Source organism: Lepidochelys kempii, chromosome 3, assembly GCF_965140285.1.
Source record: "Lepidochelys kempii isolate rLepKem1 chromosome 3, rLepKem1.hap1, whole genome shotgun sequence".
NCBI classification, from domain to species: domain Eukaryota; kingdom Metazoa; phylum Chordata; order Testudines; family Cheloniidae; genus Lepidochelys; species Lepidochelys kempii.
Genome location: NC_136382.1, coordinates 157,834,707 through 158,385,366, shown reverse-complemented (window position 1 = coordinate 158,385,366; position 550,660 = coordinate 157,834,707). Strand labels below are relative to the sequence as shown.

Genomic DNA, 550,660 nt, shown 5'->3' with positions numbered 1-550,660 from the left:
GTGAAAAGGGGTGATATTTAAAATCAAGATAGCCATCTCAAATTAGCTATCTCAATATAAAATCCGTAAGGGAGGCAAGGCACTGCAGTTTTTACCCTTGTGTAGCTAAGATAACGCCGGCTGGTGGTTATAGGGTTGACCTCAACTAGCTACACTGAGGTAAAAACAACCCATGTCTTGTCTCTGCTAGGATTTTATACTGAGATAGCTCTCTCTATGTAAAACCATACCTCATTTTTGCAGTAAAGACATAGCCTCTGGAGTGAACAGGGGCAGAAAGTTCTTTGAACCTGCAGAAGGAGGTGTGGATTGCCAATCTCATAGACACACAGATAGACAGAGTGAGCACATTTTTGTTTTTCTATTTCAAGAAATCTTATTTAGCGCTCTGTGCAGGAAAAGAGAGTATTAGAATCTTTCCACAAAAAGCAACTTTTTCTGCAGTGTCTGAGCTCAGAGGGGCCTAGTCTTCCAAGGACTTAAGCATATGGGTAACACTACTCACATAAGCAGATACATTGAGTTCAATGTGAGTAAAGTTACTCCTGTGTAAGAGTTTGCAGGTCTGACCATTCGTGTCTCCCAGTCTATGCAATGTGTGTGTGTGTGGAAAATTTGATCTTAATCATACATTCAGAAATGCATGAAGATTTGTAGGTGTTCCCCTTAAAAAAATCGGAAGTATTCTACAATGGCATGTTCACATGTGTGTTGCTATGTAGCCATACAGCTGTGTGTGCATATTTTAGACTACTACTTAGGGCTTATTTAGACTAAGGATTTTGCACAAATGTAACCACATTAGTGTACCTACACTAGTAGAAAGCTCTAATGTAGACCCACTGCCCTGGTGCAAAATGTGGCTTGCCTCTGTGTGATCTACCCCAGGATAAGTTACCAGGGCAAGTCACATGAGTTCAAGCCCTATTTTGCACCCATGCAGCACATCTACACTGTGAGTTTGCATTAGTGCAGCTACATTTATACAAAAATCCCCAATGTAGACAGCCTAAGAGTACTGTAATATTATTTTAAAGAGTCAGAAAATCTGACCTCCAGATCTAAATTTCTTCTGAATATATACATCATATACATCACTCTTTTAATCATACAGGGAGTGGTTAATAAAAATTTAAAGAAACAACAAATCCCTCTTAGCAACAAATCCCTTTTCGTGATGTTTAGATAAGGCAAGGAAATTATAGTTTCTAGACCTGGAATCACATAGGGGCCATCATTATATGATGAAGAGCAGATAAAGTTCAGTGCACTAGTTTTCCCATCAAGTAATCTGCAGAAGATAGGCCTATGGTGTACATCAGTTAGACTAAGTGGCAATCACAAATCTAACCAGGTCACAAAGGTAGACTATTTGGTCCTATGGAGTCATATTCTTGCTATGTAAAAACATGAAGGGGTGGGGAAATAATATTTCTTTCATAAGATGGATGATCAGTTCTATTATTATTATTTTATTATTTTATTACTGTAGTACATAGGAGCCCCAGTCATGGACCAAAATCCCATTGTGCTTGGTGCTGCACAAACACAGAATAAAAAGACATTCTCTGTTCCAAGGAGCTTGCAGTGTAAATATAGTAAAAGTAAAATTCTTAAACAACCACAAAAAGCCTAAGTCAGTGGCAAACCTACTTCAGTGGAAGTAGGACCGGGGTCCAAATCCTTCACATCTAAGTTTATACCCCCTGCTTCAAAATAAAAGCATTGTACTGCAGGGGAGACACTGAATGGACTGAGAGGATAACATACAAGCACCTGAACCTACAAACCGTTACCCATGCCAATAGTCCTTACTCACATGGAACATTGCCATTGAAATTAACAGGACTACTCACCTGAAGAAAGATTTGCAGACTCCAGACCTATATATTCAGGAAGCAGAGTGGAGACAAATAATGAAAGCAGGCCATAGAACTGAAGGTGTATAAAAGACTCCCACTGACAGAGGATAGGAATATTTTAGGAAGAGAAACTTCATGATTCTCAAAGTTAATGATAATGTAGTATTTTTTATCAGTGAATCAGTGAATTATACATAGGTTCTAAAGAAGAGTACACTGTAAAAGTCAGCAAAACTGATACAACCCTCCCCCCCCCCGTCTATTTATATATCATCCTATCTAATAATAATAACAATCCCAAAGTATCCTCATTCCTAATGGAATTCTGACCCACTTTTGTTACAAGATCCATCTCTGTTAAATAACCAATCTCTGTCAGTCTCTTGAGTGGTTGCTTAAGAAAGTTTTCACTGTGTATTAAAAATGAATTTTCAAAACAGGTGTGCTTGTCACTGTTTAGCTATCTCTGCAACTATGAATGGTGTTTACAGCCTCCCAGTGGCAGATATTTTATTGATTCTTCCCAGCAGAAAGACCAGTTGTATACCAATAGGAAATATGAGTATGTAATAAATGTGGAGTAATTCCACAGAAATCAACAGACTTACTCCACATTTACCTCACTGTAACTGAGAATGAATTTGGCTAATATTTTATTTAAAAAAAAACCCACACATGACCTAACAGGAAATACAAGCCAAAACTAATGTTGAGGGTTGGCAACTCTTCATGAAGCATGAGCCTTCCTGTCACAAGAATGATACACTTCTGATCATTCCAGGGAGGTAGAGTGGGTTGGTGGGTGACACAAAGGAACGGGAATAAGGGTCTAGAGTGTTATTCAGTTGTAGTCCAGTCTCCTTTGCATTGCTTCAGTGGCTTAAAGGGGTCAGAAAGCAGACACCTCTGCCCAGCTGAGAATTTCTCTGGCATGGGACAGCTCTTAGCTGGGTCATAGCTGGCTTACCAGATGACCAGGCCAACATCTTCCCCCTCATGCATGTATTTGGCTCCCAGCATGGGGAGAATATTAATGTGGGAAGAGGGCGTGGCTGGAACATTGCGCTCCAGCTCTTGCTCAATAGGCATATGGGCCCAGATCTTCAAAGGTATTTAGGTGCCTAACTCCCATTGGCTTCAGTGGGAGTTAGGTACCTAAATAGCTCTTAGAATTTAGAGCTGCCTCTAGGCTCCACTAACCTACACTGGGACTCAGATCAGTGTAGAATCACTGTGAGAATCAAGGAGTCAGTTGTGGCTGTTTGAGAGCTGCCCCCTCTCTGCTGTGCCACCTAGAAGCTCAGTGAAGCAGAGAATCTGATGCAAGGATTTCTAGGTTCTGTTCTTAGCACCACTGCTGACTTGCAGCTTGATCTGGGGGATGTTATTTTTTAAAATATCTTTCTGCCTTAGTTTACCTGTCTGTGAAACAGATATAATATCTACTGTGCCTCACAGGGGTGTTTATGGCTCTATATCACTTGATGTTTGTTGCGTACTGTGAGATCCCTCAATGAAACAAGCTATGTGCAAAGTATTAGTAGTAGTACTCTAAGAACATGGGGCTGGATGATGTGTTCTAACTCTTGTAGCAGGGGGTTGGCGGACTCTGAAAGAACTCAAGTGCTTTGATAGTTCTGTTTGAAAGGTATTATACAAGAGCTAAGGAACAGAAATTATGTATAGACATACACATGCAGAGAGACAGGGTAAAAGAAATTCTGTGCTAGGCTTAGGCACCCATCAGAGATCTGAGACATTATTGTTCTGTTGGGCACAGAACATTCATGCAGAGGGTACCTTCATTGTTTCATTAGGTAACATACTAAAATGTGTGTGTGATTGTGAAGACACACTGGTTTTAGGCTCGTGTAATTCCATTGAGTTCTGTAGAGTTGTTCCTTATTTAGCCAAATGTGAGAAAAGAATCAGGCCTAGGTCTGTAGTATGTGTGTGTGTCATAAACACATTTTACTGTTCTGCAATAGATTAGCAAGTTGACCCATAGTTCCTACTTACTATTAATAATAACGTATACAGCTGTATATCTGTGGTGTGTCCTATGAGTCAGCATTAAGGTTTTCTTTCTTGCACAGGCCTTCCACAGAGCATTACAAAAACACAATAAACCATGCATATTTTTATGTTATTAAAAAAAGGATGCAAATGGAATATATCTCATTCATTATTTCTAAAGCTACGAATGTTGTACAAAAGTACCTGGAAGAGGGTTTAAAACGCCAACTGTTCAAATACTATTTCAGTGCCTGGAAAGGTTTTTCCTGTTCATCGGTCACAATTATTCCATTGGACTGTGACCATGTAACCATAATTGGACAGCTTTGCATTTGTTTTAGATAATTTTTATTATGGCAGGAAAAAGGCAAGCTGGTTTTTTTTAAGAGTCTGCAACATGTCATGTGAGGTTTTTTTCACCCCAGCTGGCTTGGTTGCTCTCTCTGTTTTTGTGAAATATGATGGATCTATCTTACATGACTGTGGATTATCTCAGCCATGTACCTTTTTAGGGATGAGCTGAACAGGAAATCACAGGAAATGTTGTCAAAGTTTCCATTCTCTGTAATGCATGGCCTCTGCTTTTGGAGAGAAAGAAAAAGGGGGAGGGGGAAGAATTTAGGAAGTTTTGGTTTATAATTTTAGATCCCACAGTGGGAGATGGACATTTAATGCATGTAATTAAAAATAAAGCACCAAGAATCCATGTGGGAATCTATTGTTACATACAGCTGAGGGTCTGTGGCATAATACATTTTAAGGATTTACCAAAATATTTGTAATAAAGCACGCACCCCAAAAAGAACAGCTATTCCTCACACTCTTTTGCGTCTGTGAAAGGAAAAATGTCCAGATTTGACTCTGCACAGCAGATTTTAATAAACTGGCAGCTCATGGGTGATTATTAATAATTTTGAAAACTAAGGTAATAAAGCTAAGAAAATATCCTTAAATGAGGTTGCTGGACAGCAGTGTATTTTTTTCTGTATACAGTGCTTCTCATTGCCAAGCAACAAATTGCAAAGGCCAACAGACCTCTGATCCTGAAAGACAACTTGGACTACAGCACTCATGAAAACCACCAGTCCTTAAATGTAAAAGCAATTGGCTCACGCAAGAACATCTTCCCCAGCTCGAGTGAAATCCATATTCTCGTTCAAGCAGGGAAGGTCACTGCTTTTCCCTGAAAAACCAGAGATGGGCAAAACCTCTATGAAAATAATAACATATACACCCTGTAGCGAGGGGGTGTGGTCTCCCTCCCTCACGGACGGGGAGAGAACCGCAACCACCCCTTGGTGGGAGGAACTGGGACACCCGCAGCCACCCTGCCAGAAGCAGAGGAGTGGGGCAGGAACTGGAAATATAAAAGGCAAGCCCTCCAGCTCAGTTGGGGCAGAGCTGCCAGAGGAGCAGGACATCTCTCTCCCACTCCTGGAGCCCGGACCTGACGGAGGCTGCTACAGTGCCAGAGACCCAGAGGGACTGCCAGAGCTGCCAGACACCGGGGACACAGAGGCACTGTTGGGGCTGCCACTAGCCATTTACCCGAGCAAAACCGACGACAACCCCTGAACCCCCTGACTGGGAGTGTAGGAAGGAGCCCATGGAAGCCAAATAGGGTTCGGCCATGTTACTGACTGCAGGCTGACCAGCGTGTTGCGGCCAGTTTTCCCCGCTGACCCAGTGGTGGACCACTCTGTTGCTGTTAGGGCCTTGGGCTGGGATGCAGTGGAGCAGGTGGGCCTGTGTCCCCCTGCCCCTTGCCACCCCACCCCTGGGGGTGGCAGCCTCCCCACCTTTAGGCCAGGAGACCTGCATTGGTCTGACACCCACCCGAGCTAGGACTCCAGATGGTTTTTCTGGCTCTCCCCGTCTCCCGCCAGAGAGCTAATCCCTCCCTAGACTGCTGTGTTGCTCTGCCTGACTGCAGGCCAGAGCCCTTAATTGATTATGGTTCCACCCTTATTGATGGCTCCGGGCCTATAGACTTACTGCTATCCTGCCCGACTGCGGGCCACAAGCGCTAACTGTGTGCTGTCCCGCTCTGGCTGAGGGCCAGGGGCTCACAGACCCAATTGCTGCCCAGCCTGGACGGCGGCTTGGGCCTATGAATGGTCAGCTAATTCCCCCCTGAACAGAGTCGCTCTAGGACCATTGCAGTAAGAGGGTGTGGCCTCCCTTCCTGACAGACAGGAAGAGAACCGCGACTGCCTTACACACACACACACACTTATGCACATGTACACATGCAGTCAAATATGGGATGGGAGTGCACAGAAGCTCTCACCCTGAGCAAACACTCACTCAGCGTGTACATTCACACAGACATGCACACGTGCATACACGCCTAGTCTGAGTAAACACAGTGTGAACTCACCATCACAGTATGAACACATTCATATGTTCTACCCCTTGCTCCACTACCGGGGGGCGTGTTAGAGTGGGAACCTGTGCGTGCGTTCACACATAAACACACACACACAGGTGCACACACCTGCACGTTTCCACCCTCCTCTAGAATTGGAAGGGCTGGCAATCTCTAGAGGGCGCTTCCTCTCATGAGATTTCCAACCCAGTGCTGCAGATTCACAAGATTCAGCTCATTTTGAGAAGGTGGAGTGCTTGTTGTAGTGTTTAGCATGGGACTGGGAGTTAGAGGGTCTATTCCCAGCTCGACCGCTGACTAACGCTGTGCCTTTAGGCAAATCGTTTAGGTCAGGGGTGGCCAACCTGTGGCTCCGGAGCAGCATGCGGCTCTTCAGAAGTTAATATGCGGCTCCTTGTATAGGCACCGACTCTGGGGCTGGATCTACAGGCACCAACTTTCCAGTGTGCCAGGGGGTGCTCACTGCTCAACCCCTGGCTCTGCCACAGGCCCTGCCCCCACTCCACCCCTTCCCTCACCCTCCTCCGAGCCTCCTGCACACCACAAACCAGCTGATCGGGAGGCACAGGGGCGGGGGAAGGGGAGGCGCTGATCGCAGGGCAGTCGGTGGGCGGGAGGTGCTGGGAGTGGTGGGGTGGGGGGCGGGAGCAGGGAGGAGCTGATGCAGGGCTGCTGACATATTACTGTGGCTCTTTGGCAATGTACATTGGTAAATTATGGCTCCTTCTCAGGCTCAGGTTGGCCACCCCTGGTTTAGGCCAAAATTTTCTAATCCAGCTCCCTAAAGGTAGGCACCTAAATCCATATTTAGGTGCCTAAATAAGTAGCCAAATTTTCAGGGATGTGGCGCACCCACAATTCTCACTGAAGTCAATGGCTTTTCACCGGGGATGAATCTGGCCCATGGTGCAATTTTGCTTCCCTGCTTCAGCAAATGCTGCATGATTATTTATTTTTCCTTTTAAAAATGCAAAGAAGTTTTTACATTCTGGGCAGATCATAATAATGAGCTGCTTGAACCGAAATGTCTAGAGAGTAATTACAACCAGCAAAGGTGAAGCTCTGGCCCAGGAGTAAATGTTAGCTACCCATTTCCACAGCCTGCTGGATCAGACTCGAAGCAGGTGGTCAGATTAGACCTATTGGGCTCTGAAACACTAAACTCATTTCTGCCTCGCTCCTGCAGGATGGGAATTACTTCTCTGGCACCTCTTGGAGAACTCCAGGGAAGATTGGAGTGGGGTTTGCCGTTAGAGAACAATACAAAAACCTGGGTCGGGGGAGAAGTTTGGTTTCTGATCCCACAGCAGAATTCTTGTGCTTTCTTCATTCTTTGCTCTGCCTTTATCCTTTGCTGTCTTCCTGACACACCCCTTCATCTGGACCAGATTCTCCTCCGCCACCGCAGTGTGATTCCCTTTAATGTCCATGAGAGTTGTGATAGGGAGCCAGGGAGAATTTGGCTCTCTGGAGTCTATATGCTGCTGCATTAGTATTGGGCCAAATCCTGAGGCCAGTCAGTTGGCTCTCCTTTATTGTCATGTAGGGGAATCTCTCCTGCTAACTCAGAGGACACTCAAGCTGGTTCAGTGAAGGCTGTGAAGCAGATGTTCAGCCATTCTGTGGTTGCAAGTTCATGCAAATAAGCTCTTTGCACCCCTTCTGATTGTGTCTCCATGGATCCGGATCCCCACAATCTTGTATGCAGGAAATGTGGGGGGTTCTGCTGCCTGGGGATAACAGGAGACTCACTTGGGCTGTCTGGTGAGGGGGAAAGGGAGACTGGATGGAGCTCAGTGTGACCCCCACCCCATATATAGTGCTTGTGGAGGGGGAGACTGGGTGAGCGATAGGGGCTACGCTGCCCCCACTCTCATTGCCAAGGTGGAACAGAATCCTTTGCCCCCAAAAGGCCCCTTTGCCAGCTGACTGCTCCATTATTACAGCTGGCACAAATGCTGCCATTCCCATACCCTGATCTGCAGGTGCCTCCAGGAGGTGGCAGAGGGATTGATTTGCAAATGCTGAGACTTGCGCCCACAGCCATAGAACCCAAGACCAGTTTTAAACGTTGGCCCTTTAATCTCCACCCACAGCCAAGTGAGGCTCTGTTCTTAAGGTCGGGCTCCTCAGAAACAGGAGAGGGAGACCTGGACAGAGCACCACAGATTAATGATACAAGAGTTTCATTTGACAAAAGATTTGGGTTTTGCCAATTTCATGACATTTTCTCCTTTCACTAATAACACCTCCCACACTACCCAGATTGTGCAGCTCCAGAGAAATGTTGGATCTGCTTACTGAGAGCAAGCAAGGAGAGATTATGCACAGATCACTTGTGAGCCTGAGGGCAGCTTGGTCCCATACAGGCCAAGGAGGAGGACAGAACAACATATACCAGCCAACACTGACCCTTCCCCCTCCAAACCCCAAGCAGAGTGAGAGACTTAGCTGAAAGGAGCCACAGAAATGCCTCGGAAAAGTCCATTTTGATAGCAGAGACCACCAATGTCCTGAGACACCCGTCTTTTGGGAGGGGGTTGTTGGCAGACATATTGAATCAGAACTGGGATCCACTCCCCAGCCATGCGCCCAAATTTCTGCATGCCTCCGCTGAGTAATTCTTGGAGTGGACATTGAGTCCATTTTATGAAGAAATCTTGTTTCCTTCTGTTTTATGTATTTGACATTTCCCCAAAAGAACAAAATGTTGGAATAACGAATTACTTCCCCTCCCAGCCACATCTGTCATTAGGAGAAAGTTTACTTTACAGCTCTTGGTACATGTTGCAAATGGGGTGGATGGGGCTGAACAAAGACGTACAGTTATCAGTAAAAGAGGTGGCATTTGAGTTATAATCGGGGATTGTCACCAGGGAATTACCATTTGTATTGTTTGGAAAGGAGATCTGTCGGAAGAGCATAGCAGACTGTACATAAAACCCAGGCAGCTGCACTGGCGACTGACGGGGTGGCACTTTCTCTGTGAGCCAGTGAGAAATCAGTGGATGATGCTAGTAGTGAGAACTGTCTTGTTGAAGGTGCAGAGCCTCATTCCCCTGTCACTCACATGAGTGTTAAGGGGGAACAGCTCTACTGAAGGTATAAGTGAGAGGAGAATCAGGCCTGCTGACTTTTTCATGGGACTTAAAAAAAGGGGTGAACTTCTAGCCGCACTGAAGTAAAGGGAAATTAATGGGACCAGCATTTCATGAAAGTCTTGCCCATTTAAGACCACCAGCACTTTCCCCAAGACTAAGGCATTGACCTCAGCATCTTCACCTAATCCCAGCTGAAACATTTACAATTGCCTAATGATATCATCACTGGGATTTCAAAATGGCACATTATTCTTCACATTCCCCACCTAAAAGGGCCTTCAGGTAGTTGAGTGTTGTTGTTGCATTCTCCCCCTTCCCCCAAAAGGATGAGAAGTGATCACTGTACACAGGGGTTGTAAAGGTCTTTGGGATCCTCTGGAATGAGGGGGAGCTCTGACCCAGGAAAACATGTGATTCATGAAGACGATGATAGTGGGGCTGTGGAACGGCTCCAGGGGGCGTCTGCTTGAGGCCCATCTTGCTCCCTGCTTCAGATCTCTCACTGAAGCCCCTTCCTTGTAAAGGGTTTTACTTTGCTCTTATGTCATCACACCCATCTCCTTATTCTCAAAGTGTTGCTCTGGTTTTGAGAATTATTCTGACAACCCGACTCGCCAGTGGTGTAGATCAGAAGTAACATCCCTGCAATCAAAGGAATTATACCAAGGTAAAATGGAGGCAAATGAGAGGAGAATCAGGCCTCAAGCATTCAAAATTAAACCAACAAGGATGGAGAGGGATGGCTGGCTATCCTAACAGAAGGAATTTCACTCACCCAAACACTTGATAGGCTCTTCTCTCCTATCCCTTTACAAGTGCAGTTAGTCCTCCCACTAGTTGAATACACACTCTTCCATGTCCCAAGTTAATTTCTGGTACATGATTAGTTTACAGCTATGTTTAAAATACTTTATTTTAGCTGAACAAAGGAACCGAAGGCCTTGCTGGCCTCTGGCCAGGCTGATTCTTCAAACAAAGATGCAATGCCCACTGCCCTGTGGTTCCACCGTTAGTTTCCTTTCTGGAAAAATTAAATCTTCATTGGCAGGAATCAGGGCAGGAATTTTAGTACCTGCATTTGGAAACTCCACATTCCTGGCAAAGAAAAAAAAACCCAACACATTGGTGCTAACATTAGAGCTGTTGACCTATTTGCCACCAAGAGGTTAATAGCCCCAAAAAGAAGACAGAGCTTAGGGTTAGGGGAACTTTAAGAACCACAAGGTTCAGAACCTAAGTTTAAGTCAAAAAATGGGATGGGTTAGGGTTAGAAATGGTGCCAACCATTAACAGAGTAGTCCATACTCAGTAATTAGTAATGGCCTGGGACAATTATAAAAGTAGCCAGGGTAAGGGTGCTTTTTCCACATCATGTTGTCCCGGCTTATGGTACCCAGAAGTTTCTTGAAGGCACAATAACAACTGGAAACAAGTACTAACTTTGCATTCTTACCAGAAGCATGTATTTGCAGAGCTCTCTGTGAGAATCTAAAATGATGGGAGATGTAAATAAAATAATGACTGAGACTTGAAGTGTCTCATTGATACAAACACTTCAGAAGCCTTCCTCAGACTTTAAAAACAGCCTTAATATTTATTGCAAAAGAGGGAGTGTCCCTCCAAATGAGCAGATGTTGCACACAAGTTTGCCACTGCATCACACAGAGGGACCAGATCTTCAGTTACATCAAGGGAAATTTGGAGACAATGGAATTCTTCTGCTCTGAGACCAGTATAACTGACATCAGAATCTCTCCCAGAAACTGTTGCTCGTGCACTAGACTGGAGTTGTCGCTAAAGATTATTTACTATTTAGAAGCCAAAAAGAATGAAGATCAATGGAGATTGATTATTTAAAGACAGCAGTTCCATCTATGTGGAAACAGGACAGTGTTTCAGTGGATCACATTTTAGCCATTTTAGGAAGCCAGTTATGATGCCCTTTGTACTCATGACAGGGAAGATGCACTAACAGATACACATTAGTTGGATGCATTTGCCTGGCAATTGTCTACAAGTTGGGTCTCTCCTGATATCACAAGATGGGAGGTGTCTAGGGTCACTGGTACAACTAGCTTTCCATAATAAACCTGATGTTTAACTCCTATGCTAACTTCACCAAAACTAAGCCCAGTTTTTCATCCCTGATCTCATGACAGAAAGGCCTTTTTTCAAAGGAGGGGTCAGTCAGCCCAGGCATTTGTCTGAAAGGGTATCTTGGAAAAGGTAGGATGAGATTAGCACTTTGTGAGGAGTTTCTTAATTTTTTCCCCAAACCCTGTCTCAACAATGGATGAGCTAGAAACCCTCCATCTGGTTTAATAGGTTAAACCTGTCATTCTCATTGAGGAAAGGTGCCTTTGATATTTTTTTAAGAAGTCTGATGGGATAATTTTGGAAAAATTCAGATGGTTTTATTTCTCCTAACTTTCAAACATTTTAAATTTAGGTACAAAATACCAACAAAATAAACCTAACGGGATCTTTTGGGATAAAATATCACTTGGTTACATGCAAACCAAAATAGATTAGTTATCACAGCACTCACTTTTCCAAACCATTACAGAGGGATGGGATTACAGTGAAATATTTTACCCTAATAAACCTAAACATTAACAGTTATTGAAACTTTTTCAATTCGTAAGTGTAATTAAGTTATTACAATAATTGGGATGAGGCTGTAATAGCCCCGTACAGATCTAATTAATCCATTTCATACTGGGGTCAACAGGAAAAATCTATTCCACTAGAAGGAACCCAGGAGACCTAGTCCCTAAAATTTAAACAAATGCCATTCTCCTCATCAGCCAGAAATCTTTTATCTTGTCCATTAAATCAGAGCTGTTGTTGAATGCCAGACACACTTGCTTTGGTTGATTCTCTGTTCCATGTAGTAACTGTCTGGTCAGCAAAGAAATCCCACAGTACAGTATTTGTCTGACGTCTGAGGAGAGCAAAGTCAAATACCACTCCTCCTGCTCTGACATGTCCAACAATCGAACAGAATGCGTGATTTGGTGGGGCACCAGCATTGAGCAACACACTGACCTGAGTTATGGTGGTGTACGAAATGAGTGTGCTAGACCTCTAATTCATTTTGATGGCACTTAGAATCATAGAATATCAGGGTTGGAAGGGACCTCAAGAGGTCATCTAGTCCAACCCCCTGCTCAAAGCAGGACCAATCCCCAATTTTTGCCCCAGATCCCTAAATGGCCCCCTCAAGGATTGAACTCACAACCCTGGGTTTAGCAGGCCAATGCTCAAACCACTCAGCTATCCCTCCCCCCAACTTAACATAAACAAAACTATTTGAAATTAATGGCCCAAATCAGTCTGGTGTAATTCCACTGAAATGAATAATGCCATACCATGGATGACTTTGGCCAGCTATGTGGCATTTATATAGAAACTGTGGATCCCAATATGCTTCACAAATGTCAAATTAAACAAATCCTGGGCTTCATCCACAGCCCATTTAAGTCAAAGGAAAGACGCCCATGGTTTGCAATGGGTTTTAGATAAGGTCCTATATATTGTATAGGGACCATTTCCTTGATCTCTGAAATGCAGCCACCTCTGGGTTAAACACTGTTGCAAAATCTCACTTTGCGACTGATCTCAGAATTAAATTCAGATCAACTCTCACACTGTTTGCTGATACTAGCCAGGAAGCATTTTTTTTCCACACTTTTCTTTTTTCATCTGTGCTATTCAAGAAGAGGAGTGAGGATTTACATACAAGCCACTAGGTAGTCTGTCCAATTCAAATTAGTTTCCATTGGTTAGACAGTTTTTCCATTTCACAGTTCAGGTAATGATAGCAGACAGCCTTCCCTGTTAAGGAACAGCTGTGTCTACAAGAAGATGAACGGCTTACTAATAATACTCTGAATTTACAGTCACTGGCATATTTCATCCAAGGAACTCAAAGCATTTTACAATGGTGAGTCTATTAGTCCCATTCTACAGATAAAGACACTTAAGGCAAAGAGAGTTGAAGTACCTAGCCCAAGGTTACACACAGAATGATGGCAGGTCTACATTGAAAACTTACAATCCGCATATCTACATCTCTCCGGGGTGTGAAAAATCCACTGGGCAGACAAGTCCCAAAGTGAAGCTGACTAAACAGAAAGTGGGACTGACCAGCCCATTTTCCCTGCCTAAGCGGAAGAGTGAAAAAAAGACACCCCCCCCTCCAAAAAAAAGTAAACAGCAGAGCTGATGAAGTGTGAAAGAGATTTTAAAATTTGTCATCCAGTTTTCTTGAAAGCAAAACAAACTCCGGCCCCAGGCCCAGCCCTACACTCTGATCTGTGCAGGAGACCGTGGTGCCGCAGGGGCTGGCCTGGGTCATCTGACTTGGGTTCATGGGGCTCAGGCTGCGGAGTTATACAATTGCAATGTACACATTCAGGCTCGGGCTGGAGCAAACCTGAATGACTACACTCAATTTAATAACCTGCAGCCTGAGCCCCGGGAGCCTGCATCAGCACTCTGACTTTGATCCAGCAAAGCACTTAAGCACGTGCTTAACTTTAAGCGCGTGGGCAGACCTATTGGCTTCAGTGGGATTACTGGATGGTTAAAAGTGAGCACGTGCTTAAGTGCATAATTTGCTGGATCAGGACCAGAGTGCTCAACATCTTGTAGGCTCAACCCCGTAATTTCCTTAAAATTCCATAGGTTTTTGCGGTAATTTCTACAGAATCTTATTGGTTTAATTCCAGGATTTTTCTACCTCAGAACATCCTTCTTTGCATATACATATGTTAGCGGCCACATCTCTGTGATGCCGTTTCAGAATGTTGTTATAGCTATAACTAACTGTTTACTATGATTCTTTCTGTATTCACAATAAATGTGGTATTTTTGCCTTTTTCCCTTTAATAAGATCCTGCTGGTTTTTATTTTATTGGTACAACATTTTGGTGGAGAATTGCGAAAGGGGGAATATTGGTAAAAAACCTCAGTTATTGTAAATATTGGTGTGCACACCGCCAGCTCTAGTGAGCTAGGCATTTCTATTAGGTTAACCAGACCTGCTGGCCTCCGAGAAGGTAGCAGGGGACCTGCTGGCCTCCGAGAAGGTAGCAGGAAAAACAGATTAAACCAGACCTGCTGGCCTCCGAGAAGGTAGCAGGGGACCTGCTGGCCCCGAGAAGGTAGTAGGGAAAACAGATTAAACCAGACCTGCTGGCCTCCGAGAAGGTAGCAGGAAAAACAGATTAAACCAGACCTGCTGGCCTCTGAGAAGGTAGTAGGGAAAACAGATTAAACCAGACCTGCTGGCCTCCAAGAAGGTAGCAGGGAAAACAGATTAAACTAGACCTGCTGGCCTCCGGGAAGGTAGCAGGGGACCTGCTGGCCTCCGAGAAGGTAGCAGGGAAGAACAGGTTAACCGGACCTGCTGGCCTCCGAGAAGGTAGCAGGGAAGAACAGGTTAACCGGACCTGCTGGCCTCCGAGAAGGTAGCAGGGAGAAATAGGTTAACTGGACCTGCTGGCCTCTGGGAAGGTAGCAGGGGACCTGCTGGCCTCCGGGAAGGTAGCAGGGGAAAAACGCATAGATTAAGCTATGATTTCAGAATCTAGGCTGTGTCACTTGCTAAGTAATACCAGCAGTGACAAAGAGATTGAAATATCCATGTTAAGATGTTTAAAAGAAAACAGGGTAAGCCAGTACTAGAGGGAGGAATGGAGTCAGAAGGAACTCCAACCTCACCTTTTGTTAAAGAAATTACACCTTTTAAACAAATCCTTCAAAAATTTGGGCACAGTCCTTGGACTAAACAAGCCCTAGCTGATGTCTGCACTATTTCGGACCTAGAGGATAGATTGGCTCAGTATATCCTCATATACAAACCTTCTAGTGCTGCCAAAAGAGATGCAGCAGCAATTTGGTTGTTGTGGGAGGCATGTAAGGATTCTTCCCTCCGCTTGTCTTCATGTAAAGAGGAAAAGGCACAAATGGAAAAGGGAGCAGACAATTGGAAGGTGCTGGCTACAAATATCCAAAGCCAGCTGAAAATAGTGAAAGAGGCACTCCAGGAATACAAAAAGAGTGAAAAAGTTAACTCTGCAGAGGCTGGAGGGAGGCAGGTAAAGGGGGAGAAGGTCCTATGTACGGCATCCCCAGGCATAATTACAAAGAGAAAAGAGAGTAAAAAAAAAAAAAGTTAACTCTGCAGAGGCTGGAGGGAATTAAGCAGTTAAACTTTGTATTTCACCCAAACAACTTTTAACCAAAAATGTTAAAAAGGAAAAGTGTTAGAGCATTCTTGGTTTCTTTGCAGCCATTCTGAAAGAAAAATGGGCCCTTTTCCAAAGGAATGTCTGTAAATTAGCCAGGCAAAAATAAACTATCTGATTAAAATCATTTGACTGGACAATTTAGTCAAATTTGCTAAAAGAACATAAGAGGGTTCTATTGGAACTTAACTGCCTCAAATGTATAAAGGGAATGTAAGATGTAAAAAAACAGAGCAGTGTGGAAGGGATGTTAAGGAAAAGAAAATGTGTATGTATCTGTCTGTGTGTGTGTAAATATGTAAAGTTCTAAGGACCAGTTAGTTTTGTTTTTGTTTTAAATAATGCCACTAAAAATCCATTTGACTCTTTAATTCAAAGTTGCAAAACTGACAGACCTTTTTGCTAGACACAGGTAATTAGTGTTGTTTGGCTTTGGGATTTGGCATTTAACCCTTAAAAGGTAACTCAATGCTTTACAAAATTTAAAATGTTTTTAAGTTGTGGCTGCAGCAGGGCAGTCAAAATCAGGAGAATTTAAAAAAAAAAATTTGGATTCTTTTTGTTTTGTTTTTTGTTTGTTTTTGTAACAAAATAGCAGATGAGAGTTGTAGTAAAAAAAAAATTCTAAAAAAGACAGCGCCTCTCTGAAGCAACAGCAGGGGTGAGGTGCACAAAACAAAAAGAAGCAATGTTAGAAACACTGAGTCTTAAAATGGCTCTGAGTAATCAGACTGTCACTTTGATAAAGGTACATGAAAACTCTGTAAGCAAAAAAAGAAATAGTGACACCTTATGTAAAAATGGATCTGGATAATGTTATAGAAGTTAAACTATGGAAGGAATGTGCATTTGCCCCAGAACATGTGCAGGGTATATTGTAGAAGGGGCAAAAGAAATGCAAACATACCATGCTACTTAATTAAAATGCTATTAGGGCTCCAAAGGGAGCCACAATAGGTTGGGTTTTCTTTTTCAGATTGCTGTGTGTTTTGGAAGCAGAAGTTAAAAGTAATCAAAACTCTGGTGAAAGTTGATTGTGTCCCTTTTAAGATAGAGTCTCTGAGCTGCTGATGGCTTTAAATCCAAAAGCAGGAAGTTTCTGTGAAAATGCAAATTACCTAAATGATAAAGGAAGGAAAGAACTAGCAGCACAAAGGAGCTGCAGATAAAGGACATACCTGGTCAGCAAACAAATTGTCTAAATAAAAGGCATGGGATAACAAGATAATTTTAGTAAATTTAATGATAATAGGTATCCCTGTAACAACGTATAGTGTGTATGATTTTTGGAAAAATCCTTTAAGGTCGTATGGTAATGATGCTTCTCAGTTATTACCTGTAAATAAAACTTAAAGCTTAACACAGCAGGAAAAACATTATAAACTTGGTCTGCTGTATAAGAAGGAAAACTCAGGGATTTAATGACTAAACAGTGGGATAATTTCCCCATAACCCTTAAAAGATAAAAGCCATTGAAACCTGGCCTGCCTATAGAACAAAAACAGGAAAATATGGGGGCAATTTCTCTGTTTTGCCTGCAATCAGCAAGGGTATTTGTAAAAGAAATATTTTAAGCAATAATCTGCCACCCCAAAAGGGGTAGAAACATGTTCTTTTTGTCTTTCAGAAAATCAGGAAAAGCTGCCAGCTGAAAAGCAACCCAATACCATGAATCTACTGTCACAATAGAAATTGTGTTCTGTGTTCTATGTTTTGTCTTGTGTTTTGTGTTGTTGCTAGCACTGTTGTGTGTTTAAAAAAAAAAATACTGAAGACCTGCAGGAACTTAAAAATAAATTAAGCTTTCTGTCCCAGCTACAGGACAGCCTGATACAAAAACAAGTACATGCCAATGTAGACTTGGTCCAAATTGGTCTGGGTAACCTAAAAGGCCAATGGAATCTTTAGTAATGGCTTAATACTACCACATGGCTTATCCATAAGAAAAAAAATATTAGAAATAGGAAACTACACAGCCATAGCTATGGGATGCACTGAAATGCAGATACTTGCACTAGCTACTTTGGAACACAAAATGTTCTGGGTCATATTGGGAAATATTAAGGGTTTGATGCATTTGTTAAAAAAGAAAGAGATCATTGTTTGACACTTATCAATATGAATGGATGCAATATGTTTCCAGTATTGTAAACCAGACTTGTTAATGGGAGAAATTGTTGTCAAAATTGCACACCAACAGTCCCTGGAGGCAAAGGTATTGAAGGTTAACCCACTCCCCATATTACACATGGGATCCTTTTGGCTACCCTGGACCTTGAGCCAGTGGGCTGGGGAGGGAGGGAAGCTATTGGACACTAGAGGTTGTACCGAATGGACTCCTCAAAAGTGGGTGTGCCTCACCTTGCCTGTTGCCCCAGAACCTTGTAGTAAAGATACATCACTAGGATCATGTATGTGGCATGAATTGGAATCACAAACTCAAATTGCCTCACAGTACTTTCTCTTGAATAGGCTACATAGAAAGTGACACTGACGATTATAAATCTTAGTGTCAAAAGGGGGATTATGTTGGATCATATTAAAGAAGTTCTGTATTAAAATCACAAATGAGTTTGATTCCCCATAGTTCAAATTCCAGGGTATTACTAATTAAGAGGTCTCTTGGTTTTTGGTGCTGTTTCTCTCCCTCTATGTGTGAAACTTGCAAGCTGCTAATTGTGTTAGTACATTCTAAAACAGAGTCTGTTCTCAAAGCAATTCACAGAGAGAGAGACTCAAAGCAATACTCTGACAACAGAAACAGCACCCAGAGACTCCCCGCCCTTTTGTTGTATTAACAATTGTGATTAAAATAGAGATAGAGGATGCATGTGGATGGATGCTTGGTGTGGATAATAACTGAATCATCAGGGAGGTGCCAGCCTAAGAATCCAGTGTCCATCGGCTGAAGAAGGCGTCAAGTGGAAATAACCAGAGGACCCCCCCCCCCCGGAGGGCCGACTGGAATCCACCCAACAGCCTCAAGGATGGGAGAACCAAAGAACAAGATAACATCTTGGAGCCGTCAGGAATGTGCTATCTGCTGATTGATTCAGCAACAGCATGATGAAGCAATTCCCATAGACTGGCATAGGAAGAAATTCCTATAAAAATAGACTCTAAAAAGTGAGAACTTTGGGGTCTGATTCTGCAAACCAACTTTCAGGAGCATCAGATGAGCATCTGACAAGGCCCTGCTCCCTCCTCATGTCCAGGCCACCTGGCCAGTGGCTTGGCATGAGCAACTCTAAGGCTGGTAACTATGATAACAACCTTGCAGAACCTGTGTGTGTGGGTGTGTATGTGTGTGTGTGTGTTTGTATGAATGAATGTGTGAATAAATATGAGATTGAATGGAATGTTATAGCTATAACTAACTGTTTACTATGATTCTTTCTGTATTCACAATAAATGTGGTATTTTGCCTTTTTCCCTTTAATAAGATCCTGCTGGTTTTTATTTTATTGGTACAACAATGTGAAATCAAATAAACTTACACTGGAATGTGAGAGACAAACTACTTAGGGGAAGAAAATAGTAAGACAAAAGAAACCAGCAAAGGCCTTAATGACAGTGCTGAGGAATTTACCTCACTCAGGGTATTGTTACTGTGATGTAGCAGTTTTGCTGTCTAGGAGCACATAGATCGTCCCACAGCATAAGTGCCACCATCACTCAGTGTAGACAACAAAGCATAATTTACAAATGTCATGGTGTCTGACATGTGGCTCACAACTCAGTGTGCCAATCTTAGGTCAGACTGTCAGAAAACAGGACAAACACCCCAAACTGATGGTATATTCTATAATTAGATTCCACCAAGCCAGTAACAAATGTGCACTGCTGGAGTACCAGATTAGTTTTACCATGGAGCCACTCACAGTCCCCTTAGGCTGTCCAGCCCGCCTTGCCACTCAGACAAGCTGGACTTCTGTGATGAAAGGTTATTAAAACCAAAAATCGCCACACATTAGGTTACTCCCAGCCCCAAAAGGCCAAGTCCAGGGATGTTCTGGATCTTACACCAAAAACAAACACCAATAGCCAACCCTTTAGTAAACTAACTGAAGATTTATTAGCTAAGAAAAAGAAATGGGGGTTATTGAGAGGTTAAAGCAGGTGAAATACATAACAGGTGAGTCAGAGGTTAAGTTCAAATGATAGCAGTGATGTGGTATCTACTAGTTTCCCATAAGTCTTTCAGGGTTGCCCAAAATAGCTTGGGGGACCTCTGTCTTGTATCTGGAACGCCTCCCGACAGCATCCAAATAGATCAGAGCTGCAGAATCATTCCCAGCGTTCCTTCTTATAGTTGAAAACAGTCTGGCAAGCTTTTCCATCAGAGCACAGGTCCCTAGATTTACCATTGTTGAACACATAAAGACCAACGCTTTGAAGTCGACTTGTTTCTTCATTTACATTTCCAAGGCTCCAGTCTCCAATGGATATACATAATGTAAACACAATGTGATAGCCAGAAACAATTCTTCATTGGTTTTCATGCAGCTTTACACATCAAGTCAATTCACATTTAAACACTAACATACATTTCAATCGAAGACTAATTAAGATACAGACAGATGGAAACAATACAATCAACCTCTTGATTTCTATCAGCATAAGTGAATTGTTCTGAATACATATTGATACACTTAACCCTTCTTTGGTATTCATACACAAGTGAATTGCCCTATTGTCATGATCTGAGCTGGTTTGTCTGTGTCACACAGCTGGTAACCTGTTTAGACAACATCAGAACAAAATAAAGGCATTAACCTTCCTTCAAAATACCAAGACAGTACTTTTCTTGTCCATTAGTCTATGTTATAGCAAACCCCATTCAACTATTATGAGTCAAATCCTTGGTCCACAGGGAGCTTGAGTGGCTAGGATGGGTAGGGGGACTCTCTGTGGGACATATTTTTTGGGGGGGAAGGAATCTTTCCCCCAGCCTGCTCTGCAGACACTACTTCAGCATCGGGGCTCCATTACCTGGGACCAGTGCATTTCCCTTCCATAAGGAGGAAAAGGACCAGTATAATAGTGGTTCTGTATGGGGAGATTTTGGCAAACCAGTAAAGTACCTGAAACCACTATTGCTTATTGCTTAAAGTAGTCAAGTCAGCAGGCCATAAATTGGCCATGCAGTGGCCTTAGCATAACCAAGGCAGGTGGGGAGGGGATTTGGGGTGCCACAGACCAGGCAGCTTGACCCCACGTCCTTCCCGCTAAGAATGTTGAAATTGCAGATATATGTATTTTAGGAAAACAGGAAGCTTGTCTATAACATACCCTGAGGAATGTGTCTGTCAGGGTCCCAACGCATGGACACTCTGAAAAAAAACAACAACCCATATCTGGTTAATTGATGATCATAAGGAAATCTCTTGCTTGACCTTTAAAAATTGCTTCCTAAGCAAGTTTTCTTTAAGGGATATGTCATTGTATTACTAATGTGGGGGGAAAAGTTTGAGGTAGTGGAACTTCTCAGAAGGGGCTCTTCATGGACTCTCCCTCTGGCTGCATCTTGTGTTCCCCACCAGCAGACAGGCTGCCACTGTGCCACGGGAAAGCCACGCTCAGCTTCGGTAATTATCGAGGGTTGGGGGTGTTTTACTAACCTGTTGCGGACATGTGTAAGTGCTTGAGACTAAGTAAAGTTTAGCTTTAAGTGAAAGCACTCTTGTGTTGTTCTGTCTGTGCCAGCCATCTATCGGTCGGACGACCATGTCTCCCCTGATTTATTTCCTGACACCACCTCGCACAGAGTAAAAGTTACCAAGAGCTTTGGATTGAAAGAACCCCAGGTAACATCCACTGGCCCTGTCCTCACTCTCCCCAAAACAATCCCTTTCTCCTGGGATGCAGGGTTCTCCTGCAGAGCAAACTTCATGTATGATTGCTATTTGTATTACAATAGCACCCAGAGGCTAGGTGAGGGATCAGGGTCCCGTTGAGCTAGGCACTAGGCACTTATATATCTAGTAAGAGCCAGTCCCTCCCCCAAAGACCTTACAGTTTAAATAGACCAGACAGACAAAGGAAGAATTCTTAACCCTATCTTATCAGATCACAGGCAGTCTGTGACAGAACTTGGAAATCATTACCTAGGCTCTTGTTCAGTGCCTTATCCACAAAAAGCCAGCCTTCCTTAATTCTTCTGAATCCTCCTACTTCCTTCCTGCAGTGGGTCTGGTGGTTAAGGGCTCTCCATGCCCTCAGAAGAGTAGGCTTGACTGGACATTTGCTATGTAGGGGGTATCCATTCAAGGAATGGGGATAATCAGAATAGTTAGATTAGCTCGACTTTGGGGTTAAAAGTCAAACTCAGACCTATTGAAAAGACAGGGACATAACCATTCCAGTGGGAGAAACTTCAACACTTAGGCTATGTCTATGCTACAGCATATGTCGGCAGAACTTATATCGCTCAGGGGTGTGAATCCCCCCCCGCCCGCCAAGTGTCTGAATCGCTCAGGGGTGTGAATCCACTCCCCCCGCCCGCCAAGTGTCCGACAGAAGGGCCAATGTGGACTGCGCTATATTGGCAGGCGAGCTTCTCCCACTGACATAGCTTCTGCCGCTCACATCGGTGGTTTTATTATGCCAACGGGAGAGCTCTCCTGTCAGCATAGTGTCTTCGCTAGACACGCTGCAGCAGCACCACAACATGTGTATGTGTAGACATGACCTTAGTCTACAAAGAGTTCACACCCCTCTACTGTATGCCGAATGCTGAATGCCTCCACTGCTGAATGCCTCCACTGTAGAGCTAGCTATATTCACTGTAGAACTGTAGAACTACAGGCCAAATCTTGCAGCCCTGAGTCAGTCCGGAGTTCACCAGGAGTTTTACCTGAATCAGGATGGCAGGATTTGACCTTAAAAAAACATTTTCATGCTGTGCTTCTGAGCCATGAAAATATTTTAACAGGGGAAATCATTTAACTGACATTTAAATGGTTGCTTTGGATGAAACTGTGAAATGAATCAGAGGCAGTTAGGGAGCCCACAGCAAGAGGCCCGAAATAAACAAACATGAGATTAAACAGCTCTGCACTAGGCTATAGAAGATGAAAATGGAATTTTGGAAGGAAAGCAGAGGTTGGGTAAGATGATATTTAACAGCTGGCAGTGAGCACGGAGAAGTGGTGATCATTCGTCTTCATTAAGGATAATAGTCACTTAGCACTTCAATGCCACTTTTCATCCATGGATCTCAAGGCACTTTACAAAGAACAGTGATGCCAGGTCTACACTACAGACCTATATCGGTATTACTACGTCTCTCAGGGTATGAAAAATCTATACCCCGAGCAACGCAGTTATACCAACCTAACCCCCCATATAGACAGCACTATGTCGATGGGAGAGCTGCTTCTGTTGACATAGCTACTGCCTTTCAGGGAGATGGATTAACTGTGCCAATGAGGTAAGCTCTTTCCCACTGGCATAGGAACATCTTCCCTTAAGCGCTACAGCAGTGCAACTGCATCAATGCAGCTATGTGGATGCAGTGAATACGTATAGACCTGCCCTTTGTATCATCACACCCACTTTACAGGTGGGAAAATGGAGGCAAGGAGAGATGAAGGCCAACAGTTTCAGAACTGGCCACTGCTTTTCGGTGCCTCTGTTTTTGGGTGCCCAGATTGTGATAGCAGATTTTCAGAAGTCCTTGGCCCCCAAAGCTTCCACTGACTTCATGCAGAGTTGTGCCAGCTCAGAACATATGAAAATGAGTGTCAAGATGTCTCAAGTTGGGCACTCAAAATGAGTGGCCATTTGTGAAACGTTGGCCTACATGACATGCCCAGGGTCCTTACTGCACTTAAGAAAAACCACAAATGGGGACCATGAAAGGAGGTGTGTAACTCATTAGTAAAGTGTCAGACTTTCAAGTATCCAGGACAATCACAGATGTTAAGATTAATTAGCTAATTTGCCCCTCTTGAAGTGATCATGTCCATCACATGGGAAAACAATAAGGAAAGTGTCTTATGGTGAAAATGCTAGAAGAGTCTCCAGTTTTTGTTTTAAGTTTGTATTGTGATAGCAGGTGGGAACCCCTGTTAAGGTTGCATTGACTTTTGCACTTAAAGCATCTGTTCAACCTCTGTTTTATAAAGACATGTTCTTGGTTCTGTTTTGAAACATACCTACAGTTTCAGGGTACAGCAGGAGAAAGTAACAGCATGAGTCAAAACTGATTTAGTTAAATCAGCACAAACACCTCTGTAGACACTCCTTTTTCAGTTTTAGTTAGGCTTAGCTGGTTTAGTTTACATTGACTAGGAACGGTTTTAAACTCAAGCAAAATAAGCCACTGTGAAATCAAAATAGCAGCTACTCACGGGTTTGCACCAGCTTCATTAATTGGCTTAAAAAGCAATCTAGTTAAACTGGTGCAACTTCTGTATTTAGACAGAGTCTGAGAAATAGTATGACATTTAATCCGAAGGAATTCCACTGATTAACATGGAGAAGTAGGTGAACTTCAGTTAGAGGAAACAAATATTAAAATCAAAGGCCAGATTGTTATTTTATAAAAGTGAAAATGTCCCAGACGTAAACAAAACACGATAGCTCAGATTTCCTACCATTCCTAACATCAGTTCAGCTCCACCCCCAGTGGTACCAATGGGCCCAATTCAGTAAGATACTTTAGCATATGCCAGGTTTCAGAGTAACAGCCATGTTAGTCTGTATTCGCAAAAAGAAAAGGAGTACTTGTGGCACCTTAGAGACTAACCAATTTATCTGATGAAGTGAGCTGTAGCTCACGAAAGCTTATGCTCTAATAAATTGGTTAGTCTCTAAGGTGCCACAAGTACTCCTTTTCTTTTAGCATATGCATAACTTCAACCATTAAAGTCAATAGGGCAACTCTTATGCTTAAAGTTATGCACATGCTTAAGGACCTTGCTGAACTGGGTCAATGATGGGAGCCCTAACGTGGACAAGACATGTCACTTGGAACCTGCTACTTTAAAGAGGTGAGACACAGGAAAATTGGATACTACTATAAACGCACTTCTAATGCTTATTGGTGTATCTGCGGGAGAACCTTCAGATGAGGTTTCTTTGAGAAATCTTGGTGAGATCTAGTGCACCAGACAAAAGCAGCGAGGTTAGAAGAGAGATGTAGCACTGAATTAGGCACGTCTGACTAGCATATCAGAATCTGGCAAATGGAATGCAATTTCGAAACAATAGCTTTAAATAGTGCCAGGAATTTTGCAAGAGACATTTTACAGATAAGCTCCCCATAAAGGGGAGCAGTCAATGAATTTCACATATGTTTGATAAAATACACCTCAGAGACAGTCATGAAAGGTAACAGACTGCAAAGCAGTAATGTGTATAACAAGAGGTTCTGCCGCAGATGGAAATCCATACACAGAAGGTCTCTGCCCTCTAGTGTGTGTTCTAAGCATCTCTTATAGGATACAAAGGGCCAGATGCAGAGACTACATCTACACAGCAACTGGGAGGTTGCTTCCTAGTGCCAGCAGACAGACACACACTAATTTGAGCGGAGCTAGCGTGCAAAAATAGCAAGGTGACCACAGCAGTATGGGCTCTGTGACAGGTTGGATCACAGAAACCCCCTTGGGGCTGCAAACTGATGTGTTGAGACTACCCCTGAGCCCGCTTTCCCTGCCAGCTTGGGAGTTCAGTGCCCTACCTGGTTTGAGCCAGACCCACTAGTCTGCTGCAAACCCAGACCCAGGTCTGAACCATGTCCCCCAACAGCTGAAGGCCTAAACTGAAAGCAGCTTAAGAAGTGTTCCTGTCTTTAACACTCGGATGCCCAATTCCCAATGGGGTCCAAACCCCAAATAAATCCGTTTTACCCTGTATAAAGCTTATACGGGGTAAAGTCGTAAATTGTTCACCCTTTATAACACTGATAGAGAGATATGCACAGCTGTTTCCTGCCCCCCCAGGTATTAATGCATACTCTGGGTTAAATAATAAGTAAAAAGTGATTTTATTAAATACAGAAAGTATGATTTAAGTGGTTCCAAGTAGTAACAGACAGAACAAAGTGAATTACCAAGCAAAATAAAACAAAACATGCAAGTCAATGCCTAGTACAGTAATAAAACTGAATACAGATAAAACCTCACCCTCAGAGATGTTTCAATAAGCTTCTAACACAGACGGGATGCCTTCCTAGTCTGGGCACAATCCTTTCCTCTGGTACAGCCCTTGTTCCAGCTCAGTTGGTAGCTAGGAGATTTCTCATGATTGCAGCCCCCTTTTATAGCTTTGGCACAAGGCAGGAATCTTTTGTCTCTCTAGGTCCCACCCCCCTCCCCCTTCTATATGGAAAAGCACCAGGATTTAAGATGGATTTCAGTACTAGGTGACATGGTCACATGTCCTGTGAGAGCCCAAGCCTTCATTCCCCCCAGCCTGACTCACAGGAAGGCCTGCAAGCAAACAGAGCCATCCACAGTCAATTTTCCTGGTTAATGGGAGCCACCAAGATTCCAAACCACCATTAATGGCCCACACTTTGCATAATTACAATAGCCCCTCAGAGTTATATTTCATATTTCTAGTTTCAGATACAAGAATGATACATACATACAAATAGGATGACCACACTCAGTAGATTATAAGCTTTGTAATGATACCTTACAAGAGACCTTTTGCATGAAGCATATTACTGTTACATTATATTCACACTCATTAGCATTTTTCATAAAATCATATAGAGTGCAACGTCACAGGCTCACTGCTTGAGTATATACCCAGGGCGTTGGGCAGGATTGCGTGTGTGGGATTTGGAGGATTCCATTTCCATTTCCAGGATTGCCCTCCCAGCTGCTATGTAGGCGTTCCCCAGAGACATGAATACTAATGGATAACTTGAATTTCTAGGTCCAGACACTCCACTCCATTTCTGTGCACGGAGGGCACTGTGACCAGGCAGATCCCACCTGAGAAGGATGGATCCCATCCATATCATTCCTAAGAACTTTTTTTTGTATAAAGTGTATATATTTAAAACTTTTACTTTCTTTTATCCCAAGGTTGATGCTGCTCCCATTAAAGACAATGGGAGTTTTGCCATTGATTTCAGTTGGAGCAAGCTTAGGCCCAAAATCCTGCTTGCCCTACTCATGTGCACAATCCTGTCAGCTTCACTGGAACTAAGGTACACAGGATTTGTCCTTCAATCAGCAAAGCCAAGAGGAATCCCAGAGCTTCAGAGGGACAATACTGATTTTCCAGTCTATGACATTCACCTCTGAAGGAGTCATGTGATTTCTGACCAACATTCAGACACGCCGCTAACTGGTTAATGTCCTACTAATGAACAAAATCTTCAAGAATTTACGGAAAGTCTTGCTGTGGGCATTTAAAAACAAAAAATTCTCTCTCAGTCAATAGTTCCCATGAGTGAGCCTTTGATTCTTAGAATCAAAACAGCTGATGGGAATCAAAACAGTTCTGGGAAGGGCAAAAGTAACTTGACAACTCCATTTCGCATGCTGTGATTTAAAGGATAGAAATGATCTAGTTGAAGTATTCTTAGCTTTGTTACTAACACCTTACATTAGTAAAACTGAGGGCAAGACACTCTCCTGTGCCCAGATCAACTCAATGCAGAGAGCAGGGTGGGCAGTCAGGGTGTAGATCAGAGGTGGGTAAACTATGGCCCGCGGGACCGTCCTGCCCAGCCCTTGAGCTCCCGGCCGGGGAGGCTAGCCCCTGACTTCTCCCCTGCTGTCTCCCCTTCCCCGCAGCCTCAGTGTGCCATGCCGCCAACGCTCTGGCCCGCTGCTACTGCCGGGCAGCACGGAAGTGTGGCTGGCTCTGGCTGAGTGGCGGGGCTACAAGCTCCTGCTGCTCTGAGCGGCATGGTAAGGGGGCAGGGGGTTGGATAAGGGGCAGGGGGTCCCGGGGGCAGTCAGGGGACAGGAAGCGGTTAGATGGGGCAGAGGTTCTGTAGTGGGGCAATCAGGGGACAGGAAGCAGGGGGTGTTAGATAGGCGTGGGAGTCCTAGGGGGAGTCTGTCGGGGGCGGGGGTGTGGATAGGGTCTGGATAGTCAGGGGATGGGGAACGGGGTGGGGGGGGGTTGGATAGGCATGGGAGTCCCCGGGGGGCTGTCAGGGGGCGGAGGTGTGGATAGGTTGAGGGAGCAGTCAGGGGACAGGGAGTAGGCGGGGTTGGATAGGAGGTGGGTCCCAGGGGGGTGGTTAGGGGCGGGGGGTCCTGGGAGGGGGCCATCAGGGGACAAGGAGTAGGCGGGGGTTGGATGGGTCAGGGATTCTGAGGGGAGCAGTCAGGGGACGGGCAGTGGGAGGGGGCAGATAGGAGGCGGGGGGCAGGCTGTTTGGGGAGGCACAGCCTTCCCTACCTGGCCCTCCATACAGTTTCACAACACCGATGTGGCCCTCGGGCCAAAAAGTTTGCCCACCCCTGGTGTACATGGTATTGCCTTGATGGCTCTTATTTGAATGAGAACCACTGAAATGAGTACAGTGCCCCAAACAGCTTGCATTCCATTGTGTGAAACTAGAGTGTCTAGCACAGTGGTTCTCAAACTCTTTTACTGGTGACCCCTTTCACATAGCAAGCCTCTGAGTGCGACCCCCCCTTATAAATTAAAAATTTAATTAAAAAAATTTAAAAAAATTAAATTATAGTTAAAAATTATAAATTATATTTTCTATATATTTAACACCATTATAAATGTTGGAGGCAAAGCGGGGCTGGGATGGAGGTTGACAGCTCATGACCTCCCATGTAATAACCTTGTGACCACCTGAGGGGTCCCGACCCCCAGTTTGAGAACCCCTGATCTAGCAGAACTGACCTGTGAGGATCATTTAAAGGAACTTGGTATGTGAACTGTAGCCTGGCTAAAGTAGACACGTGAATGTTTATAAGTATCCAAAGGGCATAAAAACCAAGGAGAGGAGCCTTAGGCCAGACTATACCTCCCAGATTGTCTCAGATTCCATATTGGTAAGTGAGGCTTATTCACCTTTGCAAAATACTTTGATATCCTTTGGTGGAAGAAGCTCATGAGTGATAAGTGTTAATTAATGTGATATTGCATTATCAACTCCATGTTTCAGAGTAGCAGCCGTGTTAGTCTGTATTCGCAAAAAGAAAAGGAGTACTTGTGGCACCTTAGAGACTAACCAATTTATTTGAGCATAAGCTTTTGTGAGCTACAGCTCATTTCATCTGAATGCATCCGATGAAGTGAGCTGTAGCTCACGAAAGCTTATGCTCAAATAAATTGGTTAGTCTCTAAGGTGCCACAAATCCTCCTGTTCTTTTTGCAACTCCATGTTGTCTGTTTTCCAATCCATTCTTGCGGTCCTCATGTCTAAGAACCTTCTATAGCAATAGTTATTTATCTTAATCCTGAATATACTTGCCCTCAAACAAAAAGACACACACAAAGGACCTAACAAACTTCTCTGCACTCTGTTTAGTGGCCTCTATTCTCACCTCTGCAGGAATACCCAGCCAAGAGGAGTGGGAATTAGTGGGGAAGTAGGGTTTTCTCCCCAAGCCCCTTCAGAAGAGGCATAGGGCTCTGCCCCCAAACACTGAAATCTCAGAGGATTCATAGTGAACAAGGAGTTTATATAGGTGTAACCCTTCTGCCCGTCAGAGTTGGCAGCAACAAGGGCCGGGTTCAATATCTAGGGGTTCCATTCCAATAACACAATGCAAACCGGCTCGAGCCCCCACCCAGTGACCTGGGACAAATATATACCACCCCCGCTGGGCGCCTCCAAGAGGCGATACTTCCCCTCTCGCAAGCACATAGTCTGAGTGTAGCAAAAGTCTTTTAATAACAGAGAGAAACAATGTGGCATTATGTTGGGGAAACACCACCAACAGGATTCATAACACAACCCATGAGCAAAAACAACCCCACCCCAGGCAAATTGGGGCATGCCCTTTTCCCTTTGGTTCTTGAGTCCAGCAACCCCAAATCACCCAAAGTCCCAAAAGTCCAATGCCCCAAAAGTCTCTGTCCCTGGTCAGGGCAGCCCCAGAGTTCGAAAGTTTATCGGCGGAGCTTTACCTCCCAACCTGGGTGGAAATGGGACGGGGGTAAGAGGCACCTTACGTGATCTGAAGCTGACCGCCCCATAGCGGCGCTCCGCTCCGCCAGCCGCCCCACAAAACTCCTTCGCTCAGCTGCACTCCGCTCCACCAGCCGCCCCACAAACTCCTTCGCTCAGCTGCGCTCTGCTCCGCCAGCCGCCCCACGAACTCCTTCACTCAGCTCCACGGCCCACAAGCAGCTCCTGCCATCCACACACTGTTCCGCGTCAAACTGCTTCACCAGCCGTCCCGCAACCTGCTCCACAATATATCTTCAGGCTCCCCCACTACTTAACACAACACTCAGTGATTTCAGCTCTTAGGTGAATTCAGCTTATAGTAGGGGAGCCCCAGTGCTGGTGCACTGTCAGCCCAAAGTGAGCTCAGCAGCCTATAACTAGACTTCTAATGAAACCAAAATTAGCTCTGATATTCCACAGTGGAGAGAGGAGGAAGTGCAATCAGCATGTAAGGCCCTCACCAAGGGGCCCATGCCACCAAGTATTAATACTTGTCCCCAGCCTCTCTCCATTCACACAGTTTTGGAACCCATGACCCTTGCCTAGCGAGTGCTACTTAGTGAATGGTGAATCCCTCCATCATAACAAAAGGCCACGTACAGTTCCAAGCACAGTTCCCATAATCAGGGTAATAACAATTTATTCTTCCTGCCCCAATAACAGAGACACTGGGGATCCCACAGCAGCCAAAGTGACCATTTGGGCAGCTATGGTCTCATTCTAGGCGTGGTGGGTGTGCCTATGCAAATGAGATCAGCCCCTGAAGTTCTTTTCCACAACTTGCCACACCTCACCACCAGATGTCAGGGTGGAGCTCATCCTGACACTGCTTACATCGGGATGAGCTTTGCCTCCCTACTGTTGACTGGCCTCTCCAGCTCACTGAAACCACTGTTCATGGTTCCAGGATTTCCTCAGCCACCTGGTGCCTCAGGAAGTCTCTTGGGTGGGCAGGGTCCACAGCATGTAGGGAAAACAGCATAAATTACCACAGACCATCTGCAGCAGTTTGTATAGCTGTGGTCCTCATGTCTGGGCAGAGTGTGAGAATCCAGTGAGAGTTGCAGGCCATCCCTTTCCCTTCCAACCTGGGGAGCCCAGGTCCTCATGGAAGGGCTTTTCCTTCTGTACCGATGTGGTACTTGCCTTTCCTGCACTCCTAAGGGTGGATCAGCAGGCACATTCTTCCCGGTGCTGAGCCGCTGCCAGTCTGGGGTTCTGTCCGCTGGCCCCTGCCAGCCGGGATCCTGGCCCCCGGCCCTGCTCAGCCAGCTGCCGGCCCGGGGTTCCGTCCATCCAGGCCAGCACTGGGCTGAGCGGGGCCGGCGGCCGGGACTCCGGCTGGCAGCAGAGTTCCACTAAAAATCAGCTCGCGTGCCAACTTTGCCTCAGGTTGCTGACCCCTGGTGTAGAGGTTCTTGTAGGGGAGAGCAGGAACAGAGGTGGTTCTGGGCTTCTGCAGGGGTCTCCTTTGCCAGAAATACTGTTTGGAGAGAGGGGCCGGGGGAGGGGAAAAGGACAGATCAAGGAGCCTTAAGACAACAGTGGATGAGGATCAGACTTTCTAGGTTCAATGCTGTTGCAGAACACTAGGAGGAGCTCCAGCATGCAGGGGATGCTGTTTCAATAGTCTGTATTGCCTACTTCAAAATCAGGAGTCAGGACCCCTTAGCTTAAGCACCACAAGGTGAGTTTTGTTTTTTTAAACTACAGTTTGGGTTCTTTTTTTTTGCCTTCTGGTTTGAGTCTTTAGAGTACACTCAGGTCATGCTTTCCAGCTTTTCTTCACAACCATGAGAGACGAATTTTTTTTTCTCCCCAGTGAAAACAGATTCTCACAGTCATATGATTCCAGGAGCTGGTCCTTTAGAAGAAACACCAACTATCATGAGACTTGCAATAAAATTGCAAGAGAGTTGATAACACTGCCTATTCTCATAGCAAAACAGTGGCTTTTGTTGGTGTTTTTGGAGGGTGAGAAGTAGCCTGGAGAATGTGCCTTGAACACAGTAAAACAGAGATTAATTCAAAACATTTAGAAACTAGAGAACACCGCACACCCAGTAATGCCTATTTTATGACAAATGAAATTTAGGAGCTTAACACTTTTACTGCTGGTCTGAGTCCTTTCCTACTGCCATACCAATTCCAAGCATCGGGCTGTAAGTGGGGTTTTCATATTTTGACAGGTTCTGGATAAGAGTAATGTTTATCAGTTCTAAAATATTTTAGATCTTTAGTATCATCAGTTCAATGGGTTGGTCTGAATTACTGTTGGCCTCCCTGGTAATTGTTGCTTATCTTGGATGGGATTACTGCTTTGATACACACATGCAGACCTCTGCCTAAGTAAATTGCTGATCCTGTAATCTAATCTGTGTCAGTGGACCTTTATGCCTGTGCAGAGTCCCACTTAAATCAAACCTCCACACTGGTGCCAATGTCTGAGTGTGTGGCTCTGGTTGTAATACTATGCAGGGGTCTCCTGTGATTAATTTTCTATCTGACACTCCACTCCACCACCTTGGGCCCATGCCACTTCAACTTGGTTTAGGTCTCATATCTTGCTTGGTTCGCTGCTGTCTTATGGCATCCATAACCACAGTATCTGCCATGTTATAAATATGGAAGTCAGTGGAACATTAGGTCCTACCTGGTATATGTATCAGTACAGTGTGGATGATCAGGGAACATTCAGCCAACTGTCAATCAGTAAGTGCCCCTTGAAAGTAGATATGGCCCTGAACAAAGTTCAGACTGAATGGAAATGTCCCTAGAATCTTGGAGTGTTTGAATCCAGATTTTAGTTCTGTCCATTATAATAATAGGGGCCAGCCATACTGTTCAGAGCTGGATCCCAAATTCAGAATGAGGGGTTGGATTTGAAGCCACACAGCAGCATCTGGCATGCATGCTAATTCAAGGAAGCAGCAAAGGAATAGGTTTCCTGCTGTATGCCATTCCATGCCTGTCACCTGGTCAGCATCTCAGAGTTTGCAGTTCAAAAGGATGCAAAGTTCTGAAAGTCCAACAAATGTGCAGACCCACCTCAGTGTCAGCCAGTGTTTGTATGAGAAAGATGTGCACCTTGATGTTATATGACTCCCCATTCTTCTCACAGCAAGACCCCCGCTGCAGTGCTCTGCCTCAGTTTCCACACTACATTCCTCAGCCAACTACAGTTGAAGAAGTGACTTGCTGAAGTGATTTCACCCTCCAGCTAAGTCATTAACAAAAGTCCACCCCTTCTGGGGTACTCCTAGTCCAAAAACCAAAAATAAAAAAGTCTTTGTCCCAGTCTCACACTGACCCAGGTCCTCCTTTCTAATTCCAGGTTTGGCCCTTCCCAGGCTCCTTTCCCAAGCAGCCATACCCAGCTCTTCCTACCTCAAGCCTTCCACGGGCCTCTGCCTGCCTCATACTTTTCTCCAGCTCCACAGAGCTTTCTGCTCTCCCCTGCAGCCAGCTCTCTACTGCTGGCTGCCTTCCTCTTAAGTTTCCAGCACAGGTGTAGCAGAGAAAGGCTAGTTGATCAGGGTTGACTGACCCAAAGCCTCCTGGCCTTTAGATGGGCAGACCACCCTGTTACACTTCAGTAATTACTTTTCCCAGAGGGGTTGCAGGTTTCCAGGCTCTGACAAATCTACCAAGGCTCTTGAGCAGGGGTGGCCACACATGCGGCTCTTCAGAAGTTAATATGCAGCTCCTTGTATAGGCACCAACTCTGGGGCTGGAGCTACAGGTGCTAACTTTCCAGTGTGCCAGGGGCTGCTCACTACTCAACCCCTGGTTCTGCCACAGGCCCTGCCCCCACTCCACCCATTCCTGCCCCCTCACCTGAGCCTGCCATGCCCTCGCTTCTCCCTCCCCCAGCCTCCTGCATGCCAGAAAACAGCTGATCAGGAGATGCAGGGAGGGAGGGGGAGGTGCTGATCAGTGGGGCTGCTGGCAGGCAGGAGGCACTGGGAGCGGGGGCGGGAGAACTGATGGGGGGGGGGGCTGCTGATGTATTACTGTGTGTCTTTGGCAATGTACATTGCTAAATCCTGGCTCCTTCTCAGGCTCAGGTTGGTCACCCCTGCTCTTGAGAAACACGGTCTGTGTATTCTAGAGTAAATGTTCCAGAAACCCACACCACAGACTGGTCCTCTTGCATGTCATCTAGGTATCTGAAGAGGCCTTTAATGCTATTCTGATGGATAGTGTTGTGCCTATTGCCACTGGAGAGCCAATGTAGCACCTCACTGTTTCACTTCTGTCAGAAATCATGCTTCCAGCTGTTATTTATACCTCCTGACATTAAATATCCATGACTCACTGCATACACGTGGACAACTATAACAGTTTAGGCCAGATCAGTGTGGTCCAACTTTTGCTCTCTCCCATGAGGGCAACCCCTATGAATGTCTCTCTGTGTTTAGAAAAAAGGTCAGTCAGCTGATAATAGTTTCTGGAAAGAGAATGTGACCTTCTGTGCTGGAAAGCTGAAGTTTTGTTTGTCAGATCTTCTTAAGAGCCGCTTCTCCCTCTATTATTTATGAAAAGTGCTTTAAGGAAATGACTGCACAGATTTGTTTGTTTAAAAAAAAAAGCAGCAGAAAGCCTTTTTCTGGAGTACGCACTAATATGGATTGGGCAGTTAGTAGAAAGGATTCTTTAGCTTCCCCTAAGGTCAGATGCTTCTCAAGGGATGTATTCAGAAATAGCATGTGAAGGGACTCCCAGGCTGAAAGCTCCTTAGCAGGCACTCTCAAGGAAGGAGTCTGACAGACCACATTGTCTTAGAATTATTCACTCACATACTACAGACATACATAACTAAAGCAGTTTTTTTCTCCCTGGAAACCAGATATAAACAGACAGAACATATACTTGGAGGGAAGCAGGCTGAGCCTTACATGACCACAGTCCAGTAGTGTTGCTAGTTAGGGTTGCCACCCTGCCCAGGTTTTCCCAGGATTGTCCCTTTTTTGAGGTAGCTGTCCTGGAAAAATCTGTAAGGGTGCTCAGCACACACTGCCAGTTGTCCAGTTTTATGGGCTCAGGAAATCCCAGTTTTTAGTATTTTGGAGGTGGCACCCCTATTGCCATCTTGCAATTTTATTGTCAGTCTTGCACTATTTGGCATTTTCTTAAAGCCCCAACTCCTGGAGTCATATGAATACACAAGGTTCTCAGCTTTAGTGTAAAAAACAAAGTAAGTTTCTAGTTCTGATAGTTGCAGGGGGAAATATGAAAATGTGGCCCAAGTGCACCCTAGAGGCTTAAAAAAACAGAAGGCAAAGAAAAAGCATCCCACATTTTTATTTTAAAATCTCAATTTTTAAATTAATCTTGTGCTTTTAGGGGGCCTGTCTCATAATTTTTTAGCACTTATATTTGGCAATACTGCAGTCGTCTTTGTTCAATCTCCCTTCTCCTCCTGGGAGAGACAGACTAGAGCTTTGGGAGTGCTGGTGTTCGGGAGAGAGGTAGACACCTAGTTTGATATAGATACTCCAAGGTGCTTCCTTTACTCTGGTAACTAGAACCTGACAGAAGAAAGGAAGTCAAAGGGTCAGTTAGTCCAGAAAGATAAGCCAAGAAGGCAAAGGAGTCAGCAAGGGGCACAGTTTTTAAACTGTCAGACAGTACTGTGATCGTTTAAGATATATAGCTAGAAATGGCCCAAGTCAGAAGAAACCAAGAGTGAGGCAAGCAAGGTGACAAGGCTCTGGGTATATATACTCTAGTGCCAATTACCATAATAGCTAGCAATCATTTCTTATGTAAATTAAATCTGCACAGTGAGGTCCTTGGTGAACTTAATGGAGTTTTCTTCTCTAAGTTCTCACTTCCCAGAATAAGGAGACTGCTTGGGAAATAATCTTTTTTTAAAACTCACTATCTTGCTGATTAGGGTCCAAATACTTTGTCAAGGAGGAGAGTATTGCAGGATCTCCTGAAAGCGGTCAGACTTACTGTAGAGTGAATTCTTCCAGTTCTATGGAGAGTGAGCCTACCTGCTCTAATGGAGAGTGAATTACTCCATCAGTTACTTTTGTACCTGCTAAAAACAAAACAGATTGGGATTGTTTTTTTAAAGAGAAAAGCCAAATGCCATGTCACATGGCAATCTGCAGTGCCAAGGAAGATCTAACGTGCTGATACTCTTAATAGTAGAGCAGATGCTCAGACTAATGACAACATTGAAGCAAAAGCTTCGGACCACTCCAAAATCCTCTGAACTGCCTGGTTCTTTGCGCCGTCGTTTCAAAGCGAAGCGTGGGTCAAACCGCAAGAATTCCTTAGCTAGGCTAAACCATGGGGACCCAACAGCCCGGGCTCTGGAGCTGCGCTAGACCAGGCAAGCGAATACGCTCCTATACAGCTCCAGAGCGCACTCACGCGCCATATGACCCAGCCGCCAGCTGGGAAACCACGGAACTCCGCCCACGCCCGCACGCCGCCTTCCCATTGGCTGGTCCTCGGCACCTTTCCCCTCTATTGGAGGAGAGGCTTCGGGGTGGGAGGAAGCAGGCAGTGGGTGACAGCCGACTCGGCTAATCAGAGGCCGCGCTAATCCTAAATCCGTGGTCGGAAAGAGAACGCGGCGGAGCCAATGGGAGCGGAGTTGTGCCGTGCCGTGCCTGGGTAAACAGGCTCACGGAGCTCGAAGTGGTGCGGAGCCGGGCGCTGCAGATGTGGCTGGCGGAGAGCGCTGCGCTGGGCCGGGTAAGGCTGCCCCGGGCTGCGGGAGCCTCTGCGGCCTGGGCCGCCTGAGCTCTCCTTGCACCGGCTTCCTGGAATTGCTGCCCCGAGATCCGGCGGGGCGGGGCGGGGCCGCAGGCGGGTGGGTGCCTGGAGAGCGCGGGCGCTGCCTTGAGAAGCCCAGCTCTGGGGGGGCACCGTGTCTCTGCGCCCCGAATGGGCCCTTCCTCGGACCCCCGCAGAAGGGGCTCGACAGGGACAAGGCAGGCGGGGCCTGGTGTTGCAGCTCGGGGCCTCCGTGGGTAGCGCCCCCTTACAGCCCTCCCTGCTGAGGAGGGCTTGCGGGTGACCCCTGCCCAGCGTGTCACGGCCCTGCAGGTCCACCCACTCGCTGACCGACCTGGGTCTCCTGCCTCGTAGCCGGGGCGGTTGCAGTTGGGTTGTTGGGCTCAGTTTTCCAGGCGCTTTCCTGGTGTCCGTCCCAGGCTGGGGCTGACTCCTTGTCCCTGCGTGCATACTGGCAACGTGAAACCGCTGCCTTGGTAGGGCGAATGTGGACTCACAGTAACGCTTAACCATAGGTGCTGGAACTGGGGGTGTGGCAGCCCTCCCTGGCTGGAAGTGGTTTCCATGGTATACAGCGTTTACGGTTTTGTTCAATGTCTCTCAGTACCCCCACTATCAAAATTGTTCCAGCACCCATGTGCTTAACCCCTGTATGTATTTGCTGTTAAAAGCCCTATTGGAAGGCCCTTACCCCTGGTTTCTAATGATACCTTTGGTTAAGGCCAAAACAACTTTAAAAGTCTCTTACTCTTTATACTGTTAGTTCAGATCTGAAACAACCAATGAATTAAACTAAGCCAGTCACTTTTATTTTCTGTTTCTGATGCCCTCGTCTTGTGTTATGGTGTTTGGCTTGAGAAGACTGCAGAACAGCTACCGACAAATTGTTTTAGAGGAATTTTTTTTAAAACACTGGAGCTAAAAATTTGTTTTTGCATAGCCCCGGTCTTCTAGAATGAACTGATAACATTGTTCCTTTCTGAATATTCCCTTTTTCATGGACTACCGCTACAGCATACCATCATGTTCATTTATCTATAGGTCTGTGATTTAAATTGGAGTGAACCTGGGGAGTTAACAAGTTAATCTTCTTGCTTTATAAGTATTTCTTTTCCTTTTTTTAAGCACTGTTCGTCTGAGGATCTCCAAGCACCCCATGAACATCTAGCCTCACATTTCCCCTGTAAGGAAGGTGAGCATTTGTCCCTGTTTTCTAAATAAGGAAGATGAGTGATGAATCTATTGAGTGGCTGGCTGCTAGGTTCTAGGGTAAGACTGAAGCAGAGCAATGAATGAAACCCAGGTCCTGATTCTTAGTACTAAAACAACAAGGAGTCCGGTGGCACCTTAAAGACTAACAGATTTATTTGGGCATAAGCTTTCATGAGTAAAAAAACTCACTTCTTCAGATGCATGGAGTGAATATTACAGATGCAGGCATAAATCTACTGACACATGAAGAGAAAGGAGTTACCTTACAAGTGGAGAGCCAGTGTTGACAAGGCCAATTCAATCCTGGAGATGTGGTCCACTCCCAATAATTGAGGAGGAGGTGTCAATACCAAGAGAGGGGAAAACTGCTTTTGTAGTGAGCCAGCCAGTCCCTATTCAAGCCTAAATTAATGGTGGTAAATCTTGCAAATGAATTGTAGCTCTGAAGTTTCTCTTTGAAGTCAAAGGTGCCATCGGAATCTTTGTTTTTTTTGTGGATACAGACTAACATGGCTACTCCTCTGATATTCTTAGTACTGTGACTTAACAATAGGTAACTTGCCCATAGTTGTAGAGATTGAGCCCAAGATACAGCCTTGTGGTTAAGATACAGGATTATTATTCCTCCTTCAAATATTTATCACTATTACCACTTGGTATTTGTTTGGAATGAATGTTAGTGATCCTCAAATGAGTAGCCTAGAAAAATTCTCTGGCACATGGTTCTCAGAATGTTTCATAGTGTGAATCAGCATCCAATACTCTTACTAGCAGCCTGCCCATTTGCAGTCACATAAAATGATGTTTCAGAGTAACAGCCGTGTTAGTCTGTATTCGCAAAAAGAAAAGGAGTACTTGTGGCACCTTAGAGACTAGCCAATTTATTTGAGCATGAGCTTTCGTGAGCTACAGCTCACTTCATCGGATGTAGCTCACGAAAGCTCATGCTCAAATAAATTGGCTAGTCTCTAAGGTGCCACAAGTACTCCTTTTCTTTTTATAAAATGATGTAGTGACAGTTTTGTGTGATGGGCTCTGTTACTGGCTGTGGTGACCAAGCTGTATAGGAATGTTGTATAAACTTTAGGCTTTGAAAATGTTGCTGTGGATCACACTGAGATGACGACAAGTGAGACTTCCTTGGCATTAGAAATCTGGCAATCTTAGCAAAAAGAAAGCTAGACCATAGCTAAGGAGTTATTGCTCATCTGAGAAGGGTTTAATTGAGAGCCTGAATTCGGGTATACCTCCCAGAAGGGGAAGGCCTGAAGGTTTCCCATGATGACTAGTGACAGCTTTACCTGACAACGTCCCCATTCTCTGTAAATGGTAATAACTTTCAGGGAACTATTGTCGATATCCATATGCATCCTCTAGCATCCCTACTTGAGGGTGGACTTTTTTCACCTACATGATCCCTACTCTTGCGTTCTGCTCTCATACTGGAAATTCCAGTAATGTAGGGAGAGTGGACTGCCACAGCCAACAGAATTTACTCTGTGGATATGAGATGGGGATTTTACCCTTTTAAAAATGTACAGAGTGAGGAGGGAGGTAATAGGAGGATGGGGAAAATCTGCTCTAAGTCATGCATACATCATTCATCTTATCAATATTTGAATTCATATGCTATCTGTTGCAGCAAATGTCTGTCAGACTTTCTACCTGAAGGGAAGCATGTTTAGTCAAAGCAACAAGACTGAAGTGTTTAGATTCCTTGGAACCACAGAGCCAAATCCAGGGGTGGATGATGACAAAATATTTTTGACACCTTGGGGCCCTAGAAGGTATTGGAGTCCATTGTACCACAGCAGGGATAGTCTTACTACGTGGTTGGCTGCCTGAAGAGTTTACAGTCTAAATAGACAAGACCGAGGGTGTGAGAAAGGAAGCATTGTTGTTCCAGTTTTACAGATGGGGAGCAGAGGCCTAAAGACATGAAGTGCCTTACCCAAAATCATCTTGGAAGCTCTGTGGCAGAGCTTTGAACTGACCCCAGAATTCCTGAGTGCCACTCTAGTGCTTTCACCACAAGACTAACATTCCTCCCCTAGAGCTGACTTCTTAATACCAAGGCAGATGAATTCTATACTGTGTATGATTTAATGGCAAGGTTAGGGTGGGGCACCTTTTGGCTGAGTCACTAAAATTAAGTGTGGTCTGCTCTGCTTGGATGTTTAAAAATCTTTACAGGATTTCCTAGCAGACACATTTACTTCATTCTAGGCCAAGATTTCACCTCTCCTCACTCTTTAGAAATATGCTGGTTGATAACTGTTGCTGTTGGCATAGGGTTGATCTAGGATTCTTGGGATGAAAGACACACTGTTCACCTACAGTATTTATCACCTCTTCTATTAGGGCTCAGAAACAACTATAACAGTGTAACTGAAACAGGGATATCTATGCCAGTCCACTGAGCCTGTAACAATAGTTCTGAGAGGTGTGAACTGCCCCAGGTGTTAACTCCAATGCCCAGTAATGATGATTTAAATGTCAACATTAAGGCCATGTCTACACGAGAGAGCTTACAGCTGTACCGATGCAGCTGTGCCACTGTAAGATCTCTTGTGTAGCTGCTGTATGCTGACCGGAGAGAGCTCTTCCATCAACATAATTAAACCACACCCAACGGGCGGTGGTAGCCATGCCGGCGGGAGAAGCTCTCAATTTACTATGATTGATATCTCATTTTGATGCCATAAGTGGGTGGTGGTTGGGAGTTGGGGGACACATAGTAGTGTCTCCTAATCAAGAAGGAACCAACCCCAGGGAGCCCAGCAGAGCACATGGATGTAATCAGGCCCTGCTGAAGAGTGGCCCAGGCATCACTCAGTTTCATGCTTTGAATGTCTACACAATTTACTGTGAGCCTCCTGTCATTTTGGTGACTTGCATAAGTGAGGCTTATTTTTGTGGGTGGAGTTTGTAAGAGTAACATCACCTCTGTATTTGTTTTTCCAGTTATTTTCTAAAATCTATCCCCCTCCCCCTCTTGGTGTGTTTACCAACAGCAGTGACCCTTGCGATCTAAACTTTAAGGAAAACCTGTTTCTGTTGCTTCAGAGTGGCTCTGACCCCTCCCCCCCATCCCCGGGCTAAACATAGCTAGAAAAAAAAAATAGACCCCCCTCACCTAATTACCACCAAAGAGAACTGTATAAGTAGGTCTCAACTTTCAAGTCAATGAGTAAACCTCCTGCCAGTGTAGACCAGCGATTCTGTCCCCTATACATACTGATATTATTTTTATTTCCAATGGATAAAACAAGGTACAGTACTCTTGTGCAATACAAGGGAGCTTTAGGATGTGCTCCTGTGGAATAAGCCTACAAGGGAAAACTCTACTTGTTGAAGTGGGATAATGTCACAGTGGGTCACATCCTCAGCTCTGTTAAAGTCAGTGGAGCGATAACCAGCTTGAACCACCCTGTGAAATAGATAGGAGAGTTAGAGCCAGGACTACTGGGTTGCATCCCCATCTCTGCTACCTACTAATAGCAATTACTTAGTACCATAGGGTCATCATTCCATTTCACTTTTGTCCTACGGGTCTGCAGGATCAGCCTCTTGACTCTGTTTGCTCTTTTTTTAATATAAACTGAGAGAATTGTAACAACCCCTGGCTCTGCAGAGGAGAAGTAGAAAATGATGTGTGATTTTGTAACTATTAGGATCATATTTAAAACAGGTGTTGGTCTTCCTTATTCACGTTATTCAGAGGCTCATACTCGAGTTGTTTGAACAATATGAAAATGCAGACTTAGCCTGCATTTGTTACATTTTTTTTTTTTTTAAGCTGCTATCACTAGTGCCATAAAGGAAGTGTGTTTATCTCAACCTTTCCGGCTTTCTTTCCTAACTTTCTTTTCTGAAGTGTCTTTCCTTCTTCCAGCACGAGCCTAGGAAAACTCATGGTCTATACACAACTTCCATTTGGTAAAATGGACAAATATATCTGGTTCTATGGAAGAAACTTTTTTTGCTTTCTGTTGAGTGGAACTCCCTTGCTGTACTTGGGAGCCAGGAACCCCCTCTTGGTTCATATATACCTCCTTACAGTCCACTGCTTCCATGAGGCCTGTCAACACTAAGCCACCAATCAAAGTGGTGCAGAAACAAACTCTAATAATTTGACATCCTTTTCCTGGCCAGCTGGAGCTTTGTATCTCCATTGTATTTCTGTTTGAAGTTTGAGCTCCTTGAGCCAGGGATCTTCCTCTGCTTTGCACAGACTTAAGCACACTGACAATGCTCAATAAATACATGAGAGAGATCAGGGTGGATCCTAAAGTCTTACTAGTCCGAGGGGGTGCTCACTTCAACATATGAGATGTTTTGTAGCAGACTCTGCTTGAGCTGCTAGACCTGAAATTTGACAGTCCAGAGCACAGCGTTTTAGAATCTGTTAAAAGAAATAGCAGTGTTAGAGAAGTTGACTACCACAGTCTCTGGAAAGGGAGTGTGAATGTCCTTATTTATCCCCATTTTGGGACTATTTACCAACCCCAAGGGGTAAATTCACATAAGGAAGATGATGCAGAAAGGAAACGGCTTTTTAGGGAATTGATCCACTCTGAGAGTGGTGACCAACTGAAGGGTCGGTTGCTAGTAGGGATCTAGACTAGGCCCTGTAATACTATATTGTGATATCAGAGACTTTACACCAACACACCGTTAGCACAAAACTTAATGAACAAGGGAAGGGGGGATTAGTAGAACTATATGGCTTGGTCTGACCTTATTAGCATGATTTGGGATAGAATTACTCTATCACATCTCTGCATTTCTCCGTGGTTTCTTTTAGTCCCCTTTCAAAGAGACGCTGTCAAGCTTTTTTAAAACCTGATTTAAAATACAAAATGTCCTTCTGTGTAGTATTACTAGCCCTAAGATTACTGAAACTGCCAACCCCTAAGGTTAGTGAAAGTGGAATAGGTTTGGAGAATGTAACTTCTGCTATCTGTTTAACTTCTGCACTGGGCACGATTTTGCTAGTGAAAACAGGCTATTTGGTGTTCCTTCCTGGATCCTGTGCAGTAGCACCACATTGTATTGTCCAGGTTGCAGAAACTGCAGAGGAAAGCTTCTACCCAAATAACTGGCTTTCACGTACGTGTGTGTGTGGGATGTTCCTGACCATATTTGAGCTATGTAAAACCTAAATTTGGATCCAAACTGCTTGAGACTGGCCTCTTACTCTTCCCTTGGTTCTCTGGCATATACAGAAGCTGTGTGGAGCCATCTCCGCTGCAGTGGTCAGAGGGTTAAATATTTATTATGATCTGGGGGCATGTGTAACCTCACCTTGTCTCACTTCACTGATTCAGAAGTATGTAGTGCCTGGATGATTGCTTACACAACATGAGCCTGACTTCGCCTTTAAAGACTCAACTTCATGTATTCATAACTTGCCTAGTTTCTAGAAGCTTGGGCCTAAATTTTCAAGAAATGTGATTGCATATGCACTCTCTCAATTGTCTGATAAGCACCCATCAGCAGGTGACTTGCACATGCAAGATGGACAGGCACAAAAGTGAAAAATGCTCTTGAACTTGGGTCATTAGGTTTTATTCTGCTGAGTGAGAACACAGCACTATTGTGAAGCAGCCCAAGACTGAGTGCTTCTGCCATCTCTTCCACCTCTGAACTGTATTGCTTTTATTGATAATGCAGGAATTACACTGATACTTCAGGCTTTGAAGGGAAGGTAGGGAAGATTCTTCTGGAAAGAGTATATCACTTGGGAGATGGATTTTCTTTCTGAAATTTCCTCTTTGTGGGAGAATGGACAAAGTGAATGAAGATCAGGAGTTGTGGGGGAAAGGGAATTGCTTAATTCCTCCTAAAGCTAAACACAGTGAGAAGAAAGTGGAATCTCCCAGGTATCTTTCAGGTGACCACATCTGAAACTCTAGGCTATGCTCTCTACCAGGAGGTCCCGCTGTTTGGACCATGAGTGTGAGAGTCAGGACTTGTTCTGACTCTTGATTTAGTCTGTGACTGTGGCCAAGTCACTGAGCTTCTCTGTACTTCCACTTCAAGTTTAAAAGGGAGACAATATCTACCTCTTGGTCCATGTTGGGCTCCTTTGTCATGATCCCTGGATTAAATGCTCTATAGATGTCATGGGGAATCACATGCTTAGAGCTTTTAAATGAATCGGTTCAAACTGTCCAATGTCTGAAAGGTTTGGTTTTGCCCTCACTGAGAGTAACCTGAGAAATGAATTTTGTCATATCTGGTTATTTGTCCCTCTAAGCTGAACTGTGAAATGCTAAAATGAATTCTCCTGGATTGAGCTGTCCTGAACCTGATGGAGTGCAAAAGCCTCTTTGATAGGGATGAGAGGGGTGAAGTAGGTGCATTCTTAGGGTTGACTGAAATCATGGTATCCTTGGCTAATGCAGGCATGCAAGAGTCTCTCCAGTGGAAAAAATGTTGTTCCTCTTGAATCTTCTCCATGTCACTTGTTATTTCTGAGTAGCAGCGTATGGAATCTGGCCAAAACAATGAAATCTGTGCTGATAAACTCCAAGTTGTTTCCCTTCCAAGTGTCTTGCTCTTTTTCTATGAAACAATACAGCTGGGACAATGCTGGCTAACTTACAGAGAGAAAGAGCTCCTCTTTCAAGAAACTAGTTTTCTTACCATCCTTGGTGTGGGAGGGGAATCATTCCCTAGGAAATTCATAAGGCTGCTAGATACAGTAAAAGCTTTATCTGGCATGTTGGGGAGTGCTGGTAACTAGATGATTTTTTTTTTTTTTTAAACTTAACTGAGAGGGAGAGTGTGCGGGGTTGGGGCATGGGAGGGGTGTGGGCTCTGGGAGGGAGTTTGAGTACAGGAGGGGGCTCAGGGAAGGGGATTGGGGTACGGGAGGGGTTTTGGAGTGCTGGATCCAGGTGGCGCTCACCTCTGGCAGCTCCCTGGAAGCAGCGATCTGTCCCTGCTGCTCCTAGGGATGGCCAATGGGAGCTGTGGAGGCAGTCCACAGGGCTGCCTGCTGCACCTCTACCTGGGAGACAGTAGGGAGAAGGTCACTGCTTCCAGGGAGCCACACAGAGCCAGGTAGGGAACCTGCTGGCCCTGCGCCAACCGGACTATAAACCAAACTTTCTATGAAGATTAGAAATGCCAGGTTATAGAGCTTTCCTGTTGGTACAGGACCAGATAACACAGCTTCTACTGTACTTACATTTCAACAGATTGGCTTAACTATAGCCCGGGCTCTTGGTGACCAAAAATTTACCGCTGTCTGGCTGCTGCTCATTGATCTAACCTGTGGGCATTGGACGCACTCTCCTTTCGAGCAGACAAATGACGGCTCACGACTGGCAGTTGACAGAGGTGAAGCTTTGGTTAGGCCATGGCAATTGAACTGCTTTCTAACCTTTAGAGATGCTTCTTCTGTCTCAAAGTCAAGGCACCGTGGCAAGGAGGGGAGAACAGCTGCAGCAGCCATGCATGCTGTGACTAAAGAGAGGACTTGACTCTCACTTGGCTGCTAATTAGGCACTGAATTTCACTTCCCCATCCAACTGTGTAAAAGACAAAACAGGAACCACCCCCCCCCCACCACTATCTAATTTCATCTAGAGCATGATGCATTTTTCAATATGCAAGTTTATTATGTTGTACTAAGATAAGTAGTCACAACCCCTGCAAGAACATCCCCATTAGAATTGCACTTCTTGCCCATATCTCCAATTCTATGTCTGTGGCTTTTAGTTTGTATCATGACTTTAATGTTTTCTCTCTCTCCTCTTGTTGTGTTTGGTTCTAGGCACTGTATGAGAGACTGATGATGATCACATTCATGAACAGTTCAGACAGTGAAGAGGAAGCCTGCAATGAGAGAACATCGCTGATATCAGCAGAGAGCCCTCCTGCAGCCTCCTACCAGGATGGGCTGCAAGCACCAGAAGCAGCAGAGACGCAGACGTACAGGGTAGGTCTGCAATGCGTCTAGAAAGAGAGAAAATGTGGTATGATGCCATTGCTGCTCTGCTGAATAGATCACTTAGTGCCTTCCAGTGTATCCTAGAGTCAGTCAGGCCTCATTTCAGAGGTACTGCAGTGTGTATTTCTTAAATAACAGCAATAGTCACTTCTTTCCCTGTCTCTTCATGCCCCTCCCCTCCCAGTTGCTAGAGCTGTGAGTTTTAAGCATGATCTGATACCCGTGACTTTCCTGAGGGATGTTCTCTCTGGACCTTTAATTAAACAACAAGGAAGCTAAAACTAGCTGGCTGAGCTATTCTCCAGAGCTTCCTCAGTACTGGGCAAACAAAACAGATGTTAAATAGGATCTTATGCAAGTAATAGTGAAGCAGCCATGTAATGCAAGGACAGGATTGCTGAGAGAACAGATTCAAATGGCTGGGCATCAGACTCTTCAGCTAGAATTTCCTTCAGTTCAAATTGTGTGCACTGCCCCCTCCCCATTTTAAATGTCTGTAGACTTATGCTTTACACTTTATTTAAAAAAAAAAAAAAATCCAGTTCATAGCATGTCTGACGCAGGTGATGTTTGCATCACTAGTCATAGGGCTTACATGCTCACTTCCATGTAGTGAGAGCTTTCTGTTATTTTATAGGGTGTTACTGTGTGTCACCAGGAAATGAGTGAATGCTTTGCATGGACAATAAAAAGGGTCTTATGCATACTCTAACCTCTCGTTACAGAAGAGGCATACTGGTGGCAGTTGTAGCCCTAGTGATGCTGACAGCGGTAATTCTGACTCAGGACTTCCAGTAAGAGACATTGCTGTGGACAATAAGGAGGAGGAGGAACTGACCCTGAAATATGGAGCAAAGCATGTGATCATGCTCTTTGTGCCTGTCACGCTGTGTATGATTGTTGTCGTTGCCACCATAAAGTCAGTGCGCTTCTACACTGAGAAAAATGGGCAGTTGTAAGTAGGTTCTTAAAAGCAGCCTGTGTGTGTGGCTGTGATCTCTTGCATTACAAACACGTTCTGTGTCCGTATATGTAGAGATGTGTGCACCCAGAGGCCTTCCACAATGGGATGAGAGAACCTTTACCCACTCAGTTAAAAACCTAACTCTGTAAACAGGCAAAAACTTCATTCTTTTGAACTGGGCTAAATATACTAAGTTCAGCTGACAGGAATGGACCCTAATGTATCCGTTACAAACCAATGGGGGGAAGGGCACTGGAAGTTCAGAGAGTCATCTGGGTAGGACTTAAACTGATTTAACTCTGGCTACCTCAGAAATTGTGATGAGGCTGCTTCCCACTGCATTGTAAGAACTCAGGTTGGATTCCTCCCCTCCCACCCGTTTTTTTTTTTTGTTTTAGGCACCAGCTGGCAGCAAATGTGACATAGCACACTCGGGTGGATGGAAAAGTGTGTCTCACTGCTGAACGATCTCTGTGGCTTTTAAAGACTCGTGTTAATAGGCACAGAGTTCCATCCAGCCCTCTTGACCAGGACTGTGACTGAGGGCATTCTTGGGGCTGTAACAGGGGGCTGGAGGATGTTTCATAAGGGGATTAAAAGGGGACTGGCATTTCCCTTGAGTATAGCTGAAGGAAGCAATGTTAGGATGTGTGGAAAAACAAGAGACTAATAATCTAGAAATCAATGGTGCAATCTTAACCGTTATCACACAAAATGTACAGCAGAAACAGAAGGGTCCAGAGACAAGCAATAAAAATTACCAGTGGCCTGGAGAGACCTCCGTATGCAGAAAGAATGAAAAATCTTCTAAATAAAGATGCTGAAGTTAATGGTCTCTTCCCTTTATAAAAAGAAAAGGAGGACTTGTGGCACCTTAGAGAACAACAAATTTATTTGAGCATAAGCTTTCATGAGCATTGGATGCATGAAGTGAGCTGTAGCTCACGAAAGCTTATGCTCAGATAAATTTGTTCTCTAAGGTGCCACAAGTACTCCTTTTCTTTTTGCGGATACAGACTAATGCGGCAGCTGCTCTGAAATCTTCCCTTATCGTGATTCATAGGGTTCTCTGCTGTGGGTGCTCTCTAAGCACACTCTGGGGATTAGGGCTGGGATTCCAGTGATCATGGGAGTCACACACGGACATTGGAGGACACAGTTTATCTTGGTGGCGGTGTAATAGCATAGTAAGTACCTGTCTACTACGCTGGGTCTCTTTGATCTGCAGGATCTACACCCCTTTTAGTGAAGATACACCTTCCGTGGGCCAGCGTCTCCTGAACTCCGTGCTGAATACCATCATAATGATCAGTGTTATCATCGTGATGACAGTGTTCCTAGTTGTGCTGTATAAATATCGTTGTTACAAGGTGAGGTATTTATGCTGGACAAAATAGAAGTCCTATAGTAATCAGTGAAGCATCCCAAACTAGTTTTGAGAGGACTTGTGCGTTGGGGAGAGACGTATGGGCATTGCATTAGTTCTTCTCCTAGATTTTACACAGAATAGGAATCTCCTTCTAGAGTAGCCATTACCAGCAATTAATGACTTCATTATCCTCTCTTCACAGCCAGTGGGCATTCACAGATAACTAACGTGAGGCTGGCTTTATTTTTTTTGACTGTTGGGAGCTCATAGCTAGATGGGTCTTTTTTGTTTTTGTAGAGTAAAACTAAAACCACACAGGCCCATCTCCTCCACTCTTGTGTAACACCCTGTGTGACTATGCAACAGCTGTTTGAGTTTTAGTCAAAGTTCTACACTGAACAGAGACTGCATTTTTTCTGTCTCCATTTCTTGCAGTTGGTTTTGAGATATGGTCAGTCTCTGGAATTTTTTAAGTACTTGAGAAAGTACACTTCCCATGTAACAGAGCTGTAAAAGTGCTCTGTCCAGGCTCCAAGTTAACCTGGAGCCTAATTTATTAAAACTTGTCGATTTTTCTATTCCCCACCCCCCCCCAGGTATCCTCTCCTATAAGTAAAAGGTCTGTGATTTTTTTTGTACTATAGTCTCCATTTTGGCTTGAATCCTGTAGCTTTGAGTGAAGAGGTTTCAGAGTTTAAACTCTGTCCTGACTGATATTAGCAAATGAAGATGTTTTGATATAGCTACACTGTCCCATCAGTTTCCTCCTTTTCAAGAGTGTGAGACCAGCTTTCTGAGGAAGTGGATAGTTTCTGGCTGTGAGGATTGGTTGGAGTTGTCTATGGTGGGTGGGGTGGGGGGAGGAAGAGGAGAGTTGTTTGAGGGAAAAGGCAAATTCAGTTCTTGTCATGTTGTGTAAAGTGGCAGCAGGCTGCCCAGGAAGAGATGTGAGATTTCATTTATGGGGTAAGTGGGAGGCTAGAAATTGTGTGTGTGTGTGTGTGTGAGAGAGAGAGTGTGAAACTTGAACATACTAGTAGCTGAATGTCTTCCCAGAGAATAGAGAGGGAGAAATCGATCAAAAACAGAACCCTGTGGGGACACCAGCAGGCTATGGGGGAGGAGGGGAACTTACTAAGAGGTCAGGTGTGGAGGCAGAAGGACAATCTGAGCACAGTTGTGAAAGCCCAAGGAGGAAGTGATCAGCTGTGAAAGCAGAAGATAAGTTTATCAGGATAACTGCTGATAATAGGAGCCCTCCTCTGGCTTTGAGGAGCCAGTCATTGGTGATTTGAACCAGATAACCAACCAACCTACCTACCTGCTGTATTTTCCACTCTATGCATCTGATGAAGTGGGTTCTAGCCCACAAAAGCTTATGCCCAAATAAATGTGTTTAGTCTCAAAGGTGCCACAAGGACTCCTTGTTCTTTTTGTTGAACCAGGGAAGTTTCAATGTTGTGGAGAGGTTGGAGGTCAGACTGCAGTGGATCCAAAAGGGAGTTGGTGGAGAGGAAGTCAAAGCAGAAGGGTGCAGGCTCAAAGAGCTTGGAAAGAAAGATAAGAATAGAGAGAGGGTGAGGTAACTAGGTAGCCCAGGGGGATCCCTCTCCCTTCTCTATGGAGTGTACAGTGTATTGAAGGAAAGAGGAAGACTGTCAAAGGCTGGCAACCTGTGGATGTCCCTGACCACACTGGTGCACGCAACAGTACACCATGGGGAAAAAGCTATCCAGCCATGTCAGCTACTCTCTTGTCTTTCCATTGAACAGTTTATCCACGGTTGGCTGATTCTTTCATCACTGATGCTGCTGTTCCTTTTCACCTACATCTATCTAGGGTAAGTGCAAACATTCTGCTTGTACTGTAGTAATTGAAGAATTCATTAAACCCTTGTGGTTGCAGTAGACAGTAAAACTTTACTAATTTGTACCAAGAAAAACAATGGTCTCTCCATCTCTCAGCAAAGACTGAAGAGTACTTGTAGTGAGGCTGCCTGTTGCTCAGACTTCATTGTCTTTACAAAACGTGCTACGGTCCATCAGCTAGCATGCTGACAAAATATTGTCAAGCAAACTAAGCCTCAGTGGACAGTAAAAACTATGACAGGTTTCACAGTAGCAGCAGTGTTAGTCTGTATCCGCAAAAAGAAAAGGAGTACTTGTGGCACCTTAGAGACTAACCAATTTATTTGAGCATAAGCTTTCGTGAGCTACAGCTCACTTCATCGGATGCATTCAGGGAAAATACAGTAGCTCACGAAAGCTTATGCTCAAATTTGTTAGTTTCTAAGGTGCCACAAGTACTCCTTTTTTCTTTTTTAGTAAAAACTATGGTTGCCTTATCTTTGCTTTTTAAAAATGGTTTATTTTGCTAATTTGCAAGTCTTCCAGTCATTAGTGTGAAGTGCTGAGGTTCTGATGTACCCTCCCCCAGAAGGCTCCCTGTTTGGAGAGGGTGCTGTCACTGAAGTTTGCCACTTGAATAGTGAGCTCTCAAAATGGGCTGTTTGGTGCAGTAGTGGTACCTGAGAGCTGGGCCTGAGAGGTTGTTGTTTTTTGTTTTTTGTTGGTGGTTTTTTCTCTGATGTGGGGGATACTCTGACTTGACAGTGTGCCTTATTTTACTCTCTAACCACATCTCTGCAAATTTTTCTTTCCCCTTAACTTCAGTGCTGGGTCACACCTCACATCTAGCTTGCTAATGATATATTTATTTTGTCTTGAAAATTGTACCTTGCACAGGCCATTTCTCGTTTGCCATCTCTACTAAATGCTGTCCACGCTGCTGCATTCTTATTTTCAGCTATGTCTGGAAATTTTGCTCGCTTGAGTGAGCAATCCAGTCTTTGGTGTGTCTCGCTATCCACCCCAAAGTGTAAGGCAAGGCAGTACTTGTGTGCTATCTAGTGTCCACCCTACTGCCATAAAACTATAGAGAACTGGAAGCACCCATTGACTGCAAGGCAAGTGGGCAATTAGTGATGGAAAGCAATGATGGCACCTTCTGCTGTGGGTGAGAGCAATGAGTTTGTGGAACTGTTGCTGCTTCCAGCTGGGCCGTGTGATTACCCATCAGCCCACATTTGACAGCATGGCCTTCAGTTTCTGAGTGGCCAGCTATGGCACTGTAGAGGAGTCTGATGGGAATGGGGAGACTCATCTTACCAATCTCTCACAGCCCTTCTCTTGGGCAAGTGGAATTTTTTAATTCAGGACCTGACCTGCTTCATCTTAGTCAGGCCTGAGATATGTCTGTTTGACTAGTGCCATGAAGGTGTCTTGCTTGTCAGTTGCATATTGCTTAGCTAAATCACCTTTTGGTTTTGTTCTGCAGCGAAGTGCTGAAGACCTACAATGTGGCTATGGATTACCCCACCTTGTTCTTTGTCATCTGGAATTTTGGAGCTGTTGGGATGATTTGTATCCACTGGAAGGGTCCCTTGCACCTCCAGCAGGCCTATCTTATTATGATCAGTGCGCTGATGGCATTGGTTTTCATTAAATATCTACCCGAATGGTCAGCGTGGGTCATTCTAGGAGCCATTTCAATTTATGGTAAGGCTTGGATGTGACTGTTATAATGTGTCTTTAACTAACATGCAGAACCTATGCAGGAGGAATGACTGAATTTATGAAACGCCTTGGTGTGGGCAGTGGGCTTTACCAGGAGTAACCTGGCAGTAATGCAAAACTCATTAGCTCGTTATTGGGAAATCCCAGATTTTGGCATTAAGTAAAGTGTGGCTGTACCTGCAGAACTGGGGGAAACTTACCCCAGGTGACATTCTAAATGGTTTGGAGCTTTGAAGGGGTTAAGGTGGCTCACAGGAATGAAATGTACAAGTGACATGAACTATATAAAAGACAAAATAATAAAGGTCTTGAACCAATGGATCTTGAAACGTGAATAAAACTATCTGATCCTGTACACCTCAAGTACACTATAGTCTCATTTTAAGGAAATGAAGGCCTGTTTGAGGCCACTTATAACGTTAGCACGCTGAAAAATCTTATAACATTGAACTGGGAGACTGTATTTCAGCAAAGGGGATCTTCAAGCAGAGACTAATTATGAGATGGTGTTATGCTAATCTTACCAACTTTTACATCATGACTGTTGTGCGTGAAATATCTCTAGATGCCATTTTGAAGAGAGATGAGGGGCGGGGGTGGAAATTGCCCATTAGATTTGAAATGCACAGAACATGTGGCTTGAGATTGGAGACTCTGGCCCTTTTCTCTTCACAGATCTGATCGCTGTGCTGTGTCCCAGAGGGCCACTGAGAATGCTGGTAGAAACTGCACAGGAGAGAAATGAACCTATATTTCCTGCACTAATATATTCTTGTGAGTAATCACTTCTAGATTTGAATGCTAATGTTTTAACTGGATTTATATCCATTCCAAGCTTATAACCACACTGTACTAATGAGCAGCATTTTTCTTAGCTCCTTGCTCTCAAAACTAGCATTTATAAAGGTGTTGGGTAGTTCAAGTTAACTAGTGGTCAACTAACTAAAACTACAATATGGCCACAAACCTTAGTCTAGACATATCCTTAGAAATCCAGTTGTTTTAAATGCTGATTTACCAGTTTTTATCACTTTAAATAACATTGGCATATGTGTTGTGTGGGTTATAGTCAACATCTTTCAAGATAGAAATCAGCCTATTGTGGTATTAAACACAAGCTATGTCAGAACATTAAAGCTGCAAAGTCAAGCACTCCTATCTAGGAAATGTCAAAATAAAGGTTACCTGTGTACTTTGCAGTACGTAGCATTCCTATGTTCAAAGCACACATCCCATTGACTTCAGTTGCAGTTGTGAGTGCTCAACACTTCTGCAAATCAGACTGTAGGGGTCTCAAGTTCGACATGCAGAAAATGAGGAATACACCATTTAGCTTTTCACAGGTGGTCACTTGGTTTTAAGTGACTTGCCCAGCATGCTGCAGACACTGTGTGGCAAAGGCATGGATAGAATCCAATTCTACAGGGCAGCATTCAGCTGCCTGAACCATGGTACTGTCCTTTCTCTTCCTGCAATCCCCTCCCTCACTCACCCCACACCTTCTAACTCTGCAACAAATGAAGCAGGGGTCCTTTGACAACAGGCTCTTCCACTACACAAACCTTGATTCATCGTTGGTGCAGGTCCATCTTGTGCATTGAATGAAGCAGGGGTCCAACAGGTAAAAAGTGATTATGCAATTAAAGACCATATAATGTATGTGCACAAGAGGGTTATGCTGTAAGGCGCTGGAGCATGCCCACTGTGCACACAATATTCAGAGACTTTAGCTGCTAAATTGTAAGAAGTCTTCACTGAGCATGTGCAAGCCAAGATTTTTTTCAGAAGCTTAAAACTGGGCCAAAATTGGGGAGATGTTCACATGAACAGCAAAATTCACCTCCTTAACACACAGGCTACCCTCTGGTAAATTTGAAGTTCATGCTCCAAAGCACGGTGGTACTAGAATTTCTCTCAAAGGTCACCAGATTTTTTTAATTTATTTTTTTTTAATATCGGTGAATAACATTTCTTTTCTTAGCCTCATCTTGCAAACAGCTACAGTCTTTTGGTTGATGCGTTCCAAAAAAAATTTCAACAATAGGCATGTGCCCAGTGTGGAAAATTCAGCTCAAGCCATAAAGTTTGGTAACGTTTATAAGCAACTGAAAGCAGGGAGTTATGGGAGATGTCAGGCAACCTTTGTAATAGGTGGTGCTACCAATCCCACTTAGAAGATTTCTGCCTTAAAAGGTGGTATGCATGAGAACCAATGTCTCCTTCACAGAATCAGAAGTTCTAGAGAGAAACTTAAATCATCTGATTTGCACTAATATTTTAGCAGGTGACCACTGGACACAAAGGAAACCCATTTTTGCCTGTGTTGATCCCTGCATATCTCTCTGAACTGGTATCTTTAAGGGTATAGTCTTATATTAGCCAGTACAGGGCAATAGCTGTTAAAATAGTTTCCCAGCTACCACCTTCTTTGTCATGTCCAATGCCTTAGAGAAATTTGGCCTGCATGCCCCAGATGTTGCATTGATAGGACCATACCCATGCCTAAGAAACCTGTGTGCAACAGTCCTGACAGCAGAATTACGCTGTAGCATTCCTACAGTCAGCCTCTGTGCTTTTTCTGTCTTGTACGGGTAAATCTATACCATTAGCACACTGAGCACCTTTCAGTAGTGCATGAAGTAACGTCTGTCATGTGGCTGGTTCTTTCTCTTCCTCCCTCCAGGGGGAGAATTGCAGGTGCAGTGTAGCTTGTTGGTGGTGGTGGTTACCCACTTTCATGGAGAAGCGGAGGGTAACTTTTTATTGGTGCAGTATTTCCCCTGCTCCCCTCATTTTAAAAATATATTCTTCAGAAAAGGCACAGTTACTTCAAAGGGCTTAGGACCTGTGCTGTTTAATGGTCTCGCAGCTTAACTAGGACATTAAACCCATGCTGAGGGGTTTTTCTTCAGGTGTGGGGATTTTCTTTATCTCTTATTAGCCTACCCAGATTTCCTGGGCTGACAAACCTCTTACCAGGTTCCACCCTAAAAGGGAAGTGAAATGCTTATGTTAATAAATCCCTAAGATAGGGGGCTTATTATGAGAGCAGTGATGCTATGGCTGGTACCACAGTAACATTGCTGCAGAAGTTATCTGACTGGCACTGAATATATGAGCATCCTGTATCTAAAGAGGTTCATCAATCTGGCAGGTGGAAATTGACATAGGCTAATATAGCTGCTCTTTAATTAAGCCTTTTCCTGGTTCATCCTGCTGCCATGGAGTGATTTGGAAAGGACTCCTTTTTTTTTTTTTAGCAAGGCTTCTGTTATGCTGGGGGAGTGAGAGAGGCAGGGGGAGAGGTCTGGATAAAGTCGGACTTTCAGCACAGCTAATAAATCAAGAACGTCTTCCGTTGGAGAAGGAAAAAACACAGAAAACAGTAACTCAACAAAAAGCTTTGCCTGACATCTGTGTTTCCGTTGTAAGCCCACCGTCCGTGGAGGCTTCCTTGCCGCAACTGAGCCTCGAATGGAATCTGTCTTTATATTTGCCTTGGCATTCTCAGAAACCATAAAGAAACCAGAGCCCTAGTGCACATCTCAAGTAAACTTCTGCTTCTTTTCTGATCTTAAAAAGGTCCCTGCCTTCCTTATTTTAGTGAACCATCTCAAAAGTAAACCCCAAGGCTGCCCTTGGATATTCCCACTTACCTCCCAGGAGGCTCCCAACATCCCCCTTACAGAAAAACAAGAGGGAAGGGGTGGCCAATCAGAAATAAACAGAAAAACCTCTTGCCACCCTAGGTAAGTGGGTTGCAGCATTCTCTCATTACCAAAGAATGTTACAGAAAACCTACCACTATCCCTCCCTTAGTGGCACTATTTCCTGGGCCACCTCTTTCCTTTAGCAGATCAAGTGAAGGAGATGAGGATCTGGGGCCTTGGCTTTCTGAGAGCCATAGAAAACAAAATGGCTTCCTTGCATGCAATAACTTGTGGTCTGAGTACTGATACCTGTAATATGCTGTCTCCTATCTTGCTAAGTAAATGACTAGGGAATAGGAATATGCCAACCAAGATGTGGGTTTTGAGTGTGTTTCCCTGGGGTGATTGTTTAGTTTCTTTGCCTGCTGTGTAAAATTCAGGATAAAAGTAGAGCCACTAAAATACTGTCTAGCTCCTCTGAACAGTCAGTGACCTATAATTTTCTACACATTATTTCTTTTCCCTACAGCTGCTATGGTGTGGACAGTAGGAATGGCAAAACCAGACTCAGCATCAAGGGACCTTACTCAGCAGACATGGGATTCAGGTCCGTTTTGCTCTTAACGGAGAACTATGTATTGTAGTTAGTGTCTTTGGTTTTCAAATTGCAAATCTGTGGCGCAATAAGCTTGTGCATGTTTTGCAGTTTTTCTATTGCATGCTAGACAGGACTGTAGTAGAACCTCACTGATTTGTTTTCTCTCTCATATCCTCACCTGGCTTGTCAATAAAGATTAGCAGAGTGCTGTAGGGAAGTCTGGTGTTAAGGCTTCATTACTTTTTTTATAAAAGTGTTTTCTAATATGTATTAAAGTGCAGCTAGTAAAACCCCAATTATCTAAGTGCTTGGGGCACTACTGGATTTTTCACATAGTGGGGGCTGGATAATTAGTTTGCTTTAGATTGTAAGTTTAAAGCCAAACTACATATCTTAAAAATGAATGAGCTAAATCTGATGTGTGATGTAGTCTTGGGGCATGAGTGGGTTTTACTATAAATGGTTTTCCCATTTAATCACTAAAAATAGCTGCTTCTGTTGTGCTTCAGAAGCCAGTAGTAGCTCTCTTAAACAGAGTTTCCTTTTTTTAAGAAAGGAAACAAAACAAATGGACCTTAAGGCTTGATAACTAGGAACACTTTTATATTCAGAATAAACCAAGCTAAACTAGATTGACCAATGATGCCCTGGTATGATGGCATCTTTACTATTTCTGATGATACTGTAGGGGGCATGCACTCTCGACAAAGCCATTTAGAATCTGTATTTAATCCAGTTCTAATGAACACTACAGTTTGTACACTGAGACTTCACTCACTCATCCCTGGTTTGGTATGGAGAAGCCCCTTCATAAAGGCTGCTTACTTCATGTTTCTCAAAACATGTTAATGTAGATGCCTTCGTTTTGTCTCTTCTTTGTTGTGGTGTTTGGTGTGTTTTTCGGGGGAACCCAGCTGAAGACATGAGAGAGATCAATGACAATCCTGCATACGTGGAGTCAGAAATCTCCGAGGCCAGGAGTCCAGCTCCAACCCATCCAACCACTTCCTTAATAGAGGAGCTGGAAGAGGAGGAAAGTAAGGCAAACAAGTCATGAAAACTTGCTTTTAAATGGCGTCCTGCCATACACAGTAAGAGTCAAATTCTCCTACTCACATTGGGAGCACCTTGCTCTGAGTAGTTCTATTGAAACAAATGGGAGTATCTGAACAGTAAGATAATGACTGAATGTGAGTAAGAAGGGTATCGGAATCTGACTCAAAATGATTTTCATGCTGCAATATCTATTCTAACTATGCTTAGAACAGGAGGCCCTTATACCCAAGGGCTGGTCTTCACACAGTTGTTTGTGGTTTTTTGTTTTGGTACCAATTTAATCATATCAGTTTAGAAATTGATGTAAGTATATTGTTTTCTAAATGGCTGTCGTTGTCAGGGGAACGCCCCTAGGGTGGATGCAGTTATAATTAAGGCTACATTTTAGTCATGGGTATTTTTAATAAAAGTCATGGACGGGTTACAGGCCGTGAATTTTTCCTTGCTGCCCGTGACCTGTCCATGACTTGTACTACGTACCCTTAACTAAAACTTGGGCCAGGGGCGCTGTGGGTGCTCGGGGGGTGGGAGGGCTGGCAGGCTCCCTACCTGGTTCTGACTGGCACGTCCCTGTAGCTCCTAGGGGGAGGGGTGGCTGGGGGGCTCCATGCACTACTCCTGCCACAAGTGCTATGGCCAGGAACCACAGCCAATGGGTCCTCCAGGGGTGGGTCCTCCAGGGGTGGGCAGCATGCTGAGCACCCACCCACCCACCCTGGCTGCTCCACCTAGGAGCTGCAGGGACATGCTGGGGGAGCCGGGGAGACACCTCTGCCCCCCTCATCCCCCTCCAGGTAAGCGCCGCCACACACCCCTGTCCCAGCCCTGAGCCCCCTCCCACACACCCAAACTGCTGCTGCTAGTCCAGGGGCTGCCCCTTAGACAGCACCGGCCGCTGCAGATGTCACAGAGGTCACGTAATCCATGACCTCCATGACAGACACGCAGCCTTAGCTCTGGTCTCCACTACGAGTTTAGGTTGAATTTAGCAGCGTTATTTCAGTTTTAACCCTGCACCCGTTCACCTAACACAGCCATTTTTGTCGACTTAATGGGCTCTTAAAATCGATTTCTGTACTCCTCCCCGACCAGGGGATTAGCGCTGAAATTGACATCGCAGGGTCGAATTTGGGTTAGTGTGGACACAATTCGGTGGTATTGACCTCCGGGAGCTGTGCCACGCCACGGTGCTGCATTGTGACCACTCTGGACAGCACTCTGAATTTGGATGCACTGGCCAGGTAGACAGGAAAAGCCTCGCGAACTTTTGAATTTCATTTCCTGTTTGGCCAGTGTGGCAAGCTGATCAGCACAGGTGACTATGCAGATCTCCTCAGCAAAGGTGACCATGGAGTCCCAGAATTGCAAAATTGCTCCAGCATGTACCAAACAGGAGGTACTGGATCTGATCGCTGTATGGGGAGACAAATCCATGCTATCAGAACTCTGTTCCAAAAGTCAAAATGCCAAAATATTTGAAAAAATCTCCAAGGGCATGAAGGACAGAGGCTATCACAGGGACCCGCAGCAGTGCCGCATGAAACTTAAGGAGCTTAGGCAAGCCTACCAAAGAACCCAAGAGGCAAACGCTCACTCAGGGTCAGAGCCCCAGACATGCCACTTCTGTGATGAGCTGCATGCAATTCTAGGGGGTGTCCCTACCACTGCCCCACCCCTGTACGTGGACTCCTGCAAGGGGGGAGTCTCATGCAACAGGGATGAGGATTTTGGGGACGAGGAAGATAGCGCACACCAGGCAAGCGGAGAAACCGTTCTCCCCAACAGCCAGGAACTGTTTATCACCATGGATCCAATACCCTCCCAACCCAGGCTCCCGACCTTGAAGGCGGAGAAGGTAGCTCTGGTGAGTGTACCTTTGTAAATATAATACACTGTTTAAAAGCAAGCGTGTTTAATGATTAATTTGACCTGAAAACTTGGGATGCATTCGTGGCCAGTACAGCTACTGGAAAAGTCTGTTAACGTGTGTGGGGATGGGGTGGAAATCCTCCAGGGACATCTCAGTGAAGCTGTCCTGGAGGTACTCCCAAAGCCTTTGCAAAAGGTTTCTGGGGAGGGCAGCCTTATTGCGTCCTCCATGGTAGGACACTTTACCATGGCAGGCCAGTAGCACATAGTCTGGAATCATTGCATAAGAAAGCATGGCAGTGTGTGGTCCCGGTGTTTGCTGGCATTCAAGCAACATCCGTTCTTAATCTCTGTTATCCTCAGGAGAGTGATATCATTCATGGTCACCTGGTTGAAAAAGGGGAATTTTATTCAGAGGTGGCCGTTCCTGCTGGGCTGTTTGCCTGTGGCTGAAAATAAATCATCCTTGCTGTTAGCCACATGGTGGGGGGACAGGTGAAGTGATCATCCCAGCAAATTGGGGGTGTGTGTGTGTGTGGGGGGGAGGTTAGTTGGGTTTGTGCTGCATGTTAACCTGAAAACATCAGCCCCTCCTCTTAAACGGCCAATGTCTTTAAAATTGAAAAAAAAAAAGAAATCTCCCTTTTTTTTTTTTCCTCCCACAGCTGCAAATGTTTCAACGCTGCGACTGGCATCTCTGTCCCAGAGGTTAGGGCAGATAAGAAAGTGAAAAAAACACACTCACTATGAAATGTTCTCTGAGCTCATGCAGTCCACCCAAACTGCCTCCATGCATTCTGCTGGGCTCTTTCAGACAATGGCAGAGTCCAGAAAATCACAAAATGAACTCAAGGACAGGAGGGACGTGCGAGAGGACACGTAGCAGGAGCAACAGGAGAGGTGGCGGGATCAAGAGGAAAGGTGGTGGCAGCATGATGAAAGGAGGCAGGATACAATGCTGAAGCTACTGGAGGATCAAACTGATATGCCCTGGTGTATGGTTGAGGTGCAGGAAAGGCACAGACCACCACTGCAGCCCCTGTGTAATCAACTGCCCTCCTCCCCAAGTTCCATAGCCTCCTCACCTAAATGCCCAGAACGCAGGGGGGCCGGCCCCCTCCAGGCACGCAACCACTTCACCCTAGAGGACTGCCCAAGCAACAGAAGGCTGGCATTCAATAAGTTTTGAAGTGCAGTGTGGCCTTATCCTTATCTCCTCCCCCACCCCTCCCAGGCTACCGTGGCAGTTATCTCCCTATTTGTGTGCCGAATTAATAAAGACTGCATGAATTTAAAACAACAATGACTTTATTGCCTCTGCAAGCTGTGATTGAAGGAGGGAGGGAAGGGCGGTTGGCTTACAGGGAAGTAGAATGAACCAAGGGGGTGGGTTTTCATCAAGGAGAAACAAACAGAACTGTCACATCGTAGTCTGGTCAGCTATGAAACTGGTTTTCAAAGCTTCTCTGATGCACAGCATGCCCCGCTGTGCTCTAACAGCCTTGGTGTCTGGCTGTGTGTAATCAGGGGCCAGGCTATTTGCCTCAACTTCCCACCCCGCCATAAACGTCTCTCCCTTACTCTCTCAGATATTGTGGAGCACACAGCAAGCAGTAATAACAATGGGAATATTGGTTTCACTGAGGTCTGAGCAAGTCAGTAAATTGTGCCAGCGTGCTTTTAAACGTCCAAATGCACGTTCTACCACCATTCTGCCCTTGCTCAGCCTGTAGTTGAACAGATCCTGACTACTGTCTAGGCTGCCTATGTATGGCTTCATGAGCCATGACATTAAAGGGTAGGCTGGGTCCTTAGGGATAACTATAGGCATTTCAACATCCCCAGCGGTTATTTTCTGGTCTGGGAATAAAGTCCTTTCCTGCAGCTTTTGAAACAGACCAGAGCTCCTGAAGATGCGAGGATCATGTGCCTTTCCTGGCCATCCCATGTTGATTTTGGTGAAACGTCCCTTGTGATCCACCAGTGCTTGCAGCACCATTGATAAGTACCCCTTTTGGTTTATGTACTGGCTGCCTTGGTGGCCCGGTCCCAAGATAGGGATATGGGTTCAGTCTATGGCCCCACCACACTTAGGGAATCCCATTGCAGCAAAGCTATCCACTATAACCTGCACATTTCCCAGAGTCACTACCCTTAATAGCAGCAGCTCAGTGATTTGCAGTGGGTACTTGGATCACAGCAACCCCCACGGTAGATTTGTCCACTCCAAATTGATTCCCGACTGACGGGTAGCTGTCCGGCATTGCAAGCTTCTAGAGGGCTATCGCCACTCGCTTGTGGACTGTGAGGGCTGCTCTCATCTTGGTATTCTTGCGCTTCAGGGCTGGGGAAAAGCAAGTCACAAAATTCCATGAAAGTGCCCTTACACATGCGAAAGTTTCACAGCCACTGGGAATCATCCCAGACCCACAACACTATGCGGTCCCACCAGGCTGTGCTTATTTCCCGGGCTCAGAATTGATGTTCCATGGCATGAGCCTGCCTCGTTGCCACCAGGATGGCCAAATTGCTGGAGCCTATGCTTTGAGAGAAGTCTGTGTCCATGTCCTCATCGGTGGTCTCACCGTGCTGCCATTGCCTCCTCACCTGCTTTTGTAAGTTCTGGTTCTGCATATGCTGCATGATCATGCACGAGGTGTTTACAATGCTCATAACTGCCACAGTGATCTGAGTGGGCTCCATGCTTGCTGTGGTATGGTGTGAGCAGGACAGCAGAGTGGCAGCAGAAGTGGTCATTCAATGACGATGGTTTGCAGACCTACTGCACCGTCTGCTCCCAGGACACAACAGCTAAGTGGACTGCATGCTTGCCGTGTTATGGCGAGACAAGAGCAGCCGAGCAGAGTTTCAGTGGAAGTGGTCCTGTGAGACCACCAGGAGAGCAGAGTCGCAGCGGAAGCGGGAACCCATGAAACGCAACATAGAGAAATTCACTATCGAGACAAGAGCAGGAAAGCAGAGTGGCAGTGGAAGCGGTGGTTCGATGACAATGGTTAGCAGTCCTACTGCACTGTCTGCTGAAAGCAGTATGGCGCCTGCGCGGAAAAAAGGCATGAAACAATTGTCTACCATTGCTCTCACGGAGGGAGGGGCGACTGATGACGTACCCAAAATCACCCGCGACAATGTTTTTGCCCCATCAGGCATTGGGAGCTTAACCCAGAATTCCAATGGGCAGCGGAAACTGTGGGATAGCTACCCACAGTGCAACACTCTGAAAGCCGATGCTAGCCTCAGTACTGTGGACGCACTCCGTTGACTTAATGCGCTTAGTGGGGGGACACGCAATTGACTGTATAAAATCGGTTTCTAAAAATCCACTTCTATAAATTCGACCTAATTTCGTAGCATAGACATACCCTTAGTTATAAGTGGTGTAAGGGCGTTTAAAGTCTGGTAATCATAAGATATGCTGATTTAAGCACTTTTTTATCCTAGTATAACTGCCTGTGCTAGGGAGTTGGACCCATTTTAACTATATCTGTGTCTAAACCAGTATAGTTAAACTGGTACAAAATCTATATGTAGAGCAGTCCTTACCATGCAAATGTTTCCGATTTAATGGTGCCCACTGAGCTTGAGAAAGTGTCATGTTGTGTGGGATCCAACAGGCCAAACAAGAGTAACGCTGTAGCTGGTTGGAGATTAGGTTTGCAGAGGGTGGGAGAAGAGAGGAAATTCTTTCCAGCTGAAATCTTCCAACCAGCTGAAGGTAATTTTGACAGAGGAAATGTCCTGGAGTTTTGTGCCTCTATAGAGGAAAGTCCATTGGCTTCTGTGAAGTGAAAAAGTAGGCTGTCTGTACAGGGAGGATGCAAATAACTGTGCCACGGAACGCTTTAATGTTGTCAGCATGGTGGTCTGAGTTGTTAGTCAAGAGTAGAAACTTTGACCAGTTGCACTGGAGGAGGGAGAAGGGATGGGCGTAAAGCAAGAAAAACAGAAAGAAACAGGAGCACTGATGTGAAAATTTTTCACTTTTAACAGGGGGTGTCAAGCTAGGCCTTGGAGACTTCATATTTTACAGTGTGCTTGTAGGGAAAGCAGCTGCCACTGCTAGCGGAGACTGGAATACAACACTGGCCTGCTTTGTAGCCATCCTTATAGTAAGTAAAACTGTAAAAGTTCTCTCTCTCTCTCCTTTTTTTTTTATATGTACTTCATGGCATTGTACCATTGATGGATGTATCAGTAACTGGTCAGTGTTAAATATTAAACTACTGCTGTGTAATACAGGGAGAAACCCACACACGACTCTACCCATCGTACTGTATGTAAAGGTGATCAGCATAGACGGGCACTCTGATATCTCTGGGACAAGAATGTGATCCACTCTGGACTGTGCCTTTGGGCAAAAAAGTCCTTAAAGAACAAATAAGGGCTAGTCTAACTAAAGCGCTACAGCGGCACAGTTGTGCCTCTCTAGCGTGTCTGGTGAGGATTCTCTAAGACTATGGGAGAGACCTCTCCCGTTGACTTAATTACTTCACCTTTGTGAGAGGTGGTAGCTGTGTTGGCGGCCAAAGTTCTTCTGCCAACATAGCGCTGTCTACTTAGGTTGGTGTAATTTACTTCGCTCAGGGGTGTGGATTATAAATGGTAGTGTAGACAAGCCTTAAGATCCACATCAGCTGCCAGGTGTAGACCATGGGGCAGAGGAACAAGGGTCTGGGAAAAGGAGTTAGAATTGAACTGCTGGTGTTCTTGTTTCAGTGGCTAGAGATCAGGGACTTTTGTCACATTTAAGAGTGAGTACTGAGATCTCTGGGCTTGAATGGCTCAAAAAATCTGCCTCTGGACAACAGGAGCTGCTTCATGAGGGTAGAAGAGGTTTGTGCTTCTTTTGTATGAGTAACCCCTGACAGGTTGATGAGCTTTGTCAAGATAAAGAGCCCTCATCAGTTTCAGGCGATCAGACAGAGGTGCGTTCTGTTCCAGTGTTTGCTGGGAAGCAACAGAAATGCCAGAGGCTAACTCCTCTGAAACAGTCCTCTTCATTGTGAAGAAATTACCATATTGTAGCTGTCCTAGAACCCAGCCCTGCCAGGAGCTCAGCACCTTGCAAATCAGATCTCCGTGTGTGTTGAAGAGCACTGCTACATGCTCTAATATTGGCACTGCTGAGTCTGTAGGGTGGTGGTTTTGAAGCTGTCAACATTCTAATGAAAGGTGCATGCTGGGCAATGGAAGTTTAGTGGGCAAAAGACCCAACTAATCCTAGTGTATCTAATGTAAGTGGAGTATGTGAGCCTAGCTTCAAACACAGCTTTCAAAACCTCACAGATGGGGGAGGGGGAGTCCTATTAGCCATCCTCTGGGCTGGTCTGTTCCCTACAGCAAGTGCTCTCCAGAGTCTGCCCATGAGACTATCTGCACTGCACTGTTTTCCCTAAAATGTACTTCTAATGTGTTCTGGTTCCATCTGCTTGCTTCAAGGTCCTGTTTCTCTGACTTTCCAGCTCCAGAATGGTCTGTGGTGTTGTAGTGCTAAGCCATTCTTGTACAGACCTGCAGAAAGAAACCCCACCCATTGAGGAGGGGGTGGGGCCTGGTGCCAGCCCTGATGTATGTTTGTCCAAAGACTGTAGAGAGCCTGTGCTATCCATACAGAAGTGGAAGGGATATGGGGATTCATGTGGCTGTAGTAGTGGGCCTTAAACTTCCAGTTGCCTTAGATAAAGAAGTATTTTAGTATTTTAAGTAGCCAAGCTGAAGCCCCCAAGTACTCCCAAGCAATCTAGATCTAAATTCTGCAATAAAGGTTTCCCTGGTTTCTGTAGCCCTTTGGTATTGGTATAGGAATCCCAGTGTGGCAGTCTCTTATCTCAGTTTTTTAACACACTTTTTGGCAGTGCGACAGAACTACATTACAGAAATCATTGGGGGAGGCTGGAGGTTTTGGCAGCTGGACTGGTGGGGGTGGGGGAAGGACTCTTTGGGGTAGAATTCTCAAAGGAGCATAAGAGGGCACACCCATTTGAGAGTGTTAAGTCTCGGTGCTTTGGTACCTGGGAGGATGTTGAGTTGATTGGAGACTGTAAAAGCACAGTAATGATAATAGCATTAGCTGGATGTTTCTGCCAAAAAGATCAGTAGTGAAGTAACTAACAATGGTAACATTTAAATTTATCTTGGTTTCAGAGTGAATGCCACATGGGGATGGATGGGATAGTTCAAACCACCTCATAGCTATTGTTTCAGACTGCCTGTGGGTCAGGAAGAAAACAGTGAATCAATTACTCTCTTTTCACTTTCTTCACAACCACAATGGTTAAAATCATATTTTTCTCTCACTCCTTGTCCGTACCCCGCTTAAGCTGGAGATCTAATGATCCAACCAGCCGATCAAATTCGGCGATGTATCCCGGTCACGTGCCACCTGAGGCATGTTACGCATAGGCTAAGAAGTAGTACAAAATGAAAGCTTGGATTCTGGGCTGTGTTTCTACAGCAAGGAGTTGATTTTGTATGACAGCCTGAGGCATGGGTTGCTGAGGCTTGCAGTAGTGCAGGGGTCAGCAACCTTTTAGAAGTGGTGTGCCGAGTCTTCATTTAATCACTCTAATTTAAGGTTTCGCGTGCCAGTAATACATTTTAACGTTTTTAGAAGGTCTCTCTCTGAGTCTATATTATATAACTAAACTATTGTTGTATGTAAAGTAAACAAGGTTTTTAAAATGTTTAAGAAGCTTCATTTAAAATTTAAATTAAAATGCAGATCTTATCAGTTTAGTGCAGTGGTTCTTAACCTGGGGTGCACGCACCCCCTGGGGGTGCGAGATGCCCTTTCTGGGCGTGCAAGACATGCGAGATTTTTTTTTTAGAAGGTAAATCATCGAAAACACAAATGAAGCACAGGCACATAAGTACAACTACTTTGTTTCATCAAACCTATGTATTTATTAACATACTTTTTTAACGATTACTGTAATATACAAACAAAGTTTTCAAGTTTTTAAGCTAATTGTAGTGTAATTTTTGATGAGGGCTGCAGAGCACTGGGCCCAGGCCAGGAGCAGAGCCCTGGGCTGGCTGCCGGTACCCCGGGCTGGCTGCCAGTACCCCAGGCCAGCAGAAGGGCTGAGCAGGGCCAGACCCCGGACCTGAGTGGCTCAGCCCGGTACCGGTCTGGGATTCTGTCTGCTGGCTCCTGCCAGCTGGGGTCCCAGCCGCCGGCCCTGCTCAGCCTGCTGCTGGCTGGGGGTTCCGTTCACCTAGGCTGGCAGCGGGCTGAGTGGGGCCGGCGGCCGGGACCCCAGCTAGCAGCAGCGTGCCAGTAAAAGTCGGCTTGCGTGCTGCCGGTTGCCGACCCCTGCAGTAGGGCTTTACCTGTCTTCACTCCACTAATTTTCATTTAAAACAAATCTTCCCCTAAGCTCGACTTCTTGTTACTGAAGTGAAGTTTCAAACTTGAGGAAAGCAGTGGAAATTTCACCCCACCCATCTCTATATAGTGAGGTGAAATTGTCCTTGCATAGGAATGGACTTCCCCCAAAGAGCCTGCCATGTGGGTGGGCAGGTTTGGAGCTTTCTTCACTTAGCGATGCTGGTGGTGTATGTGTGTATTATAGTTTTGAAGTACTTAGGTATCTTTTTTTTTCTCTCCTTCCCTCTCTCTCAAAAACCTCCCAAAACTACAACTTTTGGCTCTGATGAAGATGCTCCAATTAAAACTGAGACCTTGGCCTGCTTTACAGCTACCAGTAGTGTTTACCCCAGAATAAGGAGAGAACTCATCTGAGAGGAACCAGGGTTTTTTTTGGTTTTAGTTCTTTTCCATAGACCTTGGCAGCTGGAAAGGTGTTAAAAACAGATCTACTGTGTGCTAATCCCTGTATGGAAAATGAAGCTTGTTGTTTGTAGCTGACTATAACTTGGAAACTTATCTGTAACTGATCAGTAAATGCTACATAACTGTATCGAGCAAAGATTTGAAATATGTAAATAAATTAACCCTTTCTATGTTGGTTGTAGATTAACAAGGACGCTTGTTACCTCTCGCTTATCCTGGCTGAGAGAGCTTGTGATCGAGATTGCCAAGGGAATCCCATGTCCGCTCAGACTGTGGGTTAGAAAATAGGCTGCCACTGTGTGTGAAGTGGGGGACGACACCCTATCCCCTCTCGCCCAGGCAGACTTCCCTTTCCTTTGCAGGGCATAGCATATTATTCATGTGATCTGGTGCCTACAATGAAAGCATTTCTGGGTCTATTATTATGTGTAATGTCTTCCTTTGTCTTTGTTCCCTTCTATGGTAGGGTTTGTGTCTGACTCTTTTATTGCTGGCTGTGTTCAAGAAAGCCTTGCCTGCTCTTCCCATCTCCATTACCTTTGGCTTGGTATTCTACTTCTCAACAGACAACCTGGTGCGACCTTTTATGGACACCCTGGCATCTCACCAGTTGTATATTTAAAGATGAAGAAGAAAGATAAGTTGGAAGATTTTTTTTTTAAAGCCTTGCCGTGAAGTATGGCATTTTAAATGAGGAGGTTGTATAGTTTTACACTTAGTGCCATATATTTTTAAGAAAACTTTTAAAAACTATCATGAGATACTTAGTAAAATCTAGTAGCTAACTTCCAGGGCTTTTTCAAGGGAGTTAGGTACCCAACTTCCTGTGAATTTCAAGAGGAGTTGGGTACCTAACTCACTTGGCTCCTTGAAAACCCAGCTTTGGCATTGGTACCTGAGCAGTACCTGAATGCACTTGATCTAAATATCACCTGGTGTAAACAGAGAGAGTCTGTATGTAGTACAGGCTGACCTAGAGATGAAGAACCTTACAGGTGCATGTAGGGGGAGCCTAGGACCTGTGTTTACGCTTTGACCTGAAGTTGCAAAGAGGGTTAATTGTATTCCAATACTTTGCACAGCACTTTGAAAGTGAAAAGTGCTAACACTAATTAGAAGTAAGTCACAGAATCATAATTGGACAAGTGAGATGGTCAGCGTACATGCAGGAGAGTAAACTAATGTAATTGGCTGTGAGTGTTAGAAAGGGAGACTGCTATTCCCATAGGGATGTTTCCAACACTTTGGGCCCAATTCTGGAAGCCTCACTGAAATCCAAATCTGGCCCTTTGTCTAAAAAAGTTGCTCATTAGTACCCTAATGGGATGTGGCAAATGAAGTCTTGCTTTGTATAAGATGTCCTTGGGTCAGATCTAAAAGCATGAGCCTCTACTGGCTGAGCTAAAAGCTCAGAGGCTGTGTACAAACTCATAAACCCCTAAGCCACTCTGGACGTGAGAGTTACATTTTCCTATCTTTTTCTGGCAGTTAAAGTGTTAGGAAACATCTTCTTTGTTCACCATTACAAACCTCAGATGACCAAAAAGGTTGGAAATATGACAGAACTTCAATTAAACTTATTGACCTGTAGCTTCCTGTGTGTATTCTTGGTCTGATTCCTATGTGTAATGTAATCACTTTAGGGAGAACCGTTACCTCTCCTTTATAAAGAGATTCTTACACTGACCTAGGCTTGACCTATCTATTTTTTTTGTATTGTTTAAATACTTTTTATGACAAGCTTAAAAAAAACTATATAAATATTTAATGTAAGAGTGACTATTTTGGAAATACATTGCTACAGTTTGTATCAAAATGTGGATGCGACTTTTTTTTTTTTTTTTTTTTTGATCTGCAGTCTGTTGTAAATACGGCATGATTGAAACTGAAAATAATTACAAGGCTAACATGACCCCATAAAAACTACAGCGCTTGTTGCCAGCTAACATCACGTGTCTGACTCAAGCTTTTTGTTAGATGTGTTAATCATTCCATTTTTCAGTGTGTTCTTTTTCTTCCAAAAGTCCATTTCTAAGAAATAGAACTCCTTTGATCTAACTTGAGTGTCAAGTGCATAAACAAGCTCTTATTTTTCTTCGACAGTTAATCAATGTGCAAAATATACCATTGTGAAAGGCTTGTGTGAATGAATGTGATATGATCCACAGGAGTAAAAATTAATGTCTGCAGATATTCTCTTTAGAAGAGGCACTGGATAATTTATTTTTAAAATTGTTTTTCCAATAGACTTGTTAAATCTAACCTACTTTGATATTTAAAAGGATGCTCATTTAATATTGATATATTAATAAAGATTCATTCAAATTGTTTAAAAAAACATTTTAATTTGGGTGTTTATAGGGATTTTATGTACCTCAGCTTGGATAAACAACTCAGTTCTGCTTTTTGTTGTCTGTGTCGCTGTCATTTTTCTCACTACTGCTATGTGTTGGTTACAAATGCTACAGCAGAGTAGCTAATTGTTACTAAAAGGTGTTTCCATGGGAATCTAAAAATAATGAGCATATTTGTTTGGTTTTAAGTTTGTGTAAGTGTTTTTGGTCTTTTAATAAAATCTCTAAATTTTGGGTCAGATTTGAATGGGATCACATCTAATATTTTTAACTAGATGAATTTTTTTCCTCAGATAACATAGTGTGGAGTGGGTATAAAATTTTTATATACAATGAAGAAAATCCTGTGGGCTACACATGTTTGTGGCCTATTTATGTGAGAACGAACTTATTTTAGGCAATCTGAAATTGTAAATGAAGGAACAAAGGGGTAACTCATCTGGTGTAAATTGACATAACTCCACTGAGGCTGATAGTGCTGTACTGGTTATATCAGCTGAGGAGCTAGCCTTGAATGAGCACGTCTGCCTAAAATCTTTCTTTTGAATATAATTAAAAGGCAACTTATACCAGACTCTGTTAGTTGCACTGACAATATTATCCTGGAGGTGTGGTGGTGGAGTATATTGTGTGTCTACTGTAGAGCGGGTTTAACTGTGCAAAAGTTTATATATAAACTTATGTGTACAACTTTTAAAGTGACCTTGGCTTATTCTTATGTAGTATGAAGTTCTCTGATGTGCACATGTGTGGCACAAAAGTTAAAGTTTGCTCATGATATTAGTGTGGTGCAGAAAACTTGAAAAGGGAAAGGAGAATGGATAACCTGAGCTTTTTCCAAGCTGGAAGCTGCAGCACAGTGCCTAGTATGTGAGACCTTTTACCTATGCACTTGCAAGGTAAATCAGTTCTGTGACCCAACATTTTAATATTTTTAAATAAGTGGTTTTTTTGTTTTGTTTTTTGGTCTTGATCCAGTAAAGCACATGCTTATGTGCTTTAAGACCCAGCAAAATCAGTGGGATTTCAGCATATGCCTAAGTGCTTTGCTGAATTGGGATTTTAGTGGCCTTGCTAGTCAAGACATGGTCTGTCTCCTACACTGTGTACAGCACAAGTCACACTGGAGCCCTGCTATGAGTAGGTCTCTGGCTGCTGCTGTGCTATAAATAACTAATATCAGTAGGAGGGAACAGGACTCTACCAGGCACGGCACAGAGGCCAAGATTCTGTATCTTAATTGTGATAACATTCTTAAAGACAAACTTTTAAAAACTAAGCCAAATTTGGGTGTCTGTGGTATAACCAAGCAGGATTTGGCCCATTCTCTCATGAACAAGTTAATCATCCACCAAAAAAAGCAGCCATCAGTAATTCTCTATTCCTTAGATATTTCTGCCAGTGTTTTAATGTGGTTATATCTTACAGTCCTGGATGATGATGATAAAATCAATCACATTTTCAGCTGCTGTTTCCTCCTCTTTCACCCCAGTTTGAGGATCTTCAGGCGGCGCTTGCTGTTTAAACTTGACAGTACTACCCTTTCACCATAATTGTACCTGGGACTATATGTATCTGTAGAAGGCCAGAAGGAGCTTGCAAGCTTATAGTCCTGATCCTGCAAGCTGCTGTGTAACTGGTTGCTTCAGTTTGTGTCAAGCCTTCAGGGAATGCCTTACAGGGTCTGAGCCTTCATTAGATTTACTTCAGGGGAGCCATGCCACTTGCACTAGCTGAGGATGAGGTTGATGGTATCTAAGAGGAAAGACTGTTCCAGGCATACAGCATCTGTCTGAAAGGTAAGAGAGAAAGGAAACACTAAAGCAAGTGTAGATGCTGGATAATTGTGCATTGGAGGCAGAATGAAAGTGGAGGATGTGGTGAGAATAGCAGAAGGTGGGTTTTGGGTAAGGGAAAAGGATAGGAATGGAGCATGGGAGGAGACTGGTCTAGCTAGTCTATTAGGACTTTGGTAAGCACCCAGTTACCTAGGGCCTGGATTTCAGAGGTGCCCAGCACTAAGAACTGCAGTAAATGGGGAGCTGCAGGTGTTCTGCCCTTTGCCTCCTTACTAGCTGGTATGAGGTGCTGTAATGCTGGCTGTAGGCTGGGTAGAGAGGAAAGACTGACAAACATAGTGACTGGTACTGACTAGTCCCGTCTGTTCCCATGGATGTGATGAGAAATCCTCAACTCTAATTGATCCCACTGCATGAGATGCCTTAAAAGGGATCACTGGTTTTATTTTCAAGCTGTGAGGCAGAGAGGAGTGATACCTGTACTGAATGTGCCATATCTCAGCTATTCCTATGGAAAATTCCGGTTTCCTGACCACCTGAAGGGAGTGTGTGTGGGGGGTATCTCTTTCTTTCTGTTCTGCCTCCGAAGTGGATTGGGGCATTCTGGTCACTTCTGCTTCCTTCCCCACCTAGCAGAGAGACTGAAGGGTCTGTCCAGGGGAAAACTGCTGGTGAAGGTGGCTGATAAAACTCCAGCAGCTTCACTTGCTGATGTTGAAGGGTCTCCTTGTTACTTGGAGCATTTACCGCATCATTCAAAAGAGGGCAGGAGGTCTGTTGAGTCTATTGACCTGTCACCTTTTACCACTTGCTGCTGTCTGCTTCAGGGACGTTTTGCACTGAAATCAGGTTTGTGATGCCTTTTGTCCATGTATAATATACCTTAAGCAGCAGCAAAGCCATAAACGAAGCTGGCATTGAGGGATGTTTACAATGCTGCTGTGCCACCTCTTAGTTAAGTCTCTCCAAGTGCTTTATGACCATACGTTAATTTAAGGCCCCTGACAACCCATATGAGCTCAGTGCTATTATCCCCATTTTCAGATGAGGAAACGGAGGCACAAAGGGTGTAAGATATTTGCTCACTGTAGCATGGTGTGTCACTGGCAAGGCCAGAGAGAGAAGCCAGCAGTCTTGATTCCTGCTCCCCTGCTTTAACCACTAATCATCCAGTCTCCCTTCTACTACTACTAGCAGGGATTAGTTTGACCATATAGACAGGTTTCAGAGTAACAGCCATGTTAGTCTCTAAGGTGCCACAAGTACTCCTTTTCTTTTGACCATATAGTTTGACCACTAAAGTAAAAAGTCTACAACTCAAAACAAAGCTCCCAGTCAATTCCGTCTTACTCTTCTCAACCACATGATCTGTAATTTAATAACACAGACTATTCCTAATATTCTGTTTGCTTCTAATTTCATCTGCATTTTAAATTGAATTTGGGTAAGTTGTTTTCTTGATTTCCTGTTTTCTTCACTTTCTGGACTTAAACAGCTATTGGAACTAGAGATACCCTAGGATCACCACCAGAGGGCAGCACGTCTATAGCAAATAGCACCAACCATTTTAAAAGATCATTTTTAGGACCCTACCAAATTCAAAGACCATTTTGGTCAATTTCACGGTCATAGGATTTAAAAAATTATAAATTGCATTATTTCAGATATTTAAATTTGAAATTTCACAGTGTTGTAACTATAGGGGTCCTGACCGAAAAGGCAGTTGGGGGGGAGGGGGTGTGTGCGCCAGGTTATTGTAAGGGGCGGGGGTGTCTCGGAATTGCCACTCTTTCTTCTGCGCCCCTGCTGGTGGTGGCGGCACTGCCTTCAGAGCTGGATGGCTAGAGAGTAGTAGCTACTGCCAGGGAGCCCAGCTCTGAGCACCAGCACAGAAGGATGGCATGGTGTGGTATTTGTTACCCTTACTCGGCCAGCAGCCACCCTTCTCCGGCCACCCAGCTCTGAAGGCAGCACAGAAGTAAGGGTGGCAATACCATGATCTCCCCCTGACCCCCACAATAACTTTGCAACCCTTCTTTTGGGTCAGGACCTCCTGTATGAGAAATGCTGGTCTCCCCCATGAAATCTGTTTACTATAAGGTAAAAGCACACAAGACCAGATTTCACGGTCCATGACACGTTTGTCACAGCCGTGAATTTGGTAGTACCCTAATCACTTGGCTCTCCCTTCATACAACTTTTTTTTTTTCTCTCCTGCTGAGGTTAAAGCCTTTTGAACCTCCCCTATTGCAACAAGATAGCAGGCCAACTTTGGTTTCCAAACATTCCAGAGTTCTGGCACAGCTGGGGACAGATATGTGAGCTGATTCTGGTGGAAACTGTTTAAAATGTGCAGCCAGCCACAGTTCTGGCTGCATGTGCTGGGATATTGCACAGATTTTAATTTTTGGTTGTGGGTGTGGCTTGCTTTTCTTTTTAAGCAAAGCTTGAAGGCCCTGCCAACTCCTGCTGTAAGTTAAAGGAGCCTCAAGTTTTCTAATGTGCATTCTGCTCTCCAGGGGTCCTGTAGGTTCAGGGAAGCAAAACAGTAGCCACAGTGCTTTGTGCTCTGTTCACACCCCTGGCCTGTCCCCTTCTCCTTTCCCCAATATGCCCCATAGGCAGGTGTTGGGGACACCCCTTATACTAGCTGTTGATGGGCCAGGAGCCCCCCTGTGCTTTTGTGGCTCCTCTATGGAGTGGTGAAAGTGGCCTTTTGTAACTGTGCCTAACCCCAGTATGTGTTAATGAGGAAGAGTGGTAGTTCAGTTTAATAAGGACTTTTTTAACATGTAATAGAGGTAGGAGGTTTTGTGTCCTTACCAAATTTCTCACCTAAGTAACTTACGTGGCTCCCATTACTACACCCCTCACAATCCTTAATGTCTTTATCCTCACCCCACGCCTGTGAGATAGGGCAGTACTCTTATCCCCATTCTTCAGAGAGTTCCTAAGTGACTTGCTCAAAGTCATGCAGGAAATCTGTGTCAGAGCAGGGAATAGAACCAGTGTCTCAGGCGAAGGCCCTGAAGGCTAGGTCATACTTCCTCTCATGCCTCATCCTTTACTATGGCCTTACTGTCGTGCATCTCGTAGTGTGCCCTAAGTCAAGCTGCTGTGCATGCTCTGGGGACTGAAGGAGTTAACCAAGTCTAAGCAGTGGGTTGTTTATCTTCCACAACATACCGCATGTTTAACTGTTTTGACTGGTGCCAGTAAGTGCATGGTTTGTCTGCATGGCTGAAGGTGTCCATGCTCAGCACTATTTATGGTATAATAAAAAAATATATAAATAGACGGAGGCTTTGAAATGATGGCAGCTGGAGTCCTTTATAGCTGAGCTAGGTACAGGGCCAAGCAGCTGCAGTGGAAGTTTCCCAAAACTGGGAGGTGCATGTGTCAACTGCAGCCTGGACGAAGTAGCAGCTCCTGAGGCCATGTCAGGGTTAAGCTCGTGCAGAAATAGTGTAACCTGCATGATCCCAGCATTCCAGGGATGCGCAAAATGAATAAGCCATGTAAGCCACAGCAATTAGAAGGGGGCACAGCAGGAATAGCAACTAAGTAGAGGCTAACAGACCCCCATGCTCAGGACCTGATCCTTGACTCACTTACATCAGTGTAAATAAGGAGTAACTCCACGGTTGTTCCTAATTCCAGTGGAGTAAAACCATTGGCATTGGAACAATTTGTATAGTGGGAGTGCTGAAAGCCATTGATCAAAACTAATTCCTGTTTATGATAGAAACCACTTCAAGCCCAGGGGTACTACAGCACCAGAATCCCCTCTAGTTCCAGCATCCTTGAGTAAAACCAATGCATGTGAGAGGGGAATCAGGTCATGTCCTTTAACATATCCCACATCATCCACAACTCTTCCAAGGCTAAACGCAGACCTGCTGCAGCTCCCAATGAAGTCAGGGGCAATTACATTTCTTTACAGAAGGGTCTAATTTTGTTGCCCACAAAATATCAAATTGGTGTAAATCACACACAGGAGTCACCAGATAACTGTGAGTTAAGAGGATTTTTTGCCACTTATGCCACCCCGTAATTCGTGCCAGTATTTGGTTGTGGGTCAGGAAAGTACCATACCACCTTTTAGTGCTGAATTTATTTTATTCACATTTAAATAAAAATCTCTCCAAGGCTCAAGGTGCCCTGAGATCAAATTAGCAGCACAATGAAATAATTAATATAATTTCCAACAGGAACTCAGCCAGCTACGCACAGAGAGTCATTTCCAGCCTTTCATCATGCTAGGAAGCATGCGTCAGCCCTCTCCAAAAACCCTATCAAATATGGCTTTTGCAGCGTGCCTGGAAGATTGACATTTTGGGCTACATTGAACCCAAAATAATTAGTAACTAAGAATCATGGATTGTATGATCTTTTTAAAAACAAACACCCCCACTCCCATCCCCCCCATGATTTGTCATTGTGTGATTCCGGTGGGTGGGTAGGTAGGTGAATAAGATGGCGAACATATCAGTCAGTTTCAGAGAATGTTTAGTGCTGCCAAGTCAAACTCTGGGTCATACAGGAAGCTAACGCAGAGCAGGAGTGCTCAGCAGCCCTGCTCTGGCCACACAAAGGCTTAGAGCAATGGACTCCCAGTGAGATATTCATTTCCCTGTCTGGAAAGAATTCAAGGTTTTTAAAAAAAAAAAAAAAAGGCTGAAGACCTATAAAGGTCAGTTCTGAAGTGACAGTTCCTTTATCTAGATTAGCCCACTGTTACCAGCGCACATGCAAAGTTCAATGGACTTAAACAAGGCTGGGGAAATAAAGGTTATTTAGGGCATGAAACAATGCCAAGACACCTGACTTTTTAAACTATTTCCAGGAGTTTTGCCATTTCCCCCATGACCATCCTGTGATTTCTCTAAAGCAATGCCATGATGAATGAGTCCCTTTCCTGGGAGGCTTACTCTGCCCAGCGTTTGAAAGCAGATTTGACCTTTTATGTAGATTAATCTCAAGCAGCCCTATGTGTGGGTTTGTAGTGTGGACAGTGCAGAAATGAATCAGCTTGCAATGTGTAGCCATGGGCTGTCTTTTGAGAGAAGTGAGTGCAAGGTGGTATCTTGGGCCTGTCCCACCTTGAGCCATTGGAGGCTAGACACCCAAGATGATCTGTCATGGTCCCTTCCAGTCCTGCAATTATATGATTCTATGGAAAAGTCTGGGATCCATAAGGAGGGTGAAATTACACTATTTACAGGTAGTTCCTCAAAAATCAGACCCTGAGGGCAGAGTCTTTTTCAGAAAAGCAACTAGGGAGAGCTTTACGGTTAAACTAATAGCTTGCACTTCCCTACTGACTTTCATCCGAGGCTGTCAAAGGATCAAGCTTCATAACAGCAGTGTGAGGCAGAGGATTATCACTCAGCCCTGTTGTACAGATCTGATAAGTTAAATGGTTCGCTCAAGGTCCCAGGGTGAGTCTGTGGCAGAACCTATGCTTGTGTCTTAAACTCAGGGCCAGTCATTCTTTTTCAGTGTCTTTAGTTTGCTGTTGAGCTCTTTTTTGGCTAGCTGATGTGTGTCTGAGCTCAGCCAGAGATTTGACACTAATTGGTATTTATCTGCACAAATACAAACATGGAGGTGTAGAGCCCTATGGCTGAATTAAACAGCCTTCCCTGACTGACCTCAGGAATGGACCATCCGCTACCAAACAGCAGTAAAGGGGCCTTGTATAGCTCAAATGTGCAGATATCGCCTATCGTCCACCCCCAAAGGACTGGCTACTGGTAATGGGCCAATCACTGGTACTGAGCTGAATTCTCCCCAAACTGTGAACCCCTGACAGACTAGTGACTTGCACCTAGAGCATGTCCATTTAAATTTAAACATTCCAGCATTTCAGTCTGTTAGAGGGACAGAAGCTCATTTCCATGAAGTTGTCCCCTCTCAGCTGGCTCTGCTGCCAGTATCATGAGAGAAACCCAGACGTTCACCATCGGGGCAGCCTGCTTACAGAGAGCAACCTTCAGCAATGTAGAAGAAAACACATTATCTTATGAATAATACTTTCAGATTGGAGTAATGCATCCCCAGTGCTTCTCACCCTCCAGCGGTAATAATTTAGAATGAATCTCTGGGAGTGGGTAGTAAACTACTGAGAGCCAGTGCAGCTGGGGTCTAACCAGCCCCAATTTCTAAGAACCTGGATCTGGTAGGATTGTCCACCTTTTCCTCGTTATTGGTAACAAGCCTCTGAACAAACCTGACACAGAGCCAGAATGTAAGACTTCCCCTTGCTTGTATGTAACTTGGCACAATGGTGGTTCTTCAGTATGCATCAATGTGGATACCACTGTTGATGTGCTTGCATCTCATGCACAAGGCCAGGGGAGTTCTTTTACCTAGCAGTGTCTGTTGGGACCATCCAAGCTCCCTGTGCTTCCTTTTGCTCTCATATGAGGGCATAAATGACAGGGCAGACACCAGCCTTCCTCATTTCCCTCTGACTCCCCTCCCACCCCCCCCCCCGGACATGTTGGGTAGGGAGCCACCTAAATTAGCCAGTGGGAGACACTGACACCATTGGTGTGTGCTGTGCTAAGCCCCACCCCAGCTTGGAGATAGGCACCTAAATCCAGGCTGGAGCCTGCCTCTGCTTAGCACTCCATGAATGGGAACCAGCTGCCTAAGACGGTTCTTTGGGAATGAGTTAGGCACTGTAGGATAAATATAAAATTAAAGAATTAAAGTTAGTTTAAGTTTGGTTAAGGAAATATATATGTGTTGTAAAGAAAGGTTCTGACTAGCAAGTAGAAGGAAGGCCTTGAAAACAATAAATTATAAGGCCAGATGATATAAAGTAGGGAGGATGTCTGGTTCAAAGATTAACTAACTGGATAAGGGGAAGTTTCTATAAAGAAGGCCTCTGACCAACAGGGATGACTACAGATGGTTTTAAATCAAACAGTGAATCTGTCTTAAAATGAGCTAACACAGCCCTTCCAATCCACACAGCAGTGGCAAAGCCTGTGTGAACCCAGGTGCAATGGGAAACTGTTGCACAGCTAAAAGGAGGGGAGTAAATGCCTTGGGAAGAAAGGAGGTTGTAAACCTTATCTGGATTAAGACAGGAAATAAGGGTGAATTGTCTGATTGGTTGCTGAAGTCAGTAATTGGCAATTACATCACTTGTTAGTTAAAGGGTATAAAAAGTAAACTCTTAAAGGGGTCACTGCTAATATCTGACCACTTTAGAGCAGACTAATATGGGTCTGAGCATCCTTGTGGTTCACAGATTTATAAGTATCTTGATAAAATGCTTATAAATGTTTTGTTAGTGTTTGGATGTAGTGAGTTGCTTATTAGTTAGACTTTTTTAGGCATTTTTAGAGTAACTGCATAAAAGTACCATTTGGCTTTGGATTTAATAAAGGAATTTACAATTTCCCATATTAATAATTTCAAATTTCAATTTCAAATATTAATAATTCCAACGGGCACCTGTTTTGATCCCATACAAAACAGCCAGCGGGTTGGGAGCTTGAGGAGGCAGCAGGGGTCAGGGATATCAAAATACAAGTTTGACCAGGATGCCATTTTCCCTAAGGCCACTGAGCAATGGGATATTCTGATGTATTCTCCCACAGTCGCTCCTGTTGAAACTGTTCCACTGTGGATAAATAATGAAAGAGTGACTGGAGCAGGGAGACAGGACATAGGGTCTCTCACCTCCCATCCTAATCCCTGGACTACAGAGTTATTTTCTTACATACATACATACATACACTCTCTCTCCCCACATGCCTATTTTACTACTAGGGGAATTCTGTGCCACTGCGCATGTGTGGAATTCATGTCCCTTCGCAGCATTTTGTTTGTCTCTTCAGAAAAGACATTCTGCAGTCATTTACCAGGGACTGCTGTGGTTCCAGAACAGAAGGCAGCTGCTCCTGGGTGGGAGCAGTGAGCTGCGGATAGGGAGGAGAAAAGGCTGCATTCCTCACAGCGCCCTGACTGCAGAGCCAGGTGAGGAGATATGTGGGGGGAGGGGACAGACAGAGTGGGGCACATGAGGCTGCTGGGAGGTCACAAACTGGGGTTTGGAAGGGCTAGTGGGGGGGACAGACTGGGGCAGGGGCTGAATGGAAGTAGGGGTGTAGGGCCACATGGGGCTGGGGGAAGAAGGGGCTGAGTGGGGGTGCAGGGCCACATGGGGACAGGGAAGGGGGTGACTGAGTGGGAGTGCAGGGACAGAGGAGGAGGGGTGGCTGAATGAGGGTGCAGGGCCACATGGGGTGGGGGAAGAAAGTGAATGAGTGGGGGTGCAGGGACACATGGAGACGGGCAGATGTGTCTGACTGAATGACAGAGGTTAAGGGTCTGCATGGGGGAGGCTTCCAAACTCCCTAACTGTTCCTCAGCTTCCCCCACACTCCAGTGATGCAAGCAGAAATCATTTCTTGCTGGAACTGCACTCATAGGAGGGACACAAGGAGGCACGTGACCCTTAATGTGACTCCTCCCCAGCCCGGGACCCCACACTCTCGCTATCCCCTCCAATAACCCCCCTTACCTGTCTAAAATTTTATAATTGCATCTGTTGAACAGATGCAGTTGTAAAATGATGCTTTGGGCCCCTGGTGCCACCTGTACTTCCAGGTGTCATTGAGGATCCAGCAGCACCCCAAATTGAAAACTTTTAAATGAAAGAAGGATAGGAAGGACAATCGCTCAACTTTCCCTTAACACACTGAGTGCCTCCCTAATGTCCAAACTAAGCTTCTGCCAGCTTACCTTTATCTAAGTATTGCTCTCCACCAGGCACTAGGAAAGCAAAGATGCTGCACCATCTGGATTTGATGGAAAAGAGACATAGAACTGTGTGTGCCTTATACATCTTGATATAACTACAGCCCAAATTGTTTTCCTCAACATGACATACAGGAGGGGCAATCAAAATCAGCCTGGCAGAACGTGCCTGAGAACTGTCTATGGACAGATAAGCAATTGATCAAAATCACGTTCTCTGATCTCTTGGGGCCAAATCCTGTTCCCATTGAGTTCAAAAGGAGTTTTGCTATTAAGTTCAATGGGAACAGGTTTTGACATTTGGAGAGGAAAGAACAAAACCACTCAAGCAAGGGCTATGTTGCTTATACCACAGGTATCAAAGCCTGCTGACTCATTTGAGAAAGTCAGCAGACCTCAAATCTTTGCAGATTTCTCCCTTGCAATGGACAATCAATGAGGCTAGAACAGTTTCTGTACCATATCCAACTCATAAATCCATCTGCAAGGAAATATGAAGGCTCCAGATTACCTTAAAGTCCACAGTCCCTTGGTTAGAATGCTCCCATTAGTATATGTTCATAGTCCAGAGGCCGGAGCAGGAAAGAGGCAAAATGGAGATGTTTCCAGGACAGGGTCTTTTCGCTTCTGCCAAGTAGAAGGAAAATCTGTTCTCACTGTGAAAGATGGTGTTTGGAGTCACATGGGCAAGTTATATGTCCATCGCCTCCACCCATATTCTAGTTAGAATGTTCACAAAAAGTCCATTAGGTGTAGACAGGTGTCTTCCAGGGTCCATTGTGAGCTAAGTGTTCCTGAGTGGGCCATTCAATTTGACTTGTCCCTTCATGTGCTGGCTAAATACCTTGTGGGCATTACCACAGGAGCAAACTGAGTAAACACAGCTAATATTCATAACTTCAGATACCAAGATGAATACACATACATAGAAATAGCATAATCATAAGTACTAGCTATTTCACATACATGACTCTTCCCAAAAGAGATTCTGAAAAATCACACCACATGTCTGAGACCCTATGTGCCAGCACCATGCCCCACTGGAGTTTTGTCATCTGTTATGTAACAACAGGGATGGAGCCAGTTACATGACTCTGTTTAGCCTAAAAGGACAAGATTGATTTTTAGCTGTTCAGGTGTCACTGCACCTTTAGTCAGTGAGGGCATACTGGCTGGCACACAATCAGGTTAAAGGGCTTCAGTGTTCCTTTGCAGTTAACTTTTTAATGTTCATAAACCTGGCATGTGCTGAGGTGGTTTAAAGCATAACACAGGTTTTTAGGTATGCAAATCTGTGAACCTCTGCTGCTTTGAGATTTTGTTGTTTTTATTTTTTTTTTTGCTGGTCATAATATGGGAGGGTATCCTCTCTGCCCTCTGCTCATTAGATTATGTATGTATGTGTCTTGTAGCACTCTTCTGAACACCAGTTGGAAGGAATTTTTTTTTTCAGTAAGTGTGGACTGATGCTTTTCTCTTAGAAGGCATGTAATTTTTTCAGGCACACACTGATTAATACAGAAAACAATTGGGGCTATTAAACTTTCTTCAAATTCCATAGAAAATTAAGTTTGACTATATTTCCCAGTACTTTGATGAAATGGGTGTTTGTATATACAGATATCAACATGCTTAACTACTCACTTTCCCCTAAAATATGTAGTATTTCACTCTGTTTATACGGAATATGGGAGTTGGGTGAGGAGCCATTTCAGCACATGTATGACTTATTAAAAGACAAATTTTAAGTAGAACTGTATCCTAAACTGCATTATCGTAGGGTACCCAAACATTGCATTGCAATGGGAGATTCAACTTCCTTTAGAGGAACAGAACAGACTCCTGAAACTCTTACCACAAAAGTGGTCCACAGTCATGTAAATAGTCCTGTTGTCTTCACTAGGATTGATCAAATGATTAAAGGTTTACAGGATTAGGTTCCAAATTAGTAAATTTTTCTGGATGAAACTGACAATGCCTGAGCTGTCAGATCAGGAGCTTCATTCGAATAAAGGTGGGCAGATGTGTGATAAGTCTTGGGTCCATTGTTAAGATGAGGAACATATTTTCAGCAAAGTTCCTGGCAGATTCCTGAGGCAGCTGGTTTAAGTCCATCAGTGTCTGGCATTATAATCTTCACTTACAGTTCTCTCACCTACGAAGCTGGAAAATGAGGCATTTGTTTCCTATGTTTTGCTGCTCTAGTTCCAGTTAACAAAATGCATGTTAGACTAGTTTGGCTGCAAAGAAGAGTTCTGTGTACACTGGGGACAACACCTGATTCCCATCAGGCTGCAGAACTGGACTGCTATCAGAATCCAAACATCCTCTGGTCAGTGCAAGCAGAGGCATTCCTCTAATGATCTGGACTTGATGTGACGCAGTATGAATGACATGGATAATTCAGACCAATGGGGAGAAACAGAATCAAAAACACTTTTTAAACACACACCCTACCCCACTCTTGAGGACTCCTGACCATCTTAACAACGCAATACGTATACTAACAAACTTAAACAAAACCTTTGTGCTGTTAAAATCATATAAAGAATGAATGCCCTCCCTAGCCATGATATGTTCCTTTATGGAGGTGGGGAGGGGCTAGCCCCAAGTCTTTCCGGTACCCCCAGTACCCAGTAAAAATCTTTTGCCGGTAGTGCATGCTGGAGGGTACTGCCCTACTTGCACTCCTCCCCCCCCCAACCAAAAAAACCCCCACTGTTCCATACTTTTACCACCCACACCTAACAACCCTTCAGATTCACTCCCAGGTTCCTTCCCAGCAATGACTTCCTTCTTCCTCAGCTCCTGTATTACCCAAGACTCCTTGCCCAAGCCTTTGCACTGCTTCTGAGGGGTGTGGGAAATACATTTCTGTATTGTAGTTAAAAAATGAATTATGACTCAAAGTTCTGTATTAATATGCCTAGTAAGGAATCTATTTGTCAAAAAACATTTCCTGAATCTTTTTGGTTGTCTGTATTGTTAAAGACATACTTGCTGACAGGTATTTACCAAAATAATTGAAACTGGTGTTGTGTTGTTGTTTTGACAAATAAAATATGCAGATTTTTAAAATACTGTGGGCAGAATTTTTAACTTTTTGGCACAGAATTCCTCCAGGAGTACTATTTAAGTATTTATCCACAGTGGAACAGTCGCTGGGCCAGAAACTCACAGGGCATCACAAAATCAGGAGGTATTCTCTGTGCCTTGCACAATAAGTAAGAAAGATTCTTCAGGGGGAACTCGGATGACATAGGGTAGGCAACCTTTCCGACAAAGGGAGATGTCTCCTTTTCATAGAACTGGCACCCAAATTCAGTATAACAGTAGGCTAAATTAAGATAAATAGCCATTTAAAGGAAGAAATCTGAAATAGATTTATTCTAGGTGAGAGTAAAGAAAATATTTCTGATACAGAAAATATTGTGGAATTAATCTTAAACAAGAGATGTGAGTATTGACAATAAAAAAAGGTTAGAAATCTTCAGACAGAAAGCTCTTCAGGACAGGGATCATATAAAACTATAAATCTGTACAACACCTAATACAAAGGGGATCCGGTGTTGATCCATCTGGTTGAAGATGTCATGTTTGTCTACTCAGTTTCAGAGCCACAACTATTTTAGATTTCAGAGTAACAGCCGTGTTAGTCTGTATTCGCAAAAAGAAAAGGAGTACTTGTGGCACCTTAGAGACTAACCAATTTATTTGAGCATGAGCTTTCGTGAGCTACAGCTCACTTCATCGGATGCATACTGTGGAAACTGCAGCAGACATTATATACACACAGAGATCATGAAACAATACCTCCTCCCACCCCACTGTCCTGCTGGTAATAGCTCATCTAAAGTGATCATCAAGTTGGGCCATGTCCAGCACAAATCCAGATTTTCTCACCCTCCGCCCCCCCCCCCCCCAAACTCACTCTCCTGCTGGTAATAGCCCATCCAATTTTAGATACAGTCTGTACATAGGGTAGTCTATCCTCTATGGTGTAGTTCAAATCCAGCCCCCCCTGGCACTGGCTGAAACTTGTTACCCCATGCACACGATGAGTTAAATGTTTTATAGGTCTCTGTTCAGTTCCTAGTGGACAAAGCACACCAATATAACTGGCAGTCTGAGCATGGATTAACTGGATATACAAACTGATTTATTCTTAATAAACTCAGAGACAATATGCAACCCTTCTAAAATGCTTTACATGTTCCAAAGATTATCCAGTTAATCCTCATACCACCAGTGCCAAGTAGATTTATAAATATAATCCCTATTTTAAAGATAGGGAGACTGAGGCCAGGAGCCTCAAAGCTATTTAGGTACTCAGCTCCCATTGAGATCAATGGGAGCTAGGCACCAAACTACCTTTGAAGATCTGGGCTAGAGAAACTAACGCCAACATTTTCTAATATGGATGCCTAAAGTTAAATAGCTGCCTACATGTGGATGAAGTAATTTACAGAGGTGCTGAGCACTGCATCTCCCACTGATTTAAATTCAAGTACTGATATGTAAATTTAGGGGCTTATCTTTATGCAATTGCATTTGAAAATCTGGTCACATAAAGTTGCTGACAAATGTTGGATAAAAACCAGTTATTTTTAAAGTAACAGATTTTAAAATTTAAATATTTAAAATGATTTAATTTAAATTAAAAACATCTTTTAAAAAATAAACCTATTTAAAGTGATTTAAATTAATTAAAATGCTAAGCAATGTTTGCTGCCAACCAGACTATGAAGAAAGTATTTATTTATTTTTATTAACACCCCTCCCGCCCCCCAGCAACTTTGAAACACCAGTTACTGGAGCCAGTGCTTTGGAAATATTTTGTGTGTGTGTGTGATTCTATTTGCAATATATATCCACACACCTTGACAATGGTAATGATTTTATATTTTAAAAGTTGACTTTTAAAAAATTGCTATTTACAGTAATGCAGTCAATAGCAATCTTCCTGGTACAGATAGCACCACAAAATGATATTCCTCCTATAGCTTGGTGCTTGCTTGGACAATGGTTGGTATATTGCTCCTTTTACAGCTTCTCTGTTGAAATTCATCTGTTAGTTGGCATGTCTCATGTCTGCCGGTTTGTTTAATAAACTGTTAGCCTCCAGGCCCATGTCATGTATATAGCAGAAATGTTGCAATTCCATGCTCTTCCTTTCCTTTCTGACAGTTTTGCCAAAAGAATTACCTTAGTCTGTCCTAGATTAACAAAGTAACGCTCTCAAAACAAGACAGGCAGAGCAATTCATTTACATCCATGTCTCCCTGGCCGATAGTTACACTCCCCATCCATATAGAGTAGGTGGACATCCCCACTTTATGCCCACTGTAGTGACATCCCTAACATTGCCATTTCTTCTCCAGTCCCAGTTACTCCTTGGTATATCTTGCCTCAATGTCATCCACATGCACTGACATCCCCCTATCACCGCCATTCTGCTGATTTTTACCCCCCCTCCCCTATTCACTCCTCAGTCTTTTTCCCCTCTCCCAAGAGTAGACCAATTGTACATGCGAATCTCAGCTGTTTGTACCTCATGATATTACCACAGGCACTATATGAACGTGTAAGATGAACACAGGTATAAGCTAGGCCTGGTCTACACTGGGAAGATGTATAAGCATTATTCAGCAGGTGTGCAGCGAGCTCCATCCCTACTTTCCCTAGTGACACCTGTCTTTTTACCACTTTGCTCTCTCACCCTCGCTGCACTGATCTAGAATAACAGAATTTCCCCCCGTTTCAATCCATCCATAGGCTCTGTCTACATTTCAGCATGTCCCAGGGACAGGCTGACCAGCACCCTGTCCTCTCGACCTGCTGCTCAGGGGGGTAAAAACACCAGCAGCGGGGCTAGACTAGAGCGCTTGCTACCAGCGGGGGGGTCGAGGAGGGAGCTGCCCGGGCGTTACTGCTGGTGGTGGGGGATCGCCTCGCCTACACACGTAGCCGGAAATGCAGAGCCCGGGGGGCGGAGCGGGAGAAGCACTGGCTCGCAGCAAAGTCCCCGGCTCCCCCTGTCCGGCCCCACAACTGTGGCAGGGGCGGGACGCGGTCAGAGAGCGAGCCCTGCACACGCGGCAGCAGCTCCCGGCCGTGCAGAGGGTTTGGGGAACGTGGGGGTGGGCTGCAGGCGCCAATAGTTCGCAGTTGCATGCGGTGACCGCCCCCGCCCACCCAGGCGGCAGCCCTGCAGCCTCCTGCCAGCAGCCAGGGAGGCCCGCAGCAGAGCGGGGATTCACCCAGCACCGCCTCCCCATTGGCTGGGGCTGCCCCCGCCCTTTCCCCCTATTGGCGGAAACGCGGGGCGCACGGGCCCAGCACGCTCCGCTGGGCGTGGCTGGGGGCCGCCTCGCGCTCCCCCCCAAGCCGCTGCGCCGGGGAGGTGGTTGCAGCGGAGCCAATGGGCGCGCGGGGTGGGGGCGGGGCTGCGCCTGGCCTGGCGCCGCCAAGTTGGTAAACAAGCCCCGCGCCGCATGGGGCGGATGGGCAGGCGCGCGCGGCGGAGTCGGACGTGGCGTTGTGCGGGGGCAGGTAAACGGACGTCGCCCTGTCCCTCCGGGGCGGTTGTTTGGGGGATGTCTCCTCGCACGGGGCGAGCGGTTGGGGGAGGGGGGGGAGGAGTTGTGCCCCACCCCCCGCTCAGCTTCGGCATCCGCCTCTTCTGCCCCGCAGCCGCGGGGGGAGGGGTGCCCAGCCCTTCGCTGTGGGGGTGCCCGGGCCGTGCGGCTGTTACCCCCCTCGTCCCTCCTCCGGGCGGCCCTGGGCGCGCCCTTCACGCCGCTCTCCCGTTGCTGCGGCCGCTCCCCGCCCCGGGCCTCCTTGTTCCATCGGCTTTTTCATTTCGTGCCGCGGCTTCGCAGCGTCCTGGGCCCGCGGTGGCGGGTACGTGGCTGCGGGGCTTGGGGCGGCTCTGTGCCAAGTGCACCTCCGGGCTTTGCCAGGCAGGCGGGAGCCTCTGCGGGGAAATCTCGCGTGCGTGGCCGTGAGGGTAACGAGTTAAGCACTGGGCGGGTAAAGGCAGCAAAGCTCCATCAAGACCGAAAAGGTGGCCTCATCATGAGGCTGCAAACAGCAGACGCCAGGAAAAGGGGGGACGGGACGGGACGGGACCCAAAGCCAGTAATGTACATCCACAGCCGAGGGTCTTCAAATTATATCGAACGTAAGTGGGAACATGTTCTAGCGCCGCAAACAGTCATGGTGGGAAACCTTGAATTCCTCCACATTCACAGAGTACCCTTTCGCAGACACACGTGATTTTTTTTCTCTTCCCTTTGCAGCGGCTCTGCTCCCTTTCCAGTCCTCCTCCTTTTCCTTTGTGCCTCCTGTACAATTCAGTTGGTGTGGGGTCTGTTTGACCTTTGAGTGTTCTGGGGGCCTGATCCTACACATCGCTGACCTCTGTTCTTGGTTCTGAGCACCCTCAGATCTCCTTGACTTCAACGCTCTTTGAGTACACACAAGATCTTGTTCTTAGTCTTGATGGCTGTCTGAACTGTATTTTAGTGTAGAAAGAAACTTTACCTTACTGGGGCCATAATAAAGTATGACTAGTGCCACCAGTGGTGTTCTGAAGCCTTTGTGTTGTAGCCACTTGGCCAATTTTGACTTGTTTCTGGGGTTATCCAGTGTGGTACCAGTGGCCCTGGGGCTGGTAGTCTGCAACTGTGATATGTCCGTTACAGATTTGTAATGGAAATAAGATATCTAAGGGTTAAACTTTTTTCTTCTATTGGGTGTGTATCCAAGTAGAAGCAAACAGATTCTGATATGGCTTTATGGAAATGAGACTTGGAAAAATAAAACAAACACCAATCAACATTAGTTCAGAGCTCTTCATTTTAGAAGAGTGATGATTAAAGAACTGGGTTAATGTGCAGCATTAGCAATATATATCATTTGCCTCTTTATTAGGTAGAGGCTGAGAAATTATAACCATAAACAGTATTTAAAGTTATCATTTTTGACTGATTGCTAGTGGTAAAAAGGACCACACTTGGATATTGGACCTTAATGCATAGTGTTGCTTAACGTGTAATACAATTCAGAATTTGCTTAATGTTGGGCTTTTTGTATGATGCATTCCTTATACACACACACACACTGTTAGATCGGTTTGAGGTTAACCTTTGGGTTTGGGGCCCTATCTATGAGGTGCTGACTTCTGTTGCATGTGTTCAGCAGGGTTGGGGGGTGATCTTATTGTAAAGATCCTAGTGAAAAATGGCTTTTTTTTTCTATGTGGGAGATGGTTGTCCAATTAAAAGAAGCTTGTATATTCAGCCTAATTCCTCACATCATCTTTTTGGGGAAAGAGGAGTATCTGCTATCTCACTTCATATAGTATATGTTCTGGCACATTACCATTGTCACCACTATAGAAACTTGAACGTGCATCTCTTGCTGCATAAGTGTAACAGGGAGCCTTAGAAACCAGCCTATTTGAGGGTCATGATGTAACTTGATGAAGAAACTGATCCCTCCTTTGCATGATTCAGTGAAACAAGTTGCAAAGAGTTGTAAAAAAAAATTACTTTGTATTGGTGTCTGTTAGTTGGTTTAATGTGTCTTCAGACCAAAATGTGAATGAAAATGTAGGCCATTCAGTATTTATAAAACTTTCAAGAAAAATAATCCTATTTCATATACAAAGAATCTACATTTCTTTGGGATCTGTTATCTTGTGTAACAAAAATAAGCAGGAATTAATAGACCTACACTGATTTCTTCTGATAACCTTTTCAAAGGCGTTTTGGATATAGATTGTTTGCACTGTTGTTGTATCCATGTTCGTCCAGAATATTAGAGACAAGATGGGTGAGGTAATATCTTTTTATTTGACCAACTTCTGTTGGTGAAAGAAACAAGCATTTGAGCTTGCACACACAGGTGGTGGTCAGGTCACTAATTTGGATGTAGACCAGGGGTGAGCAAACTTTTTGGCCTGAGGGCCACATCAGGGTTGCAAAACTGTATGGAGGGCCGGGTAGGGAAGTCTGTGCCTCCCCAAACAGCCTGGCCTCTGTCCCCTATCCGCCCCCTCCCACTTCCCACCTTCTCACTGCCCCCCTCAGAACTTCTGACCCATCCAACAACCCCTGCTCCTTGTCCCCTGACCACCCACCCCTGGGACCCCCCTCCACCCCCCTCCCCTGCCCCCTGACTGACCTGACGCCTATCCACACCCCTGAGAGGTCCCCCGGGACACTCATGCCTATCCAACCCCCCCGCTCTTCACTGTCCCCTGACTTCCCCCTGGGATCCTCTGCCCCTTATCCAACCACCCCGCTCCTAGCCCCCTTACCATGCTGCTCAGAGCAGCAGGAGCTCGCAGCTGCCTGGCCGGAGCCAGCCATGTGCCCAGGGGCTGGGAGCTCAAGGGCTGGGCAGGAGGGCCCGACCGTAGTTTGCCCACCTCTGATTTAGACTGATTTTGTTTGCGCAGGGTTTACTTGAACTATAAACATTCGGATAAATGGATTGAAGTGCTAGCTATATTCACAATAGTTATTGACAGTCTATTCTAAACTGCTGAAATCTATGCTGCTGAGGCTGTGTATACACTTAAAATGCCATGGTGACAGCTGCTGTTACACTGAAATGCAGACACTCACTACAGTGGTGGGAGGGGTTCTCCTGTCACTATTGTTAATCCACTTCCCTTAGGTGCCATGTCTAGCACTGTCTACACCAGCATTTAGGTTGGCTTAACTATGCCACTCTCGGGTATGGATTTTTTGCATCCTTGGGTGACATAGCTGGATCGACTTAAGTTTTCGGTGTAGCCTGTTGTAACAAATACAGTTGAGTTTTTTAAATGATTTTTACTTGATAGTCTCTGATTGTCCTTAAAATATGTGTTATACAGTACCTTAAGTCTTCTGCCTTTCAGTAGCAGCCTTATGGAAAGTGTTTTGTACTCTTGGGTTCTTTAACTTTGCTGGGATGCAGTTCTTCAGTATTTTACAGTGCCCAGCAGTGAGCATTGGATTAGGTTTTAAGTATTGAATCCAAGAACCCAAAATTATTACTTCGGTATGGCATGGTGCTTGAGTATCATTGACTGCAGGATAAAAGAATTATCAGGTAGACTAGAAACATCCTGAGATGAAAAAGTTGATGACAAAGTGGTATTTGTCTCAGTAGAAACAAAATTCAGTGGTGTTTCTTGATTTGTCCTTGATATAGCAGGTTCTTTGACTGCTGCTGTTTCTGAGAAGATTGATGGAACAGTTTAACTGAAACTGATATAGTTACCACTGTGTGATTTTTAATTACTATCAGAGCAAACAACTCAAATTTCTTTTATATGTCACAGATGCTGTTTCTTTTACACTTTGTGTTTACTAGCAGTGATTTTGTAACCTTGAAAGCTCAGATAAAACCTGATTGTAGTATTTCATAGTACATTGTCCTCAGATATGCAGGAGAAAAATGGGTGACCTTCAGGGCTATAGCACAAAGGGCAAGTGGCAAGCAGTTTCTGCTTTGTTAAAATAGTGTGATAAGGACTAGAAAAGGTCAAAAGAGAAGGAGAGTTCTTTGTTTACCCTTTGACCGCTAGTCACTTTGTTTTGTTACTACTAAGAAGAACTGTATGTATATACAATAAGACTTCCAGCTACTCTGTGCTATGCAATGCAGTAGGGAGTGTTTCATTTGCAGTATTTAAAAGCAGACTAAAAATAGCCAAGTTTGAATGTGTGCAAAATGAGGAGAATTTTTTGGGGGCTTGCAGTCCTTCAAAATAGCCCTCCAAAAGGCAGGTGGCAGTCTGTTATTTCTTATCTTTTATTGGACCAACTTCTGTTGGTGAGAGAGACAAGCCAACAGAAATTGGTCCAATAAAATATATTACCTCACCCACCTTGTCTCTTGAATATCCTGGGACTAAGGTGGCTAGAACAACACTGCATATTTCTTATTATGTCTATCAGATTGTGTGCTTTTTCTTCTTGGTGTTAACTCTTGTTGAGGATTTGTAGAAAGTGACTGAGGGAGAATAGTTGGATCACTGCATTGTAGTTTCCCCAGAATTACCTAGCTGGTAGTTCACACAAAATTTGTTAGTAGCTATTGGGTCAAGTTCATTGTGGGTGTCACTCTGACTTCAGTAAAGTGGCACCAAGGATGGCTGTGGTCCAGTGTGTCTTCATGACCTGTTGTGTTAGTGTAGAATTCTTCTGTCAACCTACCTGCTACCTCTCAGGGAGGTGGATTACCTATGCCAATGGAAGAACTCCTGTTGGCGTAGGCACTGTGGCAGCGCAGCTGTGCTTCTGTGGCATTTTAAGTGTAGATAAACCTCTACTTTGTAAATGATATGAAACTCTAGCAGATTGCATTTAGACAAATTGACTTTGTCTTGAGCCAAGTTAAGACGTGACATGGCATGCAGTTTTGCCCTCTCTGCCCATAACCATGTGTCACCCGCCCCCCCTTTTTTAATGCTTTTGTTTTTTAATTGAGGGATAATCAGTGAACAGATGCATGTTGGTCTGCGTGAGAAAGATATTTAAATTATTTATAGAGCACCTCAAATGTGCAAGGCACTTTACAGAACATAGAAAACAGATGCTCTGAAGAACTGTTGTGTTTTATGATTACAGAACTTCTTGTTTAGAAATGTTATAAACTTAAATTTTGGGTTTTTTTTAATTGTTTACCTAACCGAATCAGAGTTTATAAGTAACTACCACCTCTGAGAAAGTGTGGAGATCCAACAACTTAAGCTAGCCACCCTAGAATATAACCGTTGAAACATAAAAATAAAGGTCTGCACATCACCCTTAGAGCATACAGATTCAGTACATGCAGACACAATGTGTATAGTCTGCATGCACTTGAGACAGTCATAGGGCTGTTTTGTGGTGCTAAAGGATGATGCTGATGTACAGTCAACATAGAGTTCTTCCTGTGTTCATGTCTCTCCCTGCCCTTCCTTTGCCCCTGCTGTTACTCCATTTTCTATGCCCAATTTAGGGCTTAATTTATTCAGTCTCACTGCTGTATTTGGATCGCTTCAGCTGTGTCGTCATCTCCCATCTCTTACCTGGGTCTCCTACCTGTGGCTCTGGCATGCTCTAATAACCTCTCATCCAGTATTTGTAACTTCCATACAGCTTCTGTTGTCTTCATTGTGGCAAATCCCAGCACACTGTGACATAAGACAGGTTTCAGAGTAGCAGCCGTCTTAGTCTGTATCCACAAAAAGAAAAGGAGGACTTGTGGCACCTTAGAGACTAACAAATGTATTTGAGCATAAGCTTTCATGAGCTACAGTTCACTTCATTGGATGCATCTGATGAAGCGAGCTGTAGCTCACGAAAGCTTATACTCAAATTTGTTAGTCTCTAAGGTGCCACAAGTACTCCTTTTCTTTTTGTGACATGAGTACATGTACATAAGGATCAGGGCTGTGAGAAGGGTGGAAGAGAAACTGTGGTGAGAGAAAACTAAGAGCAAAATGAGAATTTCTTTTTTGTTTTTAAGGCACTCTCTGGAAATAGACTCTCCACAAGAGACAGTCATCTGAATTAATCATATGTTTTATGCATATGGGCAAAGCTTATATTGATTGCGGGTGCATAGAAGGGAGGAGGCACAATTATAAACTCAACCTTTTTGAATATTTTAGAATTCCAAGACAGGAGTTTTTCAGTCTTGGCAAATGAGCAGTGAGATTCTGTGCTATGTTTCTTGGAGGTGCAGCATACAACTTGCGGCTCAGAGGAAAGAGGCATTGGAACACAAATGTATCTTTTTGCCATTTTGGCAGCCTTTGTATTCTGGGCTGCTCCTGGGGCCAAAATAATTCCTGGTGTAAAGTAAACAGCCCTGGAATTATTCTAAATTAGAGCAGTCCATCCTAGGCTACCCATGAGCAGTGACACTGACCAGAAGTCCTGTAGCCCTACCTGCTGTAGACCTAACTGTTGCACTGGAGCTTGTGAAGAGGCCTGCAATGCCTGCCGTTGGGGAGTTCTCCCCTGGCCACTATAGCGGTTTTACAGCAATATGTAAACTATTTTGGTATTAATACATAGCACTGAAGCTCTCTGTCTTCCAAGTGTTTTGTGCACGCTAATGCTCAAGACACCCCTGTGATTATATTCGTATAAATGAACAGGGAAACTAAGACAGAGAGGTTAACTAACTTGTCCAAGGTAAATATCAGAGCTGGAATTGGCACACAGGAATTTCTGGTTCCAGTAGACCAGATTTCCCCCTCTAAAAAGATGAAATTTGAGTATTTAGTTGGGCATTAAAACTGTGACTTATTTGACATGCAGGACCCTTAAGGCTTCCTTTTGACATAGCCCTGTATCCTATGCTTATGGTAATAAAGAGAACTTGTAGCAAAAACAGAACTGTACATTTATTGTAGGAGCTAGGACTCCAGTTTGCTAACGGGCCTATAAATAGGCAGCAGATCTTGTATGAATTATAAGAGGCTAAATTTGAACTTAATCCTAGCTTATGGGGCAAGTCTGGTTAGATATATGTACCTCTTGGATCGATGGTGAGAGGCTGGGGTAGCTGACCTTCTGTTCAGAATCATGATAGGATTATCTTCACCACATGGGCAGAGAATGTGTGCACTCCTATGAGTCCCACGCAGTATGTGTATGTAGGGCAGATGACTATATAAATTAGTAACGTATGATAAGATGTGTGGCTCTATCTTGTATGTCTGAGGGGTGTAGGCACAAGATCAAAAACTAAGTATCTTCCTACATCTGGTAAATCTAGGTGCCTGGTGCAGCTGCACATGACGTATAACTGCTCTTCATAAGTTACAGAACTCCAACCTGCATAGTTACACCTGATACCTGGTAGTCAGAGCCTTCAACCAATCAGAGGCTTCCTTTTATAGTACCATTGGTGAAATGGCTAGCAAATTGACCTGTTCTGTGGTTAATTTTTTGCTCTGTGGGTGGGTTATTACTGTACATTCAGAGATGTATTATCATTAATCACTTCACAGAGGAAAAGCTCCTATTTTCTCAGCAATCTATAAATTGTCTCATGTTACAGGGTATTTATTTCTTGGGTCTGAAGGACTCCAGGCTTGCTTCTGAAGTGTGCGTATAATGTATTAGTTTATAATCCCCATCCAGTACTGGGTGCTTTGACAAAGTTAAAACTCCCACCAAAAGAGAGCTTCTTATAGTATAATACACAGCCCCCAAAACATGAATTACCAGCTAATTAAGGAAAAATCCCTTGGTTATAAGCTGTATCCCACAACTTGGGGTTTGAATGGCCCTTCTGAGCTCTTTGCTACATGTTTGGAGTTTAGTACTCTGTAGATATGCAAGTTTCTGTGTTTGCTGAAGATAGGGAACTGAACTTTGATAGACCCTAAGTAGTTGGTAAAGAGATTTTTGTGGCTGGATAGAACTAATTTGCAAGGGATTGTTAAGCAATTTTTATATGAGAGGTTTGTGCTCTTAGCTTTATTTGAAATGTAGCTCCTGGGCTCAGTAAGCAGATCTTTCTCTTGAAACTGTCTTTCATTTGAAACAAAAATTAATTGAGACATTATGGAACAATTTCAATCAGCAGTGGTTTATAAAAAATCACTATTTTTGGCTGTAAATTATGGTGTCTGAAGCCTTTGTTCTCTTAAATTCTAGGATGCATAACTGACAAATGCAGAATAAAATCTTCATTTTTGTATAACTTTGCCTTAAATGTTACTGAAGGGACATAACTTGAAATCTGGTCAGTGTCAGAAAATGTGATAGTTTCAGATGCTACTCCTGGGTCCCCCTTCAAATCTATGTGGTTTTGCAGTTGTACTTTCCAATTTTTTAACGTATTCCCTTCCCTGTAGCTGCATGAAAGAGCCACAAAAACAGGGGAAACTGATGAGACTGTCTTGCAAACACATGTGAGTAACTTTAATCATGTGAGTAGTCCCATTTAACTCATTGAGTAAAGTTACACATATGAGTTTGTAAAATTGAAGCCTTAGCTTCCTATACAGTGGAAAGTGAATCAGACTATATATATTTCAGCGAACTGAAGAAATAGGAAAAATATGCTGTTTTTTCCCCCTAATCTTTGGTGCTCTCTACAACAGTAATAGGTGCCTAGATACTACGGTGACAGCCATATAACTACCTAGATAGAAAGACTTTCAGACCAGAATGTTTTTTTTCTTTGTTTTTTTTTAAATTGGAAGTGCCTGTTTAAAGTGATAAACCTTTCCAGTGCCCACACACCACTTCAGTGTAGCTAGAAATTATAGTTACTGGGTAGGGGAATAGGCAGTTGATACACAATAGTGCTCCCTAAGACTTATAGGGACAGACTGATTGCTTGAGAAATTAAATTATTGGCCCCGCTATGCAATAGAGTGCTGTGACACACAGCCTTTGTCCTGTTCTCAGCAGAATTGCTATTTCGTTATTGGGTTAGGACTGCTTTCTTGGTGGTGGTGAAGTTCCTAAAATGTGTGGTGAAGTTCTGGCTGTTGAAACACGAAATGGTACAAATGGTTTTGTTGGTAAACATACAATTACAGTATATGAGGCCAGTTGGAAAGTGAGGTCCGTCCTCCTTAATGGAAGGAATCAAAGCTTGTGAGGCATGACTGGTCCAGATTTCAGGTGCAGGGCTCCTACCTTTTAGAAGGGAAGGGGAATAGATTGCTTGTGATAGCCTCCTATCTTCTTGCCTGGGGAAGCTGCTGCTGCTGCAGGGCCCAACTGATGTGTGAGATTCATACAACTTGTTTTATGGATTCCTGGAGAAACTGAGAATAGCTTCAAACTTTATCTTTGCAGAATAGTCTATTTTAAAATCTTGATTAGAACAATAGAAGCACAAAACTATTCATGTGTCTTCCCAGTGTGAAACTTTGAACTTGGGGAAACAAATGTTTGTGATGCATGGGCCAAATTCTGTGCTGACTTACACACCTACTGAAATCAAATGAGTTACACCAGATTTGTCCCAGTGGAACTGAGAGCAGAGTTTGGGCTGTAGAACTTGTATTAGCAGGGTACGTGCAGTGTGTCAGGAGGGTACGTGCAGTGTGTCAGGAGGTACTGAGTGCAGTAAGTGGCCTATAATGAAGTGAATGCAGTCTCGCATTAGTATCTTAATTGATGCAAGTGAATTATTTCTAGATCCCTGACCAGGGTAGAAAGAGGTTTAATCTATTCCGGGCACTTCGACCATGACTCTGTTTTTGCATGACCCCAGACAATGTCTGACCTAATCCGAATGAAGTAAATAAAACTGTCAGTCTAGAACATTCATTTTGCACTGATGTATCTGTGCCTAAAATAAAGTAGACTGCACACTCACTCAGTGTCCAAAGCCAGCATCAGACTTTTTTTTTAACCCCTATATTGTGTTTCAAGCCATGTATGGGGAAAACTGCTTGTGCAGGCTTCCTAGCCAGCCTGTACTAGTCAAAATGAGCACTAATCTTGAAATTTTGTGGAAGGAGAATGAGTTCTAGCTGTATTTGATGTTGCTTCAGTTTTAAATGTCACTGGTAAATTTGTGCAAGGATGTTAAAAATGTTCTGTAGGTTAATTAAATTGTACGTCAGGGCCATCCTGCAAATATACCATGACTCCTAAAATAGAACTCGTTGGCTCTAAAACCAGTCAGTTCTTTAAACAAACCTTGTTGGGGGTTTTAGTCTATTATATAGAATCCTGTTCTTTTTATTGACTGATTTGATTCCTTTCTTGAAGAGGAAATGGCCATCCTCCCTTAAGTGTTACTGTTTCTTGTGTTCCTTGCTCAGTTGAGATTTGGATGAGTCTGGACACAAGAAAGCCAGTTAACGAGAACTAAGGAGGGCAGGGTGTTCTGCTATGTGGGGTGTAGGGGGGAGGGTGTAGGTGTGCAGAACTTGGCTGTAGGCTGTAAATGAAACTGCCACTAGTGTAATATGGAAGGGTGGACATGGAATCAGATATACAAGGAGAAGTAGAAATAATCTTAATGTAAAGCACTCTGTAAGAGCTTGGTATTATTTATTTCCAGATTGTAGCCGGCTACACTTAATTCATGGTCACACAAGGAGTTTATTGATTAAACTACTGCTTGTGCATTGTCTCAGTTAGCGTTTTTCTCCAAAATAACTACTGCTGCTACCACTAGTGGAGTTCCAATACTGGTTGCCATTGGGGAGACTATCATAGATTAAAGAAAAGGAGTACTTGTGGCACCTTAGAGACTAACCGATTTATTTGAGCAGAAGCTTTCGTGAGCTACAGCTCACTTCAGAAGTGAGCTGTAGCTCACGAAAGCTTCTGCTCAAATAAATCGGTTAGTCTCTAAGGTGCCACAAGTACTCCTTTTCTTTTTGTGAATACAGACTAACACGGCTGTTACTCTGAAACCTATCATAGATTAGTTTCCAGCATCCCTAGTCTCTTCTTGTTTGGATTAGATAACAGTGGCTGCAATGATGGTAAATTTGGAAAAAAACTGTAATGTAGACACAGGTCTGGTCTACATTTAAAAATTACGGTGACATAGTTACTGTGCTCAGGGGTGTGAAGAATCCACACCCCGAGCTCTATAGCTGTGCAGTCCTAATATCTGGTGTAGATGGAGCTAGGTTGACAGAATGCTACTATCACTTGGAGAGGTGGAGCTTCTACAGTGACAGAAAAATCTCTTCTGTTGCTGTAGTCTCTGTCTGCACTACAGGACTACAGTAGCTTAGTTCTGTGGCCATAGCTATACTACTTTAGTGCCTGTAATGTGGACATGATCCCAGTCTGTGAAGTCTTTCACAAGCATGGAATTGAATTCCCTGCCTTATTGCCCCCATCAAACAGATATTCTTTGTCATTTGACTTTTTTTAAGGGAGACAGTTACACATAAGCAATGATTTAGGAGGTAGTGTGCTCTAAATGTATAAGACAGTAGGTAACACTTGAGTAGTCAGGTGGGAGGCTTCTTTACTAGTCACTTCTGAGCCTACAGGTTTGACAAGCACACAGTTTACATCACATTTTTACTGGGTTTAAAAATTAATTTTGGGTGCATTGCTCTTCATACTGTCAAAGTCAGATTCAGGACTCACATAATTTGTTAGACCACTCTGTTTATTAGCAAAGCACTTTGCTAATGCACCCAGATGTGAGCCCCTCTCTGAGGCTCAAGATATAACTTATTTATACAGCTAAGCCAAAGCCAATTTAACATAAGAGACAAAAGAAAGCAGAAACTGACAAATATGCATACATATCTTATTTGCATACTAATGTTTACCAGTCTCCTAGCTCAGTAGGAGCTCTAAGTTAATTAGTTTGAGGACCTATTGTCTCACACTCAATGTTTCTCTTCATGACAACTATATTTCAACAAACCCTTCAAATAGCGTTTCTTATATTGAAATTATAATTCATTAAATTCATTCTACTTTCACAATCCCTCCTTTTGGTCAAGCTACGCAGTGACCAACAATGACTGGGTTCCACATATCAATCATTCTTTATCTCTTTGTTCATAAGTGATATTTAAAATCATCAAATTAGCACTCTGGTTTGGGGCAGCTATCTGTGTAGCATGCCTGACACAATTTTGGATACAACAGAAAAGTAACTGAAAACATACAAAAATTATTAGGATTCCAAACAGGAGAGTTAGGGCTCCCTGAAACAACCAGTTTCCTATGCCAGAGAAATTGAAAAGGTTACTTAGCCACTTCCATAAAGAACTTTGTGGGGAAGATATGCGATTTGTTCTAAGTGGCTAGGACGATCTGTTACCTCATTGGTGTTGTCTGGTATATACACACAGCAGTCTTCTCCAATGAGAGCACAAGTCCCTCCTTTTGCCGCCAGCACTATGTCCAATGCCTGACGGTTTTGGAGGGCCATCTGTCGGATTGCCCCTGTTTCTTTGGCCAGGGCTCTTAAACTTTCTCTGGTTTCATTTGCCATTATTTCAACTACTGCTTGTAACCTTAGGAGCCTTTTTGCACGATGTATTACTCCCCCAGTGGTATTAAGGAACCGCCAATGGCCTCTTCCCAGGTTAAGGGGCTTATGTTATTTACATACCATTGGGCATCTAAGTCCCTTCTTTTTCGCCTGAAATTGCAGAGGTGTTCTCGAGGGAAGGTTCCTAGCACTCGGAATTGTGGGAAGAGTCACGCGGGATAACAGATTCCTGACCAATTAGCTGGTAGTGCGGTATAAGCTCTGGTCCCACACACCCAGTGAAGGCCTATTAAGGCCGGGAAGGGTTGGTTGCACCCATTTGTCATATAGGTGTTTGCAAAGGAGGAGTAGTATCCCCCAAAGGGTACAGGGTAATTCTCCTTACGAGGAGTGGTGTTATTTGCATGACATTGAAAGTTTGTATTGTTTTCACTAAGGTTACTGTAGGGGGAACATGAGATTGATTTCTCTGTTTGATCCCAGGTTGAGAAAAAATTCATATCTCCATACCCGGCCCGCCGCTTTTTAGTTTTGTTTGAATAATCCCATACACCATTGGCCACAATATGCTGAAGGCAATGGCTTTTCCCCAGATCCAGCCCTGTCCCATTACACACCCAACACCAACGACCTTTTCCCTCCACCACACTTATCCATTTAGATGCATTTATTCCCACTGCTTCCCAAGTGTCATTGTTGTTCCGTATTTTGTTAAACGGACGAGGCCCTCCAGTGAGGTCTGGGGACTTAAGTGGGATAGTCAGGACAGGAACACCAGTTTGAGAGTGGGCTGGGATGTGGCTACAGACCCAGCAATTAGAAATATTAAGGGTCTGAGCTATCCACACCTGCTGCTGGATATAAGAATTGTCATCGTGGTCTCCCCAGACCGTAAGATACCAGCAGCCGAGGAACAGGCAGAGGCACATGTTGGAGGCAAGGCTCTTCTGGTTTTGACAACCTCAACTGAGGGAACCGCAGTCACGGTTTTACACCCACCAGGCAGTAGGCGCTAGACTCGCTACTGCTTTTTTTTTTTTTTTTGTTCGTAGTCTGCTTCTGGCAACCCTTACGAGAGCGTAGATTGTAAGGTATTGCAGACTGTTCCTCTACGTCGTCTTCTGGAGTCAAAATTGACTCTGTGTTGTCCTGAGGTGGTGACTGGTTCTCTGGGGATGGTGCCGCCTTACACTGTGAAGCATGTATCCACGCTGCAATGCCAGATAGTTTAACAACCATCTGTGTAGTAAGCAGTACCTGATGAGGACCCTTCCACCAGGGCTCCAAGGCGTGCTTTCGATGATGGCGCTGTACGTAGACCCAATCACCTGGCTCGAGGTTGTGGCAAGCATCGGAGGTGGGTTCCGTGGGCCAGGCGACTCGAACCTGTGAATGGAAGTGACTTACAGCTTGCATTAGTCCCTTGCAATAGTGAAGGAGCGCGCTGTGAGTCAAGTTCAAATCTGGAACAGGAGTAATGATAGTCATAGCTCGCATAGGACGTCCCATAACAATTTCAAAGGGACTTAATTTATGCCTTTGGGATGGAGTGGATCTCATGTCCATAAGGGCTACTGGCCAGCTTAATCCTGTAGAGTCACAAATTTTAGCAAGCTTATTCTTAAGTACACCATTTCGTCTTTCAACTGCACCTGCACTCTGTGGGTGGTAGGGACAGTGCAACAGGTGTTTGATATGCAATATACGGTCCAGCTTCAATCCAACCGGAGAATAAACATACCATAACCAATATAAATTCATATTGTTGACACTTAAGCATTTGTGCAAGAACGGTGCTTGAGGCAGGCCCCGGAACCCCTGGGCCACTTTTACCGGTTTACCAATATTATGGCTTTGGCAAATGGTACAGGCTGAACAGTGGCAGGCTGCAAAAGAGCTAAAATGGGGGGACCCACCATCTTGTCTTTGTTACAGCAGAGACCATCCCCTCCTTTCCGACATGCGAAACACCGTGTAGCAGGGTGGCCAGAGATGGGTAGAGTGAAAAGGGGGCTACAAAGGTGCCATTAGACGAGCACCAAAAGGAATCAGGATGTAGAGAGCAACCCTGGGCAACCCAGGATTCTCTCTCGGTTTCTGGGGCAGAGTCTTAGAGCAGGGTGAGGTCAGTGAGGGACCAGGAGGGTAAGAGGAGAGCGGAGAACAAGGGAATCAGACATTTCGACTAGGCGTGGTGCAGCAGCCACAGCACGCAGGCAGGGGGGTAAGCCTTGGGCAACAGGGTCTAAAGTGGCAGAGAAATAAACCACTGGGTGGTTCTTTTCTCCGTGCATCTGAGTGAGAACTCCAAGTGCACACCCAGATTGTTCGTGGCAGAAAGGGGTAAAAGGCTTAGAATAGTCAGGCAGCCCTAAGGCAGGGGCAGAAGCCAAACCCTGTTTGAGGGAAACAAAGGCAGAATTGGCCTCAGGGGACCACAGCATGGGGTCAGGCACAGAGAATCGAGTGAGTTCCTGGAGAGATTTTGCAAGGGAGGCATATTGGGGAATCCATTGTCGGCAAAATCCAGCCATGCCGAAAAACTTCCGGGGGAAAGCTAAGGATAGCTTGGACGTGGGTGGGAGAAAGTGCACGGGAATCCTGGGAGAGGAGAAAGCCAAGGTATGTGACAGAAACTTGACAGAGTTGTAGTTTCGAGCGAGAAGCTTTGTGACCCTTATTTGCTAGGGCAGTAAGGAGCACTAAAGAGTCAATTTCAGAGGCAGACAATGAAGGGGAACAGAGGAGTAGATCATCTACATATTGGACTAGTATGGACCTGGATGGGAAAACAAGGTCTCGGGCTAATGCTTGGGAAAAATATGACGGGCTTTCCGTATACCCGTGGGGCAGTGTGGTCCATGTGTACTGTTGCCCCTTGTAAGAAAAGGCAAACAGGAACTGGGAGTCAGGGTGAACCGGGACAGAAAAGAAAGCAGAGCACAAATCAACAACAGTAAAATGAGTTGCATCTGGTGGGATAGAAGCCAGAATCTTTGAGAGAGGCAAGTTTTGATTCTGTCCACCTATGATTTGCCTCTTCCCACCACTGCATGAAACAATCAACCTCTCCTTTTGCCAATTTAGTTTTAGGTTGGCCGAGTTTGTCTTTTAAGATGTCTACTCGGTCTTTGTCCCAAGATCCTAACAGTGGCCACTGAATTTTGGGATTCTCCTGCGTTAGCCTTTTGCATTCCCATACACATCTTCTCCCCCCAGGTCAGCCTTTTGAAGCCATCCCCCACCCATGTCATGAGGTTTTCTGTTCATTAAAACGCAACAATGCTAGCAACAAGACAAACACCACAAAACATAGATCCATGGTATTCTGAGTTATTCTTCCGCTGGCGCCAGCTTGCTTGTAGAGTCTAAAAACAAAAGAAACAATTTCCATCCCCCTGGTGGGGACAGATTATTGCTTAATGATATCACTTTCTTTTACAAATTTCCTTGCTAATTGCAGGAAAAACAGAAGAATTACCTCCAGGCTGTACTTATTTTGTTCTGTAGTCAGGCTGTTCTGTAGTCAGGCTAGTGAATTACCCCACTCACTGGTCATTTATGAAATTCATGAGGTAGTGTACCTCAGTTTCCCCTCTTGTGCAACAGACCATGTTTGCAATAGTTTCTCTGCTGTACCAAGCTTTAAGTTTATTCTCAGGTAATAGCTGAGACACAGCTTCAGATTTTAGCACTATACGCACACACAATTCTCTTTTGCCTAACATCCCTTGCACTGTGATTACTCTTTTACACAACTGTACCCCGATTATACTTCCATCTTGTACATCTAGACACAACCAGGAGCAGCCAAGTTAAGTTCCAGTAGAAACCCCTTACATCCTTTAGTGATTTTGATTACATTACCCAATAGTCAAACAATTTTGATCAGATTCTCTCTCTCTGCTGCCTGCAGCAGTCCCTTATAGACCATTTCTGTGGGAAAAGGGCCCATTTTCCCTCAGAATAGCGGTAAAGGCTTCTGGGGACAGAAGCATAGTGGTGGTAGTAGCCACTCTACCTGACCCCCTTAGCCTAGACCATTTTTCCAGAAATTTACAGGAGTCCGGACTCTTCCTAAAATACATAAACTGAGCCGGCGTTCCTTTAGGGAACTGTCCCGACGTAGACGTCTGGTTACCCATACTTTACACACCAATCACACAAGAAGGAAATTCGGGTTCGTCAGAGTGATGCCCGGTGCAACACACAAAAGGAGCCCACAGGCTACTGCCTCAATCACCCTTGCTTTCACACCAAGGGTTTTACCCAAGGTGTGGCTGCGATTGTGCAGATTTCACTCACTCAGAACCCTTTGGTCAGCCGATCCCCGGATGGAGATGACGCCCAGACTCAAACACACCACAGGGAGGACGGATAGACACAGAGACAAGACAGTCCTCAGTCCAGGAATCTGGTCAGGTAATTATTTCTGTGTTTTGTCTGATGTCAGATCCCGGGATCCCTACCAGAACAGACTGAGAACCAACAGGTTTGATGGCATAGACTTCACTGTGGTCATGCACCCTTCCGTTCTGGCGGGAGGACCGCTCGGGCCAAATGCCCAGGTGCCGGCTTGCCACGGCCGTCCTAAGAACAGTCAGGAGTCACACAGCCCCAGAGAAGATGGTTGCCATCTCAGTGGAACCTCCATATTGTCAAAGTCAGATTCAGGACTCACATAATTTGTCAGACCACTCTGTTTATTAGCAAAGCACTTTGCTAATGCACCCAGATGTGAGCCCCTCTCTGAGGCTCAAGATAACTTATTTATACAGCTAAGCCAAAGCCAGTTTAACATAAGAGACAAAAGAAAGCAGAAACTGACAAATATACATACATATCTTGTTTGCATACTAATGTTTACCAATCTCCTAGCTCAGTAGGAGCTCTAAGTTAATTAGTTTGAGGACCCATTGTCTCACACTCCTTAATGTTTCTCTTCATGACAACTATATCTCAACAAACCCTTCAAGTAACATTTCTTTAATGAATTATAATTTCAATATAATTCATTCTACTTTCACAATACAAAAGTGGAATATCTTTCGTCTGGTCATGGATAAACCTGGAATTATGAAGTAAAATTAATGGCACCAAAGTGTCTGCCCAGCCCAGGAAAGGCATTCTTGTGCACCAAGATGCAGCATTTCAGAAAGCAGAACACTTCTTAAATATCTCCATCCAAGGGCATATAGACTTCTGATCCTATTGAAGTGTGTGTATATATACTGGGGGCTGTATTACAGCACTCTGCTGATTCAAAATACTGTTACCTTAAAATAATGAAAACCATGGAAGGAGGAATTTTACTGTCTGAATTTGACTGTGTGGGTATCTGGTAGAACCACATAGGGGTCAGAAGTTGAGCAATTGATTCTTTTTTTTTTAAACTGTAGAGGTGGCTGGTATAAATGCAAGAATCTAAGTTGTATCTGATAATGACTCTTGTTCAGTGGTTATACAGCTGGACTTTGATCCCATGCCTCACCATACACTCAGAGTGCCTTGTTATAACTGCACACTTCTTGTGTGGTACTTGCAACATTATAATGATGGTTTAAAGCAACAACTCCTCTGAAGAAAAAGTTAAAATACATTTTGGCTCCCTGCATGTTCTTAATAGCATGCCATGTTCTGCTTTATTCCTTGATTTAGCTTGCAAGGTTTCAGCTGGGTTTGAAATTCAGTGAGGAGGCAGGAGAGCAGATTACTCACTGGTGTGGTATGTAGCTTAAAAACAAAAAACCCTACCATGTTCACCTTGTTATGTCCTAGAGTGACTTGATTCCAGCCTCATCAACAGCATTCCCCCATATTAAGAGCTGTGGGACTTTTTCCAGGTATGCACTGAGCTATAAAAGGTTAACTAACCCAAACACTGTGGCTCTGACTATACTAGGAAAATAACCCATGGTTGATGTCTGTCAGCCAGCCACAGACCCTATTCTAGCCAGGCTAACAAACCATCTGCCTGCTAGCATAAAAATGGGACTTGTTTGTCAATACCTTGGATGCAAAGTGTACTAGTCTCTGCCTGCCTGTCCTGACAATGGTATAGGCAGGGTACAATGTGGTTAAAATCGTTTCTGAAAATTTGAGGCAGAAGCCACTCCTTAAGAAAGTTGTATGTTGAGAGTTTGCTAGCAGTCTTTTTAGTAGTGTAGGTGGAGTCCTAGTGGAACAGAGTCCTTGTAGAACAAAGCCTGCTTGCTGCAGTGGGTGTTCACAAAAGTTTGGCTCCTCTGCTCAATAACTGCCAAACCCTCTTCAACTCAGTGTGGCAGCTTGATGTGCTTCCTCTCCTCCCCCCTCCCCCCCCATTTTCAGTTTAACAACTTCGGTCTGTTCTCTTTCTGGGTCCCTCACTTGCTCTCATTAAAATAAATCATCTTTGTGTTTCTTTTCTTCCTAATTACCTGTTCCTTTTTTTATGATTGTTCTCTTCCATGTTTTCCTCTCCTTGCCCTGATAGTCTCATTGACTTCTGCTTTCCACATCCCTTCCAGACAATGAGTTTTATGTGCTCTCCTGAGCATTGAGCTTGAGTTTTTTTAAGAGGGGAAAAACCTGTCCTCCTGGGGAACATAATTCTGATGAAAAAAAATGTTAATGTTCTTTGCTTATAACTTCTGCCTGATAGTGGTAGGTGCTTCATTTCGTACCTTATCTAAGCTTTAAAGGGTCATTCATTGCTACAGAGCTGTTTTCCTTTGCCCCGCTGCACTTACTTTGATACTGACCAACATGTGGCAAGCAAGGGATGGGGAATTTAATGGGAGGAAGTTTACAGTAACAGTTGTATCAAAATGCATGATGGTGTTGTCTGTTTGAGACCCACTTCTGTCAGCCTTCATTCTTTGGTGGCCTCCTTAGTACTGATGTTAACAAAAGCATACCAGGAATACTCTGTATTCCCTGTATACAGTTAAGCAAGCAAACTTATTTCCAATTTAGCCATGTGTGAAAAGCCCTTTTCCTTCATATGCTCTACTTCTTGATGTTTGTAATTGGATTTAATATAGGAGATTTGGAGCCCTCTTTCAAATCTTGCTTCATAGCGGACTCTGGGACTATTTAGTGTGGTGGCTTCTGATCTGATACCCTAAAAACATTGCACAGGAAAATGTAACAATGATTATTTTAAACACTTTTGTTTGTTGTTTTTTGTTTTTGTTCCTCCCCACCGCTTTACAAAGGTGAGCTCACCATGTCTGTTTAGCTGAATGAAGGAGTACCAGATTTTATGCCTTGCTTCCAGTAAATTGTCCTTTTGCAGCTCAGGACAGGGGCAATCACTGAGGCCTTTGAATTTTCAAATGGCAGACAGTGCACATAGGGGTGGAAAGGTTAAATTTATTGTAGGCATAAGTGGATGTAATCCCACAGAAATCAGTTGTGGTTTGTCAGCAGCAAATTTGGCCCAGTATCTGTTTTCCAGCTAAAACTAAGAAAGGGGAACTGGTCATATTTGCTCATTGATATATTTAGCTGTGGAGGATGAGAGTACATTGAGCAATATGATTTCCATTTGTGACTTTAACTTCTCTATTAATTTGAAAATTAATAAGTCTTCCAAAATAAAGGGTCTTATCAGCCACATCGTTTTATGGTATTGTAACAGAACCATTTCATGCACTCTTCTTCCTCTCAAATATGAGATTAAACCCTAACTGTTTCATAATGGTGAATTTGTATACTTAGCATTATTGTCCAAATTGAAATACTATAGTGGCTACTTCCCCCCCTAAGTCTGATTTGCAGGGATAATGCTGCAGATACTTTAAGTTAAGACCTAGCAAAAACTTCCGGTGGTTAAGGATGAAAAAACCCTTCTGTTGGTAAACCTCTTTCCTTACCTAACAAGACAGTTTTTAAGTTTAAAAATACATAAAGCTTTGTTGCATTAATATTAAGAGGCTGACTTTAAACTCTTCAAAGCAGAGAGATTCAGAAGTCAAGGTTTTATTTGGTCTCTTTTTTTAACCATTCTGAAGCCTATAGACACATCATACAAAGTGACCCCTCCAAAAAATGGCATGCATAGCCTTAATTCTAATTCTCAGATATTGGTTTAATTGTGATACAAGTACAGAGTCAGCACCTATGCTTCTGGCTGTGTGACTTATGCTGTAGTTAGAGCATGGCCCACATAATTTATAATATTTCTTTATTACTTTGGACTAGAGATAGCTACCCTTTGTCTTGGGCATTGATTATTCTGCTGTGTTAAACAAATACTCCTGTAACTTGAGTTACAGGAACAGTTAGGTTTCCCTGGAATTCAGCTCTCTTAGTGTAACGAATCACATGCCACTTCTATGTGATTGATAAATGGAGCTTGCTTACAAGAAAGTTCTTTGCATTTGCTCAGAAAATATCTGGATTCAGTCATTCATGTCTTGCAATAGGGCGTAATACCATATGTACTGTTGTCTGAGTTTATAGCACTTGAATGTATTAGCCGTTTATAATCATTGTTCATATATATGTGTTGACAGAACACACTCTAAAAATGAAAATGTGCCTTTGCAGTTATCAAGGAAACAGTTTAAATACACAGTGACTCTCGCAGTGCCCAGTGGAGTCTACAGCCAGAAGTGTTAAGGACATTGTCTGGAGGCCAATATAGAGAATTCTCCTCCAACTGGGGATCGAGCCTTAGAAGGCATCCTGTGCCCAAGTGAATGTTCTCTATCAGAGTGGGTCTGTGAGCCAGCACTGGATAGGAGACATTTCAGAGTCCTGAAAACTTGAGGAGGACCATGTGTACAGGGAAGTTGCTGGAGACGAAAGTGCAATAAACTAAAAACGCTGTTTTGCCTGTAGCTGCGAACCTGCTCAGCACAACACACAGAGAGTAGTGAGTGTCCTGTTTACGTTGCACTCATGGCTCTTCCAATATGAGGAACAATTATGCTCAGAAGAAATCACTTTTGGTTTATTTATTTGTATTACTGTAGTGCCTAGGAGCCCTAGTCATAGGGCAGGACCCTGTTGTGATAGGTGCTATAGGAAAGAGTTGCACTAATTGGGTTTATTATTCTAAACTAACACATCTCTAGCAGTCACCCAGCAAATCACTTTAATATGCTGAAATTACACTATCTGTTTGTTACAAACATAAGGCAGTCTGCCTTTCAAATGGACACATGGTCCAGCATTCATTTGCTAATACTCTAGGAGGATTTTGAAATCAATGTCTTTTACATTCAGAATGCCCTAAGATGTATATCACAATTAGCTGAGCCTGAAAAATCCACTAGCTCAGGGTGATCCATCCCATAAAAACACCCATACTGAGTCTGACCAAAGGTCCATCTAGCCCAGTATCCTGTCTTCTGACAGTGGGCAATGCCAGGTGCCCCAGAGGGAATGAACAGAACAGGTTAGTCTTGGCCTTCACAACATCCTCTGGCAAGGAGTTCCACAGCTTGACTGTGTTGTATGAAAAAAGACTTCCTTTTGTTTGTTTTAAACCTGCAGCCTATTAATTTCATTTGGAGACTCCCTAATTCTTGTGTTATGAGAAGGAGTAAATAACATTTCCTTATTTACTTTCTTCACACCTGTCATGATTTTAAAGACCTCTATCATATCCCCCCATAGTCATCTGTTTTCCAAGCTGAAAAGTCTTATTAATCTCTCCTCATACAGAAGCCTTTCCATACCCCTAATCATTTTTGTTGCCCTTTTCTGAACCTTTTCCAATTCCAATACATCTTTTTTGAGACGTGGCGACCATATCTGCATCCAGTATTCAAGATGTAGGAGTGCTTTGGACTTATATAGAGGCAATATGATATTTTCTGTCTTATCTATCCCTTTCTTAATGATTCACAACCTTCTGTTTGCTTTTTTGACTGCTGCTGCACATTGAGTGGATGTTTTCAGAGAACTATCCACAAGGACTCCAAGATCTTTCTTGAGTGGTAACAGCTAATTTAAACCCCATAATTTTATATGTATAGTTGGGATTATGTTTTCCAATGTGCATGACTTTGCATTTATCAACACTAAATTTCATCTTCCATTTTGTTGTCCAGTCACCTAGTTTTGTGAGATCCTTTTGTAGCTCTTTGCAGTCTGTTTGGGACTTAACTATCTATCATCTGCAGATTTTGCTACCGCATTGTTTACCCCTTTTTCCAGATCCAGTTATGAATATGTTGAATAGGACTGGTCCCAGTACAGGCCCCTGGGGAAAACCACTATTTACCGCTGTCCATTCTGAAAACTGTCCATTTATTCCTACACTTTGTTTCCTATCATTTAGCAATTACCAATCCATGAGAGGACCTTCCCTTTTATCCCATGAGAGTTTACTTTGCTTAAGAGCCTTTGGTGAGGGACTTGTTAAAGGCTTCTGAACATCTAAGTACACTGTATCCACTGGATTCCCCTTGTTCACATGCTTGTTGACCCCCTCAAAGAATTTTATTAGATTAATGAGGCGTGATTTCCCTTTACTAAAAACATGTTGACTCTTCCCCAACAAATTATGTTCATGTATGTGTCTGACAGTTTTGTTCTTTACTATAGGTTCAACCAGTTTGCCTGGTACTGAAGTCCGACTTACTGGCCTGTAATTGCCGGGATCACCTCTGGAGCCCTTTTTAAAAATTGGTGTCACATTAGCTATTCTCCAGTCATTTGATACGGAAGCTGATTTAAGTGATAGGTTACAAATTACAGTTAGTAGTTCTACATATTCACATTTGAGTTCCTTTAGAACTCTTGGGTGAATACCATCTGGTCCTATTACTGTTTAGTTTGTCATTTTGTTCCAAAACCACCTCTAATGACACCTCAATCTGGGACAGTTCCTCAGATTTGTCAGCTAAAAAGAAGTGAGTGGAAATGTTGTCCATGTGAGCATGGTTGAAGGGCCTGCTGGCCCCTACTGAGGAAGGGGGAGGAAAATGGCAGAATGGTTAAGTGCCAATAGTTTTTTTTCAGAAAGCAGGAAAGAGGCAGCAGTGCTGCTCCTAGCCTGGGTGGGGAGAGAAAGGAAACAGAGCACTACAACCATACTTCTCATTTTAGAAAAGGGATCAGCGGAATGGCCCACATGGAAAGTTGGAGTTGGGAGGCTGGGTGGTACTTTCATGTCCAGGAGGTGGTGCAGCAACAAAGCTCTGAAAAGAGGTAGGGACTCCTAGAACTCACTTGTTGCGGATGGTTGGAGGGGGACAGCTGAGAACAAGTCTATCGTTGTGTGTCTGTGAGAGCCGAGAATTGACCCACTGGGGTGCAGGTGTTGCAACGGGGGCTAGCAATACTATTTTTGGAGGGACAGAATTAGCTGACTAGAGTACTGTGTTAGGGTTTACCTATTGGTGGGGGAGTGAAGATGTGGCCATGTAAATTAATTGGGTGAGGTGTGTGTGCAGGTGAGAAAGCATGGCAGTTACAGGTACTCTTCAGTCAGACTAGCTTAGTCCTTGGGGAGGTAGATATTAAGGAAATATTTCAAACCTTGATAATCAGGTGTCAAACACATACACTGATGCTTATTTCAGAGTAGCAGCTGTGTTAGTCTCGAAGGTGCCACGAGTACTCCTTTTCGTTTTACTGATGCTTGTGTGTGCATAGAGTAGGAAGGGAAGTGGGACTATATGCCTAAGGTTATTGGCTTTACCTAACTCTGCCTTCCCTAGAACAGTTCTGTATTAATCTGAAGGTATGCAAGTTCTGAAATAGTGTCCTTTGTGTACATTTGTAGGAACAAGGCTTCTTTCTGGCTGGCTTTCAGGTTGGCCAATTAGCTATTGGATCTCTAAGCAGAGATCCCTAAGCAGAGCAGTTGCCCAAAGGGGGTGGAGGGCAATTTACTCCTGAGGGAATTACGTGCCAAAAATTAAAAATTATGTGCACAATATTTTAAAATTCTGCAAATTTTATTTGTCAATAAATGTGGCTCCAGCATAACAGTGGGGAGCACAGGCCACTGGCTGCATTGAGGTAGGAGATCACCCTGAAGCCCCCACCTCCTCCAGTACAGAGACTTGGCAGTGAGGCTGCACCTGACACAGTGCAAGGGCTGGGCCTGCCCCTCTGCTCCAGGTATACCAAGCGGGCAGGCTCAGCCCAGCAGGATCCATGTGTGGAGGGGCTCAGTTTGGGGGGATCCAGGTGTGGGGTGAGAGGTTTCTGGGTGCGGGCAGCTCAGTGGGAGATCTGCATGCAAAGGGGATGTGCAGGTGCATGGGGTCTCTGCAGAGGTTCCAGGTGAAGGTGGTTGGGGCTCAGCGGGGGGTGTGTGTGTGTGTCTGGGTGCTGGGGGAATGGGGCTTGATGGGGTGTGGGTCTGGATGTGGGGCTTGTCAGAGGGGTCCAGGTGTAGAGAGATGGGGCTTGTCAGGGTGAGGGTTTGATGGGCCTGCTTACTGGGGAGCCCCAGCTGCTGCTGAGGGGACACCACATGCTGGGGCTCCTGCTTCCCCCCCATGATTCCCCTATATCCTCTTCTTCTCCATCCTCCCCCCTCACTCCCACATTTCCCTCCCCCTGCCTTATTCCACTCACTTCCTTCACCACTGCCTCTTCCCCTCACCCCCCCTTACCCAACCCCACCGCAGGCACTCACTGTTGCACAGAAAACAGGAAGGCTCCCAGCACACAGAAGGGTAGCACAACTGGCGCTAGGAACCAGGAGGCGGCGTCCAGCTGCAGTGTCAGTGGAGCCCAGATGCAGCCTCCTTCAGCTGGGAAGCTCTGTGCTTGCAGAAATGGGGGGTGGCACATAACTGCGTGTGCCCCCCATGCCTTTTCATCAACCCTCCCCCCCCTCAGCTTACTTGCCATTTTCTGCAGGGAAGCACAGGAATTCTGCAGAGGGTGGGAGGGGTGTTTTCTGCGGGTGCAGAGTCCCCCCAGGAATATCAACTGGAACATGACGTTGACTCTCATGAGCAGTTTGATAAGTAGTTGAAGATTTTCTCTTACTGTTGCTATATTCCATGATTCTCTGTTGTGTTTTTCAGCGCTGAAAGGGGTCAGTCATGGCAGGTGATGCCATCATGCTGATCAGAGGCTTGGCTAAGCTCGGTAAGGCCATTATAGAAACCCAGGTAGGACAGCTGCGGCAAGCAGTTGTTGGTGGCGATGCAGTTATCGTTGCAAGGACCTTTCAGACCACTGTTGAAGAGCAATTCAGTGCTGCCATGGGAAAGATGCAGGTAAGGAAGACTTTGTGTGTGTGCGTGCATGTGCCATTTCCCAGGAGTAAGGCATCTTTCTCCCATAGGTTGTATGTTACTTGTCTGTGAAAGGGGTCATCTGTGTCTAAGAGGTAATGGGTGGCTCTCTGCACATAGTGCTCTTGAGGGCATTCTGCACCAAAAGAAAAAATTCTGCTCACAATATTTTAAAATTTTGCAAATTTTATTTGTCAAATAAATGTGGAGGCTCCAGCATGGTATTAGGGAGCACAGGCCACTGTGCAGCTCCCCCCTGAGACACAGACTCAGTGGTGAGGCTGCACCAAACCCTGACACAGTACAAGGATTGGGCCTACCCCAGAGCCCTGCCCCTCTGTGTGGGCAGGCAGGCTCAGCAAAGCAGGATCCAAGTGTGGACTAGCTTAGTGTGGGGGGGATCTAGGTGTGGGTTGAGGGATCTGTGTGGGGCAGTCTGGGTGCAGGCAGCTCAGTGGGAGATTTGGGGGGTGTGTGGGGGAATCTTGGATGCACAGGTGCTTGTTGCGGGGTGGGGTTCTGGGTGCAATGGTAATGGGATTCTGCAGGGGAGTCCAGGTGAAGGTGGTTGGGGCTCAGCAGGAAGGTCTGGGTGGGGTGGGAGGGATAAAGCTTGGCACGGCGGTCTGTGTGTGGAGGGCTCAGTGATGGGGTTCAGATGCTTGGGGAGTGGGCCTCAGTGGGATGGGGATCCAAATGCAGCTGGTTGGGGCTTGGTGGGGCTTGGGTACGGGAGGCTTGTCAGAGTGGTCTAGGTGCAGGAAGAGTGGGTCTTATGGGTTGATTTGATTTTGGGGGGAGGGTGAGGCTCAGCAGGAGGGTCTGGATGTACATGGGGTTGGGCAGTTGCAGGAGTAGCTCCCTGTACAGGGATCCCTCCCCCTGCAGCCAGGGGAGAAATCTGTAGGTGGGTTTGATTCTGCCCCGGATGCTGTGCAGGGGATGAGGAAGTCCCATCCTCCCTAGCCCAGCCACGACTAGCAGCTGAGCCCAGTGCATGGAGGAGCCACCAGCTGGTCTTCCCTTGTCCCGACTCCTGCCCCACAGTGATTTACCTCTCTGATGGCTGCCCTGGTCACCCAAAACATACTGCCGTAGAGGGTTGCATGACCGCTTCTGTGATTTTTCCCTTTGCTTCCCCGTCAGTCATTTTTCTGCCGGGAAGCAAAGAAAGGGGACATAAATTCTGCACAGAATTCCCCTAGGAGTAACATAGGGTCCTCCCAGCTACTGCAGGATGCTGAGACATAGACAAGGTCTGCTGGTATTCTGAGGCATGGATTGTTAACGCTACACCATGAAAATTCAGGTGATAGCTTGTAGAATATTGAAAAAAATTATCTTAAATCAATATTGTCAAAACTGATTTTACAGTTTGGGTGGGGGATCTTTTTTCTTTTTAAAACCCTCATTCTTCAGTATTCTTGAAATACAGCATCTTTGAGTGACTCGCCCACAACCAGACCAGAGTCTTGGGTTACCTGTCTTTCAGTTGGGTGAATGGAATGGGCAGACATCTTCCTGTTTCTGTGCACAGGTGAAGGGATTGACATATGGATGAGTTATGCACTGTGAAGTCCTTTGAGAGCAATGCAAGGTACTGAGATTCAAGCACAAAAAGTCAGCATGGTGTGTTCCAAGTGCGAAGGCATACCTGGGAGGCCTACTGTTCATGGCTGCTTTTTTGTTTTTTCCCAGGAGAGAGTTGTGAGGTGAGGCTGAGGATTTAAGGTTTAGAGGACTCTTGAGACTGTGGTAGGAAAACACAAAGCAAATGGGAGATCATGTTCTCCATGAAGATAAATATCCAGTAGGAATTTTTTGTTCCGTCAGATAACTTATTTGTATTGTGGTAATGCCTGGGAATTCCGATTATGGACTGAAAGCTTTCTTGTCAAGAGTTAAGGTCTGGCTAAGATTGGAAAGGGAAAAGCTCAGCAACTTAGATATTTACAAACTTTGGTTGCCAATGGTTACCCCTCTCATTTGGCTGTGAGAATGGACTTGTATAAGGTGAATTTTCTTTCTACCTTTAGCACTTAGCCAGTTCTTGTTTCCTCTGTGGAATTCTGCTGCTTTGCAACTTGTCTGCCATACCCCATGGCAGGTAGTATTTTCTGAAGAACTCAGGGCCAGATCTTTAAGTGTTCAGTGCCCACAATTGGGCTGGAATTTCAAAGGTGCCATTTTCCCATATGGGAGCCTAAATAAAGGCCAGATTTTCAAAAGTGTTCAGGAGCTCTTATTGTGATCCTTATGGCCAGACTTACATAAGTGCTCCAGGGTGCTGACATCTCTTGAAAATCTGGTGCTTAGTGCCCTGGGAGGACATGAGTCTTTAAATCAAAACTTGCATGTCTTTCTAAAATGTGTGTTATAGCTGAAACACAAGTTATGGGCTTGATGCTGTAATTACTGGATGAGATTCTATGGCCTGCATTACACAGGACACCTGAGTACATGATCATTCATAATAATGGTCCCTTTTGGCCTTAAAATCCATGAATCTGTCATTTTTGGTTGAAGTTGGCCATGATTTTGGTGACCTGCAGAGGCCCCTAAGTGTATCTGGTTGTTGGTGCTTGTGGCAATAACTTTTTGGCAGCCATTACCTTAATCTTAGTTTTCCTTTTGTCATCCCAGGTTTGCAATATTTATTTTAAAACTTTTCTTCAATCTCTCTGGACCCAGGGCCTAATAGGGTAGTACTTTGTGTTCTGATCAGCTTTGGCAGGAGAGAATTAGGGAGAGCTCTGCTCAAACCATGGCAAATTTCTATAGCATTTCTTTATGCACCTCTCTGCAAAAGTGGAAGATCGTATTTATAGACTTGAAATACAGCTCGCTGTCTGAATCATTGTATTAGTAGCTGCAGCCAAAACAAGAATATAAGAATGGGTCGGCAGTCTGGGGCTTGTCTGAAGAAGAGAATGTATATTACTAGATGGAAAAAAGAACCTTCTGCAGTAAATGAAACTCTCTCCATTCCTTGCAGCCCTTGCCAAATACTGACTATTTAAGACTTAAGTACGAAGAGAAGAAATTTGCTCACTTCACACCCTGGTGGGAGGTGGGTTGCTGCTGCTGCACTGATTAAACCTGCAGAGATATTCCTCCCCCTCCCCCGTCAATGTTGGTGCTGGAAATTGCATGAGACCTGCCTGCATAACAGGAAGGGCTATGTCCTGCATTTCTTCCTCAGATAATTAGCATTTGGGTAAGAGCCTAGAATATGCTGCTGTCTGCCTGACTGTATAATGATTAAAACATTGATTTGGTTGCAGTTCTCAGCAGCACCAACAGGGTCTATTGGCAGGTAACTGGAGTCCCAAGGGCACTAGACAGTTCATTAACTCTCTGTTTCTTGCTTTGATGCTGCCAATCAGTTTGCGGTATTCGCAGATACCTGGAATAGCAAGGTAGGTATCACAAGGCAGGACCCAAGTGTGTTGGCAGAACTAGGTTGGAAAAGTTTGCCTGGCAACACCTCACATTGAGCTTAGCTGTGAGGTCACACCCTTGCTTTAAGCACAAAGTAATCATGCTCTCAATGAAATGTACAAATACTATAATAACTTGCTGGCTGGTTAAAGAAATACTATTTTCTGTTGTTCGTGGAATCAGCCACTTGGGGCTAAGCTAAATTGCTCTATGATTAGACATTCAATTAGCACTTCTGAAAGAGTTTAAGGTGTAAAAATACCTAAACTATGAATAATGGGGAAGAGTGCAAGAAGGATAAAAACTGAAGTCTTGAGTGATGTGTGAGGGAGTACCAGGGGAGGGATGATAGCAGATCATTTCTGTCATCAGGTCTATAGAACCCATCGCTGTAGTAGCTAAGTACTGTGTTCAGTATAAATGGTCTCCAGAATTCTTGTACCTTCCCAAGTACCCAGACTGTGTGTATGATGTGGGATTGACTGGATATACCTAGGAGTACCTCCCCTTGAAATCAGTACAACCTAGTTACACTCACAGGTGAGAGGATCTTTGTTTGGTGTCCTGCGGGTTTTTTTAAATTTCTGGTTTCTGACGTATTCCTATGTTACTTGCAGGATCTGGGTAAACAGCAAGAAAACTTAACTGATCTCGGTGAGGATTTTGGGAGTGATTACAATTTCTCGGGGCCAGAGTCGTCAAATGCTACAAAGGACTTCTCATTTCCACGCCAGCCCCACAAAGGTAGTGGTACAGAGGGTCCAGCTTACAGCTACGCCACAAATGAACCTTTTAGAAATTTCAGCGAGATTGGAGATGCAAGCCCAGGGCAGATTCCCTTCTCTGCCAAAGTGAATGCAAAGCTATTTGGAGGCTTTAGGGACCCTGGAAATCCTTTTGCTGCTACTTTTGGGCAAAACAGGGCTTTTCACCAGGACCATTCCTCTGTCAGTGGGCTAACAGCTGAAGATATTGATAAAGCCAGGCAGGCCAAAACTGATCCAGAACAGAAACCTCACAAGCAAATGGTATGTGTTTTTATTAATGATTTCCAGTCCTCTGCTTTAGCCACACAATCGTCCTTTCTCACCCTCTCCTACTGCTTCTCCTCCTTTGAATTTGGCTTATTGCTACGTGGGTGGGAAGGGGGATGGTATCTGTTTTGTTTTTAATTTCAGTCTATGCAATGTTGTTCTGTCACACACACACACACTCCCCCCCTTCCCCCATTCATCTTCTGTCAGAGGATGGTTAAAATGTGTATGTGAAATTAGAATTGTTCTCTACTAACAGCTGCTCACCTGTCACATGTGTGCCACTGAATGCTTAGGATAGTTAAGGGTCTATATTTACTCTTAGTTTGCAGACTGAGACATGGAGCAGGTGCAGACAGCTGTAGGCTTTGGCAGTGCAAGGAATGTCCTTTGAAAGAATCCATCCTGGTCTGGAAGGGACTGTACTGGCTAGATGGCAATCTCAGTAGAGGTGTGAAAGATTGAGTGGGCAGTATATGCTGAAAACCTCTGAACTGAGAGTGTGATCCCTCCAGGTCAGGCTTGCCCATAGGATAGCATATGGGAAGCTTGCACTTCTACCCCAGAGTATAAACCTACCTAGGAGTGGCATAATCTTGCAAATGCTTACCGGGTCACCATGCTGTCATGTGAAAGAGGGAGGAGAGAATATAGTGGAATGAGAGAGCACACAGCAAAGAGATTTGCCATCATTGGTGTGGCTCTCTCCTTCTCCAAACCCACTTCAGATGTTTCCAGGGTTTGCAGTTCATTTAACCCCCTGGGCTGCTTTTAGTAAACCCGCTTGCGCTTGTACTACACTTGTAACTAGAGGAGTAGTCTATAGTGCTGTGAACATGGTAACTTTCAGGAGCACTAATTTCACTAATGCAAGGTGTGTTGGTTTTATGGACCCTACTATATCACGTAGGTCAAAGGGCTGCCTTGTTAGCTATAGACATGGGCTACTTAGACATGAACACAAACCCTTTTATCCCTCTTGCTTCCCTCTCCGTGGCTCCCCCAGTATTTGTCACTGGAGATGTTTAATGTTTGCTTCAGTTTGCATGATACATTGTGTTCACTTGGAAAAACATGAGCTTCTAGAGGCTATAGGGACCAGTGCCCTAGAAATACCTAGAGTGGAATTTGTGGGATGCTGATTTCTAGCATGGTGAAGGTTTTCAGGCATCAAATAAGTTATGTTCTTATTTTCTTTGGTAGCATCAACCTCTCCTAGCTGAGTTTCACTGTGGATTTTTTTTTTCTCCCAATCATGCAGCTCAGTGAACGGGCCCGAGAGCGGAAGGTGCCAGTCACACGGCTTGGGAGACTCGCTAACTTTGGAGGTGAGGGGTGTGTGTGTGTGTGAGAGAGAATGGAGGTGAGGGCCTGGCACTTGTGCATGTATTTTTTATATTAGTCAATGGCCATAAGGGTGCTGACGGTGAGGCATCAGGGAAGAGCTGAGTGCTGCAGTAATGAACACTAACCACTTCTGTTCTAGTTAAGGACTCATTTGGGTGTGCCTTACTACAAATGGGTGGTTTGGATCAACGCTAAGCTCATGCTGCTTTATTATGGTTACAGATCTCCTCCACTGATCTGAGTGGAGTTGGAGCAGGGATGAATCTGACCCACGTGCAGTGGGATGCGTTGCAGAGGCCAAACCCCCAAAGTTGTTATGTGCATGTTCTCAGACCTGGCTCTGTCACTTTGTTCTCTCCTGTATTCTCTGGCTACCATGCAGCAGTCTGCCTCTAGTGGAAACACATGCTAGTCTTAGAAGTTCTGTGTGGAGGATTTGGTAGGGTGCTGCTACTCTTCTTGGTAATACTCTGTTGCTTCACCTTTCTGTTTTTTGTTTAGTTACCTGTTAGCCAATAAAAATGCCTCTGCTCCTGCAGACTTGCATCCATTTTTTTTTTTTGAGGGAGAATCCTTCCTCTGGTTACTTCAACAATATGAAGTACTCTACAGTAGCGTGCCTTAGTTTGAACTGATCCATACTGTTCACTTGACTGGTGGCCAGATGTTATGAAATGTATTATTCTGGTGGAGGGTGGGGAATTTATCTGCAGAACAGACATGGACAATGTATTTATCTCATTAGTAAAGAACTTTCTAATTGGAAGATATGAAGGGCCTGATCCTACAAGCTTTCTTTGTGAAGAATTCTCACTGAAATCAGTGGGATTTCTGTGCATGAATTGCTTGCAGGATTGGGCTCATACTGAAAGAATTGATGCTTTTTAAGATAGACCTCTTTATAGAAGAAATAGCTGGCACTTGCATAACACATTGCAGCTGAGGATTTCAAAGGGCATAACAAATGTTCATAAAACTACACAGTATCTCTGTGAGATAAGGGAAGTATTACACCCAGATTATAAATGGGAAAACGCTCATGGAAGTGCATGACTCCCAGTCCCCTATTCTATAATCATTAAACTTGGAGCCTTTTTTTCCTTTTGCTTAGATGTGATCATATTGTTTACAGGTAAATGCAGCATAATTACATTGTGAGTTTTCTCTCAAGTAGTGATTTTTAGAGCCTGTCCTCACATCTATCAGGACTTCACAAAATCTGCTTGAAACGCACAATCTAGACATCCCCAAATGTTTAATACCGTGAGGTGGTCTGCCCAATACTTTTCAGACCTGCCAGTGCACAGGAGCAGTTCCTTAGCCTACTTATATTGGAGAGTGTGCGTAATATGCTTGCTGGAAAGAGCTGGAAAGGAACAGTTCCTTGCAGTGTAGCTTTGCTTAGGATAAGCAACACTTAAATTGCAGAATGCGGGGAGAAGACTCCTACCACCTTCAGAGAATCTGAACTCTGCATTTCAGTGCAGGGTTTCTTACCCACCTCATTCTGCTCTGCCGCATAAAGAGGACAATGCATCACGATCCACTTCTTGGAATAACAGCATCTCTTTAAAAACAATTTTTTTTTTTGAAGCTCTGAGAGCATACAAGCCTCCTCAGATTTGAAGCACGGACATGGGTGCTTCTTGCACCCTAACCCATGTTTTGAGGAAAGCATGTTGCATTACTGCTGTCTGTTCATTTTCCATGTAATCAGATTTATCTTAGCTGCCTGCTGACAGCTGCTTGATGTGAAATGGCAACTGTCCATGCTGTCTGTCTCTGGACTTTCAGTACTGTAGGCATACAGCTCTAGTTCTTTGCATCCAAGACTGTGTGTCGTGAGGAATGGCTGACTCCTGCTTCAAGCTGGAAAGTTACCCTGAGAGGGTGGGGAGGAGAGAAGTGAAACTTCTTTAATAATAACAATAATAAAAAAAAAGAGTGGGGGTGGGGAATACATTGTTTACAGCCAGGGCCATTTGGAAAACATTCTTCTCCATACATCACTCTCCTTTCTGAGGTGCTTGAAATTGAGGTCAAGAACAGCTGGGCTGTTGCTTTCAGCCTGTTCTTGGTTCCTGGTTTGCTTTTTTTGGATCTTGGTGAAGGAACAGAGGGGGTTTTGTTCAGTTTCCCCAGGTTCATGCCTTCTTCCTTGATAGTGTCAGGAACTGATGAGCCTTTTCTGCAACAGTAGGGAGAAGTATGATCTTGTCTGTGATCTTGTTAGCCTCTAATAGGTGTCAAGCCTCAGGTGGGTTGATTCAGTACCAAAGCCTCTCCTTTTGGTGGCTGGGTGGGATGGCTAATGTTTGAAAGGGTCTTTCTCCTCTGAAGTAGTGAAGCAGAATCAGGGGAATGATGGATCATCTGGAGTAAGAGGGAAAGCTCTTTAATTAAAGGACCTGGGTATTGGCTGGCTTGAGAGATATAACTGTAACTTCAGAATACTTCAGGCAAGTGTGAGGTCTGTTATGTGTGGAGACGTGGCTCCGTTTACAGTTAAAAGCAGCTTCTGTACATTATTTACTCTAAGTTTAGAACTGTTTTTGGCCTGCACATGTACTTAATAATAACAGTATACTGTAAATCCATGTCTGGTAACTCCAGACAATGGTTTTACTTGGCTTGCTTTAATCTGATGAGGTGAGTGCCCTCTTCTAATTAAAACTTAATACTACATTTTAAAACTCTGGTGCAGTGTACACCGCACCATGTGAGATTCCTTGAGCTGCTCCGCAGCAGTAATCACAGTAACTTCAAAGCTCAGGGTCTGGTTATTGGAGGTGCTGAATGCTTACAGTTTCCATTGAAACTGTTGTGAGCTGAAGAATCTCTTCACTTTGAAATTGTCCCTCAGTTGCTTAAGAGAATTGGTACAGCATGTGGCTCTGGGTATGGGAGCTGTGGCAGGAGTAAATAACAAATAGAGAGCTTATTAACTGGCTAGAGCCAGGCATGTTTCTCAGATCTGTGTATGCTCCTATTTAATATCTGTGCAGTAACACAGGTCTTAAGTAAGGGGCAGCTGCCAGTAAGACAGCAAAACAGTCACTGCTGATCCAGGGTAAAATCAGTAGGGAAAACTGTTCACCTACTAATGTCTGTTACGAATATAGGCTTTTAAAAAAAAGATGTAGGTAAAGACTTGTTAGTTGTCCTGATTAGTTTTCTTCAAGAAGTTTTCTTCAAGAAGACATGACCAGCTTAGGGCATAATCCGCTGTTCACTTTTGCCTTGCTTGTAAATGCCACGTCAGCTCCAAACTGTAGATGGCCTCCTGCAGGAATTGTAGTATTCACAGAGCAGAATCAGGCAGAAGTGGCAAGCCAGGTCAGCCTGTCTGCTGTTCAGAGAATTAAGTGTGACTCACTAAACCAGGGGTACTCAATAGGCAGACAGCAGGCCAAATCTGGACTGCCAGAAGCTTTTGATTGGACTGTGGAGTCTTTTTATTTACTTATGATCATTGTTGTTTTCATATTATTTTCTCTGGAGTCTGGACCTTGACTATATCTTGACCAAGAAATTTGGACCTTGACAAAAAATAATTGTTGACCCCTTCACTAAACCATCACCAATAGCTGAGGTCATCAAAGGAGGCCCACAGTAGCTGCTCCCATCTCCTTGCACATGCCCCTGTCTCTCTGGAGATTCTGAATGGCTATTACTAGCCTTTGAGGAGAGGGCAGCAAAGGTCTTACATGGCGTTCATCACTAGTACTGGATACCCCACAAGTCTTCTGGATGTCATCTCCTGTCTCACAGGAGTGTTGTGAGAAGTATTACTCCTGTTTTTATATGCAAGGAGCTAAGGCACTGGGCACATTAAGTGATTTGTGCAAAGTCGCAGAGGAAGTCTGTGACTGAGAAGGAAATAGAACTCTGCTGAGAGTCCTAGACCAGTGCCCCATCCAGTAGACTAGCTTTCCTCTCAAAGAAGGCAGAGTAAGCATAAGGCAAAATAAATGCCCCACGTCAGAGCTCAGACTAGTAGATCTGCTGAAGAGTTCCTGTAGCTACATGGTGTTGTCTCCCCTCTACATTTCCTTTCAGCTTGCACTCTCAATAGAAGATGTGCTAGAGACAGGAAGACTGCACCTGGGGTGATCTAAAGAGAGGTACCAGTTACACTGCTAGCGGTTGGGAACTGCTGCAGAAAGGAGTCTGAGCTATGCTGCAGAACAGAGGCAGGGCAGAAGAGACAAAATGTTGAACAGTGAAGGGGAAGCCCGAGGGTGACTATACCTCAGAGATTAAATAACACCACATCTACTTTGTTCTTATATTCCTTAGACTGTTGAGTGATCAAGATTGTGTGAGAACAAGAGTGCAGTGATCTGGCAAAAACACTTGGCATTGGGATATGATCCTTTTCTGTTCCATCAGCTGCCTGTTACAATACTTAGCGGTGGTAGTGGCTTTGCTATCCCTGTATAGAAGGATCATTGCTATTGTCCATTGGAGTCTAACCTGAATTCTAAAAGCAAGGAAACTATCAGTGAGTTCTGAGTTGTTTGTTCTCCCTGAACTTTGAGAGGTGTCTGTACATGGCAATGATCTCATTTGAAGATGCATATGGGATGGGGAAGAAATTTTTAGAGAGTATATTTTTTTAATAGGTGGGATAGGTTTCTTCTAGAGAGATGATTATGGATTAAAAAGATGTGGAGTCTACAGAGTGGCATTTGTCCTTTCTCTAACTTTCTTGAGGAGGGACAGTAGCAGTTTAGTTCTCATTTTATTATGAGATGGGAAACTTCTGATTTATTAGGGAAGGATTGGTGGGGAGGTGAAAACCTAGGTTAGATTTCAACTCTCCCTAGAGCAGTGATTCTCAGCCTATTTACCATTACGCAGCTCTCTACATAAAATGTAGGCCACATCCACACTATATACTACTTGTATATACAGGCTGCAGCTGTGTGCTGATTGGGCCGCGGGTTGAGAACCTGTGCCCTAGAGTATACTGAACTGAGTACCGTTGGAACTGCCACTTTTCTTTCGTCTCTTCCACAATAAACCAGACAGGTGCCTTTCTTTTCCCCCTTGTGAATTTTTGAACAAGTTGGACATATTCTGGAGAACATACTGATCTTCTAGCTGTCTTATTGGAGCCCTTGTGCCGAAATGGGAACGCTTGAGGTTTCCGTAACAGAGGGTGTTAAGTACGTGGTCTGTTGCTGTGAGCTTGCCTGGAATCACAGCCTTTCTGGGAGAAGAGGTGTAGACTGCCTTAAAGTTTGAGGATTCTTCCCTGCAGTGTGTGCATAGAATGCTATGAACTAATTGGAATTTAATGCTGACTATATAAGTAAATTCCTTCATTGAACTTCGATCTCTCCTCGCATGCATTATACATATATTGGTTCTGCTGAGCTTAGTGTGTAATTGAGGGTATTAAATGCTAGAAATGTCCAGTGGAGTCATTCTAGCTGTAATTAGTTTCTGAGCAACTTGCCCCAAAGTACAGGCGCAACCATAATATATGGGGTCTGTTCTTTTTATTGTAATACAAATATTTCCAGGACTGATGATTACTTTGTTTACATTTTTGGGGGGTGAATTTAGTGCTCAGGAAGCTAGTAGGAATCAATGCCAGTGGCTAGATTCGTGCTGTGCAAAGCTGTCTCACGCAGATGGTCAATCTGTCCTGCATTGCAGCACACTGTATAATGCTTGCAGTGTACAACATGACCATACCCAGAGCACATGCTACTAGAGGGGAAAATACCTTTCACTTTCAGAGCTTGGCAAGCTGTGCATAGTGGTAGCAAACTGTTAAGCATCCATCAACTTTGTTTTGTCAGTTGCTCAGTGAGTGCATTCGTTTTGAACAGACCTGCTTTCAGGATGGCTCATGTTTTGATTTCAGTTTGTAGCATAATGGGAACTAGCAGACACCTGGCAATTGTTTAAAACAATACACTGGTGGAAAAGAAAGCTGTAGGCTGTAGCCCTGAAATTACCCATATGCCTGGGTAAAACCATAGATGACAGTTACACTTTATATTTTTCAGAGTGGTAGTTGTGTTAGTCTGTATCAGCAAAAACAACAAGGAGTCCTTGTGGCACCTTAGAGACTAACAAATTTATTTGGGCATAAGCTTTCATGGGCTAGAACCCACGTCAGCAGATGTATGGAGCGGAAAATACAGGCGCAGGTACAAATACATGAAAAGATGTGAATTGCCTTACCAAGTGTGAGGTTAGTCTTACCAGACCATTCAATTGACAGCAGGATACCAAGGGTGGAAAAATAATTTTTGAAGTGGTAATGAGTGTCTGAAATGGGTCACTCTCATTACCACTTCAAAAATTATTTTTCCTCCCTTGGTATCCTGCTGTCAATTGAATTGTCTTGTTAGACTAACCTCACACTTGGTAAGTTTTAGAGTAGCAGCTGTTAGTCTGTATCCCTAAAAAGAAAAGGAGTACTTGTGGCACCTTAGAGAACAACAAATTTATTGGAGCATAAGCTTTTGTGAGCTACAGCTCACTTCATCGGATGCATGCAGTGGAAAATACAGTGGGGAGATTTTATATACACAGAGAACATGAAACAATGGGTGTTACCATACAGACTGTAACAAGAGTGATCAGGAAAGGTGAGCTATTACCAGCAGGAGAGCGCGGTAGAGGGAGAAACCTTTTGTAGTGATAATCAAGGTGGGCCATTTCCAGCACTTTACAAGAACAGTGGGAGGGGAAATAAACAAGGGGAAATAGTTTTACTTTGTGTAATGACACATCCACTCCCAGTCTTTATTCAAGCCTAAGTTAATTGTGCCCAGTTTGCAAATTAATTCCAATTCAGCAGTCTCTCGTTGGAGTCTGTTTTTGAAGTTTTTTTGTTGAAGAATTGCCACTTTTAGGTCTGTAATCAAGTGACCAAAGAGATTGAAGTGTTCTCCGACTGATTTTTGAATGTTATAATTCTTGACATCTGATTTATGTCCATTCTTTTACGTAGACTGTCCAGTTTGGCCAGTGTACATGGCAGAGAGGCATTGCTGGCACATGATGGCATATATAACATTGGTAGATGCGCAGGTGAACGAGCCTCTGATGGTGTGGCTGATGTGATTAGCCCCTATGATGGTGTCCCCTGAATAGATACATGGGCACAGTTGGCAATGGGCTTTGTTTCAAGGATAGGTTCCTGGGTTAGTGTTTTTGTTGTGTGGTGTGTGGCTGCTGGTGAGTATTTGCTTCAGGTTGGGAGGTTGTCTGTAAGCAAGGACTGGCCCGTCTCCCAAGATCTGTGAGAGTGATGTGTCATGCTTCAGGATAGGTTGTAGATCCTTGATTTGATGGAGAGGTTTTAGTTGGGGGCTGAAGGTGATGGCTAGTTGCATTCTGTTATTTTCTTTGTTGGGCCTTTCCTGTAGTTGGTAACTTCTGGGTACTCTTCTGGCTCTGTCAATCTGTTTCTTCACTTCAGCAGGTGGGTAATGTAGTTGTAAGAATGCTTGATAGAGATCTTGTAGGTATTTGTCTCTGTCTGAGGGGTTGGAGCAAATGTGGTTGTATTGTAGAGCTTGGCTGTAGACAATGGATCGTGTGGTGTGGTCTGGATGAAAGCTGGAGGCATGTAAGTAAGTATAGCTGTCAGTGGGTTTCCGGTATAGGGTGGTGTTTATGTGACCATCGCTTATTAGCACCGTAGTGTCCAGGAAGTGGATCTCTTGTATAGACTGGTCCAGGCTGAGGTTGATGGTGGGATGTAAATTGTTGAAATCATGGTGGAATTCCGCCAGGGCTTCTTTTCCATGGGTCCAGATGATGATATCAATGTAGTGCAAGTAGAGTAGGCGCATTAGGAGACAAGAGCTGAGGAAGCGTTGTTCTAAGTCAGCCATAAAAATGTTGGCATACTGTGGGGCCATGCGGGTACCCATAGCAGTGCCGCTGATTTGAAGGTATACATTGTCCCCAAATGTGAAATAGTTATGGGTGAGGACAAAGTCACAAAGTTCAGCCAGCAGATTTGCCGTGACATTATCGGGGATACTGTTCCTGAAGGCTTGTAGTCCATCTTTGTGTGGAATGTTGGTGTAGAGGGCTTCTACATCCATAGTGGCTAGGATGGTGTTTTCAGGAAGATCACTGATGGATTGTAGTTTCCTCAGGAAGTCAGTGGTGTCACGAAGATAGCTGGGAGCACTGGTAGCGTAGGACCTGAGGAGGGAGTCTACATAGCCAGACAATCCTGCTGTCAGGATGCCAATGCCTGAGATGATGGTGCGTCCAGGATTTCCAGGTTTATGGATCTTGGGTAGTAGATAGAATACCCCTGGTCGGAGTTCTAGGGGTGTGTCTGCAGATTTGTTGTGCTTTTTCAGGGAGTTTCTTGAGCAGATGGTATAGTTCCTTTTGGTAACCCTCAGTGGGATCAGAGGGTAATGGCTTGTAGAAAGTGGTGTTGGAGAGCTGCCTAGCAGCCTCTTGTTCATATTCTGACCTAGTCATGATGACGACAGCACCTCCTTTGTCAGCCTTTTTTATTATGATGTCAGAGTTGTTTCTGAGGCTGTGGATGGCATTGTGTTCTGCACGGCTGAGGTTATGGGGCAAGTGATGTTGCTTTTCCACAATTTCAGCCTGTGCACGTCGGCGGAAGCACTCTGTCACTCCATTCTGTTGTTTCGACCTTTAGGAGGAGTCCACCCAGAATCCTTCTTTTTGTAGTGTTGGTAGGAAAATCTCTGTGGGTTAGTATGTTCAGAGGCGTGTTGGAAATATTCCTTGAGTTGGAGACGTCAAAAATAGGATTCTAGGTCACCACAGAACTGTATCATGTTCGTGGGGGTGGAGGGGCAGAAGGAGAGGCCCCGAGATAGGACAGATTCTTCTGCTGGGCTAAGAGTATAATTGGATAGATTAACAGTATTGCTGGGTGGGTTAAGGGAACCGCTCTTGTGGCCCCTTTTGGCATGTAGTAGTTTAGTATCATTTTTCTTTTGTAGAGAAGCAAAGTGTGTGTTGTAAATGGCTTGTCTAGTTTTTGTAAAGTCCAGCCACAAGGAAGCCTGTGTGGAAGGTTGGTTTTTTATGAGCGTATCCAGTTTTGAGAGCTCATTCTTAATCTTTCCCTGTTTGCTGTAGAGGAAATAGCTCACCTTTCCTGATGACTCTTGTTAATCTGTATGGTAAGACCCATTGTTTCATGTTCTCTGTGTATATAAAATCTCCCCACTGTATTTTTCATTGTATGCATCCGATGAAGTGAGCTGTGCTCATGTAAGCCTATGCTCTAATAAATTTGTTAGTCTCTAAGGTGCCACAAGGACTCCTCGTTTGTTTTTTACTTCATATTTTGACACCAGTGGACTGTCTCCCACTCCCCCCCCCCCCCCCCCCCGAGGTGCTGAGCAGCTTCAGCTCCTGTTGACTTCAGTGGGAGCTCTGGATGCTCAGCACCTCTGAAAATAAGCCCAGGAATGTATGGATTTTGTTATAGAAGGCTGCCAACTATTCAGAGGTAAACAGGTAGTGTAGGTCTAAAACCACAGCCTTTGGGGTGGGTGGGTATGTAGAAGAAGTTTGGAAAAGCAAATATTAATAGATTTTCTTGAAATTAGTGTCTTGTTAGGTCTAATCAATCAATCCCATGCAGTATTTGTAGGCTTGGCAAGATTCAGTATTTTTTCCTAATTGTGACTGTTATTAAAAAATAAAATTTTTATCTTATTTACAGTTGCTGGAAATTAAGTAGGGTGTAAGATTGGGGTTTAGGGCAGTGTTGATAGCGGGGTACAGGCAGCTCCTAGTGGCTCCCTGTATGGCCAAGGGGCCCAAGACACCTGGGGTGCAAGGTGTTGGGGAGGCTGTGGTCTGGGCATGGCAAAGCAGAGACCCCCAGCCAGGAAGCAAGGAGGAGGGTGGGAGCCATCCCTGGGTACTGCTGAACAGTTCCTGCTGAGGGATGGCTCCCACACTCCTGGCTGCTGAGTGAGTGAGCAGGGCCTTCATGGTGGAGCTGCAGAGGCTCTCTGTAGTTGGGTGGTGACATCAGATCCCTGCAGGCACAAGGGGTAGGAAAAGGTGGGGAAGGGCAGCCTGCGCTCTTGGCATGGTAGAGCAGAATCCTAGGGCCATGAGAAGGAGGAGGAGGACTTAGCCATTCAGCACCAAGGTGGCCTCCCCTGTGGTGGGCGCTTTATCCTCACAGTCCTGGCTGCGGGGTCTCTGTTCTGCTGGGCCAGGACAGTAGCCATGCGCCTGCAGGGATCCATTGTCACTGGCCCTGCAGAAGCTCTGTGAGCCCATTGCAGTCCAACTATCACATGAATGAGGGAGTGGGTCCATGATAGCAAGGACTCTGCATTGCAGCAAGGCCAGTGACACCTGATCCCTTCAGGGGCAAGGAGGGGAGGCTGCACTCCCACCAACTGTTATTGATCAATATCTTTTTGTCGATTTGTCTGTCAGCTGATCTTTACCCACATCTATCTGTTTATATCAAATCCTGCCAAGCCCAAATATTTGCAATATTTGCTTGGTCATGTTCCCCATAACCCTTGTTGTGAGCTAAGAACTACCCTAAAGAGCCCGTAAACAAGGAATGCTGAATGAGTTTAGTGAAAAAGGAAATGTAGTGTTTTAAAAATAAAGCTCAAACTAGTCCCTAGTGTAATTCTGTTGTAGTCAATGGAGTTGCACACCAGTGATGAATTAGGCCTGTGCTCTTAAATTTTTAATTTTGCAACTTTCCAGTAAATAACACAGGAAGGGGAATAGAGAGAGACATAAAACTGTGAAAACTCAAGATTTAAAAAAAATGGTGTAAGCCTCAAGGACCAGTGAAAGGCACCAGGTCTTGAGGAGTGGACTGCCTGATATGCTTTTCATGGGAATAAGAGTCTTCAAGTTATTTAAAATATTTTTACTAGGTTGTTGCTTGGCTTGTTTGCTTTCTTGATGAATGGAGTGGGTTTGCAGTACAGTCAGTTACTGACTTTGCGGACTTTGTTGCTGTATAGCAACAATCAAAGCAGCAGGATCCCACTCACCCTAGGGGCACTTTCTTCCCTCCCCCACTGTGTTTAGACCAGTTTTGTATATTGTCTTATTCCCTGTTACATTTCCAAATAGTTCATTTTATCAGCAGACCTGCTGTGGGGTTTTTGCACTGAATTTCAGTATAATGCTCATAGGACAATAACTCAGTCAGGCTCAGACCACCACAGTAATGCTTTTATAGCCTTTAAGTCTTTAGGGGCTGGAGTATGAAAGAACAGCTAAGGCTTAAGCTTGCCTAAGCCTATGTTTTTTGTTTTTTTCCTTCTCCTGTTTTGAGCAGTTGTTGGCTGACACTTGTTAGTTGTTTTCTGCTAGAAAATCCCACAGAATTTTCCAATTTAAGAAGAGCTACCTTTAATAAACTCCTTTTTAAATCCCTGGTTTCAGAGTAACAGCCATGTTAGTCTGTATTTGCAAAAAGAAAAGGAGTACTTGTGGCACCTTAGAGACTAAATTGGTTAATCTCTAAGGTGCCACAAGTACTCCTTTTCTTTTTTTTAATCCCTTGCTCTATACAGTGTAAATCCTTGCAGCCTTTTTGCAGGGTGAATTGTTGTGTTGTACTTTTTAAAATTTGGCTTAGAAACTCTTTAGGGTGTGGGGTGAAGAGCACTAGGCCAGATTCTGATCTCAGTTGTACTATCGTAAAGCAAAAAATACTTCTCAGTATGCTAGAATTGCTCCTGATTAACACTGGTAACTGAGATAGAATCTGGTCCCTAGTCTTTCATTTGAGTGGGATACTGTAAAGACAAGTTAGAGCCAAACTAGTTCAGAATTGCAGTAACAATAAAACAGAGCTCTTAATGGGAGTGTTACCAACAGATCTGGTGCTGAATGAGCTATATCTTGGAGCTTGACATCAGCACTCCTTCACAACCTAGAAAATTGCCTTTTGGTAAGGACTCTTTGCTCTCTTTAAATCTTCCTGTCTGATTCTTTTTGCTTGGTACTGTTCTGTAATATAGTGCTTGCTATTTTAGGTGTATCACCTAGAGAAGGAGGAATTTTTCAAGGAAAGGTTTTATAATCAGAAAATGCTGATTCATTAAGAAAGTTTCTCAGGTCCATGTTGGGAAGGAGGCCATAGCCGATAACTCCTTCTTGTCTTGGACCTCAGAAACCTTCCCAATGAATTGGCATTTTCTGATCTTTAAAAAACCTTTCCTAGAAAAATTCCTCCATCTGTAGTTGGGAGACCCAGGTTTGAGTCCATGCTCTGTCTGATTCAGAGGTGTCTTTTTGTTTGTGGTTTCTCTTGTGGAAGAACTTTGAAAGGTCTCCATCTTTTTCCAGTATGGAATGAAAACAAATTCTGAAACCAGTATTTTTCATGAAATAGAATTCTTGTTTTCTGCCCATCGCTAGTGTCTGCACTCTACTGGATGGAGTCTGACATGTTTGAGTGTCTTCATGTTGTCCTTCAGTGGCTCTAATAGTGTTCCCTCTAATTTTTCCCACGCATATATGGAATAAATTTTATGTGCACCAGTATGGATGTGATGTGTCATATTGGTACAATAATGTGACACATCACTTCCATGTTGGTGCACATAATAAAATTCCTGGGGGGGGGGGGAGGATTTGGATTGTGGAAAGGGGCTCCGGGCTGGGGATGCGGGTTCTGGGGTGAGGCTGGGGATGAGGAGTTTGGGGTGCAGGAGGGTGCTCCAGCAGGGAGAGAGGACTCCCACCAGCTCTCCCCACAGCAGCACCTGGACTGCGGGGGAGAGGCACCTCTCCCTGCTGCAGCAGCTTCAGGGCTGGAGCCCACCTCTCCCTCAGCTGTGGCCGGTCTGGGCCAGGGCTGGGGAGGGGGAGCAAGAGGGGTGCCCCTCCCCTGGCTGTGGCAGATCCTGGCCAGGCAGGTTTCCTGAGTGCCTCCGCAGTACTAAATAGGCTGCTGCGCTGCCATGCAGCTTACAGGGAACTTAGGCTCTAACCTTTATTGTCAAGTTGTGCCTGGTTGGGTATGTTTGGTTGTGGGAGCAAAACAGCCTTGGTTTTATTCCCTGCTATCAGCTGCTGAGGCTTTATGGCTTCACAGTTATTCAGCATGAGGAAGGTTATTGTCCTGTAACTAATTATCTGAGAAGTTTATTACTGTTTATAGCTTCAAAATGCTTACCTTTTTAAAAACATGTTGAGATCCTCTAAAAGATGCTATTAAGTGCAGAGTTTTATTATTTAACTTACGTGCTTCATATATTATCAAATCTCAGTACAGGAGGTTGAAAGTTCAGTTTGAAAGTGAACTGCCTTATCAGAATAAAATATGTAAACAGAAATGAAATCAGTCAAAGAAAAATAGTCACTGCTGGTTAATGTTTAGTAATAAGCGACTGTAATGTCACTGGAGCTGCTTGTGGCGATGCCTAAACTTGCACTGGTATTTAGGTTGTGGAGAGGTTAATGTGTGAGATAAAGGTGGAGCTATGCTCCAAGTGGAGAGTACATATGATATCAGTTTAAAATCTTGCAGGGAATTAGAATTAATTGGGAGGAAGGAGAGAGACCCCTTATGCCAAGAGTGTCAGCTGGTTTGTGCCCATGTTTGTTAAACTGGTGCCACAGAACTTTTTTATTTTTGATACACAAGTACCCTCCTGTCTCCCAGCACAACCGTATTAGTTGCCCTTGTGTGTCTGTACATCTGTTGTCTGGCTGTTTTGAAACTATCCCATGGTGCTCAGCAGGGGCTAGAGTTCTTGGAGGACATGCATATGGAACATCTGCTAGCCATATGTGGGGCAATGCATTCTGGGATATTCTTATTGCAGAGCTGGGATGTAGGGCTGGCTGGCTTGGTTAACTTAATACCATTGGGGTCCTGATTTACACAGCAAAATAAATGTTACAATCTGAAATAAGGAAGGAAGCCAGCCCATACCCCTAGCAAAGGTAGTGTGCGGTTATCGCCATAGCTCTTGAAGTCCCACTTAGCTTATGGGGGGGAGCACTGATTTAAGTGCTGCACAAGTTCTTGAGGAGACAATTACAGTACAAGTGGCATTCATAGATTCCAAGGCCCAGAAGGGACTGCTCTGATCATCTTAGCATGACCTCCTACATCAGTGGTTTTCAAACTTTTTTTTCTGGCGACCCAGTTGAAAAAAATTATTGATGCCTGTGACCCAGCAGAGCTGGAGATGAGGGGTTTGGGGTGTGGGAGGGGCTCAGGGCTTGGGCAGGGGGTTGGGGTGCAGGGGGGGCTCTGGGCTGGGGGTGCAGGCTCTGGGATGGGGATGAGGGGTTTGGGTGCAGGAGGGGGCTCTGGGTATGGGGGGGTCAGGGCTGGGGCAGGGGGTTGGGGTGCAGGCTTATCTCGGGCGGTTTCCAGTCAGTGAGACAGAGGGGATGCTAAGGCAGGCTTCCTGCCTGTCCTGGCATCGCAGACTGCACTGTGCCCCAGAAACAGCCAGCAGCAGGTTCGGCTCCTAGGCAGAGGTACCAAAGCAGCTCTGCACTGCTCTATCCTGCAGCCACCACTCCCGCAGCTCCCATTGGCCAGGAGCCAGTGCTTGGGGTGGGGGCAGCACGAGGACACCTGTGTTTGAAAACCCGCAGTTTGAAAACCACTGTCCTACATAACATAGGCCAGACCTTGTTAAACCATGTTGATGGCTTGGACACAACTGGCATTTAGACCCAACAATGTTGCTACCTGTTTGAGTGTGATTGGTTGTCTTATTGTGTAGATTTGGCTTAAGCCTCTGCCCTTACTATTGAAACTTCGCTAGCAACCTTTGCGTCTGAACTTTTGCAATTTCCTTGACGCGTGTGAACTATTATCAAAAGCAGAATTGTAATCTGCCTTCTCAAATAGCCTTCCTCCAGGGTGATGTTTTAAAGCCTAGCCACAACTGGAGTGTGGAACCCTACTGCTTCACTCTTCTGCAGCATGCTTGTGAGCTGAGTATTTTAGAACTCTTAAGTCAATAATAATATAGCCCTGACATGCCAGAGTGAATGAAGAGACCTAGGAGAAGGGTGGGTAATTGTTAGCTTATATATCATAAAAGCCAGACTCTTGTAATCAAGTTACTTTTGTACATTTATAAATGCTAAAGTCTTGTCTCCCCTATCTGTAGGGAAAGCTAATATTTCTGCAGTCCATGCAGTCAGGGGCTGATTACAAAAGAGCTCCTTCTCAGTATCCTCTGAATGTATTAAATGGCTTAAGCATATACAGATGGCATTTTTGTGCTCATTCACCACTGACTTGCTTTTTTTCATCTTGTTTTAAAGGACTAGCTTTTGGTCTTGGCATTGGGGCCTTGGCAGAAGTTGCAAAGAAGAGCCTTAGACCTGAAGAACGCAATGGTGAGCTCTCTGGTGTGCTTGTTTTGAACAGAAAACCTAGTTGCTTTCTCTTTTTTTAGGCATTCTCTACTGTGTAGAAGAATAAAATCATGAGGTCTGTAAAGGCTGTGACTCTGATGCAGTATGTGAGGAGTGGCGTTTTTTTTCCCCCCCAGTTTCTTTTGGTTGAGTTAATTTCTTTTTAACCTCATAAGGTTTGTCTAAACACAAGTTGTACCACTTTGCCAACTTACCTTGTATGGACACAGCTAGATGGGTGTAAAGGCGCTTCAACTGATATAGCTTATTCCATAAGGAAAGGGGAGTAAGCTCTTCTGATAGAACTATTCAGGTTAAAAAAACTGAAAAAACACACCCCTGTCTGAAATACTTATACCAGTACAAAAATGGAGAGTAGACCAGGCCTTAATGTCTGAAACCATGTGGTGTTAGTGGTTGAAGTAATAAAGACTTGCTTGACCTTCAGCAATATTCTATCTATTGGATATTCAGGTGATGACTGCTATAAAAAAACCATGGGAAAATAATTTATTCAGACACTAGATTGGCATTTCACTTCTTTCAGTATCTTTCTCATGACTATTCTATAGACATGCACAAAGAAAGGGCTGTGTGCCATACAAGCAAGTTTATACCAGACTTTGCATTTCCTCCTGTCTTCCTTGTTTCATCCCCAAATTTAAGAAAAGGGATACTGTTTCTGGGTATGTCTCCTTTGCCCACTGACATTGGTCTGAACTAACATGTTTACTGCTTTTCTGCACCTGTATTCTAGCTGGGAGAGTTGCTGCCCCACGTGATGGTAGGGAACAGCTAGTGCAATCCATAGTACTGAGGTGCAGAAGATATGAACATGATATTTTTTCCTTCTTTGGAAAAAAGCAGCTTACTCAGGGCTTGTGGCTAGGTAGATATTCTTGTTTGGTTTCCTATCCACAAAAGCTTGGATCAGATGCAGCATCACTTTCCATGAAGTTCCTGCCTGCCATCCAATATCCCTGCTGTTATATTTGACTTGACACAATGGGGGTCTTGGTACCACTCACGTTAACAGAGTTGATGGTGTAGCCAATGTTGGAGCTGAGCATCTTTCTAAGGCTCTTGCCCTTTGGTTCCGACCACCGTCCTTGAAATCCTGGCTTTTGTAACTGGAGGCTCAGTATTCCTAGAAGGAAATGAGTCTGCTTAGATCTAAGATGCTTGGGCAGTTGTGTGTCATATCAATAGGGAAGTCATATCTCTAGTGTTTTTTTTTTTTTTTAAATTGAGCGGGGGACAGGAATGAACTGGACATTGGTTTACTTGCAAGTTCCATTTCATGTGATAGGGAGGGAAGGATGGATGGATGGATGGGGGACATAACTAAGAAAATGACGCCTGATCTGTGTGTGTGCGTGAGGTTCCCTTTGTTAGCTATCATTGACCTCCTATATAAAACTCATATGCTGGCATAGGGCAGCACCATCCCACCCAGCAGTGAGATGGCCCATTCTGGGAAGCCACTCCAAACACCTCTTTATTTTCTTAATCACCTCAGGAGCTTCTTCATCTCAGATTTATTAATACACTTAGCATTACAGCAGTGCTCAGAGGCTCCAGTCAGATCAGGGATCCCGTTGCGGTAGGTACCGTGTGAACAGAGTAAAAGATATTCCTTACTGTTAAGAGTTTACAATCTGGAAGACAAGATGCAGCAAGTGAGTGCAATAGTGGAAGAAACAGGGAAGAGGTTGATAATTACAGATCATAGTTATGTAGCTTTGCACTGTAGCTAGTCCTATATGGATTCAGTTCAGTTAAATATTGGATATCCCTATTGACGAGGTGGTAGCTTTCGGTGGGCATTGTGGCAATGGTGGATCTTGAGGGATTTGGAGGACAGGATAGTGGTGTTATGGATTAATTTGGGGAGGGTGCATTCTTTGCACTAAGGCACTTGTGGGAAGCGGCGGGGTGGTACAAGGAGGCTGCTATTGCTGACTGAGAATTTGATCTGGGGAGGGGGACAGGAAAAGTGATGCAGTAAGAAACTGAGAGCAAATGAGTAGATGGGGACTAAGCTGTAAAGGTTCTTGAAGATGGCAAACAAGAAGCTTGTATTTGTTCCTGTGGTGAAGAGGGAACCAGGGCAGGGATTGAAAGAAGCAATAACCTGGTCAGAACAGGCCAGGATGAGGTTAGCAGTAATATTTTTGAACTGAGTGGGGAAAAGTTACTGTCAGGAAGTCAGAGATAGGGTTTCAGTAAAAATTGGAAATGAGGACCAGAGTGCATGCTAGTTTTATGGGCAGTGAGGAGGCCAGGTATTTAAAGGTGTACCAGAGGAAGATGAAGCCATTTCCAAATCTTCTAGATGTGCAGGTCTGGAGAGAGGATGGTATCAAAGATTATTAGACTCACAACTCAGTGCCTCCCCACAGCCCTTCTGAAGGCTTGCTTATATGGATCCTCCATGTGTCTTAAATGAGCATCCTGAGGTATGACAGTCTCATGGAGCTGAATCTCTTCATTCCCAACCTCAGCACTGTCTACCTCTTAAAGTGATAGAATTGGAAAGTAAACATGTGATCACGTGGGGGCAGGGAGGTGAGGGTGAAGAGGGGAAGGCTTCCACAACCAAGTTTGATTTATGTTGTTGTTGTGGCACTGGCAGTTTCAATAAGGTAGACTTCTTATCAAGGGCAGTTGGCTGCAGGCTGTCACAAGGAAACCACCCACATCCTTGCTGGATTCTGCATGGCTCTAGAAGGAATTATTTTGTACAGGGGATCTACAAACTAATACAGCAGCCTCATGGCCTCTAAGCAGTTAAACAAATTCATATTCCTTATATCTGTTGTTGTGGCTTGTTTAAGGAGTTTAAAGGAGGTCAGAGATTCATGGTAACAAAACTTTCTTTTGGACTTCTCTACCAGTTCTTCCACTTTTAACCTTAAAAATATAAGAGAAATGTCATGTTCTTGTTTTGCCATAAATAGCTCTTTTGTTTGCCTTACCTTGGTGTCTGGCTAACCATCTGTCACTGAGGCAAAGGTTACAGAGTAAGTTAGATATGGAAATGCTTTTAACCATTGCAGGCTTTGTGCAGTGGGTCACCCCTGGGGCCATATCGTAAGCTCGCTCCCACAATATCTGATCGTTACCTGACCCAAAGGTGGATCGGGTGCAGACTGTCAGAAAGGAGATATGGTGGGGGGAGATGAGGACAGGGCTTGCAAGCCCTTTTATTCTGGGTCCATTGTTTAACTTCCCTTGCTCAGTCTAATTTGAGGTGCTTTGAAACTCCCCATGAGGATGGCCAAGATTGTCACTGTGTGGGGATAGATTCCAATTCTGCCATGTGCCTTGCTAGGAGACCTCTGATATTCTTCTATTATAGTCTCTCCCTTCCTAAGCTTTATGAGACAACATGGAACTCCGCTCTATTGTCTCCAAAGTTTTCCTGACCTCCCTCTCAAGCAGCCCATGAAGTTAGTCACAAGTAGAGTCCAGGTTCAGAGGATTGACTCCCTTGTCATATTTCACTCTTGTGTTAGACTATTTTTTGCCCTCCGTCCTCCTCTTTTTTTTTTGGTTAGGCCCTTGCTTCTGCTTCTCCTTCCAGAGCCTGTTACTTAGGTTGAGAGGCAGATTGCTTTCTCTGCCCAGTTGTGGGGTTGTGAAATTGATAACATGGAGGTGCAGCAAGAGAGACTTTTGATTACAGTGCACACAGAGCAATAGCATTACTTGGATCTTGCACAGCTGCAGCCCCAATAAACATGGCATCATTTCACACCCTGCATCCTTTCCAGCTAGTGCTTGATTCCAGTGTTGTTGATGCTGATCATATGCTACATGGATGCCTTCTTTTGAAGAGTGTTCGGATACCACGATGATGGGGGTGAGGAGGGCTTGTAAGCACAGACACGAGGAGTTTCTGCAGTAGCATTTGCCCAAAGCCACATCTAAGAAACAGAGATCAAATACTTGCCCACTCAGCTGTGACCATTTCTTGTGATGCATTCAAGTGTGTTTACTTTGGCTTTTAAACAGACTTGATCACTTCTTAAATCTTTCAGATGTTGCCATTTCAACTTGGTCTCCACAGAAACATCACTGATGTAGACTGCCTAGGAGCTGCACATTAATCTGCATGTATCCTATCCATAACATCTCTCTGGCAAGTGCCACTGATCTTTGGTTCCGTTACCTGGTTGCAAGCCATGAGATAGAGAAGGTATCATGAACTCCTTTGTCTTTGGGCCTTGTACCAGCATATCACAGGGCTGAATCAAGTACAAAGTGTACTAAATGCTTCACATAGCCTAACTGCTGGGGCCTTCAGCACCTGTTGGTCTGGTTTGGGGGGGGTGTGTGAGGGAAGGATGGGGATAGTGACTTTAATCCCTTTTTCAGGTGGTTAAGTCTAGGCTTCGTCCTTCATGACAAGATTCTCTTGTATCTGAGACTCTTAATAACTCCTTGTTTCTGGAAAATCAGCATAAACTTCTGAAGCTTGTATGAATTGGTGTGGAGGAAAATGTATCTCTTATAGTAAGAGAGACTGCATATAGACACATCGATATGGCACACAATGCCGTGCTGTTACAAAGGCCTGGAATTATCCTCCACTCCAGTACTACTGAATTCATCTGCTATGCTATCAGTGTGTTGGGTACAATGGACAACCTCTCACTACTGTATTGTTCTTACTGTGATTGACTGTGGTGGCATCAGTATGATGCTGTAAATGCTTCTTTCCCAGTATAAATCTCTTTCTGTCCTGCTAGGAGGCACCTGCTGCTCTGCCAGGCATACTCGATATATTCTGATCTCCTTCTTAACCCTCTCTGCTGGTTTCCTCTTAAGTTCCTTAACTGGTAGAATAAGTACAGGAAACTAAGCCAAAGTGCTCCTAGTTCAGAGGCTTTGCTTTGAAGCGCATATTTAAATCTGTGAGGGCTCTGATTTTTTTTTTTCATTTTAATATCCCCAAATATTGCTATGCTTGTTGGACCTACAAGGATGTTGATGAGTGCTGAAGATTGAATCCCTGTCCAGTCAGCTGATGCTACAGTGTGAAGATGGGCCAATCTCTTGGAGACAGAATGGACAGTCTATAGCAAATTTCTCCATGGTATGGTGGTCACTTTCCACCTGTGCTCATCTGTCAATCTCTCATTGCATCCTCTCCTGCTTTCCTCTCTCTATATAAAGGTTTTTTTAAAAAAAAACCACCACAAATCAAAAACTAAAGCCTCGTGCAAAGTCCGGAGAGTCCTTGATCTGTGAAAGCAACAGTTGTCTGCAAGGGTTAGTTTTTGGTTGCTCTGACCTACGTTGCACACAGGCACTATCTGGAATATATGTGAACAAACTTGGCTTGGCTTGCAGAATCCTTGAAGGCTTTTGCTTGCAGCACTCATCACCTTGTCTGTCAAGTTGCTTGTATCTGCTGCGAGATGGAGACTATCTCCAGCTTTAACTGAGGAAGGATTGCACTGCTGTTTGTTTATATTTTTCTCCTTGCCAGGCACCTGCTAGCTGGGCACTTGCCAAAGTGAAAATACAAACATTGCAGAATTATGAAACTTGCTGGAGATGATGAGCTTTGAATCTGTTCCTTAAAGTGAGAAGGGGAAGGGATTTTTTAAAGAGAAATTGACACTTTTCTGCAACATGCAGAAACTGCAGTTGAGATTTTTTTTGAAAAACTCTAATATTACTTGTAAATTCTAAATGCACTGTCCGTAGCCTGCTCTGTAGTTTGAGCCAAGTACTGATAGTTGTAAGAGTGTCTTAAGCTGGCCTTGATGGAAAATGCAGTGATTGAATAAGGTGGTGATACTTACGCCTGGGCTACACATGGGGTGGGTGGGTTCAAACTAAGATATGCAACCTGAAATTGCGTAAGTATCTTAGTTCGACTTACCTGGCTGTCGTCATGGCGGCGAGTCGACCGTAGTGGCTCCCCTGTCGACTCAGCTTACTCCTCCTGCCGAGCTGGAGTACAGGTGTTGATTTGGGATTGATTTTATCGCATCTAGATGAGATGCGATAAATTGATCCCCGATAGATCGATCACTACCTGCTGATCCGGTGGGTAGTGAAGACGTACCCTTCGTGACTAGGGCATTTGGACCAGGCATCGAAGATCTGGGTTTTACCCTTGGCTCTTCCATAGATCTGCTGTGTGACTTTCAGGAAATCATTTCACCTTTCTGTTCCTCTTTCTCCTCTTGCCCTGTCTCTTACCTTCAAGGCATTGATTATCTCCCAGTGTGTTGACAGTGCATAGTGAAATGGGACCTCAATCCTGGTTGTGCCTCTAGGCACAACTATAATATAAAAGATTAATGATCAGAAAAGTGACTCTAACATGTCTCCATACCTGTTTTCTTGTATTCCAGGTCAGAGACCGGTACTGCTTGGGCTAAAGATCTTGCCACCAGCCAGTTTGTTTCCTTTTTTATGTTCATATCTTGCTGTGTTCCTACCACTAGTAATCCTGTCCATTTATCCACGTGTTTGGGTCACACATGATCTCTGCCCCCATTCTGATTAATTTAGCACAGTGTTTCTCAACCTATTTGCCATTGGGGGCCTCATTCAGTAATACCTGTGTGGCCCCGAGGATGTCCCATGGGCTGCAACTCTGTGCTGATTGGGCTGCAAGCGGCCCATGGTCTGCAGGTTGAGAATCGCTGATTTAGCAGTTGTGCTAACCTCTTCAGCAGAGCTGTACTCCATTTTTTTCACACCCTTCTCTGTTCTTGGTTTCTGAGCCCCTGTTCCATCACACACATTCTCTTCAACCCCCTTCTTTCCGTGTGTGTGTGTGTGGTAGGTTAGGATGTGTAGGGCCTGGGGACTCGACAAAGGAGTCACTTTTTCCCTCGAACCATGAACATGTGCTGATAAAGGCACTATCTGCCTCCTGATGCCCAGGACACATACTGATGCTCTCCACTGCTGAAACCCTAGTTATAGGAGTAGAAAGTGAGGGTCTCCAGGCTTTAGTGCTGCAATTCCTTCAACTTTAAGGGAACCACTTTATAAATAAAATCTTGGCTCTTCTAAAAAGGGAAGAACATTGTTATTTCCAGTATGGAGCATGGATGAGTTTCACTGTCTTTGTCAAGCTAGCAAATTAAAAATAGCCCCTTGGGTCACCACTGACCTTCGCAGTAGTCTCACTATCGCTGCACACTGTGTGTATTATTTAGAATGTGTATTTAAAGCACAAGGTTGGCATAGGTGTTGGAACAAAGTTTTCAGGAATAAAAAAAATGAAACGCTGCCTCCAGACAAAATACCCTCCATTGCTGGCAAAGGAGACCTTGGCTTCAAGGTCAATTTTACCTTTATTAATGGCTTAATATTACAGTGGTGCCTTCATTGTGCTAGGTGTTGGGCAAACAAAGAGCTGCTTGTGGCTCTCTGCGTAAAAGGCTAGCAGTCAGCCTTTCTCAGGTACAGTCAGTGGTGAGCTGAACTTTGTCTCTGGAAATGCTCTCTTCCTTCAAATGGAGGGAGTGACAACATAGCTAAGTTCTAGGCTGTGTCCCCATGTCCCAGAGCTGATGCAAAGCAGACAGTCCTCAAAAAGAAAAAAAACAAAACTCCCTGTGCAGTGACTTGCTCTGAGGGAACAATCTGTTATCCATTTTTAAATCAATCTAATTGTAAGGAAAAAATCAGCTGTGATCGTTTAGGATGAGAACAGTTATGCAGCTGAGACCAACTTAAATTTGGAGGTGGCTGGGCTAATTCTGGGGTTGGAATGGTGGTTTTAGAATTCTTGGGAACATGCACTCACATGGCTTGCATAGAGAGAAGCTTAGCAGTCAACTTCTGGGGGAGTTGTGTGGTCTCGTGGTTGGAGTACAAGGCTGGGATTCTGGACTCCATGTTGTCTTCCTGTCTCTGCCCCCAGACTTTTCTCTGCATTTTCCCATCTATGAAACAAGGGTGAAGATGCTCACAATCTTCATGACCTGCTTTGAGATCTAGAGATGAAAAGCTGTGTATAAGAGTACAGGGTTATTTCTGTCATTGAGAAGAGCTAGCCTACCTCTTCCATTTTTGCCTCTGTATGAACTGAAGTGGCTTGAGGGTGTATTCCATAAAATGTATTCAGTCGTCCCTTTAAGCCTGCTTTTTTCCTTTTGTTGTGCCAATGATTCCCTTTCACCTACTGTTCACATAAGGACAGGTTTCAGAGTAGCAGCTGTTAGTTTATGTGAACAGAAAAGGAGTACTTGTGGCAAGTACTCCTTTTCTTTTTGCGGATACAGACTATCTCCCCTTTTCAAGTCACCTTCTGGGCTATGTCCATTTTTAGCACAGTGCATAAACAGGCAACACTTCATTGTTAATGACAAGGCTGACTTATGTTCAGGTTAGTGTTTGTGTGGTTTTTATTTGTTGGAGAGAAACGTGCCAGGAAGAAGTGATGGAGTGCTATTGTTGGGGATTTTTGTTTCTCTGATAAGGTTGTTTTTAAGCTACTAGGGTTCATTAGCTTCTTGGAACCACCTTAATCATTAACTGTTTTCTTAGCCTGCTATATGCAAAAGGGGTGTGTGTATGTGATAAGAAAGGGTGAGATTCAGACAGACACAGGGATTATTCAGTTTTCATGGCTCAACTGTATTTTGAGCCACTTATGTGCTGGATTATTTACCTACTTACCCTCATGGCTGATGATCTAGAAGCACTTTTTGGCAGGAACAGTTAAAAGCCAGTGATCTTTCGGAGGTGGAGATATTTCAAATTTATCTGAAAGCAGATCTAAAAAACCTCCAAAACTAATACTAAATCCTCTTGGATTGGGCAGGTCCAGGAGACCCTGCTGTCTTTCAGGAGAGAATCATTGAAACCAGGATCCTGAGCAGTGTTCGATTCTAACTTTTCCTGTGTATGCAACAAATGACTGCATGAGCCCCAATTTAAACCTGAGCCTGGTTTCTCTCCCTCCTCCTCTCGGTTCTCTTTCCTGTTCAATCTGCTACTCTAGTCACTTCTTTCATTCCATGTCCTCCACACATGCACCCTCCCACACTCTTACTCTGTTGGGGCAGAGGGCTGAAGAAGTCCTTGCCTCCTTAGCTGGCAACACCAGAAACAGCCAATGGAAGTGGGAGCGGCAGAGTCCAGAAGAGGGCAGTGCCAGGCATGTTCCATGCACATGTTGCCTGCCAACATTATGCACCGCTTAGGGGGAATTCTGATCCTGACCACTTGTGCCTTTGTCTTCAGCAACCATTCTTTGTGGGCCTTAGGCATGTTGACCGGGGCTATGTGAAGGAAGGACTCTGATTGTGCAAGTGCCTGTGTATTTGGATAGCAGGTGCAGGTTTGTGACCTGGTTCTGGCTTCTAAACTGGACAATCCAATGAAAAAGTTCATACCAAACCATGTTAAGTCAGCAGAGTTCATTATGGAACAGCCAGACTTGTCTGGATCTCACCTCTCCTCCAGCCAGCCTGGGTTCCCTCCTCTGTCTAGTTACCTTTGCTCAGCACTGGGGGAGAAGCCTCTCATCCTGCTGTCATTAGATACTACACTGAGTACATAGTACTCCTTTTTGGCTTCAGCAGCTGGTAAGTCTGTTTTCTCCCCCTTCTCTCCCACCAGTGTCCTTAGGTAATCCCTTTCTGTCCAAAATTGGTGTGGTGGTGTGTACACATTCCATGTGCAGTCAGTGTTGTCTAAACAAATAGCTCATTCTCAGGGAGGAGAGGCAGTGACATGCGCAGACCTTTTGTAGCTCTGTGCACAGCCCTATGTTACAAACTTGACTTGCAGTACTTCACTATAACAAACCTGCCTGTCACTTGGCTATAGGAGATTTAACTGGTAGGTTACCCTTTGATCCTTGTTGGCACAGTCCATCACACTGACAGGGGGCTGTGCTTTCAGGGAAGTAGACAAGTTCGGCAGGAGTCATTGCAGATCCTGTGTTCCCAGTCTTGATGTCCTAGACAGAACTGCTCCTTCTTGGCATTTTTTGGCCTCTGGAAGGAAACTTGGACTGTGACTTGAGCCGTTAAGCCACTATCTCCCCCTCCTCCCCCGTCCCAAAGGAGGAGTGTTCTCATGGTTTGTAGCAACTAATTGTTACAAACTGAAGGCTTGTCACAGGTGTCTGTAGGAACCAGCAGTGAGCCTGTCCAGTGGCAGGTTTTGCCTGCTCAGTGGGGGAGCTGGATCATGTTGACATTGGGCCTAATCCCTTATGCTTTAATGCTGGTGTAATTGTGAGTAAGACCAACAGGATTTGGCTTATCTGTAGGGGAATGGGTCTTAAATTCAGACAGAACAGTGAGATCTTAACTAGCTTGAGCTGTTGCTCTGTTTAAAAAGCATAGTAGAAGTGACAGAAATTAAAGCTAGAGTCCCCAGTTAGGGGATGGCTAAGTTGGCCCCCACAAGTAAATGCATAAAGAAACTGGCACCATAGTGGCTGGAAGACATTCCTCCTCCTACATCATTCTGGGGTCCAGCAGGCCCAGGACCTGAAGACTACATCTCCAATAGAATAAAATGCATGTTGTAGAGTGAATCAAATGAATTCAAGAATTTTTGAGTCTTAAAATAAAAATCAGCTTGGGGTGAAAAGGTAGGTAGAACTGAAACATCCTGCATAGTCACAAATACCCGGAATGATAGCAGGCATCTGACTAAGGAATCCTTTGCAGTGAACATCACTGAGTGAGTGACCTCAATAACAACATTTTAACCAAACCCCACAGAGCTGGAATTGAGATACAGTTTTTCTTAGTTGAAAGGAAGTTAAAGCTGCAAGTATGTACATATTATCATCTGTTGCAAATTACTTGATAGTATAGAGTGGGGACAGACTTGGTTCTGCTGTTGTATCTGATGGCATAATTGGGTCAGCTTGCACGGGCATTTTGTTCTAACCTGGTCTAGGTCCCAAATGAAGAGAAAAGGTTGACAGTCTCTGCTGTTCACTAGTCCTAGCGGATGCCAACTCTTTTTCTGCTCTGTTCAGGATGGCAATGTCAGGGCGAGGTGTGCTGGTGAAGTGCAGGTGGATTGCCACAGCTTTGTGGTGTGTGCCTTTGCCTAGCTCATAAAGCACCACTGGACTTTTAACAAGGCCCATATTTGCCTTTGCTCACTTGTACCCTGTGATGTTTTGGGATCACCCAGACCAGTAAGGGGTTCTGTCACCACCTGCCTTGTAACTTTGGGTGCCTTAGTGCTGTGCTGATGTGACTTGGCCCTGACTCCAGTAGCCATCCTACAAGTACAAGGTCTCACCCTGGCTTCCGCCTGCTCAGTTACTCCTTGCAGGATGACCCCAGCAGTCCTTCCAGTCCCAACTCTCCCCAAATCCATTTGCCCCAAGCTCTTAACTACCAGACTCTTGGAATTTTCCCTTCTGGTTTGTCACCCCGAAGGTGTGAAAACAGCTCCCAGTTATCAGTTCATTTTGCCGTGCACACTTCATGTAGTTTGCACACTGAAGACTTGCTAGGGGTAAAAATAAACACAAAGTTTTATTTAATAGAAAAATCACATGTTCAAAGATTAAATAATAAGGGAGAGCATATGCAAGTTCCACAGAAGAGAAACCTAAAGATGCAACCTCAAGCTTTACACTTGCATATTAAACAAAGTCTCTTTTTTAATATAAATTACCTATTGTCTTTGAACAGTTTCCCTCTATAACAAAGGGCATGCAGGGAATCAGGAACAGCTCTCTGCTTAAAAGCTGCTCCTCAGTTTCTGGATACAAAATCTCTCAAGCCTGTTCTTTTAAAAGAACAGTTTTTTTGTCTTGGCATGGTGACTCGTGGTTATTCAGAGTGATGGGAATTCCCATTTGTCTTGATGTCTTTCTGTTAACAGGTTTCAGAGTAACAGCCGTGTTAGTCTGTATTTGCAAAAAGAAAAGGAGTACTCGTGGCACCTTAGAGACTAACCAATTTATTTGAGCATGAGCTTTCGTGAGCTACAGCTCACGAAAGCTCATGCTCAAATAAATTGGTTAGTCTCTAAGGTGCCATGAGTACTCCTTTTCTTTTTTCTATTAACACTAATGGTTAACCATTATCTTTTTCTGGGCTGGACAATGGAGGGGTACTTGAAGTTGGTTTTGTGTAAACAACTGGCTGGGGCCTAGGTTACCCCTCCCTGCTTGATTCCTTCACCGCCTTGTGAGATAGTTGCACCACAGTTAGTTTTCCTTTTATATATTTACATGCATACATTCATAACCATGACTGTATAATCTCATAATGACCAGCAAGCTCAAAGCATTAGACTTTCATAAAAGACTGTACTTGACATATTTTTATACACAATACCATTGTATATAACCAGTTGATTCAGTCGCTTACTTTTGGGGGTTCAGACCCCCCTGTTCTTCCCTTGGGGTGTCTGGACCCTGACTGTCACACATGCCTCAAAGCTGCCTCTCTGAGGAGTTCTGGGAATGGCCTTATGCTAGATGGAGGATAAATGGGTATGCTGGTTTCTTGAGAGAAGGGAGGGTGTAGGTTAAAATAGGATGATGTGGTGGGGTGAAATCACTGGGATCCATAAAGCATTAAAGCATTTTAATCTCTCTTCCCGCTCTCAGGAAAGAAAGCAGTTTTGGATTCCAGCCCCTTTCTGTCGGAGGCCAATGCAGAAAGAATTGTGAGAACTCTGTGCAAGGTGCGGGGAGCTGCACTGAAGCTAGGACAGATGTTGAGCATTCAAGGTAAGTAAAGGTCTCTGGTGCTTCTCAGCTTTTATTTAGTGACACTCACCTGGGGCAGTCCACTTACTGTACACAGAGGGCAGGAAGGATGTGAAGTCATTGCTAATAAGAGACACTGGACATCAAGATCAATTAACAAGCCAGCAGCACAGCAGACTGTCCTCAGTCAAATAGCTTCAAGTGAATGGTACAACAGGTTAGCTGAGCAGTTTTCTCATAGGAGAATGAAGATTTAAAAATTGCACCGTTCACTCTGATTAGTTCAGTTCCCTTTGGTTTCCTGAAGTGGTAGGGAATGTGGTTGTCGGACCCTTCTCCTTTGTACACACATCCATCCTCCTCCCACAGTGTTTATACTGTAGACATGAATTGAGTCCCGTATAGCCAAAGTCCAGTAACTACCTGAAGCCTAGTTTACCCTTCTGCAATTGTCCTGAAATAAGATGGCCCTATACCATGAGGATGAGTGAAGGCAAAAATCAAATCCTGAAACTTAACACAAGTGTTAAACTGAGTTTGGTCAAATTGAACAAGTAAACCTACCAGCCAGACAGAGAACGCAGATGAGAGCACAGTCCTGCAACACAACACAAGCCTTTAAAGTACACCTCCAAATCCTTGCACTGTGCAAAGGTACAGATTTGTGCAGTGATGGTGTGAGTAGTTCTCCCTGGCTTGTTCACATGGTTCACTGGCCTGTGAACTCTCCTGGTGGCGAGAGACTGCTGCCGATGGTGACCCCAAACCTAGTTGGGTGTAGTAGGGAAATCTGAATTCCTATCTTGGCAAGAGTGATTGAAAAGTGAATGTTCCACCACCCTAGCTAATGCTGTGTCTGGGAAATGGTCTTCTGTTTTGTGTAGGGGTGAGTGTGACCTCATTTAACTTCTCTCCATGTACCAAATGCCTGGTGCCCTCCTCCAAACCCTTTATTTTGCTCTGTGTCTTCCTGCATATTCACATGTACATCTGCTATATTGAAGCTGGGTAGTTTTGGGTGACTGGATTGGAAATGAAGCCACAGAGACTTTCACTGTGAGATCAATTTCTGGGACATATTATGTTCAAAATCTGTCTCAGAGCAGTGTTGACAAGCCAAAGGGCATGTCTTGTTGGTTGTTTCTCAGCTAGAAGAACCGTATTCTTAGGGTTAAAATGTGGAAAAGTGGGGACTGGATTGGTGGGACAATAGAACCTTTCATTTTCTGTTTACCAGTCAGTTTAGATTGTAGACTGTGATCAGATCACCTCTGAAGGATCTACTTGGGGAGAAGATTTGATAGTAGTGGGTTCTTTAATTTTGCAGACAAAGGCATAATGACATTTGTGGCCGGAGGTTAAAGGTAGACAAATTCAAACTAGCAATAAGGTCTACATTTTAAGTGCAGGTAATTACAATTGGAAGAGCTTTCCTAGGGATTTGACAGTTCTGTCACTTGATGTCTTATTTGGATAGATACACAGTTGTAGCAGCTTTGGTTTAAATTGACAGTAGTCCCTAAAATGCTTATCTTGCTATCTTAATACTGATTTTAAAAATATCAGTAGTAATGTTCCTTTTAAAGGTATTTTTAACTAGTTTTTACTCCCTCTATGCTGTAAAGGCAGCAGCCAGAAGCTGAATGGGTGGTGCCTGTATGTTCATTCTGAGTAGTGACAAAACAAAGCTCAGATGATTCAATTTAAACCTCTAGAATCTTTTCCCCCAAGTGGAAAGGCTCTGAGTTAACTGAAATGAATCAGCTGGAAACTAAATTCAGGATGTCCTTTCAACTGAATAAACTGGAGAGATAGTGATTGCTCCTAATATGGAGCCACTTGGCTGGTCAGTTTTATGCTGCAGCTCGAACTTTGCAGATGTTGACTTGCAAGGTTGGTTCCCAAAAGAGAGCTAGATACTTTGCATGACTAGTAATATAGCAAGACCAAGGTCACTTCCCCAAAGAGCTCCCAATCTATAGAGCCAAAACAACAGAAAGATGATGTGGTTACTCAGTGAGGTCATGGGCAATTCCAGAGTGCTGAATTACATGTTGAGTTTGTATTAAATAACTGACTTGCTTGTGAAAGAGTTAGTGTTTGGAGAGATTTGAACAGAAAGGGTAATGGCTTGGGAAAGGTTTTGGGGAACAAGGCTACCTGCAGTCAGAGAAGGGACCCCTGAACTGCTGCAGTGTCCTTGCATCTTTCAGGCAGTGGTCTGAAGTGGAGCTCTGTGTAGCTCAAACTTGTGTGTCACCAACAGAAGTTGGTCCAAAAAAAGCTATTATCTCACCTACCTTGTCTCTCTACAGGTTCCTTCTCAGTTGGGCTTTTCTAGCACATGAATGAGCCATAAGCTCATACAAAACTGCTGGAGGCTTTTAAAAAAAAAAACAAACAAAAGGGTGAAGACATTGCTAACAAAGGCAGCTGAGAGGTGGCGGTTCCTCCTGGGCTTTTCCTTTCCCTGACTTTTACCTTCCAGAAATGCCAGGGTAGATTTTAAAGGGCCTCTGAAGAGAGCACAGGCTGATGGGGAGACAGGTGGTGCTGAACAGAATCTATTTTTATAGAGTGATTCATTCTGAGCTCTTATCTGCAGCAGTTGATTCAATTTTACAGGCTACCATCTGTTTTCAGTTGCCTCACCCTCTGGAAACCCACTACCTTCTGTGGAGAGGTGCCAGGATGGAAGTAGAGTAAAGAATGGTATCTTTCTCCTCAACCTCTGCTCTGGTGCATGTTCAGGAAGAACTCTTTAGCCCTTCGCCTTGTGCAGCCAGTGATCAAATGTCCAGAGTTGAGTGAACCTTGATTCAGTGCATAGTCCTGAAGCCAGATTATTTGTCGGGGGGAGATACGCTTAAAATACTTTATACGTTAGAATGAGTTGCAATGGTCAAGTGCTTAGTCATTGGTCTATGTGCACTCATGTGTGAAATCATGGGGACAAGGGAGGACAGGTGCTGACCTCTGGATCTGAGGAGCAGAAGCACTCAATTTTCTTTCTCTTTCCTGCCTTCTAATAGAGTTAAACATTTACTAGCTGACTTAATTACTGTCTTTAATACTTGTAGGCAGTGTAGTTGTAGACATATCTGTCTCAGGATAGCTCGAAAGCTTGTCTCACCGACAGGAGCTGGTCCAATAAAAGATATTACTGCATCCACCTTGTCTTTCTGATATTTATAGACCTTCAGGCATTTTCATGGAGTGGTTGCTATATTGTTACTGTGGGGGAAGATAGGGCTGCAGCAACTTTGTTGCTGACAGTGGTAGCAAATGTAGGTGCCACCATCCTGTGATGGATCTGATTCTTGGGCTGGCTGCTGAGATATCAGAGTTAGTGCAATTCCTGCCACCTTGTGGTCTGGCAGGGTCACATGTAAGGGCTAGTAAGCAGATCTACTCTGCCTTTTTTCCTTGATTTGTGTGTTTTTTCTAGGAAAGCATTAGGTATCCCCAGGAGAATAACTTGCATGTATGTCCTGGTATACCACACTTCTTTAAATCCCCTGGCCCTGGTTTTAGAGGTTGGCTGAGTTAGCAGGAACTGTTAGTAGCTCCTCTGAAGATTCAGGTGTGTGTGCACATGTGTTAATAAGCACCTTGGGACCACATTGACCACAAGTGCGTGCATTGAAGTCAGTGAGATTGCAGCTGCTTATGCCAGGGCTGAATTTGTATCCCAGCCTGTATTGCTGGACTTTACAATGGCTTTGTTTAGCTTCTGGACAGTTTCATCAGTTCACCACTTAGTGGCTTAGCCTTGTTCAGCAGCACGTTTGTTAACGTTGTAACACGGTCCTTTTTCCTGCAGTATTGCTGACTTCACTGCTGGCACTGTATTACTCTGCAGTCGTATCTGAGCTGGCATCTTTGTTGCATGGTTGACAGCACCATGCTGCTACCACAAGACAGTGGCTATCAAGCAACCTTAACTACAACCTATTTATGTGTAAATGTACAAAAAAATTGTGCATTTCTTGGACATAAGTAATGATTATAACACTAATGAACTAGAAGTACCTGTTGCATGTCCAGCTCTCTCCAGGCATACAACTGCTGGGAACAGTGTCAGTTGTATGAAGAACCACTGTCCTCTTACTGCATGGACATCTCAGGAGATGCTGGGATTATTTGGTACAGCATCTGATAAAGTGTGCCAGTGTCTTGTCTTTGAAGTACCTTTCTTCCCCCAAGAGAGTGCACTCTTAAGTGACAGAGATGGAATCTCATTTTTTTTCAGCCAAAATTTGGTGCTTGAGCTGAGACTGGGTATTAATCTTCAGTATCACACAAGCCTTAGAGAAGTCCCAAGCCGCCATAATTAAGATTGTACACATTATGGTATAGTGACTGTATCTGGAAACAAATGCGGTGCTAATTTTGGACATGTGGCAGATGGACCTGTGCAGTACATTGTGCTTTTGTGTTAAATGCCATTTCATTGTTTTGGATTTGTCCCGAACTACCACAATTCTTAGTGAGGTGCAGCACCACAAATAATTCCTTCCCACATTCCTGTAGCAGCAGGATTGCTATGGAACATGCTGCTGATTCATCAGCATCTTAGTGAACAAAGCAGGCAAACACTGGAAAACCAACAGTAGAATATAGTGTGTGCCAAGAGATTTTATTCTTACAAGTTTTTATGCTTCAGTTTGTGACTGTGATGGGGGTGGGAGGTGTGGAAAAGTACAGTACTGATCTGTTTCTCCAATGCTGCAGCACAGTCCTGGTCACTTTGTTCTGGTCTGGAGGGATGGGGACAAAATGCAAGTTGTGTTGTCCCAGCTGTTCTGTCCCCAACCACCCTTTGCTCCTGTTACTTCTCTTGTCACAGGATTTGTGCAGGTGTCTTTTTTTTTTTTTTTTTTACTGGTTACCTCACTTCCCAAATGTAATGCTCAGCGTGGGAGAGTCTAGAATGGCATTTTTTTTCAGTGTTGGGAAGAATTTCTAATCATAATACTGACAGTGTAATCTTGGATTTGGCTTCTGTACTTGGCAGTACCCCGAAGAGTGGTAATTGGCGAGAGGGCTTTGGGCTACAGAGATGTATACACATTAGTCATTAGAAGCATGTTTATAAGTGTGAGTTTCTGTGAGTGTAGTTCGCTCTTTCTAACCAGCCTCAACTTTCCTCCTGGCAGATAACGCCTTCATCAACCCTCATCTCCAGAGGATTTTTGAGCGTGTACGTCAGAGTGCAGACTTCATGCCAATAAAGCAAATGATGGTGAGGAATATTCTGTCCTACTTAACGGGGCGAGGGTGTAGGAGTGGAATAAACACCCTGTGACTCGCCCCAGGTGAAGGCAGGGGCTGGTATTTTTAGAGTACTCTTTCAGTAAATATTTTGACTTTTATAAGACATGGGTGCAGCTAGTGGAGCTGAAAGGTTATACAAAACTTGATTAAGTGAGCTTTTCTCTTCCAGTAACTTAAACTCATCCACAGGAAATACAGAGAATACTCAGCACAGTACTGAATTAGTGCTGGGACCCACCACCCCCAAAGCTAAGCTGGCGTAACTGGGGCTGTTTATGTACATCACATTTTCTGTTTGTTATGCTTTTTTTCCCAGCCTCTCCCAATCAGGAGTGGGTTAAATTGCCAAAAGCACCTAAGTCCTATTTTCAAAAGTGACTTGGACACTTAGGCGCCTCAGACCCATGGAAAGTCAGTGGATGAAAGTTGAGAAGGTCAATATGGCAAAATGAAGATTTTAGCTAGTAACTTTTCAAGGTGAAATTTCACCCACTTTCAAGCAAGGTCAAAATGAAGCAAATTAGTTTTTTGCCATCCTTGATTTTTTTTTTTTAAACTACAAAGATCAGTAAAGGGGACTGAGGCAGATTAACCCATGAGAATTGTTTGTTCCCCATAAGACTCTGACCCAAGTAAGCTTCCGCACGTGTTTGGAGTGGAATGTGAAATAACGGGGTTGACCGTGTATCAAAATGCTATTAAGAGCAGATTACAAGTACTGTTCTATATCCTGCACCTCCCTAGAGTGGTTCTGCCTTGAGCCTGGGTTGCTCTTGTTCAGACTGGCAGCATGGCAGAAAAGGATGTATAATGATGATAAAGGGAATATCCCCTTGCCCTCTTCCCCACCTCCCCCTCTTTTTCTGGAAGATGGTGAAAAACAACAAGATAAAAGGCATTGATACCCTGATGATCAACTCCTTCTGTAGCTGTGTTTTTTTTTTGTTTTAAGATCTTGGCCCTCTACTTGCATGTCTCTGTAGCTTGAGCAGGACTGTGGGTGTTTGACTTGAGCCTGCATTTATTTGGAGATAGGCTGTGTTATATCTGACTAGATTTGCTACAAAGGGAAGATGATCTAGAAAGCATGGGGGCTTTCAGACTCTGAGGCTCTCCGAACCTTGCCAGGCATCTCAGAGGAACCGGGTGGCTTCCATCAGAGGGAAGTAAAATTTTGGCTCATATCCTAGCTTTCCTTTATCCTGATTTTTTTTTTTCTGTGTCTCTAGAAAACTTTGAACGACGACCTTGGTCCCAACTGGAGGGATAAACTGGAGTTCTTTGAAGAGCGTCCCTTTGCTGCTGCTTCCATTGGCCAGGTTCACCTGGCACGCTTGAAGAATGGTAAAGAAGTTGCCATGAAGATCCAGGTGGGTTTGCAATTTCTCTTAGTTCTAAGATGGGCACCATGAACTCCTGTTTGGGCCCTAAATGCCCTCCAGCTCCATTCCCCTCTACACAGACGTATCACATTTACTATACAAAGAGGGGTTTGAAGTGTTATGAATAACACACATGCCCAGGGCTGTGTTAATTAGGTGCAAGCACTTTTGCACCACTGTGTGGGTGCAGAAATTCTGTTGTCCACATATTTCTTTGCTTCCCCACAGAAAAAATGTCTTCTGAGGGGAAGCAAAGGGAAGCTGCAAGAGCAGTTGCTCGCTTCTCCCTGGCAGCCCAAAGCAGCCAGCAGAGATATAAATCAGCGTGTGGGGCGGGAGGGTTAACTGTGCACATATGCATGGAGAGATGTCAGTCACTGAGGGGAGGAGTAGTGCTGGGCAGGTGTGCAAGCGAGTGAATATGAGACTGTCCCTCTGGCTTGCTATTGCCGTGTGCCTGGTGTGGAGGGACTCTGTCCCCTCAGGCAGAGCATAATGTAGTAGCCTGCCTGCTTAGTTGTTCCCATTCTTAGTGAATTCCTGCAGGAGCATAAAACAAGTATAAAGGTTTTAAGGCTCCTTTACATTGCCAGAGTGGTGTAAAGAAGCATTATTGTAAATGACAATATGGCCATATAAATACTTATGGTGCTTTAGTGATTAGAACTGGTCTAAATATTTGGACTGAAAAATTTTCCTATCAAAATGTGGTTCCAGGAACTGTTTACTACTGACCCTTTCTGAAGATGATCAGTAGCCAACATAAATTGAGTTTGATTCCCCAGCCGTCACTTGCTCTTCAGTTGCCTCTTCTGTCATACTGAGCATATGGCTGTGTATATTTGTTGACTAATAACTAGAAATGAAGGGTCAATACTAGCTACATTACTATTAGACGAAGCGGGGTTGCGGACTTTCTCAAATGCTCCCCATTCTCCATCCATTGTATTGTAGTTTAAATAAAATACCAAAATAATTGAAACTGGCATGATTGTGTTATTTTGACTAATAAAATATGCAGAATTTTGCAGAATTTTAATTTTTTGGTACAGAATTCCCCCAGGAGTAAAGCACATATTGGAAGGACAGGTTTCAGGTCTTAAACCAGTCTCTAGCTATTAGGGATTAGGATGAGATCTTCACAGGGGACAGACTAGCTCACTTCAGTCTGTTGTGTTTTATACTTCCTCTGAGGAGTGAGGATCTGGCTGTTGTCAGACGACAATACTGGATTAGTGGATCGTGGGTCTGATCTGGAATGATAGTTTGTATATTCCTAATAGCATAAATGACAGTTGACTAATAGATCAGAATCCACCTGTAAGTGACTTATCTCATGAAAACAGTCGTCCTGACTAGTGCCCAGTGGCTGTTTTAAAAATCTTTGACTTGTGGCAGCCTGGTTGTCAGTCAGATTTGAAATGGCAGACGCTCAGCCATGTCGCAGCTCTCATGCATATGAACAGCGTCTGTCCGAACAATACACAACATTGTTTACCTACGCACAATAAAACTGTAATTAAAGCAGTCAACAGGGGCAACACAAACTCTGTGTGTGTGTGTTCAAACTGGTTTCAATGTTGACACCAATTTGGTGCTTCTAATATACATAAATTCTGTTGGAAGTGCTGGCTTTCAGTGTCATATGTTTGTAATCTAGATCAATGGCTTTCAAACTTTGGATCACAACCTAGTACTGGGTCGCGGAATGCAAGGCACTGGGTTGCCTGGCAGTTGGCCGGTAAAAACTAGTAGTCCCTACCTGTTCTGACACCGAGCTGCATCATGGAAGTGGCCAGCAGCAGGTCCGGCTCCTAGGCAGTGCGGCTACGAGGCTCTGCACACTGCCCCCTGCCCTGAGCATTGGCTCTGCTCTCCCATTAGCCTGTTCCCAGCCAATGGGAGCTGGGGGCGTGGTGCCTGTGGGCGAGAGCCATGTGGAACTGCTTGCATGCCTCCGCCTAGGAGGTGGACCTGCTGCTGGCCGCTTCCTGGGGGCAGCACAGTCTGCAGTGCCAGGACAGGCAGGAAGCCTGCCTCTGCACCCCGGCTGCACCACTGACCAGGAGCCGATGGAGGTAAACCCGTGTCCCAATTCCCTGCCCCCAAACCCGGAGCCCCGTCCTGCACTCCAAACCCCTCATCCCTTGCCCCAGCCCAGAGCCCCCTCCCACACCTGAACCCCTCATTCGCAGCCCTACCCCACAGCCCTCACCCTGCACCCCAACCCTCTTCCTGAGCCCCTCCCACACTCCCCAGCCCCAGCTAGAGCCCTCAACCTGCCGCACCGCAACCCTCTGTCCCAGCCCTGAGCCCCTCCCACACCCCTAACCCCTCATCCCCAGCTCCATTGGGTTGTGGGCATCAACAGTTTTCTTCAACTAGGTCACCAGAAAAAAAGTTTGAAAACCACTGATCTAGATGAATTAAATGTCCTCTTGATACAGATCTTAAGCCATATGTGCAAGTCTTGATGTTTCCCTCTGTGATCTGTCTCCACCTGGGTTGGTCGTTGTGTTTGTGGGCTCCTTTTGTAAGCAGGGGATATTTTGTGGATACTGGCTGGCTTAGAGGATTGGTGATGTGACCTAGAGTCTTTCATTTCTAGGACATTTGTTTGAATTCAGGCCAAGTTAATAGTGATGGAAGGTTATCATGGTATCATTTCAACTCCCAGTTGACAGGTGTTCAGAACACAAAAAACAGTGTAGAATTGGCTCCCTTCTTGACAGTCCTGTGTAGAGAGAAGTGAAATATTGAACAGGTGAGGAAACTGATCCAGGCTCTCGCCAGTTCAGGGTTGGGGCACGTCAGCACATGGCATGTTATGCTTACCCTGCTGCTCTCCATGCACTTCTGTTCTGTGGATAAATAATGGACTTCAGTAAATCCTAACTGGTCATTTTACTTGCAGGGAGATTAGGGTAGATTCTAAGGTGCTCTCTCTAAGGTGTTTGTTCTGTTGCCCATCGTCATATGTCTGACTACCTTCCAGGTAATAGATTTACGTAGTGAGGTCCATAGTGGACTTCTTAGTCCTTAGTCTTCTCTCTTCTGGTGTTATAGGAAGATTTCAGAGTAACAGCCGTGTTAGTTTGTATTCGCAAAAAGAAAAGGAGTACTTGTGGCACCTTGGAGACTAACCAATTTATTTGAGCATAAGCTTTCGTGAGCTACAGCTCACTTCATCGGATACATACTGTGGAAAATACAGAAGATGTTTGTTTTTATACACACAAATCATGAAAAAATGGGTGTTTATCACTACAAAAGGTTCTCTCCCCCCACCCCACTCTCCTGCTGGTAACAGCTTATGAGAGTCCACATAAGCTGTTACCAGCAGGAGAGTGGGGTGGGGGGAGAGAACCTTTTGTAGTGATAAACACCCATTTTTTCATGATTTGTGTGTATAAAAACAAACATCTTCTGTATTTTCCACAGTATGCCTCCGATGAAGTGAGCTGTAGCTCACGAAAGCTTATGCTCAAATAAATTGGTTAGTCTCTAAGGTGCCACAAGTACTCCTTTTCTTTTTGTTATAGGAAGCTCTGCTTGGGTGTATTTTTGAGGTGGGAGGTATTGGTGGCTATTGTAAGTGACATTCTGATTATGGTAGAGAGTCCTGCAGTAGCCTAAAGGTGCACTAATCCTGGAATGTTCTGACTTCATTGCTGTCCTTGCCTTTCTTCTCCTGCAGTACCCTGGTGTAGCCCAGAGCATCAATAGTGATGTTAGCAATCTGATGACTGTCCTGAGCATGAGCAACATTCTTCCAGAAGGTAAAGTAACTGGCACACTGGCTGAAGCTTTCCAGGGGAGAAACATCTCTCAGGGTCCTGTGAGGCAAGGTTGGGAGGAGGAGAGATGGTTCAGACACCTACTAGTACTTCTCCTTGGTTACATAGCCACCGCCTTAACAATTGGCATCTGTGCTGGGCCTCTTTGCATCGCCTCTCCCCACCACCTATTCAGTGCTGCACCATCAGAAACATCAAGAGCTTGGGCCACTCCAGACCTGTCTTCTCATTGTGGTTGGCACAGCCAAGATCTTAGTCATGCAGGCATACGGTTTAGAGCCCTGCAGCCTGACCCAAACTCAGCTACAAATGCCTAGTCTGGGTCAGGTGGGAAAAGAACCGGGGGCTTTTGGGCTTGGGTTGGTTCTCCTCTTCCTGTCTGTGGGGAGGTGTCGCAGTGCGAATGCAGTGCAGCAGAAGGCGGTGCATATCAGGAGCAGTGTGTGTATTTGCTGTTGCTCTGACCTCACAAGCTGGAGGTGGCGGCAGTGACAATGACTCGGTTTCACAGGGGAAGGGTTGGGTTGGATTGAAAAATGTGGTCAAGTCCAGGTGGTGGACGTGGTTGTGTCTGTGGCATGGTAAAAACTAAGGTCTGAGCAGACTTCTAGGATAGTTACCCCCAAAAAAAGACTGAGCTGACCTTCACAGGTCATTTTCTTCCAGCATCCTAAACCGATTGTGGGAGGGAACAAACTCTTCATTTAAAGGGGTGCCCTTCCTAAGTCCCTTAAGCCAAAAACAGGCCCTGTGGAGCCCTTTGGAAACCTAGCGCTCCCACAATCAGAGCCTTAGCCAAAGAGGCAAATTATGTAAAAGAGAACATCCCATCGAGCTCTTTCTGGGTGGGGAAAGGCCATGGCACGTGGTACTGTTAGTCTCTGGACACAGATTTTTCATTCTCCAGAGAAACTGCCAATCTAGACTAGGCAGCAACAGCACCTGGGAGGAGGACTCCATTTGGAAATGCTGCATGCTCCAGAAGAGAGCACTGCATGCCCATGTGCAACAGACACGAGTCATTTCACTAGCATCAGCACAGGGAACTCTCCCTCTGCCCAGCTTTCCTGGTGTGGAGTCTGTGCCTGATGGGTGTGTTTTGCCTTTAAATGCTTTAATAATCAAATACCTATTTGGCTGGGGAGCCCCATGTAGAAACCATCCCGGGCGGGGGTGCCTGTGCCAGGGGAGGGATGTATGCTTAATAGGGAGTGTACAAGGCCACCCCTTTCTCTGCCTGTTTGTGCATGGGGGACCTGCTGGGACTCTTGCCTAGCTTGAGCAGTGTCTGGGGAAACTTGCTTCTGGTGACTTCCTGGGCCTGTGCGTGTGCAGCGTAGACATTGGCTTATGGAATGTCTCTTTAATGCCTATTATTTGCCATCACAAATCCCAGGGTTCAGCAAAATCCATTCTCCTTCATGTCCTACAACTCTGTGCTCATTTCCTGCTCTCTCCAGCTATGGAGGTGAAGATGACAGGGATGAAAATGACCATGGTCAGACCCTTCTCCTGAACCTGAAATACAAATGTGTGATCCCTGATAAGGGCATATGCATCTCCTCCTCCTCTTCCCCCCCCACCCCTCCCACTGTTGCAGTAGTTGGAGAGCTGGGTGGGATTTCTGTACATGCTGCTGTTGCTGCTACAAGTGTATTTGAAAGGGTTACTGCTGAGTGAGAGGAATTATCCTGTCTGGCACCTGGGGAACAGGGTCCTGCCTACGTGGCCCACAATACAATCCCAGCCCTCAATACAATCCCAGCCCTCGCTGGCCTGGTGAACATAAGTTGCTTTTTCTGATCAGAGACTGAGGAATGAGAGTGAAAACTTGGTCACTGTGATTAATCATAGAATCCGAAATGTGAGCCACTTGGAGAGGCTGCGTTGCCTTGGCTCCAAGCTGTTTGCCTTGCAAGTTCTCTTCTCAGCCAGTGGCTTGCTCCTTACTGAACCACTAAGCATTTCCTATGCCTGAGAGTGCCTAAAGATCATCTTCCTTCTGCAATTCTGTTTCTAGGTCTGTTTCATGAGCACATGATTGAAGTTCTGAATAGAGAATTGGCCATGGAGTGTGATTACAAGAGAGAAGCTGCCTGTGCTAAAAAATTCAAGTGCGTTCACAGTGGTGCCCTCCGACGCTTCTCCCCCTGGTGCATGATGTTGGGAGGAGGGACCCCATTATTTAACTCCTGGTGCTAGGGCTTCTGCAGTGGTCTTGACTCCCAGAAGTTCTTGGGTGTGCCATGGGGGCAGGAGATGGGTGGGCACAGGGGGAAAGGGTAGTTCTTTAAGATTGCGGGAGTGTAAAATGCTCCCAGTCATCCCCAGTGTAGCTCCCTGCTTTTGGAGCTGGTTTTGTTGGTTGGACACCCAGTGGTGCCCAGCTAGGAGCAAGGCAGCAGCTGATGCTCCCTCTGATCCAGGGCACAATTGATGAAACTGCCTGTTGGCTACCTGGGGAGGGGTCCTGCCAGCTGCTGAGGCAGGACTGAATTGCTCTTTTGCCTGCTGGGCACTCCTGGCCTGGTGGTAGAAATGCGCTCGTATTCTTTGACACAGTAAATGCCTCCCTTCAGACTTCTCAGCCCAGTGCGCATTCAGGTGTTTGATGCTAAGAGCACAGCTCTGCTTCCCTTGTCTCCAGCTGCCCTTCTGTGGAGTGCACTCACTGTTTTATGTGGAGGAGAGATGGGAGACAACCTCCTCTTTCCCTTGGTGCCCCGCTTTGTCCCTGGGAAGAGCTGCTGGCTGGCTCTGCAGTGTACACGGCATTTGCCAAGGGGGCCATCTGGGCTCCTTGGGGTAGCTAAGGTTTAAAGGCTTGTGTCCTCATGACAGTGTCATCTGGTTCTTTTTTTAAATTGCCCCTGCATTCCCTGCTCTTTTCAGTCCTGTGCCTACTTGGTACCCCTGCAGGGGGCGCCCTCTCCAGGCACCCCGCTGCGCTACACATGTGCTCTCCTGTTGGGACGGGGGGAGGAGTTCCCAGTAATGAGATGTTTCCATCCCCAGTGGCAGCAGGTGTCACCCTTATTGCCTTCACTGCCAGCCTTGCTTCTGCATGCAGTCTGAACTCTATCAGGCAGAGAAAAGAGAATTTGGTGGGTTCCCCCATTTCCGGGGAGCTCCGAGCAATTCTAGTAACCACAGTCCTGGCTGGGATTAGATGGAGTCTTCTTTCAGAGCCATCAGTGGCTTGAACCAGCTGGAGTGGTTTCTACTGTTGAATGTGAGGGATTCCTCTCTCCCTATCCCACATTGCAGGAGCTGGGGACCCCAGGTGGTGCTGGTGCAGGGCATTTGGGTGACCTGTAGGCAGCTGGTCTCTGCTTGTAAGGAGACTTTGTATTTGCAATGCTGCAGAAGTGACTGCCTCCTTGGGATCTCCTAACTCTTTCCTTGCTGTCCCCAGGGAGCTGTTGAAGGATCACCCTTTCTTTTACGTCCCTGATGTAGTGGATGAGCTGTGCAGCCAGCATGTCTTGACCACGGATCTGGTGTCTGGGTTCCCGCTGGACCAAGCAGAAGGATTGAGCCAGGAAATCCGGAATGAGGTATTACACCAGCACTGCTGTCGCTGGGAGCTGTGCAGGGAGCCGTGTTTGCTTGGTCACTGTCTTGGGGCCTTCGTTTGTGACACTGACTTGGTCACTACAAAGTGCAAGGTGGAGGGAGAGCTGCTAGGGCAGGGGAACACTGACTCTTTCTGTGCTCTCTCAAGAGAGGCAGCTTTCGATTATAATTGGTGGGGCTTGTATGGATTGTAATGGTGGTTGATTCTTGCAAGGTCTGTGATTGAGTTTAGGCCCTGTAAACTTTATGCATTATTACAAAGAGAATGGTCCTTCTCTATGGGCTGGGGGAGTAAATGGCAGTAGAGCCTTGATTGTCCAAGAAGACGTCTATGGGCATGTCCTGGCCCCCCAGCTCTTTTAGACTTTCTGTTGTGCTGTGTATCACTATACAGTTGAAGCAGCATGCTGTATTGCTACCCTAATGAGAGACAGCCCCTCTTCTCTACCTCTCAAGGGGGACCTGACCTTGGGAGAGGTTCCCTGCTTGTTGAGAGGGGCTCTTTGCTTGCAGTTGCTCTCTTGGAACAAGAGCACAGAAATGCATCGCTTCCCATTGCATTAGCAGTCAAACATAGCTTCCCTGGCTGGATTGGCTTGTGCAGCACAAGGGTATTGGAAAAGTACCTTTCAGTAAACAAGCAGAGGGGAGGGGAAGCAAGGGATGTGAAGGCATCAGTGCTGAATATAGCAAGGGATGGAGAGTTACAGCAGGGCAGGCAGCTCTGGCTGCTGCTCAGTTAGCAGAAATAACTGCCCTGGTATTTGGATTGAGTTGTTTATGGACTGGTGTGAGCTATCAGCTGTTAGCAGGTCACTGAGGAAGTGCACAGAGTATGTTCCTATAGATAAACAGATCCCAGCAACACACTGTACTTGGAGCTGTGCCAGATCCAGTTGCCTGGGCTGTTTGATTGTTGAGCTTGTCATTCGTGATAATGTGGCTGTTTGGTGAAGGTTTTTTAATAGCCCACCTGATGACAAAGCATTTCCCACTTACAAATGGAGATGATGTGGGGTCTGTCTCTCACTCTGCACAGTGTCCAAGTGGTTGACTTAGTGACTCTCTAACCCATGTCCTCTTGGCCCAAATATGACTGTCTTGCACTAGTTTCGGCTTGTGTTCAGTGTTGCATTATTACTCTTGGATGGGGTGTTTAAAACCTGTTGCCTTCTATCCAGCACTGGACAATAGCTGGATGCAAGCTAAAGATTTTCAGAATAAGCAGGTAGTGATGCTGCCATTGTGACTAGAGGGCGTTTCTCTGTTAAACGGGCTCTGACACAATTGCCTCTCTATAAAAGAATCCTGTAGGATTTTAGAGCGAGACCCTTTCTATAGGTTCTTTTTGAGCAATCGTATAGAAAACTCTATATTGCAGCATTCTACGTAAGGTTCACAACGCTGATAGTCTCGTTCCCTATTACTTCCTTAGGTTTTTAAGGATAACTTCTTGAGAGCCCTGTTAAATGTCTATAGAACTTTGTAGATTTCATCCTGACTAAGCTCTATAGGATTCTTTCACAAGGGTGAACTATAATTGCTGCTCCACTGGCCTCCCCAATCTCTGCACTGTTGGATCTCCTTGCATTGTAAAGAGCTCCCCTTACTGCCCTGGGGACACCAGGGAGAGACTTTCTGTGAGAGATGGTAAATCCTGTAAAAGCTGGGCAGGCCAGCAGAACTGAAAGGAACTGTCTATTCACGTACCTGCAGTGATGATCGATCTCTCCCCACCCACCCATGTTCATGCCCTCTGGAGGCTGCTGTCTGCAACTACCACTTAGCAAACTTTCTTCTAATCAGCAAGGAAAGCATAGTACAGATATTGTGTGTGCTGTGTCCTGAGCAAGAGGAGTGTATCTCACTACATGGGGACTGGTAGGGTGCTGATGCTAACCTCCAGTCAGCCAGAAAGTCTGTGTCTTACAGTTAGCACTAGTGTAGAATTTTGCATCGAGGTTCTCTGACTCCAGCAGTTAGCAAGGGATCACCACACCTGCGGAAAACGAGGACTTCCTTTCATTGTCTCCTGTGGAGCCTTTGGGACTGGGAGCAGCTAGGTGGGGGAATAAATGCTCATGCTGAATTTTCCATAACTTTATTAAAAGCTTCACTTTTTAGGAAAAAGAGGGGCCTAAGTAGACAACAGGGGCCTGGGCATGTGTTGGGCATGTATGCTTGCACATGCTACCTTTGACTCTAAAAGAACAGTAATCGGCACTTGAGGGAGATGAGAAATTGCCATGAGGAGTCAGCCGTAATGGGGCCTCTAGCCTCTTGTCAGCAGGCCAGCTAGACAAGTGCAAGTGTTAAATGAGGCATGTGGTTCTGTAGCAGCTTCCTGCACAGACCTCCCACTGGTGGCTTGAGGTCGGTGGGTGTTCTGTGCCTGGGGGAGAATAGTTCAGATGTGTCTCAGCACCAGCAGAAGCAGTGGTACCACACTGTTACTCCCTCAGCACCTGCCCTGGCCAGTTGCTGATGTAGTTCCTGTGTGCTTAAATCTGGGGCGGGTGGTGTGTCTGACTTCGATAGCTGTGACTTGCTGCTTTCCTCACCCATTTTCTGTCTTCCTCATTGTGCTTCCAAAGATCTGCTCCAACATTCTGATTTTGTGCCTGCGGGAGCTGTTTGAATTCAGGTTCATGCAGACTGATCCGAACTGGTCTAACTTCTTTTATGACCCTCAGCTGCACAAGGTAAGCCCAGCAAGTCCTATACTAAGCAGGAATTTTTGTTTGACACTCTCCCCACTCCCAAAGCTAAATAGTCTCCTATTGAGCCTCTTTTATAGATCCTTCTCTTTCAGACCAAAGGTAGGCAGGGGTTGTGGTGCCATAGTGGGTTATCTTTCAAAAAGGGGTGTGAGGTCTTCACAACACTGCAGTCTGTTGGGGGAACAAGTAGGCTTATTTCAATGACCTCTAAAGAGCTGGGACTCTGGCCCTTTGTTACATTGTGTGAAGCAATGTTGTACCATGCTCCTCAGTAGCAATATGCTTATGCTGGAGTCTAAGGCTTTCTAGTGGGAGGAGGGAGTAAGATCTTACATACCCCAGTTCCATTGACCGCTGTCTCCTAAAAGTGAAACTTCCGGTCACAGTAGGCAGAGGTGCCAGCAGAACCAGCTGTCTTGCCAGCACCCTCGGAAGACCTCTGCATGGGTAGGGCACCAGTTTTTACATGTCGTCCAGCTTCATTACAAACAAGGAAGCATAATGGGATATATCAAAGGATGTCTCATTTTGCTTCCTCAAAGGGCTGAGAATGAACATTGCTGCTATCCAGCCATGCTGATGGAATCTGCCTCTTTTGTCATTCCTCATCAGCTGATGGTGGGGGGAGAACGGGTCCCTTTTACCCTGGCTGCACACCCACTCTGCCCCGTACCCAGGACCAGTCTCCTAAGACTCTGGGTCTATTCTGACTTTACTGAAACCTGTCCCTGAAAAATCACAACCATGTGTATTCTCTACCATAAGAACAGTTAAGGTATTATTGAGCAAGGGACACCTCAGTCAAATGCTTGCCATTTGTACTGTGCTAAACATATTGATATCTAGTGAGGTGATCCTGTATGGTCAGAATTTCTTTCCTCATGCTCCAGGGGTCTGGCTGCTGCATATATCTGTGCCCTTGTCAGGTAGGTTTGGAAATGGTATTGGTGCTAGGGGCTGGCTGAATTCCACGTTTGTAAATGCTTGAAGCAAGGTTCTATGCTGATGTGCTCCAGAGTAGAACTCATTGGTGTGGGAGATACAAACCCATCAGATATCATAGGTGCTGCCTCCTCTGCTGTCTGAGCATATGTATGTGCCTAGGAATGACTCTCTAATGTGCCATATAGTGTGAATATGTTACTGGGTTTAATGTTGCCAATCATAACCAGTAAGGAGGGAGTTAAGTGGAAATTCAGATGCTTTGGACCAACCTCCAGCCCCAGGTGACTTGTGACAATTGAGCTAAATGAAACCACTGCCATAGGCTTCCCATGCCAGGCTGCGCTCTTTTGCAGTGGTTTCTAGTATAATGCAGAAGCATTTATCCATATCCAGGTGGCCCTGCTGGACTTCGGCGCATCTCGTGGGTTTGACGAGGACTTCACTGACCTGTACATTGAGGTGAGGACTCCAGCTGCACACACTGCCTTGTTGCGCTAGGGAGAATAGTGTCACTTGCACAGCCCTGCTTAACTCAAGGCTCTGTCAGGTCTCAAGATCTTGCATGTTTGAGGTGCACTTCTGTTTGCAGCTGAATCTACTCTTGGGAGGAAACCTGGCCTGGGGCAGGTTGAAGGAGATCATGACACAGCTTTGCCCCCTTCTCTTAGATTCACCTGTCTCCCTTACAAACCTGCTGATATCCCAGTTGTCCTGTTGTAAGTTTACATCACAAACAAGGAGGCTGAGGCTGCTGCTCTGTAAAGGTCCAAGTCCTGCCCTGGGTTTCCCCTGTGTAACTCCACTCTACTGGAGTGTTCTTGAGAGTGGAATTTGGCCCCACAGGTCTCAGGGAGGAAACACCTCCCCATCCCATCCCAGTTACTTTGTGCTCCCTGAACTCTTAGTCTTGTGTCTGTCTCCAGCTTGGGGAATGGGGGAACCTACAGTTGGCTACTGCAGACAAGTGTGGCTGCAGTTGAGCTGCTGTCCTGCTATATAATAGTTATGTGATAAGGACTTGGCTGCCACAGTGACTTCTCTCCTGAAGTTCCAGTCTCTTTCATTGATTCCTCAACACGCACAAACCCTACTGCAGTGAATTGAAATATTGCTTTCTGGAAGATCTGAGCAGTAGTGCTTATTTTAAAGGACACGGTACCTTTCTGCCTGCTGGGAATTCAGCGATATGGGTGAAATGCATGGACTTGGAGCATTTCATACTCTGCTCATCTCCTGTAACTTCAGCCTGCTTATAAATTGCGTGACAAAGCCAATTAATATCACTAAGCCACTTTAATTACATGTCCATTCCTTTATCAGAGCACTGAATTCTGCACTTCATAAAATAAGTCCAAATAGCTGGGGCTTGCCATCTCTCCTAAAACTGCTGGTGCCCCAAGCAAGGTTCGGTTCTAGAGTTCCACAGGAAGCCAGGCCACTTGTTTTGTGGGCCACTGAGTACAGTCCTGCTAGGAAAGGCTTTTTTGCAGCAGATGTGTTTCTGCAAATAATTCTGAAACTGGTTATCTTCCAGATTGGTGCCATGCAATCTGCAAAGCAGTTGGGGGAGGGGCAAGGAAGAGTGTGAACCTAATCAGGCTGCTTGATAGCAGATGCTGCTGCAACTGCTTAGAAGCATAAAGGCATGTTGAATGCAAGACTCCTGTCTCCTTGTTTGATGGTGTTCTTCCTGTTCAGGTAATAAAGGCGGCTGCAGATCAGGACAGAGAGACAGTTTTGAGGAAGTCGATAGAAATGAAATTCCTTACTGGTTATGAAGTCAAGGTATGGAATGGAATCCTCCCCTATTATTGCTGGCCGGCTGCAGAGCTCTTGGGTCTGATGTTCTGTAGATCCTGTAATAGGGAAAAGCTAGCGACAATCCATGAAAGCTGCACTCTTGGGGTTGGCAGCGGGAAGGAAAGGATACAGGATTTCTGTGACACTGCTAATTCAGCCTCTCTTCAAATCGAGCTAGAAATGAGGAAAACTACAGCACTGGCTATAGCCAGGATGTATTTTATCCAAGCTTCTCCCTTCGCTTCCTTTGCTGCAACAAAGCCACTTTCATGTTTTATATCTGTGCAGCACGGGCTTTGATGAGAGCCCCACACACATGCCCCAGGGCAGAGTAAGAATCTGTATCCCTTTTCCCAGGGCATGAATACACCTGTAAATAGTGTCCTTAGTGCACAACTCTGCATTCCTCCTGGTGACTCCCTCCCATTATCCCAGCTGAATCCTCCATGTTGCACAGTCTCTTGAGATCTTGTAACTCAATGGCCAGAGGTCTCCTGTGAGACTCTAATACAGCTGTAAGTGAACAACTCTAGAGTTTCTCCGGGTCTCTGTGCTGGAGACTGAACTTTACCTCAGGCAGGGCACCACCTTTCCCTTGCCTACTACTGAGTGCTAGCCCCCTGGTCTTTTCCTCTGTTAAAAGCAGCTGGTGCTGGAGTCATCCTTGTGTGTTATTGACTCCTCTTTGTTTTTGGGCAGGAGATGGAAAATGCCCACTTAGAAGCTGTTCTCATCCTGGGAGAGGCTTTTGCGTCTGAGGAGCCATTTGACTTCGGCACCCAGAGCACCACAGAAAAGATCCATGGTTTGATCCCGGTCATGCTGAAGCATCGGCTTGTCCCTCCGCCAGAGGAGACCTACTCTCTCCACCGGAAGATGGGGGGCTCTTTCCTTATATGCTCCAAACTGAAGGCCAAAATCTGCTGCAAAAACATGTTCCAGGAGGCCTATAGCAAATACTGGAGCAAGAGGGCCAAGGAGCAGGAGCAGTAGTGAAGATGAACTAAGTGTCTCGTTCTTAAGGCCCAATCATACTGTATCTAGCAAAGAGCAATGTAGTCTGTCACATCCCCACATTCTCATCTCGAGATGTAGCAGCCTGTGTGCTGGAAGTTCAATGTTTGTTTCACAAGGACAAAGTCTTTCTTTAACACAGCGTCTGTCCTAGACTCTGCCATTAGATTCCCATGGCTTACAGAAATTGTGTCCTCCTGAGGTGGTGGGGCTTAGTCTGCTGTGTTCTTCCACACTGTTCAAAGCACCAGCCTACTATCTCTAGTGCATTTTTAACATTGGTGGTGGCTGCATACTGTGGTTGGGTTTTTATAATGTGTTTGGTGGGGTTGAGAGGAGAGTTAGAACAAAACCAGGACTAGTTTGTATTGAAACCTGTTTATAATTCTCTGAAAATCATTTTAAAAAATACTCCCCCCCCCACCCCTTTCTTTTTGCTAAAGTGGAATTTGAATGGTTTTCATACTGTGAATTATAGAGTAACATACCTGGTAACCTACAACAGACTCCTGTTTTGTAAGATGAATGGTGGCAGTTGGAGAAGCCTGGATTTTACTGACAGGGATATAATGTAAGATGTGTACACATAGGATGAAATTTTATGCCTTCTGCCTCCCTTTCTGTCTTCGGCTTGCAAGCTAAAACTAGGAAGCAAAGAATTAAAATATCTGATGCAAGGGGTGCCAACATTTATATTTAAATATATCCACAGAGAACGCCTGCTCAGAAAGTCAGTCAGTCGTTTTTTAATTTTGAGTTGAATGTATAAGCAAAGGAGCTGTGCATAAGCACGAATAGTGGGAATCTTCCCTCGCTGGTATGTATCGGCTCCCCTGATGGCCAAAGCCCCAACACTTCTTGGCTTGTTAGAGTCCCAGCAAAGAAACTAGTCTCTTTGCCTTCCTGTCTGTGCCCTCCAGTGCAGAGTTTGAGGGAAGGGGGAAACATACTCTGGGATTCTCTTATCCTCTTATGGGCATTTCAAGCTTTTGCTGAAATGTGTACTACATGTTTATAGCCAAATGCACAGTTTTAAAGAATTGGAGTCAGACTAGCAAACGTAGCTTGTTAGGGTTTTGTACAATTCTTGTATCTGTATGACTTACTGATTTCAATAAAAAAGTGCTTGTGCAGAGGGCTTCTGCCTGCAGTTATTCCATCTCCTCTGCTTCCCATGACCAGGGTGAAAGAACAGCAAGTGGCAACATGCAATTAGAGAGACTCTTTTACAGTATGAATAGAAGAAACTGGGCCTGGAGGAGAAGGGTCAGAGAACCTTTTCTAGTATTTCTTCCATTCTTTCCTGGAAGGGCAATGTCATCTTGCAAAAGAATCACTTCTATCAGTGCCTTTTTCAGTCTCCATGGCCTGGTAATGGATTTGAATGTCACCTTATTACCAGCCTCTTGGAGTGGACACATTCCATCCTTCCTTCCCAGACACATGGAGGAAAAACTTCCCCTTGCATTAATGCTTTAACTAAAGCCAGTGGTGCCGTTCTGCTGTGTCTGGATGGTACTGGGTGCTTTGAAAGGGAATTACTTCCCAGCAGGATCAAATGGAGTAGGGTCAACACTGAAACTGAACAGCTGTCAGCTTGTTGGTCTGCCCAGGATGGGAAAAGGCAATGGGTGGATGTGTATTTTAGACTTTCAATACACTCGGCTGACTGTTAAACAGAATTGGGCCTATCTGCTAGTACTTCACAGGCACTAAACACAGAATTCGTAAACATGAAGATGGAATATGCCCCGTCCCTCGGTTTTGCATTTATCCAGCCTTCTGTAATCTGGTAAGTGTACAAAGTTTACCTCTCCTGCAGACTATAAAAAAAGTGTGTAGGAGTTTAATCCTATTTGTGTCTAATTTAACCTTTTTTCCAATATGGAAATTGCTTCACATGGAAGTTACAGCCTGCTTGATTTAAAAAAAAAAAAAAAAAACCTGATAAACCAGTGAGTTTAGAGGATATACTAGAAAAGTGTAAATCTTATTGATTCTGTTGTCTACTGGCCAGTGCAGTAATCTTCCTGTACACAGGCCAACAGTGATTAGCCCCTGCACACTGATATAAACAAGAAGACTGGCTTTTACTCTAGTTCTGTAGCATGTAGTACTTTTTCTTTGATCACTGATGGCAGCAGCCCTATGTACAGAACAGATATTCCTACCATAGTCTTTTGTACCCCTTATCTCCAAATCTCTCTTAACTCTCTGAATTCACTATACGTTGCTATGCTTGTAGTTTGCTGAAGTGTCAATTGTAGGTGGTGGTGTGTGGAGAGAAGGAGAATTTTTAATTACTGAAGGCTTTAAAGCTCATGAAAGTCAAGACCTGGCTCTTCTAATATCAGAGGAAGTGAAATATTTAGATGTTAAAGGCTTATATTAGCATTAAGAAGTACAAAAAGCTCACAAGGAACTAGGACCAGGTGACCTTGTAGCAGAGAATGATTAAAGCAACATTCAAGCAATACAGTGAGAGCTAATGCATTCAGGGTATGTGGTGAATTGGCTCATAAGTCAACTGTGTTATAGGTGGTTTTTTTTTAACATTGGTAGGTACATTCAAAATGGAGAGTTTGATCAGATTCTTGTGACTAATTAGAGACCCATTGTCTATTACTACATGTAATGCTGGAGGTGCTCACATCTAGCTTAGAGCAAAGGCAGTGTCTCCTGTGGGATACCTGGGCTAGGACAAGGTCAGTAAGTTAGAGAATGCAGGATTCACCATAAGGATAAATTCCAGTAGAAGGTGAAGACTGGCTTTGTTGGAGCACTGATGATCAGAGCTCAGGCTCTAGCCCTCCTGGGCTCATTCACTCCTCAAGTCCCCCAGCAGCATCATGGGATTATACATCTTGACTGTTGTAACACAGTGCCCTGGAAAACCCTCTTGACACAAGGGTGACCCAGTGTTCATGCCTGACTTCAAGCCCTGGCCAGAAGAAAGTCCAGGCTATTTTATACTGATCTGGAATTTGTATTGGTGCCTCTCACTGTAGTTTAGCTAGCAAAGGTGCTCAAAATATAGGAATTTGCTCAAGGGTGGACACTTTCACATCCTTGACCTGACCGTTTGCAATCTCTGAGAACCTCTTCTCTAGGAAACAGCACCTCTGTTTCTCTGCTATAAACTTGAGATGGTCTTTCCTCCTAAAGATGACAGCTTTCAGGGAGAAGAGTGGAGGCCAAACCACAAAGCCTGTCCTATCCATTCACAGATGCCACAGCCACCATCAGCTCAAGCCAGAACATGGGTGTTGAGTAGCAGGGGTTCCCCAGTGCTGAAGAGCCAAGCAGCTAGTATGAAGTCTAAGCACAATGCTGCTGCTGTTTTTGCTTTTTCCCTTGAATCTGTATAGCCCCTCCCTAAGACACTCACAGCTGTGGGGAGGGGAGTAAAGCTCTGAACCTTGTGCCCAGGCATTGGGAAAAGAGGCTCTTTCAGACAGTGCCATTGGCCAAGAGTGAAAACTAGAGAGGGTATATGTGAAGCTAGGCCTACAGGATCAAACCCACACAGGTTATGGAATGGCCCATTGGCCACAATTGTTCTGGTTAGGGTAGAACTTGACTGAAATTCAATAAAGACAAGTTCTAAGTACTATACTTAAAAAGGAAAAATTAAATGCATCACTACAGAATGGGAAATAACTGACTAGCTGATGCTACTGCTAAAAGGATTGGGGATGATTAAAGTGGATAACAAACTGCACAGGCAAACATTCTAGAGTGTATTCTTAGGCATGTTGTATGTAAGACATAATTGTCCCACCTATTTGGTACTGGTGAGGCCTTAGCTGAAGGACTGCATCCAGTTCTGGGGGCCATACTTAAGGAAAGATGTGAGGCTAGACAGGAGCAACAAAAATGATAAAGTTAGTCTTAATAAACCTATGAGGAAAGGTTAAACTTGGGCATGTTTAGTTTTGAGAAAAGAGTGGGGAGGTAAGACTTCAATTATGTTCAATTATGTTCTTTGTAACAGTCCTTAACTGTTCTCTATGTCCACTGAAAATAGGACAGGAAGTAATGGGCTTAATTTTCAGCAAGGGAAACTTAGGTTAGCTGTTAAGAAAAATGTTCTAATTACAAAGGTGGTTGTGGAATCCCTATTCCAGAGCTTAACTACCTTTAGAAGCTTATCATTGGAGGTTAAGAACAGGTTGGACAAACAGCTATCAGGGATGGTCTAGGTTTACTTGGTCATGGACTGGATGAATTCCTTAGGTCCCCCCTTTGAGCCCTGCTTTGGCCATGTCACCAATGAACTGTGCCCAGGTGGTCATTTCTGGGAGAGACCCAGGAGGTGCAGGTTTACTTAACCCATCTCAGGACTTCACTGGGGGACATTGATCAGCATTCATGTTGTGCTCCCTGTCAGTACTCACTCTAGGCCAGGGAAGCTAATGATTGGACCAATTCAGTGATGAATCCTGGTCATGTGCCGACTGAGGCTACTGTCAAGATAGGAATACAAGTGTTCAGTCACCAACCTCCACCAGGAACAGATTAGAGCCAACAGGCTCTTTGATGATTGGCCTAAGGCCACAACACCAAGTCCAGCATCTTCAAGTTAACTGCATGAGGATATGGAGAAAATTCCCCCCACTAAAGGACGGACCTGGTGGGCTGCATGCCAAATTTGCAGCTTTGCTTGAGATTAAGATCTAGAAGGGCCAAATACCCCCATCATAGATGCAGGTTAGAAAAATAGAACCCTATTTCCAGGAGCCTGCCAAGGACATCTCACTGAAAAGCAAGGAAGTTAGTAACTGACTACTGCTGAAAACAGGTTTAATTACAGTGGAACAGACTGAACTAATCAAAAAGCTCAGAGGTGCTGTAGCTGATGCCATTCAATATACTGAAGTGCAGGGTGGCTAAAGTTCAACAGAACTCAACTCTAGCAGCGAGGGTGAATGTCTAAAGGGAGCTTCCTCTGTGTATGTCAATATCACTTAGTAATGGGCAAGTTTACCTGATGGTTACACTCAACAAGAATACAAAATTCATTCCCTCTTCCAAAATCTTAACAGAGGGAGGGGCTGGGGAAAAAACACAAAACATCGATCTTTCTAACAGTTCCCTGTTTTTATTGCAATACATCAAAGTAGGTTAATATTAAGTGTTACCAACATAAAATATTGGTGTCAAGTCATTTATTACATTGTTGACTGTTTCACCTTAAATATTTCTGTGCAAAAGAATCTACATCATTCTGTAGCAGAGAATCTCTTACAATGTCCCCTACCACAGTGAGGGCATAAAACAAAATAAAATAGTGATAAGAGGCAAAAAGCAGTCTTTTCCCCACACACACACTTGTCAGCTTTTCTACTCTAACACAAAAAGTGATCACACCTAGGCCATGCAAACCTGTACAATAATATTACCATGAAAAAACCTCAAAAATATTTTTTTAAAAAATAAAAGATATGAAACTGTCATACATAAAAAAGCCAGTATAATTGCTCTGAAATACCAAGAGTGGTTTTGTGAGGATTTCTTCCCCATGAATGAAGTTGGTCTCTCCTTTTTTTTTTTTTTTTTAAAACTGTGGCTGGAAAGAAACAAGCTGTGGAATTGCCTCACTGCACAACAAGGTCTTTGAGATCTGCAGCAGATTGGCTCTTTGGGGGCTTTTTTCTCAAATAGGATTTGAGTACACAAGTCCATTTAATCTTCTAGAGCTACACTGGTGCCTACAGCCGTCAGGTGAGATTCGGGTCAGAACAGAGCGTCTGTATCAGGCTCCTGTGTAGCAGGCCTGCACAAAGTCTACATACTACTTAGTGGTACATAAGCCTTTTACACAAGGGTGAACTACTTTAAAATTTTGTGGACATGGTTGAAAGAAAAAAAAAAGCTTCCACCAACCTAGAAACATCTGGAATTTTAAGAACTCTTGTTATGATCTACCATTCAGTGGTTGGGCCTGTTCTCTTTTCAGTCTAACCCATCCAAGTTCCTTGATGTACAAAACTTGTATTATAGGGTGCACTCATTTGTCAGAAATTCTTCTGACTGCAGTGTATCATTCTGAAAGTCTGACACAGTTCTAGGAAGAATGTTTTGCTTAAGCCCAAGGTTGTAGTAGTAGTTAACTACATCCACCAAATACATTATCTGTGCTTTTGTATGCAGAGAACACTGCATCCCTCTGCTGTGTCGTTTCATAAACCATATATCGGCATGCAACACGTGTTTGTAATTTTATCAGAATCAAGATTATTGCTCTTAACAGCACAAGTCAGAACTGCAAAAATGTTGAATAATAAAAATCCACATTTATAACAAACAAGCCAGTCACTAAAGAGACTGAGATGGAGAGAAAAGCTGCCTAAGTGATAGAACTATATTTTAAAACTAGCAAATGCAATCGGTTTAGATGTGGTATGTGAAACAGACAAAGTGCTAAAGCTTGGTTTGGGAATTATGAAATGTGGGAAGTAGGTGTGATTTGGGGGGGGGGGGGGGGGAGCTTAAATTGATTTCCTGCACCTTTTTTCATTCTGGAAGCTATGGTCCTCAGGGACATGCTTAAATCTATTTGGAGCCTTTCAGTGACTGAAGCAAAGGCATTTGCTTAAGCAGAGTATGTCCTGATAAGTGAAGAATGTTTTCAGTCTTAGCCCAAAAAAAAAAAGATATATATATATATGTATACACAGAACATATGCTAATATATTAGTCAAAATTCAGTTGGAGATTATACATTGCCTGGATAAATGCAACCATATATAACTGGAAACTTTAAACAATGCCTAGTAGCAAACACCGAACCTTACAAGCCAACTGCCTCTGAGATCTCAGACAAGAGTCTTATAGTCCAAATGACCAAGGTATTTTTCTTATCCCAATGAGAATTTAAAAAGCACACCTGCAACATCCATGTTTTGTAACAGGTGTTCATAACAACAAAAAATTCAAGTGGCCTACACTTACATGGACCCATCAGAACAGATTCCTTTTATAACTATAATTCCTAGAATGCTTTTTCTTTTCAAATAATGTATGTGGACAATTGCTGTTTCTCCCTCTTTTAAACAGGCATGATTTGTGTAAAATGTACAGTACCAGATCAAATACAATTATTTTGAAAAGGACACTGCCAAGGGCCAGCATAGGTACTGTATTCAACAGGATAGGTCTCACCTTCTGAAATTCAGCTCTGTAAAGTGACAAATCTATGCTCCATCTGAAAATGTACATTTAAACAGGTTCATATTCACCATAAGAGGAGAGTAAGCAAACGTACTGGTTTGTTTAGGGTTAGTTTAAAAGTAAGTTGTATCTTGGTACTTTGGTTCTATTTTCAAATGGAGCAGAGATGAAGCAAAAGGAATACACAGTTTGATTCCAGATAAACTGACCCTCCCATGTGGGATTATCACACAGGTTTTTGCTAGCAGCCTCGAATCTTCCCTTTAACAGGTTAACATCAAAATATGATTTAAACTTTTAAATACAACATACAGTAAATACAAAACTAGTCTGCAACACTTTGAAACGTGTGGGGCCCTGATGTGCTACACCAGGAGGAGGAGGAAGTGGCAACTGTAGGAAGAGAAGCCTTTGGTGCACATGGAACAATATACAACCTTTAAGAAAAAGGTGACACTGGACTTGCCAGTCCCTCTGACATTTCTATTTGTGTCTCCTGCAAAGACATGAAAAGCTACCATACTGGGAAGGGACTTGGTGTTTGCCTGTTTGGTATAAATTTTACTACTAAATGCCAAGTTTGTTTGTGACAATGAAACACACAGCACCAACTTGATACCAAACAGGACAGGCAGGATTTTGACATGATACTTTATAGAAATTTTTGTATTCCCCCTCCTCCCCGTCCCAAAAAAACAACCAAGCAACCAACCTTTGAATGACAGGTTTATGTGCAGACAATCCACTCAATGCAGAATAAAGCACAGAACTAGCACCTAGGGGACCCTGCATGGTTACACAGTAAAGGCAATGACTGTGTCTTACTTGTGTTTTGGCTGTGCCTGTAGATTAACCTAATTTGTCTGCACCCTGCTTGAACTTACCCATAAATTCCTTCAGTGAAGGGAACCTGGAAAATTCCCATTCATTTCAGCATCTATTAATGTGAATGAAACATGTTACACTGCTGACTGTAAGCACTTGGAATGGTTTGATAGGAGCCATAAAAAAAATTCCAAATCATAGGAAAACCAGCTTTCTAAATACAAAAAGCCTTTTATATGCTTGAGCGGGGTCGTGGCATAAAACTAGCAATGATCCCACTGAGAAGAGAAGCTCACACTGGAAAAGGGAATGGATGATCTTCCTGCTTGACATTGGTTTGCTTTTTATCTTGCCTCCTCTTTATTCCTTTGATTTAAATGTCAGGCTCTTTGCTGAAAGACAGACCTGCAACTTCTGCTGAGCCTGTCCTCTGGTGGTGTGTTTCTGCCTGCAACCTGCATCGCTGTTGGACTCAAACAGCAGGGTATTGTATAGAAAAAAATTGAAACCACAGTCCAAAATGATGGGGGATGGAAATGATTAACCTCATCAGCATGGCAGCTCTGGGCTACCAGGTGTCTTAAACTGCCACAGCATGAACAGTATTAGGTCAGCATCTTCAAGGTTCTTCGCTATGCTACAGCAACAATATATTCCACAGAGGCTCTTTTCGGGCTAACAGGACTCACATTTGACTGATGTAGATTGTATACTAACATTTGATAATCAATGTAACAGCTTTCTGGTTAACATATGGCCAAGGCGGCTCAGAAAACCATTTCCTTCATCATTAAACCAAGTCAGGCACTGACCTTCTTGAGAAATGGTATCCCCTATGATTTCTTCCACACTGTTCCATTATTGCCGTAGGGTGTATACTGTATCCAGCAGAGATCCATGAGTACCAAGGGTGTCAAGCTGCACAACTAGTGCCCGCCCCACTGAAAACCATGGTGCCAACATGGCTGAATGTTGCTCTTTGTTGTAGATGGGAGAGTGGTTCACTTTCAAATCAACATTATTCTTGCAGATGACAGGCAGGGTCATCTTCAAAATGAGGATTATAGCTTTAGTTCTGCTACTGACAAGAGGAATAAAGGTCACTGAACACACTGTGGGGGATTTCTCCTAAAACAGTGCAGTGTCACCCAAAGGGAACATTCTGCTCCTGCATATATATAGGCCAGGTCTCCGATGTATGTGTTACTTAGCATGAAAACGGGAACAACACAAATCTTTTTAAATTAAAGGTTCTCTTAAATAGGCATCCATCTTCTTCTGCATACACGATGCTGCTTTTTCTCCTTGAATATATACATACGTATTTAATTCTTAAATTTGCGTATTTATTTAAACTCTGTACTGTAGTAAAATATGCATCGTTTTAATAAGGATTTGCTGGCGACAATCAGATTGACATTCAAACATGGTGGCTAGCTGAAAGCTTTCATGTGCTTCCGACAGACTGGTTGCTCCCCACCAGAAGTGGGGTCTCTGTGCTACTCTTGTACAAGATAATTAGCTCTTGTATAGAAACAATCCATCTGATTTATTCTTTTAATTGATATTGTTCTGGTCTATTTAAGCTACTTTTTTTTCCAAGTTGAGGTGGGGTAAATATATTTATAATATCGGAAGCAGCTGTAGCCACATGAAATGAAACCAGTACTAATACAAATCTACTGCATCTGCTGTTTACCAACACCCTAGGTTTGCTTGTTTGCCGCTGCTAAATCTGGGGAGGCCGAGGCAGCGCTGAATAGTGCTAGAGAAGGCAAACCTTTTATCTTCTTCCCTCCCTTTCCCTCACATCATTTTCAGAGGGAGTGGGCAGGGTGATGAAAGTGAGAACTGGGTTGAGTGAAGGGGGAGCCATGGGAATAATAAGCCGCAGTGATTTGGATCTGAATGCTGAAGCAGTTCATGAGTCCCAACTCACGTGGTCAGAGCTCTCCAGGGAGAGACTCTTGGTCTTGTGAGGAGAAACTGGGCTGGGAGGACTACTTAGGTTGGAACTGTTAGAAGCTGTAGAATGCCTTGGAGAATCAGAATCCTGCAGCCCAAAAAATGCAGAAGAATATCAATAGGCAATAACACAACAGAAGTAAATCAGTCAGACTGAAAGGGACATACATTTGACCAGCAGTTGGGTGGAGCTAAAGGTCTGCATATATTTCCCCCCTAAGTTTTCTGTCCAATAACACTCTTTGCTCAATATTTGCTTTTTTGTGCATTCGAGCAAGTTGTCTAAAGCCCAGTTCGCACAAGGCTTAAGTAATGATGGTACACTGAAGAAGCATCTGCCCTTGTTACTGACAAATGATGGGTATATCACCTCAGTGAGGCTTGCAACATTGGGTTGCTTCTGGACCTCTAGCTGCTTTTGGACTCCCATATAGCAGTGGTGGCTGGAGACATTTTGTTTCACCCCTTTGTTTCATTTTTTGGGTTTGGTTAAGTCTCCTTTCTGATGTGGACTTTGCCAGAGTTATCTGTCCCTCTGTAACTTTCAAAATGAATACTGATGCAAAGCACTCTACATAGACTACCCTTAAGATCATGTCAAAGCTTCAGTTAGTGTAGAATGCACCTGCCCACTCTGCAGTCAGAGCTGGCACTTAGTTCACTTTCATCTACAACTGTAAGTGTTGATTTTGATCTATAAAAGCCCTGGCAGCTTCAAAGCCCCCATCTCTCCCTACATAACAATGCAGAGGATGAGATTGGCTGGGGCAGTTTTGCAGCCATCTTCAGTTTGAACCAGCAGGAGCATGTTGTTCCTTGTGAAGGGCTCCTGACACTGGAATTTTCTCTCTGTTAGTCTGACCTTTATGCTCATCTGTTTACTCAGGATTCTGCCCAAGGAGCATGAAGGGGGGGTTGCAGTGAGGTGGTAACTTGGAGAGGTTGTATTTGTACGTGCACCTGGAGATGTAGTGAAAGGCGTGTTTTATAAATGGTGTAACGGATGAAACAATTAACTTCTCTTATCTCCCTTTCAATATTTTGGTGGAATGCAGATAAAACTTGTCTGAAGAGAAAAGATTATTTTTTTGAATTTTTACATATTAATTAATTCTAGGTATTCAATGAACACAAAACCAATGTGTCTTTTTTATGACTTATCTGCTTATGGCCTAAAGCTTTCTTGCTGCCAAAAGACAAAAGGAGTACTGTCTCTTTTAGCTACAAAAGGTCAGTATCAAGTTCGTGCAGTTACTTTATCAAGCTACTACATTCATGAGCCTTATTGATTCCAGGGTACTGAGTATACCACCTCAGTGCATTTTCTACACATCTTCCCAGATGTTTAAAGCTGACAGTCTGACCAAAATCCTGTCAACAAGTCTCAAAAGACAAACAATAGAACATTTTGTTTTGAACAATGATTTCTAAGCTTCCTAGGGCCAAATCCTGCTCTGTTGCAGCTGTGTTATTCCAGATTTACACAAACAAAACTGAGATTAGAATTTGGGCCCTATCAGTATCCACAGTTTGCAGTTCTCGTCCCTTCGCTCTCGTTACTCACCTCTCGTTCATAGTCCCTTGTCGGCACATCACTGCCTTGGTCTAAACCACCAGAGGACAGCGAACCATCTGATGGTGATGCCATAGGCTGACGCTTGGCTCCATAGCTCCCGCCTGAGAATTCCCGCCGCAAAGCACTGCCGTTCTGTGCAGACGATCCTAAAAGGTGTGGGTGAATAAAACTGCATCATGGATGTGTGTGCAAGACACTAAGAAGTTGGCTAGCTGTTACTTTTAGTTTTGTTTTCCTACAGAACCTCCCTTTACATAATCTTTCTTCCCTGTTTTCCATGTACTCTGGATTAGATGGTGGATGTGCTCATGCACTGGAACCCTGCAATATCTAGGCAGGATGGTGGGAATAAAATTTAACCCTTCTATGTCAGCAGCCAGATTTCCAGTGCTGTTACATACACAGAAGGCTCCAAGTAGTTAACTCTAACAACAAAGTGAAAAAAACCCAAAACATTGGGGTGAATGGACAATTTGCCTCTGACTTCAGTGGGGGCAGGATGAAGCCCTTAAGTAGCGGTCAAGAAGTCACAGTATTGAGGAATACAGTACTAATTCTGATATCGTTATAATACCATAAAGATATATATGTTTTAAGAAACAGCAAACACCATGTGGGATTTTCAGAAGTTCTCAGCATTAGTCCAATTGGTAAAACTCTCTCGTTGGCTTCTGTGGGAACAGAGCTGGGCCACTGATGAGCAACTCTGAAAATCCTGCTCAAGAAGCACAGCTGTAACGCTCCTGCATGGGGCAGTGTTAAGTTTTCACGTTTCTGCACAGGGCTTGTGGCAAGCCAGAGACACTCACTTGCTGCCAACCCGCTACTGGCACTCATCGACCGCCCTGGTTCTGTGCGGGATTTTGTGATAGATGGGATACTGACAGAGGCACTGAACATGCTCCGACTCTCCTGAGGCCGAAGGTTCTGCAGTGCAGGGAGACACAAAGAGAGAGAGGGTTGTGTTCATTCATTCATTTACTGCTGAGTCAGCAGTGGGAGGAGGAGGGAGGAGGTACCAAGTTAAACAAAAAAACCCAAAAGCCCTCACCTTCCCAGAGCTAATTTTCTGGGTGACAGGTCAGCAAATTTGCAGGATACTATTTTGCACCTAAGTGCAGAGACTGGAAGAACACACAGCATGAAAGTGAAGTTTTGAATTACATGGACATATGTAGACAACTGAAAGAACATTCTAATAGAATCAGAATTTTCTTGCTGATGTTGACAAGGAGCCTGACAACTGGTACCAATTTAGATAATACAGTCAGTTAAGAAAAAGATGCTTAATGTAATGCATTGTTTCTAGCTATATCTTTCCAAGTACTATTTCATTGAAATGTATCTCTTTGATGCCATAATTCGTGGCTTGTATATATTTTGTATGACACTGTTATCTAATCAGCCCCTGATGCCTACAGTGTATTTCTTGCAGTTATACAGGACGTATTAGGCCAAACTCTGCTTTCAATTATGCTCGAGTAACTCCACTCTAACTGGCGGAGTTACTTCAGAAATTCATGGGAATAGTTGAGCAAACTTTGGCCTTCTGTTTTCAGATTATATTGCACAGACAAGAATATTTTAGTCTGAACGCTAATCAGATGCTTTTGGTTTTCTAAGAGTATTTTCATTTATTGTCATCCCAAATTAGGGCTCACTCTACTGTTTCCAATGTGACTGCCTGTCTCTGGAGCTTTAGCTAAACATAAGCATGGGCTTATCTTGCTGCTCAGATGGTTTGTATATAGAACTCATTAGCATTAATGGGAATTAGGTATATCAAACCTCTTCACACAGAGGTGGAAACACAGCCCTTTGTAAAAAAAAAAAACAAAAAAAAAACCAGATGCAAACAATTTATAGCACTGAGCAGTTTACAGCACTCATTCCATTTCATCTTTAAAATATACCCTCTCCTTATACTTTTTTTAATCACTAATACCCATGAAATCTTCATTATACTAAGATAACGCAGTTCAGTATGAAAGAAAATTCACAACTGCAGCTGCCTTCTGGAGCAAGAATGTTACTGAAACTTAAAAATGCAATAAAAAGGTTGGAATTGGCTCAGTCCAACCCTCCTGTAGGTATTTTCTCAGAGAGAATCAGACATGTAGCCATCTGTTAGCGAAATATCCTGTACCACAGAAAATAAGCAGCTCAGCCAGACTCACACCACGTTTATGGCAGGGAAAAGCCTTAACCCCAACATTCCATTGCTGTCATGCCATTTTCGGGGGGGGGGGCGGTTTGCACACTTTGCAGCCCTTCCCCTCGTGCACATCATGTTCCCAATATGTAATTTGTAACCTTTTATTATTAGATTTTAAAACCATTTCTCTCACTTATGCTATATTTATTTCTACCATTACTACATAAGAGACACCTTAGCTGCAAGGGATCTCAAATCTACCTTTAGGAAGAAGATATGAGGAAGAAGGCAGCATTACACTGCCACTTTTAGCCCCCACAGTGAGAGATGTTAAAAAGATCTGAACACACATCTAGTGCCACACCATTTTATTAAACAATACTTTTTTTTTCTTTTATAGAAGAATCATATTAAGTTATGGTTTCTTATTGTCTAATAGCATGTCAATAATAATACAGGCATATCAAGTCAGTATGTAAAGTCAGTGTACAGGGGAAAATGTGAGCTTGAACTATTTCATACAGTGTGCATCACATCACACTTTGTAGCTCTCATCAGTTGATAAATAGGTGTATAAAACATCTCCATATCTACACACTTATGTCTCCTCCAATAGATGGTAAGGATATGTACAATAATTTAAAGTATCTATTGATTTCTCTAGGTAGGTTACAGCTAAAAAGAGGGTTTCTAGATAATGAATGGATTAAAGTTAGCAATGCAATTAGAACATGTAAAGTGCTAAGAATTGTTTGTTACTTTCCTTTTGTTACTGCCATTGTTTCTAATGCTACACTTACAATCAATCCTTCTGAGTTAATAAGAGATACCCCCTCCTCATTCTTACATGTGGAGAGAAAAATTCATTTTTAATTTGCAATAGGCAAACAAGAATTGTGAATTTCTTTCCACGATCTCTCTCAGTTACCACCATAAGAAAACCTGAGACGCTAGGGGTGGAAAAGCCCTACTGATTATCCAGTCTGTCTCCCTGCCAAGGTTGGATTGTTCCCAACAGTACTTTAGCAAATACTTGCAGGTTTTAAAATGTGCCTCTCAAATAATTCCCAAGAATATATTATCCTGCGTTGTTTACACTTTTTTCAGAAAGCAGTGAACAAACTAAATAGATTTGACAACAATCTTATCTCACTTATCACAGAACATTAAATGGAGTATCTAGTGCTTGTTCTTGTGCCATCCAGCACATGGTAGGCAATTTTGATATAGTTTACAACAACATGAGCATATGGATAGGACAGCAACAGTTAAGACTGCACAGAATGTTAAGGTATTAAGCACTCAAGGGTGTTCGGCTATTGAGGTATTCTGAGACACACTAGGGAAAGCCAAATACAGCACTCTGAGTTGTTATATATTGTGATTAATACATTGGAAATTCAAAAAGGGGCTTTTATGCTTGTCAGATGGTTCTTCAAAGAGAATTGGTATGTTTAATGATAAGGTGGCTACCCTCAACAGAAACTAAGCAACCTCAATCAACAAAGGGGGTGGGGTTGGGAACAAAATTTTGGTTCTTGGAAAGAATACATTAATTTTAAAGAGATCAGCTGTAACACATTAAACCATTAAAGATGGCAGGCACAAAACTTGAGCACCATTGTTTTCCCTTCTATCTGTTTGGAAAGTCCATGTAATCCTTATAAATGTTTATCCCTTCAGAGCAAATGTTCCACTCTTCTTTCTTCTAAAAAAATCAATGCCAGTAAAGAACAGAAACAATGGTAACAAAACAGCATGCACACGACACAGACAAAGAATTCACATAAGGGAACAAACAGCATCTGAAAGCAGTGGTTATAAAACAGCAAAGAGCAACAAGTTAAAAGTCATTATGAAAAAATAACTCTGAGACAACCATTTAAACACACAGAGATCAAACAATTCAAATCTCAGCATATAAAATCCATCACCAGCACTGAACCAAGCAAAAATAAACAAACAAACAGTGAATAGACAATATGCCTTTGAAGAGGAAATAATTGCAGTGGAGACCTGCTTGCAGAGCAGTCTGAGTTAATTGTAGTGATGGAAGGTGAAAGTCCCTTAGTTCAGTGCATCAGAATGCAGATCATGATCTCAGTCAGAGAATGAAACAGACACGAGGAGGGTTGCTACTCTGCACAGATACAATGGTTGGTAGATCTGTGTAATGGTGGATCTACGCATTGCTCCTGCTCCTCTACCATGTTGCCCCTGATCTACCCCCAAACCATACCTCCATGTGGCCTTCCTTAATTCACCTCTTTATGCAATGAAACTACACCAGTCCTGCTGCACATGGGCCTTCCAGAGCCATGGGTGATTGGTGAAATTTGACTCTATAGGAGATTTCCATTGTATTTTCTAAGCAGCCTCCTACTGGGATTTATATTTATTTATCACTAAACAAACCTGGTTTTACTATTTCCCACTGTACAAGGTTATTTTGATCATATGAAATCACAAAGCAATATGAGAGCCCATGTGCATTACAGACACATTTTTTAACTCAGATTGTTGAATCCATCCTATTCAGGTTCTTATAGTGTGCCCATTGCTTTGGTATTGGAGCAACTCCGGAGTTCCATGAAGAGTACTAGTGTCCTTAGGCTAAGTGGAAAAAAACCCAAACATCCCCTGGTTTACACGGTACCATTTCTCTCCTCCAGCCACAGCAAAGCAGAGAAGATGCATTCCTTCACAGAAGCCAAGCGTCTTATGCTCTAAGGAGCTTGAGCTGAGCCCCACACAGAGGGCTCCTGAGTCACTGGTGTCACTCCAGTTTTACACTAGTGTAACATCACTGAATTCAATGTAACTGCAATGTTAGTACTGTGGGTGCTCTATTTTTACCAGGATTTTACACAGCAAGGGCCCAATCAAGCACCCCTCAGTGATTTCAGTGCGGTCACTCACAAGAGTAAGGAAGCGATGTAGGATTGGGTCCTGATGTGTAATCACTTACTGAAATACACCTGCATGTTTTAAGTACAGAAAATAATGGGTGCACCAAGGGGGATAGTCATTGATGCAAAGTGGGACTTCAGTGGGGCATAAGTCTTGGGTTGGCCTTTGCACAAACCATGAATTTCAATCCTACTTAATCAGGATTTTGTTGTTATTTTTGCATTAAGTTGGGTATTCTTCTCATATATTCCACACAACTCTCCACCCAGAAAAAGCCACAAGTTTAAACAGATTGAACAAACCAGATGCAGATGACCACATATAGACCATTTTCTCCAAAATGCTGTTGCTTCGTTTTTGCTTATTTTGTGGTTGTGATGGTCAGGACTTTTCTGACAGTGACAACTGACCATGTATTCAGTTCTCGGGATTTAATTGTGCATGGCTGGCCTCTTCTGATTCCACCCAATTTTCCTGCTGACAGCCTGGACTTTGTATTGTAGTTTCCTCCCCTTTTATGTGAAAAGAGTAACTTTCCCTGAGGGGTCCAAATTCTTGCAAGTATTGTACATAGGCACAGACCTGAAAATCCTATCCAGCAACAGGAATCTGTAGTGGATTCTGGTTTAGGTTACCCAAACCTGCAGAAACACTGCTGTATAAGCCCTCTGCAAAAGAAGCAGTGAAAGGGCATTCCAAGCAGTCTAGCAGTCAAGCTTTTGCATATAGGCGCATAAAGGGCCTGAATCCAAAGCACACTGCAGTCAACAGGAGTCCTTTCTTGGAGTTCAGTGAGCTTTGAATCAGACCCAAACAAGTCTGATCAAACAATGGCATCTATGAACAATCTCCCTTGCAGATTATTCCTGGTCCTACTGGAGATAATCTGGCAGGACAGTGTATGGCAGAACTGTAGGCCAGAACACAGTGCATGGTAACAATGTTTTGCAATGTATGTTTGTGAGCATTTTATCATTATTCATTATGTGTATTACTGCAGAGCCCAGGATTCCCAGTGATGGATCATGGACCTCTCAGTGCTAGGCGCTATGCAAACATAATACGAAGTGGCTGTCGCTGCCCTGAAAATTTTACCGTCAAAGTGTCTATTCATCGCCTCTTGTCCTACCTTAGTCTCTGCTTAAATATAGTTATAGGATTTTCTTTCTCCGTAATGAAGCACACACTATTTTTGGTTTTTTCCTTAGTTGCTCCTTTTGTCTATCATCCTGTTGTAGGTTTGTCTAATTTAGGCTGTAAACTCTTCAGGGCACAAAATGAGCCTCTCTTTTAACTCTTGTAAAGGACCATACAAAGTTCTTGCACTACAGAAAAGTTTATTTTTAATAAACAGCTCAAAAGTTTGGCTCAACATAGGTATATCCTGAGCCCTTTTCCAGCCCAAACCTATCAAGAATACAGAATATCTTTCCATTGCTGACAGCTAGAGGATGAACACTGTGGAATATAAAGCTCTATAATTTAATCTTCCACACCCTTTTTAGTAATTTAAAATGGAACATTATTTTCCTAGGAAAAAGGGTCAGTCCAATAATTTTGCTCCTTAATTTTTTAAGCTGTGAAAAATTGTTTCTTCATATATCACCAACAGTGGAAAACATCAGGATGGAATGAGAATACAAAACAGCCAGGGGAGAGTTAAGAGGTGAAAGAAACCATTCACAAAGTTTTGTTTCTCCCATGTTATTAGCTAGGCAAAAGGAAAACCACACAGTGTTAGTACAGTGAACACCCAACTCAGCCGTTCATACCCTCAGAGTCACAAAGGCTGGTGTACCAGGGACAGAGCGCAGAGATGGGGAGTATGCAGGGTTTATGGAATCATAAAAGAGGAATTTTTCAGCTGAATTAACAGTCATGTGATAGATGTGCTTGAAGTTGCTCGGAGAGGAGATCAGACTGAAGTGATGATGAGGGGATGGATATGGAAAACACGGCTATCAAAGACAACAGAGAGAAAAAGATTATGAGGGACAGTTTCACTAGTTATACAGGAGGTGAAATGACTAGCAAACACCATCTGCAGGGATAAGCATAATTTGAAAGACTGGATCAAATTCACTGTAAGTATCCTGCTTGCAAGAAAATAGGCAGATCCTTAGATTACCCTCCCAATCCCCTTATCAACTTCTTTACATTGTATCCCATGTCCCTCTGACCCTGGCTACTGCCATAAACTTAAAACAAATCAAACTTATAACTCATTGGGAATGGATTCTAATATTTATTATTATTTAATACTTCAAACAGCACCATACTTCAAACAGCCTGGTGCTTTACAGACAAAGGAAAAGCATCAGATCCCTGCCTTGAGGAGCTTACAATCTAAGTTAGACATAACACAAACAAGGGAAGGTGAACAAAGATGAGATGGTAAGGGAGGGAAGATTGGGGGGTATGACAGTGAAAAAGCATAAGACCTGCTTCTTGTTATGTAGACATTTTGACGATTTTATTTAAAAAAAACAGTCAGCATAAGGATATATTATATTTATAGTTTCAGGGAACAAAGGGTGTCAGCAGGGCAGGAATGGAGGTGAGCATGGGAAGAGGAACTGGTTAGTTTCAGGCTAGTGGGGTGAAATTTACCGTGTGTAGGAGGACAGGGAAAGACCTATGCATCAGCAAAGACCAAAATAAGTCCTATGGGACTTTAGGCCTTGTACTGTCTCTCTGTGCAGCAGTGAATTACACCCTTAGTGCATGACGCAGAAAGATACTCAGAAATGCAAGTATTTTTATAGGTGAACTCAGCATTGTTGGGTGCTGTGCTCCCAAAATGTAAAATATAGACAAAGGAAAAAAGTGAATTAAATCTGCAAATTAGACAAAACCAATTTATATTTAGTCTCCAAAGAATGTGCTGACACAGGTGCTTTTGTGATTTGAAGACATCTACATCCAGGAGACTTATTTGAATATTTTTAAGTCTCATTTTCCCTCCATCTACAGAATCATTCCATATGTGCATATTCAGGAGGACAGTCTGCTTTGGGCTGGAATGGCCAATGGTAAACTAGACCAGTTTTTCCTAATCTTCAGCCCTTTCTCCTTCCCTTGTCCAACTGATCTCACCAACTTTTGAAAAAAAAGAATCTGAGCAATGTTAGGACTTTAAAAACAAATTATGGTGCAAGATAGCTGCAAATCAATCAGCTGACTCGTCTGCTAAACCTAAGGCAGTACGTTTTACCCAAGGAATTTATAGAAGTTCAGGGAAACATAAAGTGACAGCCCAATATATATTATCTCCAGTCTCAAACAGTAGTTATTACTGTTCTCTACTGGTCCCTCAATCTGAGCTGCTAAGATCCCAACAATCTGCTTTTTTACATATTTGTGTTGTGAAGCACTGCATGGTCAATAAAGCATCAATTACTGATTTACAGCATTTGGTGTATAATGTATACTAATTGCTATTAATATGGGTAGCGGAATCTAGGATATTAGTACTATCATCAGTGTAAGGGAAGCCACTTTTCTGATAATGGTCTCAAGTGGAAAGCAGAGATTGCTGAGCCATCTGTACAAAATAGTGTGCTTGCTGCAGAATGAAGGTATGTTTTAAAAAGCCAACAAGGAAGGGAAAAAAATCCTAACACTACAAGCTTGGAAGCAGACAGCAGGCCCCCAGCAGACCATAAAAATGTTTAGCCAGCATGCATTAATATGGCAATGCCAGGAAACAGCAACACTTTTGGAAACCAATCCTCCCTCCAAGGATCACAGTATGTTTTCAAATGTAGGGTTCCCACTGGTTTTACGTAATACTAAAAGTACATAATAATAATTACTCCGAATGCCTCTGCATGTAAAATTCTACATGTTTCAGTAAATCTGGTTGGTTACTGAAATATAATGATTTATGCATCAAGAAATCAGATTTAAGTATAATGAATACAAGTTCAAATATAATGGCTGTCAAGAATAGTCCTGTAAGGAAAATATCAGGCATGCAGAGCATGAATGTAAAATCAGTCCTGCATATCCGATGGACACAGGTAGTTGGTATGTGCTGCAGTAAGTGTAATTCCAGAATTCGGATCTTCACTACAAGGGAGCATCCACGAGAAAGTGGCTTCAAGAGTCAAGAGGGCAGAAGGGAGACCAAAAAATGTACTGAATTGCCAGGACAAAAGTTCACATGTTTTTAATTGGTGACAGGCTGCTAGGGGAAAAAAGTGTAAATACATAAGTCTGGGGATACTAACAGGAATGATTCAAAATAACACAAATCAAGACAGTGATCCAGAACTAGGTGTATATAATATATATAATTACAGCTCTATTAGTGGCAGATAAGAACTTTTGTTCTTTTAAGAAAGTGAACCCACTTACTACAAAGAGACTCAAACTAACCATTAAAATATTATGAAAGTATAGTTGTTAGAAACTTTACAGTTTTCATTGCCTTTTGTATTTTCACCATGACGGCCCCAATCCTACACCGAGCTCTGTGCAGACAGAGCCTACTTGGATCCCCACTGGGTATGTCTACACTACAGCTGGCAGAGAGTCTTCCAGCTTGGGCAGACAGACTCACACTAAAAATAGGAGTGTGGATGTTCTGGCTTAGGCTGGAGCTCAGGCTCTGAAGCCAGGAGGACTGGGTGGGCTAGAGAGCCTAAGTTTCTGCTCAAGCCAGAATGTCCACACTGCTAGTTTTAACATGCTAGTGCAGGCCCTGTAGTGTGAGTCTGTTGACCCATGCCAGGAGACTTGCTCCCAGCTGCAGTGTAGACATACCCATTGAGATCAATGGGGCTATGTGCAGATGCATGGGTAAATCCACAGCGAGTACAGCATAGGATTGTGTTAAAAGGCAGCAATTTACTCCAATCACATCCAAGAGTTTGACTTACTCCTTAAACAGACAACTTTTCAAAAACAGATGTCTGAACTGTGCTCACACAGTACATATAAGCACCAACAAACCTGCAAACTGCACACAGAAAGCAATGACATCTTTATGAGCATATTGTTACACGCATAGGCAAATTCAAAAATACATGGTGTGCATTTCCATGTCCATGTGCTGGCATCTATTTTGGAGAATGTGTCCCACAGTTTGGAACAGCTAAAAACTCTCAATTTTACTAATTATTATTTTATAACTTAAAGGTTTTGAAATTGAAATCTTAAAATTGTAATTCAATTTTAAATGAGTGCTGTACAAGACATATTTGCAGACAGTCCCTGGTCAGAGAGTTTATACTCCAAAAGGAACACACAGATAAAACACTGAGAAGAGGGATTAGCATACAAAACTAAGCCTGTTTCCTCCTCCTCCCCGCACCTCAATTTTTTAAAAGTGCATTTTAGTGCTCATGAAAAAATGGGTACAGCATGGGCATAGACAGTATAAGATTTCCTCACACACTGCCCTGCCAATGTACCTCAACCTGGATCTGGAGGATCAACTCTAGGAGTTTAAGCTCTATAGTTCAGTCAGTCTTCGGCCTTGACACTGAGAATTTCAGTTAGTACCAACTGTGATAGTGGATTTGTTTGTTGTAGGGACAGTTCTCCACTAGAAACTCAACCCATTTGACAGCAGTCACCAAGGAGATATTAGACAACAGTTATTTTACATTACTGTCATCGTGAGCTAGATACAAACCATAGACCAGAGACAAAAGTCTCCATATCTCACAATCAAACCCCTCTCATCTAATCCTATGATTAAATATCTATCCTGCCTCAGGATCTACTGGCAAGGACCCTTCTGTTTGTGCAGCATCCCATTGACTTCAATGAAATCTCATACTGGGTATATAGGTCCATGCTAGCAGATCCTCATGTAAGACTGGAGTAGCTAAGGATTCACTCACGTGAATAGGGTGGAAAATTAAGCCCTCTTTTTCTTCTTCGTATTTTCAGCTTTTGTTTTTTAACATTTTTGCATTATAACATTTAAAGTACACATTATTTACTTTAAATATAAAACTGTACAAATGCAATGCTTTGACTTTTCTCAAATAAAAAGAAAAATTAGAGCTGATAAAAATAGTCTGACAAATGCATTTTAGCTGTGAAATGATTAACCTGCACAGTTTGCACCCCCGAGTGGTAGAAACCTTGAAATGTAAAAAGTATTGAGCTTGTCCCTGGCTAGTTCTGCTTTAAAAAGGAGTTCAAAAAATAAAAATGTTCCAATCTTTTCCATATTTCATGGAGATAATTTTCATGAACACTATTTTCTAAGGCAGAAAATGCAATCTGAGCACCATGAATATAAAAATTCCAAATCTGAATTATTACGCACTCAGACATACACTCCTATTTAAATTTTTATAACAAGCTGCGAGCTTGTGAAAAAATTTCAAAGGCATTTCCTTTCCTTCAAAGAGGAACTATCATACAGGAAAAGCATAGAGATGTATCAGACTAATACTCTAAGTCTCTTCACCTTTCTTTTTATTTTTGTACCTTGTGTTCTAGTTCTTAAAAGTATTTTGTGTTTAGATAATGGCTTGCCCACTCCCAGCCTATTTTCTATTCCCAACTGATCCTTGAGTGAAGTCGTTATAAATTATATTTGATTTGTAACATCACATTCAGTTGTATGGTAACAGAGTGTAATGCCAGAAATATGGTATTTGGACTTCAAAGCAGCAGGGGAAACAGCTGCCTGGAGAAGAATCCTTATCCACGTACAAATTCTGAAATTATGCAACCGGAGTGCAGAGAATTACTGTCTAGATTTAAATTGCTCTAAGTACAGATGTCCCCTTTTCCTTTTTGCTTCAGTGTGAACAAAATAGACTAATAAAAGGTCTGTCTAGTCCGGTACTGTCTCTCTCTCAAGAGGAAGCTGTAAAAGAACCCCACGTAGTGCAATAGCATTTCTTAGGGGAAATTTTCGTCCTGACCCCAAGTGATTAACATGGTGATTGACATAACTCTTGTCATTTTTATCCTAAGTCGTGTGGCACTGCAGGCACAACTGTAATAACAAATGTGAAACCCATTCTAACTACAGTAATATATCCTAACATTGAGGTCCATATGTTAACCTATAGCAGTGAGTTCCTAAGGCTAACTTCAGTACTAAACTATAGTAGTGAAGAAGTCCTACACTGTATATAAATTTAATGTCCTTTAATCCATTCTAAGTGAAAAGTGGAAATCACACATTTTCTCCAAAATTTCATATTCCCTGGTGAGAATTAGAAAACTAATCCCAACTCTAAATGTGACCATTTAATTAAAATAAAGCCTGTTTAATCAGAATGAGTTTAGAGCTAAAAGTCTTTTAGAACTGGGGACACTGAGGAAAAACAATGGCACTTCCAAAATGTTAATGCTGGATTAATGTATTTTTATAAACTAGCTCAGAAAGGGACACTTCACACTTCCACTCAGTTCAGTTTTGCTCCTAGGAATGGGGCTAGGTCAACAGTCTTTGCAACTATTGGCTCCCATTCACTCCCTTTCACTGAGGGTGACTAACAGTATTGCTTTTTGACCCACCTCCAAAGCAGGTATTGGTTCCTCTAGAAAACTCATGCTTTTTTTCAAGTTCCAGCTGAAAGTGGAAAAGTCAAAGGAAACGTTCTCCCATGTATAGCTTTAATCCTAAACCCCTGACCTCCAAAAATTACCACCTTCTTTTAAAATAACTGAAGTTGGGATCCAAAACTAGCCCTTTTCCAGCCGTTCTTTATTAGTAAGATAAATGCTGACTGTTTGCCAAGTTCCCTTAGATCTGCCTCAGGCACTTCACTATCCGGCTTGTTCTTATTCGCCTAATAATTACCTTTTTGTTGTTTATTACCTATTCTCACTATTTATGCTGTCAATACCAGGATTCTCAGAGTGTTCCATTACTGGTTAGAGAGCCTTTATTCTCTGCACATCTAGTTTCCTCAGCTGATGACCAGATACTGCCAAAGTAGTTAATGTTCAACAGGGCTTTATGGTAATGTGCAATGTAAAAGTACCATCAGCTGCAAAACTGAGGTAAAACGAACATTCTGAGGTCAGAAATTATGCCCCAAACCCTAAGTAGCGCAATACCATTGTACACATCCTTTTTCTGCCTTACCACCATCTTCTCCACTTTTTCTCAAGGACCATTAACAGTTGCAAACATTTTCTGCTGCCTTAGGCCCATAAACTTTAGTTAAGAGTGATGATCATTTAGTTTAGAGTGATGATCATGCCCATTGTATTTATGATATATGCCTACAAGTTACACGAACAAATCCTTATTCAGGCCACAGCCCCTCAGAACTCATTCACTTCAGTGGGTGTGTAATTATTTAAAAAAAAAAAAAGTAGTTTTCACACAAGCAGCTCTGTTTCAGTGATGCCAGCAGACACAGCAGCCTGGCTACAGAGAGTGGAAAATGGGAACTTCAGCATGGATGAAACCTGGGCCTAAACACAGTAGAACTGATATGGTTCCACTATACAAGGGGAGCATGCTGCGGAGAGACCAGGCAGGGGGCTCTGCATATGGCAATGAAACACTGGAGTTAGGAGAAAGATTCACTGGCCATTCCATGCATGAGTCAAAACCAGGCACCACAGACGCTACTGCGTTCTGAGAACATAGTAGCAGTGCCAAAGCTGCTGTGTGGCCTTCGGCGGGGGAACCCATCTCTCTGGATTTCCACAGAGAACCAGAGTCCAAACCCTGTCAATTTGGACTGTGAGCAGGGGCTGTTGTTTCCCCCCATAATGTGTGCTGTATGAACAGCTCATGTGAGTGACTGCGCATAAATTAATGGCGGCTCGTGACTTTCTTGACAGGTGAGACTAATGACAAAATCGTTATTTCCACCTCAGCCCAATGTGTAACGTAATAGCTATTAAAAGCTTACCTTACTTATAGTGAAAAAGCAGCAGGTGGACTTGGGAGCTGGAGCCGCTGCTACGTGGGCTGGAGCAGGGGGTGGAGCATGAAGCAGGCCTGGGGCACAGCATTGGCTACTTGTGCACATGCATGAGCCCCACCAAAAGGGGGAGGGAGCTGGGGAGGTGCAGGGCACAGGCTCCATCCCCACCTACTCCCTACAGACTCTCAACAGCCCAGCCTTAACTGCATCACCTCACCAAGCCATGGTTACCACAGCAATGCCTTCATAAAGTGACTCCTGGAGATGGTAAGTTGCTACAGTAAAAAGGCAGCTTCTTGTGGCACAATTAGCTATCCCAAGATCTGAGCCTCATGCAGCACTTTCTTCAAACTTTCTGGTGTTGTATTTCACTACTGGAGAGAGTGAGTCGTAACATTTAAATCAAATCACAAGTTGTTCTTAAAACTGCATATGTTTTTCAATTACATAAAAAAATATGGAAAATGTATTTTGTAGTTTTTGGGAATTCTTGTTTAGGCTGAGCCTCACCTGTCTGGGCTGACGAACTGGCCTGGTATAAACTCAGGCGTCTCCAACGAGCTGCCTCTCCAGTATGTAATTGCACACATTCCACCTTGGACAGTACCACTTTATATCCATTTTCACTAGTTACGTTGCTGCTTGTATGAAAGATGGTAACATTTTGAATATATATTTAACACTAACCAAATTTTAATTTCTCTTTTATATGCAATCGCAGATATATTCATTCATTCATTCTCTCCCACTTGCTTACCATAGGCAGGTCTTTGAGGATCTGTATTCCATCTCCTGGACCCATGTGTGCTATGTGGTTAAAATTAGTTGGATTAGAAATTAATTTATTTCTCATTTCTGGATCTCGTAGCATCTCCCTGAAAGAGAAAATACTTAGTTTAGATATTTTATACACGAGAAAGATGGACATTAAAAAGATCAAATAAATATAGTTTCATTACTTGTTACTTTAAAATGGAAATTGGTAAATTAAATATTTGGCCATGTTAAACAGAAGGATAAGCCTTGCTGATCTATTCCAGTCCCCAGCCTGGGGAAAGAGGGCAGGAAGAAAGGAATGTTATTTTGCAGGCTAACAGCCCACATCCATGAGAATCAAAATAGTTACTGAGATTCAGAGACTGCACAACCAGTGTGAGCTGAGACAGTACTCAAGAAAAGATGCAGAACTGGGCTCATTGGTGACTTGGTGCTGCAAAGATGGAGGCAGAGATGACAGACAGAAGATAAAAGAAGAATTAGAAGAATACTGCACTACCTTTCACATTCTATGGTCAGATTTACTTTAAGAGCTCTCCAAAAATGGCACAGATGCATTCATTTCAGAATTCAAAATATTTTTTTTAATAAAAAGACAGAACCTCAAGCAACTTGGAAAAGATAAAGACAAGAACTGTGGCATTTTAGCATCACTGTACAACTGCTGTTCCTTTTCTTAGAGCCGAACAGGAAGCAAAGTGGAAGGTCAACCATGTTTTCCAGTGGAAAAGTTGGTAGCGAACAAAAACATTTATTTCTTCAGATGTGTTTTAACACAGTTGCTGGCAATCTTTTGTGGGCAAAAGGAACTCAGGTAGCTGAAGTGGTCAGTGACATGAAAGTTAGGTTTAATGTGAACTCTAAAGATACTTCTGGACTATTTTGATTGACAGTCCTTTAAAGACATTTATATTTCATGTACATGTCTTGAAGCACCACCCTCCAGGTGACTTCTCTTGTGATTTAGAGCAAGCTTATGACAGTTTTGTAAGACTCATCAGTTAAGTAATACATTCTATAAAAAAGATGCCTTGGAATACTGTTGAGGATGAGATGGGTATTGCCCTAAACAATAAAAGGCAGAACCAGAGTCTGAAAGTAATTAATCCATATGCATAGCTAGCAATGTAATCTCCTTTTGTAAAATGTTTATTATAGATTTTTATATATACAGAATATGCGCACACACACACACACATATATATGTATATACAGTATGTGGGGGCATGCTTTCCAAATTACAGAAACTGTTTCACACAAATATTTTATTAAAAAGGAATCAAAGTACTGAAATATTCAGTGCATATTCATATCCAGACTAGTATTAATACAAATTATACATCAAGGATAAACACAATGGTGAAAAGACAAAATGTCTGAAAACAACTCTCTCTAACAAATGAAATACTACACTGACATCAGACAGACATTCCTTCAGGGCCTACAGGCATGTACAGAAGACAAGTACAGGTTGAATACCGACCTCCTCTGCTGCATTCTTTCCTCCTCTGGTACTCTGAATGAATAACGACGCTTATTGTTGATGTTTCGAACCATTTGCTTCCGGCTGTTATCTGATGTCTCAGGAACTACCAGTTCATCTCCCTCTAGAAACAACATCAAAAATATCCAACAGGTTGCTTACTTGGTAATTTAATAAACCATTTAGAACAAATAAATTTATTTAGCTTTTGTACCTAAATCATCTGACAGCTGCCCTGTAAGAGAGCATAAAGAGCTGGTGGGTGTTCAGAAGCCCAAATAGGAAAACAGGAAGGTCACAAATAAATTAAAAAATCCTCAGTGGTGTATCAAAATACATTGGCTCTCTGGACACTCCGTCAACTCTAGAGTCACACTGGAGGATTCACCCCAGAAGTCACATCCTCTCAGGAAAAAACAGAATGCAAGTTATGTCTGAGCAACCAGAAATACTATGAACAGAACAACAAAGCTTGTAAAAACATAGTTTAATCAGTAACAGCCTGATTCTGCAACATTTACAACTGAACAGTCCCACTGCAGTCTCAACGCTAAATATAATCTCATTCTTCCCCCACAAACAGAATACACAGCATGTTTAACCCATGCATATATACGCATGCTGAATATTTGCTAATATTGATGAGGTTGCAATTAAATTTGTGTATTCTAGTGTGAGGGAGATCAATGTATCATGACTAGTGTGTTTCCTTAACAGTTGGAGGCAAAAGGAAGTTCCTTGTGAAAATATGGAGTTTGTCATTGCCAGTAGAAATCTGCTGTGTGGACAATAGGGTACAGTACAGAAAGGAGTATCCCATGGCTTCATATTTCCTTGCTTTAAGAGTTTGGGGGCAATAGAAACTGAAATCCTTTTAAAAGTAGTGTTTGTTTATGGAATAACACTAAACAAGTCAGTTTCACATCACCTTGTCCTTCCTTCATGTTCCCCATTTCTTGGTTGTTTCATGTACCGGCCTTTCCTCATATGCTAATTTTTGAAGTCTTTAGGACAGGAACTGCCTTTATTATACGTGTACCCTATCTAGCACAATGGGCCTTGATCGGGGGCTTCTAGGTGCTACAGCAATGCAAATATTGATCAATAATTAAAATAACTGGGTAGAAATTGAAAGAAATTTGCTTATTACCATAATCACTGGGTAAAGTCTCCTATTCAGACTACCCCAAAAATTTCTTTGTTTCAAACCCTCTTATACCGAATACTCTAAATGCATGGAGAAAATCTATTGTGTTACTCAATTTCAATGCCTTTCTCACCTCATTTTTTGGCAATTTCAGATAACCCCCATTTCCTACCAAGGATAAATAAAACTTCTTTGGATTTATGGGGTGTGTCAGATGATAACAGGCTCTTCTAATTTTCACAGCAGAGCTGCAACAAATACACTCCATTCTCAAAATACCTTTCTATAATTATTTCAGATAAGGCACTGTATAATGACAAAGAAAAGTCAGTGCCCTTGAAAATCTACAAAATATAGAATTTATTTTCTCCACACCAACAAAATCCACAAGGTTTCATCATACAACTTTTTAGCAAAGAAGGCTTGAACAGCTCAAAAATATTCAGAAGGCCAGAGAAAGGACCTCAGGCCTCACACGCTAACTTTCTTTAGCAGACTTTGCTTAAAATCACTAGAACATCATACTCCTGCCAAACATCTAGAAACTCAATGCAAACTGCTTCTTCATTCATATCTTGCTCCAAAGAGACTATTTCTTATGGAAACACTCAAACTGATATTTTTTGCCACAACTGTGGGAAAGGGGGAGATCCTCCCACCCCATGTACTGGTCATGCCTAGTCATGTCCTAGTAGAGACTCATAGGTTCATAGACTTTCAGGTCAGAAGGGACCATCATGATTATCTAGTCTGACCTCCTGCGCATTGCAGGCCACAGAACCTCACCCACCCACTCCTGTAATAGACCCATAACCTGTGGCTGAGTTACTGAAGTCCTCCAAGCATGATTTAAAGATTTCAAGTTAGAGAATCCGTCATTTACCTGCAAGTGACCCGTGATCCATGTTGCAGAGAAAGACGAAAACCTCCCAGGATCTCTGCCAATCTGACCTGGGAGAAAATTTCTTCCTGACCCCAAATATGGTGATCAGGTGGACCATGAGCATGTGGGTAAGACCCACCAGCCAGTCACCTGGGAAAGAATTCTCGGTAGTAACTCAGAACCCTGCCCATCTAGTGTCCCATCACTGGCTGTTAGAGATATTTGTTGCTACCAGTGGCAGATTGGCTACATGCCATTGTGGGCAGTCCCATCATACCATCCCCTCCATAAACTTATCAAGCTCAGTCTTGAAGCTAGTTAGGTTTTTTGCCCCCACTGCTTTCCTTGGAAGGCTGTTCCAGAACTTCACTCCTCTAATTGTGGAAACCTTCATCTAATTTCAAGCCCAGACTTGTTGATGGCCAGTTTATACCATTTGTTCTTGTGTCCACATTGGCGCTTACCTTAAATAACCCCTCTCCCTCCCTGGTATTTATCCCTCTGATGTATTTATAGAGAACAATTATATCTCTGCTCAGCCTTCTTTTGGTTATGCTAAACAAGCCAAGTTCTTTGAGTCTCCTCTCATAAGACAGGTTTTCCATTCCTTGGACCATCCTAGTAGCCCTTCTCTGCATCTAACCAGTTTGAATTCATCTTTCTTAAATGTGGGAGACCAGAATTGCACACAGTATTCCAGATGAGATCTCACCAGTGCTTTGTATAATGGTACTAACATGTCCCTGTCTCTACTGGAAATACTTTGCCTGATGCATCCTCAGTCTGCATTAGCCTTTTTCACAGCTGCATCACATTGATGGTTCATAGTCATCCTGTGATGAACCAATACACCCAGGTCTTTCTCCTCTGTCACTTCCTTCTGATAAGTCCTAGCTTATAGTAAAAATTCTTGTTGTTAGTCCCTAAGTGCATGACCCATTACACTTTGCACTATTAAATTTCATCCCATTTCTATTACTCCAGTGTTCAAGGTCATTCAGATGTTCTTGTACGATATTTTGGTCCTCCTCAGTATTGGCAATACTTTGTGTTATCCACAAATTTTATTAGCAAACACTCACTTTTTGTGCCAAAGGTCATAATAAAAATGTTAAATAAGATTGGTCCCAAAACCAATCCCTGAGGAACTGCACCAACCTCTCTCCAGCCTGACACTTCACCTTTCAGTATGACCTGTTGTAGTCTACCTTTTAACTAGTTCCTTTAGTCACATTTCAATTCTCATATTAATCCCCATCATCTCCAATTGAACTACTGATTTTTCCAGGTGGAACTGTATCAGATGCTTTACTGAAATCGAGGTAGATTAGATCGACTGCATTTCCTTTGTCTAAAAAAAATCAGTTATGTCAAAGAAAGTGATCAGGTTTTTCTGGCACAGTCTGCCGTTTGTAAAACCATGTTGTACTTTATCTCAATTACCATTTACCTCTATGTCCTTAACTACTTTCTCTTTCAAAATGTGTTCCAAGTCTTTGCATACAATTGAGGTCAAGCTAACAGGCCTGTAGTTTCCTGCATCATCTTTTTCGCTTTATTAAACATAGGTACTATATTAGCAATTCTCCAGTCATAGGGTATGACCCCTGAGTTTACAGAGTTATTAAAAATCCTTGGTCTTGGGCTTGCAATTTCATGTGCCAGTCCCCTTAGTGTTCTTAGATAGAAATTATCCAGGCCCCCCGATTTAGTCCCCTTAAGATGTTTAGTTTGACTTCCACCTCGGATGTGCTAATTTCTATTTCCATATTCTTCTTCCCATTAGCTACCCTGCCACCACCCACAAGCTTTTCATTACCCTTATTAAAAACCGAGGCGAAGTATTTGTTTAGGTGTTGGGCCATGCCTATATTATCTTTAATCTGCACCCCATCCTCAGTACTTAGCAGTTCCACTTCTTTTCTTGTTTTTTTTTTTTATATATATTGCTATAGAACCTTTTACTATTGGTTTTAATTTCCTTTGCAAGGTCCAACTCTATTTGGCTTTTGGCAGCTCTCACTTTATCCCTATACTTTCTGACCTCCAAGAGGTAGCTTTCCTTGTTGATTCCTCCCATCCTCCATTCTTGGTAGGCTTTCTGCTTTCTCTTAATAACCTGTTTGAGATGCTTGGTCTGCAATCCTTCCCTACGAATTTTTTCCCTTGCTTGGGATGCAGGCTTCAGATACTTTAAGTCAAAGTTGCAGAAGCTAATTCCAAGCCTCCTGCACCTTCAGATCCTTGAATTCTTCAGTCCAGTCCATTTGCATTAATTTTTTTAAAGTTTGCCCTTTGAAATTAAGAACCCTCGTTGCAGATCTATTTTTGTTTATCCTTCCATTTAGTTTAAAGTGAATATGATCACTAAAATCAAGGCTGTTTCCTACAACCAACTCTTAGGCCTGGTCTACGCTGGGGGAGGGGGGATTGATCTAAGATACGCAACTTCAGCTACGAGAATAGTGTAGCTGAAGTCGACGTACTTAGATCTACTTACTGTGGCATCTTCATGGCAGTGAATCGACTGCTGCTGCTTCCCTGTCGACTCCGCTTGCGCCTCTTGTGGTGGTGAAGTACAAGAGTCAACGGGAGAGTGCTCCGGGATCGATTTATCACGTCTAGACTAGATGCGATAAATCAACCCCTGATAGATCGATCGCTATCCTACCTGGCCTTAGGGATTAGATCTTTAGCAATGTTAACCAAATAACAGGAACCTCACTTTCAAACAAGGCTAAGACTGCTTTTTGGGTTTTGAAAATATGGATCCTCCAGACATGTACCATGCATGAACTCATCCAACAGCAACTGCCCACTGTGATACTAGGTTTTGCATGTAACTTTGCATATAACTCCTTCTTTCCTTAAGGTTAATGGCTGGTTTCATAAAGCATGGTCTATACTAGTAATGAAAAAAATTACAAATCTTAAAGGAGATAAACTTGCAGAATACCTGTTGCTTGGCAGCCTTTTTTGGAAGATGCTGAGATGTGTAGAGGAGCAAAAAACCTGTTTCGCTCACTTTTCTATTGGGATAGTTTGGCTCCTGATCTAACTCCCAGCCCTCATTTAGATCTGCAAATTCTCTGTACATACTCCCACATATTGTTCCTCTCTACCACTTCTATCCCACTTAGAGTAATTTGCTTGTCAATAACTGGATCTCAATAGATACTTAACTCTCTCTCTAGAAAATTATATTCCTCTTAGTTTAACTTTTAGAGGCCACTGGTGGCTTTTTGGGTGTATAGTTATAAACTTACATACCATGGCAATCATTCTGTTTATTCCGCCTCTTGTGCATTTATATTTTTATACTCACAACAGTAAAATTATTTACTTAAAGTAGTTACTATCTTTTCTCTCTATGGATCAATTTTATATATTTAACTGTAAAATCTGATGATGATACTACTATAACTATTGTTACTATTACTATTTATATAGCATTTGTCACATTCTATTAATTTTCCAATAAAAAGAAAATTAGAAAAAATCCTCACACACCAACAGTAGAAACACTTTAAAGTAAAATAACAAAAAAATGTGTCTGAAACTTATATTTTAGCTGATCATTTTTACTGAAGAGAGCAACACAGAAACATCTCATAGCAACGTGCTATAAAGCAGCATAAGAAATTGTCAATATTTCAAAGCCAACTCTTTGGCACACAAATGCAGATGGTCTTTGTCAGTATGTTATGAAGAATAGTACTGCACTGCTTTCTGACACTAATAGGTTCTGAGTCGCAGGGTACTGTTTTGGGGGAAGGGGTTGGATATGTGTAAACCTGATTTTAAACCAGAATTAGAGAGAACCTTATGGAAGCCTACATTTTCCCTATTGCATTTTTAGACACCATATTTTGGCAGGAACAGATTCTGGATTTTAACAGTTTTTTAGTTGCTCTAATCCTTTACTTTATCACCAAGAAATTAAAGACCATAACTAAGATGGTGGCATTGGGCTCTGAACACACCAAAATACAAGAATCAAATTTTGAAGTAAAACATAATCATGGATTTTCCAAATATTTAAGGTGACGAACCTGGGCTTTTGGTGGGCTCTATTTTCTAATCTCTTTAAAGTTAAGATTAAAAAAATCCTACTCTTCATTGCAAGTTTGAAAAGAGAAAAGGTTCAACGTAATTAAAGTAGGCTTTTATACCTCTCCAAATCATTGTGGTATCCCAGTGCCTGGTTTGCTTCCAAGTTAATAAATACAGATGGGTTTGAGATATAATAATCCACAACTCAAATATCCAGGCCAGAGCAAGGTGCTATTTCAAAAGAAACAATAGCAGTTGTAAAATCTGCTCTCTCTTACTTACCTGCCATCTTATTTTTGAAGTATATTAATCTAATTGTCTCCAGTCCTAAAAGGTTTAGTGATCCTTCTGTATTCAATGGTCGTACCTGAAACAATTGAAAACAAATACCTTCATAATAAATCATATTTATATAGTGCCTCTCATCTTGAAAGATTCCAAAGAGCATTAAAACTGTATAAAACAAGCTTTACTAAGATACAGCCATCTCAGAGGTGCACAGGAGGGAGCCAATTGGTGCAGAGCATACAGCACAACAGTAGCATAAAAGCAATTTTGGCCAGTGGCACATGGGAATGCTCTAGGGTGACCAGCTGTCCCGATTTTGGGGTCTTTTTCTTATATAGGCTCAGATTACCCACCCCCATCCCGATTTTTCACACTTGCTGTCTGGTCACCCTAGAATTCTCTGCTCTTGTGAGGAATGACAGTGCATCTTTAATGATCACCCAATACAGAAACAATCCTGGTGTTTAAGGCTTCATCTAAGTAACTTGCCCACAGTAAATTGCATAAAACAATTTATTTAACTAAATGACGGAGGGCTAAATTCCCAGGATTCAAACATATGGTTCTGCAATGAGTCTATTTTTTTTTCAGACCTTAAGCATAGAGACACACCTCTGTCAGGGCATTAGCATCTTGATGATGCTTTTGCAACTTGATGTTGTGCGGCAGTGTCACGTCACACAGATTTTTGCAGTTTCAAATTTCAAAAGATGAAAATCATTTCTCACTATATTTAGACTGTATATTCTATTGAAAAATAAAATCTTTCTATCAAATCACCATTTTTGAGTCTCCTACATACAGCAGCTCCCCTCTTGCTGAAAAGTGGCTTCATTTGTTACACTACCATTCTGTGTTTACCAGTAATCAAAGATAATAAATTTCACCTTGAAAAGCAAGAATGAAATTTTTTGGCCGTTTAAAACTGGAGTAACACATTGGTCAATCAAGCCCAAGGTGTGACAAACAGTTTTCAACTCTTGAACATTTAAGTGCTGAAAAATACAGTATTTAGTAATGAAGTGACAGTTTTCTCCCAGCAAAAAGATTTTCTTTGCTGTGTTATGCTGTATTTTTGCTATGAAAATATTTCCTCCTTATCACTGATGTAGGACCAGTGTTCCAAAAAGCATTTTAGCTCTAGTAGTATTTGTGCTGGTCCCACCAAAGTATTTCTAACCATAGCTGGTTATAACATCCTGAAATTCCAAGTGGGGCAAGACTTGTTCAGATCTTTTCAATCTGTAATATCTATTAGGTTATGGCAATAACACAGAAACTATCAGTTTCTATGACATTAATATTCTATAAAAAAAACCAACAAGTGCAAAAGACTTTCCTGGGTATTGATTCACCACTCATTTATCTGCAATGACGAAATCGTAGCCGAAGCAGACAGCATGTCAAGGTGCACATTTGTCTTTCTATTAGCAGTTCCTTTCAGTTCAAGTATATTCTTTAATGATGTCCCATATCCCAGCTGCTATCAACTTTTTAGACACATTTGTTAGGAGTATTATAGCCTGGCAAATTGGTTTGCTGCCCAAAGCTAGTTACCTTCTTGAGTGGAATAGTCTGAATCCATTCCATAGAGTTCACATCAAAGATATCGACTGCATTTTCACTGTATACTGAGAGGCATGGTGCATTGTAACCTAAGAGGGAAGGATTAAATACATTGTCATATGCATTTAGCCAACACAGTATTCATAGCACAGAATTTCTTAAGGACAGTTTAACTGCATTCATTGAAATATACTCCAAGTATTACTGATACTTCTGAGAACACTGGGCTAGCTTCCAATTCTGAAGAAGCAGAAGCCTTCACTATAGTTAAGGATGCAACTGACTTTCTTCACAAAACTGTATTTTGGCAGCCCTATAACATGTGCTTGGAAAGTCTGATTGACCTCAAAACTGCCGAAAGATTTACTTTGAAGGCAAAGAAGAATGATTAATTTTCTTAAGACTCTGCAGAAACAAACTATTTTGAGCTATAAATCATAAAATATTATTCTGATTTGAAAAATTAATTTTTGTTTAACGTTTCTCTCTCTCTTTCTATGGTACCCTTAATTATTCATTACCTTGCTTTTAAGTGCTTAGGTTTTGTAAATGAAATGATGTGGTAGACAAGTACACAGTGATCTTGACTGGATTTTGAAGCCAAGCTGTTCATTTCTGGAACTCTATACTGAACAGCAATTGGAACCAGGAACTGAGAAGACAGTCCTCACATTTCCCCTGGTTTCGATTTTCATTTCCTATTTTCTAGATTTTAATAGAATTTAGTGCTAGTGAAATGTGCAAGATTGACAGCTCTAGAGAGTTAAGTCCTCCATTCATCCACAGATCAGATACAGCATGGAGGAAATAGCATACTGCCTCTCTAATGTGTCTCAACTTTTAGTTCTGCTGGGACTAAATCTAACGGTGATCCATATCCAATAAGATTTGACCTTTCGGCTGAATTTACTAATGAAGGTTTCAATTTGTGATGATTGTGATAGTGGTTTCTGAGACTGGATGTACATTCATTAGGAATTGGAATTAGAACATCAACTTGCTTCACATAGGCAACCAAAAAGTCTTAAAAATGGTAATGATCAGGTTGGGTAGTCTTTGAACTAGTGGCCTATTAGTGAAACTCTAAATCCTTTGCATAGGCAGTCCACATTTCTCCTTGTTTTGACCCATTCATTTTCAAGGCCCTAAGACTGTAGCCACTATCCTTTTGAATGAGAAATAGCTAACAGGTTTCCCTTTGGATCCTATCAATGCTTCTCCTTCAAGAGCCAAAAAGGGCTACACTCAGGCAATGTGAAACCCTCCTTCTTTCCCGAAGGCTGCATATGCTGCTTTTGCAGCAAAGAAAGAATTTCAATTATATATATTAAAAAAAAAACAACAAAATCCAATTGGAAATATAATACCAGGCTTATTAACTGGCAAATTTTAGGACTTCTGTATATTTTAAACTAATTTTAAAATGAATTCAGACAGTCTTTTAAAGGCATAAGAAAAGTCTGATAGGGTTTTGTGTTTTATTTTGTTTTTTTACTCTTGAAGACTGAAGGTCATGTCCTTGAAAAATGTGGAATAAATATTTAACAGAGTACTTCTTGGAATAAGAAATCTTGACATGTTTTGATAAGGAAGATGATTTTTTCTTAAATTCATGGCATATATGGTCAATACTGTCTGTCTGCCAGAATTTTTTTCTTTCCTTTTTTTTTTTGGAGGGAGAAGGGGAAGAGCAGAGGAGTTGGGTGGGAGAAAGAAGAGAAAATGGAGATGATGGAAGAAAGGAGTGAAAAGCACAACAATATTAGAGACAGGTATAAACCAAACCACCAGAACTGAATGGCCCTGAGAGCTCCAGATGTTGACCAAAATTTTCACTTTTGGAGTTCTAAATTTAGACTCCTCAATAAAAGTGACATTTTTTTTAGAAACGCTGAATGCACGAAAATCCCATGAACCTCAGAAGGAGCAGACAGGTCTCAAACACTCTGAATATTAGGCCACTTATTTAGATGATTTTAGGTATTCAAGTTTGAAAATCCTGAGTCTCTACTGTTCTCTCATTAACAGCAGCATAAGTCAGATACACAAGTGTAAAACGAGGCCCTTCGACTAGATTTGGAAACCCAGGGAAAATTTGAGGTAATACATTCATGAAGTGCCCCCTGTGAGTGCACCTGGGGCACTGCACATGCAGTTCAAATACAAACAGTAGTAATTAATAATTATATACACACCCAGTTATATATATATACACAGAGACACTTACAGCAAGAGGATGGTGTTGCAGGCCACATCAATTCCTGTTGTCTAGATCTTCGGCCCTGACAGTCAACATAAACCCCAACGCTGCTAAAACACAGCAGATATTCTTTATTTGAGATTTCGACTGCGCAGATGGCATCAGTTGGCTGTTGTGCAATAAATGATAGGGTGTGGTCATCTGGGTGGAGCAAACTGTATGGGTTCCCTTCTGCATGCAGGGGATATTTTAGGAATCCTGACTGGTAACCCACACAGAGCCGCTCACTGAAGACCGACATCCACTGGACATTTCCCAGGACTTGGATCTCCTTCATCTTTTTGTGACGCGTCTTGCTCTGATTCAGTTCATAACACAGGACCTGTCTTTTCATAGCCACACACAGGCAAGTAAGGGCTCCATGGCGTACCTGTCCAGAAACTATTGTCTGGCAGCCTTTTGTCTCTGCTAGCTTATAAAACTCAGTTTCTCTTCCATCCAGGGCTGCCATAGGGAAAAGCCGAACATGACGGTTTCGTCCTGAGATCACTGCAATGAGCTGTTCATTATGGATGAGCTCAATCTGATGAACTTTCTTATTGTCACCAACACGAATAATTTCTACAAAGCAAAAACCTGAAGTAAACCTATCTTAAAATGCATTCTGATTTAAAAAATTCTTTCAAAAAGGATTAATTTAAAGAAAACCCTTTACTGCTTTCTTAGGACATATAAACACTGTCTCAAAATTACAACACAAATAAAACCATTTTTCCACTTATTTTTATATTAGAAATACTAGGTCCTGATTTTCTCCTTCCTCCGCTTGAGGACCTGACTAGTGATCTCAGTCAAATATGCTGTTCTTCCTCCCAACAGCTATGCGAGGGAGGAGAAGTGGATTTTTCTTGCAAATCGATAAAAGCAAATTCCATGTGAAAACCATTAATTTAAAGAGTGCCTATAGTGTATCTGATGAAGTGCGTTCTAGCCCACAAAAGCTTATGCCCAAATAAATTTGTTAGTCTCTAAGGTGCCACAAGGACTCCTCGTTGTTTTTGCTTATAGTCAGAAAAGTGACTAAGTAAAAATTTACTCAACAAGAAGGTCTGCACCATTGTGGTAGGTTTACTTACTTTACAGAATTTACAGATTTTTATTTCTGTTATATCTGCAGAGACCATTCTGCTTAATGCAACAAAATCTTGCAAATATAGCAAAGAAGCTACATTTCAGTTGCAGAATCTTTATTACCGGCAATGATGCCAGAGGCAGAAACAACATAGAACAGCTTGGTTATCAGCTCCCATGTGGAAGCTACACAGCTGGCAGTTATTAAAATCATCTTTGGAACTGTAAACTTAGAAAATTCGATCTAGAAGATACTGAAAGAGAACAAAGTTTAGAGTGTCATTTTTCTGACTACTCAAACTGAACATTAGTATAATTAATACAATTCATTATATCTTACCATCTTTGGTGACATGCACAACAAACAACCCTTCTTCATTGCCCAGAGCTATTCTTTCATGATCTAAGATAGTAAAAAAACAAAACAAAACAAAATTAAAAGAAAAACAAATAAAAAAGGTGAGGCATTTCTCTTTGGACACTGCTTCAAAAGAGGGACATAAAGCAGATACATGTTAATACATGAAGTTCTGTCACTTATAGAAAATCATAAAATTCTAGAAATGTAGGACTAGAAGGGACTTCAAAAATAATCTAGTCCCTCCCCAAAAAATAATCTAGCACTGAGGCAGAACTAAGTATTATCTAGCATTACCCGACAGGTGTTGGTCTAACCTGTTTTTAAAAACCTCCAGTGTTGGAGATTCCACAACCTCCCTAGGTAATTTGTTCCAGTGCTTAACCACATGTACGATTAGGAAATTTTTTCTGATATCTAACCTGCATGTCCCTTGCTGCAATTTAAACCCATTGCTTCTTGTCCTATCCTCAGTGGATAAGGAAAACACCCTCCTCTTTATAACAACCTTTTACGTATTTGAAGACTGTGATCATGTCAGTCTGCTTTTCTCCAGACTAAACAAATTATTTTTTCAACCTTTCTTGTAGGTCATGTTTTCTAGACCTTTAATAATTTTTGTTGTTCTCCTCTAGACTTTCTCTAATTTGTCCACATCTTTCTCAAAGTGTGGTTCCTAGAACTGGACACAGTACTCCAGTTGAGGCCTTATCAATGCTGAGTAGAGTGGAAGAATTACTTCTTGTGTCTTGCTTACAACATTCCTGCTAATACATTTTTTTGCAACAGTTTTACATTGTTGACTCATTTAATTTGTGATCCACTATAATCCCCAGATCTCCTTCCTAGGCAGTCATTTCCCATTTTGTATTTGTACAACTGATTATTCTTCTTAGGTGTAGTACTTTGCATTTGGCCTTATTGAATTTCATCGTATTTATTTCATACCATTTCTCTAGTTTGTCAAGATCATTTTGAATTCTAATCCTGTCTTCCAAAACCAAAACCAAAAAATTATATGAAGACAAAATACATTGGTAGCGTCCCTTTTTATTTCTTTCATAAGAAAAAGCTGAAAGACACATCACAGCCTGTTTCTATTTCTCATGCTAGTAGAAATGTCACTATGTAACATTATACAGAACAACTTTTCAGCGCACTTAAGCACAGTACTGACTTTGCAGTGAACAAATAAAATATCAAATTTAAATAATCAAACTACAGATGCTGGGCATTAGCATGTAATAGATCCAGACTGTGTCTCTGTCCTAGGTTCTTACTTCAGAGGACAGGAGTGCTAATGGAAGCTGTATCTTCAGTCCTGAGATGATAAAGTGGTGAAGGAAGTTCTGTATTACTCACTCTGTAGTGCTACTTTTGGCTAGGTAAGGAGCTGTGGTCACACAATACAATGTAAATCATGCCCACTCCTTAGCCACAGGGATGTTAATTATGAAAGAGGGTAGGGAGGAATGCTCTTAAGGATTTCCCAGAAACACTGAACATCCTACCACACTTCCTCATAGTACCATCCATACTGCCATATGGCATAAAATACTCAACAAATGTGATTCAGTAGCCAATAGAGAGGGTTACTGACCTCATTCTGTGGGTAATTCTTCTATCCAAACAATATTTCACGCTGTTGTTTAACCCAAGATTACTTTTGTGCTGAATTGCATACATTAGGATCCAGAGTCTGAGCAGGCCTCCTGAAGGGCCAAATCCTAATGTTCTAACCCAGATTTCCTTAGTCCGCTTTACTCTGGCAAATTCCCATTTGTTTCATAGATTTCGCTGGAAATTTGCCTGAGTAAAAACTGAGTAAGGGAGTCTCAGGATTTAGCTTCAATTGCACAAATGGGATTTACAAGCACCGCTATTTTGAATGTGCAAATCCATTATTTGCACATGTGGCTTTTGGTCATGCAATTACTCATTTTGCATGTGCAAAACCAAGTTAATACATGTTGAGGGGCACAATTAATAATAAACATAATAAATGGGAATTAATTATTTGCAGCTAGAATCTAAAATTTTATTGACATTGCTGTTTAAGTAAAGTGTATGAACATCTATCTTGGAATAGCAGAAGTCATAGACAGAAGCTTTATTTTTCTTAGATTTTCAGAGGGTGGGAGGAAACAAAGGGACTGAATTGATCTCTCTTTTGTTTAGAGTGAGCCAATATTGCTAGCATTTATGTGTCAGAAATATAGATGGTCACAGGTAGGATCTGAACTCAGCCCTTCACGGGGGAATGCAACCTTAACACAGCACCTTAGAGTTTTTGGCTCGCCTAATTTACAAACCAGCTTGCTCTACATTTTAAAAAAAGATCTAGATGCACATTTATGGCTCATCATAATTTCCTGCGACAGAGTTTTGTTGCACTGCCTAGGAAGAAAGGAGAGTACAGGAAGTGTTAACATTGTAAACTGTGTCCAGTAACACCCAAGATGTGTTTATGGCAGATTATCAACTTCATACCTATGATTGCTGCTGACTGGGTTGTTTTGATGAGAGGGAGGGTGCTGTCATAAGCCTCTTTGGGAACATAGACTGATCGGTCTTTGAGCTTGTTCTTCTTCAAAATCCTGTGCAATTCATTCAGCACTCCTACCCATTTGCTCTTTTCATTCTCACTGTCTGCTAGAATCAGGATCGAACACTTATTACTGGATGCAGAAAGCTGGGAAGCTGTAACCTGAAAAAGTTTTAAATGGATATGCTTAAGAAACAAAGGAAAAGCATTAGTTATTGAAACACAAGTCCATGGCTATCAATATCCTTTTCATTAGATACTGACTTGAGTTGAATTCAATCAACTGAAAACTTGGGTTTCTGCATCAGAAATCCATGCAAAAATAACCTAGTGAAGGTGACTGAACCAAGAAAATTTCATTTTAAGTGGATTTGTTGTTAGCGATATAATTCAGAGATTTCCACTCTAAATTATTTAGGGTATCTATGTCTTAAGACATTTTATAAACGAAAAACATGCTTAGCAAGTATTTCTGAAAGTCTATTCTGTACTTGGTACACACCTACAATTTTTGTTAACATTAAATGTAATGGGAACGATGCATGAGCAACCCAGACCTGTGAAACTTTTCAAATAGCTAGACCACTTGATTACATGTAAAAGTGAAAAACCATCTCTGACTTGAAACTGCACTCAGTATCAAACTCAACCTTTTTAAGAATTTAACTTCTTTAATGCCAGTGGCTGTTAATCCAGCAGTCGAATTCTAAATTATATTAAAATATTCACTATTATTTGTTTGTTTTTTTCCTGCTTTGACATGCTTTCTATGTTTCCCTGTAGAACAAATCCTATTAGTCACTCACAAGACTGAATGAGAGAAAGTTCTGGAAGATCTGTTCTAAAAAGTATTTTATGATTCACTCTACCTAAATCACTAAAAAGTCAAGCGTGAGAATATCACTGACCCCATAGAAGTATGGAGTTGCTAGTTTACTGCTAGAGATTGTGACGTGAAGAGACATTGGAGAAGACAAGGAGACACTAATAAAAAGTGTGAGAGTAGAGATCTCAGATAAGCAAAGTATCTTCTATTTCTTTTTTATTTATTTTTGTTTGGGGTGGGATCAGCTGAAAACTTGCATTTGACATGTTCCGTTTTAATTGGGCTGTCTGTAATGGATTTAGAGTAGCAGTTGTTGATGTTACTTTGTGAATTGCTGGAGAATAAAGTAGGAAAAGCCCTAAGAAAAAGTCTCCACAGAGAAGCATACTTTTGTTTTATGTTTTTCTCCCCCAAGGAAGTGGGTTTGTTCAGGAGACAATGCCTGTGTGTAGTCTTCTGTGATTCCTTGTAAATAACTGACTCTAACTGGGCTACAGTTGATTTTTTTTACCCTAATCTAGCTCATTTTATTTATTTTTTTCTTCTATTTCCTGGTAACACTTTCTTTTTTGTATTGAATAAGAGTACTTGAAAAGAATTTGAACAGCCTCAAAGAGAAATATACTTATTTAATTCCTCTACATTCCCAGTAACTGTGAAGTTTAATCCAAATGATACTCACGTAGTCATGAGAGGGAGAATGGCAAATGTGGGAAGGACCCTGTAATGTATTACCTATCTTTACTGTGTTTTTCATGTTCTTTTTCAGTTGCTATGTAGAAGCTTTCTAAGAAGGACTCTCCGAAAGTAGGCCGGGAACCATGACATAATGAGGGGGGTACTGAACACGTGGTATTGAAAACTGAACAATAAAAAGTAAATGTTTTACTACCAGGAAGCAAGGGGGAAAAAAGGAAGGAGAGGAAAAATGCAATGCTTCTGTTAAATGCATTCTCAATTGGGGGAGAAATTGGATTTTGACAAAGTCAGCCCCATGACAAAGGGTAACGAAGTAAAGCCTTATGGCACCATGGAACACAGCACAAACCACGATGAAGGACAGAGAACGGGTTACAGAAAAAGGGCAGACAGTAATGCTGGGTTTCAGTACTTAGAAATGGAGACTGTACAGTGTTCAGTCATGACTCTGAATCTTGCATGGTTTGTTGCCTTCTGCATCCCACCGTAGGTGACATCACATCCCAGGTGGACCAGCTGCTGGTAAAAATTGAAGAGCAGCTCATAGTCTTGGTCCATGCTGGAACCAATGACACACGTGGAAGCAGATTGGAGCTCCTGAAATTCACGTTTGAAGATTTAAGTAGTAGGATGAAGTAACAGAATTTAAGAGAAATATTCTCTGAAATACTACCAGTGGCATGATCAAGGCCAAGTCATTCAGTGGCAGATTAGGAATCTAAGCATCTTGTTGACACTTTAGCTCTGTGAGACATGGGGGAAGTTAAAATAATAAATACAGTAACTCCTCACTTAAAGTCGTCCCGGTTAACATTGTTTCGTTGTTACGTTGCTGATCAATTGGGGAACATGCTCATTTAAAGTTGTGCAATGCTCCACTCTTACTTTGTTTGGCTGCCTGCTTTCTCCACAGCTGGCAGCCTCCCTACACCCCCCCCTCCCCACATGCCTCCCGCCCCCCGGCAGACCCCGTGGTTCAGCGCCTCCTGCCCATGGCAATCAGCTGGCCTGCGGTGTTTAGGAGGGAGGGGGAAGAAGCAAGGACTCGGCACACAGGCTCCCCGTCCCTCCCCTGCCTCCTGCCCGGGGCAATCAGCTGGCTTGCAGCATTTAGGAGGTAGGAGGGAGGAGCGAGGACTTGGCTCGCAAGCTCCCCCTCCCTCCCCTGCCTCCTGAACAGTGCAAACCAGCTGATTGACCGGGGCAGGAGGCAGGGGAGGAAGGGGGAGCCTGCATGCCAAGTTCTCGCTCCTCCCTCCTGCCCTGCAAGCCAGCTGATTGCCCTGGGGGGGAGGGGAGCGAGGACTCAGCATGCCTCCCCCCTCCCTCGTGCCCACGGCAATCAACTGGCTTGCAGCGTTCAGAAGGGAGTGGGGAGGAGCGAGGATGCAGCATGTGAAGTAAAGGGGGAGGTGGTGGGGGGAGAAGAGGAGGGTCAATGGTAGGGGTTTAGGGGAAGGGGTGGAGTGGGTGGGCCGAGGGTTGAGCCCCCTGCCCCTGGCAAAGTCAGTGCCTGTGCTTGCAAGAACAGCAAGAGGAGCAGCCAGACAGTCCATCCTCTTCCACTCTCTGACTCCACCATCTCAACCAAGCTTCATACTCAGCAGTAATGACTGTAGTATTAACTTGTTTTTTTAAAATTGTTTAAAACTTACACCTGTATTAAATTGCTTGTTTAAAATTATTTAAAAAGGTATATAATATAATGCCTTTTGTCTGGCAAAAAAAAAAATTCCCTGGAACCTAACCCCCCTATTTACATTAATTCTTATGGGGAAATTGGATTCACTTAACATTGTTTCACTTAAAGTTGCATTTTTCAGGAACATAACTACAACGTTAAGTGAGGAGTTACTGTAGAACTATACAATGGAATGGGCTACATTGGACTAAATACTGTTTGGTCCAATAAAAGATCTTACCTCACCCACCTAATCTCTTTAATATCCTGGGACTAACATGGCTACAACACTGCAAACAATGTACTGACTGATAGGGATGTGAGTTTGGGTGAGAGTTTTAATTTGTAGAGAGATGGCTAGAGACAGAGACCAGCACAGAAAAGAGGAAGCAATTTAAATAAAATAGGAAAGATTATTAGGTAATGAAAAATATTAAAGTGAAGAAGAAGTGGGCTAAATATCCAGACAGTCTGACGATGGCCACATTAGCAAAGGGTCAAGTTCTGCAATCTTTTATCAATCAAAATTCTGACTAAAGCCAACAGGAGTTTTGCTCAGTGAAGGAATGCAGAATTTGGCTCAAAGTTTTAACTGCAAATTTACAAATTAAAACATTATATAAAATAGAAAGAGTAAAGGAATATGTATATAGATGAGAATTCAGGACCAGGACCATGATTAAAATGGACTGAATATCAGGAGAGGCTAAGTACAGAATCATAGATAGAGGGCCAACCCCCACCCAGACCATTAACTCATTTAGTCTAGTCCCATGCATTTTACAGGACCACTCACTATAGTATTTCCACTAGCACTAAGGAATCTAAACTGTTTAGAATTCAGAGACTGAGTAGAAAACAGCTGGAGAGGAGTAAGGCACTCTTCCAATCCTGAAGTGATCTCTGCATAGATGCAGACTTCAACAGGACTCCATATGGGTGTGGGGGTCTTACCACTGGGAGGTCACTTCAGGATCCGGATCTAAAAGGGAAGATTATAAAGGAAAAAGGGGGCACAATCATTATGCCCTGAAATCAAAGACAACAAAGGGAGCATACTTTTTAAGGTATGAATCAGACTTGAATTGCCTAATTAGAAGGAGCCATGAAGCTGAGGAGGTAGCTGAATTCTAAAAAGTTTGGAAAAAGGCATAACTAGCAGTAATGGGAGATTGCAGCTCCTGGGCACAGAGTGCAAAGTATACATCTAGCAAAATGTTTCTTGCCATGGCATGGGACTGCTTCCTTCCATACTATGCAAAAAAGGAAATCAGAAAGGAAGAAATTCATTACTTGGTTTTGAATTAAAGAAAAGACTTAATTTACTATGCATACAGTAAATGGGCCAGAATGTGAGCATTGAATAATGATAATGTAATCTGTTAGCACTTGGAGGACCCTAAATACATGGAAATGTAGATGCTGAGTTTCAGCAAGAGATGTACCTTTACATCCAAATCTGGGATGAAATCCTGGGGCCACTGAAGTCAATGGGAATTTTGCCATCAACTTCAGTGGGCCCAGGATTTCACTCCTGATCTTCCCTATAGTTCTGGATCCAGTGTTGTGGTTCAGGCTTCTCTTTTGTTCCAGCACAATGAACAAAAGAAGAGGAGAGAAAGCATGGAACAAAATGGAATGGAACAACAGAGCAATGGTTAGGAAGTTAATAAGAGGGGAATCAGACAGGCAACAAAGATAAAACAATGCATTGTCGAAGTTTGTGGGAACCATTTAGGAAAAAGGGTAAGAATATAAGAAAAAAACAATGAAGGTAAGCTCCTACTTTCATATCTACAATCCAGATCTCATGTGTATATTTTGCACTCAATTCCTATCCATTGACATGAATGGGAGTTTGCAGGGATCAAGCCCATATATTCAACAGAGATATGCACATATACAATAAATGTATGCATTATGGTTCAAGGAATAATATGAAATACAGATGTGGGGGAAGATTAAGGTCAGAAAATGTAGATGTAGAAGATCATTGCAGAACTAAAGAATAACAAAGAAAGAAAAGACACTTCAAGAAGATTAACAAAAATAAGAGCTCAGTGAAAGGGAGACCATAGAACTTCTAAAAGGTACCAAACATAATTTTACTATGAGAATAAGGTGCAAGTATATTCTTGAAACATTACTTAGATTGTAATCTCTTTGGGGCAGGGACCATTTTCTTCTCTCTTACAGTGCCTAGCACTCTTGGGTCCTGGTCTATGGCTCAGGCTCCCAGGCATGATGGCAATACAAATAATGAATAATAATTCTATGCACCACTGCTACCATGGAGGAGCTGGATCCGTGTTAGCAATGGAGAGAAAAGTTCAAAAACGAAGGGCAGTGTGTGTGGCTCAATCCCATTGCACCATACTAACAAAGCTGCGCCTAGACCAATCAGGTTTAAACATACATACTTACTCTAAAGATGCAGGGAATATCTTTTCGATTTGCATGGATGACATCAGAGGCCAAGACAGAACTCACTGAGAATTCTTCATCCCTTACAGAGACAACAAATATCATTTAGAAGGGAGCAAAACATTTTACATTGTGCTTGCTCAGTAAACGTAGAGCTATTGTCTGAAGCACACAATAATATAGCACCCAGACCTAATTTTTAAAATAGCTTGATTTTCCATCCTCCAGTTAGCATCAGCAGAAATAACTTACAAGTGTGTTGTAACCAATTTTTGACTACACAAACAATCACAGAGATAAATCTAGCCAGCTATTCTGCATTAGGTTTCTACTTAGGTTAAAAAAAGCCAACCAAAACCCAGTTTCCCCCCTTCCCCTAACCCCGGACTGTTGGTGTCAGAACAAACTCTTGGGTATAGAGATATAACACCACACTGGATTTTTATACAGAAACGCATACACTGGTTATTTATAAAGCCAAAGAGACAAAATTTCAGCTACAGCCACTAATCACTATCGGTTGTTATAACCACATTTGGTATAAGAACAACAACAAAAAGTTTATTTAGCTCCCTGGCTGAGACCTTGTGTGGTAAGTTTTATACCAGAACAAATTTTTGTGATGTCTTAACTAGAAGTTTTCAATAGCCATGAAGTTTACTGGAAAACAAGCTTCAGTTTAAAATATTGCTCAGGGATACAGAACCTTCCTGGATGTAACCTTCATTCCAAGGAACTCAAAATGAAGAATTTGCTGTCTCTTGTTTTCCACAGAAAGCCCCACTCAGCACTAAACAGCTTACCTCATGTCAATAACCTGACTCACTACCACGCTGGGCTGGGATGCTTTTCCTTCTGCTATATCATACAGGAAGAGTTTGAAATCACAGACCACGGCCAGTGCTCTCTGCCAACCTTTCTTTACTCCAGCTGGTTTAGGAACCTATAGTAAAATAAATAGCACTGATCAGCTTTTCATGAATTGGTGTTTTCAAAAGAGCATAATGCAAGTATTGGGTCTGTCAGCGACAATGAAGAGTAGCATCAATAATAGAAGAAGCGTACAGTGAAAGAAATGAGAGCCAGCCCAGCAGCCTGTCCAAGTGTCAGATGTGAGCGCTACACTATATTACAGAAAACCTGTAACATCCTGGGTTCTGTCCCTATCTCACCCTTCTACACCCACAAACTCCTAACAAAGGAACCGAGGGATTGATACAAGAAGAAACAATCTTGTACATCTCTAGTTCACCTGCTGGAATGCAGCCCAGATAGTGAGGTAACATTTGATGGCTGTTGGTGATCTCAGTACAATGCCCTCAGAAGAAAGAAGAAGAAGAAGAAACCACCTCAGAAGAAACCACCACCACAGCTGACACTAGTCTCAATAGAAGGGCTGAACGATTGACTGGACTTGTAGCTGAACTAGCCTGTTACTCTAGAAGCAGTCTCTCCAAGACAGGTTCAAAGTACATTGGCATAGCAGAATGAGAGGAGCTTGATTGCCGCTACCAATGCTATAACTGTTCTGTGAATAATCAGAGGTCTTCAGTCTCCAAGGCTGTAACTTTAAAACAAAACAATACACAATAAAACAATTCAGAGCTAGCCTTTAATTCCCTGACAGATTGGGACAACAACAAAGTTAACACCAGGCTACCAATTCCAGTTTCCTGATACTTACTCGAACATGACCTTCGTATGCAGTTCCTATGCCTTTCTGTGGATCTATCCCCAGAGGGCCTTTGGTCTGTTCAGGAGGGATTGGGCACACTGCTGGGGCCTTGTCTGCACAGGTCACATGGCATGAGAATCCACATACTTATCAGAGGAGAAAAAAGGCAGTTAATGTTTCATATAAAAATCTCCTTTCTTTTGTAATGTGAAAGCTGTGGTAATAATACATGCAAAGCAGATTGAAGTGTACTCCATTGCCAATAACTGAATTATTTCAATAAAACTTGCTATACTGAAAGAGGGGGAAATAAAGTTACTCATAGGAGCAGAAAATACATGGCCTTGAAAAGCCAGATTCTGATATGAATTCAAACTTCTTCAAAGTTCAGAGTGCCCGGTTCCAACACTCTGGTTTGGAATATAAAGGAGAAAGAGGTATCAGTTGTGAAGTTAGGACTGAGGCACTTGCAAACTTCAGATCTATTATTTTGGCGTAAAATTGGGGTCGAGCGTCAGCTTGCCTGTCATTTTCCCCAACGTCAGGCTGTTGTCAGCACACCTGACATCTACCATGTTTCCTCGCTGCCATTTTAAATCTAGAATAAATGACTAAACTGTCTTCAACTATCAACCATAATAGTCTAGATATTTCACACCATGTCATTTCCCCAGTTACACAGTTTACTGTAGAATCCTCTGTGTGAGATGCCCAGAATGCTTAGCCCCCATTGTTACAGGCTGCAAGACGAAGAACACAACACAGGAGTTAAACCTTAAAATTACGGAATGCATTATTTCAACATAATAACGCTGCTTTTATAGTTTGCATAACACCTTCCATAAGACTCTAAGCACTTCAGCTCCCATTTACTCGTCACACTCACCTTCACAAGTGCAGCCCTGTCTTATTAAACCAACCATCAGAGATGTGCACTGATTGCATTTTGTAGGGGTATTAAAAGATTTCACTACAAACTGGTGGGCCTTAGGCTGTGAAACAAATGGACACAGATGTTAATTTCTGGTAACACTTTTCACAAAGAACAATTACTTTTTCACATACCATACATAAAAGAGCATACATGTGGGTTTAAAAGCTCAGCTTATGTTTATTAAAAACAAGAGCTGTGTACAAGACTCCTTGGCTGAAAATTTACCTTGCAGTCCTTATCAGGTCTTAAAACAGCTCAATTTTTATGGATTGCTGCTATCACCCTCCGTAAACTAACTATGGAAACTTGGACCATGTCCCAGCACATGAGTTTGCAGCCACTGTTGAAAGGAAGGTTGTCAAGGTCAGTAGTCCATAAATTGTCTCCTGTTGCAATAGTATCCTTCAGAAGTTGCAGGCAAACATTTTTTTTTTTAAATGCTGGTCACAGAAGCTTTATGTTAAGGGTAGTGGGCGTGAGTGGAAGAGGAAAGTTATATGTGGGTGGGTCACTATAGTTTAAAATTCTGACTTAAATACTGGAATGGGTGATATAGTTCAGCTTTACAGTGCTAGGCATGGGTGGTTTCATAACGTCAATGGTAAAATGTTTAAGGTAAGAGACCACATAAGGCTGATTTTGAAGGGGAGTTCCCTTCTCCGGGACTCCTGGGAACATGCGCTGTCTGAAGCGATGCATATATTCCTTTCCTCCACAGGGAGAAATATGCTGCCACAAAGATAGCAGAGACAAATGACTGTCTGTGTGATGAGTCTGTTTTGATTCATAAAAGGTTCTACATGATGCCCAGGAAGCTGCCTCACATATTTCCTGCAGATAGATTATTCCCACTCTGCCCAGGAAGAGAATCTCCTCTAGAGGAGTAGACTGTGGTGGGAATGGGAACAGAACATTTTCCTACAGTACATTTCCTGAATGCAAAATATCACATCCATGTGTGTAACGTCTAAGATTTGAGAGAGGGAGACCTTTGTTGAATATTTTTTGATGGCTATGAATATTATAGTTACGCTAGCTGTTTAAGATATTTACCAATTAAAGACTCTGACTGCATCCATCTTTATGACACAGCCTGTTTGGTTCATATGCAGTTTTCTGACTACAGACTGAAACTGATGAGAAAATAAGTCCCATTTTAGAAAGCTTGTGGCACAGCCTAATGTAAGATGACCCTTCAGGCAGCTCCAAGAACAGATCACTTATTAATTAGTGCAATGGTGAACTGCTCACAAAAACAGGCTAATTTTCTAGGGAAAAAAAGCTTGTTTCACAAGATTTCACAGGTTCAAAAAGTTTTTGTTAAGAAACTTAAAACTGGCACTTGAATACATGAATGAAATAACAGTCTCCAAGCAGGAACTTTGGTAAACCTTGTTGCTATTTTGTGGTTACCTTTGTTTCCCATCTGTGTATAAAATGCTGACATAGCCATGGGAGGAAACATGCATTTCTTTTATCTAATATTTCCATATGGGTAAACTTCTATTAATCATTTCAGAAATACAGCTAACAGATATAGGTAACATTTTCAAATGGGACTTAGGTCCCGATGTCACTCAGCCACTTTTGAAAATTTAAGCCTTTGAGTCTTTCCTTTCAAAAATGTCCATAGAAACTCTTCTACCCTTGCTTGAATACATGAAACTATTCAGCCAAGGGTGAAATTAATTCCAGGGACTGGCATAAAGTCCAAATATAGAGTTTCTGTGCAAGTGGAGTGTAGGAAAGCTGGAGAACTGGAATTCATTCTTTCAATCAGAGTCAGAGTGCCACCGTGTGCTGGTTACAAAAAAGATACTGAGGTTCCTGAATCTGCACAGACAAATCCATATCTCCTCCATTCTCAGCTCGCTCAAATAAGGAACTTCTATGCTGGGCCTACATTGGCCAGTGAAGTCAGTTTCATAGCATAGCGCCCCTGCACAGCTGTTCAGTCGACAACCCTGCAGCAGTGTCCCTGTGCAGTGGTTAAGTGGTCGGGAGCTTCTTGCACTATCATTCCTTACCAGTAGTGAATTTTATCTCCAAATCTTCATCTCTCAGTCACTTTGAGCAGAAGCTGAAAGTGTCTCATGCTGCATGCCAAAGACAAAGAAAGGGAGAATCTTCCCCTCAATGTTCTCTGGCATTTATTTTCTTCCATTATCTTCTAGCTCTATAATCTCCCTCTGTTCTTTTTAGATGGCCCAAGTTGGCACTTTTGCTGCGACCAGATATGCAGAGCAAACGATCAACTCCATGTACTCTTGCATTAGGCAATCAACTCCAATCTTTTGCATCTTGTTGGGGAGTTTAATTTAAACACAAACCACCCAGGCAACTCTAAGAAAAAAATTCTGATAAACAAGTTTCCTGAAGCCACTGTTTAGGAATGAAATGTGCCCCCGTTTTATACAGAATTTTTGAAGGTGTGACCGAGTACCTTTGGTGCAGAGAGTCCTGATCCAATATATGCTGTCCTCATGGCTGGTGTATGAACCGAGTGTGGAGGATGATCTGTAACCTGAACACAACCACCCCACAAAAAAGTAGTGAGATATCAAAGGCACGTTATCAAAAGCTGCTTGACTAAAACAGAAAGGCCAAAAAAAACCAACAGAAAAGTAACCAAAATGGGGGACAAGGACTAATATAGGAAAAACTCAGCAAAAATTAATCTTAAGATGCACAGCAGAAAATGTCAAGAAAATGGTCTGCTACGTTAATAAAGAAAAGACTTATTCATTTAGTGTGGTTTAAAACTGCCTCGTCTGTACTGAAAGAATCAGTCCTAATTTCCAACTTTAAATTTTCCCCTTCAAAAATCAACATTCTAACAAGATGATACAGGCCACATTATTAGTTATTTAATACTTTGCCCTAATATGGTTATGCAAGTGATTCAGAATGAGTTATTGAAGACTACAGTATAATGTAATTTTTAGCACAGACTTTTAAAATATATACCATGACTAAAGAGGAGTTATTAAAAGAGACAGTGTGCACTTAACAATTCATTTCCTGCGTACTCCCCAGCCCAATCAGATGTATCCCAGGTAAAATTTAACTTGCTCTAAAGTGGAAATTCCCTGCGGTGTAGAGAACTCATGTTTAAAGGCTTAAAATGGTGCATAGTCCTTGATGGAGCCTCTGCACATGAGTGAATTTCAGCCTAAACAGAAGGACAAACTCTGTTTGCAGCAGTCATTTCTGTACAGAACAAACTCTTAGTTTGTAAGTAAAACGTCAAAGCATCAGCACAGAGATTACCTCAATTGGTTCAATGTCACTAGCTGTGGAAGGAGACCTAGATCTTGAATGGAGGCGAGACTTGATATCTTCATCCCGTGAAGGAGTATTAGACAATGTAAAGTTCTCAACTGAATCAATCTATAGAAACATGACAGGGAAAAATAATTGAAAAAAAAATTACTTTTAATAATTCACTGTTCTTCTCAAACTAAGATATGGAAACAGCAGAGTTCCTATGAGAGAACAATACACTTTAAACATTTTTGCAAGAGATATACAACTCCAAGAATTAAATTTCCTTGTATGTGAGTATTTGCAGACTTCAGTTGAACTATTCATATGCTTAAGTATAAGCATGTTCCTAAGCATTTGCAAGTTCAGGACCTTAATGAGTTCTTGAGAAGGCTGACTATGCAGTCCTTTCAAAGGCCAAATTAGGATATTTTCAAACACTACTCTTTTTGGTCCATGTAACGGGGTGGTCACCCCGCTCCAGCCCCTGCAGGGGTTAAACGCAGCCCTGGAGAGGGCTGGGAAAAGCTGAGTGAGTAGCTGACCACAGGTGTGGCCAGCTCAGTCAGGGCCGGGCTGTGGGCCAGAAGCAGAAGGAGTCTCACTCTAGCCCTGGAGGGAGAAGGGCTGGCTGCCTGGGAGCTGAAGGTGCCTGAGCAGGGCAAGGGCAAGGGCAAGGGCAGCTCCCACCTGGTAAACCCCCAGGCTGAGGCCTTGGTGAAGGCCTACACAGGTACTGGGGTTGCAGAGGTGCAGCCCAGGGTTAGGCAGAGGCAGCTGGTCCTAACCCCCCTTGCCAGTGATGAGTGGCTATTAAACTGCAGTGTGCCCCAGTGAGTGGGGGCTAGATGGTGACTGGCAGTAGCCACTGAGGCAAGGTGGGTATAGAGGGTTGGGGTTCCCCTGGGAGGGGAGACCCAGAGCGTGGTGGGGTACTGCTGGGGCAGCACCCGAATGTAAAGGGTACTGGGGTCCGGGAAGGACACAGGGCCAGCGGCAGGTGAGACACCGGCCTGCAGAGGGCGCTCCAACACTGGAAAGAGCTAATTCCCAGACGACCAGCAGGAGGCGCCGCATCGGTGAGTTGTCGCTTCGTTACAGTCCAACTCCTGTAACTAGATTTGCTTGTGTGGGCCCTATATATTTGAAATCCCATTGACAGCAGTGGGTTGCTGCACAGATACAGAGAATCCAAGTGAAGGATTGGGGCTCTAAATGGAAAGAAGAGCTAAATGTTTAAAATTGGAAAAACAGCTGAAAAAGAAAACGCAACTTTTCTAAAGAAACACATTTTAGACAAAGATGTATGAAAAGTTTGTAATAAAGTATATTCTAGAATATTTCACTTTTGAGGATTCTTCAGGTTCTAATTATTCACAGTATTTTGAAAGACAATACAACAAATTTGTCTGTTACTGCAAACGCTGCTAAATTATATGAAAAAAATCCCCTGCCAAGTAAATTTAGTAACTTACTACAAAATTGCTAAATACTATGTTTAACAATCAGAGGAAAAAGACCGAGCAAACTACAAATTTCCTTTGCTAGAGAAACCACTGTTGCTACAGAAATGGCTGTTTTTTGAGGATGTAGGTGTACATAATTTGAACTGCAGGAAAGTAAAGCCATCCCGACTACAGATGCAGCCCGTGCAAGGGGCCTTTTTCTTGATTCTTAATATTGTATGAGATGCCGACACTCAATCCTAACTAAGCTACCAAGGTTTTCTAAGGAGATGATTCTACGGGCACAGAGGCAAGACTACAACTCTCTATTGTGTAGCACTGGACCTGAGTCAATTTACCTGAAAATCTTGGACAGAAGCAAGTCGTCACTGAAAAATGAAGGTTACTGGCCTGTACCCAAAGTTAGTCGAGATGGAGCTGCATACTTACACTTAAGGGTACTGCACCACCTTGAGGTCCTTGCAGTAGAACCATCTTCTAGCAGTGTCAGCTAGAGCACTCTTGGCACACTTAGGGTGAGACTATGTCAGGGGTTGAGTGCCCTCCCCACCTCAGTTTCTTTCACTGCAAAGCCAGAGACCCAGAAAACAAGGACTCTGACAAAGGGGAAGGCAGGTAGCAAGTGTGAATATGCAGAGCCATTTCAAAGAACTCTGATTACTGGTAAGTAACCTTCATTTCTTCTTCGAGTGGCTCTGCATAGTCTCACTTATGGGACAGAAATAATAAGCAGTGATGAAACAAACCTGGAGGCAGGAACAGAGACTTATTTGAATAGAGACTGAAGCACCGTCTTGCTGAATCCTATGTCCACCCTAGAAACCAAGTCCAGAGCATTGTGCTTGGTGAAAATATGCACCAAAATCCCAGGTTGCAGCTTTGCAGATTTCAACAACTGGCCCCTGCCTAAAACAGGTGAAGGACATAGCCACAGCTCTAGTGGAATGCACTTGAATTGCAGCAGGTACGGGGACTTTTGCTTTTGTATACTATTCAGCGGTGTATTGTTTAATCCACTGAGAAATAGTCTGGGAAGAAACCATATGCCTCATGTGGCTTTTGGCATAAGGCACAATCAATCTAAGATTTATGAAAACTTTTAGTCCTCTCTAGGTAATAGGTGAGGGCCCTTCTGGCATCCAAAGCATGTATGACAGATTCTCGTTTATTAGAGTGAGGCTTAGGGGAAAAGACTGGCATTGTCTGACTGATGTGAAAATCAGACACCACCTTATGTAAAAATCTATGATCAGATCTGAGAACTATGTTGTCCTCAGGGAAAGAAATGAAGGGTGCATCAGCCACAAGGGCATTCAATTCACGTACTCTCCTGGCCGACATGATAGCTATAATATCTGTTCTTTAAGTATTCCAGAACACAAAGCCAATATAGAGAGGAGTCAGAATCTCCCTTCATCCATGCCTGAAATCTGGACCACTTTAGATGGTAACAGTTTCTCGTAGATTGTTTTCTAGAGTTAACTAGTATGTCCTGCACAGATGGAGAACACAAGTGCTCAAGAGCAGACCAAGTCAAAGTCAGATTGCTCACACTATCTTGTGAAGAGACTGTGAGCCTGGATGAAAGATCCTGTGTCCTGCTGGGATAGGAGATCTGGTGATAGTGGAAGATGCATGAAAACTCCGCCACACAGTTGAAGGAAATCAGTCAACCACTGCTGACATGGCCTAGCCAGGCCAATCAGTATCATTGTTGCCCTGTCCTGACATACCATCCTTACTACCTGGATCAATGGGGGGGAGTGGACCTTCCCCAGTGTAGAAGGAAGGCATCTGACAAAAACTGACTGTCCCAGCCTGCTCTGGAACAGAAAAGGTGACATTTTTTGTTGTCTGGTTGCAAACAGGTCTATGGCTGGTCGACCACAGCTGGAAAATAGTCTCAACCAATTGATCCTCTAAAGACCATTTGTGCACCGGGGAGTTGTCTCTGCTGAGATGAACGGCAAGTACATTGCTTTCCCCTGCTGGATGCAGAGCCATAGGGTAAATGTTGTGACGAAAACACAAATTTCACAGACTTATCTTTGAACACAGAAGAGCAGAGTGAGCACCCCCCTGCTTGTTGATTAATTCATTGCTGATGTATTGCCTCTAACCACTTACACAACCCTCACCTGCAGGTGATGGAGGAATGATTTGAGAGCCAGACGAACAGCTCTTAATTCCAATACATTGATGTGCACGGTTTTCTCCTGAGCAGACCAGTGCCCTCGAACTGTCAGATGTCAGAGATAACTGTCTCTTGGTCTCTCTTCTGGAACCAGGGCTGTGGTATCCAACCATATGGTCATTGCTTTGGCCCTGTGCAGCCTCAGAGGCTTTATTGAGCGGGCCTCGGGAATTGGATTTGATCCCAGTCAGGAGTGCTACTTCTTGGAACACTTCAGTCCTTTGTTGGTGGGAGCAACAGGGGCCAAGACAGGTCTTTTTGACTCTGGATCGGAAGGTTACTTAGAACTACAGGGTCTGGCCTTGAGGGCTTCCTCCAGGAGAAGGAGCTGCAGGCGAGTCTCCCTATCCTGTTGGGCTCTGAGAGAAGAGGCCTTCAGATCAAACAATCAGAAGGTGAATATCTGAGGCACCACGCGTGGTCGTTGGGTGTTCGGAAGACAGCTGGGCAGGAAAGACACCTTTTAAAACCTGCCTTTTTCTGCTTCTTCAGTTCTGCCATAACACAGAACTGAAAAAGAATCACTAACTGACTAAACTAATAGCTAACACTATCTATCTAAGAAGCAGCAAGCTCTGGCTCTGAAGAAACCAGAGAGGGTCACATCTGTTTGCGGCATGCAGTTGGAAGGAACTGAGGTGATGAGGGTGCCCCACCCCCTATATAGCCTTGCCCTCGAGGGGCATGAGAGTTCTCTAGCTGACACTGCTAGATAATGGTTCTATCTCAAGACACCACAAGGTTGTGCAGTACCCTTAAGTGGGAATATGCAGAGCCACTCCAAAAACAAGATGTGTCCACTGAGTTGAACTTTCCTGTATAAATATATTTTTAAAAAGTAGGCTGACTAGGTAGCTGCTTTTCTCTCTGTTAGCAATTAAACTACTACACTATAAATAATGGGGAGACCAAGGGTGTTTGCACTAGGCTAGATTGTTGACTGTCTTTTCTAAAAAAAATGTTATCACATATCACAATTTCCCCATCTTTCCACCAAATAATGCTTTGCTAGGTCAGTTGGGAATGGCCACCCTGGTAATCAAAAAAATAATTGCCCAGCAACAATAGGATGGAGTACCATAAACTATATAACCCTTCAGGAAACATGTTACATTTCCAAGCTGCCCTTCTTGAACATGGATAAATGGTCCTTTCCATCTAAAAATATACTCACAGTAGTGAACAGGTGTAATTGTAGAATTTTTTTAAAACTAGTATGAGGGTGTGCTCTGGTTTGTAATTTTTACAAATGCTTCAAACTGTTTTAGAGAACTCTTGGTGGAGAATGTTCTTCATCTTAAACTCAAGATGGATAAAGGTTTCTACCAGTTATGATGTATGTGTTCTCTTTCCATACTGAAAAGTAAAAATTCCTACTTACCAATATACCTGTTCGCTACATGTAAAAAATATATTTCCAGCATTATGGCAACAATTAGCAGTAAGCATACTTTTTTGTGCTCAGATTTACCAGGTGCAAATTATAACTCCAAATCTTCACTAATGTCAGAAACTAATGATACCTTTTAAGTAATAATATCCCCAGCCATATGACAATGGTGCTATAGGCATTTTAAATTATTTTGCAAAATCCAAATATGAATTGCTTGGGTCTCACTCAAAATCCCTACCACTCATATTTAAAAACAAAACAAAAAAACCCAGCAATTAATTGTAGGAGAAATTGGCAAGAGACAGAAATGCCATCCTTTTTGTAGTTAAATTTGGAGATCTAATCTGGAGTTTCATAAATATTTCAAAATATTCAGAAAGAAAGGAGTATCTACTGGAGAGATAAGGTTACCTTGCAACCGAATATTTGCATGCAGAAGAACATCTTCAAGGTACATCTTTAAAAGATAAACTATTTGCCACCAATGTAGTAGAATTTATGAAACTTTTCTGGAAAGGTCTACATAGTTTTGTATTTAGGAAGTTATCTACTGTGTTAAAAGAAATGTTTATTACTGCACTTATGAAACTGAAAAATTAACTTAGGGCCTGATCCAGCACTATGGAAAGTCAGTGGGAGTTTTGCTATTAACTTGAATAGTGTAGAAGCAGGGTCTTAGTTTGTTGGATGCTGCAGTATTTCCAAAGTTTAGTTCCAAACAAAGTGGATTCAGGGCTTGTCTATATGGTGAGGCAACGTGCACAGCAGGAGTGTGTATTCTAAAGCACAACAACTTATTGTGCACTGACTGGCTTGCATAGAACCTGCAGGTGCAAACTAAAAGTTCCCTCCTGTGCTGAAACAGTACTAAGTTAAAATATGCTAGCGAACTTTTAGCACATACCAGAAGGGTCCACATGGGCCAGTCACTGCGACATAAAGTTCACGCCCTCGTAGTGTATATTGCCACATCGTGTAGAAAAAGCTCTTAGTAATGTCTAGGCCCTAAGCTGGCCACATTAAAATTCTTCAAATTAGCCCATAAACTCTATTAACTATTAGATTATCTAAAGCATGTGTTGTATCACCAAACTGTGCAGCCCTTAATCATGCAAGCAGTCTTGCTGACTTCCACAGGACTACACATGTTTAAGGGTTGCAGGACTGAGCCTGTGGGCCCCAATTCTGTATTTAAGTTTATATTTAAATCCATCCATATCCAACAAAGCACTAAAGTACATGCTGAACTGAGATGGACTTCTAAATCAGAGCCATAGTGCTTAAATAGAAGATATTGTACCCTGTAACGGGGTTGGGAAAAATTCTATATTTTTAACTGCAGCTAACATATTATTTATTTTATTATTATTATTAAAGAGATCAAAAATCATTAGCCTAATCATCAAATATTAATATAGGTGGTTTTTCCAGTACTCTGTGACATATTTAATCACAAAGTGGAGTGAGTTCAGGACAGACATATTACTCCTTGTTGGGTAATGCACCTATCCCGAACACATTCTGACAACACTTTGATAGGATACGATCGTGCGTGTTATATAAATTTTCAGAAATGTTTATAAATCCACCGAAAGCTTTAGATGCACCTCCGAGGTTGAAGATATTTAGCATCATATATTATCATGGATGTGAGTTTCTGCTTCTACTGGCTATTACAATTTACTTAAATTATTACCTGCTTATAATTCTATTTTTTTTTTTTAAAAGAAAACATCTCTGGGCCATGATAGTTCCTAAATATGCCCCCTGACTGCCAAACTTCTGCTTTCTATGGGAAATTCCTGTAAAATACCTCCCAAACACTTTCAGAATGCAGTGGAAGCAAAGAGGCTCTCATTTGAATCCTGCTCATCCTCCTGTGCTGCTATCTGATCAGTTTTCACAATGAGCTTTAGTGACTTTCCCTTTCGTATCAAAAAAGAATTAAACCCAAAGCACCATCTTTAGTTACTGTGGTATTCTGGTCACAGAAATCTTACCAAATAAAGCATTCCTAAAGCTTTGTACTCATAGCTTTAAAACATCAAATAGCGCAGCAGCAGCGGTAACAGCAGCACAAGACATGCAGTAAGATAAATACACAAGCTGTAAATAGTCAACATAGGACAGTCTACATTAAACAAAGGCATGTACACCACAGGCAAAAATAAAGGGCCACACAGAGAAAGACAGCATCTTACACGTCTGCCTTTGTTAGCTGGAATACAGGAAGGAGAGCGCTTCAACAAAGAAAGGAGGAAAATGTGTTACAAAACTTAACACAAGGGCACACACTAGCTCAGAATTTGTCACTATGTTACTAGACAAACTGTAGACATGTACAAATATATTTTTAAAATAAATATTTCTAAGACAAATATTTTGTACATATTTTGGGGATGTTACTCATAAGGGGGAACAACACAAGGAAAAAACATAGGAAAGAAACAGTTATTTCAAATCCTGTAACTTTACAGCAGACAATAATGCTCTACAGTGTACACTACATTAGACAACATATGCATGGCTTCCACAATAAATACCTTTATCATCAGTAAAAGATGGATAGTTTCTTCTCTTGAAGGCCCAATGTGTTCAGTTTAAAATACTATTAAGAACCATAATTCTTCCAAACCTAAGGAATTATCAATGTGTGGGTGCAGCCAGGGTCCTCACTACAGAATGCGGCAAAAAGCTATTAAGTAATTAACTATGAAAGTTGTGGATCCAGTTGATACAGTGGAGACTCATGAGTGCCAGAGTCAATGTTCCATGTGTGGGAGTCCAACTGAAGCCAAAGGGTATTTTAAGCAAGGATTGATAGAAGGATAGGACTTGAAACACCAGCTTCAGTCACTCAGGAGGCAGACACATTTCATTTACAATTATTTAAGAATGAAAAAAATATCTGTTCCAATAAGTAGGGCAAATGCTTGCTAGGGCCACAGTAGGTTACACTTAATATGAAATATAAAAGTGATCACAATCACTACCCTTAAAACATAGACCAAGTTGCAATTTGATAGGGGAGGGGCATAGTGAATCATCAGCACAGTGAGATGTTTCTCTTCCTCCTGAAGCATCTGCAGGCTCCAGTCATAGGCAGCTGGAGCGCAGACATCTATTTTGATTTTTCTCCAATAAAACTAGGGAAATTATAGTCTTCTTTGTGGGTACAATTAGAATAACTACAATCATTCATAGTTTGCTATAAACATTTCAATTATTTGGATGGCAGAGATTCAAGCAGAGCTCTGCCCATGTATGTAAATAGATAATTTGAAAGCATATATTTAGTGAGTCAAATTCTAAAGTGATTTACACCCATGAAATTACATGGTCTTCAGTGGGCTTGCAAAGGGTGTAAAATGGGAGTAAAATTTAGCTCAGTATCTTGGTCCCTAAACTATTACCAGCATTTTAGGGGGAGCATGGGGTTACTGCGTGTCTAGGGAGGAGATGATACAGGCCCTGAGCAATATCTGTTGCTGGTCCTACTCAAGAGAACACCCCATATGATACTGCAGCAACTGCAATCTCCTGAGGAACTCTAGCTAGCGGAGTTGATTGGGTAGGGGGTGGTGGCAGGTGAAGGTCTTTGGTTTTGGAACTCACACTTCTTCTTGGTTTGACAGGGTTTAAATTTGATTCCCTTCAAGTCATGCTACAAAAACCTGTCATTATTCTTCCAGGCTATTATTGTCAATCAGGGAGACTGAATAGGAAATGGAGGCCATGTCTAGGGTGATAGTGGTATTTTTTTAAGACTCCTATTTTACTTATTTAAGTTCTGTTTGATATATACTGAGATAAAACTTGTTTAATAGGCCTAGAGCATGGAACTGAGCTACCTATGAAGAATAATATATTTATTTTCTGTTTAACCTTTGTAATTCAGAGATAATTTCTTAAGGGTGTTACTTGATAAATTAGATTGTGATCAATTAAATGAAAGATAGCATATTTACCTTGTGCAAATTCAGATATGCCCCTCCAATTAACATAATTAAATAAGTTATTTAATGTATGACACTTTTGTTGTTGGCCCTTTCCCACAGCAACCTCTAGGCTACCCTCATTCATTATTAATTCACTGTAGGCAATGGAATATGAAGAGGTACCTGCTACATTCAGCAGTACAATAGGTTGGTTCTATCTGGACATAACTGGAATGTTCAACTTCAGCAACAATCCAGTAGTTTATCATATGCATTAAAAATTAACTAGAGGGGCTAATAAAAGCGAGAGCTGGAAAATGTTATGTTCATTCTGTGGTGAATTTTGACTTTTTGAATTCTGTTTCCATTCCAAATTAGAATGAAAAATCACAATTTTCTGCAGAATATTCTGAAAATTTTTGATTCAGAATCATCAAGCTGTTTAGTTACAATAATATTGAAATATTAAATATAAATGTAACATTAATGTCAATATTTTAATATAAAAGTTGAAATGATAAAGTTAAAATGAAAAATTGCAACATTATCAAAATTAAACAAGAAAGTCAAAATACTTTTTTCAACTTTTTCCCCACTAAAAATTTTGGCAAAATCTGCATGTTCCTGCAAAACATTTAAATTCTGACAAAACTGCATTTTTTGATGGAAAACTGTTCCTCTAAATTTTTTTTTTGACCAGCTCTAGCTAATAACTAGTTGGTATACAGGATAATGGCAGGTGAAATTAAGTAAATATCTCACTTGTCTGTGATGGCTTCTGTCCTCCCTTGGAAAGATGGTGACTTCTTTATGCTTCTTTGCAGAGTGAGAAAGTACTCTCTCTCTATGCTACCTACGTTATCCTCTGTCCCTCCTAACTACTGTTCTAAACTGTACTCTTGTCTACTGTAGATTGAGATGAGAGAACCTCCCACTGAACTGAGCCTGAAGACCCAATGATGAATGTCTCATGTTTTGTATGTTAAGCATTAAAATGTTAACCCATCCAACTTTAACAACATATACAGTGATATCTAGAGTCCTGCAAAGCACTGCAAAATCAGCATTAGGAGAAGGTTAAATCTTGGTGGACCAATCAAGAAGACCATCTTCTAAGGCAGTGGTCACCAACCGGTAGATCGTGATAAACTGGTTGATCCTGGAGCCTCTGCTAGTCAATCGTGATCTCCAGCCACTAAAAGTCTGGCGGCGCGGGGCTACCTGCCCAGGCCCCACACCACTCCCGGGAGCATCTGGCATGTCTCTGTGGCCTCGGGAGGGGTCAGGCAGCTCCACATGCTGCCGCTGCCCCCCAGCACCAGCACCCCAGATCCCATTGGCCGCAGTTCCCGGCCAATGGGAGCTGCAGAGTCAGCGCTGGGGGGACAGGGGCAGTAGCAGTGTGTGGAGCCACCTAACCCCCCCCACCCCCCGGGGGCCACAGAGTCAAGTCAGCTGTTTCTAGGAGCAGCGTAGAGGCCAGGGCAGGCAGGAAGCCTGCCTTAGACACGCTGCGCCACTGACCGGGAGCCGCCTGTGGTAAGCGCTTCCTGGCTAGAGCCTGAACCTTGCACCCCCTCCTGCACCTCAACCTGCTGCCCCGCCCGATGCCCCCTCCTGCACCCAAACTCCCTCCCAGAGCCCGCACCTCTCATCCCCTCCTGCACCTTAACACCCTGCCCCAGGCTCAGCCCAGAGCCCCCTCCCACACTCCGAACCCCTCGGCCCCAGCCCAGAGCCTACACCCCCTCCCTCACCACAGCCCACTGCCCCAGGCCGGTGAAAGTGAGCGAGGATGGGGGAGAGTGAGCAATGGAGGAAGGGGGAAATGGAGTGAGCAGGATGGGGCCTTGGGGAAGGGGCGGGGTAGATCCTGGGTTGATCTTAAAGTCAAAAGTGATCTTGTGCGTAAAAAGGTTGGAAATCACTGCTCTAAGGCAGGTTAGCCAACAGTGGAACACACACAAACTGTACTCATTTGACAGTTGACGCTGCACATGCCACAAGATCAACAGCTTGGCATTTTGCACTGTTGTTATAATGTTACAGCTGTGATGTGAACCAATGGATAACACACCCAAGACTTTGCCAGAATTATGCTGGAACTATTGTAAATGATTATTTTTTCTGAAAGATGCATAGAATGCCTTTTTGCCTGCATAAGGGGAAATAATATATTTGATTTGGTCGCAGTATTTGTGAAAAATACACAGTCTCTGCTTTAACAAATATTTATTTATTGATTGATTGATGACTTTCAGAACTAAGTTTACAAGCCCAGCAGCAGATTTTCATTTGCCCATCTCCTTCTTAAGGTCCCCTCTCCAAAGGTAGGCCATATTAAATGTGTTCCCAAACATTTATTTTATTACCTTCTACAATGTTTTGAAAAGGGAGTGGTGTGTTTTTTTTAAAGATCATATTTCTCAGTGTGTATTAAAGAGCAGGCTGAGCTGGGCAACCTTTTCATAATGCTCTTCCACAAAGTAGAATGCTTCTTTAACCCAAACATAGAACCATAAATAGTCAGGATAAAAGTTATCATGACAAAGATTACTTTGGTGTCTCTAGGCATAAGGATATTTCTAAGATGTCAGAAAAGCAATCTTTCTGGTTTGTAAAATGATAATATAGACTACAGTCTAATACTTCTAATGGGGTATCACAAACATACACTCACACAGTATGTGCTCTAACCATAGGAATAAACCATATACAAGAGAAGAAATATTTTTAAGAATTTCTGTTGTGAAAAGGACATTATCAGGATAGGATTATACACTACATCCTCTTTCTTTCAACATTCTTCATGGACTCCCACTTTCCATTTTATAATGGTGTTTTTACAACACAATTAATTATAAGGCATTTTAATAGAGCTGAGACCATAACCTGATATCAAACAGTGTTATAATGTAGAGTTCTATAAAGAGGGCAAAAAGGTGCCTATTTTGAGACAACACTTCTAAGTATTTAAATCTACTAGCCTACTACTTGGGTCTGGAAAATAAATAATGCAGTCAATTTACAGCTTTTAAAATGATTCACTAGCTAAGTTTGCCACCAACTAGTGTACATATTTCAATGTTTTCCTACATTAAAAACATAAATTCCAAACAACAAAAATAGATTGCTATACTCATTCTGGTTATGGTGAAATTTGACACAATTACCGACCCAACCAGTTTTAATAGTAAGACCATTCACTAAAAATGCAAAATCTATTATTTATTTGAGAAAACTAAAAAAAGAAACTTCAGAAGTCATCCAGACAGAGAAAAAATCTTCAGCAAAGTGACTAAAAACTGCTAGAAAGTAATTAGTGAAAATGGGTATAATATACAACAACATACTGAAATTAATTATATAACATCACAGATGATTTCAGAACTGTTGTCAGAGGACTGAGAGTAGGTGACAATTTAGTAGATTAGCTCGGACAAATTGACAACATTTATAGCACCTTCCCATAATACAAAAGCATTTTGCAAAGAGAAATCTCAATACCTGCATTAAAGAGAGAAATATATTTCTTCAAACTGTTTATCTATATAGTATATATCTATCTATACAAAGATATAGATATATTCGTGCAGGAGAATTTGGTGCTCTCAGATGCATTTGAAATCATACAATTCTTAAATTGACTGCATTATGTTTGAATTTGCCAGATCAATCCACCAATTTCTTTTATTGAGAGATTTACTGATTTGAAGGTCAAAGACTTACATCATCCATAAAATCAATCAATGAGGATGAAGAAGAAGAAGAAAAGGAATCCTATTTAATGAACACAGCAGTAAAGAAACAGAAAAAAATGGATGAAGAGAACTATTCTGTAAAAATAAATAATGATACAGTGTTGCAAAAACAATTAAAGAAAAACTGTGAATGACTTTAATGCCAAGTAACAATTACATCAGTTAAAGTTGTGAACTCTTTGTTAATTGCCTTTTGGTTTCTTAGACAGTTAATCCAAAATCCATCCATAAAAAAAAAAGCAGACTAATGCTTTTTCTACCCTTCACTCAATAAAAACACTTCCAAATTCTGACAGAATTTTTGTATTAAAACCAACATCTGATAAATCATTAAAAGCAAATTAAATATGATCAGATGTGCAGAATGTATCAGAATGCAACGACTTTAGAAAATAGTGAATATGCATTAAAGAGGAGAGTAAAATTTTCAAATGTAACAATAATTATTTTCTTACTTAAACTGCAGGGGTCAAATTCTGCTGTATTAAAGATAGTCATGTGCATCTTCTGTTGACATCTGTGGGAGCCATGAACAAATTCTAGAATAGGATTTGACCTTAAGGGTAGCATCCTGACCTAACTGAAGTCAGTGGGAATTTGGTCATTGACTTAAATAGAGCCAGGATTTAAGCCCTAATATTTTATAGAAATTTTACATTGTTTACTTTAGATAAATAAAAGAAGGCGTGAAATATGTTTCCATTTTACGTTTTCTCCTCCAGTTTTTTTTATTTACCAGGACTTTGATCTACAAATTGCAAAGGAATTAAACAGTTTTACTTTAGTTTTACTCCGATTTTCTTGGACACATGCATGGTACCACTGATCTCAATGGTAGTGAGTACATCTGAAGGCAGTATTTAGCTCTTGGTTTACAAATTCCTATAAAAATGAATGGAGGATATGTAATCTGTTTTAGCTAAGTGGTTTTTTTTGGTTTTTTTGTTGGTTTTTTTTTACAATGAAAGGCCATTTTAACTTCATCTTTCTTTTAGACTCTCAGATTTCACCATACATGATCTTTAAAAAGAATGGACCATAATTACAACTATTCAAGAACAGGAAGAAGGCATCAAACAATTATCATAAATTATTATTGTAACCTAAAATGATGTCCAAAATGTAGAAGGACAATGGGATTAAAAGACAGTATTAACTCCTAAGCAAGTATGCACACAACCTGCATGACAGCAAGAATAAAACATTTCCATGATTGCCAAAGACATTCAAATGGCTGCACACTTACTTCAAATTGATCCAGAGCAGAGGTAGGAGCATTCAAAAATGCCAAGAAAGAATTCTGTGAGTCTTGGTGCTTTACACCTAGAAAACAGCAGCAAGTTTTTTAAGCTACAGAAAAATGACTGTTTTATGGAGGCCCTTTGTCTTGCTGAATCTGGTTATAGGTGAATCATCTAAAATTTATTATGGACTGTCACTTCTGGTCTGCTACTCAGTACGAAAGAGGTACCTTTTTAACACATGTGCAGAGAGTATACAGCATATGGTTAAATGTTCATTTCCCCGGATGTGTGTAAAGCCAAGATTATACATTAGATATACTGCACATATGTATATAGGCTGTGTAATGCACAGATACCTAATGTGTATGTGTCTCTTTACAATGCGTTAATACTGATTCACATACATGCATCTACCTGGCTCATTTCACACCTTGCACCCGTAGGGTTTCTATATCTTAGGAGAGGTGTACCCCTGGGGAAGAAAGGGGGTGCAGGTGGCCTTTGCACTGCTGCCCTTCTCTAGAAATTCTGTCAGGAAAAAGGCAGCTTAAACTTATGGGTGAGGTTCCAAGGGAGATATGCCAGTGTTGATTGTTAAGGAAATGTGCTGAATCAGCACTTAATCTGGGTTCCTTGACGGTACCCCATGCCCAGCCAGCACCACCCACTTTTAAGTATTTGAGGACAGTTGAGCACCTAGTGTAGATGTTGCAGATGCTTTAGAAATGCAGTTCCACTCCTGGCAGTCTTTTCACCAGGAAGAGTCTAAACCCTATGAAGATACAGGGATTGGCACAACCTATAGGTGAATCAAGCCCAGTATGTCTGATGTCTCTTCTTGACATTATTCAGGTCCTCAATATTGGGAGAGTTTAATCACAAACACATAATAAGCTCTAAGAGAAATAAGATGACCACAGAGAATGCCTGAATTGCTGTTTCCCCAGAAGATTTGTCATTACATCAGAGCTTCTCTTCTAAAATGGGTATGGGAATGTGGGTGTGTGAGAGAGAGAGAGACATTACAGTTCCTTCTCTAACTAGGATGTCATCCTGTCTACTCCATATCTATCTCACAATGAAAAATTAAATGTTATAAGGAGGATTTTTCCTTCCAAAGTATCAAATACACATTACTTCTCTATCAAAACCCAGACTGAATGCATTTCTCAAAGGAGTTGTCATTCTATAGAATTAGTTTTTCCCTGTGCTATTTTATCACCCTCCCAGGTTTCAGAATATCAAGTGCACAGGATGAATCTACTAATCTAAATTACCCCTTCTTGGAAAACAATACTCAGGCACAGTGAGTTAATCTGCCACTATCACATGAAGTATCAGAGGGGTAGCCGTGTTAGTCTGGATCTGTAAAAGCGGAAAAGAGTCCTGTGGCACCTTATAGACTAACAGATGTATTGGAGCATAAGTTTTCGTGGGTGAATACCCACTTCGTCGGTGGGTATAAAATTAATGCACTTGAATCCTCTGCAATGTTTATCTTTTAGTCATCAACATACTTCTACTTACAAGAGACAGTCAAATTAAAATATAAAACAATCTGGATTAAAGAGGGTTTCTCAGTAGTTAAATATTTAAACAGTCCACATACAATGTTATGAATTTGCTTTTGGCTAAAGGATACTAATTACTTCTGACATTTTTTTTTTAATCCAGAAGTTTTCGAAGTAAGTTTTACAGTCTTTTAAGAAGTAGAATTAAACTCTTATCTCTATTAACACAAAAATGTAATACTTGAAAACACCAGATTTGGTAAACTATTAATTATAAATTCTTGTTTATGACTAAATACTGCAAGGCAGACTTGTTCAGCAGATTGATAATTAGTTTTTTGGGAGCATAGTACTTTTGTACTGTTCATGAAGCTATAAATGGAAGGATAAACATATGGAAAAGAAGCATCAACAAGGACAAGTTTTCAAAAGCAATAAGCTAGCCCCGAATTCCCATTTTGCATCTCCATAAATATCAAGATATTTATTCTGAATATCGGTGTGAAACATCATGGTGAGCAAGTATCAGTATTATAAATAATTTCCTCGTCAGCTAATCAGCACCAGTCATTTCTGAATATTGTGTAGTACTTTTGGGCTGTCATAACGGTCACGCTGCACTCAGAGGCCTGTCTACACTAGGTGAAAAGGAGTTGTAGCAGACTACTTGTTTGGTATGCCTTGAGATTGCAAACCCTATAAAATGCTTGAATCTAAGCATAACAGTTGTCCCACAAATTTTTGAGTTTTGAGACAGGTTTGAGTTCTAACAACTAGTTGCTGCACCTACGGAAGTGACACAAGATCTTTAATTCATGTCTGCCTGAAACAAGTGCAATCTGCAATTGTTTCTTTCAGCCTGGATGGTAAGACACGAAATGTTACAGCTACACCAGGTCAGCTGATTCGCCTTACTCCATCTCCCAATTACTCCTGGGGTAATTCTGCGCTACTGCATGTGCACATATTTCATAAGCCCTGCAGATTTAGAATTTTTCGTGCAGAAAAACGCTTCTGCCAAAATGTTGCTGCAGTTCTGCCTTTTGCCCACCAGAGGGTGCTGTGGCAACAGAACAAAGTTGCAACTCCCCCCAGTGAGGGAAAAGAGAGCTGCCTTACCAGCGCATGTCAGGCCAGGTCAGGAGACAGGGGCTGTGGGGTGTTGGGGGCGTGTGTGTGTGGAGGTGTCAGACGGGCTGATAAGGGCTAGTGGGGAAGGACAGACGGGGGCAGAGGCTGAATGGGAGTGGAGGCACAGTGCCATGTGGAGAGGGAGGTGCAGAGACACATGAGGACAGAACAAAGGGGGCAGAGCTACATAGGGACAGGGGAGTGGCTGAGTGAGGGCACAGACACACATGGTGATGAGGAGGGGTGCAGAGCTACATAGGGACAGGGGCAGATGTGCCTGACTGAATGGGAGAGGCTAGGGGCCAGTCAGGGTCTGCATGGGGGAAGCTCCCTAATAATCCCTTCTTGGCTGTCACTCCTCCCCACCCCCACCCCCATCCCCACAAACAAAAAATAACAAAACAAAAAAACAACCCCTGTTCCTTACTTTTCCCACCCATACCCAACAACCCTCCAAGTTCACACTCAGGCTCCTTCCCAGCAATTTACTTCTCTCTCCCTCAGCTCCTCCATGACCTCTGACTCCCCGCAAGCTTTCCTCTGCTTCTTAGGGGTGTTGGAAATACGGTTCTGTATTGTAGTTTAAATGAATTATTACTCAGAGTTCTGTATTAATATGCCTAGTAAGGCATCTGTCAAAAAACATTTCCTGAATCTTTTTTGTTGTCTGTATTGTTACAGACATACTTGCTGACAGGTATTTTGAAATAAATGACCAAAGGTAATTAAAACTGGTGTGATTATATTGTGTTATTTTGACAAATAATATATGCAGAATTTTAAAATATTGTGTGCAGAATATTTAATTTTTTGTTGCAGAATTCCACCAGGAGTAGAGTCTCAATGCTCCAGCTTGTATTTGGAAATCACCCAAGAGTCTTTGCTCCCAGAAACACTGGTTCAATCACAGTAAGGCAAAAACTAGTAAATTGATTCTGCATTGCTATGTGTAAGCAGTAATCTGCTGCAGGAAAAACAACCATTAAATGTTATCAATGCCCCGCTATTGTTTCCTCTCTTAGTGTAGACGTAGCCAGATCATTCAGAAATGGAGAGTACCGACTGACTATACTGAAGTGTAAAAACCCCTATCTACCAAAAAAAATGTTTATTGAATATTCTGTACTACTAAGGGTTATATGGTTGTCAATTCTATATACAAGTTGAAGTAAAAATAATTTAGTTCAAATCAAAATGACTCTTATGCTTCCAGTGCACCAAGAAAATTCCAGAATAATATACAACAGATTTGCACATAATTGATGCGGGTACATTTTACCGTGCAATAGCTGTATTAACATTTTAGATGTCAGAATCTCTCAGCAGCATGGTTCTTGCATTTACATCGCAAGATGACACTCTTAACTGATAAGATGTACCCGCTACTGTGCAATATGTTCTCATTTATTTTGACACCAGTTGCCATACCCTTTTCTGATCTAAGGTCTTCTGTCTCCTTTTTCAGTTTTTCAATTTCTGACAACAGTTCCAAGTTCTTCTTCTCTGACTCTTGAAGTTTACTTTAAAAAAGAAAGAAAAACAAAGAAACAAAAAAATACAGTTATTGAGAGCCAGCACTGCAAATTCTCCCTTTTTTGGTCCATCTTTGCATGTTATTTGGACTACTGTTTGGTTAAAATCAATGCCAGCCAAGTTGCGTTGTCAAACAAAGCATGATGTCATCAAATGGAAGGCTGAGTTCAGAATTCTGTTATGACTTGTTTAGTATGGGACCTTGAAAAAGGAATGAATAATTGCCTTTGTTTACCCTTTAGGTTGACCCATGCCTCTAATTTATGAACAACTGTGTGAACCCATGCCCTGGGAATGAGAAGAAAAGACCACATTTAAAAATAAACATAAAACAGATCATTTCATTTGCTAATTCATTAAGTTTGTGCTGCTCAGACACTGTACATTGAAAGTTTCTCTGTTCAGTTATTCACAACGGAGACCATAAAAACATTTCGGTAATATAGTGCTCAGCTTAGTTTGCTCCTTACGAATTCTCCGATTCACAATCAAATAAATATTACTACTATACAATTCTACAGCACTTTTCATCCAAGGAGCTCTAAGCACTTTTCAAACGCAAGTTATTCCTCTATCTTAATGGTTTTATACTGCTGCTTTTTAAGATAGGTAAACTAAGGCTCAGAGATATTGATTAGCCCCAAATCACACAGTGAGTCAGTGGCAGAGTCAAGGATGGAACTCTGAAGCTCTGCTCCCCAATTCTAGTCACTAGATTGCACTGCCTAAACATTCAAGGACTTTTTTCTTCTATGAACAGGTTGATCTAAAACATTAAGAGGTCTAATTTCAACTTGATGTGCAGGTTTTTACTCCTTAACTATCATTAATGTTAATGGGAATTGACATTGCTAAACGCCTTGTACAGTGAGTTGAAGATATACACTCAAATCTCCCCATCACGCACATTAAAAATAAATTTTGCCACAACCCACGTGATTTCTTATCTCCAACCTCCCTATCAGATCCAGCTAAGACAGAAAATCATCACTTCTCTCTCATTTTGCAATTCACACATCAGTTCTTTATTCCATTCTCCACTACTGGTCCTTTCCATGTCTTATGTCTACTGTTTACGTGCCTAGATACTGTACTACAGTGACAGGCATATTATGGTATAAATGCCTTATACAGAGACTTCAGCAGACAGGTTCATGCACATGTCTAGTCTCCTTGTTTAGAGAAAGGGAATTCAAAGGCTTCTAAAAGTTACCAGTATGGTACCTTTAAAACACACCATAGGGCATTTTTTCCAGTAGGACAGCCCAGGAAACTGAAGTCCGCTACTTTCCAACAGAATAGGGGCAGCATGGATAGTGGCAGAGCACATTTCTCTTACAATGAGCTCAGTCCTGACTTGGAGGGATCACTTTTAGGGATAAAAAAAGCTGTTCAGCCCTCATACTTGTGCTGTCTTTAGCCTCTCTGCTCAGGCTGCCAACAAAGGAAATAATCAGTACCAATTTCAATGGTGGATGTTGTGATGCGAGTGTTTGAACTGGACTCATGCCACCAAATTTATTTTCACAGGCTGCCAAGAAACCTTCTATGGTACCAGCATTCGGTAACTTGGCTGGATTACAACTCATGACCTACAAGTGAAATGCCCCATTATTCCCCACTACTAATCCTCTGCTTTGGCCAGTCCCCCTAATCAAATGAATTTTGAAATTGAAGTAAAGAAGGGATCAGTGAAGTAGGGAAGAAAATAATTCTTAAATCTCAATAGGCAGGTTTTATTCCTGTACAAATCAACATGCCAAAATTGATTTTGTCCATCCAATCCAATAGACTTATCAATGGAGTAGAAAGGAATATATGTTTTGAGATAGACAAACAACAATTGTCTGTTACTCAGCCGCAAAGTTGTAAAATGTTTGTGGAAGAAATTATTTGATTTATGAAAAAGTGCCACCTGAAAGTCCAGAGAGCGCGCTCCAGTTTTTCATAGTACCGTTTCAGTTACTCACAGTATACAAAAGAGTATGGTCTTGTTTTTAGGTACAGCTATAAGAAACTAACACATCATTCATTATCAGATTTTGACAGACAAGATATTTAACATTTATAACTAGATGTTCTCTCCCCAAAAGGTCTTTGGCAAGCTACCACAGCGAAGTTCCATCAGAACCATTCAGTCTCACCATTCTGTTGAGATGCTGGAAGCTTTAACTTTATTTAACTCATCTTGAATGGCCTGTTTGGCTCGGATTTCTGCATCAAGTGCTGACTGCAGTTCCAGCCTTGCTGACATATCCAGTTTAGCAAAGCGGCGCATCTTCCAGGGCATGTCCTAAAAAAACCAAAACAAACAACCCAGAGAGAATGCAATTATTTCAATATTATTAATTATTATTAGTAGTAGCACCTCAGCCTGTTATGTTCTTGACGTGAGAGCTCATCAGTCCAGAAAGGATTTTGGAAAGTCCCCAAATACATCATCTCTTTTTTCTCCTCAAGTTCTAAAAGAGGAAGATGACTGTCCCATGCTTTCATACTCTTACAACTTTGTGAACCATAATCATTTACATGCATGGATTCGAATGGCAACTATGATAAGACTCACAGAAGGGAATGGCTCCTTCAAAGAGAATACTTTCCATGATGTGACAGGGCAGAACTTTTTCACCTCTGCAGTTTTATGCAAACATCCTCTCAATACATTAATACAAGATTGTCTATAACCATCTAAACAAAATTACACATAAAATCCCATTATAGAAGAGGTGCAATTCTATTAATTGACGACAATTAAATTGTGGTGGTCACTTAATAGGAACGAAAAGTTCCTAAACTTGCAAGATCTCATGAGGCAGCCTCTTTAGATAAGTTAATATTGAAGGCAAAACTGACAAGTACTGACACAAAGTCATCATTTTTTTTTTTTTTTTTTTACAAAATGTTATTTGGTATGTTAAGTGTGATCCTTACGGTTGCTCTTGCACCCAAACTGGAGTTCCTCAGAGCCTCTAGTTCTTCTGTCATTTTAGAGGCCAAGGCTTGTAGATACCCTCGAGCATCCTTTTCATCACTCACCCTAAAGAAAAAAAAATTAAATGAAAAATATAAAAGCAAGGGAACAATTAATTTAAAATAAACAAGGCAACCTCAGTAATTGTAAAGGCTAAATCCTTTGCTACTTTGCACATTTAAATTATACAGTGTATGCTACAAAGACAAATGAAGAAGAAAAAGAAATCAAATATCAAAGCTTAAGAAAGCAAATAAAAATATTTGTCATGACCAGCATCATCTGACCAAAATACAGACTGTAACAATGAAATGTAGCAGTTAATTTTTAGACAGCAAGTTAAAAATTAAATATGCTACTACAAATTAACAGTTAGAGCATCCAAGCAACATCAGGGATAAGAGTTGTCTTTCTAATCCTTCTAAGATGTTATCATAACTGACTACAAAACTAGTGACATTAGACGCTTCCCCCAGTTCCTATTTAATAACGGTTTCTTACAGTAGTTTATTAAACAGACTAAGCGAGATGAGGGCATCTTATTCCCTGAATTTGCCTTCTATAAAGACATGCCTTCTGGTTCTGATCATGTGAACAAGAGTCTCCAAACTTTCTGCTCTTTGAAGACAAGAGCCTCACTGCATCTTCCACAAAGACAAGGTTGTATTTCAGACTCCATTCTCCACAGCCAGGTGCATCAAATTCTGTATCACCAAAGCCTACCCATGTTGTAGATAAGCAGGTCCCAGAAGGGATCAGAGCTAGTTTGGCACACCACAACTGGTAACCTGGATGGAAAGGGCCAATGACTTTGAACATACAAATACATTTTGGCAGGAACATCCCCCAGGCAGTGGTCCCTAAATTCTGTAATTATAGTAACTTTTAGGGAAGGAGAAAATCTTATTTTTCTATCCTACTTATCTCTCCGTTCCTCCTCATTTTACTGTTTATTACATTCCAAGTATTTTGGACCTGGAGAGAGACCGTGATCTAGAATGGTAAATCCGTTACCTGGCAATTTCATTTCTGTGAAATCTCTCTCCGCCATCCATCCAAGGTAAGTCCTTTGGTTACCCACACAGTGGCTTCTTCAGGGTTCATGTACACGGTTAATATGGTTGAATAAAGCATTATTGCTAAGAATTATTATTGCTAAGAATTAGTAGGTTTATCCTACTAATAAGAATTTAGTGTTTCAATACACCTTTGGAAGTACTCATTAGGAGTGAGGAGACAGAAGGGACAAGTCCTGGAGTGCCATGGACAAGTCTGAGCTCCCTCCAGTATTTGCAGGAATAGAGGTGCAACTCAAATGTTTTGGCCTGAGACACAGGTCATGATCCACAACCTATATAAAAAAAACACCATGTTTTTTCCCCCTCAGATTATTTGGGGCATGCCGTTCCCGAGGTGGCGTGTCCAAACCTGTTTGCCATGTCCAGTGAACAAAGTCATGAATTAAGTGAGACAGTAATCATGATGAGATTTTCACATGTGGCCTTGGAGTCCCATCGGGCTTGATATCAGCTGGGTTTCCAGCACCCTTTCCTCCGCTGGCAAAGTTGTTAATGACATCTCTGGAGTATAGCAAAGCTCTCTGACTGAAGTCTAGCAGCTCGTTCTTGCCTTTACTCCTACGTCCCGAGATGCGATAAGACTTGATTGATGGGGAAAACATTTGGTTCCCATCAATTTTTTTATTTCCTTGGCAGATTGATAGTATCTGACTTCCTCTGCTGCTGCTTCATCTGGGAAAACTTTTTATTTGTATTCAAAACAATCTGTCATATTGACCATCAGTGCTGTCCCATCCGTGGCATATACAAGGTCTGGTTTTCTTAGTTCACCTTTAGCAGTGTGCAGTTTTGTTTTCTGATATACAACCGACTCAAGCTTACATACTTCTTTTACCAAAAATCTTAAACAATTTATTATGCCTTCTTATGTGGACATTGTCCCAAAGTATGAGATAGAGATTCATATTTAGCAGAACAGGATCTGCATTTCATGACTGAATTATTTTCCCCCCACCCTGGATATTCCCTGTTGGGATATATGTTTGCCTTCAGTTTCAAAGCCATTAGGAACTGGCGTTCAGTGAAACCCTGGTGATATCTCATCCAATTATCGCTGATCGGATCACTGTGGAAATGTTCAATTCCACTACCTTGGCATGGTGGTTCCTTCCACTGGGAGAATTCTGCATCTGACCAGTTACAGGGATTGGGTACTTGAACCTGGGACCTGGCCTCTCCCACTCATTTAGCGTTTCATGGATGCTCCGTGGCATTCTGTTATTGTCAAAAAACAGAACTGGATCTGTTATTGAAAGCACCACTTCTACCTTCCCACCTGCTGCCAGGCACAGTTTACTATATTCATCCTGAATACCACTAGTCAATGCAATGCTCCGAATTGTCTCATCTGTGGAGTGTGAAATTCTATGTAACTATCTTGCCTGAATAGATGATATGAGGCTAGCAAGTCTCGTCACTCCCAGTCTTCCATTTCTGGATTCGGCATAAATGAATCTACTGCAGGTAGATGAAGCCACCAAATGATGGCCCTCCTAATACTGTCACTGAGGGAAAACCATAGGGTTCTCTTACAGTTGGCGTGGTCTGCCAGATAGATCATTTGTGGTACGGTGAAGATTTTCAATATTTCCAATTTTTGCGAAGGCCTGAGAAGTGCCCTCTCGATCCTCTTGAGCCAGGTGCCAAGTTTATTGGATAATGCTGGTTTGGAGAACCCAAGCCATGGATCAACCTTTAGCTGCAAGTTATTTCTCAGACTTGCCTGGTCTTATCATGTTCAGCCCGCCTGTGTCAATCTTCCATGCATTGGTGGCAGGTGAACTCCCGCTTTGGGGAGGCTAGCCCGCCAGCCCACCCCTTCCACCCAAGGCCCTGCCCCCCATACGCCGGAGCCACGAAACCCCATCCCTCGAACAGGAGAGGCTCTAAGGGGCCCCCCGTGATTGCAGGAGCCCTGGCCCCCTCACCCCAGCTACACTGGGCTGAACTGCTGGCCTCCCTGACCCACCGCCACGCCCTCCAAGCACCAGGCTGAGCTGCCAGCCCCCCCGAGTGCTGGGCCGGCCCCAGCACCAAGTTGGGCCGTTTCCCCCACCAGGCCGAGTTGCTGTTCCCCCCACCCCTGCCGAGTTACCCGACTCCCTGTCAGCGCCGGGCCGAGCCGCCAACCCCTCCCCCCCAAGGCACTCCCCAAGCCGAGCTCCTGTCCCCCACCAACAGCACTGGGCCAAGTTGCCGGCCCTCCAAGCACCAGACCCCCCTGCTCCTGAAGGCCCCAACACGGCCGAGCAACTGGACCCAGTGCCCAGCCAAGCCTCCTCACTTCCCTGCCTGCTGCTGGCTCTTCGCTGGCTTTCTGCATCCCTCCTCACTCTCCAGTCACCAAGGAGGAGGGATGTGGCGAGTGTCATTTGTTTGAATCCCTTAAGGATTTTGTTCTGTGGTATGTGGCAGAACACCTCTGTCGGAGATCACCAGGGATACGTGAGATTAAAAATACACAGATTTTAAAGGTTTCAGAGTAGCAGTCGTGTTAGTCTGTATTTGCAAAAAGAAAAAGAGTACTTGTGGCACCTTAGAGACTAACAAATTTATTTGAGCATAAGCTTTCGTGAGCTACATGCATCTGATGAAGTGAGCTATAGCTCACGAAAGCTTATGCTCAAATAAATTGGTTCGTCTCTAAGGTGCCACAAGTACTTCTTTTCTTTTTACAGATTTTAAATAAGCACGTTTTCTTATTTTTAAATTTAAATAATTTAATTTAAAACAAAGAATTTAAAGACCCAGTTTGCTTGTCACTGTTTATGAAGTCTGTTTACCCTATGCATTTCCCTCACTCAGACAGTGAAAAGTATTTCAGTCATTTATTTTATGTTGACTGTACTTTCAGGTTCTTAGCGTTGCAAAATTGGGACTGAAAAAATTGCAGGAGAATATTTAAGAGAAAGTGTTTCAGTTGAGGCTTAATTGTTTTAAAATTTTTGTTTTTAGAAAAATCTATATTTGAGGCCAAGGTTTGGTGGACAGCATCCCTTGTATCAGAAAATAGCTATGAACAAGTTAAAGAGGAAGATAAATATGAACTATTTACTCCAATCTAGTGCCCTGATATCCCTCTGATAACCAGTAGGTGGCAAATGGCTCACAATGATTCGACCGTCTTCAAACTAGTGTTGTGTGACCTCAGAAGCTTTTGCACTTGTTTTAGGCATAATAGAGGCCTGGCCAAGTCTTAATCTCCCAGGTCTCGCATTCCTTCTCACAGTCCCTTAACAAATGTAGCAAAGGGTTTGAGGATCTCAGAATGTCTTGAATCTACTGAATGCATTTTCTTTCTTTTACTAAACAATTCGATTTTCAATCTTTTTTCATATATAACAATGTCCTTTTCACACTGCTTGGACCTGCAAGTCTTATTTATTATTTAATTTTCTTAAAAGTAAAAAAGAACAAGGGTTTGATTTATACCTATCAATCCAAGAGACTTTGGGAAAACAGGGAGAGAGTAAAAACTCTTGTGAGGTAAAGTTTCACTTCTTACCTCAAAAATAATACATCTGAGAAACTGTTTTCGATAGTGATATTTTAAAATTCTATTATTCTTACACTTTAAATCAATTGATAAAACTTCTGCTGAGATTCAACTTCCATTCAGAGTCCTAAAGCCTGTTCCATAATGCATGCACGCTTTCTGCTGAGAACAATGGGGTTTGATATTCAAGTAGTTGCTTTGGGACTTTTTTCCTTTTTATTTTTAACAAAACCTTTAAAAGTCCTGAAAATACTCATTAAGAATGAGTGCTTGGCAAGACATCCAGACTGCATGGCAAGACATCCAGACTGCACCAGAAATATCAGGTAAATCTTCTAGTTATTATTTGTATTACAGTAGTATCTACACACCCCAACTGAGACTGAGACCCCATTGTGCTAGATGCTGTACAAAGAGTAGGAGACACTACCCTCCTCCAGGAGCTTACAATATAGACCAAAGGTGAGACAAGTATTGTTCCCATTTTACAGACAGAGAACTGAAGCACCAAGATATTAAGTGACTTGTCCAAAGTTACAAAAAAAAAAAAATTTCTGCAGCTGAGCCAGGAATTGAGCCGAGATTTCCTAAGGTTCAATCCACCTGCTCTCTCTTTGATTAAATGTGTTTTAATGAGAAATCAAAGAAGTCCTGAGCTGGGTGAAGTAAACATTTAAATACAAGTCTTATCCTTCTTTCCAGAGCATATCTTGAGTTTCAATGAGAGAAAATGAATGAAAAGTTTGACATTCTAAAGTCTCTGGTCTCCTTCAAATATGATTTTATGAGTCCAAAGATACCTTTTAAATGAGGTAACCTGTCCCTATACTGAAAATAAGAGGCTTAGGACAAAAGGCTTCCATTTTAATTTCAGAAATAAAGAAAAGGCCACTTCTGATATCCCAAAGAACAGATTTATAGCAGAGAAAGTTTGCGATGTAATATTATGTGGAAGTTGATATCTAGCTTTTGTAAAAATCTTTGCACCATACCTACATTTTTCTGAAGTAGTGCATTTTTCCCAGTTCTTCACCAAGTACAGTGGAACCCCGATTATCCAATCTAACTGGGATCGGGGCAAGATCGGATAACCAAAAAACTGGATAAACTGGAGAATGGGTGGCAGGGCTCAGCTTGTCAGACCCGTGCTGACATCGGGAGCCCCAGCTGCCCAGGGCTGCCAGCCTGAGCCCTGCTGCTGTCAGCCCTGGGCGGCTGGTGGTTCGGTTAATACAGAGAGCTGGATAACAGAGGCTCGGATAAAATGGGGTTCTACTGTATTATTACTGATAATGAATACTAAAAATACTCTCATGCTATACTGTACAGCACCTTTTATCCAAAAGGCTCAAAGCACATTAAAAACTTCACATTAGAGAATTAAGCCTCTCACGCCTGTGAGATAGATACGAAACTCATGTTACAGGTGAGCTCACTAAGGCACAGACATATTAAGTGCCTTGCAAAGTCACTCAGTGAATCAACAGCACAGATTGCTGTTCAGCTCCTTTCTGCCACAGGCCTGAAGTATAGTATCGCTGGCTATTTGAAAGTGTGGTGTTTAAATGGGACTGTATTAGTATTAGATGTAATGAGTCTTTTTCCTGGTACCTAGGGGGAAAATTTATACTTATAAATATAAGTATAAATAACATATATGACATATATAACATATAAGTCTCATGTTTTCTTATTCTTGTCAAGGGTTGGAGTGGTTTGGATAGTATTAGCTTGTCAATCTAAGAACTCTGTTAAGATGGCTGGATGGTCTGTGAAGGTCTGTCGCCAGCATGTTAGAGTAAACAGGGGCAAGGGTGAGTTACAATTATTTGCATGCTATAACTACTGGGAAGAACACATTAGGATGGTTCAAGGAGGTATTAACTGTGTAAAGAGGTGACATTAACAGAATAAATTGTGAGTTCAGTACCAGAGCAGACTTCCTGACAGTGATCTCTATTAAATTGTGGCAAAGTGTCTCAAGGGAAGTGATGGAAATCCAACTGCTTGTGCTATTTAAAACTGGGCAGGAAATAATCCTGTAAATATTGTAGGGAGCAACAATGTATTGGCTTTGGAGATGGTCCAGGTGACCAGATAGGTGTTTCCCATCTCTAATTTCTATGAATCTGTCATAACTTCAGCACTGAAGAAACCTGCTGGTTTACACCTTTTATTGAGGGGTGGGGAGCATGCACGTAATTTAGACAGAAAACTATTAGATTTGGGGAGGAGCCAACCACCCCACCTTAACTTCTGTCAGCTATGAGCTACTGCGGTTGCCATAATTAGAAACATGAAGATTTGGATTGAAACTGTGAGTGCCTGAGAAAAAAATTAAGAACTTGCAGATACCCAAACCAGAAATACTCTTTTGAATATGAAGTGATTACTTGATATTTTCCTCTCAAAACACATACAACTGCCACTGATGTTCAAGAGGACTCCAGGTATGCATGCAGAGGGATATATCTCCAACAGAGCATCTCATTTTAGTATGCAGCACAGAACTCTAAGGAGAAGAGAAGGTTGCTACAAGATTATTTGAGTAACAAATGGAAGAACAAAGGTACAAACAGCACAAATTGAGTAAAGACATGGTGGCTGAGCACTGCTGAATGAATGTTGTTGGGTGTCCTCAGGATGGAAGAAAGAAAAAGACTAGAAGTTGTGTAGCAATTAAGAATATGAATGTAGACAGGCTATCTGGGCCTCACAGAAATGTAGAGCTGGAAGGGACCTAAAGAAGTCAAGTCCAGCCCCCTGTGCTCTGGCAGGACCAAATAACCCTTGACCATCACTGACAGGTGTTTGTCCAACCTGTTTTTAAAAAACTCCATGATGGGATTCCACAATCTCTCTTGGAAGCCTATTCCACCTTAACTACCTTTATAGTTAGAAATTTTTTTCTAATACATAATCTAAATCTTTGCTGCACATTAACCCATTACTTCTTGTCCTATCTCCAGTGGACATGGAGAACAATTGAGCACAGTCCTTTTTATAATATCCCTTAACATATTTGAAGATGGTTGTTGTGTTCCCCCTCAGTCTTCTTTTCTCAAGACTAAACATTCCCTGTATTTTTTTTTTTTTCATTCCAGAATGCTCTCTGTTCCTACATAACTCCTTTTGTATTTCTGGAAAGGTTATCATACCTTTGTGTAGTTTAGCAAATAGGATGTCTAACGTTGGTTCTCAAAGCATTACAGTTTAAATACCATTGATGTTTTGTTTTCCTTAAAAAAAACACTTTCAGACCACACACAGTTTTCTTTGGGCCTTACCTGATTATTTGCATTCATGCCATCATCATACGTCTCAACAAGAGTGGTACTTCTTCAAAAACATTAACAGTAAAAAAAGCCAACAGAGAAGGACAGGAGGGAGGAGAGGAGAAATAATGGCTTGCTTGATAATTATATGCAAAAGTTTTATCCATCTAAATGGTCAAGTGAAACAATACACAACTATGGCTGACTTGTCTTCCTTCACAGCTCTCAAGTGTTGGTTTATGAAGGCTTTGGATAACATGCTAATCCCCTATTGGGTTTGGTTACTCTGACCATTTAACTAGATCACTATACCTTTTATTTAAAAATAAAAAAAAAAAGACGACATTTTACTTATAATGACCAAGCTTTTTCTTCTTCTGTTTTGATTTTAACTGTACAAATAGTTCTGATCAATCCTAAAACAACAGACTTCATCTGAATGGTTTTATTGTATTTCTGGTTTCTGTAATTCTGGCATAGAGTCTACTACACTCACATTTGTGTGAGAGAATTGGAAATGTGACAAAGTGTTTGAAAAGAACATCCACAAATTAGGCTGATTTGATTTTTTTAATCTCTACCTCTGTGAAAACGATGCCTTCAGAGAGTATGGGCCTGACTACATGGGTCTAAATTATGTACATTCATGAAACAAACTACATTGCTTGGAAAATGTCCAGAGTTCCAGAGCCCAACTTTTTTTTGTATGCATTGAATGGCCATATTAAAAAACCAAAGCTTTGTCCAAATATGGACAATTAATTACACTGATGTCAAAACATTGTCAACCTAACCAGGTTTCCTTAAAAAGACAATGTTTACCCATTTTTTGATGCCAAAAAAAAAAAGTCCCATTATTCAGCTGCTACAAGATGAGACAAAATGGGGGGAAAACAGCTTAAGAAATAACAACAAAAAATTAGCATAAGATACTGAAATCCCCTCAAAGTGACTGATATGTAGAAATGTTTGGATACAAATTGACAGGTTTCAGAGGAACAGCCGTGTTAGTCTGTATTCGCAAAAAGAAAAGGAGTACTTGTGGCACCTTAGAGACTAACCAATTTATTTGAGCATGAGCTTTCGTGAGATGAAGTGAGCTGTAGCTCACGAAAGCTCATGCTCAAATAAATTGGTTAGTCTCTAAGGTGCCACAAGTACTCCTTTTCTTTTTGTGGATACAAATTGTTTTCACACAAGTTAAACATTACAATGGGCCAAAAAGAAAAAAAAGATTTTAAAATAAGTAATATCCAGTAAAATTTCTTTCCATTAATAGTTTAAACTCAGACTTGTATTTTTCCCTCAATGTTCTAGAAAGAGATAGGAACCATTATAAATGCAACATGACAGTTTGATGACGGCATTATTAGGGAGTTCACTTCAATGAAACTTCTTACTTGTTAACCCTAAGTGCTTGAGCTTTAGGAGTTGTTGCTCTCTTGTAAAACTGCATATGAATTACACTGAGTTTGTTTTACTCTGCCACACATAAAATAGCCCACAGTAGTCAGTATTGAAAAAGAAATTATACGAATCTTCCCAGCCTCCTTAGCCGCTTTTTGGAAGAGTGAGCTAAGCACATGATTCCTTTCAACATTCTCCCAAAGCCACAAGTCACACCCAATGGCTATGATTCTTTGGTGCTTAAACAGTTGCAGTTGTGAGAACAACTTTCGCTCTTAAGGAGGAACAAGGTTTTCTAAACCCTGAACATAAAGAAACATCCAGTAAATAATCTAGCTCAAACCTAGACAGTTGTGAGATTTTACCAAGAGAGTCTGGGTTTCTTGATGCAACATGCTAATGAAAATGCATTAGCAGTCCTACCCCACAACTGCCTTGTGCCAAGGAGCTCTGCAGGTACTCACCACTGGATGATCTCAGTAATTTGGGCCTCCCAGTGTGCCACAGATTCCTTTTTATCTGCCAGGTCTCTCATTTCTTCTTCTAGCTGTCGGTTGTTCATACTTAGCCTCTCAAACATCATGGTGAGCTGAAAGAGGATTTAAAAACCCCATTTAATCTATAAAGAACTATGACTTAACCTTCTTGCTGACCTACCTGATCAAGGAGTTTTGCCTCCCTGTGCCCTACCCCTGGGTGCCCACTTTAAAAATCTGTATCACCTATCAGAATAAACTGCATATGACAACAAAGGCTGAAACATTTTCTTCTCATGTCCAAACTTAGACACCATGAGAATTACAATTTTGTGACATTCCTGACTATCTTAGGGCTTGATCTTGCATAGTACAGGTGTGTAGTGTTGCATGTAGAAGCACAAAATTAAAAGTATTGAGCAAGACAGCGAGTGCAAGAGAGCCTGATCCTGTGTTACAGCTCTGCTATACTGCCACCAAGTTACTCCTGCTTGGTAGCGTACCAGGAGTGTACCACTGTGTCTCTTCAGACACTCCCATTCTCTGCTCACCCCAATCCCTTTTCTACCTTGCACATTTATAGATAGAGAGTGGGATTCATCTTGCAACTTACTACACGCTTTTCTACACAGAGCCTCCAGCTGTGCTGGCATAGCTATGCCAACAGGGCCTCCTAGAATAGCGTAAACCAGCAGGAGTTCTTCTGCCAACATAGCTTCACATCACCTTTCTGAATGGCATTAGCTATGCTGACCCACCCCTTGTCTGTTATCATAGTTGTGTCTACACTGGGGATTTTGCCAGGATAGCTAATGCAGCTCAGATGTGTAATTTTTTCACATTCCAAGCTAACAGCTATGCTGGCAAAATTTTGTGGTATAGACCAAGCCTAAATAGAGGAATATATCCAGTGGTTAACCTTCCTTGCAGCCACACAGGTTCTATTCACATGTTCACACCCTACAAGATCAAGGCCAAAACTGGTTTGTGTTAATATCAGGGATCAAGGACAAATTAGACTACATAATAATTCGTATAGGTCAAATTTGGACCAGAGACTATGCAGGCTTGAACATGAAGCCCTACTCTATCTACCATACAGTACATGTATTTCGTTAAATACTGAATTCTAACAGCAAATTGGAATGATGCAAAATTTAATCTGTTTTGCTCTTTTTTCCCCAAATTAAATTGTATATTTAACAGTAAAACGGGTCTCCTCTATGGCCAACATCTGTAATTATACTTAAATAGGAGTCCCCTGAGCACTTTTTCCAGGTCTTAATGATCTGTGATTATGAATGTTAATAGGTCTATCTAAAAAATTCACGTCATTTTGCAAGGCACAATGAAAATCTTTAACAGAATAAGGCAAAGTACAGAAACATCAAAGCCTCTAATCTTATAGTACTTGAAGCTACATCTATATAAATGTCTACATTGTTATGGAAATATTCTTAGTTTGTACAGTATGGTAATTTAAAAATGTCTTCCATTATTTTTTAAAATACACATAAAAGCAATTTAAAAATCAAATGAACTTCTTGCTTTAGGTAACCTTTGCCAACCAGCAATGAACTGGAACAACCCAGGGAAAAAATGAACATTAAAGAGATAACCTAGCTTAATTATTTTTTGCTCAATTCTTCTTTCATTGTAATTACATCCTCCACTCAACACATGGTAATGCTAACACAGCCGCCTTGTAATTTGTAGCTTTTTAAGATCTCAAAGTAACACTTCATCTTCCAAGGTAGAAATGACCAAGTACAATTTCATAGTAATCTACATGAAAGTACATGTAAAGTAATCACATTATTGATCAACTACATGGTTATTTGGGTCATGCAAGCAAATCATTATTGTTTTATTTTGGCTTAAAGAATTGTCAAGAGTTTCTGTGAAAAAGCCATAAAATCAACATAATTTAGTTCTTTTAAAAATACATTTAGAAGATCAGATAAGATTCGATTCTCTTCTCAAACCAAATGGGGGAGACTCTTCTGTGCAGGATCAGCTGAACTTCTGATATATCCTATATTGGAGATTACATGTTGGAGTCAGTTACCTAAAATGGGTCTTATACATCTCTACTAAGATCCTGTATTGTTGTCTTCAAACTCTCTAGCTTCAGCCAAGCAACACTCACCTTATCAAGCTCATTTGAGAGCTTTTTGTTTTCCTCTGTTAGCAGAGTCTTCTCCCGTTCATACTTCTGTTTGAACTCTGTTTCAAACTCCTCTCTTTCACTTTGGCTAAGGTATAATATAAAATACAATAAAAAGTTTCATATACTGCAAACAATCTACTATATTGTTTGATTAAACAAATACTAATGTGTAAGTATGTAAAGGCTCTAAAAATTAATATGTACAGCAGCTGAAAGTAAAAATATTAAACATATTATTAAAAATATTAACCCCCCTAAAACGTGAACAACATCTTAGTCTTAGGACAGCGAGTCAGTGTGCTTAGTGTTATCGTTAGACAAAATTAACCTTCCTTCACTGCAGGACTGCAGAGCCTTAGGAAACTAACATTTCTCAGCCTACTTATAAGTACTTTATTCTTTGGGTAGATCTTCCAAATGCTCAGTAGTTATAATTTTGCAGAATAAAAGATAGGAATGTATTACAGTCTCAAGGCAACCCCACAAATTCAGACACTCACAGTTAAAGGTAAAACCTTCATATACACTACTTTGTTAAAATGGCATTTTAATTTCTATATATCTCTGCACTTCCTGGTCCCAGGCAGGATTAAAGGCAGAACTGCCAGAGATGAGACCTCGCCCTAATAGATTGCCATGTGTGGAACAGTCATTGGACTGGCAGGATTAAACCAGTGATGAGAAAAGCTTCTGCTTACAATATTGCCAGGCTAATTTAGCAGACCTAAAAGGCCACTTATTGACGATTCACCCATCAGTATCAATAAGAAGAGAATGGATCAATTGACCAACAGGGACACAATCATGACTGAACTGGAGACATGAATATCAGCAGATTCTCAAGTCTGTTCAGATTGCTCATTCCGTGAAAAGCCTCAGGTTAGCTCCTGCTCCCAACCCTTGCCTTCTCAGGTGGGTTTTGTTCACCAGTGAGGGAACACGTAATAGAATGCTGAATTAATCAACATTATCCTAACTGAAGGAATCCCTGTGGATTTGCCGATGAATGATGATGCTGTGGCTCTCTCTCCCTGCTAAATGGAGCACAATTCTCTCAGTCCATGGGATCAGAAGAAGGGTAATACAATGCAGCAAAGCTACACTGCCCCCACTCCCCTTGCACACACACTACCACCTCCACCTCAAATCCACCCTTTTTGGATCCCCTACACTTGCAGAATTTCAGGAAGACCACTTTATAGCATTTTACTTTCACTAATGGTAAGTAACAAGGATGGACTTTACCAGTGGGCTAATTAGGCTGTGCCACACATACAGCAGGTGCAAGAATTCTAGTTCAATAAATATCTTTGTTCAAGTATTCAGATGCTTAGTAGGTACTCACTAAAAAGCCAGATAAAATAAACATCAAAAACTCTGTCCTGAAGTGTGTGAATTTAACTGCAAACAGGTCAGTGTTTCAGATTATGTGATGGGGAAATTATATCTTGGTTTTACTCTGTCTCTGAGAAAGAATTTGGCAAAGAGTTACAACAGTTCTGCAAGAACATCCTTAAAAGCTGAGAGGCTGTTGGTGGCTATGCTGAGCCCATTTAGGAGTATTCCTGGTTTGAATTTCCTATTCCTAATTTGAAATTCATTTAGTGTTTCAACCCGACTTTGAAATATAGTACACCATATTAGGATAATCTGTGAAATCGTTTGTTGCTAGGCATCCTTTGAAACATAACACTTCATTCTACCAATGTACCATATTAATCATTTCTGTTTAAACTCCAATTCTGAAATCTACCACCAATCCTTTCCCAGACTAAGAGATTCCATGCATATGATGAACAGCCTGGGCAATAGCCAGAAAAAGATTAAAGCATTAGGGGAATGGATAATGAGTCTCACTGCCATGTATGAGGAGCAGAATCAAGACTAATTTCTCAAACAGTAGATTAAGCCTTAAAAAAAAAAAGTTTGGCAAACTCTTTTTGTTTAGTTTTGTGTGTTTATTGTTATGATTTGTTTTGGTTGCTATGAATTTTGCCTAATATTTGCTCTGTAAAGCCTTGATCATCACAGCCACTGTGTTGATGGGGTTTTAGGATTTCTGCCAATTCCTGTTTCTGGGGAGGGGAAGAAAAGGGACAGGATACACACTTGACATGTTTTTAGTATTTGTAACTGAAGTTCTTAATTGCAATGGTGATAGTTTAGGCTGCGAGTCTGTCACAAAAGTCACGGATTCCGTGATTTTCCGGGATCCCCATGACTTCTGCAGCAGCCAGTGCGGCTGGTCCAGGGACCCCGCCCCCCAATAGCAGCAGGAGTTTGGGGCTCAGGGCTGTGGGTTGACCGCGAGAGTGGGTGAGGGCTCTGGGCAGCACTTACCTTGTGGGGCTCCCCTGGAAGCGGTGACATGTCCCTCCTTCAGTTCCTAGCTCCATGTGCTGCACCGCCCACAGGCAAGCCCCCGCAGCTCCTATTGGCAGCAGTTCCTGACCATTGGGAGCTGCGGAGCCGGCGCTTGGGGCGGGGAAAGCACGTGGAGCTAGGGAAGGGACATGTTGCTGCTTCCATGTAGTCACAAGGAGCTGGGTAGGAAGCCTGCCAGCCCAGCCAACACCCCCCACCTGCACCAGCAGGGACCCAGGCCACTCCTCCTCCCCCCCCCCACACGCACCCGTGGCACTCCCCGGGAACACCCCCCCACACCACACCCCCCGATTTAGTCAGGGGTATATATTACAAGTCATGGACAGGTCATGGGCCAGGAATTTTTGTTTACTGCCTGTGACCTATCCATTACTTTTATTAAAAATATGTGTGACTAAAATGTAGCCTTAGTGATAGTCCCTATACCAGTAAATCAGACTGATCAGGAATGAGGCAAGGGAAGCAAAGGGAGGAGATAAGGAAATTTAATGGGGGAAAATGCAGCCTCAGAAATAAGAGGTAAATGGAAAGATCCACCTACTGCCCTCAAGTATCTCCTTGACAAGCCTTGAATCACACTGTCAGAAAAGTGATGAAATCCACTGGTATACACCCTAGGTAGGGAAGAAGATCAAAATCTCTCTCTCCCATCAACTTTTTATTCTCCTCTAAACCTTAGCCATCTATCGGCTCACAAGCTATAGAAAGCATACACATACACTAGATTGTCTTTTATTCTCAAAATAATTGTGAATGAGCCACAATAAACCAACGTAAAATCCATCTTTTAAGACATCGTGTAACCCTTAACCTTACTACTGTGACTGTGGTGGAGGGCACAAATTATTTTATCTTGCTATTTTGAAACAACAAAAAAGGGCCCTGAAGTCAAACTCAAACCTCCAACATTTGACAGACCTGTGTCACACCCTGTACAAAATTGACTTATAAACCTCTATGCTCTGTAAACCATCCATTAATTCACAGGTTCAGAAGAAACTTCTCCTAAAGACAGTCTATTCCATATCGTCCAATGCAGGTTTCTTGTAGTTTCCTCTAAAATATTTGGTACTGACAACTGTCAGACCCAGACAGGGCCGGCTCCAGCGTTTATGCCGCCCCAAGTGGCGAAAAAAAACAACTGCTGCCAAACGGGGCTGATGGTGCAAAAAATTGCTGCCGAATTGCCGCCGAGCGCAAAACACACTGTGACGGAGCAGACGCCGAATTGCCGCCCCAGAGCCCAACGTCCTGCCGCCCCTTTACATTTGCTGCCCCAGGAACCTGCTTGGTTTGCTGGTGCCTGGAGCAGGCCCTGGACACAGAATACTGGAGTAGATGGATTATGGGTCTTATCTTGTATTCCAGTGTTCCAACGGTATAAGGCATTTCTTTCATGACCTGGTATATCACAAGTTATCACACCTTAGCATATTGTCCTCAGTATGGAAAAAGTAGCATTTTTCTTTCCCTCTGAGACCTATGCACTTGGACTACTGGTACTAAGAAAACCTTATCTTTAGCAGTGGAGGGATATGAAAAATTGTACCAATAATTGTTTTTAAAAACTATGACTTTCCGAAAGCAGTTTTTCTGAAAACACCTAACATATTCAGAATACTATTGAATAAAGCTCTTATTAGCTCTGGTGTTGAACAACCTACATAACTTGCTCTTTTCTTTGCCACTTGTAAGTAATGCAGATGATAAAACCTTTCAATCACCTCTCAGCTTTTTGTTGTTTTTTTTAAAAACACACACACACGGGATCACATATAAATACTGACAGTTTTTCATTTTTATGCAAGACCTGTTTTTTAATTTCCATTTTGGTATATGCTATGTTTTTAGAAATGTCTTTGTTCCAATAATCGAGATAGGGTCAGCATAAAACTTCCCAGTATTTCCTCATCCTTTTCAATATTGCTACCTAATGCCCCTTTACTATTGGCAGAGGCTCAGAAAACTTTTTATGTCTGGTTATGAAAACAAAAAACATTGCAGGTAAAGAGAAAAATGCAATAAAGTTTTATAAACTAAAACAATGTGCTCTAGAGACGACTACCAAATACTTAAAGCGGAGCAACACTTTAATTCTTCAGTTTGTAATATTTATGCTTCACTCATAAATCAGTGAGCTACTTCAGATCCAAGTCAGGTCATCTTTTTTCATTTACTAAGGCCCCAGTCATGCATTAGTATCTGCTAGGGTAGATTTGTGTCTCTTTGTATCTCAGCGGAGTCCCAAAGACCGCAATGGGACTCTACACATGCCTGTTCTAAAAGAGCCTGGTGCAAGGTCAGGCCCTTATAAAGAAAGTTTTCTATTCTTGAGGGCTGATCCTGTAAGATGCTGAACTCTTCCTGTACTATGTGTCTTTGACTCCCACTGAAGGGTCAAGGCCCTTAATTTTGGATACTTGATACTTTTTTGTTCATGATTTTCACATTATACATATATTATACATACTGTCCCATTCATGCTAGACTCAATTCATGTTCACTTTTTCTTTACAGAGCTCTAAAAGATCCTGTTGGAACTAGATTTATAAACAGCAAACATGAAATAGAGTAACTTTATGAAACTTTTCAGCTATTATATTAGAATTGGAAATTTGATCACCTTTTGACTTTTGTAGCTGCATGACTTTGGGTTGTAACCCGATAAGTTCTCATAAACCATGTAGAATCGGGGCTGGTCAATATTTGGATGAGAAAGCTCCAAGAAAAACTTGGACAGGTTGTGGTGTTGTCAATTCATTATATGACACTCTTCTCATTGAGTCAGTACTGAACTAACATGCCAGCATGGTGTTAAAGGGTCACTATAGTATTCAGGTAACATCCATAACTCTATTTCGAATCACTAAAGATGTGGTAGCCTTTTTTTGCATTTGTAGGGTTTCTGACCCCAGTATTTTGTCAAAACTTTAACTGTGATAGTGATAACATGCTACTATGGAAACTACCTCTACCATTTCAGCTGGATTTTATTCTTCACTTCCTCTCCTAAAACAAAGGTATAATGTATTGACACACAATGGGCTGCTGTCCCAAAGATGGCTGTATTCCAGTAGTAGTTGAAGTGATTCCTTTGCACATTTCCCTCTTCTTGCATAAAACAATTCATTAAGGAAGAATTTTCCCCCCACATGTGTCGCCCCCCCTCCATTTAACAGATTTTTTAAAAAGCCATTTTTCATTTCATCCCATCTTCTACTATCAGCAGCAGATCAATAAAGGTAGGGGAAATATCCAGTTTTTATTAGAACAGGAGGATATCCATAGGGACAACAGAGCTATTTCCTGTGGATCCCAGCTGTCTATACTTTCCTGAAATTAGCAGTCATCTCTGCTATCCTAAAAATCATTTGACCCCCTCCCTTCCACTCCATCTATTTAGACATCAGAATATGTTAAAGCTGGAAACAAGAGCTACCATTGATCAGGACAACAGAAATCTCCAATGTAGTCTGTTCTTTAATTTTGCTGTGAGAGGGGAAAAGGAAGGTTACTTAACTTTTAGTAACGAGTTCTCTGAGATGTGTGGTCCTATGGGTATTCACCATGGGTGCGTGCACATACGCTCTATGCACCTGAGACTGGAAGATTCTTCACTAGCAGTGTATGTTGGTCCACACTTGTGCCCTGCGCCTCCTTGTGCTCCGAACCCAGGGCATAAGGGGTGGGGCTGACTGACCACCTCTTCAGTTCCTATTCTACCACAAATCAACTAGGAAGTATCAAAATGGGAAGGAAGGCTGGTAGTTTAATACACATTGGGACCACACATCTCAAAGAACTTCAGTTACTATAAGGGAAATAGCCTTCCTTTCTTCTTAGAGCACTGGTCACTATGTGTATTTCACAGTGGGTGGCTCACAAACAGTACTCACTGAGGAGGAGGGTGCGAGGATCCATGCTGCACCACAGACTGTAGGAATGCTGTGCCGAAGGATGTATCTGCTAAAGAAGCTTGAACCAGTGTGTAATGTCTGGTAAATGTATGCAGTGAGCTCCATGTCACTGCTCTACAGATTTCTCTGAGAAGTATTCACTGGAGAGAAGCTATGAAAGTAGTATGTGCTCTATTTGAATGGGTGCTCATATCCCGAGGAGGAGAGGTTTCCATTTGTTCATAAAACAGCAGCATGCAGCCCAAAATCCATTTCCAGAGTCTTTAATCTACTCAGCAATAAAGATGAATATTTTAAAGGGATTTTTAAAGGGTTTCATCCTTTACTGATAGAAAGGGCTCTATTTACGCCCAGAGAATGGAGCTTTCTGTCCTCCTTGGTGACATGAGGTTTTGGGTAGAATACTGGTAGATGTATGGTGGAATTCAGAGGGAACCTTTGGGATGATCTTGGGGTGCAACTTCAGGGACTTTAGCCTCATGAAACCACAAAGGGAGAAAGTCTGCCATAAGTGATGCAAGCTCACCTACTTTCCTGGTGGAGATGATTGCCATTGGGAAGGCCACTTTCTCGGGTATATGGAGAAGGGAGCAAGAGGCCAAAGGCTCGAAAGTGGATTCATAAGAGCTGACAGCACTTGGTTAAGGTCCCAATTAGGAGTAGATACTAATACTGGAGGAAAAATTCTGAGAAGACCTCTCAAAAAACCTGGTTGTAGTGTAGGTGATTACCAAGAAGCTGTCTATCAGAGGACAGAATGCGTTAATCACTGCCACATGTACACAAAATAAACTAGTGGATGGGCTGGTGGATAAACTCGATTACTTCAGCAACAGGAGATATGCCAAGATGGTAGTGATTGCAGATTACAGCAAAAGTACATGGCGATGTTGGCACCAGATGGAGAACCTCTTCCATTTGGCAGCATATCATTTTTTTCTAGAAGCCTTTCTGGTGTTAGTGAGAATGGATTGTATTTCTGAGCACAAGCTCTCTAAGCTCACTGCCCATCCAAATACCAGGCTTTGAGGTGGATAGATGTTGGGTTGAGATGGCTGGTTTTACCTTTGTCTTGAGTCAGAGGGTTCAGCAATGGCTGTAAGCTGATATATGGGTGTGTGGACATCTGGAGGTTGCTAGTGAACCAAAACTCTCGGCCACCAAGCTGCCACTAGGATCATTGTTGATTTGTCCTGTTTGATCTTGTTAAGGACCCAAGGTAAGAGGAAAATAGTTGGGAAAGCATACATCAGTGGTTTTGACCATTGTACCAGGAATGCATTCCCTCTAGTATTGTGCACTTGAGCAGTACAGGAGCAGTAGGTTGGACGCTTCTTGTTTACCCGTGATGCAAAGAAGTCCCATTACAGGGACCCCCCACTTCTGGAAGAAGTTCTGTAGCATCAAGCTGTGAAGCTCCCACTCATGGTCCCTGTAGAAGTGTCTGCTGAGGCTGTCGGTTAAGGTGTTAATTACTCCAGGAAGGTGCACCTCTCAAAGGGTGATCTGGGGTTGGATGCACCAATTCCATAGTCTGACTATCTCTGCACAAAGAGGGGTGGACCTCACTGTCCTCTACTTATTTATGTAGAACCCTGTGGTCATGTTGTCCAACATGACCAGAACATATTGGAAATGTGCTAAAAAACAGAAACCTTCTGCAAGCCTCATACCTTCCTTGAAGTTTCAGTAGATTGATGTGTAGCTGGGATTCTTTTTGGGCTCAAAAATTTTGTGCCACTTGGTTGCTCTGTGATGATTGAGATTGGTTTGTCTAAGGTATCTCTGTTCAGAGCACAAACCATGCATAATCACACCTGAAGGCAATAAAGATGGAGCCTTATGTAGGGTGTTATGTATAACAGGTGGCTATGTGAGCTAAAAGGATCCGATTGGAACAAGCTGTCAGGCAGAGTTGGGCAGTGAGGTTCCTCATTGCGAGGAACCTGTTCAGAGTTAAATAGCCTTTGGCTGAAGTTGAGTCCAAAGTCACTGCAATAAATTCTGCATGGGTGTCCATTTGCTCTTCTTTTTGGGAAAAAGGAAATATCTCTAATAGAAACCCTTCCCCTTGTGTTGAGGGGGCATGGGATCTATGGCTCCTAGCTGAAGAAGGCAATCTATCTCCTGTCTGACAAACCTCTCATGAAAGAGGTCCCTGAAGAGGGCTGGGGAGAGGGATTTCATGTAGGGATGGAAAGGAATTCTACTGTGTAGCGGTGGAGATGATCTCTGGGACCCATCTGTCTAGTGTAACGTGTTGATACATTGGAAAGAAGTGGAAGTGGGTATCTGGCGATGTGGAGACTGGCTGGAGCTCTTGAAGCTCCTGTCAAAATGACTTCTTGATGGGGTTGCGGGTGAAAAGTGGCGAGTATGTTGTCTGCTGTGGTGTAACTTCTGGTGTTTCCTGCTGGTTTGTAAGTCTGTTGATTAACAAGGAGCTGGGGGAGGGATGCTGACTGTAAGGAGACAGTTTAGAGTACTTCCTCCAATGTGCTGGGGTATAATTCCACAGGGAGAGGAGGGTCATCTGGGAACCTTTGAGAGAGTGTAATGACTCATCCATTTTTTGCTGAACAGAATGTTACTCCCAAAGGGGAGGTCCTCCATCATAGCTTGGACTTCCTTAGAAAACCTTGAGGGGTGAAGCCAAAAGCCCACCTCATGATGACTACTGAAGTCACCATGGTACAGTGTCACATTAAGTAACACTTGCAGGGACAACTGCTATGATCTTTCCCTTATTGAGGACAGCCTGAAATTGGCAACAGTCTTTGAGTGTTCTCGGCTCTCAGTACTGATGGTACTGGCCCATGCTCCCTGGCAACTCCAGACACACTCACACCAAGGTGCAGAGTCTCACCTGATTTAGAAGCTGTAGGGGAGGCAGTTCTCTTCTTAGAGGGACTAGGTGAGGATTTCTCCCACTTCTTATTAGCGTGTTTTTTCTTACACTCTTCTTGTCTGTGCCTGCTAGAGCCTTTAAGTCTGGACTTGGACGATATGGGACTAAGGTAAACCCAGACCAGATGGCTAGTAATAGGTGGATCCTGTTGATGTACAGCAGGGTCAGAAGACCCAGAGTTGGGCTGTGGCCTCATGGAGAGCTCCGTCAGATGCATCCTAAATCAGAATTTGCAAGAGCGTCATGTACGAGGTGGAAATGAACAATAAGTCTTGCACTTGGATGGAATGTGAGCCTCTCCGATGCAGTACAAGCAAGAGGCATGGGGATTACCAACTGGGAAGATCCTGGGGCAGGCCATGCAGGATTTAGGGCATAACAGGTGACCTGAATGGTGGGAATAACGGTGGCAGAACTCCTAATCCCAAAACACTATCTATTGTGACACAGTCGGGCCAGATGGCTATAGGAGAGTAATAGAAGGCAGATACACTAGACCCAGGCTAAGTAGGTCCCTTTTCCCTGTGTAAGGTAACAGGGAAGGTTCCAGAACAATCAGGAACCTTCTGGAGACAATTAAGACAGGCTGAATAGAACACCTGCAGCCAATCAGCTGCTAGAATCAATTAAGGCAGGCTAATCAGGGCACCTGGGTTTTAAAAAGGAGCTCATTTCAGTTTGTGGTGTGCATGTGAGGAGCTGGGAGCAAGAGGCACTAGGAGCTGAGAGTGAGAACGTGGACTGTTGGAGGACTGAGGTGTACAAGCATTATCAGACACCAGGAGAAAGGTCCTATGGTGAGGATAAAGAAGGTATTGGGAGGAGGCCATGGGGAAGTAGCCCAGGGAGTTGTAGCTGTCACACAGCTGTTCCAGGAGGCACTCTAGACAGCCGCATTCCACAGGGCCCTGGGCTGGAATCCAGAGTAGAGGGTGGGCCTGGGTTCCCCCCAAATCCTCCCAACTCCTGGTCAGACAGAGGAGGAGTCGACCTGGACTGTGGGTTCAGAAAAATGGCCAAGCTGAGGGCTGCCTTGAAGCTCCAAGGTTAGCAAATCTGCCAATAAGCGCAAGACCCACCAAGGTAGAGCAGGAACTTTGTCACACTGTATACGCAAAGTAAAAACTATTTACAAGAAAACCTGGGCAGAAGACAGGAATTCTAGCAAAGCTGCGGATACTGTTGGAGTTTTGTCTTGGATCATGAGCAGTAGATAGGAACTGGAGAGATGGTTGGTCTGGGACACCCTTATATTTTTGGTTTGGAGCCCGAGGAGGTGCAGGCATGGACCAAGGGCACTGCTAGTGAAGAATCTTCCAGTCTCATGTATGCACACTCACAGTAAATACCTATAGGGACCAGCACTTGAAGAAGAACACAGCATTAAAGTTGCTGTTCCCTGCCTCTTGCCTTCTCTTTCATTCTTCTGCTCAGCTCCCACTCTGTAGTCATGGAAGTACAAGATCCCATACACCTGCCTTTCCCCTCTGCATGAACTACACCTTTGAAGTCCTTCTATCTCACTTCCTGCTGTGAGAAAGATTAAGGAAACTGATGGGCCACTGTCTGTAAAGCACTTTGAAACCTTCATCAATGATGGTGCTACATACACTCAAGCTATTATTACTACGGCTATATTATCCAGTTAGATGGACTTGCCTTTACTGATGAATACCATTCAGTGAACCAGGGCCAGCCACAGTGAAAACTGTGCCCTGGGCGAACTTGTATTTTGGCACCCTCCCTCCTCCTCCCACCATCACCCCTGGCTCCTGTGGGCTCCCGCTCCTCCGCCATCACCTACCTACACTTCATATGGAATGTCCACAGGAAAGTCCATTCAATGTAGATGGGTGTCTCCCATGGTCCACTGTGAGTTAAGTATCCCTTGATGAGCCACTTACTTTGACTAGTCCCTTCAAGATGTGCTGGCTAACCACCTTGTGGATGTTACCCCAGGAGCCAACATTTGAAATACAGGTATAGAGACAGTACTCATAACTTCAAATACAAAAATGATATATGCATACCAATAGCATAAACATATTCAGCAAATCATAACCTTTTCATAGACATCTTACATGCCACATTTTGTGCAAGATTTGTTGCAAATATATAATAGTGGTTGCAACAATGATCTACATGGTCTTGTTTTAATCAGATAATGTCACAATGAGTAACTGCTACAACTAGCAAATTCCTATTCCTAGGCCTCTGTCCGCAGAAGTAAGGGTGGCATGGTAAATGGTGTAATGCCACACTTACTTCTGTGCTGTTGGGGTGGCTTGTGGTGTCTGGCACTTGGCCTGCGGCTCAAGGCAGGGCTTCGCGCTGTCACATGGGGCTGCATCTTGCCAGAGCCCACGGCCCTCCTGCAGCCCTAACCACTCCTGGCTCACCATAAGCATTTTGACAGGAAGTACCAAGCAGTAATAACAATAATAATAATATAAGTGTGTGTGTGTGAGTGTGCGCGCATGATAGAGAGAGCCTGTGTGTGAGCTTGGGGGATTGTGTGACAGAATGTGTGTTGGGCAGTGTGAGACTCTGTGTGTGTGACAATCTGAGATGGAAGACTGAGAGGCAGAGCGTATGTGGGTCTGAGAGCCAGTCTGTGTATGAGAGAGACAATGTGTGTGTGACAATCTGTGTTGGGGGATTGTGAGACAGTATATGTGGGCGTGAGAGCCTGTGGGTGTGTGTTTTAGGGAAGTCTGAGAGACAGTGAGCACACTGTCACTTTAAGTCCCCCCTCTGCCCCCGACTCATGTGGAAATTTTGCTCCTCCTGGCCCCGGCCCAGCCGGCCCCCACCAGAGATCGAGTGGCACAGGGTCGCAGGCAGGGAGGGACCTGGCTCCGCTCCAGGCAGCGAGCGGTGTGCTGTGCCGCCAGTGATTGCCCCAGCTGCGCCACTCTGGGCTCCCCGGGGCAGAATTGGAGCCCTCAGCCAACTGGCTGAGGCATGAGTGAGGGAAGCGGGAGGGGTCAGGGAGAAGCCTGCTGGCCCAGAGCAGGGGAGGGGCCAGAGAAGAGAGGCGTCCAGCCACAGCCAGCCAGGGGAAGCCCAAGTCCCTTGTGGTGCCCCCTGGATACAGTGCCCTGGGCGTGGGCCCCATTTGCCTGGCCCTAAGGCTGACCCTGCAGTGAACATTCATGGAAAAATGGAAGCTTCCTCAAGTGACAATAAAAGCAGGTCTTTGACAAATCACCCTTTCAGTACACATGACTAGGTTTGTGTATACAGTGGCATGGTGACAGATGTTAGCACTGAATAAAACCAGTGCAGATCAGCCTCTGGCCACCTTAAACTATTGTTCCCGGGCCAGCAGAAAGTGTAAGCACTAGCTGATCTCCAGTGAAAAGCTGAAAACATCAAACAGAGAAAAATGCTAAAAATTATTTAAGCTACAATGGGGCAAATTCTTCCCTGATTTACAACCCTGCAACTCCAGTTACTTGAATGGGGGTGGGGGTGGAAAGCCAGTGCACAATTTGACACAAGGAAGAGTAACTGTTCCACCTCATCACATATATTTTTGAAGATGGCTAGTATAGGGTGTGACCCCCTGGCACCCCCTTATCCACCATTGTCATATAATTAGGATATGTTTTGCACAAAGTATGCTTTGTGAGGTATCATTCTAAAAGTCTTGATCTGCAAGACATTAATATCTTGTTGGATTGTATGTGCTATTAGGTATGTGAAGTTATGAAGTTTGGCTAAGTATGTGTTACTGAAACATGTTGTGAAGTTGAAAACACCCAGAAGCCGCCTTTCAGGTACAAAGGTAAAAAGGTCAAACAATGTTAACGGCTTATTGTGGAAATTCTCACAAACATAAGGATTACCTCAGGAACTGTGTACAACAGAAACCTCTCAGAGTTAGCACTAGACAATGGGAACTGTTTGACCCAGGTCACAGCAAAAGAGCTTTCCAGCAAGTGGGAAGAGGATTTAAAAGGGGGAAATGATATCATGATGGTACCTCACTCTCCCTACAACAACACACCTGGAAACACCTGACGCACAAAGACTGAACTAGGGGAAGTGATAGTCCCAGGCTAAAGGGATTTCTAGCTTATGCATGAAAACCTGGGAAACCCAAGCTGCAAAGCAAAGGCAGCTTGTCCCTTAAGAATCTGCCAGCCTGTTTATCACTCAGGGTGAGAATTTGCTAATTCATCTGGTATGTTAAGAGCAGTCTGCATTTTTGTTTACTTACTAGGTAATCTGCTTTGATCTGTTTGCAATCACTTATAATCATGTAAAATTAGGGCGGTCCATTAATCGCAATTAACTCGCGATTAACTCAAATTAATCACTATTAATTGCACTTATAACAATAGAATACCAATTGAAATTTATTAAATATTTTTGGATGTTTTTCTACATTTTCAATATTGATTTCAATTACAACACAGAATACAAAGTGCACAGTGCTCACGTTATATTATTTTTGATTATAAATATATGCATTGTAAAAACGATAAACAAAAGAAATAGTATTTTTCAATTCATCTCATTCACGTACTGAAGTGCAATCTCTTTTATCGTGAAAGTGTTACTTACAAATGCAGATTTTTTTTGATTACATAACTACACTCAAAAACAAAACAGTGTAAAACTTTACAGCCTACAAGTCCACTCAGTCCTACTTTTTATTCTACTAATCGGTAAGACAAACAAGTTTGTTTACCTTGACAGGAGATACTGCTGCTTGCTTCTTACTTACAATGTCATCTAAAAGTGAGAACAGGCTTTCGCATGGCATTTTTCTAGCTGGCGTTGCAAGGTATTTACATGCCAGATATGCTAAACATTCGCATGCCCCTTCATGCTTTGGCCACCATTCCAGAGGACATGGTTCCATGCAGATGACGCTCATTTAAAAAAATATGCATCAATTAAATTTGTGACTGTACTCCTTGTGGAGGAAACTGTACATCTCCTGCTCTGTTTTACCCGCATTCTGCATATATTTCATGTTATAACAGTCTCGGATGATGACCCAGCACATGTTGTCCGTTTTAAGAACACTTCCACTGCAGATTTGACAAAACACAAAGAAGGTACCAATGTGATTTCTAAAGATAGCTAAAGCACTTGACACAAGTTTTAAACATATGAAGGGCCTTCCAAAATCTGAGAGGGATGAGCTGTGGAGCATGCTTTTAGAAGTCTTAAAAGAGCAACACTGATGTGGAAACTACAGAACCTAAACCACCAAAAAAGAAATTAACCTTCTGCTGGTGGCATCTGACTCAGATGATGAAAATGAACATGCATCAGTCGGCACTGCTTTGGATCCTTATCCAGCAGAACCCATCATCAGCATGGAAGCATGTCCTCTGGAATGGGGGATGAAGCATGAAGAGACATATAAGTCTTTAGGTTTCAGAGTAACAGCCGTGTTAGTCTGTATTCGCAGAAAGAAAAGGAGTACTTGTGGCACCTTAGAGACTAACCAATTTATTTGAGCATAAGCTTTTGTGAGCTACAGCTCACTTCATCGGATGCATAAGATGAAGTGAGCTGTAGCTCACGAAAGCTTATGCTCAGATAAATTGGTTAGTCTCTAAGGTGCCACAAGTACTCCTTTTCTTTTTTTCTTTATATAAATCTTTAGCACATCTGGCATGTAAATATCGTGCAATGCCAGCTACAACAGTGCCATGTGAATGCCTGTTCTCACTTTCAGGTGACATTGTAAGTAAGAAGCAGGCAGCAGTATCTCCCATCAATGTAAACAAACTTGTTTGTCTTACCAATTAGCAGAATAAGAAGTGGGACTGAGTGGACTTTTAGGGTCTAAAGTTTTACATTGTTTTATTTTTGAATGCAGTCTTTTTTTACATAATTCTACATTTGTAAGTTCAACTTTCATGATAAAGCGATTGCGCTACAGTACTTGTGAATTGAAAAATATGTATTTTTGGTTTTTTACAGTGCAAATATTTGTAATAAAAAATAAATATAAAGTGAGCACTGTATAGTTTGTATTCTGTGTTGCAAGTGAAATTAATATATTCTAAAATGTAGTAAAATCCAAAATATTTAAAATAAATGGTATTCAATTTTTTTAATTGTGTGATTAAGCGCGACTAATTTTTTTTTATCACTTGACAGCCCAACTTAATAAACTTATTTTATGTTTTAATCCAAACCAATGTGCATTTGACTAAGGTGTCTGGAGATAATCTCATCTTGGTTACCACAAGTGTGCATGGTCCTCTTCACATTGAGGGAGAGGCTGACCGGGTTAAACCCATATACTGGCCACATTGGACCAAGTAGGATGGTACTGCTCTGGGGTCTTAAACTGGGAGGCTGGTGGTTAGACAGCCTGCATGTAACTGCAGCTGGGTGTGTCCTTACAAGTGTGAATGCTCATGAAAGTGCAAGGTTGGAAGGCTTTGCAGCTTGTCACAGCAGCACAGTGTGAGAGGGAGCCCAGGCTGGTGGGTCAGAGGGCTCAGTGGTACTCCAGATCCAGGTGGCACACTGTGGGAAACCTGTCACATAGAGATTTCAAGTTTATTTATTTTCAGCTATGACACTAGATATACCAATATGTCTCTGATTACAGCCAGAACCCTGCTGTGATGGTGTGGTCTGTAAATACATTTGAAGATATTAAGGTATCTAGAGTTCTCAGGTGAGCTGCAGGGATACACTTACCTCTCTCTCCTGGTCTTTTCTAACTTGTCTTTCAAGATCATGATCTCTTTCTTGAGGGCAAGCTGTTGGCTCTCTGCATCCCGCAGTTCTTTCTTCAGGGATTTGATTTCATTAGCATGTATTATTTCTCGTTTGGATAGTTCCTCTTCATAGAAAACACTCTTCTTTTCCAACTCAGCCTTTAATTTGGTGATCTCTTGCTGATGTTCTGTGCTGCTCACCCCTGGTGAGCGACCAACTTGCTTTTGCTATAAAAGGAACATCTCAAAATTAGTTTTCTTGCACTACAGATCACCGCAAACATATGCTTAATAATAACTCAATCTTGATATACATTGTCATGTTTATAGAAGGCACACTGAGAGAGTATAATTTATACCATAGACTACAGTTAAATATACACATTTATCTCAACTGCATAAAAGTCAGTGTCAAAGTAGAGTCAGGACTGATACTCCTCTCTTTACCAGTGAGCTACTCACTTAAATACAACATAATTTTCAGGTCCTTGTATAATGTGGTTATACTGCCATTTTAATGCAAAAGGCCACATTCTGGCATTCATATATATGCAATCAGAAAAAGATCACAGGGTTCAATTCTTGTATATCGCAGTCCTGGTTCCCCCTAAATCTTTTGAGTTCACATATCTGGAAGGTTTACAGCATGAAGTTCAGTGACATTATGGAGTAGGAGGGTTAGGGTCCTGGGTACAGAGTCCACATATTTTAGTATGTCCTTCTCTGAATCCCGACACACAAGCGCCCTCACTTGAATTCCTAGAACGAGCAATTTGTGGAGGCAGTGCAGAAACTCCAATGCTGGTCAGAGTACTGATGCTAAGTACCATTTTGATTGCATCATTTTGTACCTTGAGTCAGGAAAAGCAAAAAGCACCAGAACATGGCCCAGCATATTTCATTTATCATTTCTATCACAGCATAAAAGCTAAACAGCTAGTACTACTTCATTCTATGTCAGCTTGAGTGCTGGAGAGCTGTTTGGCAAGATATTCTGCTACCTGAATGCTCCTTAAATATTGTTTAACTTAGTTTCGAATGCAAGAGGTTAGTCCTGCACCCATTGAAGTCACGGGAAGTTTTGCCATTGATTAGTGTGGCAGCAAGATCAGGCTCAAAATCAGGTGTGTCTTATGTGACTGGCACTATTAATAATCTTCTGCTATTTTACATTAAAACCCAACACTCATTTTTAGCACAAGAGTTCTTTTTAAAATAAAAAGATGTACTAATTCTCTTTTAAAACCCCCTGAAAACGGTTTTTCTTATTTTTAAATATATAAAAAAATATTTAATAAAGCAAAACTGGGCTTCAGGAAGTGCAATTATACTAGAGACCTGTTATTTAGGGTGACTGAAACTGGCCTATGCACCTGAAGTGTTTGGGTACCTGGTTATAACCACACTTTGTATCATGCACTATTACAATATTCTCAGTTAGAATCAATCAGCTTGCCTTTTGTATCTTTACTTCTGCTGATGCTTAAACAGAACTTGCTAGCTGCTTTCTGTGCAAGAAAGTCCAGATGATTTGAATACAAGGACTGCTGGAGACCTCCTCAAGAAAAAATGAGCTTTGCAACTAGTGTCAGCATGGGAATACAGAATCCATGAGCTGTGCAGTTCCAGTTTATAGCATCACAAGATTTTATCTAACTCAGCCACAGCAAAACAAAAATGATTTATTGTGATGTTCTAGCTAAATGGGGACACTCAGGAAAGTTAATCTGAATTCACAAAATATGTTCATTTAAAGTTGATTAGTTAAACAGCATTAAACCCCTGTATCGTCACTCTTACTCAGAATTAAAGGGGCCTTAATTTGGTTTTGATTAATTCATTTGTCAAATTCTCACTTCTAGTTATTTCAGAGTAACATTCCTGGATATCCCTGTGTAGACAAGCCTTATGGGTGAAATCGTGCCCTTAGCACGTGGAGTTTGTCTGGGGAATGGGAAAGTGGTCCTGCTTAAACATGGCTCAGGGTAGTCTAAGAGAAAGTGGGGGAGACACTGCCAGGCAAAAGTCAATAACCATTTAACTGCTTTGGTGCTGCCTAACATGCTAATTTAGCTTCAGGGCTGCTGCACATAGATATGGCAGGTAACATGCTCCTCCATTGCAACCTCATGTACCAGGTACATAAAATTTTTTTACTGTCATTTCAGTGATATACTGGAGCACCAAAACAACACTGGACCCACAGCACAGATGCTGTTGTGAAAGACAAAGTGGAGTGTGAACAATTATGTAGGTAAGCAGAGTCTGAATGAGCTCTCCCCTGACATCTAGTAATGAGCTGTGGAAGAGGACTTCAGGAGCTGATCTCATTTGCATGAGAACACCCACCTTGCCTAGTGCTCAGCATGATAGGATTGCTTGCCCAAATGGTCATTTTTGGCTGGTATTGAATTCTCAGTCTTCTTGTTATTGGGGCAGGAGTAATAAAGGGCTGTTATCCTTGTGTGAATTCAGGGCAGTGGAACTGTACTTGGCATTTTTTGATTGAGTGACTCACCCTCAACTAACGGCACTCGCTAGGCAGGGGGAAATGGGTTCCAAAGCCCAGTGGGTTGAGAGTTGGTGGGGACAGGTACTTGTACTTGGTGGTATGGGCCTTGCCTAAGGGTCCCAGACACCGTCTGACCCTTCCTCTCTCCCCTGTGTAATAACAGTGCTAATTTAGACTCAATTGAGAGTCTTGTTACACACAGCAGAGCTGAAATCACTGATACTCATAGACTCAGACTTTAAGGTCAGAAGGGACAATTATGATCATCTAGTCTGGCCTCCTGCACAACGAAGGCCACAGAATCTCACCCACCCACTCCTGCGATAAACCTCTAACCTGTGTCTGAGCTATTGAAGTCCTCAAATCATGGTTTAAAGACTTCAAGGTGCAGAGAATCCTCCAGCAAGTGATCCGTGCCTCATGCTGCAGGGGAAGGCGAAAACCCCCCAGGGCCTCTGCCAATCTGCCCTGGAGGAAAATTCCTTTCTGACCCCAAATATGGCGATCAGCTGAACCCTGAGCATGTTGGCAAGACTCACCAGCCAGATACCCAGGAAAGAATTCTCTGTAGTAACTCAGATCCCACCCCATCTAACATCCCATCACAGGCCGTTGGGTCTATTTACCACTAATAGTCAAAGATCAATTAATCGCCAAAATCATTTTATCCCATCATACCATCTCCTCCATAAACTTATCAAGCTTAAACTTGAAGCCAGATAGGTCTTTTGCCCCAACTGCTTCCCTTGAAAGGCTATTCCAGAACTTCACTCCTCTGATGGTTAGAAACCTTTGTCTAATTTCAAGTCTAAACTTCCTGATGGCCAGTTTCTATCCATTTGTTCTTGTGTCCACATTGGTACTGAGCTTAAATAATTCCTCTCCCTCCCCGGTATTTATCCCTCTGATATATTTATAGAGAGCAATCATATCTCCCCTCTGCCTTCTTTTGATTAGGCTAAACAAGCCAAGCTCCTTGAGTCTCCTTTCATAAGACAGGTTTTCCATTTCTCGGATCATCCTAGTAGCCCTTCTCTGTACCTGTTCCAGTTTGAATTCATCCTTCTTAAACATGGGAGACCAGAACTGCACACCATATTCCAGATGAGGTCTTGCCAATGCCTTGTATAACGGTACTAACACCTCCTTATCTTTACTGGAAATACTTTGCCTGATGCATCCCAAAACCGCATTAGCTATTTTCATGGTCATATCACATTGGCAGCTCATAGTCATCCTCTGATCAACCAATACTCCAAGGTCCTTCTCCTCCTCTGTTATTTCCAACTGATGCGTCCCCAGTTTATAACTAAAAATCTTGTTATTAATCCCTAAATCTTACACTTCTCACTATTAAATTTCATCCTATTACTATTACTCCAGTTTACAAGGTCATCCAAATCTTCCTGTATGATATCCCGGTCCTTCTCCGAATTGGCAATACCTCCCAGCTTTGTGTCATCCGCAAACTTTATTAGCACACTCCCACTTTTTGTGCCGAGGTCAGTAATAAAAAGATTAAATAAGATTGGTCCCAAAACCGATCACTGAGGAACTCCACTGGTAACCTCCTTCCAGCCTGACAGTTCACCTTTCAGTATGGCCTGCTGTAGTCTCCCCTTTAACCAGTTCCTTATCCACCTTTCAATTTTCATATGGATCCCCATCTTTTCCAATTTAACTAATAATTCCCCATGTGGCACCATATCAAACGCCTTACTAAAATCAAGGTAAATTAGATTCACTGCGTTTCCTTTGTCTAAAAAATCTGTTACTTTCTCAAAGAAGGAGATTGGGTTGGTTTGGCATGATCTACCTTTTGTAAAACCATGTTGTATTTTGTCCCAATTACCACTGACATCAATGTCCTTAACTACTTTCTCCTTCAAAATTTTTTCCAAGACCTTGCATACTACAGATGTCAAACTAACAGGCCTGTAGTTACCCGGATCACGTTTTTTCCTTTCTTAAAAATAGGAACTATGTTAGCAATTCTCCAGTCATATGGTACAACCCCTGAGTTTACAGATTCATTAACAATTCTTGCTAATGGGTTTGCAATTTCATGTGCCAGTTCCTTTAATATTCTCGGATGAAGATTATCTGGGCCTCCCAATTTAGTCCCATTATGCTGTTCAAGTTTGGCTTCTACCTCGGATATGGTAATATCTACCTTCATATCCTCATTCCCATTTGTCATGCTACCATTATCCCTAAGCTCCTCATTAGCCACATTAAAGACTGAGGCAAAGTATTTGTTTAGATATTGGGCCATGCCTAGATTATCCTTAACCTCCACTCCATCCTCAGTGTTTAGCAGTCCCACCTCTTCTTTCCTTTTTTTCTTCTTATTTATATGGCTATAGAACCTTTTACTATTGGTTTTAATTCCCTTTGCAAGGTTCAACCTCTACATGGCTTTCGGCCTTTCTCACTTTATCCCTACATGTTCTGACCTCAATAAGGTAGCTTTCCTTGCTGATCCCTCCCATCTTCCACTCCTTGTAGGCTTTCTGCTTTTTCTTAATCACCTCTCTGAGATGCTTGCTCATCCAGCTTGGTCTACAACTCCTGCCTATGAATTTTTTCCCCTTTCTTGGGATGCAGGCTTCTGATAGCTTCTGCAACTTTGACTTGAATTAATCCCAGGCCTCCTCTGCCTTTAGATCCACAAGTGCTTCAGTCCAATCCACTTCCCTAACCAATTTCCTTAATTTTTTAAAGTTAGCCCTTTTGAAATCAAAAACCCTAGTCGTAAATTTTTTTTTTATCCTTCCGTTCAGTTTGAACTGAATTAACTCACGATCACTCGAGCCAAGGTTGTCCCCTACAACCATTTCTTCTAGGAGGTCCTCACTACTCACCAAAACCAAATCTAAAATGGCATCCCCTCTTGTTTGTTCAGCAACCACTTGATGAAGGAATCCATCAGCTATCGCATCCAGGAAAATCTGAGCCCTATTATTACTACTAGCCCTTGTCCTCCAGTCTATATCTGGGAAGTTAAAGTCTCCCACAATCACGCAGATCCCATTAATATTTACTTCATTAAAAACATTAAAGAGGTCTCTATCCATATTCAAATTAGATCCCAGAGGTCGATAGCACACCCCAAACACTATCCCAGGGGAGGCTCTAGTAACTTTCTTCCCCAGTGTGATTTTTGCCCAGTATTAAACCTGCTCTGGGACAGTGTCTCTGATGCAAGAGACCAGTGTGCATCAGCAGTGAGGCTCTCCCACTAACAGCTGAAATCACTGAGCATTGTGTTAAGTGGGGGACCCTGAAGACATCTAGGCGTGCCCAGCAGGGTGGCTGGTGAAGAGGCGTGGCAAGGGGCCAGCAGGGCAGCTGGTGGAGAATGCCAGAGCAAAGCCCCGCAGAGAGCGGCGGCAAGTGAGTGCCTGAGCAGCAGAGTGTATGACGTGCCTCCTTACACTCCCCCCCTCCACCCAAGGTAGGAAGTGAACTCTGCAGATGCACCTCTGAACTCTGGGTCTGCACTGTCCAAGGTGGTGAGTGTGGTGCAGAGAAGGGACGGGCACATTAAAGGGACCTTTGGGTTGCTGGACTTAAGAAACTGAGGGGAAATGGATACTGCCCAACTTACTTGGTGGTGGATTTTTTTTGTTCATGGTTTATGTTTATAAACCCTGCTTGCGGTGTTTTCCCAAATTAATGCCGCAGTATTTCCCTCCTTTTATTAAATGCTTTTTTTGCGACACTCAGACTCTGCTTGCGAGAGGGGAAGTATTGCCTCTTAGAGGTGCCCAAGGGGTGGTGTGTAATTGTCACTACGTGAGGCTTGAGCTGGATTTGTGTTGTATTGTTGAAAAGGAACCCCTAGAAACTGAACCCGGCCCTTGTTGCTGCCAATTCTGACTGGCAGAAGGGTTACACGTATTTTTCAAAAGCTTAAAATTAAACTACAGCTCATCAGTGAAATAAGTAAATAGAAAATAAATTTGGGGCTGGCCTGAGCTTGAGCTCTAGCTATGTATGTGTAACTATTTTTATATACATTTTTTTGACTGCACAAATGATGCAACTGTGATGTATCCATCTGAGGAATAAATCTACTGTATTTGCACATAGATGTTTAGAGGCCATGTTTGAGAATCTGAAACAGTTTCCATCTCTCAACTAAGGCAAATAATACTTCCTTATTCCATCAAGATGTTGTGAAGCCAACAGATTCAAAATGTTACCAATATTATTAGCAATGTTACAAAATGTATTCAAGTATAAGGACACTATGGTGTCTCTGATTGCAACTCGATAATTAAGACTGCATTGAGTCTTGTACTTAAGCATAGGGAATGTCACAAAAACTGCAGTATTGTTAAGTAGGAACAGTGGCAAAACTGTAAAGTTTTAAAGATGATCACGTAATGTCAGGGTCCCTTTCCTTTATTTTTAAACACTGTGTTCAGTTCAGATAATCTCAGATTTTCTGCTTGGCTTCAGAGAGATTAGCCGTTAGTGACACTGCTATAGTTTGCTTGGTTTGTTTCAGGGCATGTATATCCCTTTGTAGATGAATCATCACCATCATCTGTGGTGAGAAAAAAAAAATCAAGGATCTTATCAGACTTAGTTATGTCAAGAATCCAAACTTGTGATACAAAGTGTTTTAAACAAGCGATTTAAAGGTTTTACGGTTATAAGAGGCTGGCTGATACAACTTGATAGGGAAGATGAAATAAATACATTTAAGTTGAATAGGTATACATACAATTTTTGTTTATATTATTATTTTGCTTAATTTAATAATCTGTTGTTGCTCAGGTAGGCAACAAAAGGGGCATGGGGCTGGGAATTTCAGTATAAATACAGTCTAAATATTTAACATGCCTAGTTTATTTATTTTAAATTTGTTTACAATGTTTCCATCCAAAAGGTCTGGGAATATGCACAAACATATTAATAAAAAATTCATGCAACGTGCAAATGGGACTAATGTCCAAAAACGTCAGTCTCCCAACTCAGACTCTCACACCACATCCTTCTGTTCACTTAACCCTTCCCTTCCCCTCCCCATCCCAGAAAAATAACTTGGGATAATATAGTTTGAAATTCTGTTGAGCTTACTTTAACATACAAAAACCACAAAAATTATTCAGCAATATAATAAATGCAAATAAATATTTGCATTTAAGTCTAGTGCAATAAACAGGAAGTGGAAGACCCTATAACATGTATATAGAAATACACTGATAATAATAGTGGCAATACAATTAAATAATTTGGAAATCAAGAAATGCTTCTTGAATACTATTTAAAGAAAGTTACATTTGCCCTTTGATGGGAATACATCTGTCTTACTATGTTACTTATATTGCTACTATTTTCAACAATAAATTTTTGTTATGATTACAAAAACAAATAAAAATGGTAACATATTTCTGCATGTATCTTCTCTCTACATGTCAGCAACGTCATTATCTGCTCAGTTCACTAACACAAATGAGTTTTCATTACTCTCAGCACTACAGAACCCATAGAGGTGTTAAAGAGTAAACTATGTCTTATACGGCCTCATGCCTCATCCACAACTGCCATCTAAATTCTGATGCCAGACTCTTTATTGCTGATGAAGATATATGAAGCAGAAGGAACACAGCTTCATTTCCAGCTGGTAGGCTGGATTTGCAGCACTAGCAGCTTTATGAATTCTGTGTTTGGGACAAACTGATTCTTTTAAGGCCTAAGTTCTGTATTCTACTTAGGGAAGGAAGGCAAAATTAATCCAACAGAACCTCAGCGTTACAAACACCTCAGGAACGGAGGTTGTTTGTAACTCTGAAATGTCTGTAATTCTGAACAAAACATCATGGTTGTTCTTTCAAAAGTTTACAACTGAACATTGACTTGATACAGCTTTGAATCTTTACTATGAAGAAGAAAAATGCTGCTTTCCCTTTATTTTTTTAGTAGTTTACATTTGACACAATACTGTACTGTATTTGCTTTTTTTTTATTTTGGGTCTCTGCTGCTGCTTGATTGCATACTTCCGGTTCCAAATGAGGTGTGTGGTTGACTGTCAGTTCATAACTCTGGTGTTCATAACTCTGAAGTTCTACTGTAAATATGCGCAAAAGAGTTTGTGAACGGTCTTGTGGATGCTAAGGGTCCCACAGAAATCAAAGGCAAAACTATTATTAATAGATTTTAAACCAGAAAGGACCTTTATGATCATCTAGTCTGATCTGCCTAACACAGGCCATAGAATTTCATGCAGCAATTCCTGTATCAAGCCCATAACTTCACAGGGAATTACTGCATATGTTTTGGGAAGATGTGCTATCTTGATTTGAAGAGTTAAAGTGATGAAGACTCCACCACATCCTTGATAAAATGTTCCAGTGGTTAATTACCTTACTGACTTAGATAAGAACATGGTTTTCCCCTAAATGCACATTTACCTTCATATGGAAACCAGAAAACCAATTTATTTCTAATCATCAACTCTGAGGCATATATCTTCAGACAGTGGAACATCTACAGAGCATGCTACACAACACCAAACCACGAGAGAACATTTGCGCTTTGAATAAAGTCCCTGATCCTGGAAATACTAACACAAGTGAATAATCCCACTGAAATCAGTGGGACTATTTAAACGCATAAAGTTACTCTCTCACTTAAGTATTTGCAGAATTGAGACCTACACCCCCATGCTTGGCTGAGCTATGTAATGATACATTCAAAAATTTTCCTTTACAGGGACATCAGTTATTAGACATTTGGTTCTATTTAGACTTAAATATAATTGAAATATGCAGTCATAAAGTAATGTTTAAAACATCTCCATAGAGCTCTGAATGTACTGATTAAGTTTATATGCAACTACTCACTCATGCTGAAAAATCAAACATTACAAAACACTTCTTCGACTTGTAAAGTGAGCAAATAGTTATGAAAGTCATTGATCAGGAATAAATACAGAAAACCCAGGTGTCACTATGATAGAGATGCTCCTCTAAACATAGCTAACATTTAGCATGAAAAGAACGTACTGGTTAATAGTTTGCGATTGTGGGAAGTTTTCAGTTTTCACATAGCCTTTCGTAGAGACAATTTGATACAAATTTGCCTTTAAGTTCAATACAGAGTGAGGTCAAAAATTCACAATACCCTCTTGGTACTGAAAGCAATTTTACAGCTCAAATCCAAGCTGGCTATTAACTTTAAAGGCATTGAACCAAAAAAGACTAACCTTTAGTCCTTCCAATTCACTCTCCAGCTGTTTAGAGTACTGCTCACTTCGCTCACGCAATTTCCTGTCCTTGGATGCCTCAGCAGCTGCAGCTTCAGCATGGACTTCCAGCTAAAAAAAAAAAAGGGTAACAAACTCTTTTTTTTTTCCAAAACAAAGTTATATTTTTTGGTGTAAGAATTGAATTTTCAATACAAGAGTGAAAAATTCAAAGCTCTAAAGAGAAATTGGATTTTATATAGGAAGTAACAATCAAATGAATAAAGAGTTAAAAATGTACAGACTACGGCTTGAATATATTTTTAAAAGGCAGTGAAGTAAGCATGAATTATTTGTATGTAAATCCTCCACATATAATTACCTTAAGGGACTCTACAAACTCCTTTTCACTACTTACTTCTTTTTTGAGTCTTTCTGTTCTCCGTAACTCTTGCCTTAAGATTTCCACCTTTTGCATCACCACGTCCATCTCTTCCTCTTTATCTCGGACCTGGCGGGTAAGTTTCTGTTTTTGAGAGTGCAAGTCTGTCAGCCGCTCATTCATCTCTGAGAACTCCTGCATGGCCAGTTTCCGCTGGCTGTGTGCATCTTTTAGCTCTTTGGTTTGGGATTTTAATCTCTCACTAGACTCCATCAGTTCCTACAGTTTAAAAAAAAAGTTATAAACCTATAAAGTATTCGGGCCAAATTTTTCCTTTGGATGTGTGCATGAGGGTTTCACTGAAGTGAACGGGAGTCACATATATGCATCCGAAGATAGAAAACTGGTAACAATATATGACACAGACCAGGAGCTTGCAGTGATAGTTCTTTGTAAAGGTAGTGGGCCAGATTATGATCAGTTGAAGTAGGTGGAATTGCTTCAACTATACCAACTCTAAATTTGGCCATTATGTAGATCTAAAGCAAAGGCTTTCAATACTTTTAAGATCTAATCAAATACATGATCTTTGCCTTAGGTTTCCAGTACCACTTAACCGAAGTAAAAAAAAAAAAAATAATTGCATCATTAATTTATTTTAGCTGTCAAATAAAAAATGCAGTGTTAAGTGAATGAAAACAAACTCTTTGGAAGTCAACCTCCTCCACACAGCCATTATAACTCCCATAAACTTAGGCTTGGCAGGATTCAATTATCATCACTACACATCAATAAACGATGATTTCACTGTACATTCACAAACCTACAAAAATATTTCCATTTATAATAATCGAAATTTACAGATAGGCCAAGTAACAAAAATGCTGCTTGAGAATTTATTAGAGTTTGATTTAGGGATATTTACTTTGTATAGTTTGACATGTGATGTTGCAACTTGTGTTTTAATGGTTACAAAGCTTTAACTTTTTGAATCTCACCATCTACTGTTGTTAAATAATTATTGTGTGACTGCCTTCCTTGCATGTATGTGAAAATGTAAATCTATAAAAATAAAAAAAATCTGCTTAAAACAAACACTGATATTATTGGTTGAAATTCTAAAATAATAAAAATCAAATGCTACTAAGCCTACATATACTACACCATAGTATCGAATGTTGCAGCAAGTAACACCAACACAAGTGAATTATCCCTTTAAAGGGATATGGGCATATAGGGAAGTCTATCTAAATTCTGTGGATAACTCTCCAGGATAGCAACTCAACATGACAGAGTTTAGAATAAACGCTAAGGATAATATACCTCAGCTACTGGGGTAAGACTGAGTCTCCACAACAGTTTGGCTAGATGTCATGAAACAATCAAAGCAGACCAGTGCAGAAGGAGTGAGGAAAAGAGAGCCTGCGTAAGCATGCAACAGGGAGTAGAGGAAAAAATAATTTGCAACTTTGCTGGCTACACAAAGTCAAGAGCATTTTCCAAATTTTCTAGCATGTCAAAGGAACCTTAATGCCCAGTATTGTCATGAGGAGAGAGATGGTCTCTCTGGCAGATATGAAGACACACTAAGGGCTTTGTAGGTCAAAACCAACATCTTTAACTTCACTTGGTAAATTAGCACCCAAAGCAGAATCAGGGCACTAATTTAATGTTTTCATGGTGAGAGACCCTGTTTAACGAGCATGTTTTCATATTCTGCACGACATCCTGTTTCCAAGTTGATTTTACGGTATAGCCCCATGTAGAGGTCATTGTGAAAGCATGTATTTATGGTAGCAAGATCTGCATACAAGAGAGAGGATTGCAAGCACCCGAGCAGATATAGAAAAATAAGGGGACGAGGAGAAGAAATGGCAATGGTGAAAAATATTGATTTTTTTCTTCCCAAATTATTTCTTTAATCCTCAGATGTGCAGATCTTCCTTCTCCCTCCCCAGGAAGTGTCCATATACCACAAAGTCAATGTTTCTTGAATAGCTGGAGCAACATTTCCCACTATGCTTACCAGACTTCAGATTAAATCATTACTCTGTACTTGTTCATCTATGCTTTGCCTACTAGCCTTTATAATTATCACCTTAATCTGAGGCCAAGAAAGGCTTTCTGTGCAGGCAACATAGAAATCACTTCATGGATCTGTTTAAGGTCTGGAATCAATTTGCTAGGAACACCCATATGACAGTATACATAATGCTTTAAGTAATCTCTTTGTGTCAAAAAAAGAAGTCAGAATGCAGAAGGTGAGTGATACATTTGTATCACCTTCTAATTAATTTTACTCTGCAAATGAGATGTTAAGACAACTCTCATTTTAAGAGAAATATAATAAAAGTAAAACTGGCTTTATTGTCTAGAAAGATATCTAACAAAGCACTTTGTACCTTATTAAGATCCTCTCTCTCTTGCTTCAGTGCTCTAATTTGTTTCTCAAAAGCTTTGATTTGTCTAGAAGCATCATCTAATTCTCGTCGGGCAGAACTGGCCTCCTCCAGTTGCTGTTCCAGCTGACCGGAATCTAAAAAGAAAAGGTAATGCTAAATATGTTAAGAGGAAATCATACTTACTATCCATTAGCATAGAGTTTGGATGGCCTAAACTGTTTTCCTTTGCATTCCCTTATGCAGGTAGTATGACAAATATAATCTCAAACTAGGGTTGGTGTTTTCGGGGTCTCTTTAAAATCTATGGTTTTTGATTGCCATGTTTGTTTTTAATGTGATGGAACAGACACAGTTACAACATGTTATAATGTGACATGCCAAATGACATACATTGTCATTTTATTATGTGATATAATATGGCAAATACCACCTCATTTCATAATTTAATACAGCATGACATGTGACTTTAGCTATTGTACACTAGGATGCAGCACATTACCTGACATTTCAAATGACACTGTATCCTAACATGTTTTTTCTTCCCCCTTCAAGCAAAAAGCAGCAGCAAAAAAGTGCTGGGTTACTCAAGAGCTAACAAGTCGTCTTCTGTTGTTGATATCCAAATTATTTTCAGATGGTTTTATTTCTAGAGTTGACACCATTGGTGTTTATGTGACCTGCTTTATTATTACTGTAACTACAGGAAGGCACATATTTCTGAAAATCGTTTATTATAAACTGTTACTCACTTAGAAAACAAAAGTAATTTTCAAAGCATATCCAAATTATGTCAAATATAAGAATACCCAAAAGTTACAACTTCAAAAGCAGAATTGCAGAAAGTATAGTAGACCACTGAGAAGTTTGAGGGGGAAAGGAAAATGCATCATAAGTTAATTCCTGTTCTTTGCTACCTCTTTTCTTAAAAGTGTGTATTTGGATATATACACAACTGTAGGTTAAATCCTGGCCCTATGAAATCAATGGGAGTTTTGCCTTAACATCAATGGGGCCAGGATATCACCCCATAGGCGTGTATCTACATAGTACAAACAGAAAAACATACACACTTTTAATAAAAATCTGAAGACCTTACTTTTACTACATTTTCAGAAGTGCAAGCTTAACAGCCTGGCTCTTAAAGCAATCAAATACAAATACCATATGAATACAAATACACATACGTACACACAATTTTTAAGAGCTGCAAGTTATGGAACACAAGGATTTTATAGGCAGATGAATAACTATCAACTTTTATCCCTATAAACACTCTCTACTGTTTTAATTTGTTGACTCTTATTTTAAAACCTTAAAAGAATGTGCTTAAACTGCAGATAGAGCTCAATGCCAGAAATTATTAACTGCCTGTCTCATGTATTCTACTCTGAAGTCACCAGCAGAAGAAAGTTTATATGTAGTTATACTGAGCCAAGATAAATCTCTCTTCTATGCGTGAACTACTTTCTTCCATAGCTTTATTTTCTTTCTTCTATTGCTATCCTTTATATATTTGGCAATATGAAGGATTCCTCAAAGTTTTCCTCTATGTGACTTAGAGAACCATATATATATATATATATATAACTTTAACCTCAAAAATTGAAAGCATATGTTTGGTTGTCATTTCCTGGAAGACTGGATAGACAAAAATGTCATGATTTACGAAGGTCTCATTGGGGAGAGCCCTGAATCTGACACATTTCTAAATTCATTTTCACTATCTTCAACAGGTGCTCATTATTAGACTAGTCAAGAAAGCAGGTAAAAGACTTGAACCAAAAACTGGTAGCTACATTTTAATGACAAACAATAATTCTTCATCCAGATGCAGATATCTATGGATATAAAGCAAATATCCGTAGATATGCAGGGCTCTAATTATAGGCTTAATTCATTAGTCATAGGGATGGGCCCAAACTGCAAAATGTGAATCTGAACTTCCTTAAAATTCAGAGGGCCTAGGGTTTGTGTTTAGAGATAAGGGCCAACCAGAATGTTGGCTCTAGCTTCTGGTCTGAACTCCCCCAAAGTTCGGAAGTGTTCAGATATGAGTATTTGATTTGGACCCATATCTTCTCAATAGCCAAGTTTTATAATATATGTTGTAAAAAGCATATGAAAACACCTACACTGCAACATTCCTGTTCCATCACAAACTTTTATTGGATGGGATCAGATTAGTAAGAACATAAGAAGCAGCCCAGAATGTTCTATAATTCAACAGTTGGACCAGACAAGGCATTCAAGTATACATTGTGGGGAAAAAACATGCCTTGAAAGGGAACAGATTAGGTAACCGTACAGCTCTTTTTTGTCTCTTATTTCTGTAATCATACTCTACTCACAATAAGTTAGACCAACAGTTCTTAACCGGGGACTGGGGCACCCTGAGGGGCCTCAAACAGGTTTCAGGGGTCCGCCAAAATAAACCAGAGAGCAGGGCCGGTGTTAGACTCGCTGGGGCCCAGGGCAGAAAGCTGAAGCCCAAGCCCCGCCGCCAAGTGCTGAAGCTGAAACCCAAACAACTTAGATTTGCAATTGCCCTGCTTGCTACCCCCTAATGCCGACCCTGTCTTTTAATCCACTGGATATGCAGAAAAACAGTTGTTTGTGGCACAGGTGGGTCATGGAATTTTTATAGCATGGTGTGTGGGGTGGGGGAGGCTCAGAAAGAAAAAGATTGAGAACCCCCTAAGTTAGACAGCTGGTTTGCCTCTCTTTTTGTTAATACCTTTAAGTTTTTGCCTGAGCACTTTAAAAATGATTAGTTTCAACCAGAGAGGAGCACATAATGTATGTACAAGTAAATACACACATGGTTACTTAAGTGATGTGCATAATGAAACTGAAAACTATTAATGGATATTGATTTCAATTACAATACAGAACACAAAGTGTATACTGCTCACTTTATATTCATTGTTATTACCGATATTTGCACTATAAAAAAAGTAGTAATATTTTTCAATTCACCTTATATAAAAGTACTGTAATGCAATCTCTTTATCATGAAAGTTGAACTTACAAATGTAAAATTATGTACAAAAAACAACTGCATTCAAAAATAAAACAATGTAAAACTTCAGAGCCTAAAAGTCCACTTCGTCCTACTTCTTGTTCAGCCAAGTTTGTTTACATTTGCAAGAGATAATGCTGCCTCCTTCTTGTTTACAATGTCACCTGAAAGTGAGAACAGGCATTCCCATGGCACTGTTATAACTGGCGTAACAAGATATTTACATGCCAGATGCACTAAAGATTCATATGTCCCTTCAGGCTTCAACCACCATTCCATGCTCATGACAGATTCTGCTCGATAACTATCTAAAGCAGTGCAAACTGACACATGTTCATTTTCATCATCTGAGTCAGATGCCACCAGCAGAAGGTTGATTTCCTTTTTTGGTGGTTTGGGTTCTGTAGTTTCCGCATTAGTGTTGCTCTTTTAAGACTTCTAAAAGCATGCTCCACAACTCGTCCCTTCAGATTTTGGAAGGCACTTCATATATTTAAAACTTGGGTCGAGTGCTGTAGCTATCTTTAGAAATCTCATATTGGTACCTTCTTTGTGTTTTGTCAAATCTGCAGTGAAAATGTTCTTAAAATGAACAACATATGCTGGGTCATCGTCTGAGACCGCTATAACATGAAATATAAGGCAGAATGCAGGTAAAACAGAGCAGGAGACGTACAATTTTTCCCCAAGGAGTTCAGTCACAAATTTAATTAACACATTACTTTTTTAACGAGCGTCATCAGCATGGAAGTATGTCCTCTGGAATGGCAGCATTATCTCCCATAACTTGTTTATCTGAGTGATTTGCTGAACAAGTAGAAGGACTGAGTGGACTTGTAAGCTCCTCAGTTTTACATTGTTTTATTTTTGAGTGCAGTTATGTAACAATAAAAAACTACATTTGTAAGTTGCATTTTCACAATAAAGAGATTGCACTAGGGTACTTGTATGAGGTGTACTGAAAAATACTATTTCTTTGGTTTATCATTTTTACAGTGCAGATATTCGTATTCATAAATAATAATATAAAGTAAGCAGTGTACACTTTGTATTGTGTTGTAATTGAAAACAATATATTTGAAAATGTAGAAAAACATGCAAAAATATTCAATGCATTTCAATTGGTATTCTATTGTTTAATAGTGTGATTAAAGCTGCAATTAATTGTGATGAATTTTTTTAATTGCAATTAATTTTTTCTGGGTTAATGAGTTAACTACAATTAATTGACCACTCTAGTTGCAATTCTGCCCTTTACCAGGCAGCAAAAAAACGGACAATATTAAAATTCCAGCAGCTGCTTTGCTGCTACCACTCTGCAGCTACAACTTATGCACCCACCCAATACTTGTAGGCAGTGTAGTTGCAGCCATGTCAATCCCAGGACATTAAGAGAGACAAGGTGGGTAAGATAATATCTTTTACTGGAGCTCTGTGTAGCTCGAATGCTTATTTTTCTCACCCACAGAAGTTGGTAAAATAAAAGATCATATCTGCCCACCTTGCCATCCACTACTTCATGTATATCTTTAGGATAGGTTTTAGCTTTGTTAGATAGGAAGTATTGTGAGGTGATGGTAGCGAAGTAACTTAATTTCACAGACCAATAGAGGAGTGGATTTCATATTTAAATCTATTACATCAATTATTCAATTTATGCTACAGATTTATAAATTTATACTAACTGTGTTGCTAGTAAATTATTTATATCCCTGACTAAGAAGCATGCCAAAGAAATATATTACCCTACTTATTTAGAGCCATAACATTCCCTCTTGTGGAAAAACCCATAGATGAGCTAGTTACTTGGAAAATTCAGCAATAATTTGAGGGTTTAGTGTCATAGATGTAAGGGTTATGGAGAACCAGGAGCTGTCCTCTGCAGGCTACTAAAGGAGCACAGAGTTCTGTCAGGAACCCTGCAAAGGCCTAAAAACTCTTACATCTGGGGAGAGGAGTGATGATAAGGGAAGCACAGAACGAATGCCAGTGGACCACCTCAGACTAGTCAACAGCTCTCAGTTCTGCTCTCAGTCTCTCCTGTCCTTTATATAAATATTCACTGGAGCAAGGAAGGGTCTCTCCTCTCCCAGTTAAATGCCCTGAGAACCAGGTTAATCCCAGAATAGCCTATAGCCACTCCCAATCTCTCCTGCTGAAGTTGTTCTACGTTGTATAACTATATAAATATTCACTGGGCCAATGGGCAAGAGAATAAGAATGATTCTATAGCTTGGTGATTAAGACACTCATCTGGGAGGTAGGAGATGTGGAATCAAATCTCTCCTCTTAATCTGGCAGCCACCTCTCCTGCCTTCCACACGAGTGCCTTAGGGTATGTCTACACTGCAAAAAATCCCCACAGCAGAGAATCTCAGAGCTCGGGTCACCCAATTTAGGCTCATAATACAGGGCTAAAAAAGGCTGGAGCTGGGCTCTAAAACCTAGTGGTCTGAGGAACGGGGGTGGGGTGGGGGGCCTTGAATAGAGACTGGGAGTGGATGGGTCATTACACAAAGTAAAATTATTTCCCCATGTTTATCCCCCCCACCGTTCCTCTGACATTCTTGTCAACTGCTGGAAATGGCCCACCTTGATTATCACTACAAAAGGTTCCTCCTGCCCCGCTCTCCTGCTGGTAATAGCTCACCTTAAGTGATCACTCTGGTTACAGTGTGTATAGTAACACCTGTTGTATCATGTTCTCTGTGTATATAAATCTCCCCACTGTATTTTCCACTGAATGCATCCAATGAAGTGAGCTGTAGCTCACAAAAGCTCATGCTCAAATACATTGGTTAGTCTCTAAAGTGCCACAAGTACTCCTTTTCTTTTTGCGAATACAGACTAACACGGCTGCTACTCTGCAATGTCCAGCTCTGCCAAGCTGCTGTGCTAAAAACAGAGCATAGCCGCGATAGCACAAGTGGCAGGAGGGCCTAGCTGGCCCGTGTATGTACCTAGCCTCTCTGACTTGGGAAGGCCAGCCCCTTTTGCCACTTGCGCTACTACACCTACACTCTATTCTTAGTGCACCAGCTGGATGAGAGCTAGTGTGGGTATGTCTCCTTGAGCTGGGAATCACACCCCCAGCTTGAGGTCTAGACATACTCATAGGCACAGCCCTCCTCCATCCAGCAGCTTTTGGGACATTTGAGAGATTTTCTGCTCATTCTACCCTCTCAAGGGCTAGTTTTACAAGTGGCTGTTTGGCCCATAATCCTTGTGCATATGGTACATGTTAGTAGTTATTTTTACCTGCATTTCTAATAAAGCCAAAGCCAACATAGTTCCTTTTTCTTTGCACACCAGCCTCACAGGTGTCAGCAACAATGCATAGAACTTTGTGTTTGTTAACTTACTTTTTTAAAGTCAAATGAAGCTAAAAAGAATTAGATGATGAAAAAGTTTAGTGACTTTCTGATGGAGCTGCAGATGTAATAGAAAAATTAAGATCTAGTGGTTAACCCTACATACTATCCCATTTAAGAGATTAGACAAAATGTGGGCCAAACAACTTGACATCATGTCCCAAACTAGGAAACTTCAGGATGTAGAAACTTTATTCACAGCCACCTCCTTACAACCAAGACAGAGGAGGATGCAGAGACATGTCATGAGGAATAAAGTTGTCTAGATCTCCATTGTCTGTTTCAAAGCAATCATCTTTCATGTGCAATTTTTTTTATGTTTTGCAAATTCGACACAGACAGATCATTAGAATGTCTCATTGTCACTGCTGATGACTCACCAAGTGCAATTGTAAGCGATTCCATTTTTCAGACACATGGTCTCAATCTCAAAACCCTGTATTTACAGATGGATCTGAATTCTAGAGTTCAGCTCAGGCGCATTTCTTGGAACAAGTGGTGTTTTCCATGCAACAGAGCACTATTAATAAATTTATGCTTAATCCCTAAAACCTGGATATGTGTTTTACACAATATGAAATTTTAACCTTCCCCCCACAACAAGGCTCAGTTGTCATAGTTATTTGATTCATTTGTCTCCACTTGTTTTGGACAGAAAAAGCCTTTCTGCAGAGCTAAACTCTCAGAAAAAAGTACCTACACATTAGGATATTTCAGATAAAACAAAAATCTTATCTTTTAATGTCATTCCACTACTGCAGCCAAACTGCTGGATGCACTTTAAAATGGTAAAGAAAACTATGAGACTGCATACTGGCTGACACACTGTTGATTTTAAACATATTTTAAAGCAAGTATGATTATAATCAGAATTATGATCATAGCCCATTATGCTTGAAATATCAGGTGCCAAATTTAACTCACTCAAGAATTTACCGCACGCTCCAACGGCACCAGATTACTCAGCGAGAAGGATGAAGTGATATAAATATGCTTCCTTCCAGTTTTTAAAATTTGCTAAGGCTGGAAGGACACAATATAATCACCCTTCTTGGGTTTACCAGTTTCACTTTATTGCTTAAATACGATAATACAGCAAGGGATGGGACAGCAAGAAGTACTATTGTGCATACACGTATGCCTGTGACTTTGCAAAAAAACCTGCTGTACATTTACAACAATTAAGGCAAGTGAAAGACTTAATCTGTTCTTGAGAACACTGTTAGAAAAAATTATAGCAATGCAAATTAGAGTTGAGGTTTCACGGCTACTATTTTAGGGCCTGATTCATAATCAGGTAAATTAGGAATAACTCAATTTACGTCAAAGGAGTTACAGTGGGCATAATAAGTAAAGGTGAATCAGGTCCTCAATGATAAACGTGTACAAAATGGCAGACATATAAATGTAACAGAATGAGAAGGAAAATGTTTTTCTCAGTAATTACTGCTGAATGGTAAATTTAAGATGGGACATCAAAAAGTAGATGCTGTCAATCTTATGAAATCAGCATTAGGTTGAAAAGGAGTGTTTTTCTCAATAACAGTCGTTTTTTTCCTTGTTCATGATAACTTTGTAAGTGCATCTTTTCCACTGGAAGATTGTATGTAAATACTTGGGACTTACCGGTTACCTGTTTTCTTAACTTTTCAATTTCTTCTTTTAAGCTTTTAATTTCTAGATCTTTGCTTGCTGTTATTGGACCATCCACAGTTGAATACTGTAAAGCCTGGACTGTCTGGGTAGATTCTAAAAACAAAGAAGAGTACCATGAGATAAGCCTTCCACACTTCCCCAATATACTCTTTAAGATGTCAGAAGAAAGTGACACTATTGATAAATAGAGAATTGCACAAAATTGTCTCTATACCAATGGTAGAAGACTGGAAAAAAACAGGAGGAACTGAAAATTCATACTGAAGAGAAGAAATTTTACATACTTGACCTTACTGATTCCAGCTGCTTTAACTGGAATGTCAAAAGCATTGATTATTGATTATAAACTGTTCAGGAAAGATAGCACAGGTGGAGAAGTGACACTCTACACTAATGACACAATTACAAGTAATTGGTAACTCAGAAGCACAGGATCTTTAATACATATGGATCAATGTGTTAACCAGCAGACCATCAAATCAAATTAGAGATCAGGATGAGTTACTCCATAAACACCTGTCTTTAATGTGTGTGGAGGGGAAATTGTGGTGTTACAAGGCACTTCAATTTGGTAAATGCATGCTGGAGGTTTCATGCAGCCAGTAGTAAAAGATCAGCAGAGTTTCTAAAAATTATAGATAATTTTCTAACACAGAAAATATTACATCCAGCATGAGGGAGGGACATCATTATAATCGATAAAGATGAATTAATCACTGGACCAAAAGTTGGTGGTTGCCTAGGGACCAGTGATTATGAACTGATTACATTCAATATGGGCAAACAGAAGACAGGTCCAACCAGTAATATACATACTTGGTACTTCACAAGGGGTAATTCCCAAAGCTCAAGAAAATTATGAGTGAAACTGATCGAGAGGAAAAGCTTAGACAAAAAATGCAAATGAAAATTGGGAGATTTTTTAAGCAGAGTTTATTAGATGGCTAAAAAGCCATGATTCCACAATCTTCAACTAAAAGTCCATCCTGGTTGGGGGTGAGGGAAGACAGAAATTATAAATAAAAAACAATATATACTAAATTGAAAAAAGGGGGAATAGATAACAATTGATATAAATTAGAAGTTATGATGTTCAGAAAATTGACAAGGAAAGCTAACGTCATCAGGAAAAAAATCCATAGATAGCAGGGCTAGGGACAAGAAGTTTTTTAAAAGTATACTAGGAACAAAAAAGATGGTAAAATGTTAATCATGAAGAAAAGGCAGAGTGTTCAATTAATATTTTTGGTCTGTACTGGAAAGAAACAGGACGGTGTGGTTGTATCACATGGGGATGATGAAGTAATGGAAGTTACCCAGTCTAATAGGGTGCGACAGAGTGAACTGTCACATGGGGGTGGGGGGAGGGAAGGAAACCAAAAACAAAATACCCAAGCAGCTGACTCTAATTAGTAGTCCTCTCAAAGACTGCTGGGAGTGGAAGGGGTGTGGGCCTATATAAGTTAGATCCAGCTCAATCCAAGGAGGAGAGAGAAGGATGAGGCAGTGCTCTGGAAGACTGGAGCTGTAGCTAGATGTGCCTAAGGAAAAGAATCAGGGGCAGGAGATTGAACAAACACCCGCTGAGCAAAAACTGGGTTTGGGGAGAGTTGGGCAGAGGCTGGGGCTTGCCTCCACAGGAAACGATGGACTTACTGTGGAGGTAAAAAAGCTGTGGAGAAATGGAATGAAGTATTTTGGGTGCAAATGATGATGATGATAATTAAACACCCTTTTGTGTCTATCACTGCATTCTCTCTAGCTCTTTTCTGGGGGGAGGTGAGGAGCGTTGTCTGGCCCTGTGTTTTGTGGTGGTCAGGTCATCCTGCCTCAGAAAACCTGGATAATTTGCATTCAAGAATCCTAAAAGAGTTGTCTGAGGAGATCTCTGGCCCTCTGATGTTAATTATGAATAACGCTTAGAATATCATGAAAATTCCAGTACACTAGAAGAGTGCTAATGTTGTGCCATTATTCAAAAAGAAAAGCAGAATGACTTGGGAAACTACAGGCCCATTAACCTGACATAAATCTGGGCCAAAATAATGGAAAAGCTGATTTGGAAATCAATTGATAAAGAATTAAAAGATAGGAATATAATGAATGCCAGTCAACATGGTTTTATGGAAAATAGGTCTTGTCAAACAAACCTGATTACATTCTTTGATGACATTACAAGTTTGGCTGATAAAGGCAACTGTATAGGTGTACTATATTAAGACTTCCATAAGGCATTTGACTTAATATCACACAACATTCTGATTAACAAATTAGCGCTATACAATATCAGTAAAACACAGTCAATGAATTAAGAACTGGCTAACTAACAGATCTCAAAAAGTAGTTAATGGGGAAATCACAGAATGGTGTTGTTTCTAATGGGACTCCACAGGGATTAGTACTAAGCTTGATGCTATTTACATTTTTCATCAATGATCTGGAAGTAAATATAAAATAATTGCTGATAAAATTTGCCAAACCGGGATGAGTTTTGGCTCATTCAAGCAAAATGTGTTTTAACACAGTCAAATGCAAAGTGATACATCTAGGAATAAAGAATGTGGATCATACCTCGGAAACTATATCCTGGAAAACAGTGATGCCAGAAAGGATTTAGAAGTCATAGTGGACAAGCAACTGAACATGAACTCGCAGAGTGATGGTGTGGCAAAAGGGGCTAATAAAGTCATTTGATGTATAAAAAGGAGGAGGTTATTTTATCTCTGTATGTGGCACTGGTGAGATCGATATTGGTATTCAAATTTTAAAAAATATATTGAAAAAACTGGAGAGGATACAGAAACGAGTCACAAAAATGAGGGCTGGAGAAAATGCCTTACAGCAGGGGTTCTCAAACTGTGGGTTGGGACCCCAAAGTGGGTCACCACCCCATTTTAATGGGGTCACCAAGGCTGGTATTAGATTTTCTGGGGCCCGGGGCTGAAGCCCAAGCCCCAGTTCCTGGGGCTGAAGCCGAAGCCCTAGCCCCACCACCCAAAGCTAATGTTACATGCCTCCAGCCCAGGGCAGAAGCCCTGGGGCTTCAGCTTTGGGCCCCTCGCCCGGGGCAACAGAGCTCAGGCGTGGGGCTTGGGCGGGCTCGGTATTTGGTCCTCCCTCCTGGGGTCATGGTGCAATGAAGTTTGGAGAACCGCTGCCTTACAGTGAAAGACTTAAAAAGTTCAATTCATGGGGAGAAAGTACAAGGTACTAAAGGGCTCTTTAATATACCAAAGAAATGCATCACAAGAACCAATGGCTGGAAACTGAAGTCAGACAAATTCAAATTAGAAATTAAGCACAAATTTAAACAGTGAGAGTGATTAACCACTGGAACAAATTACTCAGGGAAGTGGTAGATTCTCCATCTCTTGATGTCTTCAAATCAAGATTGGATGCCTTTCTGGAAAATATGTGTTAGCCAAACATAAGTTATGCTTTAGTCAAAGACAAGTTATTAGATTCAATAAAGGGGTAACTGGATGCAAATCAATGACCTGTCAGACTAGATGATCTAATGGTCCATTCTGGCTATAAACTCTATGGACCTATGAAAAGACTGTCTGCTGAGGTATATTAAACAAACACATTGGTTAAGCTTTCAAACACTGGTGCCTAAATTGTGGTTACAATAATGTGTGTGTGCTCACAAAAGCGGGAAATGAGAACAAAATAAAGAAACAAGGGATACTTCAGAAAATCCAAACAATCCATACCATTTGAATGCCTCTAAAGAAGAAAGAACAACATACTGTACCTTACACTTAAAGATGAGCCTTGCTTTGTGAGGTTGTACACTAATTTCTGTATTATAGCTTTCCCTGCCTCTCTGTAAACAGACTAAGGGTCAATGCCGTAAAGACCTACACATGTGAATATCCCCACTGGCATCAATGGAATTACTTGCATACATAAAGTTAAGAACAAACTTTGCAAATGTTTTTGTAGGATGGGGACTTTAAATCATACAATTTCCACTTGCAAAGTGCCAACACATCTTCAGTAGGTGCCAAATACACAAATCTAGATTCTCCCCCCTCCCACCCCCCAGATTATAAGTATGTAGTGTCCACAGCTGGAGTAATAACGAACCCATGGCTTCAGTGAATTCAACAGATTGTAAATGGCATTTATGGGATGCTTTAGGAATTAAAAAAAAATTTAATGTCATTTATCAACAGAAATAATGAAGCAGATTAATTTCCAATGGGAAGGATTCCAGGAAACAAGTTTTAATTTTTTTCCATAATATTAAAAGCACTTCACAAAAACTACAGCCTAATCCAACTGAAAGAAAGTGACAAAATGGTCTTTTTAATTGCTTTACCTTGCAGTTTTCTACTGAGTTCAAGTTTTTCCTGCTCCAGGCGCCTTATTCTCCTCTCATAAGCTTCTGTTGCTAAGCTATCCTCCAAAGTCCTTTGAACATTGGCATCAAGGTCCACAGAGGGTGGTCCAGCTGTAATTCTTAGACAACTGCGGTCTGAAAGCACACTGAAAATAGGATTTTAAATGTTAGTTAATTTTAGAAAAATAAATAAAATTAAATTAAAGCAGTTGGCCAGACCAGTAAATGATTGTTTTAAATTTTTCCATCACAGTAAAAAAAATGAACTTTCTAACCATTGTAGCAACACAATTAGGGAAACCAACATTAGTACTTTGATATCAATTGTTAACGTATTATTATTAGATGGAAATTAGTGTATTTTGGTCGTCTCCTCTGTAATTAATTTTTCACAGATTTCTAACTTAATTTCCCCTTTGTAATGTTTGTTTTTGAAAAAATGGCAGTTAAGAAATTTCAGAATTTAAAATGGAGACATTTCCAGATCCTTCTCATGAAGACATGTATGTAACTATATAATGAAAGTGCTAGGAACCTGATTTTGCAAGCACTTACGCACACGCTTAATTTTATTTAGATGAGTAGTTTATCTGAAGTCAGTGGAACGTCCCATGTGAGTAACATTAAGCACACGTTTGGCAGAGCCTTGGCTTTTTGGTACACTAGTATTTATTGTACCTCTAGGTAAATACTGACCGAAGTTAAACTCAAAACTTGCAACAGTTGTCACATTCATCTCAACAGTAGCTAATGTCAGATACTACTAGTAAAAAGTGAACGAAGACCTTACTCTCTTCTTCAGTTCCTCCAAAAGGCTCGCTTCTTCTAAGAAAATTATAAACTCTAGCCAACATAGTTAAACAACTTCTTGATTCCGTTAATATTTAAGGGGCATGAAAGGACAGGAAAGAAAATAATTTAAAAAACAGTTAAAGCTGATACCTTCTCTGGGTCTCCCAGTGCATCTTATCTTACCTCTGTGTGTCTTTTAGGGTGAAATTCACATGTTGGCTGGAAGCTAGAATAAGATCTTAAAATAGGCCTTATGTGGGGCACAAACCTTGTGCCGGCTCTCTGCACAGGACTAAATTGCACCCATAAAGTATGTCTACACTGCATGCTTCTTTCAGCAGCATGTAGAATACATACATACACAGCCCTCCTAGCACGGGTATAAACAGCAGTGTAGCCAGTGAGGCATAGCTTAGGCAAGCAGAGTAAAGACACGCCTGAAGGGTGTGAGTATGTATGCAAGTACGTACCCTATGCCAGCGCTGAATTTGTAATGAAAGAGGTGCTGGGGCTCAAGCAGTATTTTTACTTTCATGACTGACGGACGAAGCCCAGAGGTGCCAGAGCTAAGAACTGCCAAGCCTAGAGGTGCCAGGGCTTAGCCATGACACAAATCAAGCACTACCCTATGTGCTCTATAATCACCCAAGCACTGTCCCCCTCGCTACACTGTTATTTTTAGCAATGTAGCATCCTGTTACCTCCCTGCTACTAGAGTCTTTCCCCATCACAGGAAAAGACTCCCCCCAGCAGAGAAAGGCTCTGGGAGGGGAAAGGCTTCGGCAGCTCCACCACTGAAGAGCCTCTTCTTACTGCAGGGAAAGGCTTTGACAGCTCCCTGCTGCTGGAGCCCATCCTTGATGCAGGGCAAGACTCCGGCAATGGGGAAAGGCTGAGCCTTTCCCCATGTCTCCCCACCTGCCAGAGTTTTTCCTTGCCACAGTGAAAGGTTCCAGCAGCAGTGAGCTGTTGAAGCCTTTCCCCAGCACTTCCCCTCCGCCAGAGTCTTTCACTATCTGCATAGCTATACACTGTAGCATTGACACAGCCTGCTTTTCATTACAGCATGTAGCTACTGGTACACTACATGTCACCACCAATGATGTGTAGTGAAGACATAGCCTGAAGCTAGGTCTGCACTACAGTGGCATTGCTGCAGTTCACCGCTGCAGTGTAGATATTTGCTACAGTGAAGGAAGGGGTTTTTACGTTGCTACTCCTAAATCTAGGAGGTGGTAGCTAGATCAATAGAAGAATTCTTCTGTCAACCTAGCAATATCTATACCAGGGCACAGGTTGGCTTAACTATACTTCTCAGGGGCATGAATATTTCATACCTTTGAACAAGAACTGAAGTCAAGCTAACTTTTAGGTGTAGATCAGGCCTAAGAGAATTAGCTCCAGGCAGGGTCTGATTTTAGATGTGTCCTACACAACTACTGAGCATATAATAATCTGCTTAATAAAACCATTTTCCTCAACAGCCAAGTGCAGTTGTTTCTACATGCTCTTTATTTTATAGGTTTGCATAAACTTGTGGCACACAACAGATCAGAAGTTTAGCACATTCATATATCCACCATACTTCGACAATTGAAGAACTCTGACTTACCAGCTACTTGTATATGTAAAACCCACAAATGGCAGATGGTGACCAGAAAATGCAGTATGTGTTGGTGGAGGCATTGTCTCCTAGGAGATAAAAGAACATCTGGGTAAGCTGAATTCTACCAATTTGGAAAAACATTACTGGATAGTATTGAGTCATCAAATGTTAGTGCTGCCATTTCACTAACCAGATCCACAATGATCTTTATTTGAAGATTAAATATGAAATAGCAAAATCTAAATCTGGCTTTGAACTAAAAATACAAATAGTTCGCAGCAAGAGGACTTTTTATTCAAATGTGGTATCATTAAAGGTTATTATGGAAATTAAAAGCTGGTTCATTATTTTCTTTCTCCCTAAGGATTCCCAAAGATGCTGTCAGATGCACAGAACAGCATCTTGTATTCTTCCCTTTACTTTCCCTACCTCTTGAGTCAACTTGTTCTCCCTCTCTGCAGTCTGTCAGTCCAACTCCTGAGATAGCCTAGTGATTCTCCTAGAAGGAATGTCACTCAGAGTTGTTGCTGGAAAGAATGACACAATAGGATGCTCAAACTCCATCAATGGACTGAACATGCTTCCTTCACAGTGCTTCTAGCTCCTGCCAGCCCAGAAACAACATACCAAGCTCAAGCCTTGAGCTCTGATCCTCCGTGTACTAACACTAGGGGCTAGTCTACACTAGACTGTACAGATGTACTGAGCCGCTGTAGTGCTGCTTCTGCAGACACTCTATGCTGACAGGAGAGAGCTCTCCCATCAGCATAATTACTCCACCTCACTGAGGGACAGTAGCTAATGTTGGCAGGAGAGTATCTCCTGTTGACATAGCGCTGTTCACACCAGCGCTTAGGTCAGTGTAAGTTACGTCACTCAGGGTGGCTTTTCCATACCCCTGAGCGACTTAAGTTATATTGAAGTAAGCATTAGTGTGTACAAACCCTAAGATATCATGAGGCCACACAATTGCAATCACTATGGGGGGGTGGAGAGGGGTACTCCAAATGCTGTAATATCCTCTTCAATAACGGTGCAAGATTCATGCCTTTACACTCCCATTTACCTCCCAGATTTTCTTATGCAGCTGCATTCTATTACATCACCTTGCTCACCAGAAAAAACTCATTTTGAAGAAGAATATTGACTTGAAAGCTCTAAAAGGGCCTGTCATTTTAAGAAAGGGTTAAATTTTAGGAAAAGATGAACAAATGTAAAGGTGGAAAGCAACTCTCTACATGTGTTTTTTATAGTTTTGCATGCTAAATCAAGCAGGAAAAGACTGAGAATAACATGTTATTCAGAAGAACCAAAGCCATGTTTTAATGACAGTTTTGGATAGCATTACAGAAGAATCTTAACACTTTGACCCTCGGAGTCAAGAATTTCTAGCCTAAGTACTGTAATAACTTTTCAGAGCTACAGCTTAGTACCCAACAGTCCACAGCCTTTTAGTGATTATGGATGAGTCCTCGTGGTCATTGATCACCAGAAAAAAAAATTAAAATTAAAATGTGTGAACTATACAAATTTTAAAAATGAATGTCAAAAACTATACAGTACTTTCTTAATTAGCACAATGGGCACTGTAAAATCTAAAGGATGATTGGATAGAAATAGGCAGTGAGAAAAGAATTCCTTGATTTCTGCATTCTTTTCTATCCTCATATTTAGAAGATTTACGTTTGGAAAGCACTTTATCTAAATAAAAATTTTAAAAAAATAACTAATCCATATTTTTGGGGAGTCTAATAACCTCTGATTGTATCCCATGTTTAATTTCAAATTCTAGTACGTGACATCTAATTAGAACACTCATTGGTATGTACAAGAATTTCTATGACTATACATGCATGTTTGCTTTACAATCACTATTGCAGATAGTTTTCATATGCTCTCAGTCCCCTTCTGGGGTTCATAGCTTGTATTTGGGGTAGAAGAATCCCCTTCCAAAACTTCATATCAGCTGAAGTAACAGTGAACAAATCATTCCCACTGATATATGAAAATTCACCGATCAGGGAGTAGTAGGAGTTAGAACGAAAGAAAGCAAGTTCAAAAATTCTTATGGAAGTGAAACATTCTTTTGGTCATGGGCAGAAATTTAACGATGGAAAACATACTTCAACATGCAAAAATCAAATGGTTGAAGACATTGCCCATAATTTGTCAGTTCCCAACTCCCTGCAATCCCAGACCATTTCTCCTTACTCTCATTTGGAAACCTTTATACTCAGATAACAGAAATAGTGACAATGGCATTAGATCATTCTAGAAGATACTCTTCCAAATTAAACTGGCAATCAAAATTTGGAGAAGCCATGTTTAACAGGAGATGATCTTTTACTGTGCAAGCAAAGAGATTTGGTAAATGGTTCAGGAAGCATATCAGAAGTTTGTAAAATTGGAATTAAGATTCATAATATCAAAATTTGAATTATTCCACTTACCTGCACACAACCCCTCACAATAATGACTGTACCTACTGAGTGTGATATTTTATTTTTTACTGTGAAGCGACATATTTTACAAAAAACAGCATCATAACAACCTCTTGAGTGGAATATAAACTTAGTATAAACAAGCCTCAAACATTTTAGTCTGGAAAGTACCAACATAATGCACACTAGAATTTAAAGGAACACATAAGTAATTTAGAACTGAAATTAAGGTTTTGCCTTAAAAATAAATAAAAGGTGGTTACAAAAGGAGACATTCATAGATTTGTTAAGAAATTATTTTGTTTTAATTCAGCAAATACAGTTTTAGGCCTCATCCTGCAAACACTTATGCACATGCTTAATTTTAAGCATAGTCTACTGAGGACTAGAGTGACCACGGCTGATGGTGTCGCACCAGGCATCAGATAGTGAAGTTCCCAAATCTGGCTCAAGCCTTTAAATCCATGTTGCTCTGGGATGGCCCTGCAGGCAGTGTCATGCAGGGTCAGAGCAAGCACCCCTTTGTGTATTGACAGAGAGTTTCAGAGCACAGTGTGGATTTTTTATGCATCCTGATGATATAGCCAAAGAGCAGGTAATACAACTTTCAAATGTAATGAATGACTGAAGAAAGCCCAAACCTCTACAAGACTGACATTTCACACAAAGTCAAACCACGTTATGCTCAGGATTTGGCTCCTGACAGCGCATATGGAATGTCTTTAGACACTCAAAGTCTGCCTGTGAGAGGGTCCAGGTTTCTGACCAATACAGCCACACAGATAGGATATCAGTTTGATAGATGCTAAACTTTGTCTCAGGACAAAGACGTTTGTGTCTGTAAGCAAGACAAGGACTTCACGCAGGAGGAGGCAAAACCTATTCATTGAAGAACATCCAATTTGCTATAACCATTTAAACTCTACTTGCAGTCCAGGTAGATGATAGCCTAGTCAATACTCTTCGCAATCCTTGATCCCACCTTTACCAGAGATTCTTGTGGCCCAGCTCCGAGGTTCTGTATCTTGGTCTTCTGCCATGAGATGTTCAACTCTATCACACAAGTGACATCTTGGAGATCTTGGCGAGTGACTTCTTCACAAGCAGGCAAGCATTGTCGACATAGTCCTGATTGGTGAATACTTCTTGACCAAACTTGATTCAGATGTGCAGCTCAGCAAGTCCGAATATCCAGGCAATAACTCGACAGAATAGCACCGGGACAAGAATGCATCTCTGCCACACACCAGTTGTTGCTTAAAAGTGCCTCGGAACCAGTGGACATTGCTCTGCATCAACTTTTCCTAAGTGTGGGCATCAGGCAAAATACCAGCAGAATGGAAAGATGGCATCACAGTGTCCCTGTAGAGGAGCAAAGGATCTCACACTGAGTGTGGCAACTATAGGCAGACATCATTATTGTCAGTCCTTGAAAAGGTCTTTGCTCACGTTTTGCTTGGTAAGATGCAGCCTCTCCTCAAGAAACCTTGTCATCTTCAGCAACCAGATTTTGCTCTTAGGCAGTTGACAATAAATGCTGTCTCTAGAATTTAACCACCTGCTTTGTGTGGTTCATATCATCATCATCATCAAAGCGGCTTTACATTTGGTCCACAGGTCACTGCTTTGGCTCACATTGAACAGAATGGAGTTCCAGATGATCTGCTAAATGTGGTGCACAATCTTCACTCTGGTATTGGTGCAAGACAGCATGTTGGTTCACAGCTTTTGCCACATTTTTACCCAGTGAGAATACCAACATACTTAAAGTTAAGCACATTTGCAGAGCCAGGGCCATAACGTTTTGGAGGTTTTTTTGGTGGGCCGGGAGGAAAAAGACGGAGGTGAGAGATGGACTTTGGAAGGAAGATATATTTGAATGTTCTCAGGTGATCTGTGGAACCCAGATACACTACAGATGTACTACTGCACAGTATCTGAAAGGGTAACTGATTGGTCTCATTTCACAATTACTGCAAAATAGCTAAAAATACATTGGATTTAAAAAAAAAATCTTTCAGATCTAGTAATTTAACGTTGTATTATTAACAATTTCTTCATTAACAATTGTGCATATTATTACCGCAATCTTGAAAGGGTCCGTTTTAAAAATGTCAACTTAGTATAAAAGTAGAATTGAGTGGAAATTGTCAAGCTTTGGCCCCAGGTTCTACAATGGGATACGCTAGCACAGACCACTGCAATGTCCTACTGAGGTCATTGGGACTCCACAGGAGTGCAAGAATCCATACTACTAGACCACATTGCAGAACTGGGACCTTTGTTTCTACTGTCACAACAAAACAAAGTTCATTTCAAAGCAGAAAGGGGTGGCGGAAGGATTAAAAGAAGCGATCACAAACAGTCTAATGAAAAGATGACATAAAGGAGATAGGATAGTTATCTTCAGTTATGTAGCTGCAAAGTGATAGATGCAGTTTTAAACCCTTGCAGGGTTTCTGAAGCCATACACTGATGTTTTGTGGACTGCTGTAAAAGGATCAAGATATAAATTTTCTGCAATTTTCAATATACTTATGCTGACAGTACCATAAATTTAATCTAAACATATCACAGTACATACAAAACTACTATATTAAACAAATGTTGTATGAAAAGGTTGTAGAGTCAAGCACTCAAAAGCTAGAAAATGCCAGAATTAAGGTAGCTGTGCAACCTTAACTTTACTTCCTTGTGCATATGCATGAGTATACAGTCTCTAATTACATCATATATTACTTTTCCATAGGTTCCCTGCTTCATTCAAATGTACAAGATGGACAATTATCAGTAAACATGGCAGCTACTTAATATTTCCTTTTATCTCCAGGATTGAATGTGTGGTCCCTTACCTCATTTACTGCACAACATCCAAATCCTGCACCATATAAAAAAATTATTAATGTCCTTGTGGACTTTACTATGGCATGACCATAGTATCTAAGTAACTTAGAAACACTAATGAATTTTTCTGAGAACACCTCTGTGAGATAGGGAGGTATTATCATTCCCATTTTGCAGATGGGGACTGAGGCAAAGAAATATTAAGGCCAAAATTTGCAATAACATTTTTTAAAATGTCCATTAATTTTGTGTCAGATTTTTCAGAGGTTCTGAGAATCCACAGATGCACTTCAAAAGGAGTTGGAGGGCTCAGCACTTCTGAAAAGCAGACCTAGGTGTTTCACATTAGGCACCCAGAAAATTAAGTCTAAACAATTAGTGTCCATCTGTGACAATTTAAGTGACAGTGACTTGCCCAGTATCACATCAGATGTCTCTGGCAGAGCCAGGGATAGATTCTAGTTATATTTGGTTAGAGTCAAATGACAATCAGAGGACCACTGTTCCTTTCCTCCAGAGATCCTGCGGAAAAAATTGTATGTGATCAGGTACATGAAGGCAGTATAACATATATCCATACAGGTAACCTTAATTCTGGCACTTCTACTTTTGAGTGCTTGACTTTGCATACTTCATGTTTTTTAACATATATCTTTGTATTTAAGTTTAAAAAAAACTTAGAAAAATGAAAAAACAAATAATCAAAAAAACTTATGTATAACTGTAGACATTCCCTACACAACCTGACTCTAAGACCTTCAGCTATATAGCACAGATCTCTACCACTTGAAGGGCCTTTCCACATTCCATTATGACAAAAGGTATGTTGATGCAGGAAAACAGCAGGAGCAGGAATTAATTTGTCTCTATCCTACCTGGAGGTTCATGTCAGTTTGGCTGCATCAGAATAATACAGAACACTCAATGGAGCCTGGGAGCATATACAGTGCAGCTGGCATGTCCCACAAATTCAGAAGCAAGTGCTGAACAAGCATTACTGCACATGTGCAAACAGCAGATTTTTGTGACTTATAATAAATCTGGGTGTATTCTCACAGGGACAGCTAGAGGCATCTCTCTGATGCTAGGACTGACCCCTCACCAAATTTCAAAGTTCCTGTTCAAAACCATAGAATTGCTAAAACTATTAAATAAATGACTTGACTTTTTTTTAGCAGGGGTTAAACTACTTATTTATTATCTTTCTTCTTGAAAATAGCTGAACTGTTTTCACTCAAACATTCAAAAAATTCAACCTGAGGCAGAGATCAGGCACGGAAAATTTCAGTTACAATGATTAAAAATTGGTACAATTGTGAGTCATTTTGAGTGGAGGATTATAATCCACAATGATAGAATAAATAAAATTACGTGGACATTATTCTTTATTATTCTGGACTAAGGGTATGTCTACAGTGCAATTAACCACCTGCACCTGGCACATGTCAACTGACTTGGGCTCACAGGACTCAGGCTATGGGGTTCTAAAACTGTGGTGTAGACATTCAGCCGCAGGCTGGAGCCAGAGCTTTGGACCCCCATGACATCTGGGCTCTAGCATGAGCCTGACCATTTGCACTGCAACCTCACAGCCCTGCAGCCCAAGCCCAGCAAGCTCAAGTCAGCTGACACCTAGGGGTTACAGTGGACGAGAAGCTGGATATGAGTCAACAGTGTGCCCTTGTTGCCAAGAAGGCCAATAGCATTTTGGGATGTATAAGTAGAGGCATTGCCAGCAGATCGAGGGAAGTGATCATTCCCCTCGATTCGACATTGGTGAGGCCTCATCTGGAGTACTATGTCCAGTTTTGGGCCCCAAACTACAAGAAGGATGTGGAAAAATTGGAAAGCATCCAGCGGAGGGCAACAAAAATGATTAGGGGACTAGAACACATGACTTATGAGGAGAGGCTGAGGGAACTGGGATTGTTTAGTCTGCGGAAGAGAAGAATGAAGGGGGATTTGATAGCTGCTTTCAACTATCTGAAAGGGGGTTCCAAAGAGGATGGATCTAGACTGTTCTCAGTGGTAGCTGATGACAGAATGAGGAGTAGTGGTCTCAAGTTGCAGTGGGGGAGGTTTAGGTTGGATATTAGGAAAAACTTTTTCACTAGGAGGGTGGTGAAACACTGGAATGCGTTACCTAGGGAGGTGGTGGAATCTCCTTCCTTAGAAGTTTTTAAGGTCAGGCTTGACAAAGCCCTGGCTGGGATGATTTAATTGGGGATTGGTCCTGCTTTGAGCAGGGGGTTGGACTAGATGACCTCCTGAGGTCCCTTCCAACCCTGATATTCTATGACACGGGTCAGTCGCAGGTGTTTAATTGCATCGTAAACATACCCTAAGTGTCTCATCCTGCAAACATATAAGTATATGTGTAACTTTCTTCAAGTACCCACACTGACTTCTACACAACTTGAGTAAATTTATTCATCTTCTTAAGTGTTTTCAGGATCAAGCCTCATTCCTTGGATGAGCATTTGTATCTACTTAGTACACAGCAGGCAGCACCAAAGCATTCTGAAATTTCAGAGCCAAATTTTGGAAACCTCTCTAACAAATGAAGAAAATCAGGATTTGGAAAAATGTCAATCTTAGACTTACAGAGTTTTTTAAACAATCGTCATCCACATCAAAGTTTGATGTATCAGTTGGACTACTGACTTCAGGGATGTAAGGTGCTTCACAGTTCCGAATGTTATCCCATTCAATCCCAGCAAAAAATGGGTGGTTCTTAAAGTCTTCTATCCCATTTTGCCCAAGTCGATGCTCCCTGCTGCAAATAAGCCTTCGAATGAGGTCCTTGGCATTTTCAGACACATCTGTCACTTGTGCAGGAAACTGAAACCTCTCCTTAAAGAATAAAACAGGAGGAAATAGTTTATTACCAAGAAAATGTCACAAAAGTCAGGTTCCTTCATGATTGTTTCTGTACAGAAAAATAGGGCTTTGCAAATACTCAGGCTCTTACTGTTAAATGAATGCAATAAGCTTCTAGGAAAAAATCTTCCCCAGACGATAAAAAGTATTGAAAATGCTATAACTGTCTCCTCCTTTTTTATTTATTTAAATGTCTCATGTACATTTTTGGATTGTATCTTTGCCTCCAGGTGGAAGAATGTTTAAGGATTTCTTTCCTAAGCCAAAAAATGGATCCACCAGCAAAAAACAGAACAAGAAGATGTAGCATAGCCAAGACTTACTCCTTGGAGTGAACTAATAGTCACCATTGTATATCCAGGTTTTTAGTTTTGGACTATCTTATTCAAAAGCAAAGCCAGTTGCAATTCATAACCACAAAATGTACTGTATGGAAACCAAATTTATATTTAAGATTTATGAACATGAATACGATCATTACATAAGAACTCTCTTTATAAACAGACCTTTACGCTAACCCTTTTTATTCACTAAAATTAGTTCACAAAAAATAGAAAAAACACTAACTTTGTGGTTCATTATTTTCCCGTAGGTCTCCACCAATGACTCTGCATAAAAGGGTGTCTCTCCATAAAGCATTTCATACATGCAAACACCTAGGGACCACCAGTCACACTCAGGTCCATACTTCCCTTTTCCATCTTCCATGGCCTGCAGGATTTCTGGAGAGATGTAGTCTGGAGTTCCAACTGCTACCGAAGACTGGACCTGGGGAGTTAGCATTTCCATGAGTAAAAATGACATACACAGTTACAGACAGTAGTGCCGGGGGTGGAGAGAGAAGTTGAGAGGTATCACGTGCATATGTAAGTTTATAATTCAAATTATAAACAGTGAATTCTAATACAAAAAGGGGGTTTCTAAATAACAATTGAGAAAAAAATGTTCTCGTGTCAAAGCCACTTCAGTGTTTCAAACCTAAAGTTCTGAAAAAATTTATTGGGTATTATAATAATTTACTTTTGTTGTGAACTGTGATGAATGCCAAAAATAAGGCAGTTTCGAGCTTGCAGTTATTATCTTCCTGATAATCGCACACGTTATTAATTCAGATGCTTTGTAACACTTCAGGGCATGACTATCACACTGGAACTACATTCTTGTCAGATACACCACGCATTGTATAAGTTTAAACACAGCACTGCAATAGGATGAAGTGATATCAATGGTACCTGATTCTGCTTCTGCCAAAGCCCTGACCTGAGTCCAGTGAAATCAACGAGTGCTTTGACTGACTAATGATTACGGCATGAGGCTCAAAATTGAGTCTTACACCTTTCCAATGGATATATATTAATTTTGATTATATGCCCTCCCTTTATTAACTTTTTTTAATAAAATGAAATAAAAATGCATTTAACAAAGACAGAATTCAAATAGAATGCAGATATATTCTGAACTGAAACCAAATACTGTAAATACTTATAAAACTGTACAAATGCTATCACTGTCATTAATAAAAATGTGCACTTAAAAATGACATTTCCTTCACAAATAGGACTTCTTTGTGAGCAGAAATTTCACTGGCAAGTAGAGGACAGAAAGGATAGGTGGTTGAGGGGAGGTCAGAGCTGTATCATTCTTTCTAATTTACCGTTCCATCTTCCATCAGTTTCAGACAAGAACCAAAATCTGCTAACCGAATATGTCCATTCATATCCATCAAGATGTTGTCTGGTTTAATGTCCCTGCAAATGAAATGTATTCAACAATTAGCATGAAGAAAAAGCATAATGCATCCTCCTGAAACTTTGAAACTTGTTTTTTCATTCACTGACAGTGCAACATCATTAGACTGAGTGTAGTGGCTCACTACATGACTTTATTCATAAAACACTTGTCATCCAGTCATACATATAGTTGGAATTTTTTCAGTGAAGCATGTGGGGATTTAACCATGTAACTCCCATTAATCATAATAATCCTCATGTGGTCAAATTCCACACATCACAGACAATTTACACCAGTATACATATAAAGAAAACAATGGCAGAGTGTCTGCATAGTCCTATGCATTCCTTATACTGTGCTATTATCTAATACTTTACTGACATAACAGAGACGTCTAAATCACTTCAAGATGTCTAGAGGAGTACTCTTAAGTGACATACTGGCACTAAGCTAAGAAAACATCTCCCATATGTAACTGTGGAACAAAGTTACAACAAATAATTTGTGCAGGATTACGATTTAGCATCTTTCATCTATACATTTCTGGATTTCTACTATGTATTCCTACACCTAATACACACACACTCTTTTATTCTAGTTCATATTATCCACTCATAAGGCTAGGTGGACATTCAATCTGGAATTTCTGACAATGCCATTTCATAGACCTGCTGAAAGGTCTCTGAAGAATCCTGCACTAGCTTACAGCCTGCCCTGTTGGTGATACCCTTGTGAGTAGTCAACTTGTGTTGGTTTGAGAACCTACATTTATTTTTGGAGTCATGCACATTTAAAAAAAAAAATCTATTCACACAAACCAACAAACCACGAGCACACAGAGCTACAGCTCTCCTGTAAGAAAGCAATGGTTTTACAAACCCCACATGAACTCTGAGAATATGTCATTTAACAATTCTTAAGCATAAACAATTAATTCAAGAAACCTGATGACCTGCCAGCCTAGTGGTGGGACTTGTGTATGATATACTGTAAGCAGCGGGATTGTAGGAACAGATGTCTTGTCTAACCTGACAGCCAGAACTTGGCGGCCATAAATAAATAGGGCCATGTTCATCATTGGCAGCTTCATGGAGCTCAACCCACATACGTCAGTAGCGTCTTTGATTCTGTGTGTACTGCTTCTGTGACACCATTGGCCGCAATCATTTCATAGGAGTCAGCTTAAGTCAGTGGCGATTTGGGATCTCTGGACCAGAAGTGTAACTCCATTGCTTGAAGTGGCATTGTAACAGATTTACCCCAGTGTAATTAGGAACAGATTTTGGACCTTCACTTCCAAAGGTCCTAGTTACAAAAGTACTCCCATGAAATACCTCTAAGAGTGAAAAGTGTGGAGAAAGTGAGGGCCATAAAAGAATAAATAACTTAAGGAATTTACACCATAAACTCTGTTAAAGTACTGAGTTTATCTCAAAACTATAAAAGCCATGGGATTTAGAATTATGATTGACATCTAATAGATTGCAGGAGTTATTCCTTACAATTTAGTGGGGTTTTTTGTGGGGGGATTTTTTTTAAATTTTTGCGGGGAGAGGGGGAAGGTGGAAGAGGAAAGGTTGTGGGGTTTTTGTAAAATGTTAAATTTAAAACAAGTTCAAAATATTTTTAAAATATGTATTAATTGTACAGCTCACTTTGTACTTAAGACAAATTTTTAAGAGTAATAAAAACTGTGATTAGCTGTTTGTGAATTTTTATTTCACCAAATTAGGTTTTGGTTCTGTGAGGGATCTGCATAGGTAGAGCCCTGCATGGATATAAAATTTGAGTCCACATCCATCCGCGATTTGCAAACTTGGTTCACGGATATCCGCATCTGCGGATATCCATGGATATAAAGACAATATCCGCATATTTGCAGTGCTCTATGTATAGGCATAAGGTCTATCCTTGCACATAGATTTATACAGTAAGAGAGTAATCCTATAAAGGTGACAGTTTTTCATCTGAGGCTTTAATGTCTCCCAGGTAACTGAGTACACAGGGAATCTGAAATTCATAGATTAATTGGGCCCAAATTCTGCAGCGGACTGTGTGAGGGCACACCCATATGGAGTCAAGTGCAGAACTAAGACCTTGGTGGTTAGGCATGTGAATGAGGTCCAAATGTAATATATCTTTTAACTATAAAAATAACACAATACAAATAAATAATAATTAAAACACAATTACAGCATTTGCCCATTAAACTGCATTTCTCAAAAATATGACAAGGGTATTAAATTCTCATCCTACTCTGACCCAAAATATTCAAAAGGAAGACCATGAATTGACTGCCACAGCATGTTAGCTTTCAAAGATTTGAGCTGTTTATGAGGGATAAGAACAAAATAGGAAAAATTAGCAACTGAAAATACTAACTTTATTTCATTCTTATAACAACATATAAATGATTAACATATAAATTAGAGACAAGGTGGCTGAGGTAATACAGTCTCTTTTATTGGACCAACTTCTGTTGGTGAGAGAGAGATGAACTTTCAAGCTCACACCGAGCTCTTAGACTCCTTAGCTCTACTTAGTTGAAGAAGAGCTCTGTGTGAGCTTGAATGTTCATCTCTCTCTCTCACCAACAGAAGTTGGTCCAATAAAGGATATCATCATACTTAACTTGGATCTCTAAAATCCTGGGACCAATATGGTTACAACAACACTGCATTATTCACAGGGTGAGACCTTGGCAAAAAGTAAACTGAATTATTCACAGGCTGAGTCCTTAGTAGGCTATGCTATACCTCAGAGAATTTTTTTAAAGACTGATTAATAAACCTTTGTAATTAAAGGTTTATAATGGAAAAGATGATAGACTCTATAGCACTAAGGGTAAGATGTCAAGCTTTACACACTTCAGAATAATGAAAACAGTACCAGTAAGTTTCAGGAAGCTACTGTACATGAATAATACATTTTATAATTTGTATTAACTTGTTATAGTTTGTAACAATAAAAATAGGGTTAATTTATTGTTTTGAAGGGAATTTATTTTGTCAAAAACTGGTTGCTCTTTAGGTTCTGATACTGCACCATTAAAGTCAATGGAAGCATCTTCCACTTCAACGAGTGTAGTATCAAGCAGAAAAGAAATTAATGTAGATTTATACAGATGCTAACATTTATTATGGTTGAAACTGACAAAAGTACATGTTTTCAGTTTTCTGTCTACTTTCACAGATCGAAGCTCCTGACTCAATCATGACATACATTAAGCTCATTCCTCCTGACTGTACCTTTCAAGGCAGTCTTTTGATTTTCACAAAGTTCTCAGATAAAATTATTACTGGACGTTGGTCCACTGAGTCCCCTACTTCACAAAAGTACTCGGAAGGGAACTCTCACTACTGAAGCTGTGAAGTTTTCACATTGTTTATGCCTAAACCCTGCCTAGTCATGGAGATTGGTAGAAATGCAAAGAATGGAGCAAACAGCATGCAAAAAGACAAGACGACGGTGGACATCCAAGGGGATCCCAGATTTCAGACAGCTATGCAAACCTGCAACCCCCTTGGCCACTGCCCTTCAAGCTCTGCTTTTGACTCAGAAAAAGGATACCACTAAGAGTACAGGATGGAGAGTTAATGTTGCCTTAAATATACTCAGTACAGTATATTGCAAGTATAGGTTAATACTGTGTTATCCTGGGTACTGCTGCCAGTGTGGGTAGCTAACTTTTTAAAGTATAATTGGTAAAACTACAAAATAGGCACTTCTGACTCAACTCAAATTTAAAAACCAAACAGTCTTAGATCAATAGTATTTAGATCTTACTGTGTTTGTTAGTCATATGCAGAAAAACACGGACTTGGAAGTAAAATACACAAAGTAAAAAGCTCTATTTTCACAACATTTAGAAACAGCCACTGGTTTGGGTGACTCAGTCTAACAAAGAGCTCCTGCCACTCTAGAAACACAGCAAATGCATTTATCAAAGGCAAGCAAGTATTATTAGATTTCAAATCTCAGAAGAGGGCACAATAAATAATGGCTAATTCTTAGAGTGTAAACTGAAAGAAGCATTTGAGCATCCATTAAGCAACATTCTTCAGTCCCAGTTTTGCAGAATGTTGCTGACGCTATATGTCAAATAATTACTATTGCCAGTTTGAGATTTTTTTAAATGTATTTATTTTTACATTGTCCCATCAAAGTACATTTCAAATTAAAAAAAAACTGAAACATGCTACCAATGTCTTGGGAACCATAATTCTGGTGTGAAATGATTTGCAAAAAGTAAATCTAAAATCAAATTGCATTTCAAAATCTGGACCAAGAACAAGTTAAACAAAAAACAGAAAGTACCTTTGAGGCACCGTTTACCCAAGTCATCTGTCTTTCAAGATATACCCAAGAGTATTAAAAAAAAAAATATGGACAGCGAGTTCACAGATTCCACAAAACAGAACCAAGAAAAATCTTGCTGTGATCGTCAGTATTACACACACTCACACACACAAATTACAGAGGGCACCGAAAATACTGTGGCTAAATACTTATTTTTAAGAGCCATTTTTGACACCAGGCCAAATGTTCATGTCCCACAGGAAGGTGAGGAAAAACACAATATACTTCAAGCTTTTTCTAGTCACATCTCTGCTTCATCATTGACACACTGAAGTAGAGATGGCAGCCTTACAGAAGAAGCAGGGGGCCGAGTCTATACAAACCAGAGGCCAAGAACTGCGGATGAAACCTTGGGGGAATCCCAATCAGATACAGGGAATGGTTGTCCCTTCATGAGCCTCTTGCCCTCCTCTTCCCTTGCAGCAGGGCCAACCACTGTGCTGTGCTACCATTACCTACTCCACCACAGAGATTCCTACATAATCCATGGGAATCTAATCCTGTGAAAGAGGAATTAAGACTGGAGTGACCAGATGAATCCAATTTTTAAAATTCTTTCCATTTCCTAAAAAGAAAAGGAGTACTTGTGGCACCTTAGAGACTAACCAATTTATTTGAGCATGAGCTTTCGTGAGCTCATGCTCAAATAAATTGGTTAGTCTCTAAGGTGCCACAAGTACTCCTTTTCTTTTTGCGAATACAGACTAACACGGCTGTTCCTCTGAAACCTTTCCATTTCCTATTAGTCACATGGGTAAGAATGATTATTTTTCATAAATATAGGTAGCCAGATCCGCAACTTCAGTAAATCTGTGTAGCTCCATTGACTTCAATGGAGCTAGGCCAGCTGAGAATCTGGCCCAACATCTTTTGGGTGCTTGACTTTGCAACCTTAATAATGTTCTTTTAACACTAATTTTTAGACTAATTTCCTAAGCTTTTAAAAAAATCAAACTAAAAAGAAATTTCATCAGGTTAAATCATATTGACAACCATATATGTTAACAGCAGGATTGGAACCTTTAAATCCACCACACAGATCTCTGCCACCTGAACTAATGGAGTAAGTGATAGCAGTAGTAGGTTATCACCCTCTATGTGGACTAGTACAAGAGGAGGAAGATACCTACGCTTTGCCAATAGGTTTCACAGATATTTGCTAACAGCAGAAGAATGTTGAGACTCAGGATTTTGAGTTCCATTCTTGGTTATGGAGCGTGCACCAGTTATTACAGATCTTTCTGCTCTTGTTTTCCCCAAGCCTGACACTTCTGACCCAGAGCTCTCTCTTCCTCTCTACCGCACCCTCCCTGACGCCTCATCCCAGTCTCATCACCTAGCCACTCCTCGTCTCCAGTCTCAGTCCCAGTCTTCTCTCCACCCAGCATCCCCTTCAAGGCTCCTTCTTCCAATCTCCTTACCCACTCAGCTCCAGTCCCTCTGTCCTTTCCTCAACCAATCTCAATCTGCCCCGCATCTCCCACTGGCTCTTAGTCCTCTGACCCCTGTTCCTTACACACAACTGGCTTCTGGTCTTCTTGCCTGGCCCGTCCCAGCCTCCCCTCGCACCAGCTATTCATCCAATCTCAGTCTTCTCCTCTCTCAGTCCCCACCTACTCCTGTTTCCATATCCCCCATTCCCAGTCCAAGTCTCCTTGCTCAGGCAATCCCAGTGTCTCCCCAATCTTTTGCCAGCTCCCAGCATCTCCTCCTGACCCAGGTTTCTTGTCCTTAACTATTCCCTCTACACCACTCATTGCGGTTGAGGTTTTGGCCTCTCTGCATTTGAGTCAAGTGGCTTCCTCCTCCATGGTACCTGGGGACTAGAAGGGAGAACATTCAGCACAGAAGAGACCATCTCCCTGCTCTCTATTCTGGTGCCCTGCACTACTGCTGACTACAGCAGCCAGGAGCAGCAATTACAAAGAAAGTCCCTCTCAGCCCCTGCAGCTCTGGGATGGAGCCTACCCAGTACCGAAAGAATCTTTGGAGAATGTAGCAGTCAAGTTCTAAAAAACATGTGCAAACTGAGATAGTCCGAAGGCTTAAATCTTGGCCAAATGTGGATGTTTTTTCATGAGAACAGCAAAAGGCCATGAAATGTTGTAATAATTTTTTTCATCATAAGCAAAGAATGTAATTTTTTCTCATCACTTCTTTGAAAATGGCTGAGCCATTTTTGTTTTAGGCAGAACCTGGGATGGAAAACTTCAGTCCAAATGGTTAACATTGGCAAAGATATAAGCAACTGAAACAAGGTTTTACAGCAGGAGTGTTCAGCGCTAACAGCTCCCCCTATATTATCACTTGGGGGTGCTCCCAGGATCCTTCACAACAACAAAACTGAATGACTCTTCACAACAGACATAGAAGGTTTAAAGAGAGAGGTTTCATTTGTTAATATTTATAAAACATTTTGAGATCCTGCGATCAAAGGTGCTAAAGAAGTGCAAAGTGCCAATATTACCTGGGTAGTAGGCTACATACAGAGCACCTGTTCTTTACAAACCTTTCAATCCTGTCAGGGGCTTCAAAAGAGAGATCACATGCTACTCTTAAACAGAAAAAAAACCCATTTAAAAATAGGATTTATTTGCAAACCCATTCTGTAAATCACATTTATAGTGGGAAGAGATGCTGAATTCAAGAAGTTTGATAGCATGGTGCTGTATGGAATCCGTAACCGACTCTTGAAGAAGCCACACCTTGTTCAAGAGCAAAGCAGCCCTTTCCCACCCAGTTGCATGACACACTGTGCATACAGGCTCCAGGGGTTACTTCGTTATCTTGAGTTGCTACAAGTACTTCAAACTGACAGCAAAGTAAATTAAAGGGCATGCATGCTCAAACTATCAAAGGAAACAGTACAACTTTGTGCCTTTACTTCCGCTTCACAGCAATGTCATCTTTGGGTGTGATCTGACAGTAAAGTCTAGATTTCTATTTGGAATGAGTGATATATGAAACTCAAAAGACCCAGAAGTTTGGAGCACGAGACCACCCTTAAGTACAGATGCTTATGTAAAGTGTTTCGGTCTGCAACATGAGAAACAATCATATGACCTACTGAATGCCTTCAGCTCCTGTGAATTGCAATGGGAGTTGTAGGCACTCAGCCCCTTGTAGTAGAAGCTTGGCATTGCACAGGATCAGAGTCACGTCTGGAAACGTTGTCGGAAGCGATTGTCCATGCGATTTTAGGTACTTCCTGTTTCTGATCAGCCTGGAAATACTGGGGGAACACCTGCTTTCATGAGTATTTTGTAAGCTTGCTTCCAGAATGAAAATAAAAAGCACTGAGGCTTGTGAAAAAAAAAAATTTAAAATATTAACAGAACATTTTTGAAACCTCATAATAGAGTCTGGTTTAATTTGTGATTTGGGCAAAGCTTCAGATTGAGGTTTGTTTCTCCGAATGGGTTCACCCAGCTCTCTTTAAAATGAGTTTTTCTTTAACCACAAATAAAAGATTAGTCACTTTGAATGCTGTGTTAGTCTAACAGTGTTCTGATATGAGATTATAGTAGGTGTTAGAGAAATCAAAATGAATGGCAATAATACTACTAATGAACCAGACAGAAATTCTGTTTGTTTACTAAGGCTCAAGAATAAACTGTTCCCTATGAAATTTGGTAAATCTGTAGCAGTGTTTTATATCAGTCATTAAAAAAAAAGCCTAATTTTATGTTCTGAAACCATTTGACTAGGTTCATTTCTGAGACACAAAATTACTACAGAAACACTAAGAACTTAGCAAATTGGAAATATGTATTATAATCGAATTTTAAGTAAAGTTAAAATTTGTACAAAATTCATTGCAAATGCTGGCATGTAAGACCCAAGGGAAAGCATATCTGTCAAGAAGACAAAAGCAATTATGTAATAATTGTTTTTCAAGTATAGCTTCATTATGGGGCTGGGACTATAATTTCCAAATGCAAACAGCACACCAGGTAGTTTATTTTTCTGTGAAGCAATAATGAATATTGAGAAATAAAATATATTTCCTACAGCTCACATATTTGTTTTTCTGGGTTTTCTAGAAAACCAGAAATCATGCAGGTAGCAATTTACTCCTGCTACTGTTATGTTTATTGGACTCTTAAATCACTGAAGTTAAGTTTATTGCATAATTATGTTGGTGGTATCAAAGTCTGCTCAGGTATTGAGGTTCACCTGCATCACTCTACAAGTAATTGGATAACAGAATCCACCTGGAGAACTGCAATAGGAAAACAAAGATTAAAACAGCAAGAATCTTAATGAGTTTCATCTCTCTCTCTCGCTCGCTCTCTCCTGGAACAAGTGTCCCAGAATGGCTATGAAGAAGTGTCAGAGAGCACTATTACAAATGATTATGCCATTGGGCCAGCTTGCAGACATGCATATTAAATTCACATGCTAAAAATTATTATGAAATTAGAAAACCTGAAAAGATCAGGAAACAATACTGTGTCTTTTAGCACATGAAGGAGAAGCTCTGGGTTTAAACTCTGTGACTTCAGTGGGAGTCCTGTATGAAGAACGATTGCAAGGAAAGTCCCTTTCACAGTATTACTCTATATTTAGAAATATAGACAAAGCTACCACTTTATTTTAGTCTACTGGTTAAACGCATAGAGTGATCTCATGCATAAGCATTATTTCATCTTCATGTTACGAAAATATATACATATAATGTAAATGAAATCGTATTTGATTTTATAAATTACCTCTCTCCCGTATAATCAGAAAGAGTATGTCAACACTGCAATTAAACACCTGTGGCTGGCCTATGTCAGCAGACTCGGGCTTGTGGGTCTCAGGCTACAGGGCTGTTTAATTGTGGTGCAGACATTCCGGCTCAGGCTGGAGCCTGGGCTCTGAGACCCCGCAATGGGGGAGGGTCACACCCTAAGGGCAGGCCTACACCTAAAATGCTGAAGCAGCACAACTACACAGATGCGGCTGTGCCAGTGTAGCGCTTTGGTGAAGACACTACTACGCTGACGGGATAGCCTCTCCCACTGGCGCAGTTAATCCACCTTCATGAGAGGCAGTAGCTAAGTTGAAGACGTCCACCCACCAACATAGTGCTGTGTACACTAGGGGTTAGGTTGCTATAACTGCATCGCTCAGGAATGTGGTTATACCAATGTAAGTTTATAGTGTAGACCTGGCCTAAAGCTCAAGATCTACTATCATTGCTAACCATAAAGTAAAAAAGCATGAATTGTATCTGCTATTAAACAGTTTTTCTGTGAATTCTCCAAATTCTCAGTATTTTTCTCTATGTCCCTCCTATCTGGGTTATAAAGTTAAAACCAAAGCACTGGTTTGTGGAAAAAATAGTGGTTTTAGGTATAGTTGCTAGACATTAGCACAGGGAAGCTGATCTTGATGGCTAAGTGCTGAGGGTCCTACAGAACATCATTTAATCATTATACATGTACGTGCATTCCCAACAATTACAAACCAAATATTAGAAGCAGACATTTATTGGTTATAATTATGCATTTTTTACAATAGGCAGCAATTCTCTTTGCCAAGCTACCTGCCCTAGGAAAAAATGCTAGCACAGATCTGCCTACCATAATGGTTGGAGCTTCACTCCAGAAATCCTTCCGTACCAAAGATTTCCCCCTACTAGGACAGAAGGTGGGTAAACTGTGCCTCTCCCTTCTGCTGTTTCAGAAATACTTTTCTTCCCCCACTGCCCTTTGTTTGGTGCAATAAAACTATGCCCATGCCAAAAATAAATAAATACATAAATAAAAATGAAGACACATTTATGTTTGGCTACTTTTCAACTAAAGAAGACAATTTGTTGCTTACAAAGGTTTTATTGAGTTAAATACATTCAGCTATGCAGAACTGTGAGCCCCAAGAGATACTCAAAGCACTATATTTGGTGATCTTCCAACAAGTCTGGGAGTCACTTGGTTTGGACTGGTCACAGTTAAACATACAGCAATTTAAGTGACAGAATCTACTGCTATTTTCCATTATATTGTGCTGGGTTATATCAAATGCTAGAGTTGCCATATTCTGCCAATTTAAGCTTATCTCAACTCCAGCAAACAAAGCTAGAAATAAATCCCACCTGGCAAAAACAGCAGCACGCACTGCAGCCAGATTAGATTTGGGTAATCGGCAGCTACTCTTCAGTAATCCCAGTAAAATAGGCTGCTCACGGATAGCAACACAAGAAAAATGGACTTTGTTACACTCCTTTGACCAAGCCTCTTATCAAGGCTCCACTGTATCTCTACCTAAACAGACACTCCCTCATCCCATGTGTGGGACCCATAAAACCTTATTTCACTTAAACTCAGAATCACCTTTTGATCAAAATATATTTACCTGTATTAATATTATTCACACAGTGCTCAAAACAACACCATTATGTTTACATATAAATCAGACTCTGCCCTATGAAGCTAACAAGAGAAGGATTTGAACCTGCAAAGATGTAAGCATGTGAATAGTTTTGAAGTCAATAAGACATGCCTAAAGTTTGCAGGATTGAGCCCTTTATAGGCAAAATACAATCAACAGGGGATAAATGGAACAGATTCTACACACATTTTTATTTATATTTTTGTAGGGGTGGGGTGGATTAGGAAATAGGTTACCTCCCCTTGTTTTCCTAACTCTCCCCCACCCCCTTCCTCAGACGTTCTTGTTAAACCCTGGATTTGTGCTGGAAATGGCCCATCTTGATTATCATACACATTGTAAGGAGAGTGATCACTTTAGATAAGCTATTACCAGCAGGAGAGTGGGGTGGGGGGAGAGAAAACCTTTTGTAGCGATAAACACCCATTTTTTCATGATTTGTGTGTATAAAAACAAACATCTTCTGTATTTTCCACCGTATGCATCCGATGAAGTGAGCTGTAGCTCACGAAAGCTTATGCTCAAATAAATTGGTTAGTCTCTAAGGTGCCACAAGTACTCCTTTTCTTTTAGCGAATACAGATTAACACGGCTGTTACTCTGAAACCTATCCTATGATTGTAAACGTCACTCTGTTTTCTTATTAGCGGTTATCCAATATAGCCTTTACCACCCTCCGTATCACCCAAAAAATTCACCTCTAGTTTAGAAGAATCCCAATACTTTAAGCATCAAGAGACCAATCTAAACTCTCATTAAAGTTAATGGACAGATTCCCATTGAGTACAATGAGAGCTGGATCAGGCCTCCAGGGAACAGCTCCCAAGCCCTTGGAGACTGGCATATTTATTGAAAATGGGTATATGATTTTACAATGTATATAGTTTTATACACAACAAATTAAAATGATTATTGGTAGTAGTATTACAATGGTGCAGACAGGCGCCAACAGAAATCAGGGCTCCAGTGTACTAGGCACTATATACACACAGTGAGAAAGAGACCCTGAAGAGCCAACAAGTTAAACAGACTAAAAAGACAAAGGGTGGGAGAAAATCAGTATTATTTTCCACACTTTATTAAGGTACATATACCTCAATCAAGGTTGCAAGGTGGCAGAGTCAGGAGTTGAACCCAGATCTCCTGAGTCTCAGGATATACATAATCTAGACCAGGGGTTCTCAAACTTCATTGCACCATGACCCCCTTCTGGCAACAAAAATTACTACACAACGCCAGGCGGGGGGACGGAAGCCTGAGCCCGCCCGAGCCCTGCCACCCTGGGGGGGGGGCAAAGTCAAATCCCGAGCCCCACCACCCCGATGGGTGGGGGGCAAAGCCGAAGCCCAAGGGTTTCAGCCCCACGCAGGTGGCCTGTAATCTGAGCCCTGCTGCTCAGGGTTGAAGCCCTCAGGCTTAGGCTTTGGCCCCGGCCCCAGGCAGTGTAGCGCTTGGGTTTTGGCCATAGGCCCCAGCAAGTCTAAGCCAGCCTTGGTGACCCCATTAAAATGGAGTCACGATCTACTTTGGAGTCCTAACCCACAGTTTGAGAACCCCTGAACTAGTCTTAAAGAGACCCTGGTATTTTATTTTTCATTATTAAAAAAATATCCTTCTCCAGAGACTTACACTGTTCTTTAAACTAATTTCTGCTGTTCAAACAGCTATCCAGGAAAGGCCAAACTATTTATCTTCTGGTATCTGGTTTTCTTGATGAATTTCAAATGTTAATAAAGTAAGCAACAACACACAAGAGGGCGTGTGTTCACCAGCCAACATATACACACTTTGGGTGTGCTCAGACATGGAGGTTCATTCCTGAACACACATACTGTGTGCACATACTGGCTTATGAATATATCCTGGTGTTTTTCAAAGAACTTACAAAATGGTCTTCTGAAAAATCAAGCAATTTAAAAACATTTTACTATAGCATCTTAAAAACTAATCTGCCAAAGAAAATTGTTGCATTGTTGTATATTTATTTGCTGTAAAATATTTGGAAGTTATAGTCCTAGAATTAGGGTTAATTAAAAACAACAACCCTGCTTTGTGTCTGAGTGTGTGCTGAAAATGCTCATTCTTACTTAAAAATAATGCACCATTGAGACAAGCCCTAATAACTCAAAAAAAAAAAAGCTATAAAACAATGGTTTATCTCCAATCATATTCAGTTTCCATGGCATCACCCCAAATCAGATTAACCGAAATGGAAATGACTATGGCAGTGGCTTCCATATATCACTTTAAAAATTGTTGTGATGTGACTGTATGGAACATTAAACTCATGTACCAAGAGTAATACATGTGCCAGAGTTTAGGAAACCCTGGACTGGGGTCTGAGCCAAAGCCCACTGAAGTCAAAGGATGAGGCAGTGGAGCTCAGATGTCTGTGCAGTTCCTGAATGTGATGTACAGAGCAATGTACCTTCGGAGTTAGTTTCCCCACAAACACCACTTACAATAAAATAACTAGATCAGAAGGATTTTGTGTGAACACTATCTATAACACATGAAAAACTATTGGCAATATTATGCCTGCTTTAATACAGAACAGCCCCTAATATTTAATTCAAACAGAAATTACTAGATTCAAGCTAATTTTTTAGACTAATATGGACGTACTTTAGAAAACTCAATCAATTAAATTGCTTGTCCAGGGTTTTAAATTCATACTGGAATCCCACTGACTGTTCAAGACTGTGTACTAGTTTGTCTGTCTCTTTCAAAATGTTTATACCATATGCTTTATTTTAAAACGCAACAACCTGTGGGAAACAGAACACACTTAAAATATTTGGGGACAAAATCTCTCTTTAGACATGCACATGACTTTGTGGACCTCGTGTGTGTGAAGTGCACAGCAATAAGTTTCTGATAGTGTAATAATGCAGATATAAAAAAATGGTGGAAGGAATACTATATAATATATATATATGTTATATAATTACTTATGCTATCTCCACACAGCTCTGTGCACCATTTGGCATATATTCATTTCTATTGTTTAAAATAGCTGGCCTTTTTAAATTTAAATTTGGCTTTTTATTTGGCATTTTTTATCAGGCAAGAAGCCCTATGGCAAAATAAAATAATTAAAATAAATAAAAAAGAAAAATTATGGTGAGTGATTATGAAGGTTAATAGAATACAAAACTGAAGACAACAAAATTTTGGTAACCTTGAAAGTTTTGCAAAAAAGGGAGGTAATAAGAAAATTATTCATTTTATTAAAAATAAAAGCCATTTTAAGACCACTGTTTTGGTCTGAAAACTCCAACCATCATCAGGGGAAATTAGTAAAAATTGCTGCTAGCTGGATTCAATTTGTAAAGCTCAAGGAGGAGACAATCATGAGGAAATGAGATAAATAATCTTCAGCTGGAACAAGATAAATTGTGACATAATTACAGAACAGTATTCCAGGGCTCTGGAGGTACCATGCCATTCATTAATCAAAGCTAATCCAGGATTAAAATGTTCAATTATTTGCAAAGCTTCTTTTTCAATTTTCTGTCTCCACAAGAGGATGCTGGTTTGATATAACGCAAACTTTCAAAGTTCAATTCTCATATACATTTAGGACAAGATTTTATATATTTAGTTGCAACAGTATTTATAGTTTCTTTGGCCAGTGACAGAATTTAATTTCATCAATGTAAACCAAGCCATAGTAACTGGTGGTCTTAAAGGATATGTCTACACTGCAATAAAAGACCCACGGCACCAAGTCTCAGAGCCTAGGTCAACAGTCTTAGGCTCATGGGACTCAGACTGTGGGGCTAAAAATTGCAGTGTAGACATTCGGGCAACTACAGCCTGAGCTCTGAGACTCTTTTCCCTCACAGGATCTCAGAGCCCAGGCTCCAGTCCAAGCCCGAATGCCTAAACAGCAATTTTTTAGCCCCATAGCCTGAGCCCCGTTAGCCTGAATGAGCTGATCCAGGCCAGCCATGGCCAGGCGCGGCTCTTTTATTGCCGAATAGACATACCCATAGATAACATTTACACTCTAATTGGAAGTTACAGCTGGCAAAGTTTCAACCACAGAGTATACAGGGTCTTTACCTAAATTCACAGGAATATGATTTTTAGAGAGTAAGCAGGGTTCACTGACAGTACCCCACATTTAAAGTAAAGAGCATTTTAAAACTATTGGCAAAAGGTCCCAAAATGACAGCCCTGCAGACTGATGGCCTTTATATTCCCACATTACCCAACACAATGCAACTGAACCTTAACACACATAGATCATAGAATCATAGAATATCAGGGTTGGAAGGGACCTCAGGAGGTCATCTAGTCCAACCCCCTGCTCAAAGCAGGACCAATCCCCAATTAAATCATCCCAGCCAGGGCTTTGTCAAGCCTGACCTTAAAAACTTCTAAGGAAGGAGATTCCACCACCTCCCTAGGTAACGCATTCCAGTGTTTCACCACCCTCCTAGTGAAAAAGTTTTTCCTAATATCCAACCTAAACCTCCCCCACTGCAACTTGAGACCATTACTCCACATTCTGTCATCAGCTACCACTGAGAACAGTCTAGATCCATCTTCTTTGGAACCCCCTTTCAGGTAGTTGAAAGCAGCTATCAAATCCCCCCTCATTCTTCTCTTCCGCAGACTAAACAATCCCAGTTCCCTCAGCCTCTCTTCATAAGTCATGTGTTCCAGTCCCCTAATCATTTTTGTTGCCCTCCGCTGGACTCTTTCCAATTTTTCCACATCCTTCTTGTAGTGTGGGGCTCAAAACTGGACACAGTACTCCAGATGAGGCCTCACCAGTGTCGAATAGAGGTGAACGATCACGTCCCTCGATCTGCTGGCAATGCCCCTACTTATACACCCCAAAATGCCATTGGCCTTCTTGGCAAAAGGGCACGCTGTTGACTCATATCCAGCTTCTCGTCCACTGTAACCCCTAGGTCCTTTTCTGCAGAACTGCTGCCGAGCCATTCGGTCCCTAGTCTGCAGCGGTGCATGGGATTCTTCCATCCTAAGTGCAGGACTCTGCACTTGTCCTTGTGGAACCTCATCAGATTTTTTTTGGCCCAATCCTCCAATTTGTCTAGGTCCCTCTGTATCCTATCCCTACCCTCCAGCGTATCTACCTCTCCTCCCAGTTTATTGTCATCTGCAAACTTGCTGAGGGTAAGGGTGAGAGGAAAGTTCTGGAGTAATAACTTCCTGCCCCAAACTGATGATCAGTTCAACCCTGTGCACGTAAGCAAGAATTACCATGGTTCAGCACCTAAATTTCATTTATATTCTTAGCTCTAGATTCACAAAAGGACATAGGAGCCTAATTGGCACTTGTGGTGCCTACATCCCCGAATCAGGCCCCACTGGGATTCACAAAACCCATGCTCAACTACTGCCGAACCCTGTAAGTATCTAAACTCACTTGGTGCCTTCATTTTTGCAATAAAAGTTCCCTAGGCACCTAAGTTTCTGCATCTGCACATGCACACTGCAGCCTCATGCTAGGCACATGGATACCTCAGCCCCAATGCGACACATAGGAACAGGGGGAAGGCAGGTGTTCCGCTGTGTAACTCGCCTGCAGGGCCTAATCCAGTAGATCCAGTACTGGATCGGGCCCCCACAGGTAAGCTCACACAACGTGAGCGAATGTCTGTGTGTCGGAGGAAGAGAACATAGGAGACCCCCATTCAAGTCTTGTCTGCCTGAGAGGGAGAAGGGATTTGAACAGGGACCTGCCACCTCCCGGACAAGTGCTCTAACCACTGTGCTATAGGATATTTTGATGTGGAACTCCCTCAATCTCTTCTGCTGAAGCTGTTCAACTGGGGATAAATAAATAAAAGTTATAGGAGCTGGGGGAGTGGATTCTTCACATCCCGGGTGAGTACCCTAGCCACTGGGCTAAAGGTTACCAGAGAGGTGGTCCCCCCTCCCACCAACCCCTTGGAAAAACAGCAGCAAGGGAGAGTTTCAGATGAGAATCCCAAGCACAGAGAGGTGTCTCCCTCCACCCCAAGGATAGGAGCCAACCTCTGTGAGGGGGTGGGGCTTGGACATACACCTCACTTTAGCATCTCCCACTGGCTAACTTTGGTGAGGAGCTGCCAAGCGTGCTGACTTTTGTGAATCTCATTCTTAGGGCTTATCTCCCTCCAACCATTGTTTAGGGAAGCCCACGTGCCTCTCTCCAGCTTTGTAAATACCAGTGATTTTTTTTAAGTGCCTAAAAATTAGGTGTGGCAAATCTGAGCATTGCGGTGCCTAAGATCCTTTGAATCTAGCCCTTAGGGTCTTCTAATGTTATTAGGATTTCTGCCATTAGAGCTCTTTAGCAAAAGTTGCCTTTTTCATATCACTCACAACAATAAAGTCTAAAGCACAGAACTGAAAGAGACTAAGAGTCACTCTGCATGCCCCAACTTTTTGATAGTTTCCCCACCACAAAATAAAGGAATTTTATATATACACATTTTTATACATCTACCAGAAGAGCTGCTGAGAAGCTGTGAAAGAACAGAAAACTCCATGGACTTCACTATGCAGATTTAATTTTCTGGTGTACTACTTAGATACTATGGTGATGGCTAAGAAGGATGGTCTAGTTAGACGCTGTAGGGGAACACAGGAGTCCTGATTCAGTTCCTCCCTCAGCCACAGATTTCCTGTGTGACCTTGTGAAAAATCACTTGATTTATCATGTATCTCATTTCCCCATCTGCAAAATGAGGATAACACTTCCCTACTCACAGGGTGCTGAGAGGTTAATATCCATTAATGACGGCGATGGCTGGGTGCCTCACAATGAGAAGGACCATACAAATACCCATCTAAATGGACAGGCGAATGATACTGAAAAGTCTAAGACACAGGAGATCTGTGTTTCAATTCCTGATGCTGCCATGGACTGTGTGCATGAACTTATTAAATGCTCTGTGCTTTAGTTTCCCTATCTGTAAAATGAGAATAATACATATTTCACAGGGGAATTATGAGATTTACTCTGTTAATGTTTGTGAACTGCTTTGAGATCCACAGATGGAAGGTTCCACAGAAATGCAAATTTTTATTATAACACTAATATAAGCTGCATCATTACTCAGCTTTACACACTGCCTTTTAACTGTTTTCTTTAGATCCTTATACATTGAATCAAGTTATTAGTAACTTTTGGCCTGATCCTGCTTCCATTTTAAGTCAGTGGAAAAAATCCCACTTCTTCACTGGGAGCAGATTCAGGCCCATTATTTACTAATTTTCCTTAAAGATGTTCCGAGCCTGCAGACTAAAATGTTAGGCTTAGAATAGCTTTTGGTTTTGTTTTTAACAAAAAAACGTAGTTCTGGATCACTTTCCTCTAACATCCTTTTGGCAAAACCTCAGAGGTAACCTAATTATTTTTTGAAGTAGTATTCTCATTTTATAAACAAAGAAGACACTGTACAACAGATTAGTATCTTAGACAAGCAAACAATGTGGAGCACCATGTCAAAACTGAGCAAAAGAATGTGTATGCAGCTAAGCCATTATAAACGAAACAGTCTCAAAGACACTGAGGAGTGTCTGTAGTCTACCAAACCAGCTCAAACACTCTTTCCTTTCTTGTTGCCACTCTAGTATTGGGGCAGTCTAGGACACACACTCAACCCAACTACCTTTTTGCCACTTTCAACTCCCTTCTTAAACCATTCCCGCTCCTCCCTGTCTGCTTAGGACCTTGCTGACTTTTTCAATTTAGAAGTTGAAAAGATCTGATAGGAACTCCCTTCACCTTCCACTATTTTCCTTCTCCCTACTCTCCTCACTGAAATTACAGATTCTCCTCTGCTCTCCTCCTCTAATCCTTCCACCTGTCTCAGCAACCTCTCCCATCCTACTTTCTGATTTCCCCTATTCCCATGGTCATGTCTTCCCCACTTTCTCTTCAACCTCTCACTCTCCTCTAATTCTTTCCTTTCACAGCACCCAATTGCTTCTCTAACTGCTGCTCCGTATCCTTTCTTCCCTTAATTTTCAGACCTACTCAATGCACTGCCTACACCTGCTGTCTGGCATGCCTTTCCCAGACTCTCTTCAATACAGCTTTTGACCTCTATACTCCATTGAGACTGTTCTCAAAGTCTCCAGTGTTTTCTTGACCAAACCTCACCTCTCTCAACCTACCAACTGTACCCTTAACCCTGAAATCTTGTGCTCCACTGGTGTACGTGACTCTGTCCTCCCCTGCTTCTCTTCATACCTCTCTAATTGCTCTTTCAGCGTTTAATTCAGAGAATCCTTTTCATTCCCCTCCAACTTTTAGTGAGGGTCCCACAGGATACTCTCTTTAACTCTCGCCTCTCCTCCTACACACTATTTCTGAGCAATTTCATGCAAAACCAAAACTTCAACTTTCATCTCTACGCTGTCTACTCCCAGATTTTCCTCTCCACTCCAAGCCTGTCCTTCTGTCCAACCTACGATCTCTGCCTGTCCTCCTGACATCTCCTTGTCGATGTCCAACCATCAGATTAAGCAACCCCTGGCGAGTTGAGCTTTTAATCTTTTCCTTGCAATCCTCTTCCTTTTCTGAGTAACTTTGGACAATCCTGCCCGTCACAAAGGCTCATAACCTGGCTGCCATCTTTGATTCAACCCTATCTCAGACCAGCACATCTAGACATGTCTAAACCTTGCTGCTGCTTCTTGCACAATATCCTTAAGATCCGGCCTCTCTTCTCAGTCTACCCAACTAATAATTGGGTCCAGGTCCTCATTATCTTTTGTATTTAATACTGTTACCTCTTCCTTTCTGGCCTTGTCAAATGCTATCTTGACCCCCTTATATCCACTCAAAACACTGCAAGGATCATCTTTCTCTGGTATCAATCCAATCAGGTCATCCCTCTCTGACTTGCCTATCTCTACCACATCAAACACATACTACTTGCCTTCATTTTTAAAGTCCTTCACAGCTTAGCCTAGACCTACTTATCTCCTGCACTTTATTGACTTATCAACTCTCACCTCTGCTCCAATACTGATGCCAGCCTTGATTGGTCATTAGTAACATTTTCTCACAAGCATCTTAACTCTTTCTCCCATGTTGCTCGTTATGCCTGGGAAAAAGCTTCCTGTAAAAATCCACAAAGCCACTACACTTTCCTTTAAATCCCTCCTTAACATACTGCATCTTCACTGTGACGCCTACAAAACACTTGACAATAGCTTTCTGTTACCTTGAGCTCCTCCCATTTATTTGTCAAACCCATGTGTTGTTTCTCAGTTTATACTTAGATTGTATACTCTTTGTGGCAGAAACTGCATGTTTATGTGTGTACAGCGCCTAGCACAATCCCTGATTGTGGCCTGTAGGTATCACTTCAGTACAAACAGCAGTAAATACTAATAATAATAATGCTATTTAATAGCTGTAATCAGCCTTTCTACAGGCTCTTCTGAGAAATAATCAACCATGATATGTAACTTACATGATAGTTCATTATAATAATTTTCACTTTAAAAATCACTCACATAGTACCAAAATGTATGTGGTGTTTTACACAATAAGACACGTTCCCTAACCCAGAGAGCACATTACATAGGACCTTTCCTTCAATTATCTCAAAGCACAGTATAAATATTAATGAACTCTCGAACATGTTTATGAGATAGGTAAATATCCCCATTTTACAGGTTAATACGTGGAAACACAAAAGGCCAAATCTTGCTCACTTTATGTAAGTAATCCCACTGAATTCTTACTTGTATGATGAAAGCGAAAAGATTTACTTACAACTGTACAGCAATAGGGGCTACTACATCTTGGAAGTTACTGAAGCTACACGTGAGTAAAGTAAGTGAGCTTTGTCTCCAAAGCAATGGCAGAGGTGTGAATTAGAGCCCTGGTGGCCCCTAGTCCTCTGCACTAACCCTCTGGCCACACTGAAATGTGTAATATGAAGTGATCAATAGTGAGAAGTATCATTGAATTGAAATTCAATTTATGGGCTTTTATTTATTTATGGGTTATTTTTTGAAACAAATAATGTAACATTCTTAAAAGGCAACAGCCAGGCCTGCCGATAGGGAGGGAGGAAGGGGGGCAAAAGGAGCAATTGCCCAGGGACCCAAGCGATTTAAAAGGGCAGTGGCTGGGAGCCCCGGGTCCTTCTAAATTGCCAGAGCAGACCACAGAGTTCCTAGGCACAGGCGCCGAGTGGGTACTGAGCACCCACCGGTGGGCCCCTCCTCCCCCCACAGCACCTCCCACCAGCGGTGAGCCCCACTGATCAGCTTTTCCCCATCCCACCCTGTGCCTCCAGCCTGAGTCAGCTGTTTGGCGGCATGCCGGAGGTGCTGGGGGAGGAGGGAGGAAGGAGGGTGGGAAGAGGCAGGGTGGGCCTGGGTGACGCCTGGCCCAGATGCCAGGAGTGGAAGGGGTGGGACCAGCCCCTTCTAGCCGCTGAGATGCTGCTCTGCAACCCTGCGCGACGGCTACCTGAGAGAGACTGGCTGGGGAGGTAATTTCTGCTCCCTGTGCGGGCTTGGGTTGCCGGGGTCCCCAGTAGCCGAGCCAGGCGGAGAGTGGCAGTCGCCTCCTCCCCAACCAGGCTCTCTCAGGCAGCTGCCAGGCAGGGCTGCAGAGCAGTGACCAGGAGGGGCCGGCCTTAAAAGCGGCTCCCTCCTGCTCCCTGCCTGAGCTCCCATCCACCAGGGAGAGCGGCAGAAGCAGCGGGAGGACAAAGCGCCTCCCCACAGGTAACATGATGCAGGGAGAGCGCGGTGGCCCTGGGCTGGGCAGGGGGATGGGACACATGTGACCTGCCCTTTAGATTGTGCCCCTCCACTATGGGAAGGCAACAGTTGTATATGGGGTGCCCTCGGGGGAGAGGGTGGAACAGGGATGGGAAGAGGTGGGGCGGGGGTGGGGCATTGGGGGGAAGGGGCTCAGGACAGAGTAGGAGGTCAAGCACCTCCTGGGAATCTTGAAGTCCTAGCAGGGTGGGCATGTGGAAACCCTGCCCATGCCAGAAGAGCATGCCCAGCAGTGCAGCCAGCAGTTCACTGGGCTCCAGCAGGGGCCTATTGACTGTTCTGCCCAGGGGCCCAGAATTGTCATCGGCAGGCCTGACAACAGTAATAACCTGAAAAAGGGCGACTGACGCTAATTACACTTAATTTTTATTCTAAGATGAAAACAGTATCTGTTTGTTTAAACAAATGTTTTAAAAGCAAAGGAAGTGATTTCTTGGATTTTGTATCCTTACTCCCCCGCTTTGTTCTTCCCATTCCCACATACTTCTAATCGATAGAGTAGAGGACTCATCAGAATGCAGAGGATATTCTTGCATCTATACCTTGCCAGACTGCCCAATGCTTTTGTTTTTGATTCAGCCATTCTACTTGCTGCAATTCAGAGCAAGCCTTCACATCCCTCAAAAGAAACTTAACACCAGTAACATGCTATACAGAACTCTCCCGTTTGTTTCAACACTTTGGAGAATTATGGCTTTCAGGTTACAGTCCCATGCTGCAGTGTGGATGCCAAAACACTAGCATTTATAAGCTGAGCTTCTGTATTAGCTCAATTCTCAAGGACTTAAAGAGAGTCACATGATTGCCATACAATGGAATTTGTACATGATTCTTTAACATTGACACTGCAAATAGCTGACTGGTCTTGCAGTGGGAACCCAGTATAGAGGACTGGGGGAAAAACAAAAAATAAACTAATTTACATTATTGAGTAATGATGAGTTTAGCTAACAGCCAAAATATATTGTGGGTATGTTCTTGATAGAACACTATCTTGTTTCAAGGTTTTATATAATTAGAAGATAAAAAAGCATGTTGCTTGAAGTGTGTGAGCTGTAGCTGACAGTTATTTATAGGTTGCTGAAATGTGTTTACTTGCAGTTTTACCTACAAAATGACTCACTAAAAACATTATCCCAACTGGCCTGACAGTGACCAAAAATGAATATATACTGTGAAGTTGTATGGGAATGTTAACTATTGTTCTGATTCCATTTTGGTTACTGAGACCTTAAGTAGACAGTTTAACAACTCCACAACCACCACCCGGCAGCATATCCTAAAGATTAAAAAATTAAAGTCTACTAAGTAAGGCTAATTCATGTCAAAGCGTTTACATTTCTATGGTGCTATGAGTTACTGGTTGGTAAAGGCGTAGAGGGAGTAAGCTTCTTAAGAATGTCATGTCCATCTGGGGGTACCATCTGTCAAAGAAATCCTGAAAAAAAAAAGGCTAAAGAGGAATCCAGAATATGCTCAGCTGTTCTAACATAAATTGTTCCCTGATACTACAACCCCAGTATATACTCTTAGGTAGACAAATGCCTTTTTCTGTTTCAATTTTCATTTAATATAGGTTGTGCAAACTTTTATTCTCTGCATTTCAGGACGACCTTACAGGTCCTCTCTTAGGCATCTCAGTTTATTGACCAATTTGGAGGGTACACTAGACAACAAAACAGGGGACGATGATTCTGTTTGACAATGACAGCCAAAAAGAAATTGACTGATGGCAAAACAAAGCATTGCATGGAAGAATGGAATACATGCAATGGAAAGGACAAGAGAACCAAACAGGTTTTTGTCATCTGAAATGTCTGTTAATCCCCTTAGCTGAAGCACAACTTTGTTAGTTGCAGACAAGTAGGTTTTCTGGGACTGTTCAATAAACAAATTATTCCGCCGTTCCATGCTTCATCTCGTAGTCTGTCCTGCCCTCTTCCTACTAAGATGCAGTACAAGAGTGTTGCATACAACAAGAGGTATGGGAGACAAGAAAAAAAAAAAAAAGGGTTGTATATACTTAGAGGAACAGGACCACTGTATGTGTTACATGGGTTTTAACAAAGGAGGGGAACAGATTCTTAATATAAGATATATATATAATACATAACTTCATCTAACTCCTCCTCCTTTCATTTATTCCATCAGCAATACACAAAGCCATAAAAATATACTAAAAAAATCCAATGAGCAGAAGAATGCACTTTCAAAACTTGTCAAACATCGGAGAAGACAGAGCAAAGACAGAGCCAGGGGTTTGTTGTCATTCTTGAGCTGTTTATGTGGGGGAATGGAATGAAGGTAGGATGGCTTCAAAATAAACCGTAAAGGTTTAAATTACTGAACTGTTACATGAAAACTAGTGTCAGCTTGAAAGGACAAAAATATGCTTGGAATATTTGCCCCCATATCTTGTAACACAGCTATAACAGCCATTGCATTCTGTACACTTTACCTTTGTTTCAGGTCAGTACCTCTTTGGGGTGCATGACATTTTGGGGAGGCTGATTAGCAAGGGGAAGAATATTTCTAAAAATAAAATTATCCAGCAACTTTAATATGATAAGGGAGGGTGTGTGTCTTTTTTGTCCTTTCATAAACTGAAGACTTACTCAGTAGTTAAATTACAGAACTTTATGATTCCGATTGCTGCAGAGGCGCACGTGGATCGGACAGAGACTTCCTCTTAGAGGAGAGTCTATTGATAGAGATTCTCTAGGTTTTAGTAAGGGGGAGAGGATGGGAGAGGATGAAAGAGGATAAAGTATGGGCCAGATCAGATGAGAAACAGTCACATAAAGAATCTGACACATCAGAAAAGGGCAGACAAAAACAGTGACAAGTTTTTAAAGTGCTTGTACACAAATGCTAGAAGTCTAAATAATAAGATGGGTGAACTAGAGTGCCTCGTGTTAAAGGAGGATATTCATATAATAGGCATCACAGAAACCTGGTGGAGTGAGGACAATCAATGGGACACAATCATTTCGGGGCACAAAAATATATCGGAAGGACAGAACAGGCTGTGCGAGGGGGGGGTGGGGGGGTGGCAGCACTATATGTGGAAGAAAATGTAGAATCAAATGAAATAAAAATCTTAAATGAATCCACATGTTCCATAGAATCTCTATGGATAGTAATTCCATGCTCTAATAAGACTATAACAGTAGGGATCTATTATCGACCACCTGACCAGGACAGCGATAGTGATGATGAAATGCTAAGGGAGATTTGAGAGGCTATCAAAAGAAAGACCTCAATAATAGTGGGGGATTTCAATTATTCACATACTGACTGGGTACATGTCACCTCAGGACAAAATGCAGAGACAAAATTTCTCGATACTTGAAATGGCTGCTTCTTGGAGCTGGTACAGGAACCCACAAGGGGAGAGGCAACTCTCGATCTAGTCCTGAGTGGAGCTCAGGATCTGGTCCAAGATGTAACTATAACAGCACTGCCTGGAAATAGTGACCATAATATAACAACATTTAACATTCCTGTGGTGGGAAGAACACCTCAACAGCCCAACACTATGTCATTTAATTTCAGAAAGGGGAACTATGCAAAAATGAGGAGGTTAGTTAAACAGAAATTAAAAAGGTACAGTCACTAGAGTGGAATCCCCGCAAGCTGCATGGACACTTTTCAAAGACACCATAATAGAGGCTCAATTTAAATGTATACCCCAAATTAAAAAACACAGTAAAAGAACTAAAAAAAAGTCACCATGGTTTAACAACCATGTAAAAGAAGCAGTGAGAGATAAAAAGGCATCTTTTAAAAAGTGGAAGTCAAATCTTAGTGAGGTAAATAGAAAGGAGCATAAACACTGCCAAATTAAATGTAAAAATGTAATAAGAAAAGCCAAAAAGGAGTTTGAAGAACAGCTGGCCAAAAACTCAAAAGCTAACAACAAAATGTTTTTTAAGTACATCAGAAGCAGGAAGCCTGCTAAACAACCAGTGGGGCCCCTGGACGATCGAGATACAAAAGGACCACTGAAAGACGATAAAGTCATCGCAGAAAAACTAAATGAATTCTTTGCTTCAGTCTTCACAGCTGAGGATGTTAGGAAGATTTCCAAACCTGAGCCATCTTTTGTAGGTGACAAATCTGAGGAATTGTCACAGATCGAAGCATCACAAGATGATGTTTTGGAATTAATTGAGAAACTTAACAGTAACAAGTCACTGGGACCAGATGGCATTCACCAAGAGTACTGAAAGAACTCAAATGTGAAATTGCGGAACTATTAACTATGGTTTGTAACCGGTCCTTTAAATCATTGTACCCAATGACTGGAAGATAGCTAATGTAATGCCAATATTTAAGAAGGGCTCTAGAGGCGATCCTGGCAATTACAGACCGTTAAGTCTAATGTCAGTACCAGGCAAATTAGTTGAAACAATAGTAAAGAATAAAATTGTCAGACACATAGAAGAAAAAATTGTTGTGCAAAAGTCAACATGGTTTCTGTAAAGGGAGATCATGTCTTACTAATCTATTTGAGTTTTCTAAGGAAAAATTGGAAAGAGTCCAGTGGAGGGCAAAAAAATGATTAGTTTCAGAGTAACAGCCGTGTTAGTCTTTATTCGCAAAAAGAAAAGGAGTACTTGTGGCACCTTAGAGACTAACCAATTTATTAGAGCATAAGCTTTCGTGAGCTACAGCTCACTTCATCAGATGCATATCGTGGAAACTGCAGCAGACTTTATATATACACAGAGAATATGAACCCATACCTCCTCCCACCCCACTGTCCTGCTGGTAATAGCTTATCTAAAGTGATCATAAGGTGGGCCATTTCCAGCACAAATCCAGGTTTTCTCACCCTCCACCCCCCCACACAAATTCACTCTCCTGCTGGTGATAGCCCATCAACACATGACTTATGAGGAGAGGCTGAGGGAACTGGGATTGTTTAGTCTGCGGAAGAGAAGAATGAGAGCTGCTTTCAACTACCTGAAAGGGGGTTCCAAAGAGGATGGATCTAGACTGTTCTCAGTGGTAGCTGATGACAGAATGTGGAGTAATGGTCTCAAGTTGCAGTGGGGGAGGTTTAGGTAGGATATTAGGAAAAACTTTTTCACTAGGAGAGTGGTAATGCGTTACCTAGGGAGGTGGTGGAATCTCCTTCCTTTGATATTTTTAAGGTCAGGCTTGACAAAGCACTGGCTGGGATGATTTAGTTGAGGATTGGTCCTGCATTGAGCAGGGGGTTAGACTAGATGACCTCCTGAGGTCCCTTCCAACCCTGATATTCTATGATTCTATAAGGGAGTCAACAAATATGTGGACAAGGGGAATCCAGTGGACATAGCATACTTAGATTTCCAGAAATCCTTTGACAAGGTCCCTCACCATAGGCTCTTACATGAATTAAATTGTCATGGGATAAGAGGGAAGATCCTTTCATGGATTAAGAACTGGTTAAAAGACAGGGAACAAAGGTTAGGAATAAATGGTAAATTTTCAGAATGGAGAGGGGTAACTAGTGATGTCAATCCTAGGACCAATCCTATTCAACTTATTCACAAATGATTTGGAGAAAGGGGTAAACAGTGAGGGGGCAAAGTTTGCAGATGATACTAAACTGCTCAAGATAGTTAAGACCAAAGCAGACTGTGAAGAACTACAAAAAGATCTCACAAAACTAAGTGACTGGGCAACAAAATGGCAAATGAAATTTAATGTGGATAAATGTAAAGTAATGCACATTGGAAAAAATAACGCCAACTATACATACAATATGATGGGGGCTAATTCAGCTACAACTAATCAGGAGAAAGATCTTGGAGTCATCGTGGATAGTTCTCTGAAGACGTCTATGCAGTCTGCAGCGGCAGTCAAAAAAGCAAATTGGATGTTAGGAATCATTAAAAAAGGGATAGAGAATAAGACAGAGAATATCTTATTGCCCTTATATAAATCCCATGGTATGTCCACATCTTGAATACTGCGTACAGATGTGGTCCCCTCATCTCAAAAAAGATATACTGGCATTAGAAAAGGTTCAGAAAAGGGCAAATAAAATGATTAGGGGTTTGGAATGGGTCCCATATGAGGGGAGATTAAAGAGGCTAGGACAAGAGGACACTAAGGGGGGATATGATAGAGGTATATAAATCATGAGTAGTGTGGAGAAAGTGAATAAGGAAATGTTATTTACTTGTTCCCATAATATAAGAACTAGGGGCCACCAAATGAAATTAATGGGCAGCAGGTTTAAAACAAATAAAAGAAGTTCTTCTTCACTCAGTGCACAGTCAACCTGTGGAACTCCTTGCCTGAGGAGGTTATGAAGGTTAGGACTATAACAGGGTTTAAAAAAGAACTGGATAAATTCATGGAGGTTAAGTCCATTAATGGCTATTAGCCAGGATGGGTAAGGAATGGTGTCCCTAGCCTCTGTTTGTCAGAGGGTGGAGATGGATGGCAGGAGAGAGATCACTTGATCATTACCTGTTAGGTTCACTCCCTCTGGAGCACCTGGCATTGGCCACTGTTGGTAGACAGGATACTGGGCTGGATGGACCTTTGGTCTGACCCAGTATGGCCTTTCTTATGTTCCTGTCCTTTTAATGGAGTCAAGGGCATTAAAGCTATCAAGCGACAAATATACATGGAAGGCAGAAAGGACTACTGATATATAACATAGGACATGAAGGCACGGTTCTTTGCAAACATGTCTTCTAAATAAGTATGCTCCAATTTACAGTATACAGGTTAAATGCTTACTAGGGAGAAAGAATCATCCATAGTTAGCAGATAAAAAGTAGAACACTACAGAGCAAAGACGACATGTATCTCTGGTGATCAAACTAAATTTATGATAGCCTTCTTTTCTTGCTGAAACTTGACTTTTTTTTTTTTACACTGTGCTGCAAATATGGCATTACATTTATTAAATTTCCAGCTATTAATGATTCTTTTTTTGTGAATAACTAGTTGGTGGTGTTTTGTTTTTCTTTTTAGTTACCTTTCACCTAAAAGCAACAAAAGAAACAGAAGCTTACTAACAAACTAGGCAGCTAAAGAAAAGTAAAGCTACTAAATTAAAAAATATATAAACTATAGTGAACATAAATTATTTCACATTTAAAACAAAAAGTTTATCTTTTTTATGGATTCCACGTGAAACATATGAATTATTAAGGAAGTCTAGTGCCTAAAAGTAAAATTCTCCATTGTCAGCATGGAGTTGATCCAGGCCTCTTGCTTCCCAAGGCAGAGGAGAAATTCATTGCTCAATACCCTTGGGTCCCTCTTAAGAGTCCCACCCAAAAGAGAGCAACATGGCCATGACATAAGAACCCACAAGGGAGAGGGTAAAGTAAAAAGAAATGAAGAGCTCCATATGGAGTATATACTTTTCCCTAGAAATATAAAGTTTTCAAATGAACAAAGTAAATGACATATCTCCATTTCTGTGTCACTACGCAATTGGAAACAATGTCCTTGATGAATATATTCACCTCTGTTTCTTTACATTTCATAAACTACCAAGTTAAAATATATTCCAAGCTTCTAAATCTTCTGTATGGGATTTTCATTTATTTCCGCATCATCCTTCTGAAAGCTTTTCATATTAGAATTTACAAGTCCATTCCCAACTCTGAGCCCCAGGCTATCCAAATCACTGCCTGACAGATGTTGAAAGGTTCATCCGAAGTGTATTTTAAATGTACTACTTAAATAGTCTCTAAGGAAGTCAATATTCACTAAGAATGTCAAGATGTCATATCTCTAGGTAAAAGAAAGTGAGATAAGGTATACAAGAAAGTGGAGAAAAATAATCCATTACTTTGTTGCCAGTTCTGGATTTTTAACCCAGGCCTAATCATGTAGGTCACAAATCTATGCTTCTTGGAATGTAATACCTATAATCTCTGGCAGGTTCTATAATACTTACCTATTTTTAAATCACTCATATAATGATCTTTGCTAAGAAAACCAAAAAAGTAGTTTTAAAAAATCACTCAGCTCAGATATGTTAAGTCACTAGACACAAACACATTGCTGTTCAAATAATTTGAAACTGTGTTACCTAATCTATGTTTGTTAAAGGGGAACCCCTGGGCTCTGTGAAGAAAACACACTCATCATTAGCAATTTGACCTCTCAAATATCTGAACAGTCAAGGAAGAAGTCACTGAGAAGCAGTGATGCAATTTTCCAAATAAAGTCAAGGAGCAGAGAAAGATCTAGGAAATATATTCTTCATGGGGACCACTCTTTCCCTGTCTCTTGATTGCTCTGGATTGTTTATCACAGGCAAAAAGCAAAATGGGTGCATTTTTCAAATGAATTTGTTTAAGGTGATTGTAAAGCTTCGGCCAGCTAAAAAGATTGAGCTAACTCAGTTGAGCTAACACAACTGAAAAGCACATCCCTTTTGCCAGTCCAGACAGACCTGTCAGCATGAGTCAGCAGAAATAACAGAAAGTAATGCCATTGTTTACAGTTCTAACACTAGATGTTAGGGTGTTTCAGCAGAGAAGCCTTGTATTACTAATGCAGGGTCCTAGAACTTGCTGCCCTGTTAAAAACCCTACTCTCGCAAGAAGAGCTCTGAAATACTAAGTGGCCAAAAGGCATTAGGAATTTGATTTCACCTTTCATCAATTACAATAAAAACATGAACATCAAGGTGAAGTTAAAAAATTAAAAAGCACTTCCTGTACTTTATCCTTACAGGCCAGCTCCACACTCCAGAAGTGTTCTCCAATAGACACACGGTCACTAACAGTCCCTGGAGCAGCATCATTAAAAACAGGAGCCAAAGAACTTAGACTACTGGGGACCTATGCAAAGAAAGGGTAAACGTTTTAAATGCCTCATGTTCTAAATGTCATTTACTACTGAGATTACTGGGGACATGATTTCACCCAAGTTTCACCCACAGTCCAATTTTACCAATCCATGTTTGATTTTTGTGCTTTACATTCACAATTAAGCAGTCTTTCCAAGTTGTCATGAATATTTACAAGTCCAAGCACAAAATCTACCTGCTCACCTTTTACTATAATGATGATTATAAGGGGAAAATATACCCATTAAAAACAGCTTCTTCCCCTGGACAAGTAGAATTGTGCAAGGCTGTCCTTATGTAACAGGATGTAAGGAGGTATTGTAAAAGGAAGAACAAATAGTTTAAGAACCAATGACCTGAAGTCAAAAACAAACAAACAAACAAAACAACACAAGGATGATGATTTCTTGAGTCTTTAAAATTCTGAAAAAAAACAAAACATGATGATCGCCTAGTGGAAAAGGACTAATTAAGTACAGTAGGTGTGGAAGGCATTTTGGGTAGAATTTTCAAAAGCATTTAAGTGACTTAAAAGCATAAATCCCATTGACTCACGTCACTAATGTACTTTTTAAGACCCTGTGACAGAATAAATATTGGGAAATTTAAAAAAAAATCTGAGAAAATGTAGTAGGTGATATTAAATTACTAGCATTACTAAATGTTTTGTAGAGGATTAATACATAGTAGATTTGAAAAGTTTTAGTCAGATACCAGTGCGATGAATGTGGTATAAAAATGGGAGAGAGAAAATATGAGTGAGGTTGCTTAAAGAGACCCACACTACTGCTCAGTAGTGCTGAATAGAGACAGTATTGAATGAGTATTCACTAATATTGTAAAAGCAAAAACAGAAGTTTAAAAAAATTTATGAACATTAAAAACAACAAAAGAATTAAAAGAACAGGAAAAAAAAGACATTAGCGTCTAAGTAACAGGCCACTCTTAGGATGAAGATGCTATTTTCAGAATCACTTAGCCTACTGTTAATCTCATTGTCGTTGTCATGTTTAAGTAGAATTACTTGTCTACTACATTTCTAATGACAGAGACACAGTGTCCTCCGCGATAGCAGTAGGTAATTCTGAAGTAGGTGTGTTTCTGAACTATTTTAATAACCATAATTTTAGCCAATTGCTTTTATAGGGTTGAGTGATTTTTTGATCCATCATCACCTGATGAATTATTGGATTTGCCATTATTCCCTGGCTGAGATTTGAGCATTGCTCTGCCCCCCTCTCTAGAAATTAAACTGAGAAGTACCTTCTGCAGGGCAGTGAGGAGCCATTTTCAAGCTTCAACCTTTTAATAAGCACAGAAACAAGAAAAGCTAATTAAAACCAAAGCCCTCCCCAAGGCCACATGTGTTGTATTAGTAGAGTTCTAGATAATGTTTAACTCTTAGAATTTCAATAATTAGAAACTTCCCTCCTATTTTTAAGGTGTGGAGACAAAAATCATATTCAGTGCCTCCAACTCAGCCCCAGTTGTTGATACACGCTATTTCAGAATTCACTACCAGCCAAATGGCTGCCAGCAGGTTATTGCTTGTTAAAAATAAAAATGCTTCTTACAATTCTTGTATTATGAATCCAGTGATCAGAATATTTGGTGGAGAAAAAATATTTCTGCATAAGTGAGAAAACATTTCCTTTAGGCCAAATAAAATACTTATTTTTATAGGTTTAAAGAAAAATACACATTTTCCTATACACTGTCTCAAGTTCATCTGAAATTATTATTTCCTCTTTCAGTGTGGAATAGCTGAATGTTTAGAAAATAAATGATGGTTATAATCAATATGTCACAAGCATGGGAACAATTAGATATCTGCTTTCATTAAACAAAACCACAAAGATTAGTTAATCTAAAATGCCTGTATGAATTATCTCCCTTCTTCTAAGGCAGTGGTTCTCAGACTTTTGTACTGGTGACTCCTTTCACACAGCAAGCCTCTGAGCGTGACCCCCCCTTATACATTAATTTTTTTTTATATATTTAACACCATTATAAATGCTGGAGGCAACACAGGGTTTGGGGTGGAGGCTGACAGTCCTGACCCCCAGTTTGAGAACCCCTGTTCTAAGGTATCAATGGATCTGAAGCTAAAATGGATCTGAAGACTACAGCAAGGTAGTAGAGGGAAAGTGCAGTTTGGCATTTGGGGGAAGAACTCTTTTACAATGATTTGTTTTTTAAAAAATGAATAAAACAGAAATGCCCACATTCTTGTCTGAATTATACACCTCGCAACTGTAGCCAGTGGGTTTACATTGTACGTAAAATCATGTCTCGATCAAATTCAGCTACGGCATTAAGATGCACCGCTAATGGGAGACGCACCTATTTGCACCAATGCTGAATTTGACCTGAACACTGCAAAAATATACTGACTTAACATTAACATGAAACCCTCCTTTGGCACTATTTCAGTTAACTACCCTACACAAAGTTTGCCTTTGCAAGGCATATAAAAAGGGACTTTGTCTTTCCTTTTATAAAATGGAATGGATCTATTTAAAAATACTAAAAGCAGAAATTTAGGGGAGAAAAACCCCCAAAGTTCTCAATTGGGTTAATTTTGTTAAAGATTTTATTTTGAGAGCCAGAAAAATTATAGTGCTAAATGGCAACTATCATCTATTTTCTGCAGTCTTGTGATAAACCCTGTAGGGGGGGAAAGGAACAGCTTTCAACAAAAAACAAACAAACAAGTATTTGCCAGTTGTTGAACTCTGTTTGAGCTAATCATGTTTCTTCCCTAAGCTGCATTCTGTTCCTTATCTGCCTGTTGTCTGTCTACTGTCAGCTTTCAAGCCTTCTCATAAAGCTAATTTAAGTGACTGGCTCTGACCTTCTGTAAAGTAGCACATGGCAGCTGATATACCCAGAGCTCTTATATTTAATCTATTATGCAAATGTAATTACAAACCCCGATAAGATGAACTATTACTGATGAAATCTGAATACCACACAAAACAAAGGTCACGCAGTCAGAGACATTTAACCTAAGAATTCCCATTATGGTAAGACACATACACAGTAGAAACCTTTAATACACATAAGCCTGCAGCATAAACAATATATTTATAACATGTTATTTCAGAATAGACCCTTTACCTCTTTCATTTTTACTCTAAATGCACACACTTGGTCCTCATTCACTGCAATGCTTTAAAAATTCTGTACCATTTTCTCTAGAAACACACATGGTTTTTATTTTCTACTCAGAAGATCAGAAAAATGTTTATTAGTTATTCTTATTATTCATAAGATTCCAAAAGATGCTGTATCAAGCGGTTGCTATGGACATCCAGCTAAACCAAACCCAGATATATCAGTAAAATTAAGATATATTACAGACATGGCAAACAACTGAAAAGTAAAATAGAAGGTTTGAAGTTTGGTGAGACTGTGAAGGAAAGCGGCTTGGTCTGCGGAGGGTTCCATTAGTAACAAAACCATAGAATTAAACCAGGGTTAGCCCACATTTTCCAGTTTGATCCCAGAATCATCTTTATCCTGGCTCGATGTCCTTTTGGTTTTCTGTGGTAATAAACATTTGCTTCTGTGCCTTTTGACAACTACACTATTATTTCATCATCACTGCGATGCGCAGCAGATTTGGGGGCTCCTGAATGCTAAGGTACCGTTGGTACTCTTGACGTAAGAGTTATGCAAGTTACATTATAGAAATCAACCAAAACAACATTAGGGAGTAACATATTCAAAAGTTGTGCTGGGAATTCCTATTGATTTGAATGGCAGATATGTGGTCAAAACCTTTCACATTGCTTTTTAACATACAGGGGCTCAGTATTAGTAGTCAATAAAAAGAAAGGAAATTCCGAGTTAAGGCTGAAACTCCAGGCTTTTACAGCAGGCTCTTTGCAATACACATCTAGACACTGCAATGATGGTGATCTTACATTAGTTTCACCACAATAATACCACAAAAACAAACAAGCAAACAAAGGAGTGCTAGGTTCATGCAGACTGGAAGGAAGAGAGAACTAAACATACCTGTGAGTACACTTCATAATAATGGGAGGTACTAAGATAGAAAGGTGATGGCACTGCATAAGGAGGATAGATAGGCAGACAGATGCACTACTTTTCATACAGCTGGATTCCAACGTGTTCTACAAATGTTCCTATCCAATTTACAACTTATGGAGGAAATTCTGGCAGATGATATGCACACAGAAAAATGACAGAGTAGGAAAAAATTGGATATACTGATTCTGCCTCTCAGGAAAATTGCAATGAGACTGCTCTGCAAGTGCTCCATGCCTGACATAATGGAAGGGACGCAGCTATCAGTAGAGTAAGTATGGTTTTTATGTACCATTTTTCTGTGTTAATGCATTGTGGTTGCCCAAACTAAACAACAGCATACTGTATGCAAAGCTCTCCCCCCATTCTAATCCGTTGCAAATTATTCTCCCTTGGAGGAATTAAGCATGTGAAGCAGTTGTGCTCAAAGCTTATTTTAGGCCAGATACAGGGGCACACTAATGTTACTTTTGCAGCTTCTATAAATGCCTAGGATCTGAGGGATTTTTGGTGGTGAGGAAGAAGTGTATGCCACTTGTTCCATATGGTGCCCAAACAGAAATCAGCCCAGGATGCTTATTGCTATGAGACTTGATTTTCACAAGTGGTTAGGAAATCAGTACTGCAGAGGTCTCAGAATAATGCTATGTATAAACTACAGTTGAGAGACACAATAGGACGAGCAAAAGGTTAAATGTCAGCCTGGAGTTTCAACCTTATCTCCAAGTTTTCTTGTTTGTGCATGTGATGTTCTCTGTTACTGTGAAACAGGTTTTTGTGGTTTAATTTCCTATCTTTTTCTTTATGACAGTAATAAAAGAAAAACAAATTGCTCCTGTAAGTGAGCTGATATAATGGCTTATTTAGACCTATTATGTTCATTAGTATAAATAAGTATTTAGACCATATTAAAATTCTGGATCATTTACTCCCTAGAATATAATGGACTCTTTGGAACCACTATGGCATATATCATGTCAGTATGGATGCATGTAAACACTGAAAATTATTTTACAAACTTTTCAATAAGATTTTGGTCCAGGTCCACAGCTGGTGTAAATCAGACAAACTGTTAATTTGCACGAGCTGATGATCTAGTCTCTTGCTTAGAATCATGTCAAGAAGTTGACAGTAATTATTATTACTGTATTTTTGTCTCCACATTAAAAAACATCCTAAATAGCTAAGAACTGGAAGACACAGGGAATAGTGGAACAGAGGCTAGAGGTTCTAATTCTCATTTACACCAAGACCTATTTACACCAATCTAGCAATGTAAAAGGGCCTTATAGTGGGTGCTGACATTCTTTAGGGTTTCATCCCTAGAGACACTCCCTTCACGATAGGCCTGAAGAACACTGGCAAAAAGTTTATGCTGTTTATGTTGTATCTGATCTATAGGGAAACAGAAAGCGTTCCATTGTCATACACCTTTAAAGAGCACTAAACTCACTCAAAATAAATACAAAATAATAAGGGTCAATCAGCCAGTTCATTACACATGTAGAGTTCTGTTTTAAATTGTAGAAAATGGTAGTGCTTCTGGTTAGTCCAACGTGAGAGATGTTATCAAAGCAATTTGCTCTTTGCATAGCAAAAACGTTATAATTTGTATATTTATTCTACATACAATTACACCTACACAAACATATATATACACACATACACCACACACACTTATGCACATACTTAAAATATCCTTACATATGTGCATATTATACACAAACACCCTTTTATTAAATGTAACATACCACTAAAGTAGGAAAAGGAAAAATGAGCCTGTTAAAGCCATTCCACTTTTTGTAAATAATTAAGTATTCATTGAAACAGGTACTTGAACCGGGGTCACTCACCTCCCACGTAAGTGCCCCAACCAATTGGCTATAGAGTCAGTGTCTCTCTCTTGTTCTCTCTCTCACCCAATTAATATTTAATTATATATAAAAAGTTAGACTGATACACCTTACCCTAATTTGAACCCAGAGTAAGCCACTTCACTTGTGTGTGTCAACAGCACGGATTTGCACAACATGCAGCTACTCAGTGAACAAACAAACAAAAAAATCTCACAGTGTAGACAAGCCCTGAGTCAGAGGACTGATTGTTTTGCTAGCCATAATCCAATTTTTATTAAAAAAAATTCTTAATGGAAGTGCTGGTTCTTAGAAAGATTATTTGATATTGAATGATCCATAAAGATGAAAGTAAACAGGCCAAAACAAATGATGATGATGATGATGAAATCTGTGATGAAAAACACAGGCTGAGTGGGTTCTGGAAGATGGGGAGTATAACCAGACTTGCAAAAACCTCCCTGGAACTCTCCTGCTAGATTTTGCTTAATAAGAGGTTAACTTTAAAGGTGCCTCCCACTAAACACCCATTTCAATGGTCAACCCTAAAACGCACTGTCTAGGTGTTGAAAACCCCCCTCCCTACCATTCCATATGTCAATGGAAACAACGTTCTTGAGTGCATAGCCCGATTTAGAGCAACTTCTAAGACTGTATTTATCACTCAAACTTCAAAAACAATGCCCTAACCCGCCGGTGTAATTCCAGTTATACCAGCATAACATTCCACAATATCAGTGTTGCATGTCACACAAGCAAAAGGCTTTTTTGATCACAAATCCTGTGCCACCATGGTCTGCTAATACATAAAACAAGTTGAGATTAAAAGATGTTTTACAGAATAAAATGCTGATTTTTATTAAACTTATTTGGAAGCCAGAAGTGCATTGAAAAGTCTGTTTAAGGCCTGATCTTACAGTCCTTACTTAGGCAAAACTCCCAGTAATGTTAACTAGAGTTTTGCATGAGTAAAGAACTTCAAGACTGGGCCCTCAGAGGCAGTATGTCTTCTGTATACAAGCCATTAGTACAAATTCAATCTCCAAGGGGGAACAATTTTGCTGACCTCACTAGAATTACACCGATTTTTAATTTATAGTTCTTTTTCTAGCTGGATTCTTCTCCCTTGTTGTTGTTGTTTCCCCCCAGCCTTTATTTTTAATTGAGTGGGTTTGAAAAGCACCAAGTTATAGTGGCAATAAGATCAGTTTCCTGTTGCTCAAGGAAATACTAAAAGTTCCCCCCAAATTTTCTTTATTAAGGGCTGAACAGCATAAACATTGCTGCACTTCAGTCAATAAAAGCCTTTGATATAACTTTTTGGATAAAGCTGCATAAAACCTATCTTCACTGAATCCAACCACAAAGCCTCACTTCATCAAACCAAGTGTGACCTTATAAAAAACATTTCTCTTCATGTGCAATATACTAATTTACATCATTTCAAATCATCTGTTTTTCTAGTCTAGCAAATTAAAAGGTATTAACATGCTGTCATTAGAGAAAAAGGACATTATGCAGGATCTTTTGAGGATGTAATCCCAGGGAAATGCTTACTACTGTTTGGATTTCTCCAATACACTTTTGACCATTTGGACTGACAGCGCCCTGTCTTCACTTTTAGCAATCAGATTCTTTTGCTTCAGAGCCTCCATGTGAAAATTCTCTAGAAGGATACAAGGAGGAAACATTTCAACTAACAACCTACTGTGGAGAAAAGGAAGCAGGAGGATTCCCTATTAAAGGATTTGAGTAGCAGCAATCCAAAACACAGTTAAAAAACAAACTTTCTGCTCATTATATCTGCCATTCAGGGTTGGTTGACTCTAGATCAAAATGTCCTCATGAACACTGAGTGGAAGGATGCCACCAATAGCAAAGAACTAGGTTCAGTAACAGACTGCTTGACTTATTGTTAGGTTTCAGAGTAGCAGCCGTGTTAGTCTGTATTCGCAAAAAGAAAAGGAGTACTTGTGGCACCTTAGAGACTAACCAATTTATTTGAGCATAAGCTTTCGTGAGCTACAGCTCACTTCATCGTACTCACTGGCATCCTGTCTTACAGTAACATAGCACTGTATTACCACAGGTAATATATTTTAACCCAAACAATTTTTATTTATGTATACAATATCTCAGAATTTTCACAAACATATAGGAAGACAATGCCCTGAACAACTTCCAATCTAATCTAGTCAGATAAAATAAAAGTGAGTTTCACGTACAAAGATAGGAACAAACAAAGAAGAAGCCTCCTGATACTACTGAGAAAAAGAAAGGATCTTAAAAGAAGGATTTAAATAACAGCAAGGGTTTGAGGTAAATGAGAAGTGGAAGACAGTAGCATGAAAAAAGGTACAGTGCCCAGAAAAGGAGAAGAAAAAGGAAGCACTAAGGACAGAGGACAGGGAGAACAAAAGACACTGGGAAATGTAGAAATCAGAAATAAGAACAGAGATATACAAGGTCAGCTGTGCAGGGGCATGAAGATAAGGATAAGGAGCTTGAACTTTACAAAGGGAGAGCCAACCATGGAAGGAATTCATGGAAGCAGGTGAATTCTAAGAACAAGAAGCCATCCTGAGTCAATAGATAATGAACCAGTTAGAAGCAAGGAGAAAATCATGTGCTTCAGAATCACACTTAGCATGGCTGTGTGTGTGGAAATGAGGAAAAACTATCTTGGGCCTACTTTGTTGCTATTGACTTTGGAAACTAAACCAACTAGCAAGTAGAAGGAAGAGAACATTTGTCCAGGCCTGAGAGAATCAGAAAGGAAATAACGTAAAAGAAGTCTGGCTTATAAAATTACTGCCTATAATGGGAATATTTTGTCTTTATCTGGAAGAACAGATATGATACGACATCGTGAAGACCCGAGTTTGAATATCCTGGTAATTTAAGAATCCTCACACCAGAGTCATAATATTCCAAATGAGGATAGCTTATTTAAATAACAAAAAAACAACAAAAAGGATGTTGTATAGTCCAAGGATGAAGAACAGCCCTCAGGCCCAAATTAGCTATACCTCTGAGAGCAACATCCCACTCAGCTACTAATAAACCTTGCTATAACTGCTATTATGTGGAAGGCAAGGCTAGTTTTTTAAATGGTCCAATTCAGTGGAAGTTCCATGCAGATATCAGGGTAGAATTGGTCCTTAAGTCTCTCCAATCAGGACACAGGACTAACAGGCACCTTTCTTAGTCAAAGAAAAGTACTTCCCGGTTGTATCTTTCATCTTCACCCAGGGCAATGTTCTTCATCCCTTTGTTACAAAAAAAAAAAAAAATCACATTAAAATCCATTCTCAATGGGAATATATTTGCACGCTGCCTGATAGCAAATCCATTTCTCTGCCTCTTGAAAGATGCTGTGTACAGGGGATTTGCCAAATCTATCTGCAGTGAGAGAGGAAACAAGTGTAAAAAAATAATAATAAAGAAGGGGAAAATGTGTCTTTTACCTGAAAAGTTCTTAGCTTGCTATGGGTTTTCTTCTTCGGATTATAACCACCCAGCCCAAGGGGTTGGTAAGTTTATGAGCAAAAGACTCATCAGAACAGATAAAGTAGGAGAGATTTTGCCTTGCCGGCCTCCCACACCTTGACCACATTGTAATCAAGGATTTTCTCCTCTAAAGCTGGGTATCCGAAGATGAAGGACGAGGATTTTAATATTTAAGCACATCTTGAGGGTTTTGTGGACAACTGGGTTGCTTTTTCTTTTTCTTCTAGATGTACCAGTTCAGGGCAATTCCTGTGACTTGCAAAAAGCCTTGTTTAATAAAAACCAGATCTCAATTACCACATATCAGAGTGTAATAAGCAATACTATGGTTCTGTGACTAGGGCCTCCAGTTCTGAGTTTCTTCTGACCAAGGTTACAGCCACTAGAAATGCAACCCTGAGCAACACAGAATGTAATAGTTTAAATGGGTATTTAATAAGAACATTAAACTAGGGAAGGCCCCATAATGGAATGCTGAACTGGTAGAGACAATGCTCTAAGAAATCTTTTGATGTCTGGATGAGACTAGATCTGGTCTACTGCAGAAGCTGTTGGACAATCAGTATCCCGGAGTCTGGTAGTTTCAGAATATTTCCATCCCATCCCAAACTCCTCAGAAAAACTTGGCAGCAACAGTCATTGGTGCCAGAAAATCTGTGTCAAGGCACTATTAGTTTGCACAGACTGGAAATCTCCCTGAAGGGGGACTCTGGGAGAAGATGCCGACATCTGTAGCCAAGGCGCCTGGAAGAAATATGGAAGCCCAGAGACTGTGGAAATTTCCTTGATTTCCTGCCCTATTCAATGGAAGAATGGGGAGGAAACTCAAGAGCTCAGAATCACAGCATTTTTTTATCTTTACAAAGGAATAACTTATATAGGGGAGCATTAGCTTTATGAATTATCACTAAAATGAATACCAGTCCTATACTTGTTAATGTAAAATTAAATCTTACAACAATTCAAAGCAATACAATTTCACTAGACTACTAAAATAATCTACGTTATTTTTTCCTTTGCAGCTCTGCCTGTTTCCTTCACTCTCAGCAGTCTTGGTAAGTACATCTTCTCATGTGTTTTGGACATTATGTCTGTTGCAGAGTCTGGTAAACATGCTTAAAATATGCAGTTGTGATCTTTTAAAGCCACAATTATGGTTCACTTTACCAAAAGCCAGCAAATTTGGCTCACACATGTGTCGACTTGACTCACACATACTACTCAATGCTGCTTACTTTTTAGATGTGCCCTCCACTCCAAAATTTTCCACTTAAGCAAATTAATGATCAAGAAATACAGGACACACCCAGAAGACAACAAACTCCTGACTCAGCACATCAAAAATAGATATACTGGCAACAAAGTTTATAGTTGAAAAATGAAGGGCATCTTGTGAATGATCTTAAATCCTAAACTCTCTGCTAGCTGAAAGGAAATATTTCAGGGATCACAGAATATCACAGTTGGAAGGGACCTCAGGAGGTCATCTAGTCCAACCCCCTACTCAAAGCAGGACCAATCCCCAACTAAACATCCCAGCCAGGGCTTGTCAAGCCTGACCTTAAAAACTTCTAAGGAAGGAGATTCCACCACCTCCCTAGGTAACGCATTCCAGTGCTTCACCACCCTCCTAGTGAAAAAGTTTTTCCTAATATCCAACCTAAACCTCCCCCACTGCAATCTAAGACCATTACTCCTTGTTCTGCCATCTGGTGCCACTGAGAACAGTCTAGAGCCATCCTCTTTGGAACCCCCTTTCAGGTAGTTGAAAGCAGCTATCAAATCCCCCCTCATTCTTCTCTTCCGCAGACTAAACAATCCCAGTTCCCTCAGCCTCTCCTCATAAATCATGTGTTCCAGTCCCCTAATCATTTTTGTTGCCCTCCGCTGGATGCTTTCCAGTTTTTTCACATCCTTCTTGTAGTGTGGGGCTCAAAACTGGACACAGTACTCCAGATGAGGCCTCACCAATGTTGAATAGAGGGGAACGATCACGTCCCTCGACCTGCTGGCAATGCCCCTTCTTATACATCCCAGAATGCCATTGGCCTTCTTGGCAACAAGGGCACACTGTTGACTCTCATCCAGCTTCTCGTCCACTGTCACCCCTAGGTCCTTTTCTGCAGAACTGCTGCTTAGCCGCTCGGTCCCTAGTCTGTAGCGGTGCATGGGATTCTTCTGTCCTAAATACAGGACTCTGAACTTGTCCTTGTTGAACCTCATCAGATTTCTTTTGGCCCAATCCTCCAATTTGTCTAGGTCCCTCTGTATCCTATCCCTACCCTCCAGCATATCTACCTCTCCTCCCAGTTTAGTGTCATCTGCAAACTTGCTGAGAGTGCAATCCACACCATCCTCCAGATCATTTATGAAGATATTGAACAAAAGCGGACCCAGGACCGACCCTTGGGGCACTCCACTTGATACCGGCTGCCAACTAGACATAGAGCCATTGATCACTACCCGTTGAGCCCGACAATCTAGCCAGCTTTCTATCCACCTTATAGTCCATTCATCCACCCCACACTTCTTTAACTTGCTGGCAAGAATACTGTGGGAGACTATGTCAAAAGCTTTGCTAAAGTCAAGGAATAACATGTCCACTGCTTTCCCCTCATCCACAGAGCCAGTTATCTCGTCATAGAAGGCAATTAGATTAGTCAGGCATGACTTGCCCTTGGTGAATCCATGCTGACTGTTCCTGATCACTTTGCTCTCCTCCAAGTGCTTCAGAATTGAATCTTTGAGGACCTGCTCCATGATTTTTCCAGGGACTGAGGTGAGGCTGACTGGCCTGTAGTTCCCCGGATCCTCCTCCTTCCCTTTTTTAAAGATAGGCACTATATTAGCCTTTTTCTAGGCGTCCGGGAACTCCCCTGATTGCCATGAGTTTTCAAAGATAATGTCCAATGGCTCTGCAATCACATCCGTCAACTCCTTTAGCACTCTCAGATGCAGCGTATCCGGCCCCAGGGACTTGTGCTCGTCCAGCTTTTCTAAATAGTCCTGAACTTCTAAATAGTTTCTCCACAGAGGGCTGGTCACCTCCTCCCCATACTGTGCTGCCCAGTGCAGTAGTCTGGGAGCTGACCTTGTTCGTGATGTCCACAGGAGGATTTTTACTGAGGGCAAAATGGTATCTTCCTACTAAAAGCAAGGCAGAGGCAATCATGATTGGAGAGGAGAGAGCACTTTCATTCTTTTAATAGATTTATTCTTACATTAGGTCTCTTTCAGAAAGGATATCAACTCTGCAGAGAATTCAACTGCTCCATTTTTAGAGCTCTCTGATACAGTCCAGCTAAAAATTACATTTCAGAACAGAAGCTGAAGTTAAAAAAAAAGTAGATGATGATCTGATATATTTCTGGATATATTTCAAAATACATTCCATTACAGACAAAATATAGGAACAACTTTTAGGAGTTCAGAAATAAAATAAGATTGAGCAGGGTTGTGGGAGTGTGTACTTGTTCAAAACATTCAGGAATTACATGTGTTTATCATTTGCATACTTAATCTTTTCAGCTGTAAGAATAGGAAAAATTTATGAATAGCTGGAACTTGACAGCTCACATCCCATATTTAGCTGCACTTCTGTAGCATTAACCGAAAAGGACAAAGATGTTTAATCTTTCAAAAATATTTTCTTGATAAGGATGTAAGTGAGGATTTGTCATTCATCACAAAGAAAAATGTCCAATTTATGTTGGCACATGCCAGTATGTGGATATTATTATGTTTATAATCGCTTTGTGACAATCTGGAGTATCATGAGATTGGGAGCCAAATTCTAATATTGGCTCTAACATTCAGATTCATACATCCCAAGGCCAGAAAGGACCACTGCAATCATCTAGCCTGACCTCCTATACAACACAGCCAAAGAACTTCCCCAAAATAATTCCTAGAGCAGAGCTTTTAGAAAACATCCAATTTTGATTTAAAAATGGTCAATGATAGAGAATCCACCATGACCCTTGGTGGATTGTTCCAATGGTTGATTATCCTAACTGTCAAAAGTGTATACCTTATACCCAGTCTAAATTTGTCTGGCTCCAACTTTCAACCACTGAATCATGTTATACATTTCTCTGCTTGATTGTCAAGTATTTGTTCCCCATGCAGGTACCTATAGACCAGTGGTCCCCAAACTGTGGGGCATGCCCCCCCCTCCCCAGGAGGGCATGGAGAAATGTTCAGGGGGCAGGGAGGGAGCACCACTCAGCCCAGCTCTGCCCCCAGCCCAGCTCTCCTCTCAGCCAGAGCTCCAATCTGTTCTCTGCTCTGTCCCCAGCCCAGCTCAGGCCCAGCCAGCAGCCCCAGCCCAGACCCACCCCCTACTCTGCTCTCATTCCCTCTCCGTCCCCAAGTCAGCTCTGCCTCTAGCCTTGGCTCCTCGCCCATCCCCAGTACTGCCCCCAGCGCTGCCTTCAGCACAATCCCCACTGCTGAGCCAACTGTGCTGTAATGGAAAGGGGCATGGACAGATTCCATTACTGGTAAGGTGGGGCATGACAGGAAAAATTTGGGCACCACTGCTATCAAGTCACCACTTTTATCTTTTCTTTGTTAAGCTAAACAGACTGAGCTCCTTGAGTCTGTCACTGTAAGGCATGTTTTCTAATCCTCTAATCTTTCTTATGGCTTTTCTCTGAACCCATTCCAATTTATTAACATCCTTCTTGAACTGGGGACACCAGACCTGGACACACTATTCCAGCAGCAATTTCACAAGTGCCAAATACAGAGATAAAATAACCCCCTTTTCCTACTTTAGATTCTCCTGTTTATGCATCCAAGGATCCTATTAGCCCTTTGGCAACAGCATCACGCTGGAAGCTCATGTTCAGCTGACTGTCCAGCACAACTGCCAAAATTTTTTCAGAGTCACTGGGTCCCAGCATAGAGTTGCCCATTCTAGAAGTCTGGTCTACATTCTTTCTTCCTAGATACATACATTTACATTTAGCTGTAACTTAAAACGCATATTGTTTGCTTGTGGCCAGCTTATCAAGAGATCCAGATTGCTTTGTATCACAGACCTGTCCTCTTCATTATTGATCACTTCCCCAATTTTTGTGTCATCTGCAAACATTATCAGTGATGATTTTATGTTTTCTTCCAGGTTACTGATAAAAAATGTTTGCTAGTGTAGGGCCAAGAACCACTTCCGATCAGTCAGCCAGCTTTTAATTCATATAATGTGTGCCATGAGTCATTGTGTGGCCTTGAACCTCTAAGAGGTACAGAAATTGCAGCCCGGGAGGAGGTGAGAGCTAAGGTGGATTTAAACCACCTTTGTACCCTCCTAATGCTGGGCTGCTCTGGGGGCTGAAGACACTTCTGGTGTAATTTAGACAGCCCTAGAGGCCTAAATTAATGGCAGCTCCATGAACCACACAGTGCTGCCTGAAATCTCCACAATGGTGCAGCCCAACCTCAACCCGCCCCTAGTATGGCCAGCCCCCCACCCTGGTATGTCCCCTATGGTAGAGCTTAAGAGTGATCCTCACACTGTCTTCTGCAGTGCCTGGGAGAACTGTACTCCAAGGGGAGCCAGGGTGTTAAGGGCCATTTTGCCTGACACAAAGGGGCTGCAGGTGCGTGTGTGTGAGTGTGCGCACGTGCGCACACATGTGTGAAGGATCTGGCTAGGGGTGGGGGCTCTGGGGTGGGGCACGGGATGAGAGGCTTGGGGTACAAGAGGGGCACTGGGCTGGGATCAAGGGATTCGGAGGGCGGGAGGGGGATCAGGCCCTTCAGAAAACTTTATAATAATCAGGTGAGCAAAGATTGTATAGTCATCCACTGGGAGAGTGAAATAGCTGCCAAGTACATTCATAAGGAGTTGAGGGACAACCATGTAATTTTCAGAGAGAGGAAGTAAACCAGTATAGTTGGAATCTCGGAATCCTCCGAGGGCAGGTGATGATGCTGACACCATACAGAGAACCTTTCAATTTATTATATAGTATTTCCTTATAGTGTCTTTTCTGCTGTTGCTAAGGATGGGCTATACAGAAATCAAGCAGGATTTTTTTAAGTTCATTGTCCAAATACCAAATTGCCAGATGGAGAGATGCTGGGTTGGGATGAAGGACCTTTCTTCTGTCCTGGGTTAAGAGGTCTGGCAAGAGCTGAATGTGGATGCATGGGCGCATGGCCATCTGGAGGATATGTTGCTTTGTCTTGTCTGATCTTCCTCAGAACTCGTGTTAAGACAGGCCTAGACAGAAACACATAAATTACTTGTTCCAACCACCAGACAAGAAATGGAGTACTTGTGGCACCTTAGAGACTAACAAATTTATTTGAGCATAAGCTTTCATGAGCTACAGCTCACTTCATCCTATGCTCAAATAAATCTGTTAGTCTCTAAGGTGCCACAAGTACTCCTTTTCTTTTTACAAATACAGACTAACACGGCTGCTACTTAGGAACAGTTGGCTAAGCTTTTCCTGTTCTCAGGAGATGCAAAGAGATCCCTCACCAGGAATCCTCTTCTTGAAACATACTGCGCACTCCCAAGTGGTGTAGTTCCCACTTGTGGTCTCTGGAGAAATGTCTGCTGAGGCTGTCAGAACGTTCTGCACTTTTGGTAGGTGCACCACCAAGATGGTGATATGGTGATGGAGGCATCAATTCCCGGCATTGACAGCCTCTGTGCACAGAAAGATGGATAATGCTCCTCCCTGCTTGTTGATGCAATAGACTGTTTTCATGTTGTCTGACATGACTTGAATGTGAAGGTTACAGGTAAACAACAGGAACCATTTGCAAGCCTTTGTCAAGATTGTGTGTGGGAGCATGATCAATTTATCCAGACAGTTCTTGCTTGGTGCACAGAATGTTCACAATCATGCCTGTAGACTAGAGCCCTGCATGGGACTATTCCTTGATCCTGCTGCTACCGCTATCATCACAGCCAGTCCTGCAGGACCCTCATCCCACTGCAGGGCTCTACATTAGTCCCACGTAGGGCTCTACTGTAGACATCATAGATGGAGTCTCACAAAGGATATCACATATGTATCCGAGACATCCTAGGAGGATGACGGGGCCTTACTTGGGGTAGAGTGATGAATTCCGTCATAGCCTGCAACCAGTCTTGAGGTAAGTTAGGCTGTGACTGAATCCAGGGTGGCCCCAATAAAATCTATAGTCTTTGTGGGAACTAAAGTGGACTTTTCTGCGTTTACCTCTAGAACTAATGATTGTAGGAGTTAGAGCAGCAATAAAGTTGGTATGACTTTCCCGTGAGAAGCCAGTCTTCCAGGTAAGGGAATACTGAAGTACCCTGATGACGCAGACATGCCACCACTACTATTACTACTACCTTTGTGAAGACTCTGTATTGGTAGTGGTCTAGGTCAATGGTAAAATGCAAGGACCTCTTGTGTGTGGAGCAGATATCTACATGGAAATAAGCGTCTTTCAAATCATTGTTTCCGAACAGGTTATTTCCATTAAAGGGCAGATCCTCCACAGGTAATTGGACTTCCCATGCAAGTCAGCATCCACTCACTCCTTTGCTTTGTCAGTATGGAGAAATGTCTTGCCACTTCTGTGGATGACAGTCTTGAGGCACTTTTGGGTCCTAGTGCTGAGGAACCAGTAACATGTTCCTTTTGAGCTCCTGACACAACCCATACCATGGCACAGAGTCTCACCAACTTAAAATAGGTCAGGGAAGAAGTTATCTTCTTAGACGAGGACTTAGAGGGGGGTTTCTCATGTCCGTCCTTGTGAGAACACTTACTTTTAATCCTCCTCCTGTCTGCCTTGTTTACTGCTAGAGTCCTTAAACTCTGCTCTCTGAGGTCTAGTAGCCAGAGCCATCGTGCTTGAAGAGGCACTTCTCAGTGCCTCTGCCTGATGTACCTAGGTTCTGATGGGCCAGGGTCCAACTTTGGCCTCATCGAGTGATCCATCAAGAATGTGTGAAGTCTGAGCTCACAGGACTGATTCATTCAGTAAGGAAAGGACCATTAGATATTACACTGGGAGGGGACGTGAGCTTCCTTGAGGCAACACAGACAAGTGTTGTGGCCATCGCTAACTGGGAACGCCCCTGGGCAGACTACACAGGTCTTGAATCCTGGGGTCCTAGACATTCTAAGTACCTTTACAGGGAGATGGGGGGGGTACCCCAGCCTCTAAAAAATTCACTAAAAAGAACCCTAACACTGAAATCAGAATTTTATCAGGCTAACACCATTTACAACTATTTACACTAATAAAACAAAGAACGCTAGCTAAAGCTGCGGGTGCTAGCAAAGTTCTGTCTTAGACCACTGGTGGCAGAAAGGAACTAGAGAGATGTTCCCTGTATCCTTGCTTTAGAGCCCAAGGAGAAGGAAGTAGGTGCAGATCAATGGACGCTGCTAATGAAACATCTTCCAGTTTCAGGTGCATGGAGTGTATGTGTACCTCTAGTGGAATACACACAGGGACCATCACTCAAACAAGAAGGTGGTATTGCAGGAGTGTATGCACAGTGTATCTATACACAAGACTCTTCTTTTAAAATGTCAAAAGAATTTCTCCTAGGCACATGGCCCTTGTTCTCTGAAACTCAAAATTAACTATGTTCTGGAACAACATTAACGGGTATCAGAACTTTCATAAAGGTACAAGGCCTCTACCAGTAAGTCTAGGTCACAAAGGAAAACAGTATCACAAGAATTTCATAGCTAAAAATGGAAAGTTCTTAGATCTATAAAAAGAGCATATTCTGCTTGAACTTTTAAGGTTATAATAAAATCTGTTTTATTTCCATTTGAGACATCTGCCTTCTTAAAAGTCCATCAGTGTCTCATATGAGCTAACTGCCTATAGCACTATACACCAGGAAGTACAGCACAGTTCAAGAGTTGAAGTGTTAAAGTAAGATTGAAAAAAAGGACATACAATCTTTTAATGTTGCTTAAAAAAAAAGTTACAGAAGTTAAGAATTGTCAAATGGAAGTAAAAATTTGAGCCCAAGCCTGCAAGGTTATGACTGCTCTGAGCTGTCTTTGAAGTCAAGGAGTGATGGAGCACTCACCTTGCAGAACCACACACCCTGTTTTATATTAAATACTCCAGATTTTTGCATGAAGTGGCTAGCTAGAGAACTCTGCTCTAAAATAGTTTTAAATACAAAAGAAGAGGAATGAACAAAGCTTTGATTTCAATATGTCTAACTTGCTGAGAATCCTCAACTATCTTTAGAGTCACTGGGAGTTGAGGACCCTCAGCACCTCTCAGAAGTTGATCAGCACCTCACAGTATCAGCCCTGATGTGACCAGTGAAATGGCATATATGAGCTAAGTACTCAGGCTTTGATACAGCAAAGCATCCCTATTCAGGAAGGATGCTTAACTGAACACTTAAAATTAAGCAAGTTGCAATGTTTCCATATAGCAGATCCTCAGGAAGGAAATCACCTTTGTAAGACAGAGACCTTATCAGACATTGTTTTGAAAAAGCACAAAACAAACTCCAGGTAAGTGTCATGCAGATTACATTTAGAAATATCAGCTGGAAGCTGATGGATGTCAGTGACACAACTTCATAACTGAATGAACTTTAATTGAGTCTTTAGGATTCAGTTGAGCTAAAAAACTGCAAAAGGAAATTCAAAGAGACAGCCATCCGGCCACGTTTTAGAAAAAACAACATTGACTTAATATGTCAGGAGTATACAAAACAGTAGACCTCCCCCCCACCCCCAAAAGATGTCCTTGCTGCAAACAACAGCCATCTATTTTTTGTAGATTGTCTAGCCTAAATCTCAAAGAGTTAAAGGCTATATACAGGCTGGTTGGTGACACAAAAAGCATTCCTATTTAACAGGATCTAGCTTTAGTTACTTTTGAAATTTGAGCTCAGAGAAGAGGGACCAAACAATGCAAAAATGTCTAGTCGTGGGCCCAAATTTTGGGTTTGTATGCATAAACAATTCCTAATGATCTTCATCATGGTCATGTAGAGGCATCTGATGACACAATTTGGCCCCAAGAGGAGTAACAAACAATGCTGAATTTCTGTCCAACAAACTTAAGTGATCGAAGAACAGACATTCTAAAAATCTATAAGCTATTGTTTCTCTCTAAAGAATGGCTTTAGTTGTCAGTCATGTTTACATAGTGTAACCCTTTGAAGATTTAAAGTATTTCATCATCAACACTCCTTTACAATGTTTTTCAGTGTTATCATATTTACTGCTCAGAAAAGTAAGCTTATTGACAAAGAGTTTAAGTTACTCACTCATGGTCAAACTGCAAGTCATTAGAAGAGCTGAAAAAGAACCCAAAAACTAGTCCTCTTCTCTTCTCTCCTCACTAAGCAACACAGTTGTTTCAGAATTATCTTGTTTTGCTATTTGACAAATATCAACTTAAAAGGTTTTTTTATTTTATCCTTGGAACCAGAACTGTGGTTTTACAATTAAATGAAAGGTTTTATTGTTCAAAAACTCCAATTTAAGATGTCAAACTCTTCAATGGAAGTCCCATTGGGTACATTCAGAGAGCTCTCAGTGCAGTCAGTGGAATATACATGCATAATTCAAGTGCTGAATTGGGACCTAGGGATAATAGCTATTCTTCAAGGGGAGCTTTAACCACCTACAGTGAAGAACATTTCTCTTAAAAGGAAACTTTCACTTCTTGGCAAGTTACTATAGAAAAAGTTTGAACACATTTCTACATACTGTATTGTTCTAATATGAATTGTTGCAAAACAGCTTGAGTGCAAAGGGAAGAAAAGCTCTAGAAATAAAATTAATTGTTATTGCTATTATGGAAGTGTCCATTAACTTTATGGATCTGTTTTAGCATCTGCTAAACTGGCTTCTGAGCTTCTATCTACATACAGTAAAAGGCTTCTGCAGGCCACCCAATAAGCATCCATAAATTAACACAAACTAAGGAGGATACACTTGAATTATGGTTTTAACCTTTGCCATTACTTAGTTTAGAATAGGACCCTTTCCATCTTGTAGTGGAGTCTCAGATTATGTGACTATAATAATTTATCAAAAAATATAAACTAGCAGTAGGGAAATGCAGAGTGTAATGAAAACAAAATATTAACAAATGAATATTATCATGCAATATTAATGGACAGATATTTTTATTATGTTTTTAGGCCAGTATCGAGTGGATTTTTAAAAAAATGCAAAACACACTCACTCACAAATTCCTGAATGTTATTCAGTGTAAAAAGGCTGCTGACATGTGTTAAACACAAGAGAAGGCAGAGATTTATGTCCTTTGTACTCAGGATGATCACCTATATCACTATTCTCCTGCAAGATCAGAACATGGTTCATGGAATATACAAGAGGTTGGATTACAGCACTGCCCTGTCTCTAACTGTACACAGCAGTCTTTCAACCCAGGTAAAGAGCATCATCAAAAGTAACATCTATCCTCAAGTGAAATCTTTGACATATATTACTGTAATATGTTGATTTAAATAACTCAAGTCAACCAATAGTCAATGGCTCGGCATTAATTTAAGCAAAAGGCTAGTTTAAAATCTCACAGGAAAAAGAGACTAATTCCATGTGTTAATGACATGATATCAGCCATATTGCTGTACATGCAGTAATGAAGACTAACTACCTAATTCAAGACAAAGATTGTTCAGATATGGGTTAGGATCAAACTCTCAATGATGCATGGAAGCAGAGCCTGGCAATGCATATGAAAGAGAATGATTTACTCCTAATCACAGTGGAAACAGAAAAACTTTTTAAAACCATACTAGTATTAATACAAGTTGAGAAATTTCACCAGAAACATAATGAAGATGCTATGATTCTTTTCATTTTCCTCTTGCTTTACAGTGTTTCTGTTGCCTACATGTAAAACCATATACTGTACAGAAAAGTACAGCTTACACACAAATGGCACAAGGCAATATTCAACCTTGGCTTACTACCAAAAGAACATAATTTAATAATTTTTTAAACTAATAAATTAAATGGGTACCACTGGTAAACACAGTCCTTACATGAGCTCCCAAGGAAGTCTTATTTGAGTAAGGGCTGCACAATCAGGCAAGAAGTATATATGCAACCATGTTCAATTAAAGGTAATTCATATAAACTAATCTTTCCAGAGTCAGTCATGGAGCTCTCAATGCCATTGGTTAATGCAAAACGCATCAGTGACTTGCACCAAGAATAAAGTAGTTAACCTATGTATTACTAGAAAATGCACTTTAATGATTATTAGAATTTATGAGATTGATAAAACAAATGGGTAACACACTGCACAATTTGTTCCCTGAAATTCTTGAGCAGCAGTGAAATATTATCATGTAAGTTTGAACGCAGCTCTTTTCAGATGTTTACAGAGAGTGCGCAAGCATATATACACACGTGTCTATCTGCACCATATATTCATATATAGTGCAGATCACACACACACACACACACACACACACACACACACAAGCTAGCTATATATTAGTTAACACCTACCATTCTCTAGACTTTACAGCCTTCCAAATAAGGGTTCTGCAATCCAGCAATGCCCGCTCAGAAATTGCCTAAGGGCTTGCAGCACAGCAACACAAAGCTGAGGAGTTCTGCAATAGTTTATAGTTTCAGAGGTGCATAGTTCTAAGGTTGCTTGTGTTTCATGTCCATAAGCTCTCCTGACAGTCCATTATGGAAGGACAACAATGGCTTGGGTAAAACTCTTGGGTTATCTTGCAGGATAACTACCATGGTGATCAGCACCATTCTCCAGAAAAACTTCACTCTTCTATAGCTAGAATACAAAAGCAATTACTGAACAGTAGAAAAGACTGGAATGGATGAAGGATAAAGATAAAAGGGATGAGGAATAAGGATAAAAAAAAGTATATAAGAAATATAGGCAGGAGGGGGAAGTGCTCTTATCACAGACTATGAGACTAGTTGTGGTCAATGTGAAAATCTGTCCTGAAAGAGCTGGGACACCAAAAAAGCAAGACTAAATATTCAAACCCCGTAGAGTTCTGAATCTTGATAGCAAAATAACCTTGAAAGAAAGATGTATGAAATATGATGTTTCTAATTCACCAGCTACACAGTTCAAATCCCTGTGCATGCTGCCTATCCATCAGAAGTACTGGCACAACAGATATTACATTATCACTTTCTATTAATATATGTTCTCTTTTGCCTTTCCCCGGCCCTCCACCTCCCACAACAATATTTCCCCCTCGCCAGAGGAGGAGGCCACCAGGGTTATTTTTTCAGGAAAGAGCACTGCTGGCACTTACAAATGTTTTCCTTTCTTCTGCTGTAACAGCTGCAAACATCTCAATAAAGTAACAGGGAAATGGATCACATTTCAAAGGCTGATCACTTAACACTTACTCAAGGCCCTTTTGAATTTTTCATCTTTGCAAAAAGCTTTTTTCCTTATAAACACACTTTGTGTTACTTCTATTTGAATTATAAAAAGTGTCGTTTTTGGACTGACCTTAAAGAGAAGATTTATGAATATGCTACATGCAGCTCACTGGCAAAGCTACAAATAATAATACAAAAGGACCGGGCGTCTATTTTCAAATAAGTATGGGTAAGTTAATATGTCCATACACTGATTCCTACAAGCATCTATCTTCAAATCTAACAGTTCTGTTGCTGTAAAGCTCCTATAGGATGCCATTTAATTGTGTATCACAAGTTCACATGCAAACCAATTTAACACTGGGGACATAAACAATCTGAAGATGGAAATGTCACCTATGTTGTACATTACGTATTACCAGTACAGGAATGACAAGATTGTCTTCTGAAAGAAACGTCTTCAATTATTTTTCTGAGAACTGTAGCTACTCTACAGGCTGACTTAAGAGAAAAAGTTTAGCAGCCTAGCTAGCATCTGAAATGCTCTTTCACTGCCATAAAAAATAGTCAGTCAGCAGGCTCAACAATTCACACACAAGTTACTTTTTAAAAGCTTGATCCAAAGCCCACTGAAGTCAATGGCAGTCTTTCCATCAACTTCAATGAGCTCTGGATCAGGTGCAAAATGATTTAAGAACACATACCTTCTCAAAGACACACACTTGAAATCATTTGAATTCACAAAGATCATAAATAAGATACTTTTAATGGGTCTTTTCCATTAGGAAGGTTCACAAAGAGCTCCTTTCCACATAAATCAGTCCGTTGACAGAACAACCAGCTCTTTTCTCCCCTGGAAATGGTGAGTCACAAGACTTCAAACACATTTCACATGAGAAATGAGGAACCTGACAAACCCCAATTCCAATGATGCCTACTTCAATGCTTAAGCAAGACAAATCAGAGCTTACCAATGTAAAATCACAAGGTGCTCCTAGCTAGAACCCTTTCATGAAGAGCAACCTCAAATCAAAATAAAATCAATCATTAGGACATTTCTTCATACCAAACTCATGCTAAACTGAAATGGATCCCAAGGGCAACCTTGTGATCACTTCTGGAGAGGAGATCAGGCCAATATGAATGGCCAAATAATCACTAGTGTTGCTTATGCTCAAAAGGAGTCTTAGGTGGAATTTCCAAAAGGGCTTATATGTAGTTAAATTAACTCTGCTCCAACTGAAGCCAAGGGGAGTTTTATTATTAACTTCAATGAAAGCAAAGTTAGCTCAATGCTGAATCATTTTGGACAACCCACTCTCTCTCTTTAGGCAGTATCCTACTATCATTTTGGAACTGCCCCTGCCATCATTATGAAGCTGTTACTGAAGTCAGCAAGAGCACCGTGTTAAAAGCAATGGCAGGAATGAGCCATTTTTATACATCAAACTAATGCACCACATTTGACATTACATTTAAATTAAGTTCAAATGCTTTCAGTTATTTGTACAAATAACTTAGTCACTACCATAAAGCCATCAGCAGTCAATTGCTAGAAATGTTACCAAATCCAAAACAAAACTTTAAAAAAAAAATCAAAATTCCAACACTTAATTTTGTGCTTTAAAATATTTATGCACAGAAGAAACTAATCAAGAGACACATTCCAAGCATAAGACTTGATCCTGCAATGTGACCCACCCTCCAGGTATCTGCACAGATGCCTGGTGTCCAAGTTAGCAAATCACACAGCAGCCATATTTTGTGAAAGATCTACATTTAACAAATAAAAACACGCATATTGATTTAGAAGATGCCAATGACAAAGATTTTTTCGAGAAATATCTTTAAGCTTGTTGAACAAGCCTGGCAACAGTTCTGAACATCCAAAAAATGAAGCCACATATACAGTGGTCACCATTACATTCAATATTTGCCAGTTGCGCCCACTCTAATTGACCACTAAAGCAAAATCTTGCCCTCAGGTAAAACTCCCCTTAACTTCAACAGGAATTTGGTGAAGTTAGAACTGCAGGAAGTGGTCCATAATGCAGTGTTAAAGTCATCTCTGTATTTCAGTGCTGGATTTCCTTACCTATGGACGTAGTGTAACTGATGTACAGAATCGATCGCTATCACCATTTCAGCCAAATAAAAACGAGCCATGTCTTCAGGTAACCTGTCCTCAAACTTGCTGAGCAGGGTGAGCAGATCTCCTCCAACATAGTAATCCATAACCAGGTACTATGAGTAAGGGAGAGGTATGGGAGACACAAAGAAAAAAAAATTTACACAATGACTCAAAGACCAATACAATCCAAGTACAGCTAAAGAACTGCAGACTATTATTAATACTTTAGATACCACTGAAGTGCTCTTTGTGATATTTTCTTAAAATGGAGACAAAACAGTAAAAGAAGCATTTTTAAAAAAATAGCCTTCATAAATGTACCTTTTCAAATAACCTTTGACATTCCTTGTTATCCTGCAAACCATAAACTTGTTTTTAGCAAATCTTTTTTTTGTAAAGATTTCATATTTACCTATGTCCAAATAAATTAAACAAAAAGACAGGGAAAGTGTCTGTCTAGTTCACCATTCCAGAATCAGACAAGATTATGAAATTAAGTTCTCTCAGTTTATTATAAAAATCTCCTTAAATGGAATACAAAAGTCTTAAAGTATTAAAAAATTTAACTGAAAAAAAAAGTTGGGTTAGCATGGGATCTTATTTAGGGGCCACACATTTCCTCTAGTTTGACACAATTTCTTCCTGCACATCTACCAATGTGATATATGCCATCATGTGCCAGCAATGCCCCTCTGCCATGTACATTGGCCAAACCGATCAGTCTCTATGCAAAAGAATAAATGGACACAAATCAGACGTCAAGAATTACAACATTAAAAAAAACAGTCGGAGAACACTTCAATCTCCCTGGACACTCAACAACAGTCTTAAAAGTGGCAATTCTTCAACCAAAAAACCTTCAAAAACAGACTCCAATGAGAAACTGCAGAACTGGAATTAATTTGCAAACTGGACACCATCAAATTAGGCCTGAATAAAAACTGGGAGTGGATGGGTCACTACAAAAAACTAAATTTCCCCTATTGTTACTCACAACTTCTTGTCAGCTGTTTGAAATGGGCCACCCTGATTACATTGGCCTCATTACCGCTACAAAAGAGATTTTTCCTCCCTTGGCATTCTACTGTTGAGAATAGCCCACTTCCACTTTAACTGAATTGTCTTGTTAGCACTGACCCCCTCATTTGGTAAGGCAACTCCCATCTTTTCATGTACTGTGTATATATACACCTGCCTACTGTATTTTCCACTCCATGCATCTGATGAAGTGGGTTTTAGCCCATGAAAGCTTATGCCCAAATAAATTTGTTAGTCTCTAAGGCGCCACAAGTACTCCTCGTTGTTTTTGCGATACAGACTAAACACAGGTTCCACTCTGAAACCAGAAAAATAAATGCTTTACCTTAAACCAGTCTTGGGATAGGGAAGGACCAACAGATTCCCTGTTCATAGTACTGGCTCCTGGTAGAATATCCACAGACAGTGGAAGGGATTACCATTTTGTAATTTCAATCACAGAGAAAAGCAATTTTTGAGTTTACTGATTTAAAGTTAAGTAAATGTTTCCCAATGAAACATAAAATATGATTGCAACTGGATGTGATCACAGATTTTGAGAGACCATAACCCCTCTCTATTTTCCTATATTATGGAAACTAAACTCTGAAAACGCATTCAAATATATGGTCAAGATGACCTGAAACAGATCAAACAAGGTAAAAACTTTTGAGACTATGAGTAACTTATTTTTCTTTAATTGAAAAAGTCCCCCACGGGCTTGTCTACATAGCAACATGGTGAGGACTACTGGGGTGTGAATTGTGGAGTGCTCTAACATGTTGCACCCCAACAGCTCATTGTACACCCCGCTGGTGAGAACAAAAAGATGCCTAATTCATGTTGATGGTAGCATCAACATAAACTAGGTGCCTTTTAGTTTACGCCAGCAGGTTTTACAGAGGACAGTTAGAGTGCAACACGTTAATGCACTCTACAGCTCATACCTCCATAGTCTTTACTGCTTTCACGTAGAGAAGCTCTAAGACTCTGGACTCAGGGATAGCAACTGAAAAGGCAAAGCGGGGAAAAAAAAAAAGCCTTATTTTCTGGAATTTCATCAGCAGCTGAACAAACAAAACTGGCACTGTCCACCACTGTTGCTAAAAAAACCCTTATAATGTCTGACACGCTAGCGGAGCCCGTGCCTGCTCTTGCCAGGGCCCCAGGCCTCATTGAACACTGACAAACGCACAGCTGGAAACCAGACTGGCTTACCTGTGTGTTAGTATTCTTAAAATAGCTATTAGAATTATAAGAATGCTTTTGTGTTTAGACTTTACAGAGTGCTTGTAGGATGCTGCATGTGTTAATCCTACTTATAGTATCTATATCCAATGTTATAAGGCAATGTTTAAATGTTTGCTCTGTAACTATGAAAATGTTTGCTAAGACTGTAAATCCCCCACAGTGAAGAGAGAAGCATTACCAAATGTAAAATGCTAGTTTACCACAAGAAGTGTTATCTCCTCCCCAACAACAGAAGTTATGTGCACAAGCTCTCGTCCCATCACAGCATGAGCCCTCGGGGAAGGCAATAAAAGTGCCTGTTAAGGAGAAATTGTTATCCCTATACTGATTGATCTCGGAAAGGCAGAGATTTCTAGGCATAAGCAAGGGATCTCCAACTGTGTTTAGCTTGGGTTAGCTCTAAAGGACATAGAAACTTCTATAATAAGTAAACTCTATATTATCTTTTGAAATCTAAGATGAAGTCATTTATCTGCTTTAAATATCATAAAACTCATTTATCTGCTTGCAAATAAAAGTTCTTTTTCCTAGTTAATAAATCTTTTGATAATTTATTATAGTATAGGCTACAAGCATTTTCTTTGGTTTAAGAGCTGAAATACAGTTGACTTGGGGTAAGAGACTGGTCCTTTTGGTACTGGGAGTAACCTGAATATTGTTATGATTTTTGATGGAAGGGACCATCTATCACAGAGAGAAACTTGCCTTTGTGGCAAGACAGACTAAGAGTAGTGTCTGTGACTCCATGTTAAGGCTATTATAGTCCTTTAGAAGTTCACACTTGTTACTTTGTTTGGTGAAATCTAATTATAGAACATACAACCATTTGGGGGTTTGTGTCCTGTTCCTGGACAGTCTGCCCTGAGTTTGGAACTCACACTCATGAGCCACTCCAGATGGCATGATGAAACCTTTTCTGTGAAACTCAGAGGCAAATTTGGATTGTTCCACACACAGTGTGTAATTAGACTATCTGGACCTGTTGAGGGTAGGAAAACTATTTATGGTTTACAAAGATTGCTAACAGTATGGGTCCCCCTGGAAAAACATCCAGCTGGGTTTGAAAATGGTCTGGATAATCTGCACAGGACCAAACTTTTCAACACCTATTACAGAAAGCACATTACGATAATATAACCTTGACCATCATGATGAAAGACTAATTAATTGATCAAATTTTCCACCAAAATTCACAATAATACTTGAAGGTCTCTTTCTCAAAAGTTCATTATTTTATTTACTATTTCTCTATCTTCAAGGAAAATAGTGTATATCCACGTTTCCAATCATCTGTCTTTAGAGTAGGATATAGTGATGTAGGAGTAATATAGCACAAAGGTATGGTGCTGTATATTTTCAATTTGCCTATTTCTAACTTCAATGCCAACATTTTGTGGATAGTCAGTTTCATGGATGTTCCTTCATAGGAAGTCAATTTTCCTTTTTGTGTGTGTGTGTGTCTTTTGAACAGCAACAGAGGAATGAAAAACATTTAAAAATAGGACAAAATGATTGCCAAAACCAGAATAATTTGGCAGGGGAACTCAGGTGGGGAATCTTGTGCCTTGCCCGACTAAGAGGTGAGCAAGGGACTGGGACAGGGGGATCTCCCCAACATTAGAGTCTACATTTGTGAGGAATAACTTTTACCCCTCCATATTTGGTCACCCTTAAGGTTTTTTGTTGAAAGTTTTTATACATTGTTTGAAGAGGAAACAGATTCTGCTGAAAAGAAAAGTAGTTTTGGATCCTGTGTTTTAGAACTCCACTGACTGTAACAACTTGAAACAGCATATTGTGACATTCTCCTGGGAACCATTTTTAAGTTTACCAATTGTTGTGGAGAAATGAATAAAGTCTTTCCACAAAGTCTTCAAAATATCAATAATCAAAATGTTACTGTGTCGCTGTCTGCCATTGAGTTGCAAACCTGCTATGCTGCAAGATGTCTTGCTAGCATGCCTTACACAAGGCAAATAAGCTATGGTCACCACTGCTCTGAAAAATCCCAGTGAAATCATAGAATATCAGGATTGGAAGGGACCTCAGGAGGTCATCTAGTCCAACTCCCTGCTCAAAGCAGGATCAATCCCCAATTTTTTTGCCCCAGATTCCTAATGGCCTCCTCAAGGATTGAACTCACAACCCTGGGTTTAGCAGGCCAATGCTCAAACCACTGAGCTATCCCTCACCCCCAAATGAGATGTGTAATATCGGATAGCCTTCCAGGTAATACTTTTTAAAAGCTGACGTGGTTGTATACAGAATGTGATGATTATTAACTGATTTGCTGTGTAGTGGTTTTGCTCTCATCCATCCATGCTTCAGTTATTGCTAGGATTAGATTGTTATTGGTAAATGTCAGTAAACATCAATTTTGCTGTACACACACACAAATTGAGAAAAAATATTTCCACCTTAATAACAGAAATTTACAGACACGAAAAGAAAAATGCTGCTTGAGAATGCAGAGTTTGTATATTTTGACATGATCATGACAATTTGTGTTTTAACTGTTATAAAGCTTTAACTTTTTGAATCTCAACATCTACTCTCATTAAATAATTATTTTCTGACCCTCCTCCATAATTTCCCACAACTGTGAAAATTAACGTCAATCAAAACAGAAAAAAAATGCTTAAAAATAAACATTGATATTATCCATCAAAATTATAAATAAACATTGAATTCTGCCAAGCCTAGTTATTGCTGAGAAAGAATGCAGGAAAAAACTGCAACAGCATTCCTTTTTCTTCACTGAAACACGATCTTGTGTATTTGTCTACAGCGATCATTCACCTTTTTTAACACAATATTTTTGGAAGCCATTAAAAAAAAATTTAGTTGATGCAACCATAAATACAAAGGGATTTTTTTTGTTTGCTTGTTATACAGCACTTTTATATCTTCGTTCTACTACAAAATAAATTTTTCCAGGTGTAACAAAAGCAATAAAGTGATGATAAAATATCATCTAACACCCAGGCCTGCAAATAGTCACATTGAAGTTATTGGGACTATGTGCTTGAAGTTAAGGGTGTGCATGAATATTTTCAGGATCAAAGTTAAATTTGTAAGGTAAATTTTTAATGCAAAAATGGAGTGAATTCTTTAGACAATATACAAACCACTGCCCCAAGTAGTATCATTCATTCACATAAATGCATTATTATTTTCTTCTAAGACCAAGATCATTAAGAAGATCAAAAAAAGAACATTACAAAGAGGAGATTTCTATTTTTAAACTGTTCTTTATCTATATAGCAGTAAGGTGCAGTTCAATGGATTTCACAAGTTGGTTGGCTGGTCAGTTCTCATGTTGTCAGCTGAACTGTATAGAGGTCACCAAATGTCTTATGTGCCTACATCATGCTCCATCCTGAGCGAAGTAGAAGAACTAAAAGCTGACCATATAAATTCTTTATATAGCAAGTATCTACATCTTTCTACCCAATATAACTCTGAGGAATTCTCAGATATGCACATAAATTCCTTGGTTCTCGTTTGGCAGACGAAATAAGAGTTAGTCAAGGAATCTTTCAACCAAAGATGATCTGATTCTCTCATTTCAAGTCATAGAATCATAGAATATCAAGGTTGGAAGGGACCTCAAGAGGTCATCTAGTCCAACCCCCTGCTCAAAGCAGGACCAATCCCCAACTAAATCATCCCAGACAGGACTTTGTCAAGCCTGACCTTAAAAACCTTTAAGGAAGGAGATTCCACCACCTCCCTAGGTAACGCAGTGCTTCACCACCCTCCTAGTGAAAAACTTTTTCCTAATATCCAACCTAAACCTCCCCCACTGCAATTTAAGACCATTACTCCTTGTTCTGCCATCTGGTGCCACTGAGAACAGTCTAGAGCCATCCTCTTTGGAACCCTCTTTCAGGTAGTTGAAAGTAGCTATCAAATGCCCCCTCATTCTTCTCTTCTGCAAACTAAATAATCCCAGTTCCCTCAGACACTCCTTGTAAGTCATGTGCTCCAGATTATTTTTGTTGCTCTCCGCTGGATGCTTTCCAATTTTTTCATATCCCTCTTGTAATGTGGGGCCGAAAACTGGACACAGTACTCCAGCTGAGGCCTCACCAATGTCGAACAGAGGGGAATCATCACGTCCCTTGATCTGCTGGCAATGCTTCTACTTATACATCCCAAAATGCCGTAAGCCTACTTAGCAACAAGAGCACACTGTTGACTCATATCCAGCTTCTCGTCCACTGTCACCCCTATGTCCTTTTCTGAAGAATTGCTGCTTAACCGCTCGGTCCCTAGTCTGTAGCGGTGCATGGGATTCTTCCGTCCTAAGTGCAGGACTCTGCATTTGTCATTGTTGAACCTCATCAGATTTATTTTGGCCCAATCCTCCAATTTGTCTAGGTCCCTCTGTATCCCTACCCTCCAGCGTATCTACCTCTCCTCCCAGTTTAGTGTCATCTGCAAACTTGCTGAGAGTGCAATCCACACCATCCTCCAGATCATTTATGAAGATATTGAACAAAAGCGGACCCAGGACCGACCCTTGGGGCACTCCACTTGATACCGGCTGCCAACTAGACATGGAGCCATTGATCACTACCCGTTGAGCCCGACAATCTAGCCAGCTTTCTACCCACCTTGTAGTGCATTCATCCAGCCCATACTTCTTTAACTTGCTGGCAAGAATACTGTGGGAGACCATGTCAAAAGCTTTGCTAAAGTCAAGGAACAACATGTCCACTGCTTTCCCCTCATCCACAGAGCCAGTTATCTCGTCATAGAAGGCAATTAGATTAGTCAGGCATGACTTGCCCTTGGTGAATCCATGCTGACTGTTCCTGATCACTTTCCTCTCCTCTAAATGCTTCAGAATTGAATCTTTGAGGACCTGCTCCATGATTTTTCCAGGGACTGAGGTGAGGCTGACTGGCCTGTAGTTCCCTGGATCCTCCTCCTTCCCTTTTTTAAAGATAAGCACTATATTAGCCTTTTTCCAGTCGTCTGGGACTTCCCCCAATCGCCATGAGTTTTCAAAGATAATGGCCAATGGCTCTGCAATCACATCCGCCAACTCCTTTAGCACTCTCGGATGCAGCACACCTGGCCCCATGGACTTGTGCTCGTCCATCTTTTCTAAATAGTCCCGAACCACTTCTTTCTTCGCAGAGGGCTGGTCACCTCCTCCCCATACTGTGCTGCCCAGTGCAGTAGTCTGGGAGCTGATCTTGTTCGTGAAGACCGAGGCAAAAAAAAAGCATTAAGTACATTAGCTTTGTGCATATCCTCGGTCACTAGATTGCCTCTCCTAATCAGTAAGGGGCCCACACTTTCTTTGACCTTCTTCTTGTTGCTAACATACCTGTAGAAACCCTTCTTGTTACTCTTAACATCCCTTGCTAGCTGTAACTCCAAGTGTTATTTGAACTTTCTGATTTCACTCCTGCATGCCTGAGCAAGATTTTTAAACTCCTCCCTGGTCATTTGTCCAATCTTCCACTTCTTTTCTTTTTCTGTGTTTAGTATCAGCAAGGATTTCACTGTTAAGCCAAGTTGGTCGCCTGCCATATTTACTATTCTTTCTACACATCGGGATGGTTTGTTCCTGCAACCTCAATAAGGATTCTTTAAAATACAGCCAGCTCTTCTGAACTCCTTTCCTCCTCATGTTATTCTCCCAGGAAGCTCTGCCCCTAGTTAGTTCCTCCAGCACTTGCACCAGGAAATTGCCCCCTACACTTTCCAAAAACTTCCTGGATTGTCTGTGCACTGCTGTATTGCTCTCCCAGCACATATTGGGGTGACTGAAGTCCCCCATGAGAACGAGGGCCTGCAATCTAGTAACTTCTGTTAGTTGCCTGAAGAAAGCCTTGTACACCTCATCCCCCTGGTCTGGACTCCACAGACTCCCCACTCAGTTCTCTAAGATCTAATTCTCATGTGAGAATATTCTTGTATGCAGAGATTAGGTGGAAAAAAAAAAAGAAGCATACTCCTAAAGGGACTTAAAAATACTCTAACCTCCAAATGATGACTCTTTTCAAGCACTAACAGACTATCCTTTGAGTGACAACTGAATCAAATCAGCAAGTGTGCACATTTAAAACCACACTCATACAAGAGTCACAATTCAGCATAAAGAATGTGAAATCGGAAACAGAGCAGGTCCAAATATTATTATTAATTTATTCTGCAACTCCAGCAAGGCCATTGTATCTACTTTACAATTTTTTTTTTACTGTCTTTTTAATGGTGAATAGACAAAATAATACAAATACCATGATGAAAAAGAATTCACTCCACAGAAGTTGTTAAATTCATTTTTTGGTCCAATATTCATTCATCTACACTCCAACACAGAACAGTAAATAAAACAAACTTAAAATTTACATTTGTATTAGTTTACAATATTAGTCCTTCAAAATATTCTCCAGTTTCTGAGTAACTTTATAGCAAATCTGAAAAATATTGTAACCCGATAACAAGCAGCTAAAACACCCTCAATTTTTATGATAGCAGTAAACCTGTACAAGAGACATTTAGAAGAGACTACAATATGCTGAAAAAGAAACTTAGATATCATCTGTAGAAATAAATTAAGATGCCACTAGGACACAGTAACCCCAACTCAGTTGTACTTATTTATATCATGTCAGAGTCTTCTTCACAAAAATGTTCCTTACATTTTTATCCTTTTGCTTCCACAGTTGTAACAATAAAAGATAAAGATATAAGGAAAAACTGATCTGATTAAGCTGCAGATTGAAGTTTTCCATTATAATAAAAACTGCACTACCAATAAATTGAGCAACATATCCCTTTTTTAACGTGTGCAGACCCATCATATCTATTACAGTATATACTCATTCATTAGCCCGTTCGTTTATAAGCCGACCCCCCAAGATGGACAGGTAAAAATAGTAAAAACTGTATGACCCTTTCATAAGCCAACACTATATTTCAGGGGTTGGCAAACTTTGGCTCCCAGCCCGTCAGGGTAAGCTGGCGGGTCGGGACGTTTTGTTTACCTGCAGCATCTGGAGGCATGGAGCCCCTCAGCTCCCTGTGGCTGCGGTTTGCCATTCCCAGCCAATGGGAGCTATGGGAAGTGGCGCACCACTTCCCGCAGCTCCCATTGGCTTGGAACAGTGAACCGTGGCCACAGGGAATTGAGGGGCTTCATGCCTGCAAACGCTCCAGGTAAACAAAACAACAGTGTTAGATATTGAATTCAATGATTTCATAGAGTTTAAAATCATCAAATTTTGTTGTAGACCCATTTTTAAGCCAACCCCTGCTCTTCGATGCGTCACTTTTTTACCAAAAAATATTCGGCTTATGAATGAGTATATACGGTAATTATTTTTATATACTGCACATGTCACTACTGCAGAGCATCACAATGCTTCCACAATTAAAAATCAAACATCAATTTAAAAAAAAACCCCTGTTTAAAAGGGTAGAAGTGCAAATTAAGGCTGTTAAACTCCAGCAATAAATACATATTTAACACAAAGGCATTCAATTCAGGTCATAGATCTGCCTAAATTCTGTATCACAGGTACTTTTCAAATGTATATTTTATCACAAGAAAGAAATAACATGCTCAAAGCACATATTAAAATACTGAGAATCAGACAGTTTTCCTGCCTTTTTCTCCCAAATGAAACACAATTTGCAAAACTAGCACATGTTAACAGACCATCAGTGATAAAGAATGGAAGCAGCTCTGTGCTCAACGAGTATATTAAGGAAAGCGGCTAGATTAAAATTAGTTCTGGCAGGCTGCAACTGAATATTTAATGTTTTCTTCGTAATACTGCTAGCAGTCAGAACACATTTATAGTTTTTACTGGTCCATATTACTCAATCAGGAAATAGAAAACCTGGGCCCTGATCCTGTTAACAGATACACACAAACAAAGCCCTGAACCTGTGCCAAGACCAACTGAAGTCAAGGGAATGCTGCAAGATTGCAAGAGGCTATGCTAGTGCATTCAACTGCAGGATCATGACCAAAAGTTCCAGATCTGCAAGTCCTACATTCATGAATTTCCTTTACCTTAAGGACCAAATCATACATGCTTTACTCCAGTAATTTTACTGAAGTTAATGTGATTTCATCTGTGAAATGACCAGGAAGTAGCCTTTAGTTGCAAACTTATATAAACACCGACTAATGACAATGCTAAACAGAAGTAAAGGTGTAGTAAGACTTCAAAACTACCAATTTAAACCTATCGAGTGTACTTTACAAAACAGGAAAGTAAATATGATAAGGTTAGCAACACAATTCAAGTATGCTACATTTATTTTTTAAAATGACAAAGATTTAGTAAAATCTGATTATCCTTTATTAATTTTCCTTCTTGAATCCTATATATTACCTAACAGTTAAATGTAATATGAAAGATTGGATTCTTTCAATGAAATTTATGATGGACATACATTTTAGACATGTACATCAATTTAAATTTCAGCATCAGCATGCAATAATTCATTTTACTATGAAGAGTACCAAACCACTCCTTTTTTAAATGACTAAGAAACATAACAACCCAAACTTTTCAGAACAAAACCAAAAGGCATTCCAATTACATTTCAGACATACTTCTTAACATAAACGTATTTAGATACTTTCATCTGCAATTATAATCTTCAGTTCTATGCAAATTGATTTTTTTTTAAAGTGGCTTTTCTAAGTTATACAGTGGCTTTCTGTTCCCTTCTGGGACTTTTGTGGTTAAGCCCCCCCAACCAGCAGGAGGAGACAGTTCAGAATTGAAATTATGCCTCTCTACTCTTTGCCAGAGCCCAGTTGGGTGAATTTCAAATCAATAGGACCATTCCAGTGCCAAAATTTAAAAACAATAAACAAGATTAAACAAACTTTATATCTAACTCTAATTTCATAGTAGGAAAAAAATTTACTGCTACTTCATTCTGTGAATCAGACCAGGATTATTGGGACAAAGTAAATGACAAGATTATAGAAAAGGTACAGTAATATAATTGCAAGAGCACTCCCAAAAGAAGAATAGTCAGATTACCTGATACCTACTGGTCACAGAAGTCTGCCCAATAATTGCAGACTCATACAGAGATAAAGCAAAGTAGCATCTTGAGATATTCATGGCCAAATTCACTAAACCCCCTGCCTAGTTTCCATACTATAGAACTCTATGCACAATAATGCATTTGACAAGGTTTTGATGCATATGGAGATTCAATTTCAAACATAGGGCTAACCATTGCATGCACACACACTATATCTGTATTTCAATATCAGACTAAAAGCCTAAAATCACTTTAATAGATATATAAAGGAACACTCACTAAATAGTTGTCATCCTGGAAGGCATAGTGCAATGTTGTGATCCACTGGTTATCTCCATTCACTAGTACATCCCTCTCTTCTCGAAAACAGGCTGTCTGAAGGGGGCAAAAGAATATTTTAGTTACAATAAATGTATGTCATGAAATGGCGATCAAATACATAGGATGACATTACAAGGTACATTTATCCCCCTTCAGTAAAAGGGCATTTAATCCACACTCCTGACATGTTGAGAACATGGGGCCAGTAGTGTATCATCACTTTACATCTATTTGGAGTACAACTGTACTTCCCAGTTATTGTTCTTGGGATGAAGACAGAAAAAACAGACTCTTCTGCTCACTGTCTCCAGATCACAGGTCAAAATCTGCTCTCAAACCTGTTCATGGGGAAGTCAATGAGATTATATTATGGTATCTGAGGGCAGAACTAGCCCTACATGTGCACAATTTCTTCTGTGAGCTATATATGTTTCTATTATAAACACTCATTTTCAGGATTTATAACTTGTCCAAAAAATTATAGCCCACACAACTGTACTGAAAGATTGTTTGATTCAGTACTAAACAGTGCTGTCTTATCTACAGCAACAAGACAATGTGAGATTCTCACCCCAACCTCTGTATTTGCTGCATTGAAAAAATACAGCAAAATTCTTTATTTTAATCAGAGCTGCTTCTCTGTGTGTCTATTTGCATTATATAATTTATAAGCACAAATATATTTATATAAGTACCCAAACACAATGACCCCTATAGTAATGCAATTGAAGTCTACAGGAGTAGGATCTGGCTCTACATATTATGGGCTTATTTCATAGCACTGTCACTTCACGTTTACACTGGTACAGTCATATTTTATATATGCAATATTTTTCTAATGATTATAAATAAAGTAACCTCCAGCTACTTCCATCTTCCCCTCAATCTATTAGTCAAACTAGCTGATTTCTTTTTGGCATCATATCTGAGGGTTTGGCCATGTTAGAATTAAGTTGATGGTGAGACATCCAGGAGGACATGTTAGAGACAGGTTGAGATGCAAGATGGGATTGAAAGAAGCAGATTTGCAAGTCATTGGTCTAAAGATGGTAGCTGAAATCATGTCAGCAGATGAGATCACCCAGTGAGAAGGTATAAAGCAAAAAGAGGAGCAAGCCAAGATGGAGTCCTCCGAGATCCCACACAGGGTAGGAAAGGGGAAGAGGAGAAACCACCAAGAGATGCTCAGGAATCACTGGAGAGGTAGGAGAACCACAGGAGCACAGAGTTGTAAAAGCCAAGGGAGGATAAAACGCTGAGAAGGAGAACAAACAGTGTCAAAAGTGGGAGACAGATCAAAGTGATTAGAGTCCTTGAGACTTGGTGAGGAAAATGTCAGTAGCAATCTTGGAGAGAGCAGATTTGGTAAACTAGAAAGGAAGGATGCCAAACTGAAGAGGATCCAAGATGTAACTGCAGGACAGGAATTCCAGGCCATGGTTGTAAATGATCTTCAATGAATTTGGAGTGAAAGCCAGAAGAGGGATAGGATGACAGTTGAAGAGGCAGATGGGGTTTTTTAGTTTTTGAAGATGCAGAGACCTGGGCATTCTTGGATTTTGAGTGGGAGCTGGCTAGAAAAGGATGAAAGAGAGAAGAAGATTAGTTGATAGATGGAGATTTGGAGGTAAAGCGTAGATGAGAAACTCTGCCAAGATATACTGTAAATATTCTGCTACTCCAGATACACATTTAATCAGTTTCAGTCAATTTCATCATCTTAAACCATATCCTGTGTCTTCATATTTAAGCAATAGCTTAAAGAAAAATCAAACCTTTTCTTCCTTATTATTTTTTCAACCTCATTTCCAAAAACAGCCAAATACCAAAATGAGTATGACAGGTTTCAGAGTAGCAGCCATGTTAGTCTGTATCCGCAAAAAGAAAAGGAGTACTTGTGGCACCTTAGAGACTAATGAATTTAGTTGAGCATAAGCTTTTGTGAGCTACAGCTCATTTCATCGGATGCATTCAGTGGAAAATACAGTGGGGAGATTTATATACACAGAGAACATGAAACAATGGGTGTTACCATACGCGATCAGGTAAGGTGAGCTATTACCCAGCAGGAGAGCCGGGGGGGGGGGGACCTTTTGTAGTGATAATCAAGGTGGGCCATTTCCAGCAGTTAACAGGAATGTCCGAGGAACAGGGGGAGGGGGAGGGGAGGGGGAGGAGAAAAGAATAAACATGGGGAAATAGTTTTACTTTGTGTAATGACCCATCCACTCCCAGTCTTTATTCAAGCCTAAGTTAATTGTATCCAGTTTGCAAATTAATTGAGTATGGTTATTGTTGGCAGTGAACTTTGGAGAGGGACAAATGAAGAGTGCAGCTTAATGATTTTTGCGCAGAGATGAAGCTACACTTATAAGAGCAACCAAAACACACCAAACCTTGTTTTGACCACTAAAATGAGCAAATGTGACACAGAGGTCGGAAAGAAGAAACACTTAATCACTTTTTACACCTGAAGAGTAACCTTATGCAAGAGAGAATAGGAATGACTGACGCAAGATTCAGTAATAAAATACACTGCACAATGAACAAAAGATCTTTATTGGGAGTCAAATGAGAAATAGCATGAGGACAAAAAAAGAATTTGGGGGAAGAGTGGTTTGGTTTGGTTTTGTTTAAGTCTTGCCAGAAATAGAGAACAATGAGAAACTGGAAACTCTTTGTTGTTCCCACAACATAATGACAAGTAAACAAACTGCATGTTATTACACAGATGCATGGAGCTAGTTTCTACAGTGAGTCTATCTAATATTTATTGTGCCATCATATCTGACACAAATTCACAAAAGATCTTGCATTCCTTGAGTACCCAAAAGACTCCTGGATGTGGAGGAGAATGCCTGGAGCTGGCAGCAATTTTTACTACAGTAGATCATATTTGAAATTTTAATAGCCTGGCGGAGAAAGCTGGAGCAGCTCTCTCACGAGTACCACTTTGTCTTGGGCTCCTGATCTTCTCATATTACTCAGCCTCTCCCTGGATCCTCAGCCCCACTTCACTAAGCTCCCTCTGGATGAAACTTTTCCAAGTACACAAATCCTGAGGCTTACAGCGTGGATTCGTTTTTAGGGAAGATGTGTATCTAAGTCTCTTAGATAGCTTTGACAATCTCAACATACACACATCAAAAGTAAATGTTTAAAATGTATATGTATAAAAATAAACATTTATTTTAGATGTATGAAATCTGCTTTAACTTGTAATATCCCTTGGGTTCCTTCTAGTCTAGACAGAGTAAACAATACTACTGGGTGCCTCTCCCCAGCCTATCAGGCCAAATTTTCTTGTACTTCACTTTTTCCTTGACCTGTCTGGCCTCCACTCGGTTGACAGCTTCTCTTGGACTGCCAATCCTTCCCTTCCCCACTTCAAACATTCCCAATGCTTTCTGTGGGTCTACTACTGAATTATGTAGGGCCATCAACAAATAATGGGGCTCATTATATGGTAAATTATGCAACTGCATAAATAACAGGCCCTTGAAGACTGTTATCTACAGGATGGGTCATGCAGTGCTCCTACTCTCCCAGCTGATGAGAAGGCCAACAGGGCTGAGTGACAGCCAATTAAGACAGATTAATTTTTCCCCTTAAAGGAAGGAGGAGTAAGCAAATTTAGTACTAGATTTAAGACCCAAGGTAATATGACAAATATGACTAATAGCTTCAGTGTATGTTACCAAACACTTGATAACTTTTGTAAAGTGCAAAATTATTTTATCTTAATCTTAATCAATAGATCTTCTGCTGATCTATTGATCAGAACTATTTTATGAACTGTTGGATCTTTAGTACTCAATGCTCTACAACACTTAATCTCTTCATATTAGACAACACCAAAAACTTGTTTTAGTTAAAGTTCTAGAATGAAATGCAGTATAAATAAGTCACACACGATGGAATTCAGCTGCATTTTTTGCATTCCACTTTATTTCTATCTTGGTGTTTATATTCTGATGATCTCCAATGCGCTCAGCCAACTGTTTAATAAGTAAGATTGATGGGAAATCCATTGTGTTTCTAGAGAGCATTTCCAAAGAAAAATTAAGACCAAGTGTTGATTTATATGGTTCCTGTATGTTTTATGAAAATTGTATCACATTAAACGAACATAAATGACAGAATCATAGAAATGTTGAACTTGAAGGGATGTAGAGAAGTAATCAAGTCCAGTTGCTTGTGCTGTGGCAGGACCATGTAAACCTAGACCGGGATAGGCAACCTTCGGCACATGGCCCATCAGTGTAATCCACTGGCGGGCCACGAGACATTTTGTTTATATTGGCCATCCACAGGCATGGCCCCCCGCAGCTCACAGTGGCCACAGTTCGCTTTTCCTGGCCAATGGGAGCTGCGGGAAGCAGCAGCCAACACATCCCAGCGGCCCTCGGGTTCCCACAGATCCCATTGGCTGGGAACTTGTTTGAACTCTAGCGGTGTTTCCCCCCAAAGTTAGATGAAATTACAGTGTGTAGTATGTTTCATTATTTCAGCATGAAAGCAAAATCAGATAAATCAAAACTAGAAATAAAACTCCATTCTATTTTTAAATGTACCCTCTTAAAGCCAGTTTAAAAATTGTATTTCTTTCCATTAAAATGAGGTTATAAATAGTTTTGAAATATCTTCTCTATGCAAGGTATTTAAAATGTCCTTCCCACAGGTCCCAGTGGGTTTCTTGAAGTCTGCACAATCAGCCTAAAAAGAACTACAGCTTTATTTTTCCACTGGTTTGGTGACTAGATGACAAAAAATGGAAACAGAACCTTCTGGAATTAAATTGCATTACACAGTGTGACCTTCAATGCCCCACATACCTGCAAATGTCATTCTTTTCAATTTTTGCAGTGTGTGCCTGCCCTATTATTATAATAACAACAATAGATTTAGTAGTGTCTACAATATATTGCACAAATACCAAAGTACATGTAAAAAGCTTATACTATAAAAATACAACACAGAGATGGAGGATGGGGAAAGGAGCACAACAGAGAAAGAAAGCGATCAAGGAGTAACTACCATGTTTTGATAGTCTATATCTCCCAAATACACCATAATCTAGACACAAAGAAAAGGAGTACTTGTGGCACCTTAGAGACTAACCAATTTATCTGAGCATTTTGAAATGCTCAAATAAACTGGTTAGTCTCTAAGGTGCCACAAGTACTCCTTTTCTTTTTGCGAATACAGACTAACACGGCTGTTACTCTGAAATCTAGGCACAGTCAGCCAACTGATTTCTTGTATGGATCAGTAAGCCAATAGAAGGCATTTGTCAAACTAAGTAACACTACATATAAAAAGTGTTAAAAGTATTTAGGTTGCAAAGGCAAGCATGCAAGTTAGAAAATGACAGATTTATGATTGCTCTTGCAACCTTAGTTCAGCATCCTGGTGTGTCCAATCTGTTCACTGAATTAGGCAGGATCCTTGTGGAAAAAATTGTATTGGGTCATGTAATTAAGGGTCATAACCATACATAAGGGGCAAAATTAAGGTTGCATGGGCTACTGTTAATCTGACATTTTCCTTACTTTCAGTTCTTGATTTTGCAACCTACATAACATCCTTTTAATGTAGTTTTTTGTATGTAATGTCTTAGGATGTTTTAAAGAACAAAAGTAAACACAAATTCTGTTATGTAGAACCGCAGTAAGCTCTTCAAGGTTTGAACCCTGAGTCTTCTGCTCTGTAGCACAGACTTCTACCACCTGAGATACAGGACTAACTACATTAGCTGGAAGATGTTATGCCAGACTTGGGGGGAACTGCTGGCACCATGTACGAGGGTTAACTTTTACTCTATGCAATTGAAATGTTACACAAGCACACATATTTATAGAACATACTATGTTAAAATAATTTAAGCCCCTAAAATAAATTTACAACAAAGCAGGTTTTACTGCTATAATTTATCCTTTCCTACTTTTCAATAAACTGATATCTGTGGGCTGGTCTACACTGAAAATTTACATAGCTATGTCTCTCAGGGGTGTGAAAAATCTACACCTTTGAGGGATATAGCTGTCAACCTAATCCCCAGTGAAGACAGCGTTAGGTCAATGGCAGAATTCTTTCGTCAAACTAGATACCACCTCTTGGGGAGGTGGATTAACTACAGCGATGAAAGACCCCAACTGTCACTTTAGCAAGTATCTACAGCAGTACAGCATTGCAGCTGTGATGCTGTAACGTTTTAAGTGTACATATTCCCTAAATCAACTGTATTTGTATCAGTATAGTTAAAAAAAGAAAAGAAAAGAAAAAGAAAAAAGAAAAAGAATCACATAATAAGGGCTGCATTCCAAACAGGAAGAAAGCACCTGAAGGATCATAGGGTTATAAGGAATAGCCAGCATGGGTTTGTCAAGAACAAATCATGCCAAATCAACCCGATTTCCTTCTTTGACAACATTACTGGCCTAGTGGATAGGGCGGAAGCAGTAGATGTGATGTATCTTTGTTTTAGTAAGGCTTTTAACATTGTTTCACATGACAGTCTCATAAACAAACTAGGGAAATGTGGTCTAAATGAAATTACTATAAGGTGGATTCACAAGCACAACTGGTTGAAATACTGTACTCAAACCCAATAAGGTTCACTTTCCTTTTGCTTAAAGAGGAGAAAAGCTATACAAACTTATCCAGATACCCAAGACATGCAACTTGGTTCCATGGAATACAGACTGATGTTATATGCAGACAATGTCCTTTTGTGTATATCCAAACTACAAATCACTATTCTAACCCTCCTATCACCAATTCAAAAATTTGGAGCAATAGCTAGTTAAAAAATAAATTGGGAAAAATCAAAAATATTACAACTCTCCTGGTTGTCATGTCGTGGGGCTTTTTCTCAATGGAATTTCCATAGGCAACCTGATGTAATTAAGTATAAAAGTACCAAGAAACTTTAACAAACTAGTGAAGGTAACTTTAGATCCTGTATTCTTTCAAATAAGTAATGATACAAATAAATGGCACCTTCTCTCCCTGAGCCTATGGGGAAGGTCAATCCAGTAAAAATGAATATTCTGTTTAGGCTCCTCTATATTTTAAATGGCCTACCTTTAGATACCGCTCTTTTCATTTTAAAAAATTTACTAACATTATTAGAGCATTTCTGTGGGGCCCTGGTCAACATACAACTATCATTTAAAAATCTGCAGCTCCCTAATGTCAAAGAGTGGTTTGTGCTCCCAGACCTACAAAATTACTATTATCCTTTTCATTATGTCACAGATGTCAAATTGGTTCCAGCATGCTAACATCATGATACCTACATGGGTGGAAACTGAACAGGTATTAATGCAGCTAACTCCCCTAGTAGGAAAACGAGTTTTTCTTTGTCTGACAGAGAAAAATAGGATGCCTGCAGCAGAGACTGTGCAAAGGGTCTGGGTTGTCCTAGCTAAGAGGTACCCGTTTCAGCCTTGCTGTGCTCCAAAAGTACGTATCTAGGGTAACCCAGACTTGAAAATTGGGAAAAAACCTGGAGAAACTGTCTGAACAGGGGTTTGATATAGATGTCTAAAATTAAAGAAACAATATAACCAGCCACCCTTAGTGGAGTGACTGTACTAACAACTGAAACACTTGCCAACTTATCAATTTGATCTGGATGCTCTAGGACTGCCATAGGCCCCAGAGTTACTAAGAACCCCTGGAATGTTCATACATTCCCCAGGCCCATGTCCACTATGTATGCTTTACTAATGAAGAGGAACTCCAGCAGCCTGAAGTTCTTTGTGAAAGCGTGGGAAAGTGAATTATCACAGCCCTTAAAAGTACCTCAATGGCGGAGCATATTACAGAATGTTAAAAATGCTTGTGTGGATCTCCGGCTATGCCTGATACAAAAAAATATTTTATTCATATGTATTGGACTCACCAGAGGTTACACAAGCAAGCGGTTTGTTGATGCTGTAGTAAAGAAAATGGAATCCTGATATATATGCTATGGACTATCCAACAGCTAGGCAGCTGTGGAAACAGGTGGACACAAGAGTGAAATTAGTTGCTGGCTTCTGCAACCAAACCTCAGTTGAAAATTATAGTTCCAGGTTACATATCTACATGCTGGTTTTATCTCCACCACCAAGATTTTGGCTCAGAATTTAACAAAAGTGGAGGAGTAGGCCTATGCCCAGAATAGAGCAGTGGTATTCATACCTTCTGCATTAGCAACAAAAGAAAGAATAGTTTATTGAGACGGAGAGCAATTATATGAATTAGAAACAATTTTGAACCTGATTCTTGATACATTTGGATAAAGAATGCTGAGATAGCTCAAATAATGCCAGAGTCCCATTGCACCTACCCTTTCTGCTTTTTCCCTCCCTCTTCCTGTACTCTCCCCCTTTTCTTTATTTTTTATTTATTTTGGGGGGGGGGGCTTGGCTACCCCCAACCCTAACATGTTAGGCCTGTGTAATACTGTCTGATTTTGAATTGTATGATCTTTCAGCTTTGACCAGTTGTAAAGTTGTGTAATTGTGTATATTTATTGGATATCCTTGGAAAATGTGGTTTTGGGTAACATATACAAGCTGTAAATCAACTACCTTTTTGTATTTTTATTGTTTGTTTCTTTATGAAAATTCATCAACTTTTTTTTTTTTAAAAAAGAAGAATAACTGAGTAAGTCCTCACAAGCAAGTATATGAACACTAAAAACATTTCTGTAGTCTTACCTCAGCTCTCTTCAGCATCTCCCATTTATTCAGTATTTTCATGGCAAATACCTTATCTGCATTTTTCAGTTTTACTACTGCAACCTGGAAAACATAAATTGCAGATGAACAACCTAAAATAGGAAAAAAAGTGGTTGCCAGAATAATCCTTTTTTGGAAATATGTAGACGGCTGAGTAGCTTTAAATTTATTTTTGTTGTGATAGGATTTGACTCTGATTTATAACTTCACTCTGCGTACATGATGCCGTACCAAGCATTCATCATCACAAACCATGAAGAGTAATTTCACAGCTGTCCAGGGTATTTGTTCTGTAAAAGTTCTTAAATTCCCCTTAAGCCTCCATTACATAAAAGTATATCCTTCTACATTACAATAGCTGAACACAGCTGAAAGATGGCACTTCTATCAGTACAGTACTTCCTTCCCCCTCTATCGTATTACTGCCATATCATCACTGGATATGTTCCCAAAACTTGGAATAGTTATTGAACCCATTCTCTTCTATCACTGAACTAAATGGCTGCAGTGACAAACAAAAAAGAGTTCCTGGTAATGTAGTAGTCAGGTCCCAAAACCAAGAAACATCAGAATGTCAGCTGGTACAACAAATTATTTACTGGAGATTTGCTACAGGATCAATCTTCTAGACCCATTTCAAAGAACAGGGGAAGCTATAATAAATAAAAATAATTAAGCATAATACTATGCACTCCTATACCATCTTCCATATGAAGCTTTCACTGAGGTCTCTTTACACCCCCATGAACTAGGAGAGTATTATCATTCCCATTTTATGGATGGGAAAACTTAAAAATAGAGAAGTTATGACACTTACTTAACATTTACATTAGGCATCAGAGGTACATTTGGCAATTTACCAAGAGAAAAAACCCAAACTCCTTGTCCTCAGGATTTTACAATCTAGATTAAATACACTATGACAAAAGCCAGGATGGGATCATATCAAGAAAGAGGCAGGGCAAGTGGGAGGTGGGGATGTTTATACAAAACAAATTTATTATTTTTCTTGTTTTCACAATGTGGACATCATAGGTACAGTCCTGAATTCCCTAGTTTGGATAAGACATAAAAACAAAGGAAGTCTGAAGCAAAGCTAACAACAGAACCCAGGACTCAACCTCCTGAGCCACAAAATTAACCTTCAAATATGAAAAGCTCAGTGCTTTCATAAATTTTAAAATCCATACATCAATCTACCCCAATTCCCATTCGCTTGCAAAGAAAGGCATGCTCCCAGGGCCTAAGGAGAGAAGAGACTGTTTTTGTTTTGGTTGCAGACCAGGATGTTGTCTCACAGATTAGCATCATCTTTACCCTGCAGGCTAGTGACAACATACATACATACACACACTATATTATATATGGTTAAACTCTACACTTTCTCCATCTCTTTCATATTCAGCAACTTGGCTACATGCCAGAGAAGTAATAACAGGAAAGAAAATGCAACAGATGCTGACAGCTTGATGAAGGAAATGTCACGCAAGGCTCTTTTCAACCCTTCTTCAAAGGTGGCACCAGCTGAAATAGCTTCATCAAGCTAGTATAGGTGCATGTTAAACTCCATTTACAGTCCTTATAGATGTCTAAAGCAGAAACACTCTCTTTCTCTCGCTAAACTATAAATTGGGTGGAACAGCTATTAACTCCCAGAGGTGCTGTGGTACATTAATCAGACTGCCCTCCATCACATCCCACCCCCTTCTGAAAATAAAATGCAATTCAAGAAGAAATGAAAAAGAGAAGAAAATACAAGGCTATCAGACCTAGCTGTTGAAACTAGTTTCCAAACTAAATTTTTAAAGGCTATCCCCAATAAAGATCAGGCACATGAACCTAGGTTCCCATACACAGATTCATTAAAAAATATAGATTCTAAGGCCAGAAGGGACCACTGTGAACACCTACTCTGACATACCAGGCATTGAACTTCCCCAAAATAATTCTTGTTTGAACCACAGCAATTCTTTTTCGAAAAACTTCCAGTCTTGAGTTAAAAATTACCAGTGATTGAAAATCTGCCACAGCCTTCAGTTTAGATTCATATTCATAAAAGACTTTCAGGTCCAGACTTGGGATTTCTCAAGACTTGCTCAAATTTGGTACTGAAAAAGATTTAGATTCCTTGTCAGTTTCATAGCTGTCCCAAGGTTCTAAATAGCAGTGTTGAAACTTATTTGTTTCAGTTTCACTCTGTTGTTGCTTGAGAAATCTATGAGCAATTCCAAAGGCAGTGGAGCCGGATGTCTCACTCAAGAGACAACACTGCATCAGTTTATATTTTTTTCATATTTGGAAGGTGACCTTTACAACCATAAGGGCTAGAAAGTCTTTCTTTTGTTTTAAGAAGAGGTTAAATTCTGCAGAAATTAAAGACTAAAACCCCTTCATTTACCAGGGAACCCTTCTGCTTGGAACTAGTAAAGAAGTCAGTGGACTTTTCAAACTCTGTCAAGGAGTTAGGTATTTCGAAATTGGCCCATAGTCTTGGAAGTGGCTGTTAATGATCCAAGGCCTGAGCATGTCTGCTACAATTTTCAAGGAAGGCTAAAGGAGTTAGGTCTCCAACTCCCATTGGCTTTCAATGGAACTTAGGCACCTAACTCCCTTTGATCCCTTTGAAAATCGCAACCATTGCATGCAGAGTGATCTCTACCCCAGCTGACCTGGGAAACAAGAGGGCATTTATTGTCAGTTTGGGTTTTTTGGTAGCTTCTGTTAGAAAAATACTTGAGGAAGCAAAGAGAAACATGCTTACATATAGTGTAGAGATGAGAAGCCTAGCTAATAAGGGGCAGAAACAGTTGGACAGCATGCCAGGGAGCATTGCTGTTTGTGGGAAATATGTAAAACTGCTGGAAGAATGAAAGAGAAAATAAAATCCAACTAAAATCAAACTGTTTACATCAGCATACACCAAACATTTTTCAGTGGGTTACTCACAGAAAAAAATAAATTTAAAAAAATTTAAAATGTCCAGTTTTAGTAAGTTCCAGGAACCAGACTTTTATGATGAATAGAGGGGAGTGATTAACAGTTCTTCCTTTCTTTGACCATTCAAAACATTTTTTGAGGATAGCAGAGTATCAAAAAGGCCCCCTGTGTACGTGTTTGTGTGTTTATGTATTACATATGCTATCTACACACACACATTAGTGTCTATATAATGTTTCAGAATTTTCTTTTAATTTTGATTAGAAACAATAGCAGCCTTGTTGATTACTATTTAAGTAGCACCATTGTGGTTCATGTTTCACAACGCATAGTAAAAGCAAACTCTTTAGTCCAAAGAGCTTACTATGTAACTAGATAGAAAACACAAAATACAGTACACCCACAGGAAGTTACTCTCCATAGCCAACACAGTTTTAAACATGGCTTTGTACGGGATGTAGACAGAAAAAGTTTTATTTAGGGACATGGTAGGTGGTTTACATAAAATAAAGGTTACAAGGTTGCTTGGTACAGATTGACCATGTCTAGTAGAAAAAATATGTTGCGTTTTTAAAAACACGTTAGCTAACCATGTTTTAACTAACACAATTTTAAACAGGGCAATTTATGTTTTAAAACATGCTAACTGGTTGTGATCAACCCTAGGAGTTGATCACAACCTGATAACACATTTTTAAAGATGACTTCATAGCTTTTAAAGCCAGAAGGGACCATTATGGTCATCTAGACTGACCTGCTTCATAACACAGGCCTGTGACACTCTGTGTCCCAAAATGACACTCTGCATCCCATATTCACCATTGGTGATATAATTATATGTTTTGTCCAAAGTATGCTTGTGAGGTATCATTTTAAAGTCTTAATCTGTTGAACATTAATATCCTGTTAAGCTGTATGTGCTACCGCTGTATATGAAGTTATGAAGTTTTGCTATGTATGTGCCACTGAAACATGTTGTGAGGTTGGGAACACCCAACAATCAGCCTTTCAGGTACAGTAACTCCTCTCACTTAACATCATCCCGATTAACACTGTTTCGTTGTTCTGTTGCTGATCTATTAGCGAACATACTCATTTAAAGTTGTGCAATGTTTGCTTATAACGTTGTTTGGCTGCAGCCTGCTAGTGGGTAGGGGCTTGGAACCAGGGTGGGCTGGCAGCCCCATCAGTTCCCCTTCACCCCACCAGCGAGCCCTGTGGATCAGCAACTCCCCCCTCCCGCCCCGCACCTCCTGCCCATAACAATCAGCTGTTTCACGGCATTCAGGAGGCTTGGGGGGTGGGGAGGAACAAGGATGCAGTGTGCAGCCTCCCCCATCCCTCCCCATGCCTCCTGCCCGCAGCAATCACCTGTTTCGTGGCATTCAGGAGGCTGGGGGGGGAGGGGAGGAGCAAGGGACGCAGCACGCTTCGGGGGGAGGGGGTTGAGTGGGTAGAGTGGGGGCGGGCCTGGGGCAGAGCCAGGGGTTGAGCACCCCCCAGCACTTTGGAAAGTTGGTGCAGCAGTGCATGCGCCGTCCGGAGGACGGAGTGGTGCACTCCAGTGGGATAGCATGGGTTCATCATCATTTTCAGTTTCTGCAGGAAAGTGTTTGCAGCCGCTGCTGTGCATCAATTTGTCTCCTTCCTTCTACCTCTCTCAGTGCTGCCGTGTAAAGTGTGTGACTACATTAACAACGTGTTAACCCTTGAGGGCTCAGCCGGGTACTAGTTCATCATTTAGCAGCAAGACATTCCCTGGGAAATATCCCACCTGATATCAGCACGGTTGCTTTAGGAGAACCTCAGGGAGCTTATGACCAGGTCCCCAGGCAATCCTCTGATTAGAACTTGTTTAAAACTTATACTGTATATGTATATAATTTCTGTCTGGTGAAAAAAATTTCCCTGGAACCTAACCCACCCCACTCCCTATTTACATTAATTCTTATGGGGAAATTGTATTAGCTTAACATCGTTTCACTTAAAGTCGCATTTTTCAAGAACATAACTACAACATTAAGTGAGGAGTTACTGTACAATGATAAAAAGGCCAAATGGCCCATTCAGAAGAATACAAACACTCACAAGGATTACACCAGGAACTGTGAACAATGGAAACCTCTCAGAGATAGCACTCCACAATGGGAACTGTTTGACTCAGATCACAGCAAAAGATCTTTTCAGCAAGATGGAAGAAGCTATAAAAGGGGGAAGTGACATCACCACTCGGCCTCACTCCCCACACAAGGGAACACCTGGAAACACATGACGGACAATGATTGAACTGGGGGAAGTGCTGGTCCCAGGAGGGAAAGAAGGAAGCCTGACTGTGTATGGAAGTTTGGTGGACTGTTTGTACTATTTAAGAGGGTGTACTATTTAACTGCTTGAGTCAAATCCAATCCAGTTTAGAGAATTTAGATTGCACTCTTGTTTTATTTCTTATGGTAATCTGTTTTGACCGGTTTGCTATTACTTATAATCACTTAAAATCTATCTTTCTGTAGTTAATAAATCTATCTTATATTTTACCTAGAAACAGTGTGGTTTGAGCGACGTGCTTGGGGAAAAATCTCAGCTCAGCTAACAAAGGCTTGTGCATTGTCCTCTCCACTTTGAGGGAGGGTCAGACTGGGTAATAACTCATACACTGGTGAGGTTTTTGACTAGAGCAAGATGGTACAGCTCTGGGGTCCTAGGCTGTGGAGCTGGAGGGTGAGATGGCTGGAATCGTTCTATTATTAGTTCATGTGTGGTGGTGGAGAAGTCCTCATGTAACTGCAGCTGGGTGTGTCCCTGCCTATGTAAAGGTTTGTACAAGTGCAGGACCAGGAGCGGTCTGCAGCTTGTCACAGCAGCATAGTGTGAGAGGGAGCCCAAGCTGGTGAGACAGAGGGTTCAGCAGTACCCCAGTTCCAGGCTGCACTCCCGGGGGTGGAGGGAACTCATCACAAGGCTATAGAAACTTACCCTGTGTTTTCTGCATCAAACCCATCACCTCTTTTTGTGCTATAGCACAGAGGTTCTCAACCTTTTTCTTTCTGAGGCCCCTCCAAAATGCTATAAAAATTCCATGGCCACCTGTGCCACAATAACTGGTTTTCTGCATATAAAAGCCAGGGTCAGCATTACTGGGTAGCACGCAGGGCAATTGCCTGGGGCCCCATGCCACAGGGACCCCACGAAACTACACTGCTCAGTCTTCTGCTTCAACCCCGGATGGCGGGGCTCTGGGCTTCAGCCCTATGCGATGGGGCTTTGGCTTTCTGCCCTGGGCCCCAGCGAGTCTAATGCTGGTCCTGCTTTGAGGCCCCCATGAAACCTGCTCTAGGCCCCCTAGGCGACCCCAGACCCCAGTTGAGAACCACTACTATAGCATCTCTGTTAGAAAGATACCCAATCTTGACTTAAACTGCAAGTGATGGAGAATTCCTCTTGTCTGATGCCCTATTCCTTTTCTTCCAGTCATGCCAATAACCTAGATTATAAATTCCTCAATGCAAGGATTGTGTCTTTACAGAGAAAATAACATGGTATTTACACATCAGGTGCTATGTAAAAGTGTTAAATAACAATAGTTTATACGCAGTTGTGGCAGCACGTATAGAAGTATGCAAGGAAGGCTTAGTTTTTTGGGGGTTTTTTTTGGGAAAGCGTAGCATGAGTTTCTTCCTGCTTCATGCCAATGAGTGCCTGTCATTTATGGTAAGATTCAACTGGAATGCTGAAGGTTGGTTGCAGTATTAGGGCCCTGTTCTGCTGCCATTCCACAACTAGAATTGCCACAGAGATGGCTCATCACAGAGTTTCTAGGTTATCATTCCAGACTGCAACGCAGAAGGAGGCCCACATGTCAAATTTACATTGTGGGTTATATTTTACCATGGGGATTGAGCCCTTCCATTCCATTACTATTACTGGGAGTTGTGTCTGAATCTTAGCGCACCATGCTAAAAATGTACCCTATGGCGTAAACATATTTTTCTCTTATAGACTAAGAGCGGATTATAGTCAGATGTAAAATAACTGTCAGTTACACTCAAACTGCCTGGAAGAATTAGAAGAAAGGTCCTAAACAACAAAGCTGTTGCCCACGGGCCAGTGGCAATATCCCCTTCCTTTGTGTGATCCACTGACTCACGGTTTTAAAGACCTTTGGCTAACAGGTTTCTGGTAAATTTTTCACACATTGCTGCATGGGGCCAGCAGTACTAGGGCACTTATTGGCCGCATCATGAGCTGTGCCAGGATAAGAACAACTCCTACTACACAGGCATGAATGAGTTCCTTGGCCAGAAGATATTGTCCCAACACAGGACCTTGCATAAACAAGTGTATGTGGGAGCTAAACTGAACAAAAATGGAAGGATTCTCAGGGCTACATCAGGGAGGGCAAGGACTTCAAGAAAAACAAAAATAAACTGTCAACTTTTACAATTAAAAATAATAATTAGTTCAGAGTGCCTTTGTCTGTACCTATCCTGTTCAAAAGTAACAAAAAAGAGAATGAGAAATGAGAAACTATTCCCGAATGTATACATTATAAAAAAAGGAACCATGTGAGTACAGAGCCACTGTATGAACAAGTGTTAGCTTGTGCCAATGAAAATTTGAATTTGCTTATTATGCAGAAATATTCAGAATCATGAAAGTCATAGCTGCAATACATTTTTGCAATGTATTAGTAATTTAATTTAGGCTATTTTAAGCTGCAATGATGTGTGATTTAGCAGCCTTTACCATTTTTTTAATTTTACATACCTAACAGTTAAAAGGATATTTTAATGCACAAAGGAATGTTTGGTAAGAATATGTTATTCCAAATCCATTTTTTAAAAGGGACAATATCAACCTTTACAGGATTTAAAATGTACCTTCCTTAAACAATGGTAAAATCATAACTAGCATCCTTGAAGGATGCCTTTTAGCTATTTTAGAACTCTTACTTAAAAAACAAACACATTGGGTTTTTACCAGTTTCAGCATAGATTAACATTTCTTTTCACTGAAGACCAAAACATAAAAAAAAAAAAAAAAAGACAAATTCCAGAGTCTTTTAAAAATACACTTTTATGCATTGCTCTCCAGGAACATGGCATGGAGTTACCTGGTTATTATCCTTTATGGAAGACAGGTGTCAGGAATTAAATAGGTTGATGGTATCCATTTAAGGCAAGAAGATTTTTTTTTTAAATACTAAAGAAAATCTAAAGCAGGGGTCAGCAACCTTTGGCATGTGGCCCATCAGGGTACTCCGCTGGCAGGCCGTGAGACATTTTGTTTACGTTGACCGTCCGCAGGCACGGCCCCCCGCAGCCCCCAGTGGCTATGGTTCGCCATGCTGGCCGCCGCTTCCCATTGGCTGGGAACGGTAAACTGCGGCCACTGGGCAGTGCAGGGGGCCATGCCTCCAGACGGTCAATGTAAACAAAATGTCTCGCAGCCCACCAGCGGATTACCCTGATGGGTCACGTGCCGAAAGTTGCCAACCCCTGGTCTAGAGCACCCATTGTGCAGAATTTCAGTATTAGCTAAAGCTGACAGTAGATGAGGGTGGGGAAAACTATGCTTTAATTATGAACTGGAGAGGGTAGTCAACTGAAGCAAGAGCAAAAGGGAGTAGAGGTGAGCATCTCAAAGTTGGGCTCCCCTTGATAATATCTTACAGAAGAAAAATTACTTTCTGTGCATCAAGCTGAAAGGTGTCTGCAAAGAGATATTGAATACAGCTCCCTAGATCTCCTTGGATGCAAGAATTTATAGGGCTGAAACACCTTCCAGTTCTTCAGAGGTAGAGTGGAATAGATCATCCACTCTGAGAGGGAACTCTGACTCCAAATGCAAAATTTCCTGATCCCCACAAAGATACCCTGTGTAGCAGATGATTTAGGCTTCAGTACATAGGGTCCCGAGAATAGTTTGCAGAGAATAAAAATCCCAGTTCCTTTAACATAGCCAAGTGGAACAACAGATTAAATAAATGCAGTGTACTTGCTCCTGGTAGCACTGCAATGGGTATCTGCTGTGTGATGGTTCTCATATTTTAAACATGTATATGGTGGTGGTGATAGCAATAGTAGGGACCTACATTAAAGTAAAAATCACAGTTCCTTTAGTATAGCTACAGAAACTAAGCCTTCCATGACTCTAGACAAGCACAGCCTAATTCTTACTCATGAAAGAAAATAAATGTCCTTGAACCTGCCTCTTCCCTGCCACCCAAACTTTCAGTCTCTGCTATCTCCACAGGCTGGTCAGCTCCTTGGAAGCCAGTGACTGGTCACCCTGTCCGACAAGTTCAAACTGAAGAGGGAACCTCTGATCTAGACTGTTAAATGAGCAGGAGCAGAAAATTAAAGCTTTACAACTCCATTGTACGTGCTACCAAATGAGGCATGACAAAACTCTGGTATAGTTTTAGAACAATAATAATGCAAATATAATCAAATCACCATTCAAAATTGGAAGCAAAATGGGAGGAACAGAAAGGGAATAATCCATGTTTTTAAAATGCTTGGATTAAAACATATACCGTAACAATTAAAATTCACAGATTATATCTATTCTGAAAAAAGAGAACGTGAGCCATAAATATTTCCATCTTTCACGATGCCTTTCAGGACGGTCTTGGAAGTGTAACATGATTGACCTTATCTACTATTAAACACTAAAAATTGGGGGAAAAAACACCTTCTAAACAAAACATCATTAAATGTTTAGTAAAGTGCTCATTTGACAGTCTCAGTTCAACAGTACAGCTTCAGTCCAAAGGACCCTCAAGCTCGGTGGAAAACCAAAGAAATCTGTAACAATTTCAGTACGGTCCATCCATCATCGTCAATGTTTTCTACGCACAAAAGGAAACTGGGAAACCCCTTTTTCTTGACAAAACTATGATTAAAAAAAAAACCTACACAGATCATTGAAAAACTTAATATCATCTGTCTCCTGAACAAGGACTGGGCTCTGCAGGCACAAAGACCATGGTGTTTCCACAGCTATCCACAACGGAAAGCCTATTTGAGTGTGGGCAGAGATCTTTTTGGTGGAAAAAAAAAAGCAACAGTGAAATTATCATTTATCCACATCTATTCCCATTTGCTCATCAAAATAAGAAATGTAAATTAAAGACAGACAGAAGACCAATGACTTGCTGTGTAACTTTTTCAAATCACACAACCTTTCTCTGCTTAGTTTCCCCATATGCAGAATGGGAGTAACACTTATTCAACTTTGTAAATCACTTTCAAATCTTCAGATAAAAAAGTACAAAAAGACAAATATTCCCTACCCTGTAAATTTTCTGTTTTTGAAATCTTCTGTACCAGATCAGATGCTTGGATTAGTGGCCTTAATACAGATTTTTAAGGTGATCTTCTGGGCACCAGCCTGCATCTTTGCCAAAATTATGAAATAGATGTGCACGCTTTCACAGATATGGTCTTTGGCAAACAGTTGCTGCAGACAGGCACTAATACCTCCTATATATACCCAAATATATGAGCTGCCTTGGGAGGTCACAAGAGGAGGTGATCAGAATTTTTTTTGACAAATGCAGATTTGTGGAATTTGAAATGTTTTGTGAAAATACTTCAAGTTCAATCAATTTTCGTCCCTGCCTCCATCCCTACCAGCTCACTAAGTAGTATTTCTGTATATTTCTAGAGGACTTATATTTCAATATCTTGGTACCAATAAATTTTCTGACTGCAGAAGATTTTCTGTAGTACATTTAACGTCTCAAAAAACCTTACCTCTCCAAAGGCTCCTCTACCAATCACCTTCAAGATTTCAAAATCTTCTTTATGTAGTCGCATCTGTTTCACCTTAGATGTAAAAGGTTTGGCTGAAACAAAGGAAAATGTCAATCATTAAAAAAAAGGTAACATTAATAAAATAAAATATTAAGTTATAAGAGACCTGAAAATAATAGAACATTTTTCTTATATACATCTATTCCCTAAAGTAATATTACAAAATATAAAGCTGAAACTAATGACCAATAAGAGCTAAGCCAAACTTTCTGTCTGCTCTGAAAGGAATTTTATGGCGTACATATTTTTTACAGATAGAATCAAGCTGCCTATATCCTTCTATATTTCTTATAAATCCACACGATGATTTTCAATATAGTAGGTTTCCAAGTGTTATAGATTGGTATGTCTGGTTGTGAAAGTACAGTATGGTAAAATTATGACATCACTCTGGACAGAAATATGCTAACTTCTACACCAGCTCAATATTAATGATCAATATTTTACTCCAAGGAAAATTAAAGTGCTGATGAAAAGGTGCTGGACTGATAGCACTGTCCCAAGAAGATATATCAATCAATACATACTTCCTGAGAGATCACTACTTTATGTGCAAGGGTTACTAAATTAACCTTTAACCCTTGGTTCAGTATGTTTGCTTGGGGTTTTTTGCTTTGACCTCCATTTCCCTCCAAAAATCTTTTTCTAAGCCATATATTTTTACTCTATATTTTATTTTAATTTGGTGACCAAACTTGAACGAAACATTCCACACACAGGTAATTCTAGTGTTATATATAATATTTTCTGTATTTTTTCCAGAGTCAAGTTTATAATAAACAGCAGACTTTCTCCAAAAGAAAATTCGGTGAACTGAAATGTTTTAGAAATAAATATTTTAAAACCATTTAGATCCCAAATGATTAAGAGCATACGTGCAGACAAACATTACAAATATATTTAAAAACCATTATCTAGTATGCCTCAACCCTTATTTATAATTTTGCAAGTTTTAATTATGTAACAGCACCTACGGCTATGGAAAGGCAGGGTAAACACAGTCATGAGAATGAAGTAAAAATGACTATTTTAAATCAAGTTTACCTTAAGTTATGTGCCAAGACTCATGTTTAGAATTCTGCATTGCCCCTCTTAAGTTGAGCTCAGCATTAACACAAAGAGAATGCAGGGAAACATTTTGGTCTGCATTCTTGTTTGAAATTTACTCTTCCAAGAGAAACACAGAAGTCTAACTTCACGTCTTGACAGGTAATAATAGGCCAGCCTATTTATCCCCTACATCCATATGCAGAGGGGATCCTCTGCATGTGGAACACCTCCTTTCTAACTTGGAGTGCTAAACTCTCTCCCCCAAATCCCAGGGGCAATAAAATGAAAAGGTAAATTCTCAGGATGCATTGCTAAGAGCCATGGAACCCTCCAACTGAAGGACAACGCCCTACCAAATAAAAGTTCTGGGGAAAATTCCTTGGAGGGGAACTTCATTGACCCACTGACATTTAAACGGTTTCAGAGTAGCAGCCGTGTTAGTCTGTATCTGCAAAAAGAAAAGGAGTACTTGTGGCACCTTAGAGACTAACAAATTTATTTGAGCATAAGCTTTCGTGAGCTACAGCTCACTTCATCGGATGCATTCAGATGAAGTGAGTTGTAGCTCACGAAAGCTTATGCTCAAATAAATTTGTTAGTCTCTAAGGTGCCACAAGTACTCCTTTTCTTTTGACATTTAAACACTCATCATCTTCAAAGGACTTTATAAATATTAGTGTTACGATTCCTCAAGTCTTTAAAAGCTGAACCCCAATTCAGGATTATGAAATCAGAAGAATTTTAGGAAATCTGATACTGTCTTTCTTTCAGTCCCACACCTTGTCAATGGCCTACCCATCTAATTTTTACATCTTCCGCACCCAAATCTGGCTAGCCATCTGCATGTCCTCAGGGAGACATGAGCCAGGTCTCTGAGAAACATTATGTAAATGAATTAACTTATTAAGGTAAAAACAAAAACCTTGTTTTGAAACATTTTGTTTTATAAAGCAATTATTTGACATTCTTATCAATTCATACAATGTAAATCCTATTACTAATGCAGGATCTATTATTTAAGAGGAGGAAGGGTGATCTAGAATATAGGGAACTGGAATGGGATTCAGGAGAAGTAGGTTCAATTCCCGGCTCCACCACAGACTTATGTGATCTTGGATTAGTCATTTAAGATACTTTGATCTAGATTCTCAAAAGGACTTAGACACTGGGTCCCACTGTGATTCACAACCCCACCCTCTGCCCCTAAGCTGCCACCGAACCCTGTAGGGAACTAAACTCACTCAACTCAGAACTCACCTACCAGACTGGACACCATATAAAAACTCTCACAAAACTTCCAGAGGACCTCCCTCATAACTTTTAGGGTACTCACCTGGAATCTGGGAGATCCTTGGTGCAAGTCCCCACTCTGCCTGATGCAAAGAAGGGATCTGAACAGGGATCTACCACCTCTCAGGAGAGTGCTCTAACCACCGGGCTACAGGATATTCTCCCTCAATCTGTCCTATTTAGGCTGTTCCACTGTGGATAAATAATGAAAGAATCACTTGGCTAGAGAGAGATTGAGTAAGCATGAGAATGACCCTGTAGCTTGCTGATTAAAGCAGTCTCCTGGGTAGTGAGATACCCAGAATTCAGTTCCCCTGCTCCCCTATTTGAATTATTCATCCATAGTGGAACTGTTTCAACAAGAGAGACTAACAGACCTCCCACCCCCCATCAGAATATCCCATAGCTCAGTGATTAGAGCACTCACCTAAGAAGTGGCAGATCCCTGTTCAAATCCTGCTCAGGTGGAAGGGGACTTTAACTGAGGGTCTCCCTAACTACTGAGGCACCCATCATGCTGGCTTTTGTGAATCCCATTCTTAGGCACCGATTTCTCCCCCATTCAATGTATAAGGAGCTTAGGCATCTAACTCAATCTTCATGAATCCCAGTGATTTTCACGTGCCTAAATGTCAGGCATGGTGACACTGATCACCACCACACTTACATTTCTTTGAGAATCTAGTTCCTCATGCCCCAGTTTTGCTTCTGTAAAATGGGTTTAGCACCTCCATACCCAAGTAGTCCCCTACCTTACAAGTGTGTCAAGAGGATAATGAGATGCCTACATACTAGAATGACAAGGACCACACAAGTACCTGAACAGAGAGGGGGAAATGGCACGTTCCTCCAAATCAGATAAGCTATCTTAGTTGTACGCATACAGGGTGTGAACATGCAGATAGGTGGGCATGTAAAAATGATGGTTAAGATTGAAAAGGGACATTTGAAAATGTGGCCATAAAAATCTTTTCAGATTGATTTAATGGGATACTGTGTGCATTAAAGGGCATGTGTGGGCAGATTCATTTGCAGGATCAGGGACTAGAACTGTGAAAAGAGTTTCTAAGTGGAAACAGTAATTGCTTCTTCACTACAACAGCAACAATGGTACAACAGGTACCACTGGATTCTCCTGGCATTAAAATGAATTTGGATTCTCCTGGCATTAAAAGTTCTGGCTTTCTGAAAGAGATTTTTTTAAAAAAATAAAGCACTGGTATGAATCAATCTAGATGGAAAACAAATATTCAAGTGTCCGGCTAATCATTTCATTTTATTTAAAATTAAGACAGATAGAGATTATACACATATAAAAACGTGCTCCAGGGCTTTACAAAATCCCTCTCCAAAATGAAGTTGCACAAAACGATAAGCTAAGAAATTCGGTTTTAAATACTTCTTCTTGAGAAAAAACAGACACAAACTTCAACCGAATGAAAAGTCACAATTCTGAGATTTGATAAATAAGTGAGACAATTAAATTCATAAGTGCTCCAAATGTTATCGGATAAACAGGACACAGACCTGTTAATAAAATTAGCTTGTTCAAAGAAGAGAAGCTCCCACTGTATTCAACAAGTAAACTGATGTCCTTGCACAATATCAGTGAAAGCATACCGCAATGAGTGTCTTGTTACAGAACATAATAGATATTATAGGGATCCATGAACCCATAGCAGAACAGACTTTAAAATGTGACTCTATTACAATGACAACATCAGCAACTTCTAACTAAAATTCAAACCATTCAACTTCAAATGCAGTTTAAAGTTTCAATCCGAGAAAGTTCTCCACAAAGCACTTAGTTAGGCTCTGATATTAAGGCTTTGGCATTAGATATAGGTAATTTCATAGCCTCATAAAATTTCTTATCAAACTGGAGTGATTTTCACAATTAAAAAAAACGCACCCAGTAGAGACAGCACAAAAAGTTAAGGTTAATTATATTTTATCCTGTGAATGCCATTCTTTTTACAGGCAAAATTACTTTGCTCTTAAAGTTCGTTCCTTTTTCATTCCAGAAGGATATCAACTGCTTTAGAATTCTGTTTTTAAAGCACTAACAGCCCAAACCTGCTTTTCTTACTCTGACATGTAGTCCCACTGAAGTAAATAAGAATATTTTAAGACAAGGGGATTTGGTTCTATAGCAGTGGTCCCCAAACTTTTCAGGGTCATGCCCCCCCCATCCCTGTTCATGCCCCCCTTAAATTCTACAAAAATTTCTAAATTATTATATATATAGTTACATACATACACACTCTCTAGGACAGGGGTATGCAAACTTTTTGGCCCGTGGGCCACATCTGGGTATGGAAATTGTATGGTGGGCCATGAATGCTCACGAAATTAGGGCTGGGGTACAGGAGAGGGTAAGGGCTCTAGGGTTGGGCCAGAAATGAGTAGTTCAGTGTGCGGGAGTGGGCTCTGGGCTGGGGCAGGGGGTTGGGCACAGGAGGGCATCAGGGGTGCAGACTCCGGGTGGTGCCTACCTTAAGCAGCTCTTGGAAGCAGCAGCATGTCCCCCCTCTGGCTCCTATACAGAGGTGAGGCCAGGTGGCTCTGCGCACTGCCCCGTCTGCAGGCGCCACCCCTGCAGCTCCCATTAGCCGCAGTTTCTGGCCAATGGGAGCTGCGGGGATGGCGCTTGGGGCGGGGACAGCGCACACAGCCCCCGGTTACCCCTAAAAGTAGGAGCCGGAGGGGGGACATGCTGCTGCTTCCAGGAGCCTTGGCATGCGCACTCGGAGTGGCCTCCAACCCCGCTCCCTGGCTGGAGTGCGGGAGTAGGGTAAGTCCCAGACCCTGCTCCCCAGCGGAAGCTTGAGGGCCGGCTTAAACAGGCTGGAGGGCGGATGTGGCCCCCAGGCCATAGTTTGCCCACCCCTGTTCTAGGACTAGTAGTAAGGTCTAAGGTCCCAAGCTTGCAAAGACTTACACATGGGATTAATTTTAATGATGTGAGTAGTCCCCATGAGTTCAACATGTACTTGCCTTTGCAGGTTCAGAGACTAAAAGGGAAATTTAAAGCTAAGTATTACACTGAAACTCATATTTCCTCAGACATGCCCACTTTCTGACCTTAACTCTCCTTCATCCTGCATTCTTGCAAGTGCACAGGGGGCTCATGACTAATTACCACACAGCACCATAACTTCTAAATGCTTAATATTACTTGCATCCATGTAGAACTTCCAGTTACACGAACTGCAGAGCAACAACTCTGCACACTTTACTGTACACTGCACAACTAAGTCCTCAAACAAAAAAAATGACTGAATTTTCTGTTTGAAGACAGAAAAAAAAAATGCAGCAGTTGTATGTTGGACTACCGAGAGAACAACCTCCACGAATACCTAGGTAAATCCTGACAGTGCATTACTTTTTTATTATGAAACAATTCTATCCCAAAGGGGTTACAATACTATCCCCTATACAAAGCATTGCATTAAGGAATCATAATAAATATTATTTTAAAAATGTAGGCACATCAGCTTTACTTTCTCTTTCTGTTGAGCTCATTGCATTGCCACAATACAGGGTCAGGCCTCTGGGAGCCTTCCCTGTTTCAGGGTTTGCAGAGTCTGAACTTGTTGCCAGGTTTTCTAAAGCCAAGGGTACAGTAGACAGTATACATCTTCCACCCACTCTGTGTTTAAACCTTTTTATATCTTAAACAATGTTTTGAATAGTTGAGCTGAAACCAAAACATGATTTCTTATTGGCCAAGCGTAAATTATATTATATTATGTCATCTGAAATATTTTAACCAATGTAAAGATGTCGATATCATTGTTCAAATATTTTTCAATAAATAAAAAGCACGTTATTAAAGGGGGGGGGCTTTTATGTTGAAGAGCGACAGACTAAAAACAAAGGAGCAGCTCGTGATATCAGTAGTTTTTGACCATTATAGGCATGGCTGGAGTACAAGGTAAAATATCTTGTTAACAAGCACCAACATAGCTGTTTAAACGACCAAACAATTGTTCACTTTTCACTGTAAGGAAAGGCCTGTCATTCTTCAATTTTTATATTTTGGAATCTTCCAGGGTTTCCATAGGGATACTGGAAAAATAAACATCACTAGGTCTACTCATGTAAAAACACAACAGACAAAAATAGGCTAGGGCTGTATATAGTGATTCATATATAGTGGAAGGTTTGTAAACATTTTTGGTTACTTTATTATCTCAAGAAACAGACATGGCAATGTATGGCCCAAGGGCTCCATAAAGAAAGAAAATTACTTGTCCAAGAAAGATCAATTCCATAGGCAAATTTATTTTAAAATGGTTTGTACCATAGAAAGGTCAATTTGCTTGGTCATCAACATTGTTTGTTATGCATACATCTGCAGCTTGTGGCAACATAATAATTTAAAGTACAGAAAATGGGTCCGGGTCCTGGTCCAGGGCCGGCTCCAGGCGCCAGCGTTCCAAGCAGGTGCTTGGGGCAGCAGTTAGAAAGGGGAGGCAGTGTTTCCGCGGCGGTGGCAATTCGGCGGCAGCTCTTCCCTTTTGCCGTCCATGGCGGCAGTTTTTTTCACTGCTTGGGGCGGCAAAAACTGTAGAGCCGGCCCTGTCCTGGTCAAATGTATTGGAAGGTATATCTTCTGACAGCACTCTCACACATTGCTCTCCTGGCTAGGAGGTTGGGGGCAGATTTGATACCACTTGTTTGACAAGGTCATATAAGTTATTTCAAAGGAAGCAAACTGTGAGGTCAAGAGAAAGGTTTAATAAAATATCTCTAAACTGCATCCCTTGAAGGGCTGTCTATGCTAAATAGATTGGTAATAGGATAGGTTTAGCGATAATAAATCATGCACCCCTCCTCAGAGCTAAAACATCTGGAATACGTTTTTCTTGACAATACTTTGGGTGATACATTGTCATTCAGCAAGATGAAAGATTTGTGGGAGCAGAGGATTGCGCATGTGACTTTCCTTCAGTACCTCAACTTGGTGATAGCAATAGCTGAGGCAGTAGATTTTTCCACTTTATTTTCCCCTTTTTTAAAGAGCACCATTTTTTTTGCCCTTAGTGCTGTGAACCAAAATGTGATATAGATAGGCTTCAGAATTTGAGTTTTATTTGTTTACAATTTCAACAGATATCAATATTTATTTTTAAGCTTCTCCCTCCCCCCCATCTGTATCAATTTAAATGTTCAGAGTTGTGCAAAATTATGGGTTTTAAAATTTGAAAAAAAAATGCTTATTTATTTTCATGGTTGTGGGAAATTATGGGAGGGGTTGGACAATAATTATTTAAATAGAATAGACACTGATTCAAAAAGTTAATGCTTTATAACCAACACAAACTGTCAAGATCACACATTAAAATATACAAATGTAAATATACAAAAATAGATACCCTTAAATCAAACTCTAATAAACTCTCAAGAAGATTTTTCTTACTTTGCTTCTCTGTAAATTTCTATGGTCAACAATGAAAATATTTTTTCATCAGTTTGTACAATGAAATCAACATTTACGAACATGTACCAATAAAAATCCAATCCTTCCAAGCCTAGATATGGAGTATTTAGAGTAAGTTCTTTTTGAAAAATGTTCCATTCTGCTCTACCTACCATTATGACTTAGACAGACTAGTTAGGCCTTGATCTGCTGCAATGAATTGTGAAAACAGGCTCTTTCAAAACAAAAACACAAAACCAAACAAACAAACAAAAACCAGCTACAATTATGTGATCCTCAAAACCCAACCAGAGCAATTCTTTTCAGACTTGTCCCTACCTAGGAAAACTATTGACATTGTCCTCTTGGAAAGATTTCCTGCTGTCATTCAATCAGTTGATCACAAATAACCAGGAAAACCAATCTAAACAGTTCATCCTAAGGAGAAGAAACCTATCTATTAACTATTTAAAATACCTTAACTTGCTGAACAATGTATCCCTAACATGTCTGTTTCTTCTAGCCATCCTCTAGTTAAATGCTTCTTTTCCTACCTTTTATTTTCTACCATTTCAGTTATGCCTCTAATGGATCAGAGCGATAAAAATAAGTAAAAAGGGGGAGCAATACAAATCTGTATGAAATGTCTACTTAAAGCATTGGAACTGGAGCTCCAGCCGCAGCAACTATATCCTTAGTAGCATGGATGCAAAGAGAAAAGTAGTAGTAATCAAATCTTCATCGGCCAAGCCATCCTGACCGCCATGCAGGAGGAGGACAGTCTCCACCCCAAATAGAGAGAGAACTATAAAAACTTCCCAGAAGAAGAAAGACAAAGCAGCAGACACTGAAATATTACATTAGATTGCAAGATTCCACTACTCTGCCTGATGTAGTCACAGAGATGTGCATTAGTTTATTACTATTATTTACAGTTTATTTAGCACCAGAGAAGTGCAGGGTGCTTTTCAAACAGATGGAGATTCTGTCTTGTCTTGTTCTGAAGAGCTGACCATATAAATTAAGATGAGAACAACCTCTAGGAAAACTGGTGAAATGTCATGGACTTAAACATCAAAACATACAGAGGGCACACAGCTTTTTCCATCTTTCACAATATAAAAATCACAGCATCATAGAAATGTAGGGCTGGAAGGGATCTTGAGAGTTCTTCTAGTCCACCCCTCCTTCCCCTCCATGATAAAGAAGGATTAAGTACAGCTAGATTATCCCTGACAGACGTTTGTCTAACCGGTTCTTAAAAACCTCCTACGACAGGGACTCCACAAGCTCCCCTTCGTAACCTATTCCAGTACTTAACTATCCTTATTGTTAGAAAGTTCTTCACAATATCTAACCTAAATCTCCCTTGTTGTAAACTAAGCCGGTTGCTTCTTATCCTGCCGTTGTTGGACACTGAGAACAATTGATCACTGTCTTCTTTATAACAACCTTTTACATTTTTGAAGATTGCTATCATGTTCCCTTTCACCCTTCTCTTCTCTGGACTAAACGTGCCCAGTTCTTTCAACCTTTCCTCAAAGCTCAGGTTCTCTAAACCTCTTATTTTGTTGCTCTCCTCTGACCTCTCTCCAATTTGTTCACATTTTTCTTATATGACAACACCACTGTAACCAAGCTAGGCCAGAGCCTGGGTGAGATAAACCCAAGTGAGACTGGGGTCATGCTGATTGGCAGGGGTAAATATTTTGCAGAATCCGCAGCAACAGAGCAGCCTCCTCTGATTGAAGATTCACATGCACAATTGGTCAAGTCAGTCCACAGTTAAGGAGTTCTAGATACCGATTCTTAGCTCTTCCACAGTAGCACTTCTGAATAAGACACTTCCATCTCTAGCTAGCCAGAACAGGGATTCTCAACATACATTTTTTTAATGAGGGACCCCCCTAAACTTAAATAGGCAAATCCAAGGACCCCCAACCAGAGAGCACACACCGGGGGGGGGAGGGGCATATGGGGTCACGTCCCCCCTCTCCAGATTTCTGCCTTTATTTGGCTATGCTCCCTGAAGTGCTGGTGTACCAGAGCAGAGCACTGGTGTGTCTCCTTGACTAGCTTCTGCCTGCTTGTGGAGTCAATGGCTATGAGGCATCCCCCTTCTGATGGCAGGGGGAGATCTCTCTTTTGCAGTGATGCTGCAAGTTTTGGGTGCACTGCCCGAACCCAGACAGGCTGGGTGGCCCACTGAGGTGAGTCAGGGAATGGGGGAGGTGCTGCCTCCCTGAGCTCTGCCGCTTGGGACTAAGCCCAGTCCTTGTCGGACCCCTGAAACCTGCTCATGGCCTCCCAGTTGAGACCCTGTGAGCTGTCTCCCACCCTGGAAGAGGATTCCCTCCCAGTGGAACCACATCAATGCAAATCTACATGGACAAGATCCATGCAGCCCTCAGGAAAATGCAGGGTGCCTCCTCACCAATATGAGTACAACAAACCTACCCTCTGCTCATTACACTGGCTCCCCGGAAATATCATATCAAGTTAAAGCTGTTGGTCCTTATCAAGGGATTTCGTGTTCTGGGGCCAGGATAAGAACTCTGCTCCTTCGTCTACTGCCAAGGTAAAGCTCATTCATGCAGCAGATACCACCTTTCTTGGGGGCAGGACCAAGCCTGTGGAACAAACTCCCGCAACAGTTATGAGCCACCACAAATTTCATCACCTTCCATTCTAAGAGGAAGGCTCTTGCCTTCACTAGCACATAGCATATTAAATAAAATTTCAAAAATCCACAATCATTTTACCATAGGAAGAGAAAGTACATGTGACAGCTGTTAGTCACCTTGCTTAACACACTACTGGAAGGCACTCAGATAATACAGCAATGGGCACAGTGTAAGAGATTGAACAGAACAATTATGCAGTATCAACTTTTCCTTTAATAGGTTATAAGCACTTTATAGTTTGGTAATTTCTGCAGAAGGACTTTTTCCCCCTCTCTCCAACTTGGAAGGAAAGAATTTAACGTTTTATTTTAGGGGTTAATCCAAACCCATTGAAATTAAAGTTCTTCTATTGTCTTCCATCAGCACTGAATCAGGCCTTTAGTGATTCTGAAATGTGTTAGTGGTATTTTTGAGGTTTTAGCATAGGGTTTAACCAGAGGATTAAAAAAATATATAGAATGAGGTGGGAATGGATGTTCAGTCATGGGAAGAGGGACCCTTCATGGGAAGGGAGAAAGTCCTGCCTTTGGGAGGGGGGTTGAGTTAGGAAATATAGAAACTATACCCTGATGAGGAGCACACAGAGGCTCACTCACATTCTCCTCTATGCATTCCATCTTTTATGGTGGGGCACACAAAGAGTTAGACTCTAGAACGACTATGGAGGCACTAAAGACCTTGTTGATCCAAGAGACTGCTTTGAAGTACAGAAGTTCTGACCTAATTGGCCTTGAAAAGATGGTCTCGTTTGGGCAACGCATTTCCTGGTTTCCTTTTGACTCTGCTGCTAAGGAAGGAGTGATGAATACTTATTAAGGGCACTGATGGAGCTCAGAACCTCACAGGATTAGTTCCTAAAAACTCTTCTAGGAGCCTGGTATGGGCAGAGCAGCCCATATACAGTGCAGGTGCTACAGCATCAGCTTGAAGTGAAGTGCTGCTACAGTGTACATTTGGTGGATTTTTATTTTTCTTGCCTTCCATAATTCTTTTCTTTTCATCTGCACATCATCAGATCAAGAAGAAACTTAAACCACTGTTAAAAAAAAAAAAAAAACGTCTCCAGTAAGCACCACTTCAAAAAACAAAAAGGGGAGGGGGAGCGACTGAGCAAGAGGGAGCTGTCTAAAACATGACCAATTTACTTGAAACAAGAAAACAAGTGGGGAAAAATAAAGGAAGCCCTGCCCGCAGGATAGCCCAAAGGCACAAAAAAAGCTTTGTTGGAACTGGCTGCCAACTCTGTTTAGCACATGAGATGCAAAATCCTGCAGTCAGCAGTGATAGAAGCTGGATTACAGAATGTTATTTAGACGAAGGTAAAATGTAAGCCACAAAATTCTTCTCAGTTTTAACAGTTAAGACTCTGTTTTCACTCTTTTGGAATTCTTCTTAAAATATTTTTCCTGATGAACAGTAAGTGCCAACATCTGTAGTGCAGTTTAAGAGAAGCTGGCATTTCCTGCGAATATGAAATACACCCACAAGTTCCTGTACTGTAACGGTATAGTTAGACACACAATATTCTGGCTCCTATTCACATTGAAAAAAAGTAATGTGTTCCCAGCTAGGTCAATTGGAGATCATCCAGTCATCTTTGGCTACAACTTATCCCCAAAAATTCTTAACCAGGGAATTTCAGATCAGGGTAAGAAATGAGATTTCACTTTCATATAAAAACAATCACATGCAAAACAACCCCAGTGTTAACAAAATATCCACTGCAAAGATGGATAAATGCATCTCTGTCCCACAAAAATAAACCATGCATTATTAAGGATGCAAAGTCAAGCACTCAAGCTTTTGTGTATGTATTGTGATACAGTCTTTAATTACACGATCATATGCCACTTTTTCCACAGGACCCCTGCCTCATTCAGTGCATAGGATGGACCTGCTCTGGGGATGAATCATGGTCATAGTGAAAGAGGCTGTTGTCTGTAGGATCCCTGCCTTATTTTTGCAGAAGTAGAAGGTGTACAGTGAGCAAGGCAGGAGACTGCAGGAAGAGAAAGGATGGCCAAATGTTAAGGCAGTTGAATATCATCTTAGAAAACTGGATTCTATCTGCCACAAAGTTCCTGTGTGATGCTGGGCAAGTCACTTTTCACAGGTGATAACTAATTGTGTGTTCTTCATTTTTTGAATGCCTGACATGAGACCCTAAGGTCTGATTTACAGAAATGTTCAGCACTCACAGTTTCAACTGAAGTCAACAGTAACTGTGCTTTGAAAATATAAAGTGCTATTTAAGGTTAGTTGCTCTGAAAAATCAGATCCTAGGTGTCTCAGATTTGGCACCCAGAATTAGTGGATACTTTTGACCTTAATCTCTCTCTCTGCCTCAGTTCCCCATCTGTAAAATGAGGATAATACTACTGCCTCACCTCACCCGCATATTGTGAAATAAATCCATTAATGTTTGTGAAACATTAGAAACATGAGCATCATAGATAAACCCAAGGAAATTCATAATTCTGTCTTCAGAGCAGAGTTTGAATAGTGGGCAGTAAATAAGGCACAGGGTCAGTCACTGGACAATAAGGGAAAAACAAAATATTGAACAGATGCTCATTAAGTGAGCACAATCCATTCTGTGCATTGATTGAGGCAGGAGTCCTGTGGGAAAAATAGCATGTGGCCACGCAATTAAAGACTATAAACTATATCATAATGCACATACAAAAGTGGCAAAGGTTTCCTTATGTTTGATTGCTTCACTTTGCAGACAATTATATTCTTTAACACAGTGTTTTGTGTATAATTCCCTCCATTTTTCAAAAAGAAAACAGAAAAACAGAAATTCCATGATGTGGTGTCATACTGACACCCACATAGTTTATCAACAAGGCTGCAACCTTTAGATCCACTGCATAGCCCTCTGACCCTTGAGCTAATGAAGTAACAGATAGCAATAGTCAATTGTTATCCCCTATATGGGCCAGCAATAGTGGGGGATAAAATACACAATTTATCAGTAGGTTTTCACAGCTCTTTGCTCACAGTAGAGAAATGTTGAAACTTAGGGATCTTGGGCTCCATTTCAGGCTCTAGAGGGAAGTGGGCTCTAGTGGTCACAGATTTCCCCGCCCATTTCACCCCTGTCATGTTTAACTCCTACTGCCTATCTCCTCCAACCTGTCCCATTCCTGTTTTTTGGCCCTCACCCATCCCAGCCCCATTCCCCTCACCTAGTCAATCCTAGTCTCTCCCCTCCAAGCTCCCCATCCCAGTTTCCTTGCCCAGCCAGTTCTAGCTGTCCCCACTATACTCTGTCTCTGCTCCTAATATCTTCCCCTCTGCTCCCTTCCTTCTTCAATCTGCTCTGCTGGTTTCTAGTCCCAGTCCCTTACGCAGCAAGTTCCAGCTGCCCCGGCCAACTTCTCATCCAATCTCTGTCTCCCTCTGCCCCTCTCTAGCCCATAGGCTCCCAGTTCTCCCCATTTCCATCTCTAGCTCCCAGTCTCCTTGCCTAACCAGTTCCAGTCTCCCCACACAGTGATTCCAGTCTTCTTGTCCAATCAGTCCCTGCCTCCTCTCCTCCACTGGCTTCTAGTCTCATTGGCCAGCCAGCCTTAGTTTCCCTCTCCCTCACTGCCAGCCTCAGTCTTCCCAGCCCCCAATCCCCTTTTGTCTCAATCTACTCCTCCCATTCCCAGCACTGGGTCCACCTCTTCTCCCCTTCAGCATTTGAATTAAGCAGCTCCCTCCTTTTCACTGCCTGGGCCTAATGTGGGGAAGGGCACTGAAAGCACAGGAGAGAGGCTTTCTTCTCTTAGTTCTGGCACCTGGACCAGGCACAGCCCACAACAGCTGGGAGCAGCAATTGCATGGAAAGCCTCGGGCAGGAGCATGCTTAATGTAAACAGAATCTTCTGAGAGTTTAGCTGCAAAGCTCCAGCAATTCTCTCCTAAGCGTATGCAAACTGCAGTTTTTCAAAGGTTTATAACTTGGCCAGATTTGGGCAGGTTTGCAAGGGGATGGCAAAAAGCACAACCATGACACAAAACACCATCCTCCCTTTGCCAAATTTCACACACCTCCTCCAAACATGGGGCTGAGTTTCTCAATAAATGGTCTCCAGAATTATTTTATAATGGGCAAAACAATGTATTTTTAATCAGCCTCATTCTCAGAAGTGGCTGAACCATTTTGCATGACATTTCCCAAAAATATGCAGCCTAAGGCAGAAACCCAGCCTGGAAAATTTCAGAACTGTAAAAATATTGTGGTTTGATTCATTGCAAGAACAATCTAAAATATCAAATAAAGCAAAGAGAGGGCTTTGAACAATATTAAAAACTGTATAGCTCCTTACACTGAATTAACAGAAAACCTAAAACTAAACAGAAGTATGTGCATCTAAAAGAAAAAAAAAATCACCTACACAACCTTGGTCAGGTCTCCTTTTACTTGCATCATTTTTAGAGAAGTTACATATCTTCAAGCATTTGCTTATAGTAAATGTATTAAGTTTAACAGTTTGATTCTTACATCAGGTGTTGGGAATTTCATTGTATCTTATGGGACATAAGGAAAACGGTCAGTATCACTCATTTTTACACAAGACCTATTTCTTGTAAAAAAAAAAAAACAACAAAACACCTATGGAAAGCTGCATAAGCCTTTTGCCCTCCAGTCTTACAACTCGCTACAGAAAATGCTCTAAGCCCAGGGGGAATAAAACATACATCACTTTTCTTCTGATACAGTTTTTTTGGATGCGTAGCTACGTACTTATTTACATTTCAGCACAGAACTTGTCTAAATGTTTTGCTTCACTTCTGAGCTCCATATTACTTCATTAAATATTATTATTATTATTATTTAAAATTTCTCTCTGGTAACACCTAAATATAAATATAAAATAAAAGGTATGGCCCTCGTCCAAATGAGCTTCAATATACAGTATCTTTCATTGTTATTTCTCTTTCATATGTCCCAGTAATATTGCTCAAGCTGCCATTATAGGTGCTCAGTTTGCAAAGGGATCTGTGCAGGCAGACCCTTACGCCCATGCATACTTAATGGAAATCCACATGGGCACAAAGGCTTGAACAGGCAGTTCTGTTTGTATGATTGGGACCTCAGGTTGTAACATATATAAAACTTTTCTTGGAATTTTAAAAATATTTAAATGCTTATGTATAATAAAATAATCTTTAGTATCACCTTTCTAGAGTCTAGAACCACACTAAAAGTCAAAAATCTCCATTTAATTACACAAATGTAAACTCCATAAAAATGCACCTCTCAATGTGAGAGTAAACATAATAAAATAAACATTTTTATTTAGTATAAGTAGAGAGCATGGTTTTAAAAAAACAGTTATCTATTAACATACTAAATTAAGGGATTTCTCATTACTACAGTATCAAAAAGCCATTATACCTTACAAATTTATAAACAACTATTTTTGATCAACGTAGAGAATGAATGCAGTTTACCGTTCTTTACAATTTTTCAAACACCTTCTGAAAAATGGAGGTGATTGATGTAATATATTTCAGTAGTGAATACAAAAAGCTCTAGTGGTTTTTGCCATAGCAGTGAGAGGAAATAGGGCTGCCAGATGTCCGGTTTTTGAAAGGTTGGAAAGGGACCCTGGCGGATGGCGCTGACCAGGCCATTAAAAGTCCAGTCAGCGGCACAGACTGCAAAGAGCTACAAAATGATCTCACAAAATGGCGTGACTGGGCAACAAAATGGCAGATGAAATTCAATGTCGATAAATGCAAAGTTATGCACGTTGGAAAACACAATCCCAATGATACATATAAAATGACAGGGTGTAAATTAGCTGTTATCACTCAAGAAAGAGATCTAGGAGTCATTGTGGATCGTTCTCTGAAAACATCCACTGAATGCGCAGCGGCAATCAAAAAAGTGAACAGAATGTTGGGAATCATTTAAAAAGGGATAGATAATAAGACAGAAAATATCATATTGCCTGTATATAAATCTATGGAACGCCCACATCTTGAATACTGTATGCAGATATGGTCGCCCCATCTCAAAAAAGATATAGTGAAACTGGAAAAGGTTCAGAAAAGGGCAACAAAAATTATTAGGGGTATGGAACGGCTTCCATATGAGGAGAGATTAATAAGACTGGGACTTTTCAGCTTGGAAAAGAGATGACTAAGGGGGGTTCGATAGAGGTCTATAAAATCATGACTGGTGTGCGGAAAGTAAATAAGGAAGTCTTATTTACTCCTTCTCGTAACACAAGAACTAGGGGTCACCAAATGAAATTAATAGGCAGCAGGTTTAAAACAAACAAAAGGAAGTATTTTTTTATACAACACAGAGTCAGTCTGTGGAACTCTTTGTGATGGGATGTTGTGAAGGCCAAGACTATAAGAGAACTAGATAAGTTCATGGAGGATAGGTCAATCAATGTCTACGAGCCAGGACAGGGATGGTGTCCCTAGCCTCTGTTCTGTTTGCCAGAAAATGTGAATGGACGACAGAGGATGGATCACTTGCTTACCTATTTTGTTCATTCCCTCTGGGGCACCTGGAATTGGCTACTGTTGGAAGACAGGATACTAGGCTAGATGGACCTTTGGTCTAACCCAGTATAGCCACTCTTATGTTCTTAAGAAACACTTTCTCAAAATGTATTTGAAAGCTGCATTTTTCATTATCCTTAGAAACACCTGCTAACAGTCATCAACACCTGCTAACAGTCATCACAGCTATCTGAAATAGCACATTTGTATTCTGATTACAGAGGAGACCATTGTAAAAGATTTTAAACCAGTTTTTACATGCTTTAAAAAAGGAAAGATTCTGCCCTTACATGTGTCCTATGGGCGGCTTCACTGAAATCAACTGGTCCATTTTATTAAAGTTCTGCTTCTGTTAAAACACTACTGAAGTACAATGAAAAACAATTTTCACTCTTTAATGGAGGGTTCCAATACTATTGCTGTCAAAGGCACTCACTCATCTCATGGTCTACTATAAATATTCCTACAGTATATGCCCTGATGTAAATAATATAATATGGTATGGTTTTTTGTATATACTTCAGTCAAAATGTGTAACTGCATGAAAGTAATACCTGTTTAAGTGGATCTATTAATTTATTCCTACAATAAGTCCGCTGCACTTATCAAAAATGCTCCAGGCCCATGAACAATTCATAATAAAAACTCATTTTACAAAAAATATAAATCTAGGCTGTCACAATACTAACTAAAAAAGAGTTACACTACACAAAAGTTTGCATCCTTCCCACTCACTAAAAATCTGCGTGAACAGATACCCTTTGCAGCATAACCTGAAGGTTGACAATTCTGAATATTTTCAAAACTGAGGGCCATAAATAAAGTCTCCAGAAATAAAAATCTAGGTCTTGCTACCTTGAGTGCCACAGCTAATCTTTTCTGCCACAGTATAAGGAATCCACCCCACCCTCCCAAATGAGGAATCATACTGAAATTAATAGGATATCATGCAGTAATAAGGGTCTGCACAAAGCGATGCCTTTGCAAGATCAGGATCAAAGAAAGAGGTGGTCTCTCTGCTATACACATCACAAACCTGATTATTAATTAATGGATGCCTATAATTATAAAAATCATATATTTTACATGTCCTCACCTTGGTTATTAGTAGGGCGCTACCAAATTCATGGCTGAGAAAAATGCATCACGGAGCGTGAAATCTGGTCTTTAGTGTACTTTTACCCAATACTATACAGATTTCACAGGAGAGACCAGCATTTCTCAAACAGGGGGCCCTGACTGAAAAAAGGGTTCTGTGTGTGTGGGGTGGGGAGGTCACAAGGTTACTGTAGGGGAGTCGCAGTATTGCCCCCTTTACTTCTGTGCTGCCGGCCAAGTACTTTCAGAGCTGGGTGGCCGGAGAGTGGCAGCTGCTGGCCAAGTGCCCAGCTCTGAAGCCAGTGCCCCGCCAGCAGCACCGCAGAAGTAGAAGTGGCAATACTGTACCATGCCACCCTTACTTCTGCACTCCTGCCTTCAGAGTTGGGTCAGGACTCCGACACTTACAACACCATGAAATTTCAGATTTAAATATCTGAAATAATGAAATTAACAATTTTTAAAATCCCATGACCGTGAAATTGACCAAAATGTACCGTGAAGTTAGTAGGACTCTAGTTATTAGCACCACCTTGGATTATTTGAACTGAAACACTTTAAAAATGTAATTTACTTTTCCATATTGATGCTATATGCTTACTTCTTGCATTTCTCAGCTTGAATAGTGTAATTAAACAGGTCTTTTTCACTCTCTGATTTTCACAGACAAGCACAACGATGATGTATTTGCATTTTTAATATTTATTTAATAAATACTCACCATTAATGAAATTAAGAATTTTCCGTTTCATTAAATTTGAGAAAATTCATAAATTCATTCATCTTAGTACTTTTAAAAATATAGTCTTTAATTCTGGTAAAATAGCAAGGTCCCTCCACACAAAAAGTTATCTTAAAAGAATGTTAGTTTGGTTACAAAGTCAAGCACTTGGAAGATAGGAAATGGTAATATTTAGGTTGCCTGTACAACCTTTATTCAGCCCCCTTGTGCATATGCATGATGATACAACAGGGGTGGGCAAACTTTTTGTCCTGAGGGCCACATTGGGGTTCCGAAACTGTATGGAGGGCTGGGTAGGGAAGGCGGTGTCTCCCCAAACAGCCTGGCCCCTGCCCCCTATGCGCCCCCTCCCACTTTCCACCCCCTGACTGCCCCCCCCAGAACCTCCAACCAATCCAACCCCCCCTGCTCCTTGCCCCCCAGCCCCTAACTGCCCCTGCGGACTCCACCCCCATCCAACCCCCCCCCCCCCCGATTCCCTGTCTCCTGACTGCCCCGACCCCTATCCACACCCCTGCCCCCAGACAGGCCCCCCCCCGGGATGCCCACACCTATTCAACCGCCCCCTGCTCCCTGACTGCCTCCTGAGACCCCCTGCCCCTTATCCAACCATGCTGCTCAGAGCACCAGTACTGGTAGCCGCACCACCCAGCTGGAGCCAGCCATGCCACCGCGCAGTCTAGAGCGCCAGGGCAGGCCAGCAGCTCTTGCAGCTGCACTGCCCAGCAGGAGCTCACAGCCCCGTTGCCCAGATCACTGGGGACGTGGCAAGCTGAGGCTGCGGGGGGGGGGGGGGGGGGGAAGCAGGGGAGGGGCCGGGGACTAGCCTCCCCAGCCGGGAGCTCAAGGGCCGGGCAGGACAGTCCCACGAGCCTGATGTGGCCTGCAGGCTGTAGTTTGCCCACCTCTGTGATACAATCTCTAATTACATGATTGTTTATACGATCAGGCCTTCATTTCTGAAACCTCTACAGCAGCCACAATCTTGTTTGCGGTTTCCTTATTAAATGATCACTATAAAATAAACTTTAAATATTCTATGCCTTCCTTCTAACTCATTTTATTTTCATGGGAATGCTAATCATTCAAACAATTTTCATTAATTTGGATGGATATGTTTGCATTTATAATAATATATAGTTGCTGAATTACTAATTCCTATTAATTAGTGTTTCTAAAATTAATCACCCACCCTATCGTTAATGCAAGTAGACTGGAATTCACTGTGAAGATGTTGGTTCAACTGACACTGAAAAATACATTTTCTAATGCCCATGTTAACTTTGCATTCTGTAGTTTCCATTAACAGTTGGCTCTCATATAAACTAAAATAGATTATGCTCTCATGCCACATCTACATGCTTTGGTACAGAATCTTCTTAAATAAAAGCAAGGATTTTATGTCGTCTCTAGCAATTCATTTGTAAAGCATAGTTTTGGACCCAGGATGCTAATTTATAGATTCCTGATGGAACCAAACATTGTAATCAAAGTTAAAATGTACTTAATTGGAATTTCTTTCTTCATCTTTCAAAAGGAGACCCTCATGTTGTCCAGCTTTACTAACCCTCCTCCCTCATTCTACCCTCAAAAGTTCTGTATACCTACCCACAGGACAAGATGGTTCCAGCTAAGACCTTCAAAATGTTTTAATATGTTAGCTGGAAGGGTTCCACTCTCAGCAGCAATTCTAATTACTGTTTCACAGTACTAAATACATCACCACCATGGCATCATTCCTAATCACTGCTGGCTCAGAAATAGGAGATAAAGTCCCCATCTTGCAAACTCTTATGTGTATGTATTTGCAGGGCTTGGTGTAAATGAAGAATCCAGACTTGGATTCCCTGCAATGAAGCAGAGAGCTGTTATCTATGTGACTACATAAGACAGGCTAAAACTAAGTTTCAGAACATTATTTATTAATACATTAATTATTAATACATTAATTATTACATTGTCATGTATAATTAAATAATATACTGATAATGGTAAACACAGTATGCTTCCTCATTTTGTTTCTATATTTCAGTGCATGATAAAAGATAGTGAGATTGACATTGCTGGTTTACGTCACCGGGTTAGACTAAAATACTACTATTCCAACCGAGTACAAGGTAGTACCTTCACACTAGTTAAGGCAAAAACTTGCATTCCATTATGAACCCAAATTTTCCCCCTCCATCACATCTCCAAATCTTCATTAAGGACTTTTCCCACTTAAAATGTTTTAGGCCTTTTGCATGCATGGCTAGCAGAGATCTTTTTGCTCATATTAGAGGTGACTTGAATAACCTGTTGTCAAAGATATGCTGTCAGGGGGGTAAAATACCACATCATGCTTTAAAAATTCTTCTACTGCATTTTTGCCAGGATTTATCTCAAAAGGGGATTCTTATAGAAACTTACCTTAAACTATAGTTTATTTTGAAAGATCTTGGCAAGATATAGTGCACGCAACCAATTCGGAGACAAGTAAAGGATTATTTAGGAAGTTGGGGCTAGATTTTCAGCAGAGCTCAGCACCCAGCAACTCTCATTTAAGCTCCTAAATATGCGGCCTGATTTTCAGGGCTGTTCAGTTCCCATTTAGTCACCTCAGTGAAGTGCTCAGTTTTTCAAAAGTGCTCAAAACCTAGCAGCTACATTCATTCTTATCTAGGTGCCTAAATGGGAACTGGGGTCTTATAAAAATCTGACCTCAGTTATGGGTGCTGAGCACTAGTGTTTAGAGTCCTAAGCTTTCATTTTTAAATAAAGTAAACCCTCAGCCCCATTTCTGGCAAATATAGAGATAGGGTTACATTTTGAATACTATGTATGTAGAATAAGTATGTCATGGTGATTAAAATATTTTAAAAAATATTTTAAAATTTCACAAAGACAATCTCCCCAACAGTCCTCTTGTTCAACAGTCCATAACAAAAAAGTTATTAGGGCAAAATAAAAAATGGCAATTTCAAAAGAAGTGCAAAACTTAAACTACTTAATTAGCAAATTATTCTCTCAGCCATATAACAAGAGCACCTAACACAACAAGAATGCCTAAATCAAACACATGCACCTGGTGTCTTCTACTTCCTATCTATATTTTTGTTGAAATTTTCTTACCAGCACTATTAATTACTTAATAATTAATTCATATAAGCACAATAAGGTTGCAAGACTGTCACACTACATGAATTTCCCTCTGAAGTATGAATGTCATAATTTCTCCCCATACTACATATAGGGAACAATGCAGAGATGCCAATGCAAAAAATAAAAATAAAAGGAAAAGTAGTCATTAAGATTAGATTTTACATGCACCCACATTATAGATGGTTATGTATGCATAAAATCTATCTTTCTGAATTAAACATGTGATATATATTTTTAAGTAAGGTCCATAAAATCCATTACTGTTGAAAGGGACTTCTAATGGGTCAAACAGTCCTCCTTTCTACAGCATGGCAAAATTGAGCTAATTGCTTTTAAACTATTCTTGATAGATGGGTCAAGCCAAGCCTGGACTATTTCCATAGCAACATGTTCCATTGCCTAAAGTTTTCCTTAATACTTGGGGATACAATTTCCCTGCAGCACTTTAAACATATATTTCTTGTTCCCGTCTCGCATCACTATTTTGATTCCTGTACTAAAACATAATTCTACATACTTGTAGACTGTTATTTTGTATTCCCTCTGGGTTCTTGCATCTAAACTGAACATTCCCACTGCTTTTGCCTCTTCAGTTTTACTTTCCTAGAACTTTATTATTTTGCTGCTGTTCTTTGTCTATAACTTATTTGATAGAATGTGATTATTAAAACTAAATACTGTACTTTAACTAAGGGCTAAATCACTCCAAATACAAGAGAATAATCACCTCCTTTATTTACATGCAATATTCAGATTTATGAAACACAAAATAGCATTTATTGTCCCCCATCCCAACAATTTAAGACTGCTGACTCATTAAATTTATTATCCAATATAACTCACAAATCACCACTTTTCCTTTCTAGATGTATTTGATTAGTCCTTTCTCCACAAATCATTTTCCACTTTATCATAAAAAAGGGCTCAACTGTTCATCTAAATTCAATTAATCTATCTTCAAGTGCATTCCAAAAAATCTATACAATGAGAAACACCCAAATGAGAATACAGAAGTAATTCAATTAAAAAAACAGAACCTAGTGTAAGCAACTTCAGTATTATTAGTTCACAGGAAGTGGGTTGCTTATCTAATTGTTTTAATGAACAGGGCATTTTTATACAATCTGGTCTCCTGGGATTACTTTGTTGTTGTTAGGTTTTCAAAATTATTGTGGAAAAAATAAAAAGTTATTACATTCACTAAACTGAAAACAAATACAGAAGTCAAAAGAAATTTATATTTAGGATAGCCATTGTGTACATTTTCCCCCAGATAGCCCAAACAAAAAAGGAAGCATAAAACTGGATTGCTTAAAAAGGAATTGAATTGGATTGGTGTTCAGGCACCTGTTGTTTTATTAATCCTGCAAAATTACAATAGACTTCAGAGAGCAATTTTTAAAAATGTTTTTGAATAAGCAACTCAACAAACAACAACAAAAGTTTAAGATGCTAAAATGCTTGACTCTCAGGAAAGACAGGAAGAGGAGGATCCTATTATAGATTGAGAAAAGGTAACATTTATTTACCTACCTGTAACAGTGCTTTCTTGGACGTGATCACCTGCTATTTTGTTATCCATTATAAGTCGGTTCTTCTCCTTCATCCTCCACACATGGATTTTTTTTCCTAAACTTCTCACTCTCTAGCTTTCCAAAGTACTGACAGTGGGAAGAGTTGTTCAGAGAACTAATTACCACTCTAACTCCCTCAGCCAACTGCCATAGCCAAGAAGAGACTATAAATTCAGATTAATAAACATTGTGTAAGATAAACCATCTCCTGATATGATCCCTTAACTTTTATCTCTTTTATATCCTCCTCCTCCCAAACTTTATTTCTTCACGTACCACCTTCTTAAATAATTTTTGTGAAGTAAACTGATTGACTATCAAGCTCACATACCACAGTCTGGGAACCCCTGATGTACTTCTTAATTTATAATACAAAAAACAGCAAAGACATCTTAAAGCAAGATCCTAAGAAGAGGAAATCTAAAGATTTCTTCATCTCTCTCCAGGAACATGTCATTAGGGAAAATGGAAAGACTGAGATATTTCCTTTCCAACAGGAATTAATGCAAATTAACCAAATTAGGCAACCTCATAGGTGGGGTTTCACAAAGCACCAGTTGTCCACTTAGAGAAAGCAAAATTATGGGTAGGTAAGTAAATTTTACCATTCTTTCCCACAGGCAGCTGGGACTCCATTACAAATGGGGAAAAACCAGCAGTAAAACAAATCTCCACAAATGGAAGGGAAACTTAAAAAACATCACGAAAACTGAGCCAGGAAGCAAAACAGGTCTTATTTTAACCCTCCTCATACCATCATAAGGGTTTTAATGAAGGAAAACCAAGGGAAAGATTGAAAACACATTTGTCACAAGACATACACTGTAAATAAGTATCTGCCTGGAAAAAGAGGAAAGACCTAAAGGAACCTTCTCTTTCCCCAAGTAGAGGTGAGACTCTCAGGAATTAGCGAGGCAATCAGTTCTCTGAACGGCTCTGCCTGTTGTCAGTACACTATGAAGCCAGAGAGGAGAGTGGCTGGAAGTTGAGGGGGAAGAACCCAGCTGTAATGAATCATGGAGCACTAGATCCCACAAGGAAGAAACTAATATTTAGCAAAATTTGAATAATCTTTTCTTTTCTTCATCTTGTTTCCATTTCTTTGTATTTGTTGCTTTTTTACCTAGATGATAAATTAATCTCCTTTCCTAATTATCAACTACTACCAGAAAACTTTCTACAGCTTTGTCAGGCTTGAGAAAACATTCTTTCTTATAATTAACTGTGGGTTGTTTCTTCATGTTTTAAGGCATTAGATATATGGAATAAAAATACTGTGATATAAAATATAATGACCAGAGATCATAATGTATTTAAAATGTATCAATAAAATCAAATAATGTTATTTTAGTGATAGCTATGTGATATATGAACCTGTGTTATGGAATTACTTCATCACCTACCTCATATACAATTACTTTAAGGCAGGGGTCTCAAACTCAATTTACCTAAGGGCCAGTGCCAGTCCTCAAATCCTCCCAGTGGGCCAATAATGTCACTGAAGATGGTGTTCAGACAAGAAAATGTTTATATTGTATTTTTTTATTTCAAATTTCTTAGAAATAATAAAACTGTCATACAACTTTATACAAGTCTTGCCTGCCAGAGAGTTTTTAGTGTTTGCAGGATACCTGGCAACGCTTCAGTTCTGTCAGTTTGTTGATGTTTGGCCTCAGTGACTGAGCAGTTGAAACCTTCAGGATTGCAGCAAGGTGTGCATCAGACAGTTGTGTTTGGTATTTTGACTTGTTTATATTAATTGTGGAAAAAAGTGACACTGCCTCCATGGCTGACTCTGCCCAGCAACTAATGATGCTGACTCTGTGATGGTATCTCTGTCCCTCTCCCCCAGCCAACTGGAGCTGCGGGGTGCAGCACCTGCAGCAGACAGAGCTGGCAGCGTGGCGGTTCTCGGGCCACAGATGGCCCGCAGGCCAGGACTTTGAGACCCCTGCTTTAAAGGGAAGGTTAGTTTTAGGTTTTCTGAATATTTCCAAATACATCCCACATAAAACCTCTATCATTCCAATCATCATCCACTTATGCATACATTCCTAAATTATATCAAAGCTGGTTGAGAAACAGTCCAGGCCTAGATTTTGAATGCCAAGTTTCAGCCAAGATGGAACATTTTCAGACAGGTTATAAAACACCAGCATAAAAGGTGTTTATATTGGAATGAGCTACTGTATGTTCTCTTAACAACTGCAGTATCAGAAGGTTCATCTGAAATAAATTTACATTTTGAGGAAAGAATTTTCCCTTACTAGAATTATTCACTATTTCTATGCATGAGAAAACTGCCGTGACTCTTATTCACTGTATCAACCTACAAAAGATCAACAGCCATTGAAGAGATGGAATCTCATTGCTAGTAAGTTCCAAATACAGAATGAGCTATTCTGTACTGTTTCAAATGCTAACAGGATCTCTAGTGTAATACAGCCTTTTGAATCAGAAAAGTGCAAAGCTATTTGATTTAAAACTACTGAGAAAGAATATACACACATTAGCAGAGCTGGTCTAACCCACAATTAATATTTTATTTACTTTCATTCACACATAAATCTGTTAATACTGTTAATCACAGTAAAATGCTGTCAACATAAATAAACTTTTTATCTACATTCTGTTAAAGTTGAAGTATTTCCTGGCAAACGTAGAGGAACTGTATACATTAATATAAAATTCCTTTTGAATATTTTAAACATGAACCTGACATGAAACTCAAGGGATAGAGCTTGCTCTCTGCAATGCTTATTTAATTGCATTAATACCCATGAAAATAGACAATGTCTGTATGGGTTTAATTTACTCAGTGTTTCTTGTTCATAGAACACTTCATCTAGACTCCAGCTGTGAAACCAAGAAGAACCAGACTAGAATCTCTGTATACCTAAATGCACAGCCATTAGCTTGAGCACTGACCAAGAGCCAGATCTTGTTCACCTAGCACCACTGATGGTAGAGCGATTACTGTATTCATGTGAGTAAGGCTAGCAAAGTGTGGTCTTTAATCTATATAACTGACAATTAGAGGTGATTTAAACTTAGCACTTAGAAAGAAATGATAGATTTAATTTGAACCATGGAGCTACGACTATTGCTCCCTAATTAAAAGGTCAACATTAAGAAACAGGTCTTGGACTAAATCAAGCTTTTGCCTTCTCACCTTACCTTTGCACAGTAATTTTTTTAAAAGGTATTTTTGTATGCAAGTGAATTTAGTGCTTATGAAAAGCAGTGGACTGAGCCTTTGAAGCAGGTAAAACCTAGTGGATAGCAGCAGGTCAAGCTTCCCTACACTGTCCTCATGAATATATTCTGATCACAGTTTCAAATGGAGCGACTCCTCTAAAACTGATGGGATTTCCGTCTCCATGACCCTCTTGGTCTCTGCTGAAACTAGCAAAAATGCTAACAATACTTTTATTACTGATTCTACTCTCCCCATCCAGGGCACCACAGAAATATCCAAAACTGTGTTAAAATTACACCAAATAATTAAATGGTTGGTATTAAAAGCTCACTCATTACAATTGACAATTAAAACTAATTTGACAGAGTCAGATTTAAAGAATGGGGAGGAAGTGAGTGGGAGGGAAAGGTAGTATACAGGCAGCCAACACTGGGTCATTCTAGAAATCTCTTTGAGAAAAGTGCTTTTAGATGCTTTTTAAAAGGAAAACAGTTGAACCAAGATGTTTTTCAGAAGTAAGCAAGTTATACACCTATCCACAATATCAAAGATACAATAATTTGTGGATGTAAGACACAATGGTGGAATTCTTAAAAGTTTACTTATAAATACCAGTAAGGATGAAGCTTAAGGAGAAGTTCTTGAACATAGCAGGGTCTGCATCATAAGGGCTTTAAAAAGTAAATACTGCCAGTCAAAAGTCAATCCACCAATTTCTAGTCAGGCAATGTAAACACTACAGAGCGACATAATGTGCTCACAATTGGCTCAGTCCCAATGAGCAAACAAACTGCTTCACTCTGAATGAACCAGAAGTGATGGCGAAACCATGCTGTAAATCCTACAAAGACAGAGTAACAATAATCAAGCCTCCTGATCACCATATGTGTTGCTTTCGTAAGGTTGTCATGGGATAAACAGAGGTGTAGCCTGTGTAAACTCAGCTATTAAGACAAACACTTTTATATCACATCCAATGCATGGAGCTTTCATGGGAAGGGCTTGCCTGAAGTTAATGCCAGGTTTCTCAGCCAAATTCACTACCTCCAAGTAAATCACCTCAACAAATGGAGGCACAAAAGAGAAGGAACTTGCTCTTATTGAGGAGTTTTGTCAGTAGTACCACTTGTTTTCCCAGGGAGGAGGACAAAGCAGTTTAGAAATACCCAAATGGAAATGTTTCAGAGTAGCAGCTGTGTTAGTCTGTATCCGCAAAAAGGAAAGGAGTACTTGTGGCACCTTAGAGACTAACAAATTTATCTGAGCATAAGCTTTCATGAGCTACAGCTCACTTCATCGGAAATGGAAATAGCATTCAAAACATTCCTCCAGATTAGAGAGGGAATTGGCAGAGTCCTAGGGGCAAGTGACATACAGCTGTATAAAGTTTCAAATCCTTCAGTGATGACCACACAATTGCCCCAGCACCACCGAATCTTGTAGGTATGACTGGAATCACAACAACACACCTAGTCATTGAAGCAACAACCCCTGTTCATTCACATGAATGAGATCCAGCACGACCAACCTGCCAGCTGACACCAATATAAAGCTAGCTAGAGATCATTCATGATCCTGAACAGTGCCAACCACACCAAAAGACAGGTCAGAACACAGAACCCTATAACTGGATGTCATTGATCTCCAATGCATCTAGATTTGAATTAGTTCCAACAGTTATGGTATTTTTTGTGATGTGATTCTTGCTAACTGGGAATTGGACAGAGACCTTTCACATAGGCCACCAAATAGCCATCAAATTTTGAACAATTTAACTCACTAAGAACCCTGGACTAGTTTCAAACGTGAAGCCGCAAAACTCTCTATATACCAGTTACTAAGCTCCTGAAGCAATCCATTGCCCACTCAAATTTCTTAATGTACACTGCAAGTAATGCAATGATGAGTGCAACTTGTCTACCAGCTTAACCTGGCAAGCCTGACAATGTTTTTTAAAAAAAATTCAAGTTTCTGACAGCACCACTTTAAACAATATATCCTGAGTATTTTAAAAAAATCATTTAAAAAATAAGCAATTTAATGCTTCTCTGCTGATCTAAAGATTCTTTTCAGCAAGGGAAAGTGTGTGGGACCAAGCACACAATCACCAAACATACCCAAGCGAGGCTCCTATTGTTCTTTGACCCTCCGCACAATTCTAGGTAAGGACGAAGAGACTCTCTGCCCCTTCCCAAGGCAGCTTTTTCTCCCTAGTCCTGTATAGAAGTTTGGGGGAACCCCCTTCTTCACTCCCCTATCATATGCTAGCTTCTTGTGTTCCCAAACCTTATGCAGAATTCCCAGGGGAAAAAAAGGGTCTTCTTTCCCAAAACTCAACATCAGCAATTCTGATGCTGACACTGGTAAAAACCCTCTTGCAGAACATGCATATGAGATTCACCCCCAGTGCCTAAGACTGACATCTTCATGCATCCGATGAAGTGAGCTGTAGCTCACGAAAGCTTATGCTCAAATACATTTGTTAGTCTCTAAGGTGCCACAAGAACTCCTTTTCTTTTTGCTAATACAGACTAACATGGCTGCTACTCTGAAACCTATCTTCATGCTTGTACATGAGATAGGAAATACACTTGATCATGATAAAAACAGTGAAATTACATAAAGCATAAAGTAAATTAAATGAAAATATAGGGAAAACTTTTTTTGCTAACCTCTTGTATCTCGGATGAGTGTAAACAAAACTTGAAATAGCTAAGATCTTTCCAAACAGAAATGTGATTTTTCAAGTTGACTGTGTCCTCTTTAAATGTTCTCTCTCAAAATAGGACACCCAATCTTTCCTCTTACTTCTAAACGCACCAGTAATTGAGAATGACAGAGCATTTTTTCTCCAAGTTAGCCTGCTATAAGGGCTCTGAAAGGCTGTGCATGTCAGCAATGGTGATCAACATATATCAGAGGAATTCAAGAAAATAAAATGCTGCTGAGTCACAAAGTGGGAGAATCAATGTCAAAGCAATCTGTGCCTCTTCAAGGCATGGTGTCAATGAACAACCTCAGAGCCCTTATGAAAAAGGTGAACATGACAAAAATGCTGTAGTGCAGTTATTCTCAAATGGATCACACAAATTCCACACCATGTCTGCATAAGTCTTAAACTTTAACAGTGCTTGAAAAGGTGAGATAAAATGCAACTGAAAGGTTAAATGAACTTTGTGCTACTCTTAGCTTTTGGCTGACAACAGATGAAAAAACAGTTACTAATCTTTCCATAACTGTTGTTCTTTGAGATGTGTTGCTCATGTCCATTCCACATTAGGTACATGCGTACTGCATGCGCTGTTGCCGGAGATTTTTCCCCACAGTGATATACTGTAGAGCAGAAGTGGGCAAACTCCATCCCGCGGGACTGTCCTGCCCGGCCCTTGAGCTCTCGGTTGGGGAGGCTAGTCCCCGGCCCCTTCCCTGCTGTCCCCCGTTCTCCGGCAGTCACACCGCCGCACAGGTAATGCGGCTGGCTCCTGCGGCTCTGAGCGGCATGGTAAGGGGGCGGGGGGGGGGTTGGATAAGGGGCAGGGGGTCCTGGGGGGGCAGTTAGGGGACAGGGAGCAGTTGGATAGGGAGGAGGTTCGGGGGGGGGCAGTCAGGGGATGGGGAACGGGGGGGTTCGATAGGGATGGGAGTCCCCGGGGGGACCTGTCAGGGGGGCGGGGGTGTGGATAGGGGTCAGGGCAGTCAGGGCACGGGGAACGGGGGGCGCTGTTGGATGGGGGTGGGGTCCCGGGTGGGAGAGCAGGGGGGTTGGATGGGTCGGGAGTTCTGAGCGGGGCAGTGGGGGGGGGTGGACAGGCTGTTTGGGGAGGCAGTCTTCCCTACCCGGCCCTCCCTACAGTTTTGCATCCCGATGTGGCCCTCGGGCCAAAAATGTTTGCCCACTCCTGCTGTAGAGCCAACTCTAGTGCCCTCTGGTACCATGCGCTCATGCGCCACTGTCCCCACACCCTCACAGTTCCTTCTTGCCAGACATCTCCGACAGAGGGGTAGAAGGTTGAGTTGTGGAATGGACACGAGCAACACATCTCGAAGAACAACTGTAACAGTTACAGAAGGGTTAGTAACCATTTTTCTTCAAGTGCTTGCTCACGTCCATTGCACATTAGATGACTCACAGGCAGTACCTGAGGAGGTGGGCCCAGAGTTCATGGACAGGACGACTGCAACACTACTCTCCTGAACTTGGTGTTGTCTTGAGACTGTTGGGCGATGGCATAGTGGGATGACCAAGTTGCGGCCCTGCAGAGATCCTGAATCTGAAACTGCATGAGGAACGCTGCTGACAAGGCCTGAAATCTTGTGGAGTGAGTGGTCAGGGTGGCTAGAGATGGGACATTTGCCTGCTCATAGCATGCCCGAATACAGGAAGTTATCCAGGATGACAGTCTCTGGACTGACACTAGAAGGCCTTTTATCCTCTCTGCCACTGCTACAAAGAGTTGCGTGGATCCGCAAAAGGATTTAGTCCTTTCTATGTAGGAGGCAAGGGCATGCCTAACATCCAAATGAGTGAAGCCGTCGCTCTGAGTTCTTGTGAAGCTTTGTGAAGAAGACTGTCAGAAAAATGGCCTTGTTGCTCTGGAACTACAAAACCACCTTTGGCAGGAAGGCTGGGTAGGGGTGCAGTTAGCACTTGTCCTTAAACAACATGTACGGTGGCTCTGACGCAAGAGCCTTAATTTCAAAGACCCTTCTGGCGGAGGCGATCGCTACCATGAAGGCGACCTTTCAAGAGAGAAGCAGCAGAGGGTACGATGCTAGCAGCTCAAAGGGAGTACCCATGAGCCTTGACAAAATCAGGTTTATGTCCATGGAGAGATCGGTTCGCGGACCTGAGGATACAGTCTCTCCAACCCTTTAAGAAAGTGAATTGTCATCTCGTGAGAAAACAGTGACCTTCCATTCACTGGTGGGTGGAAGGCTGAAGTTAGTGCTAAATATACCTTGATAGACATGAGGACCAGAGCTTGTTGTTTTAGATGGAGCGCACAGTCTAGAATAGACTGAAGGGAAGACAGTCAGAGAGAAGTCTTGTTGGGACGACCATGTTAAGAAAAACTTCCATTTAGCAAGATAGATAGCCCTTGTGGACAACTTCCTACTATCCTGTCAAAGGCCTGTCAAATTTGTTCCGAACAGTCCTGCTCCTCCGGGTTCAGCCATGTAACATCCATGCAATTAGGTGAAGGGAGTCAAGATTTGGGTGGAGTAACCGACTGTGGCCTTGTGAGATCAGGTCCAGGCGAAGTCAGAGCAGTAGCAGGGTTGCTACCAATAGATCTAGTAGCCTGCCAAACCAGTGTTGGTGTGGCTACACTGGGGCTATAAGAACAACTCTCTCCTTGTCCTGCTTGATTTTCAGGAAGGCCTTGAGAACCAGAAGAACTGGAGGGAATGTGTAGAATAGGAACTCTGTCCATAGAAGCAGAAAGGCATCGGAGGGGGACTGCCCACATAGCAAGCAAAACTGAGCCATTTCCTGTTCTGCTGGGTCACAACAGGTCTACCTGGAGAGACCTGCCACCTTTGGAAGATGAACCTGGTGACCTCTGGGGGAAAGGGAATACTTGTGGTGAGAGGAGAAGGATCTGCGGAGGTGATCTGGGAGCCTGGAACGCACTGGCTGAAGATGCGAAGCCTCAAGATGGATGGAGTGCTTCACACAGAAGTCCCACAGATGGACGGCCTCCTGACACAGAGCAAAGAATTGAGCTCCTCACTGCTTGCTAATGTACAACATGGCTGTGGTGTTGTCTGTCAGTACTTGCAGTACCTTGCCTGATATCTGGGGAAGGAACACTTGGCAAGCTAAGCACACCACCCTGAGCTCCCTGACATTTATGTACAGGGAGACTTCTTCCCAGGACCACAGGCCCTGGGTCCTGAGGCTATCGTGGTGGGCTCCCCAACCTAGGTCTGGTGTGTCTGAGACTAGGGACATTGACGGCTAGGGAGCGACAAAGAGGACACGCACATTACTGACCATGGGTCCTTCCACCAGTTGAGGGAGGCAAGGAGTGGGACTGGAACAGTAAGCACCGAGTCCAAGTGGTGTCCGTTCAGAGAGTAAACTGATGCTAACCATGTCTGCAGGGGCCTGAGGCATAGCCTTGTGTGCCAGACCATGTAAGTGCAAGCAGCCATGTGTCCCAGGAGATTGAAGCAAACCTGGGCTGTCATGACTGGATGGACCATGACCTTGGATATCAGGTCTGACATAGTCTGGAACCGGGGCCTCCAGAAGGAAGGCTCTGGCTTGGGTCAAGTCAAACCCTGCACCGAGAAACTCTATTCTCTGAATTGGAAACAGACTCAACTTTTGCTCGTTTATACACAAGCCCAGGGCTTGGAAGGTAGCTTGGTACATGCTGATGCTATTCTTTACTTGAGCCTCTGAACAACCCTTGATCAGCCAGTCATCGAGGAACGAGTAGACTTGAACACAATCTGAGGAAGGCAGCTACCAGCACCTTTGTGAAAACCTGCAGGGCTGCGAACAGGCCAAAGGGAAGAAGGGTGAATTGGTAATGAGTCTGGTTTATGATAAACCTGAGGAATCTTCTGTGACCACGGAAGATGCAAATGTGAAAGTAAGCATCCTTCAAGTCAGGGGCAGCATACTAGTCCCCTGGATCCAGGGAGGGAATGATGGAGGCCAGAGACACCATGCCGGACCTCAGTTTCTTGAGATAATTGTTGAGGCAAGGCAGGTCTAGGATGGGCCGAAGGCCCCCCTTTGGCCTCTGGGAATAGGATATATTGGGAGTAAAACCCCTTTCTTCTCAAGTTTTGAGCTACCTCCTCCATGGCCCCTGTCATAAATATAAAGAGAAGGGTAAACACCTTTAAAATCCCTCCTCGCCAGAGGAAAAATCCTTTCATCTGTAAAGGGTTAAGAAGCTAGGATAACCTCACTGGCACCTGACCAAAATGACAAATAAAGAGACAAGATACTTTCAAAAGCTGGGAGGAGGGAGAAAAACAAAGGGTCTATGTCTGTCTGTGTGATGCTTTTGCCGGGGACAGAACAGGAATGGAGTCTTAGAATTTAGTAAGTAATCTAGCTAGATATGCATTAGATTATGATTTCTTTAAATGGCTGAGAAATTAAGCTGTGCTGAATAGAACTAATATTCCGGTCTGTGTCTCTTTTTGTAATTTAAGGTTTTGCCTAGAAGGATTCTCTATGTTTTGAATCTAATTACCCTGTAAGGTATTTACCATCCTGATTTTACAGAGGTGATTCTTTTTTACTTTTTACTTCTATTAAAATCCTTCTTTTCAGAAACTGAATGCTTTTTCATTGTTCTTAAAATGCAAGGGTTTGGGTCTGTGGTCACCTATGCAAATTGGTGAGGATTTTTACCAAACTTTCCCCAGGAAGTGGGGTGCAAGGGCTGGGAGGATTTTGGGGGGAAAGACGTTTCCAACAACGCTTTCCTAATAAATAAACCCAGATAAACGTTTGGTGGTGGCAGTGGAAGTTCAAGGGCAAATGGTAAAATAGTTTGTACCTTGGGGAAGTTTTAACCTAAGCTGGTAAAAGTAAGCTTAGGAGGTTTTCATGCAGGTGCCCACATCTGTACCTTAGAGTTCAGAGTGGGGGAGGAACCTTGACAGCCCCCATCCATGAGGGTCTGCACCTCCTGGGCTAGGAGCTGCTCATGAGAAGAATCCCTGAAAAGAGACAGGGATGGGAAGGATGAAAATTGAAGGATATGACCGCCCACCACTGCATTTAGCCCCCAGTGATCCGATGTGATGAGGGACCACCCCAGCTGAAGTGAGACACTCGGTCCAAAAATAAAGGGGAGGCAAAATCCAAAGTGGGAACTGATATAGCACCCTTGGGCACACCTTCAAAAGGCCTGCTTAGGCCCACTAGAGCACCTATGCAACGCCAGCTGGGAGGAGGATATGGATGGAAGCAGCTAACGGCGCTTGTAACCTCTACCCTTTCTCTTGTAAGGGTCCTGTCTCATAGGCAGAACTGAGAATAGCGGCGGCTGTTGAGACCAGTCTTCCCTCTCATTTTTTAACCCATTTCATGTGAAGAATGAATTTTGTTATGTGCACCAATATGGAGGTGATGTGGCCCCATGTGGGTCGCACTAAACTGCCTTCCCCTTCTTGCCTTTCTTCGGCACCAGCAAGTGCACTTTGTTGATGTGCTGTTTTTTATGCTTCTTCCTTGGCACTGGAGATGAAGAGCAGTGCCGGAGGAGGGCGTCGCATCTAGGCCGAAGTGTTTGGTGCCAAATCTGAGCAGCTTGGTTCCAAAACCAGCCTTAAGAGTGGCTTCCATTAGATAGCCTTCAGTCTGATCACTGTCTTTCTTTGTGTAAGGCTTACAGTACTGACAAATATGACAGCAGTCTTTCACACGAGATTTTCCCAGACACTTCACGCAACTGGAGTGCAGGTCGCTCACAGGCATAGGCTTGCACCGGAGGTACAAGCGTTGAAGGCCAGGGACCAGGGCATGCCCGGCCCCAGAGGTGAAGAGAGCCCCTTAATGATAAGGGGTGGGGGTACTAACTATCTACATTCTCATTATTTAGAATGTATACACTGTAACTGAAATATATACTAAAATTATGATATAGAGAATAAAACCACTGAGAAGAACGTTTTGCCAAAGCAAGAGGAGAAGTTCCAGCAACCATGACAGACGGTAAGAAGGAACTGAGAGAGTGTGCGGGGCTGGCAGCGCCCCTTATACCAGAGCATAAGCACATGGCACCAGAAGGTCCAATGGATACCGCAGAGGGAAAAATTTCCAGCAACAGTGCACGTGGAATGGACATGAGCAAGCACTCAAAAAAGAATGATAAGCATAAGGTGGTGTACGCTAAGTTCGGCTTCTTCATTCTGACTTTAATGAACAAGACACAACTTCAAGTCTGAGCACCTATGGTGAACACTGTCTTATTAAATCTAAAGCTGTCTGTTTTTGCAGCTCTTGCGTTCTGTGTTATGACCTTTTCCAAGACACAAAGCAAGAATAGAGCTCATAACAGGTATCTTCATGTGAATCTATAATAGGCATTTTCCTGGAAAATTTGGAACTCTGCTTGACAACACAGCATTAGTTTTTAAATCTTCTAAAGTTCAATTGCTGCATTAAGATGCTAAAACAATAACTGAACTAAAGTAAAATTTTGTTGCTCAACAACAATGAACAATAGCAAATTATATACTATCAAGAAAATGACTGAAAAAACTAAGGAAACTAGAAGCAAAATCCTAACATGTAAGCCAACCTACTCTACACAAGGCAAGTCTACACTACAGCGCTACATCGGTGCAACTGCACCGATGTGCGTCTTGTGAAGACGCACTATGCCGACGGAAGAATGCTCTCCCATTGGCATAATTCCTCTACCTCAGTGACAAGCGGAAGCTGCATCAGCAGGAGAGTGTCTCTTACTGACATAGCTCTGGTGTGGACTGCACGAAACTTGCGTTGCTTGGGGTGGGAGGGGACTTTTTCACACCCCTGAGTGACATAAATTATATCGACTTAGGCTGGAGTATAAACCTGCCCACAGCAAGGTCAGAATTAGAAAGCCATTTCCTACAAGCAAGTTCCAATGATGCTAATGAAAATTTTCTCTGATTCTTTATCAGAAACGGTGGAAAGAGGCTATGATGTTGTTTACACAGAACCCCTAGATAATTTTGGTAGGGTAGATATGGCCTTAGTCCTACACATACTAACTACTTCCGCAAAAGGTAAAGCTAAAACATTTTTGACTTGTTCAGAATTCCTTGGCAGAATTTTTGACATTGGCGACATGAGTCTTTTACTTTGTTTACTTAACACCAAGGAGGCAGTTACTATTTATTTTAACCTATGCTGTCAAGTGGATATTTTGTGCAGTAACATGTCAACAGTTCTACATACTAAGAAAAGAGATCCAATTATACAGGCATTTGAATTTGGTTTTGTACATATTTTTTGAGGAGGAAAAAATAATTTCCTCACCAGCTCATTAAAAAATACCAGAAACATCCCTTTCACCTATCTAAGGGTATGTCTTCACTACCTGCCGGATCAGCGAGCAGCGATTGATCCAGCGGGGATCGATTTATCACATCTAGTCTAGACACAATAAAATCGATCCCTAAGCGCTCTCCTGTCGACTCTTGTACTCCAGCGCCGCAGGAGGGCACAGGCAGGGTCAACAGGGAGTGGCAGCAGTCGACTCACCGCGGTGAAGACACCACGGTAAGTCGATCTAAGTTATTCATGTAGCTGAAGTTGTGTAACTTAGATTGATCCCCCCAGTGTAGACCAGAGCTAAGAAGCAAATATTCCTGACATTTGTGGGAGGAACTGGATTGTTCTCTCTTCAGATATTAACACTACGTATACACTGAAATAGGCAGAATGAGTTATTACTAATTTGTTCCCAGGCTACTTGAACAATAAACTGATTTTCTCAGTTCTACACAAATCTCAACTCCAATATGCTCATGAGAGCTCTGTGCATAGGAGTAGAGATGAGTAATAAAACTGATACACCACTCACATCTGAGAGGAGCATTTTGACTTCAGAAGATAGCATATTTGAATATACAAATAGAATAAAAAAAGAATTCCCATCCCATCAAATAAATCTAAACATCTTATATAACTACAATGGCACAATTCTAACAATAAATCCTAGGAGTATAATACAAAAAATACCCAAAAAATTGTCTAAAAATAAAATTCAGTATCAAACCTCACACGTTATAAAAGATATCCTCTATTTTTGTCCTGCTGGAGGGAAGATTTTTTTTAAATACACTAACTTAAGACATTAGAAAGTTCTGTGTCTTCCAAAGGCAAAAAAATAGGTTACTTATCCAACTAAACTTTGTTCACTGACTCTGTGGCTTCCACAGAGCCACATGGCAGTGTGAATGGCCAGCAGCCAATGCAAAGGCTACATCATGAAGAAGAAAAAATACCCCACCCATCTTTAGCAAATGGCATCAAATAGGAAGGTTTCAGGGCTAGCTAGATTATATAAAAAGGAAGATTTCTTCCCAAAATCTTTTGGCCACAATACCTGTTCCAGTAAACAATTTCCTCTCCTGCATTTAGCCAAACAACAAGGAAATACTCTTCTTGATTTGTGAAGCATTACATAGTTTAAAATACAGAAAAACTGACTTCTCTTCAACACCAATTGAGAATATTTACTGACAAGGCGGATATTACATATTCTTAGAGGAAATACAAGAACTGCCTAAAAGATCTAGTTTCTTCAGTCCCTTCCTTCATTCTTTTCCCAAATCAAGAGGCTCTTGACACTCATTTCCATCCCATCTTCAAAGCTCCTGACTACCTCACCATTTCCTACTTTAAAAAGAAAATGCACCTGATTTCCACCTTGTTGTGTTAGCTATCAAGATTGTAACACATGTGACTGCTCTGTTCACAGCCCTCTTTGTACGACAACCTCTATACATACACAGGACTGCTGTTGCATCACTGGTATCATATGTGTGAAGACCGGAGGACAATATATGGTTCATAGATTTCGTTACATAAAAGTTAACAGTAGTTTTCCTTCCTTGCTTTAGTTTGACTTTTTAAAAGGTCACCGATATCTTTATCTACAAAGAATATTTACTTAAAACAAAACACACTGCCTCTATGTTTGTATGACCCACTGAGATAAATTTATTAAAATGTGAGTTTCATATGGTCTCTGATGAAGCATACACTAATAAGAATCATAGATATTTTAACAGCTAATTTAAACTGAATTATCAAATATACAGGACAGAATTTATCCAAATTAAAAATCCAGTTACTTAACTGGCTTTCCTGATTTTATCTGCTTTTTCATGGCCAGTGTTTTTAATCCATAATTTTTTATCAGAGACAGTACAAGACAAATATGACAAAAGCATTAGGTATGAATTTAAGCTCCAAATCTGTACTAATAGGACAATTCTTTATTTCATCTCATCTTGTAAATACCATCTTTTATGAATATTTATATCCCTGAATATTTTAATCATGTAGAAAACGTAAAACAACAGTCTGTTCTTTCAAACAAGGTATGAGGTGAAAGCAATCCTGTTAATAAATACAAAGAAACACACATACTAATGCTTTTTATGAGGCTGTGAACAAAAATGACCAAAGCAAAGGTGAAACATTCTAGGAGTCTAATTCTCCTCTATAATACTGATTTCACACTAATATAACTCCAAAGACCCCAAAGGAAATTATTCAATTTACCGAAAATTAAGGCCTATATGTTCTCTAACTTAGACACAATAAGACACAAGTACACATGGGAGCAGAATCGGATCCTGTTTTGTCAAAATAATTAACAGTTACTAGCAGTTATTAGCAAATGTATATTGTATGCAGAAAACCAACACCATCATGTTACAAAATATATGGAAACACAACGTCAGGCATAATAATGTTTGTTTAATATGTTCTTAGAACGTTTCTGCCTTTTGACAGGTAAGCACAACTCCCACTGACTTGGTGCATTTGTTGTAGTATGGCCAAATGTATCCGTGTTTACCTGAAAATTTCCTTTTCTCCAAGTATAAGATTTACAGATCAGCATCAGCCTGTCTGTAGCTCTGGGGGCAGAACCAGACTTAATATCACTGGCAGGAAGGATGATAATCCAGCCTCTGAAGACACAGCCAGTTTGAAATAATTTCCACAGAAGAGGACAACTGCCTGGTCAATAAGCTGAAAAATGAGCTGTTCAGACATTTTCTTTAAGGGGCTCAAATGGGTGTTTTGTGAGAATGTTGAGAATCAGATACAGGTCCCAGAAAGGGGTCTCAATCTAAACTTGCCGGGGAGGGGAGAGGGGAGCTGAGAATATGTTTGATGAGTAGGAGAGATGAGGGCCTCTTTTTGCCTACTATTCTATGTACTAAGATCAAGTGACAACTTGTCCTTCAGTGGAAACATTGATGCCCTAGTAAGGCCCTTCTGCAGGAATTCCAAAACATGGCCGATGCCAGAGAACTGTTATGGTCTGTATGTCATTAGCTCTGAATGTCAGCCATGTTTGCATATACTTAGTGTAGGAAGATTCTTTTCTTAAATCTAGCAGGGTGGAGATGACCTTTGCAGAACTTCCTCTTTCTCAGGTGATACACCACTGAAGCAAAATTTAATCTATCTGGTTTGGGACTTGAAACTAAAAGGTCTCTCTCCTTCATGGCTGATTTAAGGGAGGTGATACCAGAAAGATGAGTAAGTTTAGAAAACACAGACTACAGTGCAGTACCATTAAGTTTACTAACATATTTATCTCTCTCTTGATCTTCTGAATTGAGCTTGATAGAAAAGGCATAACAGAGCTCTTGACCAGAAATGAAAAAGGCTGCCACTTACTTTAGGCCTCCAGATCCACTGATGAGCATAAACTACGAGTGCCCTGAGACTGAAGAGAAACAAACAACTTTCACTTATAATATTGACGAAAGGCATGAGAGTGGCTGTCAAATAAGCCCTACTCAAGGAGACGGTACAATTCCCTGGTATCCCGCTAGCTGTTGCACTGCACTGCCAAAGCCACCATGAAAATGCCTAGAAAGTTTCTTTCCCGCTAAGGATCGTCTGAAAATTAAACACATTCATATGCATTTATTCTTATAGCTACAAGCTGCTTAGATGCAAGAAGTGCATTTTAAGTCCTTTATTTTTAATCTGCTGGCACAAACTAAGGAATTTATGAGAAAAGACATTCACATTAGTACACGCTCTGTGCAGTTCTCTAGCCCCACCAAAACACAAACAAACAAAACCCCACCTGATGAGGTACAAACAGAAAGTCTACCTTTTATAACAGTTGTAATAGCGATACCGAATAACTATTTGAAATGCCATGCAACACCACATCACACAAGATCCAAAGATTAAAAAATGCTCTTTCACCAACAAATTTTTAGTAGTCTACGCATACATTCTAATTCAGGCCTGAAAGATTACTACTACTTCTAGCACAAATTATAGTTCTGAGTACTTATATAGAGCTGTTCATGTTCAAACAGCTATACAAAAACTGACTGCTCCCCATGAAATCCATGGGGATGGGAGGGTAGAGGAGAGGTACTACTACCTTCATTTAATAAAGAGGATAAAGATCAACTGGATAAAACTGAACCCAGACCAGACTGAGATTATGCTTGTGGAAAGAGCACTTCGAAGTACTTCCCTCCTGCGTAAAATCTGAGCACATCTGCCCCCCGATTGTCAAATTACTCCACAGCCCTGGAATCCTTTGGGTTCAGTGCTACAGGATGCTCAAACAGTTACGATAGTAAATATACCCACTTTAATTTGTGAATGGCCAAGAGATTGAATCACAGACTTCAGACACAAATCTAGCCTCAGTGATCCAAACATTCATGATCTCCAACTTGGATAACTGCAACTCATATCTAGAAATTAAAACCTTAACACCGCTCCAATTAGTACAAAATGTAGGAGCCCTTCTGCCTACCAGCACAGGTCACTGAACATATCACCCTAGTGCCTTGCTCTCTGCACTGGTTCTCAGCTCACAGACACATCAGTGGAAGAGGTATGATAATAATGCAAGAGATCCTGGCTCCCCTTCTTTCTCCATGCTCATGTCTCTAGACATGTTGCATCATATGATCTCATCCACCTTTGGCTTTTCCTTTTCTGACTACAATTTCATGATGTAACTTATATTAACTTTAATGCTCATACTCATGACAAATTATTGGGTCAATGGAATTATGACACTGCAGGTAGCTCCTGCCTTCTCCTTACTTCTCGCTCTGCTTCTCCTTTATGAGCAATTGATTCCTAAGTGCCATTCCAAAGAGAAATCACCTCTTCTCTCCACACATGTCCTCCTGAATTGATTTATATTTGCTTTGGCAATCCTGTTAGTTGAGTTCAGATAGCAAATAAGCCAAAAACAGAAGGGGTATATGGAGAGGAAAAGCTATGGTTACTTATACATGTAACATGTATATATGGTAATATTATTACAAAAAATTACATTAAAGAAATATTAAGGTTGCAATGACAGCTGGTCAAAACAGGAACTTTTGTTTTGCGGGAAATTTTGAAGTGGATTTTTATTCTGCATTTGACTAAAAACAAATGTGAAACATTTACCATGAAATGGAATATCTGAAAAAATTTCATTTCAGAAAATTTGTTTCAGAATTTTAAAATTTAATTTGAAATTTGATATAATTTTATTTTATGAGGTTTTTTTAATTTAATATTACTTCATGATACCAGTGCACTACTACTACTACTCATGGTATATCAGAATATTTCAACTACGTTGTCGTATTACACCACTTTTATTTTATTTTTAAAAACATTTAGGACAACCGTTACTTAGTACTGATTGAAATATCTTATCTTCTAGATCAAAGAGTCTCCTGTTTGTGTAGTAATGAAACAATTTAACAGCCAATACACCCTAGGGGTAAGAGCAATCACCTGGGAGGCAGAAAACGCAAGTTCATGAATCAACAGAGCAGGGCCTTGACTTGGGCCTCCCACATTCCAGCGCCCCGGTCATCCCTAGGGGTAGCTGGAGTTTCTCTCTCTCTCTGCAAAAAATTTTGAAAGGGCTCAGCTCCACCTCAATGTGGAGTGGGAAATTTTTTGAAATCTCAAAAAGTTTCATTGGACAGGAAAACCGTTTCCTTCCCAGCTCTACTTCTCACCCTCTGCATACCACCCGGGCTGTTTCCATTCTTCCCTAAACTGCCTATGTACAGGCAGAGGGAGCACTGTGAGCATAGGGAAGAGAGCGCCTCCCTGCTCTCAATTCTAGTGCCCGTGCCAAAGTGGCCTTCAGCAGCAGTGAGGAGCAACTGCAGCAAAAATCCTGCTCAACCCTGGTCTGGAACCTGCTCAGTGAGCTCTATGGAGGTAAAAGCATATTCATTGACGATGGAATGTTCAGAGAATTTTGTTGCCAGCTGCTGACAAACCTTTTCTGAGTGATTTTCAGAAGGGTATAATTAGGCCAAACATGGGTAGATTTTCACAGAGACAGCAAAATGCATCTCTCCAGCTCCTGGGTCTTTATCTTGCCAAATTTCAAGTCCCTGCCTCCCTGCTTTGGAATACTAGCTCTTCCCACTGAAACACTTGTAAGAATTTTTTAACATAGGTAAAACAAAAGTATCCCCCCTGCTCTTCTCCAGTCTCATGCAACCACAGGAAACAGTGAGAGCTGTTTTAGCAGAAGTTTCAAAAATGAAATTTAAAAAATCAGTGAGAAGCAGACACCAACATGCCCAATTTTAGCCTTGTGGGATGAAGTTTTTCAAAATTTATAAGCAAGTTAAAACAGGCTCTTATAATGAAAAGCATTAGGCAACCTTAAATATAGACATCTCTACCAGCTCTTCCTATAACAGATATCAGACCAACACCACTTTGAACAAATTTATATGGGTATCCTTTGTAATATAACAACTTCACCTACCTCTGATGATCTCAAGTATATTGTCAAAATTGAACATCATATAAAGCAGTGGTTTTCAACCTTTTTTCATTTGCGGACCCATAAAATTTCGAATGGAGGTGCAAATCCCTTTTGAAATGTTAGACATAGTCTGCGGACCCCCAGGGACCTGCAGACCACAGGTCGAAAACCACGGATATAAAGGATAAAGAAAAGGCTCCTATTTTGCCAGAAGAAGAAGGAAAATATTTGAATTACAACTGTGGGAGTCAAATAGTTAAACTGCTCCTTGAAAGATTGCTGTGGGTTAAAGAGTGCAAAGGATTTTATACCCATTTCCTTCTTGGGCCCCTTTTTCATGCTGTGAAGTGATCCCATGAAGGAGCTTCTCCACTAGGATGTTATTCCTTGGTTATTGTGAGAACTTCTTAGCTTGCTTCCTGCGCCCCAGGAGATCTCACGATTAAATTGGGTGTCTGAACTGGAAAATTCTGCAGCATCTGATAAGTTAGAGTTCTCTTCAGATACAATGGCCATACACACTAAAACTGAGGGGGGGGGGAATCAAATCTCTGAATAGGCTTTACTATATCTATTAATAGTTGAAACTCAAAGAAAGATGGGGACAGACTCCCGCACCCCTTATTTGAATTCACTGAGCTGGTATCGACTTCCTCTTCCCTATTCTCCCAATCCTTTGGGTCCTCACAAATCAAAACCAAAACAGGATCCAGCTGCCCCGGGTTGTTGTTGAAACCCATTCACTACCACTAGAAAGTGGAATGTATTCTTGCATCAGTTTCCTATGGGACACCTATTTAAATGAATGAAACATAAGGACCAACTGGGTATATTCAGTCACAATAAACAAATACTAGATATACTGGCAACATAACAGTGAAAACATTTAAGTTATAATAAACCAGCAAGAAGAATACATTTAGTATTCTATATTCAACAGCAGCAAAATAATTAAATTTATTGATTGTTAAAAGCAAAGCCATTCAAAATTGCTACAAGGACAGTGCCATATTGTCCAGCAATTTAGAGTTAAAGTATCACTGTCAGGTGTTTAAGTCCAAATTTTAGGGTCTGTAAAACAGGATTCCACATTTTGTCATTCCAGTTTGATATACTAAAGTTGATTGTCTCTGTGTGCAGGATAGTCATTAAGAAAATGTATCTACTAAAATCCCTAAATTTGTGACAATCAGTCTGAATATTAGAGATTCACAGAAATTTTATGTTTGCTAACCCTTTGCCACAGGGTAAAGGAATATCCACAACTACCCAAAAGTCTGACAGTTACAAAACAAAGAGGACGAGAAAGACATCACAGTTTGTCTCTGAAGAGGTTGTACTCCCATCCACAAACTAAGCCTCATTTGAAGAAACATTTCTCTCCTAGACATGAAGTCTAGTTATGTGAGTCTAGACCAGTGGGAGTTTGAATCCAACTCTGACCACTTTACTAATATCTGTGGTCTATTCTGTGTGACCCCGAGACACCCTAGAGTTTAAAATAGCGTCAACAATTGTCTCAGATTTAATTTGAAGTTAGTCATCCACAAGACTATTTTATGGAAAGAGAAGTCAGATATGCTGAGAGATCTCTTTCCCCACACTAACATACACAACAGCAGCACACTTATAAGTCCAATCATTTTGGATTCTACTAACTAAAATTCTGCATATTTTTATCTGGTACCAATAACAATTTGTCAAATAAGCTAATTGGATTGCTAAGAGCTATTGGTGCTACTTTTGACATCCAAAGTACTATAATAACTGGATTTTTTTTAGGGTTTATCTTCTTAAAATATTGCCACTCTCCTTTCCCCTACACACAAGCCTAATCCTCCACTGGCTCATGTCTATGATATTTATGGCATAGTACAAAGTAATAACACTGGAGTTAAGGTACTAAATAGTAATTGTGAAGAAATTACTATACTAATAACGTCCTAAGGGTCACAATTGATTTTCCTATGGAGGTGGTTAAAGCTAATCCACCACCAACTATTATCCTTGTGAACTGTTAAGAATCAAAAGGGGAAAGAAAGCTTGGGATGCCAGTTAAATAAGAGTAGTAAACAGCTTCCTAGCTCAATTTACCTTGTCTCAGATAATAAATTACTACAATAGGTTTAAATTTAACTAAAAGGACCCTGGTCACTGTGACTTGCACAGACAAATTCAACAATTATGCCTTTAAAAAATACACTTTGTGAAGACTTTCTAGGAAGAAATGTATTAAAAAAACAACAACAAAGAACACAAAGTTGAAAGAGTCCTTTCTGGAGTTATGTTAATTCCAGATGTGGACCAAAATAAGGTTTAATGAGAGTTTTACAAAAATATTAATGGCAGAAAGCGTTCCATGATTTCTCCATGAATGTTATCAGTTTCCTATGTTTGTAGTATCCTCTTTGAAATTGATTTTTTGTCCTCTACATAGCCACCAGGAGTCCTCTTCCACATGGCTACTTGGCTGACAATGAAGAGTTGATAACAAGTCAAGTTCTCTGATGGGATGTTCACCACACACTTGCCCACAAGTGTGGGGTTTATGAAGACTAAGACAGAGACTATTTAACCCAACAAGCCACAGCTGAGGAGAATCAGATGGCTAAGCAATCCCCTGACTGAAGGAGGGAGCCCAGGTAGGGAGGAAAGGAAGACAGGAAATTGGCAGCTGAGGTGGCTGCTGGAAAAGTCTACAGTCACTCCCTGGGAGCAGGGAGGAGTGTTTGGAGGCTACAGGAACAGGTAGCCCACAGTTACTCGGGGGAGGCCAGCAAACCCCAGAGAGCGGGGAATGGCAGATGGCAGGAGAGAGCTAAGGGAAAGGCAGTAAGGTCTAAAGGGGAACAGACCTTGACTGCTGGCTAGAGGGTTCCTAAGCAGGAACCTGGAGTAGAGGGTAGACCTGGGTTCCCCTGCCAGCCACTGAGGCAGCAGGACGATGAGGAAGCGAACGGGAAGACTGCCCAGGATTGTTGAAGGAGACTTAGATACTCTGGAAAGGAAAACAATCAGTGACCTGGCCGGAGGGCCAAGTCACAAACAGGCAGCAGCAGCTTGTGGAAGGGTGCTGCAGACCCAGAGAGGCAGAGAGATGGTATGCAACCACAGGCAGTGGTGTCAACCTCGTGAGCTTTTCCTTAGAACAACCAAGAGAAGGTGTCATCCTAACAGTAGGATCCACCACATAGTAGGGCAGCTCAGTGATGCCACCATTAAGTGGATCTACCAGCATTACTTGCCACAGAGCTTGGAAAGACTGGCTGCCCCATAACCTGGAAGATCACAACGCACAGAACCGCCCCATAACCTGGAAGATCACAATGCACAGTCCATTACTCAGGATGTGCACTGATTCTCAGCATTTGGGCCTCTTTATGGTTCTCCAGGGCGTTTTATGGTATCTAAGTAATGTTCCACTATATATGAGTTGCACATAACCATCAGTACACTTTTGATTACAACTTATACTGTAATTAAAAAACAAAATAAAAATGCAGAATGGCTGAAACAGGATACATTAGTACCACAGAAACATATTCCCCCAAAGACACAGAGCAATGTAATGTTTGTACAACATTACGTACATGTATGGTGTTCAATAATAAATAATAAGGATTCATTAGTTCCAGAGCAGCCAAAATGAAATTAGTTACACTGCAGTAGGTAAATAACAGCTGCAGAATCCTTTAAAAGAGAAGGTCAGATGGTGCCAAAATTGGAAAACAACTGCTTCTCCTGCAGACCACAATGGGCATTACCCTTCAATAGCTCTCAAATACAAGCAATTTTGAGTAAAATTTAGAGCTAAGATATTGAAGATCAAAGCAAGAGTTCCCACAGAAATCAAAGCTGCCATGTTGAACAGTTAATATAGTTCAATAGTAAATGTATCTGTCTGTCACTACTTGCAACCCTAACTTCACAATAATTAATTATATATATTAAGTTTAAGAAAAGCATTATGGTGACAACTAATTTATTATAATATCAGAGATGTCAGAACACAGCTGAAAATTTTCTAACAATATAACTGCCTCTTAAAATATATGAAATACCCCAAAACCCTGTAATTATATGTTAAAAATGCTGTGACTTAAATAAAAAAATACATTCTAAATCAGAGTTCTCATCTTAGATCCTGAAATTAAGTTTTTGTACATTTTTGCAACAAAATATTTTCCACTGTATTCTTCTATTTATGATCCTTCTACTATCCTCTCCTAGCAAGCCTTTAGCAAATATTTCTTTTGATGGAGTGACTTTCTTCTCATATCAATGAGGATTCTAATCTGTAAATTAATTCTGCCTCCAAGTATGAGAGTTTATGATAATTGTCTGAAACAAGTCCCAGGCCTCATTATCACTCTTACCACACCACCACCACCACCAAACTAAAACATAAAACTGAGAAACAAATAGCCCATGACAGATCTGTGTTGAAATTCCAAGAATCAAGATAGCTGAAATTTTTAAATCAGGCTAAACTCCTCCAGCAGGGTTTCCATTTTGAACTCAGGGGGACCCATGGGTTTAGGAGCCCATTTAGAATTTGGTCCCCCATGTTTTATAGTTATACTAATAATCTTGGTATTTCGTTTGTTTTAAAATTCTTTATAGCTATAGAAATCTTATGTCACAATAGGCCTCACAGCTGTAGAGAAATCTTGGATGGCACCCAAAAAACAGTTTTTATGAGGACTAGTTTGTCCTTGAGTTAATATCCTTCACATGAGCAAGCTGCTCCAATAACTCCCACACCTCTCTCTCAAACCTCTGGCAATGACAGATCCTCTCACAAGTAAGTCTCAGAGACAGAGCAGAATATGCAATTCTGGGACTAACGCAAAGGCAAAGAGTGACTTAGTGGCAAAAAATGGGGTAAAAGTCAAGAACTGATGGAGTGAGGAAGTAGTTCAAGCCCTCATCTCCTAAAAAAATTTAAGCTTACCTCTGTACCTGCCCACAAAGGACAAGGAAAAAGATATAATCCACACATCTCCTCCCAAAAGCCAACATTCTCAATAATGCCATAGGAGCCAAACTCTAACTGCCTCCCATTCTCCCGGTGCCAATAAAATGTTATACAAGATCTGTTTATTTGCTTTCGTTGCGGCTATCAGACACTGGATTGTCGTATTTTAATTTCACATTAGAGTTTGAGAGGGCTCATGCTGAGGTTTGGGGGGCTTAATAAAGATTAGCTATTATCAGATTCAGATACAATAGTTAGCGAATGTTAACAGTAGTACAGTAGAACCTCAGAGTTACGAACACCTCAGAAATGGAGGTTGTTTGTAACTCTGAACAAAATGTTATAATTGTTCTTTGAAAAGTTTCCAACTGAACATTGACTTAATACGGCTTTTGAAACTTTACTATGCAGAAGAAAAATGCTGCTTTCCCTTTTTTTAGTAGTTTAAGTTTAACACAGTACTGTACTGTATTTGCTTTTTTTGTTTGTTTTTTGGTCTTTTTTGACTCTGATGCAATCAGTCAGCAGACTTCTGGTTCCAAATTAGGTGTGTGGTTGACTGGTCAGTTTGTAAATCTGGTGTTCATAACTCTGAGGTTCAACTGTAAGATAAAACCAGAAAGCTCGGAGGATTCATAATAGAATACAGACCCTTTCACTTCTACAGTAGGTCAGTAGTTTGAATTTGGACCAAGTCAATATTGACTTATCTTCAACAATTGAAGGCTGTTCAATCATCTTGGTGAAGTGATTCTGTGGTGTCACCCTGGTTTCTAATGACTAGCATTAATTCACATCACTGCTAACAGTCTCATCAGAGGGACCACGGGCTGAAAGGGCATGGATATTGAACTATTCACTCCCCCAGAGATGACCCCCAAGAGATGTTTGGCACATTATTGGGACAGCCTGTACTGTACCTGCTCTGGGGATAAAAGACAGGACTTCAGTATATGGGGCTGTCGATCTTGCAACTTGCACCAGCACTAAGTTCACATCAATATTTTTAAAGAAGTAATTACAACAGAATCCCGATTTATTCAATTTACCAAATCTAAATATTACAACAAATAGCACACAAGTTTAAAAATGTACAAGCACAATTAGTACACTATCTGTGTACAGTATGTCACAAGGAGACACTTACAATGAAAGATCAAGCGTCAAGTCTGTATGGCAATACAATGCGTTTAAAACTGGGACTAAACAAGCAAAAAAAGATCGTTCCTGGAAGAAAAAAAGAAAGACTTAAATTCCTTTGTTTACAAGGGGACTACAATTGTTGCAAGATACTGAATGGCAAAGGGAAGATTTGAATTTCTCGCTGGACAAAGATCTAGAAATAAGTTATTTATAGAATAAAAATTTGTCAAATGGTCAATAGGTTTATATTTAAACTCTGAAATACTATACAAATATTATGTGCCTTGGATCATAACAAAATTATCTCAAATAGATTCCAATTAGATACATTAATATTGATACATATGTGCATCTGTGACAAAATATGGACATTCTGGTCCTTTGATATCAATAGCAGTTGAATTCTATTACAATCTTGTACAGAAAGGTAATATACAGAATTAAGAACTTCTGCAAATGGCTAAAACCTGGGATGTAGAGAGTCTGCTATGAAGGATTTAAGATATAACTTCTCTGTTGTGCTGTATAAATGATGTACTGATGTTATAGGCAGGGCTGGTAGTACCGCCTATGATTAAGGTTGCCTAACACTTCCCAGTATAAGATCCTGTTTTCAATTGCTTAGAACTCTGCCAAACTTCAACTGTTTGGGCTGAAATTTTTCATGCTGAATATCTGCCTTGGGCTGATTGATTGATTGAAAATTTCAAACCAAACAGTTCAGCCATTTCTGAAAACAAGTGTAGGGAAAACCACGTTTTTCATTGTTAAAATTCTGGAGATTTTGGGAGGGAAGCGGGGGGAGGAGAAGAGAAGAGACTGGTGGAAATTTGGCACGGGGTGGCTTGTATGTCAGGGATGTACCTTTTGCTGTTCCTGTGACAATTCCCCCAAGTTTGTCCAAGTAACAAGCCTTTGAAAAAATAAAATCACACATTGCACATGTTTAGTAGAAAGACTTAAACAGCTAAAACTTCCTCATATACCATCCTCACTGAGCATATGCAAGTTTCACAGATCCCAGTACTAACCTGCTGCATGTGCACCATCCCCATAGAGTGAATGAGCATGGTCCCTCAAGCCTAGGGCTATAGGGGTGAAGCTGGACTTTCCCTATAACAGCTGTGCTTCCAGATGCTGGAGGGTCATAGAATCATAGAATCATAGAATATCAGGGTTGGAAGGGACCCCAGAAGGTCATCTAGTCCAACCCCCTGCTCAAAGCAGGACCAATTCCCAGTTAAATCATCCCAGCCAGGGCTTTGTCAAGCCTGACCTTAAAAACCTCTAAGGAAGGAGATTCTACCACCTCCCTAGGTAACGCATTCCAGTGTTTCACCACCCTCTTAGTGAAAAAGTTTTTCCTAATATCCAATCTAAACCTCCCCCACTGCAACTTGAGACCATTACTCCTCGTTCTGTCATCTGCTACCATTGAGAACAGTCTAGAGCCATCCTCTTTGGAACCCCCTTTCAGGTAGTTGAAAGCAGCTATCAAATCCCCCCTCATTCTTCTCTTCTGCAGGCTAAACAATCCCAGCTCCCTCAGCCTCTCCTTATAACTCATGTGTTCCAGTCCCCTAATCATTTTTGTTGCCCTTCGCTGGACTCTCTCCAATTTATCCACATCCTTCTTGAAGTGTGGGGCCCAAAACTGGACACAGTACTCCAGATGAGGCCTCACCAATGTCGAATAGAGGGGAACAATCACGTCCCTCGATCTGCTCGCTATGCCCCTACTTATACATCCCAAAATGCCATTGGCCTTCTTGGCAACAAGGGCACACTGCTGACTCATATCCAGCTTCTCGTCCACTGTCACCCCTAGGTCCTTTTCTGCAGAACTGCTGCCTAGCCATTCGGTCCCTAGTCTGTAGCTGTGCATTGGGTTCTTCCGTCCTAAGTGCAGGACCCTGCACTTATCCTTATTGAACCTCATCAGATTCCTTTTGGCCCAATCTTCCAATTGGTCTAGGTCCTTTTGTATCCTATCCCTCCCCTCCAGCGTATCTACCACTCCTCCCAGTTTAGTATCATCCGCAAATTTGCTGAGAGTGCAATCCACACCATCCTCCAGATCATTTATGAAGATATTGAATAAAACCGGCCCCAGGACCGACCCCTGGGGCACTCCACTTGATACCGACTGCCAACTAGACATGGAGCCATTGATCACTACCCGTTGAGCCCGACAATTTAGCCAGCTTTCTACCCACCTTATGGTGCATTCATCCAGCCCATACTTCCTTAACTTGCTGACAAGAATACTATGGGAGACCGTGTCAAAAGCTTTGCTAAAGTCAAGAAACAATACATCCACTGCTTTCCCTTCATCCACAGAACCAGTAATCTCATCATAAAAGGCGATTAGATTAGTCAGGCATGACCTTCCCTTGGTGAATCCATGCTGGCTGTTCCTGATCACTTTCCTCTCATGCAAGTGCTTCAGGATTGATTCTTTGAGGACCTGCTCCATGATTTTTCCAGGGACTGAGGTGAGGCTGACTGGCCTGTAGTTCCCAGGATCTTCCTTCTTCCCTTTTTTAAAGATTGGCACTACATTAGCCTTTTTCCAGTCATCCGGGACTTCCCCGGTTCGCCACGAGTTTTCAAAGATAATGGCCAGTGGCTCTGCAATCACAGCCGCCAATTCCTTCAGCACTCTCGGATGCAACTCGTCCGGCCCCATGGACTTGTGCACGTCCAGCTTTTCTAAATAGTCCCTAACCGCCTCTATCTCCACAGAGGGCTGGCCATCTCTTCCGCATTTTGTGATGCCCAGCGCAGCAGTCTGGGAGCTGACCTTGTTAGTGAAAACAGAGGCAAAAAAAGCATTGAGTACATTAGCTTTTTCCACATCCTCTGTCACTAGGTTGCCTCCCTCATTCAGTAAGGGGCCCACACATTCCTTGGCTTTCTTCTTGTTGCCAACATACCTGAAGAAACCCTTCTTGTTACTCTTGACATCTCTGGCTAGCTGCAGCTCCAGGTGCGATTTGGCCCTCCTGATAACATTCCTACATGCCCGAGCAATATTTTTATACTCTTCCCTGGTCATATGTCCAACCTTCCACTTCTTGTAAGCTTCTTTTTTATGTTTAAGATCTGCTAGGATTTCACCATTAAGCCAAGTTGGTCGCCTGCCATATTTACTATTCTTTCGACTCATCGGGATGGTTTGTCCCTGTAACCTCAACAGGGATTCCTTGAAATTCAGCCAGCTCTCCTGGACTCCTTTCCCCTTCAAGTTAGTCCCCCAGGGGATCCTGGCCATCCGTTCCCTGAGGGAGTCGAAGTCTGCTTTCCTGAAGTCCAGGGTCCGTATCCTGCTGCTTACCTTTGTTCCCTGCGTCAGGATCCTGAACTCAACCAACTCATGGTCACTGCCTCCCAGATTCCCATCCACTTTTGCTTCCCCCACTAATTCTACCATGGTAGAACTGGGCACAGGAACTGAGACAGGGAGAGCCTGCCTCTCCTGTACTCTCAGTGCCACCTCTGCTGGCACCCAGGCAACATGAGGGAGGAATCTGTATGATTCAAATGTAATGGGACAAAAGCCAAGTCTAGGGCATTGCAGGGGGGAAGAGGAGACAAGGGATGGAGACTGGAACTGAACAGTGGCAGAGGGGCAGAGACTGGGTCTGGCTGCCAGCGAGACAGTGGATTGGGGGAGAAACTGAGTTCATGTGAGGACTGGGAATCAGTCAGGTGGGGCAAAGGGGAGACATAAGACAAGAAGGCGGCAGGGGAGAACTGGGACTGGTTGGGCAAAGACACTGGAACAAGGAGCTGGACGAGGTGAAGACACAGATTGGATAAGAAACCTAGGAGCCAGTGTGAATGGGGAACATGGGCATTGGGGTGATGGAAGCAGGCGACGGGAGGCCAGAGGGGAGAGAGTGAGAAAGATTGAGGAGTGGGGGAGGGAACTGGCATTGATTGGGGAGACCAGAGGGAGTGAAACTAGGACTCACTGGGCAAGACGACTAGGACGGTGCTCAGAAGCCTGAGGAGAGGAGACCAGGACTTACTGTGTGAGTTGATAATCTCAGCTCAGTAAAGGCCTGATCCAAAACTCACAAGGAAAGATGAGTCTTTCCATAGGACTTCACCGGGCTTTAGGTCAGGCCCTAAAAGTGCTCTCTCTGCTTAGTCTAATATTTAGTCATTTAATTAAGGGTCTGAACCTGCCATGTGGAGGGCACTCAACATCTCCCTGGAGGCACTTAGTGCCTCGTAGAATTGTGCCCTAAAATGTTCAATACAGGGCTAAATGGTTTAAAAAAAAATCGCAAAACCTAGCAAACCTCTGTTTATATAAAACTTTGCAATTATCACATATCTATCCCTGATGAGTGGCTATTCATACCTTTATACACTGACAGTCTTCATGAACCCTGAAGTAAAATAATTTGTTAAAGCAGAAACATCTTCATATCCTACAGTTAAGCTGTGTTTCTCAAACATAGCTCACAAATTTCCAGTTACTCAATGGTGGGGAGGGGCGTGAATTAGTCTATTTGAACCAGATTCCCAGTATTATTATATGGTAATCTCTCTGTAGGAGGATTCTGTTAGTCAATCTACTCATTAAAATGACATACACAGAAAACAATTTCTAGAAGAAAATATCTTGAAGACACAGTTCAGAGTAGCAAATTAGCTGAAGGTTAACCTTCAATTTAGCATGGTCCATTTCTCCCAAGGAATTGAACAGCTTTCTTATTAAAGTAGTATGCATATACTTCCAGTACCTGCGCTTGCTGCTTTTTACACTACTAACAGACTCTGTTGCACATCATACTACAAGAAAGATTGATTCTTGGGTCAGTTTCTTCAAAAACCAAGAGCGTAGTTGTCCACGTTAGTATAGCTATTTCAGGGGAGAAGGGGAGGGCGGCGATTTTATTTTTTTTATTTTTAAAGTGAAATAACTATATTGGTACAACCCATAGCGTGGTACAAAAGTGCTTAGACTGGAGTAGCTTATTTCTCTTCCCACAAAGGATAAACTGCATCTGTATAAGCAATTTTACACCAGTAAAACTGCATCCATACTACAGGGTTTGTACTGCTTTAACTATGCCTGTACAATAAAAGCAGTACAACTTGTGCGTGTAGTCAAGGGCAAAGTCACTTACACAAAGTTTATTGCTGAAAAGGATTTTCTCTCATCTTTCACTACACGTATATCATGTTATCTAATTGTAGGGTTGTCTTTCTTAGCATAAAGGAGAACAGATTAAGCAAACAGATTAAGCATCCTAAAGGTTGAAGGTCGGAGTAGAGGGACTACAGGTCTTAGGTCTCTGAAAGAAACTAAGGCCACCATTAAAGGCCAAAAAAATCAAAATCAATGCATGTTTAACTGTTTTATTAACATGCAAGCAAAGTAAATATACAGCTGCAGCCTCCTAATTAAAGAGTAAATTAACATCCCAAGATCTGTTAATCCTAAAAAGCAGCTCTATATAAAATTTCTCTTTGTGCTTTCAGATATCACTTGTTCAAGCTTTTTCCTCCCAATGCACTTATTCTAGTTGCATAGTAGGTGGGAGTAAAACATTTGTTTTCTGAATGTTTGGATGTAATCTCCAAGACACTTACTAGCAAAATATATTGGCACTGGTTTGTAATTCTGTATTAGGAATACTTCTGAAAGTAGAACTGCATTCTCATCCCATGTATAGTCAAGAACTGTACTGCTCACTCTCCCTGCCCTCCAGCCATCTCTATCCTACAGTTTGTCAGACACATGGGAGACAGATATCTTCCACATCAGAGCAGACCAATGCTACAAATAGGAATATAATCTTTCCAAACTAGGATTTCTTGTTTCTTCTGCTGTGGTTGTGCCCCATTTACTGACATTTGCTTGGCCTTATAACCACAATTACAGGCTAAGAGGTTTTTCTCTTTCTCCATATACATTCTTAAGTGTTTCAACAAAACTCAGCTTTGAGAATTTTTTTTTTAAATGACAGAAATGGGGGAAAGAAGGGGCACAACACCTTCCACAACAAGTGAATACGTCCTCCTACAATCTTAAAAGTGGACAGTCGCATAAGGCGAAACTGGAAAAGAAGAAAATATTTATGAACACATGTTATTTATATTGCTGGTTGTCTTCCGTACCTCCACTTCTTTACCCAATACTAATATAAACCATTTGGGTTTCAATAAAAACTTCCCCCTAACCATCCAATGTTAAATTCTACTGTATCCCACACTGATCTCATAATCCTTTGTTTAGGACAACCCAAAGATGGGCAAATGACAGTGATATCCAAAATTTCAACTTCCTAATAAGACTATAAAAAGAAAAGCAGTACTTGTGGCACCTTATTTGTTAGTCTCTAAGGTGCCACAAGTCCTCCTTTTCTTTTTGCGGATACAGACTAACACGGCTGCTACTCTGAAACCTGTCATAAGACTATAACTTATGCCTGCTTCGTGTGGCACTCTGTCCCTCTCTGTATAAAAGAGGAGGACATGGGCAAAGAGAAAATTAATTTAAAACAAAACAATAAGCAATTATTGTTTATATACTATTTTCTACCTCTAAAGTACCAAAAAAATCGACACCATTTTTCTATCAACTGTAGCAAAAACAGGATTATTTGGGGAGTTGGTTTGTTAAAAACATACTTTCAACTTTTGTACATCTATAGTTTCCTCTGAGCTTATTCTATGGAATAGATCATCATCATTATCAAATTATTTTTTTAAATCACTTGGGGAAAGCACTGAAAGTAAGGTAATTTTAGATAGTTATTTCAGTAGAGTTATGCCAATACGCACCCGCTGAGGATGTGGCCCATTTTTTTTTAAATGGGCAAGTAGATGTATTTGTGCTTTAACTAACTTAGGTCTCTTTAGGCTGCAGTCATCCTAAAGTTTTGCCTAAATTAGGGAAATGTGGAATACTAACAGCTGTAGGGACAAAATTAGAAAGGCCCAGGCACAAGACGAGATTAAACTAGCTAGGGACATAAAAGATAACAAGAAAATATTTGACAAATACATTAGAAGCAAGAAAATGTCCATGGGGAGAGTAGGCCCATTATTCAATAAGGAGGGAAAGACAACAACAGAAAATGCAGCAATAGCCAAAGTGTTAAATGCCTTTTTTATTTCAGTTCTCACCAAAAAGATTAGTAGTGGTGATCGGACGATTAATATAGTGAACATCAGTGTAAATGGGGTAGGATCTGAGGCTAAAATAAGGAAAGAAAAAGTTAAGAATTAGCCTCTTTACACTACGAAGTTAAGTTGACTTAAGTTACGTCGACGTTCACCCATCACTGTAATTAAACCGCTACTGAATGTCCACACCATGGGCATCTTACTAGGTTTCCAGCTGCTTTTCAACTGCCCTTGTAACCTGCAAGCCACCCACCTGTGTCAGAAAGCATGTATCCTGCGCTGCTCCTCAATATTGTGCTGTATGTTTTGAACACAAGGCTATCAGCAGAGCTCAAAGGGGGAGCTATTAACCATCACCCTGACCCATGCCACCTCCTTGTAGAAGTGACACATCTGCAGTTCTGCACCAGAGGCAACTATTTGCTTCCCTTGCCTTCTGCTATGCCTGCTGCAGCTTTAAACTTTACACAGCACTGCTTCAAGTCTCTATCATAGCCCTTCCCCGCCGTGCCCCAAGCAAGTTCCTGCAGCTGGATTGGAGCTATGCCTCCACAGCCTCCACTCTCCACAGACCCAGGAGATCCACCATCTCCCATATGCTGGAGTGCATTTGCTGTGTGGAGCCAGCGTGCTCAGCTGGGCAGTTGCTATGTTAGCTATCCACACCAAGCAAACAAAGAGCAACTTCAGAACTTCCCAGGGCTTTAACAGGGGAAGGGGATTCACCTGTGTACCTGGCTGCAGGGCAGTGGAGTTCAAAACAGTGACCAGAGCGATCATGGTGAGCATTGTGGGATACTTCCTGGAAGCTACTTAGGGCAACATAAGCAACACAGTGTTTACACTGACTCGGTGTTGCTCTAAATTGCCCTAAGCTCTACGCCTCTTGTCAAGGTGGTTTTATTATGCTGGCATAACAGGTGAGTTAAAGCAGCGGGAGGAGCATTGCAGTGTGTACACTTCCACTGTTAGGTCAACGTAAACTGGCTTATGTTGACAAAACTGTGTCGCGTAGACATTACCTTACTTAGACACGTTAGAGGTCTTCAAGTCACCAGGGCTGGTGAAACATATATCTTACAATACTTAAGGAACTGGCTAAAGAGATCTCTGAGCCATTAGCATTTATCTTTGAGAACTTGTGGAGGATGGGAGAGATCCTGGAGGACTGGAAAAGGACAAATATAGTAACTATCTATTAAAAAAACAGGGGGCGGGGAAGACAATCCAGGGAATTATAGACCAGTCAGCTTAATTTTGGTACCCAGAAAGATTACGGAGTAAACAATGAAACACCTAGAAAATAAGGTGATAAGTAACAGTCACAAACAAATTATGTCAAACCAACCTAATATCTTTCTTCAATAAGGTAACACGCTTTATGGATTGGGGTAAACAGTAGATGTGACATATCTTGACTTCAGTAAGGCTTTTTATATTGTCTCACATGATCTTCTCATAAGCAAACTAGGGAAAAGACAAACCCACTATAATGTAGGTGCACAACGGGTTAGAAAACTGTACTCAAAGTAGTTATCAATGGTTCACAGTCAAGTTGGAAAGGCATATTGAGTGGGGTCCTGCAGAGATCTGTCCTGGGTTCAGTTCTAGTCAATATTTCCATAAATGATTTGGCTAATATCATACAAAGTACATTTGTGAAGTTTGTGGATAATACCAAACAGAGGGATTGCATGCATTTTGGAGGACAGGATTAGAACTCAAAATGATCTTGAACTGGAGAAACTGTCTGAAATAAATAGGATGAAATTCAATAAGGACAAATGCAAAGACCTACACTTAGGAAGGAATAATCAATTGCACAAATATAAAGTAGAAAATGACTGCCTAGAAAGGAGTACTGCAGAAAAAGACCTGTGAGATTATAGTGGATCACAGACTAAATATGGGTCAACAATGTAAAATTGTTGCAAAAAAAGCTAACAGCTTTCTGGGATGCATTAGCAAGAGTGCTGTAAGCAAGACACAAGAAATAATTCTTCCACTCTACTCAGCACTGACAAGAGCTTAACTGAAGTATTGCATCCAGTTCTGGGCATCACCCTGGAAAAGAGGAGGACAAATTGTAGAAAGTCCAGAGGAGAGCAATAAAAATTATTAAAGGTCTAGAAGACATAACCTATGAGTAAATATTGAAAAAACTGGGTTTGTTTAAATCTGGAGAAGAGAAGATTGAGCGGGGACATGAAACTGTCCTCAGGTATGGAAAAAGGTTGCTATAAAGAGGAGGATGATAAATTGTTTTCCTTATCCACTGAGAATAGGACAAGAAGTAATGGGCTTAAATTGCAGCAAAGGAGATTTAGGTTAGACATTAACTACCCTTACAGTTAAGATGTTTTTCCTAAGTACTTGAACAAATTCTCTAGGAAAAGTTGTCAAATTTCCATTGTTGGATGTTTTTAAAAACAAGTTAAACCAACACCCATCAGGGATGGGCTAGATAATACTTAGTTCTGCTTCAGTGCAGGGGTCTGGACTAGCTGATCTCTCAAGGTCACTTCCAGTCCTATATTTCTATGATTCTGTATGGCCCCATTAGCACCCCTGTAGTAAGTTTGTTTTCTGCACTAACAGCCCTCATTTGGATCAGACATGCTTTGATCAAGGTTAACTGCCTTGTAGTCCTAAATTGTGCCAGTGTGGAGCAGGAGACACAAGGAGAAGAGAAGAGAAAAAGAAAGTCTCCCTTAGCTCCAGTAATTATACTCTGTGTAGTTCTGACATCACAGGAACCTCACCTGCTTCAAAGGAACACAGGGAAGAATGAGCACAAGATAGTCCACGTCTCTCGGTGGGTTTCAATCCCTGAAGTGGAAGGCTGTGCTCATTCTTAACATATGAAAGATACACATACATTGTCAAAATCATCTCTTTCAGAGGTGCAGAAATTACGGCGGGCTAAGTAAGAGCACTGAGGAGATGGAGACAAGAAACATCCTGGGTGTCTGTTGATGGCTTCCATATGGTGATCTTATAGACAAGATGCAGCCCTTCAGAAGCAGACCTGTGGAACTTGCAGTTGCAGAAGCTCCCTTTGTACCCTAGAAACTATTAAGTCTGATCCTTCCCCTATAATAAATTCATGAGTGAGTTCTGATTGCCTTATAACTTCTCTAAAGCATTAACACACAATGGGCCCTATTCTGTAAGGTCTTCAAAATGACATCATGGTGCACAACACCTTGCAGGATAGGGCCTATTATGGCTATCTTGTCCCGAAGATAATCACATGATCAAAATTGTTCATTTCAACACTTGTCCTTCCCCCCACTCCTATGAATTTTAGAGCCAATATAGCATAAAAGAGCTCAAATCAGGTGTGACATCAGGACAAACCTTCTGCCATGAAGCCAGACCAAGTTCAAAGGTTTGTCGGAGCCAAACAATTTGGCTTGCCCAACGAGCTACAACACTAAGTAGATAACTGCTAATCATGAACCTGCTCTCAGCACTTCTCAAATAGCACACTCCTTTCCACAATTTACTAATGATGACCGTAACAAACAATGGTAACTTTAGGGTTCGAAGTTTAATTCTTACTTATTACTAAACTGATTAACAGTCTTCTGCAAAGTCATGTCTTAAATACAAGATTTTTTTAAAATGTTAATTCATTTTCTGGCAACCACCCCCCTACCCCCCACAAAACCCAGCCTTAACTTTTTTTCAACTTACAGCTATTTTGAAACACTGAGAACACTTCCCTCAAGCCATCCCACAGAATGTTCAGATATTAGCAGCCTCTTGAATTAACCTACATTATTTCTAAGTTTATGAATTTCATTTTAAAACCTGCAGTGCCTGGGCATGAGAACAATTTATTAAAATATGAATGCTTACTTTAATGAAGATTGTAAGTACTGTTAGTATTACAATTAAAGGAATATTATTTTGTTTGTAATTTGGATAAATAAGTTATTCTGCCCTTACATATTGGTACAGCATTTTTTTCAGGCTGTGTGTACTTTATGGTATTTTGTACCATGCACTTTATTACTAGGAGAGAAGAATTTAAGATACCCCTCACTGTGTGTCGGTCTCCTTGGCTGCCCGAGAATTTTATTTTGAAGGAGATTTAAAAAGAGGAGAGAGAGAGAGAGAGAGAGACTTTATACTAAATGAAAGATAAGACAGGTACAGTAGTACCACTTGTTAGCCTTTATTTTGACTGATACTTTTCCTGAGCCAGCAGCATAATTTTCTTTAGCCCATTTCCAATCATCACAATAATTTCCTTTAATAACAGCAATCAAGGAAGAGTAAACAAATATATGCACATTACAATGCTAGGAACAACCTACTTAAAACTATTTTATCCTTCATTAATAATATGCCTAGTTTAAAAAACAACCACCACATAATGCATGAGCACAGGCATGTGCAGGAAAGAAGGCAGATGCATTCTATTTAATTCTGCCAGTCTGTATCTATTCCTTCGTTTGGTTATCTTAGCAAAACAGCTTTTCAATAGAACTTGCACTGACGCAGCTGAAAGTATAAACAAACATACAAACAAAAAAAGCCTTCAATTCCTATGGAAAACTTCTTTAGACAACAGGGATTGAAGCCCAAAAATGGTGGCACTGTCCACCAAAGCAGCAGAAAAGTGGACCGTGAGTGGGACACAGAATTGTGGGATATGAAAACTACAAGCATCAGGAGTTTAACAAAATGCATAAATGACTGAATGGGAAATGATTGAATTTAATACTGTTAAAGCAAAGTGGAAAATATTTAAATTACTAGAAATGGAAACTTCTGAAACATATCTTGAAAGTAAGGCTTCAGGGCAAGATGTAATCTTTACAAGTTTCATGGCATACAGTAAGATTTTAAAAACAAGGACATTGAAGAGAATAAAATGAGAGCCATTAACTTTTGACCAGCCAGCGTTCCTGGGAACGCTGCAAATGTTTGTGTTGTAAAGTATGAAACATGACTAAGTGATTTATTAGCCCATGTATTTTAACAACAATTAAACGAGTTGGAGTGTCTTTAAGGTAAAGGTCTCCTTCCAATTGACTCTAGAACAATTCTAATTTTGTGTGCACAAACAGTAGTCAAATATATAAATGTTTAAGAACAATCAGACTAACAAACTTGAATATGAAGGGCCCCATAGTGGGATATGCCCAGATTACTTTCTCTCCCTGCTAAAATGAAGGAAGAGTTTTGCAGAAGTCAAGAAAATTAGCCATCTATTAGATGTCACTGTGGTAGTTCTGTATCCACCAAGACCACATTTGGATTCTGCAGATAATACTTATTTCTTTCAGTCACCTGAGGAAGCCAGAATTTTCCGTAAGGCTAAGCAAGAGAAACCATCCAGTAAAATTACAGAAGCTGAGGCAACCAATGGACTGAGTTTTGTCCATCTTGCAAGATTTAGTTCCATTTTATGTTCCCCAAGTATACTAGTTAATTTCTTTGATATTATTTCAATGTGCAAAATATCGCAGAACATTCAGAAAATTAAGTATGTGTAGTATTAAGTTTAAAGTATGATCCCAGTTTCCTACTTTGAGTTGAGGCCATAGACTCTGCCCCAACGCTGAGTAACAGGTCACTGCTGTTACAAGTTCCTCATTCTGTAGGCATCACCTGCATTTCTTGTCCCTGGATGTAAAACTTTGCATTTGACTGTATTAAAATGCATTTTCTCTGAATGATCCCAGCATATCAACTGTTCCAGATGGCTTTGTATGACTGCTCTGTCCTTCTCATTAGTTACCACTCAGTCAATCTTTGGGTCATCTACAGAATTTATCAGTAGTGATTTTATATTTACTTCCAGATGATTAATGAAAATGTTGAACAGCATCAAGTCTAGTACTAGAAACACCCCATTCAATGAGGATTTCCCACTGGCAACTACTTTTTGAGGTCAGTCAGACAGCTCTTAATCCATTCAACGTGTGCTTTATTGATATTGTATAGTGCTTTTTAAAAAAAAATCAGAATGTCCTGCAGTCCTAAGTCAAATGCAATATTTTTCAATCACTGTATTTTTATAATAAAAATAAAAAGGCACATATCCAGTCTTTTAGCCACAGGATTTCCTGAGGTTGTCTCATTGACCACACAGTCATATAATCAATTAAATGTGACTTCCTATGACTAGGAGGAAACCAGAAGGAACTTACTCATTTGAGAACAAGCATTGCCTGAAGAAATATCTTTCAATGATAGCATAGATTATAAATATTCTACAATTCAAAAGTATTGTTTTAAGAGATTCAGTTTTGTGTGTTCACCAAAATGCAATACACAACCAACTACTGAGGAAACAACGGCTGCAAGTCAAACAATGCAAGAGTGTTGTGTAACAAACAATGCAAGTCATGAGATATCAAAACATTTTTAATACAGTACTTATCTCATCTAACAAACTGAGGTATGACTGTTCTAATTATGTAATTTGTAACATAAGGATGTCCTGTTCATTCATTCTTTGCACTTTTTAAAATAAAACCAGTATTGCTTGTCAGTATTGACAGCAGATTCAGATTAGAAGTATGTATAAATTTTGGCTGTGTGTATACTAATATTTTTCTTGATATATCCCAAAGTTGCACTGGCACACAGCAATGCCGGGAATGCTGGTGTAGACTCAGTCACTAGCATTTTAATCAAATCATCTAAACCTGCTCTAAGCTCCAACTGTTGCTACCACAAATGAAGCTGCACCAGTAATAGTACAATAAGAATGTTTAAGAAAGATGCTTGTGGAGACAAAGCCTATTTTTAAAAAGTAGATATTCAGGGCAAAGTTCTCTCTGATCCACACAGTCTATCTCTAGTGCATATTCTGCACATTAAGACCTTCAGCTAGCAATAGTGATATTTTTAATTGAGGAATGCACAGTAGAAATCCACATTGTATCCATAGGAAATCAACAGAGCAGAATGGGAGGAAGAACTTTGTTTACAGCTGGGGTGAAATGAACACCAGGGTATCACAGTGCTGGCATTAGGACATGTCTTATCTAAGGCCTCGTCTATGCAAGCTGGGGTCTGAATCTACTCTGCACTAGCCTGCCATGAACCAATTGTCTGTATGGACTATGATGCACAATAACGGTTTGTTAATTCAATTCGATCTAGTTGTGCGAAGAGGACTAAATCAAAGCACAATAACTAACTGCTAATTTACGGAGTTCACATGGAGCAAGTGCAGGACAAGCTAGTAAGGGGTAGATTCACTTGCCTCAAACTAAGTGTTTTGTGTAGATCAACAGAATCAACATCAACAGAAATGAAATTCACAGAGTATATTAAATTGGAAGGAATTTCAAACAGAGGACAGGGGAGTAACACAAATGGCAGAAAACAACAAAATGAAATTGACTCTGGAAAAATAAAAGGATAACACATATGAAGTGAAAATATTCCTCAACTTATACTAAATGGGAGGGAGCAGTGAAGAAGCAACCCTGAAAGAGACCGAGGAGTGATGATGTCCCTGAAAGATGACATTTCAAATCCAAAGTGGATGGGGAAAAAATAGTCAATGCAATTTTGGGCCTTGTCTTCAGTCGTTAAAAAAAGGTGTACTTTTATCATGGGGTAACTAAGACACATGAGCTTTCTCGCTTTAAAAGACACAGTGGAGACAAACCACTTTAATTTTACTGCGAGGTAAATTAGACAAAGTCAGCACTATAGTACTACTAGACATGTGACATTAACAGTCTTCCAAAGAAGCACACACTATGAAATAAGTAGCAAACAAAGCCATAAAAATGTCAAGTCTATTTTCATCACCACAGATGAAGTTTTAAAAAATGGAAGGGGCAAATAAGTGTCTATTAGTCACAAAGTATTAATCAGCCTGTAGAGCGAGCTCCAATCCAATTTCACAGTTCATTACCTAGGATAGATGTCTGTATCAGCTAGCGTCAACCCACACCAGATGCACTTTTTACAGGGCAATGCTGCACCAAAATTTAGTTTAAAAAATACAACTATTAAAATTGATTTAAAATTCACATAATTGGTGTACAGTCTTTTCAATGTGGAGAAGCCCTGTAATTCATTTAAATTCTACTATATTGTTACATGAAAAAAAAAAACATTAGTAGGAGACGCATATGGTTTTACAATTACCCATATGAACTAGTGGAAACTGATCTGCTAAGAGAATATAACATGTTATCATTACCTCTAGGTAGATGTTTAGAGTAGACTGACACTATGTTAAATATGCAAAGGCAATACAAAACAACATCATCCCTGCCAAATGCTCCTTGTTAATCATTCTTTTTTATGCACCATGATGCATTCAATACAAGGCCTCACATCAGAACTGAGACAAAGCTAGGCTGATCTAGCAGCCAAGTGACCGTGCTCTAGCCAAATAAAGTGCATTAACAGACTCCAAAAGGAGTCCTCATCCAGTTTTCCTCTGACAAAAAGCTGATGATTACAATGAGTAACTTCAGGAAAACAAGGGTAGACAATCTGGTGAAAAATCTTTCATTGGCAGGGAGGATGCACTAGATGACCTCAATCTAGGCCTTTTCCATTTTTAATTTTTATGGTTCTAGGAAAATGAAAGGGCTCTGTCAAGGATGAGTAAAACCTGCACAATAATTGGGGTGGGGGAAGAATTAAACACAGACTAAATACTGCTGTGGATTTTTTTAAGCAATACTTGAAAAACTTATTTTCACACTAATGTGGACATAGAAAAATTACAGTTTGCACTTTTTGCCATCAGAATTTGAGTAGAGTTCCCATCCTGTCAAACTAGAATTCCTGGGAAGAAATTTTAGGCTTTAGTGGAATACCTTCCCTTTCAGGATCTCTCCTAAATGGTTTCTTGTATCCCGCTGAATTTATTTTTAGGCTTGGAAGGATTAGATTTTTATCAGTAAACGTCAATTTCACCACACACACACACACACAAACCAACAACAAATATTTCCATCAATGATAATAGAAATTTATGGATAGGCAAAGTGGGAAAATGTTGCTTGAGAATTTATCAGAGTTTGATTTAAAGGATATTTACTTTGTATATTTGACATGTGATGCTGACAATGTGTGTTCTAACAGTTATAAAGTTTTAAATTCCTGAATCTCAATGTCTTGGCATTAAATAATTATTGTCTGACATTTCCAAATTTTCCAACAATGGTGAAAATTTAAATTGATAATCTAAAAAGAAGTTTAAAAATAAATACTATCGTCAGTCAAAATTATAAAAAAATAAAATTTTGCAAAGCCCATTTATTTTATTTTAAAACTCAAGTTTATGTTTCGCAATGGAGGTCAACAATCTCTTTTTGCTGTTGACAATAAGAAAGGGTCTCTGAAAATAGCATAAGCTTTCTATATTGGTTTCTGGAAAAGATCCTATAGCATGGCTACAACTAATATTGTGTGTGTTATCTTAACTGAGTGACAATCATAAATAGGATCTTCGCCCTAGATTCAAGAAAGCACGTAAGTCCATCCTTATTTAGGAAAGCACGTAAGCATGTACCTAACTTCACCCATATGCTGAGGTCTCACTGGCACTTTTTTTGAAAGGAATATCTTTGCATCTCAATAACACAGAATCTCTCCTTGATATATCCTCATCTGATTGGTTAGATTGTGATCAATCAGGAAAAGAGTGAGTTTTTGTCACACTCTATACTGGAAATACTTCTGTGTTAGCTACACCAACGTTCAAAGGTGGCTGTCTGCCAGAACCATGTTTGACAGCTGTTTCAGAACATGGCAGTAGCGAACAGTTTCAATGCCTTGTGTTGATGGGGATTACTTAAGACAACTGTGCTATAAAAACTGTGGTGCATTCTACTCAGCACGAATGTGTTAGTAACAAAGTCTAGGTGTTGAGTGTGGATTGAACTGTAACTGTAGCAGCGTATGAAAACTGTGTATGAAGTTGTAAGCTCTTGTGCACAAAATATTATAGATAAAAATCTTTACTTACCCCTTTTACTTACCTGCTAAATTACCATCAGGATTCTGTATTTCCCACAAAACAGTCAATACCATCAACATAATAAAAGCTATTTAAGGGAGGCAGGTTTTTTTACATTATTTTAACTGTTACTGAGGCCATCAGCCATTCTGTGGGAGATAGAACCATGAACTTGGGTTTTGACAGGTACAGTGTCCTTCAGTTCACATATAAAACTGATTTACCTGGAATGTTTAAGTTCATACATATATTCTGCTCATGATTTGGGATCTCAGATTGAAATAATTCTTTTGGACAGCCATTTCATTAATGCTGCTGCCCAATCTTGTGAGAACAAAAGTGGCAACCCAGTGAATTGGATCTGTGGATCTGAAAGTGCAGAGAGGGATCTAGTGGAAAAAAAAAAGCCAATGTAAATTGTAATTAAATTGTTGCCTCTCCTTTACAATTTCACATACTAGCTCTTTGTTGTTTTGTACTGTTCTTGATCTCCCATGCCTCCCACAGTTAGTTTACATCACCGCCAATTTAACACCTTCAAGTGGTGGGAAATTAACAAGAGGTGCTAAGATCAGAAGCAGGGAATACAAACTGAAAAACACCTAGTAAACTTGATTTAATAGTACCAGTGCTATATTCTGAAAATTATAAACCAGACTGTCTTAATTAATTATTAATATTTATTAATGGAAAACTTGAAGCCTTATTTTTTTCCAGTAAGGTTTCCAAACTGGTAATCAGCTGATAGGAAAATAAACTCTTCTTTCTTTTCTTTTATTATAGGTAATGTTTCCCCCACAGCTGGTACAAATTAAAATAATGGAGAGGTGGATGACTACCTGGTGGGAGAGGTTGTCACAGTGAGTACATATTTATATTTTAAAATAACAATGCTTTTAAAAAACAATTAAAAAGTTTTTAAAATTCACAATGTTAAAACTATCTTAATTGGCCCTACTCTACATTGCACTTACTTTCCACAAGGCTGAATTTGGTTCATTTTTTAAAAAAATGTTGTAAAGTTCTTAAATTTCCTTGTGCTATTTTTGGATGGCAGGCTTCAGAAATACCAAAAAAGATGACTGAAAACCCACTCCAAAAATCACAAAGCCAAATCGCTGAAAGGCATGTCGCTGGCTTACAATTTCAGACAAATTCCAACTCTCAATAGTTCAATGCACATGTATAGGTATCGTTATTTTCCACTATGTTTGAATGGGCAACATGAATGTCACTCGGAAGTACTCATTAAATTAACTCATTTTTATTTTTAATAGAGTGAAATATATTAGAGAATGCTCGATTACTCTTTATTTTTCAGTATCGACCCTTCTATACGTCATTCTCTCACGAGGATCAGTCTATCGGACTCAATTCTCCTCAATGTGGAATCAGGTAAATCCAACAACGGTTATCAAATGAATTTGAACAATACATCTCAATTCCATTTTTAGTACATGTGCAATTTCCTTTCTGTCCCTTACCGTCAATTAAATCAATTTTCGTGTCTCTTTCTGTCTTAGCAGCTATTAAATAGAAATTTATCTTAAAGACCACTAAAACATATTAAAACATAGCCTATAAATAAAATAATGGCTTTCTATTGTGCTATCCACAGTTGTATCTGAGAACCTACAGTGCATCTAATTTAAAAAAAGTCACAAGAGTCAGACAATTCAATACTAAGAGCAACAATCCACTGCTTATCAGGACTCAACACATTACCTTTACAGACTGCCTTTTTAAGTTGCTCTCTGATGTGAAGAAAAGAGTTGGAGTGAGTAGCATAAAAAATGATAGCACTTCCCTATTTCACAACAAGAAGCCTCATGTAAATTTGCATTACTTTATAATCTTGACTCCTTTAGGGTTGAACCCTATCCAGTTGCATATTGGTTCATAGATGCTACAGAAAACAAACAGTCTCGCTTATATATGATCAGCACCAATGTGGTTACTATAAGATGCCTTTTAAACTAGAGTTATGGTTCATTAAGGTTGCACAAGATTTTCAACAAAAACTTGACATGTTGTGTACAGCAACATCCTTCCCCCTTCAGTGACTATTCATGGAGCAAACCAAAACATAGTTGTTTAAGAGAGGTAGCCTTTCAGTCAATGTGGAGCACAACAGTACTTTACCTTTGAGGATACTTTGGGGTGCTCTTTTAAGACAGAAGTTGCCTTATAAGGGTGGTCTCTTGTACAGGTTGCACTGTTTTTATTTCCCCATGGGGAAACAAAGTGATAACTCACCATGTCAAAAGGAAAAAGGCATAAATTGTATCTATCAATATATTCATAAATCACGCAGAGCAGCTACGTCTGTGCATCTTTTAAAATATAGTAATAATTAGGTTATAAGATAGAAAAGCCAGAGATTTCAGCAGCAGATCCATTTCAAGTTTCTGTTGGATCCTGGAACTGTGCCACTTCTCACATTTTTCCTGAAACTGGCTCATGGTGCTAGTGAAAGGAAACAATTTGACCTCTTTACTAAAAATCAGAGTGTGACTCTCAAGTGGATTTCAATGGATTTGCCTGGCCGATCATTATTGCATAATTTACAGCCATAGAACTCTGCTTTCCTCACCTCCATAGGTCATAAATAAAATAGGTGAAAAAAAATCCCCCAAAGCAAGAGAAAGGAGGGTAATGCAATAAGTGTGGCATACGACATCCTTTTATCTGCACCAGTGAAAGCCCAGCCTCTCCATCACCGTGATGTTGGGAGTTCCAAAAAATTTGGAGAGAGGCACAGTAGTGGCAGAGGGCTAAAGCTCTGCATAGCATGTTTCTCTCTAAACAAGGCAGACAGCAGCAGTACATCACACTCCATGCGCAAACCTCTGAATGAAAAACATGGATATTGTGCAGGCACAAACAGGAATTATGGCAGCATAGCTCAAAGAACCTAGACTGCAGGGGAGAGAATGAGTTAGAGAGCACCTGAGAGCTCTGCAGAGGACCAGCTCCCTCTGTATGTCTGGAGTTTACTTCCCATGGGAACATGGGATTCAAAGTCCTCCCTTCTGAGGAAACCATTCATTGGAAACTATGAGATTAACAACAATTTTCTTTGACCCTTCGTTCTCCTCTTGAGGATCTTGCCACAGAATGGCATGATTCAGACCAAAATTAAATTATTCAGTTTTAGGTTTTTAATACTTAGCATTATATTTCACTTTACCTACCATTTTCAAAGCACATCACAAACATTAACTAATGAAGCCTCCCAAAATTGAGAGATGGATAACAAGTGTTGTCCACAATTTTTAGATCGAGAAACTTAGAAAAAGAAAAGTGACTTTCCCAAGGCCACCAAGAGAATTAATGGCAGAGTTAGAATTAGAAATATAATCTGAGGTCTGATCTGTTCCTGTCAGATTCCTTTGCGACCAGGAATGGAACAGAGTAATGGCATTTGCTATATCATTCCATTAGGCAGCAGATGACAGATCGCCTTCAGTTTGTTCCAGTTCTTTTCAGGATTGGGTGATGATGGAGACAGGATAAATCTGTGCCTGGGACTTGGCTAGATTTACAAAATATCCCTTTTAAACCATCTCTAAAATCCATTTGCTTGATATGGAGAACAATCCACAAACTGAAAAAGATTACCACCTTCTCAGGGTTTCAGTCCAGACTAGGCTGCAAGGAACTTTATGGACTGGTTAAATGATCATGTGGATCTATTTGGAAAGTAGCCTTCATCTTCCACTGAAGAAGCTTCTCTTTCTGATCTTGAATTTTCCTGACTGGTTCTGCCAAAAAACCGGTATTCTCTTCTATAGCATCTAGCGAGGATCAGTAACTTCACGGCCTTAACTGGCAATTCCACCACCACCCTGTTCTTCAGGTACCCCAATACTTTTCCACCTGAATTCACAGAGGCTGCCAGGAGTAGTTTAGCCTGTACATCCAATTCCCAGTGGCACAAACACCTATGCCAGTGAGTCACATTATTGAAGCCCATTATACTGCCTGAATTCTGAAATGCATCAAGGGCACTGCAGACAAAGATTGCAGCCAGAGAAATCTTCAGTTAGATGGGGTGGAGAAAGGCTTCCAAGCCTTAGGCCTATCTAAGCTTGAGAAAGATGTTTGCAAACTAAACACACTGGAAAAGAAGGACTGCATTTCCTAGACTGAGACCTTCTGTGGGCAAGAGAAAGGAAGAACAGCTGAGTCTGTCTGACTTTCCCCTTTTGGGGACTAAGATATCCTCTATATCAGCGGTTCTCAAACTATGGGGCGGGTCTCTAAGGGAAGCACGGAAATGTGTCAAGGGAGGTGTGAGTGTGTGGGTTTGTTTGGCGTGTTGGTTTTTTGGGTTTTTGTTTGTTTTTAAGAGCTCTGGCTGTCAGCCCAGGTGGCTGGGGCTCGTACAGAAGGGTCGTGCACAGCTGGGCAGAGGAAATAAAGGGGACAACCAGAGCCCCATCATCCGGACTCACTCCTGCCCAATTCTCTCATCAGGAGGCAGCCTGGGCTCAGGCTCTCCTTCCCCCCTACACCAATCCCTAATCTAGAGGCAGTGGGGCTCCAACTGTCAGCCCCAAGGTGTCAGCAGCAGTACAGAATTTAAGGGGGACAATGGGGTGCTAAGTCTGCTGTGAAAACTGATATTGATGAATATCACTTTTCACACTGCCACCCTTACTTCAGTGCTGCTGCTGGCAAGGTACTGCCTTCAGAGCTGGGTGCCTGGCCAGCAGCCGCTGCTCTCTGCTCTGCCTTCAGAGCTGGGCAGCGGTATATGTACTTGTGGAGAGGTCAGGGGGCATAAATGACTACAGACACAAAGAGGAGCCTAAACAATTAAGTTTGAGAACCACGCTCTATTTTGTTCCAACCTCCTTGCTCTGAATTAGAGATGTTTGTCTTCCTTCACACAGCCACTTCCAATGGGGTATTAACTCTTTTCTTGGGGTGCCTGCAATGGGAGGACCTCTTTTTGTAGCCCCTTTCCTTCGCCTTCCCATTCATTTCAGAGTGAAGGAACTCACTCTGGAACTCCCTGGAGGAATCTTCGGATTGGAAGGAGAAGAGGAGAGCACTGTTTGCTCCTCCCATGGCTGTGTATTGGTTTCTTCCAGAGACTGTCCTCTTTCCCTGCAGCTCACCAAGCAAGGTTCCTTTAGTGGGCCTGCAGGAAGAAGGCATGAGATTTCTCATGGGGTTGGGGGCATGAATTGAGCCCCCTGAGGAAGATCACATGGCTCCACTCTTTTGGAGAAGATAACCTAGCAGGTGCTACAACTAAAAGTTTTGTTACCTCTACCCAGTGGGGAACCTGTCTCCAGCTCTACAAATCTAGCATGTACCCTGAAGCAGACCACTTCAGAGAGCAACCCATTTGGGCTGTGCTATCTGAGAATATCAACTGGGAGACACCCTGTTACAAGAGCAGAAAGGGTTGTAGGGTAGCAGCGAATGTACCCAAAGGTCCTTTACTGTGTTCTCCCTGTTCCTTGGTATCTGACCTGAGATCAATATCCTCCTCTGTTTTTTCTGAGCCAGTAAGGGAGGTGATGTGGTTTCGCTGCAATCAATGGATGGAGGCTGTGGGTGCAGGCTCCAGTGTTTTGAGCATACCCTTTCCCTTGGAAAGAGTCTGATGACTGTTCTTCCTTAAGAGTTATGGGGAGTAGAGCACCACTGGATGCTAATTACTTTTACTTCCCTGCCTTTACAATGTGCCCCCGACAGGGTTAACTAAAAATTGGGAACATCCTATATTTATCTTCTTTCCCACAGCAGCCCCTCTGCCTCACTGATTTCTCTAATACTCATTATGTCATGTCTTTAAGACAAAGTTATTTGGGGCCAGGATTGGCACATATCTTTGTACAGCACCATAGCAAGACAGGACCCTGATGTTGTTGGCCTCTAGGAGCTGGCTTCCTGCCAATCACTATATTTGTGAAGACAGCCTGGAGGAGGACAGAGCCCAAGCAGCAGGATCACACTATTCTACCCTTATGCAGAACCAAGGTTCTGAGGAGAGTAAAGGGATCTGAACCTACCAGGGTACCAAGTTTCCACCCTGTAAAACTACAGGGAGCACTCTGCTAGAGGGAATAGGCTTAAGGGCTTTGCATTCTTTCAGAGCTGCGTCAGCACTGGACGCTCTGGCCCCTTACTGCACTGTTCTGGCTCACTCACTGGCTCTTCAGGGTCGCTCAACCTTCACGGTCATCTTAATGAAGAAAGAGAAACAGGAAATCTGCTCTGCAGTCAGTAAGATTGAGATCATGAGCATGGGCTCAAACATCTTAGGGCTGTACTTCTTCTGGCTCATCAAAAGGGAATTTAGGCACTCACCTCCCTGAAGAATGAGGGGAGTCTGCATCTCCTCACCAGAGTATGTGCTAACAGAGAGACGGACTCAGGCAGACCCTCTCACAGTAAGATCATCAGTGAGGGACCCAGCTTCCAACTCGACAAGACACAAAAATCTACAACCACATATTCTATGAGAGGAGCAAAGGAGTCAGAACAGTGCAAGCCTGGTTTTCTTTCTAGTTCTGGTTTCTTTCTGGTTCATCTGCCATGTTGTACTCTGAAGGCAAGAAAGGATACTAATAGGATTTAAGGTTTGTCTTCCATGCTGAACTACATGAAGAAGAGGAGCTGAAGCTACTGGAGTCTCAGGTGAATAGAAAGGAGGGCTTTCCCTTCTTGCAGCACAACTCCAAATATTCTGGGGCTGCATGAAGAACCTCTCTTTTTGGTTTCAATTTCTGTCCTATAATAGTGAAATCTGGAACTGGCTCCCTGAAGTACTGGAGGCAGAACTCAAAACTGATTGATTGGTTCTTCAGAGGCCGGGCTGAACTCCTTCCGGCCAATACTTGACAGTTCTACTTCTGCCACCAAATATGCAAGAGGGCTAAGGAGTCACTGTTACAATATGTGAGCCCTTACTATGATAAAGAAATGCCTGGAACTTCGGCAACAAAGTAGATGTTAAACCTCTCTCTCCAGATCTTAAGAAGAGGAGGAGCATTTCCAATATACACAACCCTGCCACTTGCACAGGAACAACAACATAGTGCTCTGGCCCTGAAAACGGTTAACCAAAATGCATAGAAAACTTCCATTATCACTGGAGCTGAATATTATCTTTTTGCCACAACAGCTGAAACAGTACAGTTCAGAGTAAGTGGTTGGAGTTGGAACTGAGATATGGCTGTTTTTCCTATTGGCTCTGAAGCATGTTACTTTAAATGGTCAAACATCATGCCTGCTGAAGCAACTGTGGTTTCCCCAGGCTCCCCCATCAAAAGTAACTTAAAAGTCAATGATCAAGGAAAACATTTTGGATTGCATCACTAGACCTGAATTATGATCTTACAAAAGGAAAGACAAAAGCTGTGAAGCATCAAAGTAGATTGGCAGACGCCTTTCCCAGAAGTAGAGTATGTTCATCTATAGATTGTTACAAAGCTATGTCAGGAAGAAGTTCCCATGTGAAGATTTCTAAGGGTTCACTGGTAAGTGCTGACATCAAGGAGGGAGAAATAAAACCCAGAATCCTGCTGTTTCGTTTTATTTTGGGGGGCAGACTCCAGATGGTCAAATAGTTGGTTCCCCTCTATCCACTCACTTGATTTCAGTCCCAAATGACTGCTTCTTTATCTCTAAGAAGGTGACTGGGGAAAACCTGGGTGATATTTAATCTCTTCCAAATAAAAAACATACTTCCCAAAGAAATAGTTCTGAGAAACTAGCTGTTCAGATCTATTTTACATGGAAGAATGATGAATGGATTGTAACATGGCAACCATACATAAACAGTCTGCATGGATCTCATGCAGCGCACAGTTTATGCAGATGATTTAGTTTGGGTAAATAAACAGAGGATCATGTAACTTAGAAGTGAATTTAAAAAAGGAATTTATGACAACAGTTAAAATGATGTAAACAAAGATTTTGGTTTACACTGTTCTAAAATCTATTTCTAAATACAGACAAATTAATTGAAGATTGATAATTTCTCTTAGTATCAAACCTAATAACTTGAAAAATATTGTACACATAGTTTTATTATATGCAGGGCTGATAGCACTACTTATTATGAAGGTTGCCCAACACTTCCCATTATAAAACCCTGTTTTCACTTGCTTAGAGCTTTACCAAACTTTTACTGTTTGGGCTGAAACTTTCCATGCTGGGTGTCTACCTGAGGCTCACATTTTTCCCCCCAGCCAAAATGGTTCATCCATTTCTGAGAATGAGGCTAAAGAAAGACATTTTGTTTAGCCCATGTTAAAAAATTCTGGCAACTTTTTCTTTAAGAAGCTTTAGTACCCCAATGCTTTGGAGCAGGTACTTGAAATTTAGCACGAAAGCGGCCTTTGTGACAGGGGTTTTATTTATTTATTGCCGTTCCTGTGAAAATCTGCCTAAATCTGGCAAAGTAATAAGCCTTTGTGGAAAACACAAAACAAAAAAAACAAAACAAAAACAGTTCACGCATGCTCAACAGAGCCTTGCTAGAGACTGACAGCTAACCTTCTTGAAAACTTCATCCACATGAGGCCTCGGATTGAGCAGGACCTTCCCTGAAATTGCAGCTCTGGCGTGCTATGGGCCAGGGATGAAGAAAAGAAAGGACTTGGACACGGACAGCAGGAGGAAATTGGAAAAAAAGGGTCAAGCATGGGGGTGGTGAGGTAACAAACAGAAGACTATGCCCACTGGAGCAAACTCCCCTCCAGAGCCTGGAACGGATCCCAAGGTTCTTGAGACTCACCATTCCTCTGCTATCGGTAAATGTATGTGAAACCCACTAGCAAAGCAGGGGTCTTACAGACCAACAGCCTCCTTCACTGCACAACCCTGTTCCACTCCGAGAACACGTTCATCTTCGTGTGGAAAAAACAGTACGCAATCATGTAATTAAAGGCTGTATTATAATACACATGCACAATGGAGATGAATTAAGGTTACACAGACAACCTTAATTCTGTCATTTTCTAACTCTTCAGTGCTTGACTTTGCAACATGATATTTAGAGATATTTATATTATAAAACAAAACAAATAAAATGTGTTCAGTAGAAAAAGAAAATTACATTGCAAAAGGTGCCTTTTCAAAGCATCCAAGTGACTTAGGAGCACAAGACCCACTGAAAGTCACTTAGGGGACTTTAAAAATGCCATTCAAAATGCACATTTATTTAACATATGGATTCTAACTGGAAGAGTCGGGGGGAGATTGCAAACAAGTCTAAGAGTCATGACCACCCTTCCTCTCTTTATGGCTATATGGGATTCCCTGAAAGTTTTTTCACTTGTAACATGGGGTCACAGTATGGAAAATGTATGGAACATTAAATTATAAAGGTCCTTAGTGTCCCACTTTAATACTTTAATACTTTAATAAGATCATTTTAAAGCATTTCAAGAAATACATACTAAATAGCCAAAATCCTATCCGTATCTATTTTTATAGCTCCTTTATGGAAAAATTTGATTTTTTTCAAGCTCTTACATGATCAGAAACTTTCTTAGCTGCAGCAACAGAAGCTGCATATAATATTTAGAGAGCAATATTCAAAGCACTGCCTTTTTTTCACCTAAGAGGAACTAGTACATTTTGTACCTACAAAATCTATTTCCCACTCACCAGTAGTATTCACTGGCAATTCAGACACCTAACCATCATCAGTTTAAGATCTCTTTTTTAAAAGTTGCTAGGGCCCTATCAAATTCACGGTCCATTTTGGTCAATTTCAGTGTCATAGGATTTTAAAAATCATAAATCGTAAATTTCATGATTTCTATTATTTAAATCTGAAATTTCACTGTGTTGTAATTGTAAGGGTCCTGACCCAAAAAGTAGTTGGGAGGGGTCAGAAGGTTAATGGGGGGGGGGGTTGCAGGGCTACTACTCTTACTTCTGTGCTGCTGCTGCTGGCGGCAGCTCCCTTCAGAGCTGGGCAGCTAGAGAGCAGCCCCTGCTGGCCAGGAGCCCAGCTATGAAGGCAGAGTCACTGCCAGCAGCAGCGCAGAAGTAAGGATGGCATGGTATGGCCACTTTTACTTCTGCACTGCTGCCTGTACAGCTGGGCCCTCAAATCAGCAGCCACCTCTCTCCGGCCGCCTAGCTCTGAAGGCAGCAGAGCAGAAGTAAGGGTGGCATGGTATTGCATTGCCACTCTTACTTCCCTGGCTGCTGCTGGTGGTGCTGCCTTCAGAACTGGGTGCCTGGCCAACAGCCGGTGCTCTCCAGCCACACAGCTCTGAACATGGTGCAGAAGTAAGAGGGGCAATACTGCAACCCCCCCCTAAAATAACCTTGCAACCTCCCTGCAACTCCCTTTTGAGTCAGGACCCCCAATTTGAGAAACGCTGGTCTCCCCTGTTAAATCTGTATACTATAGAGTAAAAGCATACAAAAGACCAGATTTCACAGGGGAGACCAGATTTCACAGTCTGTGATGAGTTTTTCATGGCCGTGATTTTGGTATGGCTCTATTCATGACTGCAAAAATAACCTGCCACGTGAACTGATATGCTACCACCAACTAGCTACAGGGCCACTCAGTGGTGCTGAAACAATTTTTATAGTGAGGTTGCTGAAAATGGAAACTATGTATTTGGGTTGTTATTACTACTACTAAAGTCTATGGCATTTTTGAGGCATTGTGACCTTCACTCTGCACATCAACCAGTAACAGGCGAACAAACCAGGTGGCACAGGAAATGGATTTGAAGGACAAGAATATAAAGCCATTACTCTTGACTTAATCCAGAGCTGACCTACTGACCTCACAAGTGGGGTGGGGAAAAAACATTAGATCCAACACACTATATAGAAGGAAGCCTCTGCTGTCACTAGAAAAAGACAAGAATCCTCAGGAAAATAACTTTTCAGCTAGTCTTGAAGTTCAGCTCAAGGGAATCACCAAAGGAGAGACTATGTATTAATTTAATACGTGTGTGTGTGTGTGTGTGTGTGTGTGTGTGTGTGTGTGTGTGTGTGTGTGTGTGTGTGTGTGTGTGTGTGTGTGGAGAAAAAATACACCAAAGAAATGCATGATAGTGTTGTACAAAGGTTTTCTCAGCATGAGATGGGGATGACTGCTTTACTCATAAAAGGCATTATCAAGGTAATCCAAAACAAGTACCAACATAGGGTCTGATTCTCCACTTGCTTGCATCTTGTGCAGTCATTAACTTCTGTGCAATGTGAATATAAAATACTGTCATTCTGATCTGATATCATTTTACACAAAGGTAAACTACTATAAAATGTTTAAGGTACTGAAGAATCAGGATGAAAATCTTTACACCAGATCATGTATTTTGTTTACATCATACTTTCAAGAGAATTACCTTATAATGGTTTTAAGTAAGCTTTCATGTTTTTATTGTTACTATTTTCTGTATCCATCCACTTATAAAAGCCAGGTTGAATTAGTATCATGGGTTCAACTGTACAGGAAGGAGAGAAAAATAACTAATTTTAGTCACTCAAGATTTTCCAAAGTTAGATACAAGTGCTGTATTCCACTGCAAATGTGGAGAGAGAGAGAAGATTCCCAGGTCCTATTCCCAACCAGAAACCAGGACCCTTAGGCACTACTGTAATAAAAATAAATGAGGAAACAGTGGGGTCAGGGAATAGTCACCTCCACAGCAGCATTCTCCATCACCCTAGAGGACTTTCTGCACAGTTCTGGAAAATATGCATGTGGGATGGAGGAACAGAACAGAGCAGATGTAAGGAACAGGCTGATAGCAAGATCAGGGAGGTAAATGCCAACCTCCCACTTTCCCCAGAAGAATTTGGTGAAACCCTCAAAGGAAACCTGCACACTAACTCAGCTGTGTAAGGGCCAGAAATTTCCAAGCCATCACAGAGTATTTATTTATGAACACAGCTTTTGCAATTAGAACTAGGAAGACTGATCAAAAACTATAATAATTGTGGAGATTCAAATTTACCATAAAACAAAAATCTTAAATGACTGCAAGTTTTTCTAACAATAAAACCAAAATCTATTTTTTAAAATCTTAACTGAAAAATAAATCCATCTCCCTATTAAAGAGATCATCATTTTATTTTTCAGACAAAAAAATCACTGATGTTGTTAATGTACTATGCAAGACACTTTGTATTATATAAATTATGTGGTGCCTGGAAATAAACTCCACTTGTGTTGTACAATCTCATGAATAGTTCTTGTTTTTAACAGGACTATAAAGCAAAATTCAGTGATTCTATCCTGGGCACATTATGAGTGAGACACTATAAATATGGACAGACATACCTCAGAGCACCATATAAAAGTATTTAAAAATCCTTAAACATGACACACCATTACAAAATTAACTAAGGTCTAGTGTATCCACTCCCATGCGGAGGATCCATGGGAAGAAGGCACAAAGGCCAGGAAACAACTTGGGTTCACCGTGTACAGTTTCTGTAGAATCATTTCCTAAAGGTGAGATATTTCAGAGGTGGTGGGAATGGGCAAGAAGCAGACTCCTGGAGACGAGCAAGGAAAGCCACTTCCTAGTCGACAGAGGCAATCACATAGAGCAATTGCTCCTCTGTGCTGTCCCACTGCCTTTACTCGCCACTGGCAGCAAGACTACTTGAGGAGCTGTGTTATCATCAAGTAATAACTCTTTCAGACAGTACTAACGCCCACAAGGATTTCCAATGGGTAATTCACTGGGTTAGCTGAAAACTATACCAAGAAGAGTTTCTATCACCAGAATTGCCTTCCTCAAACTCCCCCATCTCTCCATAGCTTCAAGGGAAGGGCTTCCAGGAAATCCCAAGGGGGATTGTATTACGGTGTAGAGCTATATCTTTCCCCTTCCCTACAACAGTTAGCTTCACAGCACAAAAACAGGTTACGTGATTTAGATTTCAGCTAATTCAATAACTTGATTACCTGAACATCTCCAAGAATCTGGTCCAAAATACACTGAACTCAACAGGAGTCCTTCCATTGACTTCAGATCAGGCCTTAAGTGTTTTTAGAATTAGTGTTCACAGATCTTCTGAAATAACTTTTCTTGGTAATATCACTAGAATATTATTAGCTCCTTGGGAGACTGGACGAAATATTTTCAAAGGTAAAGATGAAACCATTGTAAAAGGAGGAGGTCCAATTCAAACCACATGTACAGCTACTCTGAGTATAATTGTTGCAAACATCCTCCTGACTTCTGAAAGATATTTTTTTCAAAGTACCCCACTGATTAAGAAAAACATAAGCACCACCACTGTAAACTCTCCTATTCTGAAGCAGAGAGAGACTGCAAAGAGGACATCACAGCAACAAAGTCACAGAATGATGGCTCCAAATCTGTTAGGCAGACTTCTCTAGTAAACTTTATTACACTGAGAGGAGGAACATCAATTTACCATTTGGGAACTATATGAAGAGTTTTTTTTTTTTAAATCACTAGTTTAAAAACACACACACACACAAACACACAAACTTTCAGGTAGTCCCATAGTAAATAACCCTGTCCAAACCTTAATGCATACGAAGATACATCAGATGAATGAACCTAATCCTAGGTACTATTCTGCCACTGGATTGCTGTGTTTTAATAAATCATAGAACCTCTGTGCCTCAGTTTCTCCACATATAAGATGATAATACTTACTCACCTTTATAAAGTACTTTTTGATATTTAGCAAAAGCCACTATACTCAAGTGTAAAGCATTATCTGTCCACAACTTTCTCCCTGACAACTTCTCTAGCTACAGAGAGCTCAAGAATGTATACACAACTCACATAAGGACGTCAATTAGTATCAAAATAGCGTGGTTCATAAGTGACTGTTTCTGTTTATTTGGTTTAACAGATTTGAAAGGACATGAGTAGGTGAAAATAGATTTTAAAAAACTAAACTTCTTTACATGATATTAATACTACCTTAGATTTAAAATAAATTCTGTTTTAACAATCTGATTTATTTTCTGTGTTTTTATAATGTTTGTTTATACCCTAGCACTTTGCTTGGAAACTAAATTAGTCATTTTCACCTTCTGTTTCCAATGTTGTTGCTGTTTCAGTTCAGAACATTTACAAATGAATGTTTAAAACTTCTCCCCAAAAAATGACTTTTTCCCCCCTCCAAATGTAAGGACATTTCTGTTCCTATTTGGTTTTGTAACCCCCACTTTATTCCCCTCTTTTATTTTAACAAGCAATTTAAATTTAAGGTTTGCAACTACTGATAATATCCCTTTCAAAAAATTCTCTCTCTGAAAAGATGCCAAAATAATGATGTACAAGAATTTTTGCTTTGTAATGCAAATGAGCCAGACCAAATTCTGCTTGCATTTACATCAGTTTAAATTCAGAGTAATTCCTGTGGAATCAATGACGTAACTCCACATTTACATCTGTGTAATGGACAGCAGAATTTGGCTCACAGATATTGCCTTCTTCTTACCAATATGAGTCACGATTTTGACCCCACAGCGGTATGTCACCTCATGCTATTTAAACTATAAACACAAAAAGATTGTCCCAATTACTAGCATATATTTTCACACAGTCCATCTTTTCTATAAAGTAAATGAAACTGGCCTCTAAGATCCACTAGTGAGCCTGGCTACACTATAATACAGTACTTCAACGCCTGTACTTCCTTTAGTTAGTTGTACTGATTTTTTAAAATACTGATCAAAGGGGGTACAGTACACAAGCGGTTATTAGTCAATGCAGAACATTTACACTGTACATTTTTAAACACCAAAAATTTGCAATAATCAATGGGGAGTCGACGTTGTTTAATACTGAAGACATTACTGTAGTTTGGTGTGCCTGAATTGGCTCCCATTGAAGCCTATGGGAGTTCTGACCCAGACTTCAATGGGAGCAAAGACAGGCCCCCTAAAGGATTATCAAAAACAATGGTCAGCACACCATGAAGAAGAAATCCTTGTAGCTTTGCCAGAATTACTTCATTCACCATATTCACCATATGGTGCCGTTTTCCTCTGCCCTGTCCCACAGGAAATGATTTTGTACCCTTGACGCTATGATAGCAGTACAGATTGACCTTCCCACCCTGCCACAGCATTCTTTTCACAGCGCTGATGTTCTTGGAGACTGAGAGGGAGGGAGAGAGAAAGAACTAGACAAGACAAGTTTAAGAGCACAAAACTGAAAAACTAAATTAAAAAACAAGCACAGCTGGTAGTTAGAAACATTAGAAAACTGTCATGAACATCTACCAGCTCAGATTACTCAACTGTCCGTACTAGAATGGTTAAAATGATGCAAAAACTATTTTACTTTCTCATAAAAAAATTACTGGCCCCATGCAAGTGACCTCGTCTACCTTTGACAGACACACAAATGTTCTGTTACAAGAAATTATTTCCTTAAACTTGGGAGTGGAGGAGAGAACCAAGAAGCTGTACCATACCTCACAAGTGATCCAAGTTGTTAAAGAATTTGTTGATAAAACACAGCTATTCTCATTTATTAAAAGAGAATAGTTTAAATAGCTCTTAGATTAGTTTAAATAGCTCTTAGATACATCTCTACCCCGATATAACGTGGTCCTCAGGAGCCAAAAATATCTGATGGTGTTATAAGTGAAACCGCATTATATCGAACTTGCTTTGGCCTTGAGCATTTCTGTTATTAATAGTCACTTCCCACCCTGACTGACCCCTCAGAACCGCCGACCCATCCAACCCCCACCCCGCTCCATTTCCCCTGTCTGCCCCGCCCCCTATCCACATCCCCGCCCCCTAACAGGCCCCCCCAGGACTCCCACACCCTATCCAACACCCCTGCTCCCTGTCCCCTGACCGCCCCGAGACCCTCTGCCCCTTATTCAACCCCTTGGCCCTGGCCCAGGACCCTTAACACACCGCTCAGAGCAGCGTGTCGGAGCCAGATACGCTGATCTGCTGAAGCACGCAGCCCTGCCCCCCAGAACACTGCTTTACCACGTTATATCCAAATTCATGTTATATTGGGTCCTGTTATATCGGGGTAGAGGTGTATTTGATTTTGCTGCAGATGAGCGAGTTAAAAGTGATAGTCTAAACATCTAACAGTCTTACTACTTAAATAACAAGATAATATACAAATAAGTTAGGCAAGTTACACAAAAATCTCATTACAGTTTATGTGATATGAAGTTTTTATGGACAGTTCAGTACTGCAATACTCACAAGTTCTTTGTGCTTTAGAATCTAAGGCATCCTGCTTGAGAGATACCGGAGCAATTTACTCCATAGTTTGCAGCTTATGCAGTAGTTGCAGAAACAGAGGCATTTGTGATTAACATCATGACATCTTTTTTACACTCTTGACAAAACAGACTAACTGGCCAGAACAAGGACATGCGATTTAAAACAACTTTGCACGATTGCCTCTATCTTGCCAATAGTTTTGGATTTAAACCAACTAGTCACTGACTTGGACAGGGTGACAACCATGTGATCAACAGTAGTCAATTCTAAGGATACGTGATTCAGCAATAAGAGGGCAAAACACCCTGGGGCTGTATCACTCTCTTGTATGGATAACCTAATGGGGAGGTGAACATAAAGTTCAAAGGATTAATCTCAAGGTATTTCCTGGAAGATGTGTCCGCTCAAGTGGGAATTTTAGGGAGTACAAAATAGATGGAAATATGGTCACCCAGCTCTGTGGCTCCCCAGGAATCTCATAAAGAGGAGACACCGACATGCACGAGGGCAGGATGGGGCAACACGAAGGTTCAGCATCTCCATGCTTCTATTTGGTCCTTCCCTCTTTTCCCCAGACAGTACAGCTCCAGTATAAAGATGCTGCTCTTGGCTAAATCGGTCAGCTTTACAGTAGGAGTCATGGAAGAAGGGCCAGAGACATGGGCGAGTGCCCAGGGTGCTGTGGTCAGGGGCAGAACAACGTGGTCAAGAGGCTGCAGAAGGCACGTGCCCACCTGGGGGGCAGGAGGAGGGGATAAAGGGGGCTGTGGGGCAGGAGCCAACTCTGCCACCACTCTACCTGCTGCCGCTCTGCCTGCTGGAGTGGCCACCCATTGCTGGGTGAGTAGTACATAAAAGGGCATCAAAGAAAGTTCACCTAGCGCACCATTTTCCCTAAGGCTGGCCCTGCATGGAAGAGACTTTGCAGTGGTTAATGCTGGCTCAGACAGAATTAATTCTCAATGGGATATCTATGCAGATATTCATGAGGGAAGCAAGAGATGATGTTACAGAGAGCAGCTGGTCCCCAGCTTCCACCCCCCTCCCAACCTAACACATTACAAGTATATACAGCTAATGTGAACCAGCATCATCATTAATAACACTTTTGACTGTAATTAGGTGCGTCAACCCCAATAGGAAGCAGAATTTTTCTTCATTGTCAGGTTACCAGAATTACTGATGGCCACCAACCAAAAGCCATATCCTTTCAGAAATTACTGAAAAAAAAAATTGGAAAAAGCAATTATTTAAAGTTTTATGCAGACAATGTTATTTCCCCCTCCTGCCCCCATCCCCCCCAAAACCCCTATGTTTCAGAATTAATGCTCTCTATCCAGGTGTTTAAACAAGCATTTCAGCTAAACTAATAAAAGGGAGATTTTTTAGTCATCTCCTCACTCACTTCACAAGAAAAGCTCTACAGCGATTGCCTAAGGCAGTGCATGATCCATACACAGACACAAATCTACTTATGTAGTTAAAATTATTGCAAGACAATGAAAAACAACACAAATGAAAAAAAGTCAACTTCATAACATGGTAACATATACCATACATCGTTGTTTCTTAGCTGCCATGATTTCATATAGGGGATTGTTTGTCTTTTTTAATATCCGAGTCTGAATTTTCATCCCTGACAAGATTTCCATCATTCCCCAGTTTTACAGACAGGTGTAATGCAAGACAGGTGTAATGCAAGAAAGCAGGTAAGGTACCAAATTTTTTTTAAACCCACTAGACAATTTTTAAAGATAGTTTGGCCATTTTTTTTCATAAAGAGTTAATAAATAACTTTGGCAGATGCCACTGAAGTTTAAAACAGACCTACTATTTCTCTAGCCAATGGTGGGTTTTCTAGGCATGGGGGAAAAAACAAATGCAGTTTAAAAAAAAAATTTGAAATACAATGCCTAAAATGACAATAAGAAGTGTAGCTAGAATGAAGTTACATTTCTCCATAAACTTCTCTATTTGTGTAAGAAAGCTACTCCCATAACTTGCCTCTGACAGATCAAATCATGACAAGAACAACAAAAATGTCTTTTGTGTCAGACACTGCTGAGATTATAAAAGAACTCTTTCAAATTATCCCAAGACAGAATGGCATAGTTCATCAAGTGCTTTTCATGGGCTGGGGGAAATAACACAGCTGCTCTAAGTCTGCCAAGACAAGAATCAGTGTCTTTCAATTGAGCTATATCTAAGGCAAACAGGCTAAAAAAAAAATGGTCTTATCTCTGCACAACTGCCTTGTGGCACTTTCCATCTGAAATGCTAAAACTCAGATTTTTTGGGTGTGTTCAAGAACTATTTTAGGTAATTACCTTCGGGCTACAGAACACATGAATACATAGACACTTATTTGCAAGAAATATATATTATTGACATGAAATAACCCTTCTTTGGAATTCTATCCATACTTACAAAGTATACCATTTATGGAACAGAGAGTCCAGCTATTCCTATGGGAATCTGAAAACTCTCACTGAGCGTTACCTCAGTCAATATGGACATGGCAAAAATTGTGACTCAAAAACTGTACGTAGCCTGGTATAGTTCTCACAATGGCAGAAAAAGCAGCTAAACCAACACTGCACTAGAAAGCTAGAATAAGAATGCCAGTTTCTATTTGTCCCACTTGTTGCCATGAATGTGAATTGGCACAATATTTAAACAGAGCATTTCACTACAAAAGAGAGTGTGGTAAATGGGGAAAGAGCTATAATGAGGGAGAGTTGCAAGTACCATGGGACAGTGGTGTCCCAAAAGTACTAACACTATTATCTGTAACCACTGTGCAACCCAGATCACAAAAGTGTTCTGCCACCACCTTCCTCATTACAATGCAGATTTCTTGAACTAATAGTTTTTTTTAATTACCATTTCTCTCTAGTCTCTAAAAACCTGAACATTTGGATAATGATGTCCACATCGACATACCCTGAAATCAGTTCTGATTTTAATAAGCTCTTGTCATAAATATAAAGGGAAGGGTAAATACCTTTAAAATCCCTCCTGGCCAGAGGAAAAACCCTTTCACCTGTAAAGGGTTAAGAAGCTAGGATAACCTCGCTGGCACCTGACCAAAATGACCAATGAGGAGACAAGATACTTTCAGAAGCCGGAAGGGGGGAGAAACAAAGGCTCCCTCTGTCTGTATGATGCTTTTGCCGGGAACAGAAAGGAATGGAGTCTTAGAACTTAGTAAGTAATCTAGCTAGATATGGGTTAGATTCTGTTTGTTTAAATGGCTGAGAAAATAAGCTGTGCTGAATGGAATGGATATTCCTGTCTGTGTGTCTTTTTGTAAGTTAAGGTTTTGCCTAGATGGATTCTCTATGTTTTCAATCTAATTACCCTGTAAGGTATTTACCATCCTGATTTTACAGAGGTGATTCTTTTACTTTTTCTTCTATTAAAATTCTTCTTTTAAGAACCGGATTGCTTTTTCATTGTTCTTAAGATCCAAGGGTTTGGGTCTGTGTTCACCTATGCAAATTGGTAAGGATTTTTAACAAGCCTTCCCCAGGAAAGGTGGTGTATGGTTTGGGGAGGATTTTGGGGGAAAGACGTTTCCAAGCGGGCTCTTTCCCGTCTGTCTGTCTGTTAGACGCTTGGTGGCGGCAGCAATAAAGTCCAAGGGAAAAAGGAAAATAGTTTGTACCTTGGGGAAGTTTTAACCTAAGATTGTAAAAATAAGTTTAGGAGGTTGTCATGCAGGTCCCCCATCTGTACCCTAGAGTTCACAGTGGGGAAGGAACCTTGACAGCTCTGAAGACATTTCAATCAGTTTTCAGTTCTTAAAACACCAGAATTATGTAGGGAAATATAGAGATTGTGCAGCAGCTATTTAGAGATGCTTCCTATCTAACACTAAGAGTTCTCCGAAAGTAGATATGGGATTTTGGAGCAGCGTTTTATGCTCTAGTGTTGATAAGGAAGCTCAGCAGAAGCACCTAGACTTGGCAAGAGACAACCAAAGATTTCAGATTATGAGTTAACCAGCAGAAGTTACTTTTCAAATACCTCTGGAAACACTAAAAAAATTTAAAATGGCAAAACCTGAAGTCAAAAGAGACAAAATGATGGAGCAATATAGCAGCAAATTTATTGGCAATCAGCACAGGAGAGATGGAGACTTGTTCAGTGAGTTGTTGGACTCAAAACTGAAAATACCAAGTAGGTGTGCACAGACCCATACAAAAACTGGTATTATTAGTAGTATATTTAGTGAAGTACCAGCTAAAAATAAAAACCTAATGGGAGAAGCATTCATAGATTCAGAAATGGCAACATTCTAAATCAGCCTAAGCAGACTGAAGAATTCATTGTTTTGCCTGCACAAAGGACTACAAAAGACTGATCACAATGCTGAGGCATCTCTCCTACATGTTAGGAAACTAATTGTTCCTATCCACTACACACCAAGAGAGACCATCTTCTTAACTTTTACAAAAATGGAACAGATGTTCCCTGGCACATAAGTACATTCTGAAATTCTTATCTATCTTTACATTAGTTATATTTAAAGGCCTCTATCACCATGACATCTAAACAGTGACAATTTTATCACTTTCAAGATATCTGCAATACTTATATATTTGTATAAACATAAGGAGAGCTATGCACTATAATTTAATTCAACAGTGAGTACAGATAGTGTTTTGATGTATAAACGCCATTCAGTATCTCCTGCCACAATTGCCATGTACTTCTCCTTGCAAATAGTGGCAAGATGATTTAGACATGCCCTGGTTGTGTGGCTCTAAGGAAAGTGCCAAGTCAAAGATGATGACCAGGTTACAAGTCTGAATGACAAGGAGGGAGGTGCTGCTGTCCATGGTGACTGAGAAAGTAGAGAAGGCCTGGGGAGGGGGAAGGGAGGATCAAGAGCTCAGTTTCAGCCATGTTGAGAAGGAGTTGACAGCTGGACATCTATCAGAAATCAGGAGTACAGGCTGAGATTTTGGTTTGGATGGAAGAGTGCACAGGTATATCTGTGAGCTATCAGCCTACAGATGATAGCTTAAGCTAGGTTTATGAATGAAATTACCTACAGTGTATGTAGCGGGCATTGAGAAGGGGCCAAGAATGAAGCCATGTGCCCCCCCCCACCAAAGTTTGAGCAAGGAAGAGGAGGACCCACTGAATGAATCACTAAAGAAGCAATCAGAGAGGCAGGAGAATAACCAATAGTTAGAAGACAGAGTCACACAGCCTGAGGGAAGGCAGAATTTCAAAATGAAGAACGTAACTGACTGTGCCAAAGGTAACTTAGAGGTCAAGGAGGACAAGCATGAACTACTGGTTCTGAGCTTTGGCAAGGAAGGTGTTATGAGAGAGTTTGGTGAGAGTCATTTCAGTGGAGTGTAACGTGAGGAAGCCTGGCTGGAAAGGATCTAAGATGGAGCTGGAGGAAAGGAACTTGATACAGCAACTGCAGACAGCATGCTCAATGAGCTTAGAGATGAAGAAGGGGAGAGAATGGGGCAACAGCTGGAGAAGCAAGTGATGTCAAAGATGGTTTTTGTTTTCGTAAAGACTTAAACATGCTTGTATTATGAAGAGAATGAACAAAAGAAGAGGGACACATTACGGAGAGAGATGAGGGATGAGGTAAGAGTGGGGCAAGCAAGATCAGATGATTGAATGGGGTTGCTGATACATATGGGTTATAAGAAAGCTTAGCCTCAGTGACTGGGGAGGAGGTGGTGATGGTAGTAATGGTGGGGAGAGGCCCTTTCAATGGGGATTTTAACGTTATACCAAAAATACTAGAGAAACTGCTGTTGACCAGGTCCAGTAACGAAAGTGTACTTCTCAGATCCTGACCTAACAAGACACTGATTCTAATCAAGGCCTCAAACTACTTAGAATTTCACAGGAAAAAGAAAACAATAAATCAGGAGCACTTTAAGCATAACCACTACTATAGACAAAATTTGAAATTGAACATAAGAAACAAAAATGGTTGCACAACATTTTTCAAACACTTAATATTTCTTCAGCAATTTAACGTGTCCTCCTCTCTCAACAACCAGTAATACGTTATGTGAACAGTTGCCATAAAATTCTAGTAATAAAACTATGATCAAATTACAGCTGAAATGCAAAAGTTACTATTTCATGTAAGGTTTTAGTTTCAATATGACCTAAAAAAAATAGTTTGATATAAGTAGGGCTGCAATTCAAAACCTTTTAAATAGGTGCTAAGAGCTGCGGAGTACTATGTACCTTCTACCTATCAAAAAGTTAATCCTCGAGAATAAAAGAGGTCTAACTAAGTTGTGTAACAAACTAACTTAAATGAAACTGTAATTCTGGATACGGATAAGGAAGATTTATGAAACAAAGTCTTAAGAGTCTGGGTGCAACTCATGTGGATTTTATCCATGGTAACTGCTAGTAAACCTTATTAGACTGTATTACTAGGAATAAAGTAAACTGACCTGTCTGAATAGAGGGTTTTTGCACCTATTAAGCCTAATGTCATCTTTAAACTAGTTGAAATAAAAATCCTGCAGTGAGCAAAAAGTTTCACATGACTAAATCAGTTGCAGTTTTTAAAAATTTTTGTCCCCATCAGTAACATTCCCAAGCTCAATTAGGATTTTAAGAAAACAAGTATGTGGAGGTAACTTGGCCAAGAAAGGAACAAAATATTCCGTATGTTCAGCCAGAAAAAGGAACTCTCTTTAAACTAATGTAAATAATATACTCATGGAAGTTTTTCCCCCAAAAAGACAAAACCAAGGCAGTGTTCTAACATTACAATCTTCAGAATACCATATAAGATTTCTAACCCACAGTCTCAAATACCTACTCTACCCAGCACTGAAATAGTCCATTCACTATCTACGTTTTGCTGCTTGGCAACAGCAACTAATTATTTCTGGTTTCAGAGTAGCAGCCATGTTAGTCTGTATTCCCAAAAAGAAAAGGAGTACTTGGTGCCACAAGTACTCCTTTTCTTTTTAATTATTTCTGGATATTTCCTATACAGATTGATCATAGTTATGGCAAAATAGATAACTGCTGTTTTTAAATATAATCCAGGATGTTAGAATATTGGCTAATACTATGAAAAGAACTAGCCTCAAGGTCAGGGGTGGCCAACCTGCGCCTGAGAAGGAGCCGGAATTTACCTATGTACATTGCCAAAGAGCCACAGTAATACCTCAGCAGCCGCTCCCCCCCACCACCCCCCCGGCTCCGGTATGAAACTGTAGAAAAACCTGAGTGTCTCTGGATTAAGTTTAGAAGCGTGAGCAACAAGGGTGATGTCATGGTGGGAGTCTGCTATAGACCACCGGACCAGGGGGATGAGGTGGACAAGGCTTTCTTCCAGCAACTAACGAAAGTTACTAGATCGCAGGCCCTTGTTCTCATGGGAGACTTCAATCACCCGGATATCTGCTGGGAGAGCAATACAACGGTGCACAGACAGTCCAGGAAGTATAGGGGACAATTTCCTGGTGCAAGTGCTGGAGGAACCAACTAGGGGCAGAGCTCTTCTTGACCTGATGCTCACAAACTGGGAAGAATTAGTAAGGGAAGCAAAAGTGGATGGAAACCTGGGAGGCAGTGACCATGAGATGGTCGAGTTCAGGATCCTGACACAGGGAAGAAAGGAGAGCAGCAGAATACAGACCCTGCACTTCAGAAAAGCAGACTTTGACAACCTCAGGGATCTGATGGGCAGGATCCCCGGGAGAATAACATGAGGGGGACAGCTGGCTGTATTTTAAAGAATCCTTATTGAGGTTACAGGGACAAACCATCCCGATGTGTAGAAAGAATAGTAAATATGGCAGGCGACCAGCTTGGCTTAACAGTGAAATCCTTGCTGATCTTAAACACAAAAAAGAAGCTTGCAAGAAGTGAAAGACTGGACAAATGACCAGGGAAGAGTACAAAAACATTGCTCGGGCATGCAGGAGTGAAATCAGGAAGGCCAAATCACACCTGGAGGTGCAGCTAGCAAGAGATGTTAAAAGTAACAAGAAGGGTTTCTTCAGGTATGTTAGCAACAAGAAGAAAGTCAAGGAAAGTGTGGGCCCCTTACTGAATGATGGAGGCAACCTAGTAACAGAGGATGTGGAAAAAGCTAATGTACTCAATGCTTTTTTTGCCTCCGTCTTCACGAACAAGGTCAGCTCCCATACTGTGCTGCCCAGTGCAGCAGTCTGGGGAGGAGGTGACCAGCCCTCTGCGAAGAAAGAAGTGGTTCAGGACTATTTAGAAAAGCTGGATGAGCACAAGTCCATGGGGCCGGATGCGCTGCATCCGGGAGTGCTAAAGGAGTTGGCGCATATGATTGCAGAGCCATTGGCCATTATCTTTAAAAACTCATGGCGATCGGGGGAGGTCCCGGACGACTGGAAAAAGGCTAATGTAGTGCCCATCTTTAAAAAAGGGAAGGAGGAGGATCTGGGGAACTACAGGCCAGTCAGCCTCACCTCAGTCCCTGGAAAAATCATGGAGCAGGTCCTCAAAGATTCAATTCTGAAGCACTTAGAGGAGAGGAAAGTGATCAGGAACAGTCAGCATGGATTCACCAAGGGCAAGTCATGCCTGACTAATCTAATTGCCTTCTCTGATGAGATAACTGGTTCTGTGGATGAGGGGAAAGCAGTGGATGTGTTGTTCCTTGACTTTAGCAAAGCTTTTGACACTGTCTCCCACAATATTCTTGCCAGCAAGTTAAAAAAGTATGGGCTGGATGAATGGACTATAAAGGTGGATAGAAGGTTGGCTAGATTGTCGGGCTCAACGGGTAGTGATCAATGGCTCCATGTCTAGTTGGCAGCCGGTATCAAGTGGAGTGCCCCAAGGGTCGATCCTGAGGCCAGTTTTGTTCAATATCTTCATTAATGATCTGGAGGATGGCGTGGATTGCACCCTCAGCAAGTTTGCAGATGACACTAAACTGGGAGGAGAGGTAGATACATTGGAGGGTAGGGATAGGATACAAAGGGACCTAGACAAATTGGAGGACTGGGCCAAAAGAAATCTGATAAGGTTCAACAAGGACAAGTGCAGAGTCCTGCACTTAGGACGGAAGAATCCCATGCACCACTACAGACTAGGGACCGAATGGCTAGGCAGCAGTTCTGCAGAAAAGGACCTAGGGGTTACAGTGGACGAGAAGCTGGATATGAGTCAATAGTGTGCCCTTGTTGCCAAGAAGGCCAATAGCATTTTGGGATGTATAAGTAAGGGCATTGCCAGCAGATCGAGGGACGTGATCGTTCCCCTCTATTCGACGTTGGTGAGGCCTCATCTGGAGTACTGTGTCCAGTTTTGGGCCCCACACTACAAGAAGGATGAGGGAAAATTGGAAAACATCCAGCGGAGGGCAACAAAAATGATTAGGGGACTGGAACACATGACATGAGGAGAGGCTGAGGGAACCGGGATTGTTTCGTCTGCGGAAGAGAAGAATGAGGGGGGATTTGATAGCTGCTTTCAACTACCTGAAAGGGGGTTCCAAAGAGGATGGATCTAGGCTGTTCTCAGTGGTAGCAGACGACAGAATGAGGAGTAATGGTCTCAAATTGCAGTGGGGGAGGTTTAGGTTGGATATTAGGAAAAACTTTTTCACTAGGAAGGTGGTGAAACACTGGAATGTGTTACCTAGGGAGGTGGTGGAATCTCCTTCCTCAGAAGTTTTTACGTTCAGGCTTGACAAAGCCCTGTCTGGGATGTTTAGTTGGGGATTGGTCCTGCTTTGAGCAGGGGGTTGGACTAGATGACCTCCTGAGGTCCCTTCCAACCTGATATTCTATGATCAGCTGCCCCCCACCTGTCAGCAGCCCTGATGGTCAGCACCTCCCACTCCCTCCCCATGTGGCATGCAGGAGGCTCTGGGAGGGAGGGGGAGGAGCGAGGGAGTGGCAGGCTCAGGGAAGGGAACAGGAAGGAGCAGGGGCTGTGGCAGAGTAGGGTTGAGCAGTGAGCACCGTCCCCCAGCACACTGAAAAGTTGGCACCTGTATCTCTAGCCCCGGAGTTGGTGCCTATGCAAGGAGCCGCATATTAACTTCTGAAGAGCCGCATGCAGCTCTGAAGCCACAGGTTGGCCACCCCTGCTCAAGGTAAACATTAATGTGTAGATCATCCTCTAAAAAACAAGCACAGCCATATAGTAATTATAGAAGTAATAATAAAACAAAGGGATAAGAAATTGATCGCAGAACACAAGCTTTCGTGACCTAAAGCAATTAGCATAAGTATAAGGCCTTACAGCCTGAGTAAGAGTAGTTGCTCAATACACAGGCATAAGTAAGCAAACAAACAGTGACCTAAAGTTACAAGATGGCACAAGACTTTGTTTATTGTTTTGTAACACTCAAGTGTTGCAAGAAGGCAACATGTACCAGTTTTAAGAGTATTTTTTGGAGGAAACATTAGCAAATGCTTAATCGCAGGTAACCATAGTAGTACAACTGATATATATGTTCATGAGTTTATCTTCATTACTATACTAACCTACAGGATAACATTATGTGAGTGAGCAAGTTAAAATATGGTAAAGGAGAGATGAGCTATGCATACATATGCCTGTGAACCATCAAGGTCTATAAAACATCCTGGTCTCAGGTACAGCCATTGGGAGTTCTTCATCGGCGTGCCCGACTATTATCTGTCTCAACTTTTAGAACTCTTCCCAAGAATAGAGTGAGTATATACCTATAATGGTACTGGCTGTATTAACAGTGTTGTATTACATCACTTTACTTGTCTGGATTTGTTTACTTATTGGACTAATTGTTTTAATAATAAAAATTTTACAATTACAGAAGATTTTCCCTGAGTGTGAGTATTATTGTCACTGTCATGCCCCCCTGGGGTTCCCAAAGCAGTAATACTGATAATGCTGGGCCTAATCTTAGGTCAAGAACCTACTAAATTTCAGAGTGTTACTTGGGGATTCTAAATCAATAAAAATCAATCAATAGATCAGGCAAGACAAGGGAGAGGGGTAATTTGCTAAAGGGCCTCCATCCATTTTGTGCTTGGAGTTTTGCACCTCCATCTGAATAGCAGTAGCAAGTTTGAACAGCTGCACCTATAACTACCCAACCGTGGGTGGAAATCAAGTGGCTAGAAGTGAAGCTACTCATTTTTGCAGCTGCAGTTCATATTACAGGAGACAATATGTGAGTGCAAATTGTATCTGCAAACAAGAAAGAGGCAGGGCCTCTCAGTCTGCTGAAAAACATAGCCCAAATTATTTAATATATTGAGCTAAATAAACTCATTAACCTTATAGCACTATATCTTTGTGAATTATTTATGTACCATAGGATATAAAAGATGTAGTTTAGTATAATTTATTTATATTTAGTGTGTGGCGGAAGGGGAGAAGAGTTTAATTTTGATACATATACTGCATTGTAAATTAAACTGCACCTACCTCACACTGAGCTTATGGATTTGTACAGAGATCTTTAAACAGTCCAAGCAGAATATTTAAAAATCAAATCATGATTTTATACCACAAATAAAATAACGTATTAACACTTTAGCCTGAAAAATGTTTTATCCCGATTAGTTTATTAATCATGGCATGAGATTATGCCACAGTTAACATAATATCTCAGATAATTATATTTCTCCTTTCATTTCTGTTAAACTAAAGCATGCTAAGAATTTCCATATGGAATAAAAGAATTCCTAATTCCTGAAGATGATGTGCTAAATGTTAGTGTGCTGTTCTCATTCATCAAACAGCACTGTACTCCTTTCAAATCAAATAAAAAACAATCTACACTCCCAAACTACACAAAAGCGCCAAAAAGAGCCCAATGGTGCAGCCCATGAATAGCTGCAAATGCAGCTGACCTACTCATAAATTCTGATGGATTTTTTAAACAAATACAATAGTCTAAAAATTAAAGTCCTGTGATACCTTGAGTTTGAATATTTAAGAAACTGACTGACAGCTCAGTGGGTTAATACATTACTCTTTGGCAGATTGACTTAAAATCCTAAACTAAGTAAAATGGAGTTTGGTAGTCTCACAGTTCATTTGACCACACAGTAATTATTGCCTTGTTTACCATAATTGGTAATCAAGACAGAAAAAGGTGTGCTAAAATCTTACATGGTTTATAATACAAGATGGCTCAAGCTGCTATTATTGTTCTCACTTTCATGTACACTAAATTCACTTATACTTTATACAAAATAATTTGGTATAGAAATTCACAAATTACTCTGATAAAAGATACAACTGCAAGACAGAAACCTCTATTTGGCAATACAAGAGACATTTGAAATTCCAAATGTATAACAAATACAATTGAACCTTAATAATTCATATGAATGACTGGTGAGGGGACCCATTAGGAATTATGCTCCAGAAATTTGTGAATTAAGCTCCAATCCTGCAAGGGCTACACACACATAGCCCCCATACTCAGCCCCTACCCCCCAGTCAATGTAACTACTCACGATTAACTACCTGTTTAACTACCTTGCTGAACTGAAGCCTTAGCTCTTCTTAGCTAATCCTGCTCTCACTGAAGCTAATAGCAATATTTTTAATAATTTCAATTAGACTAAAGACTAGGTCCTAAATGAATAAAACATACACACACCAGGACAATTCCTGAGAGAATGTAATTTATTTTGAAAAGTATAATTTATTTTTAATTATTTCTAATACCTTATATACTACCAATTATATTGGAGAATATTTTATAAAAACAATGAACTCTTTCAGTAACAGAAGACTTAACTAAAACGCTCAGCTAGTCTGTGTTTGCTGAGAAGTGCGGTCTGACTAAGGGGTTTGTTTGGTTTATGTTGTTGTGGGGTTTTTTTGTTTGAATTATCAGGTTTGCTTATACATACAAGCACAAACATGACTAAACTGTACCTGACAACTCCTGTTATTTTTGCCATGACCTACAAAGGATTGAACAACTGATATGAGACACAGAGAGTAGGTTTGTTTTTTAAAAGACAAATGATCTAAAAAACTAAAACAAAAAACAAACCATTAATTCTCTCATACTTCTATGTGCATTTATGTTAAACTATTCAGAAATTTAAACCTTTAAAATTGTCTTACCAAACAGTTGTAAATTACAGAACTGTTATTTTTACAGGACTAAAAAATAAAGATACATGTCCCTCTTCCAGTCTCAATGGCAACAGTTACACTCTAAAAACTGGGCTGCCATCATCAATGATGCTGATGCACACACAAAAAACCCATAACTGTTTCATGCCATTAAAAATAAAGTGAGGAAAATAAACTTCACCTATCAGAAACAGAAAAAAAATGGTAGTGAAAGTCATTTTATATTTCTAATACAAGTTAGAGATGAAAGAGTTTTACACACAGTCATCTACTTCATTCCTCTGTTAGTGCTTTTTTCCCCTCCTCCTGTATATTTTGGAAGGCTTTCTTTGATCTAGATTTAAAGTTTCCTAAGCAATGTGACTCTCTTCACTTTTCTTGAGACTATTCGAAATCAATCTCACTATAAGAAAGTATTTAAAAAGTGAAGAGCAAAAAAAATTTATAAACCTGATTTTTTTTTTTAAATAAACACCTCCTCTTTACTACTATTTTTCTTCTTATAATCCCCTGCATCCTGGCCTGCACCCCCCAGGCTTGTAAGCATCAATGAAAACCATTGCCGTTATAGAAAAGAAAAACAACATGCCTGGCATTCTCAATCTCTCCTGCTGGCAGTCTCCAGTTGCTGCAACTAGAGAATCTCTCTATTCTGAACCAGAAATACAATTGACCATCAAAACTAAAACCAGTTTGCACACACAGTACACAGAGTGGGACCAAGTCTGGCTATATCATTTATTTCCAAGATTCATGCTGATTAACTCTCAGAACTCATTCACACTGACTGTTTCCATCAATGAGTTATGTAATGTATTTATTACTTGACAGAAATAAATGATGAATATATAATCAAGCCATATTACATTGTATGTCATATCATTGATAAAATATGAATACATGGGGAAAAGAAGTTTTATTTTAAGTCTAACCTAGGATTTAAAACAAAAACAGATTCTTAAATCACAAAATAATTAGCCTGATACTTCAGGTTCTTCTCATGTCTCTTACCATGATGAAAAAAGGATGGAAAGCTAAACAAAACACATGCTTGTTACACTGAAATTAGCTTTCCCTCCCCAAGTTTAGCAAGTTACATTCACCACAGCAATTCAAAAATAAAAGCTGAAAAACCTGGTTAAGATGTCCATCATTACTACGTTGCTTCACTTTATAAGTAATCATAGTATTGAATAAGAACAGATAACACAACATTCTTAATATAGCTGTAGTAATACTGCTATTGCTAAGGTTATGTCAACTTTTCCATTCTAAACCTCCTCCTAACCCTCTTCCAAGAGTTTATAACTCCACTATAAATATTCAACCTGGCATGAAATTTAACATACAAAGACTTGTTCCTGAAGCAATTTTTTTAAACCCCAAATCCCAACTCTTCTCCCGACCCTCTCCAGAAAAACAAAAATCTATTCACATGTTTTTAACTTACAGGAGTGCATAAAAACTGGAAGTTCACTGACTATTCCCCCCCCCCACACACACACACTGTAACTTAGTATACTAAGATTTTTTTAAATGAAATTTGAAAGACATTATTGAAATCTTCAAACATGATGGTACAACTTGGAGGAGGCTTTTTACTCTTTTTTTTTTAAATATTCATAGCTTGTGCTCAATAATAGGCTAAAAATATACAAAGCTTTGATTCTGCAATACACATGCGCTTAATTTTATAATCATGAGTAGCCCCACTAATTTTGATGGGACAAGTCACAGGGCCATAGGTCCCAATCTTGCAAAATGCTCTTTGCCAATAGATTTCTGCACCCACTTCCAATAGAAGCAGGATCTGGCCCCTAATCAATTTTAGTCCACTGATGAAAAACAGATTGAAATGCTTTGCATTTGTTTAAGACTTTTCATCTGAGTAGCTCTAAGTGATTTACAAACTGTAGCTCTCTCAACTCCCCAGGAGAAAAGTAGATATTATATTCCCCATCCACAAAATGGGGAAGCTGAGACAGAGATGTGAAATGACTTGCATGTGTCACTGACAGAGCCAGAAGGAGAATGAGATTTCCTGGCTGCCAGCCCTATGCTCAGACCACTATCTCAATAGTGCCTCTGACATTAAATACATGTGTAACTGCCCCCACCTCCACCCACTATCACTGTCCCTTTTCTGAACTGATAAGTGTGAGAGTGTGACTACCTTACAAAAAAAGAAGCAGGTAACTCTTTATTACACACTCTAATACCTAAATATAATGAGACATCTCAACAACAACCCAACCCTGCAAACCCTTACTCATGTGAGTAATTAGTGAAGTTAGTGGGAATACTTGCTTGAGAAAGCACTACTCACATGCGTATGGGTTTTCAGGGGAAGGGCCTCATTCGATAAGTCACCTCCCTTGTGCCTCAGTATCAGAGGACACTGTTGCAACTTTTCATTCTTAACCAACCCTTGACAAACCTATTTGAAATTTACAAGTTAAAAATCAGAATGGCAAGTGCTATGGCAGACCCTTGCCTATAAACAATGTAGAAATTCACCCTCAAGTGGAGAGAGTCTTTGGTGTGGAGCTCTTGCAAGAGGAGGAGAAAAGAGTGGTAAAGCAGAAAATAGTTCCAGAAACCAGGCATACAAGAGCGTTTATTGCAGTCTTTCCAAAATAGCATTTGATTTGTTTTTGCACTATTAAAAGTAATCTAGTAGATCCCTCACAAACTTAATGTAAAAATCTGCAATCACTGTCAGAATCTTACGATGACAGAGTCAGAGGTCAAGTGACTATCACTGCATGATGTAAGTACCAGCAATCAATGTGGAAAGTTCTAAAAACTCCATTATCCCGCTCCCATTGATATCTTTAACCTATTTACAGGATATCAACTTGCCAAACCAATGAACTCTTGTTAGCACAATAAATTCTCCAATGTAAGACTTCTTTGGAGCCACTAAATTTTAAAAAACATTCCCTGTCAGAGAATATGGCAAACATCTGTCACAGTACTAATTTTAGAGCATGAATTCTTAAAGTATTAAAAAATTACCTTTTCAGCTTGTCAAAATGTGTTAAATTCTGCTATTCAGGTTAATAAAAGCACAAGACAAATATAATTATGAAGAGTTCAAGAATTTCAATTATTGAGTCAGATATTCTTTCCATGTCAGTATGAATATAGGAAAGAGCACACAAATAAAATTAATAAACAGTGCAGAACTGCTTAGTATGTTTTGATAACTGACCCAACAATAATCTTCCTTCAATGACTTCATTATGAAGACTCCAGCTAGCTGTTTAACATATATAATGCTAATTATGAAGATTGGAAAGGTGTTCTTAAAGACAGCAGTCTGCTTATGTACATTTTGTGAAATATAGATGATAAAGATTTTATATTCAATTTAAAAGTACAGCATGACTTTGAAGCTTGAAGGTCACATACAGTAACTGTCCTCATCAGGATTCTTATGTGAGACTGTATCTTCTGTGCTACATCTATATTTAGAAGAAGAAAAAAACAGGACAACCTGCCCTATCATGAATTCAGGAAAGTTCAGCCACTAATTATCATCATTAATCTATTTCATTAAAAATTCTAAGCAGTCTATTATTGTGCTAAATCTCAAAATAGCAAGAAAAAAAGAAGACAAGTTGACTCTGGACTCTGCTTTCCAACTTTATTTTCCCTACCAGAAACCAAGCATTATATTCAGGTCAGCAATGACCTTAGGTAACAGATGACATATTTTCTCTATTTTAACAAACATTTCAAATGCATACATCATTTAAGAAGGTTGGCTTTTTCCACCCCTCTCTCCTATCAATGCTTTTTACTTTAATAGACCATAAATTTGATTGCACAGAAAAGTTAAAGAACCGTGCACTTGTCTTTTTTCCTATCAGGGGATCTACCCAGCATCATCCTAAAAAGCTTCAAATGCAAAAAATTACATTAGGTGGCCTAAAACAAAAAAAACTCCACATGCCAGAAGCCGGTGGTGTCAAAAGATGAATTCCCATCTTTAGTGAAAACTTCACCTGTGATAACTGATGTGAAATTATTGTAATAAATACGATTAAAAAACTGTAAAGTACACATATTATAAGACTCTTGAATAAAACATGGGCTATAAACAGACCCCAACTATACATGTATAACATAGTGACACACTACAAAGCACATGTGAACATGTAAAGGATGCAAACAAAGTAAGTATGTTCAGACTTACCCCATTCTAGATACTCAAGAATATTCTTCTCTCTCCTCAGGGGGGAATTATTACATTCATCATAAAGGCAGATGAGTATATCCAGCAAGGTTTCCACACTGAAGCACTGCCCATTAGTCCGAGTTGGCCCATCCAAAATAAACTGTTCCAACTGCCTCAAACGCACCTCTCCAGACATGGTTGTTTCAGTTTGTACTGGGGTTTCTTTTTTAATTATTATTATTTTTTTAAAAAAAACAACTTTTAAATGGATTGTTAAAAAAGAAAATCAACAACGTATGTTTTTAAAACAAATGTCAATGTAGCAAAGGTGGTGCTGAATTTACAATCCACCTCAGTGTTCCTAGTCTGAAAACTGAATCTCGGTCAGTTTCACTAATATACACACACATATACAGTATATACACATTTGACTGAAAAAAGAGTTATCCTAAAAAAAAATATTTTAATACTTTTAAAAAGAAAGAAAAAATATATCGTCACTCTTGACATTTAAATAATAATAATTAAAATGAAATTCAACCAAGACTGACACCAATTTTATCATATATAGAGCAATAGAGATATTTATATATTTAAAAAGGTCTTCATTCAAAATTCAAATCATGCAACATAATCCTGAAAAGAATCCCACTGCATCACTAAAGTGTAAAAGCCCCATTCAGTTTGCATCAGCAATTCACTTCCCAGGAAGGAGCAGCAGAAGGAAAAATATATAAAAGGAAGAAGAAAATTAAATGCATAGAGGAGGGGAGGGAAAGGGCTACAAAATACCCACCACCTCCACCTCCTCCTCCAGCACCACTCGGTAAATGCATCAGTGGCAATTTCTTCAGAAGGGTGGGGGGAACAGGTCGCTGGAAGCAGCCCCTCCTCAGGGCTCAGCCAAGTCCTGTCTGAGGAAGGCTTTTCCTTTCTCCTCCTCAAGGAGTCTCCTTTTAAGGCTTTTCAGTGATCCCCAAAAATAAAAGGCTTCATCCCCCCACCTTCTTCTCTGCTGTGTGTGGAGTGGGGCGCTAACCAGCCCCCGAAATACCAGCACCACCCAGGGAAGGTGGGGGGCAGGCTAATAACCCTGTCAAATCCTTCCCATGTCTGTGCGTGTCCTCCTGCCGGGTGTCTGCCCGGGGAGCGGGGTGCCCCCCCTCCTGCTGGAGGAGATTAGAAGACACTGGACATGTAAGGCCCCCAGGTGCTGGGAAGTGCTGCTGCCGGTGTTTTCAATCCAGGGGATGGAGAGATGCTGCCCCGGCTTCGCCCCACCGGGCTAAGGGCATCTTCCTCCGGCGGGGGGCAGGGAGGGCTCCCAGCCTGCGCCCCGCTTTCCGCTCCGCCGGCTCCTGCTCCTCCACACGCCCCCCACACACACACACACACACTTCGCCGGCCCGGCTCCCGGGTCTCCCCCTCACTCACACCCACAGGCGGCGGCGGCGGCCGCTCCTGCTGCTGGGCTCTCAGGATCCAACATGGCGGCCTCCCCAGCCCTAGCGGACGGAGCAGCCGCGGCGCACAGCTGCAGAGAGCGGCGCTGAGCCTGGGAGCTGCTGCTACTGATGGGATTCAGGGCGGGGGGCGGCGGGGGGAGCCGTTGCTGCAGCAGGGAATGCAGGGATAGAGGCGGACTGAGGGAGGGGGGGAGGAAGAGGAGGAGGGGAGACCAGGATGCAACGCCCCGAGGGCTACTGCAGGAGCTGCGAGCTCCTAGTCGCTCCTTGGTGGAGCTGGATGGCTTCCCTCGCTCACCCCCGCATCATGGAGCCCCCTTTGCTGCTGTGCCACTTCTTTCCCATACCCCGTCCTCTTAGTCCCCCCCCCTCCAAAAAAAAAAAAAAGAAGCGGTGGGCGTGGGACCCACCTAGCCCCAGCTGCGCCACTGGCTCCCTAACTTCTCTCCCCATGGTCCCTGCCCTTTGCTGCTACCTGGGCTCTTTCATTGTCCTCTTGGTGGCAGTTTTGTCATTTCTCTAATTACGCCCTTCCTCCAAAAAATAAAGAAAGGATGCCCTGTTTCAGCTGAGGGGCCAGAGGGCAGTGTGAGGCATGCTACTTGTCTAACTAGAAGCCGTGCCTCGTTATTAGAAATGCTTCAGGTGCTAATACTAACCCTATTACATTCAAAAATCTTCAGATTTAGTCTCTTAACATATACCTGATCATTCATGGTGAGAACATCTACATGTATACACAACACCTTCCACCCCAAAGGATCGCACAGTGCAATGCAAGCTAATACGCACCAGGGATCACTTTCCTCAGCACTGAAATTCAGCCATCTCTGGGGTGGAAAATGGCAGCTGTTTAATAGCACATGGCAATGCCATTCAGTGTAAAGATGCCATGTGAAGAATGCAATATCTAATTGAACCTCCAAGGGCGGGAGGGTTAAATAAATGTCATCTCCAAGAAACATTAGAGCTTAAACTAACCACCTTACCACCAGAAGTCAGAAGAGCAAGGAAAAGAAAACACGGTTGGGGTTTAGACCCATCCGGAAAAGGCTTAGCAGAAAAGGTGAACTTGTACTATTCTCTGAAGGCTAACTAAGTAGCTCTGTTGGAATTCCAGAGGTAAGGTCCCTCCGGTGACAATGCCCTTCCTCCTATCTTTGGGTCTGCATGTCTGGGGTTGGACTGTCAGCAAAAGTGCTTCAGCTGGTCTCGGTCACAACTATGGTCAATACAATACTGGCATTTTCTACCTTAGCCTTCCTACCAGGTAACATAAAACACTAAGGGTTTTATTTGTACCAGTATGTGCAAAAGAACAAGAAAACACAGATAAAGATTAATCATTACATGATCAAGATTCAAAAGAGAACCTCCAAAGCATTTTCCCTACGTTTACAGAAAGATGAGTCTTTTCAGTAGCCTAAAGTTACTTAAGGCAGCATCTTATCTGTAAACCCTGTGGCCTGAAGCTATAGAGGGTAGGGATGGGAGCTCCCTCATCCCTACTATCATTTGCTGGTGAACAGGAGAAACAGCAAATGGAATAAGCTCCATAGGAGAAGAAGCTCTCTGCCACCATCTGTTGGTGAATAGAGCTGCTTTATAAGCTGTTTATCCAGAACTCCAGATAGAAATTCTATAAGGAAGGAGTGCTCTACTCCCAACTATCCGTGAACAGGGGAAAGTACAATTACAGAGAGAATTCATTTGTATAAGCTTCCTATCCAGAAATCCTCAATCCTCTTTGCACTTTGAGAACTCACCAACACTGTACATGAACTCTGAATTGCTGGCATAATGGAACTGAACTGAAAAAGAGAGAACAGTGGATTCCAGTTTGTGGTAGGGAATGTATTCATCATGGCATGGACTCTGTTCAAGGGTCCTATAATGGAAGACAGAAAGCAGAGGGGAGAGTGCTGAAGTCACTCTGTTGAAGCTGCAGAGGGCAGCAATGGAGCTGAGTGAACTCTGCTGAAAGGTCTCCTACCCACCATCACTAAAAACTGTATTAAGTGGTGGAGCCTCAGGTGTAAATCAGGTAAGTACTTCCCCAAGGGCCTGGAGACAGGTCTGCCTCACAGCAATCAGTCTCTGGAACTGCACCATCTACCAATGCCAAACTGTGAGTGGGATGTAGCAGTCGAGGAAGGGAGGACAGTGACATATTTAAGAGACATTTGCATATGAGATATTTATGCTGATGAGTGGAGAATGAATTTAAGGGAGTACTGCTAAAGACACCCTGGTGGTGTGGGTGTTTCACTTATTCATTTATATATATTGTTGCTGTGTTTTGCTACATTAACGCTATGTTCCCTTCTTCCCAATAAAATATTTCCTAATTTTATACTGAGACTTGTGCTTGCAAGTGGGGAATTATTGCCTGTTAAGGTGCCTACTGAAGGTATCTAGTTTTCCCCAGGTTTCTGAGTGGGGACTTGAGCGGGTGGTGTTTGTTAATTTTAAGAGGACACGCATAACATTTGAACCCAGCCCTTGTTGCTGCCGGCAACACCTGGCAGAAGGTTACACATCATACCAGGTCTTCTTGAAGTGCTTTCAGTCAAATTCTTCCTCCTTAGAGCTCAGCTGAAGGCAAAATGTGTCTTTCTCTGATTCAGAGGTGGCTCTGTTTCACCCCCAGCAATTATTTCCTCTTTCCAGGCAATTGCCTATTCTAGAATTCCTACATGCAAAAGTATACAGGTGATTTCCATTACAACCCATTACATCACCTGAAGAATATCTCTAGTCACCAGTTCTGTCACACAAACCATGAGGAATCTAATCCCCCTATAACAAATGAATAAGGAGCAATACTTAATATTTATACAATGGCATTTTTCATCTTCACAGCTTTGCCCATATGCTAACTGTTTAATTCTCACAAAACCTCTATGAGGTAAGAAGGTTTGTTTCCCTGTTTTGCAGGTAGGGAAACAAACAATCAGAGAGGTTTGGCAAAGGCCACATAGCAAAACAGGTGGACCACAGTGCCTCCCAATGAAATAAGACATACAAAAACAAATAATGCTGACATAGACTCATAAAATTGAAGGGTGGGAAGGGACCATCTCTGGATTGCAGTATTTCTAAAATAATCATAGTGTGTCAGGTTTTTTCCCAATCCTAATTTTTACTAGCACCAGAATAATATTTAGCACTTATTATTTCATAGTGCCATAGATGTGTATGGTGCCTTATGAAACAACTGAAGAATAATGTATATATTGGGGCTTGTCAAAACATGGTTGTTGGTTTTTTTTGCCAAGTATTTAGAAGTATAGCGTTAGAAGGGACCACAAGGGTCATCTTGTCTAACCCCCTGCCAAAATGCAGGAAAAAAGTCATTTACAAAAAATCATCCTAATTTTTTATTAAAAATTTAAATTTGGAAAATGTTGATCAGTTTTAATATTTTTAAAACAGAGATAATTGGTTTTGGACTTTCCCGGGTTTTTTCTTTTTCCTTTTATGTAGTTAAGCTGGGATCATTTTGTTAAATATATGGCATGGAGGACATCATCAGAATATTGAAATTAAAGGAGGCAATGACACTGACAAAGCTGATAATGACTAGAAACGAACCAATTCCTTAGTAATTTTAAAATTGTTCTGTGGAAAGAATTGACCCATCAAAGCATCCCAGAATGTTGGTAAAAGTCATGGAAAGTATTTGTTGAAAATACAGGCCTTTGCCACTCAAAGAAAATTTCTGTTACTTTTGTGGTATAGAAGGACACTTATGTTCTTTCTAAACTGAAACCAGCTGATAGAAGGCAAAATGTTACGCAGTTGCATGGTGCCCAATCCTGCTCCCACTGAAATCAATAGGAATTTTTTGCCATTGACATCAGGGAAAGCAGGATTGGGCTAGAGTGACCAGACAGCAAGTATGAAAAATCAGGACGGGGGTGAGGGTTGGGGGGGGGGGTAATTGGTGTCTATATAAGACAAAGCTCCAGATATCGGGACTGTCCCTATAAAATCAGGACATCTGGTCACCCTAAATTGGGCCCATAATTACCTCTGAAACTAATTAAATTGGTTTAGACCCAGAATTATCCACAGAAAAAACAGTTGTTAACTTTGCACAATTCCAACCTGTTTTCTCCATATTATAGCAAGTGCATGCATTTTTAAGGAGACTTAACTATATGGAAAATTTGAAGGTCTAATATGAAGTCTTTCTCATGAGGAGAAAGACAAGGCCTTGTTTACACCTACCTGGTGAGTTGCACTGGTTTAACTAAATCAGTTTAAGTGAAGACAATGGCAAAGAAACATCAGTCAAAAGCAATGTTCCCTCTAACTTTTTACATCCGTGTGCGGAATTAATGTTCTGTGCACCAATATGGAGGTGATGTGTGGCGGGGGTGGGACCAAGGGGTTTGGGGTGCAGGAGGGGGCTCAGGGATAGGGCAGAGGGTTTGGGTGCAGGAGGGTGAGGGGTCTGGCTGGGGATGTGGGCTCTGGGGTCGAGCTGGGGATGAGGGATTTGGGTGCAGACTCCCCCCAGCCCTCTCTCGCCGCAGCAGCTCGGGAGGGGCTGAAGGAAAGGCGCCTCCCCCCGTCGCAGCAGCTCCAACGGGGCCAGGGGAGAGGCACATCTCCCTGCTGTACACCTGCGTGGCCCTTAATAGCCTGCAGCTTAGAGGGAACTCGGGTCAAAAGAAAAGTTTCAGATCAGGGTGTATTTTAATAACCTGTAACTCAAAAGCTGATTGCCTGATTTTCTTCCGTTTTTGCAGCTGCAGTCGCCTTTGTCTTTACATGTATGTGGCGATTTTCAAACTAAACCATTTTCCGAGTCAAGGTTATGAGGCGGGCAGGAGGAATACGGTGTTATCATGGAAGCTGGTTTCAGTCTTAACTATGGATAAGCTACTGCCTCTCTATGATATCCTACATCTTGCCAAAGCATACAACAAATGAAATAAAATCACTGCTTATAATGGTATGCTTGTAAAACTTAGTATAATATTCTGTTTACTTGCCTCAGAAATATTAAGCATAATAGACCTACATCTCAAACCATTTTCCCCCAGATACCAAGACAAAATCTGAACTTCACAGTGTGCCTGAAAGATTGACAAATAGAGGTTGTGGTGACTCAAGAGAGGAGTGAATTCCAGTGCTAGCTGGATGTCCAATGATCATTGTGAGTTCTTGACTGTCTTCTGAAGAATCATCTTTCATTTCAAACGCTGTAAAGACTGATTTTCTATTGAAGCAATAAAATGATCTTTAAAATCATATCCCAGAGGAAGGAAAATGGTTGTTTATAATATCGAATGGTAGTTAGCTATTAGATATGCATTATCAAAAAAGACAATGATGGCTTTGAAAAATATTTGTTCAGCCTTTCCAGCAGCGTGAAGCTGTACAAATGTGACTGAATAATGAGGAAAATAGTTGATGATCTAAAATTAGCTACTGCATTATGTATTCATGAGACACTCTTTCTCTGTCTAGTTAAACTTAGGGCCAAATCTTACAGTCCTTAATCTCAGTGTGGCAATGGAAGTTCTCCTGAATCAAGACTGAAGGATTTGGCCCATAGTTCTAGAACCTACTTTTCCCTTTGGTCAGGGTTTCTCTGACAGCCCTAAAGGACAATGTCTCCAACTATGCTTTCATTTATTACTCCCATTCATTTCCTGCTCTGAAGGCATTTCCCCATATTAACCTGAATCCAAAGTAATAATAATAGCAGAGAGTTGCTGATTCAGAAAAGCACTTAAGCACATGCTTAAAGTTAAGTGTGTTCTTACATGCTTTGCTGAACTGGGGCCAAGGACAGACTATCTAGTAGTTGGAACAGGGGACTGGGAGTCAGGGCACCATTTCCATCTCCTGCCAGTTCACTGTGTGACCTTGAGCAAAGCATTTAACCTTTCTGTGGCATTATTTTCCCATATGTAAACTGGGAAATGTTAAAGGGTTCACATTCTGATGAAAAGAGACTGCAATAAAATAAAAATAAAGGTGGAGAGGGAAGAGAGAAAGGCACCTTGGGACACCTTGCAAATGAAAACTGCAATATACAGGACAAAACAAACTTAATTCAGATGTAATGTAAATTGTATTCTCAAGTAATAGAATCATTGAATTGTAGGACTTGAAGGGACCTTGAAAGATCATCTAGTCCAGTCCCCTGCACTCATGGCAGGACTAAGTATTATCTAGAGCATCCCTGACAGGTGTTTGTCTAACCTGTTCTTAAAAATCTCCAGTGATGGAAATTCCACAACCTCCATAGTCAATTTATTTCAGTGCTTAATGACCCTGACAGGAAGCTTTTCCCTAATGTCGAGCCGTAACTGATCCTTGCTGCAATTTAAGCCCATTGCTTCTTGTCCTATCCTCAGAGGTTAATGAGAACTATCTACCTCCCACCTCCTTGTAACAACCTTTTATGTACTTGAAAACTGTTATCATGTCCCCTCTCAGTCTTCTCTTCTCCAGATTAAACAAACCCAATTTTTTCAATCTTCCCTCATAGGTCATGCTTTCTGGACCTTTAATTATTTTTGTTGCTCTTCTCTGGACTTCTCCAATTTGTCCACATCTTTCCTGAAATGTGGCACCCAGAACTGGACACAATACTCCAGTTGAGGCCTAATCAGTGCCAAGTAGAGTGGAAGAATTACTTCTCACATCTTGCTTACAACACTGTTGGTAATACATCCCAGAATCATGTTTGCTTTTTTTGCTATAGTGTTACACTGTTGACTTATATTTAGCTTGTGATCCACTATGACCCCCAGATCCCTTTCCACAGTACTTCTTCCTAGGCAGTCACTTCCCATTTTGTATATGTGCAACTGATTGTTCCTTCCTAAGTGGAGTACTTTGCATTTGTCCTTATTGAATTTCATCCTATTTACTTCAGACCATTTCTCCAATTTGTCAAGATCATTTTGAGTTTTAATTCTATCCTCCAAAGCACTTGCAACCTCTCCCAGCTTGGTATTGTCTGCAAACTTTATAACTGTACTCTCTATGCCATTGTCTAAATCATTGATGAAGATATTGAACAGAACCTCCAGACCCAGAACTGGTCCCTGTGGGGACCCCACTTGATATGCCCTTCCAGCTTGACTGTGAATCACAGATAACTACTAGCTCACCCACCTTATAGTAGCTCTATCTAGGTTGTATTTCACTAGTTTGTTTATGAGAAAGTCATGCGAGACAGTATCAAAAGCCTTAATAAAGTCAAGATATACTACACTTACTGCTTCCCCCATATTCACAAGACTTGTTACCCTCTCAAAGAAAGCTAAAGCTACTAGGTTGCTTTGACATGATTTGTTCTTGACAAATTCATGCTGACTGTTACTTATCACCTTATTATCTTCTAGGTGTTTGCAAATTGATTGCTTAATTATTTACTCCATTATCTTTCTGGATACTGAATTTAAGCTGACTGGTCTGTAATTTCCCCGGTTGTCCTTATTTCACTTTTTATAGATTGTCACTATATTTTCACTTTTCCAGTCCTCTGAAATCTTTCCCGTCTTCCAATAGGCTTAAAGTTTGTCATACTTTCTTGTTTATATATGAAAAAAATCATCTTTCAAGTCTATTAAATTCATTATCATGGACAATTATCAGGTAACGTGTTCAAATGGCAGATATTTTTAAAAGTTAATTTGCATTCTAGACAGTAAGGGTGCAGTCCTGACCCCACTGAAGCCAAGGGAAGTGATACTGTCTGCAGCACAGAGGAGTTGGAAGGGGAGGGGAAAGCAGGGGTTACAGTGCTTTTGAACCATCTTTGTGTCCTCCCAATCCTGGGCTGTTCTGGGAGACGCCTCTGGCATATTTTAGAAAGTCCAGGGCTGTCCTGCCTGCAAGAGTGCTGCCCAGAATCTCTGCAGTGCAGTATCATGCTGCAGGCTTGCCTTGATACGACACTCTCATGCCCAGCTCTGCCCCAACATGCCCTCATATCAGGGCTTGCAAGTTGTCCTCACAAGACAATCTTAACACTATCTGTACAGTGCTTCTGCTGACCAGATATGGGGCTTTTCAGGTCCTTATACCAGACCTAAAGGGGTCAAAGCAGTTTGGAGGACCACACTTTAGGAGTTTTGCCATTGATTTCAGTGGGGCCTGGACTTCACCAGGATCAGGCCCTAATTTCTTCCGTTTTGATCTTTACTCTGAATATTGCAAGGTTATAATTTACTGTGCTGTCTTGCAAGAATGCTGTCCTGAATACATATGCTTACTAATTTTTTCCAGTCAATTGAAAACACATTTATTATGCATATGGAAATTAGCATGACAACTATGTAGTAAGAATAGATTGTAACTGTAATTGGATATTAGTTTTGTGGCTTCAAAAAAAGAAACTAAAACTATAATCCATTCTATGCAAAATGAAATACAGAATCTGCTTATGTTCAGTTTACGGGTATGTTTGTGCCTTTAGAGCGATATTCTCTTCTGTTTGGTCTTGGTCTAATATATATCACATCAAAATAGCTAAAATTACTCTCTTGATTAACTGTTGCCTACTGACAGTCATGTCTCATAAGCAAAATTGCTAGCAAGATCCAGATTTTTTTAATATTACAGTGTCAGCAATGAAACTAGAAAAGAATATGGTGAACAATTTATATAAGTAATATATTAATTGGATATTACTTCACCTCTTCCTAGGAGGGGAAAGTAACCTATTCCTCTTATAGCAAATTAACATGTACTCATATTCTTGAGCAAGAATTATAGCATGTTGTCCTTTGCTTTGACCCTACAAAAGCCCTTCTGCAGGTGCTCCCCAGGTTTTGGCCTCTAGATGGAAATAGATTTGGGGAGGCGGCCAATATCTGTATTATTGTTCCTCTCCTTACTACAAAATCCATGGGCCAATCTAGTATGAGTTAATGCAGACTGACCATAAAAACCTTGTTTGAGTTCCCCTTCTGTGGGTACAATACTGAGAGACAGGAACTGCTGAGTTCTAATCTCATCTCTGATACTACTGGTGTCCTTTATGACATTGGGCAAGAGATAGCTAGAAGTAATCTGCAGGCACAATCTCTGAATCTGCACTTGAGTGGCTTCTATATCCCTGTCTTTTCTGTGGGGAGTGGAAGAGGAAAACCAAAATTCAGAGGGCCAAATTATCTCCCTTATTATGGTCTCTTTTCACTGCTCCTTCATGCAAATGGGTCAGAATTGAACCTTATCTAGCCAGCAGAGAATTCTCCTGGTGTGGTTAGCCCCTTATTTCACTGCCTCTTACCTCTGTCTGGCGACATGCAGGGGATAGGAGGAGGCATGGCTGAAGGGTTACTGCAGTTTGGCTGTTCTCAACTGGTAGACAGACTTCGTCAGTCCCTTACTGATTGGCATGGGTTACAGCAGCCTGGAGGCCATCCTAACTTGTGCCAGGGCTCGGGAAAAGCCAGGCAGAGAATCAAGGAGCTAAACTTTGGGTCCTTGACAGCCCCCCAACACCTTTGCCACATTAGAGAATGGCTCAGTGAATCCAAACTCAGTGTTTCCCCAGTCCATGGGTGGGAATAACCCACATGAGGGAGTACTTAGAGAAGGCTTACCAGGTAGGTAGATCTTGTTAGATAAGGAATAAACTGCAGAGAGGTGAAAAGGCTGATATTTAAAGCAAAAATGACTAACATGTAGAGATTCAGTTGGAAAAAAATAAGCTGCAAGGATAGGAGGAAACAATAACCACATTATTTAAGCTGGGATGGGGATAGAGCTTGGATCCAGTGAAAAAAGGTGTGATTCATTCCTCCTGGAAACAACTCCAAAGTTTCACATGAGAAGATAAAAACCATCAAGACATGAATTACATCAGTGTAGTGTCTAGCTCAAGAACAGAGCTAGAGAAGAGTACATAGTATGTAATTACAACACCAATTCAGAATATAGGATATGTATATAGATATTTCCCAGCTGTGCAGCTGTAGTTAAGTATCTGTCAGCATACCCACTAATTTATATATGATGTCCTTATATCATGCCTATTTCTGTATGCACAAAGTGTGTATGCATATCTATGCACACATAGGTATGATATAAGCACATGTTCATTCAGAGGATTTTAATATGGTTAAAATACTGTGCCAAAAATGTGCACCATCTGTTTTCAATCAAAATATCCTATTTTAGAGAAAGGGAGTGTTGTCTGATGATTAGAGCAGCGGATTAATCCAGGACTCCTGGATTCCACTCCTGACTCTGCCAGGGACATGCTGTGTGGTTTAGGGCAAGGCACTCAATCTTTGTGCCTCAATTTCCCCATTCATGAAATGGAACTAATAGCATTTAGCAACTCCCAGGGATGTTATGAGGGATGGCTTAAGTTATTTATGCTCGTTGAGATCCTTGTATCTCAAACAGTGTAGAACTGAAGAGTGTTATTCACATCAGTAAATAAAATGAGATGAAATATATATGCTAAGTCATATACACCCAGGGGTCTAATTTTCACAGTGATTAATGCTACATCTCCCACTAAAGTAATGGGAAATCAGGGTGCTCAGCAAACTGAAAGTCTGGCCAATACAATGCAGCAAGTTTCCGCAAGCTTTGGAGCCAGGCCCCAGTGGGGGACATGGGCACCATCTGAATGGGGACTGAAATTCTGCCCCCTGCCCCGCCCCCCCCCCACTTATTTGAAAAAGGAGAATGCAAATGGCTGCAGGGGATTTTCTTCCACATTCCCTTTGGTGAAATCCTGGGCCCCATAGAAGCAAATGGCAAAATTCCCATTGGGATGGCAGCAGGGCCATGATTAAACCCCAGCTTGAGTCTCTCTCTCATGAAAGAAGCAAGGCTGCTGGGATTTGATCAGCATTTCAGCAGTGATTTCTCATAGGGCCCTGGGGCCAGGTGTAGCACCAGCATTGAGAGCACGGAAAGTGTCTCTTCCTCTGTTCTCCATGCTCCTTTGCTGGTACCCAGCCAGGATGTAGGGTGACCAGATGTCCCAATTTTATAGGGACAGTCCTGAAATTTGGGGCTTTTTCTTACCTAGGCTCCTATTATCCCCCACCCCCTGCCCTGATTTTTCACACTTGCTGTCTGGTCACCCTACCAGGGTGGAACTTCTAAAGACAAGAAAATGTGGAGGAGGATGAGGTGGCTGCAGCACCAGCAGGTAAGAGGGGCAGAACCAAGGGACAGGGGCAGAAGGGGAAGCAGGCTGGAGAGACGAGATGTGGAACAGGGAACTCAGGAGGGGGGTGTAATGTGAAGCAGGGACAGAATGGGAGAGGCTGCTCCAGGGTCCCACCCAAGCACCTCCCCAAGCTCCAAGATCCCTCTGTTCCTCAACTACCCTCCCAGGCTCTCCCTTCCCCATGCAGGCTGCCCATGACTCCCTGAGGTTCCCCCGCAACACACACACACACACCCTTCCACGTATCTGTGGGGTGTGAGGGATAGCACCCACAGATCAAACCCCCAGAGGTAAATCAGATCAGAGGCTGTTTTCATGTGGTGAGAAATGTCATGCATGGAGTTGCACAAAATGTGGCAGCTGTGGGATTCAGTGGATGAGAGGGGAAGAAATGCATAGTACTTCTGGCTTTCTTGGGTTGCACATAGAAAAGTGGCAGTAATAGAAATCATGCATGCTGACCAGGGTTGATATATTTTAGATACTTTAATATTCTAGTGTTTCATTACCAGTTGATACATACATGAATATGTATGTAAATCTAACCCATTTTCTGTAGCACACCATCAGATACAGCCTGAGCTAATTTGTTTTGCTATCCGTGGGTCATGATGATAAAATGTTTGACAGCCACCGCTCTTCAGGATTCACCCTATGTATTATTACTGTTTTATTATTTGTTTTAAGTGTGGCCCCAGCAGTGTGCTAAGAATATAACTGTGAATACTTATAGAGAGAGGCCTATTATTGTTTATCTTTGTGTGGATTGAGTTTTTTGAGTGTTTTAAACAAGGACAATCCATACAAATATGGATCTGATAGCTGTTGCATGTTTACTGTACATATAATTTTGCCTTGGATAAAAGCATTTCTTATAACATGGAGCACAAAGACCATGTAACTGAAGGCTATGTTGGAAAGAGAGAATAACTGATTTGGACACAATTTGTGGGAACTGTACTCCCACTTCTCACAACATAAAAAACCATTGACTTCCCTTGCCCTCAGTAAAAATACCTGCTCTTTGGATCCCATCAATTTCAGAGAGAGAATGTGATCTTAGCAACTATTCATGACCAGCTAGAATGTGCTTTGCAAGCCTATAGTCTTTCTTGGAATTTGCTAGACTTTCCAATAATAGAAAAGCTCTATCATGTACACACATCACATTCACTTTCAAACGACCTGAGTCAGAATGCTGAAGGTTACAGATTTGCTGGCCAGGGAAAGTCACTAATATGAAACATTTATTTTTCTTCAGTTCCAGGACCTTTGTTGAGTTTAATTCTTTTAAAAAGAGATAAAATTACCTGCCAAAATGAGGCAATGTGTTGCTTTTAATTTCAGTGATGGCAAAGCAGGTCTTCTTAAACAATTTTTTTAATATAAACATTTATGTAGTAATAATGAAAGTGGCCACATTAATAACATTGGAAATTGAACTCCTCTATCACCAAAGTAGGTATTGTTGTAATATGCTGGGTTTATGTGTGTGATTAAATTGTCCTCTAATGTCAAGTTCACAGAAAGGATAATGGACCGTCTCCTAGTGACTGATCTTCTTTAGTTCAGTTGTGGGAGTCCTGTGTTTTGAAAACTAAGGGACCAGGGTTTCGGATACAGCTCTGTGTGTACGAGAGAGAAGAGAGAGACACATAGGAATTGTATCTGTTCTCTGGACCATATAGATTCATTATCTAGGACAACTTGGGAAGTAAATTTACACACACATCAACATGTCTTCCTGCAGTGGTTCTCGACCAGGGGTAGGCATACCCCTAGGGGTACGCAGAGGTCTTCCAGGGGGTTCATCAACTCATCTAGATATTTGCCTAGTTTTACAACAGGCTACATAAAAAGCATTAGTGAAGTCAGTATAAACTAAAATTTCATACACACAACAAAGTGTTTATACTGCTGTATATACTATACACTGAAATGTAAGTACGGTATTTATATTCAAATTGATTTATTGATTTGAGACCTATCTGGCTTTAAGATTAGACTCGATAAGTTTATGGAGGAGATGGTATGATGGGATAACATGATTTTGGCGATTAATTGATCTTTAAATATTCATGGTAAATAGGCCCAATGGCCTATGATGGGATGTTAGATGGGGTGGGATCTAAGTTACTACAGAAAATTCTTTCCTGGGTATCTGGCTGATGAATCTTGCTCAGGGTTTAGCTGATTGCCATAGTTGGGGTCGGGAAGGAATTTTCCTCCAGGGCATATTGGAAGAGGCCCTGGAGGTTTTTCGCCTTCCTCTGTAGCATGGGGCACGGGTCACTTGCTGGAGGATTCTCTGCTCCTTGAAGTTTTTAAACCACGATTTGAGGACTTCAGTAGCACAGGTGAGAGGTTTTTCGCAGGAGTGGTGGGTGAAATTCTGTGGCCTGCGTTGTACAGGAGGTCAGACTAGATGATCATAATGGTCCCTTCTGACCTAAATATCTATGAATCTTTGAATATGGTAAAAATGAGAAAGTAAGCAATTTTGCAGTAATAGTGTGCTGTGACATATTTTATAAGCTAGTAGTTTTTAAGTGAGGTCAAACTTGGGGATACACAAGACAAATCAGACTCCTGAAAGGGTCACAGTAGTCTGCAAAGGTTGAGAGCCACTGTCCTATTCTATTTGGACCACCTCTAGGGGTGGGATGTGATTTCTATGGCCCATTCATTTCTTTATCTGTCTATTGAGACTCCCTTCAGAGATGCTAGAAAATGTCAGTTGTGTTGGTTTGGTTTTGTGGACATTTGTCCCCAAGGAACAGGATTGAGACCACTAAACTCATTGGACATAGACCAGTAAACAGTATTAGATGAAAATTGTATTTGCTTACTACTGGGCTGCAGTTGAATTAGTGACCTGGAGATGAAAGGCTCTGTGTGTTTTTTTTCTTTTAAATCCGAGGCTGATCTCAGTGATAATTCCCACACTATATGATTTTCTCCCTTGCCCCTCCCTTAAAAACCAAAATTGTTAAGCAATTCATGGGGATCATAGTGTTCTGAGGCAGTTATAATTAAAGGGATTTCTGTTTTGTAATAGCTTTTCACTATGTGCAGAAATTACTCCTAGCAATGTCAAGAAAGACCAGATGACTTTGTCACATTCAAACAAATCAGAGGAAGAAGAGAAAAAATACAAGTTAGCATATACAAGTTGTTTATTCAAATTATTTGTGTATGTGTATATATATATGTGTGTGTGTGTGTATGTATATATACATACACACACACACATTCAACAATATCTTTTGTAAATTAATGAAAATGTATGGACATTCCTAGTTTACAGATTTAAGATATCATTACTGAGATATGTAATCTGTACTTAGCATAGTTATAGTTGATCTCAAAAGAAGGGCAGATGTTCAGCCTGGTGTTTTATACACAAATATACTGCATTAGTTGTATTTGCTTACACTAAAGTGCACTACTCACATGTGTGGCCTAAATGACACAGTGACATGAACTACCTGACTAAATCTGAATGTCAAGATGTCCTTTGAACACAATGAAGTTATTGTGATATGCCATAATATATTTTTATCAGAAATTGATTCTGACTAGTATATGTTGGCATGGCATATGGACCTTTTTATTCTAGACCCTTCTCCATTCCATGTTTGAGCAGAGCAAGAAAGTGAATTGATAAGATCTGTGCAGCACATATCTCTTGCCAATGTTACTTTGCTGTTTTTGTTCACACCTGGAGCAGAATGGCCGGCCCACAACATTTTGGCACCTGAGGCAGGGAGCTCAAACCGTCGACACCCCCATGCCCCCTCGCTTGGGCCAAAACTTTGAAGGCTCACCGTGAATATTTGTGTCTATGTATCTCAGGAGAGTTCCTTCCTGTTTAGATAGAAAAGCTTCCTTTGCTCTCTTTCTTTTTCTGATTGCTGCCCCAGAGGGGCGTTTTCTTCTTTCACTCAGGACTGCTGTTCTGTGCCAGCTATAGTGGCTCTCACCATTCAATGGAAAGGGACAAATAAGCAGGCTGGTAGCAGGGCCTGAGTGAGGGAAGATATCAGCGTCTTAAGGGCCTAACTGGCTCCTGCTACTTCAGTTGACTGCCTGTTCTTCGCAAGTGGGTTCAGGGAAGCAGCAGGAAACAGGAAGCTCCCTGAGAAGCGGGTGTTAATCAGTCCAGGCTCCTGGGGGTGCCAGAGAGATACATAACAGGCTCCTCCTCCTCCTCTCTCTCCCTGCAGCTCCTGCTGCTTTCTGTTATTGCCTCTCACCTTTTCTGTTATGTCTCTTGTGCCCTCCTTCCTCCAGCACAGCACTCCACCATCTCTGTGCATCTACAGCAGAGAGAATACATATGCACCAGCAGCAGACACAATTTTCTACACTCTGGGTCCTAGTGGCATCTCCCCCGCCCCCAGTCTGGCACCTGAGGCAGATGCCTAAGTTCACCTCATGGTAAGGCCAGCCCTGCGTAGGGGCAATGCTAAGGTCTGAGGGTATAGCAAATGCAATAGCCTGAGACTGTTGATGTCCCTTCAACCTCAAAGATAGTTAGCATCTGTATGCCTTGTCTGATAGATTCTTGTGATAGAGTCTTCTTACTTGTGGATAATTATCCACCTTCATCTTTCACTGTATATTAATTTCCTTAGCCTCTGGACTGTGACAAACAACCCAGGTAAGACTAGCAAAGACTGCATACATATGTCAGACACAAGAGGTTTGCTATTATTACAAAGACGATGGAACAATGTGTGATTAAACGTCTGAACATTCCAAACCACAGTCTTTCTAAACGTCTCATTCTTCCAAGTCTGATGGGGATCCAGATGCAAAGGAAATTTTCCAAAAAAAAAAAAAAAATCGTGACTGTTTGAACCTGCAGAGCATATAATACAGTTTCTGAATTTTTTCTTTAAGAACTTTTTTTTCCTGCCACTGTATTTCATGGATCCAATTTCCTTTTTCCATTTTGTTCACAGTTACCAGTATGTCTATTTTCATAGTCAGGCATTAGAAAACAAAGTTATTTTTTTCTCACTAATCCTTTAACCCACACCCAAGCTGTAGGTGGAAGCCAAAGATTAACACGTAATTTTGAATAACAATTCCTTCCTGCCCCCTTCACCCCCACCCCAGACCCACACTCACTCACAGCACACTTTACTTGTGCCTTTATTAGATTAGCAATACAGAATGAAGTGCTGATGGCTGTTTTCTAACGTCATAAAGAAACGTTGGCATGATTTAAGCCATGTGCGAAAAAGAATGTTGGCTCAGGTAATGGAACACAGAACCTTTTACCTCTATGCCTAGGTTTGAATCTAGCCCAGCTCAGTAATAGCCAAAATGGTTATCAACTGATGGCTGTTTGGTGGCCTAAGTGGAAAAAGTCGGTGTTCTTAGTCCAGTTTCCAGTGTCCACATCCCAAAAACCAAGAGACCAAATAACACTGCATCATCATGTGTTTTTCATTGTTGGCAGTCTTGATGCATAAGCCAAGGACTGAATTAGCATGGTAAAAACGTACCCTCTCAGTGCACCATACCTGTGGTGAAGAGGGAGTCATGGGAGAGTTGTAGGGGGCCTTAGAGCCAGTGCAGAGGTAAAGGGCCTGTGCAAATGAACAATGCCTCCAGGAGATCCCACTATATCTGTGTCTGAAGGGTTTTGGGGGGCTAATTGCCTGCTGGGAGATGTCTGAAAGGAGACTTCTGTCTATGCCATTTTATGGTTGATGTTAATTTCTGCTTCAATAAAGTTTAATAATCACCCCTCTCACCAACACCAAGATAGAAGAATTTGGAAGAAACTCTCACAATGTTCTTTCCTGACATCTCCTACTTTTTTTGCATGAAGGAGTGATTGGATCCTAAGATATTACACCTAGTCTAAGCCAAAAGATGGACATGAACTGATAAGCACACACACCAATAAAGCAAGTAAATTAGTGAAGTTCGTGCTCATGAAAGGTATTTGATTCACAGCCTGACAAGCTGATGTCTTCTGTCCACAGAGCTAGTACGCAGAAATGCAAGCTTCACTAGTGTACTTTGCTATTGTGTTCAGTCCCTGACTTGCAGGTGTCTCCTGTACAGATGTATAGACTCATGCATGGACATACATATGGATGGATCATAGATCATGCTTACCAGGGACCCAGTCCAGTGAGGTGTGTCAGACCTGTTGCAGTATACTGCTGCTCTCAATGCCAAATGATTCCAGAGTTGAGGATGCTCACCACCTTGCAGAAACAGGCAGAATAAAGCTAAAGAACCCTTAGACCAGATCTTTCAGTATGATGGCCACTTTGCATCACTCATCCAGCATAATTTGCCCGTAAATATGAGCTAAGCAGCCCGTAAATATGAGCAACAATAGAGCTGACCCCAGGTTTTCTTATGTCACATACTTATTTCCTCTTTGCCAGCATAGCAGGAAAAGTAGGTGTCACTGAGGAAAAGGGGCATGGCCTGCATTTTTGGTCCATTGTGGCTATTATAGCTTGGTGTAAGGTCATACACAGAGAATCACCAGGATCAAGGGAGAGCTTTGTATCACCTTTGCACAACATCTCAGCCCTGTGCTCTGTGCATGTTGGCTACACATGAGGATGTGGCTTCTTGTATACCAGAGGCTCCATAAACACATCCCCCCCAAAATCTATAATTGTTCTTTCTCCTTTTTTCCCCAAAAGGACAGAATTTCTTTCCACCTTTTTGCAGCACTTGAATGTAGGACAAACTATTGATGTTTTTAAGAGTGGCATTCTGCTCCCCAAGGCCAGCTACAATTAAACAAAATGTTTCCTCTACATAATGAAGCATCAGCAACAGTAATTTATCAGTATTAACATTGAGTTTATTTCCAGAATTGATATTATAAAGTGAGATTAATTTTCAACAAGATTAATATAATTGCCTGTAACATTTTAGCAGATTTTTCCAGGTGATAACAAATTTGTGAATGTCAAATTACCATCATAGTTTTAAAATGCAGTCACATGTTGTTTTCACAAGTGCTGAACAACTGGAGATAAGAAATGTAAAATGTCAGTGTTAACATCCGTCAGAACCAAGATTCTTTTAAAATGTCATTACACATTCTCTTAAACTCTTCCAGTAGATCTGGCCACAGAGTCCTTAGTGATATACAGACCCTCAAATTTGTAGAAATGTCATAATGCCAATGTGAGTCACTGGCTTGTGTCTGTTACAGTGCACACCATGTTCCATCTACCATTTATTCTGCAAACTCTTTTATGACATTTTTACTACTTGGTAATCTAATTCTGATTTTATGAGTCCTTTTCTCTCTTGCCTTGTTTATGAAATCATACTCCTGTCGGTAATGTAGTTCTTACTCATTTCTCCCAAGAGATGACATTCACCATTTCAGCTGGATTTCTTGCAGGAAGAATATACAAAAAAGATTTGGGACCCATATTGGCAGGTAGCCTTACATTTCAGATGCATTGCTTTCCTTAGGCCACTGCTAGTCATTTACTGCTGTTTCCCAATGACCCATGAGGTTTTCTCCACATATGGTCTCCAGAAATAATCCTCCTACCAATCCCACATTATTGGCATCACAAAAAAGTGAAAAGGAGTTGAGGCATCTTTTTAAGGCACATGTAATTAAGGGTGTGATCTTGCCAAGTCTAGAGCACCCTGAACTCTAGATGACTTCAGTGCAATTGCAACTCTCAATTCCCATTTTTGTCAATTGACTCTTTCCTCTTACCATACTGATCTATGTACTTGATAAAAGCCAAAATCTATTTCTGTGTCAAGCCCATTAACTTGGCTTTGTGTGGATGGATTCTGTAGAACTGTTGGGCACCTGGTCTGCAGGTGCTTCATGGTCACATACTGGTTCATCAGGGCTATGTTAACCCCAGTGGCTGCTGCACTGTCCTCTCCAGGCAGACCTTTGCTTAGCGGATTTGCATAGAAATGGGCAAACTTCATGGAGTCTGAGATTTTCCTTATCTCTTTTTGGTGACCTTTTTCCTGACCTATTTTTGTGATTTCCAAAACTACAGTGTTCTGAGTTCACAAACTATTTCCCCCTATAATGTCACCCTGCGTGTTTTGTGAGCTATTAGGCAAGCTTGCGTTATTTTTAAGGGAGAGACCCTACCCACTCCACACCTCTACCTCCAACAGAAAAAGCTAGGCTTGTACAAATGGATGCCTTGAAATAGTATGTGTACCATGTTCAGCTTTTCAGTAGGGTTTTTGATTCTTCCCCCATTTCAGACTCTATCTGTATTTGCTTTCACTCTGCTCAGTCCCAGCTTTGTTTACATCCTACATTTTGGATGATCTTCTTTTCTGAGCTTCTCTATCTCTTATTGTATCTCCAGCCATCTCTACTAAGAGCTTAGCAGGATCTAAAAAACAATCAGACATTTATATGGAGAATGTTACCTCCACAGTTACATTAGAGAAGATAAAATATGATTGGAAGGGATATCTCATGTTTCAGAGTACAAGTTAAGGCAACCTCTAATTGATGGGGCATTATTCCGTAGCTATCCTCTTTAGGTTTTCTTGCACCTTCCTTTGCAGTGGCTGGTACTGGCTACTGTTGAAGAAAGGATACTGGACTATAGGAACCAACCACTGGTCTCACCCAATATGGCAATTCTTATGTTCCTATGTATGTAAACTTAGCAGCATTTCAGAGTGAGCTGCACTTTCAAATGCATGGCATTAGAATAGGGTTAAAAATGAGATTGCTATTCCCCACTACAGAAACACATTGACATTTGTTTGCCATAGAGAAATGGCTAGTGGCTTGTACAACATAGGAGATCTCCAAGGTTTTATACGTGCTATAATGAACACTGAATTCCATTATGAAACTTGGAGCAACTGGACTTTTCCAGCTTTGTTTTTGTATGAGATTACATAAATAAAAAAGACATTCTAGATCATCTAGATCTTGTGGATTTCCACATAAAGAAAAATTAAACCTATAGACCACAAAAAATACATTTAAAAGTGTATTTACTTTTTTTAACTTAATGCCATACATGGATTCATTAGAATGTGCTTCCTTTGAAAAAAAACCAATGTCACTAGGCTGGGCATGCCAATATATTCTTAAAATAGGGAGTTGTTTCCGTAGGCACTTAGCTAGCTTAACTGGAACAATTGCTTCCTTTCTTCCTGTATTTCCGCAGGGCATTTTATAAGTCAGAGCCCTCGGGTTTCTGTTGACCAGAGCAGGAAACCAGAATGATGTCCATTCCACAAGCTGCAGCCAGATTCTAGGGACAAAGCTGATTAACGCTGGTGAAGCACTAATGCAAATCCCCTCCCATTTAATTCCCCAGCCCCTCCTCCACATTTTATTATGCTCCCCTGCAGATGCAGTCACATCTTACCAGGTCCCATAACACCAGCAGCTTTACATTAAGCTTACAGAGCTCTAGGCTGCCAGATTCAGTTCACAGGCTTTTAGGGTGAAATTCGCCCTTGTGCATTGGGACAGAATAAGTCCTGTGCTTCACATAAGTCACTTAAACCCATAAATAGTCTATAGAATTTGTGCCAGTTTTACCCTTGGCAGTCTGCATGCTCAGTCTAAGTTTACTTTGTCATGCTATCTGCCAGATTAGTAATATAAATATTTATCAGGTGTGCAGTACTGTGATATCAAACTCTATTTTACATAAATTAGAATGATACCAAACAATGTATTCTGAAAAAATAGGAGGCCTATATTTTGATATTGTCCAGGGGTGATAACATATGGTAGGTTCCCTGAAGAGATCTGTTGTGGTGGAGATGGAGCAGCTAGTAGATTGAGTCAGATCCAGGATAACCCTACTGAGGTCAATAGAATTCCACTGGATTTGCATCAGTGTCATAGAGATGAGAATCCAGCCATAAGTGTCAGAAGATTACTAGGCTTGCCATTAGTGGAAAGCCTGACCAAAGAGCTGTCTCTTACATCTTGCTCTGGTTTTGGCCAGATTCAGGCAAATACAGTATCTGGAGAATTGAATTTGAAAGGCATGGCCTCCTTTGATGGGGCGTATACCCCAGACAGCCTTTGAAAGGGTTAATGTGGGCCTGTGAGGCCAGTTATGCTACTTGGCTGCACCTGAAGGGTGGGCCCAGTTTAAGTAAAAATGGTTTCTACAAAGAGAGGAAGCCCAGAGTGGAAGGTGGTTGCAGGGAGAAACGGTATAGTCACTCTCTGGGTTGAGAAAGACAGGATGAAGAATTGACGCTGGTATCCTTTCCTAGATAGAGAAGACTGGCAGGAGGCCAGGAGGGACACAGAGCAGCCCAAAGGCTCTGGTGGTGAGGAACCATGCTAAAAGGGCAGGATCTGGACTTCCAGGGGGAGAGCTCTGGGAAGTGATCAAATGAGGAACAAAGAGAGATGAAAAGATCAAGCCTAAGGAGGGAAAAGTTGGTTTACATTTCTACTGTTTGGCATTTTGTTGGGGGATTCCAGGGGGAAAGCCCCATGAGTCCTGGCCCTGAGAGAAGGATGAAGCTAGTGAAGCTGTGGGAGATGCCAGATGGCAGTCTATGGTAGGAAGAAGTCTAGGGAGGCAGCAGGAAGGAGTCTGACAGAGTAGACCTTGGCTGCTCATCCCTAGATTGGAACCTAGTGTAGAGTGTGAGCCTGGGTTCCCCTAACTGCTACTGGGGAAGGTGGTGTGAGGCTCATAAAAAAGGTATAAGGAGGACGCAGAGCCCTGAGAGAAGAGCCTGGGGACCACAGTGCCCAGCGTTGGGGCTGAAGACGATTTGTAAGGACACTGGACTGTTATTTGTTGGGCTCTTGGTTACCCTGAAAGGGGTGGAACTTAAGTGTAACCAGTCCAGAAGCAGACCACTGTAAGACCAGAGCAGCTGTTGACAGAAATGCTAGATGAGGAAAGAGTTGCTATGCCAAGCCCAGGTGCGAGGGGTGAGTCCACCCTGCTACACCCTGCCATAGAGAGTACTTGTCTATGAATAGCAGATGCTTTGACCTCTTCCCATTTATACATAGGGTCTAAAGCTCTGGAGGTTGGCTACAACTAGAAGTCTGGATAGAAAGGTAGTCAATACTTTTGGGCCACCAAACAACAAATGCAGATGCCCATCTCCCCTCCTCTCTCTCGTTTTGAATTTTATTCAAACTGCCCTGAAGTACAAACTTGTCTTTTTATCATAGGTTCCCTTCAGTGTAGCTATCTTGGCTTTCAGTGAGTCAACAAAGCTACTAAAGGTTTGTCATTCATTCATGGATAACCAGATGCTGGAAAAAGGATGGTGTGTCATCTCCGTGAACAAACATTCAGGGCATTTATGTGTTTCCTCCCAAGTATGCTTTTTTTTTTTTAAATAGTAAATTTAGTGCTGATGAAAGTGAGGGCCTGGGGGAAATGTATTTCTATGGGGTTGATAAGGGGCTGTAGGACTTTTCACCTCTGGTTTTCCAGTTCAAACCCAGCCCATGTCTAAGTAGTGAAATAAATTGTTGCTACCTAATGGATATGTGGTAGCCTCAGTGAAATGAGTTTGGTGGTTTCATTCTTGTTCCCTGTGAACAAGTGTCCATCTCACAAAAAGCACCACCAGAATTCACACCTAATTAATCTCTGCAGAGAGGCCAAGCAATAAACCAACATGGACCCTGAACTTCCAACTGACAAAGCTTTGCAAAACACAAATTCACCTTCCTCAGCCCATCTCTAGAAATATAAGAGAGTTATTAAATACATTGTCTGACATTCAAAATGATTTCTATGTAACATTTAGAATGCAAAATGATTCAATGTAATTACTCAGCTCAGACTCAAATGCACCATTTCCCTCCTTTAAAATGCCACTTCTTCTCTACAGATTATTAGATGGGTTTTAAAATGTACAGTGTTGCAAAATTAGGTATATTCTATGGATTGGCTAATGTAATAATGGAATCCTCTATTCTAATGAGAAATTTCTCATTTTCTGCTGGACCTTCAAGGCATGTATCAGCCATAACACAGAGTCAAGGAGAAAGCAGAGCATAGTTTAAGTGATAACAGTCTTTGTGAGTATTTCTCCAACACACTGTTTTATATACTACTGTGCTTTAAAGTGTTCATGTCACAGTGGTTCCAGCCCACGAAGCCTAGAACATCTCAGATTAATGAATCCATGACAGCCTCTAACAGCAAGTGGTGAGAGAGGAGGGAACTAAAAGTTAAATTCTGTCCTTTGTTACACTAAGTAACAGATTTCATCAGTGTAAGTAAGGCCATACTTTGGTTCTAATGGTTTAAGATGCTTTTATATATTTAAACAGCTCATAATAGTCACCTGAAAGAATTCTATGTGGCAATCCATATTAAGGACTTAGTCTGCTCTTCTGGTATGTAAAATACATATTCTGAAAATTCCTAAACCATTAACATGGGCCACTGTGCATGTGCAGATTCTCTTCCTCTAGTCTAGTGGTTAGTGTAGGGAACTGGGAATTGGGATTCCTTGGTTCTATTTCTGAATCTGCTGTTGATTTACTGTGTGAAATAGGTTCTCCTACCTCACAAGGATGCAGTGACGCTTCATTGATTTGAAGTCTTTGCATGAGGCATGCTATATAATTGAATAATTTTATGCCATTGTGATTAGCTACCAGTAGCTCTACATACTGCTGTGTGTTAGATTCTCACAGAGGAAAACCAGTAGCTGAAATATCTTATTACTACCATTAACTGGCTCTGTTCATAGATTGTTTTTAAAAAAACTTCTGCTTGGTATTCCTTCTGAACAGGTAAATGTTAGCTAGTTCCCACTATCAATGGACTCCAGGTTGACCTGGAGTCTGCTTGTAGCTTTCCCAAGTCTCCATCTCATTATTAGATCTTCCTGTACATTTAAGGCTCCGCTGCCCTCTTCCGTTTACTCATGTGCCTACTAAATCACCTATATACCTCAATATTCAGGCCCCCACCCTTCCTATCGAAATCAATAGGACTACTCATCCAGTAAAGACTGAAGGATCAAGACATTAGTGTCCACAAATTTGGTTTTTCAGCCATGTTTCATGATCCCATGATGACTGAAGCTCCTCCATAAGCAGAAATTTCTAGTTCTTGTATTTTTGTCAGACTTCTTGTATTTACACAGATACAAATTGGAAATTTCCACATGGCAGCTATTTTATTGCTTTCTGTTTTAATTCCTCTACTTTGTTTTTGTCTCTGTTAACATTCTTCCTTTTTCCTCGCTATGCCTTTTGTCTTTTTGTTACTGTTTATTTTCCATCTGTTCACTCATTTGCTTGTTTTAGCAGCTTCTTCCTTCCTCTGGGAGCTTTCCACATATACTCACTCAATAGACCTGGCTAGGACAACTTGGGCACCACTGTGAAATAAACAGTTATTAACAATCACTGACAGTCACACAAACTCTACTTCAGTTATACTTGTGCCACCCCACTGATTAAGTCCCAGAGATTTACATTTGGCTCCGTAATTACAGTATATCAACCCAGACAGCTCCCTAAACGATCCCCTCAGGATAACACACCATGCTTCAGGAGCAGGGGCAAATCTACACCTAAAATGACAGGATGGAAGTCTAGAGAAAACAAAATAACAGTACAGTATTTCAGCTTTTATACTAGTGGTGCATAAACTTTTCCACTTGGGCCCCCCCGCCCCCCGTTACCATTAATGGAATTTGTCCACAACCTCCTTCCATTACTGCACAGACAAGGCTGTCTCAGCAGCGGAGCTGGGGTGGAACTAGGGATGGGGGAAGAGCTGGGGCTCGGGTGAAGCTGGTCTGGGGGCAGAGAGGGAACGAGGGCAGGGCAGGGGTTGGGTTGAAGCAGGCCTGGAGGCAGAGCTGGGCCTGAAAGTGGAGCTGGACTGGGGGCTGAATGGGGTTGGGGGAAGAGTGAGGCTGGGGGTGGAGCTGGTCTTGGGTGGAGCAGGGCTGGAAGTGTGGCTCTCCCTCCCTGCTCCCAATCCGGGCTGGCCCAGGTCTGGAGACAAAGCAGGAATGGGGGCTGAATGGAGTTGGGGGAGGAGCGAGGCTGGGGGTGGAGTAGGGATGGAAGTGTGGTGCTCCCTCCTCACCCCCCCATAGGGGCTGATCTGGGCCCTGCCACCCCCACCCCCTGCCCCCGAATGTTCCTCCGCACCCTCTGGGGAGGGCACACCCCACAGTTTGGAGACCACTATCTTATACCGTTCTTGACACTATATCGCCCACTCTATAGTTCTGCACAGCTGTGTTTGGGGACTATGTGTATCTATTGCATTTGTTCTAAGAGGAGCCTTAAGGGTCCCACCATCCTAAACAACTCCTGTTTTCACCCACTTTTCAGCCTCACATTCAGGATCTCAGTTTGCTACTATCTCTTTGGCAATGAGCTATGCCCTGCTAGCATTTCTAGGAACTAGTCCTTTAGTCAGCTGGTTTCCTAATATCCCCAAATCAGAGAGTGGATCCAGTGAGGTACTGAACATCTCTGGCAAAGGTACAGAGCACCCTCAACTCCCAGTAAAGATGACAAGGGTTATTGGGGAAGTGCCACTCCTAAGGAGACTCTCAGCTGTTTACAGAATAGGGGCCCTGGTTTGTAAGTTTTCCAGTTCGTTTTTCTTTCCCGATAACACGTTGACTCCAGTGTGGATCAAGGCTACTGGCTCCTCCCAAGTTCCTGTGAAGAGATTGGTGCACAATGTCTGATGTTTTTCTTCACTACCCACAATATTTTCTCACCTTCAAGATTCTGCAGAAATGAGTACTTGTATGATAGTGTCACTGTGTGGTTTTCCTTCCCTTTTGGGTATCTCTGTGTCTTCCTTTTCTTCTTCTGTTTACAATACCCATCAACCTCCATGTGCCTCTCTATATTTTATATTGTGCAAGCCAGTTTTTTCCTGAGCATAGTGCAGACACTTTCCTAAATTCTTTGCCTATGAACTCTTCATTATCCTGAAGCACATACAACATTGTACACTACCTCATACATTCACACTCAGCCCTCAGTCTTGCTCTTGAAGTGCTCAGCAGTCCAACAATACATGCACTCATGCTTGCATCTCAAGGTGTTTGGTCAAAAAGTGCCTGGTCCTGCACTGCTCAGGAATCAAGGGATTTCTCCCACCAGAATCATTGTTCTCGAGACTCCAGATGGGAAGCTGCAGAGGAAGAAAGGACAATGAAGCACGATGTCCAGGCTGTTTGTCACTCAGTGAGTCATGGCCACCAAACAATTGGCAGGCACCAGCTGCAGCCTACCTGAATTTAACAGTTCAAAGATGCTCATGTGAGATGTCACATACAATTTAGGCAAACAATTCCACCTTTAACCTTGTGAGAAGCCTTGGTGTAGGCAGGCAATATTTCCTGAGGACAGGTTTCTTTTGTTCTCTTTCAGCAAGCCTTTCCCTGATTCACTGGTGGAGATCTGTATTGGTAACTGTTAGGATCTGATCCAAAACCCATTGAAGTCAATGGGTAGCTTTTTATTGACTTAAGTGGGATCAGGCCCTTAGTGTCTGGCCATATGTCCTTATTGGGTCTGTACCATTTTGCAGAGCAGATACTAGAGCATGAAATGATAGAAGAGGATGGACAGGGCAGAGAAGCTAACTACATAGTTTATTGCTGCCCAAGCTGAGAAAAATATGCAAAGCAAGCAAATAGCAGCTACGGTAAAAAAGATTTTTATTTTAATAATCTAAGGTGCTTGTATAATATAAGTAAATAAGTTTGGGGGTTTTTTTAATATGATTTTTAACCCAATAGCGTCACTTTAAAATTTCCCCTTTGGCGTTGTCAGTCCACACATAATAGCATCTTGATGTATATGAAGTGTAGATGTAAGGGTACACAGACATTTTCAAAAAGAAAAGGAGGACTTGTGGCACCTCAGAGACTAACAAATTTATTTGAGCATAAGCTTTCATGAGCTACAGCTCACTTCATTGGATGCATGCAGTGGAAAATACGGTGGGGAGATTTTATATACACAGAGAACATGAAACAATGGGTGTTACCATACAGACTGTAACAAGAGTGATCAGGTAAGGTGACCTATTACCAGCAGGAGAGCGGGGTATGAGGGAAAAAACAACCAAAAAACCCCCCAACCTTTTGTAGTGATAATCAAGGTGGGCCATTTCCAGCTTGAACAAGAACGTGCGAGGAACAGTAGCGCTGGGGGAGGGGAGTAGAATAAACATGGGGAAATAGTTTTACTTTGTGTAATGACACATCCACTCCCAGTCTGGGGGAGTGGCTGTGTCATTACACAAAGTAAAACTATTTCCCCATGTTTATTCTCCCCCCTCCCCCACTACTATTCCTCACATGTTCTTGTAACCTGCTGGAAATGGCGCACCCTGATTATCACTACAAAAGGTTGTTTCCCCCCATCCTCCCCATACCCTGCTCTCCTGCTGGTAATAGCTCACCTTACCTGATCACTTTTGTTACAGTGTGTATGGTAACACCCATTATTTCATGTTCTCTGTGTATATAAAATCCCCCTACTGTATTTTCCACTGCATGCATCCGATGAAGTGAGCTGTAGCTCACGAAAGCTTATGCTCAAATAAATTTGTTAGTCTCTAAGGTGCCACAAGTATTTCTTTTCTTTTTGTGGATACTGACTAATATGGCTGCTACTCTGAAACCAGACATTTTCAAGTACATGACAGATGAGGCTCAAGCCACAAACAGTTTAGTCTAGCTCACGCAGTATAAGCAATGCGGATCACTATGTGGTGATGGATATATCACGTATATAAAAGTTTTCATAGACGGCCACTGTGAGTTCCTCATTTTCTGGCTACTCAGTCTAAGAAACTTGGAGTCTGATTTGCAGAAGTGCTGAGCGCTCCCAGCTGCAACCGAGCTGTGCTCTGAATGTATGACGTGCTGTAAAATACTAAGTATTCTGAAAAATCCGGCCCTCCGCGTCTCAGATTGGGCGCCCAAAACTACTCGACATTTCTGACAATTCTGACTTTCATTTCTGCGCCTCAGTTCCCAATGTATAAAAAAGGAGCAATAACACAACTTCATCTTGCAGGGGTGTTCTGGAATGAAATGTATTTGTCAAGAACTAAGAAAGTACAATGATTGGCTCATAGAAAAGCCCAGGAGGAAATGGATAGTTTTGTATTCAGTGCTGGGTTTGGATGGCATGTAATAAATAACATAGGACCAGTCATTAAATGATAAGGATAAAAAATTATGTATTGAATAACTACCCTTTCACTCAGTGAGGCAGGGGTCTTGTGGGAAAAAATATATCTGATTATGTAAGTAAAGATTTTTGTCATGGATATGCACCAGGAAGCCAAATTAAGCTTGCCTGGGCAACCTTAATTCTTGCATTTCATAATTTTTGAGTGCATGATTTTTCAACCTTGACATTCCTTTTCATGTAATTTTTTGGATTTACTAGACACATAAGATACACCAAATAGCAATTGGAAAAGAGCACACACCTCGTTAATTGATGAGATCATTCTTTGAAAAATAGTGAAGTTTCACAGAACAAGCATGAAGGATGAAAGAAATAACTGGATAGTTGAAAAGTGGGTAGGATGCTGTGTGAAAGATGTGGTGTGAAACCAAGTGTGAAAGGTGATGAAGGGAGTTGTGAGAGAAGCATAGGGTATGAGTTAGGGGCATAGGAAGAACTGGGAGTTCAGTTTCTGGTCATATCATGTGCCTTTGGGCAAGTCACTCAATCTCAATGGGCATTTGTGCTAGCTTTCTCTTCTGTATAATGGGAATGATATTGCTTCCTTTTAGCATCTTTTCTTTGTATTGACTGGTTTCAGAGTAGCAGCCGTGTTAGTCTGTATTCACAAAAAGAAAAGGAGTACTAGTGGCACCCTAGAGACTAACCAATTTATTTGAGCATAAGCTTTCATGAGCTACAGCTCACTTCATTGGATGCATCTGATGAAGTGAGCTGTAGCTCACGAAAGCTTATGCTCAAATAAATTGGTCAGTCTCTAAGGTGCCACTCATACTCCTTTTCTTTTTGTATTGACTGTTTACTGTAACCTTGAACTGCATGTTACACTTTGCAGTGTTGGAACCGTGTTGGTCTCAGGTTATTAGAGAGATAAGGTAAGTGTGAAAGCTTGTCTCTTTCGCTGACAAAAGTTGGTCCATATTTCACTGACAAAAATTGGTCCAAAGATATTGCCTCACCCACCTATGTATTACAGTGTAATGCAATGGAGCTCTCATCTTGGTTCTGGCCTCTAGGGCCTTCTCTACTACAAAGTATAATAATACCAATAATTGAAGTGAAGTAAGGCCGTCAAAGAAAGGATGAGGAACTTGAACTTCATGTGGCAAAAGAAAGGTAGCTAGTGACGGAATTCAAAAAGAGGGGAAATGAAGTAGTTGGCATGAGAGTTTGGACAGAGGGGGAAGTAAGTAAGGATGCCAGGAGGCCACAATGGAGGAAGTTGATTAGAAATTGAAACTGATTTGTCCCCACTGTCCAAGAGGAGAAAAATGTAAAAAATAAACAGCATAAATGGTAAAAGGTAGATTGATTTTAAAAATTCTTACCATTCTAATAGTCTAAGGTGTTAGCAGTAACTCAAGTAGGGCAAAATACTTCTGTAAGTCCCAAATAACTCACTTAAATGGGCACTGCTCCACTTATGCCAGCTGGGAATTTGATCCATGATTTTGAATCTGACAGAATCCTCTGACAAGTTTAATTTTTAAAAAGAATTTCCTTGTTTTTTCTCTTTCATTAAATAAGTCAGCATCATAAACAAATTAACTTTTGAAAACCAGACAGATAAAATTCCAACATATTCAGATGCATTTTTACTATGTGCTTGAAAGCTTTTTACCTTAAATGTATTGGATGTTGGATAACTGGTTTTAAAAGCTTAAGCCCATTCCAAAAACACCATGCATGGTTTTCTGAGAAGGAAAGACTATATATTACATTTGGCTCCTCTCCAAGATTAGTATGTCTCACATGAATACTCCTCTGTCTCCTTCTGTGGTGACATTTCTGAGATCAATTATGCCAACAGTAAAGTCTGGAATTTTTATGGTCAAACACTTTACGAGAATTTTCCTAGGAGAACTTATGAAGTTTGAGGCATAAGAAAAGCCCAGACTGTGTCCAGTAATCCTGGCCTGTTATCTTCATTATCTCCAGTTTTGTGTCTTTTCCTCATCAGACAAAACCACTCACTCTTACACATACATACACTCTATTGTGATTGGCTAAACTGTTATGTATATATTTGTGCCGAGAGTCCCATTGATTGGCATCTCACCAGTGCTTGTGTCATGGAACAATGGGCCAAGTTCTGCCTATACTGGATGGAGTCCCTTTCCCCCTCTCTTTCTGCTTTATCCTTTTTCTGAACGGCAGAACAGGCTGTTGATACATTCCCTCACTTCATGGGAATCTCTCTCAGAGATCTCCAGGAAACTCTCATGGAGATACTTGGCAATCTGCTGCCGCAGGTTCTTTGTCAGAGCTGCTTTGTTTCTCGCCCCATTAACGGTAACTTTCCCATGCCACTTTGCCGTGATCGGTGTTGGTCAGTGCAAGCAGCATACTGGTCAACACCTTGGGATCCATTCCTGTAGCCCGAAAGAGGCAGGGCAGAACGTGCAGTACACAAACCATTGAAAGATGGTGCCAAATGTGGATGGAAGCACAGGGATTGCTGGGATGCGAAACAATGCATCACGGGGCATTGGGACTGGACCCACGATGCCCCGCAACCCCCTCCGCCTTCCCACAAATCTTAGCAGCAAAAGAGAAAGAGGTGCTTTGTGGGATAGCTGCCCAGAGTGCACCGCTCCGAATAGCACCACAAGTGTGAACTCGCTATTGTGCAGGCAGCTGCCAGTGTGAACACACAACAGCTGTTTTCCTTCGGTGCTCTCTGAGCGGTGCTGTAACTGCTGGCAATGTAACTTTGCAAGTGCAGACGTGCCCCCAGTAAAAATCTAAGGACTTCAAGATTTGCCCCAATGTTTATTTACTTTTTGCTGGGTTTTTTTTCAGGCCAGACAAGAATAGACTAATTGGTTTAATTTGGTTATAATCGATTTTCCCTTTCATGCCCTAATTGAACACTGAAGGGGAATGCTTACTGGTTAAAAACAAAAATGTTTCCACTGGATTCTTAAAAAAAAAATTAGTTCTTGGAAACATTTCTGTTGGTCTTAGATTTTGATAAAACTTATTTACACACAAAATCCAAAGTGTGTCATGTTCACTCACATTGAATAGTCCAGAAATAGTCTTATTGGATATACATTAATAAGTGTCAAAAGCCACAAGGAAGCAGACTCTGTGCTCCCCCAAGTGTGGGGACTGCAATTTTGACAGTCTGTGGTGGGGTGTCTACCCTTCCAGGTGGTGAAAGGGTTAATGTGTAAGTTGGCTGCTCAGCCCACCCCTGGTCACACCTGGAGGGAGGCCAGGTCTAATTTAAGACGAAGCCCAGAGAGGGAAGACTGGTGGTGCTATGAAGCAAAGCAATCTGGAGCAGAAAAGAGCTTCAAGGAGAGATTGAAGGACTATGTAGTTGCTCTCTTGGTAGTAGAGAAACTGGTGGGGGACAGGAAGGCTCCTGCAGGGTGAAGTGGAAGCCTGCGGGGTGGGGGAGAGGAGATACCTGGAATCCATAGGATTGGAGCAAGCACCTGTGGCTAGGGTTGCCAACCCTCCAGGAATTAAAGATCAATCTTTAATTAAAGATTATGTCATGTGATGAAATCTCCAGGAACGGAACCAATCAAAATTGGCAACCTTACTTATGGCTAACCCTGTCACAAGGGTAGGAACTGGACCTCCTGGGAGAAGCCTGAGGAGGTGTTGCTCATTACAAATATGCCAGGAAGGAGCTCGGGGAAAGGCCTGAAGAAAGGCTAATGATAGGAAGAAGTCCCTGGATGCAGTGGCAAAGTGTCTGACAGGGCAGACTCTAACTGCTTGCTTGTCTTTGGGTCCCTGGACTGGAACCTGATCTTGAAGGTAGCCCTGGGTTCCTCTACCAGTCACTGGGAAGGTGACATGAAGCCCATGACATTAGGGGAGATGGATGATTTAAAACCTTGAGAGAAAGGTGAGAGGACCATGGGGCTGAGGACCAGATGCAGGGATATTAGATTTGTTACCCTGGAAGGGATGAGACTAAAATGGGATCTGTCGGGAGGCCCAAGTTGAGAAGAGTAACCACCACAGGGCCAGACCAGCTGTTGTCAGGAGCTGTAGCGGGGAAAGAGGTGTTATGCTACACCAGTGATGAGGGGATGCACCAGCAGTGAGTCCTTCCATGTGTTTGCTTTCCCAGGGGCAGGGAGGCTCTGTGGGCTAGATACATAATGAGACTTAGGGGCCTGCCACTTTAGATGCTTAAGTCCCAGATTTAGGCACCACTGGTATGCACAAAACCCCTGCTTGGCTGCCACCTAACCCTGTAGGTGCCTAAACTCACTCAGGACTTACATTTTTGCAGTAACGATTCCCTAGGTGCCTATGTTTCTGCTTGTGGGCACATGCGCTGCTTCCTTACTGTAGGTATCTGGACACCAAATTCCCAGTGCTATTCACGAACCAGGGGAAAACAGGTGATCCTCTGCCTAACTTGCCTGAGCATGCCTAACTCCTCACAAAATGAGCCAGGAGCTGCCTGATAACTTCTAGGCTAGTGGTGTTAAGGTACTCACCTGGGATGTGGGAGACACCTGGTTCAACTCCTTCCTCTGCCTGATGAGAAGAGACTTGAATAGGGATCTGCTACCTCTCTACTGAGGTTAAGTAACCACTGATATATGGAATATCCTGGGGTGAGGTTCTCTCAATCTCTCCTGTTGAAGCTGTTCCACTTAGATAAACAAACAGTTATTGAAGTACGGGAACTGCATCCTGGGTCTCCCACATCCTGGCTGAGTGCTCGAACAACCAGGTTACAGAGTCGTTCTCATGTTTGCTGTCTATCTCTAGCTGGCCTAATCACTCTACTTGTTTTAATCCAAAGTGAACGGTTTCAACAGGAGAAATTGTGGAAGCCTCACATCAGAATATCCCATAGCTCAGCAGTCAGGGCACTCACCTAAGGAAGTTTCAGATCCCTGTTTAAATCCCTTCTAGTCATGGTGCGGGGAGGGTCTCCTGCATCCCAGGTGAGTAGCCGAACCACTGGGCTATACGTTTTCAGGGAGCTGTCCTTCCCACTTCCTCCCCTGGCTTCTTGCAAGAAAGACCTTCAGCGCCTGAGTCCAAGAGGGTTCACAGATGAGAATCCCAATCTGAGAGAGGCGCCAAACTCCCTGAGGGGCTTAGCGTGCATGCATCTCCTTGGTATCTCTCATTGGCTAGCTTAGGCAGGGTGCTGCCTAGCATGCTGGCTGTCGTGAATCCCATTGTTAAGCACCTATCTCCCTACACTCATTCTGTAGGAAGCCTGAGTGCCTAGCTCAGGCTTTGTGAATCCCAATGAATTTCTAGGTGCCTAACAGTTAAATGTTACAATGGTGAGCGTCACAACATGTAAGTCCCTTTGTGAATCTGACCCTTTGCACACTCGTCCATCTATGGACCTTCATAGGGAGCTGTCAATCTCCCTCTTGTGTATCCATTCTTGAAGACAGAAGAGTTTTGTCCTTATACCAGCAAAACTCTCATCAGATTCTATAGTGGCTCTGTTTGTGCTCCAGACTGCATTCTCAAAGAGTCATAATGTAAGGTGAGGACTTTGGATTTGCCAAAATGGTATCTTAGCGTTCCTCATTGGTCTTGACATGATTTCCAGATTCAATCTGCTCAGTTTTTATTAACTATCTGTGCTGGGAGCTCTACCTGCAACCTAACAGTCAAGCTGGGTTTTTCTGGATTGTGCATCACCAACAATACAATCAGCAGCTGGAATTTAGGGTGGGATTTTAAAAAGTGCCTGACAGTACCTTTACCACTCCATGTTCATTGCAAGTCAAGGGAGGTTAGGTGCTCATCTCCGTTAAGTGCTCTTGAAAATCCCAGCCTTAGTTGATAACTTTTTCTGAGGCAGAACAGAAGCCAGCTCACTTTCCTATAGCTCTGTTGGCTGTGCAGGTCTAACAGGAATAACAAAGAATATAAACTGATTTTTGTCTGTTAATAAGCAGACATAACTCTGAGTATACACAGGCAGCAAGTATGTGGGGGAAGAAGGTGCCAGTTTTACTTCTAGAACTTTCGGCCTTCAGATAGTTTTGAGTTATCTGTAAGAAAATATGGACATTCTTTCCTATTTTTAGGATGAGAGCTATGTTTCAGCCTCATGTAATTAAAAATTGACTGAACACAACTGGCTGAAAGCATTCAAAAATTCACATTTGGACAAAGACCAAACATGGAAAATTTCAGCCCAAAAGAAAATGTTTTTGAAAGTTATGAGGAAGTGAATAGAAGATATTAGCCAACTTTTTTGGCTTTGTTCTTAAAATCCTACATTTTGGTATTAAACTAACTATCACTTTAAATAAAGACTGCATTCCTGTCAGCTAGACAAAGCCCAAATATGGGACAGGGTCTTAGAGAAAAACGTTGAATAGTGCCAAGATGTTTAAATTAGTATGGGCTTCATTTCTGCATAATAAACAACCCTACTATAATCTCTGTGTGCTAATCTAGCACCCCAATGTAAAGGATTAAAGGATTAAAGGAGAAGTAACCCTTGACTTGTAGAGTTGTAGTAAGGCAAATGTGACTCTAAAATGGAGTTTGTGTGAATCAGCAGGGAGATATAGGGCGAAATGGTTTAATAGCCTATTTGTGTTGATACACTGCCACCTTGTGCTGAGGTTGATAAAGAAGATTTGTCCACAGACTTGTAACTGTTGTAAATATTACATGGTGTAACTAAGGAGTTTAGGCTCAATCTGATCTACTTGGCTCAACACTGAAGAATAGCAATGTAAAAATGACATTTTCCTACTCAATGCATCCATTTCCTGCAGGTGTCCTGCAGGTGTCCTGCTCAAATAATGGTTAAATGAGGATTTTTACTATGTTTTACATGTGTGAGCCCTGGAGAGCCACTACGCCTATAGGAAAGTGAGCTGGTTTCTGTGAGTGTTAATTAAGAGCCAGTTTCTGCCCTCACTTCAGTACAAACCTGATGCGGACAATGGGTCAATGGAACAATACTTGGGCCTGGACAAGCTGTGTTTAGTACAGGATCTGAGGGAGGGGGAAAAAGTGACTCTAAGCCATCTCTGTCCTTTCTCAGTCCCAGAGGCTGCCCTGGGCTGCCTTGATCTCCAGAGGAAGTTAGAGCTGTCTTTGTAACGCTCTAACTTTCACCACCTGATACTGTCCCCTAGGGGCCGTTCTGTCAGCTGGGGACTGCTGGAGTGCAATGTATTCTTGCCACCTCCCCAGCTAGGGTGACCAGATGTCCTGATTTCATAGGGACAGTCCCGATTTTTGGGTCTTTTTCTCACATAGACACCTATTATCCCCTACCTCCTGTCCCGATTTTTGACACTTGCTATCTGGTCAGCCTATCCCCAGCACACTTCTGACATGCCCCCATGGGGGTGTACCTTGTGCTACACCAGCTCTACATCAGCCAGGAATTTCCACCTCTGATGGTGGATTCCTCACCTGTCCACTGAAGGCAGCTTTACGGCCCTTTTTCACAGCTGGATCTTAAGATAAAGGCTTAAGTGCTCAAGATAAAGGCTTAAGTGGCCCTCTATCCAGGGTGAATTCCACCTTATATTTAATAAATAATCCAAACTGCGTTCCCACCCTTGAAGCTCTGTGTCCATTCATTCCCCTGCCCCCATGCTCCTGTGGATGTCTTTCTCACTCTCTTCTCTCCCTCTCATGAGAGTTGTGACATTGCACTCCATATGTTTTATGGAAATATGTTTATAAGTGTGAACATCATGCACCTGGAATATGCTTCATGCCAAAGGTCTTTTGTAAGGTATCATTACAAAGCTTATGATCTACTGAGTGTGTTCAGCCTATTTGTTTGCATGTATTATTTCTATGTCTGGAGTTAGGCGAATAAGATATAAACTTGTGTTACTGATGTAAACATGTTAAGTGGAAGCCATTAAGTGGTGCTTCAGAATCAATGAACTGTGAATGGGTTTGTTTACCCGCAAGCCTTCCTATGTACCTGTCTTCCAGCTACTAGGTAATGAAGAAGGAGGTCTTACAGTGACATATGATCATGCCACCTGAACTGGAATCCATCTTAAACTTGGTACTTTTCCATTTAGAAGGAGGGATGGGGACCCAGAGAGACAAAAGATTCCTGCCTTGTGCCAAAGCTATCAAAGGGGATGGAACAGAACAAAGGGGGCTGCCAGTCATGAGAAATCCCCTAGTTACCACCTGAGCTGGAACTAACAAGAATTGTACCAGGGGAAAGGATTGGGCCCAGACTAGGAAGGAGTCTAGTCTGTGAAAGAAGCTTATTGGAACATCTCTGAAGTTGAGATTTACCTGTATTCAGTTTCTTAATGTATTAACCTTAGACTTGCGTGTTTTGTTTTATTTTGCTTGGTAACTTACCTTGTTCTGTCTGTAATCACTTGAAACCACTTAAATCCTACTTTTTATACTTAATAAATTCACTTTTGTTTATTAATGAACCCAGAGTAAGTGATTAATACCTGGGGGAGCAAACAGCTGTGCATATCTCTCTATCAGTGTTGTAGAGGGCGGACAATTTATAAGTTTACCCTGTATAAGCTTTATACAGAGTAAAACAGATTTATTTGGGGGTTGGATCCCATTGGGAACTGGCTGTCTGGGTGTTGGAGACAGAAGTACTTGCTGAGCTGTTTTCAGTTAAGTTTGCAGTTTTGGGGGCATGGTTAGACCCTGGGTCTGTGTTACAGCAGGCTAGCATGTCTGGCTCAACAAGACAGGGTTCTGGAGTCCCAAGCTGGCAAAGAAAATGGGCTCAGAGGTAGTTTCAGCACATCAGGTGACAGTCCCAAGGGGGTCTCTGTGACTGAACTCGTCAGAAGGGTACCTTTTTCTTTCCTCCCACACTGTTTTTCCTCTCTTGTTCTACCTGCCCCACCCCTTGCGGGAACACTCTCTTATTCCACTCTGTGGGTGTCTTCCCCTCCTTCAGGTGGTCACTTAATTCCTTTGAGAGTCTCCTACAGAAGAACGAACCTCCAAACAGCTCCTGGCAGCCCTTCCTCCCTCCCTCCCTCTCTCTCTCTCTGTGGCCTGGCTCTCTTGACTGAGAGACTTGTTCTGTATTCAGCTTCCAACTTGCTGCTGGGATTTGAACTCAAGCTGCAGGAAAAAAAACTGACCAGCCAGCGCCTGGTGGTTCAGTGTGCAGAGCCACTGCATCAGCTGGAGACTAACTCTTTATTACAACCAGATGCACAAACAGTCTGGCTGCCAAGAGTATACTTGGTGCTTCATGAAACACTATCACTGAAATAGATTAGTGTCAATATAGCCAGGAACAGCTTTCAGGAAACACATCAGGAGGGAGGAAGCCTTTGCATGTATGAAAACTCCATAACATGAGATGGATTTACTTTTGAAAACTGTCCTTTTGTTGGTTTATATACTTAAAAAATACAGAGGAAGAAAACAAACAGAATGGAAAGTTTGGCAAGTGACCCTCACCAAACCCAGATTATAAATTGAATGAGAATTGAACTCCCTCTCCCCCAGGCCGTAGAGTCCTCTGTCAAACCTCTCCATGCACAACACCCTTCATTTCTAATCCTGGCTCTCAGCTGTGCAATTTCTTTAATTCTGCCTCTTCAACTTGGAATGGATTTACAGTTCCTTTCTCCCAAGTGCCCCCTCCCGTCCCTGTGGTCCCTCCTTCAGGCCCACTTCTTCGGTGTACCCTTCTGCTGATCATCTCTTCATTCAGGATGTCCCTAGTGCTTTCCAAATCTGAACTGGTACCCCATCTTCTGTTTTTTGTCCACGTTAAAAACTAAGGCTTCTATCCTTTTATCACTTTTCCAAGTGGTAACACTACTCATGTGAGTAAAGCATGCGTGTAAGCATTTGCAGAAGTTGGATCTCAACTCATAGGGTCAAGGATCATAGATTATTTTTAGCTCTCATATAATGAATGATAAGTTCTATCATTACTATTGTTAATAAAATATTAATAGTATGGTTAGAGATGGACTTGGTCAAAACCCATGGATCCAAACACTCCCCACATTTGAATGGTTTGTTGGAAATCTGAACCCATATCTGTAGCCACATATTTTCAAGTTGTCTCTAGCTTTATAGAGGGTTGTTTGCCCCAGAAATTCAAGCTTGGATTCAGTTTTTGCATAAAACAGTCCTGCTATGAACATGCTTGAATTCTGGGATATTCAAAATCCAATCTGAATGTTGAGGCTTGAGACCACCTTTATAATAAAGTCGGACGTGTCTGAGGCTCTAGTTATCCTTTGGCTAAGACTTTATCCAAGAGCTGCTGCCCTCCAGCAAAACACATAGAAGAAGATGCTCTGTTACTCATGCTGGAGTGATTTGTTTCAGACCTCCAGACAGGGCTCCAGCTATATGACCATGCCCTAATCCTTCTTGCTACACAGATGAGATCTGTGTAGCAGGGAAGGACTGCAGGGAGATGGGAAAACATGCCTTTGCCCTTCTGCTTTGCCAGGCAGTGATAGAGGCAGCCACAAAAACTGCGCTCCAGTTTGTGCTGATATGTATGGGAAGTGCTCAGGGCAGGCAGTAGTGAGAGAAGAAAAGGTGGGCGTCCTACCTGGCTGGGGGCTTACTGAGGATATATTGTCAACCCTGGCCCTCACCAGTTATAAAGAGAGAGAGAAGATTAGCAAGACTCGATCTGGTGCCGCTGGAAGGAAACTCCCCTTTTGGAGAGAAGTGTCATTTCCGGAGCATGGGGGTCCCAGTTAACATCTTTGGTGGAGCAATGCGCAGCACGCACACACATACACACAGACACACACCACTGAATAGGAGACTTGTAAGTGGAGATGTCCAATTTAGTATCTGGCCACTAGGGGGAAAATACCAGGCAAATAGAAAGCTCTCCATTATATATGAATCAGGAACAGTTAATGTAACAGCTATGAGTTAGTTCCAGCAAAGCTGATGAGAACACAAATACCAGTCAGTAACAGCCAGACATAAAACCACACGGCATACGGAAGATCGATGAATTTAAAGCATGTACATTCCAAGGGCAGCGTAGAAAAACAACCCAGTAAATTTTTAAACATTTATAGCTAAGGAGGAAAAAAACCCAACCCTGAGATCTAAGTAAGCAAAATATGAAATAGTGTAGAATGTCTGCCAAAGGCTCTAGCTCTATTATTAATATTAAGAAAAAAAGTAAAAGAAGGCATGAAAAGAGACCGGATGGTTCAGAGGATTAATAATGTGCTGCAGACCCTTTCATTTCTCAAATTCATAGATTTACATCCAGGCAAACTAGATAATGAACAGTTATTGCCCCCGAGGGCTGTTTGGTGGCCCATCTAAGAAGAACTGAAGTCCAGTGGACAGTCGTCCACCTCCTGTTACTAATGGGCACCTCTACTGGCTCTATCAACAGAGAGGCCAAGAGCTGAATGGGCCAGGAAGCCTGAACTGTCTCCTCATACAAGTGGTCTTATCAGGTCCCAGCTGAGACATGCTGGCAGGTAGAGTTGGGAACGCTTCCCTTGCTACTGCCTGTGCTAGATGGATTCTATGGATCGGCAAAGAAGTTTTGTCTTTGAAGCAGCTGTTCTCACACCATTCAGCAGCACTAAATTCATTTGAAATTTTTCTCTTTCTAATTCACTGAGTAGCCTCCCTCTCCTTCTTATGCAAATCCTTCTTAAACTGGCCACACCAAGGTTAGCCTGAAGTGCCTCCCACATCTGAACTGTTGCTCCAGGTGTTGTTTCGAGTCTGTTTTCAATTTTAAAAAAACATTGTCTTCATCTTTGTTTTGTGAAGTACGAGTACCATTTATGGGGCCATCAACTAACCTACATTAATAATTGACAATTAATCAATTAACATTGAACAATACAATATCCACAGCTGAAAACTAGTATTCTTGGTGTGGAATGTGATCTAATGGACAAGTGTGTTGACGCCAGGTCCTTGTGGAAAGAGATGGATGGTACCAGGATAAGTAGGCTGTAAACTAAAAGGGGTAAATAAAATCTCTCTGCCTTGACAAGCTGCCTGCATTCTCCTGGATTTCACGTGTCTGCATGCTGCGAGCAATGTAAGGAATGCTCCAGGCAGTGTGTCTGCAAGCTGGGATATTAAAAAATAAAATCTTTGCATAAGCCAATAACTGTTTCCTATGTCCGCTTTTTGTCCTTTTTTCCTTACCCGACAGCAAATACTGGAGATTGTTCCCACATGAAACATTCCCCCAAATCTTTTGTCACTGCTGCTGAATCACTGGCATAACATCCCATTGCTCCAGAGAATCCATGAGCAATTACTGTATTGCCTTTTCCAGGGCTCTTCTGTCTTATTAAAAAATGTGGCTTCATTTAACTCCTTATGAAGCAATCATTTGCCAGAAGAGAACTACAAAAACATTCAGGCCTTCAGAGTTGATTTAAGATAATTTCTTGAGCAGCTCTCGCCATCTTGTGGGATTTAGGAGAACTGAAGCTTTACTGATGCTTGACATTCTAATTTTCCTTGCTGCAGTTTGATTTTATGTATGATTCATACCGGCCAATTAATGCTAGAAAAAGAGATACTGATCCAAATTCTGCTCTCTGTTACACCAGTATAAACCTGGGATAAATCCACTGACTTCAGTGAAGCTACTGTGGATTTATACTAGTGCAGTAGAGAATAATCTGGCCCATTATATATTAGTTATCTAGATGCTATTGGGAGAAAGGGATCAGAATATGTAAATACTGTATTTTTATTGCTCTCCTTTGTATATGATGTCTGAAGAATCTTCACCTCCATTGGGTGAGTACATTAGGCAGCATAGGATTCATATCCAACAGAGTTATCAGAGAGAAGTTATGGTCTAATGGATAGGGCTGGATTAATGCCATTGGTGATTGCCAGTAGCAAAAATCCCCAACTGCTGGAGACAGGATACTAAATGGCGAGGGCTCTGAGTTACTACAGATAATTCTTTCCCAGGTATCTGCCTTGCCCACTTGCTCAGGATCTAACTGATTTGCCATATTTGGGGTTGGGAAGGAATTTTTTCTCAGGTTAGATTGGCTGAGACCCTGGGGGGCATGGTTCATCTTCCTCTGCAACATGGGATCCAGGTCACTGCAGGTTTAAACTAGTGTAAAGGGTGAATTCTCTGTAACTTGAAGTCTTTAAACCATGATTTGAGGACCTCAGTAACTCAGCTGGAGGTTAGGGGTCTATTACAGGAGTGGGTGGGTGAGGTTCTGTGGCCTGCAATGTGCAGGAGATCAGACTAGATGATCATGTTGGTCCCTTGTGTCCTTAAAATCTGAGAGTCTGTGAGATCGGAGGCCCAGGGCTAATGTTTTTTGGAGGCCTCCTTTTCAGGATCTTGGTATTAATGAAAGCAAAAAAGTACTGTATCTGGTTTATGACAGTCAACAAGTCATATGTATTACTGAAGGAACACAAAGAGAAAATTGAAGACAGTGAACAGGTTATATACTGCCTGGGTCAACAGAAAACATTAAGAGTCAAATGAAATTCTGCATGATCAAACTGGCATATTGCAAACTTTAAATGCTGCAAATTCAGTTATTGTATCCCCAGCAACAGTGTGTGAAGTAAATCCCATTCAACTGACACAATAACAAGAGCATTAAGCTGCATTTCTACCATAGTTAACCAAAGACTATTTTTTTAAATTAAGGCAAGCTTAGAGAACAATTGCTCTGCTTCACTACTGGCAATGGGTACAGTCAAATACAGTATCAATGCCATGAAAGTATTTGGAAAGATGTTGCTCAGCTGTCGGTCGTGCATATATTCAATGATTCCAGTAGCAATGCCCAAGGGCACGTTTTCATTTCCTTTTCACTTTGTACTTGATCAAGAGCCATAAGAAAGCCAACCTTGTGGATAGTTCAGCTAACTTCTTCTTTTTAAAAATAAATTTGTTAGTCTCTAAGGTGCCACAAGTACTCCTTTTCTTTTTGCGGATACAGACTAACACAGCTGCTACTCTGAAACCATTCTTCTTTTTTAGTTCCTTATTTTGTTGAGGACAACATAAAAGCTTTCAATCTCAAATTTCCTTTTTCCTCATAGTGTCATTTTTGCTATCTGAAATTTTTTTGCTTGACCTCAGCAATTTTTTTTTGTTTGCTCCTCAAAATTGTCAATCTGAGACTGTAAGCTGTAAGCTTGTAACAAACTGTTGCATGGAAGTCAGCAAATCAAGAGGAAATGACAAAATCCACACCCAGGTCCTATGACCTAAGGCTATGAATCTGTCATGGATTTCATGATTTTATGAGATCTCTGCGACTTCTTGAAAATTCCAACAATTCAGTCCTGGGCGACGGGGCTAGGGCTTCCACCCTGGGTGATGGGGCTAGGACTTGGACTTCAATAAATCCATGATTTATTGTTCATTGCCCACGTCCTGTCCATGACTTTTAATAAAAATACCGGTGCCAAAATTGTAGCCTTGCAGAGGTGTTAACGGGCCACTCTACTTTGAATGGTCCCTTACACCATGTGCTAACTACTCATGCTAAACAATCTGTTCCACCTTGCATTTTGCTCTGATGCTGGGAGTGCCTTTCCCAGACCTGAAGAAGAGCACTGTGTGGCTTGAAATCTTGTTTCATTCACCAACAGAAGTTGGTCCAATAAAAGATATTACCTCACCCACCTTGTCTCTCTAAAATCCAGATCTGACTTTTAAAGCTTTACAGTAATTTTGGCAAACCTTTCTGGTATCACATTCCATAAGATATTCATAAATACAGCCCTGGTCTACACTCGGAGTTGAGGTCAAATTTAGCAGTGTTAAATCGATTTAACCCTGCACCCGTCCACATGACGAAGCCCTTTTTTTCGACTTAAAGGGCTCTTAAAATCGATTTCCTTACTCCACCCCCAACAAGGGGATTAGCGCTGAAATCGGCCTTGCTAGGTCGAATTTGGGGTACTGTGGACACAATTAGACGGTATTGGCCTCCGTGAGCTATCCCAGAGTGCTCCATTGTGACCACTCTGGACAGCACACTCAACTCAGATGCACTGGCCAGGTAGACAGGAAAAGACCCACGAACTTTTGAATTTCAATTTCCTGTTTGGCCAGCGTGGCAAGCTGCAGGTGACCATGCAGAGCTCATCAGCAGAGGTGACCATGATGGAGTCCCAGAATCGCAAAAGAGCTCCAGCATGGACCGAACAGGAGGTACGGGATCTGATCGCTGTATGGGGAGAGGAATCTGTGCTATCAGAACTACGTTCCAGTTTTTGAAATGCTAAAACATTTGTCAAAATCTCCTAGGGCATGAAGGACAGAGGCCATAACAGGGACCCGAAGCAGTGCTGCGTGAAACTTAAGGAGCTGAGGCAAAGCTACCAGAAAACCAGAGAAGCGAACAGCCGCTCCGGGTCAGAGCCCAAAACATGCCGCTTCTATGATGAGCTGCATGCCATTTTAGGGGGTTCAGCCACCACTACCTCAGCCGTGTTGTTTGACTCCTTCAATGGAGATGGAAGCAGGTTTTGGGGACAAGGAAGATGATAATGATGAGGTTGTAGCAATGCAAGCACAGCAAGCAAGCAGAGAAACCGGTTTTCCTGACAGCCAGGAACTGTTTCTCACCCTGGACCTGGAGCCGGTACCCCCCGAACCCACCCAAGGGAGAAGGGACCTCTGGTGAGTGTACCTTTTAAAATACTATACATGGTTTAAAAGCAAGCATGTTTAATGATTAATTTGCCCTGGCATTTGCGGCTTTCCTGGATGTACTCCCAAAGCCTTTGCAAAAGGTTTCTGGGGAGGGCAGCCTTATTCCATCCACCATGGTAGGACACTTTACCGCTCCAGGCCAGTAGCACGTACTCGGGAATCATTGTAGAATAAAGCATTGCAGTGTATGTTTGCTGGCGTTCAAACAACATCCGTTCTTTATCTCTCTGTGCTATCCTCAGGAGAATGATATCATTCATGGTCACCTGGTTGAAATAGGGTGCTTTTCTTAAGGGGACATTCAGAGCTGCCTGTTCCTGCTGGGCTGTTTGCCTGTGACTGAACAGAAATGCTCCCTGCTGTTAGCCATGAAGAGGGGGGAAGGTGGAGGTGCTAGCCACGTGATGGGGGGAGGCAAAATGGGACCTTGGAATGAAAGCACATGTACTATGTATGTAACAGCAAGGTTTACCGTGAAAGAGTGTAAATACCACTGTCCCTTTTTTTCTCCACCAGCTGCATGTGTTTCAAGGATCACAGGATCTTCTTCCCAGAGGCTAGCGAAGATCAGCAGGCGAAAAAAACGCACTTGCGATGAAATTTTCTCTGATCTCATGCTGTCCTCCCACACTGACAGAGCACAGATGAATGCGTGGAGGCAGACAATGTCAGAGTGCAGGAAAGCATAAAATGACCGGGAGGAGAGGTGGCGGGCTGAAGAGAGTAAGTGGCGGGCTGAAGAGAGGGCTGAAGCTGAAAGGTGGTGGCCGCGTGATGAGAAGAGGCAGGACTCAATGCTGAGGCTGCTGGAGGATCAAAGTAATATGCTCCAGCATATGGTTGAGCTGCAGGAAAGGCAGCAGGAGCACAGACCACCGCTACAGCCCCTGTGTAACCAACCGCCCTCCTCCCCACGTTCCATAGCCTCCTCATCCAGATGCCCAAGACGCCTCCGGCCACCCAGCCACTCCACCCCAGAGGATTGCCCAAGCAACAGAAGGCTGGCATTCAATAAGTTTTAAAGTTTTAAACTTTTAAAGTGCTGTGTGGCCTTGTTCTTCTCTCCTCCACCTCCCCTCCTGGGCTACCTTGGTAGTTATCCCCCTATTTGTGTGATGAATTAATGAAGAATGCATGAATGTGAAGCAACAATGACTTTATTGCCTCTGCAAGCGGTGATCGAAGGGGGGAGGGGAGGGTGGTTAGCTTACAGGGAAGTAGAGTGAACCAAGGGGCGGGGGGTTTCATCAAGGAGAAACAAACAGAACTTTCACACTGTAGCCTGTCCAGTCATGAAACTGGTTTTCAAAGCTTCTCTGATGCGCACCGCGCCCTCCTGTGCTTTTCTAACCGCCCTGGTGTTTCTCTGTGCGTAACCAGCAGCCAGGAAATTTGCCTCAACCTCCCACCCCACCATAAACATCTCCCCCTTACTCTCATAGATATTGTGGAGCGCACAGCAAGCAGTAATAACAGTGGGAATATTGGTTTCACTGAGGTCTAACTGAGTCAGTAAACTGCGCCAGCGCGCCTTTAAACGTCCAAATGCACATTCTACCACCATTCTGCACTTGCTCAGCCTGTAGTTGAACAGCTCCTGACGACTGTCCAGGCTGCCTGTGTACGACTTCATGAGCCATGGCATTAAGGGGTAGGCTGGGTCCCCAAGGATAACTATAGGCATTTCAACATCCCCAACGGTTATTTTCTGGTCTGGGAATAAAGTCCCTTCCTGCAGCTTTTGAAACAGACCAGAGTTCCTGAAGATGCGAGCGTCATGTACCTTTCCCGGCCATCCCATGTTGATGTTGGTGAAACGTCCCTGTGATCCACCAGAGCTTGCAGCACTATCGAAAAGTACCCCTTGCGGTTTATGTACTCGGCGGCTTGGTGCTCCGGTGCCAAGATAGGGATATGGGTTCCGTCTATAGCCCCACCACAGTTAGGGAATCCCATTGCAGCAAAGCCATCCACTATGACCTGCACACTTCCCAGGGTCACTACCCTTGATATCAGCAGATCTTTGATTGCGTTGCCTACTTGCATCACAGCAGCCCCCACAGTAGATTTGCCCACTCCAAATTGATTCCCAACTGACCGGTAGCTGTCTGGTGTTGCAAGCTTCCACAGGGCTATTGCCACTCGCTTCTCAACTGTGAGGGCTGCTCTCATCTTGGTATTCTTGCACCTCTGGACAGGGGAAAGCAAGTCACAAAGTTCCATGAAAGTGCCCTTACGCATGTGAAAGTTTCGCAACCACTGGGAATCGTCCCAGACCTGCAACACTGCAGTTCCACCAGTCTTTGCTTGTTTCCCAAGCCCAGAATCAGCGTTCCACCACCTGAACCTGCCCCATTAGCACCATGATGCCCACATTGCCAGGGCCCGTGCTTTGAGAGAAGTCTGTGTTCATGTCCTCATCACTCTCGTCACCACACTGACATCGCCTACTCGCCCGGTTTCACTTTGCCAGGTTCTGGTGCTGCATATACTGCTGGATAATGCATGTGGTGTTTAATGTGCTCCTAATTGCCAAAGTGATCTGAGCAGGCTCCATGCTTGCCGTGGTATGGTGTCTGCACAGAAAAAAGGCGCGGAACAATTGTCTGCCGTTGCCCTGATGGAGGGAGAGGCAACTGATGATATGGCTTACAGGGTTGGCTTACAGGGAATTAAAATCAACAAAGGGGGTGGCTTTGCGAGAAACTGAATGGCCTCCTCAAGGATAGAACTCAAAGCCTCAGGGATAGAACTCAAAACTGGGTTTAGCAGGCCGTTGATTTCACGGAGGGAGGGAGGAGAAAATGAATACAAAACAAATCTGGTCTATTTCTTCATCTATCTTTATACATCTTGCTGGCAGCAGACTGTGCAGTACGACTGCTAGCCATCATCATCTCCTGGGTGCTCGGCAGAAGACGGTGCAGTAGGACTACTGGCCATCGTCTTCTGCTGGCTGCTGATTAAAAGACAGTGCACTGCCGGTAGGACTCTATCTCCATGAGATGAAACTTAAAAGGGAAATGACCTGGCTGAGTCATTCCCATGTTTGCCCAGGCACCCCTGCCCTCATTGAGATCAGTTAAAAGAGCACCCAGGACTACGTCGATGACGGCTACCAGTCATACTGCACTGTCTGCTGCCAAAAGGCAATAAACTGCTGCTGTGTAGCAATGCAGTACTGCGTCTGCCAGCACCCAGGAGACATACGGTTAGCTGAGCGGGCTCCATGCTAGCCGTGGTATGGCGTCTACACAGGTAACTCAAGAAAAAAGGTGCAAAACGATTGTCTGCCCTTTCTTTCACGAAAGGAGGGAGGGAAGGGGGGCCTGACGATATGTACCCAGAACCACCCGCGACAATGTTTTAGCCCCATCAGGCACTGAGATTTCTACCCAGAATTCCAATGGGCAGCGGAGACTGCGGGAACTGTGGGATAGCTACCCACAGTGCAACGCTCCGGTAGTTGTCGGTTGCCTCGGTACTGTGGACACATTCCGCCGACTACATGCACTTAGAGCATTTGTGTGGGGACACACACAATCGACTGTATAAAAATGCTTTCTACGAAACCGACTTCTATAAATTCAACCTAATTTCATAGTGTAGACATACCCCAAGACAGTGAGAAGTTTGCATTTGAACTGGCATTCAGCTGGGAGGCAGGGAAGGGGGGAAGAAGTCACACTGGGAACTTATGATAAGAGCTAGACAGAGCTGCAAGATTAAGCTTTTGTGGAGTCCTGGGCCGGAACAAGTGGGGGCATACTTCCTTGTACAATGATCGTGCTTCCCTTTGAGTTTCACCATTTTCCTTGGCATTGTTAATTATTTCTTTCAAACTACATGGAATGTCCTCATAGTTCATTACAATTGTTTTATAAGAGTCATCGTGACAGGACTATCTTGTATCTGACAAGGTTTTTAGGACAAGGGAAGTTCCTTGTTTACTCTTGGTGAGATTATTGCACAGAATCTGTCATCACTTGGATGATGCTGCCAACAAAAGGCAAGACAGAACAAAACTGACAAAGTTTATGGCTTCCATGCAAAACTCAATGCTGTAAGTTCCAACTAAATTCAGAAACTTAGCTGTGCAGGGCACATACGTAGCTAATGGGTTTAATCCTTTTATCTGAACTTGACGACTTTATACTTTCCTGAAATCTTACTTGCGTTATCATATGACTGATCTCTGCAGTTTTCAGTAGCAATGTCATTTGCATCCAAAAAAGACTTCATGTCTGGAAGAGTGACTTGCCTATGTGGCTTTCAATTGGTATAAACCCAATGAAATGCTAATATACAGCACCATGTAAGCAGTATCATAAGATGACCTATAACTGCTCAACATGAGCGATATCAGGAGTTGAATCTACAATCAGAGTAGTACTTCAACTGTTTGACTTCAGTTGCAATGAATTCCAAAACCTCATATCCCATTAGCTCAATGAACTCATCACAGATTGTTTTTGACAAGTGGATGGGTGACCTTTCTTTTTGTTTCCATAACTTTTAATATGCTTGCTTAGAAGTGGATCAAATTCAGCACTGGCTTTAAGAAGATAATTTCTGTTCTGAGGAGAGCTGATAACTTCTTCCCTTTCCCTAAAAGCTAAACCATGTTCAACAAGAAGCTTAACAACTGTCACAATGCAGCTTATTTATTTAGCGTATGCATAGTCGTCTAGCCAAGCGATGGCATCTTCAGTGGCGTGATGCAGTTCTTCTAGGCCACCGCTGAACCTAGTCAGCAGGCATTCATCGACAATGTGCATCATTGTCTGTGTTGCACCACAGCTACACAAAGGGCTGTCACAAAGGCCCCAGTGATACTGGTTGGCTGCATAGAGACCTTGCCCAGTCCGAAACCTGTGCAACAGGGACCATTGACGATGGTGCAGGTCAAAACTAGGTGGGCAAATTGTGACGTCGGCGATGAGGGACTGATTGGGGATTATAATAGATATCCATTCCTCTCGCCACACTAACATCCTGGCATGGCAGATGAGACCATAATGGGCTACATGACGGCAAATGCGCAGCTTGTGGTTTAAAAAGGTCATTGTGCAGCGGCAGGCTTGAGTTGGTGTGTACTTTCTCCAGTAACTTGCCAATGCACCTTATAACGTCCTTCCAGTAAACAGTTTGCATTAGCAGTGGCTGGAACATCTCCCTGTAAAGGTGATTCTAGTCTCACATATGTGCTATTTGTGCAACCATAGCATTACAATATTCCACACTGTTTTCATGAGAACATGTTGTTTTCTCTGCTTTTTTCCAGTTGTGCTAGGTGCTAGGTGATGAAAAGAGTTTGAAGATGAAACAGAATACTGCTTCTGTGGAATTAGAATACATCAGCCAAAGCCTCTAATAGTTTTTGTTTGAAAAGAAGAGATACGAGAGAGCTTTTCTGATGTTTATACTGCTGCTTGGAAGCTATAAACTTGTCATTGCAATTCTGAAAATAGAGTGGACCTTTCTTAATATTCAGGGTGTTAAACTCCTCCATTATCAAAGATGGCCATTTAGTAGGATCTTGTTTGATGCTAACAGCAACATTATCCTCTTTATCACTACTATTCTTTCCACCTATGTGGACATGTGGTAGGAAAAGTGGGTCATCTCTTTCATCATCGCTTTTTTTGTCCTGGATTTCAGGAAAGTTTGCCTTTCCTTCTGTCCTCTCTTAAGGAAACAAGTTCGTATCTATATCTTCACCTTGATTATCGTTTTCTGAGAAAGACGGTCCTACATCTTTGGAAGATGATTCTGAAGCAGTAAAAGCAGAGAAATAGTTAATAAGTTTGGGTAACTTGCTTACAATTTTTCTTTCTTTCTAACTTATCTTTCTTTTTCTCTACTCCGATTAGAAATGTGTTGCTGAGACATCTTGCTGGAGCACGGTTAAAACTAAAGAAGTACAGTGCAGTGCTGTCATTAGCAGCTGGCAACTGGAGATTAGCACTACCAACAACCGAATGTCTGAAAAAAATATTTAATTTAAACTGTGAAATGTAAGAAACTGGGACAAAATCAATGTCAGTGGGAGTGTAGTGAGGTGGTGTGGCTTCCCGCTGCCCGAGAGAGGGACGAGCCCATCAGGGTGCTGGAGTGGGCGGAACTAGGGAGCTCTGAGCCCGCCCCGAGCCCGCCCCTCAGAGGGTGAGGTGGCAACCCGGAAGTATAAAAGCTCACTCTCAGAGCTCACTGGGGGCCCAGCCATGAGGGAGGCCAAACTCCTCCAGCCCTCCCAACTCCTCCCACAGCCCAAGGTGCACCCCAGGACTGGCCCGACCTGCCCTGCGGCCGCTAACCGGAGGAGTTGCTGGAGCTGCCGCTTGCCCGCTACCCTGAGGAACCCATGGTGCTGGACGCGCTGGAGGACACCGCCTGGACCCAGGTTCCCCAAGAGGGGGAATCAGGAAGTAGCCTGGGGGCAGCCGACTGTAGTGTGGCTGAGGCACTGCCAGAGCCTAGGACAGTGTGTTGCGGCCAGGAGGCCTACTGACACAGCAGCAGGTCTTCTGCTGCTGCTAGGGCCCCGGGCTGGGACGCAGTGGAGTGGGAGGGCCCTCCTCCTCTTCCACGTCCTTTAGAGGCTTGGGCCTGCTATCATTGAACTGTTTGCTCAGCCCCTGCCGGAGGGCCTGAGCACCTGACTTATTGTTGCCCCCCCCCGACCTAGGGCCCGGGCTTATGGTGCTTGTTTCAGTTGCTGCAAAGACCGCCAAGGGAGACTCCCGCAGCTGGACTAATTTCCCTAAACATTATCGGTGTGCAGTGAGCCTGTGTGGCTCCCCACCGCCCCGGAGAGGGTTGAGCCCTGGCTAGCTGCTTTACACTTGGTGGAGAATGTGGGTACGATCCCTTGGCCCCTGTGAGAAGGGATCTGAGGGGGAGAGCCACCCCGAGAGAGCCATGGAGATGGATCGACTAATTAAGCTCCTGACGGAGACCCAGGAGCGACAGCAGGGCACCGCCCAGCTCCAGCAGCAGCAGTAGCAGCATACAGCTCAGCTCCAGCTGCAGCTCATTCAGCAGCTGGGAGCCCAGCTGCAGCAGTTAGACGCCCCACGGAGCCGCAGCCGGGAGACGTGGCCGGGTCATCGTGCACCACCACGCCGGTCTGGCTAACCAAGATGGGACCTGACGATGACCCCGAGGATTTCTTGGTGATGTTTGAATGGGTGGCGCTGGTTGGTGGGTGGGCCCCTGACCAATGGGCCACTTTTTTGGCCCTATACTTGACCGGGACTGCCCAAACGGCATACCGGGGGCTGGCTACGGAGGTGGCAAGGGATTATAACCAGGTAAAAGCAGCGATCCTGGACGCCTTGGATGTCAGCCCAGACACCTTTCAGCAGCGGTTCCAAAGTCAGACCTACCCCACAGGCACCCGACCCCAGCTGGTGGCCCAAGCCCTGAAGGAAACGTGCAAGTGGTGGCTACAGCCGGAGAGGACGACGGCAGAGGAGGTCACAGAACAAGTCACTGTAGAACAGTTCGTGCACCTCCTCCTGGCCCGAGGACGGGCCTGGGTGCTCTGCCACTGGCCAGAGATGTTAGTAGCCACCGTCACGCTGATAGAAGACTTCTTCATGGCTGAAACGCTGGTGGGGCTTGCCATCCGAGCCCAATCCCCCGGGCCAGGGTGCCCTAATGCTGAAAGGAAAGGGAGCACCCCGACTGAGTGGTGGAACCTCCTCCGCGGGCAAGAAGCTCGCCCAGGGCCTCAGGCTAGACGCCCCGAACTCCCCCCTCGACAAGGGTCTGCAACCACCATGCTGAATGTCCCGGGGACCAGTCAGAGTGCACCCAGGAGACCGCTGGGAGCCCCCACCCGAGGCAGTCGCCCTGAACACAGGCCCTGCTTTCTATGTGGGAAATATGGACATTTGCAGTGGGACTGCACAGAAATGGACTGCAGCTTCGGTCATGTCTGTGCAGGCGAAACCAGGGCCCGGCTACCACAGGCTCCCAAGATCACAGTTCCGGTAGTTGTTGGGGACCATTCCACCCAGGCCCTGATTGACTCCGGCTGCGGGCAGACACTGATTCGCCAGGCTTTGGGACCCCGGGCTGATCCCCACTTGGGAACAATTTGTCTGCAGTGCATCCACAGCGATGTGCGGCCCCCATTGATGTGGATCGCATTGATAGTGACAGGGGTCACCTGATGAATCATTGTCAGCCTGGCCCCTCGACTTGCATACCCGGTGATCCTGGGGCGGGATTGGCCCCCCTTCGAGGAGATCCTCCGCTCGACCCTGGCGCTGGAAGGAGAGTGTCCCGAGGCCCTACCGGAGGAGGATGAGGATGGGACCCCAGAACCCAAGGGAGGGACTGAGGAAACAGACGGCCCCCCTGCCAGGGCCCTCTGTCGAGCCCCAACGCCATACCGATTTTTGCCGGGACCAAAAAGCTGACCCCATCCTGAGCCGGGCCTATGAACAGCTAGCGGTGGTTGATGGGACCCTGGTCAAACCCCAGTGCGCAATCCAGTGGCCCCACTTCGAGTTATGCTGGGACCGTCTTTACCGGATCGACCGCGACCCCCGCACAAAGAAACCACGAACGCAGTTGCTAGTACTGCGGTGTCACCAATGGGCCGTGATGAAGCTCGTGCACGACATCCCCGCTGCTGGGCACTTAGGCCATGAAAAGACCTCTGCCCGGATTTTAACATGGTTCTTCTGGCCCGGTGTTCACCAGGAGGTGAGGAACTATTGTAGCTCCTGCCCAGAGTACCAGTTAGCCGCTCCCCCGCGAGTACCCAGGGCCCCTCTAGTTCCCATGCCCATAGTGGAGACGCCATTCGAGCGAGTGGCCATGGACCTGGTGGGCCCTGCTCCTGAAAAGTGCTTCAGGGTTCCAGTATGTCTTGGTCATTGTTGACTATGCCACCCGGTTCCCGGAGGCCGTGCCATTGCAGAGCACCACTGCCCAGACCATCGCTGGTGAACTGGTGAAGGTCTTTGCTCGAGTGGACCAAGGCACCAATTACACCTCCTGGCTGTTGCAGCAGGTATGCGAGCTCCTGGTGTGAAACAATTATGCACCTCCGTCTATCAGCTGCAGACGGATGGGCTGGTGGAACGGTTCAATCAGACCCTAAAGGAGATGTTGCGGAAGTTCCCCCCAGAGGAGCTATGCCGGTGGGACCAGCTGCACCCTCCATTGCTGCTAGCCATCCAAGAGGTACCCCTAGTCGTTGATAAAGTTCTCCCCATTTGAGCTGCTATATGGATGCCGTCCACGGGGCCTGTTGGACCTCACGCAGGAAACATGGGAGCTGTCCTCTTCTCCACCCCAGGGCCTCCAGTAGTATGTCCTCCAGCTGCAGGAGTATCTCGCTCAGGCTGGAGCCCTAGCTCGCGAGAACTTTAAGGCCGCACAGGAGACACAGGAACAAACTTATAACCAGGAAGTGCAGGTGCGTGCCTTTGAACCAGGGGATCGGGTCCTACTCCTCCTGCTATCGAGCGAGTCGAAGTTGCTGGCCTGTTGGCAGGGACCCTATGAGGTGGCTCGGAAGGTCGAGCCCGTCACCTACGAGATCCACCAGCCCGACCGGTGCAAGAAGACCCAACGGTATCACGTGAATTTGTTGAAACCATGGCGAGAGAGGGAGGGTCTGCTGATTAACCCCTACCCGCCAGAGCCAGAGTTGGGTCCCCACGCACCCCTGACCGAGGACCCCGCCAGCCCCCAGCTTGGTGACACCCTCATGGAGGAACAGTGCAAGCAGGCCCAATGTCTCCTACAGGCATTCTGGAGAACCTTTACGGCCCTACCTGGTTATATGACCCTGGTCCATCACTCCATCCAGACTGAGCCGGGGAAGGTAATCCGGGAGACGACCAGGCCGCTGCCATACCAAATGTGACAGGAGGTGGAGGAAGAAGTACAGGCCATGCTAGCCGCAGAGCGAGTGGCGTAGTCCGGTGGTCTTGGTGTCCAAGCCCGACGGCACCTGGCGCTTTTGTATAGACTTCCGGTGGGTGAACACCATTTCACGGTTCGATGCCTACCCTATGCCCCGTGTAGATGAACTGCTGTGCCGCCTAGGGGAGGCCCAGTTCATTACCACCCTCGACTTCAGTAAAGGGTACTGGCAGATCCTGCTTGATTACACCTCTAAGGTGAAGACGGCATTTGCAACCCCATTGGGACTCTACCAGTTTACCCGGATGCCTTTCAGCCTCCATTGGGCCCTGTTGACCTTCCAGTGATTAATGGATCACCTGTTGTGACCCCATCAAGCCTATGCGGCGACTTATTTGGATGATGTCATGATATACAGCTGCCACTGGGAGGACCACCTGGAATGCATAGCGGCAGTCCTGAGATCCCTGCGACAGGCGGGACTAACAGCCAACCCAAAAAAGTGTTGCATCGGGTGGCAGGAGGCCATGTACCTTGGGTACACCATAGGGGGAGGCTGAGTGAAACCCCTCTTGGCGAAAGTTCAAGCCCTGGCAGCCTGTCCGCCATGCACTACAAAACGCCAAGTACGACAGTTCCTGGGGCTTGCTGGCTACTATCGGCAGTTTATACCATGGTTTGCTTCCATCGCAGCCCCCTTAATAGGACTTTTGACAAAGGACAGTCCCTGGTGGGTGCAATGGTCCCAAGACTGTAAAGACGCCTTCCGGACACTCCAGACACGTCTTTGCTAGGAGCCAGTCCTGTACACTCCGGACTTTGACTGGGGGTTCATCCTCCACATGGATGCCTCGGAGGTGGGGCTCGGGGCCATCCTGTCCCAGGATGTTGATGGAAACGACCACCCGGTCCTATACTTAGCCGAAAATTATTCCCCTGCAAGAAGAACTACGCCGTAATCGAGAAGGAAGCACTCGCAGTGACGTGGGCCTGTGACGCCCTATGGTACTACCTCCTCAGGGCACCATTTACACTAGTCACGGACCATGCCCCCCTCCAATTACTGCAGTGGCATCTGACCTTACAGTCTTACGCTTTCACCATCCGGAATCGGGCTGGCAAAGACGGTGCGAACGCAGACTTACTGTCCCACCTAGGAGGGATGGAAGTGCCTGACCCCAATGAGCAGGAGCCAGACTTGAGGGGTGTGTGTGTGTGTGTAGTGAGGCGGTGTGGCTCCGCGCTGCCCCGGAGAGGGACGAGCCCATCCGGGTGCCGGAGTGTGCAGAGCTAGGGAGCTCTAAGCCTGCCCCTCAGAGGGTCAGACGGCAACCCGGAAGTATAAAAGCTTGCACTCAGAGCTCACTGAGGGCCCAGCCGCTGTAGAGGCCAGACGCCTCCAGCCTGGCCCACGACTGGGAAGCCTCCGCGGCCCAAGGTGCACGCCAGGACTGGCCCGATCTGCCCTGTGGCCGCTACGCGGAGGATTTGTTGGAGCTGCCGCTTGCCTGTTACCCTGAGGAACCCATGGTGCTGGATTCCCCGGAGGACACCGCCTGGACCCAGGTACCCCAAGAGGGGGAATCAGGAAGTAGCCTGGGGGCAGCCGATCGTAGTCTGGCTGAGGCACTGCCAGAGCCTAGGACAGTGTATGGCGGCCAGGAGGCCCACTGACACAGCAGCAGGTCTTCTGCTGCTGCTAGGGCCCTGGCCTGGGATGCAGTGGAGTGGGAGGGCCTGCATCCCCCCTGCCACCCAACTTGTGGGTGGCAGTCTCCCCCTTTTCCACATCCTTTAGAGGCCTGGGCCTGCTAACACTAAACTGTTTGCTCAACCCCTGCCTGAGGGCCTGAGCTACTGACTTGGTTGCCCTGCCCTGATCCAGGGCCCAGGTTTACGGTGCTTGTTTCAGTTGCTGCAAGGGCTGCCGAGGGAGACTCCCACGGCAGGACTAATTTCCCCAAACATTATCTGTGTGTAGTGAGCCTGTGTGGCTCCCCGCCGCCCCAGAGAGGGTCAAGCCCTGGCTAGCCGCTTTACAGGGGGGCATAAATGATTATTTTTTGTTTTTTATTTTTTAGTATTAGCACTAATATGATCCAAATCTCCCTCGTGGATAATGTATATTTCAAGCATTGGAGTGCCTCAGAAAAGCAGAGTCCCAGGGCTGCAGTCCCCCTTTAAACCAGCAATAATGGACTGAGCACAGGACTGGAAGGACTCCTGAATGCTAATCCCAGCTCAGCCATGCCTGTGTGTGTGGCCTTGGACAAGTTACTGAGCACAGATCTAGAAGCCAATAACTCCTGAGTGATAATCCCAGTTTTCCTTACTATGCGCTTTCCTTCACTAGACTTCTCTTATTAAAATTTTCCACTGTTGCTAACAACAATGTTGCTCTGTAAACAAGACATCGGAAGCCACCAGCATTTGAACCACTATGTCATGCAGGCCTACTCTGAGCCAATGTAAATGATACAATGGTTAACATACCAGTTGCCTAGACTAATGCTCCCAGTGTTGTTAGCGCTGGTAGGGCTTCACTAGTGGTAACAATGGTGAGAAACTTTAAGAAAAAAGTCAGTGTTGTCTTGGTGGGACCCAGGATACCTTGAATTTGTTTAAACGTTTCTAGACCTGAAGGTAAATAAATCTTCAGGACCATGCATGGTAACAGCCTGGTTGTCCTCTCATAAGGACCTGATCCAAAGCCCACTGAAGTCAGTTGGAGCCTTTCTACTTAAATTCTATGGGCTGTGGGTCAAGTCTTTACACAAATTTAACCTCAGTATAAAGTTGATCTCAGTGGAGTTACTCCTGGTTTACACCCACGTATGTGAGAGGATAATTTGGCCCAACAGGATTAAAAATTTGTATATTATATACACTTAAAAAGTGTATATTAAATTAGATTAGTAAAGTGATATGGATATTGTAGGGAAAATATGCTGAAGAGCTGGTGGCATCTAGGCTGCAGCAGCCAATGGTGTCTGTCCATTATCAAAATGGCCCTCAATGACTGGCCAGTAAGGCTGCCCCCCAGCTGCTGATGAAGACTTCACTTTGATTATCTTCACCTTTGTAATATCCAGCATAGTCTCTTGCAACATACTTTGCCAGGCACTAACTACATAGCCACCAGGCAGCTTTTGCTAGTGCAGAATGAGGCTTCTGGCATCCTACTTTGGCGATGCATGTCCTACAAATTGCTAACAAATAAGTCCCTTGCCTCTGCATGTTGGATTCCCATGTATGTCAATGGGAATGACATGAAATGAGCAATGCTGAGAATAGTCCCAAAGGATACATCTGCCGAAGCAGTGTAAAGGGGCCTTAGTGTAAATGAGAATCAGGCTCCTCATCTAAATGCATGGAGCTTTGCAAGTGTGAGTTCCATGAATGCTAATGAAAATCACATGAATTAAGCGGCCATGCTCTGAGAAATTGAAAGCATCCCTAAGTAACTAAACCATTCTCAG

The 550,660-nt window shown here is 41.8% G+C and overlaps 3 protein-coding genes across 22 annotated transcripts; 2 read left to right on the top strand and 1 right to left on the bottom strand.

Annotated features, from left to right (window-relative positions):
- Positions 1-37,614: 37,614 nt before the first annotated feature.
- On the top strand, positions 37,615-69,612 carry PSEN2 (presenilin 2). 8 transcript variants are annotated; one of them, XM_078852260.1, is made up of 12 exons: positions 37,627-37,674; positions 44,912-45,053; positions 45,490-45,654; positions 46,392-46,621; positions 47,859-48,000; positions 49,772-49,839; positions 51,336-51,556; positions 52,250-52,348; positions 55,754-55,831; positions 56,737-56,859; positions 62,756-62,874; positions 67,027-69,612. In XM_078852260.1, the coding sequence occupies exons 2-12, from the start codon at positions 45,024-45,026 to the stop codon at positions 67,180-67,182; spliced, it is 1,431 nt and encodes a 476-aa protein (XP_078708386.1). In that variant the 5' UTR covers positions 37,627-37,674; positions 44,912-45,023; the 3' UTR covers positions 67,183-69,612. The 8 variants fall into 8 exon arrangements, with proteins under 8 accessions (XP_073194786.1, XP_073194787.1, XP_073194789.1 ...); XM_073338685.1 differs by lacking the exon at positions 44,912-45,053 and having other exon boundaries at positions 37,615-37,683; XM_073338686.2 differs by lacking the exon at positions 44,912-45,053 and having other exon boundaries at positions 37,617-37,674.
- Positions 69,613-85,952: 16,340 nt separating this feature from the next.
- On the top strand, positions 85,953-210,495 carry COQ8A (coenzyme Q8A). Of its 7 annotated transcripts, XM_073338675.2 has the most exons (17): positions 99,527-102,861; positions 104,098-104,164; positions 111,426-111,620; positions 115,025-115,057; positions 115,697-116,107; positions 117,375-117,441; positions 132,737-132,811; positions 145,410-145,532; positions 150,671-150,756; positions 152,018-152,158; positions 155,868-155,949; positions 157,988-158,081; positions 159,383-159,524; positions 162,138-162,245; positions 163,602-163,667; positions 164,907-164,993; positions 165,708-167,160. In XM_073338675.2, exons 3-17 carry the CDS (start codon positions 111,444-111,446, stop codon positions 165,999-166,001), a joined length of 1,986 nt encoding a protein of 661 aa, XP_073194776.1. In that variant the 5' UTR covers positions 99,527-102,861; positions 104,098-104,164; positions 111,426-111,443; the 3' UTR covers positions 166,002-167,160. The 7 variants fall into 7 exon arrangements, with proteins under 7 accessions (XP_078708385.1, XP_073194784.1, XP_073194783.1 ...); XM_078852259.1 differs by lacking the exons at positions 99,527-102,861; positions 104,098-104,164 and adding an exon at positions 85,953-86,043; XM_073338677.2 differs by lacking the exons at positions 99,527-102,861; positions 104,098-104,164 and adding an exon at positions 86,220-86,674.
- Positions 171,104-493,367, bottom strand: CDC42BPA (CDC42 binding protein kinase alpha). Of its 7 annotated transcripts, XM_073338668.2 has the most exons (39): positions 491,830-493,367; positions 391,839-391,930; positions 381,124-381,207; positions 372,371-372,466; positions 360,752-360,900; positions 305,487-305,580; positions 304,400-304,600; positions 303,557-303,805; positions 295,674-295,753; positions 293,249-293,415; positions 288,892-289,014; positions 280,876-281,009; positions 278,510-278,752; positions 278,113-278,223; positions 268,361-268,608; positions 252,449-252,554; positions 250,288-250,412; positions 240,527-240,632; positions 239,740-239,888; positions 237,491-237,582; positions 233,423-233,499; positions 226,679-226,717; positions 219,431-219,550; positions 218,604-218,684; positions 216,113-216,218; positions 215,236-215,372; positions 214,355-214,494; positions 213,552-213,633; positions 207,867-208,083; positions 205,359-205,421; positions 203,915-204,508; positions 201,679-201,776; positions 200,116-200,200; positions 193,751-193,874; positions 192,248-192,365; positions 184,399-184,584; positions 178,371-178,488; positions 177,550-177,707; positions 171,104-176,073 (listed from the first exon to the last, which is right to left on the bottom strand). In XM_073338668.2, exons 1-39 carry the CDS (start codon positions 492,005-492,007, stop codon positions 175,942-175,944), a joined length of 5,502 nt encoding a protein of 1,833 aa, XP_073194769.1. In that variant the 5' UTR covers positions 492,008-493,367; the 3' UTR covers positions 171,104-175,941. The 7 variants fall into 7 exon arrangements, with proteins under 7 accessions (XP_073194769.1, XP_073194763.1, XP_073194765.1 ...); XM_073338662.2 differs by lacking the exon at positions 184,399-184,584; XM_073338664.2 differs by lacking the exon at positions 184,399-184,584 and having other exon boundaries at positions 492,608-493,367.
- Positions 493,368-550,660: the final 57,293 nt, after the last annotated feature.

Bases quoted from the DNA above. Each gene is read 5' to 3' on its own strand.
- PSEN2 (XM_078852260.1), top strand. From the start codon at position 45,024: ATGACGGCTCACGACTGGCAGTTGACAGAG. The intron at 45,054-45,489 runs GTGAAGCTTTGG...GTTTGGTTCTAG, and splicing joins ACGACTGGCAGTTGACAGAG to GCACTGTATGAGAGACTGAT. The intron at 51,557-52,249 runs GTAAGGCTTGGA...TTCTCTTCACAG, and splicing joins AGGAGCCATTTCAATTTATG to ATCTGATCGCTGTGCTGTGT.
- COQ8A (XM_078852259.1), top strand. From the start codon at position 111,444: ATGGCAGGTGATGCCATCATGCTGATCAGAGGCTTGGCTAAGCTCGGT. The intron at 145,533-150,670 runs GTAAGTAAAGGT...TCCTCCTGGCAG, and splicing joins ACAGATGTTGAGCATTCAAG to ATAACGCCTTCATCAACCCT. The intron at 162,246-163,601 runs GTAAGCCCAGCA...ATCCATATCCAG, and splicing joins ATGACCCTCAGCTGCACAAG to GTGGCCCTGCTGGACTTCGG.
- CDC42BPA (XM_073338668.2), bottom strand. From the start codon at position 492,007: ATGTCTGGAGAGGTGCGTTTGAGGCAGTTGGAACAGTTTATTTTGGAT. The intron at 391,931-491,829 runs GTAAGTCTGAAC...CCTTTGTTTCAG, and splicing joins TCTTGAGTATCTAGAATGGG to CCAAACCTTTTACATCTAAG. The intron at 205,422-207,866 runs GTATGAAGTTGA...TTACTATCTTAG, and splicing joins CCAGTCAGCAGCAATCATAG to ATCATGAAAGAATAGCTCTG.